Genomic DNA, 502,585 nt, shown 5'->3' on the forward strand with positions numbered 1-502,585 from the left:
TTTTTTTAGGGGTATACAATAATTTTGTCCCTCTCATGCACATTAGCGCTAACGCACATGAGTGCAAGATTCATAGACATCCGAATTTGAATCCATTGTGGATTTTGCCAACATTGTTAGTTATATCACTTGTTGTTTTTCTAAACGTTACTGGGGGAAAAGGAGGTGGCCTTGGGGAGGTGAGAGGTGTTGCCATTTTCAGTGGAAGCCATGCACCAGCCAGAACATCTAGTCCCAATTAATATAATTCCAATAGCGGTAGGAAGACTGACAGCCAAGGCGTTATGTATCCTTCACAGCACTGTGTCCCAGAACTTAGCAATCATTCAGGAAGTCCATAAAATCCAAATCTTCTAACGTTCTAGCAGTCCAGGATGCTACAATATTTGAGACAGGGTGGTGATCTGGTGTGATAACAAGATCAACACCTCCAAAATTCTGCTTTGGAGCAGATTAATCTTATTTTTATTTATTTCTTTGCCTTCCTGGGAGTATAGTTCCACTTGGTTTTTTTTTTTTAAAGCCACATTCACGGCAATTCTGTATGAATAAGGCTGCAGGACTGAATGCATCTCATTTGGCCTTTCAAGTCTCTGTTTTGGGCTGGCTCCAAGTATCCTACCTGATAGGCAACCAATGCATTATACAGTATGACCCTTGCAGCAGTTAGAACTAGTGGCAGATAACTGCCTTCCAATGTACCTAATCATCTGAATTATTTAGCTCCTTGCTTCTCAGCTAGAGTCCGAAGCGTCATGCAAGCCCAGTTCAACCCAGGGGCTGAGGATTGCTACTTGGTAACTGCCCAGCTTTGGTCCAGCAATCCTGCTTAAGTTCCTAACTCTAAAATGCTCCCGTTAGCAGCAATTAAAAAAAATCATAAAACCCATTTCTTGCAACATCCCACTGCGAGGTTATATTTAAACAAAACAATTAGTGAGCTCACTGTAGTGTGTGACAAGGAACAGTTTTTCATATATGTTCTCAGAAATTAATAAGCATTGTAGTCTAACAACAAACATTGCACTCAGGTTGAAAGAGACCATGCACTCTGTGGGGAGGGGAATGAAGTGGAGTGCTAGAAGAGGGTACGGATGGCTAGGTCCCTGAGGAGAAGCACTCCACGCTGCAACATTTTGTTGCATATCCCCCTTGCTCCTTTCTATTCTGGTGCTTTCCACAGAGAAAGGTGTAGAGCTTTGTTCATACACATAATTGGTATGTTGTCTCTACAAGATGGCATTGGAACTGCCATCTATTGATCCCATGAAGCGGGAAGGTAGCAGACATTTCATGGCTCGGTTTTTTCTTTCTTTCGTTTTTGGCAGGCCCAAAGGGGATGGCATAGGCCCCTCACCCTCACACCTTTTATACTGACCTTTCCCCACACTGATCATAGGAAGCGCTTGGAATCCAGCTTTCATTTTAATACTATCTCCCTGCACAGAATTTCAAAGAACAGGAAGGCAGAAGTTCAGTACTTTTGTAACCCTGGGTCAAACTTTCAAGTCTAAACCAGAGAGAGAATATTCATCAGGTTTTAAGAAATACAAAAACGAAGGGCCAATGCAGCCTTGCCAGATGGGGGTACTGCTTCAAGTTAACATTACAAACTCCATATTCTCCCAGAGTTTTGGCTATTGGGCGGTATAGAAATGTAATAAATAAAATAAATATGCAAATCGTAAAAGCAAAGAATACGTCCAAAACGCATACACTTTGAAATTGTACATTTCAAAAAATGAGGCATTTGCCCTGGGACTGCAAAGCTGAAGGGAAGCACCCTCTGGCCACTGGGATGTTGCATGCCTCAGCCAGAGATGGAAGAGCTTGCAAGGAGAATGCTTCCCCCCCTTCTTTCTAGAAATTGTTTTAACCTTGCTTGCTGTAAGAACTGCTTGGGTTGCTGCCTAGCTCATGACTTATGGTGAGATACTGCAAGCCAGCCCAGCACAATGATAGATGGGGGCTGCCTCAGAACAGACAGCCTGGTGTTTGCAGGCTCTCTGGGCAAGCAATGTTAGAAGCCTTTCAAAGAAACAAACCAAGCGAATGCTAGATCTGAAATTGCCTTCAGGAAAGCAGACACTGCTACCCAGGGCTCTTAGGACATGTTATGGAAAGGTGTGGCATGAATGCTTTAAATAAAATAAAATCCTTTGCCTCAAAATAAACCCAAATTTCAGCTACAAACCATGAGAAGCTTCAAGATAAATTTGTCCCTTTTCAGCCTCTGTCACAGTTCTTTGCCAAATTTTGCCCACCAGGGATTTTTTTGCCAACAATCCACCAGGGATTTTTGCTTTGCCACTAAATTTCAGATCCATGGCAGAAGCAGAAGTCCATCCCCGGGAGAGTGGGGGGCTGTGGAAATTGGCCCATGGACCCCCTGAAGTTGCCCATTTCTGTCATGGTTGCTGGTGACTGACTGGCCCTGTTCAGAAGACACCTTAAACCATGGCTTTAACCATAAGGCAAAACGCCTCATTAAACCGTGGTTAAAGCCATGGTTTAAGGTGTCTTCTGAACAGGGCTACTGTGTATAATCCAGAGAGAAAAAGGCAGCAGAAAGGTCAGATGGAGAAACCACTATGTGCTCTGTGAACTGAGAATATTATCCATAAACTGCAGTGGCTTCAAGCACACAAATATGCTGGTTGAAATTATGTGTAGATGGCAGCATAAGGAAGGTACGATACCATTAAAAATGCGAATGAAGACAAAAGGAATACAAGCAAGACCTGATTTAAATGTGAAGGCAGTTGTGTAAGGAAAAATGTAGAAGACCGTTGTTCCACACAAATGGTGGGCACAGCATTAGCACACCAAGAACCCAAGGCCTCGGTGGGCATAAGATTGCACACGCTTAGCTGCCAAAGACCTCTTTGAAAACATGAAGACGGCTGTATGGAAAAACCACACGGGTAAGTTTGTCTTACATGCTGACAGTCATTTAAATCAATTCAAATATTCTCCAAGGAAAGTCGCGAAAGGCAATTCTATATTTTATCCAGAGCGATTGCGGTAAAACTATAAATATGTAAAGACAATGAAGCCACTGATCAGGCCTCATTTTGGCAATTGTAAAACCACACTGGCACTTGTGTTTTGCTATCAGTCACTTTTTGTTGTTATTAGGATTGAAGCTTTTCTGCAGCCCTGTTCTCTTTTTCACCATTCAGCTGTGTCCAACATAACTGCATCTGGTTTGCAGACTTCTTCATTCAGCGAGAGCAAGACAAGTTTAGGCTAGATGGTGCAATTTGTTTTTATTTAGTGCTGTTGGTGCCAATTTAAACCCCCCTCCCCATTCTTACAGACATTTGTGCAGTGATTTTTACAAACCTAATTACAGGCTACAACAGCAGCACAGAACACAGCCAAAGATTCCCACCTTCAACCACAGTGTCCCTTAGAGACTGCATTAAAATTAGAGAAGGTTCAATCGGCTGTTTACTAAGAGCAATGTGCCAGGTTGGTTACACTTTGGTCAGGGAATAGTTAGACTCGAGGCTGGTGTAGTAATGAGAAAGGATGACTTTGAACAGCATGTCATTTAACCAATACTTGCATGCATTGTATTAATAAAACATGCAGAAAATGCCACTCGCCCAGCCTTCTCCAACCTGCATTGAACAACAACTCCCATCATCTATAGCTATTGGCCATGCTAATTGGAGATGATGGGAGTTGTAGTGCCACACAGCTGGAGGGTGCCAGATTGGAGAAAGCCGCATTAGTCCAACTTATATTCGTCTCTTCTTACTCAGCACACACATGGCTTTGTCTTGCTGCAGCAATGTTTGATATCTGCGTATAAGTTCAATGTTATAGTGCAAAACATGGTAGTAAAACAGTAGACTATCCCCACCCCCACCATAAATACAAATCAACTTTTATATAAAACATAAAAAAATAACCGCTACCATGTTCATAAATGGAACAGTAAGACAGACCGGGAAACAAAATAAAAAACAGGAGCGCGTTTGTCATTCAATCTTTCTTGGCCTACATACTTTGAGCTGCAAAGTGTGGTGTGGGGTTTGATGAGGCAACATAGCCGACCTGATGGAAGTGACCAGGGTTCACAGCATTGTAGATTCGTGGAGAATTCCCATAGGATGGGTTTACTGGATACCAAGGGCTGACATAATGGTAGCCAGGGACGAATGGAACACAAGAATCATACCCAGGTACAGGAGGCTGATTGTAGGGCTCTGTTACTACTGGGTAATAAATGGTTCCACGGGAAGATGATGACGGCTCTGCCATGGATAAAGCACCTGGGAAGAAAAAGAAAGTATTCCACATATGGAAATGTGAGATCGTACCATTTTAACAAAAACATGGGTCAGTGTTAGGCATTGACTTCAATATTATTATTTTACATTTCCTCAAAAGAATCAAGAACAACCCTTTTATTCTTAGCCTCACTGATTAAAATTTTCCCTAATTAAAATGTGCCCTGAATAATCAACTACATTTGGTGGATTTATCTGCTGATTAAAGCTTGCAGCCCCTATGCTCTACATACATTGTAATTTGCACAGTTGATAAGCTTGGATAATCATGGTAGCAGCTTCCTCCCAAAATTTATGTTTGCATAATGAGTAACGGGAAGCACAAAGCATAGGCAGAGGTTTTATTATACACATAACTCATGCTAAACCATGAAATTAGAGTATGATTATGAAAAACAATTTACCAAGCTAATACTATACCCAATCAGAGGACTGAATGGGTCTGTGTTCTTATAGTTGCAAATGGTCCCCTCAACATGCATTAGCAGGGAAACATTTTCAGGTCAACTACACGGGATTGCCCAGTTGCATGAATGCTTTCCCTGAGGTTTTAAGAAGAATATTTTAATGCAGGAAGCTGCAAGTTGACATTACTATGGTGGGGGAACAGACTTGCCTCTCTTTCTTCAAAGCCAGTTTTTACCAAAGGTGCTTTTTGCTCCAATGGGAGAAAAAGATACGGTTATTATATAACCTTTGGGAAATGATGTAATTAGAAATTGCTAGCCACACATGGATAATCCAAATGGAATTTAAGAGCCCTACTGATCTTTTCAGTATATAATGACACTCCTAATTTATGTCTCCTATATACTGAGTCCAGTGTTAATCCTAGAGCAATTAACACTTCCCATTTTAATACAGCTTGGCATAACAAGGCAAGGTTAAAAATGCTCTTGGCTCAAGAGACACTGCCAGTTACTCTACTCATTGAGCTGAATTTTCAGAGCGTGGGTTTGATCCAGATTTAAGCTGCCAGAGGTGGACTTACATGCACAATCCTTCCCATGGGGGCTCTTCCAGTCCCCTGAAAATGCTACACAGAGTCAAGAGAGCCTGCTGAATGGGGGTGGGGTGGGATGTGTGGGGAGGGGAGCGCCCCAGAAATCAGGCGGAAGGACATTCCACAAATGGCATATTTCCTCTCGCAGAAGAAAGATGCTGGTTGCAACCCTTTGGCTGAACAGAAAACTGGAATGACCGGCACGCCCATGCAGTTAAACACAAATGAAGAAAGAGAAAGTGAACGCATCTGCTGTGACAAATGGAAAGTGAGCCACATTAACTGCTCTTGCACATCAACGCGCTCTTGTGTCAACGCGCTCTGTGCAGGCACTGACCATTTCCTGAGGTGTCCATGGGGATTTGTCGCATGTCATTCCTCCCTACTTCAGCATACGCTGGAGGCATCGATGGATCGGCTACAGGGACAGGCTCCGGATATGCCTGGTAGGTCTCCGTGGGAGGTGACGGTGGCACTTGCTGCACATACATCATGGGGTTCCAGCAGCTCTGGTGGTAATACTTGGAAAATTCAAGGCAAGGACAACACATTAGAGACAACTGTGGTTTTGCAAACTAACCTGCTACAACAGCTACCAACATCCGGGTAGCAAGTTCTGTCCCGAATTAGAAACACACCTGTGTGGATCCACACTCCCTTAATCATGCTTTAGTCCCACCAAAAATAATGGGACACATTAGTCACGACTAACTGAAGCCCTATTGCTTTCAATAGGAGTGATGCATGGCTAATCCGATCCTCTATATCTGACTTGGTAAAATCAACAGCCAAGTGGTTTCTGACAGATTTAAGTCAGTCTACATGGGAAGATTGCACAATTGTATTGCAAGACTTTTCGTTCGTTACATTTCTATAACAGCCAATAGCCAAAGCTCTCTGGGCAGTTACTTTTCCCTTCTATAAAATGAATGGAATGCCATTTACTCCGTTTCGGTAAAGCAATATATGAAAACATACTGCAAATAAGCAGAAGTTACATTTTCTGTGCTTTATCTGAGGCACAAACGGCACAGGCACTAGAGTTCCAGGCAGAACAATACAGGTAGCTACTGAACATTGGGCAGGACACGATTTGGAGTGGAGAAACCGTGGGAGTGGCGCTTAACTCATCCCCCGTCCCCTTCTCATTCTTCTACTAGCACCTTGGGGAGCGAGTATGCAGAAAAGCAGTAACATATAGCTCAGGGGTGCTGAACGCTTAGCCCCCGAAGACCTTAACTGCAAGCCCCTTGGACTGCTGAATCCCTCCCCTTGATTTCCTCTTTCCCCACTGAAGAGCTCTCTCTCTCTCTTAGGGTCACTGTCATGTGCATATAAGGCCCCAAGGCAGCACCCTTGGGGCATCCCTGATTGAGAAACAGAATCCCCCAATGTCTACTTTGGCTCTTAGTCAAGATGACCCCACCAGAATGCCTGAAATCTGCAGAAATGTCAGTGTGATCTACCAAGGGTTGACATCCCCCCCACCCCTCAGAAGAGGGTTACCAGAGTGGTCTCCGACGACACTTACCTGCAAACCCAAATTAAAGTAATACTGCAAGATCTTTGGGTCTGAAAAGCAGAGAACATTGTGACTAGGCTTTTTCTGGCCTCCTACATTAATGACTGAACAACAGCACTTTCATCAGAATTCACAAAATGGGCTGTTCAACATATTCACATAAAAACACCTTACGAAGCTTCCCCCCCCCCCCCGGTAGCTATGACCCAAGGGTTTCCCAAATTGTAAATATAAATAAACATTGACATTATATCACTGTATCCACAATAATTCATTAGGAATAGACCAGTCTAAGTAAATTTGATTAAATCACTCCCTCTATGAAGTTGCTCCGTTGGAGGAAAATTCTGAGAGTGCCTTGGACTGCAAGAAGATCAAACCAGTCCATACTCCAGGAAATAAAGCCAGACTGCTCACTTGAGGGAATGGTAGTAAAGGCAAAACTGAAGTACTTTGGCCACATAATGAGAAGACAGGAGACCCTGGAGAAGAGGCTGATGCTAGGGAAAGTGGAAGGCAAAAGGAAGAGGGGCCGACCAAGGGCAAGATGGAGGGATGATATTCTGGAGGTGACAGACTTGACCTTGGGGGAGCTGGGGGTGGCGACAGCTGACAGAAAGCTCTGGTGTGGGCTGGTCCATGAAGTCACAAAGAGTCGGAAGCGACTGAACCAATAAACAACAAATGAAGTTGACCAACCCTGTACTACAGCTATGCAATCTGGTACCTGCCAGATGTTTGGGATTACAACTTCCATAAACTGCAGTAAGCATGGCCAATGATCAGGGATTCTGGGAGCGTTACTCCAGAACAACTAGAAAGCACTAGGTTGCCTATCCTGCAAAGCCTAGGCATGGAATTAAGAAAGTTACCTGAGGAATTAATGGAAAAATTCAGGAAGGAAAAGGTGCAATGATCCGTTGTACAAATTATATGAAATTTCTTACTTTTAAATTTAAAACTGAACAATTGTGGAGATCATCCTCAAGGAGCAAAATACTACTGCAAAGTATTTCAATACCCACAAAGGTCGTTCTTTCTCAGCACTGGAAAAATCTGCATCCATATCAACCAACAAGGGAAAGACCGATCAATTAAAAACGCAATAAAAGAAACAAAACAGCACCCAACCAGGAATACTAGGCGATTTAGGAGAAAAATAGATTTTATTTCTCTAGTACCAGAATACACATGATAACTATATTAGCCTGGAAAGAAACATCTTTTTACAATACTCGAAAGCAATACAAATAGTAAAGAATCTCAGTGAAAAAAGAGCCCTTAAAATAGTCTGGTTTGTTGGAAGCTTGTGCCAAGCATGCCCAAAGCAACCTCTCTCCAAAATTGTACTTAGCCAATTGCCTGGTTTTTTTCATCAGAAATAAATCTGGTTTATAAAACCCAGAACCCCAATCCAAGTGTGGGAAGGCTGTCCAGTTCTAGGCTCCACAATACAAGAAGGGCGCAGACAAGCTGGAGGGTGTTCAGAGGAGGGCAACCAGGATGATCAGGGGTCTGGAAACAAAGCCCTTTGAGGAGAGACTGAAACAACTGGGCATGTTTAGCCTGGAAAAGAGAAGGTTGAGGGGAGACATGATAGCACTCTTCAAATACTTAAAAGGTTGTCACACAGAGGAGGGCCAGGATCTCTTCTCGATCCTCCCAGAGTGCAGGACACGGAATAATGGGCTCAAGTTAAAGGAAGCCAGATTCCAGCTGGACATCAGGAAAAACTTCCTGATTGTTAGAGCAGTATGACAATGGAACTAATGACCTAGTGAGGCTGTGGGCTCTCCCACACTAGAGGCCTTCAAGAGGCAGCTGGACAACCATCTGTCAGGGATGCTGTAGGGTGGATTCCTGCATTGAGCAGGGGGTTGGACTCGATGGCCTTGTAGGCCCCTTCCAACTCTGCTATTCTATGATAAGGAAATCACACCTGGCCCCAGAAAATCACTTCCCTGAAAAGTGGCATTGCATTCCCTTAAGGAAATATACCCAGAAGGAGGAAACTATAAGTGAGCTAAGCCTGTATAAACACTGAAGTTATTTGAACAACGTAATATAGGTGCATTGATAAGAATTCTACACTATCATAGCCGGCCATGCTAGTCTTAATGTGATCCACGTTTCTGAGGTGTGGGAGGAGGGCTTCTTGAAATAATGCTAGAGATTTAGCTTCCTTTGTTGTGGGAGCACTGGAGATTTATGGTGAATAACTGTTTTGTTTACAAATAGACAACAGAATGTATTATACACAAACAATCACCCCTGGACCAAGATGCAATGTCTTTCTAACCAGATCCAATTCCTGGAGTCAGGCCTTACGCCACAAAGTTCTATATGCCCAGCTCCAATCTCTGAAGCACAATTCTGGCTTTGGCGCTGGGCGTCAAGAACTGTAGGGTGTAGGTCCTGGCTCCAGCAGCTGCTTTTTCTTTGCCTATTTTGTGAGTTTGTGGGAAAGGAGGGCCCTCTCCTTATAAATGCCTGCCCGAGACCTTAGATCTGTTGGAGGAGCCCTTCTCTGCATCCCATCAATGCAGAGGCCACCAGTGAGGGAGGAAGCAGCAGCCAGGCACCTCTCCATCATGCCTGGGTCCAGCTCCAGCTGAGAGCCCCCTCCCTCCTGCTACCAACTGTCTCTGGAGAGGCCACCAGTGGGGGAGGAAGCAGCAGCCAGGCACCTCTGCATCGTGCCTGGGTCCAGCTCCAGCTGAGAGCCCCCTCCCTCCTGCTACCAACTGTCTCTGGAGAGGCCACCAGTGAGGGAGGAAGCAGCAGCCAGGCACCTCTCCACCGTGCCTGGGTCCAGCTCCAGCTGAGAGCCCCCCTCCCTCCTGCTACCAATTGTCTCTGGAGAGGCCACCAGTGAGGGAGGAAGCAGCAGCCAGGCACCTCTCCACCGTGCCTGGGTCCAGCTCCAGCTGAGAGCCCCCTCCCTCCTGCTGCCAACTGTCAACTGTCACTGCTGAACTTTACAACTAAAATTGTAGTGCCTGAATTTCCTTTCCTTTCCCCCTCCTCCTCTCTCCCAATTCCCTTTCCTTTTGTGCCATGTCTTTTAGATTGTAAGCCTGTGGGCAGGGACTGTCAAGAAATACTTTTGTAAGCCGCTGTGAGAGCCTTTTTTGGCTGAATGGCGGCATAAAAATGCTTAAATAAATAAATAAACATATACGCTATGTTGAGACAAGGGAGAGGGCTTTCTCTGTGGTGGCACCCTGACTGTGGAATGCCCTCCCCTTGGAGGCCCGATTGGCACCAACATGGATTGCATTTCGATGCCAAGTAAAAACATGGCTTTTTAACAAAGCCTTTGGATGGTTAAACTCACTGGCATATTGTTTTAACTGTATCTATTGCTTTTAAATTATACGTTGTTTTAACTTGGATCATGGTTTAATTTGTTTTTAACCTGTGTATATTTATTGTTTTATACTGTATGTTTTTATCTGTAAGCCACCCTGAGATCTTAGTGATACAGAGCGGGATATAAATATTTTAAATAAATAAATAAATAAATAAATAAATAATTTGAGGGACCTATTTCTAGTGCATGTGGCTTTTGTATTATTCAACCATAATTTCATTTTGTCCCAGTTCCACATTATTTTTTCAATTCCTTTTTTTAAAAAAAAAACACCTGCAGAAAAGTTTGCATTTAAACGTATATTGTAAAAAAATTATTTTCTCCCAAAATAAGCATTTTAAATGCATGCTTTGAGCCAAGAAACGGTGTTGGAATTTAAGGGAAATTTGGTTGATAACCAAGTTCTGATGCGCACATTAGTTCAGGTGGTGTGAATTAAGTTATATTGTATAGGAATTCACAAAAATCTAATTATTCCCACATGGAAGACAAAATTATTCCAGTCCTGCTGAAAAACCCCCACCTCCATCAAACTCCGACCACAGCTGTCACTACAAGTAGTAATTTCAACAACAGAGGGAGATGAAAGACTACTTTGCATTTTTCCTCTTCCCTCCTCACCGCTTTGTCCTTTAATATCATGGCTTTTAAAATTGTAAGCCTATGTAACCCGCTGCGGAAGCCTGTTCGGCTGAGGAACAGGATAAAAATGCTTTTAATAAAATAAATTAATAATGAAAACCTTTAAATAACTGAACAATGAAATGTTTTCTTACCTCGTGGCAGGTCGCTACCGCTAGGATCACAGGAGTAAGGAGGAATAACAGTTCCATTGTCCCCCGCATCATTGATCGGAGGAAGGGGAGGTGATTGGTATGGGTATGGCACTGAAGGAATCACAACTAGATATTTAAAAAAGGGAAGTATGTTATGAGATTATAATGCACTGAAATCCATAAAACAAATCCTAGCCTGAGCTCACAGAATACACTGCCTAGATAAAAACAATAGGCGGAATTCTTTCAAATTTAATTCTGAATGGAAATCAAAGGCCTGATGCATTTAATGTGGGGGTGGACAACTTCTGAGGCTCAGGGGGCCACACGGCCAACACGGATCCCACCGGGAGCCACGCCCACCAAAACTGATGCTAAATTTTACTGTGTCAGCAAAAATCACAATGATTTTTGCAAAGGAACAAGGAGCACTGGAAACACATGTCTTATTTGCAATTGATATCTTTTATTCATTTATTATATTTCTCTACTGCCCCATAGCCGAAGCTGTCTGGGCGGTTCACAAAAATTAAAAACCATGAAAATACCTTATATAATATATACACACACACATTCAAATAAAGACATAAAAGGGAAGGCACACACAGCAACATATATCTGAAACAATGCAAAGCCATCAGCAAGGGATAGTCCAGGACCTGCTTAAAAAGACTCTTATATACTGCCAGATGCATGTGAAAGGAGGGAGGTTTTAACCTGATGCGGAAAAGTTGACAATGTTGGCGCCAGGTGGGCCTCGTCAGGGAGAGCGTTCCATAAATGTGGGGCCACCACTGAGTAGGCCCTCTCCCTTATAGCCCCTCTCCAAGCCTCCCTCTGAGAATGGCTGAACGCAGCGTATGGGTCAGTTCCAAGCCATGTAAAACTTTATAGGCCAAAGCCAGCACCTTGTATTGGGCATACAGGCAGCCAAGTGCAAGTGGGCCAGAATCAGCGTTATGTCGGTTGAATGGTCTTGTCCGTGTTATCACTCTGCCTGCTGCAAGCAGGACTGTGCTTCTGGGAGTTTGCTTCTGCCTGCAAACAAGGCAAATGATCCCTAAACAACTTGTTTCCTTAAAAAAAAATGGCTGTTTTGCCACTGCTGCCGCAAATTCAGCGATGGTGGGCCCCCACAAAAACAGCCGTGCAGGCCATATGTTGCCCAGCCATCTCGGCCCTGTGAGGAAGAAGAAGGACCGAGGGGACAGGAGCAGGCAGAAGTAACATCGGGGCCTGCTCCTGCTGGACTCTTCCCCCCCCCCCCCCACAGGGCAAACTGCCATCTCGGCCCTGTGGGGAAGAAGAAGGACCGAGGGGACAGGAGCAGGCAGAAGTAACATCGGGGCCTGCTCCTGCTGGACTCTTCCCCCCCCCACAGGGCAAACTGCCATCTCGGCCCTGTGGGGAAGAAGAAGGACCGAGGGGACAGGAGCAGGCAGAAGTAACATCGGGGCCTGCTCCTGCTGGACTCTTCCCCCCCCCACAGGGCAAACTGCCATCTTGGCCCTGTGGGGAAGAAGAAGGACCGAGGGGACAGGAGCAGGCAGAAGTAACATCGGGGCCTGCTCCTGCTGGACTCTTCCCCCCCCCCCCACAGGGCAAACTGCCATCTCGGCCCTGTGGGGAAGAAGAAGGACCGAGGGGACAGGAGCAGGCAGAAGTAACATCGGGGCCTGCTCCTGCTGGACTCTTCCCCCCCCCACAGGGCAAACTGCCATCTTGGCCCTGTGGGGAAGAAGAAGGACCGAGGGGACAGGAGCAGGCAGAAGTAACATCGGGGTCTGCTCCTGCTGGACTCTTCCCCCCCCCCCCCCCACAGGGCAAACTGCCATCTCGGCCCTGTGGGAAAGAAGAAGGACCGAGGGGACAGGAGCAGGCAGAAGTAACATCGGGGCCTGCTCCTGCTGGACTCTCTCTCTCTCTCTCTTTCTTTCTCTCTCCTCCCTCCCTCCCTCCTTGACTCCTTTTCCTTGTGTGTCATGTCTTTATTAGATTGTAAGCCTGAGGGCAGGGACTGTCTTTTTTTCCTAAGTGTAAGCCGCTCTGAGAGCCTTTTTTGGCTGAGGAGCGGGGTATAAGTATGATAAATAAATAAATAAATAAATAAATAAATAAATAAACTGATAGTGTGTGCTATTAGTGTGTGTGTGCTCCCCCCCCCAAAAAACACACATTTACTGGCACTCACACAAAGTGTACTTCTGCCTATCACGTACCCAGTTTTCAGAGGAGTCTGAGTGGCGCCAGATGTAGACATAACTGGGGGGTGGGTTTGATCTACTCTCCCACTGAGATTGATTCTTCTGCTCCCCTGAATTCTGAAACCTGAATTCTTGTCTCTTTGTCATGCTCAAGTGGGATGAGATGTTAGGAACTGGCTTTTACAGCAATATAAAACAACAGCAACGACCCACACTTCTACTAGTAATGGAGAACTATTTAATCTAATTTTCAGCAGCGGCCCCACAGGCCTTGGTAAATTGTTCTTTGCAGGACGGAACTCTTGGCTGGAAGGCAGAAAACCATAACAAAGATTTCCCCAGTTGGTTAGTTTCGAATTAACCCTTCTTTCAGTTTTTAAAAGTTCTGTGCCTGAAGAAGAGGACCACTTTGTGATCCATTAAATAGTTAATTATACCTGCAGCTTTTTGGTTGTATTCCCTTTGATTTCTGCAGCATTTCCTGCTTCCACCAAACCAGGATCCCTCTACAGTAGAATTCAGGTGCAGCAAAAATATGTTTTCCCCAGGCAGGTTTAAAATAAAATCCATGTTACAGCCTTCTATATTAATTAGTTTGCTGTTTTATCAGTTTTTCCTGATATGATTAATTGTATACAGTCTTGTAAAGGCAAGTAACTAGCTTCTTTAATAAGAAGGCAAAGTTTAATTCAACTTGCAACTTTGATAAAGACACACACATTTAAAAAGCTACAAAAGATTAGGCAGAACTGGAGTTCATTATACTCAGCACACCACAAAGAATTTAGCTAGGTCAATATCTCTTACAGAACCAAACAAAATTGCTGTAATAAACCTATGACATCCTCCACGGCAGAGTATAAAGCCTTGAAGGAAGTCACAGCTCAAAAGCAAGTTGGTCATGACATAGCACTGGGCATGTATATTTCAGATCGCCACCCCCCACCTGCAGTGCACAAATTGTACGAGGGGAACAGAATATCTTCCAAAATGTGGGAATGAAGATAACCATTATCAAAGACAAAAATCCTGAGACAAAGAAATTCTTCCATTAATAGGCATTTCATTTATCTGCAACTATTTTGCCCCGAATTTACAACCTTTCAATCTCGCTAGACCTTTTCAACAAAACAAGATCACCACAGCACCATCAAGTGGCTAAAAAACCTTCTATGATGAAAAATGAAGTGGATGAAAACAGAGGGAATGCACTACAGCAGCAGTCGGCAAGCCAGTGCCCTTCCAGATGTGTTGGATAACAACTCCCATGATACCAGATCATTGCCCATGCTGGCTGGGGGTGATGGGAATTGTAACCCAAAAACATCTGGAGGGCACTAAATTGTCTACCTCTGGCTACAGTTTAGATTTTTTTTTGTCTTTGTCTCAAATATCTAACCACCCATACGCAATGAGGGCCAGAAACTTATGCAAAGAATAGGAACACGAACATGGCTTAGATGTGTTTACAGTGAAAAGGAAACTGAGGCAGCTGGACAACCATCTGTCAGGGATGCTTTAGGGTGGATTCCTGCCTTGAGCAGGGGGTTGGACTCGATGGCCTTGTAGGTCCCTTCCAACTCTGCTATTCTATGATGGTTGGATGAAAATAAAGAGACAATGTGGTACAATAACCAGAGTGTTGGGTTTAGACACAAGACCCAGGTGCCAAGTCCTGGTCAACTATCAAGGTTAGCTTGGACAAGCAAGGCAGGATCTACACTAATGCTTTAAAACAGTTTATAACAGTAGTGACAACTGTTGGGGCCCAGGACACACGTTGCATAGAGTTTTCAAAACATTTTCAAAGTGTCATATCCTGCTTGGTGTAGACCTGGCCCAAGTCTCCATGTCCAAGGTTGGGTGCATGCAGCAGCAACTCTGTTTAAATGCAGAAAAATACAACAGTGCACAAGCTAGTCAAGAACTCACTGCTCCTGGAGATTTGCATTTTTTGGCTGGGGATCCAAATCAATCCTTTTTTGGAGGACTTAAAAGTCGTTTTGAAATATGAGGAATAATACTCAACAAATCCTCCTCTGTCCCCTACCATAAGCAACATTTAGCTGTTGTGATATTCTGACCTTGACGAAGCAGTTGTGAAACTGGTAGAAAAAAAACGGAGACCTGTAGCTTGACCATTCAGTTATCACCCTATTATTGTAAACTACTTGAGTTTGGTACTGTTAACAATTTGTTCAGTTTTGTTAACTACTTATGATTGATTATTGTTATATCGAATGTTCGTTCACTTACGAAAAATTAATATAAATGTTTGTTTACCACCCAAGTTGCTTTGATATCATTTAACATTTTAGCAGTTGTGCGCTGACTAGCATTTTTCCATTTTGTAAATGCAGAAAAAAAAAAAAAAAAACAGAAGCCAGGATGCTGTGATCTGAACTTTCATTAAGGGTGCTGAACAATTTCTGGTTTTTTTATGCTGAAAGAAAAGCTTGAAAGTGTGGTGCTACCAGCTAAAGTCTCCAAACAGTGAGGCTCATTAGAATTTCAATAGGCAGACCTTAGTGACCCACAGACCTACTTGCCTGTCCTTTTCCTGATCAGTAGAAGAATCAATCTTACAAAGTAAGCAAACTGGTGCAAATCTAGCTGTGTAATTCATTCAAATTCAGAGAAATACGTTTTTCGTGGCCTAGAAATGCAATATGTTTGAGTAGACTGTTGCTAAAACTCCTCTCAAGCTTCTTCTCAAGCCTATTCTACAGGACGCTAAATGTCATACTCTGGCAAGCAACTTTGGAGTAGGGAATAAAGTGATCTGTGAGTACAAGATTTGCTATACCAAGGTGCTGTATGTAGGGTATTTTTAAAGACTGCTCAGAAGTTACAGCTGATGCAAAATGCAGGTAGTTCCAATACTCAAAGTCGGATAGATTACTGGAGCATCTACGGACCCCAACAAGTGCTATCATAGAGTAAAATGGGGCTTTTTACGCCATAAGGAAACCCCACTTTTGGAATTCATGCCAGGCACACAAACACACACAAAAATCGCGTACAGATTTAATGGCATGTGGGATGCGTTTCTGGAGTGTTTTGACTACAACAATATTGCCTCAAAGCAAATGATAACCTGATTCCTTTCCCAGTTGACCCCCACAAATATACTCTCCATCCTCTCCTTTCCACCTTTTGCTTCCCCTTTTATCTTCGTCCACCCTGGTTCCTCACCACCCTGACTACCTATGTGACAACACAAGACTGTGTTTCCAATAGTTCCACAGAGGCCTGAGATTGTAATAGTGACATTAAATTATCAGAAACCTCTTTTCTTCCCGATATGTTATCTCCCAAAGGCACAATATTTGTCTTCCCCTCAAAATTAAGTGGGCTTTTCCCCACCCTAATTTTCATTCTTCTCCTTCAGTTCAATTTATTTTTGTTAGAGTTAATGAGAAGTCTTAAATTACTGATTAAAAAACAACACTCCTTAGTAACTAACTCTCCCTGGTTCTCCCACTCAAAACCCCTAGGGACAATTAGCAGCTGAAAAGAGTTAAGAGAATCAGATGGAGATAAGCACCCAGCCACAACACAATTCTCTTTCTGCCTGTCTCTTGAGGGTTTTTCAGAATTCTTTATAGTCATGTGATCAGCGTGACATATGACCAGGCTGGTCATTGTCAACCTGGACCTCCTTTGCCTTACAGGCGTTCTAAAGCCTGACAGTTTTTCCAGAAGCAATAAGCCATTTGTGGGATTTAAGGAAAGGGAGAAGGCTCAGTTGCTGGAATAAGGGTTCAAGTTGTGAGAAGGATCGCTGACTGATCTTTTCGAAGTGCGGAACCTCAGGCCCAGGGGCCAAGAAGCTTCCCACAGAAGGCCGTGCCCATTTGCCCAGACCACACCACCTCTCCTCTTCCCTAGCTACTGGTGGTTTCCTGGCTTTTGTCCAGTCCTTTCCCCCCATTCTGAAAGATTGAACTTCTTCTCCTAAGGAGCATTTACTGCCAGGAAGAGCTTCAAGTTAAAACATGCAGGTATATTTGGCACCTTGGCCCCATCTCTTCACCATGGGCTCTGCCCACCACTCGAACGAGGACCCCAGGAACAGCCCCTTGGGCTGAATGTTATGCGTCCAGAGAGTATCAAATCTAAGGGAAACAAAACCAATACTTCACCTGGCCTCCCCACAGAAGGGGATACTAGGATGGGTTGCACAGCATTCAGGGGTGCAGATGGAGTGACGCTGACTTGAGTTGCAGTGGCAGAGCTGGAGCAGAAGACTCCAGCCGGGGCAGTGTTAACACATGAAGAGCTAGAAATAACTGCAGGATTCACCATGACCTGAAAAAGAGCAAACACACACACACAGGGAGAGGATTCAGCAATTATTTTGCAACAGGTAGCCTGATAGGATCAAAGCATGATAGGAAATAGGTTTTGGGTATGGAAATGTGTCTGTCTGTTATTAATAGTATGGGACGGTTTCTTTCTTTATGTTGAGTGCCAGTGTGGTGTAGTGGCTAGAGTGTTGGACTGGGAGTCAGGAGATCTGGGTTCTAGTCTCCACTCAGCCATGGAAGCTCACTGGGTGACTTTGGGCCAATCATGGACTCTCAGCCTAGCCCACCTCACAGGGATGTTGTTGTAGCAGACTTTTCCTCAAAGAAATTACCTTCTGGGAATAACTGTACGAAGCAACTCCTTCCTGAGAAGAGACAGAACTTGGGCCCCCATCTTGCAGAGACTAGAGAGTTTTGAAAAGGGAAAAAGCCATTAAACCATTATTACCTGTGAATATCAATCTTGCAATATATTAGTGAAGTGTATTGGAGAGGGCTTGCAAAAGAACACCAAACAAAACCTCCCTGTGAGGTTCAGCACCAAAGGGTTTTTAACACACACACACACACACACTTTTCAGACTCCTACTAGATGTGGTCAGCAAATCTGCTTCCAGCCATGATTTCACACTCTGGTTTGTAGTCACTTGGAAACTGAACACTTTAATAATGCACAGGCATTGGGCTTGTCCAGACAACATGCTAAGCCATGGTTAGGCCACTAACCCTTTTGCAGCAAGTGGTTAGTGAGCGTGGTTAAAATGTGGTTAGGAATGATTCACACGACATGCTAAGTCATGCAAAGTCTATTTGCAACGGGAGGAAAGCCAAAATATTTAGCGAGCATTTAGAAAACCTCAAGCAACACAAACAGTGAAGGGAACATTACAAAAGGCGCAAGTCCCCCAGGTTATAAAGGCGAGTCTTGCTTGCTCAAATCACTATGGAATAACTTTATTGATCTTCTTTGGATCAAAAAAATAACGAGTTCCACTCCATAGCACACTGCTTCCAGATATGCATGAGAGCCCCAGAACCTCTTCTCAGAAATAAACCCCACCATGCCAGCAACCCACAAAGCCATTCAAATTTTTGGGGGTGGGGGGCAGGAATCAAGTGGGAAAGTGATGGCAGAATATTATACGTCTGTGAGTCCCTGTCATGGTTATTTGGGGGTTGCACCCATATGATCTGCACTCCCACAGATGCATGAACATGCGTTTGAATAGAAGTTAGCAAAACTTTCAGGGATCGACAATTTCTACTTGGCCCATGCCAATAAATAAATAAATAAATAAATAAATGGCAGTCACTAAGGGGGGATCTACACTACTGCTTTTAAAGTGCTTTAAAGCACTTTGGAAACGTTTGAAAACTGTATATGCAGTGTGTCCTGGGCCCCAACAGTTGTCAAAACTGTTACAAAGCGCTTTAAAGCAGTAGTGTAGATCCACCCTAACTCTCCTTGATGCAACCCTTTCCTAATGGAAAAGCCAGGCAGGGAAGGTGGGCTATTGTCTCCAGAGCAGAAAAGGCGAGCAGTCATAGAATCATAGAATAGCAGAGTTGGAAGGTGCCTACAAGGCCATCGAGTCCAACCCCCTGCTCACTGCAGGGATCCACCTTAAAGCATCCCTGACAGGTGGTTGTCCAGCTGCCTCTTGAATGCCTCTAGTGTGGGAGAGGCCACAACCTCCCTAGGTCACTGGTTCCATTGTCGTACTGCTCTAACAGTCAGGAAGTTTTTTCTGATGTCCAGCTGGAATCTGGCTTCCTGTAACTTGAGCCCGTTATTCCGTGTCCTGCACTCTGGGAGGATCGAGAAGAGATCCTGGCCCTCCTCTGTGTGACACCCTTTCAAGTATTTGAAGAGTGCTATCATGTCTCCCCTCAATCTTCTCTTCTCCAAGCTAAACATGCCCTCTCCCAAGGGTGGGAGAGGGAAAGAATTGCTGATTTGCTCTCTGTGTCCAAGGCTCTTTGGACACCTTAGCTTTGCAGCTGCTAAACAATCCCCAAATCTATCCAGCAAAAAAGGTGGGTAGTGATTACCAGCAGGCAATCTCCACCCAATTCTACAGTTTCAACCAGGGTGGGGGGCAAAGAAGGCTGGCCACTGGTCACGCTCGCCAGAGGTGAACAGGCCACCCTCACTGTGGTGAGCAGTTTTCCTTAAGCCTGCACAATATAGAGAAGGTTGTGTAAACAACAGATGCCATACTGAAGCCAAGCCTATAAGGTGTTTCCATAACCCATCTGTTTGAATGCCAACACGATTTGATAAAAGGTTAATTTCACAGATCTTGACTAAAGCTTACCAAGTTTGCAGTAGATTCAGCTGCACTAAATACTGTTGGAGTTTCACAGTCTGGATCTGGAAGAGCAAACATGAACTTGAAACAGGCCAGTATTTATTATTCTGATTTGTTTTAAGTATGCGAGACGTTAAGTTAGCCTGAAGTAGGTATATGGAGAATGTCACCATGGTACTGACCTGAAGGGGTGTACAGATAATCCTCATGGTATTCTCCTGGGGAAGTAGAAGAGAAATGCATCATTACAGAAACCAGTTAGGATTACATTTAAATGTGAAATACCTGAAGGAAAAGATTACTATAAAAAAGGATCAAAATCTACAGTGTGTATGCATTTAGAAATGCAGTCGTTCAAACGCTTTAGATTTCAGATTATGGTAAAGGGATTTGTCACGAGCACCACTAGCAAATTAATATCTGACCAGTCTATGAACACATGCTACAGAATGCTTTAGGGCGGATTCCTGCATTGAGCAGGGGGTTGGACTCGATGGCCTTGTAGGCCCCTTCCAATTCTGCTATTCTATGATTCTATGAAAGAAATAGATGTGCCAACAGCTTCAGGGGATATTAATCCACTGGAAGGAAGGATTCTGTTCAGCAACGCAACCCATAGCCCACAAACTAACCTAGATACATTGAAGCTAGTTTACAGCCACCAAGCGTAAGCATTTGTGTTTGTTTGTTTTAAGTCACCTCTACTTATAAGAGGCAGAATATTAAATCTTGTTAAATCAACAAATGACTGACCCTGTTCAGATGACACACCAAGCTACGGTGGTTAAGCACTTTGAGCTAAACATTATGGCTTAGCATGTCATGTGAACCATGACTTAGCGTGTCGTGTGAACCATTACTAACCATGGCGGGGCCATCACCATGGTTTAAACATGCTCACTAACCATTTGCTACAGAAGGGTTAGCGGCCTAACCATGGTTGAGTGTGTTGTCTGAACAGGCCCACTATGTTGTATTTAAGTGAGGGAGGGGGGAGAAACCCAGTTCAAATTAATATATGATATTATCACTGTGCACTGTTTCAATATGGGAATAATACTGTCCTACCTTACAGGGTTGTTATAAGGATTAGAAAGTAACGCATCAAATGCAACAGTGCAGCAATAGGTTGATGCTCTAATTAAGGGAAGGACACTTTTGAAGGAGTGGGGAAAATCCTGGTGCCTTGAAGTGTACAGAACTCTGAAAATAACACATGAGTTCAAACTTGAAAGATAATTGGCCCCCTACTCATGCCAAGTTGGGAACCTTCAATGGTATGTGTCAATGTTAACGCAGGGCACAGCAGTTGTCTTCAATTGTTCCAGAAACTTAATCTGAGGCCCACTTTTAATTTATTCCCATATCTCGGCCAGGCTCCCCAACACAGCACACTTCATTTTATTTATTTATACAACGGAAATGTAGTAGCGCTACTGCACCGTACATGGGGAGGCCAGGGCTCAACCCAACCGTGAGCTGCCATAATCCACTAGCTGAATAGCATTTGAGAAAAAGCAGAGAGAACGGAGTGGCAGGACCTACATTTGTAGCAAGCAATAAACCAGGGGTGCCTCAGGCTTGTCCCTCGCCCCTGAACTGGCTCTCTGTGTGTTCCACACACGGCCATGCCCTGTGCCCCTGTGCCCCTGGCCCCACACCTTCACCCCCTCCCCGTTCACCAATGGTTTAGTGGTTTCCTGGCTTTTGTGTGCAGTTCTCCCTGTTCTAAAAGACTGAGATACACAGCAGTAAGCGCTCTAAGCTAAAATTTTATTTATTTATTACATTTATATCCCGTCTTTTTTCCTCCAAGGAACCCAAGGCGTACATAACCCTCCTCCTGGCATTTTGGGGGCCACCCTTTGTCCCCGCCAACTACTGGAATGCAGCCCCCAAAAGCTTCTCCAAAATGGAATCCAACTCTCGGGATGAAAGAGGTTCTGCCTTCCTGGAATACATGGGTTAGGTTGCAGAGCCAAAGCGCCCTGCGCTGGCAGCTACGGGCTTCTTACCATTATCGCTGGGCTCATCTGCTTCTTCCTCCGAGGAATTGAGACCTTGCTTGTTAGGGGGGATTGGACTTGGACCTCTCCTTGCTACCCAGAATCCTGCAGCAGCTGGGACCATTGGAGTCGGATTGCCCTGATTCTGGAGGAACAAGAAGGAATGTTTCATTAGGACTGCAAATGACATACTGTAAGACAGTCTCTCCTACTTCTATAACCTGTCGTAGGCAAGGGAACAGTACCCTAAGCAGAGTTACAACTTCCGGGATTCATGCAAAATATCATCCAGGAGATGTAGACAGGTAAGGGACGCAAGCAAACACTTTTTATTTCTTACTTCATATATACGGAGGCCCAAAGTAATTTTCATTAAGCGAACTTGGCAGAAGCAGAGAACTATGAAAAAGAGACCTTTTTGCCTGGCCCTTTCAAAACTTGGAACTACTGTTTTTGCAGTAGCAGAAGGTTAAGATAAACATCATGGGGAAAAAAATCTTTTTTTAAGGTTTGACAGCACACCTTTGAGGGAGTGTGGGCTTAACCATTTCCTTTCTTCTCTTATTTATATGGTTGATGGTTCAAAATAATTACACTGAAATCATTATTGCTACATTAAACCATTTCAACCTGCTGAAATCAATTTGGAGCCTAAATTCAAATGCGTTGTGATTATGAGTCATTTCTGCAGATTCAACTTTTTCCATTATTAGTTATGTGTGAATTTGGTGTCTGGCAATACGTATTTCTTTGCTCTTTTGAACGTTACAATGTTAACTGCTGTGCCTTAATATGAACGCATGGAGTTTTATTCCATGGATTTGCTTTGGCTGCATCCACTGTATAATGTAGTGATCTGATCTGTTTTGTAATTCATGTGTTCCTTTATTTTAAAAGGGAAACTGTCCAGAATTTGCTTCCTTTTGAGGTTTTGCCCTGGTGCAGCCAGTGACTTACGGGTAAAGCAGGAAAGGTTGCATCATCCCCTTCTTCAACTTCATAGAAAGTGATAGTTTCCTCCAAACCTTGAGGCTCTTCGCCATTCTCAGGGGAAAATCCATACTGGCACTCTTTATTTACACACTGCATCTGCCTGCGACTATGGCTGTATGAACTTAAAGAAGGATGGAGCAAGAAGTTAAAAGCTGCCACTACCATTCTTCACTCCGAGACATCCAAAAGAACTCCTACCCTTTTGCATAGCCCACGTATCAATTAATACCTGTAAAGGATTGCATTTAATTCACCTTGATGGATCTTTGTTTAATGTCATCAGCTTGCTACTTTTTATTCGCTGTTGTAGGAACAGGCCTGACCTTAGAGTCACGTAAAGCATGGCTGAACTCAAGGATTAACGAGACAAAGCCTTGATTTGAACCTAGAAATGCATCAGTCACGGGTTGGGCTAGAAACACGGGCTTCTGAATCAAGGTGCCATGCAAGCTGGAAGCTAATGGTGTGATTGCAAGGACATGCACACACACACAGAGAGAGAGAGAGAGAGAGAGAGAGAGAGAGAAAAGGAGGCTGCTAAATGCCTGTCACCTTCTCTGGTTGTGCTCCCTTGATTTAGAGGGACGGTGTCTCCAGAGCAGAGCACATGCTTAGCATGCAAAAAAACAACCCCATAGGTTCAGTCTTGGGGCTAAAGCAAAGCTGGGCAAACAGCAATCCTCCACCTGATGTTATGCAGTCCTCAGTCTAATTTCAAAACGTGCTCTGTGTGCGATCAATCCAGGCCTCTGGCAAGTGCTACCTGTGCCTTCCCTGGCAGCCTGGGTGAGGAAGGAAAAGGGGGAGCCATGTGCTGCTTGTGGGTTTCTCATGGGCCGTTGCTTGGCCAGTGTAAACAGAGTGCTGGACCAGGTGGACCCTTGGTTGGATCCAGCATGGCTCTTCTTATGCTCTTAGAGAAAAGGAGAAGGGGAGAGAAAGAGACGAGTGTTTCCACCCACTTTTGGTTCTGGATATGCCCAGCACTGCTGGCTTCAGCCCTGACTACTACCAACATGGAGACCCTGGCATATTACCCATTGATGGAATAAAACTTGGCCACCCCCTAGTTAAAGGATCTACCTTTGAAGGAAGTGCTGCTTGTCAGAGTTAGTCCCGGGCTAGACGATGAACCAATGGCCTGGCACACTATAAGGCACATACATGCATGCATAGGTGTTTTATTTAGAACCACAGAATAATAGAGTTGGAAGGGGCCTATAAGGCCGTTGAGCCCAACCCCCTGCTCAGGAATCTACCTTAAAGCATCCCTGACAGAGGGTTGTGCAGCTGCCTCTTGAACGCCTCTAGTGTGGGAGAGGACACAACCACCCTAGGTAACTGGTTCCATTGTTGTACTGCTCTAACAGTCAGGATGTTTTTCCTGATGTCCAGCCAGAATCTGGCTTCCCGTAACTTAAGCCCATTATTCCATGTCCTGCACTCTGGGAGAATCGAGAAGAGATCCTGGCCCTCCTCTGTGTGACAACCTTTCAAGTATTTGAAGAGTGCTATCATGTCTTCCCTCAATCTTCTCTTCTCTAGGCTAAACATGCCCAGTTCTTTTTCTCTGTTCTTTCTCTCTGTATGACCTTTCAGTGGAGAAAAGGCTGAAGCCAGTTGATCCTACATCAGTCTCCCCAAACTACTACCCTCAAGATGTTTTGGAGTACTACTCCCAGGATCCTTGACTATTGGCCATGCTGGCTGCAGCTGAAGGGAACTGTAGTCCAAAATGTCTCGAGGGCAGCAGGCTGGGAAAGGCTGTCTTAGACTGAAAGAATAAGCATTGTGGATTATCCTACTGCATTTCATGAGAAACATTTACAGCAACTTACCGTGATCTATACGAGAAGTTATCGTAGCTCTGATAACATCTCTTTCCCGCAGTAGGACAGAATGCTATTTCAGGGCCAACCATGCTGTTTCGGTTTATAAACCGGGCAGATCCCCTAAGTTTCAAAGGATGAAAAAGTGAAGTGACTGCAAATCTAGATTTCTCAATAGACCCGCTAGCACCATTCAAGTAGCTTTGACTACTGTAACCAGAACTCTGTTTGCAGCCACACAGTTCAGACGTAACGCAACACCATCGCTTAGCATTGTGAAAGAAAGCCTAGCTGAGTCATGGGTTGCGTTCAGACAACACAATAGTCAATGGGGGGATAATAATCAACTTGACAGTTGTTTATCTAGAGGTTACTCCCCACACAACCTGAAAATAATCAACTGTGTGGCTTAGGGTCAGCTTTGAGTTGCCTCTTTGTCCATGCTGAGTTGACACACTCACCCTCCGCATTCTCCCCTCCGCTAGTGGATATCTCATCAGCCACTGCTGCTGAAAATCTATCCTGCCAGTTGGATTAGAGTGGCAGCCACCACTTTGACTGCTCTTGCTTTGCAACTCTGTGGCTGACAAAGTAACCAACAGTGGCTGAGGAAAAAACCAACAGCATCCTCCACACAACACGATAACGAATGGTGGTTCAAATAGCCAACTCTGCCCAGCGTTGGTCATTTCACCCCAAAAACCAACTTTTGGTTAAAAAAATCTCCTTCCATACAACACGACAACCTATGGTGGGTTAAATTACCTACCATCGACTATTTAAACCACCATTGGTTATTGTGTTCTCTGAACCCAGTCACAGTCTCATATTTTCTAGTTCTTGGAAAATACTCTTAAAACTTGAGAGCAATATGCAGCAAAAACTTGGAAGCCAACTCCAACGTTACAGTAGTCAGGGAACATAGATCCAGAGCTCCCCATAGTTTTATGAGTATCCTGTGACAAGATGCAGAATAAAATTATGCAAAATAAGCTATTATATTCAAATTTGCTTGATTTGCATAGCTTATGGCCATAATCACAGGACTAAGCTTCTTGATGGTCTAGAAGTTTTTATTAGCTCGACTCTGATGTCAGCAGTTCAGGGAAGTACACAGCCCTGGATTATCTATCTAGCAATGAAGTAGAAAACGTATTTAATAAGCTACAAGGACTCTTACCTGGACATCCCATATCCCTTGCCAGGACACGGAGGATTCTGGGGATGATAATGTTTGTAAGGACCTATATGCCCTCCATTTTGCGAGCAATGAATGGGAGATGATCGGCTTGATGGAATGCCGTGTTGTAGCCGGGGAGGGAGGATGGGATGACTGCGATACGCCACAGTCATGTAAACTTCCTTTCCACGTACTTTCTTGAACAGTTTCTTCCGTGATTTTATATCCCTATCTGGGTGATTAATGAGCAAATGAAGGGGACACACACACACAGGGAGAAAGAGAGAGCTAGCATTCAATTGGATCATTTCTATTGCAATTTTTGCATATATGTCATATTATCAACAGCCCTGTGGGAAGGAAGATGGAGGAAGGCCTAGAGGAATGGGCATATTATCTGAGGTATGTCTAAGCTTGTGTATTTCGCTTGGCAGGTTCCATGTAGGAATTCAAACCATATGTTAATCTTGTTTTAATAAGGGGTATAATTATTGTTTATATTTTCTCCCACTGAAGTGGACCAGATTGGTGGAAATGCATTTGGAATATTGCTACTGTGTATTTGCACAGCCTTGGATTTGGAAATCAGTATTGTGACGATGCACATGGGATATAGTGATGGGCATGTTTTGACAGCTAATCAACTGGTTTAATTCGGTGGGAAATTTCATATTAAAATTTTGAAACGTTTTTGATATACATACTTTCCTTTCAACATGATCTGTTTTGGTGATTGCAAGCGGTTGAGGACAGAACCATTCTATTGATGTTTTTCTCATGGGAAAAGTTAGGGGCTGCTCCAGTTGGACTGTCTCCCCTCCCTCTCAGAAGATGAGCAGTTGTGAGAAGGGTGATTCCACTTGCCCTGCTTAAAGACTAGATTTTTCCTTCCTTCCTTCCCTTTCTTCCTTGAATGTCATAAGACGTGCCCTGATGCTGGATCAGATCAAGGGTCCAATTAGTTCAGCACTCTGTTCACACAGTGGCCAACCAGCCATCAGCCAGGGATGAACAAGCAGGACATGGTGCAACAGCACCCTCCCACCCATGTTCCCCAGCAACTAGTGCACACAGGCCCACTGCCTCAAATACTGGAGTTAGCACACAACCATCAGGGCTAGTAGCCATTGTTAGCCTTTGCCTCCAGGAATTTATCCACCCCCCTTTTAAAGCCATCCAAATTGGTGGCCACCACTACATCTTGTGCTACTGAGTTCCATAATTTAAATATGCTCTGTGTGAAGAAGTCCTTCCTTTTATTTGTCCTGGATCTCCCACCAGTCAGCTTCATGGGATGATGACCCCATTGGGTTCTAGTGTTTTGAGAGAGGGAGAAAAATGTCTCCCTATCCACATTCTCCATACCATGCGTAATGTTGTACCTTTTTTAGATTGTACACCTGTCAGCAGGGACTGCCTTATTACTAACTGATTGTAAACCACTCTGGGAGCCTCTTTTGCCAAGGATAAAAATATAAATGAAGTAATAAATATGCCTTTTCCATTTCCTTAAGTGTAGAATAAATGGCGAATGTTCAAGGAAAGTCAGGGTTTTTTTTAGAAACAGAGACCCTGGAGAAAACTGATAACACAGTACATGAATAAGACCAGAGTGCTAAGGTACCACTGAAAGGGTTGTCAAAAATATTAAGTATCTGGAGAACAGGAAAATAAATGATCTAGCCACCTTTTGATGTGGAACCGAAAGGACACTGAGCAATCCAAAATGAGGCAATTAGAAGCAGGAAATGGAGTACTGAGTTAGTACCCTGGTCCTGGGAGACCTCCTGGGTGCATCTATAAAAGAACCCCTCACTTCCAAGTGCCCTTCAAAGACAATATGAAGTGGGCCCCAAAGAACTATGAAGAATACAAATGGTAGTGCTATAACTTTGGTCGCCACATTTCTGGTTAGCATCTGGCTTTGCTGGAAGGCCAGCTAGAATTGGTGAGTGGCAGAAGGCTGACCATGGTTAAATCTCCATTCCCTACAAGCGGCCTTGTATAGTTCTTGTCACAAGTACCACTTTGTTCACATCTCTTGTCTCCAGGTTGGCAACTACAAGGGTGGATGGCACCTCTCAAGAGCTTCCCACGGCCAAGCCTTAATCACGATAAGCCATATAAGTGCCCACCATTCTCTCCCTCGGGACACTAGGGATAGCAAGAATGGTTTACTCTTGTTTTACAACTTCATTGGCTGCCAGTCCAGGTCCGGGCCCAATTCAGAGTGCTGGTATTAACATTCAAAGCCCTAAATGGTTTGGGGCCAGGTTATTTGAAGGAACGCCTCCTCCCATATGTGCCTGCCTGGACCTTAAGATCATCCACAGGGGTCCTTCTCCGTGAGCCCCTGCCAAAGGAAGTGAGGCAGGTGGCTACTAGGAGGAGGGACTTCTCCGCGGTGGCACCCCGGCTGTAGAATGAGCTCCCCAGAGAGGTTCGCTTGGCGCCTACATTGTTTTCCTTCCGTCGCCAGCTGAAGACCTTTTTATTCTCTCAGAATTTTAACACTTAATTTTAACTAAAATTTAAATATTATTCATCTAATTCTGTATTTTAATCTTATATCAATTTCTGCTGCGTGGTTTTATCCTGGTTGTGCTTTTTATACTATATTTTGTATTTTTGTTTTTAGACTGTTGGTTGTTTTATTATGGTTTTAATTTTTGTGAACCGCCCAGAGAGCTTCGGCTATTGGGTGGTATAAAAATGTAATAAATAAATAAATAAATTCTATATGCGCCTGATATTTTTGAAGCGTTGGTGAGTTTCAACTTCACTCCTTTGTATTAGTTGTAAGTCCAATTTGAAGTAGGAGTATCTCATCCAAACAGAACAAACCTGCACTGTAGAATTTTTTCTTTTAGAACTGGCACTAAATAACGGCACGTTTTCAAGATTAATTTTATTTTTACAAGTTTCGCTTGAATTAGACAGGTCTATTATTGCTTTTTTACACCCGTGCTTGTGAGAAATCTGAGGCTGCACCCATTTTGTAACAGCTAAAGTGAATTAACTTGAAGCAAAATTAAGAGAAAGGGGGCTACTCAGACGAAACGCTCAACGGGGAAATATGTGGACTTCATTAATAAGTTTGCTGAAGGCTCATCAGGTTTGACAGGTAAGGAAGAGATCAGGAAGTACAGATATTTTCCTCAAGTCCTCTTCTCCTGCCCACATTTACTCCAGGTCTACAACCATCCGTCAACGGGTGAAGGCTTTGCCACTGCGGTAGAACCAGGGGGCAAAATCAAATCCTGCTCCCCCTGCTCCCCGGAACTAAGCGACCTGGACACATCCAGCTAAGCTATATAAACACATGGTAAATTGTAAAGGGGTTGGGGTTGAAGGTGTGCTACCCTTCTTATAAACTCTATTGGTTTTTTAATTGGCTTTTATACACTGTTCATTACCTGTGTGGTTTGTTTTATATCTGTTTCTATTCATTTTTGTAAATTGTTTTATGATTTACTAAAACTAGGGCTGTTATGCAACATTAATCATTTTCAGTTCACTTTAATTGACTACAAGATTCAGTTCAGTTCAACGGATATGAGAATCGTTTTAAAGAACAAAAACACGCTATTTTAGTTTTATTTAATTGACGTAAGAATAGTTCTAACGAACAAAAGTGCACCATTTTAAAATGATGCACATGAATGTTGCTGCAGTTAGCGTCTAATAAGCATTCTTCCAGTTCTGTTACACAGGAGGGAATTTCTCTTTAAAGTGGTTGTTCCTTACCTCTACTATTTATAAGTGTTTGTATTAAAACAATAAAATTGATTTTTTAAAATCTTCCCAATTAACGTGGGGGAATCTTTTTTATTAATCTAAATATTTGCAATGAATTGATCTAATTGGTTAAATGTTACAGTTATGAGCCTTCACAAAACTACCACCACCACCAAGTATTACTGCCCTACCCCAGTGATCTGGTTTTGCTCCCAATGCAAGAATCCCAAAGTACAACTTCTACTTTTCCACCCATAGCAACCATTCAATGGTACTGCATACTGGGGTATATAAAAGCATTTCCTTATGACTTGCCCCTCTGGATCCCAGAGCAGAGGTTGTGAAGCCGGCTCTGTATGCCAAGGTTGAAGCACTTTTACTGTCTCCCAAAGAAGTCAATGAAAGACATTCAAAAGTGAGCTCGCCTTGAGGTACATAGCTCCAGCTTTTTAGCTGATAAACCCACAGAAGTCTTGTTTCTTGATCACACTACAGTCTGGCAAAGAAAACCAGGGGAACACAAAGAGATTTTGATTTTCTGTCTAAATACGACTGCAAATCCTCTATGCTACTTGAGTTTGGTAGCAACAGTCTCTTTAGTCCTCTAGGTCAGGGGCGGGCAGATGTTCCCACCACTATCATTTTGGTACCCACCTGATATTTTCTGATAGTTTCCTCCTTTCCGACTAGGGATCACATTCCATGCGGGAACTGGCGTCACTTGCGTCACAGGCTTCAAATTCACCAGCGGAACGACATGCCTACATATAGGCATACACCAACCAGGATTAATATCACATTAAAACAAAGGTCAATGTCCTTTGATGACATCATACCCTTAAGAAGGGTATGAAAGCATACTAAACATAAGAACACAAACTGAGTTTTATCACTGTTGGAACTTAAATTAGTTGTCCGCCTACTTAATGTTGCTCAGGCAAATATACACTACACTTCATTAAGCAAAATAGCCCTAGAAGAAATTCCAGTATTACCCTCATTATACTCAAGTCAACAGTAGAAATAAGCCCATCCTTATTAAACTACCAGAAAACTGAACGATTCAGAATTGGTCATTAAATTATGCATCCATCTCCTGCACTGAATCCTTCAAATGTAGGATTGTTATCAATTTTTTTATTTTTTGGCTGAGGACACCTATACCTGACACATCCAGGTATAGGGTTATACATGTCATCGTTTATTCTAGTCTAGGGAACTTTGGGAGGACCAGGGGACATCTTTGCCTCCCCAGGTAATGATGCCCTGCAGAATTCCCAAAGTTGTGCTATTCATTTAAACTCAAATATTGTGGATCTTCCTAATTTGCTGAGCGTGGAGGTTACACCAGGGCACCATCCTGATAGGATATTATGGAGTCAACAAAGCTATTTCAGAATGCACATCATCACCAGTGTCAAAATAAAATTCAACTGCCGGTGTGGTTGGCTCCTCTAGGTGGAATGGCAAGGCGCCATCTTGTCGTTTGCCTCAGGCAGGAAAATGTCTTGGGCTGGCTTTGATTTCCCAGTTCACTCAGCGTATGGACTCACATGGGCACGTGCCCATGTGGACAGGCGCTAGTATGTAAGCCTGCTTTAAGAAATGTGTGGTCCATTTCCTTGTATGTTTCAGCTGTCAAAGGGAGGAGGGAAGTGGACTAGGTAACATACGAGGAAATCAAGAAGAAAAGACTGCCTGTTTGGGGGAAAATATCTCCCCCTTGGCAATGCAATTCTCTTGCTGTCAAGTGTTGAACTCGTGCTTCTCAGTGTCCTCCACCTTTTCAATACTTCCCTGACTCTCCAGCTACTCTGGAATGGGGGGGATATTAACTCCCCTCACCCTCTTCGTGGCTTTTTGCAGCAGTTGCTGCTGCAGTTACTACAGTTCCCTGTCAATTAAAAAACAAACAAACCCAACCCTGAGATGGAGGCTGTCATGGTGCGGAGCGAACAGAGCTCGAGGCAGGAGGTGGGGGTGGTCAGGTGTATGAATCGCTGGTGCCCTATTTACTCCATCCCAAAAGACCAACGGAAAAATTAAAAATAAAAATTAACACTCACGCACACCCACAATTGCACATTTTTGGAAAAAGTCGAGGAACCAGTGCTTTTCCAAAGTGCTGTTTTGACATCATGGAAGGGCAGTCAGGGGTGAGATCATGAAAAGTGAGCTACATGGGCTTTTTTTTGGCCATTCCTGCCAAGTGGCTTTGAAGCCGAGAGCCGCAACCCATGATAAAATTGGTCTCCTGTATTTGGATGACACGAAAATCCCTTGTGGGCAAGGACAACCCTACAACAAGCCATAGGTTATCAGTGTGGCTTGTTCCAGAAAAATAACCCATCCCGTGGAAAATGCTCTGGGTTCAGACGACACGGCAACCAACCATGGTTGGCCACCTATAGCTAACTTCCATGTCATGCAAACCCAGACACTGCTTTCTGAGGAAGCAGGATCATTCATTTTTGCTCAACGAATGCCTATAAGGCTAAACCTCTTTTGGGCATTTACTGCTCAGAGAAAAGGTCTAATGCAGACTTGAGCAATGCCACTGACAGGACCCAGGTATGAAGAGTTTGGAACGATTATAATCACATCTCTCATTGCCTGCATGCCATGAATGCCATTCTGCTAATGAGACCTCTAGCACCTCTGAACCATGCACCTGAGCTTGCAAGCTCTGTCTCTCTGCATGTCTGTTTTCATGAAGGCTGAACATAAGACAGTTGGGTCAATAATCACTGCTCCAAAGGAAGGCAGAGAGAGCCAGTGTAGTGTAGGGGCTAAGATGTTGGACTAGGAGTCAGGAGTTCTAGTCCCCACTGGGCCATGGAAACCCACTGGGTGACTTTGGGCAGGTCACAGACTCTCAGCCCAACCTACCTCACAGGGCTGTTGTTGTGAAGATAAAATGGTGAGGAGGAAGAGGATTATGTATGGTGCCTTGGGTTCCTTCAAGGTAAAAAGGTGGGATATAAATGAAGTAAATAGTTTGGGGGTGCTCTTGGATCCAGAACTGTCACTTGAGGCACAGGTGAACTCAGTGGCAAAGAGCATCTTTTATCAGCTTAGGTTGATATACCAACTACGCCCTTATCTGGACAGAGATAGCCTAGCTACAGTTATCCATGCTCTGACAACCTCTCGTTTGGATTACTGCAATGCGTTATACATGGGGCTGCCTTTGAAAACGGTCCTGAAGCTTCAGCTGGTACAAAACAGGGCAGCCCGTTTACTAACAGGGACTGGCCGGCGAGATCACATTACGCCAATCCTTTTACAACTTCATTGGCTGCCAGTCCAGGTCCGGGCCTGATTCAAAGTGCTGGTATTGACATTTAAAGCCCTAAACGGTTTGGGGCCAGGTTATTTGAAGGAATGCCTCCTCCCATATGTACCTGCCCGGACCTTAAGATCATCTACAGGGGCCCTTCTCCGTGAGCTCTTGCCAAAAGAAGTGAGGCAGGTGGCTACTAGGAGGAGGGCTTTCTCCGCTGTGACACCCCGGTTGTGGAATGAGCTCCCCAGAGAGGTCCGCCTGGCCCCTACACTGTACTGCTTTCGTCGCCAGCTGAAGACCTTTTTATTCTCTCAGTATTTTAACACTTAATTTTAACTTAAATTTAAATTTTACTGTTCTAACTCTGTATTTTAATCTTATATCAATTTTGTTGCGTGGTTTTACCCTGGTTGTGCTTTTGATACTGTATTTTGTAATTGTGCTTTTAACATGTTGGTTGTTTTATTATGGTTTTAACTTTTGTGAAACGCCCAGAGAGCTTCGGCTATTGGGCGGTATAAAAATGTAATAAATAAATAAATAAATAAAAAATAAGGCCCACCAACAACACAAATTTATGTAAATCCTGAGAGAGGAGGGGGTCAGGTAGAGAACTGGATTATAAAAAAAACCCCTATCATTAGAAATGTTTTGCCAGTTTCAAACTGCTGAGCTAAATCTACCATCAAACCGCTGAACAGATTAGCAAATAGTCATAAACTCGGCCTGTCTGAGGTAATGTTCTTGAAAGCAAGCTAACAGCTTCTGCATTGTGTTAGCCTCCAAAGGATTATTGCCATCCTGACTTAGATGTAGCACCAGCCCTGGTTCTTATGTTTAATCCACTTCAGTCCCATTAGCCTAGCCGCTAATTGGCATCACAGCATCAATGAATGAATACTAAATCAAAGGGAAAGAAATACATACTTTTCTGCCAGCTCTTCAATGAAGACAGTTACCATATTATCCTGTCCAACATCTTGAATGTGAGCATTGTAGTATTTGCCCCCAGTTTCTAGGCGTACCTGGGAAAATAAGAACCTAGTTAAGTCCAAATGCATAAGTGGGGAGTCATAATTGGCAACCTGGCTCTCCTAACGAATGACGCTGTGAAAACCCAAAGTTAGCCAGATCCGATTTGCAAATTGACACGTTCATCACCCTTGAATGTATAGAACTTTAAAATGCTTATAAAATCAAACCAAGTTTATTTATATTTTCTGCACTTGTCTTGCACAGTCTGCATTGTTGGGAAATGATCTTAGTAGGCTTACAGAAATACCAGATGTCCTGAGAACTTCCTAATCTTATTTTCCTTTGTTTTCTCAAGCCTCTTTAAAGCTAAAAGTCTCTCCTGTTGGAAGCGTGGCTCTTGACACAGACTTTCAAAACTAGACCAAAATGGTGCCTACAAGTTGCACTACATTGTTGATGTAACATTGTTTCCAGGGACTTCACAGAAAGGAAGACACATAGCTGCCATTTTCCCTCCCGAAGAGCCGCTGGAAACAATATTACATGATCACATGGCACCATTTCTAGAGACAATTCCAGACCTATTTTGAAAGTGTTTAGCAGGAGCTATTCCCACTATTTCCTTGGAGGAGCCTCTTACCTTTAAAAAGAAGTTAAAGGCCCTAAAACCACATTGCATTACAATAACTTTAAATTTGTTATCGTTTCAAAACCTTGTAACAGAGAACTTTTGGCCAAACTTTTAAAATATTAGATTCATAACTTGGTGACCAAATTGCAAATAATGATAGGTTCAGTTTGCCCATCACTACTCCTAATCAGGTCCTGATGAAGCTGATCTAACTTGGATTAAAAACATAGGAAGCTGCCTGATGTCGTTATCAGACCACTGGCCCAGTATTCCTAACATTGATTGACATCAGTTCTCCAGGGTTTCAGGTAGGATTCTTTCCTAGCACTACCTGAAGATACTGGGGACCCTTCTGCATGCGAAACAGGTGCTTTACCAGTGAGCTGTGGTCTCTCCCCAAATTACAACTATTTAACAATGCTTAAGACCTTACTAACTGATCACCAGTAAATCCAAACTGCAGCATGTCAAGATGCATCACAAGATTGAGGGGAGACATGATAGCACTCTTCAAATACTTAAAAGGTTGTCACACAGAGGGCCAGGATCTCTTCTCGATCATCCCGGAGTGCAGGACATGGAACAACGGGCTCAAGTTATAGGAAGCCATATTCCGGCTGGTCATCAGGAAAAACATCCTGACTGTTAGAGCAGTACGACAATGGAATCAGTTACCTAGGGAGGTTGTGGGTTCTCCCACACTAGAGGCCTTCAAGAGGCAGCTGGACAGCCATCTGTCAGGGATGCTTTAATGTGGATTCCTGCACTGAGCAGGGGGTTGGACTCGATGGCCTTATAGGCCCCTTCCAACTCTACTTTTCTATGATTCTACATAGTACTCCTCTATAAAAAGACCATCATCACAGGAAACTGCCTTAAATCAGGTCAGCCTAATGACCCATCTAGCCACATCACCTGGGACAGGACTTATACAAAGGAGTCCGGCCTGCCCAATGGGCCTCTGTGCTTTACTTTCTCAAACAGCAGCCTCCCCGTACTATATGGCAAGCCACTTACAGAAATGAGCAGGCTTTCAAAACCTGTTTGCAATTGGGCTTGGCTTACAGGCATACAGTCACTTTAAAAATATGTGTTTCTTCTAAATACTCGAAGAAAACACAATGACTGGTTTCTGAGTCTTAAATATTCATCCTTATCTCCTGCTCTGTTTTAAAATTGTTTTTGGATTGGATTATTATTCTGTTAGCCACTTTGCATGGCCCTGTTTTTAGAACAGAAAGGTGGCATGTAAATAAATAAAATGCATATGATCAACTATTTATAGTTGGTTCCCTTCTGCTGGATGGAGCAAAAGAGCTCCTTGATTGGACAAAGTTGAAGACTAGAGCAAGATATTACACATTCTCTAGATGCTTTCCAAGTCTGATTTTTCTACAGCTTCTCTCTTTATGACTTCACTACTCTGACACTACTGAGCTGGACCAAGAGATCATACCAACACATTTAAGTTCGAGACAGCCTGTGCAGACATGGGGATAGAAAATTATTTTATAGCTGAAAGTCAAGGAGTCAGAACCTTCCACTCTCATAAACTTTTTGTATTCTGAACAGTAAATCAACAGCGCTGAATGTCAGCCAGAATACAGAAAAGGGGAGACTGTGAAAATTTGGGCAGCAGGGAGCTTGAAACAGTGAGTTGGGTAGCAAGACAAAATTGGTTAACGGTACACACAGTTATAAGACCAGAAAAATGCAAGACAATTCATGTCTCTAATGTAACACAAGACAGAGAACTCAAAAAATGCTGAACACAGTGCTCAAAAATCAGTGATCATTTAGGCAGCCAAACTCCCTCTCACCTTAAAAGCTTTCTGTCCCTCTCAGCTTTTCCTGTATTCTTTTCTTGTCTTATGAAAATCCAGGCCTCCACTGACATTTTAAAATAATTTAGTGCTAAGTGACTTAGCAGCTTAAATACAAAGTCTCGCTATCACACCAGTTCTGGTTCCGGCATTTTAAAATAATTTAGTACTACTAAGTGATTTAGCAGCTTAAATACAAATTGATGCTACTGCACCAGTACAGCTTCTGTGCAGACCCAGAAAGAGGACAGACCCGGCGTGCAGTGCCAGACAGTCAACCCTGAAGACAGAGGGCAGAAGTAATCAAAGTGACTGCCTTCTAGGTCAGACGCTGCAATCGACTGGAAGAGCCTTCAACAAAGGGTTCCGTTTATCTGGGACTTCTTTAGAAAAACAGATGGGACGCAACCTCAAGGCTGCCCCAAGCTTGGCAATTAGCCCTGTGGAGGACATACAGCACAGATACGCAGGTTCAGGAGCAGATCAGAATTGGGTTTATCTAGAGTTTACCGTCAAGGTGAGCTTTAAAAGAGCTTCCCCTACAGCGCCACGTTGCGCTGAATACACTTTAAAGCAGGGATACAGAATGTTATGCATGGAGGGCACAGCCCTCTGGGGTTTCCCAAACAGCCCCACTCCCTTGCCCTGGCATCTTTTCCCTAACCACAGAACATTTGGTGGTGGCTTTTGCGAAATGTTTTTGCACATTCTAAAAGGTCAAAATTCCTTTCCTAAGCCTTCTGTATGGGCACTGAGAGCCTTAAGCTTTAATAGGCTGGTATTTTTAGTATTCTGGGCCCACTCCATTTGCCTTTGGAACCACTCACCACTGGCATGTCCCTCCCCCCCCCCAAGAGCTTTTTAAAAATGGAATTTGGTCCTCAACCTGAAAGAACTTCTGCACACCTGCTTTAAAGAGAAGTTATTTCAGAGAACTTTTCCAGATGGAAGACATGTCCGTTAGCCATCCGTACGCCTTAATTGGAACGTATGATAAATGTTGCTTTGAACAAACCACTGTTTACTATATAAGCATACAGGACTAACCTGGCATTTGTCTCCTAAATAGTACTGCCTTCCAGCAAAGACCAAGTAATCCGTTTTTTGAAATTCTACAAGGGGAGATCAAAAAAGAAAACCTAAGCTAGGTATCATGCATTCACTCTCCATGAAGTGCTATAATACATCACTTGAATTTTGGTTTGGGGGGATTTTGCACTATTGACATATCAGAAAATTGCAGCACCAGCAAAGGATGATACATATCCAACTGCTAATGTGATGCTAATAGAAGCGCTAATATAAATAGGGTGAATTAGTTTCTCTCTATATCCTTTAATTTCATATATAAAGCCTTCAGGCTTTCTTCATTTGGAGGCAAGCAATTTTGCTTTTAATCAAACAAGGAACAGGATAATGGTTTCAAAACATGAAACTTCCTTATATTGGCTGGGGTCATACACAGTGCTAGCCCCGTGGCATGAATGGCTGAATTCTGGATTGTTGTGATGTGTGAACCCAGCTGTGCTAACAAACCATGATTTGTTAACCACAAGCAACCCAGAAAGAGAAACCATGGTTTGTTGTTCAGTTGTCAACTCTGGATCATTTAAACCATGAGTTGTAATTACATATGAACCCAGAACTACGGGTTGTTCTCATCAATTGCTTCACCAGGCTACAGAGGTGGCAGGCAAGAGTGGTAAAAACACACACCAGGTAGGCAGAGAGGTGTCTAATTCAGGGAGTGTACACCTAAAACACATCACATACAAATGAAAATTGGCTGTGACTCCCATCAACTGTTAGAGAGGAAATTGCCTCCAAGCTATACTGTAAACATGCAGTTTATTAGGCCCGATGTGATTTAAACGACAAATCTTCATTGGGGGGGGGGGGAGATTGTATTCTATCTTCTTTGCTGCACATTTTGATTGCTATAGCAAGTCACAACAAACATGAAACATGAAACAGACACACACACACACACACCCCTGGAACCCAGACACCACTCTGGTCTTTAAACTATTCAGACACACAACGGCCACATGAAAATGTGTTTGCTGCATTTACCACAGCAATTATAATGTGTGCCGCTGCCCTAATCTGCAAGCAGCGCTTTACACATGGGCTTGCGTAAGATACCTTTTCTGCTGTCCAGCCAAACATCAAACTCTATGTTCCGATAGATCTCAGGATCCAACGCTTTCAATACTTTATAAGGAAAGGGCATCTTTGGATTGTCCGGAGGCTACAAAGTTAAAATGGAACAAATTAAAAGGACTGTAGGCTGTGACTTATTATCATCAAGCAAGCCTATATCAATTTAGCCTTCCTCAAGCGGGTGCACTCAGGATGTGTGCTGGACCGCAAGTCCCATCATCTCCAGCCCACATGGCTGGAGGGGGGTTATGGGAGCTGCAGTTCAACACATCTGGAATCACCAGTTGGGGAAGAATGGGTCCCCAACCTGTGGGCACATTGGGGAATTTAAGAAACTGCTGTGGGCACCACCACAAAATGGCTCCCAAGGAGGATGTGGAGAGTCACCTACTGGTTGCTGTGGGGGGCTGGCTAGTCAAAAGTGAGTAAAGAGAAGGGGAGAATACTGAGCCTGAAAGGGTAAACCGCAAGGCAAAGGGGTAGAGGCCAGAGAAAGAGCAAGGCTAGAGGCTTAGATGGGGAGAAACAGCAAGGTAAAGAGGTGGGGAGAACATACAATGAGCCCTCCTGGATCAGACCAAGGGTCCATCTAGTCCAGCACTCTGTTCACACAGTGGCCAACCAGCCATCGGCCAGGGATGAACAAGCAGGACATGGTGCAATGGCACCCTCCCGCCCATGTTCCCCAGCAACTGGTGCACACAGGCTTACTGCCTCGGATACTGGAGGTAGCATAGAGCCATCAGGACTAATAGCAAATGATAACCGTGTCATAAGAACATAGGACGATCCATGCTGGATCAGACCAAGGGTCCATCTAGTCCAGCACTCTGTTCACACAGTGGCCAACCAGCTGTTGATCAGGGACTCACAAGCAGAATGCAACAGCACCCTCCCACCCATGTTCCCCAGCAACTGGTGCACACAGGCTTACTGCCTCTGCTACTGGAGGCAGCAGTGAAGGCAGAGGCTGGGAGGGATGGGGAAACAGCAAGGAAAACGGGTAGAGGGGAGAGAAAGAACCAAGACTAAAGTCTAGAAAGGGAGAGAAAGAAGACTACTCTAACATTTTCCAAAGTTTTAATTTAAAAAATCAGTTCTGAAGGGGGCAGAGAATAGAGAGGTTCATGGGTGCCATGGGAGGAGTCACTGCGTTGGGGACCCCTGGTTTATATTTTGTACCCACTTAAAGTCCCAACAGCAGCACAAAAGCAGTTTGTATCAAATATGAAGTTTAGGAGATTGATAGCAAAGGTGTTATAATTATGGCATCATATTAGTAAAAGCTAACCACTGGCAGTTCATTTATAGGACTTCACCAGCCTAACATGGAGGACTGGAGACAGGTCAAGTGATTTTAGGAATAGACTGTTTAGGAATAGTTTCTGCAGCTGAAACTCTCTCCACGGCCTGAGTTTGATCCCAGCAGAAGCTGGTTTCAGGCAGCCGGTTTGGGTAGACTCAACCTTCCATCCTCCTGAGGTTGGTAAAATGAGTACCCAGTTAGCTGGGGGAAAGGTAATCATGGCCGGGGAAGGCAACGGCAAACCACCCTGCTATAAGGCCTGCCAAGAAAACGTCAGCGAAAGTTGGCGTCCCTCCAAGAGTCAGTAATGACTCAGTGCTTGCACGAGAGGTTCCTTTCCTTTCATGTTTAAATGGAATCAAGAAAGCCAATCCATGGTCCTGGTTTTGTAGGTGTTCTGATTACTATCAGCCACCAATAAAAAAGGGGATAGAGGCAGGTATCAGACCCCAAGAACTGCAATACAGATGCCACCTCCCTCTATATTTTCCTTTGAAAACAATATTACGAGTATAAGGTGGACAAGAAAAGCCAGGAAGGGGACCTGTATCATTGTGTGTCACACAGAAAACTGGGATGGAATAGAGAGGCATAAGGGGAGAGGCATAAGGGGAGCAAAGCATTGGCATGTCGAACGGAGAATACCCAAATCAAGGAAGGTGGCACAGCCATGTACAAATAGTATCTTAAGCACAGCTTTCAGGCACATGATTTTTAGAAGGAGTGCTGTTTTTCCAGGCTCCTAGTTTTGCCACCTCCCAAAGCAGGATTTGGAATGGGAAATGCCTAAGCAGTCTTTAACCAGAGTACTGTTAAGGATCCAGACTGGAAGGCAAATGGGGAGGAGTTTTGTGGGTATAGAATCATGTCTTCTGTTTCCCGGGGAACAGATGCTCAGAAGTGTGTGATCCTCTTGTCTTAAAGTCTCAAACCTTTGCCTCATCAGTGCCTTGTTTGCATTTTTCCTCTGGTGGACTGGCTGACTCATAGCTTTCCCACTCTTCTACCCTAAACAATCAAACAAACACAGGGTTTGAAATAGCAGTCGCTGTCCAGTACTGAAAAACAAGCATTTCAGAGCCTTTGCAATACTTAACACCATCGTGCCACCAAGTGGTAAAATCTGGCATAACAGAAAAGCCTTTCCTATCCACAATGATGTGGTAATTCAAAATACCGCCAGTATTCAGAAGATAACTTTGCAATTACAGTTGCAAACATTCACCCGTCCCCCTCTCTTTGTAAACATCTTGTACGCTATTGCCCTGAGAATGTTTTGTTATAGGGTGGCATATAATATCATAAATATGGCCGAGGCCTTACAAACAAACACCCCAGGCTCACAGAAACCCAAATACTAACACGTACTTGTTAGTTAAGTTAATCCTATGTCAAGTTTACATAGAGACAAACTATTGTGAATGACTCCAAAGGATTATTTGTTTTCAGACATGTAATTATTATGGTCAGCTTTTCAAAGAGTACCTCTTTTCTGGAGAATTTCTGAATGCTCTCTCAGGAAGGCAATCAAAATTGGCATCCTCACTACCAACGGATGCACTGTTTCTGTTTTTCTTAGCCCCACTTCGAAACATCTCAATAGCTGTCCTCAATTCTTCCTCATCCACGTGGAAGACATTTTTGTACAGGATCTCATACAAGACAGCTGGACAAACAAAGAAGAAGACTTTAAAAAGGTTTATAAACTGAGATAAATGTCTAAAAATGTGGAGCTCCTAAGACACACGACAAGCTTCTTTAATGGGCTAATTTTATTTATATATGGAAATAAGCAGCTGATTATTTAAGACAGGAAGATGGAGAAAGGAGTGTTTTTATTTACCCTGGCAAATTGCAGCATTTGCCTGAAATGGTTTGGTATACACAGAATCATAATGGCCATTGCTGGAACAACATAGCAGAATCTGAAAGACAAATTCCCATGTTAAAAAATGTATCTGGAAATATATATGTATCTTGAAAGCTTTATTAGGTCGTTTTGCCTACGATTCTCAAAAAATCAACACACAAAAATAGTCAGAATGTTTCCTTATTACTTACAAGTACTTAAAAACAACAACAACAACCCTTCTATTCTGCAACATGCAAAAAATGAACACGTCTTTACTCTAGGGCTGCAATATAATAAAAAAACTGCAATAGGTAGGTTTGTCAACTACTAGTTAAATCTTCATAAATTTGCTTCTAGGGGAAAAACAGAGTTTTATTTGTTTTGGATGATGCACACATAGGAGGCAGCATTGTAGAAAAGGCATTTGTTCTGGGTGCAAGAGAAAAAGGAGTGCTTCTTATTAAGTAACTTGGCATGTTCAGTTTGTGTAAACTGTCTGCCCAATTAATCAGGGCACCATTTATTCCTTAAATATAGTAATCGAACAGATTACTCGCTTAAACATTGCCGCCCTACTTAATACCATGTGCGACCTGGGGGAACATGGTATGGAGGAGAGACCTGGGGGGATTCATACATCTTGGAATAAAATTAAGAAGTCACTGGTTTCTGTTTCCACTACAATCATCCTGCATATCTCAACAGAGAAATGGGCACAAATTAAAAGGGATGTGAAAATTTAACACTTCCACTATAACGTGTGGCACTGCCAGTAGGCAGCAAAGTGCTACAAATGTTTTCTACAGCTGGTAAGCATGAAACGGACCCAAGTTACTATATACTGGCACGAGATGCTGAATTAACGAGGAACTTCTTTAGGCCACTATCAAAGCAGAGCTGTTCTTTAGAAAGATTTGCCTGCTACCCTAAACCCCCTTCGTTTGAATTATGTCTGTGCCTACAGCTGAGTTTGAGGATATTAGCTGTTGAATTCCTACAGTTAACGGTTGTGAAATGAGCATTCTAGCTGCCAACCAGGTTCTTGTGAAGCCTTCTTCCCAGAAACCATGCTTTTAAAGTATGCCACATGTATGGAATAGCATCAAAGCTTTCAGAGTGACCCACCAACAGAGTTAAGAGGTTCATTAAGTACTACCACTAAGGATCAGCTTACTCAAATAATTATTATTAGTTTTGTACCGAAAGTCTCGCCATGAGCCCATAAAACCCTGCAGTTCTTCGATTAGTGACTTGCTCTTCATGACACAGGAGTACAGTCAAGAAAAATACATTATTTTCCCATGGAAGTTATTCTAGGGTGGCAAATCAACTTTCCTGTGTTTGTGTATATGGGGCAGGGTGGTGAGCAGAGATGAAAAATAAGGGGGATGAAACGAAGATCATTATTGTGTTGGACTCCTGCATGTAGGAATATACGCAAACAGGATTGATTCAACCATTACATGTGAAGGTGGCAAGAGGAACAGAAATACCAGAGAGCAGGACACGATGCTGTACACCAAGAGGAGCTTTTCCCTAACTGCTGTACATGATTATACCCGAGGAGTGAAGAGTTAAAGCTCCCCTTCTCATGTGCTGTTGTCACAATGAAAACTGTGTATGTGGGAGTGGTAGAATTAAATGATTTAAAACTCAGATGTAATTTATAATGACATTCAGCATAATGTGCAATTTGCTCATTTATAGGGTGACCCCATGGAAAGGAGGACAGGGCTCCTGTATCTTTAACAGTTGTAGGAAGGAAAGGAAAGGAACCTCTCGTGCAAGCACGGAGTCATTACTGACTCTTGGAGGGATGCCAGCTTTTGCTGACGTTCTCTTGGCAGGCCTTAAAGCAGGGTGGTTTGCCGTTGCCTTCCCCGGCTGTTATTACCTTTCCCCCAGCTAACTGGGTACTCATTTTACCGACCTCGGGAGGATGGAAGGCTGAGTCGACCCGAGCCGGCTGCCTGAAACCAGCTTCCGCTGGGATCGAACTCAGGCCGTGGGGAGAGTTTCAGCTGCAGAAACTGCTGCTTTAAAAGGGAATTTCAGCAGGTGTCATTTGTATACACGGTGTGCATGATATGCATTTGTATGCATGGTGAATTTCACCTGGTGAAATTCCCTCTTCATCACAACAGTTAAATCTCCAAGAGCCCTGCCCTCCTGACCAGACACAAATGAGGGCAGGGCTCCTGCAGCTAAATGTGGGAAAGAAGAGGGAATTTCACCAGGTGCTGCATGCATACAAATGGCACCTGCTGAAATTCCCTTTTCTGTGCAACTGTTAAAGGAGCCCTGTCCTCCTTTCCATAGGATCACCCTATTCATTTATTAAACAAGGCCCAAAATATTTCATTCATTAAACAAGGCACAACATATTTCAAGTCAAGGGACTTTTTCCCAGGGGAACTAAACCAGTTTCGCAAGAGGAACTGCTAACACACTCTGATGGTTTTTGTTTACCCAGCCAGGAACCATACATGAGGTATGCACTACCATGGATTGACTTCTATAGGAATTAAAAACTAATTTTCTGTGGCTGTTCTAGGATTTGAATATACAATGCATTTGTTACCCAAGTATGTCGCAAGCTCGATTTTTGTTTAGAAATAGCAGTCAATGGGGTGTGTGGGTGTGCGCGCGCGGGGTGTGTGTGTGAGAGAGATCTGGATCAGGACCACAGTACACAGATAGGTTGACCCTTTGGGTGAAATCCAATGGAAGTCCTACTTCAAATAGACCCACTGAAATGAATGGGTCTTAAGCCAGTCACAAACAACTGAAGACCTATTCATTTCAGCGGGTCTACTCTAAATAGGACTTTCATTGGATTTTACCCTTTCTCCCCACACGATTTGCCCATTAAAGTTTTCCTACCCAAAGCTGTTACTTGCCCACAAAAGTCCCATCGCATGGAAAGACAGAAACAAGAGGAACAAGACACATAGAATACTGTGTACAGTTCTGGTCACCACGCCTAAAAAAGGATATTATAGAGCTGGAAAAAGTGCAGAAAAGGGCAACTACAATGATGAAGGGGCTGGAGCATCTCCCCTATGAGGGAAGGTTACATCAACCGGGATTGTTTAGTTTGGAAAAGCGGAGACTAAGGGAAGACATGATAGAAGTCTACAAAATTATGCATGGTATGGAGAATGTGGAGAGGGAGACATTTTTCTCCCTCTCTCAAAATACTAGAACCCAGGGTCATCCCATGAAGCTGATTGGTGGGAGATTGAGGACAAATAAAAGGAAGGACTTCTTCACATAGTGCATAGTTAAATGATGGAACTCACTACCACAAGATGTAGTGATGTTCACCAATTTGGATGGCTTTAAAAGGGGGTTGGATAAATTCCTGGTGGAGAAGGCTGCCAATGGCTACTAATCCTGATGGCTAAGTGCAACCACCAGTATCCGAGGTAGTAAGCCTGTGTGGGGAACATGGGTGGGAGGGTGCTGTTGCACCATGTCCTGCCTTGTTGGTCCCTGGCCAATGGCTGGTTAGCCACTGTGTGGTCAGAGTGTGGGACTACATGGACCCTTGGTCTGACCCAGCATGGCACTTCTTACGTTCTAAGAACCTACCACCACAGATGAATTGTAGGGTTATTGTTCTTCAATGACACACAACATCATAACACATTGCCCAACGCTAATAATGGCCACCCTGTGGCTCAGAAGTCCCCTATAAATCATGGTGTATGAACCACTTCTGCAGAGAACCAGAGTTGTAGTCGCAAGAGCAGACTCTACGTAGTTGCTACAGGTCTTATTCCACTTAGGACACCGTTCTGACATACTACAGTTTCCTTACCTTATCTTCAAAGCCGTTGTCTGTAGCATAGGAAGGTGGTTTTCCAGGGTGCCGATAAAGAATGAAGTCTCGGCTGAATAATCAAGAGATAAGCAAGCAAAAGATCTTGAAAATACAGCTAGCTCGTTTCACGGAAGCGTTACTAGGAATGATCTACGTTTTATTACTCTACATGGAGCTGCTGCCCAAAACAGCATCTCTGTCTCAGGTTCTCCCCTGCAATGTCCCCATGTCCCCAAGTGATGTGTCTCTGTCCCCCACTCTATATAACTAGATGGCACTTGAAAGGGAAATCTAAGATGTGATTACCGTATTTTGTTGATTCTAAGACGCACTCCCCCCCCCCCCCATATAAACATCTCTTAGGGTTGAGAGAAGATGCCAAAATCTGGATGTCATTACTTTGGAGTGCTAATGACAATCGAGTCCATTTCATTCTAGTATATTCGAGCTTCGTTTCTCTGATTAGCTTTTTATAGTTCTTACGCAGAACCAGGTAGGAATGCGGGAGTGAGGCAATATCCATGTCCCTTAGTTGTTTGTGTTGTTTTATGATCTCCCGTTTCAGCTGTCTACAGGCATTATCATCATACCATGGGTTACCCTCCTTTGGCCTCAAAATTTTCAAATGTCCTTTCCTTAGTAACAGTGGTTCAATAGCCACCGTGATCTGGGCGTAGCAATCTATTACTATGTCCGGTTCTTTAGAGGTGAGCAGTGTGTTTCTCAGGGCCTGGAGACTCTGTCCCCCACTCTATATAACTAGATGGCACTTGAAAGGGAAATCCAAGATGTGATACCGTATTTCTTTGATTCTAAGACGCACATTTCCCCCCATATAAACATCTCTAAAAACAGGGTGCATCTTAGAATCGCAGGCGCGCTTATTCTTTCTTAGAATCAAAGCTTTTTTTCTGTTGGTGGTACTGAAATTAGTGTGCGTCTTACAATCGATAGCGTCTTAGAATCGAAGAAATATGGTATATTATTGTGTTGGGCAGGGGTAATCTTCTATAAGATGACAATTCACCAGTAGGTCCAAGATGAGCATAACCTCAAGCCCCATCCTTGGAATACTCTTCAAATAATGCCAGTATTAAGATCAGCCAAGTGCTCACCTGTGCCCACTGGGATGAAAACAAGTACCTTAAGGGAAGCTCTCCTGTAGCAAACTACACCTGCTTGTCCCACCACCTACGTCTACCCACACACACTGCCACAGTATTCGTCTCTGAGCCCATCCCAGCCTTCTACAGCCAGGCCTGGCAGATGCACTCCTGACACTTCCTTCTAGCTTTAAAGGGCTAGTAGCCCTTTCTGGTCAAAACGAGAAAGGATTCCATCTACCATAGGTCTGTGCTATATTTCCTCTGCTAGTGGCAAAAGTGCAGTGCAATGGCATCTACCAGGGCGTGATCTCTCCCCACCCCACGTCAGAGTAAGCTCTGGAATGGGGAAAGAGGATGAGCAAAGAAAGGGGGAAATTTTAAAGCACCTTTTTGAAGTTTAAATCTTTAGGTTTGAAGACTCTGAGAAGCATTCTGCTCAGTATTGACCTAATAGATCCATTTTGTTCATAGATGATAACTTTCTCCAGCAAATAGCAAGCCAACTCAAAAGTGTCAGCTGCAATTACACTGTACTTCAAATTGCATTTTAAGGACTACACACAGTGAGCAGTACTACCATTACCCTTCTGCGTTTTTTTTTTTTTTAAATAAAGGACTAAAGTAGTTCACACTGTAACTGTGGGTTCCAAATAATAAACCCTCCTCTCTATACACTTATGTGGCATTTGTAATGGGCAAAGTACCTGTGACACTCAGACGTGGGTATTTCTCGCCCTTACATTTTCTTTTTTAAAACAATTTGCAGCCCCTGAAACTGCTGTCTGCAGTACTAGACCCACAGGGGCTTTTAAACCTTATCTCCTCAAGCTGCTCTTCTTCTAAAAACTGACTAATTCCAGGAGCTGCAAATGGCTTTATCTTTTTCCCAAGTGAGGGAAAACCAATAGGCTGGTGGTGGCATCTTTAAAAGCAAAGCCACCATAAAGGAAAGGGGGTAAGATGACCCTTTTGCCATTTACACAGAGGCATTTTGAGAGCAAGGGAGTTGTGCCCCCCCCCCCCCAGCCCACGCTGGTGAGCTTTTAAACTTCTTCTGGTCAATTTTCATGGAAGTCATTCGCTTAAAAGTTACTGCAGCTTGATCACGCTGGCTGAGGATGAGGAGAGTTGTAGGACTTATACTGAGTCAGATCATTGGTCCATCTATCCTAGTATTGTCGACACTGACTGGCAGCGATGGTGGTATATTATTATTATTATTATTATTATTATTATTATTATTATTATTTTATACCATCCAACAGCCGGAGCTCCCTGGGCGGTTCACAAAAACTAAAACCATTCAAAGTATAAAACAAACAGTATAAAAACATGATATAAAATACACATTAAAAACTGATTAAAAACATACCATACATGATTAAAACATCTTTAAAACATTCTAAAATTCCTGCCGGAATAGATCAGTCTTGATAGCTTTCTTGAATGCTAAAAGATTGTCAAGCTACAAGTCTCCTCCAGCAGGCCATTCCACAGTCTGGGAGCAGCAGAAGAGAAGGTCCTCTGGATAACAGTTGTCAATCTAGTTTTTGCTTGCTGAAGTAGATTCTTCCTAGAGGACCTGAGTGTGCGGGGCAGATTGTACGGGAGAAGGCGATCCTGCAGGTAGCCTGGACTGAAACCATGTAGGGCTTTAAAGGTGATAACCAACACTTTGTACTTCGCCCGGAAACTAATCGGCAGCCAGTGAAGAGATTTTAAGACTGGTGGGATTTCAGGTGGGATTCCTTTATTCACCCTACCTGGAGAAGCCAAGGATCAAACTTGGGACCTTATGCATGCAAACAACATGCTCTTTCACACTGAGCTATGGTCCCTCTATCAGCAGGTTGAGGAAGGCAGAGCCGATACATTCTGTCCCCTTTCAACACTATTTTTGCTTCAGATACATGTTATGGCCTCTGTAAAAAGCCTGTAAACAGGGGGGAACTCTATTATGTTTGCAAGCGAATAGATGTCAAAAGTTTTGATGATGTAAGTGTGTATATAGTCATAATCTGCACCATCTCCTTAAGAACAAAACAGCTCAGGGGTTCACATAAGAAAGTTGAATACTTACTTGTAGATCAGTGAGAAGACACTGATTTCTAGTTGTCCAGCACTTTCCTGTTTGTATAGAATATAAGTTAAACGACGACTTGTCAATCAACGGTGTAAGAGTTTTGCACCAACATACTACAAATATAAGGCCCTGATCTTAGAAGTTGTGGCACTGTCACTCAAACTTTCAGGTTCATAATGGTCATTTACTTTCTTCTTAAGGAGCTATGTCCTTCCTCAGAGTGAGGGAGAGTGATTACAGATGAGTGCCTTTTAATAAAGATCTATCTTAAAAATCCATGGAAGCAGTTAAGTCTGCATTGGTTGCAATATTCTTGCAAACTGCCCAGAGCGATTCAGCTATTGGATAGGACAGCAATATAATAAAATCAATCAATATGCTTGCAAAAAGGTTGCAAGGATGCCAATAATTAGATGAGAGAAAGCCTCTTCACCACACCTGTTTAAAAAGTTGCTGTCAGATTTATATTAAAATTATTGCTACAATTTATTCTTATTTTCTGGCAGAAATACTAGAATACCTAGTAGTCAGTGAAAGAAACCAGCTTGGTGATTAATCATTAGTTGCTGGGGGAAAACCCAAGGGTAGGGTAGCTGCCTTTACTAAACTTGACAACAATATAATGCATTCAACTATCTGTACAGGCCTGACACCTCAACGTACTCCAGAAGTGAGAAAATGTCAAACTTACCTTGGGGTCTCCAAGTCGTTCCAGATATTTTTCAAATGATCCTTCCACATACTTAACCAAAAAGAGAGAATGGATTGAATTGAACCAGTATTTGCCAAAATTCCCAACTCAGTTAGACTTTGCACTCAACGAACTGAAAAAAAAATCCCTGCTGATTTACCTTTTAAACAGTTATGGAAGGTAAGAAGTAAATGTTTTAAAAGTGTACAATATAAATCAAACACAGAACTCCATTTTAAACTTCCCAGGGAAGTATTTATAAGAGAATGTCTGTTATTGGGCAGATTGAAAGATAATAAATAAATGTGCATTTTCAGATACTGTAACGTGGAGAACAGTAGTATAATAAACTCAACCATCTACTCCAAGTCATGTTGCTGAGACACAGCTCTAAAGAGGAAGGTTTTAAAAAATCTATTATTTATTTGAAACATTTTACCCCACCCTTCATCAGCAACAAAGACCAGAGAGTTACAATATCTAAAAGACACAAGACACAAAAACAAAATATGGGAAAGGAAAACAAATAAACTTGGGGACTAATTGCAGTAGGCGTTGTAGGCTGGGTTCAAGGAACCCTTGCCACATGCTGGGTTCGGATGACACAGCAACCCACACTGTATTGGAGATAATCCTGTATCCTGTAAATTGTAATCAGGTGAGGCGGAACTGAGGTTGAGTGTGTGTGCGTGTGATTAGGCCACCTAGTAAGTTCACGGCAGAAGCAAGATTCAAACTACAGTCCTCCTGATTTAGCTTAGTTACTTAACTAGGGTGACCATATGAAAAGGAGGACAGGGCTCCTGTATCTTTAACAGTTGTACTGAAAAGGGAATTTCAGCAGTTGCCATTTGTATATATGGAGAACCTGGTGAAATTTCCTCTTCATCATAACAGTTAAAGCTGCAGGTGCCCTGCCCTCTTTTAAATCTGGTCACTCTAGTATAGCTCCTGCAGTTTTAACTGTTGTGATGAAGAGGGAATTTCACCAGGTTCTCCATATATATGAAGAACGCCTGCTGAAATTCCCTTTTCTATGCAACTGTTAAAGTTACAGGAGCCCTGTCCTCCTTTTCATAGGGTCACCCTAAAGACTTAACCATTGCACTATACCCGCTGACTTACAATAAAAGTCTTGTAAAAACCTTTCTCTCATGCAGACACACACACACACGCAGAGAGAGAGATTAATAATGGGGAGGAATCCCCTCTTCAATTATTTAAAGAGGTCCTTCTACTTTCTACAGGACGTTTTTCTTTCAAAAATAAAGTTGGAGATAATAGAAGTTTCAAAAGATACGTATATGGTGCAGATAGTGGGTTAATAAAGTTCAAAGGATAACTACCCCCTGCCCAATACATTTTTTAAAAATATATATATATATACATTTTAACTGCATACATGGGTATGTGTATGCTTATGAATTTAAACATATATATGTTTATATATAAACACACTGTTTCCAAAATAAACATATTTAAAAATTATACATCACAAACGAATATACTCACAGACTCAAAATTTGGCTGGTTTTTCCTCAGGAATGAAACACAAGCATTTCTGACTGCCATGTGATGGATCTGGCAGGAATACACCTAAAAAGTTAAATATTCCTTGCAGTGAGGAACTTTAAGGAAACATCCAATACACACTTTCTTGGAGTTGGTCCCTAATAGCGGGCCTGGGTTAAAGGTTGAAGTTGAGCCCTTTGCATGTTTACTCTAAAGTAACTTGGAAAAGTAATGGGGTTTACTCTCATGCAAGTGTCTATAGGGATTGTAAAACTCATGTATTCCAATTTGTTTGTGCTATTAAACTCATTAATAGCACCATGTAATCCAGGGGCAGGGACCTGTGATCCTCCAGATATTGTTGGACTCCGATAAACATTAGCCCCAGAGTCCATGGTCAATGGTCACAATCTGTTATACAAAATTTCCATAAAACTTGAGGCACTACCTCCTCTGTGAGACCAATACACAACTGTAACAAAGACCAAGTGCACATCCCTGCAAAATCTGTAGATTCCTCCCCTATTTACAGTTCGCCTTCATTTCCCTCTGCTACCTCTGGTTTCCTCTGGGAATATTTCTTGATTGTAAGCTCCTCAGGGCAGGGACCGTCCCTGCCTTCTTTATCGGCGTTACCTATTACATATGTATATAAAGCACACACAAACACACTTTGAAAACCCCAAAACACTACCTAAAAGCTAGATATTATTTGCACCATTCCATTTTAAATGGTAACAGACTAGTATTTGATTAGCACGTTTCAGGGGGTGTTTAACACTGTTTTGAGTTTGTTTAAATAAATACGCATTGTCTTTAAAATGCTTTTAATGGCACTGATTGTGAGCCACCTGGGGTGGGGTGGGAAGCATTTGGTTTGAGCCTATAAACCCTTTTAACTGAACAAATTAGAAGCTATTCAGCAATAACCTATCCATCCCTTTGAAGGCATAACTGGGCCTTTTAAAAATAAAATAAAAACGCCAGGTTTTGACCAGGGAGGGGGGCAAATTGTTTTTAAAATGCTTTTAATGGCACTGATTGTGAGCCACCTGGAGTGGCGGGGGGGGGGCATTTGGTTTGAGCCTATAAATCCTTTAAACTAAAAAAATTAGAAGCTATTCAGCAATAACCTATCCATCCGTTTGAAGGCATAACTGGCCCTTTTAAAAAAATAAAAACAAAACGCCAGGTTTTGACCAGGGAGGGGGGCAAATTGTCTTTAAAATGCTTTTAATGGCACGGATTGTGACCCAACAGCTTTGGGTTTGAGCCTATAAACCCCTTTTAACTAAACCTATTAGAAGATATTCAACACAATAACAACCCGTCCATCCCTTTGAAGGCATGGCTGGCGCTTTTTTAAAAAATAAAAAAGCCTGGGGGGGGGCAAACCTTTCTAGGGCGACCTTACACCCAGGCCAACCGCAAAAAACGAAAGGAAAAGTTGGAAGGAGGGGCGGGGAAGAGGCAGGCGAAGCCCCCCCCCCCCCCGCCATCTTCCCCCGGGTTTCTCCTGCCTCGGTGTTACCTGCTCGGAAATGGCCCGAAAGAGGCAAGTGGCGTCTTTGGCCGTGAGTTTGCGGTAGAGCCCCAGGCTGCCCAGGTACTCGTCCATGGTCACCTCGCTGAGGGACTTCTGGCCGAAGTATTTCTTCCAGCCTTTCTGCATGGTGGGGGGGGGGTGGAGGAATGAGGATGGGGGGCGCGAGAGAGGGGGGGCGGGGGGCGAGGAGCGCGGAAAAGGCCCTCCGCGGGGGCCGGGCCCGGGCGCTTTCGACGGCCCCTGAGCGTCGGGGCAGCAGGGCGCGGGCGAGGAGCGGCGAGGGCAGGAGGCGCGGCGGGACGGGACGGGGCGCCGCGGGAGCGCGGGCGGGGCGCGGCCCTTTCAAGGCGGCCGCCCAGCTGCGGGCGATTAATCGGGCCAGGCGCGCGCCGGCCCCGGCCTCGCTCCTGCCCACGTGGCCCTGGAAGGCGAGCGGGGCCCCCTCGGCCAGGTGCGCAGCGCAGCGCGCGCGGCGGCGGCGAGGACAGGTGCGCCTGGGTCCCGACGGGTCGGCTGCCGACGGACCCCGCTCAGGAGCGCGCGCTGCCTGGCCCCGTTTCCTGCCCCGGGAATCAGCCCGGGGCCGTGCGGCGGGGCTGCCTTTTGAGGAGGGCGCAGGGCAGGCGGGTGGCTCCCAGGTCAGTGGGGCGGCGGACCTGCCCCGCTGGCCAGTGGGCGGAAGCACCTTGGAGAGCTCCATGAGGCCTGATTGTAGGGTGACCCTATGGAAAGGAGGACTGGGCAAGTGCATCGAAAAGGGAATTTCAGTAGGGGTCCTTTGGAGAGGAAGACGGAAAGGAACCTCTCGTGCAAGCACGGAGTCATTACTAGGGTGACCCTATGGAAAGGAGGACTGTATCTTTCACAGTTGCATCGAAAAGGGAATTTCAGCAGGGGTCCTTTGTATATATGGAGAGGAAGACAGAAAGGAACCTCTCGTGCAAGCACGGAGTCATTACTAGGGTGACCCTATGGAAAGGAGGACTGTATCTTTCACAGTTGCATCGAAAAGGGAATTTCAGCAGGGGTCCTTTGTATATATGGAGAGGGAGACGGAAAGGAACCTCTCGTGCAAGCACTGAGTCATTACTAGGGTGACCCTATGGAAAGGAGGACTGTATCTTTCACAGTTGCATCGAAAGGGGAATTTCAGTAGGCATCCTTTGTATATATGGAGAGGAAGACGGAAAGGAACCTCTCGTGCAAGCACTGAGTCATTACTGACTCTTGGAGGGACGTCAGCTTTCGCTGACGTTTTCTTGGCAGGCCTTATAGTGGGGTGGTTTGCCGTTGCCTTCCCTGGCCATGATTACCTTTCCCCCAGCTAGCTGGGTACTCATTTTACCGACCTCGGGAGGTTGGAAGGCTGAGTCAACCTGAGCCGGCTGCCTGAAACCAGCTTCCGCTGGGATCGAACTCAGGCCGTGGAGAGAGTTTCAGGTGCAGAAACTGCTGCTTTGAAATTCCCTCTTCATCACAACAGTTAAAGCCATAGGTGCCTTGCCCTCTTTTAAGTTTGGTCACTCTAGTATAGCTCCTGCAGCTTTAACTGTTGTGGTGAAGAGGGAATTTCACCAGTTTCTCCATGTATACAAATGTCACTTGGTGAAATTCCCTTTTCTATGCAACTGTTAAAGATACAGGAGCCTGGTCCTCCTTTTCATAGGGTCACCCTACAGCTGGAACCCAGAGTGGATGCATGGCTCCAGGGACGATGGAGTCACCGGCCTCCATGGGTAGATGGACCTGGGATTGCGTGGTAAGCTTCACCGAAGAATTTCAGAAGCGCCAGGCTGGATCAGGCCAACCATCATCCTCAATTATACGGTCACAGACCCAATGAGAAGCAGTGGCATCAGGCCAACCAGCTGCCCACGGGAAACCTACATCAGCATCCTCCCACCCATGTACCCCAGTAATGGGTGTACATAGAGGCATACTGCTTCAGCTACTGGAGGTAGCCCATAACTAGTACCCTTTTATAGCCTTCTCCTCCAGGAATTTATCCAATGCCCTTTAAAGCCACCCAAATTGGTGGCCATCACTACATCTTGTGGCTTGTGTGAAGGAGCGCTTCAATTTTTTTATCCATCCTGAATTTCGAACTAATCAGCTTCATAGGATGACCCCATTGGGTTGTAGGATTTTGAGAGAGGGAGAAAAAGGTCTCCCTATCCGCCTTCTCTGCACCATACATCATTTTGTACACCTTCAACATGTCTCCCTTTAGCCCCCTTTTTTCCAAGCTGAACAATCCCAGCTGTTGTAACTTTCCCTCATAGGGCAGATGCTCCAGCCCCTTCATTTTAGTTGCCCTTTTCTGCACTCTTTCCAGCTCTACAATCTTTTTTTTTTAGGTGTGGTGTACACAGAATTGTACACAGTATTCCAAGTGTGGTCGGGCCTCAAGGTGTATATAAAGGCAGTATGATGATGTCCTCACAATGATGGATCCTGTAAAACAGTGGTGGGGAACCTGTAGCCCTCCGGACCCCAACTCCCATCAGCCATAGCCAGCATAGTCAATGGTCAGGGATGGTGGGAGTTGTAGTCCACCAACTTCTGGAGGGTCACAGTTTTCCCACCCCTACCATTAAGTCAAGCTGGTGTCCTCCAGACAAGTTGGTTGGGATATGCTTCTGGTCCAACACATCTGGTAGTCCAACACATCTGGAAGGCACAAAGTTGTGGAAGGCTGCATGAAGTGTACTGGAGAAAGCAACCCCACTCCCCTTATCTGGTTGCGCTGTCATCCCCAAGGCCATGGGCTGGCAGATCTTCTGAGCCTCGGTGACTTTCTAATGTGGCAGTGAAGCCTGTCTAATATGGTTTTGAACTGAGACATAAGAGACAACCAGCACCTGACAGACAACGTACATAGAATCATAGAATAGCAGAGCTGGAAGGGGCCTATAAGGCCATCGAGTCCAACCCCCTGCTCAATGCAGGAATCCACCCTAAAGCATCCTGACAGAGGGTTGTCCAGCTGTCACGGATGGTTGTCACAACTTTTCAACTAGGGGTGAAATGCTATGTGTTTAAGAGAGAAAGAAAAAAGCCCTACATCTCCCCAAAAAGGGTCATGCTGGGAGTTGTATGATGTTTACTGCCTAAACATGCATAGGACTGTGACCCTTAGAAGATTGCTGAGTGAAGCAGCTGGAAGAAAGAACAAATACAGCACTTGACTTGTGAGACCCACAATTAGGGTGACCATATGGAAAGGAGGACAGGGCTGCTGTATCTTTAACAGTTGCATTTCAGTTAATGATACTTAAAAGTGTCTACATTTATCTTGAATTTGTCCGTTGTTTTTTTTTAAATGAAAGCTTAAATCTTTGTATTGTATTGTTTGATTATGAATATTGATACATTACAAATGTTAACAGTTGAGCAAATTTATGTAATATTTTTTCTTTCTTTCTTTTTGATTGATTGTTTTCATGTGAAGTTGATGTATTTTAATTTGTGTTAATAAAAAACTTAAAAACAAAACAAAAAAAACAGTTGCATAGAAAAGGGAATTTTATCAGGCGTCATTTATATGCATGTAGCACTTGGTAAAATCCCCTCTTCATCACCACAGTTAAAGCTGCATGAGCCCTGCCTAGTGTGACCAGATACAAAAGAGGGCAGGGCTCCTGCAGCTTTAACTGTGGTGATGAAGAGGGGATTTCACCAGGAGCTGCACGCATACAAATGACACCTGCTGAAATTCCCTTTTCTGTGCAACGGTTAAAGATACAGCAGCCCTGTCCTCCTTTCGATAGGGTCACCCTACCCACCATCTTAGCTTGGTGTACAAGATCTTGCTCCAAACTGAAGCAAGCTTGCCCAGAAGGCCAGAGCTAGAGGGTTCATGAGGACCTTGCCTTGATTCTTTATTTAATTCCCCCTCTAGCTCTTTCTTCTATGCGGCAGAGTCTTGCTATTTACTGTTTTACTCTGTACAGCACCATGTACATTGATGGTGCTATATAAATAAATAATAATAATAATAATAATAATAATAATAATAATAATAACTAGTAAACCTAGTTTTGTAATATTTGGAAGGTAAGCTATTCGAAGAGATTGTTTTACTTTACTTTTCTGGTTTATTGCTGGCAAGAGCACAGACATCACAGGGACAGGTTACAGAAATGTATGAATACAATGGTGCTCATAACGCTGATTAAAAGATCCCTCAGAAAACTGCTGAACAGATTTGCCTGTTTTCGTGTTAACAAGGAGCTCTTGCAAAGTGTCACTTTGCCTTGGAAACCTGACAAGCTTTTGTACTCATCCAACGTTCGTTATTAAAAAGTGGCTATATGATTAGCAGAGCTGGCTTCTGTGTCCATCTTAAAAGCAAAACTAATCTGGTCTGTTGCAAATTTATGTTTAACAGATTTCAAAAGAGATTTTATTCACATGCATATGTTCCCTTTGCTTCAGGTTGTTTCTTCAGCTTAGTTACATTGTACAATGTAGCCTGCATTTATCCAAAGCCCTTTTGCTCCAAATTCCTTTTTATTCAAGTTGACCCTGTGGTTTAGTCCATAATTTAAATGCATGTGCATAAACACCCATGCTGAAATTATGCAAACAGCATTCATTTCAAACGAGTGAGTTTTCTTTTACAGCCCATTCCTTCAAATGTCCATCACTCTATCCAAGAATGCAGCAAATTTTTCTGGCTGTCCAGAGGGAAAAGGCTTCAGAGTTGACAAATCCATTGACTGAAGAGTCTGTACAAGGGTCCTATAGGAAAAGGACAACAAAACACACACCAAAATTAGCATGGGAGATGTATCACATTTGTATCTTGCCCTTCCTTCAAGGAACCTAGGTGGGGGCAAATAGTAATAACCCATTTTTATCATCCTAATAACCCCCAAGATAGATCAGGCAAAACACATTAAAGCAACTACACTAAAAACCATTCAAGGAGCAGCAAAATGTTGGCATAATTAGTTTACTTAAAGCCCAGGGAAAGCCTGTGTGAAAAGGGCCCCATTCAGAAGACACCTTAAACCACAGCTTTAACCATGGTGAACAAAGCAAAAAGCCTTATTCACCATGGTTAAAGCTATGGTTTAAGGTGTCTTCTGAACACAGGCCGGCTTTCTGGCTTAACCATCATGGTTAAAGTCGTGGTTTAAGGTGTCTTCTAAACACAGCCCGGGTTTCTGGCTTAACCACCATGGTTAAAGCCATGGTTTAAGGTGTCTTCTGAACGGGCCCAACTTGTGTTTTCAGGAGATGTTTTTTAAAAATGTTACATTTTCCGCCTCCCAAACAGCACGGGAGAGGGTTTTTAAGAGGGTGGGTGGTGCTACTACAGAGAGGGGCAATCACCTAATGCTATTCTCTGGAACCGACCCCACATGTACGGGTCAAACCAATGTAGAACAGTGCCTCCAAATGCCAGTTTTGGGAGGTGGTCCGGGAGAATACCATAGTCAACTGTATCACAAGCCACTGAGAGATCAAGAAGAAGTAGCAGGATCATACTCTTCCTGTCCCTCTCCCGAAGAAAGTCATCCATCAGGGTGGCCAAAACTATATATGGACAAGGCAGGGGGTGGCAGAGGGTGAAGGACCTGTTTTGTTTTGTCTGTGTGATGCCTCAGTAACAGGGGCAAAAATCTTTAGGGCAAGAGTGCAAGGTAAGAGTTTCCCCTTCTCGTTTTGTTCAAATTTGAAAGGATCCTTTTCAGTGCCCTCTGCAGGAGACCCCTGATAGCCAGAAAATATGGGGTCCAACTGCTGCAGCAATACAATTATTTGGGAGACAGTTTATAGAAGAGCAACCAAACGAAAAGGCATACTTGCAAGTGCAGTAAAAGAGATGCCCGTCCCTATGAAGTTGTCTTGCCAGTTCTAACTGATGATTGTCCATAAGCTTGTCATTGATAACGACCAGAAGCGGTTTCCTAGCTTCCAGAACTTCCAAACAGCTACCTGCACCTGGAGAAGTAAAACAGGAATGAAGAGTTTAAGGCAGAACATTCAATTTTACCTAGCAGCACAAGCCGACAAACATCCGTACCGTAGAGCACCGGGTCTAAAGCCCCGATTCCTGTTAACGCTTCGTTTTAATGCGAGGCTCTGCCCCTGAAGGTAGCTTTTAAAAAAATCTATTGTCAAAGATCCATTTCCTCTTTAATTTTTAACCTTAAAATGCAGGATATAAATACATTAAATAAAATTGATCCTGATATGGTGCACACTTTCCCAAATTTCTGATGCTTTGTCTTGAAGGCAACATGAAAATAAAATGGATGGCCACCAATGTGCTAACAATTTAATAATTTAGGGCAAAACTTCAGTGAAAGTAATCCAGCTCTCAGATTTGAATTAGAATTCCATAAAACTCTATTCCTCAAACTACATATTATGGCTGACGCCAGGAAAGATATGGGCTTAGTCCCCAAATATATACTGTGACAACTGGGTTCAGACAACATGTTAAGCCAGACTCAAGGGTTGCAGATGGGTTGAGTGTGGGTTGTCATGGAACTGTGGGTTGTTGAAATGTGGGTTATAGTCTGAAACCAGCCGAGCTAACAAGCCATGGTTTCTTAACCACAAACAACCTTTGAAGAGAGTGACCTAGTTCTGACAACATGCTAAGCCACGGTGGTCAAGCATTTTGAGCTAAACATTATGACTTAGCATGTCATATGAACCATGACTTAGCATGTTGTGTCAACCGTTCCTAACTATGGTAGCTACATGACCATGATTAAAACACACTATTTTCTGCAAAGGATTAGTCGCCTAACTATGGCTTAGCGTGTTGTCTGAACAGCCTCCATGTTTTGTTGTTGGGTTGTGAACTGTGGTTTTTTCCTGGTTTGTTAGCATGGCTGGGTTCAGACAACACGATAACCCACGTTTCAACAACAACAACCCCACTGTTCAACCCACATTCAACCCATTCTCAACCCCCGAGTGTGTTGTCTGAACCCAGCCTGTGCCTTGGAATGTATTGTGCACACACGTCATTAGCTGAATGAAGTGAGGTTTTCAGTTTAACTCACCTTTTCAATAATGTTTGCTTAAAACATACTGTTTCCCTTGAATATTAAGATATCTGAATAAAATTTACTACACATGTTCTATACTTCTAGCTTAAATATCGGCTCCATCCCCAAGCTTGTTCTCAAGGGGCGGGGAGGGGCAGGGGCAGGAAAGATGTAAAACACACTGGTGTGGTTCAGACAACACGCTAAACCATGCTGCTTAACCACAAAATGGTTAATGGAATGCATCACATTCCGTTAACCACTTTGTGGTTAAGCAACATGGTTTAGCGTGTTGTCTGAACCAGGCCACATTGGGGTGACCATATGAAAAGGAGGACAGGGCTCCTGTATCTTTAACAGCTGTATTGAAAAGGAAATTTCAGCTGGTGTCATTTCTATATATGGGGAACCTGGTGAAATTCCCTCTTCATCACACCAGTTAAAGCTGCAGCTGCCCTGCCCTCTTTGAAATCTGGTCACTCTAGTATAGCTCCTGCAGCTTTAACTGCTGTGATGAAGAGGGGTTTTCACCAGGTTCTCCATGTATACAAATGATACCTGCTGAAATTCCTTTTTCTATGCAACTATTAAAGACATAGGTCACCCTAATGGTATCGCACTTGAGCACTGAGAGATCATTTTGTCTGTAAAGTTAATAAACACTGGCTTTACCTCTGCTGCCATTTTCAGTACAGCTATTTATTGCAAAGTGATGCCTCAAATGCTGTGTTTTAATTAGGGTACTTATGGGTTATGATCACAGCTAAGCAATATACAAAGCTGAGCCAGAAGGTCACACTGAACAAAATAACATGAACATTTAGAAAAACCGCTGCAAGCCGCTCTGAGCCTGTGGGTTAGAGCAGTCTAACATAGGGTGACCATATGAAAAGGAGGACAGGGCTCCTGTATCTTTAACAGTTGCATAGAAAAGGGAATTTCAGCAGGTGTCATTTGTATATATGGAGAACCTGGTGAAATTCCCTCTTCATCACAACAGTTAAAGGTGCAGGAGCTATACCAGAGTGACCAGATTTAAAAGATGGCAGGGCACCTGCAGCTTTAACTGTCGTGATGAAGAGGGAATTTCCCCAGGTTCCCCATATATACAAATGACACCTGCTGAAATTTCCTTTTCAATACAACTGTTAAAGATACAGGAGCCCTGTCCTCCTTTTCATAGGGTCACCCTATCTAACAAATAAGTGAAATAAGGAGCTCATGAAAGGGGAGAAGTGATTTACTCTGTCTTTCAACCTATGGGGGAAAAGTGCTCTCCCTGACTTTCTCCTTATTGCTTTGTTGCACGAGCAAAGCGAGGCCTTGGTTTAAACTTGCCTTTATAGCATCGTTTGTTGCCAAATGAGATCTTGCTAATTCAAACGTGAAGCATTTTACCTGCATGACTTATGACAAGATCGGCTGTTTGCACATCTTCAGCTAGGGAGTTCTTGAACCGGAAGACTTCCAGGATAAACGTAGCTGAGCTGACTGAATCCGGACACACTGTGCCCCTGCCAACCTGAAGGACTAGTTTGCTGTAGCCAAGATCCTGTAAAACCTACAGTGGGGGAAAGAACTTAGGTTCAAACTTGGAAGTGGGTGGTGGTGGTGATACAAATACCAATTAGCAAATGGTTAAATTATCACAAGATTCTGTATTCTCTTGGAGATTAAATTATCACAAGATTCTGTATTCTCTTGGAGGGGCTACTGCAATAAAATGGTCTTCTGCATTGACTTAGAGGGGATTAGGTGGGGTGGGACTTGCAGGTGGATCATGGCCTGACCTAAGGTGGTAAAAAACCACGAGAGAAGATATTCTCAAGTACTTGGAAATGCTTTAATAAGCCCGATACTTAGAGGAAGCATCAGTAATATTTTTCAAAATATACACGTGAAAGAAACAAAATATCTTTTTTGAAACGCTTTGGGCTTATTAAAGCATTTTCATGCACTTGTGAAAATCTTCTTTCCTGTTTTCTGACATAGTTCATGCCTTGCCCTCTCATTGATTTTTTTGTTTTGTTTTCTGAGCAAGGCACACGACCAACATTTCCTTTTATGGAAAGGACAGGGCTCCTGTATCTTTAACAGTTGCATAGAAAAGAGGATTTCAGCAGGTGTCATTTGCACTCATGCAGCACTGGGTGAAATCCCCTCTTCATCACAACAGTTCAAGCTGCAGGACCCCTGCCCTCTATTGTATGTGGTCACTCTAGTAGAATACTTTTTATATTGTATTTTGTATTTGGTTTTTTAGATTGTTGGTTGTTTTATTATGTTCCTCATGGTTTTAATTTTTGTGAACCACCCAGAGAGCTTCGGCTATTAGGCGGCATAAAAATGTAATAAATAAATAAATATAGCTCCTGCAGCTTGAACTGTTGTGATGAAGAAGGGATTTCATCCAGTGCTGCATGCATGCAAATGACACCTGCTGAAATCCCCTTTTCAATCCAACTGTTAAAGATACAGGAGCCGAGCCCTGCCCTCCTTTCCATATGGTCACCCTACTTAAAGAGTCAGGGCCACTGAACTGAGTGGGACTTACTCATGAGTAAAATGCTCTGGATTTTACTGGAAAGTTGCAGTCCGTTGCACTCTGCCCCAGGGATCAGCTCTATGGACCACATGGGATTTACTCCTGGGTAAGCATGCAAACAGAGAATCATAGAATCATAGAATAGCAGAGTTGGAAGGGGCCTACAAGGCCATCGAGTCCAACCCCCTGCTCAATGCAGGAATCCACCCTAAAGCATCCCTGACAGATGGTTGTCCAGCTGCCTCTTGAATGCCTCTAGTGTGGGAGAGCCCACAACCTCCCTAGGTAGCTGATTCCACTGTCGCACTGCTCTAACAGTCAGGAAGTTTTTCCTGATGTCCAGCCGGAATCTGGCTTCCTTTAACTTGAGCCCGTTATTCCGTGTCCTGCACTCTGGGAGAATCGAGAAGAGATCCTGGCCCTCCTCTGTGTGACAACCTTTTAAGTATTTGAAGAGTGCTATCATGTCTCCCCTCAATCTTCTCTTCTCCAGGCTAAACATGCCCAGTTCTTTCAGTCTCTCTTCATAGGGCTTTGTTTCTAGACCTCTGATCATCCTGGTTGCCCTCTTCTGAACACGCTCCAGCTTGTCTGCGTCCTTCTTGAATTGTGGAGCCCAGAACTGGACGCAATACTCTAGATGAGGCCTAACCAGGGCCGAATAGAGAGGAACCAGTACCTCACGTGATTTGGAAGCTATACTTCTATTAATGCAGCCCAAAATAGCATTTGCCTTTCTTGCAGCCATATCGCACTGTTGGCTCATGTTCAGCTTGTGATCTACAACAATTCCAAGATCTTTCTCATTTGTAGTATTGCTGAGCCAAGTGTCCCCCATCTTGTAACTGTGCATTTGGTTTCTATTCCCTAAATGTAGAACTTGGCATTTATCCCTATTAAATTTCATTCTGTTGTTTTCAGCCCAACACTCCAGCCTATCAAGATCACTTTGAAGTTTGTTTCTGTCTTCCAGGGTATTAGCTATCCCACCCAATTTGGTGTCATCTGCAAATTTGATCAGCGTTCCCTGCACCTCCTCGTCCAAATCATTAATAAAAATGTTGAAGAGCACTGGGCCCAGGACTGAGCCCTGCGGCACCCCACTCGTTGCCTCTCCCCAGTTTGAGAAGGTTCCATTGATAAGTACTCTTTGAGTCCGATTCTGTAGCCAACTGTGGATCCACCTAATAGTTGTTCCATCTAGCCCACTTTTAGCTAGTTTGTTAATCAGAATGTCATGTGGTACTTTGTCAAAAGCTTTGCTGAAGTCAAGATATATGACATCCACAGCATTCCCACAGTCCACAAGGGAGGTTATCCTATCAAAAAATGAGATCAAATTAGTCTGACAGGATTTGTTCCTGACAAATCCATGTTGGCTTCTAGGAATCACTGCATTGATTTCAAGGTGTTTACAGATTGACTTCTTTATAATCTGCTCCAGAATTTTCCCAGGGATGGATGTCAGGCTGACTGGTCTGTAGTTCCCAGGTTCCTCCTTTTTGCCCTTTTTGAAGATAGGGACAACGTTAGCCCTCCTCCAGTCATCCGGCACCTCACCCGTCTTCCATGATTTTGCAAAGATAATAGACAAAGGTTCTGAGAGTTCTTCCGCTAGCTCCTTCATTACTCTTGGATGCAGTTCATCGGGCCCTGGGGATTTGAACTCATTCAAGGAAATTAGGTGTTCTTTGACCATTTGTTTATCAATCTCAAACTGCAATCCAGAAGTGTGTGGGGGATCCTATTGAACGCCTGCCTCTGACTTATCACATAAGAACATAAGAAGTATCCATGGTGGATCAGACCCAGGGTCCATCTAGTCTAGGGTGACCATATGAAAAGGAGGACAGGGCTCCTGTATCTTTAACAGTAATGTAGAAAAGGGAATTGCAGCAGGTGTCAATTGGAAGTGGGTGAAATTCCCTCTTCATCACAACAGTTAATGCTACACTAGCTATAGTAGAGTGGCCAGATAGAAAAGAGGGCAGGACTTCTGCAGCTTTAACTGTTGTGATGAAGAGAGAATTTCACCCTCTTCAATTGACACCTGCTGAAATTCCCTTTTCTACATTACAGTTAAAGATACAGGAGCCCTGTCCTCCTTTTCATATGGTCACCCTAATCTAGTCCATCACAGTGGCCAACCAGCTGGAGACCAAGGACCCACATGCAGGGAACAGTGCAGCATCACCCTCCCACCCATGTTCCCCAGCAACTGGTGCATATCACATATCTCCCCCCTCCATGTCCTTCTTTGCTTCCTAGGAGGGCTCAAGTCAGCTTCACTTTCTTGCAAAGGCAGAAAATTCCAGCCTAGAACGCAGAAGGACTGGGAAGGGGGGAGTCAGGGAAAATACCGGAAGTGACGTAAGCGCGAGGGCGACAGAAGCCTCTTCCGCCCTTTCACGCCTACCCGGTTGCCTAGAGACAGCGGCCTAGAGGGCCTTAGTGGGGGAAAGCCGCCGCCCGCAGTAGCAGGCAGGGCAGAAGGGCAGCGAACCTGACGGACTCGCCTGCAGAGCCTCGGGAGTCGTCACGGCGGTAACGAGGTCGTCGAAGCTTGTCGTGCCCACGGTGACGAACGCGGATTTCATGGCCGAGGGAGAGGCGGAGCGACCATAGAGAGGAAGGCGGCTAGAGTCGCACCCACGACAGCTGCCCTTCTGGTTGCACAAGAAAGGAAGCCGAGTGGCGCCGCTCTAGGAACTTGAATGTCTATAGTAAACCGCCGAGGCGTTGCACCATAGAAACGGGAAATTTAGAGTAACGCAGTTCGTCGTTTAAACGGGCAAATTCCGAATTCACTTGGGAAGTTTTTATTTTGTTATAGCCTTTAGTATATGAACGGCTAGGGTGACCCTATGGAAAGGAGGACTGAGCTCCTGTATCTTTAACACTTGCACCGAAAAGTGAATTTCAGCAGGTGTCATTTGTATGCTTGCAGCACCTGGTGTATTTATTTATTGCATTTATATACCGCCCCATAGCTGAAGCTCTCTGAACGGTTTACAAAAGTTAAAAACACTAAACATTAAAAACAAATATACAAAGTTTAAAAACATAAAAGGGATAAAAACAGCTATTTCTGTCTTCATCACAACAGTTCAAGCTGCAGGAGCCCTGCCCTCTTTTGTACCTGGTCACTCTAGTATAGTTCCTGCAGCTTTAACTGTTGAGATGAAGAGGGAATTTTATTTATTTTATTTATTTATTACATTTTTATACCACCCAATAGCTGAAGCTCTCTGGGCGGTTCACAAAAATTAAAACCATAATAAAACAACCAATAGGTTTAAAACACAAATACAAAATACAGTATAAAAAGCACAACCAGGATAAAACCACGCAGCAAAATTGATATAAGATTAAAATGCAGAGTTAGAACTGTGAAATTTAAATTTAAGTTAAAATTAAGTATTAAAATATGGAGAATAAAAAGGTCTTCAGCTGGCGACGAAAGGAGTACAGTGTAGGCGCCAGGCGGACCTCTCTGGAGAGCTCATTCCACAGCCGGGGTGCCACAGCGGAGAAGGCCCTGCTCCTAGTAGCCACCTGCCTCACTTCCTTTGGCAGGGGCTCATGGAGAAGGGGCCCTGTAGACGATCTTAAGGTCCAGGCAGGCACACATTATTCCTTCAAATAACCTGGCCCCAAACCGTTTAGGGCCAATTTCACTAGGTGCTGGATGCATGCAAATGACACCGGCTGAAATTATTTTTTTAAAATACAACTGTTAAAGATACAGGAGCCCTGTCCTCCTTTCCATATGGTCACTCTATGAACACAGCACCACTGCACAGCTGCTACAGGGCTAATAGAGCATATAGACACCCCCCAGGATTTGTGCTGGTACATTGGGGATGGGGGTGCTGATGTCTAACCACAACCATGGTAAAAAAATAATAATGGATTTTTCTCCATTGGTTTCCAAGGACAGCTAATGAAACGTCCAGTTACAGCAGCAGTTTGCCACCTCTTCACCTGTTTATGGTTTTGCAAAAGAAACAGGTGCTCCCAATTGGGAGCACATTCCAGATGGGCCCTGTGGCTGCTTTTTGTTTAAACTAACACTGGCCGGAGCCAGCATCTGCTTCACCCGGAGGTCCTGCCCCCTCACTCGGAATCCTCTGCATTCCAGATAGGGTGTCTGCTTATATGTCACCCCAAAGTGGAAATGCATCACCCAAGGAAAGAGGACTCCATTTGCATAACATTTGCATATGCTAATTTATAGCTCCAAATTTAGAAATAATATAATTGAAATTGAAATATACATCTCACCATAGCGAGGACCTATCATGCAGCTCACCATAGTGACCAGGACCAGGTGACCCATCAGCCTTGCTCAGTTTGGTGTCCAGTTGCTATAACTCTTGATGGGCAACTATAATAATCATAATCATAAATTTCTTACCCGCCTCTCTGATTGGATCGAGGCAGGGAACAACAGCAAGCATAAAAGACACAAAATACTAATTAAAAACATAGTGTACACTGTTAAAAACATCCTAAAAGCATACTCAAAGTATCCTAAAATTCCACTGGATAGGCCTGCCGGAAAAGATCAGTCTTGATAGCTTTCTTGAATGCTAAAAGATTGTCAAGCTGACGAGTCTCCTCCGGCAGGCCATTCCATAGTCTGGGAGCCGCAGAAAAGAAGGTCCTTTGGGTAATGGTTGCCAGCCTAGTCTTTGCTGACTGAAGTAGATTCTTCCCAGAGGACCTGAGTGTGCGGGGTGGATTGTACGGGAGAAGGCAATCCCACAGGTAGCCTGGACCCAAACCATGTAGGGCTGTAAAGGTGATAACCAACACTTTATACTCTGCCTGGAAACTAATTGGCAGCCAGTGAAGAGATTTTTAACACTGGTGTTCACCCCCAGATGTACCAGTGACCAACCTGGCTCTGTCCAAAATTCTGTTTGCACAGTGGCTGCCCGACTGCCCACTTATCAATGGGACATGAGTACAACAGCACCCTCCTGTCCATGTTCCCCAGCAACTGGAATATAGCCATCAGGACTAGTAGCCCTTGATAGCCTTCTCCTCCGGGAATTTGTCCAACCCTCTTTTAAAGCCACCCAAAATCGTGGCATCAGTACATCTTGTGTAAGTGAATTCTATAGTTTAACTATGGGCTGTGTGAAGAAATTTCAAGCCTTGGGTGACCCTATGAAAAGGAGGACAGGGCTCCTGTATCTTTAACAGTTGCATAGGAAAGGGAATTTCAGCAGGTGTCATTTGTATATTGTTGTTGTTGTTGTTGTTGTTGTTGTTGTTATTGTTATTATTATTATTATTATTTGTATCCTGCCTTTTGCCCAATGCTGGGCCTCATATATGGAGAACCTGGTGAAATTCCCTCTTCATCACAACAGTTAAAGGTGCAGGAGCTATACTAGAGTGACCAAACGTAAAAGAGGGCAAGGCACCTACGGCTTTAACTGTTGTGATGAAGAGGGAATTTCAAAGCAGCAGTTTCTGCAGCTGAAACTCTCTCCACGGCCTGAGTTCGATCCCAGTGGAAGCTGGTTTCAGGCAGCCGGCTCGGGTTGACTCAGCCTTCCATCCTCCCAAGGTCAGTAAAATGAGTACCCAGCTAGCTGGGGGAAAGGTAATCACGGCCGGGAAGGCAATGTTGTGATGAAAAGGAAATTTCACCAGGTTCTCCATATGTACAAATGACACCTGCTGAAATTCCCTTTTCAATACAACTGTATTCATAGAATTATAGAACAGTAGAGTTGGAAGGGATCTACAAGGTCATCAAGTCCAACCCCCTGCTCAATGCAGGAATCCACCCTAAAGCATAACTGACAGATGGTTGTCCAGCTGCCTCTTGAAGGCCTCTAGTGTGGGAGAGCCCACAACCTCCCTAGGTAACTGATTCCATTGTCGTACTGCTCTAACAGTCAGAAAGTTTTTCCTAATGTCCAGCCAGAATCTGACTTCCTGTAACTTGAGCTCATTATTCTGAGTCCTGCACTCTGCGAGGACTGTGTGTGAGAACCTTTTAAGTATTTGATGAGTGCTATCCTGTCTCCCCTCAATCTTCTCTTCTTCAGGCTAAACATGCCCAGCTCTTTCAGTCTCTCTTCATTGGGCTTTGTTTCCAGACCCTGATCATCCTGGTTGCCCTCCTCTGGACACGTCCTCCTCTGAACACTTGGGGGTGGTCACCCTAGATTCAAGCCTCTTGCCTACTCTCCCTTCTTATGGTTCTATATCTTTAATCAACACACTGACAGGGCAACCCTTCAATAAGACGATACCTTCAAATAGAGGACTCTCCCCTGTAAAGGACAACCCATGAGCAGCCTCATTCCGGAAAGGGGCGCCATCGCTTCCACCCTACAGCTTGGGGCATCAGGAAGCTCCCAGAAAGAGGACTGTTAAAACTCACAAGGGGTGTCTGGAACCATTTCTAGTTCTAAATATAGCACTGGAAGACCACAAAATGAACTTCGTCTGAGGAGATGAAGCTGTGACAGGTTGCATTAATCACAGCTGATGTTTCTTGATCATCACCCCCGTGAGGACATTCAAGGAGATCCGACGTCTGGCAGTTTGGCAGCATTCCTCATTCTCGAAGAAAATCATGGGGGCAGAGAGGGAGAAATTGCCTTCAGCTAAAACGGAAAGCATCTACGCTTCTGCTTGGCTTCAGCGCCGGAACGTGTTTTCAGGTTCTGCGGAATCCCTCGGCGGTCCTTGTTGCGATCAAATCAACCAACCAGCCAACACAAACATTTACTGTTGGATGTGGTAGATGACGCATCAGACTAGGCCTGGGGAGACCCAGGTTCAAATCCCCGCTCAGCTAAGAAGTTCATTGGGCGGCCTTGCACCTGGCACTATCTCTGGCCTAACCCACCTCGCAGGGTTGTGGTGAGGATAAAAAGGAAGAGGGGAAGAGCTGCTGTGAACATACCGGGAGCTTCTTGGAGGAAAGGAGAGACAGAAATAAAACGAACTAAAAAAGGTTATTTCAGCAGTAAACAACACAAGAATCCTAAACATTGGACATTTGTGACGTAAACTTTTACATCCTCTATTTCACCACCTTTTTTTCTTCTTCTGTCGAGGGCTGCCTTCCCTTGCAATTCGCTATGTATGCTTGAGAAAGCCTTCCAAAAACACCACTTTATAATGTACAGGTATAGAATCAGATTCATTGCAATGGTCCATCTGAGGCTTTCTAGGAATATTTTGCATCTGTCAAACCAGCCAATAATTAGATTGAAAGTTTACCCCACCCTGTCACATCACATAACAGTTTTGGGTACAATCCTATGCCTGTTTAGACAGAAAAGGGTCCTACAACTTTCCCAACCTTTCCCAGACAGTCAGCCTGCTGGGAATTGTAGGACTTTTTTCCTGTCTAAACAGGCATAGGATTGCACCCTTAGAAGATATTACGTCTTCTGTTTCTAGCAGCCCACATATACAAAAATGCTTCCTGGCATTTCATAATATCAGGTAGCCAGTGGGAAGGTATTGCTTGAAAATGCACAGCAGTCAAGTCAAATCAAACACTCTCAAGTCACTGGTTTTTTAATCTTACAGACTTTTTAAAAAAGTATTCTTCCATGTACAAAATAAAGGGAACTGCAAGTGTCTGTAAACATTGTAAATATCGACATTGTTTGCCAGTCTGTGTAGCTAAATGGAACTGTTATGAGAATTTAATAATAATAAAAAATCTTTACAGACACAGAAAGCACATGACTCCGTCCATCCACTAGAAGGCAGTGTTCATAAAGGAAAAAATCTAAAAAATCAACAGAAGCAGAATAGCTTTTTTTAGGACAGTACCACAAAAATCAACCAAGGATTTATGTTCGACAGATTATGTTCGACTATTTCATACGTCTTCTCACAGTCCGTAGTTCAACTATGGAATTCGCTAAAGCTGGATGGCTTCAAAGGGGGCTTAGATAAATTCACGGAGGACAAGGCTAGCGATGGCTACTAGACATGGTGGCTACATATTGCCTCCATTATCAGAGCCACCTGGGAAGGTGCTATTTGCACTCATGTCCTGCTTGTGGGCTTCGCATTTGGATAAGTCTTTGGCCACTGTAGGAACAGAACGCTGGACTAGATATGCCTGTCCCCCAAAAGCTGTCCCCAACCTGGTGCTCTCCAGATGTTTTACTCTTCAACTCCCGGCATTCCTTACCATTGGTCATGCTGGCTGGGAAATGCTGTAGGACTTTTTTCTGTCTAAACATGCATATACTGTAGGATTACACCCTTAATGGACAAACTGCCATCTTGGCCCTGTGGGGAAGAAGAAGGACCGAGGGGACAGGAGCAGGCAGAAGTAACATCGGGGCCTGCTCCTCTTGGACTCTTCCCCCACCCCCACAGGGCAAACTGCCATCTTGGCCCTGTGGGGAAGAAGAAAGACCGTGGGGACAGGAGCAGGCAGAAGTAACATCGGGGCCTGCTCCTGCTGGACTCTTCCCCCCCCCCCACAGGGCAAACTGCCATCTTGGCCCTGTGGGGAAGAAGAAGGACCGAGGGGACAGGAGCAGGCAGAAGTAACATCGGGGCCTGCTCCTGCTGGACTCTTCACCCACCCCCACAGGGCAAACTGCCATCTTGGCCCTGTGGGGAAGAAGAAAGGCCGAGGGGACAGGAGCAGGCAGAAGTAACATCGGGGCCTGCTCCTCTTGGACTCTTCCCCCACCCCCACAGGGCAAACTGCCATCTTGGCCCTGTGGGGAAGAAGAAGGACCGAGGGGACAGGAGCAGGCAGAAGTAACATCGGGGCCTGCTCCTCTTGGACTCTTCACCCACCCCCACAGGGCAAACTGCCATCTTGGCCCTGTGGGGAAGAAGAAGGACCGAGGGGACAGGAGCAGGCAGAAGTAACATCGGGGCCTGCTCCTGCTGGACTCTTCCCCACCCCCACAGGGCAAACTGCCATCTTGGCCCTGTGGGGAAGAAGAAGGACCGAGGGGACAGGAGCAGGCAGAAGTAACATCAGGGCCTGCTCCTGCTGGACTCTTCACCCACCCCCATAGGGCAAACTGCCATCTTGGCCCTGTGGGGAAGAAGAAAGACCGTGGGGACAGGAGCAGGCAGAAGTAACATCGGGGCCTGCTCCTCTTGGACTCTTCCCCCCCACCCCCACAGGGCAAACTGCCATCTTGGCCCTGTGGGGAAGAAGAAGGACCGAGGGGACAGGAGCAGGCAGAAGTAACATCGGGGCCTGCTCCTGCTGGACTCTCTCTCTCTCTCTCTCTCTCTCTCTCTCTCTCTCTCCTCCCTCCCTCCCTCCTGGACTCCTTTTCCTTGTGTGTCATGTCTTTATTAGATTGTAAGCCCAAGGGCAGGGACTGTCTTTTTTGCTAAGTGTAAGCCGCTCCGAGAGCCTTTTTTGGCTGAGGAGCGGGGTATAAGTATGATAAATAAATAAATAAATAATAAATAAATAATAAATAAATGGACGAGGTAATTTTCACACTAAATCTGGACTTCATGAGCAGCAGAAAGTGGTGATGGATGACTGAGATGGCAGAAGGGACAGAACCCCTTTGGACTGCAGGTCGCTGACCACATTTCCCCCCCCCCATTGTTCCCCTATATTACTTGCAGGTAGAAAAGCAGCATCAAAGGAAAAGAGTTGGTTTAAACCAATTTTTGGTGGGGCTCCAATTTTGGTCGGGCTGTGCATCCACCGGGTTCAGGTCCTTGGACAGCTTTAGAGTTCTGACCGAAATCCAGAATGGATTCACCGCCCCACTGAAATTGGAAGGTGACAAAAAGAGAGACAAGCTCGGGTGCTGTGTGTAGACGCCAGGTGAAGACCTTTTTATTCTCCCAATATTTTAACATTCTATAAATTAATTTTAACTTTGCTATTTTAAATTTGTATTTTTGCTTTGCTGCTGTTTTTTATCTTGGTTTGTGCTTGTATATTGTATTTTATATTGTATTTTTTTATTATGGTTTTACACTGTTGTTTTATACTTGAATTGTTTTAATTTTGTAAACTGCCCATAGAGCTTTGTCTATTGGGTCTAATACTGGTCTAATACAGACTAGTCAGTCTGACATCCATCCCTTGGAAAATTCTGGAGCAGATTATAAAGAAGTCAATCTGTAAACGCCTTGAAATCAATGCGGTGATCACTAGAAGCCAACATGGATTTGTCAGGAACAAGTCCTGTCAGACTAATTTGATCTCATTTTTTGATCGGGTAACCTCCCTTGTGGACTGTGGGAATACTGTGGATGTCATATATCTTGACTTCAGCAAAGCTTTTGACAAAGTGCCCCATGACATTCTGATTAACAAACTAGCTAAAAGTGGGCTAGATGGAACAACTATTAGGTGGATCCACAGTTGGCTACAGAATCGGACTCAAAGAGTACTTATCAATGGAACCTTCTCAAACTGGGGAGAGGCAACGAGTGGGGTACCACAGGACTCAGTCCTGGGCCCAGTGCTCTTCAACATTTTTATTAATGATTTGGACGAGGAGGTGCAGGGAATGCTTATCAAATTTGCAGATGACACAAAATTGGGTGGGATAGCTAATACCCTGGAAGACAGAAACAAACTTCAAAGTGATCTTGATAGGCTGGAGTGCTGGGCTGAAAACAACAGGATGAAATTTAATAGGGATAAATGCCAAGTTCTACATTTAGGAAATAGAAACCAAATGCACAGTTACAAGATGGGGAATACTTGGCTCAGCAATACTACAACAAGAAGGATCTTGGAATTGTTGTAGATCTCAAGCTGAATATGAGCCAACAGTGTGATATGGCTGCAAGAAAGGCAACTGCTATTTTGGGCTTCATTAATAGAAGTATAGCTTCCAAATCACGTGAGGTACTGGTTCCTCTCCATTTGGCCCTGGTTAGGCCTCATCTAGAGTATTGCGTCCAGTTCTGGGCTCCACAATTCAAGAAGGACGCAGACAAGCTGGAGCGTGTTCAGAGGAGGGCAGCCAGGATGATCAGGGGTCTGGAAACAAAGCCCTATGAAGGGAGACTGAAAGAACTAGGCATGTTTAACCAGGAGAAGAGAAGATTGAGGGGAGACATGATAGCACTCTTCAAATACTTAAAATGTTGTCACACAGAGGAGGGCCAGGATCTCTTCTCGATCCTCCCAGATTGCAGGACACGGAATAATGGGCTCAAGTTAAAGGAAGCCAGATTCCAGCTGGACATCAGGAAAAACTTCCTGACTGTTAGAGCAGTATGACAATGGAACCAGTGACCTAGGGAGGTTGTGGGCTCTCCCACATTAGAGGCATTCAAGAGGCAGCTGGACAACCATCTGTCAGGGATGCTTTAGGGTGGATTCCTGCACTGAGTGGGGGGTTGGACTCGATGGCCTTATAGGCCCCTTCCAACTCTACTATTCTATGATTCTATGATTCTATGGGTGGTATAGAAATGCAATACATACATAAAATAAATAAATAAATAAACAAATAAACAATGAATGTTTTATTTTTGTAAACATCTGAAAAAGCTCAACATTTCAGATTCAGAAGAATCCTTCCTCAGGAGCTGTTATAAGAAAAAAGATGGGCAAGCTTCAATACTGCAAACACAGTTCGCTAGATTAAAAGCCTCAGCGTTTGTTGTGTGTCCTGCTATCAGAAATGAAAATTTTGTGTTCACACAACCCAGAAAAAAATTCAGTTCTGATAGCAGGACACACAACAAACGCTGAGGCTTTTTAACCAAGCGAACTGTGTTTGCAGTATTGAAGCTTCCCCGTCTTTTTTCTTATGACAGCTCCTGAGGAAGGATTCTTCTGAATCCGAAACGTCGAGCTTCTTCACATGGTTACAAAAATAAAATGTTCATTGTTTATTTACACACAGCACCAGAGCTCGTCTCTCTTTATGCCACCTTCTTACTGGTGCCAATTCCCTTCACCCATCAGTGCCACTGAAACTGGAGCCACCAGCCTCCACTGGCTGATTTGCAACCTTACTTCCATAGATGTCGGTTTTATATTGCCAGGATTTTAAAACAAACATTTGGAGGAGAGACTCTATCATAAGCGGAATGTCTCAACCGTACCCTGAACTGTTACATAGTGCATTTTTGTCTCCACTTCATTCTATTGGGTGTGCAGATTCTTCCTATATTACCATGACAAGCTGAACCTAACAAAAATCTTTCTTTTACACAACCATTAAAGTATGTCTTTGTGTACGCCTTGTTGCATCACCAATAACAGTGCAGCACCACTTTCTTTGACGTCCGGCTGTTGCAGACCACATTGATCTTAAGCTCTTAACATGCTGGGTCTGCAAGTTAGTTATTTAATCCTCTGTAAAGAAAGGTGCACTTAAAAAGATAAGGCCCTCAGTCACTCCCCCAATCTATCCATTCCATTTTAATGGATTGGGAAGAGAGGAATTGGGGTTATATTAATACATTCTCCATCACTCTCTTAAGAATTGGCAAACTGTGCTGATCTTATATCGCTGAAAGCTCACAAAAATTCAGGTATTTAAAATTAAGCCTGTCAAAATCCAACTGGACCTTTAGTTGCCACCCGGTGCAAGGGGGCCAGCTTTCAGTGACCAGCCGCGAGTCAAGGGTTCCTCTAAATGGTTTTATTGCTTTAGGGTTTTATGGTCAATTACTCGGCCATAAATCTCTGGCCAAGAATGCAGGAGGGGGCTGCTGCTGTTTTAAGAACAGCCCAGTCTTTTAAACAGAGTCCAAGAGTTCTTAGCCAGAGGCACGTTCTGCAGCGTAAGCCTACCGGTCCGGGTTGAAGCACCAAAACAGAGGGTGTGGGCGTCAAGGAGCCAGGAGTAAGCGAAGGTCCAGTCCAGTCCTAAATCAATAGCCGAGTCAGTCGTCCAGAGTCCCAGGGATACACGTTCAAGTGGAGTCAATCAAGCCAGTCCAGGTCAGCAATCCAGAGTCACAGTCACAAGGCAAGGCGTCGGGGCACAGTAGCAACCGGAAGAACGAAAGGTGTTTGCTACACCAGACCAGTGGTCAGATTCTCCCTTTTCAAACCCTGCCAGCATGACCCCACCCAGATCCCAGCTGTGCCTCATTCCTCCACCTTTTGACCCAACCCCCTCCTACAGTTCAGCATCTTTTCCCTGCCTGTTCTGCAGGCGCATACTTTGCCTCACCACCTGCATTTGTTCTGCCCTTCTCCTTCGTCTCCTTTCGCGGGGGCTGGGTGGTCGAACCACCTCCGTCTCTGACTCAGCCTCAGGAGCGACAGGCAGAGGAAGCAACTGAGTGGCCCGTGGCTCCTCCACGGGACCTGCATTCTCCTCCATGGAATGACTCCCTACCAACTGCGCACTGGTCTCTGGTCCGGCTGTGGGGGAGGCAACACCCTCTACTTCTTGTAAGTTTGCCTCCTCCTCATCTGAGGAGGCTTCCTCGGGTGCAATCCTAACACCAGCTCAAACAAGAGAGCTGTTACTGCCCAGCTAAACTTCATGGTCGATTGATGCATTCGACACAAATCAAAGTGAAGGTACAAAAATATACATAGCTGAAACGGCCTAATGTTAAAAATTGCAAGTGTTAAAAACATTGTACCCAAAACATACATGTCAGAATACATTAAAAACAAAACAAAACAGAATTGTAAAACCTAAAAATTGTGATGTTAAAATTAGGGATGTGCTCTGCTTCTAATCGGACCGGCGAATTAGAAGCGGAGCGGGGGGCTTCGCCTGCCCTTAAGGCGGAGGCGAAGAGGATTGGGGGGCCGGCAGAGCGTGACGAAGAGGATCCAGGTGAAGGCGGATCCTTCGCCTCGCTCCGGAGCTCGGCCGGAAAGGTAAGTGGGGTTTACCGGGCCCTGCCGCTGTCGCTGTCGCCCATGCGGCAACAGTGGCAGGGCCCGGTAACCCCCCCTCCTCTCCCTTACTTGCCTCCGTCCGCAGTCCCTCGGCTTCTTCAATTGAGCCCGCAGTTCAACCAGGAAGTCTGGGCCGCACGGCCCAGACTTCCTGGCTGAACCGCGGGCTCAATTGAAGAAGCCAACGGACTGCGGACGGAGGCAGGTAAGGCCCCCCTCCCCCTTGGTCCCTTACCAGGCTCTGCTGCCGTCGCCGCATGGGCGGCGACGGCGGCAGGGCCTGGTACCCCCCCCGCCCTCCTCTCCCGGCCTTACCTGGCGCCACTCCCCTCCACTGCGGAGCTCCGATTTGGAGCCGGAGTTCCGCGGCGAAGAGGAGCGGAGTATGGGCGGAGCGGCACGGAGCGGAGCAGGCCGATCCAAAATTTTTGGATTGGCCTGCAGGGCAGAGCAGGGGGGTCCGTGCACACCCCTAGTTAAAATGTTATACTAATATAAAAGGACACATATGACAAAATGTATGTAAAAACCTATAAAAACGACAAACAGGCCAAATGTGTTTTGACTTTTTTGTCTTCATCAGTGACCTATGCAAAAGTACAAAATAAAAGAAACATAAAAAAATAACATAATAGGAACAACTCCGTATTCTTCCAGACACTAGAGGGCAATAGAGAATGTGTTGTATCAACTATGTTGTCTGCTCACTTCCTTTCGCTTGTCTCTCCCCTTCCTCTTCTTGCCTCTGCAATGAGGGCCATGCGTTCTCTCCCAGAGAGGAAGCAAGTTACCATATCTCATGCCTTTCCGTACTTACACTCATGCACTCAATTTTAGAGAGTGCTTGTAGGTAAACAGAGTTAGGTAGCCTTCTCTGACAATGTGCATAAAAAGCACTAGTAAAGTAAGTTGACTTGACCTTCTAAACTGGCTGTAGCCTGCATTTCTTGCTTCCAATATGAAACGTTCAGTTGCCACGCTTTTTCTGTGTAAGGCAGCTCCACTGTGTGTCACACCAGACCTTCCAACAAGGAGGAGACTCCGTGGCGAAGTAGCAAGGTAAAAAGCAGTGAAGCACTCACGCAAGTGAAGCACTCATGCAAGGAGGTTAGCAGCAACATCCATTTATTTATTTAATTCACTTGGGTCATCATTTAACCAGGGGTGGGCAACATGCAGGCTCTGCCACCCACAATGCAAACCCACCTTGGCCCCAATAAAGAAAAAAAAAGTGATTTGAAACTTCTGTGGAGTCGCAGAGCAGACAAATTGCCTTTAAACAATCTCAATTTGCCCATTCTAAGTCTCTTTAGCAGCTTGAAGCATTTTGCTACCAAATGTTGCAGCAGGCTGCTACATATCCCCTGCTTTTTTGTGGCTGGTGTTAACAGAACCATGACCTGCAGCAGGTCTGGGGGGTGGGAATTGGCCCCAGACTGCAAAAGATTGCCTACGCCTGATTTAAATTTATAAATCAGCTGAAACCAAATTGAGGGCATAGCCAAGTGAGATCAATCCCAGGAGAGTAATCCTAAAAAAAACCCCACAGGCATGTACGTTGTCTTGCAGGTGGTGGCACTGCTGGCTGTTCTGCCTGAGGCAGGAAAATGTCTCATTTCCGCCCGCCCTGCAGGGGGAGCCAATCGCTCAGCCTGTGTGGGAGGAATCAGTTTGGAGCAAGGAAGTGCTCACCACACTGTGATCTGCAGTGGCAACGTCTGACCACACGGGGCAGCAGTAAATAGATCGGCCATATCCTGCCTTTAGCTCTTGCCAGACATTCCCAAATAATTCTTTGCATCATGGTTGTGGGTTGCACAAATCCTTGAGAGTAAGAACTTAGTGGGGCTGGCCTCTGGGTAAACATCACTGGAGGCTAGTGGCTCTGATTTTGCTGGAGCTGGGAACCCATGATGGAGTTCTGCCAGAAGCAGCCAGATTTCCAGAGGAGCTATCCAAGGTTGGCAAATGGTTCAGCACCTTGGGTAGCTCTCTTAGAATTCTGGCTGGCTCCAACTGAAACCCAGAACGGGTTCCCAGCCCCACCGAAATCAGAGCCACCAGCCTCTACTGGTAAACCTGCATCAGACTGTGCCATTAGAGGCTGAGAGACACCTTTGCAGCAGAACCATTGAGGCAGACGGAGAAAACCGAGTACCATTTATTGAGGACACGTCGTGCTGCGATTCCCGATTCTTGTCTTTGTTCTGGAATGGTAAAAGCGGCCGCTTCGTGCAGGCTCCCTCGGTCCAATTTATGCCTTTTAAAAATGAAAATTGGGCAGGCCAAATATACAGTGAAGAAAAAGACCTAATTTGACTTTGGGATTAGTAGTAGCACGCTGCGTACTGCTGGGGATAGATTCCACATTCCTTATTGTTTTCTGCTTACAAACAACTTGCCCCGAGGTGCTAATTAACGCCAAGGATTACATATGCCAGGCAAATACCATTGTGTGTGTGTGTTTTTCCATACACAGACATCGGTGGTCAAGGTGAATGAATCTCTTTAGGTTGTTATGGTACTGTAGATTTCAAGGTGGTCAAATATTGTAAATGGTGTTTAAGCTCATTCCAGCCATCCACCCGCCCTGATCATGAGTTATTTTCTTTCATCAGAGTTGAGAGATGTAATTCTTGATTCAGAGGCAACTTTAGGCTACCAATGAGCTAAGCACAAGAAATCGGATTCAATAACAGGCATTTTTCAGGGGAGTATGTTCTTTTGCATACACAACATTATCCCAGAGAGTGGTGCAGCTAGCTGATTTTAGACCATTGACTAGATACGGCGGTGATGGGGGAAGCTTTAGACCGCTATATGTATTACTCTTAACATGAAATTGATTGGTGGGAGATCCAGGACAAATAAAAGGAAGGACTTCTTCACACAGCACATAGTTAAATTATGGAACTCACTACCACAGGATGTAGTGATGGTTACCAATATGGATGGCTTTAAAAGGGGGTTGGATAAATCCCTGGAGGAGAAGGCTATCCGTGGTTACTAGTCCTGACGGTTATGTGCTACCTCCAGTAGCAGCGGCAGTAAGCTTATATACATGACCGGTTGCTGGGGAACATGGGCAGCAGGGTGCTGTTGCACCATGTTCTGCTTGTTCATCCCTGGCTGATGGCTGGTTGGCCACCGTGTGAACAGAGTGCTAGACTAGATGGACCCTTGGTCTGATCCAGCATGGCATTTCTTATGTTCTTACTTCATTTGTGAAACACACAGCTAACATTTATCCTCTTCACCTGCACCTCATACTGAGAGCCAGGGTGGTGTAGTGATTAGAGTGTTGGACTGGGAGTTGGGAGATCCAGGTTCTAGTCCCCACTTGGCCATGGAAACTCACTGGGTGACTTTGGGCCAGTGACATACTTTCAGCCCAACCTACCTCACAGGGTTGTTGTGAGGATAAAATGGAGAGGAAGGTGATTATGTATGCAGCCTTGGGTTCCTTGGAGGAAAAAAGGCAGAAAATAAATGAAATCAATAATAAATAGTAATTATAATACTGGGGCCCTGATTTGGGTGCAAGTGGCAACCAGGGACAGGACCTTTTCCATGGTGTCCCCTCACCTTGGGGGTATTCTGCCCAGAAATGTTTGCTCTGTATCATACAGGTTTCAGCAGAAAACCTGCATTTATTTTCCAGGCCCCTGATTCGCAACATCATGACCTGCTATTTTCTGTTACTTTTCTTTCTGTTTGGTGTACTCCATTTGTTAATTTTATATTGCTGTCAGATTGATTTGTTTAAAGGGGTTAGTTTATTTCTTATGAGCTGCCTCGGGGCCAAATTGTGGAAAGGGCTTAAAAAACAAAGGCAATGAGTTAAATAAATGAATTGGAAAGCGTGTGTATATAAAATGGCACCATCAATGAGCAAAGTGCTTTGCGTAACATAAATGTAAACCCCAAAGAACTTGGCTGATCCTATACGATCCTTCAAAACTGCTGTGGTGAAGCAATGGTCTCTGTGGGTTTAGCTGGTGCAAATGAACGCCAATTACAGTGTTTACTCTCCACTGGGGGTTCAACCCATCGTTTTGTCTAATTATGGTGTGAATCGCACACTGAAAAAAGCCATCCTCCTTTAAAGAATGAATCCCCTCCAGAAATCCCCAAAAACCTTGAATGCCAATTATAAAACACTTCCCAGCATGCCAGCCAGAGAAAATATGTGACTGGGACCCTTGTCTATGCTAAAACATTGCTATCTTTCAGGCGCCAGGTCAAGGCTTTCCTCTTCTCCCAGGCATTTAAAGGCATTGAACACTAAGTTTGTTTTTTTAATGGACCCCAGAATTGTTGTTTTAAATGGATGCTGCTGTTTTTATGCTGTTGTTTTTATGTCTCTGATGGTTTTTAATTTTTGTATAGTTTTAATGTTTACTGTTTTTAGCTTTTGTGAACCGCCCAGAGAGCTTCGGCTGTGGGGTGGTATATAAACGTAATTAAATAAATGAATAGAATAAATAAAATCAGTGTGCACAAGCAAAATCAAGGAGAGACTTGTAACAGAAAAACAGTGCAATATGCCACAGTGCAGAAAACTGTGAATAGGGGACCTGTGCGTCTTGTTCGGTCTGCTCCCCATGTGCCATTGATGGGCAAACGTAAGGCCCATCTCTTTCTTCTGGTAAATCAGCTGAAGCCAAATTGATGGCATAGCCAAGTGAGAGCAATCCCAGGAGAGTAATCCTCAAACAACAACAACAACCCCACAGGCATGTGCGTTGTCTTGCAGGTGGTGGCACCACTGGCTGTTCTGCCTGAGGCAGGAAAATGTCTCATTTCAGCCCGCCCTGCAGGGGGAGCCAATAGCTCAGCATGCAAGGAAAACTTCTTGCAACCACCTTTAGCAACTGCTCCACCCCAGCTCCTCTACTGAAAGACGGAAGACCTTGCTGAAGAATGTCAGATGGGCCTGAAGAGGGAAAGGGAAATTGCCCCCTTTTAGGGAAGGGTCCGCTCAGATGGGATGGCTTTTAGCGGTGCAGGTGGCTGCACCAAAAGGCAGGGGGCAGAAAGCTTTCCTTCTGTGAATTTCGTTAAGTTAACATCCAAGCCACGGTATCTAGGACATTCGGGGCACTAGCCCCATTGAAACCGATGGGAGTTGTACCTCAGCATCACTGTTTTCTTGCCTTAACTCTCATTCATTTCGACTGTGCTCAGCAGGGTAACACCCAGCCTTGGCTTTTCCTCCAAATCAGTTGATATCACTACAAAGCAGTACATCAAAATACTTTTATGTTTTACTTGGTTAACTGATATACAGGTTGTACAGTTTTTGAAGCCTTTGGTTCTACAAATGGCTTTCATAAAAGCATTAATCAATTCATTTGTTACATTTATATCCCAACTTTTCTCCAAGGAGCCCAGGCGGGTGTACACAATCCTCCTCTTTTTCATTGTATCTTTAAAACAACGTTGTGAGGAAAGTTAAGCTGAGAGTCCCCAGTCCTAGTCCAACACTCTAACCACCGCACCACACTGTGCTCTCTCTCTCTCTCTCTCTCTCTCTTGTGTGGGTGTGGGTGTTAGATTCCACCCCGTATACGCGCCACCATTATTTAGTAACAATTAGCCTTTTTAGGATACAGCTGATCAGTGCCACCTACCTACACATTACACTCATCACATGAGAGACGTTGGGAATCCTGAAGGCTCTCATGGCCTAGGACCCGGACATACTTAAGTCAGAGGAGAAGCTCCAAGGATGGAGATGGTTGGATTCCTGAATCTCCCAAGGAGGTAATCTCCAAAGAAGTGACCAGACTAGAAGCTTCTATGGTGGAGGAGCAACCCAACCAGACATCATGGTCTACATGCCTGGTTCCAGAAGATGCAGCTCTTCTCTCTTCCTTGGACTCTGATGACTCATCCCAACCATGGTCGAATACAACCTACCAGCAGGCCAAGGGGAACCTCAAATTTCAAGTCCAGGGGCCATAGGAGATCATTCAAACTTGCCAGACTGTGTACCTGCATAATAGGACACAGTCCCTTTCACTGCCAAGCAGGCTTCACCCAGAGAGTTGAGTCTTCAACCAGATCTCTCTCTGCCAGGGTATATAAAACAGGGATGGGCAACACCCTTTTTTCTGTTGAGGTCTGCATTGGGTAAACATTCAACATCCACAAGTTGGCAGTGGCCAGAACCAAAGCCAGCAGCAGGCAGAACAAGGGCCCCAAATGGTTGGGTGACTCTTTTCTCTTTCTGCCACCCTCTTTACTCTCCCTCCGTCTTCCTTCCAACCCAGTGGGCTGCCAAGGAAGGGACAGAACACTCTTGCTAGAGCTCTGAACTGATTGGATGCAGAGTGTGCTTGAAATCAGGCCAACTGTCCCATATGCTGCAGGTTGCTCACCCCTGATATGAACCATCAGTCAGTTCTAGACCAGTGCTGGGACAACATCTGAATCTGGCACCTAGTCTGATGCTGGAGCTTGGATTTCTCACAATGCTTTAGAAATCGAGTTTAGGCAACACAGATGGGATTACTTTTCAAAACTGTCACATTAACCCAGGATGGGGGATCCGCCAGAGTCACTTTCTCCCACATTCGACTTTTGAAAAGCTCAAGTTCTTTCCATTCTGTTTATAAAAGGATTTGCGAGTTTTGCTGAATTCTTATATTTAAAAATCAGTAAATAAACCAAATAAAGTTCTCACCCTTCTACACCAGTCGAATTTGATTTGCTCCAGCTATTCCCAGCATGGAGAATAGTTATACTTTCCTGGCATATAGCTATTAAAGGTGAAGAATCTAGAGCTAGAACCTTCTTTCAGCACCGCAACCGTGGTTGAATGCAGGCAGGAATTCAATCCGAGACTTTCAAGAGCTAAGCGCTGAGAGCCTTCCACTTGGATGAATATCTGTTTTTAAAATCTCCTATTCTCTCTGCCCCCTTTATGAAGAAACTTTGGTGAGATCTTATGAAAAGAAACAAATTGTACAAAATTCTCACCCGTAAACCTGACGCTCTCCTGTGAAGATAAAGAGAACAAATTCACACACACACACACTCCCCTGTGATGTAAACAGACCTTTTCTTGTGGTGTGTTGATCTCTCATCCTTCCAAACTCCCAAGTGAGAAGAAGTAAAACCCTGCCAAGAAAATCCTCTGTCTGTGTTTATGCATGCATGTATTAAAACACACACCACCATTTCTAATGCATTGGATTAACATGTTCTTGTTATTGCTACAAGCCAAGGGAGTATGCATAATTGCTAATTTTAGTCTGGCCTGGGTTTGGGGAATTCGCAATTTCAAGGTGCACAGAGAGAGGGGAATTGGCAGATGAGTCTTATATGGTAGAATTCCCCTCGTGGCTTTATTTCTAGGCTCGATTGCAGGATGGAGCTGAGATAAGTTCACATCCCTGGAAAGTTATATGCCTAGTAAAGGCGGCTTTGCTTCTTGCTCCTTCCAAGAACTGCTACCCTGGACATGACAGTACACAATAGTTGATCAAAACCTTTCCTATTTATGTAGATGTCTGTGCATATAGATACATCTATGTGGTATGGAGAGAATACTGTGGATTCATGTCGCTGAAGACTAGCAGCACACAGACAGCCTTTGGGTTCTGAATTTCTCTCTTGATCCATCATAATGTTAAAACAAAGCCTCACTAGATCCACACCTATCTCCTGCCCCCCAAAGTTGCCCATACTTTAGTTGATTAATTGGTGTAGTTTGCAAGCACACAGCTGTGCAGACGGGTTTTGTTGTTGTATAACCAAGACGCTGACTCTGAAGGATAGGAGAAAACATGAATTGCATCGAGGGAATATGTGTACCCTCCAACTTTTAAAATAGAGATATTCTCGTGTAGTTGTAATGCCTGCCAAAGGTAATTTCCTGAGCCTTCTCCCTGCAAGCATTGCACCAGCATTCCTCAACCTTGTGCCCTCCAGATCTTTCGAACGACAACTCCCAGCGTTCCTAACCATTGGCCCTGCTGGCTGGGGGCTGAAGGGAGCTGAAGCCTAAAATATCTGGGGCAGCTTCCAACAGTGTCATTCCACGAACTCAAATAGCGTTAGCAGAGCCCTGCTGAATCTTTCTGTTGCGCGAGGGGTCGCTGCTGATGCACAAAGGGTTGCACAACTGCATGTGAAGATATAACTTTAGTTGCATTCTTCTTTTGCACATGGTTCAAAACCTTGTTTCTACTAGCACAACATCATTGGCGATAACTGATGGAGGCCACCTAGGTCTGCTAAAAGCACTTCTCCACTTTCTATATTCATTTGTCCTGGGGGGGATCTACACTACAGCTTTAAAGCACTTTAAAGCGCTTTATAACAGTTTTGACAACTGTTGGGGCCCAGGACACACTGCATATACAGGTTTCAAAACGTTTTCAAAGTGCTTTAAAAGCCGTAGTGTAGATTTCCCCCTGCAATACCACCTGGCTTTTAATTATTATTAGGTTTTTCTTTTTTTAAAAAAGAGGGTGCTTTTTTATTATTAAAAACAGTGACCCGGTTCACATGACAAGCTCGGCTCTTCGCAATCTGTTTAACTGCCGTTGACCTGTGGTGCATGCCAGCTAACGTTTTGAAGATGCAACTTCCAAACAAACAATGTTTTAATCTCTTAAAATATGTGGGACATGTATTAATTAATTGTTACCATATATTGTTTTATTCATAGTCCCATTTTATTCCGTCGGTTTGGGAATATTATATGTGCTCATATTGTTGTGTTGTTTTGCTGGTCTTGTGACCATAAATAAAATTCATTCATTCAACTTCTAGTTGGGGAGATTGCTGTGTCATGTGAACCCAGACACTATAGGTTATTTGAGGGTTAATTACTACAGTCTGTAGTAAGCTTATGTGAGGCTTATTTAACCCTCAAATAACACACAGGGGCTGGGTTTGCATGACACGGCAACCCTCACCCCACCCCTGATCTCCGCAATCAAGGGGTTGTATATTCAAAATGTCACCCAGCATGCACTGCAGCTCATCAGAGGTTAAACAACCTCCGATGAGCCCAGCGTGTTGTGTGAACCAGGTCAGCATCAACCGGTGATGTGGTTTGCTAGTAGAAAATGCTGGATGCCAGTGCAAAGCAGCTGAAAGGGTACGGGAGTTCCCATCCTTACCCAAAATTGATGGGAAGTGTTGGAGCAGGGCTGTGTATGTTTGTGTGCGGGCACATATTCGCTTTGGACCAACAGATGACTTTTTAAAAACCATATAATCTATCATTTAGCTCTTGTATTATGCTCTGGGAGTTATAACTGGGAAAAGCTTGAGCCGGAATCATATGCTCCAGAAACTATAACTTTGTGATGAATGCTTTGATTGCTTACCACCACCACCACCATCACTTTGGTGGACGTTCCACTTGCTTTTATACATTGCTAGAAAGTTTTCTGGAAGTCCTCCATTTTCTCCAGAAAGAAAGCAGATCTAACAATAGGCCTTGCACAGTTCTGGAGGGTTACCCACAACCTTGAAGGGAGCCTACCAGTTAGAGTGGCTGGCACTGGGCCGGAATATACCAACTCAGTATAAGTCAACCGTACATGTTCATATGTAGGATAGAAGCGCAAGCTACCTGCGGCCTGTAATGGCAGGCCAAACTTGCTAGAACTTTGATGGTCATTTCCAAAGCAAAGCAAATGCTCCATGCCTTGAAGTCTCTCCAAATTTTGGTCCAGAAACCCAGAAGGCGAGACCTGTCCCTTCCATTCCCATGTTCTGCCAAACGGGAGGAGTTTCTCACCGCATGCATCTTCTCTGCAGCCCAGTTGCTTCCCTAAGCACTGGGGATCCTAGCATGCATTTCTACATCCGTGAACTGCTGGATGTTCTCGGTGCTCTCTGGAGATGTGGTGATGGGAGAGATAACATGCTTGAGACGCAGGAGCATAGTGAACAGAAGGATGAGCAGGATGGCCAGAAGAGTGAGGAACAAGCCCACGTACATGTACAAGTTGGAGTACTTATCAGCAGTTGTAGCCAGGGTTGGGGGTGGGTGGGCACGACCAGTAAGATTTCCACGGTATCGGAAGTAGACCTCAGTCATTGCTCACTCAGGTCTTGTCCATTTTCTCTGCTGACTCAAATTCCTGGCTGCTCCTTCAATAGCATCCCTAGAGAGAATCCTTAGAAGGTAAGTCATGTACCCATGTTGGATGGATACTGCATGATCTTCCTGACTGTTAGAGCAGTATGACAATGGAATCAGTTACCTAGGGAGTTGTGGGCTCTCCCACACTAGAGGCATTCAAGAGGCAGCTGGACTACCATCTGTCAGGGATGCTTTAGGGTGGATTTCTGCATTGAGCAGGGGGTTGGACTCGATGGCCTTGTAGGCCCCTTCCAACTCTGCTATTCTATGATTCTAAGTCTTCACCTTACATAGGAAAGGAGTTCTCATTAGGCAGCTAAAGCCTCACATGGCTTTGCCCAGCGAAATGGCCAAAGCAAATCAATCAAACATCTCCTCTAGATTTTGATGTCATTGTATTTAGCTCAAACCTTTCTGAGTGAAAAATATTCTTGCCCTCTTCCAGAAGCATCAAATGCACACACATCTGAGGTTAGCTTGGTGGGTGGATTTCCTATCAAGTGGGTATCTATGGGTTTTCTAGCCAATGTCTGGCTTTGATTAATTCATCTGTCTTCATCAGAAGGCTGAACATCTGTGATTAGATTATGGAGATTTAGAGTTAGGCCTTCTCTGCTTCTCACCGTCAAATGGCCCAACTGCCAGCAGAATCAGTACGTGTCTTTTCTCTCTAAAAAGAAAGAGTCAAATATGTTATTAAGCAAAGCACCCGGAGTGTCTCTTATTAACCTGGAGCTCAAGGATTATAATAATAATAATAATAATAATAATAATAATAATAACAACAACAACAACAACTAATCAATAATGAACCAAGAGCTCCACGTTAATGAGCCTCTACTAGGGTCCTTCTAAATAAATGTAAGAGATTAAGGAGTGCAGATAATTAAGACAGGGGATAAATGTAGCATGGAGACCTATGGTTAGTTTTACAGCTCAGTCCTTCCTCACTGGGTGGTCGCGAATCTAATTTCCACATAGAACTCTGTGTGTGCATTGTCTACCTTCTTGTTTTCTGTATTGGAAAATTCTGTGTGCTGAAGACAATAGGGAAACCTCACTGGTGGAGGCTGGAGCCTCCGTTGGCAATAGGGCGGTGAATCCCCTCTGGGCTTCACATCTTGGATAGCTCCCCTAGAGTTCTGACTGGTTCTGAGTGAAACCCAGACCAGATTCACTACCCTACTGACACCAGAGCCATCGGCTTCTCCTGATCCCCACTCAGAGGCCCTGAACATGCAAGGCACACTAACGATGTGGGAGTTAATCCATGCAGATCACTAGATCCAATTCGGAACCTTGCATATGCTCCTGTGCCCATTTACCTGCTCCAGAGATGGGTATTCCTGTTCTCTTCCACATTATCTGAAAGACCTCATTCTCAGGAAGTACGCACTAGGTAGGCTCACATTAAAGTGTGAACTGAGTGGATTGCTCCCCTATCTGTACCTTAAATACATTTTCAGGGGAAAAAAGGGTAAAGGATTAGGGAGGAATCCTAACCCTTTCCATACCCTGTGCCTGCTTACCCTACCCTGTGCCTGTTGGCATTCTCTTCCCCTCCTTATTGTTTTATTATGATTCTATTAGATTGTAAGCCTATGCGGTAGGGCCTTGCTATTTACTGTTTTACTCTGTACAGCACCATGTACATTGATGGTGCTATATAAATAATAATAATAATAATAATAATAATAATAATAATAATGCAAAATTTAACCAAGAGATATGCCACAGCATTGAATCCCAAAGGGTACAGTTGTCTTCCACAACACTGTGTTTAGCCCTATGGAGGTCCATGGAACATTCCTTTTATTGTACCCACACACCAATCTACATGACAGATCAGGCTAAGCGGTGGTGTCTCTTTAAGCAAAGCGGCACAGTGAGCTACATGGTTGAGCAGGGATCTGAAGCAGGATGGTGCAGTGGTTAGAGTATCGGATTCAGACTGAGGGGACCCGGCTTCAAATCTCCACTCAGCCAAAGCTTATTGGGTGACCTTGAGCCATTCACCTTCTCTCAGCTTAATATGCCTCAAGGGGCTGTTGTGAAGATGGAAAAGGAAGAACCACATAAACCACTCTTAAATATAATATAATATAATATAATATAATACAATACAACACCTGTATCTCAGATTCTGAAGTTACAAATCCAGTGCATCACACTGAACAAGTTCTATATGAAATCATAATCCTCAGTTCAACCAGCCCAAAGGTGTCTCTTCAGAGATCAGAACTTGTATTGGTGTTTGTTCATGATCTAATTGCCCCAGAACATTCCCACGTACAAACGGAGAAGGGGAATAGGGTTCCCTGAGCCCTGAGGTTGAGGAACACGGCCGCCCTATAGCTAGGCAACTGCAGTAAACATCCTTGTTGTAGCTAAGGAGAAGTCATCTTGCCTTTTCTTCCTATCCCAAAACGGGAGTAAAATTTAACATCACTTTTCAAAGGATTGCCGGCTCCTTTTAGGACCACCAGCTCCTTTTAGAGCAGGACCACGGTCACAAGAAAAGTGAGCGTGCAACGTGGCATCGCTCAGGCGGAAACATCTCAGACGAGAAATTAACATCCTGATGTTAGGAGGAAAACTTTAGTCAACAGTATTCGGGTATTTGGGGGTTTAAAGAGAAGGCCGATGGCTTCCCGAGGGTTTCATCTCTCTGCGAAATCAATATTCTGACATAACTGGTTTGTAGCACACAAATCTCTTCGTTCCTTTTAAAACACCCACCCACCAAGAAAATTGATATCTTAATGCATCCTTTTTTTAAAAAAAATCTTTTAAGTGTATTAGTTGTTCTTCTTTCAGTGGCAGATGGTCCTTCATCTCATATAAATATATATATATATATATATATATATATATATATATATATATATATATTAATAAATTGTAACACTGAAAGCCTTAGTGGTGCTGGCAGAGAAGACAGTAATCAGATGTTGAGGAGCGCAAGCCAAGGTGTTTCATTGTAATTAGGAGGAGAGGAGAGGCGGATCCTGGAAACACCTGCTTGGTACATACCTGGAGTGGGTGGGGGGCTTCCTGCAAACTGTCCTAGATGCATCCCCCACCCCTGAGATGCAGACGCTTTGGAAGAGGCAATGACTCCTGCGCTGCTTTTGCGGGTAGACTTGGCTTTCCAAACAGAATGCAGCCAAAGTGCACTTCTCTCCCGGTCGCCTTCAGATGCCAGCTTTTTGCGTTGCGGCAGGCAGGGAGAGATGTTGCTGTTTATTGCTTAGGACTGCGGGCTGCTCTGCTCTCGCTGTGCTGCTGATCCTTTTCCTTCTCCTTCCCAGGCAAAACGGAAAGGAAGCAAACCCAACATCTTGTGGGCAGCTGAGCTGGAGCAGTGTTTGCTTCTACAGGCAACAGACAGGCTGGGCTGGGAGAAATATCTCTCCAAGCGCAGCTATGCTTCATCAGTAGAAGAGAGAGAGGAAGAGAGAGAGAGAGAGAGAAAGTTTCTGCAAGCCTTTTTTTAACTCCTTCTATGCCGTAGGCTACAAAGGACACTTTTTGATTGAGCAGGCCGTCATCAGCCAAGGGTGAGGTCAGGAAGCAATGCTCAATTGGACCATCATAACATGTCCAAAACTGTGCTGCTTTTGTTTGCACAATCAGGCTTTTAGAGAGATGAATTGGACATGCAAAGCCTTGCTGCTATTTATTATTTCTGGTCGAACGCATTTTGTAATGTGTCCTTCCATATCACTGCTTCCAAAATGTTCAAAACAACCCCACAATGAGTGTGCACATCACAGCCAAGGATGCCCCTAACCTTCCAAAGGTCCCACTACTGTCTGTAAAGAGGCAAACCTGATGGGAAGGGGTCTCGGTTGCTTTTGTACGTAAGACCATTTTCATCTTGGCTGTTCCCCAGTTCACTGTTGTTGCCAGGGAGCCAGGGCCGGCTCTACCATTAAGTAGACTGAGGCAATTGTCTCAGGCGGCAGATGGTGGGAGGCAGTGGTGGCAGCCTCTGGGTTGTTCCTTCTAAACTTCCTGGCTGTTCCAGCCTTCTCCAACCTGGTGCCCTCAAGATGTTTTGAACTATAACTCCCAGCTTTCTCCACCATTGGCCATGCTGGATGTGTCTGATGGGAATTGGTGTAGGCTACAGGTAAGCCAAGTTATTTTATTTCACTCTGCCCAAATGTTCTACCCATAATTTAAACATATGGCACATGGTACGAAGTTGACACACATGGTGGACTTAGATTTTTGTAGGAGGTTAATTTCTGGAAGTTCTGCAAGCTCTCTTGAGAGAAGATGAAGTGCATATGTGGAGTGGAACTTGGACTCTTTCTCGCTCCATGAGCTAGCAAATGAATGAGTTCCAGGGCAGGGGGAAATGCGTTATATCATTTGCAATCCCTCCCCTATGGACTGTGGTTGGAGGGGGGGGGACAGGGAAGAGACTGTGGAGCCACAGATCTCAATCTCAAAACTACCCCTCCCTCACCCATCAGCATCTTCCTAATATGGAAAAGGGTTCAGTTAGTCCATCAAGTTAAAATGACCCCTCACAAAGCCAGATACTTTGAATACCTCTGGAGCTCCGAACGCCTTTCACTCCACACCGCAGGGATCTGCCGGTTTTGAAGATGGCCAATATCTGCGCTGCAAGATCAAATCTCCGACGGACTTCCAACGGATCCTCAGTTTTGCGGAGTGGAGCGCACCCCCCCACAAAACACCATACAAAGTCCTAAACGAGAGAAGCAAAGCTTCCATTTATTTTATTTTGGAAACCAGCTGACATCCCTTCACCATGAGCCCAGACTCCAGAAACCCATATTCCACATTTCTTGTAGTGGCACATGCTCTTATATGTATAATGGGGTGACCCTGTGTCCTACTTTAGAAGAGACAGTTCTCCATTGGAAGGGCTGTTGGAGTACAGTCCTCTATTGGAAGGCATCTTCTCTCTGCAAGGTTCTCCAGTCCAAATCTGGCTTAGAGAGAAAGAACATCAAAGAAGAGCTGTACTGGATCAGAAGTCCAGCACTCCAATCACACAGGGGCCAAGGAGTTGTCGACCAGGAACCTGCTGCAGGACATGGTGCAACAGCACCCTCCCACCCATGTTCCCCAGCAACTGGTGTATATAGGCTTACTGCCTCTGATACTGGAGTTTGGACAGAGCCATCAGGGCTAGTAACCATTGATAGCCATAAGAAGATTCATAGGAAGGGAGAATGGAGCATTGGAGGTGCCCATCAACAGGTAGCACCTGGACAGCAGACTGAGCAGACACACAGGGCACCTGGTCAGAGTCTTCCCCACCATGGTCAGATATATTGTATTTCTTTTTAAATTATTGTCACAATTTCTAAATTTGCATGGCTACATCTAAGTAGCATGTGCACATTTTATGCAAATTAGGTTTTCTTTCTTGTCTTTTTTTGTGGTGGGTGGGGTGTGGGGGAGATGCATAAGGGCCACCCAGAAGTACAGTGAATATCCTGTAGCAGGTATTTGCTTTTGTTTTTCTAGAGCCACAACATCCTGAAGCGTTTTTTGATCATCCAAGTTTGATGCCCAGACAGACCGGCATTATTGAGAAGCACTGCTTTCGTCTGTTCACAGATCCAGCTCAGTGGTGAGATGGTTTTTAAGAGCATTGAGAGTCCTGGCAAATAGATTCCTCAAGGAACAAACAGTGCCAGCTAATATGCGTGGTCTTTTTATTATTATTATTAAATCTGTCACACTGTGTATTTTTTCTCTCTACCCCTCTCCTCTTCATAAATTCTCTTAAGCATTTCTTGTTGACTTCACCAGCTGAACCATATGGCGGATAAAGCACAGGAAGGCTACTCCCCTCACTCACGTTGGTCAAGGAAGGAGTGCTGACCAAGGCCTTTGCTAGACCTACCAGAAAGTCCGCGATGGAGGAGGGGAGAGCCCGTGATGCAAATATTGTGGGATGTCGCCCTAGTCTACACGTCAGGCGTGACGAGCTCAAAGAGAGACCCATCGCATCCGCCATTTTCTTTTTTAAAGGAACAAAGTGCACGAACACTCGTGCACCAAGGTAAGGGGGTTTTGTAAAAAAAATTGGGTTTCCCCACTCCCCCCACCCTGCCCATGATGGGCGCAGCTCCCGGCTCCGTGCGAGTAATCATGCAGAGCCGGGAAAAGCTGCGAAAATGGGCCACACGCTCGCGGTCTCGGAGACTGCGGGAAAAAGTGGGCCCAAAGGGGTAGGCTATATCCCGGGGCCAGGCAGGGTGATCCCTGCCTGAGCTCGGGATCCCCTGTGTGTCATCTGGACGCACAGCGGCGATCCCGCGTATCAGCCTGGGATATAGGCTGGTCTAGCAAAGGCCCAAGTGGCTTCCCTCTTTTCTTGATTCTGCTGCAAAGTGGAAAGTGGGCAACTTGCCCACCATAAGAGATTTATGAGCTCCAGGGGCTGTCTTCACGGCGCCGGGTTGGCGACGCCGACGCCACCACCTCACACACAAGGCTTTGATGCGCACACCTCCCTCAGGCTAAGCACCACCACTTAAATACCTGAGGAAGGGGTAAAAAGAAACCCAAAACCTTTTCCTTATAGCAGAGGGAAAAGGTAAGGAGATTTGGAAAAGGCTTTTCTAAGAATATAGCAGGCTGAAGGTTTAATGTAATGTGTTTATTTATGAACTAAAGGAGACACAGCCAAACTGACACGTGGTTTTATGGTAGCAAAATAAAGAAAATGTTCATTGTCATTTACAGTTCGTAGTTCCTTCAAATTCTATTCCAATCCTGCTTATTCTTAATAATACTGGTAGTAACCAATCTAATAATAACAATCCTTAGTCCCTATGATCTTATTTCCACTCACTCCTCAAACAACTCCTGACAAAAAACCACACAGCTAAACACATCTACCCTCCAAACCCAACCACCAACCCTCAGACCACTCAGCTCCCCCATATATAGACTCCTCCCCCTTTCCACAGCATCACCAGCCACGCCCACTCAGTCCAACATTCCGTACTCTCTAGACATACTCAACCAGACATACCTAATGGAATAGAAATGTGGGTAATGCCACAGCGACGCTCCGCAACCAACCCGCCGCTATCACTGGTACACTGTGGCGGCAGGTTGTCCTTAAGAGGGGAGGCAGCGCAAGCTTTCCAGCAGCCATTAGGATCCCCAGCCCACCCCTCCCCATCCCGCAGCTTCCAACGACCAATAGAAGGTCAGCTCCCACCTGGGAACACCCTCTGGAGTGGTTCCGAGGGAGGAGAGCCAGCTGGAAGAGCCAAGCTGACCTCGCTCTGGCCGGAAAAGTCAGGTAAGTCCCTGACTTTTCAGCCCTGCATCTTCGTCTCTTTGCCCCGGGGTGGCTTTGAATCTGTGGCTGCATCATATAACCGTCACAGTGTGGATTTGGAGCCACCCCAGGGGCAAAGATGATGTCGGGACAGCCCCCCAGTGTCCGGCTTTTAGCGGACCTATTCTGGAAGCAAGAACAGAGGTTGCTTAAGATGCTAGCCCCTGTAGCAGTGGTGGTGGTGGCTGAGGGAAAATCTGCTGCGAATTACAACAGAGTTGCTTTATATCACATCCCCACAAAGCGGGGTTCACCCACTGAGTCCTTAAAGGCTGATTGGGCCCGAAATGCAGTTTCCAGAAAGATCATAATCAGTGCTGGCTCCAGGTTTTGGATGGCCCTTGGCAAGACACCCTCTCTGTGCCCCCCCCCCCCCGCGAGTGAGTCTGTCATCCGAGTGCCATTGCCACTACTTGCTGCTGCTGCTGCTGCTGCTGCTGCTCCTCCTCCTCCTCCTCCTGTTCTTCTTCACTACTACTTGCTGGCTCAGCAGGCAGAGAGCCAGTGAGCAAATAGGATGTGACATCTGCTTCTAACTACCACAAGATATAGTGATGGCCACCTATTTGGATGGCTTTAAAAGGGGGTTGGAGAAATTCCTGGAGGTAAAGGCTATCCATGGATACTAGCCCTGATGGCTCTGTGCCACCTCCAGTATCCGAGGCAGTAAGCCTGTGTGCACCAGTTGCTGGGGAACATGGGTGGGAGGGTGCTGTTGCACCATGTCCTGCTTGTTCATCCCTGGCTGATGGCTGGTTGGCCACGGTGTGAGCAGAGTGCTGGTCTAGATGGACCCTTGGCCTGATCCAGCATCAGGGCACTTCTTACGTTCTTCCTCTTACGTTCTTCTTCTTATGTTCTTCTTCTTACCACCTCCATTGTCTGGCCCAGAGCAAGAGGTCAGGAAATAAGCAGGTTGCAATGGCGAAGAGGAGGAGTAACTCCGGGGGGTGGGGATTGTCAGTGGGCCTCCTGGTGGGATGGACAGCCTCGCCAGGTGCCCAATCATGTCTACCCTTGATGCCAGCCCTGGTCGTCATTAATTGAGACATCCACGTGGCTTCCAGGTCTTCCATCTCTCTTACTCATCCGCATCAAGAGTTTTGTTGTCCAACACCCTCACCCAAAAGCTGGCCTCTGTGTGTTTGTGTGTGTGAGTGTGTGTGTGTGTGTGTGTGTGACTGGCTTCTCTCCCATCACTTTTAGCATTTCAGCTTTAAAAATTATGTTAGTGCATTTTTAAATCCTTGCATTGCTGCTGGCTTTTTTAAAAAAATCTTGGTTCCTGCTTTGGGGTTTTTTATTCTGTTTTAAACTTCTGGGTTTTTTGTACTATATTTGACTATGTTATTGTAATGTACAGCCTCGTGTGGCACAGAGTGGTAAGCGGCAGTTACTGCAGCCGAAACTCTCCCCACGGCCTGAGTTCGATCCCAGCGGAAGCTGGTTTCAGGCAGCCGGCTCAGGTCGACTCAGCCTCCCATCCTTCCAAGATCGGTAAAATGAGTACCCAGCTAGCTGGAGGAAAGGGAACTGCGACTGGGGAAGGCAACGGCAAACCACCCCGCTACAAAGTCTGCCAAGGAAACGTCAGCGAAAGCAGGCGTCCCTCTAGGAGTCAGCAATGACTCAAGTGCTTACACTTTCCTTTCCTTATTGTAATGTATGGTTTTTAGTTCTGTCTTTTAAATTGTTCAGAGAGAATTTTGTCCAATGAATGGTATAGAAATGTAATAAATAAACAAATAAAATAAATCTCCTGGTCCTTGTTTTTAGATTGAAATGCTTCCCACCCCAACTCTTAGCTATTGAGAACCAGAAACATCAGATTTTGGCTGGTTTCAGACCAAGTGGGTTTCCGTTACCTCTGGGGTGACCCATCTATCAACCCAGACTGGATGGAAAATTATGCCGGAAGCATCTCAGATCTAGGCTGGGTCTCTGACTGACTCATTGTTCTGGAGTCATGGGGTCCAGTTGGCTATGAATGAAGCTTACACTGATCCTTTCTTTTGCAAGCCGAGTCATATGACTTATTCTCAATATGTTCTTATTCTGAATATGTCTTTATATCCAAGCCATATTCTGAATATGTCTTTATATCCAAGCCATGAAAGAACTGACATCAAAACAGGGGTTTATATCTGGAGGACATGACTGGACTATTGCAATGCGCTTTATGTGGGGCTGCCCTTGAGGCTGGTTCAGAAGGTGCAGCTAATGCCGGAATGTGGCTGCTAGATTGCTCGTTTGAGAGTCTTACCAGGCACGTACGACTCCTGAAAGCTCTGCACTGGCTGACAATTAGCTTCTGACCCATGTTCAAGGCATTCCTGCTGGTTTATAAGGCCACAGCTCAGGGCCAGTTTATCTGAGGGACCGCCTTCACCCACATAGGCTGCCTCAGGCCATTGCTAGACGAGGGTTTAGCCCGGGCTGATACCTGGGCTTACCCCTGTGTGTCCAGATGACGCACAGGGGATCCCGGGGTCAGCCTGAGCTAAACACTCCCTTGGCCCAGGAGAACCGGCACCGTTTGTGGCCCTGCATTTTCTAGCCCATTCCGTGGCTTTTCCCAGCTACGTGGCTTACTCGCGAGTAGCCGGGAGAAGCCGCGCACTGGGCACAGCACTCCACAGGAGTGCTGTGCCCATCGGGCTGGGGAAGGAAATTGTGGGGGGGAGAGATGGGGGCCAGGGTGGGGGGGAAGAGCGGACCCAGCGGGAGAGATGGGGGGAAGAGCAGAGCCAGGGTGGGGAGATCGCGGCCAGGGAGGAGGTAGATCGTGGGCGGGGGGGGGGAGCGGGGGGGGGCATCGGACATGGCAGGAGGGCGGGCGGGGGGGCATCAGACATCGCAGGGGGAAATCGGGGGCAGGGGGGAGCGAGGAACCCTTTTTTTTTAAAGCCTACCTTATCGTTGGTGCGCTCTTGTGCACATGGCCCCTTTAAATGTTAAAAAAAATGGCTGATGCGACGGGGCTTTCCTTTACCCCATCACGTGTCACATGTAAACAGGAGCCACAGCCCGCGCTACTTCTAGCACGGGCTGGCCCCTCCACACTGGGATTTAAAGGTAGGTCTAGCAAGGCCCTCAGTCTCCTTGTTCTGAGTGGGGACTTGTTTATCATAACCTGGCCAACTGAAGTTTGTTTGGCCATGGTGTGGAGGAGGGCCTTCTTAGTTGTGGCACTCACCATGTGGAATGATCTCCCCATTGAGATCAGGCAGGCTCCTAGTGTAGAATTCTCCACCACTGAGTGAAAACATGTTTCCCTGACCACTTGCATTATCAGCTACTCCTGGTTATTTTAATGAGATTGTATTTGTCTTTTTATCACTGTTTTAGAGTTTTAACGATTGGTTTTATTTGTGATTTTATCTTGTAAACTGCTTTGGGATTGTTTCTTTATTTTTATTTTTTTAGTGAAAAGCAGTATAGAAATCCTTTGAAATAATATAAAATCAAATATAATATAGATTAGAAACCTTTCCCCTGGAGGGTCCTGTAGAATCATGTCCATTTTCTTTAGATACCATTACATGTCATTTGAAGAGATCAGGATAATATTGGTCCCTCACTTATTATGTCCACAACAGCCCTGTGAGGTAGTTTGACTGGCTCAAGGCCACACAGCCAGCTTTGTGTTTGTGTGAGGAGTTGAGCCAAGGATTTGGTGGTCTAACTGCCACAACACATCCATAGTTGTGTGCAAGGGGTGTGCCGGGTGTGCCCAGGCGAACCCTGGATGATCCCAGGATAAGCCTTAGGTCTAGCTGTGGCCTCAGTAAACAGACATCTCTTCACACCTAGAGGGAGTGTGAATGCTAGAAGCGATCCTCTAAGCTTAATTAGCCTAACAAAGCTAGGCAGTTGCCTATCAACTAAGGCCAGATCTACACCAAACAGGATATAACACTTTGAAAGTGTTTTGAAAGCGGTAAACTGAACATGTCATGGGCCCCAACAGTTATTAATACAGGATTTTATGAGCTTTCAAAGTGTTATATCCTACTTGGTGTAGATCTAGCCTCAGTGATTTCATTTGCAGTGTGGCACCTTACCCCTGGGGGTAAGGAACCTAGTGATTTCAGCAGCATGGCCCCATGCCTCTGGGGAAAAGGGGAACTCTGGACTCTCCAAAACTGAGGATACTTACACAGTTTAGAGAAAAGCAATGACATTACTGCTCATATAAATGTGACTTATATGGAATTCAGACTAAAACTCCCAGCATTCATGGCCATTGACTGTGCTGCCTGGGGCTAAGGACAGTCGAAGTCCAAAATGTCAGGAGGGCGCCAGGTTGGGGAAGGCTGCTTTAAGAGCCTAGATGTTTCTAGAGACCATTGAGTGGGGCTTGATGCTGTCTTGTCAAAGTGGAGGGAAAGCAAGCGGAAAGTGTAAAAAGAAGGGAAATAGAACCGTCAAGAGTTCAATGGCTTTGACCATTAGTATATTCAGTACCTCTGAAAGGAAAAAGAAGGAAAGGAACCTCTCGTGCAAGCACTGAGTCATTACTGACTCTTGGAGGGACGCCAGCTTTCGCTGACGTTTTCTTGGCAGGCCTTATAGCAGGGTGGTTTGCCATTGCCTTCCCCGGCCATGATTACCTTTCCCCCAGCTAACTGGGTACTCATTTTACCGACCTCGGGAGGATGGAAGGCTGAGTCGACCCGAGCCAGCTGCCTGAAACCAGCTTCCGCTGGGATCGAACTCAGGCCGTGGGGAGAGTTCCGGCTGCAGAAACTGCTGCTTTACCGCTCTGCGCCACACCTCTGAAAACCAGCCTGCAATTTAGGGTGCAATCCTATGCATGTTTAGATTGAAAGGAGTCTTACAACTGGGAGCTGGTAGGATGTCATTCTGTCTGAACATGCATTGGATCGTACCCTTACTTAGGAATCACTTCCCCAGAATCCACATTAAAAAGAAAAGGAAAGATCCCCTTCTCATGTGATTTTCAGCATAATTGCAGGACTTTTACTTTATTTTTACAGAAAGCCCTCTGGGCTTCTCTCTTGGCCTCTTCTTTGTTTCATGATCAATGCTAAACTTAGCTATCAGCGACATTCCCAGCAAAAGAAAGCCTCTTCAGTTGAGTCACATGAAACAGGCACTGATGGCCTGGTCCGGAGCGCCCGTGCAAATGCAGCGGTCCTGCTGAGCATTTTGCATGCGGTGTGGGGCGGGGAGGGGTCATCTCCCCATTCACTTCAGTGTGGCCCTTTCTATATTCTTCATGCTCACACCTTTGAAGGGACTGATGAAGGGGCTGGAGCATCTCCCCAATGAGGGAAGGTTACAACAGCTGGGATTGTTTAGCTTGGAAAAAAGGAGGCTAAGGGGAGAGATGGTAGAGGTGTACAAAATTATGCATGGCGTGGAGAATGTGGGCAGGGAGACATTTTTTCTCCCTCTCTCAAAATACTAGAACCCAATGGGGTCATCCCATGAAACTGATTGGTGGGCGACTCAGGACAAATAAAAGGAAGGACTTCTACCACAAGATGTAGTGAGGGCCACCAATTTGGATGGCTTTTAAAGGGGATTAAACAAATTCCTGGAGGAGAAGGCGATCAAGGCTAGTCCAGATGGCTCTGTGCTACCTCCATTATCAGAGGCAGTAAGCCTATATACACCAGTTGCTGGGGAACATGGGCAGCAGGGTGCTGAATAACTGAGTGGTCGACCCGAGATCACCACGGGAGTAGGTGAACGTCATGTGGCCCAGTAGGGATGACTTTGATATAATCCCTGAATAAACGGCTGGTGTAGACACGGTCACAGGCTCACACATACACGCACCCTCACTCACTGCCTTCCTGCTTCCCTAGAGCTGGTAGCATGGGAAATGGAGAGATGGAGAAGTAGCTGAACAGCTAAATCAGTTCTTTTTCTTCCTTCCTTCGTTCTTTTCTTTTTTTCAATCACAACACTTGGCTCTCTGTTTGTTTTTATTTTTAGCTCACTGATCGTCACAAAGGTCTCTTTTTCTGCTTAGCTTTTGAGCGGATAAAGACTTTTTAAAAAACACTTAATGCAAGCTCTGTTGGACACACAAATGCATCAAACAGAACTTGCCACATCGGGTGCTCTGCCCCCACGCCTGGAGTTCTCCCTTTGATCATGTAGCAATATCTGTCCTGTTCCTGCTTCAGGCACCAGAACTGTCAGACCCTACATCTAAAACAGTCCATACAGCAGCAGTCTCCTCTAAGGTCAGGGGAGAGGGCATTTCCCAGCATCATCCCTCCAAAGCTATCATCAGACCACTGGAAGAGCTGGGCATGAAGGTTTGAGGCCTACAGACACATGGTCATAAAGTCAGTCCTAAAGGCCTGGAGACTTCTGTAACTTTGCTTGACGGCTTTGCTGTGTCAAACTAAGGACTTTCCCAAAAGGCACAAAGTTGGGTTCATTTGCTAGAAACAAATAATATAGTCGACCCTCAACAGCAAAGACATAATCTTAGACTCTGGTTCTTGCTGGAGGGGTGGGAGGTGAACAGAGGAGCATGGGAACCCTGTACAAAAGAAAGGGATAATGGACCCCAATGAGTTGAGTAGCGTTCTCTGACACTTGTTGAAAGCGAGAGGCCTGGACATCCGTGCATGATTGCTAGGCTATCTAGGCCATGGATCAGATTGCTGCTACAAATGGCTTCTGAAAGGCCGGCCCAGTTGCATTGTGCCGGGCCTCAGCTGCAGATGCTGAGTGGCGCCCTGCAGGGGCCGCATTTAATATTAAACTTCCTGCAGAAGGAGTCCCATTCATCTCATGAAACAACTTGCTCCATGGGGCACCCTTCCTGAGCAGGAACGGCCAAGAGAGTAATTGTGTGCAGCGTATTAGCGAGCAAAAGAACGAGGTTGAGAGAGTGAGAGAGATGGATATATAACAAAGGTTGCAGAAGCAGCTTTTTAAAGGTCTGATTTGAAGTAGCCCCGATGGCTGTTTACAAAGTCTTGATGCGGATGAGTAAGAGAGATGGAAGACCTGGAGGCCACGTGGATGTCTCAGTTAATGATGACCAGGGCTGGCACCAAGGGTAGGCATGATTGGGCACCTGGCAAGGCTGTCCATCCCACCAGGAGGCCCACTGACAAGCCCCCCCCCCCGGAGTTACTCCTCCTCTTCGCCATTGCAACCTGCTTATTTCCCAGCCTCTTGCTCTGGGTCAGACAATGGAGGTGGTAAGAAGAAGAACATAAGAAGAAGAACGTAAGAGGAAGAACATCAGAAGAGCCCTGATGCTGGCTCAGACCGAGGGTCCATCTAGTCCAGCACTCTGCTCACACCGTGGCCAACGAGCTGACGACCAAGGACCAACAAAGCAGGACACAGGTGCAACGGCACCCTCCCACCCATGTTCCCCAGCAACTGGTGCACACAGGCTTACTGCCTCGGATACTGGAGGTGGCACATAGCCATCAGGTCTCTGGATCACTTCAGATGACCGCACACCATTCCCCAGGTGCCCAGCTATTGACTCTTTGGTTGCTTCCTGGCTTTTGTTCAATTTCCTCCATTCTAAAAGCTCACAACTAGAAAACAGCCCCCTGACTTAGGATGAATGAGTGAGATCTTGTTATGACCTGACCTGGCATTCACCAACACCACAACCAGGCCTGGGGGAGCAGTAGCCAGTCCACCAGGGAGTTGTGGGATGGGGATGGGGTCAGAGCGGGAAACGACTGCGTCCCCGAACACTCTGATGGCATTTTTGGTTGAGAGTAAGAAAAGAGCAACTTGTCCCAAACTCTAAGTACAAGGCAGGGGTGGGTCTGAGCTTGAACACCCAAAATCACTTCTTTGAACCCAAATAAAGATGGTGTGTGTGTGTGTGTGGTCACCCTTGCAGCATGCCAGTTAATTTCTTTTAATTAAAAACAGTCATAAGAAGTAAAATTAAAATCAGGAGGGGCAGGGGGCCTGGAGGGGCCAAGAGAGTTGTCTGTGGGCACCGTTAGAGCTGTCTTCATGGCACCAACTTGCTGCCACGTTCCTCCTAAACATCACAGTTTTGCTTGCCTGGGGTGGTGTTGGGTAATCCCCCATACCAAGGAAGGAGCGCGAGGTTTCCGGCAGTCATCTGGGTACTGGAGCCACGCCCCCTGTCCTTTTCCTGGTTCCTGGCAACCAATCGTCAGTCATCCTTCTGGCAGGACCGTCCCCTGTATTGGCCATGGCATGAGATCAGATGGAGACAATTAAAGAAAAAGAAAAAGAGCAAGGTCACTTAATCACAACAAAAGCACCAAAAGATGCCAAGGATACATGAAAAAACTGTTGTGGTAAGTGACAACTATTTATGACACACTGAACTTTTACTGTGAACGTATAGATACAATAATGAATGCCAAACAGTCCAAGTGATGTGCACAGCGGCGTAAGATAACAGTTACGCCGGATATTTATAGCTGTCCCATTTCTTCATCAGATCACTCTTAACTCTTTAATTGCAGGCAGCTGGTCTTGAACATCCACTGGGTGATAAACCTCCTTAAAATGGGAAGACCTCAGTGATGTAGTATTGAGTGGAATTCTTCTCTTTTTTTTCTTGGTTTTGGAAGGGCTGGGGTGACCTCGCTTCTTCCGAAAAAGTTGGGGTAAGTCCTCAACTATTTTTTACTGCACAGCTTATTTATTTATTTATTTATTACATTTTTATACCACCCTATAGCCGAAGAAAAGCTCCACGGTGGTTGCGAATCTGCGGCTGCGACATATAACTGAGAGCTTCATCCCACGTACCTGCTTCCCTCGGATTATCCCCGTAGTGCTTAGCTTTCGCGGTCGTTGTTGTTTTTGCTACCAGGCGACAGCGATCATTTGCACACCAGGAAGTGAGTTTAAGGGGGGAAACGTAAAAAATCATTTAAAAAATCAATGCATGAACCCAATTCAATTCAAATTTGGTATGCTTAAAGCTCTCCCTAATATCTTTTATTGTGCCAATTTTGGTGTCTTTATCTTTAAAGCTTATGCAGACGTAAGCATTTCTTTAAAATCCTGCTCCTGTGCCCCAGCGGCGGCTCGGAAGATGCACTCAAAAAGTAGGGGCTAAATACGGCGAATCTTTTGGCTTTATTGCACAATTAAGGCAGGATGCATGGGAGTACTTCACAATCAAAGCGGATTATAAGGTGGAAAACTTCCGAGTCCTTTGCATGCAATTCGCAGTGATTGCACAGTATAACGCTGGTGTGATAAAGCTCTGACACGGCACAGATTCACAGCTACTGTGGGGTTTTGAGTGCAAATAGGCAACCCCCATGTTGGAGGCACCAACCCAGAACACTCTTCGGTCTCACCTCCAAGAGGTCTGGGGCAGGCAGACTTCCCAACTATGGGCTGAAGTGGTGATTTGGATGATGTGGGGGAGGGGAGTTGAAATTCTGCATTGATTTAAAAAAATAATATGTGGGGACGTTCCATGCATCTTCCTTGTCTGGACTGGACCTCAGTCTACCACCTGTAGAATGTGTACAATGGACTCTGCTGGTCAAACAAAACTTGCAGTTTCTGTTACATCCAGCAGAACCCAAATGCAGAGACGCTTGACTTGTTGGCTGCCTTGGGAATCGTCACTGTGAGTTACACGCTGCAGGTCGCTATGCAGCCTGCCAAAAACTCCCAGAGGCTGGTGCTCAGAGCCAAAAGGGATCTGGGAGCAAGGCAGATCGCAGCTGCCCAGGTGAGCTGCTCAGGGAGGTTTCAGCCAAGAGGAGGCTGCCCTTCATTCCCAGGCCTCCTTCCTGGAGTGAAGTCTTGATTCTTGTTCAAAAGGACAGGGAAGGTTTGACTCAGCAACCTTGGCTACCAATAGAGGGTGAATGGGAGCAGAGGCAAAGCTTTGTTAGCATGACTCCAGACTTGGCTTCTGGATGCTCACAGCATAACTTTTCCTTTTTGCACATGCAAAGTTACAACTGCAAAATTGTGCAGACAAGGAGGCGATGACAGTTAAGGTAGATGTGTGGGTGGGTGGGTGGGTGAGGGATGGTGTGGGGGAGACAGTTCCCCTTTCATACCACTAGGTGGCAAAGTTAAATAGAAGTCCAGCATGGCTACAGAGAGATAAATCATCCCTGCCCATCCCTTACTGGGGCTGATGGGAGTTACAGTCCAAGACATGGAATTGTTTCCAGTGTTATGTCTTTAATCATGTGGTGTGTGTGAACTGCTTACGGATTTTATTATATTTAGTGGTATATAAATATTACAGATAAATAAATAAATCTGGACGGCCCCAGTTTGAGGAAGGTTGTTCTAGTCCTTTGCTGAGGGAAATTTAAAGAATGGGGTGAGGATAATATATGACTTAAATTTGCCTGCTAAGATGTCATTCTATCTCCCGGAATTTCAGCAATGATGGCAAATGCAGTGCCCTGGATCACCCACGTATATTGCCACACTGCCACCTGGTGGATGACTTTATAGGTAGAACCCCTGAAATAGTCTGCAGATGTGCTAGGCAAGGTAGCAGAAAAATAGGGGCGGACACATCTGTCAATTTTGGGTTTTGTCAGTTTCTTGTTTTTCCTTTCTTAAGTTCACTTTCTTCAAAATGTTGCATTTTTTTTTAGAGTTTGCATGAAAATTTGTGCCTGCTGTTTGTCCACATTTCTTCTAATACACAGATTTTGTGTACACAGTTTGCTTAATACACACATTTTTGAAAGCAGTTTGCTTAATAAGAACATAAGAAGAGCCCTGCTGGATCAGACCGAGGGTCCATCTAGTCCGGCATTCTGTTCACACAGTGGCCAACCAGCCATCGGCCAGGGATGAACAAGCAGGACATGGTGCAACAGCACCCTCCCGCCCATGTTCCCCAGCAACTGGTACACACAGGCTTACTGCCTCGAATACTGGAGGTAGCACACAACCATCAGGGCTAATAGCCATGGATAGCCTTTGCCTCCAGGAATTTATCCAAACCTCTTTTAAAGCCATCCAAATTGGTGGCCATCACTACATCCTGTGGTAATGAGTTCCATAATTTAACTATGTGTTGTGTGAAGAAGTCCTTCCTCTTATTTGTCCTGGATCTCCACCCAATCAGCTTCATGGGATGACCCTTGTTTCTAGAATTTTGAGAGAGGGAGAAAAATGTCTCCCTCTCCACATTCTCCACACCATGCATAATTTTGTATCATGTCTCCCATCAGCCTCCTCTTCTCCAAGCTAAGCGATCCCAGCTGATGTAACCTTCCCTCATAGGGGAGATGCTCCAGCCCCTTCATCATTTTAGTTGCCCTTTTCTGCACTTAATATAATGCATTTTATTTTATTTTATTTATAACATTTTTATACCACCCAATAGCCGAAGCTCTCTGGGCGGTTCACAAAAATTAATACCATAATAAAACAACCAATAGGTTAAAAACACAAATACAAAATACAGTATAAAGAGCACAACCAGGATAAAACCACGCAGCAAAAATTGATATAAGATTAAAATGCAGAGTTAGAACAGTAAAATTTAAATTTAAGTTAAAATTAAGTGTTAAAACACTGAGAGAATAAAAAGGTCTTCAGCTGGCGACAAAAGGAGTACAGTGTAGGTGCCAGGTGGACCTCTCTGGGGAGCTCATTTTGATTGATTGATTGATTGATTTTTTAAAATGAATATGTCCGTTTTGGTCTGCATTTTTGGACTGGAGATGGTCATTGCAAAATTTAAGAAGTGCAGACTTCACAGGACATTGGTTTAAAAGGTGCAAAATTAGATAAGTTCAGATTACAAAGGGAAGATCTCTGTAGCACATTTCCCCAAATAGTGCAGAAATGTTAAGCCTGCTTTCTGACTCCATTTGAATGCAACCCTCACTTCTGATTCATAAACAGTTGTGGGCCTGATGGTGGAAACATTAAACTCTAATTAATTAGACAGGGTGGTGCTCTCATCTAGCGTGATGAATATGAAATTACCACTTTATCAACTGCATCAGCTACATTAAGTATTTCGCATAATGCAACATCTTCTGCATGGTTCCCCCATCCTTGGAAGAGGTTCTTTCCTCTCTGTTTGTTAAAAGCAACCCTTTTGATTTATTTATTTATTACATTTTTATACTGCCCAATAGTCGAAGCTCTCTGGGCGATTCACAAAAATTAAAACCATAATAAAACAACCAACAGGTTAAAAGCACAAATACAAAATACAGTATAAAAAGCACAACCAGGATAAAACCATGCAGCAAAATTGATATAAGATTAAAATACAGAGTTAAAACAGTAAAATTTAAATTTAAGTTAAAATTAAGTGTTAAAATACTGAGTGAATAAAAAGTTCTTCAGCTGGCGACGAAAAGAGCACAGTGTAGGTGCCAGACGGACCTCTCTGGGGAGCTCATTCCACAACTGGGGTGCCACAGCGGAGAAAGCCCTCCTCCTAGTTTAACAAAGGAAAAGTCCGTCACCAGTCATCACAATTCGATATATATCAGCACCATGTACATTGATGGTGCTATATAAATAATAATAATAATAATAATAATAATAATAATAATAATAATAATAATAACAACAACTAGTGTGCTTAGAAACATGGCCATGAAGACCATTTATGGGTTGCTGCTCACCTCTGAAACTCCCATTCCATTGCTGATGCTTTACTTCCAGGCCTACGAAAGATGGCATTTTCATTGCTAGAAAAGGAAAGGAACCCCTCGTGCAAGCACTTGAGTCATTGCTGATTCCTAGAGGGACGCCTGCTTTCGCTGACGTTTCCTTGGCAGATTTTGTAGCGGGGTGGTTTGCCATTGCCTTCCCCAGTCGTGGTTCCCTTTCCCCCAGCTAGCTGGGTACTCATTTTACCGACCTCGGAAGGATGGAAGGCTGAGTCAACCTGAGCCGGCTGGCTGAGAACCAGCTTCCGCTGGGATCAAACTCAGGCTGTGGGGAGAGTTTCGGCTGCAGTAACTGCCGCTTACCACTCTGCGCCCCACGAGGCTCTAGGGATTTCATTGCTAGGGATGCAAATATGTCTGTGAGGAGGGTAGGAATTGGTCTCATGAAAGCTGAGATGCAGAGACGCATCCCCAAAGTAGTGTGTGGGGGAACCGATCTTTTCTTGTGCAGGGCCGGTGTCAAAGGTAGGCACGGTTGGGCCTGTGCAAAAGGCCCACACCCCACCAGGGGCCAACTGATAAGCGCTCCCTGGTCTTGCTCCTCCGCTTCACCATTGCCGCCTGATTGTTCACCTGCCTCTTGCTCAGGCCCAGATAACGGTGGTGGTGAGAAGGAGGACAGGAGATGCTATGGCCTACTTGCTCCCTGGGTCTCTGCCTGTCAAGCAAGCAAGCAAGCGGGAGCCAAGATGGGAAAGAGGAGGAGGAGCAAGAGCAGCTGGTGACCATGGTGGTGAGAACATGGAGTCAGTGAAGGAGGGAGTTTGTTGACAGTGCCTTGCCCAAGGGTCCCCTGAAACCGGAAGCTGGCACCATGCAGGTTCTATGGTGGACAGCAGGAGTGTGGAATCTTGGGCCTAGCAGAGTCGAGTCCAGCATGTGGAGTTCTTCCAAGGGCAAGATTTGTCCTCCAAGCCCTGCCTCCCAGTGGAGGCAAAGGCTTCAGTGGCTACTAGTCCTGATGGTTGTGTGCTAACTCCAGTATTTGAGGCAGTACGCCTGTGTGCAGCAGTTGCTGGGGGACATGGGTGGGAGGGTGCTGTTGCATCACATCCTGCTTTGTTGGTCCCTGGCCGATGGCTGGTTGGCCGCTGTGTGAACAGAGTGCTGGACTAGATGGACCCTTGGTCTGATCCAGAATGGCAGTCCTTATGTTCTCATGTTCCCCTTGGAGCAATTACCACTGTTTTCCTTGTGTGCTGCTCCCTCTCCCAACGGAAGGCACCCAGATCAAACTGGAGGACAAGGAGGTGCCCAACATGGCTGGTTCTGGGAGTTATGGCTTCTCCCAGTGCCAGGGGACAGCTAGAGGGACAAAAGGAGGTGACCCAGCCAGGCCTGAGTGGAGTGGTTCTTCTTAGCCACAACTGAGTCCCTATCTTCATGCTGGGAAGGGCACAGAGAAAGGAAAAATGGGCGATGTGATCATCCAGCATACAGAAGACCTGGTGAGGGCAATTCAGCCTGCTCCCTTTCCCCTCACACCTTAACTAGTCCTGCATTTCTGGTGTGGAGGTATTTAGGAGGCTCCCTGCAAAAGCGAAAGGCAGCTGCTTCACCAAAGCAAGACCATCCTCCTCCCCTTCTTCTCAGCCTTCTGCTTGCTTCTCCCTGAGCCATGCCGACCATCATGCGGAGAAGGTGGACCGAGGGATAGACTTGCCCACATTTGAAACACGATCTTCGGAGACGGAAGTTGGCCTGTGATCCTGCAAGTCACCACTGTGTGGCGCTGTTACCTGCTTAGTTTTGATTGGACCTGAAAAGCATAGGGAGATGCATAAAGTAGAAAGGACAACTCAACCTACCGATCATTGCCTGGATATGAGTCAGAAGTGATTTCGGGATTTGATAGAGCCCTGAGCAAATGGGCCATGATCTAATCTTCCTGTGAGTTCATTTCCCTCACCTATTAACCTTCACCTAAGTAGGCGAGGGGTTCTCCCCCTACCCCCCCAACCATTCTGTTCTCTTATGGTTCCTCTCCTTTGCTCTTCCCTGCCATCCACACCCCCTGAGTTCCAGTTTAACTAGGAAGATTTCTAAGATTAACTCAGGCATTGGAGCATACACAGTTTGCTGCAAAACTGCGTCCCTTCAGTTCTCTTGCATCTCGTGACGGAGAGGTGCGCATGGATAAAACAAAAGCAGCAATTTATTTATTTATTTATTTATTACATTTCTATACCGCCCAATAGCCGGAGCTCTCTGGGCGGTTCACAAAAGTTAAAATATCCAAAGTATAAAACAAACAGTATAAAATCATAATATAAAATACAATATAAAAGCTCACCCAGATAAAAACAGCAGCGATGCAAAATTACAAATTTAAAACACGGAGTTAGAATTTATTTATAGACTGTTAAAATGCTGGGAGAATAAAAAGGTCTTCACCTGGCATCTAAAGGCATATAGCGTAGGTGCCAAGCGGACCTCCTTCGGGAGCTCATTCCACAGCCGGGGTGCCACAGCAGAGAAGGCCTTTGTGGTCTTTGAGCTTGCAGTTGGGTTCGCAAAACCAAAACAAAAATGCTTTCATAAAAATATGTATGTTTGAAAAATGTGCATAAAAGAATGCATACTTTTGAGAAGAGGTCCCTCGGTCCTGTGATTCTTGCAGGAGAGCTGCAGCTATCAGTGGCTACTCGTCCTCATGGCTATATGCAACCTCCAGTATGTATCTGAGGCAGTTTGCCTATCAGTGGAGGCTGGTGGCTCTGATATCAGCGCAGTGGTGAATCCACTCCAGTTTTCAGGCATATCCAATCACAACTCTGAAGGTGCAATCCAAGGCACTTCACCGCCCTATTGACATCAGTGCCACCAGCCCCCACTGATGCCTATGTACAGCAGTTGCTGGGGAACATGGGTAGGAGGATGCTGTAGCACTCATGTCCTGCTTGTGGGTCTCCTGTTCACAACTGCTTGGCCACTGCGTGAACAGAATACTGGACTAGACGGACCCTTGGTCTGATCCAGCATCTTCCAAAGGTAGCCTGGCTCTTCCACTCACATCACGCGGAAAGTATTTGGGCAGATCGCTTGCTGCATTTTATTTTCAGGGATAATAATTATGAAACATGGATGCTGGGCCTGGATTCTCCTCCTCCTCCTCCTTCTTAATAAGCGGAGAAGGGAAAATCGTAGGGCCAAAGTTCGTTGTGTGTTTTGCTAATGAGAACCAGGATACAATAACAGCCTTAGTGGAGAGAGGTAAAGGACTCTATCATTACTCTCACCGCCAGCCGCAACAGAATGCTGTAGCAAACCAAACCAGCAGACCGATCTTTGCCACAGTCTCTGGGAATGTAATTCGTACTCGCCCCCTTGAAAAGCAGAGCCCTGTTTCTAATTAAGCTGGGGGTGTGTGTGTGTGTGTGAGAGAGAATGTGTCCAGGAGGCCATTTTTTGTTCTTTCCTTCCCCCCTAAAATAATTAAATGAATTTAAAATGGCAATTTAGCTCCTGCTAAAAGCTTGTATGGGGCGCTTCCCCCTTTTAAAGATTATCTGCTTCTGCAGAATGGTTCAAATCATGGAGGAAGAAAATCATCATCACCACCATTGCCATCATCATCATCACCACCACCATCACCACCATTGAGTTGAATGACTAGGAACTCTGTAAGTGAAGCCTGCATAAGGCATCGGAATGGAAAGCACACTGTGCAGGAAAAGCTGGTGGTTCTGCCTTCAGTGGGGCTGAAATCCATTCCAGTTTGAATCTGAACCAGCTGGAGCCCGAAAGCAGCTTCCCAAGGTGATGAACCGATCTTAGGGGCAGGGATTCAGCATCTCGGACAGCTCTGTTAGAGTTTGGTTGGATTCGGACTGAAACCCGGAGTGGATTCACAGCCCGACTGGCATTGGGGCCACCATCCTTTACTGAGATTAGCTTGCCCCATCCATTGGCCAGAGGAGGAGGAGCTGCAGAAGCTTGCTCTCCCCACCCCCTTCTAGAAAGAACATTCAGCTCCACCGGCTCGTAGTCCCGGGACTGCAGGAGGAAGGGGGGAAGGCACACGCGTGAGCCTCGTCCACCGGCCGAAGGACCAAGAGCCTCAAGGACCATGATCGGCCTGGCCCCAAGTGCATTCTTTTTGCTCAGCATCTCATTCTGGCCCTGGGAAATCGATCTCCCTCCTCTTCCTTTCCCTTTCCCTTCTGTGTGAGTCTTGTCTTTTTAGTTCATAAACCCAATGGCTGGGTCTCATTTTGGATTGGTGTGTGCCAACAATTGCCCGGAAAACAGGATAAAATGCAATGAAATCAATAATAAAAAAATAAAGAAACCACGCCAGGGCGGGACATAGGAAGCCACTTTTCACTGAGAGCATCATCAGACAAGCGTTTTGTAGCACAGCCGTGACCAGCCACGCACGTTCTTCATGGGACATTTAGATGACACAGTGATCCTCCAGCTCCTTCTGCTCTTTTTTCTGTAAAAAATACTCCTTGGATGTATCGCTCTCATGCCCTACTTCCTTGCTTCCTCGTTCATTCGTTCATTCGTTCATCCATTTGTTCGTTCATTCATTCCATTTCTATAGCATGCAATAGCCCTCTGCTCGAGGGTTTCCCAGACACAACTGGCTTGTCACTGTGCAAAATAGGATGCTGGATTAAATTGGCCTTTCACCCAGCATGCTTCTTCCGATGTTCTTATGTGCTTGTGCACACACAGCTACCCACACATATGAGGAATTTTGCACGCCTTGTTATCACTCTAGACACCCTATTGCCATCCAGACACCTAGAATTGCTTGGGATATTGACAGAGCTCTCAGCTCCCACTCAAAAATCCTCCTCTGTGTGTATTTTGATGGCAAACCAGCCTTTGAATGTATTCAGTCAATACTGCATGTTCAACACTGACATTTGGCATTCAGCGATTTAGCAGCAGTCAACGTTTGACAGCGTCTGAAAGCTGACAACTTGCAACTGAAATCAAGACTTGACAGTACCTGACATGTTAACAGTCAATTATTGAGATGACATCGCAATCAACTCTTCTTGACTGTGTCCTGACATTATCTGGTGGCCAATACAATGGCATTTAATAAAAGTTTTTCCAATTATATTCATTAATTTAGCCAATCAAAAATATCCTTGAATAGGTGAAAAGAAATGAAGCACAAACAATTGTTGTCAAATGTTAACTTCTAACATTTGAAAATTCAGCAATTACAGATTCTCCTCCTCAGATGATGATGATGATGGTGATGATGGTCAGCTCTTTAGGTTTTTAGTTTGAGCTTGATTGAGGGCAAATCTACACTATGCAACGTCTTGTGAATTTCCACAGTTTCAGTATACTTGAGAGAATTGCTCATTTTTTGTTGCTATTGGGTTGGATCCAGATGTAGTCACTGTTAGAGTAGACCCATTGAAATCAACCAGACTTAAGTAAGTGACTACTAACTCAAGTCCCAATGATTCTCATTAAATTTCTCTAAGTGTGACTAAGGTCTTAGCTAGACCTAAGGTTTATCCCGGGATCGCCCCGGGATCGTCCCGGCCTGCTTCCGGGATATCCGGTGTGTCATTTACATGAACAGGGATGACCCCGGGACGATCCCGGGATAAACCTTAGGTCTAGCTAAGGCCTCAGTCCCATCCAACCCAGCTAAGAATTTACCATAAGACTTCAGAGAGCCTTCAACCAAGGTTGGAAGGTGGTTCCTCAAGATCTGCTTCATGAATTCATGGCCGGGGTGGGTCAAGCTCAGTTTTCATTCCAAGCAAACACATTATTCGCTTTGCAGCTTCCCAGCTGATGTTGAATGGGGATTGATGGACAAGAGGGTAAGTCCCAGAATTATTGTTACTGCTTAATGTAAAAGATGCAGCTCAAAATCCTTTGGGACAATCTCCTGCAGAAGCCACATTGAGACTAATAAGAGCTGCTCAAGAACATGGTAGTATTCTAGACCAGCTCCCATCAATTGCAATGGGTTTTCCACAGGTAAGTACTTCCTGGGGGATTATGTGGTTAACAACTGCAATAGATTCTCTGCCTGGAAAGAGCCACTGCATAAGAGGTCAGCATTGCAAAGGAAATTGTCTACATCTGGTACCCTTTGTCGCCAAGGCAACATCACATTCATCTGTACACTTTCCTGTCTCATCAGAAAATTTGACCATAAGGGTATTTCTTGTTGGCTGTAGATGTTCTGATGGCGGCGTTCATTATTACAAGCAATGTTACCAAATAAGCAAAGCTTGTTGTTCATGTGATACATCAAGCTGAGATCCAGAACTAATTAATTGGGACCCCTTATCCACCGTGCTTCAAAAGTGTTTCCGTCTGGACTGGGCATGAGCTGAGGCTCTGCCTTTAGCCATAATTACCTTTTCAAAAAGCAAAAACAAAACAAAACACCCCACTAATATTATCCAAAGCACATTAAATAGAACCAAAGGGAAGCAAGTTAGAATAACTCTGAGGTACACGTTATAAATGCATTGCCAAATGCTGCATAGAACAGGCACATAGTTTAGGGTTCTACATCATTTGTTCCCCATAGAAGACAAAATTCTACAACGTTGTCATCAGCAAAGCATTTATTTATTTATTACATTTCTATACCGCCCAATAGTGGGAGCTCTCTGGGCGGTTCACAAAAATTAAAACCGTTCAAAGTATAAAACAGCAGTATAAAACCATAATATAAAATACAATATAAAAGCTCAACCACATAAAAACAGCAGCAATGCAAAATTACAAATTTAAAACACCAAGTTAAAATTTATTTATAGACTGTTAAAATGCTGGGAGAATAAAAAGGTCTTCACCTGGCATCTAAAGGCATATAGCGTAGGTGACAAGCGAACCTCCTTAGGGAGCTCATTCCACAGCTGGGGTGCCACAGCAGAGAAGGCCCTCCTCCTGGTAGCCACCTGCTTCACTTTCTTTGGCAGGGGCTCATGGAGAAGGACCCCTGAGGATGACCTTAGGGTCCGGGCAGGTACATATGGGAGGAGGCGTTCCTTCAGATAGCCTGGCCCCAAGCCATTTAGGGTTTTAATGCCAGCACTTTGAATCGGGCCCGGACCTGGACTGGCAGCCAATGAAGCTGGAAAAGGACTGGCATGATGTGATCTTGTCGGCATGTGTAAATCTTAAATTAACTGGTTGAAACCAAGAGGTTGCATTGTCCCAGAGTTCCATCCATTCACTATTTTCCAGGGATGAATGGATCACGGGCTGTGGGTCCATGATCCATTGGAGTGAATTGGAGTGAATTATAGCTATTGCTGCATGGAAGACATTGGAAGATGTTAGCTTCAACTAACCAAAGGCCTGTTGCTTCTAGTGCACCTTAGTCACAACTAGCTCTGGCTGGATCAGGGCCACTGAGGGAAGGCAGTGGAAGCTGGTGAGTCTGGTGTTGGTGGTCTGGTGAATCTGCTCTGGGTTTCAGTCAGAACTAGTCAGAATTCTACAGGAGCTATCCAACGTGCTGAACCCTATCACCTACACAGTGGGATGCAGTTACGCTCTTCTGTCGCTGCCATTCATGCCTATAGGATTTAAGCAGGAGAACGTCCCTGCCTGGATTGGTCCAGGAAAGATTTTCCTCCTGCAGTTTTGTGTCCATGCCCTTCTTTTGATGTATAGACAGAAAGAGATGGAGCCATAAGCTAAGCTGACTCATTATAGGGAACTAATCTTTACATCTCTGGCAGCTGATCAGCCTTTCTTAGGCTGCCATCCAGCATGCTGTTACAGTCACTTAAGCCCCATTGATCTTAACTGTACAATGAATTGCAGCCTTGGGGTTTATTTGATTACAATGGGTGGCTTTGGTTACCATGTCGATTATCACGACTTCCTTTTTTTTATGTACCACCAAGCTTGTACATGCACACAGGATCAAATATGTCTTTTCTAGTGCGCCCCCCGGAACTTACATTGAGATATCACCACACTGAACAAATGGAAATAACTCCTTTAAATGTAGGTCTCTATATGAGAACATAAGAAGAGCCTGCCTGCATCAGACCACAGGTCCATCCAGGGATGTCAGAGGACTCCGTCCAAGGGGTGAAGGTCGCGGAGGTATCATCAGCTCAGACCCCCTGACTTCAGCTCGCTTTCCCTCGAGGTGACCCGAGTTGGTCCAGTTTGCGGATTTTTGATATTGGACAAATTGCAGCTGTGATTCCCATAACTGGAGCTACTTTGGACTGTAATTTGGGTCATCTGCACAAATTGCAGCCAGATTTTGTGAAAGTTGTTCCTATTTACACCTTTATTTATTTGTTTTTTTTAAAAAACCAAATAAATTCCTGGATTTTGGGAAGAAACCCTTGGCTTGGCTCACAAATGCAAGCTGAGTCAAGGAAATCTGGTGAGGCCTCAAAGGGACAGATTTTCCCAGTGATGAACACCCCTACATCCATCTAGTCCAAATCCTGCTAAGGATGGGTGAGACAAGCAATAATGTGTATAAAATATGCATACATTAAAAAAAATCCATACAAAAAGCATACATTGAGGCAGGGTGGGGAAATCAATGAAATAATATGTAACTCGGCAGTAGAGTAGCAATATTGCATGGAAAGGGACCCTGGTTCGGTCCCCATCACCCCCAGTGGGGACTAGAAAAGAATCCTGCCTGAAATCATGAACAGCCGCTGCCAGTCCGTGTTAGCAGTACTGGCCTACATCACTCGGGATGATGTAGCTTCCTATATTCCACCTTCTTTGCATGAAAAACTTCCCAAGTTCAATCCTTGGGCATCTCCAGGTAAAACGGAAGGATGCCCAGCTTTACCTGGAGATACCCAGGTAAAGTAGGAATGTCAGAGAAATCTTATTTTGGGTATGTGTGTGTGGATGTCAACAAGTTTTCCTAGGTTTGCCTCCCACCCCCGGATTTTGTTTCAGTTCCCCTCTGCAGCCCTCGACTCAATCTATGTCAAATTGAGCCAGTTCATGGGTTTTCTGGGCAGTTTGCACACACTCCCAGAGGTTCCACTATTTGTACAAATCCCTGACTTGGCTCCATACCTTTCACCTTTGGCCAACCGTCTTTTGCCTTTCATCCTAGGCACCACTGGAACGCAGCCTCTGAAAGCTTTTCTGAAGTGGAGTCCATCCCTTCAGCTGAAACCGGTTCCATACCTCGGATATAATAGATCAGTTGGGACCCAGCACTTAAAGAAACAAGTTGTCTCTGACCTGGGACCTGTCCAGGGTACTGAAGAACCTGCATTTGTCCAGCCTTGCTCACTGTTGTGGTGGCACAGTTTTGGAAGGCAAGAAGCCATCATGATGGCCTCCATAGCCACGGCCCCAAGAAGGATCTATATTCGTGCCCCCAGGATCTCTCTCTCTCTCTCTCTCTTGAAAAGAGCTAACATTCTGGTTAAAACTCTATCATATAACCCACAGATATCCAAAACTAACCAACCACTAACAAAATCTCATGCTTAGATTTACAGATCATGCCAATTGCATTCCTAAGTCTAGTTATCGAGGAGTAAGCCCCATGGAACTCAGCAGTGGATTGCAGAGGTTCAGTCTATACAAATGTGCTGTGCTTTAGTAAGAAGGCCTCTTCAGCCAGGTAAACCTTTTAATTAGTAATGTAAACTATTTGAAGGAACGCCTCCTCCCATATGTACCTACCCGGACCTTAAGATCATCTACAGGGGCCCTTCTCTGTGAGCCCCTGCCAAAGGAAGTGAGGCAGGTGGCTACTAGGAGGACGGCTTTCTCTGCTGTGGCACCCCGGTTGTGGAATGAGCTCCCCAGAGAGGTCCGCCTGGCACCTACACTGTACTCCTTTTGTCACCAGCTGAAGACCTTTTTATTCACTCAGTATTTTAACACTTAATTTTAACTTAAATTATACTGTTTTAACTCTGTATTTTAACCTTATACCAATTTTGCTGCGTGGTTTTATCCTGGTTGTGCTTTTTATATTGTATTTTGTATTTGTGTTTTTTAACTTGTTGGTTGTTTTATGATGGTTTTAATTTTTGTGAACCGCCCAGAGAGCTTCGGCTATTGGGTGGTATAAAAATGTAATATATAAATAAATAAATAAATAAATAACTACCTCATGAAGAGGTGGTACATTTAAACTGGTATGGTGAAGTAGGACCTCCATCAAAGAAAAGGAGAGAAATAAACAGACTCTGCTTCATCGTACCCCTCATTCTCTGGCTTATTGTATGCTAATGAGTCCCAAACAATAGCAAAACATGAAAGACTTATTATCACCTCATTCATTTGCCAGAGCAAGGAATCAAGTATCCTGACCCTCTGGCAGACAGTGCCTGCAAAACTGCTCTAAATAAATAAATAAATAATCCCTGCATTCCCTCTCCACTACACCATTGCTCTTGATTTCTAATATCATCCCCTGACCTTCAAGTGGAGGCTATCCCCACATGGTAGCCTCCACGTCTGGATGTCTGCTCCAAACCAGGGCTTCATCCAGACTTCTGTGGGCTCATCTTAGCTGCTCAGAATGTACAAAGTGTACCAATTCCATATTTATTTCATAGCACTACTGAATGTATGTGTGAGTAGGCTTTTGCAGAGGTGTATTGGTAAATGGATGGAGTGATTACATAACTCTATTGTAACCCTAGACACCACCACACCAGCTTTCCCCCCATCCTGTCTCCCCAACTGCCTCCAAACCCTGAAATAAATGATAGGAATTTGTTAGAACTTTCGAAACAATGAACTGAAACTCAGTTCTGCTTTGAAATTCGCACTTTTCCAAATTTTGGCATCAGAGTTCTCTGATCCAAAGAAAGCACAGAGAAATTCACATTGTTAGAGGAAAGTGCAGAAAGGAATGTGCATATTAGTGAAAATAACATTTGAAAATGCATTCTCTTAGGGAAATTGCTTGCACACTAGGCAAAACTGCACACAAATAGGTGGGTATAAGGGAAGAAAGGCACACAAATGCATATAAATTTTCAGGCAAACTTTAAAAAAATGCACACAGACATGCATAGATTTTTTTCCACAAATATGTGGGTATAGGGAAAATGTGCAAAGAGATTTTCAGGCACACTTTAAAAAAAAGAAAACTTGAAATCTGAGATGAAGTCAATTAAAGCCTGGGAAAATTGAGAAATGGAGTGAAAACCAAATTAACAGATTTATCCATCCCTACTACATGAATCAGGTAGGGGAAGGCCTGCATGTGGTCTTCTGGGGAAGAATTAGCAGGGGATGAAGGTTGAAGCATGCTTCTCTAGAAACTTGAGTACCCCGTTCCCCAAATATCATTAATTGGTCTATGTGCTTCTGGGTTAAGGGTGTGCATGCAAGGAAACCTTGAGTTTCATAATGTTTTCCAAATCCTCATCAAAGCTCATTCCAATCTTGTGTCCATATCAGATTGCAATCTTTTTTTCCCCCGCAAGAAAAAATTCTGTGTATGTTTAGGCGTATTTTTCCAATTGTGCCCATCAATTACGCAGATCTTGCAAACGTTTGCATTTTCTCCCATTGCTTAAAGATGTGCATAGTCTTCAAAAGAATGCATTTTTTCATGCACATTTTTCAAAAGTATGCCTATTTTCGAACACTTTTGGGGGGCCTGTGAATCACATTGCAAGCTCAGAAATGTATAAACTTTGACTGCAGATTGTGGTCAGGTTCAGGTTCAGGTTCAGTCCGGAAGGTGCAAATTAGGTAAATCCTGATAAAAAAAATGAACCAGAATGAAATTTATTTATTTATTTATTGAACTTCTATACCATGCAATCGCTGAAGCTCTCTGGATGGTTCACAAAAATAAAAACCATCAAGTACAGATCAAGGTATAAAACAAACCACACCATCAAAAACACAATATAAAAGTACAATATAAAAGCACAACCAGGATATAACTGAGCAGCAATGCAGATATTTATACCGATTTAAAATACAGCTTTAAAACAGCAAAGTTAAAAGACTAAGATGGTAAACTGTTAAAATACTGGGAAAATAAAAAGGTCTTCACCTGGCGTCTAAAGGAGTACAACATAGGTGCCAGGTGAACCTCTCTAGGGAGCTCATTTCACAGCCATGGTGCCACAGCTGAGAAGGCCCTCCTCCTGGTAGCCACTTGCCTCACTTCCTTCGGCAGGGGCTCACAGAGAAGGACCCCTGAAGATGATCTTAGGGTCCAGGCAGGTACATACGGGAGGAGGCATTCTTTCACATAACCTGGCCACAAGCCGTTTAGGGCTTTGAAAGTTAGTCCCAGAACTTTGAATTGAGCCTGGGCTTGGACTGGCAGCCAGTGAAGCTGGAAAAGGACTGGCATAATGTGGACATGCATCTCTAGTTTGGGTAAAGTGTGTCTACAGGATAGGTGATTCTCAGGCTCCCAGATGCACGCTGCCTGGTTGGGAATGACTGAGATCTTATATCTGTTTTTGAGCCAGTTTGGTTTATTTTTCTTCCATTACTGCATGGAATTCAGCTGGAATAAAAACCAGATGTATTCACCATGTTGTGTTGTTGCCTAGCTTGAAGTCGAACTGAATGGCAACTGGGGGCCAATTTAGTGTAGGGGGGGCAGTTCTGATGGAACGTCCACATTTTTCTGAACACCCCTCCCCCTTTGCTTCCTCCATTGATTACATCAGTGAATGGGTTTGCAAGGCTATTTCGCTTTGCCTTTTGTTTCAGCCTAGTACCTAGAGTCACCACTTCCTCTCTTTGCTGTTTGCTAAAAAAATTTTTTTTTTTCCAGAGGGAGGGATTGCAGATGGAAACTGAATTCATTGGTTAAACATCACTTATGTGTAAATTTAACTCTGTATGCTTCCAGAGAGATAAAAACAAACAAACAAACAAAAGAACCCCCCCCCAAATGAACGATCTCATCAAAAGCAAAATCGATCAAGAGGAAAAAGCACCCTGCCTTACATTGTTAGAAATTTTGAGGATTCCATCCCCCCTTAGTCATTATATTTTCCCACCTTTGCATTTAAACGGAGAGGCATCGTTATCTATTGCATCCCTGATAAATGGTGTGGGTGTGGGTGTGCACGCCGCGTGGGTGTGAGTAGAACAATGGGCTAGGAGCAAGAACAATTATTGGCAATTTTGGCAGAGCAATTCTGCAACGGTTGCATTAGGCGACTGCTTGCAAGAATAAATGAGAAATAAAACAAGGGATTCTGAATGGGGTAAAAGCAGGGTTGCAGTTTACTGCTCCCTGAAGTCTGTGGTTTGGTGATTGGTACAGGACGTCGGAGCGGTCTTGGCTTCTCAGCTGTTCTTGCCGGTAAAAGGAGGATGGGCTATGCAAGTCGAACTGCAATTATTCCTAGTATGTACCCTGACAGCCGGGTGTTTTGCACACAGCAGCTGAGCTCAGCCAGAATCTACACACTCACCCTCTCGCCACTTGATTACTCATCTCCTGCCTGCAGACAGGTTTCCTCAGGGCCTCACTGCTATCCTGGGGTAGGTCTGCACCCATTTTCTCCAGCTGAGGACCTGCATTGATTCAGCCCTGCAAGATCTTTTGCAAGATCAGCTGAAACTCAAGTGTGTCGCTTCCAGAATTCTGGCTTAAAAAAATTAAATAAATCCACAAAATTCTGCAATGAATGCATTCTGTGATCGGAACGGATTTCAGAGATGTATGAGTGGACATTGGTTGCAGATGTGATCTTGCAGCCTTAACAGTCTCCTTAATTTCTTTTTATTTTCTCCCTCTTCCCTCCCCATCCCCTTTTCCTTGTGTGTCATGTCCTTTTTAGCATGTAAGTCTGAGGGCAGAGACTGTCTTCTTTACTGATCAATTGTAAGCCACTCCGAGAACCTTTTAGGCTGAGGGATAAAAATACTCTAAATTAAATAAATAAATAAATAAAATATCAGTTGGGAAAGTGCCCTGTTTTAACTGGCCATTTTGTGGCCAGGAGTGGCTGGGATAAAGTATTAGGATATTTAATGGGGCAGGTTTGTAGTGGGCACTGGGAGAAGATTAAGGCCATATTAAGTCTGGCGAGGCCATATTTTGCTGATTCTCACATCCCTAATGTTCATTGCGTACAAAATCCCAAAGGAGATGGAACTGAACACTGGAAAGCTCTACCTTTCCTTTTCATCAAACCCAGGTGAGGCAGTGGCTGTTCTGAACCAGTGCCTGGGCACGGTAATGGACTGGATGAGGGCTAATAAACTGAAACTCAATCCAGACAAGACGGAGGTACTGTTAGCGGGTGGTTCATCTGTCCGGCGAGGTGATGTTTGCCCTGTCCTGGACGGGGTTGCACTCCCCCTAAAGGATCGGGTCCGTAGTTTGGGGGTGCTCTTGGATCCAGAACTGTCACTTGAGGCACAGGTGAACTCAGTGGCAAAGAGCACCTTTTATCAGCTTAGGCTGATATACCAACTGCGCCCTTATCTGGACAGAGATAGCCTAGCTACAGTTATCCATGCTCCGATAACCTCTCGTTTGGATTACTGCAATGCATTATACGTGGGGCTGCCTTTGAAAACCGTCCGGAAACTTCAACTGGTACAAAACAGGGCAGCACGGTTACTAACAGGGACTGGCCAACGAGACCACATCACGCCAGTCCTTTTCCAGCTTCATTGGCTGCCAGTCCAGGTCCGGGCCCGATTCAAAGTGCTGGTATTAACATTTAAAGCCCTAAACGGCTTGGGGCCATGTTATCTGAAGGAACGCCTCCTCCTGTATGTACCTGCCTGGACACTAAGGTCATCCTCAGGGGTCCTTCTCCGCGAGCCCCTGCCAAAGGAAGTGAGGCAGGTGGCTACCAGGAGGAGGGCCTTCTCTGCTGTGGCACCCCAGCTGTGAAATGAGCTCCCTAAGGAGGTTCACTTGTCACCTACGCTATATGCCTTTAGATGCCAGGTGAAGACCTTTTTATTCTCCCAGCATTTTAACAGTCTATAAATAAATTTTAACTTGGTGTTTTAAATTTGTAATTTTGCATTGCTGCTGTTTTTATCTGGTTGAGCTTTTATATTCTATTTTATATTATGGTTTTATACTGTTGTTTTATACTTTGAATGTTTTTAATTTTTGTGAACCGCCCAGAGAGCTCCGGCTATTGGGCGGTATAGAAATGTAATAAATAAATAAATAAAACTGGCAAGTTCAAATTTTCCACCACACAACGAGTGACAAAGCCCTCCTTATACTTGTGAAGTTGTACTACATCAGGGCTATTGTATTTTTGGAGACATCTACTCCTCACGATGAGAGTTGTTATGACTCAGGACGTATCATGGTTTATCTCATTTTTTAAAAAAAATTAGTCATTAGTGATGAATCATGAATCTATGTGCTCAGGAATGTGCTAAAAATAAAGTCCTCACCCCAGGCGCGCAGAAACTGAGCTGCCTACAGCATTTGTGGGTTAGTTGCACAGTCATTTGGTTTGCATAGTAGCTGGGAGATAGAATTTTCCCATAGTCACCACTGTGCCTTCCTGAGCTTGAGTTTGCCGTTCCAGAACCCAACAGAACATCAGCAACAAGGAAGCCTCAGCTCCTTGCCTGTTGTAGAAATTAGCACAAGGAGGTGGAGAACCTCCATAACCTCCATTTTTGCAAGGAATGGTTCAAGGAATGAATCATGTTTACTCGTGAGGAGCTGGGACAAAACTGGGACAGCCGCCCACACCTCCCGTGGTCTCGGGACGATCTCGAGACCGTGGGAAAAGTCAGGGTTAAAGCCTTCCCAGTTATCCCGGGGAAATGGAGGGATCATCCCTACCTGCCCCTGGGATCCCCTGTGCTTCATGTTTAATAGGATGATCCTGGGGTGATCCCTGGGATTAGGCCATGTGTAGACATGCGAGTCTCTCTGCTACTTTTCTGAGGCCTTAGCTAGACCTAAGGTTTATCCCGGGGTCGTCCTTGCCTGCTCCCGGGATCCCTTGTGTGTCATTTACATGAACAGGGATGACCCCGGGACGATCCCGGGATAAACCTTAGGTCTAGCTAAGGCCTTAGTCAAGAATAACATGGGGAAGGGAAAGTAAAGGAAGGCTACATAACCCCCAAAACAAGAAATGCCTCCTCCTCCCCCTCCCCCTTTAGAAAATGTAGCTACCTTTGAATCTCCTACTCATCTTGACATATGTTTCCTACTCATCTTTCTCCACTGTGGCACCACGGTTGTGGAATGAGCTCCCCAGAGAGGTCCGCCTGGCGCCTACACTGTACTCCTTTTGTCGCCAGCTGAAGACCTTTTTAGTCTCTCAGTATTTTAACACTTAATTTTAACTTAAATTTAAATTTTACTGTTTTAACTCTGTATTTTAATCTTATATCAATTTTGTTGCGTGGTTTATCCTGGTTGTGCTTTTTATACTGTATTTTGTATTTGTGCTTTTAACCTGTTGGTTGTTTTATTATGGTTTTGATTTTTGTGAACCGCCCAGAGAGCTTCAGCTATTCACTATGCACAGCAATACTCAAGGGGGAAGAAAGGAATGTTTCGAAGATTTATTATGAAAAGTTAAGGGAGTGGGGAAAGAATTACCAGGGAAATCTACAGGTTCCTCTTGGAAATTAATGACAGTTAATGAAAATTGGGGAGGAAAGATCTAGGGCAGGTAATTCCTTTGAATATCAGTAACTGTATTTGGAATGCAAAAATAATTAAGTATTAATGGAAAGGCAAATTTAAACAAGGATGACACAAATTTGATTATTAATTCTTTAAAATACAACAATACAGAATTAACAAAAACACCAACATAATAACTGTCTGTCCTGAATCTCCTGCTAATAATTTCCACGGGATGACCCCTACATTCTAGTATGACATAAGTACATAAGGAGAGCCATGCTGGATCAGACCAAGGTCCATCTAACCCAGCATTTTGTTCACATAGTAGCCAATCAGCTATTGGTTGGGCAAAAAGGTATGGTTCCCCACAAGCAGAACATGAGCGCAACAACACATTTTTACCCATGACTCATCTTCCCCAACAACTGGTGTACATTGGCTTTCTGCCTCTGGTACTGGACATAGGATATAACCATCAGGACTAGTAGCCATTGATAGCTGTCTCCTCTGAGAATTTATCCAACCCCCTTTTAAAGCCATCTCAATTGGTGGCCATCACTACGTCATGTTAAAGTCAATGACATAGTTTAACTATGCACTGTAGGAAGAAGTGCCATTGTTTAGATATCGGGGGGGGGGGGAATATTACAATAAAACATTAAAGATATGTCAGGCCATGATATTCCACTTGAAGTATGGTTAATATTATTAGATTACTTAGGTGATGAAATATATAGGGACGGGAGAATCTGTCAGTTTCACTTTTACCTGCATTTGATTTTGTTAAATCTCTTCTTCTTCTTTTTTGTCTCCTGAATATGAACTTTACCAAATATTTGTAAATTCTTATAAAAAATGAATTGAAATGGAATTCTCACCAGTGAAAACAGCTATTCCCAGCATGGAGAGGAACGTGTTGTAACTGCCTGCAACTTAGCAGCTAAAGATGTTAGAAAAATAGAGGTAAGCACTAATTAGCGATGTGTGCATTTTGTTAAACCTGACCTTCCTGTGTTTCATGGAATGTCAGGCATAGAAACATAGTATCATAGAATAGCAGAGTTGGAAGGGCCTATAAGGTCATCAAGTCCAACCCCCTGCTCAATGCAGGAATCCACCCTAAAGCATCCCTGACAGATGGTTGTCCAGCTGCCTCTTGAATGCCTCTTGTGTGGGAGAGCCCACAACCTCCCTAGGTAACTGGTTCCATTGTCGTACTGCTCTAACAGTCAGGAAGTTTTTCCTGATGTCCAGCTGGAATTTGGCTTCCTGTAACTTCACCCCGTTATTCCGTGTCCTGCACTCTGGGAGGATCGAGAAGAGATCCTGGCTCTCCTCTGTGTGACAACCTTTTAAGTATTTGAAGAGTGCTATCATGTCTCCCCACAATCTTCTCTTCTCCAGGCTAAACATTCCCAGTTCTTTCAGTCTCTTTCATAGGGCCCTTTCATAGGGCTTTGTTTCCAGACCCCTGAGCATCCTGGTTGCCCTCCTTTGAACACGCTCCAGCTTGTCTGCATCCTTCTTGAATTGAGGAGACCAGAACTGGATGCAATACTCTAGTTGAGGCCTAGCCAGGGCCGAATAGAGAGGAACCAGTACCTCACGTGATTTGGAAGCTATACTTCTATTAATGCAGCCCAAAATAGCATTGGCCTTTCTTGCAGCCATATCGCACTGTTGGCTCATATTCAGCTTGTGACCTACAACAGTTCCAAGATCCTTCTCGTTTGTAGGATTATAAGGCAACTTTCATCCTGTTATCTGTTTATTGACGGAATCGAACTTTATTCCAGAGATGTATCCACAGGCTGCATTCATAGAAATCCAAACTCATTTGAATCTATTGCTGATTTCTGCCACATCCCTATCACTAACCTGAGTAGAAACGAGCTAATCACCAAGACAGGGGTTTAAGCCCAGACATTTACAGCTAAGCACTCAAAATCTTAAGCCTAAATGGACAAATCTGTTAGTTTCGGTTTCCCGAGAAAGGAACGTGCTATTGACCAGCAGCTGAAGGACCTTCTCCCTTCAAAGAAAAGGTGGGATTTTTTATTCAGTGTAAAGTATGATTGCCTATTTTGAAGTTATATGTGAATTCATTCAATTTATTACATCAAGTAATCAGTAAAAGTTAGATGCTTAATTAAACAAAAGTTCTTGAATAAGTTAGTAGCCCTCTTTATAGGGCACACAGTGTTTGTGAACTGAATCTATGCCTATTACAAAAATCCACCCATTCAGGGTCTCTTCTAATATTTTTGCCAATTGTTTTACTAGTTTAAAATCCTCTCTCTCTCTCTCTCTCTCTCTGGCCCCCTTTCACCCCTGGAATCTATTTCCTGAGAATACAGAGTGAAGCAGAGTTGGTGTGTGTGTGTGTGCGTGCGTGCGTGCGTGCATGCGTATAGATGTTGCATCTGGTAGAAATTATGTAGCACTCCTTTAAGTGAAACCACTGCAGATAGCCTGTTACCATAATCCCATAAATCTGCCTTGCCCAACCTGGTGTTTTGAACAACATCTCCCATAATCCCTAGCCAGCATGGGCAATAATGGGAGTGGTAGTCCAACCCACCTGGAGAGCACCAGGTTAGGGACGGTTGCCATATGTAATCAGAAATATTTCAGCCCAAAATAAGGAACGTACTATGGCCATTATCCCACAATGGTGACCGATGATATCAAGTAACTGGCAGGTCCATGCTAGGTGGGGAATATCTCGCTTGATCCCTTTTGATGGCTTTCATGGAATTTTCTTCCCAATTATTTGAAATGTAATCAGAAAATGATCCTTTAGTGTTATAGCATATCTAGTAACAGTTTTGTGAGAGATCATGTATTTGGTAGATATTTTCAAATTTCACAGCATCATATAGGGAATTATTACAGCCTTAGCGCTCAAAACTCTTTCTTCTCAACCTTAAACAATGTGGATGAATGGCAAATTCACTCGTTTTTCCAAGTTGGGCAGATTCCACAGACCTGTGGACAGGCTTATTTTTTTTCCAGAACTGTATGCAAATTTAGTCAAACAAAAATCTGAAAAAGTATTAAAACTGATCAACTGAAAAATGCACATTTCTTCTCAAAGCATGAAAATGTGTATTTTGGGGAGCTTTACATATTTTCGAAACTGCAGATTTTTGGAACTGCACACTTGCATAACTGCACACTTTCCAATGTAAATGCAAGTTGAGGAAATTGAGAAAAATCAGACTCCATCAATGAGCAGATAATGGAACAAAAGATACCTGACAATCTTGGAAACACAATTGGAAGGGCTTCAACAAAATCTGTTCATCTTTCATTGCCACGTCTTTCTTCTGACAGGCTCCCTACATATCACTTCATGCATCCATCCTTATTAAAAAAAATCATCATAATAAAAAAGTTGCAAAACTGCTCTGGGGAGTGATGTGTACGTGTCGTGTGTGCTAGCCATGTATCTTTGGAGGTGTGTCAACCAGTTCTGGATGGGGTTACACCCCCTCAAAAGACTACGTTCACAGCTTGGGGGTGCTTCTGGATCCATCACTCCAAATGACAGCCCAGATAGACGCGACGGCCAGGAGTGCCTACTATCAGCTTTGGCTGATATGCCATCTGCGCCCCTTCCTAGAGTTAGAAGACCTAAAGATGGTAGTGCATGCACTGGTAACTTTGAGGCTCGACTTTTGCAATGTGCTCTCCATAGGAGTACCTTTGTGCCTAGTCCAGAAACTTCAACTAGTTCAAAATATGGCAGCCTGTTTGGTCACTGGTACATCTAGGGGTGATCACATTACAGAAGTCTTAAAATCTCTTCACTGGCTGCCCATTAGTTTCCGGGCGAGGTATAAAGTGTTGGTTATCACCTTTAAAGCCCTACATGGTTTAGGTCCAGGCTACCTGCAGGATCGCCCCACACACTCAGGTCCTCTGGGGAGAATCTACTTCAGTCAGCAAAGACTAGGCTGACAACCATTACCCAGAGGACCTTCTCTTCTGCTGCTCCCAGACTGTGGAATAGCCTGCTGGAGGAGACTCGTCAGCCTGATGTTTTTTTAGCATTCAAGAAAGCTATCAAGACTCATCTTGTTCGGCAGGGCTATCCAATAGAATTTTTGGATACTTTTAGTATGCTTTTAGGATGTTTTTAACAGTGTATACCATGTTTTTAATCAGTATTTTACGTATTTTATGCTTGCTGTTGTTCCCCGCCTTGATCCAATCGGAGAGGCAAGTAAGAAATATATTGTTGTTGTTGTTGTTGTTGTTGTGGCTTCAGCTGACCAGAACAAATTCATTACGAACCAAAGATCATTATTTGCAATAGCTGATTTTCAAATTAGACAGAATTATGTATATACCGTATGTGATGGATGTTGTTTGACTGATTCTCTAATGTGGATTTGTTTGGGGTTTTCTCCTCTTTTTCTTCTCCATTCTTGTGATGACCTTTGGGTTTTAAGCAAATAAAGATTGAGCTTAGGCATGTTAGCCAGTTGGCACTCACGCTGGCTGGCTTGTCTCCATTTCAGACTACCCATGCTGGAAGCTTACAGGATGAGTATTTCAGAACTTGCCCCAAGAAAGGAAAAAGGTACATTTATATTGAACTGCCCTCCCCGCTGTTCTAAAAACATTTTTATACTGGCTGTTCTAAAACATTTTTATGTGGCCTTGAAACACACAATGCAAGCTTCGTATCCCCCATAATTGGTGTCATCTGAAAACCTACAATTCCTGCAGCATCTCTGTGCCACACAAACAATAGACGAGGAGAATCCTCTGGGGGTCCTTGATGTTTTCACTGGGCTTTCATAAACGCAAATTGCAGAAGAGTGAAGAATCTTGTTAGCTTCTCAGAGTTATCTTCTAAACCTCTGACCTTATGGAGACAAATCCCCCAAGCTGAGCATGAGCTAAGTACAAAGACAAGTCATCACTTAGAAGAGCTGTCACAACGATATTTATTTTTCATGTAATAAATGTGCTCCTCTCTGGTGAGGAACCACAATGTTCTCTCTCAGAGAAGTGCCTCTGTTTGCAATGATATCCAATAATAAAAAGGTGAGATGCATGATGTTGAGTAAACCAGGGCCTCAGGTAGGGAAGTTGGAGAAATAGAACTCCACAATGGATTCTAATGAATTTGGATTTCTATGATTCTGACCTGCAGGTGCTGCAGCAGACCGGCTTTTCCTAGTCACACTGATTCTGTTGACTTTTGGATAATTCTTTTTTTAAAAACAACATCATCATCATCATCATCTGCTGGTCATGTTCATATCGCAGGAAGGATATGGGTTGAAGGCACTGCAGTAGAGGCTGGTAGCTCCGATGTCAGTGGGGCAGTGAATCCATTCCGGGTTTCAGTCAAAACCTGTCAGAACTGGTTATGCAGTCTTCACCTACCAAGGTGCAAAGGTGAAGCCTGCATAAGGCATCAGAACGGGAAGCACGCTGTGCAATGGAGGCTACTGGATCCAATTCAGTGCAGCTGAAATCCATTCCAGGTTTTAGTCAGAACCAGCCGGAATGCAAAAGGAACTATCCAAGGTGCTGAACCCAGCTTAAGGGATAGGGTTCAGCACCTTGGCTAGGTCCTTTAAAGTTCTGAGTGAAACCCGGAGCGGATTTGCCACCTCACTGAGATTGGAGCCATCAGACTCCACTGAGGCAGCACCTTGGCTAAGACCACCTAGAGCAGGGTTGGAGAACCCTTTTCAGCTCAAAGGGGAAATTCAGTTTTGGAGGTGCTCTCAAAGGTTGCATTCTGATGGTGAATGAGCCCATAACTGAAAGGGTGGGGCCGAAAGACAAAGAATACTACCATGGATTAGCTTCAAGCTCTTCCTGCCACTTACAAAACCATAGGAGAGGCAGTTCAACCTTGCAGACAGAGAGAAAGCCGTGGAAAAGTCAGGTGATCGTTGAACAATCAGTGGTCAAGGGAAAGAAGAAGAGGACTTGGTCCTCTGGGGAAACCTGGGAACCAGATTTGGAGCTGAGGATGTCCATCAGGCCTAAGGTTCCTCAGCTCTGACCTTGTGAGGTTGCGTGGCTGCAATGAGATTCGAACCAGGGACCTCCCAGAGGGCACCTTATAACCGGCTCTCTTTCCATCTCCGTTTTCAAACTCAAGAGATAAATCTCTTGAGCACGGCAGCAACATCTTCAGCCAGATTTAATTGCGAAGGGAAAATCACTGACTCGTTGCTACTGCTTGGAGTATTTCCTTCGGTTAGGCCAGGTAATTGAATTCAATGAGCTAAATTTAACCCACCTTTCAAAATAATAATGATATCTAAATGAATTTATTGATGGGAGGAAAGTGGATGCATTCTTAGATGCTCTGATGCTGACCATGTCTGAAATGATTAAGTTGATGGCTTCACCGAGACCCTTTTCCTCCTATGCCCAGCACGAAGTGCTGTAATCGGGGACAACGTCATTGTTGAGGAACATGGCTAGAATCTCAGCAGGCAACAGACTAGCCTACAGGAGACTGGAGCTAGACACTGACAGCACTCTTCCAGAGAGCTGCATCTCATAACCATCAAACATGAGCTGGCTCAAGGGTAGATACGTTCGTTGTTTAGAAACGTATGCAGATGTTGCCTTTCTGAGCATAGCTCATGCAATTCACCTTATTATCTAGATCTATATTTATAGCTATATTAGTGGAGGCTGGTGGATCTGATGTCAGTGGGGCAGTGTATCCACTCTGGGTTTATTTATATTTTTATACTGCCCAATAGCCGAAACTCTCTGGGCGATTCACAAAAATTAAAACCATGAAGAATACAACCAAAAAACCAACAGTCTAAAAACACAAATGCAAAATACAATTTAACAAGCACAACCAGGATAAAACCACACAGCAGAAATTGATACAGGTTAAAATGCAGAATTAAAGCATAAAAGTTTAAGTTTAAGTTAAATTAGGTGTTAAAATACTGAGAAAATAAAAAAGGTCTTCAGCTGGTGACGAAAGGAGTACAGTGTAGGCACCAGGCAGACCTCTCTGGGGAGCTCGTTCCACAGCCAGGGTGCCACAGCAGAGAAGGCCCTCCTCCTAGTAGCCACCCTCCTCACTTCCTTTAGCAGGGGCTCACAGAGAAGGGCCCCTGTAGATGATCTTAAGGTCCGGGCAGGTACATATGGGAGGAGGCGTTCCTTCAAATAACCTGGTCCCAAACCGTTTAGGGCTTTAAATGTCAGTCGGAACCAGCCATAATTCTAAAAGAGCTTTCCAGGTTGCTTCTGCATGCTGATCACGGATTTAAAGAGTTATAGTTCCAAAGGATACTGGGTGGGTTGCCCACCCTGAAACAGCAGGTCTACAGGTCTATCAGAAATAAGTCACACTGAGTTTACTGGGCCTCAGACTCAGGTAAGTAGGCATAGGATTGCAGTTTAAATAATCATTGTCCCCTATCCGCAGTAGTCTTTTTGTTCCTAAATTAAGAGTCCCAAATACTGAAGACTTTCTTCATAGCCTTTCCTCGAGTGTTCAGATTGGCCTTGGAGGCTTTGCTTGGAGTCCTTCCATAAGATCAATCTAGTTTGTGGGCATGAGAGATAGGGCCTTTTCTGTGGTGGCTCCCGGATTTTGGAACTCCCTCCCTTACTGAGCTGTGTTTGAGCCTGACATTACATGCCCTTAAAGGGGCTTTAAAAACAAATGGTTAGAGCTGATGGGAGTTGTAGTCCCAAACATCTGTCAGGTACCAGATCACTTTTCTTGGGACTATTTGCTGACTGAAAACATGTCTATCCTGTGTAATCCTCCAACAGGATAAGAGGTGTTTTCCCTTTAAAAAATGGTGTGGAGAAACTGAACAGAGATGAATTTCTCTCTCTCCCATAATTCTATAATCAGGGTTCATCCAATGAGTAACATCTAACATAAGTCCGACATAGAGTAGACCCACTGGAATGGAATGGAAGTTGAGTTAGGAACATAGGAAGCTGCCTTATAGTGAGTCAGACCATTGGTCCATGTAGTCTAGTCTTGTCAACACAGACTGGCAGCAGCGGCTTTCCAGGGTTTCAGAAAGGAGTTTTTCCAGCCCTACCTGGAGAAACCGGGGAAGTTCTGCATGCAAAGCAGATGCTTCTACCTCTGAGGTATGGCCCCTCCCTGTAGCTTAACTAGCTTAAGTTCCATTGCTTTTAATGAGTCTACTCTAAGTAGGACTTACATTGGATTATACCCAATGAAACTGATTGGCTGCAGATTCAGGGCATTGTAAAAAGAAGTACTTCTTCACATTAAAAATATATGCACATGCAAAGACCCATTAGCCCTGATGGTTGCAAAAAGGATTAGGCAAATTCATAGGGGAGATGGATATTGATGGCAACTACTAGCCATTATGGCTATATGGAACCTCCATATGCAGGAGCATCATGCCTCATCGCAATACTAGTTGCTGGGGACAATCATAGAAACATAGAATAGTGGAGTTGGAAGGGGCCTATAAGGCCATCGAGTCCAACCCCCTGCTCAGTGCGGGAATCCACCTTAAAGCATACTTCTACCAGAGCACATCCCTTTCTTACTTATGCCTTTGAGCCATTGCATTCTACCCACAATTAAGGATGTGTGAGGACTTCATTCAGTACACATTTTTAAGTAGAGCAACAACCTGATTCTAACTTCTTAGGTTATTGGGCTTTCTCTGCTGTGGCACCCCGGCTGTGGAATGAGCTCCCTAGAAAGGTTCGCCTGGCACCGATGTTATATTATTTTCGACGCCTTCTAACTCTCCCAGTATTTTAACAGTTTATCATAGTCTTTTAACCTTGCTGTAATTTGTGGGTTGCTGGTTGAGAGCTGGCTGCCACTGTGTGAACAGAGTGTTGGACTAGATGGACCCTCGGTCTGATCCAGCATCAGGGCACTTCTTATAAGGAATGAAGTTGCACTCCTTCTTTAATCCTGAGCTAATTTCTCATCTTCTTATTCCAGGGCTCGTGGGCAAATTCTGGGTGTGAGCAGGATAGGAGAACATTAGCTTCCTCCATCACTTTCTCACAACCTCGCTGTCCGGCTCAGAGCACACATGGAAGCTGTGATTTTAACAGGAATCATGAAACCCCACATCCAAGTCCTTCCACACCTCCCTTGCATCTGCAGATTGATCACTGCAGCATAAATCAAATGTCAGCTATTTCCAGCTGGGACAGGGAGGTCATTAGAGCGCTTGGAGACAATGGATGGTTTTCCTTGGGAAAGAGCGAGCCATGCTTCCAAGTTGCAGCTCATCCAGCCCTCTTTAGGGAAATCTAAAATCTGAAACGATGCTGTCCTTCCTTCTTTCAAATACGGAGAGGGGAGAAGTCTAACATGACAATTGGTCATGACAGTGAAGGCCAACGAGGCAAGATTACATTGCAGAAGGGGGTGTGAGCGCATGGACAAGACATTAGGCACTAGGACCTAGAAGAAGTCCCAGCCCGACTGGCAGGAATTTCTTGCTTGGAGCTCAGACAACAAAGGCAGAGTGTGCCTGGGTTTCTCCCTCTCAGCATCTCCACCCTGCGAGCTGAAAACCGGTAAGTACAGCTTGAGATTGTTCCAGGCAGAGAAAGTAACAGATGTCAGATGCAAAAGATGGGGAGAAAGAAAGACTTCACATTTGAAACCAGTGCTGCGTTTTTACCTCCCACACCCACTGGGGAAAAAAATAATAACCCGATCCCCCTTTTGAAAAGTTGTGTTGAGAATCCATTGTTTCAAGAATACCATTCATGTACCTCTAGGAAGTGCCGGAGGGGGCGGAGGGGGGGGGAAGCACTTTGAAACTTTGAGGAAGGAAGGTGGACCGAAAACTCCCCTTGCTGCACAACAGCGACAGGACGAAGGTCAGACCCAGGTCACTGTGACACTGTATAAAAATGATCGAAGGTGCCGCGACGGCACAGGGGCCAGCTGGCCGGATGGGTGGGTGGCAGAAGGAAAGCAACAGCTTTTCCTGGGATTTGTACCTGATCGCTGAGCCCTGGGTTTTAATCCCATTTCTGGGGTGCGCGAATCCGCTCCGAGCAGATGTGAGTTGCATGCTAAGAGTCTCCTGCTGCCAAACCGATAGCGGTGTTTTTCAGCGCGTTCTCTTTTTGTTCGCAGTGGTGCATTGCAAGGCGATAGGACCTCTTGGGCTGTAGTAGCCCCTGCCTGCAAGTATTTCTGCCAGACCACTCTCTCTCTCTCTCTCTCCCCCCCCCCCCCACGCCCCGCTGCACAAATTCAACGGAGGCTCTTGTTCGCGCTAGTATTGCGCGTACGGCTCTGAACAATGAAAGGTGCACTTGCGGTGGTGCAAGGGGAGATACTTCTCTACGACACTGGCAATTAAAAATTTTGACAATTAAAAATCACTTCATTAAGAGGAAGGAAGGAAGGAAAATTTAAAAATCCTTCCTTATAACATGACAGCTGAAATGAAATATTGTAATTCAACATTAACTGCCCTTTGACTGTTGGGGTTATTTTCCCCCTTCTAGTTCCATTTTCGTGGAAATCAATGCTAGTCTCTCAAATTGATTGATAGCTAGGAGGGGTCTGTGAGTGAGGGGAGGGCAGGCTCTGGGTCTGACTGCTTCTCCGTTCCTTAACAGCTGGTCACAAAGAAACCGGCATTGTCGCTGCCTGTCTGTCTGGTCTACCAGCCATTTCAGGGCATGGCTCCCCGTTTGAAATGGCCCTCAGACTCCCCCCATCAGTGAATGGACAGGTTGGAAGCCCTTGCAGGCAACAACACTGGTTCTTTGGGAAATTTAGTTCCTGAGGCGTTGGGTATGCTGAGCTTGTCACAGGCACCCAACGCTCAATGGAAGTTTCTCAGTCTACGGCCGCATCTCAGCTGTGGTGAACTTCTGTTCTCCCAACTCAAGATGTTCTTGGATGAAGCACATCTTGCAACAGTGCCCATGGCTATCTCCAGTCCAGCACTGGAGATTCAGCACTGATCCAGATATAGAAACTGTTTGCTTCAATGCAATGCTATAAGCTGTCAATTAGTGAATCTTATCAGTTTTATTGCTTAGGAGGAATCCTCCCTTCCTAGCAGTTGAACCATTCTCCCATCCCAAATACATGGACACACACACACCCCTTTATGGCTTCATTCCAAGAGAAATAAAGCACAGAGGAAAGTGTGGTTTTCTTCTCATATTTTTTTTTTAAAAAAAAAGGTGGGGGCAGAAAGAAGTTCAAATCCAAGATCTCCAAAGCCAACCATTTCTCTTTCCAGATGCTGGGTTGTCTCACTGCAATTTCCCTTTGCCTCCTTCCTTTCCTCCTCTACCTCAGCTTCACATCTCTAGGGGTCACCGAGCTATGGAACTTGATTTTGGACACTTTGACGAAAGAGACAAGGCGTCCAGAAACATGCGAGGTTCCCGTATGAATGGCCTGCCTAGCCCCACTCACAGCGCCCACTGTAGCTTCTACCGAACCAGGACCTTACAAGCGCTGAGCAACGAGAAGAAGGCCAAGAAGGTGCGTTTCTATCGCAATGGGGACCGCTACTTCAAGGGGATTGTGTACGCTGTCTCCGGTGACCGTTTCCGAAGCTTCGACGCCTTGCTCGCTGACCTGACCCGGTCTCTGTCCGATAACATTAACCTGCCTCAGGGAGTTCGCTACATTTACACCATTGATGGCAGCCGAAAGATTGGGAGCATGGATGAACTGGAAGAAGGTAATTAGCAGGGAGCAATGATCGTTCGCTGGTCCAGGGAGGGAGGGAGGGAGAGAGGCTGGGCCGAGAAAGTGGCACATTGAAAGTCACGCTACCTCAGCCCTTGTTGGGTGAGCATGGCCCGCGATTAAATGTGTGGCAGTGAAGAACACAACCAGCCTGAATTTCAGCAAGGGCAGCCATTCGCCCATGGGTGCTTTCTTCATCAATGCCTCTAGCCTTTATCCAGAACCTTGGGAGGGTGCATATCCTCTGGATCATATCAAATTGCCTCATTCCTGGCTGTTGATCCATCTAGCCCAATATTTGCTCGCTCTCTGACCAATAGTGGCTTCCCATGGTTTCGGGTGGAAGTCTTTCCCCAGCTCTGCTAACTAGGATCTCTTAACTGGAAATACCAAAGACTAGAGCTGGGACTTCTGGTGTGTAAATCATGTGCTCTTAGAGGAGCAGGAAGGGAATAAGCCCATTAATAGAAGATACATGAAGTCCTCTGCTGGCTGTTTAATGTAACAGAGTCTTCCCTCTGTGCTTTAAAGGATGTGTCTGGTGTGTGTGTGTCTACGATGCCTACGATGGGGTGAAGCTACAGTAGTGTTGTATAATTCTGTATAGTTGTATGATTCTGTACAGGCTGCAGGGTATCATGTTGCTGTGGTGTGCATGTGCATTTGAAGCAGAGTGCCTGTTCATGTACCTCTCTCTGTGTGTGTATGTGTGTGTGATGCATTCAAAAATGTGTATGCAGAGTTGTACATTTATTCTGCCTCTTTGTGAAGAGAGCCATGCCTGTGGGGTTTGAGATATTCTGTTCACTCTGCCAATCAAGAGGTTTCTCACCTGACCAGTAGTGGCATTGTCCACCAATGATTTGTGTACAAGTCCTTGTACCATGGGGCAGAGGTGTGTTCAGCGCTATATCTGTGTTTAGGGCACGCATGCGCATAAGAAGCCATAGGCAGTATATTTGTAGGGTGAAAATTCTCAGATTGAATCTAGTATTAGAAAGCATGGGTGTGTACCTTACTTCTATTGAAATATGTTTCTCTGTGTGCTGAATTTGGTGAGGGGGAGGCTGTTTGCACTTGGGAACATGTCTGCAATACCCTTCGTGATGCCTTACATCCAATATGCTTTGTACGGAAGGGGGTGTGCCCGGGATTTCTGTAAGAGTGGGTGTGAATTTGAACGAATGTGTTTGAAGGCTGTGTAAAAGTACTTCAGTATGGGTGTGTCTAGGATAAACTGTGTCTGTGAAAGACATTTGCACCACATTCTGCAGGGTGTATGTATCCGTGCATATATGCAGTGGTGCCGGGTGTGCTTAGTGAACAAATTGCTTGCCTGTAACGGTGACTCAGTGTCTGCAGCGTCACCAACTCCAAATACTCCAACATCACATTGCAGGTTGCAAATAAAACCAAATGTGGATTGCCTTAAAACTCCCAAGGTTTTTTAAGAAGGGGGGGGGGGAATGAAATGCACTGCTGCTGTGATCTTTAGTTCGGTTATTTCTTCTGGAGGATGCTTTTTCTAAGTGTTTTTTTAATTATTATTTTAAAATCTCATCTTTATTGCAACAATTGAAGAAAAATGATCTCTTAAAGCACAAGCTGAGGTTCTCATGCTCCCAGTACCTGTGGCTCGCAGAATCTTTCTTTCTTTTTCTTTCTTTTTTTTTAAATCACAGGACTTGCCATAAATCTGCATCCGTGTGTCTGCAGGGTGTGTCCCTTTGTCTGGGGCGAATGTGTTCAGTGTGTGTATAAGGTGCATCTATGGAGGCTCAAAAGGGATGGTACTCCGTGTGCCCATGGGGGAAGGCGAGTCTGTTGAGCGAGGGAGGGCTATACGTGGGGGATTTGAGTGTGAAGCCGTTGGAGTGGGGGGAGTGGAGGAGGGTATACAGTATGCCCCCAGCAATTTGCCTGCCCCTAAGGAAAGAAAAATGGGTGTAACATTGCCTGGAGGAGAGAATGTGGGAGGATGCAGTATAGCGTGGTGTCCAATATTTTTGTATGTGGTGGTACGGGGTGAGTTTGAGGGGTGTGCCTGCAGAAGCAGGCAGCTACTCAAAAGCATGCCTGCAGAGTGCCGTCCTTTGTGATCAAGCAGGGATCTTGTGTTATAAAAGATCGCCCCTCTACACAGCATATCTGAGAGGCAAAAAAACCCATTGTGCATAGTATGTATATGTCTACATTCACACACACACACAGAGAGAGAGAGAGAGAGAGAGAGCTTTACAAGCCTCTGTTAGATGGTTTCACTCCTGATGATGACAGTGGCAGGTAAGCTACCTACAAGCATCCATGGCTCCTAACTTTTTACCTGCCTGGATAGATGTGCCAATGCTAATTGCATTCCTGTTGATTGTCTTCCTGGAGATACAAACACTCAACCTAACGTCCTTACTAATCCCTCTAAGGCTATGGGCAGACTTTCAGCATCTCTGAAGTTACTGAGCTATCCTGCCACTTGCCTTTAAGCCAACGGGGTGCCATCTTGAATGATGTCATTCCCCGGATATACGACCCCTCAAGCTAGGATCTCCAAGAATGACATCATGGTGTCAGCTATCGACCAGGCCTGCTTTGTTATCTTTTTTTGCCACGGGCTGAAACCTATGTGCATAATATATGAAAAGGACACCCATTGGCAGGGGCTGCCGCTGCTGCCAGGCCAACGGTTTCATTCTTTGTTTCAGTGTCTGAGTTCCATCCATTGATGGGGGGGGGGGGGAGGGGGGGAAGCCAAGCGACTTTCTCAACGCATTCTGAGACCCCGTTCAAACAGGAGACTCTGACTGTAATTCCCTTTCTTAGAAAGCAACACGTTTGAAGCAGTGAGATACACAGAAAGCAAGTTATCTGGAGCCATGCCTCCCTGTGTGCCTGTGAAAGCCAAGGAGGCTGTCATAGTGCATGGATCTACATGAAACAAAACCTAGGTGTGTGCTATGACACTGGCTCCTATCCATCCGTGTTACACGTGCCTCATCCTTTCTTCCAAGGTGAAACAGACACACTCAGGAGCCGCTGGGTGCATTTAAGCAGAGGCGGTCTGTTCGTCTGTCCAGAATGCTATAGATGCCTCTGGTCGAGGCCGGTGGCTCCGATATCAGTGGGGTGATGAATCCGCTTTGGGTTCCGGTCAGGACCAGCCAGAACTCCAAAAGTGCTCTCCAAGGTGCTGACATCAGCCTCCGCTGCTTGCATCCTGCATTTGCAGATCTTGTGTTGAGCAGGGCATTAAACTAAGTGACCTCTCCTCACCCTGCAAATTTAAACTGTAATCTCCTTGGTTCAGGGATCTGGCAGTTTTGTCTTACCTAAGGGGGAGCCTAGAGGATTTATGGGCCTGGGGCAGATGGATATTGGGGGCTCTGTCACTCCCCCCATCACACAACAAGGGCTGCGGTGATCAATATGGCAAAGCTGAGGCAGGCACCAGCTGTACCTGCAGGAGGGGTCTTCGTTTGCAGGGGCTGGGAGGGGGGGAGTGACCCTGTTGCTCCCCCTTCAGGGCAGCCCTGGTATTGCCACAGTAAAGTGTCATCTACATGGCTGGTACTATAGAGATAAATAAAATCGTAGTCATAACGTCATGAGAATTTACAACTAATAAAACTCATGTTTTCCTTCCTTCCTTCCTTCCTTCCTTCCTTCCTTCCTTCCTTTGATAAGTGAATAAAATTGATTTGTTGTTAAAATTAAGATTTTTTTTATAGAACAGTGAGGATTACTTATATTACTCCCGTAATTATCTTTTTGTATACACAGAAAGAGGTAATTTTCTCTTTACAACCTCTGCAAAGTACTATAAGATGCCCCTATGGACAACTAAGGGCTAAACTACATGTTACGTTAAATGCATAGAGTTTAACTGATCCTCACCATATTGCTTACCTTAGTGTAAGTGTGTGAGGCTCTTGATCCAGATTGGGACCACTGAGTTTTAAACTCCCCCTACCCCAGAATTAAAAAAAGATATTGGTGCCAACATTTTTTCCTTTTTTTATTCCCTGCATGAGTTTTTTTTTTAAAGTCACTGGGTGGGGTTTAATCCTCCTCTACCCATGTGTGGTGTCACTGATCTGGATTGGGCCCTACACACTTACACTAAGGTAAACAAAATGGTGAGGATCAGCTCTATGCTACGCATTTAACATAAGGTATAGTTTAGACAATGGCCAGATCTATACCAAGCAGGATATACACTTTGAAAGTGGTTTGAAAATGTTATATGGAATGTGTCCTGGGCCCCAACAGTTGTCAATACCGTTATAAACATGGCTTGGGACCGCAATACCTGATAGAATGCCACTCCTGACATGAACCTACCCGTACACTGCGCTCAACATCTAAGGTCCTCCTCCGAGTGCCTACTCCGAGGGAAGCTTGGAGGATGGCAACAAAGGAGAGGACCTTTTCGGTGGTGGCCCCCTGACTGTGGAATGATCTCCCCGATTGTTATCTTTCAGGCGCCAGGTCAAGACTTTCCTCTTCTCCCAGGCATTTAAAGGCATTGAACGCTAAGTTTGTTTTTTAATGGACCCCAGAATTGTTGTTTTAAATGGGTGCTGCTGTTTTTATACTGTTGTTTTTATGTCTCTGATGGTTTTTAAATTTTGTATACTTTTAATGTTTACAGTTTTTAGCTTTTGTGAATCGCCCAGAGAGCTTCGGCTGTGGGGCGGTATATAAATGTAATAAAATAAAATAAAATAAAATAAAATAAATAATAAACCGTGATAAAGCAGTAGTGCAGAGCCTGGCTAAGACTACATTTTATTTTGCTTACCTGATATTTTAATGCCATTGTACGATTTAGAAATCTGAAAATAATAGTAACCAAACTGATTTACCTCTTCCTAGTTAGTCCATGAATAGGCAGTTGGTGCCCCAGGGGGTTCAGTCAACCCCCCTCCCTGATCACCAAATACTGCCACTTATTAATGCACAATGCCTGCTTTCTGAGAGCACTTTGCTTGAATCTACAAGCAAGCTGCTGAGATGCTTAAACCTTTGTCCAAATCTCTGTTGCTAGTAAGGCAAGAGAAAAGCGGCTCAAAGGGGCCATGCTTGCGTTGGCACATGGGAGAGAGTGAGTCCGTGTGCAGAGCCAATATTGTTCTTCTGGTCTTCGCTGCCAAGCACGGTTGCAGAACTTCAGTTAATGGAATTCTGTGAAGAATGTAGCATGTTTACTAGTCCAAGATGTAGTGATGGTCACTAGAATCATAGAATCATAGAATAGCAGAGTTGGAAGGGGCCTACAAGGCCATCGAGTCCAACCCCCTGCTCAATGCAGGAATCCACCCTAAAGCATCCCTGACAGGTGGTTGTCCAGCTGCCTCTTGAAGGCCTCTAGTGTGGGAGAGCCCACAACCTCCCTAGGTAACTGGTTCCATTGTCGTACTGCTCTAACAGTCAGGAAGTTTTTCCTGATGTCCAGCTGGAATCTGGCTTCCTTTATCTTGAGCCCGTTATTCCGTGTCCTGCACTCTGGGAGGATCGAGAAGAGATCCTGGCCCTCCTCTGTGTGACAACCTTTTAAGGATTTGAAGAGTGCTACCATGTCGCCCCTCAATTAGTCTCCCCTCACTAGTTTCGATGTCTTTAAAAAAGAGATTTGCTTAATTCCTGGAGGAGGGGAGGTTATTGCTGTCTGTTGGCCATGATGGGTATATGGAAACACGCCCCCCCCCCCAGTTGAAGAACAGCCTGTCACTGAGTGCCAAGTGGACATGTTACTTAAAAAATGTAGCTTGCAGCTATAGACTTATTCTTTCTTTCTTTCTTTTTCACTTGGGGCTCCCAATTTTTATTTGGACCCCGCCATGTTGGGAGGGGAAGTTTAATCCTCCCCCCAACCATGATTTTACTGATAAATCACCCCTCCTACATGACCACAGGGCTTACCAAAAAAAAAGAAAAAAAAGCACCCATTGGCACCAATAGCTCCGCCCACCCATCAAAGCCTTGTAGTCAGGCAGAGTGTGTGTGTGTGGGGGGGGATTATTGCTAAAATCATGAATGGGCAGGGAAGGGTCAACCCTCCCCTCTACCCATGGGGGAGTCCCCGATAAACAATAGACCCCCCAAATGAAAAACAATAAAGAGATACTTACAAGCTGTGTAATACGTAATTTGGCCCTGAGTGTCAGTTGCTTGGGGATAAAGGGGAGGGGCTACTTCCTACACGTTCTTATTTTGGACTTCTTAGAAGCTTCCAGTTGGCCAGTGTGGAAATTAGGATGCCAGACTAGGTGGCCCTTTAGTCTGATCCAAGAGGGCTCTACTTATGTTCCTGCTTAGTCTCAGTGAAGGCTGGTGGCTCTGGTGTCAGTGGTGTGGTGCACCTGCTCCGGGTTTCAGTCAGAACCAGTCAGAATTCCTTGGATAGCTCCTTTTGAGTTCTGACTAGTTCTGACTGAAACTCAGCAGATTTACTGCCCCATTCACACTGGAGCCACCAGACTCCACGGCCTCAAGCTTAGTTGCTGGCAGTAAGAGCATTAAGTGACCCTGTTCAGACAACACACTAAGCCATGGTGGTTCAGCATTAGGGCTTAGTGTGTTGTGTGAGCCATTCTTAACCATGGTGGCTACATAACCATGGTTTAAACATGTTCAGTAACCCTTTGCTGCAAAAGAGTTAGCGGGCTAACCATAGCTTAGCATGTCGTCCAAACAGGCCCAATATTTTGATAGCTTGGCCATACCCCCTTTTGCCTTTCACTCCGCCCACCACTGGAATTTGGTCTCCAAGAGTTTCTCCCCCATGGAGTTCAGTCCTCAAGCTGAAAGAAGTTCTGCACCACTGACCTAGAGTGTTCACAGCACACTGTATCCGGCTTCCATTTTTGCAGTAGTGAAGACAGTCTTAGCAAAATCATCCAGTGCTTTGCTCTGTTGTGACGCTGAGCCAGACGCTGTCTAGAGGAATGGCAGTGCAGATAGTCAGAGGCGCAAAAGAAAACCCTGGGATGCAGATGTCCAGGTATCAGGACTTGGACCCAAAGTTTAAAGGTTTTAAGCTCCTTCGTTGGATCTGCAAAGGTGGGAAGCAGGGAAAAAGGGGGTGGAAATGATTTCCCCAGCTCCTATCTCAGCCTTCCTCTCAATTCTAAACAATCCCTCATTCCCAGCACATTCTGCCGATCTCCAATGGTTGTTGGAGATGATGATGATGATGATGATGATGATGATGATGATGATTTATATAGCACCATCAATGTACATGGTGCTGTACAGAGTAAAACAGTAAATAGCAAGACCCTGCCGCATAGGCTTACATTCTAATAAAATCATAATAAAACAATAAGGAGGGGAAGAGAATGCAAACAGGCACAGGGTAGGGTAAACAGGCACTGGGTAGGGTAAAACTAACAGTATAAAGTCATAACAAAATCTGATGGTGGCTGAGAGGCAAATACAAATACAGGCACAAAAAACACATTTTGGGAAACTGGTGGAATAATCCTACTCTGGAGATCAGTTCGAAGGAAAGACTGATGCTGAGATAACAATACATCAGGTGACAATCACTGATACAACTTGATAATGATACCACAACCCTCTTGGGAAATGGCTAGTAGGGGTGGGGGGTGTTCCACCATTCAGCTTTCCTAAAGTACAGTCATTGGCTTTGGAGGTATCGTGATTCAGCTGCCCCATTTCAGGTGGAGTTTGCTCATCCAGAGGCTCCAAAACACGGAAGACTTTATATTGTTTTTCTCCTCTTCCAGCAAGCCTCTCAAAGCCTTCTAACCCATCTCAGTTAATGTCTTCTCCCCTCCTTTCACACTTAACTCATAACAAGTCTCCCACGCTGGCAAGTTTCTTTCCTTCCTTCCTCCGGCTGGAAGTTCTGGGTGTGCTGCATCACTGGAGCACACCCAAAAAGTAAGAATTGAGCAACTGGTGGTCCCCGGCCCCACAGTCTGAGAAACGCTGTTAGAGAGTCCTTGTGTATCAGGGAATATAAATGTGAAGTTTAACTGTGGAAAATGCTGTCAGCTGCGGAAGAACCATGCTTTCTAGTGATTGCTGAAGGCCAACTAGAAATGAAAAGAGACGTTAATGGGCTACCATTTATAATAGATCACCAGCATTTATACCTGATTTAGTAGTTACAGTGCAATGTAATTCATTTTCGAAAGTGACCTTATTGCTCATGGTTTGAGGCTAGGTTCATGCATCAGGAAAGCAAGGAAGAGAATAGCTTAGGAAGGAAACATTAACATTCTATGTTGGCACCTTGAGTTACCAGCAGGGACGCTAGAGGATTTCATTCACTCTGCATTTCTGAGCAAACTCACTTGATTCACACTTCCCAGACTTAGTAAAGGTATCCTTTTGCACTTCTCGGAATTTTGCAGTCCAGTTCTTGGTTCAAAAGATGTACCAAATATGTATTTTAGGTTAACATAGGGTGACCCTCTGAAAAGGAGGACAGGGATCCTGTATCTTTAACAGTTGTGATGAATTTCACCAGGTTCTCCATATACACAAATAACACCTGCTGAAATTCCCTTTTCTATGCAACTGTTAAAGATACAGGAGCCTTGTCCTCCTTTTCATAGGGTCACCCTAGGTTAACATGCATAGAAGCTGTTTATTTCAGGGTAAATAGAATACGAAAATATTTATTGTTGTCACAAAATATGTCCTAAGATAATGCAAACGTTCATACTTACGGAAAACAACCACCACCATAGATTGATCCTGAAATACCGCAGAACGGATTTATGAATAGATACATGTGGAATGGGCTGGAAATAGACTGAGGCACCCACCTCCAGTGATTAGAAAAGGTTAGTGGAGAAACAAATTGAGACAAATCACCATCATATCCTCTCCCACTGCCTTGAAACTAAGGGTGGACAAATCTCTCAATGCTGGTTTTGCTCAGTTTCTCATTTTGCCAAGTGACAGACTTTGTATTTCTGGGCGCAAAGATTACTGCAGACGCTGACTGCAGCCAGGAAATCAGAAGACGTTGACTTCTTGGGAGGAGAGCAATGACAAATCTTGATAAAATAGTTAAGAGCAGAGACACCACACTGACAACAAAGGTCCGCATAGTTAAAGCAATGGTGTTCCCCGTAGTAACCTATGGCTGCGAGAGCTGGACCATAAGGAAAGCTGAGCGAAGGAAGATAGATGCTTTTGAACTGTGGTGTTGGAGGAAAATTCTGAGAGTGCCTTGGACTGCAAGAAGATCAAACCAGTCCAGACTCCAGGGAATAAAGCCAGACTGCTCACTTGAGGGAATGGTATTAAAGGCAAAACTGAAGTACTTTGGCCACATAATGAGAAGACAGGATACCCTGGAGAAGAGGCTGATGCTAGGGAAAGTGGAAGGCAAAAGGAAGAGGGGCCGACCAAGGGCAAGATGGAGGGATGATATTCTGGAGGTGACAGACTTGACCTTGGGGGAGCTGGGGGTGGCGACAGCCGACAGAAAGCTCTGGCGTGGGCTGGTCCATGAAGTCACGAAGAGTCGGAAACGACTGAACGAATAAACAACAACAAAACAAGTCCATTATGTCCCGTTTTTGCATCAGTTTACATTAAAAAGCCCCCCTATATATACATTTTCATGCATAATTCTCCTAATATACATATTGTTGTACACATTTTTCCTAATAGATTTATTTTGCAAGCAATTGTCCTGAATATAATTCATTTTTATGTGTTATTTTCATGAATATGCTCTTTTTGTGCACACTTTCCATTAATATACACATTTTTATATGCATTGTTTGATAGAGAATTGCATCACATAGGAAGCTGCCTTATACTGAGCCAGACCATTGGTCCATCCAGCCCAGTAGTGTTGACACTGACTGGCAGCAACAGCTGCCCAAGGTTTCAGGCAGGAGTTTTTTCAGTCCTACATGGCGATGCCAGGGATTCAACCTGGGACCTTTGGCATACAAAGTAGATGCTCTACCACCGAGCCATGGCCCCTCACGATTCAGAAAAGTATGAATATCAGTTTGCACATTGAGTGACACATCATCCAGGGACACCGTGGAGGAAAATGTTTAATGAGGCCTCAGGCAAGCATGTAGAGCCCTGGCAAGTGCATGAACACACCATGTGTTGACACCAGGCCTGGTTCAGACATATACTCACAATCATAGGTGTGCACAAGGGGTGTGCTGGATATGCTCACCCTAATGTCTCAAGCAATAAGCGCCAAATTGAGGGGGCCATTAAGTAGGAATCCAGAGGGAGGTCCAAATGCAGTGGGAATGGTCCTCTGGCTGCAGCAGGAGCAAAAAGGAATCACTCTGCCAGGAACCTCTCCACTGGGAGCCATGCTTCAAAGAGGTCAGGAGGAGGACCCCTGAAGGCTAATATTGCCTTGTAAGCCCCTCCTCCAGTCAGTGTCACCACAACGTATGTCTCGTGTTGGTGGGATGCAGAGGACAGCTCTTCCAACAGATCTCAAATATCAGGCAGACATATTTAGGAATAATGCCTGCCCTGACGAGGAATAAATTCTTGAGGTTCACATTGTCCCAGCGGACAAACGAAGTATGTTGTTACAGTAAATAGGCCTATGGTTGGGGATAACTTATAGCCAAACTCAATGTGACGTTAATTAATTGCAAATGCAATTAATGTAAGTTTTATGTACATAGCAGCTGTTGCCTGAGGAAGCCTGAACCACCTCAGCAATATTACCCGGGTGGGGGGGAAAGAGTTTAATGCTTTCTCACCCGGCTACAGTCTCAACAAAAATGGCCTCTGCACCTCCCACTGCTGCTAGCAGAGGCTTCCCTTGCAAAAGGACAGGCGATTTTTTCATTGGGACCATGTTAGGAAGGGACTGGGTTTATTTATTTATTGCATTTATATACCACCCCATAGCCGAAGCTCTCTGGGCGGTTTACAAAGAACTCCCCATCCTCCCTGCAGAACCAAGTCTGCTCAGGTTTCCGCACAACTATTTATATAACAACAACAATGCATTTGGCCCTTAGAATAGCTTGCAAAACAGTTTGAGAGCCCCCTCCAAAGCCTCTCAGGGCCTAACTCAGGGGTAAAAAAAGTACAGCTCCCTAAACCTTGTCTGGCAGCCCCCAGCTTCTGCTGAACGAAGGTGCGAGAAAGGAAAACATCGCTCCAGGAACAGGCTCTATGGTTCCTGCCACAGAAGCCTTATTCCGAAAGTGTCCCTGCAGCATTCTAGGAAGCAGGGCTTGAAAGTTCCTGCCAAATTCTGAGCCTGCTCTGGGGATGCTCTAGGAATGAGTATTCTTTGTTCCTAGAGTATTGTCCCTTCTTTTTGAAGACCTGGTTGGAGAAGGGGTGTCAATCCGCTGTGACATGGAATATAGGCAGTTGCTGCTGGGGTGAATGTAAATGGCATGTGCATGAGTGGCGTGATCATGTGTGCACATGCGCACATGCGCCCCCACTGCCCCAGCACACACTCGACGTGGCCCTTGGGGCCAAAGACATTGTGTACCTGACCTAACAACTGCTTTGCTTCCATAGTGCACTGTTATAGATATCTCTTTTCCCAAAACCCAGTACAAAACAAGGACGTTTTTACCACTTGTTATCTAAACATTTCTACAATCAAGAGATATTAGGTTAACTAGCTTCAGCACAGCGGGGTGTTGTTGTTTCTAATGGTTTACGTCATTCTGAAAAGGATATCGCCATAGTCCCAGAGGGGATGTCCACCCTGCTGTGCTGATATTATATTATTTGTGATGCTATCACATGTCCCTGAAGGGGCTGATGGAATTGGACAAACAAAAGAAGGAAAGGGTCCCTGGAAACGAGAACACTGGAAATATTTTGAATCTCAACGTTTTATGGGTTTTCAGAGCCTCCTCACATGAAGCCGTTTACCATTCTGGTGGCAGGAACAAAGCAAAATCTAGAGAAACCCAGAATGGTTTTAAGCGTGTGGAATTCCCACTTGAATTGTAAATCCCTGCAAAAGTGAAAGCGGAGCACATTCGTTGGAAATTCAATCCAAGTGTGGCACAGAATGGCAGCTCAGAGAGAGCTCAGCTGACAGGTGGAGAAATTGGCTGTTGCCCTCTGGAGAGGATTTGCTGGAATGAGTATTTATGGCTGAATTTCAACATGGCCACAATGCTGCTTCCTCTCCTTTGGTCTGCAAGGTGTTTAACCTGACGCTTTAACCAGATGGCTTTTGCATGTTTTTGCAAGCTGCACGCGGTGGGTTGGATCCAGACGCAAGTTTGTGCAAGTGGGCTGGTGGAAGTGGTTTTCTTCAACCTCTCCTCTTGATGGCAGCCCCATAAAAATGATACAGAGAGGATTGTTGGACCCAGATGAAGGATGTAGGGGAAAGGGGGCTATTTGCTAGTCTGCAACCAACTTTCTTTTTCATGCAAGCCTTACAGACTCCCACACCTCACATTCCTGAGCCAAAAATAAAGGCCTGTTCACGTGCCATTTAACCCATGATTTGCTGAGCTGTGTGTCACTTCTGCTTTGCGCAATCAAACTCCGCTCAGCTCGATCATAGGTTGTTGCATGACATGTGAACCTAGACATGTTTGGCTGTTCATGGGTAAAATGATCCAAAGTTAACCTATGAACTAATTGTGGGTTACCTTTGGGTTGTTTAAACCTCAAAAACCTAAAGCGTCCAGGTTCTCAACCATCTACGATCAGGCCAATCAGAGGTTGATTATGCAAAGTGGAAGCAGCTTGAGTGCAAGCATACAATCTGGCAAATCATAACTTAATTAACCCATGACTACTAATTATTATTATTATTATTATTATTATTAGTAGTAGTAGTAGTATCCAGCCTTTTGCCCAATGCTGGGCCTGAAGGTGGCCTTACAAAGTCTAAAACATACATTGGGGGGGGGGGGGAAGGAAACATAAACATTTAAAATACACAACAAAATTATAAGACATTAACATAGATGGAGGGCCAGATTATTCTCCAAAGGCCTGCTGGAACAAAAACGTTTTAGCCTGCTTCCGAAAGCCCATCAAGGAGGGAGCCAGCCTAGCTTCCCCGGGAAGAGAGTTCCGGAGCACTGGAGCAGCCACCGAGAAGGCCCTCTCCCATGTTCCCACCAAGCGCGCCTGTGAAGATGGTGGCACTGAAAGAAGGGCTTCTCCAGAAGATCTCAAAGCACGGGCAGGCTCATAAGGGAGAATACGGTCTTTCAGATAACCTGGACCCGAGCCATGACTTCCTGCCATTATGTATGAACCAGATCTATATATCTTGGTGATATTTCTACCAACCAGACAAGCAACTGAATAATAAAAAAGCAGTCCGTTGGTTACACTTCTACGACATTGCAAGGAATCCACGGGGTGTGTTTCTTGGATCATGTGCAGCAGCCAAACCTCTTGGATTGCCATTGCTTGTTACACTTCTAGTATTGCATTCAGTGGTACTCCAAGAATTCCAACATCTTGAATGGAGCTGCAAATGGTCTTAAGATAGGATTACAACCCTGCTGTAAATATCATTGGATGGGTGGGGACCTGCTGAGACATAGCTCCCTCTTCCCTTCAAGGGTATTTTTGTCAGTTATTCTCACTCAACCATATGATTCTCAGTCCTCCCAGACTGACAATTACCATTCTGTTTTAGCTATTCTTTCACTCCATACATATTGATATATTTTACTGCCTTAATCCATTGCCTTCCTCATAAAGTGCTAAAGGCATTTCACAAGCAGAAGTAATTTAAACTACACACAACTACGCCATAAAAATCCCATTTCTACAATCAAAGCTAAAACAATTCAATTAAAGCAACAATGCAATATTCATCATTAAAAGCCACGTTTCTTTGCAGAAATGTTGAACATAAATTCTCCTCCAAGGAGTGAGGGAGAAGAGAGAGAGAGAGAGAGAGAGAGAGGGATCTTCAGGAAGTTATACTTGATTAAAAATGAGGGTAGCGGGAACAAACTAAAATTACATATTCACACAGAGCATCTGAGTTTATTTGTTTTATTTTTGCTATGATGAATTAGCATTAGACCTGGAGAAACAATAAAGAGGTAAATACTACCATCCGTTTCGATGTAAGCTTATTAGAGTCTTCCTTGTCTTATAAACCTATTAGTGTTCTTGCCATATGTTGAATGAAGTGAGCCTGTCCATCAACATCCTGAGCCTGCTGTGATCAGGTAAGGACATGCAACGACATTGTGGCACAGCAGGTGTGCTTCAAGACAGCAGCCAGGGAAAAATTGGAAGTCAAAATTAATTTTGGCTAACACAATAGTAGCGCTAGCTTTGTTCAGTGGCGACTGTACAAATCACCCCCAAAGAGGAAAGGCGTCACCCAAAAAGAGGACTAAAGAGGACAGTGATTTGCATACAATTTACATATTCTATACAAATTTAGAAATTATAATTTAAATAGAAATACAGCAAATCATGCCCCAGTGTGGAAGACTGGAAACAGTTGACCTGGAGTCACAACATTTACCATTTATTTATTTATTTATTGCATTTATATCCTGCCTTTTTTCCTCCAAGGAACCCAAGGCTGCGTTCATAATCCTCCTCCTCTCCATTTTATCCTCACAACAACAACCCTGTGAGGTGGGTTGGGCTGAGAGTCTGTGACTGGGCCAAGGTCACCCAGTGAGTTTCATGTCCGAGTGGGGACTAGAACCCAGATCTTCTGACTCCCAGTCCAACACTCTAGCCACTACACCACACTGGCTCTGTACTTCTCGTTTTCTGGGTAGTTCGCCACACATGGCAAGTAGGGTGGTCAGCCAGTGGGGGTCCAGTGAGTGGGCGCAACCTGGACTAGGGTGAGTTTTCTCCTCCCTAGTTACACTTTGAAACCTACTAGCCTGGTTCCTATGCAATGGTAAACCATCGTTTAGCATCATGAGATCAACCCGTAGTAATCTTCAGGCCTGCATACTCTTCCTCATCTCTCCTCTGGCACAGCTGTTAGAAAGATAATGCACGGTGTGGAGAAAGTGGAGAGGGAGACATTTTCCTCCTTCTCTCATACTATTAGAATCCAAAGGGCTGATTGGTGGAAGATTCAGGAAGAGAAATGGAAGGACTTCTTCACACAGCACATAGTTAAACTATGGAGTTTGCTACCACGAGATGTAGTGATGGCCACCAAGTTGGATGGCTGTAAAAGAACCCTTATCTTATTCTCTTGACTGATAAATGCCATTCACACAGCTGATCATCCATCACTGTTGCTTATTTTATAAATGATTAAAATAAACTGAGTAAAAAAACCACCTCCTTTTGGGGGGGAAATAGTTTTCTGAAATGAACAATCATTGTGTTCTTTCCAGTGAGGAAAGTAAGCAGTTACGTTCAAGTACAGTCATAAAGTTTAGGAATTTCACCTTAAGCAATACAATTTTAGCACAGGTGGAGGGGGGTCATTTAATTCCTAGAGAGGTGATGGGATCCCTCAGTTCTATATGTATGGGGACAAGCTGCAGTTGTTGAGAACAAACCACAGTTAATTTTTAGCTCTTCCTTATTCATGTATCTTGGGTTGTATCCAAGGTTAGTCCTTCCTAGAGGAGGCCCATTGAAATTAATGAGGCTTAAGTTAGACTAACATTGGATACAATCCTTAATCTGCTGCTGTCAATGTATTGGTGTGTTGTTGTCATTTAGTGCGTTTGTTTACATTATTAATTGTAAGTTTTGTGAGATGACCTCAGAGCTATATATGCAAAATACCAAGGGCCGGACTTAGTATAAGGCAGCTTCCTATGGTCCTAAGTCCTTCACAAGCCATTGCTGCGGTCAACAGATATAAAGGTTTCAAACAACACAGCCTGGACTGGACCCTTCAGTTGCGAATGATAATAATAATGATGATGACCGTATGAGTGGGACTGAGACGTCGTGCTGAATTGTGCAGGGCTCCAGTTCAGGTTTGCAGCTAACAATCCATGAGTTCTTCCAGGAAACTCGATTCTCTCCCCATTTCCCACCCATCTTTCTGTGGTCCCCTCCCTCCCCACCTCTCCAGTGGAGGTTGGTGGCTCCGACGGCCGTGGAGTACTGAATCCACTCCAAGTTTCAGGCAGAACCAGTTTGAACTCTGACCTTGGATAGCTCTTCTGAGTCCTGCCTGGTTCTGTCTGAAACCCAGAGCAGAATCACGGCCCCACTGACATTGGAGCCACCAGCCTCCACTGCTTGGGAAACCCCCAAACTGAGGCCGTACCCTTGCATAGCCCTTAACACAGCATTCCACAACCTGCTGCCCAACATCTGCATTGAAGTACAACTCCCATAATCCCCAGTCTCAGTAAGTCCATGGCAGCTTTGTTCCAGCACTACATTCTATGTCAGGAGCAGCGGAATGTCTTCCTTCAAGTGGGTTCAATACCTCAGATAGCTCCTTTGGAGTTCTGATTGGTTCTGACTGAAACCTGGAGCGGATTTACAGCCCCACTGAGTTCAGAGCCACCAGCCTCCACTGTGCCTCTCAACAAGCCATCCGTCTGCCTCAGCCACTGAGCATGCTCAGGCCTTTTTGAGCTGTGTGTGCAGCTGGCTGGCCTTTTCGGCTACAGACCAATCCACACTCAGAGTATGAATGCACTGTTATTATATAGGATCTTGGAAAACTTTATTTTTATGTCTTTATTTGGGCAAATCAAGGCGTCCTTTAATTTGTCTCTGCCTGACCACAGTCTCACTTCAGTCAGTCTTTGACTCTGAAGATATCCAGATATTGGTCCCTCCTTCTTAATAGCCACTGATCTGCCGGGATTGGAGACATGGGAAGGATTTATAGAGCTGCTTTAAAACGGTTTATTTATTTATTGCACTTATATACTGCTCCCATAGCCAGGGCTCTCTGGGTGGTTTACAGAAATTCTAAAATTAAGATTAAAACGAGTATACAAAATTTAAAATTCTAAAACACAGAACATACACACATAAAGCATTAAAAACCGTTAAAAAACCTAAATGTGTGGGTGATTAAGATGTGCCGCCATATGCCTGGGCAAAGAGGAAAGTCTTAACCTGGCGCCGGAAAGATAGCAGCATTGGTGCCAGGCGATTCTCGGCAGGGAGATCATTCCATAGTCTGGGGGCCACCATCGAAAAGGCCCTGTCCCTCGTTGCCACGCTCCGAGCCTCTCTCGGAGTAGGCACCCGGAAGAGGACCTTAGATGTAGAACGTAGTGACTGGGTATATTCCCGTTGGGAGAGGCGTTCCATCAGGTATTGTGGTCCCAAGCCATGTAAGGCTTTATAGGTCAAAACCAGCACCTTGAATTGGGCTCGGAAACATACAGGCAGCCAGTGCAAGCGGACCAGAGCAGGTGTTATATGGTCGAACCTTCTGGTTCCCGAAATCAATCTGGCTGCCGCATTTTGCACAAGCTGCAGCTTCCGAATATAATAGTATTCTATATAGTATAGAATATATATATATATATATATATATATAGTATATGTAATATACTAATATAATAGTATATTATATATTTATTTGTTCCCTGCCTTTCCCTCTGGATCAAGGTGGGGTACAACGCTAATAAAAACACCATAAAATACATACAACTAATTCAAACGTTTAAAACCAGTTGCATCATTAAAAGCAGTAGGGACAACTGTTGCAGCCCAGGATGCACTACATATACAGTTTTCAAACCGTTTTCAAAGTGCCATATTCTGCTTGGTGTAGATCTGGCCATATTGATATTAGTTGTGGGAGCATAGGTAATATTTTCCACTATTTTAGAAAGCATCTGCATTTTAGAAATGTGATTAGAGATTGGACTGTTTCCCCCTGTTCCAGCTGGCTTTGGTCATGGAAATAATAGCATGCCACAATTTGTCGCTACCCTTGAGTCACCCTCTTCCCGTTTTTCTCTTCTCCAAAGGTGAAAGTTACGTGTGTTCCTCAGACAACTTCTTTAAGAAAGTGGAGTATACGAAGAACGTCAACCCGAACTGGTCTGTCAATGTGAAAACCTCGGCCAGTGTGAAGGCCCCCCAGTCCCTGGCCAGCAGCAACAGCGCCCAGGCAAGGGAGAACAAGGATTTTGTGCGTCCCAAGCTGGTGACCATCATCCGTAGTGGGGTGAAGCCCAGGAAGGCTGTCCGTGTGCTCCTGAATAAGAAGACGGCGCATTCGTTTGAGCAAGTTCTCACCGATATCACGGAAGCCATAAAGCTGGAAACGGGCGTCGTGAAAAAGCTGTACACCCTCGATGGAAAGCAGGTAAGGCCGTTTTGTTCAAACACCCCTAATGTCCTGAGTCTCGCGTCAAAACAGCAGTGGAGCAAGCCATGAAGTTGTGTAGTTGCAAATTCAGAAACAACTGTTATAATTAAAAATAGAAATACAGTACATCTCACCATAGTGCAGAGAACTGTGACTAGGTAACCTTGCCTGTTCAGTCTGTTATGAGTGTTTTTTCAATCGTTAAACTGAAATTGGATAAGAAAGCCCTTCAAACAGAGGACTCCTTCAAGGATTGCTTGCAGCAATCTCATAAACTTCCTGTTGAATCACAATCTTTAGGGGAAATAAGTGGCGCTAAGATATAGCTAGGGCTCAACCCAATACGTAATGTGCTAACATTTAACTGTAATTAATTAAAGGTGCCACCCTATCTGGAGGCCCACCAGCCACTGAACTCGGAGGTTGATGGCCATTCTGTGCAGGGCTGGAGGAGTGTCGAAGTGATAATTGCCTCCATGCTTCTCTTACTTTGCATTTTTGCTAGATGGGTTATTTTGCCCATCTAGCTGAAGCTTTGCAGAGTGGGAGGGAAAGAGGCAGGGGCGGGCAGAGGATTCTGTGTAAGTCGCTCCCAGCGGTCTCCTCTCCTCCCCACCCACAGAACTGCCCCCTTTCCCTCCTCTCCAAGCTCGCATTAGTGAACTCGTAGAGGCCGCTGGCATGGAGAGGGAGAGGACTGGAAACTTGGGATTCTGGGTCCAACGTCAGAGCCCTGCCTCCAGCCTCAGCTCCAGGAATCTGAAAAATTGTATGCCCTACCCGCAGAACACTGTGTAGGGCCATAGGATGGTTCTCTGAATCCCTGGAAAGCGAGGTGATTGTTCAACAGAACATCCTTAAAATGGCTGAAAGGCCATGCAGGTTCCACCCTTAAAGGCAGGCAAAAATAATTTCAACAACATAAAAAAATAAAAATAAAATGCAGCACACTCATAAGCATACTATGCTGAGATCTCTGGGATTTACTCTGAAGTAAGTACGCCTAGGATTGCAGGTTTAGCTCCCTCCCACAATCCTTTGCTGTCTTCTTGTCCCGTGTTCCTTGCCTGTGTTTTCCATTTTCCTTCCCTGACACGAAAGCCCTGCTGAGCAAGTGAGCATCTACTGAAGCCTAAAATTAACCTGCCAAAGTGGTCACCATCTGTTCCTAGAGAAGCTAGACTTATCATGCCAGTGGTTGTTGTTACTAAATTGTCACTGCTATTAGTATCAGGTGGGGGAACGCAGCCAACCATCTGAGGAAAACAGATGCACCAACAGCACTGACCAAAGCACCAGTGAGCCGTGAATATTCTCCAAAGGATTGGGGTTTTCTTCTTCTTTTCTCTAAAATAAATAACATAGGCAGCTTGTACTGGAGTATTTTGCCTTTAGGGTACAATCTGCACTAGAGCTGAGGCAAAATTTCTCAGAAGATGTTTTTCTGAGAGGAAATTTCTGAGATTCCCCCCCGCTCACCGCCCTAGGAAAAGAAGGCGACTTTACCCCCCCCCCCCCCGCAAAAAAAATTATTCTCTGCTCATTTAGGGGAGGTGGGTATAGACCACTATTTTCTCTCCATAATGTTCTGAAATGATGCTAGGTCTAAGGAATAATAATAATAATAATAATAATAATAATAATAATAATAATAATAATAATAATAATAATAATTCTTACCCACCTCTCCCTCTGGATCGAGGCGGGGAACAACATAAAATACAAAATGACTATAAAATACATAAAACTGATTAAAAACACATAAAACGAATACATTATTAAAATAACAGCCAGACATCTTAAAATTCGACTGGGTAGGCCTGCCAGAAGAGATCCATCTTTATAGCTTTTTTGAAATTCAGAAAGACTGTTAAGCTGGTGAGTCTCTGCCAGCAGGCCATTCCACAGTCTGGGAGTGGCGGAAGAGAAGGTTCTCTGGGTAATGGTTGTGGAAGATGGCTACCAGCTCTGCTAATAGCAAGCCCCAGGCCTAATCTACACCTGCCATTTCAGAGATTTCATAGAATCATAGAGTTGGAAGGGGCCTAACAAGGCCATCGAGTCCAACCGCCTGCTCAACGCAGGAATCAATGTACATGGGGTTCCCTGGTAGTCACCCTTCCAGAAACTGACCAGGCCTAGACCTGCTTAGCTTCATCAAGGTTGCGGCATGTGGTCACGAGTTCATCCCTGCATGTCCAAATGATGCACAGTTGATCCCAGAGTGAACTGGGGATGACTACTTAGTTCTCCTGGATATCTGGGACTGGTTTGTCCCGTTTTTTCCTGCCATTTCAGGACCATCCCAAGCTCCGTGGGTGGTGTGGCTCTCCCTCCCAGGGTCCTCCCTCTTCCCCATGAAGGGGTTGATGGGAGTTGTAGTCAAGCAACACCTGGAGGGCCACAGGTTCTCCATCCCTGACATAATGGAGATACTGAGGAGTGAAGATGGGCATCTTCTGCATGCAAAGCAGGTGCACTACCTATGATCCCTGTGGGCTCCTTGCGCATTAACTTCCTGATCTCATAGGACCTTTTCCCAGACAGCATCTGCTTCCCCGATCTCTTTCTGTCCCTAAGGCCTGTCTGAAGTTATTTATGTATGTATTTGTTACATTTGTAGACTCCCCAACAGCAACAGTTCTCTGAGTGCTGCACAGGTAAATTAAACATCTAGAACACCAGTTAATAAAACAGCAATAATAAAACAGCAGGGGTAAAAATGCTGCAACACATGATGGACCCAAAGTAAAACCAACGGCAAAAATAAATCAGTGTGAAGGTCTAAAAGCACTAGGGCAGCCTTCAAAAGGCCAGGAAGACTAGAAAGATCTTCACCTGCGAAAAAAAGGGCACCATTTAACTGCGAGGCAAGCCCCTCTGGGGTGTGCATTCCACAGATGAGCTGTCTTGTAGTTACCCCACTCAGCCTCAGATGATGACCTGAGGGTTTAGGTGGGAGAAAACTGTCCTTCAGGTAACTGGACTCCAAGCTGACATCATGTGTGTGATCATGAGACAGCTGTTGTTAGGGGAGGGTGTATAACTAGTTACAAAATGGCAACTATGGGGTGTGCAGCTATTTTTGGAATCACTGAAGTTTGTGGACCATTTTCAAAGGCAAACTAGAATCCAAACTCAGCCCAACTGATGAAGTTTCCTTCCCTCTAGAGACTCCAAACATTTTTATGGTCTCTGTGCAGTTGAGGGTAGGATGAGGAAGTTAAGGATGAAGGTTATCTAAAGCTTATCAAGAAACAATGTCCTAATTGCTCACATCAGTGAACAAGTCCGACCTAGGGATCTTTTATAGAGATCAGGGAAGTATCACCTGATCTTATCTAGCCTATTGGTGTGATGGCGTTTCCTTAACTTCCGGAATGCTCCTTGTAATTCCCTTCTTTTTGCAGTGGTGGTACACAGGCTGACTTCCTGTCTGCCAACCTGAAGGTCTCATGTTCTTGACTTGCTCTTGGATTGAATCCATACAGCAGGGCAGGATATTTGACATCCAATTCAAATACCAGGAACCGGTCTATATACAACCATGGGGTAACCTAATGATTTTAACAACGATAATGAAATTCAAGTGTCTTCAGAGATCATGTAAAACATAAAATTTAGATATTGGGAATTGCCACCAAATGTTGCCCAAATCAGAATTGAATTGACTTCTCTGACAGAACCTTTCAGGAATTGTATGATGCATTGCCATCTTCAGACTCTAAGGACTCTGGCCATGAGGGCACTTGCAGCAAATCCCACATGCTAAACTGCTTAATCAGCAAGACTGCTTTAAGCATCTAAGCCTCAGATAGTGTTGAGGCAGAGTCACGAAGCCTAATTCCTACTTAAGGCTCAGACTTGAACTGCTCCTTGTTGGAGCGCCATACAGACAACCTTTCTTGCTTCCAGCCCCACCTGGAGCTTTCCACGGTGCTGATTTCTTTCTGTTTTGCTTACCTCCGAAATCTGACCTAATCTGAACCCTGACCAAAATCTGATCTATAGCAGATCCCTGCAATCCAAGTTATAGCACAGAGCATCAGCAGAACACCTGGCCTGAAATGGTACAGGCATTTGGAGCAGCTGGCCAGTTGAGGCTGCAACTCAAGACATGCCATTTTAAAGGAAAAGTTCCCTTAACTTTGTATAGCAGTGAGCTGAGCCAATCAGATGCTGACTTTTGGAGGACACAGCCAATGAGGCCACAGGAGCAGTGAAGAGGAATTCTTTTCATCCCTCTACCAGTGTACCCGCCTTATGTACAGTTTTCTGCAGCATCTTGCTAATAGAGCAAGTGGGCAGTATGGCCCGCCAATGGTCAAGTTATGGTCTAATAAGATTTGTGTCTTATCCTTCCTTATCTCCATATTGCCTATCAGCTGAACTGTCTTTGCAAAGAGAGCCTATATCCCATGGGCAACACAGTCATGCACAAATTATTTTTTAAATCCTTCTATTTTGTGTAATATCAGTTTAGTTTCAGGATCTGCTCAAGGAATGTGGGTTTTTAAACCCAAAATTTGGATCCCTCTTCCCCAAAATGCAATATTGGATAGCTGTTTTCCCCCTAATTTGGCATGCATCCATGATTTTTTAAATCATGGCATTACAGTGAATTCAACTACATTTCCTGTTGTATGGATATATTATATTATATTTAAACGATGATGCAATAGGAACATTGGCCCATTGTTTTATGGCTCTGATTTCCATAAGTCTTTCACAAAGTGCTTTTGCTTCTTCAAAATGTTACCTGTCTTTTCCAGTGAAGTTACATACATATTCATGTGTCAGGACATTTGCGGTCTTACTCACCAGAGAATTCCTCGTCCTGCTAGAATGTTCCCCTCCGGCCATCTTTGCCTGTACAAGAATGCAATGTGGCAGGTGATATAGGTGAACTCCAGATTCTTGTTGGAAAAGCAGATGCAAACATGTAGCAAGACGAGGTCATTTTTAGCTTCTGCAGAGGTGATTTTGCCATCGTCGTTTAAGTGATGTGTGAAGTGAGTTTGTTCAAGCAGAGGAAGAGAAAGAAAGGAGGGGGGAATCACTAGGGAAGAACAGTTTCCAAAGAAAGCTTCTTGAATACGAGTCCTGGCTAAAAATACAAATTAAACAGTTGTTTCCAGAGGAATTGGTTTTGCCACTCTTGACGTTGCTTTAAGAGGGTCACGTGGTGGTCACAGGTCTATGACACGGATCACACAGTGTCATGAGGGGATTCACTAGCCCAGCTGTGGGTCCTCCAACAGTGTCAAACTACAGCTCCCATCATTCACAGCCAGCAGAGACAGTAGCAAGAGATGATGGGATTTGTAGTCCCACAAGAACTGGTAGAGGGAAAAGGTAGGGAAAAAGATTACACTGATGAACTGAAAAGTGTAGTGGTGAAGATTGAAAAGCAGGTACTGATCATGTCAGTCCCCTTGGTCACGCCTGCAAGGACAGTCCAAAATTGCAGGCAACTGGATGGATCCACCACAACAAACTAGTTCTCACAGTTTTCATCTCCACACGAAGCAGGCCTTTTGTAAAGTGTTTGGGTCTTAATTAGAGCTGTGCACAAATAGTAGGGTGACCATATGAAAAAGAGGACAGGGTTCCTGTACCTTTAACAGTTGAATTATAAAGTGAATTTGAGCAAGTGTCATTTGTATGCATGCTGCACCTGGTGAAATTCTCTCTTCATCACAACAGTTTAAAGACACAGGAGCAGTGCCCTCTTTTGTATCTGGTCAAGAGGGCAGGGCTTCTGCAGCTTTAACTGTTGTGACAGAGAGGGAATTTCACCAGGTGCAACATGCATACTAATGACACCTGCTGGAATTATCTTTATTATTCAACTGTTAAAGACACAGAAACCTTGCCCTCCTTTTCATGTGGTCACCCTACAAATAGCTTCTCAAAATTCTCCCTTATTCCTTTGCTGTACATCTCTCTCTTTCTCTCTCGCTCTCTCCCTCTCCCCGCCTCTCACACACACATGTACATCTGACATATACAGCAGCTGGGGTGGCACAAAACGTCGCAGCTTTTGCAGCTTTCTGGATCTGCGATCCCCTTCGTGAGGAACAATGGGGTTAATAAATGGTACTGGCTCTGCAGGGATCATTATGCAGCCAGTCTGCCCGAGGGGCAGCAGGGCAGAGCAGGATGGTGTGATCCTGCATGCCTCTCCTTGTCCGTCACCATCTGCTCTCTGCTCCTTAGCTGATAGCTGGTCCACTGGCTTGTTCCACCCTTGGCTGTCTAGAGACATCCCTCCCCACCATATGCTAAGGGGACTTGAAGGCCCAGACGCCTGGTAGGGGCACTTGACCTCACAGACCATGTCTGGTGGGAAAACAATGGACAGCAAAGGCTCTCTCTTTCTGCCTCCCCTCTTTTCCCCCTTTCTGACTCACTATGTAGGCAAGAGCATTGGTTTTGGTGTTGTAACGTGCTTTGGATGGGAACAGTGAATAGAAAATGAATAAACTAAAAAGTCTTCAACATTTATCCAAGATGGCGGTAGTGGGGAAAATGTTATGCTTGCCAAATCAACTCAGTAGGCCTTTCATCCCGTATGTTACTATCGAAGGATCTAGCAAGTGCCAAATCAATTGTGAAACAGAGGCTGCTCGACACAGATATGGAAGACCTTCAGAGTGCTGTTCAGGGTCCATGTTCCCCACAGTCCTTAGGCTTACCAGTTTCCTTTTCTGTAGATTTTATCAAGGGGCTAGGAATGATCTCCTGAACCCCATTTTACAGTCTTTTCCTGGTCACCCAACTGAATTCCTACTGTCCCTACTACTTCAGAGCTCCGACAAGTCAATCACTGAGCAAGTGGCCAAGTTTTTGAACTTGGCCATTTCTATCAGATCCTCTATGATTACTTGTCCTTTTAATAGTTAAATGTATGCTCAGTCCTTTTGTATGTATCTTGCTGGAATGGTCTATTGACTGGAATAAAATTGTTGTTGTTGTTATGCCTGCCTGTAGTGATGTCACCTGCCCATGTTGGTAATTAGCTCATTCGAAGTACAATTTGTCTAGTTCATAATGGCGAGATGTATTCTAAACTGAGTGCTGGTTTTAAATAAGGGGGAGGCAATGAATTAGGATGGAGGGGCTGTAGCTTGATGGGCGAGCAAAAGTATGGTAAGCAGAAGGTCCCAGTTTCAGCCCCCGGCATCCCCCAGGTAGGGCTGGGAAAACTCCTGCCTGAAACCCTGGAGAACCACTGCTGCCAGTCAGTGTGGACAATACTAGGTTGAGATGGACCAGTGGTCTGACTCAATGTAAGGGAGCTCCTTACGTTCCCCTCAGATGTTCTTCAACCTGAGTTTCTGCACTTCTGACAGTCAGTGTGAGAGATAGGTGACCCAGAGCTTTTCTACATTCAGCAAAAATCCCCGACCCTTGCAGGGCTTTCTCCTTCTGGAGTCTTTCCAGGTTTTTGCTGAGCAGCTTTAGACAGTGAACACATGATTTGGAATCGAAAATGCCCATTCTCGGAAATGCTCTATATCTTCAATGAAACAGCACTTTCTAGTGGCTGAATTTAGCGCTATGCTGGCATTAAGCATTGACCAATAGGGTCATTAACTGTTATTACTGATCTCTGATCTTTTTGAACACGGGATAAAGAAGAAAAAGTGCAAGAGACATCTTGGAGGTTGATGACATTGTGTAAAGGACCCACAAATGTCCATGAGTGACCAATCACGAGTGTACAATAAATCACTCATGTAGAGAAGCTCTTCTACTGGGTTAACACTGAATTAGTTCAGAAAATAAGCTGAATGCTTCACCTGCTACCTGCAAAGATCCGCAACAGCTTGACTTATTTTCTGAACCAATTGGACTTCTGTTGTTGGCTTTCCTTCAAAGCCAGCTTTAGAATCCCCTAAAACTCATATCTGGGCCATGTGAACTTAGTGAGTTTCACCGGCATCTCTGGCCTGCTCCATTCAGGCTGCCCAAGTTGCTTTGGAGGCAGATGTGAAAAAGTTACTTGATGTTGATCCTTTATGTTTCATGAAATTCTTGTTGATTGCTATGAACAATGAGACTAAGCCAGGTCAAGTCAGGTTTATTTATATCTGTTTCTAGGCAATAACTGCACTCAGCAATGGATCACAAGAAATATAGATTTACCAAGGGCAAAGCCTGTGCTGGCTCCACGGTTTTGAGGGCCCTTGGGCAAGATATCCTCCATGTCTCCTCCTCCTCCTCCTCCTCACCGCTGTTCTCTGGGCCAGTGTAAGAGGCAGGTGAACAAGCAGGTTGCAGTGGTGAAGAGGAGGAGCAATGCCAGGGGGTTCTTGTCCTGCTGAGGGGCCTCTGATGAACTTGAGGATCCAAAGCATCCCCTGAACTGCCTCCAGAATGCCTCCTTTTCTGCCACCGGAGCACCGATGGAGGAGGACTGGTGGAAGGCGTCTGCAGGGAGACCTGAAAAATGCAAAAATGCCTTCCCAGGGACCATCGCATTGCACCCTCCGCTCATTACAAAAATAAATCCAAACCTAGCAATCACAGATCAATGCAATACTCATTTCCTAACAATTACACCAGAACAACCAACGTCACTTTAATGACAGCGTGTATTAGAGCCCATTTACTGAAACAAGCAAAAATCACCATCAAGATCTATAGAACACACTTTTGTTGGGAGGGGCCGTGGCTCAGAGGAAGAGCCCCCGCCTTGCATGCAGGAGGTCCCAGGATTGATCCTCGGCGTCTCCAGGGAGGGCTGAAATATCCCTGCCTGAAACCCTGGATTGCCAGTCAGGGTTGACAATACTGGGCTAGATGGACCAGTAGTCGGACTCCGATGTTCCTGGGTATGGTGCGTCTGTGTGTTTGGGGGTGGGAGTGGATTCTTTCCAACTAGCTTTCCACCATGTTGTAGATCACAAACTGAATATGAGCCAACAGTGCGATATGGCTGCAAGAAAGGCCAATGCTATTTTGGGCTGCATTAATAGAAGTATAGCTTCCAAATCACGTGAGGTACTGGTTCCTCTCTATTTGGCCCTGGTTAGGCCTCATCTAGAGTATTGCGTCCAGTTCTGGGCTCCACAGTTCAAGAAGGATGCAGACAAGCTGGAGTGTGTTCAGAGGAGGGCAACCAGGATGCTCAGGGGTCTGGAAACAAAGCCCTATGAAGAGAGACTGAAACAACTGGGCATGTTTAGCCTGGAGAAGAGGAGATTGAGGGGAGACATGAGAGCACTCTTCAAAGATTGTCACACAGAGGAGGGCCAGGATCTCTTCTTGATCCTCCCAGAGTGCAGGACACGGAATAATGGGCTCAAGTTAAAGGAAGCCAGATTCCAGCTGGGCATCAGGAAAAACTTCCTGACTGTTAGAGCAGTGCGACAATGGAATCAGTTACCTAGGGAGGGTGTGGGCTCTCCCACACTAGAGTCATTCAAGAGGCAGCTGGACAACCATCTGTCAGGGATGCTTTAGGGTGGATTCCTGCATTGAGCAAGGGGTTGGACTCGATGGCCTTGTAGGTCCCTTCCAACTCTGCTATTCTATGATTCTATGATTCTATGTTTCTATGACTGATGCTGGGAACACCAGTTCTCAGGACGCAATGGAATGAGATGCATCAGTACACATGCGCACATACTACAAGCCACAAGGGAACTGCTGGAAAACAGATTATGGTGGTTTTTTTTAAATGAGATGATGATGATGATGATGATGATGATGATGATGATGATGATGAAAGAAAGAAACTCAAAAATCTGCTTATGAACAACAACATATCTAAGGTAGATAAACTCCTCTGCTCTACATTGCTGTCTTTACATCAGGGAGGCATGGATTTGCAATTACCTTACATTTACCAAGCATTTCAAGTGTACACATGTAAGACGGATGTCCGCACAAGTGTAGGTGCTATCACTACCCAGGATTTATTAGGGTTCTCTCATACTTGTACATGTCAGGTGTGAACATGCATGTGCTTATTCATGGAGGATGTCTTCATACTGCCTGCAGTATTCATTTATGATGCCTGAATAAGAGAGGCACACCAGTCTGACTGATGCCTGCATGGGAAATTCTTCAGGAGTCATGGGCACACCGTTCTAAGGTTCTTGGGGGGAAATAGTAGTATATACAACATGATAAATGTCAGCACTTTGAAGAGGGAGCCTTTGAATCTAAAATCAGTGGGTTATAAAAATTAGGGCTGTGCACGGACTCCCCCCCCCCCAACCGCTTCGTGGCCCGATCCGGAACTTCCTGATTGGGCCTGAACCACTTCCGGCCAAACCGCCCGTCCCCTGTTCCGCGGAGTGAGATCCAGAGATCCAGAGAGGCAGATCAGGATTTTGCCCCCCTTCCCTACTTATTTGCCTCCGTGGTGGATGGCGGAGGCAGGTAAGTGGGGAAGGGGGGACAAAATGGGGGCTGATAAGCCCAACTCCCCCCGCCCCCTTACCTGTGTCTGTTGCAATCCATCGTGGGCTTCAATTGAGGCCCTGCCTTGAAGCCAGAAGAGGAGGCCGTGGCCTCTTCCGGCTCAAAGACGGGGCCTCAATTGAAGCCCGCGATGGACCGCGATGGACACAGGTAAGACCCCTTTCCCCTGCTCCCTTACCTGGCTCCATCGCCATCGCCGCATGGACTATGCCGCTGTTGCCGCCAGGTGAGTCCCCTCCCCCCACTTACCTGCATCCGGTGCTCCGGATTGAGGCGAACCGCTTTGCCTCGATCCGCAGACACCCCCTCCACCTGATCTGTCTCCACCTTTGTTGGGGGCAAATCAGGCCACTCCGCTACCGCTTCTCTGAACCGAAGTGCAGCGGAGCACAGCCCTAATAAAAAACAGGGCTGGCTCCAGGTTTCAAGGGGCTGTGGGGCTTAGCTTGTGGTGGAAGGCAACAATGGTCCTCTCTGCACTGAACTAATTGGTCTGGCTGCCACTTCAATTTCTCTCAGTGCTCTGGAATAATGCTATGGCTGGGGCATTGCAGGAAATTAAAATGGAAGCTACACTTCAAGGAGGACCAACGTAGGCATCAGTTATGGGACCCTGGCAGCATCTCAAAGATGCCAGGCCCTGGCCCTGGAGCTGACAGAAATAGTCGAGAAAGCAAAAGATCGGTGAACTTTTTAACCTGAAAAGCTCTCCTTGAGAGTTTGACGTTTTTGGACAGCTCAGCTGTAATGGGCTGAATTCAATGGATGTAGCCTTATCAGAAGCCTTATCCACTGCTGGCAGACTGCAGGATTACATGCAAATGAAGTATCAAAGGCTAGAATTAAAATATTAGCAATGATGAATATGACTCTTGCATGCTGAAGAGGGGCTTCGCCGTGGATTAAAACAGCCCAGTCTACATCTCTTAATGCTTGCTGGAAGTTTAAGGCGCTGCTTTCACGGAATTTTAAGACGGTGTTACGACTTTCAACAGCACTATGGATTTTCTATTATTTTAGACAACCGCAATCATTGGGGTTTACATTCTGACAAGTACATGTCAGAATGAAAATGAAGACCATAAGCAAATATGCCAGTTAACTTAAGTGCTTTATTGCTTATGTAGGGGGGTGGGAATCTATTTTTAACTTTTGGCATAATTTGCTGTTCGAAATGTAAAATGCATTTTAAATGCATTCCTCCCCCCATGGCACGTCTGATGATAATCTCCTCTTTAATCCCCCCCCCCCCGGTTTTCCATTGTGCTTAGGGACTTCCCATCAAATCGCTCATAATCACCAGTGATTGCATCTCCTTCTCAGTCTTCTTTTTCTCCTCTACAATTTTTTTTAAAAAGCAAGATCTCAGCTGTGCATAATAGCAAAGATATGAGCACCTTTTAATTACTAATGTTAAATATTCAATTCAATTAAGTATTCAATCATCACTGCATGATAATTAGTGTCATGATCAAAAACAGAGATGGGGAATATTTAGACTATCAACTGCGTGAGGCTAAATATGTTTGGCTTAGATTCTGTAGATGTAGACTAAGGCCTTAGCTAGACCTAAGGTTTATCCCGGGATCGTCCCGGGGACGTCCCTGCTTGCTCCCGGGATATCTTGTGTGTCATTTCATGGATGACCCTGGGACGATCCCGGGATGAACCTTAGGTCTAGCTAAGGCCTAAGAGTGAGAATTCTGGAATTCATATTTTTAAATCCTCAAGTTTCTGGTCCTTATGGATAAAGAGATAATAGTTCTGAGCAAACAGTGGGCATCCATCAAAAACTCATAAAAATCTTGTTAATCAATTGTTTGGTTGGGAAAGGAGAGGGGAGACTTCCCCTCTCTCTTAAAGAACTGAAAACTTCCATTTTTAAAAAAGAAAGAACAGTATGCAGATAACGCCACATGTTTGATCTGGCTAATCATACACACACACAAACACACATACACACTGTCCATTTGCATGCATAATTCCCCATCTAAATTGAGAAATGAGCGAATGATCATGAATATTTTTGTACCTCTGATAGTGGCAGGGACGTAGGCCTCATCTACACCAAGCAGGATATTCCACTATGAGAGCAGTATGAAAGTGGTATATAAAAGGCAGGAGCCACACTGCTGCTTTATAGCGGTATTGAAGTGCACTGCAGGATCTACACAACTGCTTTGTAGTGGTACTGAAGTGCACAGACAACCATTGGGGCCCATTGACACATCTACACCAAGCAGGATATAACACTATGAAAGTGGTATGAAAGCAGTATATGGTATGTGTCAATGGGCCCCAACAGTTGTCAGTGCTCTTCACTACCGCTATAAAGCAGTAGTGTAGATCCTGCAGTACACTTCAATACTGCTATGAAGCAATCGTGTGGCTCCTGCCTTTTATATGGGGCTTTCATACCACCTTCATAGTGGAATATCCTGCTTGGTGCAGGTGAGCCCACAGTGTCATTCTACAGCATTTTGGGGGGTGGAGTGGGGGCCACTGTCATGCATCCTTCCCAAACAAGTTGGAATGCTGCTGCATCCGTTCTTTACTGCGGGGGGGGGGGGAGCACAAACAGGAGTGACTGCTGAGGTTCTGCTTTGCTCCCACAAGGAACACCCAAAATATGTTTAAAATGTTTTGAAAAGAAAGCTTCAGCTATTGGGCGGTATAAAAATGTAATAAATAAATAAATAAATAAATTTAAAAAAGTGGCAGGTGAACACACACAATGCGAATACCAAGACCCTGCAAATGCAATTGAGCAAAACACAAAACAAAACAAATGAAACATGACACAAATGAGGCATCTTGAAGATTGGACTTCTTGGGAGAAAGAACAAAGCCAGCCTAGTATGAGTGCCAGTGTGGCGTAGCGGCTAGAGTGTTGGACTGGGAGTCAGGAGATCTGGGTTCAAGTCCCCACTTGGCCAGGGAAGCTCACTGGGTGACTTTGGGACAGTCACAGACTCTCAGCCCAGCCTACTTCACAGGATTGTTGTTGTGAAGATCACATGGAGAGGAGGAGGCTTATATCACCACCTTGGCTTCCTTGGAGGAAAAATAGATAGATAGATAGATAGACAGATAGATAGATATAGATAGATAGATAGATAGATAGATAGATAGATAGATAGATAGATAGAGGGAGCGGCCCTGGCTCTGTTGTTGAGTGCAGGATGAAGGACCCCTGTTTAATCCCTGGCATCTTCTGTTTAAAACAACCTTTCCCTGCCTTGGGTCCCAAGCTGATGTTGGACTACAACTCCCATCATCCCTGCCCCTTGGCCTTGATGATTGGGGATGATGGGACTTGTAACCCAACAACATCCAGGGACCCAAAGTTGGGAAAGGCTGTGAGAGAAGCACTGCAGGCAGTGGGGTCAGGAAAGACCTCTGATTGAACCCTGGGAGAACCACTGCCAGGCTGAATAAAACACCTCTCACAGGCCTTCCCATTGCTGGTGCCAGAGCACAATCATCCCACAGTCTCCTCCTGAGAAGCCACACATATGGTTTTGAGGGTCCACCTATAGCAAGGGTTGATGCCCACATGTATCTTACTTTATGGAGAACTGTCCTCTATTGGAAGAGATGTCAGAGGACCGTCTCCTGTGCCTAGGTGTGCACAAGGGGGGTGCCAGGGGAGAGGGCTTCCTCTGTTGTGGCACCCCGGCTGTGGAATGCCCTCCCCCTGGAGGCCCGACTGGTGCCGACACTGGCTTCATTTCAGCACCAGGTTAAGGCCTGGCTTTGATGGCTAAATCCACCAGCCCGCAAGCTGTCTTGTTTTAATTGGATGTTACTGTTTAAAAATTTCATATGGGATTTAATAAATTAATGGTTTAATTTTTTTGTTCTATTTTATATGTATGATTTTATCTGTACACCCCCCTGAGATCCTTGTGATATAAGGTGGGGTATAAATGTTTAAATAAATAAATAAAGTTCCTGGTGTAGAAGGCTATCAATGGCTACCAGTCCTGATGAGTACGTGCTACCTCCAGTATCAGAGGCAGAACATCCATTGCTGGGGAACATGGGTGGGAGAGTGCAGTTGCACCATGTCCTGCTTTGTTGGTCCCTGGTCAACAGCTGGTGGGCCACTGTGTGAACAGAATGCTGGACTAGATGGACCCTTGGGGTGATCCAGCAGGGCTCTTCTGATGTCCTTATGTTCACCACCGGCCGCCCTGTGCCCATCACCTCTTCCATCCAGTGCAAATTTAGGCCATGAGGCAATCCATGCGCCCCACCTTCTCCCCTTCGCGTGCTCCCTGCCTCTAACTCTTGGCTTCCGCTGGTGCTGTTGATTCTCTCCCCGGTCCCCTTCATTGTGTCGCCTGGCAGCTGCAAGGACCCGTTGCTAGGTGACAGCTTCTGCAGCACAAAGAGCTCCGTCTGGGCAGGCCGGTCCTGCCATTTCCAAACAGCTGTGCAGAATTTCTGTTTGCCTCTCTCTCCTCGTCGCTCATCGCGGGGAGCCGAATCAGCATAAAATACCTAATAGAGATGAACGGCTGGCATCAGTTGATCTCTCTGCTTCCTTTCCTTTCGCAATACCCCCCCTGGCCCCCCTGCCCGCCCGGCACCCTTCCTTGCCCCCAAAGGGATTGCGCACGGCTCGCACGGTTTTGGCTGGAGCAACGGGGTTAAAATGCAACGGGCTCAGCATCACGTCTGTCTCTTGTACGCTTTGTTCGTGGCACTTAATGCAGAAACAGGATTTGCCATTGAATGAACTTGAGGCTCGTTCCAGTGCAACGTCGTGAGCCTGCCCCTGCGTGATGCTAATAAATCAAATCCATATGCTGCCTGCAAGAGAACAATGGGACTAGGGGCGTGTGTGAAATCTTTTCTTTTCTTTTTTACATGGGCAAATATGGCAATGGGACGTGGCGGGGTGGGACCCTCTTATTCTGGGCCATCGTTTACATCTGTCATCCTGTTTCTGGTGGTCCCACATGCACCTATGGGCTGACTGGAGTCCACCCGTAGAAGAGCCTTTGGTGTGGTGGCCCCCTTCCTATAGAATTCCCTGCCTTTGGCAGTCAGGCCGGCAATAATAATTATTATAATAATTATTATAATAATAATTCTTACCCGCCTCTCCATTTTGATCGAGGCGGGGAACAACAGTAAATATAAAATACATAAAACTGAGTTAAGAACAAAATACACATTGTTAAAACATCCTAAAAACATTCTAAAAACATCCCAACATGTTGTTGTTGCTGTTTCCATCACCTCCTGAAAATATCTTTATTTTAGGAAGCCTTCCTTGAGTGACCGGCCACGGTTTATCAAAACTCAGTTTTCTCTGAACTATGTTCTTTTTAAAAACATAAATTATCTTAATGTGATGTTTTCTCCTGGTGGGATCCAATCGGGCTATAGGTTCACATGGAACCACCACCAGCATGGCCTCTGATGACTTCAATGAATGGGCAGTTTGGTCAGGGAGAAGGTGCTTTCCCAGGTATCCTGGTCCCAAGTTTATTTATTTATTTATTATTGCATTTATATCCTGGCTTTTTTTCCTCCAAGGAACCCAAGGTGGCAAATACAATCCTCCTCCTCTCCATTTTATCCTCACAACAACCACCCTGTGAGGTGGATTGGGCTGAGAGTCTGTAACTGGCCCAAAGTCACCCAGTGGGTCTCCATGGCCGAGTGGGGACTAGAACCTGGATCTCCAGCCTCCCAGTCCAACACCTTCGCCACTACACCACACTGGCTCATGTTGTTATACGCTAGTACCAAAACCTTAAACCTGGCCTGGTAGCCAATAGGCAGTTTCCGGCAATGAATCAATTCATTTGTCATTGACATATCACTTGCTTATTATGATGTTGTCTCACAGACATGCTTTTGTAGCTAAAAAAATATGGTTTTTTGAGACCATGAGATACAGATTTTAGAGTAGATTTAGTAAAGTGTTTATACTGTATTTCTGTTGTATTGAAATAAAACATAAACTCCGAATGTACGTAAGCAGATAAACACATGTAAAAATGTTTAACATGTATAAAAGGCCTCATAGATTTCAGTTCTCCATGGGAGAATTCACCTTCTTTGCTTGATTTGGGAAGACGGGGAAGATGCCATATTTACTATGATGTTTGCTCTTCATAAACCTTGTTGCTAGTAATATATTGAAGTTCTTTTGATTTTGTTTGACAGTATGGTTTGCTCAGTGTTTATTCTGTACTAAGGATCTACTTGAAATAAGTAAAAGACAAAAGCTTGGTCTCTGAGAGTTATTTATTTATTTTTATTTATTTTATTACATTTATATACCACCCCACAGCCGAAGCTCTCTGGGCGGTTTACTGAATTGAAATTTGGTGTGTCTAATACCAGAAGTCAGTAAAAAACTGCATTTCCTGGTGACCCCTTGCACTGAGGAAATTTGAATGGAAGAAGGCAGCTAGACAACCATCTGTCAGGGATGCTTTAGGGTGGATTCCTGCATTGAGCAGGGGGTTGGACTCGATGGCCTTGTAGGTCCCTTCCAACTCTGCTATTCTATGATTCGATGATTCTATAAGTGAGTTTAGGCTCCCCTAAATACAGATATTCCATCTCATAGAATCCCTGGGTGAAGACAGATTTGTCACACCTAATACCATGCACTGGTCAGCCACCCTGGTGCTGCATTTTGCACCAATGGAAGCTTCTGGACTCTCTTCAAGGATAGCCCCACAAAGAGAGCATTACAGTAGCAAAAATCTGATATAACCTAGGTATGGATAATAGTTGCCAAGTCAGACTGGTTCAGGATGATGGCATATAGGAGAAAAACAAGGGGGCTTAAGTTGGAGTAGAGGAACTTGGGGCCTTCCAAATTGTGTTGGACTACAACTCCCATCATTCATGACCATTGGGCATGCTACTGGGACTGATGGGAGTTGGCATCCAACAAGATCTGGGGGGGGCATCACCACTTCTTGTGGTTGTTGCAGTATTTTCTTGATGTACCTATGAACTCATGAAACCTCACACAAAAAGGATTGTGATGGAATTGTATGTAGGATCAGTGGAGTAGCACTGTAAGGCCTTTTTCAAAGCAGGGGCAATGATGTCATTTCATTTCATTTTCATTTATTATATTTCTATACCATCCCATAGCCAAAGGTCTCTGCCAGAGCACGAGGGCAACTGACTGAGCCTCCATGCTCCAGCATGTGAATGGGGTGATAATGAGACTTTCAAGTTTTATGGTAGGGATAAAGGCATTTTGTTAAATCCTTTCCATCTGTGTTTTGGGGATTGCCAGGTGTCTTTCATTCTGTTGCCCACTCATTGAAGGAAATGGATTTTTTTTAGGGACGTACAAGAATCTTGTTTGACTTGCACAAGTGTGCAGTAGGATAATGCACATTAGTGCAAATGCATGTGCAGATTTTTGCAAATCCCTGCAAAAAAAAGTACAAAAAATTGGGTTGCAAGTCCAGGCGATTCAGAAAAACCCAGCCCATTGCAGAATCTGTCAGTGGGGTTCATAAAAATCTGAACTCATTTGAGTTCGTTGTGGATTCTCTGACATTCCTAATTGCTTGCGACAGATTAGCATAGAGGAAGTCAGAGAACGATGGATATTGTGAGACAGATGCTGGATACTTCTTCCTGTTTTATGCCAGCAGCTGAAATGGTAACACTTCTTTGCAAAACGGCTTGCATTTCTATTTAAAAACTCCAGCTTTCTTTTCAGCTGGCTGAAGGTCTCTTGTTAAAGTTCATGTTCTACAGTTGAAGCCATGTAGTCAGAAGTAAGCAGCACTGAGTTCAGTGGAAATTACCGGGGGTTGCAGTCATGCCCTGTAAATTTAATTGAGAGATTTTATGAGTGTTTTCTTTGCCTATTTGTTTGTTTGCGACGTCTGTGTTTTATGATGGAGTTTCTAACCAGGCTGTTAGCTGCTTTGAGTGCAAATAATAAAGACGCTTATCTCCTGGTGGCAAGACTATGGATTCTCCTTGGGGGTGTGGCTATGTGGGTGTGGTCATGATGAGCGCTCCTGCACTTCAAAATATACCACTGCAACACTGTGTTGGGTTACATCAAAATGGCTGGTTGCTTCTTCATACAACATCATCATCATTGATGATGGCACATTGTTTTAACTGCTTTTACTGCTTTTAAATTATATATTGTTTTAACTTGGTTCATGGTGCATATTTATTGTTTTATACTGTATGCTTTTATCAGTATGCCGCCCTGAGATCTTAATGATATAGGGCGGGATAATAATAATAATAATAATAATAATAACAACAACAACAACAACAATAATAATAATAATAATTTCTTACCTGCCTCCCCAATTGGATTGAGGTGGGGAACAACAGAAGCATAACATACTGATTAAAAACATAGTATATACTGTTAAAAAAATAATCCTAAAAGCATACTAAAATTCCACTGGATAGACCTGTCAGAAGAGATCAGTCTTGATAGCTTGTTGTGTAGACATCAGTAATATGGGCTTAGTGTGAATATCACATGAACTGAAAGCACCTAGACTATCACACAAACAATACTCTGTACACAACCAAGATATTAAATAAAACAACAACAACAACAACAACAACAACAACAACAACAAAATAGATGTCTTATTTCACTTTGGAAACAAGACCAGGTCATTCAGAACTCTTGAAGAGATATTCAAATTTGGAGAATTTCAGAAACACTCCTGGCTGGAGAAGTCCTTCTGTTGGAGAGGCCTGGAGATTTGTAAAAGAATGCACATTTTTGTGCACAGGTATCCATTGATTGAAGGGTTTCCCCCCACATATTTTAAATGCACACATTATTCTGTGTACATTTTCCTCTCTCAAATGTGTGCATGTTTCCAAACACTTCTTCTTTTGTTTTTTTGTGCATCACAAATTGAGGTTTGTATGGATTTCTGGCCACAAAATTGAGGTTGGGTCCATGTTTGGTTCCTGAAGTGAAAATTGGATCGTCTGAAATTTGGCAAACAGACAGACAGTTGGGCAGGATCTACACTGCTGCTTTAAAATGGTTTATAAGAGTAGTGACAACTACTGGGGCCCAGGACACACTCCAGATACAGTTTTCAAAATGTTTTCAAAGTGTTATATCTTGCTTAGTGTAGATCTGGCCTTGGTCAGGGTTCAGACTGGATTATAAAGGAGACATAGGCCGTAGCTGGACCTAAGGTTTATCCCAGGATCATCCCGGGTTCATCCCTGTCTGAGCGCTGGATGCCCTGTGTGGCACTTAGATGGACAGGTTTGACCCCAGGACAATCCTGGGATAAACCTTAGGTCTAGCTATGGTCTTAGATTAACAGGTTTGATCCCAGGACAATCCTGGAATAAACCTTAGGTCTAGCTACGGCCATAGACCAGATCTACACCAAACAGGATATAGCACTATGAAAGCAGTATGAAATTGGTATATAAAAGGCAGGAGCCACACGACTGCTTTATAGTGGTACAGAAGTGCACTGACAACTGTTGGGGCCCATTGAGATATTCCATATACCGCTTTCATACCGCTATATCCTGCTTGGTGTAGATGTGTCATAGGCCCCAACAGTTGTCAGTGCACTTCAGTACCACTATAAAGCTGTAGTGTAGGTCTTGCAGTGCACTTCAATATCGCTATAAAGCAGTGGTGTGGCTCCTGCTTTTTATATACTACTTTCATACCACTTTCATACTGTTATATCCTGCTCGGTGTAGATCTGGCCATAATTTAACTGGGGCAGAATGATCAGGTTGTGTGGTTGATTGTCTACTTGGATAAAATACCTTTTTGGGGTTGAATCCGTAAGTAACTGTCTTGGTTAGCTGTTGGAAAAGCCCTCCCAGATGTGCTGATTGATCCTTCATTAGCCATATTTCTTAACTGCCTGTTTACTTATCCAACCAGTTGCAGGTGTGATGGCTGTTAAAAGTACGCTGACCATATGAAAAGGAGGGCAGGGCTCCTCTATCTTTAACAGTTGTTTTGAAAAAGGAATTTCAGTAGGTGTCATTTGTATATATGGAGAACCTGGTGAAATTTCCTCTTCATCACCACAGTTAAAGCTGCCCTCTTTTAAATCTGGTCACTCTAATATAGACACCTGCTGAAACGTCTTTTTCAATACAACTGTTAAAGATACAGGAGCCCTGTCCTCCTTTTTATATGGTCACCCTAGTTAAAAGTGCACATTCTTTTAGCGGTCATCTTGATTTTCAGAGTTGCATTACATTGTAAACAGAGATAGTAAACAGACACAGAGCCAGATGGTCCCTGCCCTTGAGTACATGAGTGGGTGGGCCACTTGGAACTGGCAAGTTCTAATCTTCTTCAGGCTAATCCTCTTTCACTCAGTTAACCCCATGCCAACAATTGTGATAATGATCTCACATCTTGCTGGGATTTTCAGGAGATCAGTTCATGTGCTATATATAGGCTCTACCTGTAAGGAAGGGACAAAATCCAAAGGATGGTACAATTGTGGCCATCATGTGGGAACTTCCTTAAAAACAACAACTCCAGAACTAGACAGTATATAGGCAGTAAGCCTAAATACACCAGTTGTTGGGGAACATGGGTAGGAGGGTGCTGTGCATCATGTCTTGCTTGTGTGTCCCTGGTCAACAGCTGGTTGGCTACTGTGTGAACAGAGTGCTGGACTAGATGGACCCTTGGTCTGATCCAACAGGGTTCTTCTTATGTTCTTGGATGTGACTGAAATGGTGACCTCAGTTCAAAGCTCATTGAGATTTTCCAAACTGAAACTGCTGACTGAAGAGATGGGCAGCAAAATGCATACCATTGAAGAAAATCTACACAAGTTCACACAGTAATGAAGATCGGCCAGATGGCTTGCTCTTCTACCAACCGGGAGCAGGATGTGGAGCAGAGAAGGCATCATGGCTCGGTCACAGATCACCTGCTTTTTATGCAGAAGGTCTCAGGTTCTATCCACAGCATCTCCAGGTAGGGCTGGGAAAATCCCCTGCCTTAAACTCTGGAGTGACAGTGACAGTCAATGTAGACCAGACTTACCCAACATGTTCGGGCTATTTCTCCCATCACTCCTGACCTTTGGCTATGCTGGCTGAATGCATGAATGCGTGCATTTCTCTGTGTGCATTTTAAAACATACACGTTTTTGGACCTATGCACGGATTGACTAAGCTGTGTTTGTACACAGTTTGGAAAAGTATGCCTCATTCCGTGCCCATGTTTCAAACGCCTGCCTTTTTCAACTGTGCATGTTGTCAAATGTCTTTTTTGTTCGTTGTGTGGAATGTATTGCAAGCACAGAACAGTTCAAATACTAAAAAGGTTGTCACACAGAGGAGGGCCAGGATCTCTTCTCGATCCTCCCAGAGTGCAGGACACGGAATAACGGGCTCAAGTTAAAGGAAGCCAGATTCCAGCTGGACATTAGGAAAAACTTCCTGTTAGAGCAGTGCGACAATGGAATCAGTTACCTAGGGAGGTTGTGGGCTCTCCCACACTAGAGGCCTTCAAGAGGCAGCTGGACAACCATCTGTCAGGGATGCTTTAGAGTGGATTCCTGCATTGAGCAGGGGGTTGGACTCGATGGCCTTGTAGGCCTCTTCCAATTCTGCTATTCTATGATTCTATAAGATCTCCAGCTGCAAACTGTGTTCTGGTCCACAAGGTAGAAATTGGATAAATCTGTAAAACAAGCAAGCAAACAAGAAAACATCCCTACCTTGAATACATCAACATTTACTTCTGTGGGTCAAAGAAGCAGCAGGTGGAATTCTCATTGATAGAGCACATGTCCACATTGTCACATGCCAAGCCCTGGGTCTCTTTTGTGATCGATTGGAGAAGTCGAGGTGCAAAACTTTTGCTTTTATTATGCAAACTACAGTTAGTTCAGTAGTGGCTCAAGTTAGAACTTACAATTGCAATCCATGAACAGCCTTAAAGTACTACATTTCTAGGAAGCTTTGGATAATACATGCAGCTCCCTTTGCTTAATGCATTGTGTTGGATAGCTGTGATGAAATCTGGTGCAGGCCATCTCTTCCCTGTGTGGAAAGGCTTTTGGAATACCTCATGAGTTGATGTTGCTCCTCTCACCTATCACGATGTCTCATCCTGGAATCTCCTATTTCTAACTCCTCCTTCTCCTCCAGCTCTGGCATTCCCATGGGTGAAGAGGCTACTTTCCAATTGGTTAGCGTGCATCTGGGCACCTCCCCTCTAGGACTGTTAGTCTCCTGAAAGCTTGGAGCTTCAACAAACCCTTCTGCCTCCTCCTCTTACTCTGACTCCAAATCACCCATGCCTTTTTGGGGTGCCTCTGCAGAGGTGGTGGGCCCAATACCTACACACATGAGCAGTTCCCAGGTTGATTCTTTAGTAAGGGGTAAAGAGGGAGAATCAAGTCCTGGATTGTGGCCCTGTGAGGATATATTCTCCTCCCCTCCACAATAACCATGATGACCTCTTCTGTGGGAGGAGGAATGTGTGTGTGTGTGTGTGTGTGTGTGTGTGTGGGTGGGTGGGTGGGTGGGTGCATGGGAGTCTAAATTTCCCCCACAAAACATCAGATATCCTCTATAAGCACAGGCTGAGAGTCAGCTAGGATGAACCAGTGATCTGTTTGTTCTGTGTCAAACCCGAGGCAATGGAATAATCTCTTTCATGCAATAGGAATTTCACTCCTAAATTCACTGCATTAGTACCAGAGGGGAAGTGGCATCTTTCAACTAAGGGGTTTGGACTGTTTGACAAATACCACCCATGTCACGGATGGTGGTGCAGCGACGTTCCACCCTTGTCCTCCTGCGGATTGGGAGGGAGGATTTGTGTGTATGGGCTCAGCTAGAAATAAGCAGATTAAATCTTTCAATTAGCATAGTATTCAACACAGAAGATAAGACACACACACACCCCGGTAGTCCACTGAGGTTTCTGACTCTCTGTGGGTTTTTCCCCTTCTTTTTTAGTGGGTGGTAATTTCCTATTACGCAGCACAACAGACCATTCTGGCCTACCCATTAGTCCCAGAGGGGAGGATCGAGTCAATTCATATCAGAATTCACAGACATCAATTTTCTTAAGCATCCCGAATAACTCCTTTTCCAAGTCCGATTTTAATCCAAGTCAGATTACTCTCCTCCTATCCAGCCCAAGTGACTCTGGGGGGAAACTGCATTTCCCAGAGGTTGCTAGTGAGTGTCTGGTATCCTCCATAGCAGAACACTAAACACTGTATGGGGGAAAATGTTTTGGAAACTAAAGGGTGGTTGAGTTTGGCCTTGATGGCTCATTGGGTGGCAGGAGTGGGATCCAACTGAAGTCAGATTGATTCAGGAACAAGCTGAGCCATTTTGTTTTGTTTGTGGAGGGAATAGCTTGGTTTACTTTTAAGCCAAACTGATCTGAGCCAGGGGGTGCTTACCCATCACGAGTGTCAATTCACCAGTTGAAGACCAAGGCCTTGCCGTATGTGTGCATGAAATTGCTCGATACGGAATCAACTCATGCCTTCTCCTAGCTCAGCAGTGCCTTGGTGCCCTCCAGATGTTTCAGGCTATAGCTCCCATTATTCCTGATTATGGGCCATGCTGGCTGGAGGGCACCAGGCTGCCTACCCCTGGTTTAATTTGACTCCTGAATACCAGATAGGTAGACATTGAAGCATTCAGACTCCAGGGTCACATGTCTCAACTTTAAAAGAGTATTTATTTAAGAGCTCATGAAAGAGGGTTAGTGACCAGACTGTGTAATTTCTGAAGCCTAAACTGGGATGCGACACATGCTCCCCCCGCCCTTTCTTTGTGGTAATAAGCTGCATCTGAGGAGTTCATCTGAATTGGAACATCATGTCAACCCAGCTTTGCCAGCATCTGTAGCTGGCTGGTCCTTTGGAAGGAATGCTGGATGCATGAGGCTTATTATTTCTGCTGCCAAGTCTCTCCCCCCCCCCCCCGGCACCAAAGCCCTTTGTTGTAGCTTCTTTCTCACTGCAGAGCTCTTTTGATTCCAGGCTCCCTCCTCTTGCTGGAGGTTCAGTTCCCCTCGACTGCTCCTTGGTCACCCCATTGTTGCTAGATTTTCAGCTTGGAACGGGACCTCTCCAGCGTGCACGTCTAGACTATTAGCAAAGTCGGTTGATTCTCTCTCTCTCTTTTCTCCCAAGTTCATGTGACCAATGCCGCACTTAGATCCAAATCCTTCAGTGCGTTGACTCAACTCTTGCAAAGAGACAAAAGAGTCAGCAAAATGAAAGCTGGGTTCACCAGAGCCAGCTGGCAATTCAGTGTGTGTGTGTGTGTGTGTGAGAGAGAGAGAGAGAGAGAGAGAGAGAGAGAGAATACACACGCGTGGACACACACACATACACACACACAGAAGAAGGTAGGCTACCAAGCTTGTAAAATGTGTATACTGCTTTTAAAAAAATCAAAATGCAGTTCCCATAAACTAGGGTTGTCATATTCTGAATCCACAAAACCGGCACAATTCTTTTTTGGGGTGGGTGGGGGGTTGGCTAGGATTTTTTTAAAAAACAACAACAACAGCAATATATAAAGGTCTAGGAAAAGCCCAATTTTTGCAAAGCCCAATTTTTCAATTACAACATCAACAACTGTAAAACCAGACATCTTAAATTCACTGCAACTTACTTCCAAGTAACAGATTTGGGGCTTGCAACCCAAATCCAAGGAAGTGGATTTTTGAAGGGTGTTTTTGGGAGGAGTGACTTTCCTTTCCTTTCTCCCCTCTCTCCTTCCTCTCCTTCACCCCCTCGTCCCCCACTCACTCACTCCTGTCCCCCACAAAACTCTCTTTCTTCCCCCACAAATAACCCAGCAGCTCCACCCCACTCTTACCCTAAAGGTGTAACCACAACCAGCCAAGCTCACCAAACTCCTTTGCATGGCCTGGGACTCAAGTAGCCTGAGGAGGGCATGTGCGCCTTTCCTCGCTGTTGTTCCTCTCCTACGCAGCCGCAGGCGCAATAAGGTGAGTCATGGTGAGTGACTCAGATGAGCCTGTGGAGGAGTGGTGATGCTCCGGAAAAGGCACCAGACTTTTTCTCTGCTGCTGCCACTCCACTGAGCAGGCTCAAGGCACCATTTTGGAGGTCAGAATTTCTCCGGCCAGCTGGACCAGGAATCTGGGATTCTTGCCCAGCCAGTCAGGACATTTCAGAATCTCCTGGAAAATGGGACATTCCCAGTTTTCCGGGACGTATGGCAACCCTACCATGAGAGGTTGTGGCTTGCCTTGGGAATGATAATCCTTATATCATGAAGTCCTATGTGGAGTGAGGGCTGGAGATCCCTCTTTGGCAAACCATAGTTTAAAAACCAGCAGAGGGTGACTGAGCAGAGGGTTGGATCATACATGCCAAATGAAAGGCTCCATCCTTTTCCTATATGATGCTACTTCTAGAGGCAGGTGAAGCATTGCATGCTTGAATACTTCATGCCCATGCAATCTTTTTCAACAAATTGTTCTTGGACATGGGAAAAACAGCAGGTCAAGGTTAAGACATCGGCCGGGTCATCTCATCTGCATAGTGTGATGTTCCAAGATGCCACCCCACACCCATTAGAAGAGGACCTCTAAGTTCCCCTCCTCTGCTTCATATGTTAAAAACAACATTCGGCATCAATGTACACTTCTAGCACAAGCCCCTCACCTGCCCTTTCTTCAGGAAGCCAGCATAGCAATACAATGAAGCATTAAAAACATCACATTTGGATTTGCATACATATTACCCTGTGATGATAAAATCATTAGAACGGCCTTCAAAGAGGATGTAGCACTGATGTATCAACCTGGTTTTCTTCTCTTTCCATTTTCTTGAGTTTTATTGATAAACCTGATTGAAAGCTGTGTTCAGGACCATGAACAGCTCCTCTGGGACACAGCCAACACCATTTCTTTGGGGTGCTCCTGGCCACTAGATACAATGCAAGTAACAATAAAAGAATTGCTTGCAAATGGCATCCATAATATTTCTATAAAACTGTGCCACTAAGGTCCAGTGAATAACAGTGCTGCTGAGCTAGGAATGGGGAGAATTTTATTCAGTTCATTTTTTTGGTAAGAACTTACCAGATATCTCAATTTTCTTTTTAAATGGAATTCAGTGAGTTTTTAAAAAAGTGAATTTAGGGGCAAGTGAAGCTGATAGATTTGTCCATCTAGGCAGAGGACTGAGTGCTTAGCTCTTAAAAGACTGGGTTTGGATCTCCATGTATTCAACTTGGCACTGAATTAGTGCTGCCACCACTTTTTTCTCCCTGACAGTCCCCTCAACTTTAAGAGCTACATGGATTCCTGCATTGAACAGGGGGTTGGACTTGATGGCCTTATAGGCCCCTTCCAACTCTACTATTCTATGATTCTATGACAGGCAAGTACAACATGGTCTTCATGATGGGCAGAACTTTACCAACTGCATTTGGCTGGTGCAGATGAGTGAGAACTTCTTTCGGTCGAGTTTTGATAAGGATTTATCCAGATCCACACATTTCTTCATAAATGGGACAGACGGGATTTGAGATAAAGAGAACAGAATATGGAAGGAAGCCAGCTGGAGAGATCCATCCATTGCCACTTAGGATTCCTCTTCTGATGCCACATGGCCTAGTCATTCAACAGTTGATCTTGCCGGTCCACAGTGAAGATTAGTCACAAAAAAAGTTGTAAGCAAGTGTGGGGGGATGGGAACACAAGCCAATGGCTAAGGTTCTGCCACATTTTCCCCTCTCTATGATCCCCACACACTGTGGTGGATCATAGAGGTTCCGTCTCTTCTGTAGGCCAAGTCAAGCAAGCTCCACCCCAGACAATCATGTTCCACTGGATGGAACTTCCAAGGAGGTCGGCATAACCAGCCACCATGTCTTACATTGTTTAGGATCATAGTCTGCTACAGTGTTAGCTCTCACTTCACTCCTGCCTTCTTTCCTATTGTTGCCGGGCGCAATTGGGACTCTGATTTAGAATGGGAACTAGACCTATGGAAAGTGATAGGCAATATATCCTATATGACAGGATATCTATCTACCTTATCACATGGAAGTAATAGCCTATGGAAAGTGGTAGGATAGGGAAGTGATTTTATAGAAAGAAAGAAAGAAAGAAAACATCTATTGCAGTCGTGCAGTGTCTAATGATGTAACCCTTCAAACGAAGTGCTCTTCCATTATTTAGCCTTTGCACATCTACAGTACAATTTTGCTACCAGTGCTCCAAAAGTTCTCAATATACACCCTAAAAACCACCTGTAGACCCACCCCAATATGTCTTCTGCTTCTCTCCCTCCACTTCTTAAGGACTTCCAAAGTCATTTATATACATTTAGGACTTTGGGGATTTTTTTTAAATAAAAAAAAATCCATATACTGATAATAAGAGCATTGTTTTATTGTTCCAGCCATTGTCTATTTCCCTTGGTAGGATAAATCCAGTTATTTATCCACTTAGGCACTGGATTACAATCTGATCGAAGCCATACAGTGATTCTGTCACTGCCCCAGTGAAATGACACCTCTGTTGCAGAGGTTGGGAGCAGGGAGGGGCCGTGATCTGGAACTGCAAGGCTGGGGAAAGGAAGAGGGGGAATATCCTCCAGCTGTTTTACATCCACAGCTGTGTGACAGAAGCTCAAAGGCTTGCACCAATTTCCTTCCTGTAGCAGCTGTCTGATGCTGCCCACTTGCCTATAAGGAGGCATCCAGCAATTCCGTTGGAATGCTAATTGAGCACCCCTTCCAAGAGCGTTCTCGAGCTGCTGGCACTCCTGCTGCTGTAACCAAGTTACCGCTAAACTCTTTGTTTAAGCAACGACTGCAGTGCAGAAGAAAAATGGTGGTGCTTGGTTAGTAGCCAGCCTGTTGGATTTGCTAATAGGGAAAGATGCCCAAAGGGGAGACTTTGTCAATATGCCTTTCCCTTAGATTTGTTTATTTGTTTTACAAGATGAAAGAGTCTCTCTCTCTCTCTCTCTTTTTTTTCTTCTTCTTCTTTTTCTGGATTGCTATTTAGGTCTGGAGCATTCATGAGCTTAACGTAAGTTGTAGGAACCATCTTGGGGCATTTGGGATCAGCCCAAGAAGCAACAAAGCAATACTGCGAGGGGTGCTCCCAAAAGCTACTTACACCTGGCACGCTACATAATGAGTGCTTGGAGCAGGGGGGATGACTTTCCTTCTTCTTGCTTGCCAACTCCCCAAGCCAAGAAGCGGTGCCACCTGCCAGGCAAGTTGATAGAAAGAAAGAAGGATGATTTGGGAAGATAACTGGGGACAAGATTGGAGGCTAGATGGGAGGGTTCAGGTTTAGCAGGGGTTGGCATAGAGTCTGGATTCCATCACTCTTCTTACAGCATCCAAATTAATTCAAATTGGCTCAGAAATCAGCTGACCTGTTTCTGCATTTTTCTCAAGTCAGGAGCAGCTGACCTTGATCTGGATCAGCCCTTAACCCTCTTAAGGACATGTAAAGAGCTATGCTGGATCAGGCCATTTATGCCTGTAATCGTGTGTAAATAGCTGCTTTACAGCCACTATTTGTATAAAAGGCTCTTTACGTAAAATAATAAGCTGCCGTTTTATGCAAAATGGCGGCTCACTGAGGGAATGGGCACTCACAGACCGTCCAGCTGCTGTCATGACACAGTACAGCAAACAGGAATGGGTAGTCGCAGAGATCTGGGCCGAATCTACATTACTGTAGCTGTAACATTATAGATAGCTCTGGATGATGTCAGTGATCACGGGATGTCTTCCTTATAATGTTATACCGAAAGGTTTTGTACCGTTTTAGCTTTTGTTGTAACAATTCTCCGTCGTTAGACTTCTTTCAATGTGCTCCGTCGTTACGATGTCTTCTGTGTCGCATTGCGAAACTAATGTCACATGACCCCTCACCAGGCTTCCTGTCTGATGTAACTTCCTCTACGCGCCTTCAGTAACCGTTAGAACTGGTGAACGGAATGTGTTAAATCTTTCTCATTTTTAAAACATTATTTCCATGGCATTACATGCAACCTACCTTGGGTAAAACTTTTTAAAAAATAAAAAAATAATTAATTTAAAAATAAATTAAATTATGCGCATATGCGCATCCTTTAATATATATATTTTTAAAAAGTTTTTACCCGAGATAGGTTGCATGTAATGCCACAGAAATAATGTCTAAAAAATGAGAAAGATTTAACACATTCCGTTCACCAGGCATCCCTACACTTTCCTCAAGAGACAGACAACTCCGACAATCCACAAACCTCTCTCTCCGAAGAACTCCCACCACAAAGATTTGAAATTAAGAGCAGGCGCATAAAGGAATGTTAGCTAGAGAGGCGCAGAAAATACAAAAACAAGGACGTGGGAGGCGCAGAGAAAGGACAGTCTGGGAATTGCAAGGATCACAGAAACGAGAAGAAGAAACAACACAGACAACGGGGCAACGAACAGTGTGCTCCGCAATGACATTACAAGAAAAAGTCAGTAACGCTACTGAGCAACGGTATGCAAGGTAGCGATGCAAGTTACAACGTTACAAAGGCTCAAAACATCAATATAAGCAGAAGTGTAGATCCACACCTGGCGAGCAGCATGTGAGGTGGACCTGGGTGAGTCTATCCAACCCTACTCACAATCCTAATTGGTTTGAAACCCCCCTCCCCTTAAATAATTGGGGCAGGATCTACACTACTGCTTTAAAGCACTTTAAAGTGCTTTATAACAGTTTTGACAACTGTTGGGGCCCAGGACACACTCCATGTACCATTTTCAATACTGTTATAAAGCACTTTAAAGTGCTTTAAAGCGGTAGTGTAGATCTGGCCTTGGTGTCGTCAGCAAACTTGGCCTCTTCATTGCTCACTCCTGAGTCCAGATCATTCATAATATCCTCTTAACTCTTTCCCCCAAATTCCTGAATCAATACAGAGAAGTAAATAAAGAAACAAGAACCACGCTGGCAATTTTATAAAGAACATGGCACTTGGTGGATGATGTGAATAGATAGATTCTAGGCTTACAGTGGTAGAAGGAACTTCTAATGCACTCAGGTTTTCATCCATAGGACCCTCAATATATGTACGGGTCATTTTTGTCTGCAATAAAATGAGTTCTTTGGTTTGACCATTGATTTGCTTATGCCTTTGTTCAGGTTTAGTCCTACAGAACTGCTGCAAACTGTATTTATAGCAAGTTAGCAAATTCGGGGCTTAGCCTGACCGAGCAGAATAAGACCGGAGGGGGTCTAAATCATGTCCCTGAAGACCGCAGAGGGATTTTCCATGCACATAGAAGGCAGCAAGGAATGGGCAAGCCTTTGCATATGGAATGACATGTTGCAAAAGGAATGTGATGTGTCCAAATAGCCAGGGTGTTGGAGAGGTCTTGCATACCATAATCACAGGTGCAAAAGAGGGTGGATTTTCTTTGATGCAGAAATCACTGTCGGAAGCCATCAGGACATTTTTGGCCACTGCCTCCCTTGCTTGGCAAGGTGTGCTGAGCAGATAAGCATGGAGCAAAAACAAAACAAAAAACAAAAAAATGCAGCAAAGGGGTGTGCAGAGCAAAACGCAGGCTCAGCATATTTGGAAAGTATGAAAATGCTATTATGAAGCAAGACAAAATCTTAATTTCATTTCAAAAGTTTAGAGCAGGGGCGTTGAACCTCTTTCAGACTAGGGGCCGAATTCCATCTCGGAGAAGCACTTGGGGGGTGCATCCCAATGGTGGGCGGAGCCAAAGGAAAAAGGGGCAGTGTCAAAAATACCAGCAGGTTGCAGCTTAAAGCTCTTACTCCCACTCACTGCCTTAGAGAGGCGTTTTAACCATTTAGAATGGGGTGGGGGAGAAGTGCACAAACTCAGGAAGTCACCAAATAATTGGGGAAATGGGGTATAGGGCTAAGGAAAGGGCCTTTTCTTTAATGCACAATGTCTTTTTGCTAGACATGCAAATAGGTCTGAGATGCAGGTGGGCGTTGGTTTAATGGCTGGCAATGTCATGAAGATACCGATAAGTTCCTTAAGTTGAAGAAAACAGTGCCATTTCTTCCATTCGATGCCTTGGGGAAAAGTCATTTGCAGTGTCTTTCTCCCAGGTGAAATGTTGCAGGTTCCTCAGATAGGAGGGTTGGATCCAGACGTACTTGCAAACACTTGAAAACAATGGGAATTTAGCCATGGGGCAGGCGGATCAATCTAATCTCTGGCAGGTCTGCGTCTGTCAGTATTCCATAGCCCTCTTCCATCCCGTTTCTGCATCAAAACTAACGACAACGATTTTAAGTGCCTGAAATGTCAGTTTTCTGAACATATTCCTTCATAGACCACCTATTTATTTTACCAAGTAAATTTTTGTACCCATTTTAACCTAAACACATGTTTTCTATATGCATTTTGGGACCATTTTTGAACTGTGAACTGCATCTCAAAATTTGGAGAAGTCCGAAAACTGATGGATAACTACCTTCTGATCTGTGGTTTGGTCCAGGAAGTGCTAATTGCGTCAGTTCACTTGAAATTGGAGACCAAATGAAATGGTTGAACCTTCATAGTTACCTCATGACTACCTTGTTCTAGGTTCATAGAATCATAGAATAGTAGAGTTGGAAGGGGCCTATAAGGCCATCGAGTCCAACCCCCTGCTCAATGCAGGAATTCACCCTAAAGCATCCCTGACAGATGGTTGTCCAGCTACCTCTTGAAGGCCTCTAGTGTGGGAGAGGCCACAACCTCACCAGGTAACTGATTCCATTGTTGTACTGCTCTAACAGTCAGGAAGTTTTTCCTGGTGTCCAGCCGGAATCTGACTTCCTGTAACTTGAGCCCATTATTCCATGTCCTGCACTCTGGGATGACCGAGAAGAGATCCTGGCCCTCCTCTGTGTGACAACCTTTTAAGTAACAGAGCCTGGATCCTGTCCTTCCATTCCCTCTTGGGGGCCTCTTCTGCCTAAGATAGTAGAAGGGTCCAGGAGGGGAAGATGGGGGAGACTTGCAAACCTTATTATGTTAGATTCTTTCATCCAAATGTTAGTGCCATCATCTCATAGCAGGAAGTTGGCCCCAAATGCACTTGGTAAAAGACAAGTCCAATGAAAACGATGCTACTTTGAAGCATCTTTTTGAGAAAAACCATTTTTCTTTGGTCCTTGAGAGGACGTATATATGAATTGCAAATGTATTATGTGCCAAGGGGTAAGGTAGATTTGTAAAATGTGTGCATGCCTCTGGGCACATGAATATATATAAATACACACACATTATTCAATATCTGCATCTTTCCAACATGATAAATTCTTTTATCTGGAAAAGATAAAAAAATACTATAGAAAATACTGCTTCACAGGTGTTGGAAAAAGATACTTTTCATTTGATAATTACAGAAGTATAAATACAAAAATAACTTATTCTTTTTTTAAAAAAAAATCCTTTGGGTTTGGTGTGTTCTCAGAGCTCTTTGTAATGTAACATGCATCACTGTAACCCACTGTGATTTCTTCAGACAGCCCTGGTCTCTAATTTGATATAGCTGTAGCTTTATTAGATGATTTAAACTGTGGTGCTTGAAGGATTGATCACCAAACTAGCATTTTACAATCACATTTAAGATACGGTCTTGCAAGCTTAATAAATCATGCATTAAAAAGCATATTGATTGCCTAGGTTCTGTGTATGCCATCCATTTGGGAGCTATATCTCAGTAGAAGAGCATCTAATTTGTATGCAGAAGATGGCAGCTTCCATCCCCTGCATCTTTAGTTAAAAGATCTCAAGTATGAAGGCTGTGAAAACCCTGGAAGGCTGCTGTCAGTCAGAATAAGCAAAACTGGGCTAGATGCAAGGCTGGCTCTAGTGAACCCAACGGCACCCTGATGAGGAATGTCTATGGTCTCCACAAACTCATACTCCACGTGTGGCCTATTTTATGACTCTGATATATGATTTTCCTGCATGATTTATCCTGGTCTCATAAGACCATCAAGTCACCTGTATGGACTTGATCACAATAACTCACATGCACACTTTTTGTTGAAGCGACACTGATGCTGCATATTTCCCTATTAAAATAAATGCACATGGATGCACGCTTAGGGATGTACACACACAATGTTAGCACAATGCTGACCATGCAACACACCTGTTGATTGGGCAGCTGAGTAGCTGCATGGTCCATGCCAGGCACCCTCTCCCAGTGTAGTGCTCTATGGGGGTTCCCCTAATCACTTGCCCCTAAATCCAGCCCTGGCTTGAGGGACCAACAGTCTGACTCTATATAAAGCAGCTTCACATATCCAAGGAGTAAGAAGGCATCACATATAGTTAGCGTGGGGGTAGTGCTGATGGAACAATGGGAAGACACTGTCCTGATTGGGTTGTGCCCTACAGCAAACTAAAGGCAAATCCATTTAGCACAGACAGCAGGCAAGCAAAAGGTCAAAGCATAGTGTCACCAGTCCAAAACCAAGTCTCACCAGGATGTCAGAGACAGAAGGAGAAGCAAGATTTCACAGTACTGGGAGCTGAAATAAAAGTGTTGTTTCAGCAGCTGGCAGGTCTTAACTGAAGGCTTATATAGCCCAGTGTCCCAGCCTTCACCCAGGTACAGCTGCAAGCCATTCATTCGGGTTTCAGAGCTTCTCTACTTTGAAGGAGGCACTGGCTCTTGAGTAGACCTTGACTCCCAAGTAGCCTGGTTCCTCTGGTTTATAAGGCATGCGCTTTGTCTCTGAGGCAGATCTACACTACTGCTTTAAAACAGTTTATAACAGTAGTGACAACTTTTGGGACCTAGGACACACATTCCATAGACAGTTTTCAAAGTGTCCTGAGTGGTGGGCTGTGCCTCAAACATCTGGCATCAGCACACTCTAGGGCTGTACAGATGCTTGGCCTCTTTCTCCGATTCTAAGGGTTGCACAGACCTCAGGGGAATCATCTAGGGCTTTCTCAGAATCCACTATTACTGTAGGACCCAGTGTTGGTTCTCTGGAGGTTCAAGGGGTTTCAGTAGAGTTCAGAGGATCCACAGGGTCGCTGGGCTTTGTAGTCTCCAAATCTTTATCAAGGAGTCATCCTGGCCTTGGTCTAGTATGACAGACATTTAGAGAAGAATCAGTGTGCTGCCTCCCCGTGTTACTGAATTATACAATTCCTGGCAAAACCTGACTTCTCCCGTATCCTTTCCAAATGCTGCCACTTATGTTGTACCATGGGAGGGAGGGATGTAGTGGTGGTGAAACGCAGAAGCGAGCCATACGAAATATAAACAGAATAAAAAATGCATCAGCGGAATTAAATATGCATTGGGATGAAAGCATGAGCCTTGGTAGGAAAAAAAATGGCTTCATTCACTTTTGCAGAAGGGTCCAAACTGTGTTTCAGAAAGAGCCAGAGGGCCAGGATTCTAATCAAGGATTCTTCATACATAGATCGTCCACTAAGACAGACTTTTTCCTGCAGCACACAGGCCCAAAGAAATGCCAGGCACATTGTGTGCCTGAATAACCCCTTATATAACAGCCTTCCACAACCTGCTGACCTCTATATGTGCTGGAGTACAACTCCCATCATCCCCAGAAGTCCAGGATCTAAAAGAAGGATGGGCAATCTTTTCAGGCCTGACGGCTGCATGCAAAGCTAGGTGGTAGGACAGGGACTGATAGTACATGCACAAGGATATGGACACACACACACCCCACTGGAAAACTGCACTTTGCCCATCCCTAATCTAAAACTACATATTGTAGCTGCAACTCTGTAACAGTCTGCTGCTGGGTCTTGTTTGTTTCCTCTAATATCAAAAAGAATGGCTCTGTGCCAATCATTAAGATAAGGACATCAGAAGAGCCCTGCTGGATCAGACTGAGGGTCCATCTATTCCAGCACTCTGTTCACACAGTGGCCAAGTGGCTGTCGGCCAGAGACCAACAAAGCAGGACTTGGTTCAACAGTACCCTCCCCCCCATGTTCCTCAGCAACTGTAGGCTTACTGCCTTAGATAACGGAGGTAGCACATAGCCATCAGGGCTAGTAGCCCTTGATAGCCTTCTCCTCCAGGGGTTTATCCAACCCCCTTTTAAAGCCATCCAAATTGATGGCCATCACTACAACTTGCAGCAGAGAATTCCATAGTTCAACTATGCACTATGTGTGGGGAAGGCCTTCCTTTTATCTGTCCTGAATCTCCCCCCCAATCAGCTTCATGTGATGACCCCATTGGGTTCTAGTATTGTAGGACTAGAACCTGGGGCTAGCAAACTTCCCCTTGCACTCCTCTGCCTGAAACCTCTTTGCTCTGTCTCCCGTATGCTTTGTGAACCTTGAACAGAGCTGCACACCTCTTGTTCCAGGCCGGCTGGATCCATGAAAGGGAAGACTTTCAGGAGCTGAAGGCACACTGCTTTCAGATTCTTACTTGGAAATAAATAATGCTTACTCAAATAGGAAATCACTTAGAATCTAGTGGAAGGATTTGGCCTCTAATCTTTTATCAGCATGAAACTCCCTTTCTGCAATGTCAGCACTTACAACCTCAGCATTTATCCCATAATTACCATCAGCTTTGCCATGACAAAGTACAAATCAGATTTGCACAGAGGCAGAAGGCTCATGGCAGTATCAACACAGTAGCCAAGGGCAGTGTAATTTGTAATTAAAAGCCTTTAATTTCAGCTAATCTTAATTAAGAATATAGTATTACCCCATTCCCAAATTGTTTCAGCATCGATTGTCACAGGCATAAAACAACAGGTTATATTCAATCCGGGTCTTCTTTGGAGATTAAGATGAATGTAAAATTACCAATTACATCCTTCATGGCAAAGGAAGACGCTGAGTGTGCACGCCATTGGCACATCCTCACATGCATGATATGACTATTGGGGGCATTAAAGCTGAAAAATTAAAGTGGGTTTTATCCTTCTTTATGGCCGGATCTACACTACTGCTTTAAAGCGCTTTATAACAGTTTTGACAACTGTACATGCAGTGTGTCCTGGGCCCCAACAGTTGTCAAAACTGTTACAAAGCACCTTAAACCATTTTAAAGCAGTAGTGTAGATCCTGCCCATCCGTGCTACCCCATGGTAAATTCTTTAAGAGGAGATCTGCAAATCTTGGGATTCATTTGTTGTTAGGGTGCAGAGCTGATGGCAAGGAAGGAGAATTATTTTTTAAAAAAATCCCTGCCACCCACCCTGAATTCTGAGAATCATTTTGCATTCACATTATACAAGGGTGGTATTATAATGAGCCATTGTTATCTTAAATGAGGGCTCTGCAAATGGGATACATGTACCTAGCTATTTGATGGTAGCTCACTAAAGGTGAGCTGCTATTGGGCTATCAGCTGCTCTTCACTGCCACCGCTGTGGATGGCTACACTGTGGTATTGCAGCTCTCAGCAATGATCAATAGCAAAAAAAGCCAACGGAGTTCCACCTAGCCTTATCAAGCTTCTGACTCAAAGTACAGATAGACCAAACTGTCAATTTTTTTTTTCATTATTCCAGTCTTCAGTTTTTCCAATCGTATATTTGGTACATTCCAAATGTTGACTTTTTTTTTAAGTTTGCAAGAGCATTTGGACACATTTTTGTGCACATTCCTCCCAATCCATGCATTTTCATATGCAATTGTGCCTAATTTACAGATATATATATATATATATTTTAAAAAAAACAGTCTTCCTATAGAATGCATTTTGAAAGTTATTTTCACTGGTATACATATCATTGTACACATCCCCCCCTTTGGGGAACTCCATTGCAAAATTTGGCGAAGTTAGAATTCCAAAGGATAACTAAGTTTCAGTTCACGTATTGGTTTAAAGGTGAGAAATAAGGCAGGCTTTCTTAAAATACGGACCAATTTTAATTTCTCCCACATCACTAACTATAGGTTGGTTGACTCTGGGTGTTGCTCTGGCACAGGCTGAATAGGTAGCTGCTTACTGACTATACGTTTCATTGTTATCTGTCTCTTGCATCCTCAAATGTAGCAAGCAGTATCCCCTCAGAAAAGGCTGAGGGGAGACATGATAGCACTCTTCAAGTATTTGAAAGGTTGTCACATAGAGGAGGGCCAGGATCTCTTCTCAATCATCCCAGAGTGCAGGACATGGAATAACGGGCTGAAGTTACAGGAAGCCAGATTCCAGCTCGACATCAGGAAAAACGTCCTGACTGTTAGAGCGGTACAACAATGGAACCAATTACCTAGGGAGGTTGTGGGCTCTCCCACACTAGAGGCCTTCAAGAGGCAGCTGGACAGCCATCTGTCAGGGATGCTTTAAGGTGGATTCCTGCACTGAGCAGTGGGCTGGACTTGATGGCCTTATAGGCCCCTTCCAACTCTACTAGTCTATGATTCTAATTTCAAACTGTGATTCCAGCAAAGTTAAAAGTTAATATTGCATGACCTTACTACAAAGTGTCTTCCAAGCATGAAATTTTTAGCATGGTGTATGTTAAGAGAGTGGAGAAAATTTCACGCTCAACTATGCACAATGATCTCAGAGGATTGCGCCGGGGAAGTGAATGTGTGAGAAACCACAATTTGCTTTCTTCAAAAGCAGCCGACGCCTCCATTTCTGTGAGCTGGATGCATTCACCAGAGCCATTATATTATTTGCAGGGCCTTTCAAAAGTCCAGTTCTGATAGTAGTGTTGTTAATTGGGCCTATTAATTGATAACAGCCACAGTCAATTTGCACCAACGTTGCCTCAAACTCTTGTTGTACAGCACACCTATTGGTGCCTCCTGTCAAGCACTCTGTCAGCAAAGGGGTGCTGCAAAAATGTTCTAATTAAATAAATAGACCCTTTTGCACCTCCTAAGACATGCAATGGGCAGCATCTAGCCAGTCGAGGGCATTGTCATGATAGCAAGTTCTGTGTCGCTGAACTAAGTGGCGTGCCTTCACAATTATTTCTGCATGCTTGAGTCCAGGGTAATGCAGCAAAGGCAAAACACTTGTTAAATCATTCTAGTGTGCTGATAGCATAGTGTATCCTAAGTTCTAGGCATTGAGAATACTCACATATTAATTGGGAAGACATGATGTTTTATGGATAGTGTGCTGTTTCTTTCTTTTCTTCTCCAGAGGCAAGGAGACAGTGCATAATCTATAGCTGCAGGGGGTGGTCGGTTTTTTTTCTAGGACTCACCCTCCACTGACACAGGTCAAATGAGATCCAAAAGGGTTACTTGTCAACTGATAATACACCCTATAACTAGAGATTGATGAATCTGTCAATTACATTCACACCCCACCCCAGGTTCTTATTTTTCCATCCTTCAGCCCATTTCCACATCAGTTTGCAAATTTGTTTCTTTAAAATCCACATAAAACTGCATACCCATTTTCATCTATGCTTCTGCTAACATATGCATTTTTGTAAGCAGTTTGCTACATATGCATATAAGCATTTTCTAATGCATTTTGTACATTATTTTCACACACGCATAAAGGATATATATATATATATATATATATATATATATATATATATATATATATCTCACTTGCGCATAATATACACCACATTTTTGTATGCATTCTTGAATGGAGAACTGCATTCCAACATTCAGAAAAGTGGAAATATTAAAGCATCACTGTTACGGTTCAAAAAGAACAAATTGGGTAAATTCTCGTTATCATGTGCATCAAACAAATTTCTCCTCCAGCTAGGCATTGTGGCAGTGTGATCCAAGTGCTATCTGAGCCATCGTTTCAGTCTGTTTGAAATTTGTCTTGTGTTTTACCTGTAACCCGGTAAAGATTCCACCTGTAGGAGGGGGAGAAAAAGGCATTTGGTTAAGAACTACTGCCAAAAAATGTACGAACAATGCTAAAGATTGCATCATATTTCTCCATTGTCCTGCGTGAAGCTTCCTCAAGGCATCCATTCTTAAATCCATCTGTCTCCACCGTTTTCCCCTGGGATGCTAAGCTTGATGTTCATCCTCTCCAAATGAAATTTTCCTGAGATCCAGCAGCAAGAAAACGTGATAGGTTTATAAATCAGGACGGCCATATTTCACTGTAGAAATATTTGCTCTCACTCCAATTATGCAGGCTCCTCTTTTACACTCCATCTATTTCAGTCTTACTGCATCACTTATTCAATCCATGTAACTAGGGACTGAAATGGGATTCATTGTGGGCCCTACAGAAGCGGGAGGGAGGGAGGAAGGATGTCCTTTAAAAAGACATTTCAATTTGAGACGCTGTGGGCCTCATTACACAATCTTAGGGTGACCACATGGAAAGGAGGACTGGGCTCCTGTATGTTTAGCAGTTGTATAGAAAAGGGAATTTCAGCAGGTGTCATTTGTATGCATGCAGCACCCAGTGAAATTCCCTCTTCATCACAACAGTTAAAGCTGCAGGAGCCCTGCCCTCTTTTGTATCATGGTTTAATTTGATTTTAGCTGTGTGTATTTATTGCTTTATATGGTATGCTTTTATCTATACGCTGCCCTGAGATCCTAATGATATAGGGCGGGATACAGATGTTTTAAATAAATAAAATAAATAAATAAGACTGTGATTTTAAGACATCCTTTTATGTTAGAAATGTTTAATAGTGTGATATGTAGGTTAACAGAAATCTAGTAAAAACCAGTGTGACTTTAGCAAATGAAGATAGTTGTCAGTAGTTAGCCCTATACCCATACCTGGGCATAAGATGTCTACTCAAAAGTAAGTCCCATTGAGTTCAATACATGTACAGGATTGTGCTGGAAGGAAGCAACATACAGTCGCTTAAAGCTTCACTTTTATGGCAATGGCTGCTGATTCATCCTATTCCATATTGCAGTCTTCCTCAACCTGGTGCCTGCCAGATATGTTGGACTACAACTCCCAGCATCCTCAGTGAGTGATGCTGGGAGTTATCTGCCACATCTGAAGGGTACCAGGTTGGAGAAGGCTGCTGTATTGTTTCTGGTGTAATTTAATTGTTAAAGGAGTCTGGTTTTAGCCTGTTGCTAATGTCTAAAATTAATAGTCTAATAGGGAGCCATGTGAAAACTGAGATTTAGCCAGAGAATGTCTTGGCAACCTCTTTCAAAGGAGCTTAGCAAATGACTATTTCTTCCCCATACCTTGGAGCAAAGGAGGTTCGAAAGGAAGCCTGTGAAAGCAGGATGTCTTAATTAGGGGGGCCCTGCCAGTTGAATCTTTATCTAATATTTAAAGGCGTGCTGACATAAATCTCCAGCCTCCAAATGAAGTTAAGACAGGAGGTGGAGAATGCAAGGATATTTATAGTACAGAGAAGTAGAGCGGGTGGTTGGAATTCAGAGAAATTAGAGGTTTTGGGATGTTTCTTGTTCATTTCTTAGAAAACAGAGTCCAACAAATTTGTTTTTTTTAGTGCCGCATATGAAAAGCAGTAGTGGCAATGCCTGCTTGTAAATTCTCATGTTCCCAGTAGTGCTAGAGTACGTATTTCATGACTTCCTTTCTTAAGCATGTTTTTCAAGAATGGAGCATTTTCCAAAGAGACAAACTATCATGAGATTTGCAGCTTTTAGTGTAAAAATAAAATAAGTGATGCAGAAACAGCATGGTAAAGGTTTCTAAACAGATGCATGTGTGGAGGAAGTGGACAGAGATACGGTTTCCCTCCTCTCCAATAATACTAGAACCGGAGTTCATCCATTAAATCTGGAAGTTTCAGGGAAACAAAAGGAATGACTTCCTCACTAGGTGTGGACAAATCTGTCAATTATGGTTTCTCTCCGTTTCTCATTTTTCCAATCTTCAATTCAGTTCTTCTTAAATTTTGAGAATTTTTTAAAAAAAGTTTGCATGAAACCTCATGTGAATTTGTGCCATTTTGCCTCACTTTTTTTTATAAGCACGTTTTCTAATATGATTCATTTCAATGTTATTTTCACAAACATATGCATTTTTATGTGGACGTTCCCTTAACATTCACATTTTTGCACACATTTCCAGATTGGAAACTCCATTGCAAAATTCAGTGAATTTCGGATAACTGAATTTCAATTCGCATATAGGTACAAAAGTGTGAAATTAGGTATGTTTGGATTAAAAAGTGAACTGAACACATTTCTCACCTATCCCTATTCTTCACACCACACACAATTCATTTATGAAATGTGGTCATGACCCCAAAGCTTAATGGCTTTCAAAGGAGATGACACAAATTCCTGGAGGAGGATAAAATAATAATAATAATAATAATAATAATAATAATAATAATAATAATAATTTTTATTTATTTATTTCTTACCTGCCTCTCCCTTTGGATTGAGGTGGGGAACAACATTAGTACAGGATCATATTAGGAAACTTATTTGTAAAAAAAATGTCTATTTTAGGGGAAATGACATGCAACAATACAGGCAATGCACACAAATATACTTGTGAATTGTCATGCACACTTTAACAAAAATCTCAAAGGTTTAGGAAAAACTAAATTTAAGCCTGGAAAAATGAGTAACAGAGAGAAGATGGTTCTATGGTGTTACCTCCAGTATTAGAAGCAGGATGTTAGGGATACCAGTTGCTAGGGAATGGAAGCAGGAAAAGGCTGTTGAAAAAAGGCTTTCACTGCTTGTGTGGATTTCCTTAGGGGCATCTCGTCAGCCACTGTGTGCAACTGGATCCTGGATTAGCTGGACATTTGGTCGGATCCAGCAGGGTTCTACTTATTTGCACTTACCCTGAAAACACTTTGGAAACTTCTGCAGATCTTGAGCACAATTGATCATAGAATCATAGAATTGTAGAGTTGGAAGGGGCCTCTAAGGCCATGGAGTCCAACCCCCTGCTCAACGCAAGAATCCACCTCAAAGCATCCCTGACAGCTGCCTCTTGAATGCCTCTAGTGTGGGAGAGCCCACCACCTCCCTAGGCAATTGGTTCCATTGTCGTACTGCTCTAACAGTCAGGAAGTTTTTCCTGATGTCCAGCTAGAATTTGGCCTCCTGTAACTTGAGCCCATTATTCTGTGTCCTGCAGTCTGGGATGATCGAGAAGAGATCCTGGCCCTCCTCTGTATGACAACCTTTCAAGTCCATGAAGAGTGCTATCATGTCTCTCCTCAGTGTTCTTTTCTCCAGCCTAAACACGCCCAGTTCTTTCTGTCTCTCCTCAAAGGGCTTTGTTTCCAGACCCCTGATCATCTTCATTGACCTCTTTTGAACCCCTCCAGCTTGTCTGCATAACTGAAGAACCACTGACTTTTACCAAGTTGGAACAATTGTGCTTTTTGGTCACTATTTCTTGCATGGATATTAGAGCAGTACTGTTTTGTTTCTGGGCTAATTTCAAAGTGCTGTTTTATTCTTGAAACCCCTTAATGGCCTGTATCCAGGTGTTTTCAGTGAATATCTTCTCCCTTATCTGGGGAATATGACTTCACACACCCTCCCCCCTATGCACTGAGAATTGGATGTGTGGCCCTTTTATGACTAGTACTATCACCACCATAATAATGTTGATCTCAACCATCAGTAAGGCTTTTTAGTGTTCTTAAGCATGTTGTAGCTGCAGGTTGTGTGTGTAAGTGTGGAGATGTCTTTGTTTTTTTAAAAAAGAAAAGGGTCTAATTAAAAGTAGGAAGGGGGACATTGTTGAGTGAACATGTTCCATAGCCATTGGGGAATGCCGACTGAATGTTGCAGACAGGGTGAGAGAAGAAAGGGGGGAGGAGAATGGAATGATGGGAGTTATAGTCCAATGATGGGAGTTGTAATCCAACACCAGGTTGCGGAAGGGTGCTATAATCTCTATATTGGAAAATTCAAATAGTTAAGAAAATTCCCCAGATCGTTAGCACATGGGGGTAAAGGCAGCAAAAACCCTACGCTCCCACATCAACACACACTCACACACACACTCCAACAGAAGCAAGACCAGGCTGTGGTTTTGATGCAATAATAACAACAATAACGCTGAGCCCGACATTGATTTCCCTCCGCATTTATTCTGGCAGGGAGCGACTGATATCCACAGGAGAGGCCGCCATGTGTTACAGCTATTGAATTTAATGAGCGCCATTCACGCTGAGCAAAATGTTCCTACAGGGCTGTCAGAGACCAAGAAATCCCTTCCTGTTTCATATTGTTTCCTCTTTCTGCTTCGGGGATTTTCCAGAGATACCCAAGACTGCTATTAAAAGGCGGTGTCCTTTCAGTCATGGCTACACTTTGCCCTGACATCATCTCTGCAAGATGATGTAGCCTTCAATTCTCCCTCAGACTCTCTCTCTCTCTCTCTCTCTCTCTCTCTCTCTCTCTCCTACATCTGCTCTGCTCATTAGAGTTGGTGGGTGTGCCTGGGATACTGGAGAAAGAAAGAGCACACTCCAAATCCAGCATATATTGGGGAATGTGTTCTGCACTGATTGTTTCTATGGTTACACACTAGAGAGCTGTGAAGGGAGGGGGGAAACCCACCAATTTGAAGAAGAATAGCAAAATGGGGCTGCTGAAATGTCGGACCAGATTTTCAAGGTTGTGTTGCCCTGCCTTCTAAACCAAAGCTTGGCTTCGAGGTGGTGGTGGTGGTGGTCTTAATGTTAAACCAAAAGTAGAGTGTTCCCCCCCCCCTATCTGTGGGCAGAGAGGTTGGAGGGATCATTTCTCTGAATTTCACCAGCAGAAGGAGACATTCTCCAACAGTTTTTCAGGTGGGGACCCACCATTCAAAGTCCCCACCCCATTTATTTTAATTTTTGTGCCACTGCAAGCGACACTGCAGCAACGGTGGTGACTGCTTGGTCTCCATTTTGCTTCCCTCACAGTGCTGTAGAGTCTATGAAAAGGAGAGCAGGGCTCCTGTATCTTTAACAGTTGTATAGAGAAGGGGATTTCAGCAGGTGTCCTTTAGTATGCATGCAGCACCTGCTGCAAATCTCTCTTCATCACAACATTCAAAGCTGCAGGAGCCCTGCCTAGCATGACCAGATACAAAAGAGGACAAGGCTCCAGGAGTTTTTTTAGTGGAACCCAGAATGGATTGACATCCCCACTGAAACTGGAGACACCAGCCTCCACTGGTGAGCTGCATGCTTTAGGTTCATGATGAAAACGAGGAACGCCTGAAGAATTTAATCTTTGCAAATTCTGATATGAATTGATCCATCCAATATTGCTCTTCTCAAAATGCATAAAAATGTATCTACATTTGTATTATGAGAGAGGTATTTCAATAGGAATTTATGTAATTAGTGTGTGTGTATAGTTTTTAAAAAGATTTCAGATTAATGAGGCAACAGGACAGGACTGCTGCACAAATGAACACACACACACAAGTGATATGAATCAGAAATAGCAAAAGCAATGTTGCCAGTGTTAATATTCTAGGTGTCATGGTCCCAAACCCTCAATCACACACTCTGGCATTCTGACACAGGGCAGCCTAAATCAGTGAGGTTTTCTTTATTGTATCAAATCCCATGGTGAAAGCTTAATGGTTACACAGTTCAGAAATCATATAGCTGATGACAATAAGCTATAGGCTGCATAAGTAATTCCATAACAATCCAAAGCTAATAATTATAACCACATCAGGGATTGAGACAACTTGGTTCCCCATTGTAATCTCTATGGCTCATGATACAAGAGAAGGGGCTCAATTTTTTCCTAGGGTAAGCATTCCCAGGCAATCAAGGGTTTCCAAATACAGGGAATGGGACTCAGAAGTTTCCTGGCATAATCCATTCCAATCAATCCAAGACAAAGGTTTTAGAAAAAGACCTAAACCAGTGGTTCCCAAAGTGGGCGCCTCTCCAGAAGGTCTTAAAACCCAGGGACATTTTTATGGGAGAAGGTAGTTTGTCCCCAAGCCATATAGGGGAAGAATCCACGCATGTATTAATGCCATTTATGAAGAGTCTTTTTAACGGTGAATTGAAATGTTTCAAAAGCACCAAAACGCTAATGAAGAGACATACCCTGCTTTGTGTGCCCTGCCACGCCGGCTGCAAAACAGAGGTGTTCGCTCTCTTTCCCCTCCCTTCCTCGGCAAGCCTGTGGCGGGTGCTTCCCATTTAAATAGGCCAGATGCAACACAGCCCCCTTTTAATTCTCAGCTCAGCTCTTCTGCCTGGCCACCACTGCTCAGCCCGGGTGCGAGACCAGCAGGATCTAGAGGAGCGCGGCCCCTTTGAATGGGAGGCACCCGCCCCGGGCTTGCCGAGGGAGGGAGGGAAAAGAAGTAATTGGATTTTGAATAAATATTCAATTAATTGTTACTGTTTTGAATTTTATTGTTATTATCTTCCTTAGTTGGTTGGTGAAAACCACTATTCTGAATAATGATTTTTATAGGGTAGGGTAAGGGGCACTGGGCATGAGTTTGTGGAACCAAGGGGGCGGTTACCTGAAAAAGTTTGGGAAACACTGACCTAAACGAATCCACACACAGAGAGAGATTTACTCCATCTTTGAAAACTTTGTTGGAGCTTCCATGCTACACAAGTTAAGGCTTTTCGAATCCAAGACTCAAAACAGGTTCAAGAGTAAATTCGGAGTAATCCCACACATGAAGAGATTTCGACGACCAAAGCTTCCACTTTGATAATCCTACACCATGTACAGACATAGAAGAAGAAAAATTCCAAGCACAGGATGAGTTCAAGCCATCTGCTAACTCTGGGCTATTGATGGTGAAGATAAATAATCCAAAGCAAACAAGAAAGGTATTCCAGTACTTTTCATGGGAGGTTATTAACAATATCAAGATTTAAAACACAAGAGTCCAAATTAGAGGGAAAGTCCATGTGAAGAGGCTCAGATGGTAGGGTGACCATATGAAAAGGAGGACAGGGCTCCTGTATCTTTAACAGTTGTATTGAAAAGGGAATTTCAGCAGGTGTCATTTGTATATATGAAGAACCTGGTGAAATTTCCTCTTCATCACCACAGTTAAAGCTGCAGGTGCCCTGCCCTCTTTGAAATCTGGTCATTCTAGTATAGCTCCTGCAGCTTTAACTGTAGTGATGAAAAGGGAATTTCACCAGGTTCTCCGTATGTACAAATGACACCTGCTGAAATTCCCTTTTCAATGCAACTGTTAAAGATACAGGAGCCCTGTCCTCCTTTTCATATGGTCACCCTATCAGATGGCAGTAAGTCCAAACAGAGAGGATTTGGAGTAGTGAAAGTGTGTTCCTAGCAAAGGATCCAAGCCAGGGCATTGGCTTAAAAGTGAAGGTGTGGCTGTGTTAGAAGTCCTCCTGAACAACTAACTTTCAAGGAAGGTTAGCCCAACAATGAGGTCCCTGCCCAAACAGGACATCTCTATTCTGCCTTCCTTGATGCCTCAACCTGTGTGACATCTCTGAAAACTCCACCCCTCTTCTGTGAAATTCTCACGGAGCTGCAACCAGCTTCTTTCTCTCCCAAGGCCGAAGCTAGCAGCTAGATGGGAAGCTAATAGCCTTCCTTCTGCTGAGCACTGACAGATTCTGACATTCTACAGGCTGAATAGGCTCAAACCCTTCCAAGCAACTTCTGATCAGATTCTGTCTACAAACTACAAGGCTCACTGCAGTGCTGGAGCTGGGCCACAACACCAGGCTTTATGAAACCCTATACATGTTGACTTGTGTGTTGGGAGTCCTGAATTAGGACTGGTTTTTTGTGATTTCCATATCTTTGTACAAGCCTGCAAAACCTGGAAGAAACTGAAGACTCAGCATCAGTCAATCAGCTTAAAGGTCAATAGTAGTACATTTTGATTCCTAGGTAGCTCTAGATAAAATCAGAGTTTCATTCAATGCAGGGAAGGAGGTGACAATTCCTTGTTTGAAGGACTACCACCCAACCATTCTGGAAGACAAGGAGAAGGTTCCTCTTGCAAGTGAACTTGACCACCACTTTAATACTTCTTCTTCCATTGCTTTCATCTACAATGTATTGGTTTCTGCAGGGAGGAAGTTAATGACGGGGTGAACATTTATTTGCTAGCAGTGAAGCTTTTCTCCCCACTTGATGCCATTTCAGCAGTTTCTTTCAAGCGGTGGAAGCAGGGGAAGGAAATTTCATTAGCCTGACAGGGAAAGAAAAACCCAGGTATTTCAAACATATATCTGTACTTGACCCATAGAATACAGCAGAGAGGAGAAATCAGCATTGATTTGCTGTTGAAAGAATGGGATTCTACAACAGTTTTAGCATTGATGCCCCAGCACATTTGCAGCAAATGTTTTGACTGAACCATTGCCAGAGATGTTGACTGTAGGCCAATGAATCTTTCCTCTAACACAGGTCGATAATCCAACCTCTGACACCATTGGCTGCAAATGCACTGTTTATATGGAAGAAAATAGCATCTCAGCTTGGGACTAATTGGATTTCTCATGTTTTGGAGGCACCAAAAGTTCACCAGACATGTTCAATTCCATTTTAATGTTTATATTGGGCAAATTGGCTATTGGCCAAGTTGCGTTCTACTTTATTTCAAACTGACACACAGTTGGGGGTGGGTGAGTGAGCTTATTATATAGCCTTTAAATAGAGCAGCACTTATTTGTTCATGTGATGGGGTTGAGCTGAATGCTCCTCAGGAACTTTTTTGGCACAAAAAAGGGTCTTCTAGGGGGTCAAAAATGTTTCCCCAAAGAGTCCAAAATCTTGTCTTTAGCACATCACAGTTTGCTGACGTTCACAATCCCAATCAGTTGCAGCTTTGGCACCACGTTGTTGTTGTTTAAAATAGTCCTTATCCTTCATAGTAAAAATGACCTCATCAGGTAACCCGTCCAATCTGGTTATTATGTGTTGATGTCACTGAAGGCACATGAAACTAGTTCCGAGTGAGGGCAGTGACCTCACTCAGAACTGGTTTTGTTTGACCTCAATAACATTGTCCCAGCCAGACCTGATTGGTTGCTGGACAAGTGTTTTACGAATGGGAACAAAAGTGTTATTTTTGAACATGGTCCAAAAGGTGCTGTAACTGAGAAGGGCCACAAAGCAGCTCACAATTGTGCATCTCCATCTCTAGGCTCTTGATGAGGGATGCAGGCTGCTTGAATGTGTATTAAGAGTTGCACTTTCTCCCTGCAGGCCTTCTTCCAAGATTCCCCAATAGATCACCAAAAGGAGGGGGGTATTTTTCATGGAAATAAAAGATTTGCGAAATGTGTTCCTTAATACAACTCAGCCCAAGAATAAAGATGGCAAGTCACTTTCATAGAACCATAGAATAGCAGAGTTGGAAGGGACCTACAAGGCCATCGAGTCCAACCCCCCTGCTCAATGCAGGAATCCACCCTGAAGCATCCCTGACAGATGGTTGTCCAGCTGCCTCTTGAAGCCCTCTAGTGTGGGAGAGCCCACGACCTCCCTAGGTAACTGATTCCATTGTCATACTGCTCTAACAGTCAGGAAGATTTTCCTGATGTCCAGCTGGAATCTGGCTTCCTTTAACTTGAGCCCGTTATTTCGTGTCCTGCACTCTGGGAGGATCGAGAAGAGATCCTGGCCTTCCTCTGTGTGACAACCTTTCAAGTCTTTGAAGAGTGCTATTAGGTCTCCCCTCAATCTTCTCTTCTTCAGGCTAAACATGCCTAGTTCTTTCAGTCACTCTTCATAGGGCTTTGTTTCCAGACCCCTGATCATCCTGGTTGTCCTCCTCTGAATACACTCCAGCTTGTCTGCATCCTTCTTGAAGTGTGGTGCCCAGAACTGGACGCAATACTCTAGATGAGGCCTAACCAGGGCCGAATAGAAAGGAACCAGTACCTGACGTGGTTTGGAAGCTATACTTCTATTAATGCAGCCCAAAATAGCATTTGCCTTTCTTGCAGCCATATCACACTGTTGGCTCATATTCAGCTTGTGATCTACAACAATTCCAAGATCCTTCTCAGACCCTTTCAATAGATATGGATAAGATTTTCCTGTCCAAAACCTAGTTTATGAGATTTTATGGAGCAGCCTCCCCAAACTGGTGACCTAAGGCCAGTCTGGTGAATGGGAACAATAGTAATGCAAGACATCTTGAAGGGACTGAGTTGGAGAAAGCACCATAGAGAATTTGGCCCATGCATGTTGCAGTGATTTTTTTCCTCAACAGTCTCCATCTGCTCACTTCTTCCTTCCACCCCAGCTCTTCAGCACTGCTAAAGCAACAAACGTTGTCCTTTGGCAGCACAGATTGCATGATGAACAGCATCGTGTGTTACAAAAATATTGTAATGACATAATCATCGTCATAATCCCACAAGGTATTTGTAATCTCCCCTCCCTTGAGAAATCTCATCAGTACTTCTTTATTTTCTTTTTAAAATTCTCCGAGCTTTTTCCTTCACTTTGAGTTGAACTTTAGGTGAAATGTTAGCGGCAACTCTAATTGCTAAATTCTGATATTGAGCTTAGTGAACCAATGGCCTGACATGGCATAAGACCATTTCCAGTGTCTGCACTAGCTGGGGGTGACTAGAAATGAACCGAGTTAAAATAGTTGACAGGTATATTAGGAATTGGAAAAGAATTGAGGAATTCAAATAGAATATAAGGAAGGAAAAATGAAGAATTCATTAAAAAAATTCTTAAAGGTGAACAAAGAGAAGGGCAGCCAAATAAGAACCTAAGGGGAACCATGCTGGATCAGATCAAGGGTCCATCTGATCACACATCTGCCCATGGGAAACCCACAAACCCTCCTGCCTATGTTCCCCAGCAACTGGTGTACATAGGCTTACTGCTTCTGATACTGGAGGTAGCATAAAGCCATCTGGACTAGCAGCCATTGATAGCCTTCTTCTTCAAGAATTTGTCTAACCACCTTTTAAAGCCATCCAAACTGGTGGCCTTCATGACATCTTGTAGTAGTGAATGCCATAGTTTTAACTCTGTGCTGTGTGAAGAAGTATGCTTCCTTTTATCTGTCCTGAATCTCCCACCAATCAGCTTCATGGGATGAACCCTGGTTTTAGTATTATGCATGGGAAAATTTTGCCCTATCCACATTCTCCACGCCCTGCATAATGTAGTACACATCTATCATGTCACACCTTCTCTGCAAACTAAACAAAGTCCAACAGGAAAGAGTTCTGCATACCAGTGCAACTGTATGGAGAAAAGAAATAGCACAGAGGAGTGGAGGTTTAATCAGAAGGCTTTAGCTGGATATTCATCCAGGATACATCTGTTTCAGTATTTCTATGCTGAGTCAACAGTATGTTGGAAGGACACCTGCTTTGGGAAGGTTCGAGATAGACCCATGTTTCCTTATACTTTCTGTTATCCTCTCAAATACCAAAACAAGAAGACAGGAAATTGGGATCTTATAATGTGCCTTTTGGGGATGTGTGTTTGTCAGTGTGTTTGACAGCTGGATTGTATCTTTTCAACATGGGGCTCAACCATTGTTTGTTTGTTCCTTCACCCCAGCAGTCCTAGGGGATAATTCCAGGTGCAACCCCATAAGAAGAGCCATGATCCAGCACTCTGTTCACACAGTGGCCAACCAGGCATCGGCCAGAGATGAACAAGCAGGACACAGGTGCAACAGCACCTTCCCACCCATGTTCCCCAGCAACTGGTGCGCACAGGCTTACTGCCTCTGATACTGTTGTTGTTTCAGGAAGCTTTCCATGAATGACCGGCTGCAGTTATACCAGAACTCACATTTTATAAGGACTTTATTCTTTTAAAAATTGTATTTTTACATGGTGTTTTTTATTCTTTAATCTATTTGTTGTTCACCACTCTCAAATCCTTTGGATGGGGAGAGGTATATAAATAAATATTGTAATAAATAAATAAAACAAAAACCTGCTGCTCATAATGGGTGCCGCAGTGGGCCAGATATAGCTGCAGACAAATTTTAAGCATTAGATGTGACATTATTGCAAACTCGGAAGTATACAGACTTTGACTGAAGACTGTGTTTAATTCTGGGCGGTATGAAATTAGTAAATTCTGATCAAAAATGAACCGAAATGGAGTTCTGATATGTCCCTAGTGGAAAGGATCTCCGGAAGCAGGTCTGGGAAAGATGCCTGCATGAGATCTTTGATAACTGCAACCAATCAGAATACTGGGCTAGATGGGGCAATGATATGACAAATTAAGGTACCACCTTATTTATTTATTTATTGCATTTATATCCCACCATTTTCTTCCAAGGAACCCGAGGCAGCCTATACAGTCCTCCTCCTCTCCATTTTATCCTCGCAACAACAACCCTGTGAGGTAGCTTGGGCTGAGAGTCTGTGACTGGTCCAAAGTCACCCAGTGGGTTTCCATGGGGACTAGAACCCAGATCTCCTGACTCCCAGGCAAACGCTTTAACCACTACACCACACTTGCTCCCTTAAACCTTAAACTTTACGTTATTACCCTTTTCATTCTTTTGTGTGCGATTATTTATGCATTATATGGCAGAAAAAGCAAAGACAGCTCTCGAAACTGTGAAATCGTGCAGTTGTTCTTAGTTGTTGTGTTTGACATCATAACGGTGGCATTGTTCTCCATGTCTTCCTTATTCCGACTTCAGCAGTTTTCTGCCGTCGCAAACAAGCTGTTGTCATATTTCCTGTGCTTTGCCTTAATGCATTCATTGCTGGGAGCATAAAGAAGCATTTAGAACAATTAATGATATGCCGGATATCTGCTTGGCTATATTTCCGTTGACATGCACTTTCTCCCGGGATTTCTCTGCTTCTCTGGACTAATTAATGAATGTAATTAGAACAACTGATTAGAATAAACGTAAGTGGCAACCAATCTTTTAAAGTGTGTCAGGCTTACTTAGAAGTAAAGTATTTATTAGGTTCATTTTAGAATTTGCGCAGGCCATGGGTAAAGTACTTAGCAGCGGAAGAAATGCACGTGGCTCCCATCAGGTTTAAATTAACTTATCATGCAGGGCGGACTCTATATGTTCACAGTGTCCAAATATTATTTGGGGTAGGAAATACAAACTTGTAACATGGGCCTCCTCCATTGCATATACCACAATTCTATCCCATATACACAGCCTCATGAATCAGGAAAGAAAAGTTTATGTTTTAATTTTGAAATTACCTTTTTTTATATATACCCACCCTGGGCATTTTCTATCATGCCCTGAGAAAACTTCCCCCAGTTTTGCTATTTTTGTTTATTTTAATAACCAGCGTAAGAGATTCTAGTATATTGACTCTGTTTAGAATCATAGAATCATAAAATAGCAGAGTTGGAAGGGGCCTACAAGGCCATCGAGTCCAACCCCCTGCTCAATGCAGGAATCCACCCTAAAGCATCCCTGACAGATGGTTGTCCAGCACACTAAGCCACTATGGTTAAGCACTTTGAGCTAAACATTATGTCTTAGTGTTTCATGTGAATTATAACTCAGCGTGTCGTGTGAACCATTCCTAACCATGGTGGCTACATAACCACAGTTTAAACATGCTCACTAACCAATTGCTGCAAAACTAGTTATTTACTCAGATCTATTTTGGACCTGTAAATCCCGCAAGCAACCCTGATTCCCACTGATCTTGGGATTAATGTCCCTGATAATTTTGGCACATGGTCCCTCCCACCAGTCATCCATCTTGCCTGTTTGCCAAAGGAACTCTGAGAGTGGCAGATCTTGAAAGATCATAGAATCATAGAATAGTAGAGTTGAAAGGGGCCTACAAGGCCATCCAGTCCAACCCCCTGCTCAATGCAGGACTCCACCCCAAAGCATCCCTGACAGGTGGTTGTCCAGCTGCCTCTTGAATGCCTCTAGTGTGGGAGAGCCCACAACCTCCCTAGGTTGCATACAGGAGCAAAATAGAAGCCCTAGTTTAACTGCCTAAGCATACTCTTTCTCCTCTAGAGAAGGCCATGGGCCAGCAACTCACTGTGTAGGAAGTTGGTTCTTTTGCTGTGCTTCTGTTTGGCTCCAACAAGTCTCCCAGAATATGGAAAATAAGGGCATGCACATATATATGGAAATTGTTGTTGTTGTTTATTCGTTCAGTCGCTTCCAACTCTTCGTGACTTCATGGGCCAGCCCACGCCAGAGCTTTCTGTCGGTCGTCGCCATCCCTAGCTCCCCCAAGGTCAAGTCTGTCACCTCCAGAATACCATACATAAGTATCATCAGACACGATCTACAATTCAATCTCATTCTCCCTTCCCCTCCCCATAGTAATGGGGAACTAATTATTTATTTATTTATTTATTTATTTATTTATTTATTTATTTATTATTGCATTTTTATCCCTCCTTTTTTCCTGCAAGGAACCCAAGGTGGCGTACATAATCCTCCTCCTCCTCCAGTATCCTCACAGCAACAACCCTGTGAGGTGACTGGTCCAAAGTCACCCAGTGGGTTTCCATGGCCGAGTGGGGACTAGAACCCAGATCTCCCAACTCACAGTCTTAGGGTGACCAACTGTCAGGATTTCCCCGGATTTGTCCTGGTTTTTGTTCTTTCCATGGTGTCAGGGGGGATTTTCTATAATTTTCAATAATGTCCTGGAATGACACACCTTCCTCTTTAAGGCTGCCATTAGCATGGCAGGAGGGAGTGACATGCTTTCTTGAGGCACAGCATTCCCCCACCCTGAGCTCCAATTGAGGTCTTAAAGGGGAAAGTGGGTCATTCGTGGACATTATAGAAAAGGCCCCAATTGGAGTGGATGGTGGTGGTGCAGAATGAAATCCTTTCCCCTCCTCCACTCCAATCGGGTTCCTTAAGGTGGCGGGGGAATAACGTACTTTCTGCAGGACTCAGAAAGCTGCTTCCCCCCACACACACTAGGTGTCCTATTTTTTGGTTTCCCAAATATGGTCACCCTACCCAGTCTAACACCTTAGCCACTATACCACAACTATAAGCTGTATATGCACAATATTCTCATACATTTTAAAAGCAGAGCAGTGAAGGGTTCCTAATTTGTCAGTTCCAGAAGTCTGGGTCCAAATATGATGGAGGCCAGATGGAATGTTGACATGGATAAATGCTTTACTTGTGGACCAGAGTAACTATAAACATAATAACTATGAACAGATTAACTCTACAATGTGTCCCACAGAAACTATAAGCTGGGCTTCCTGTAGGGAATTCAAAAAACAACAGCAACCCACTATTATACAACAAAACAGAATAGAGAAAAGTCTTAGTTCTGCAAAGTGAAAGTGAAAGGTGCGTGAAATAAACCCCAAGCATTGTAATGGCCGCTATATCTGTCTGGCTGTCTAGTTTCAGTCTGCATGTGAAACGCTGATACCCAGAGAGGTAATGGGAAGCTTTGCATTTGATTTATTATAGCTTGAAATTAATTTATTCACAGTCCAATTCAGATCAGTCTGTGGCAATGGAGATGAACTACTTCTGGCTCAGTAGACAGTACACTGAAGCATGCCCAGTAGGCATGGCACTCTCATGAAATAACCGTGCAAACTGTGAATGCTGCAGCATGGTTTGCATAGCCATGCCTATTCCTTAATTTATGTAATGGGAAATGCTGAAGGCCAAATGCATCTAGAGGGCATGCCCCGGTCGTTGGTGGGTGGGAATTGACCAGGAACCACTCAGCATTTCAGGAGTAGGGATGTGCATACAAGCAAAGACCAGCCTGTCAAAGTTCTCCAAATTTCACCTTGCATTTTGTTCCGTCTTGTGATTGTATTATGAGCTTGGTTTTTTGAACATATTTCCGTTCATTATTTTTTTTCAAATGTAGACATGCTGTTGAATGCATGCCTTTTTGTTCCATAAATCACACTGCAAGTTTGAAAATATATGGTCTTCGACAGATTGTGTTCGAGTCTGTGTTCAGCCCAAGAGCTGGGTAAATCCTGATAAACAATGAACCGAAATGAATTTCTCAATCACGATGTATTCTTCACTATGTGACAACGACCACTTAGTAGCAGGTGATCGTGTGCGTCTGACTTCCAAGCATGTATACACACTTAATGATTATTTATTTATTTATTTATTTGTTACATTTATATACCGCCCCATAGCTGAAACTCTCTGGGCGGTTTACAAAAGTTAAAAACAGTAAACATTAAAAGTATACAAAATTTATAACATAAGAACAACAGTATAAAAACAACAGTATTTGTAATTAAGGAATTCTGGAAACAATTGTGTGAAGAAAAATTATAATCAGGGAAAAAGGTTGAGTTCTGACTCACCTCAGATTTGAGCTTTCCGAAGAGAAGGTGGCATGAGTCACTGTGAAATTATCACTGTTTCCAGTAGATCCTACATGAACTTAGTTATCTTGTTGTTGCTATGTGATCATAACTGATATTTCACAACAGGGCACAATTAATTTGTCATGACAGAAGAGCAGACAGGAGCATTTTTGACTTCTTGCTTATTACTTGTGTTAGCTCCATTGTTTGTGGCACTGTGAACACATGGCGGGATAGTTGAGCTTCCCCGTTGTTTTATGTAAGCATCATTAAAAGAAGAAAGGTGAGCAAACACCTGCAGGATCCCTCTTCAAACATGAGCACTGTGATGAAGTCAGGCTATTGGGTAACTGTCCAAGAGAAGGAAAGAATGACTCAGTAAGTGGTCAGTGGACCCACGGGAACCTCACGTGACTCAGGCCTACAGCAGTATCAAGTGGGGAGACTTTGGTTATGGTCAGTTGGCAGGGGTGGTTGGTTAACAAATAATTAGGGCTGTGCACCAGCCCCCCGAACCACTTCATGGCCCAATCCGGAACTTTTGGATTAGGCCCGAACCAGTTCGGGCCGATCCAACCCTCCCCCGACCCGGTCCGGATCAGATCCCGGAGCATGATCTGAAGGGTTGGATCGAGATTCGCCCACCATTTTGCCCCCCATTCCTCACTTACTTGCGAGGCAGGTAAGTGGGGAAGGGGGGACAAAATGGGGGAGCGAATAAGTCCCCCTTACCCCTTACCTGGCTTTGCCGCCCACCGCCACATGGCCTGCTCTTCCAGTTTGAGGCCTGGCCCTCAGTTGAAGCCAGCACCGGACCATGATGGAGGCAGGTAAGCCCCCCTCCTCTCTGCCCTCTTACCTGGCTCCGCTGCCATCGCCACACGAACTGCGGCAGCAGCGGAGCCAGGTAAACCAACTCCCCCACTTACCTGCCTCCATTGCGGTCCGGCGGCAGCTTCAACTGAGGCCGGACCGCGATGGAGGCAGGTAAGCCCCCCTCCCCCTTACCTGGCTACACTGCCGTCCCCGCGCAGACTGCGGTGGTGCCAGGTAAGCCCTCTCCCCTCACACTTACCTTTCTTTGGAGCTCCAGATCGAGGTGAAGCGATCTGCTTTGTCTCGGTCTGCTTCGTCTCGATCTGCAGCTCCCCCGACCTGATCTGGCTCTGCCTTTGGTGGAGGGGAATGAGGCCGCTCCACTCCTGCTTCTGTGAACCGAAGTGGAGTGGAGCACAGCCCTATAAATAATGAAAGGGAAAATTCTTACATGAACAATGTCGTGAACCATGGTGCGGCCTCAACCCTGGCTACTGGGCTAATCTCTCCAGGCAGGAGAGGAAAGAGGGGCTGGTGAGGGCCCCAATTCTGCTAAGCCCATCCACAATGAAGCTGAGAGACAAACATGTCTTGTTACTACCAACTGGAAAGGTCACACATTATTGGATTTTGCAGGGCAGCTGGTCTTTTGAATTTGGCTGAGAGTACACCAAATTTTGCAACAGGTTTATGGAAAACAGGAGAAAATACCAGTGGCGGGAGTGGGTGAGGTGAGGTGAGGTGAGGAAGCTACCCTATGTTTACATGAAACCTGAGCCATATGTGAGTGCTAACTATTCAAACTAAAATGAATGACTTTGTTCTCTCGGTAGGTGACCTGTCTCCACGATTTCTTCGGGGACGATGACGTGTTTATTGCCTGTGGTCCAGAAAAATTCCGCTATGCACAGGATGACTTTTCTCTGGATGAAAACGGTAATATCAACCACACTGTTGTATTGGAGGGAGGGAGGGTATCCCTGTTCCTTTCTTAGCTTAAGTTCACATTTCCATGGGATGGTTCATTTTAGGTGTGTGTGGGCTTGTGTCTGTGCACTAGCAAATGCAGCCTGCATTTGGTAAACACAACAGGAGTTCCTGTTACCTTTGGATTTCACCTTCACGACTCCTCCAGTTCAATGATGCTTAAAGCATCCAAAGAAAGAATGTTTACATGAGTCCCAGTTTTAGAATTACCTTCCTGGCCCATCATGTAGATTCTCCTTCTCCCATTTTAGGCAGCTTGAAGTGTGTGAAGAGCAGAAATAAGGATGATCAGGGGTCTGGAAGCAAAGCCCTATGAAGAGAGACTGAAAGAACTGGGCATGTTTAGCCTGGAGAAGAGAAGACTGAGGGGAGACATGATAGCACTCTTCAAATACTTAAAAGGTTGTCACACAGAGGAGGTCCAGGATCTCTTCTCGATCCTCCCAGAGTGCAGGACACGGAATAATGGGCTAGGGACCACAACCTAGGGAGGTTGTGGTCTCTCCCACACTAGAGGCCTTCAAGAGGCAGCTGGACAGCCATCTGTCAGGGATGCTTTAGGGTGGATTCCTGCATTGAGCAGGGGGTTGAACTCGATGGCCTTATAGGCCCCTTCCAACTCTACTATTCTATGATTCTATGATTCTAAGTGAACACCCGTCCAGTGGAGGTTGGTAGCTGTAATGTCAGTGGGGCAGTGAATCTGCTCCAGGTTTCCATCAGAACCAGACAGAACTCTAAAGAAGCTATCCAGGTAGAGTTCTGTCTTGTTCTGACTGAAACATGGAGTGGATTCACTGCCCCCCTGCCATTGGTGCCACCAGCCTCTACTGCATCCATCCTGCAAGAAATTTGTGAATGCTTTCAAAACTTCCTTTTGGCTTCTCTCAAAAATAATACCAATGTTTCACTCAAAGAGGTCATCTCTAAATTAGCTTCAAATCTTCCTTTAGTGAAAATCTGGTGACAGCCAAAGACTCTGCGGTGCCCACCTTCCCTCTACAGTGAGAAATCTTCCCAATTTTATTTCGGTTCTCCTAAAAACTCCTGACATGTTTTGCTTAAGGTTGAATCCCCGAATTTGGCTCTGGATTTCACTTTTGGCAAAATTCGGATGGTAGCTCTAGCGAAGGGGAATTCCCACAGCCTGATCGTCTCCCTTTTTGTGCCATGTTCTGCTCTCTGCTGGCCTCTGGCCACTTTTACGAGGCAGAAATGATGCCTGGAATTCAAGAGAGAGAGGATAAAATGTCGTCTTTTCACAACGTTCTACTAATTGGGGTGTATAGGCCTGTGACTACAGACCAAATTCCAGCTTTTGCTCTTACGCAGGAACGTGTGGCCGAGCTACCATTATCTGGGTAGCCCAAATGTCTTTATATATACTCGGCCTTTTTAAAAGAAATGCAGCCTATGTTTTCCCACTGATTGAGCAGTCTGTACATCTTATCTTCTAATGGGTACTGACGGATTTGCCACAAGGCAGAATAGGTGGTCTCATTAACAGTGCCAACATTATACACTTCATGGGAGCTGCAGGATCTGTAGGGAGACGTCATCTTCATTATATCCATATGGATGCAGTTGGTATTAGATGCTTCATCCTTCCATTGTTTAAACAGGGTCGATTTGCTCAAACACAGCCTGAGATTTCTTTCTTTCTTTCTTTCTTTCTTTCTTTCTTTCTTTCTTTCTTTCTTTCTTTCTTTCTTAATAAAACAACTGTCTGGGCAATCTGAAGGTGGGATTCAAGGGCTTCTTGTCCCCCTCCTCACTGGGAAGCAAAATCTATTATGTAGAAGAAGCAAATCTATGCAAGTTTGGCTTAATTAGATGTATACTCCTTGTGGAATCCAGCATTTTTGGCATAGGACAGAATTTGTGGTGGGCCGAGGGATGTATATTTGTTTTCCTGTAGAGGTTTCACAGCCATCTTCCAGGGCTAGACCTGAATTCCTGGAGCATTTCAGTGCTCACATTGGGTACTACACAAACTCCCATGACCCGACTGGTGCATATGCACCAATCTCGTACGGCAGACCTGTAGAAACACAGGCATGGCAGATCACATGGGAAGGAGTTATGCTAGAGCCTAGCATTCAGTTACATTAGGACACTGCATGGCAACTTTGGTTTCAGAAAAATATATATGCAAGAAACGAAACTGGTTCTCCAAAGTGCCAGCAGTTCAAATGTATTGCAGTCCGATGCATTTTGGAATGGCAAATCCCTTCTTCAGGGCTTGGATGTTCAGATTCTGAGAAGAGGCTGAAGGAGCTTTCAGAAATATTTGCAATCTTTCTTGCCACCATAAGTAAAACCAAAGTCACCATAGATGATCACAGGAGACAATTATTTTGCTAGAAGAAATTCTGCAGACTCTATCCTCTAACAACACCCCCCCCCCCCGAGGAAGGCCTTTGAATAAACTATTGATTGATTGATTGATTGATTGATTGCATTTCTATACTGCCCAATAGCTGAAGCTATCTTGGTGGTTTACAAAATTAAGACAATTCAAGCATAAAACAACAGTATAAAACCGTAATATAAAATACAATATAAAAGCACAACCAAGATAAAAACAGCAGACAATGCAAAAATACAAATTTAAATCACAAATTTAAAACAGCAAATTCAAATTAATTTATAGACTGTTAAAATATGGTCATTATTGTGAAAATAAGCATTTTGCATCGTGAGAACCCATTTCTCCTTTTTCTGACCACCATAAGTAAACACACACATGAGCTTTTGTTTCAGGTATTATTTTCCACAACATGAGTATCAATAGTTTAGAGTCATTAGGAAAATCCATACAACATCCCTAAATGTGCAAATTGATAGTGAAGACTTTAAAAATAAGGCTTAGGGTACATGAATAAGCAATCGATCTCATGAATTAGGCATGTGTCTAGACAAGAAATAGAGGATAATCTCTTCTCTCTGAGTGTTTCCCATCTGGTCTGCAGAATAGATCTCAGTCCCAAGGATCTCCTCCCATTAGGTGATCTAGGGCATGTCTTCACCATGCCTTATCCCGGGGATCGTCCCCAAATGTGCGAGTTGATAATGAACACTTTAAAAATAGGACTGAGGGGGCAGGGAGAGAAGACCCCTCCATTTCCCCAGGATAACTGGGACAGCTTTTAGCCTGATTTTTCCTGCAGTCTCGGGATCATCCCAAGATGGTGGGAGGTGTGGGCGGCCATCCTGGCTTCGTCAAGGCTCCTCGTGAGTAAACGCAAGGAGCCAGGAACCAGGCACAGGGCACGGAGCTCTTCAGGCGCTCCGTGCCCATCAGGGGTGGGGTGGGGGAAGTGGGATCAGGTTTTGTTTTTGATTTTTTAAAAAACTGTCCTTTCCGTTGGAGCACTTGTGCGCTCATCTTCAGTAAAAAAAAAAAAGCAAAATATGGTGGGCGTGACGTCCTCCTTCCTCCCTCGACGTCGCGTGCCGCATGTGGATAAAGGGGAGGATCTCACGATCAGCGTAGCGTGACATCATTCCCCCTTCCCTCCTCAGTACAGACATGCCCCTATTTTTTCCTTTAATGCCCCTCCACCCTAGTGTGGACAACCACAAAGGTTCTGCCAGAGTTCTCCCCATATGCAACTCAGCCGTCCACAAACTCGCATGTGAGCTTCTTCTTCAAATTTCTCCCTAACTTTGGAAGCTCCAAATGATGCCACCTTATGTCAAAAGTGGAACTGATGCATTTGAAAACCTTGTCCTTGTTCCTTCTGCCAAGCTCTGGGCATGTGTAGCTCCTTCAGTTCTGTCATATGTCCCATCAGCACCACAAGCACATTAATAATCAATATGTATGTGATTTTGTATTTTGTGTGCCTTTTTGTGTGCACTAGGAGAAATGCACACAAAAATGCATGTGAAATTCCATGCAGAACTTTTACTTTTAAATAAATAAATCACAAACTGATGTGGAAACAGCATGGAATGTACTTGTGCTTCCCAAAGTTCAAAAGTTGTAGAAATAAACAACTTTGTCTATGCTTTGCTGGAACCGGAGAGGCTAATTTCTATTTTAGCAGTTCTCACAGCTCCAGGGAAGCTCCGTCTATCATAAAACAATTTGGCAAGAATCCTGAAAGTACAACTTGACAGGAAGCCCAGCCTGAGGTGCTTGGAGCCCAAAGAAGGCCGGGCATATTGCCAACCAACAGAACTTGAGTTTCCAGATGCTCTGAGACCCCTCATCTTTTTGAGATACATAGAATGCAGAAACCAAGACTTATGTGGTGTGCATTACATCTCACTAGTGAGGTCCTCATTAAATTTCCAATGCATATGAGAATGTGGTGGTTGGGAAGCCCTCTGTGTTTGCAGCCTGACTTGCCCAACACAAGTATCTATATGTCTTTTGATGGCCATCAATGTCACTCATGAACAGAGCCTTGCTAGGGAAACCTAGCTTTATTCCCAAAGTGGGCAGTTATGCATTTGACAACCAGCCAAGCCTGAACCAACAAGCAACGGATGGTGACTGAGCCTTAAGTAGGGGGTTGGCTTCCTTTAAGCTGGTTAATTTTGCCTCCACACTGACTAAGGGCTTTTTTTTCCCTTAAAGGGGTCTGGTTCAAACTCCTCCATGTGCAGGGGGGAGAGGTCTTTTAGGTCTTCCTGGGGAACTGGGTCCTGAAGAGGTGGAAGCCCCATGATGCTCTTCTGTAACTAAATCTTCTCCTTGAACTGTTAACTCAGGAGCCTCTTCTTCTGAGGATGAGGGGTCTGGGTCCTCTCAGGATGAAGGTTCAGGATCCTGGACCCTGACAATAAGCAGGCACAGGGCAAGGAGGCTCAGCTCCAGAACTCTCCAGTAGCCCAGAGAGAATGGGAGAGAGTGGAAGCTAGACCCTGGTGAGGATGAAGGAGGGGCAAAAGACTGGGGTAAAACAGTTTCAGGCTCACAATCACCTTCCCCGTGCTAACTCCAGGAGAAAGACCAAACACTTCCTGTTGAGTAGGGTGAAGAGAAGGGCCTGGGAAGAGGTGGGAGTCTCTGCAGCAGCTGGGCCAAGGGCAGCATCAGCCAGAGGAACCTTCTCTGAAGCTGCAGCCATGCCTAGAACAGTGGAAGAGCAGCCAACAGGACGGACACCTGAGACTCATCCTTGATCCCTGCAGCTTCAGGGGAGGATTACCTATGGCACAGAGCAGGAGAGCAGAACTTCAGGCCGAGGGACAAATCCAGCCCTCTGGATTTCCCCCAAATGGCTATGCCCCCTTTCCCCACCCATGGATGGTTTGGTGGTTCCCCAGCTTCTGTGCAGTCATTTTCCTCTTCTAAAAGGGTGGTGTGCTTCCCCTACAGTGTAATTCCTGGTGAGGGCTGGGTGACCTTTGGGACTCATGCCAGGTGCCTCTCCCTACTCCCCCTGTTCAGCTGCCCCTCTATTTCTTCAAGCTTTTTACTGTGGTTAGGAGAAGCATGGCTGTGACTGATAGATAGATAGATAGATAGATAGATAGATAGATAGATAGATAGAGATAGATAGATAGATAGATAGATAGATAGATAGATAGATAGATAGATAGATAGATCTTCATTGTTTCAACCAGTGGTTACAACAAGCATAGTAAAAACAATGTTAAAACAAACCATACATTCTGCAAGGTCAGAAATGTTGCTCTATACATTTGTGCTGTAAGAGCAAAGTTGACCAATGCCTATAGGACAGTCTTTCATGGCTGTGTTAAGAGCTTGTACTGGGCCCAATTGAATGAAACTTGGACAGATGGACGAACAGAAACTGGAGAGTTCAGGAATCACAGCTACGGGGCTTTCCCAAGACATTTTGCTGTCTGAGGCCAAAGGCAAGATGGCGCCTCTCTCTAAGTCACATACAGAAGTAGGTCGAACTGGTAGCTGATTCTTACTAATGATGATGAGTAGTGCCTTCCACTACTCATGGGGTGCAGGGCAGGCCTTGTTGCCCATGCAATTCTGTTCTCCTCTCCACTCCAACCCACCTCCTGGGATCTATGGCTGCCCCACTCTACTTTATGGTAGGGCCGGGCCTGCATGGCTAACTGGAGAAACCCAGGCTGCTCCATTCACACCAGTGTTTGGGAATGTACATTCGAGCTCCAACTCACACACTGGAATCTGTGAATGGAGCAAGTTACACCCTCCTTGTCTCGCTCAATTGCCATATATTACAAGCTCAGCAGCTGGAGCAGACCCGTCTGCGGTCTCTGATGTGCCGAGGGCATGTGGCTCTTTCTGGGATGGCTTTTGTCATGAGCAATTCTGCTTGCCTGATTGGAAGTTTGCCAGCAATATGAGGAGCATCAGCTGCTGCCTGACGGGTCATCAAGATGCAAGTCGAGACGAAATATTCTCTGTCTCGTTTGCCTCTCCTGCGTCCATCCCTCTGCTTCCTGCTCCTGTGCCTCTGAGCTCTTTTGGTAAAAGGTTACCCCGTCTCCTTGATATCTATTAACCTTGGTAGCCTCTTAGGGTTCCATAGCAGGATTCATTCCTTCTCAGAGTTCGTTAAAAACTCTCTTTATAGCGTTTCAACCTCCATGTCTAGCTCCAGCGGGGCAGCTCTGAATGGGTCACAGATCCCTAATTTACTTATTTATCTATTTATTTATTTATTTACAATATTTATATACCGCTCCATTTCTAAAAGAGATTCTGTAGTGGTGAACACATGAAAAAGATAAAAAGATAAAAAGATGAAAACAGCATATTAAAATGGTTCATTTTAGAACAGAACAGCAATAAAAACCATGGCTGGTCAGTTAAGGAATGCTTCCTGGAAAAGAGCTGTTTTCAGGAGATGTTGGAAGCAGTACAGTGTTGACGCTTGCCTGACCACAAGGGGCAGGGATTTCCAAAGAAAAGGGGCCACCACACTAAAGGCTCTTCTTGAGATGGACTCCAGTTGGGCCTTAGGTCCATGTGGAAGCAGCAGGAGCATGACCTCTGATGACCTCAGTGACCGGACAGGTTGGTAAGGGAGAAGGCGCTCTCTCAGGCATCCTGGCACAAAGTTATTTAGGGCTTTGTACACTAGTACCAAAACCTTAAACCTGGCCTGGTAGCAGCCAGTCCAGCTCCCAACAATAGCCAAGCTGCTGCGTTCTGCACTAGCTTCAGCTTCTGGAGCAGTCTTAAGGGCAGCCCCACATAGAGCTCAGTACAATAATCCAGTCTTGAGGGTGGCCAAACTATCCTTGGTGACATTACATTACAGCAGCATCTCAGAAGATGCCATATTCTTCTTCCCCCCCAGCCCACCCCCTTTAATCATAGGGGAATACAGTAGACATTATTGCCAACCTCTGCCCTGCCTACTGGTGTATAAAATTACTTAGCTCTCAGCTCAGCGCTTATGCTGGCAAACTGGGACTGTGCTGCGTAATCTGTAGGTTTATTACTTTCATGAACAACTACGACATTCTCCCCATGTTTAATTTGCACAGTTATATACGTTACGTCGTGGAGGATTAAACAGTGTCGGAAATGGTTTCATTCTAATTAGACCAGCCCACTCCCCTCGGAGCTCCGTACAAAGTGCTGCTCTTGTTATTGTGCTTCCTGACCCCAAAGCGAGATCTCTGGTAGACGGTGTAGAATGAGTGGAAAATAGCCACTCATGAGTGGAAAATTGCCTCATCGCAAGTCAAAGGGGAGGATTTGGGATGATCATCAAGGATAGAGATCTTGAAAACAAACGAAATGACACCCACTCACATAGATGAGAGGACAGAGATGTGACAAAGGAAGGGCAGAGGAAGAAAAACTAATTAAGGCAGCTCAAGGATGACCCTCTAGCATTCAGATCATTTCCAGAGGTCCTGCTTCCAGTTCCGCCACCCTTTGAAGTCCTGTGTGGTGTTATACAATACGGGGCCTTCTCAGGAACAGCTCCTTTGACTATGGAATTCCATCGGAAAGGACTTTTCTTTTCTGGATTCCTCCTTGATGGTCTTTCATTGGCAAGTTCAAAACATGAATTTTCTTAAAGCCTTTAGGGATTCTGCATGGATTCTGATGTGCTGTTTCTAAGAGAGGCGCTTAAGGGCTTCAAACTTTGCAAATTCAAATACGAACCGACCTAATCCGCACCTCCCCGGTGAATGTGTGGATTGGAACCAAAGTTATCCATTGTCTTAAAAACATACACATATCAAATACATTATAGAATTATGTGTTATTTAAAAAATATAGAAGATATGTAGAAATGAGCATTTTAAGAAAAAGATATTATTTAGAAATGTATTTAAATGCAGATTTTAGTTTGAAATTAATAAAATAAAATAAATCTCAGCCTTGCTTGGAATTGCCACTAACCTCAAAGTGTGTTTTATTTTAAACCATCAGGTTAAAATCAAGGATTGTGCTAGCGTTGCACATCTGCAAAGAGCTTAAGAGCAGTGCAAATGCTGAATGTTTTGCTTTTGGCTTCGTTTCCTAGAGTGCCGGGTCATGAAAGCGAACCCTCCAACGACCCCAGGCAGCAAGTCATCCCCAACACCTCAGAAGAGTTCGGCAAAGAGCCCAGCTCCTATGCGCCGGAGCAAATCCCCTGCTGATTCAGGTAACCATCAGGATGGTGAGTGACCGTTCTTCTCCCGGCAGATACATGACAACTTCAAAGGATCAGAGTGATAAGATAGCATCGAGGTCACCAAGGCACACGTTCCTCTTTCCCATGCCACTCAGGGCTGGCGACAGGGATTGGGATCATTGGGCATCTGCCCCTGACCCCGGCAGAGATATTCAGTGCCCAAGTGTCCTCTTTTACAGTCCTCTATTTTGAAGAGCAGTCCTCTGTTTGAAGAATTCCTCTATAGGGTTGGATGGACTCACCTGCATCCATGCCACTGGGCGCTCACTGAACCATCACCGGCTGGCAGCCCCCTGTTTGACTCCCTGGACAAGCCACCACGCAGTATGGAGGCAGCCTGGGGGTGCCTCATGAGCACCTGGCAACTGCCCGACCCCTCAGCAAGCCCCCATTTTGCAAAAAAAAATGGAAGCTTGGGTTGTTCCATAAATGTTATATTGCATAAATGGCGGCCATAAAGAGTAAAAGAGAAAGCGAAAGCTAGATTTCCTAGCAATGGACATCCCTACTTTCACTTCTGAAGTTAACGGTTTCCTTGTTTGCATGGCAGCAGAGGGTGGGGAGCAAGTGAAGCCACAGTTTACTGGCAGGGCGCATGTTTTGGATCCAGAAGGTCCCAGGTTCTGCCCCTGACAGCTCCAAAGAGCCCCAGGAAAGAGTTTGACCTTCAGCCCTGCAACACCACTGTCAGCCAGTGTTGACTTAGCCTCCTCTCCCCATCTGGCACCCTCTAGATGTTTTATACTACAATTCCTGTAATTTCTTACCATTGGCCATGCGAGCTGGGGCTGATGGGAGTTGTGGTCCAAAATGACTAGAGGGCACCAGGTTGGCCAAGGCCGGTGCAAACAATCCTGAACTAGGTGGACCAGTGGTCTGGAGTTGCTCAAGACAGCTTCCTATGTTCGTAGAATCTTCCTTGACAAGGAACGTTCACAGTGGAGACTGGTGGTCCCAATTTGGGTGAGATGGTGCTCAGGGTGCTTCCAGACAGGTACCTCTTAGAACTATCAGTGAAAAGGCATTGGTTAGCTTTTCCATCTCACCCTCCAGATTAAAATATTAGGGGAGGAGGGTTAAGAGAAAAGATGGGCCATTCATTGGAAAAACACAGGAGGATCATAAATGAAAGGTGACAATATCTGGACCCCTCTGAAACATCTGTAAATATTATGGAGTGCATGAAGATGTACTGAAACTTTCAGTATCCTCCCAGTCTACAAGCAACCCCACCACCACCACCCCAATCTGTCTATCCTGACAACTGGCATTTCGCTAGTTTATATAGGAAATAAAAAACTGCATATTTGTTATATCCCTTGCAAATATGCAAAGTAAGACCTGGGATGTAACAAATGGAAGAAGACACATGAGAAGGGAAAAAACTGATGCTGAATAAGGACACAATGAATAAAACATTATCTGGCCCCATTTTTGGTGCAACGCTTACCCTTTTCACTTGGATGAAACTGCATATTGAAACTTCACTGATATGCTGCTGTGACATACATTCCCCCTTACTCCTGCATATTGCATTCATTCGATCTGTTCTTTGACCTAGACGACTTTTTCTAAATCAGACGAAAGACAAAATTTGGGCTGAAACTAAACTCAGCTTTATCAGCGGGAAACTTCTGTATCTCGGCACATCTACCCTGTTTTGGCAGGAGTGTGGTTGGACAGCCAACAAGACAGACTGTCTAGGTGATTTTTTTTATTATTCAGTGCATCTGCCATCCCCATAATATCCTTGCCAATCATGGTGATATTTTCAGAATCCCTGCCAGTGACTGAAATTGCAAGACTGAATTTGAAAACAGAGGTGTTATTTAAAGAGAAGCAGTAGCAGTTGCTTCACCTGCAATGCAAACAAACCTCATGCCAGATTCACAGCTTGCAAGGTAGATGGGCAATGTATTTATTAATTATACTAGCTGTACCCTGCCACGCATTGCTGTGGCTCAGTCTGGTTAAATTGAAAAGAAAGAAAAGACAAAGCGGATGTTTCTAATATGTTTAATTTCACAATGCTTGTGGATATACAATATTTTTAGTTGTTCCATTGTCTGTGTAGATATAGAGATTGTCTGGTTTGCCGACTCTAGAACACGCAATATATAAGTGTCCATGTGAGAAGCAATCTGTGCCTAGATCTAAACCGCACAATTCTAAAGATTGGCCCTGAGCTTTGTTGATGGTGATTGCAAACGCCAATCGAATGGGGAATTGCAATCTCTTAAATTGAAATGGCATATCTGTTGGAATCATAGGAATGCGAGGAATGAGGACATCTTCACCTTTGAAAGGTCCTGTCAAGATTGATCTCCGACTATAACAATTGCCACTTCGTCTATAGTTGGAGCATTGAATCTTCGCACATGTTCTCCAGCAGGCGTTTTGTCAGCATGAATAATAATCTTGTGTGTATCAGATGGCATCATGTCAATTGCTGTTTTGAACAAATGTACTAAATTGTTTTTTTCGTGAAGTAGCTGTTGCAGTTTTGAAACGACGGACCTTTTTATGCCTGTATAAATTCCGCAGCGTGCATTCAATTCATCATTGCCATCACCAATGAAATACATTTGTAGGAATTTATGTTGACTATCTTGAAACGGAAGGAAGGAAGGAGCCGGCTTTATGATAAATTTGTCCTTTGACTTTGAAAGTTGGTATAAATGGAGCTGTGATGATTTCTGCGCCGAACGACGTCATTTGGAAGCATGAGTTGTATTTCCTGATGTTAGATAGGAAATGCTTTGATTCTGCGGTATATCCGGCAAGCAAAATTTGTAATGGCTCTGGTGGTTCTCCAAGTTGAGGCAGTTTAATTTTTCCAGCAGCGCAACGCATTCCTTTTGTTTCTCCATTAAATTTAAGAGCCTTGCATCTTCCTCAGTCTGATTTGCAATTTCTCGTCGCAGTGCTTCCGCTCCGTGAGTCCGACGACCTAAGTGTGATCTTCTGCGAGGCATTATTTGGATGAAGTAAAGCAGATTGTTTGGTTTTTTAAAAAGGGTGAGAGGGTTAGTGGAAACTCCTGGCAGTTACCTTTCTTCAGAATGTGTAACTGTCACAGGTGTGACATCTATATTCACTCAGCCAATTGTGAGAAAACATGCAAATAGGAGAGGAGGCAGAGGCAGCGGATTGGCCTACTGGTTGGCGATGTCACAATGATCAGCAGGACTGGTTTTGAGGAGGCCTATTTCTTCGATTTTAAGACAAACTTTTGACCCCATATAGAACATAGTTACATAACAACGCTCGCGTATTCGAATGCAACGTTGTGTCAAAATTTCAAAGCAATCGGTGAAGAACTTTCGGAGATATAACGTCTGTTTACATTTTTATTTATATATATTTCTATACCACCCAGTAGCCAAAGATGTCATTTTAGCTGGATGCTGTATTTGCCATCCACCTTGCCCCTCCTCTTGTGTGGTTCAGGTAGGCTGCCTACCTTTTGAAAAGTGCCACATTTCTTTTGCTAGCTACATTTCAATCTTTCACCTTATTTTGAAAGAAAGCACAGGCATTTTAAAAAGCAGTGGTAGAACGACTATATGAATTTGTGGGGGAAGGTGTCATGGGGACTTCACTTGGTGGGAGGAGTGTGGAGGTGATCCTCACCTCCATGCTCTTCCTGCTCTGCAGTTATTATTATTATTATTATTATTATTATTATTTATTTATTTATTTATATAGCACCATCAGTGTACATGGTGCTGTACAGAGTAAAACAGTAAATAGCAAGACCCTGCTGCATAGGCTTACAATCTAATAAAATCATAGTAAAACAATAAGGAGGGGAAGAGAATGCAAACAGGTACAGGGTAGGGTAAGCAGGCACAGGGTAGGGTGAAACTAACAGTAGAAAGTAACAGTAGAAGTCTGCACAACATCAAGTTTTAAAAGCTTTAGGAAAAAGAAAAGTTTTTAGTTGAGCTTTAAAAGCTGCGGTTGAACTTGTAGTTCTCAAATGTTCTGGAAGAGCGTTCCAGGCGTAAGGGGCAGCAGAAGAGAATGGACGAAGCCGAGCAAGGGAAGTAGAGGCCCTTGGGCAGGCGAGAAACATGGCATCAGAGGAGCGAAGAGCACAAGCGGGGCAATAGTGTGAGATGAGAGAGGAGAGATAGGAAGGAGCTAGACCGTGAAAAGCTTTGAAGGTCAACAGGAGAAGCTTATATTGGATTCTGAAGTGAATTGGAAGCCAATGAAGAGATTTCAGAAGCGGAGTAACATGGTCGGAGCGGCGAGCCAAGAAGATGATCTTTGCGGCAGAGTGGTGAACAGAAACCAACGGACTGATGTGAGAAGAAGGAAGGCCAGAGAGAAGAAGGTTGCAGTAGTCCAACCGTGAAATAACCAGTGCATGAAGTTTTGGCAGAAGAGACAGACAAAAATGATCGAATCCTGGCAATATTATACAGGAAAAATCGACAAGATTTAGCTACTGCCTCAATATGAGGAATAAAGGAGAGCGAGGAGTCGAATATAAAGCCAAGGCTACGGGCTTCCTTGACCGGAGTAAGCGTAACATCATTGACAGTAAGAGAGAATGAGAGATGAGGAGAAGGTTTAGGAGGAAAAACAAGCAATTCAGTCTTTGCCAGGTTAAGTTTCAAGCGACGATGAAGCAGCCAAGCTGAGATATCTGAAAGACATGCCGAGATACGATCGTGAACATCAGGAGAAAGTTCCGGAGATGACAGATATAGTTGTGTATCATCGGCGTACAGTTGATATTGGAGGCCATGAGATTGAATAAGCTTGCCCAAGGGCAACATGTATAAGGAAAACAACAACGGGCCAAGCACTGAGCCTTGCGGAACCCCTACTGAAAGGGGAAAGGAGGAAGACGAGCTGCCATTAGTTTTGCTAGATGGGCTTTTTTCACCCGTCTAGCCAGGATTCTGCAGAGTGCAAGGGAAGGAGGCTGGAGGATTCTTCATTCCTCATGAGATCCAGTGTGGTGTAGTGGCTAAGGTGTTGGACTGGGAGTCAGGAGATCCAGGTTCTAGCCCCCACTCAGCCATGGAAACCCACTGGGTGACTTTGGGCCAGTTATAGACTCTCAGCCCAACCTACCTCACAGGGTTGTTGTTTTGAGGATAAAATGGAGAGGAGGAGGATTATGTATGCCACCTTGGGTTCCTTGGAGGAAAAAAGGTGGGATATAAATTCAATAAATAAATAAATAAATAAATAAAATAAATAGTTGGTCTTCTCCTGTCACCTCCCTTCCCTGCACACAGAACTCCCACCTCCATTTCCCTCCTCTCTGAGGGTGTTCTTGTGACCTCGGAGAGGCCGCCATCATGGTTCTTTTCATGCTGGCTGTGGAAAATGATGCTTATCCCCAACCTTGGTTCTAGAAATCTGAATTATCCTATGGCACTCTCTAGTAGCCATAGGATTGCTTCTCATGTATACATGTGTGTGGGCCTGTTCACACAACACACTAAGCCATGGTTAGGCCAAATGGTTCATGTTTAAATCATGATGATGTAGCCACCATGGTTAGGAAAATGCTTAAGCATCTTGGCCTAGCATGTCATCTGAGCAGGGTCTTTGTTGAGTGGGTGTGTTTTGTGTGTGCTGTCTGTTATATGTTTGTCAAAAGCCCCAGAATTAGCATAATAGATGAAGAATATATTTATTAATACATACAATTTAAACATAATAAGACTGGCCACTTTGCCAATATTATCTTATTGTCTTAAATTTATTTATTTATTCATTTATTTATTACATTTTTATAACGCCCAATAGCCGAAGCTCTCTGGGCAGTTCACAAAAATTGAAAACCTTGAAAAGCATAAAAACAACTAACAACTTAAAAACGTTAATACAAAATACAATATAAAAAACACAACCAGGATTAAAACCACACAGCAAAAATTGATATAGGATTAAAATACAGAATTAAAACAGCAAAGTTTAAATTTAAGTTAAATTAAGTGTTAGAATGCTGAGAAAATAAAAAGGTCTTCACCTGGCATCTAAAGGTATATAATGTAGGCGCCAAGCGAACCTCTCTGGGGAACTTGTTCCATAGCTGGGGTGCCACAGCAGAAAAGTGGTAGCCACCTGCCTCACTTCCTTTGGCAGGGGCTCACGGAGAAGGACCCTTGTGGATGATCTTAAGGTCTGGGCAGGCACATATGGGAGGAGGCGTTCCTTCAAATAACCTGGCCCCAAGCTGTTTAGGGCTTTGAATGTTAGTACCAGCACTTTGAATCGGGCCCGGACCTGGACTGGCAGCCAATGAAGTTGTAGAAGGACTGGTGTAAATACAGTATTGTATTTTTTAAAAGGTTTTTAATCACCCAAAGAGGTTTGGGCAGTTTAGAGATGTGAAAAATGAAATGAATTAAATTTCACACCTCCATCTTGCATGTGTGTGTGTGTGTGTGTGTATGGGTGTGAGTGTAGAGAAATAGACATAGTTGGGTGTTAAATATTATGTGACCCAAAGCATTCACAAGTGATCAGCTGCACTATGGATTATGTCCAGAAAAGGGGGAATGTTCTGTTTAATAATAGAGATGCTTGGAGCTAGTAAAATATTTAAAAGGAGATTGCATAAGGCTGCCCCCAAGCCACGCAATTATCCCCACTTCCAAATTCTATTTGAATCATAATGGCCTAGTCATTCTTCTCTTATTTCATGCACCAATCTGAAGTCATATGCAGATATGATCAAAGCTTTTCTCCCTCGCCCTGCAAAAAAAACAAAAACAAAACAAAAACATAATGGTGCATTTTAATTAATCTTATTTTTCATGATGGGAAACATCAGTGCAAAATGGGAATATGCACAGAAGTGTGAGTGCATTGATCGTTGACTGGTAGGAGTTGTTGAATCTGTGTGCGCCCTTGTTTGTCCGTCCTCCCCACCCTGCTCTCTGATTTTGGCAAATGGTAACAAATAACATAACAGTTATTCTATGGAAAAGAGAGTTTCTTTTTAAACTTTTCCTACCACATTCAGTCTTGAAGGCCAGACATTCTCAAAGATCTAATAATGGACACCACCAGCATCAAAACAAATTATGATTGGAGTGTAACAAAAATGACCCTATTAGGAAACTTATTTATCCTACTAATATATAGGTTTGAAGGTCTGGGATGTCCTGTTTTTAATAAAGCTAGTCTATCTAGTTAGATTTAGGGGAGGTTGAGGAAGGTGGACTGACTTCCAAGAACAGTGGAATGTTACATTTGTTTTTACTTCTGTGGAATTGGAACAAAACGGTTGACAAAGTATACACTGAGCTTCGTTGTGCTTTTGATAAAAAACCACTCAATTGCCTTAGATTCTGGCAATCATACCATTTCTTCTTTGCCTAGTATTTGAAAACGTCAACAACATATTAAAAGAATGCAATACAAACATAAGAATTATCTGTGTGAACGCCAAGGCTGAGCCTTATTATGAGTCAACATTCACTAGGAACTAATACAACAATCCTCTGATCCCAGGGGACATAAGCTGGAGGAGACCCCCTCCCTCTCACACACACAAGCTGTAGACATGGCCACAACCTTGAAGGGTGAGGGAATCTCACCCCACACCACACCACCACACCCAGCTGCCATGGAATGCTCATGGCAGTTACCTTACTCGAGGTCAATGCTCCAGCATCAGGAAAGGTAGGGAATGGAAGGGTGAGGGTGTGAGAGAAGTGTGAGAGAAGCACTGTGGATTGACTGGATCCAATGGCCTCCTGCCCTCCATCATTGCCTCCAGGAGCAGGAGGCAACTAGACAGACTTAAAGGCCCATCTAGCAGAAGGTGGCATTTGGGAGGGCAGAGAGGCAAAAATGGCCTCTGTCACTCCTCCAGCCCATATAGAATTATCAGAAGCCTTCAGTCTCAGAGTGGGTCAAGGGAGCGGGTCTGAGAAAAGGGGGCATGACCAGAGAATTGAGAGCCTGGGTTGGTGTGATTTGGCCCATGGTCTTGAAGTTGCACACCCCTGCATTAGACAGAGTGAAACAGCTGTCTTAAGCAGGTGAGTTTCATGAAAGGGCAGCAAATACTTGTCTCATGCATTCTTCTTGTATTTTTCTACTGCCAGGATGGAAGTCAGGGAGAGGGATATAGGGTTTTCTGCTGTGGTGGACACATGTCCCCCATTGCTGCTCACAATAGCTTCCCCAGTAGGTGGACATCCTATGCTTAAATACCTCCTGGAAAGGAGAGGAAGGTCTTCAACTGCATACATATTTTGGGTGGGTATTTATGAGATTCCATCTCACTGTAGTGTTCCGTGGTTCACCCTACATGTCAAAGCAATGTCATGTGCAGTGTCCTGTACGCTGACCTCATTGCAGTGCTGTCTTAGAGCATTCATGCTGACATGGCCTAGCAACCTCAGCCCCCTGACTAGATCAAGCCTTCTTTGCTGTGTGATGTGGGGAGGAATCCATGTTGCTTTAAGACTGCTCTGTTGCAACAACCAGCGGGGGTGTGTTTGTGGGAGATCCATAGGACATTGATTTTAAATTAAAACATGACCTTCTCGAGCAAGTGTCTAACAGGCTGTGCCTGATTGGGGAAGGAACGATCCAGGCAGGATGGGCTCTCTCTTCCCCGACTGCTGAAACGGGCAAGCATGCTTTAGTCAATGGGGGTGGGGGGGAGGAAGTGTGTACATTTCAAAAATGGGCACAATTGATGTGTACGTTTGAGAAAATGTGTACAAAAGTGACAGATTTGTTTATCCCTAACCTCACTAGGTCACGTTTTCCCCTGCCACTACTTCACATTATTGGCAGCCATGTAGGAGTGTGGCAAGGCAGAGAAGATGCAACACAATGATAAAACATCATGTGTTTCCCTTCCTTAACGTATGGACTAGTATGCAGAGTTGCCATTTGGGTGGCGACTGTGTGATCAGCGTCTAGTTCCACACTTAGTTTCTTACTGTCCACAGCCCGTTCAAATGCAGCCAATCCTACTCTTATTGCAGCTAATAGCCACTTGACTATTTATTTATTTATTTATTTATTTATTTATTTATTAAATTTATATACCACCCCATAGCCGAAGCTCTTCGGGTGGTTTACAAAAGTTAAAAACAGTGAACATTAAAAAGTATACAAAATTTTAAACCATCAAAAATATAAAAACAACAGTATAAAACAGTATCTATTTAAACCACAACTGTTCTGGGATCCATTAAAAACAAACAAACTTAGCGTGTGTTGTTAAATGCCTGGGAGAAGAGAAAAGTCTTGACTTGGCGCCGAAAAGATAACAATGTTGGCGCCAGGCGAGCCTCATCGGGGAGATCATTCCACAGTTGGGGGGCCACCACTGAAAAGGCCCTCTCCCTTGTTGCCATCCTCTGGGCTTCCCTTGGAGTAGGCACTTGGAGGAGGACCTTAGATGTTGAGCGCAGTATATGGGTAGGTTCATGTTGGGAGAGGCGTTCCATCAGGTATTGTGGTCCCAAGCCATGTAAGGCTTTATAGGTTAAAACCAGCACCTTGAATTGGACTCGGAAACGTATAGGCAGCCAATGCAAGCGGGCCAGAGTTGGTCTTACATGTTCGAACCTTCTGGTTCCAGTTATCAATCTGGCCGCTGCATTTTGCACAAGCTGCAGCTTCTGAACCGTCTTCAAAGGCTGCCCCACGTAGAGGGCATTGCAGTAATCTAATTTGGAGGTTACCAGAGCATGGACGACTGAAGCTAGGTTATCCCTGTCCAGATAGGGGCATAGTTGGGCCACCAACCTGAGTTGGTAGAAGGCACTCCGTGCCACTGAGGCCACCTGGGCCTCAAGTGACAGAGATGGTTCTAGGAGAACCCCCAAGCTACGAACCTGCTCCTTCAGTGGGAGTGCAACCCCGTCCAGAACAGGTTGTACACCCACCATTGCCAAATTGTGCCATGTTACTTGCAAAGCAAAATGCTCACGGTCACCTCAGTTGTGATGGTGGAAAAGGTGTACCTTCCAAGCCAGCAAATCATGATCTATGGGCATTTCTGTTTGTGAATTACAGATTTCATAAAACTGGATGGTTTTGATGGAAAAAAATTCTAGATGGGCTTCTTTTTTAAACTTCTTGCTTGCCTTTATGCACTGCTGATGTCTCTCTTGTTTTGTGACAGCAAATGGAACATCGAGCAGCCAGCTGTCCACACCCAAATCGAAGCAGTCCCCAATCTCCACACCTACCAGTCCAGGGAGCCTCCGTAAGCACAAGGTATTACGTTTCTTATACCTTACTAAACCTCCTATATCCGCTTGTTCCGTGCACCACTGTGCCAGCTTGCCAGAGGGAAGGATCGCGCGGTTTCTCTCTGTTGCACTTTAGCACCACCACTGTGGATGGCCAGATGGCAGTACTGCAACTACTGGCTCAGTAGGGCTCAGGTGAGAGAAGGCTCCAATAGGTTCCCACCTCCACCTGCTTGTAAAATGCTGGAGACTCTAGCCTGCCTAATTAGTTTGATCCAGAAGTTTGACCCATTGCCTGCCTGCTTTCCATTGTGTTTCCAGTACTCAACCCTTGAAAAGTGCTACTGATTAGACGAATAAGCATTAGACGAATCACGACCACAACACAACTCATCTCTATTGTAACAGCCATCCCCAGTCGGGATGTTTTTGGACTACAACATGCTGGGTGGGGCTGATGGGAGTTGGAATCCAAAATATCTGGAGGGCACCAGGTCGGGAAAGTCTGGTCCACAATTTGAGTAAAGACCATGTTCCAGAGAGCATACTCAAGCTGGCACTTTTTCAGTGGGAGGCTGGCCACTGAGACCGTACTCAGTCGCACCACCCTATGAGATTTATTCTTCCGCTTGCCTCTGAAGGCTGTGATGCTGCTAGCCTGTATGTTCCGCACTGCAGGCCTGATAGCCAATTTAAGGAAGAGGGGAGGATAGATTGATGAAACAGCATGGGGGGAATGGGTAGCCCTCTTTCTGCAAGCACAATGCTGCCACAATCAAATCTGAAGCCTGACTCCCTTTCGGTAAGAATGAAAACGCTGGGAGATTCAGGCATGGACTGTTACAGCTCATCTGTTTTGGCCAAGCCCATTGGCAGATTGGTGCTAGAGTTGGTACTGCAAGCTGTTGTCATTTCAACAACCCTGTTCAGACAAGTCGCTAAGCCATGGGGGTTAGGCATTTTGAGCTAAACATTATGGCTTTGTGTGTCATGTGAACCATGACTTAGCATGTTATGTTATTATTATTATTATTTATTTATATAGCACCATCAATGTACATTTGTTATGTGAACCATTCCTAACCATGGTGGCTATATAACCATGGTTTAAACACACTCACTAACCATTTGCTGTAAAAGAATTAGCGGCCTAAGCACAGCTTAGCATGTTGTCTGAAAAGGTCCAACCTCAGCTGCCCATCAACAGTTAGGAAAGAATACTGACCTACCTTACAGGATTGCTGTGTATACTCAAAATGCTATGTATATGCTATTGAAATCTGCATGGTACATGTATATTCATTCCTAATCATTTTTATGTATGGCAATACAGTCCTCTGCTTTATGTGTGAGTGAGCAAGAAAGAAGGCAGTTTGTACTGTGAAAGCCGGAATGAGTGAACAGTGCTTATTAAGAACTGACACTGTGTATTCTTTGCACAGTGTTCTACACCGGTCTTCTACTACAGACAATGGCTTAGGAATACTCCCATGATGGTTGGGTGTGTGTTTTTCTAGCCACACAATCATGAGAATTGCTGCCGATTATGCATTACTGTGAATTATATTCCATTGATTTGGGATGTGCAGCCTTTCAAAAAACAAAACAAGAAACAAAACCCTGCTTTAGAAAGAATCCAAACTTGAGGAGATATCTGGTGCGGCTTCAAAAGAGCCAGCCAGGGCCTTTTCTGTAGTACACCTGGAGGGAAACGAATCCATGAAGATAGACTTTCCAAAATCTGGCTTTAAAGACAGGTTTGTTGCATCTCTCTGCCATTGACTGGTACCTACATTATACTTCTCCACATGGAGCATCCATTGATGCTTGTATGGACATGGGGAGGGGGAAAGTATTGTGTAAACTACCCCTTAATCATCCTCAGAAATATTCACTGGTTGTAGCATTCAACATAATGCCTTTCAAATCCTCAGTGGATTGTTCCTCCAGATCCTTCCCCGCCATTCATTTCCTGAGTTGTATCTTCTTAACGAGATACAACTAAATGAAATCCTCCACAACGCCCGCTATGATCAATAACGGGGACGTCAGTTTGGGGACAATAGAGCTCCTTTGAGCAAATGTGGCTTCATACGAGGACTTTAAAAAAATGGAAATCAATGCACGGTCCCTGTTCCTTTTTAGCAGCTCCAGTCACTAACAATGGTTTTGTTCGAAGTTCCTGTCACTTTGTTTGAATGGTGATCTTGATTAAAGCACAGCAGGAATGTGCTTGGAAATGTGATACCAGAGGCTCAATGACAAAGCCAAAACTAAGATTTCTGTTCCAAACCACCTTTCATCAGCATTTGGTTCACACAACACCTCCTTTTCTCACCTGTCCATTTCAGTTTCTAGAAGGCGTAGATTTTCAGAAGGTTAGTATACCAGGGTTGTGAAAAAGGGGCGTATTCTGACCTCCCAGTTATGCCATCTACAGCATGGGGTTCGGACCTGAAGCTTGTGGGCCCAAGCTGGCCCATCTGAGGTCCCAGTCCTGATCCTGAACTTTTGGATTAGACCCGAACCGTTTAGGGTCGATCCGACCCTACCCCACTCCACGGAGCGAGATCCGGAGGGGAGAATGGAGATTTTGCCCCCTTTCCCTACTTACTTGCCTCTGCAGTAGGCGGCGAAGGCAGGTAAGTGGGGACAAAATGGGGGTTGAATAAGCCCCCCTCCCCCCTGCCCTCTTACCTGGCTCTGCCGCCATCACCACACAGACTGCAGTGGCAGAGCCAAGTAAGTCCTCCCCCCCCACTTACCTGCCTCCGGCGCGGTCCGGCGCTGGCTTCAACTGAGGCCCAATCCTCAGTTGAAGCCTGCGCCGGACTGCAACACACACAGGTTAGCCCCCATCCCCCCTGCCCCATTACCTGGCTCTGTCGCCATTGCCGTATGGACTGTGGCGCTGGCGCCAGCGCCAGGTGAGCCCCCTCCCCCCACTTACCTGCATTTGGAGCTCCGGATGGAGGCGAACCGCTTCGCCTCAATCCACAGCTCCCCCGACCCAATTCGGATCCACCTTTGGCGGAGGCGGATCGGGTCGCTTCGCTCTGGATTCGTGATCCGAATCGGAGCAGAGCACAGCCCTAGCCTAGGGTTCTCCAGATAGCCCACCCTGTTTTCTTCAACCACCAATCATTAGGTGGTTTGGCAGCTTTTTCTGCATTCCCCCAACCATTCTAAAAGGTTGAAAGCCTTTCCTGTGACAGGAAGCCCCATCACATCTAGGTCGAAACGCACGGCTCCCGTACCTTCTCTGTCAAAACTCCGACTTCACTTCCTGAAAACAGGAAGTAATTAGGCCCATTCAGTCCAGTAGGAGAGATCAGCAACCGGACTTTTTCTGGGGTGGGTGGGCTGTGGCGCAACGAAGGCCAGAAGGGGTAGAAGACACGAGACAGGCAGACGATATCATGTGAGCAACCCTTAATGCCCAGTAATGAGCGTGCAGTAAAACGCTCATCAGATGGAACTTTTAGTTATTGGCAGTAAGTAAGAGCTTTAAGGTAAAATATGCTGGTGTTTTGGCCCACTGCTCCCAAGCCTTTAAATCCTGAATTGAGAAAAACCTAAACTGCAGGCAACTCTGCCCCCTTCATTAAGCAGTGCAAGAATAGTGGATGTCTACAAAACTCCGAGCAGTCAGATTTATATGCCCATATAAGGAGGCTGGACGTTGGATCAAATGCTTCATTCTACAAGCTATAATGTACTATATAATTACATTTTGCTGGTGTGGCCAGAGCAGCTTTTCTGGGGCCGGAATGCCTGTAACCACTGTTAGGGCTTAATGCAAACATCCTCAGATTTTCCATGCCCCCTCCATTCCAGAAAGAAGACTCATCACACACAGAGTGAGACATTCCTCATTTACAACCATGGGTGAATGGTGCTGTTCTCATTTGCACTGACAGATGGATTTTGGGGGGAAAAATAACATAAGGAAGAGTCACCAGGTTTCAAAGGAGTGTTCAGAGAAGGGCAATCAGGATGATCAGGGGTCTGGAAACAAAGCATTACGAAGAGAAACTGAAACAACTGGGCATGTTTAGCCTGGAGAAGAGAAGATTGAGGGGAGGCATGATAGCAGTCTTCAAATACTTAAAAGGTTGTCACACAGAGGAGGGCCAGGATCTCTTCTCGATCCTCCCAGAGTGCAGGACACGGAATAACGGGCTCAAGTTAAAGGAAGCCAGATTCCGGCTGGACTTCAGGAAAAACTTCGTGACTGTTAGAGCAGTACGACAATGGAACCAGTTACCTAGGGAGGTTGTGGGCTCTCCCACACTAGAGGCCTTCAAGAGGCAGCTGGACAACCATCTGTCAGGTGTGCTTTAGGGTGGATTCCTGCATTGAGCAGGGGGTTGGGCTTGATGTCCCCTTCCAACTCTACTATTCTATGATTTTATGAAAACAGGCAGATATCAACATCCTGATCCTGAAGAATATATTTATATGTCAGTGAAGACCATTCACTTCAAGGGAGTCCATTCACTTCAAGGGATGCTAGTGTGCTCCTGACATAGCTTCCAGTTTATTGTTCTCACCCAATTGCTCACTTCGCAATTTACATACAACGAAGAGCATGAATGGTGCATGCAAATAATCACATGTGTCTATGTGCCACATATATCTCTTAAGTTCATGCATATATCTTGTAGTTAACATGAATTAGCGCTAATGCTCATTAACTAAGCAGAATTTTGTTCTACTTGTGCTAATTCACCTTAGCTAAATCCTAGTTTAAAAATCCTGGTTAAAACCCTCCATTCTGTCCGTGAGCCCATGATGGAATAAAAGCCTTCTGACAATCCAGGAAACATAGATGAAATGAGTTTATCTGTACAAAATTTCAGTATAGGACTATATTAATAAGATCACCTAGTTGTTGTTGTTGTTGTTGTTGTTGTTGTTGTTGTTATTATTATTATTATTATTATTATTATTATTATTATTATATTTATTTGTATCCTGCCTTTTGCCCAATACTGGGCCTCAATACTGGGTTTTACCTCTGTTGAATTTGGGGAAGTTGATGAACATATGTATTATCTGTTGTCTTTTTCTGAACAGTTGATCTGCTGTGTGTGTGTGTGTGTGTGTGTGTGTGTGTGTGTGTGTGTGTGTGTTTTAAATGCTCCTCAGATTTCATATCTGTTCTATGCTTCAGTGTTTTATTGATGTGTTTTACACAGATTTTGGATCTTTGCAGAAAAGCAATTTAGAAATCATTGGAATAAATTTGAAAAGACAATTCAATCTTGCTTTAGAATCATAGAATCATAGAATAGTAGAGTTGGAAGGGGCCTACAAGGCCATTGAGTCCAACCCCTGCTCAGTGCAGGAATCCACCTTAAAGCATCCCTGACAGATGGTTGTCCAGCTGCCTCTTGAAGGCCTCTAGTGCGGGAGAGCCCACAACCTCCCTAGGTAACTGGTTCCATTGTCGTACTGCTCTAACAGTCAGGAAGTTTTTGCTGATGTCCAGCCAGAATCTGGCTTCCTGTGAGCCCGTTATTCCGTGTCCTGCACTCTGGGAGGATTGAGAAGAGATCCTGGCCCTCCTCTGTGTTAATCAGCTTATGGTGCCATCCTACGCATATGTAGACAGTTGGGAGTTGTAGGAGTTTTTTCTGTCTAAACATGCATAGGATCTCCCCCCGATTCAGTGATTCAGTGTCTCGTGAAAGCAACTTCCCACCTAAACCACTATACTTCATATCATCGTTAACCCTATTAATTATCTTGGCTTGCTCCAAACAATTCTGCAAAGTGCCGTACAGCAAGGCCCTAAGCATTCTCTGTGGCAGATCCATAGCCCTCCTTTTCCTGCTCTTTGAACCACTATTCCCAGGTTGCCCTTGAGAAACGGGAGCAACCGTGCTCCTGTGCATGTGTTAGCCCTCCATATAAAGAGCTTCTACGTCGATGAGGAGCACAACCATCCTTTCTAGACTGGACTGAATGGCTCTTCAAATACAGGACACCTTCAAAATAGAGGACAGTCCTCTGGCAGCCCTTCAAATGGAGGACTGTCCTCTATAAAAGAAGATCCTTGGAAAATGGTGCTTCTGACCATGGGATGGAGTTTTGTCCTCACTAGAAACCAAGCACGGCCAGCTTTCCCATCTGACCTTCACTGAACTCACAGAGATCCAAGGGCTGGATGGGCACAGAGATGGTGAGGATGCAGTCAGTGGGGCAAGGGGGACACAATCCTGCCCCCCTTTCATTTGGAGGTCCAATGCTGATTATAAAACAGGCTTAAGCTGGCAGTGTAGGGATATGCCCTGAGTCACTGAAGTAATTCTTTGTTGATGCCAAGGAGGGCAATTGTGGGAGTTAACACTTTTCCCTTTCTTCTTACAGGACTTATACCTGCCTCTGTCCTTGGATGACTCCGATTCCCTTGGAGACTCCATGTAAAGAAACCCAGTTCCCTGTGTCCACTGTACACACTCTGTTTTAGATGCAGTGCCGTACTTCTGCCGAAAGGAGCAGAGAGGTCACTGGTGCTTGCAAACCAACCGAAGGACACACAAAGTTTTGTCTTTTCCCCATCCTCTCCTATGATTTCTCCTCCGTGCCACAAAACCAACACCTATCAACCAACAGAGATAAAGGGATACCAGCCACCTGAGTAACTTCATAGGAAAGCTAAATGTCCATTGATGGCAAATTCTGAAGTCAGGGGGTTCACCTTCTCATGCCTTCCCCACACCTTTCGATTGTCTCTTCTTTTACTCTGATGTTGCTGACTTTATGTTTGGCTGCAGGAGAGGTTGCAAATTTCCTTTTGCAAGTGTTCCATTAGCAAATGCCATGATTCTCTCTGAAGGCCAGGAGGGAAACAGGTCTGTCTACCAGCACCTTTTTTTTCAAAATATCAATGGACACCAGCAACTCTGCAAAATCAGGTCTGTTTCCAACATTGCATCTCTGAGTTTAACACCTGCATATTGTTTGATCTTAATTTACTTACCCCCAGTGGGGGTTACAATTCATTGCTTTGATAACATATGTATAAGACATCAGCACAAGAGCAGGGAGTAGAGTTGGGCAACATTAAAAAATAAAGAGCTACATTTGTCATGCTCAAATTGGGCACTGGAGTATATTTCAATAAACACACCAGGACGTTTTAGCTGGGTGGGATTTTAAGTGCATATACGACTGGCAATAAAAATGGTCCAGCTGATATGAAGTTACTGAAACTGCTGACCGGTATCTCTCTATCTCTGTGAAGACTATTAATGCCTTGTAAACAGCCAACACTGAAAACACTGTGAACATTTTGTTTTCAGGTCTCTTAACACCTCTGGGTTATTATTATTATTATTTTTAATAACAAGAAATCAGTACACTTTTTTAGAGGAAAACAAATAATTTTAGCTGTGTTTTAGGGAGTCAGTTCTTCAAGCTCCTTTTTTCTTTTCTACAATAAACGAGAAAACTGGTGACTTTTTTTTTTTTTTTGCTTAAAAAAAAACCTAAAAAAATACACAAAAAAGTGCAACACAGGAAGTGTTTAGGAGTCATTGCCAAACTGACATCAGAGGTATAAAAAACAGGGAGGGTCTGCATAGGGGTGGGCGGGGTAGATATTGCAATCAATTCAGTATGGTTAATATTTTGAGAATGTTTGTAACATGTTAAGCTTAAGGTGTTTTCTTTTTCTTTTTCTATATTTCAATAGTCCTAACTAAGGTTAGATGCTCAAGATTATAGTACTCTTAGGGTGTTCACAATACAGTATTTTAAGTGACTCTTTTATCTGGGCAACACTTTCTAATAGAAGGAAAAGATGAAGAAATCTTTTTCACTTTTCGTAATTATTGATGCAAAGTTCACAGTTTTATACGGAGTTGGCCATTTTTTTTTCTTGGGCCTGGTTATGGGCACCAGATGATACATAATGCCTTTTTTCCTCCATATTTGTTTGAATAAGCTTTCTGTACTTTTGCAAAATGTTCTCAAAGCAATGCTCATAAAAGCCGACTTTTCGGGGTTGCTTTTCCTCTCTGCTTTAGATTTCCTTGCAACCCCATTGTGAGTTTAGAATGTATGATGCTTTTTTCTCCTGGTTTGCTTTCATTTTGTGAGCCATCTTGGACAATTTGAATCAAGTGGAAAGATGAGCTGATGAGACACTACAGATGAGACACTACTAATGATTCATGGGTAGTAATACTATCACTGGGCTAGTTAGAGGGAAACTTAGCTTGGCTATTTCTTAAAATGTGACATGGTGTTCGGTGGTTAGCTTTTGCATTTTGCATTTTTTTTGCCACTGGCATCTTTGAGATTCATGTGGTGACAATTTGAATGAGCCAGGGTTCGCGATTTTTAATTTTTTTTAAAAAAAGTTAAGGTTTTGATCTGCCCAATGGCTGCAGTTAATAAGGATCTTGCATCGTTATGGACAAGTACTGTCTGACCATTTGTTCAACCAAACAATTACTCTCTAGAATTCCCTAACCACTATGCCATCGTTCGGCCCAATTGATCTTAACTTTGGTTCAGAAGAGTCAGGAATGCATTCATGTATGTTCATGGTCAGGTCACTGTGGAGAAGGCTGGCCTTGAGGACAAAGCACAGGGGAGACCTACGGAAGACTTTTCCATTGTGTGTTTGAAATCTTGCAGATTGGGTGTATGAATTGGAGCAGGTCTCTTAATTTCTTGGTGCCTCAATTTACCTGATCTGTCAAATAGGGACAGTCATACTTCTCTACCTCATGGGGAGGGATGGGGGGGTTGGCAGGTGAGTCGTTTTGTTAATGCTGAAAACTACTTTTGAATCATCTGGTGGAAAAGTGCTATCTATAACCTCCTGGGGGCTGGTGTTGATGAAGACTTTGGTGCTTATTTTGTCAATTCCAGTGACAGTTTACTGGGGCTGACCTAGAAAGTACTCTTGCTAAAGCAGCGAAATGGCCTGGACGCAGAGCGAATCCATGTGCACAGCGAGCTTTTACTGTGGTCAGCTCCAGGAGCAGGAATCCCTGTGTGCTCACCGATTTCTCCCTCCCAGAGCTGGAAACAGGGGCACTGTACCTATACGAGGCTCCAGGGCATGAACGTAGCATAGATTGAGAAACGCTGAAGCCAACAACTCCGATCGAAGGAGTGTTTGGTTTGTAACTTTTTAACTTTGCTCCAACTTTGAACTTCTCTTCTGTCTTGAAGGGCTGCTCCCAATCTGTCCTCAGAGTGTGGGCCCAGAGATACCACACACTGGATGGAAGTGAAACTGAGTTAACTCTTTTCTGTTGTGGACAGGACAGAACTCCATGGTAGCAACCACTTTTTCTTAGTAATATGTAGGAGTAATGCACATGATACTCCATCCAGGACCTGAAGGTCTTTGCTACCTTCAACCCAACCTTTACTAGTTCGATAAGCAAGAAGCAAAAGGTCTGCATTCAAGCTGAACAATGCAGAACACACCGATTCGCCTTTTTTTCATTTTGGAAATAGATGCTTCACACACTTGGGTACAGTCCCTGTGATTCCTGTTCTTGCACAAGGCCCTGGAACTGAGCCTATTATTGGCGGCAGCAGTACTGTAGAGTCTTTTGAATGTTATACTCTGTTCTCCGCTCTTCACTGATTTCAGCGGAGACAAAACTTGATAGTTTGCTATTCGCCACAATAGCTGAACGCAACTTCAGAGGCAGCGCTCCTCTGAATGCCAAATGCTGGTAACAAGCTAGAGGGGAGCCCTCTTGCCTTCATCCCCTACTTGTAAGCTTTCTAGAAGCTGGTCCCTGTTGGTAGACAGAATGTTGGACTAGATGGACCGTTGGTCCAATCCAGCAGGGCCTCTCTTATATCCTTAAGTAGATCATTGTTTACATGGAGTAGGTTCCTCATTTCACCTATCAACCACAATACATTTCCTTACAAGAATACAGCTATAGGCATTTATCTTCAATTGCACTTAACAGTGGCATGTCCGAGAGCTTGATCCAATAAGAACTGCCTTAGCCAAAGTTGCGCACCAATACTTGCATTACTTTGATTAGGGGCATGGCAAGATGAGGCTTTCATAAGACTTTGTGTTGCTACAGCTTGCACCAGCAAGCAAATATACAAAGGCCTAGTAAATGGAAATATACAAAGTCCAGCTCAACAGAAAGAGAAGGTTCTTTTTTCCCCTACAAGGAAAGAAAAGCCATTCAAAACCTGCAGAAGCAAAACAGGGTAAAGGACCAGACTCCCAGGTTTTAGAAGCAATTCTTCAGGTAAAAGTTCTTGAACTGTAGGTAGAAATCAGTGACCATGTCAGATGTAAAACTGCTTGTATAGTTGATGTTGCATGAGTCTTTGTACGGGAAAAAAAATGCATGCGGAATAGCCGTACATACAATACTAGGTGTGTTCAGCTCCAAATTCTCAGACAGGCTATTAAGAAAGAAAGAAAGAAAGAAAGAAAGAAAGAAAGAAAGAAAGAAAGTATAAAAGTTCTGCAAGGCCAACAGGGCTTGCGGGTTGTAGGCAGATTTAATTAGAACTGGTTTAGAATGTCAGAATTTGAGTGGGTTTATTTCTGTTAGGGATTTTAGGGGAAGTATAGAAGTATAGAAGGAAGTATAGAAGTTTTGGCCCTCCCCCCCCCCCTTAGCTTTGGGGCTGTACGATTTTTGCGGGGGGACTGGTAGAGTGTTTAGAAAGGTGTGAGCTCCTAGTTGAAAGAGTCACTCAGGCTGTGGCATCATCTTGGTGGGCTGAGCCATTCTGCTCTGTTTAGACATGGGCATGATTTACGGGCTAGAGTTCCTGTCTGTCAAGTAGTTTTGAACAGGCCCACGTTTCTTTTAATAAGCTGGAGCAAAAGCGAAGAGAGTAGGGGACAAAACTGTACTCCCTTCTATACTTCCCCTGAGAACCCTGGCAAAACTAAGCCTGATCAGATTCTGACATTCTAAACTAGTTCTAATTAAATCTACTTACAACCTGCAAGGCCTCTCAGCTTTGCAGAACTCATACTAGACAGACAGACAGACAACAACACACTTCTCATATACCTGATTTATTATTGTTAAGACATTTGGTATGGATGAGGTGGATGCTATGAACACTAACAGTAGCAATCACTGTACTCGATGGTGGTTTCACTTACGTTCTAGCTGGAGGAAACCCTTTCTACACTAGCTTATTTGCTGAGGAAACTCTGCATTACAGGAGGTGGTCAGGAATGTTGTGGGATGTCCACAGGTGACCAGTGGCCACTGCCAGCCCTTTAGAGCCTCATGAACCTTGTATGAACTGAGAGAGGGCCATAGTACCAGGGTCAGTTACAAGTTTGCATGGATCCTTGACAAAGTGTCTGCTGGAGGATGCTTCTTCTGTCAGTGGTCTCCTTAGTAGACTTAGCTGGAAGTGGAGAAATCTACAAAGGATAATAAGTTAAAATCAGCGAAATAAACAATGACCTATATCAAATTGTTTAAATGAATAATAATAATTTAAAAAATCAAACCAATATTGTTAGTCTATGCTGGTCTGTATATTAGTCTATTAATATAATTAGTCTAGAATGAAATTTTTGTCCCTTCCATTTGAATTAATTATCTACTTTAATAGTGTACTTTCACACCCACCTTTCTCAGTTCTATTTTTGATCATCTGGCAGTGGTTGGACAGGCGTTTATACTCAGGAACTCTTCAGTGAAGAATAATTCCTTCTGGTTAGTGTGGAAGGCTTCAAAGTACATTAATGAAATTTCAAACGCTGATGCCTTTAGGAAGCAGAGTTTAACATTTATCGGCAACACTGACACTTCCTTTCACATTCTATTTTTTTTCACCTAGCATGTTTCAAAATGTTTATGGTTTTAATGATTGCAACAGGCATTGACAAAAGGGAGGGCAGGATGAGTAAAAGTCCTATTCTGGGGTAACATCACAAGATTAATAAAGGGGCAATTTTAAAAATTGTACTAAGAACTCGAATCCAGATGCTTATAAAAAGGCAATGGCAGCACATTGAGGCTATCAGCTCTTCAATGGAAGTAAAAGCGTAATCGTTTCACTTCTTCTCTTGTCTATTCATCTCAGTCTGTTCCATTGCTGTAAGATCGCCTATATTCTATAGAGCAGGGGTGTTCAACATCAAGCCCACGGCCCAAATTCACTTATCTGGGGTCCCCAACTGGTTTTCCAGCATTTCCTAGATGGTCATGCTCCCTTCCAGTGGCTCCACCCACTTTCTCCTGGTGGTTTCTTTGCTTTTGGATGTCTTTTCTCCATTCTGAAGCGTTGAAATCCCTCCTAAGTTTTAGTCATTAGATTTAAGATATTCTGGCATTCTGGCTCCTCTCTTTTGCCTTAGGCCCTTCCTGCCACTGGAATACAGCCACTGAGAGCTCCTTCAAAACTGAATTTGGCCTGCAGGCTGAAATGCATCTAGCACCTTTCCTGTATTGCTGTATACCTTTGCTGTCTAAAGTGTTGGTCCTCTGACACCATCCAGCATGGTATGCCTTATGTCCAAACTTGCTGAATTTCCTAGCGTAACATGGAATGGCCTTCATGTCAACAATTCAAATAATTAGACATTGTTATTTGAATTACATCATTGAGTCCGTTTGATAAATGAACAGTGAGCGCCTTTGCCGACAAAAATATATATCAATGAATTCGGAATTTGGGATTATCCATAGAATCATAGAATCATAGAATAGTAGAGTTGGAAGGGGCCTAAAAGGCCATCCAGTCCAACCCCCTGCTCAATGCAGAAATCCACCCTAAAGCATCCCTGACAGATGGTTGTCCAGCTGCCTCTTGAAGGCCTCTAGTGTGGGAGAGCCCACGACCTCCCTAGGTAACTGGTTCCATTGTCGTACTGCTCTAACAGTCAGGAAGTTTTTCCTGATGTCCAGCTGGAATCTGGCTTCCTTTAACTTGAGCCCGTTATTCCGTGTCCTGCACTCTGGGTGGATCAAGAAGAGATCCTGGCCCTCCTCTTTGTGGCAACCTTTTAAGTATTTGAAGAATGCTATCATGTCTCCCCTCGGTCTTCTCTTCTCCAGGCTAAACATGCCCAGTTCTTTCAGTCTCTCTTCATAGGGCTTTGTTTCCAGATGCCTGATCATCCTGGTTGCCCTCCTCTGAACACGCTCCAGCTTGTCTGCGTCCTTCTTGAATTGTGGAGCCCAGAACTGGATGCAATACTCTAGATGAGGCCTAACCAGGGCCGAATAGAGAGGAACCAGTACCTGACGTGATTTGGAAGCTATACTTCTATTAATGCAGCCCAAAAGAGCATTTGCCTTTCTTGCAGCCATATCGCACTGTTGGCTCATATTCAGCTTGTGATCTACAACAATTCCAAGATCCTTCTCGTTTGTAGTATTGCTGAGCCAAGTATCCCCCATCTTGAAAGTGTGCATTTGGTTTCTATTTCCTAGATGTAGAACTTGGCATTTATCCCTATTAAATTTAACTCTGTTGTTTTCAGCCCAGCACTCCAGCCTGTCAAGATCACTTTGAAGTTTGTTTCTGTCTTTCAGGGTATTAGCTATCCCTCCCAATGCACTGTGAGTTCATAGTGTTGCTGCTGTCTCCTGCACAACTGGCAGGAAAAACAAAAAGTTAGATAATCGAGTTCACTGGGGGAGGGGTGGATGGCCAATTTTAGAACTCCAGCTGTTTTCTACATTCTCATCCTCCCTCATGCCTATACTGTCATCTCTATAGTACTAGCTAAACAGGGCATATTTAAACCTTCACACTTGCTCTGGAATAGCATAATGCATCCCATTGTACAGAACATCTTTTTAATCAACCACACTGTTCAACAGTCAGTGTTTATTGATCACACGAAGCAGAAACATTGAATGTAAGAGCGAAAGCAACTGAGTACAGCAGCTGCCACAGTACAGACCACATCCCAAAGTGGACGTGATTGGTTAGATCACTTCTCATTTCAAGGGCAGCCCGTCTTTCTCACTGTGCTATGGATATTATGGCCCCTGCTGTCAGTTTAGAAGACTGCTCACCCCGAGACTCTTTCTAGTTGCACTGTCTTTTGTGTCTGCAAAGGGAACCACGGGGAATGGGAGAATCAGTAAGGTTTGAACTTGTCCAGGTTCTCCAATTTGCACCCCAGAGCTTGATTTATCTCATTCCCATTCCCAGTTGTGAGCTCTTCTTCCCCTCTGTCCAAAAACAGAAAAGTGTCCACCCAGAGACTGAAGCATAATGATGGATTGTTGTTTTTTAAAATGGACATTTTAAAGAGCACACACTGGGCCCATTCAGAAGACACCTTAAACCATGGCTTTAACCATGGTGGTTAAGCCAGAAAGCCAGGCTGTGTTCAGAAGACACCTTTAACCATGCCTTTAACCATGGTGAATAAGGTTTTATGCTTTATTCACCATGGTTAAAGCCATGGTTTAAGGTGTCTTCTGAATGGGCTATGAGAAAAAGAGGGAACTAGCTCTGGTGCTATGAAATGTCAAAAGAGGTTTCTTTATTTTTCTTATCTGAAATATAAAAAATGTTCAAAAAACTTTCAACCAAACTTGTACAACGCTCAACATTTCTGGAGATCCTCTGTCAGGAGCTGTACAACCAAATGAATTACTTTTTGAAGTGATTATAAATTTGAAACCTTATAGATATTTTTTCACAAGACCGCAGTGTTGTTCGTTCTGTCTCCGTCAGCTGTCTTCTGAATGGGGCCTTTGCCTGCAAATGCATTTTGTGAATGTGGTCGCAAACTTGGGGAGTATGTGAGCTGTTCTTGAAGAAAAAAATGCTCCTATTCGGACATCCTTACGCAACCACCCTCTTCTTTCCCCATTATCTTCCAAAGTAGAGTTTTGAGAAGCACAGGCAAAGAAATGCCAGTTGGATGCATGGATACCACTAGCCAGTTTTCTTAAACATAGGGAAGCCACACGTTGACCGAAAGACCAATATTAATAGTAATAATCTCCCCAATACTTCATCTGCATGAACATCTGCCTTCTGGGAACAATAGTTTCTTCATCTACAGCTGTTTTGAGAAGTAAACAGTGGCCAGGGAAATCGGCAGCTGGAAAAAAACAAACACCTGATGGCAGGGTACCATCTTGAGCTTCTGAGCTGATTTTGTATTATTTTCCTCATTCGTAAAAGGAAGCTGCAATATAAGATAACCAAGAGGTCAAGATGTATTTTCTTCTATAGTCATTCTGTGTGGGGTGGGAATAAAATAAAAGAGCATGGGAATTTTAAAAGGTTAAAAATAAATCAAGGTGGGGTTTAAAGTTTAGCTGGCATACTTTAAACTCTTTGTACAGAACCTTGAAGGATACGTCCTCTGTACAAGCTGTTGTGTTTTACAGGGTTGGTATATTGTTTGCTTGTTTTTTGTTTGTTTTTGCTTTAAATGACCTATTTAACAAATGAGTAGTTGTAAAAAGGATGAATGAATTTAAATTAAGGTGTGTGTGTGTTTGTTTTTCTCTACTGTATCCATCTAATATTTCATATTTTGGCAAAAGCTTTTCATAAGCCTACAAGGAATATCAATACAGTAATATGTTATATTTGGGGAAGGATTTTCATAGTTTATATGTAGCTGGAAACTTTTTTTTTCTCATCCAACAACAATAATGTCCCAAGATGTTTTCCATCTCATTGAGAGGTGATCCCTCACCATCACTTCCCAGTAAGATCCAGTTAGAACTGCATCACAAAAAGAGTTCAACATATGTTGAGATGGTGTACTGATGTCAGTTCCCCAAATCTCAAAAATCTGTTTTATGAAACTCATGTTGGACCACTGTCCTGACAACTAACAGTTTTTGGTAGGGTTGTTCAGGGACACCTCCCCCCACCCCATAATCCACTTTGGAGGCCAATTTGGGTCTTCCGAGTTGGCCCTGATCTGCCTTGGGCTGCTTCGGGCCTAGTCTGACTGACTTTCCAGAAATGGCCCTTTATGGCCACCATAGTTTGAACATTAGATCTAGTAAACAACAGAGCTGCCATCTTACTTAAAAATGGTACCTCTCATTGAGGACAGGCAGCTGCCGGACAGGTCAGGTAAGTCCCGTGGGTGAGCGGAGGAAGCGGCTCACATCACCCTGAAGCAGTCCAAAGCAGTCCAAAGCGATTTGGGCCCAGTCCGATCAGTTCCGAGCTGCTTCAACCCTATCTGGTCCCGATTCAGGCCTGATCTGGATTTGGACCGAGGCAGTGCACAGCCCTACATTTTGGTAGGCAGGCAATTTGTGAAAGTAGGAAGTTAATTGACCTAAATGTAGATCATGCCACTTTTTGCACATTGGGAAAATTTACGACGACACACTGAATTTGATGATCAAGTGGGCTTCTGCTTGTGCAACCAACCGTTTGGTATGGCTCAGGCTAGTGGTGTCAGTGGATGACTTAAGTAGGCATGTGCCAAGGCCGTCACCCCAGGAGGGTCAGCAGCCCTGATGACCTCCTGAGCTGTTCCTCCTTGCTGTCACTGCCTCTTCCATCATCCTCTCTGAGCATGTAAGCAGTGCCCAAAACAAGGAAACAGCAGCAGCCTCCCTTCTTTTGGATTGGACCCATGGGGAGAGGGCAAGCGAATGGGCACTGGTGACAGTCACAATGAGGAAGTGGGCAACCTCAGAGAGGGGACCCTGCTGAGACCATCATGCCCAATGCCCCCTCCTCCGCCACCCAAATCCCCTGGAGATGGCATTGAGTATAAAGGTGATCAAACATATGCTATTTGGCTAAAGCTTTGTAAAAAGTCTTACACATAGGTATACACATATACACCTTGGGATAATGTTACACCTGCTGTCTGTTTATGACATGGAGTTACAGCCAAATGTTAGACAAGGTTATTCCATTCTGAATTGAATGCCATTACGTGCGCGACAATGGTTGTTTCTGTGAATGGTTCATAGGTGCTCCATTCCCCATGCAAAGTGGTTCATGGTTGCTGCCACATGGAATAAGAAGCTTCCAGGATGTGATTTGGGAGAGCATGGTGGCAGGGATGTTGCAAGAGTCCAATTGGGTCTCTAGCTTAGTGGCCTTCTGCCAGCTTGACCCATTGGATGCCAGCCAGGCAAGTGTGGGGATCCCCGCTGATTTGCGATCACCTTTTTGCACAAAATGACAACTAAGCTATTTACACAAATCGCCATTTTGAGCAGTGTGATTTACATAAAATTGCAGGCATAAATGGTTCAATTAGATCATTTTGCCCTGCAATTTTACTATTTATGGCTGCCATTTTGTGCAAAATGGTGATTTATAGAAATGGCTTCCCTGCCATTTTGTGCAAAATGGTGATTTATAGAAATGGCTTCCCTGCCATTTTGTGCAAAATGGCGCTCGCAGGGAAGAGGAATGGGTGCCTGCAGACCATTCAATGGCTTGCACTGAACAGAGTTGGGTGGCTGTTGGGGGGTCTGGTGAGTGGTATGTGAGATGGGCAATAGTGAGCTTGCCCATCCCTACAGCATGGCTCTTTCTTTCTTTCTTTCTTTCTTTCTTTCTTTCTTTCTTTCTTTCTTTCTTTCTTTCTATGCTCTGTGCTCAGATCACCAGTGGGAAATTTAATGGTTCCACTGGCTTATTAATTCCTCCTTGCTCCTTTGACTATGAGATCACTCTTCATGGCAGGGCCAGCTCAAGACATTTTGCTGCCCTAGACAAAGATGGCAGCCTCCCATCCACCTATAGAAGCCAATTGGACTGGGCAATTGAATCTTACCTCAACACTGGCAATGGGATGGGATGTAGCTCTGTCCTGCAATGAAAAGTTACAGCCAAAGAGCTACCACTGCCCCTTCCACGCCCCCCAGTATCTTCTGCCTGAGGCAACTGCCTCACTCTGCTTAATAGTAGGGCCGGCCCTGCTTCATGGACCATTTCACATTGATGAAGTGGGCTGCAGTTCAACAATGTTCCCAGGAGAAGTTGGTTCTTGCCTTTAAAACAACAACGACAGGTCTTTCTCAGTCAGGTCATCCCACCTTTATTCTTAACAAAAAGCATTCTTAACAACAACAAAAGCATTTTCTACACCGTAAATTATTGTTCAAGGTTCCACTCGGAGACATCTCAACTGCATCGTCTTGTAATATACTGGAGCTTTAAGCCAATGATTCTGCTCTCTTTGTTTCCTGTGCATGTTTTGAACTAATTCTGCATTCTCCATTTGTGGTGGGTTATTCAGCATTCTGTCCACCTTTTGTGCCATTCAACTTGTACAGAAAACATTTTTATTGACGTTTCCAAGGGTTTGGGGGTTGGGGATATTTTGTTTTGTTTCTTTAAAAAGAAAAAAAAAGGAAGTTCAGTTCCATGGCTAGAGGTAGAAATAGGATATTTATCTGACAGGTGTCAAATTGTGGTGGTAGTTTTAGGCATTGTAGCTAGCTAGCGAAGAAACTGTTGAGAGTAAACGCATGGTACTGACATCTCATAGCTTAAAAATCACTTCCCCGTGCTTCTTCTTTCTGTCCCTTGGTCTCTCACACTCTTGCAGTTTTTTGGTTATAGATGTGGACATGGAAAAAAAATGAGAGAACAAAGCCTGAATAAGCGCCGATCATGAAACTTTGCAACGTACAGTTGTTATTGTACATTCAATAGGATGCTCCCCTGAGCATTTTCTCTCTCTATGGCAACAGACCTGATGAATGCAGGATGTGTCTACAGAGTATTATGCCCAGTGCAATTCAGGGTTCTTTTTGTAGTCATTTTTTAAATAATAATAATAATAATAATAATAATAATAATAATAATAATAATGTAAATAACCTCACGGATCCTCATGCACAAACCTCTCTGACTATTTTAAGTGGGGTAAGGACAATACCGTGTACCAGTACAGTAGAGGAAAACTAGGAGTTAGATTTTCACAGAGTTCCAGAGTCTAGAGCCCTTTCTACACCTGGAGGGATCATCCCCACCTGCTCCCGGGATCCCCTGTGTGTCATTTGGATGCACAGGAATGATCCAGGGAAGATCCTAGGAAAAAAGGCAGGTGTAGAAATGGCCTAGGAGAGCTTAATAGTTCACATTTGAGGTTAATATGGTCCCTGTGTTGATAAAGAGAGAAAAACACACACATGCAAAGGCTTAGGACTTGTGGTGCTGCCCACAAAGCTGAGATTTTTTTAATGGGGTATGAACCGAAGACAAAAACAGGACAGACGTATCCTGCGTCCACGTATCTGGTGCCTCTTCGTCCTTTGGAGTCTTTCCTCAGAGGCCTGACGGTCTAGAACTAATTTTCTTTCCTTTCTTTTTTTTTCCTGGTGAAGTGTTGTGAACTGTTTTTTTTTTTATTATTATTATCATTAATGCTTGTTCTGCTCCACCGAACCTATTCCTCAGCTCTGATTGGATTGTTTCTGTGACTGGATGCCATGCAGCAGAGAGACCTGTTCACTCTATAGCTTTGCTCTCGATATTTGTCATGCATTGTTTTTTCCTCATCTAAATGTACATTTGCAAGGTGTGTGTAATGTCATTTTCCGAAAATAAAATTTGGTTTCAATACTGAGTTGAAGCAAGCTCTGTGAATGGCTGCCGTTGATCTTACATGCCACATTGCTGTTGTCACTGTCGTGCGGGCTTCCCCAATGTGGGTACCTCCATAAGAACATCAGAAGAGCCCTGATGCTGGATCAGACCAAGGGTCCATCTAGTCCAGCACTCTGTTCACACAGTGGCCAACCAGCCATCGGCCAGGGATGAACAAGCAGGACATGATGCAACAGCAGCCTCCCACCCATGTTCCCCAGCAACTGGTACACATAAGTGCACATAACTTTTGCACTACAATTTGAAAGCATGTGCTTTTCATGCAGAAGGACCCAGCAAGGGGGTGTCTATATGGGACTTTTACTCCCATTCTACTGTGCCCCCCAAAATGATTTGTATTTGAAATGTACCCCTCCTTTCTCAGCCTCCTGAATGCATCCATTTTTATTACAGGTACAATATTAATGTTACTAATGTATATGCAGGGAACAGAGACTCAGTTCATCACTCGATGATTTTAATTGTGGCTTTTCAATTGCCAGAGTTCAAACCCACACAGCCTGCTGGTCCCTGCTGTTTTGGAATTAATGCATCAGTAATTGATGGGCTGTGTTGCTACAAGCCATGATGATGGCCACTGGGTCAAACTGCTTTAAAATTGGATTTAATTAATTTTTGTAAGACAGATCTATTTGCAGCTATTAGCCATGGTGGTTAAGTAGAACCTGCCGGGTTTAAAGGCAGCATTCCTCTGAAGGCCGTTTGCTCTGAGGGGAGCCAATCACTCATCCCGTCTGGCTGGACACACAGGAGGACTAGATCAAATCTCCCCAACTCCTATCACCTCCATCCAGCCTGCCTACTGGGAATGGTGGTAGTGGTTATCCAACACTTCTGGATAATCACTAGGAACAACAATTGAGGAAGCCTGGATGCGATGGCCACTTGGCCTGACCCAGCACAGCTCTTGTTCTGTTCTTATAGCTTTGGGATGGGATGGGATGGGATAGGATAGGATAGGATGGTGTGGTGTTGTAGAGTTAACACTTCATGTTCTACTCATGGAATCCCTCATGCAGATAACATGTGAAAGGCGCTACCATCAGAAGCGAAAATGACAAGCTTTTCATCTCTCCTTCCTGGGAGATGTTCAGGCTATCAGTAGTGAAGGAAACTTGTCAATTACTCAGGTACGGAGCTGTGGAAACTACCTTTTGGGCGTCACTGAAGAACAAGAAAACAACCATGATCCCCCCTCCTTTGTTCCTCATGTTCAGTCTTTTGCCAAGATGTATTGTTTCACCCTTTACAACTAGGGAGGGAAACTGCAGCGGAGATGGGAGGCATTTCCACCCCCCTGGACCTTCCATGGGCCACAGTCCATGGGGTAGCAAGAAAAGAGCCCTGGTTTACTGCTAAAAATTGACAAAAAAGCACAAACGTAGAATTAAGTAGTGAAATCTTGCTTGAAAACTAGTGAGATCCAACTGTTTTAGACTGCCATAGCATTTTGGGGGTCTGCTGATCATACAATAGTAGAGTTGGAAGGGGCCTATAAGGCGATTGAGTCTAACCCTGTGCTCAGTGCAGGGGGATTCTGGGAGTTTTAGTCCAATCTATCCAAAAGCGATCTGGTTGAGGAAAGCTGAGATAAGGAGATCCATAGGGGTGCTGCTATCTGTTTTTATTTTTATTTATTTATTTATTTATTTATTTATTTATTACATTTATATACCGCCCCATAGCCAAAGCTCTCTGGGCGGCTTACAAAATGCAGCATGCCCTATGTTCCCTTTTGAAGGAGATGAGATGCCTTAACCATGCCTTCCAGATCCAAGAACACCAGAATCCTTGAAATAAGAGCAACTATATCTATATCTATCTCCTCATGCTCCTTATTGAGATGCTTGTTTGCTTATTTATGTATTTATTCAACCTACTCTTGGGACAGTTTACAATAACAAAATGCTCAAAGCAACAATAAAGTAACAACTAAAACAACAGATGCAACAATGAAAAAAAGTATTAAAACATTTAAATATCAAAGTGATTTAAACAACATTAAGGAGCCAGCAGTCAAGTTAATGACTGGAGCAACAGGTCAAGGATTGCATGCCTGCTGGAAGAGGAAGGTCTTGACATGGTGTCTAAATGTATACAGTGAAGACACAAGGCAGATCTCCCTGGGAAGGGTATTCCACATTCAGGGGGGCCACTACACGGAAGGCGTTGTTCTTGTTAGCCACCCATTACACCATTGTGGGTGGCGGAACCCAGATAAGAATGTCCAAAGATGATCTCAGCAAATTGGGCCGTGGTATCATTGCCACTGTTCATATATTTTCTCCATCGAATTTTCTTTACAGTTCATCCTTTTTTCCTTCTTTATTATTTTTAGACCATAGTTTGCCTGAGTGTGGCTCAAAAACCAGCCAGATTCACAGATAGGTCACAAATTCATTGCTCTGCCCCAAATCGATTTTGTGCTGCCTTCATGAATTCACTTTTGCTCCATCTTCTTGGCTCTTTCAGTAAACATTTTTTTCCCCTGCTCCTATTTCAGATTTCTTTTTGGCAATGCATGGGTCAGGTCCACCATCAAAAGATTCAACATGTGGGGTCTGTTTTTGGCATCTCATCTTTCTCGCCAGCCTGGAACCCAAACGGAAAAGCTCCATAGAAAACTCAGGTTCTCTTGAACAACATTTCATGGTTAAATGGGGTCTTTTGTCCTTCTTTCCTATTCTCCTTCATAGTCACCTTACCCGAAATCCAGCTTACTCAGCTTTCTGTGCGGAAATTATCCCAATCCCATTAGCGCATAATGGAGATAGTCTTGTAATGCATCAGTTGTTAGAATATTGGCAACCAAATGCCATTTATCATACGGACTGCTGGGGGAAACACACACACACACAGAGTCAAGTGTACAGTATGCTAATGTTTGCCGAGAGAGCTGACCTTAGAAAACCGTGCTTCTTTAGAAAAAATGAAAGCAATCAGCAGGAGAAACTGGACAAACTTGCATTGGCATAATTAATATTGCTAAGATCATAACAAAGCCATGCAGAAGGGGAGCTGGAGTTGTAGCGGAAGGGCTCTGAAACATGGACAAGCTCTTCCCTGTTCTGTCGACTCACCCCACACGCAATTCTTCGCCAGTTCTCTGAAATGAATGAATGTGCTTGACATGAATTGGGTGGAACAAAAGCGGCCACTGAGCTGTTCGACTCTCTTCATTAACATTTCATCCAAATAGATGCTGAAGGGGAGCGCGGCAGCTGCCTTTATTACCCCATAAAAATGAAGTGGATTATTGGAAGAAGAACAAGCGTTGCAGCGTGGAGTGCTTCTGCTCACTTTTCCAGACGGCCATGCCCTCTTCCACTGTACTCCATTCCATTTCTCCTAACCCCCCCCCCAACCCACCATAGTGAGCATTCCATTCCCACTGAGCATGCTCAGACTTCACTGAGCTATTTTTGGAGTCCCCCAAGGGATGGTGATCACAGGTAAAATCCAGCTCTTTTTAAACCTGCTGGATTTCCCCAGGGCTCCCGGCTTGGCTAGCATTTGCAAGCCGAGTTTCAGGCTTTCCCTCAGAACCTGGGAAATGGTGCACACAAGCTTACTGCCTCTGATACTGGAGGTAGCACATGGCCATGAGGACTAGTAGCCACTGATAGCCTTCTTCTCCAGGAATTTATCCATACACCCCCTTTGAAAGCCATCCAAATTGGTGGCCATCACTACATCTTGTGGTAGTGAGTTCCATAGTTGAACTCTGCAGTGTGTGAAGAAGCCCTTCCCTTTTCTCTGTCCTGAACCTCCCACCAATCAGCTTCATGGGATGATCCCGGGTTCTAGTACTATGGGAGAGGGAGAAAACTATCTCCCTATCCACATACTCCACACCGTGCTTTTGTGGAACACTCTCCAGACCTACTGGACCTTACTGCTCTTCAGCATGAATTGCAAATGGCCTAGCATACCTAGTACTCTACTCGGGATGTGCTTTATAGAGCAAGAATGGCAAGGGAGGAGCATATATTTTATGTATGTATGTATGTATATGTATTACATTTATATACCACCCCATAGCTGAAACTCTCTGGGCGTTTTACAAAAGTTCAAATTCAGATTTTATTCATGGCTACCCTAAATGGGTTTTAGCCAAACACACGTTATCACACATTATTACATTAAAAAATTACTGTTTGTGGTGCACTATACAGCAATTACTCCCATCAACATACACCTTCTGCAATATACATATATCCTACTTCTTTTACAAAAGTTAAAAACAATGAACATTAAAAACAGATATACAAAATTTAAAAACCACTGAAAGTATAAAAAGCAACAATATCCATTTAAAACATGAGACAGTGTTTCTCTTGGCTCTTCGCTTTCAGGCCTTTGCGCAGAGTGGTAAAGCAGCAGTTTCTGCAGCTGAAACTCTCCCCACGGCCTGGGTTCGATCCCAGTGGAAGCTGGTTTCAGGCAGCCGGCTTGGGTCGACTCAGCCTTCCATTCTCCCGAGGTCGGTAAAATGAGTACCCAGTTAGCTGGGGGAAAGGTAATAATGGCCGGGGAAGGCAATGGCAAACCACCCCGCTATAAGGCCTGCCAAGAAAACGTCAGCAAAAGCTGGCATCCTTCCAAGAGTCAGTAATGACTTAGTGCTTGCACAAGAGGTTCCTTTCCTTCCTTCATACCCATCTCCTACATACAAATCTCAACTACCGAAATTAGCTCGGGTATGGAAAACTAGGGGCTAGAAGGGACACAAAGCACAGTCCATTCCGACCTCTCCACGGGCCATCTGGGAAAGGATCCCATCTACCCGCTGGGCATAAGCCTGGTCTTCTTGGGGCTGGTACAATTTTATATTCTCTGCCGACCATCTTTTGGCACCAGTTGCAAGGAGCGATGGCTGAGACACACCACTCGGAACAGGGCTCAGGTTCCTTAAGGCATTCTGGGACAAGCAGGTCCCATTATCTTTCCCTGGTACTTGCTGGCACAGGAGACATCGCTTGGGTTTCTCTTGGTTCCTGATCACACAGTCTCTGCAGATGTAGTTGTCCGACAGGCCCTCCGGGACAGAGATGTTGAGTGGGGGCAGGTGAAAGGGGACAAGGTCTTTTCCATCCTGGATGCAAACCAAGCCTCTTTGGAGCAGCAGAGGAGCCCAGCTGGATGGGGGGCAGTGCAACACCATGCCATGGACCACACACCCACCCCAGAACATATCTGTAGATACCGATGGATAGATAGATAGATGATAGATAGATATATTGATAGATAGATATAGATGAGGAAGGTTCTCTTTCTCCCTGCTAAATTCCAAAGGGGCCCCAGGACTCCCCTGGACACGGTTTTCAGATCAGTCTTCTAAAGAAGAAAGGAATGGGCTTTAAATGTCTTAAAAACAGCCCACTCAGAGGTGCTTTGCGAGCCAAATTTCTCAATTGTGAAACAAAACAAAGCTAGAAGCCCTTATATGGCGAAAAGCTCAAGGTGAACTTCATAATGAATGCGAGCCAGATGTGCGCTCTCCACTCCCAAGAGTGCCACAATGTCATAACATGTGAGAAAATGAATGCAGATCGTCTGCCCTTTTCCTTCCTTGTCATAGAAGCGCATAAAGCAGACCGATCTCTTCAATTACATTAGCTCTCCAGGAGGGAGGGAGAGCGAGCGAGCGGTCCCTCCAACTGCACAGAATTTATGACTAGAGGGTGTTTCCTGAAAATGCCACTCTTGAAGGAAATAGGAAATTCCTGGAGAAATCCGCCTTCTCCCCATCTTTTACTACTACTACTACTACTACTACTACTACTACTACTAATATATTTATTTCTTACCCGCCTCTCCCTTTGGATCGGGGCGGGGAACAACATTAGTACAGGAATCAACACATCTTAAAGAATTCTTGATTTAACATTGTCTGGGCAGGCCTGCCGGAAAAGGCTAGTCTTCAAAGCTGCCTTAAAATCACAGAGAGAGTTAATTTTATGAATCTCCTCCAGCAGGCTGTTCCACAATCTGATGATGATGATGATGATCATGATTATCATGATTATCATGATGATTACATTTATATCCTGCCTTTTTTCCTCCAAGGAACCCAAGGCAACATACATAATCCTCCTCCTCTCCCTTTTATCCTAACAACAACCCTGTGAGGTAGGCTGGGCTGAGAGTCTGTGTCAAATAGAGTCCAAAGTCACCCAGTGGGTTTCCATGGCCGAGTGGGGACTAGAACCCGGATCTCCTGACTCCCAGTCCAACACTTTAGCCACTACACCACACTGGCTGATGCTGAGAGCTGTCAAATCGTCCCTCTTGCCACTTTATTCCAACATCTTTCTCATGGCCCTGATTTAAAGAGGCTTTAAGCACAGCAGCAGAGCAGAGGCGGGAGGAAAGCGCTGCCCACATCTGGGTGTTTACATCATGTTTCCATCTACAAATGATGGTTCAGCAAATCCTCGGGAATGACATTAAAGGGGAAAGGCTCTCTGCGAGTTCACAGGGAGGGGGCTGCTGTGATTGATAGTGGAAATGACAAAAACTAATGTTGTCATTCTTCTTTTCTCCTCCTCCTCCTCCTTTCTTCCCTACCACTGGGTAGTGTGAGGCAATCCCCTCAGGTGGCAGATGCTAGGGGAGGGAAACAGCACCCCCCACACACACACACACTGACTGACAGTTCATCCTGAGCCACTCGGCCATTCCCATCTTCTGGAGGGCAAAGGTATGAATGCCCTGTGGTCTGACCCGCCCCTTAAACTAGCCTGTTGCTTCAGGTACAGTGGAAGACATGCTCCTGCTACCAGTGTTGAAGTAAGATTCAACTGCAAGTCCCATCAGTTTCTGTACATGAAACAGGAGGCTCATCCACACCAGCAGGATATTCCACTATGAAAGCGGTATGAAATTTATTTATTTATTTATTTATTTATTACATTTTTATACCGCCCAATAGCCGAAGCTCTCTGGGCGGTTCACAAAAATTAAAACCATAATAAAACAACCAACAGGTTAAAAGCACAAATACAAAATACAGTATAAAAAGCACAACCAGGATAAAACCAAACCACGCGGCAAAATTGATACAAGATTAAAATACAGAGTTAGAACAGTAAAATTTAAATTTAAGTTAAAATTAAGTGTTAAAATACTGAGAGAATAAAAAGGTGTTCAGCTGGCGACGAAAGGAGTACAGTGTAGGCGCCAGGCGGACCTCTCTGGGGAGCTCATTCCACAGCCGGGGTGCCACAGCGGAGAAAGCCCTCCTCCTAGTAGCCACCTCCTAGTAGCGGTATATAAAAGGCAGGAGCCACACGACTGCTTTATAGTGGTACTGAAGTGCACTGATAAGTGTTGGGGCCCATGATACATCTATACCAAGCAGGATTTAACACTATGAAAGTGGTATGAAAGTAGAATATGGTCTGTGTCAATGGGCCCCAACAGTTGTCAGTGCACTTCAATACCGTTAAAGCAGTTGTGTGGCTCCTGCCTTCTATACACCACTTTCATACTGCTTTCATAGTGCAATATCCTACTTGGTGTAGATGAGCCCAGGGAGAGGGCGCCATCTTGTCTTTTGCATTAGGCAGCTAATTGTTGTTGTTTTTGCATGAAAATCCATGCATATTTTCATACTTATTTTTTCCAAATGTACAAATCAATTGTGCACAGTTTTGAAATGTATGCATTCTTCTCCCATTGATTAGGGGAGCATATTGTGCACATTTTCCAAAAGTCCACACTTTTCACATGCATTTTTCAAATGTACGCATGCTGTTGAATCCATTGATGGGAAGGCGTCAATCACACCGAAAGCTCAGGATTCGACTTTGACTACAGACTGCGTCCGCATCCATGTTCAGTCTGGAAGGTGCGAACTGAGCAATATTCTGAAGTATTTCTCCTACCTCCCCTACTCCTTACCTTGCTTGTGCACACAAACTCTTCTGATGGTCCTGTCTATTCTATTCAGTCTCCTTTGCTTGAACATCCTCAGTAGGACAATTGTGAGCAGAGCAGAGCACAAAGCTAGCCAAAAGGAGACTCCTGTTCCGTGCCAACAGGACTGATTTGCATGTGAAATACTAACGTATTTCTTTGATTGTAAGACGCCATCGAGTATATAAAGAAGGAAGGGAGAGATGGAGACAGAGAGAGGAATAGAGCTGAGAGAGAGAGAGAGGGTTACTATTGAACAACAGTGCCACCTAGTGAGCGACTATCATCTCAGTTTCCACTTTAATTTCATGCAAATATTGGCCATAGCTACACAGGGCGAAATCCCAGGGTGATACCCAGGATCGTACCTATGTGTTCACATGATGCACAGGGAATCCCGGGATCAGGGAGGGATGAGATCTCACCCTCCCCTTTAGCCCCAGTTTTTCCGTGTGGCCGGGCACCGCGGGTTGACCCAACTCCGCACGATTCCTCATGAGGAGCTGCGAGCCACGCATGGGTTGTACACCGCTCCGGATCCAAATCCTAAATCCGAAGCAGATTGGGGTGATTCGGACCTCTCTAAAACAGATCCGAGGTAGATTGGGGAAGGTCTGAATCGGGCTTTGAAGCAGATCCGGTGTGTGTGTGTGTCCGTGCACAGCCTAATTGGAGACATCTTCTATTTGAAGGTCTGCCAGTCCAAGACTGGTTTAAAGACAGAGAAATCTAAAAAGAGCAAACAGGAGGCCTTGAACTTGCCCATAGCAACATCTGGACAGCAGACCTAGCAGACACACGGGGTACCTGGTCCATCTTCCCAACTATGGTGAGATATATTGTGTTACAGTTTAAATTACAGCAATTATTTTCAAACGTGTATCTATACATCTAACTTAGCACATGCACATGTTATCCAAAGTGGTGTCTTTTTTTTAACCTCTTTTTTGGTGAGGCATTTTGTGGCCAGCCTATATAATGATAAAGTTAGGGAACGGTTTCTTATCAGTAGCTGAGAGTCTTGTGAATTGGGATTTTGTTCATTCTGAAAACTGTAGGCTCAAATGAGTTCAGCGTATTGGTTTTCAGCCCCCACCTTTGCCTTGTAGGCAGTCTTTTGGTCTGGTTACTTGTCTGTCGCCACACCTCCCATGGCAACCATTTTGTGGGGGTGCCCAGGACAGTTTCTCAAATTGCCCAACATGCCCATGGCCCCAAAGGTTGCCTAACCCTCATCAAACCATTAATGTTTGCATAGTTTGCAAACCATTAATGTTTGCAATGTTTGTACAGGGGCTGCTGTCCTTTAAAAAAAAAAAAAAAAGTTCAATCCGAAAAAAGAAAAAAGAAAAGGTTTTGATATAGCTCAAATGATAGCAGATGTTTCCGCATGATTTTGGCTCCCTTGAGCCAATATACCATCCTCAACTTGAGCCATCTTGACATTTTTGAACAGGTAGCAAAGCCTCTTTTTTTTTCAGATTCTGGTACAGATCCAAATCCTCCGTCTCTTGGGCCCTTCTCTGAACAAAACTGCTTAAATTAGAAAAAATAAAATAAACATGTTGCCTTGGGGAGAATCCCTGCCTGGAACAAGCTCATGTTTTATTAAGCAATTCACACAGGGCAATTGTATTAATCATTTATGTGGAGGAGAGCCGTCATCTATAAAGTATTTGTAGAATGCCACATGACAACTAACAGCATTTGGCAGGTGTGTGTGTGTGTTTGCAAAAGGCTGGGGCTTGCCGATGGCACCCATAAATAAATTAATAATAGTAGATCTTACCTGGCAGGGGAAGGAGAGATCGAGGAACAAAGTGATCACACTCATGTTCCATCAGCATCAACGGGATTGGAAGCTCCAGTAAGGATGGGCGAATGAGGAGTGTTTATTTATTGATCTGCAATATTTATATACCACTCCCCAAGATTTTGGAGCAGTAAACAACAAATAGACTAAAAGAATAAAAAACCCCACCATATTAAAGATGCAATTTTTAAAAGAACGAAGTTCTGAAAAAAAGAAACACTTTGTTGTTTATTCGTTCAGTCGTTTCCGACTCTTCGTGACTTCATGGACCAGCCCACGCCAGAGCTTTCTGTCGGCCGTTGCCACCCCCAGCTCCCCCAAGGTCAAGTCTGTCACCTCCAGAATATCATCCCTCCATCTTGCCCTTGGTCGGCCCCTCTTCCTTTTGCCTTCCACTTTCCCTAGCATCAGCCTCTTCTCCAGGGCATCCTGTCTTCTCATTATGTGGCCAAAGTACTTCAGTTTTGCCTTTAATACCATTCCCTCAAGTGAGCAGTCTGGCTTTATTCCCTGGAGTATGGACTGGTTTGATCTTCTTGCAGTCCAAGGCACTCTCAGAATTTTCCTCCAACACCACAGTTCAAAAGCATCTATCTTCCTTCGCTCAGCTTTCCTTATGGTCCAGCTCTCGCAGCCATAGGTTACTGCGGGGAATACCATTGCTTTAACTATGCAGACCTTAGTTGTCAGTGTGGTGTCTCTGCTCTTAACTATTTTATCAAGATTTGTCATTGCTCTCCTCCCAAGAGGTAAACGTCTTCTGATTTCCTGGCTGCAGTCAGCGTCTGCAGTAAACTTTGCGCCCAGAAATACAAAGTCTGTCACTGCCTCCACGTTTTCTCCCTCTAGTTATCAATCAAGCTGGTTGCCATAATCTTGGGTTTTTTGAGGTTTAACTGCAACCCAGCTTTTGCACTTTCTTCTTTCACCTTTGTCATAAAGCTCCTCAGCTCCTCCTCGCTTTCAGCCATCAAAGTGGTGTCATCTGCATATCTGAGATTGTTAATGTTTCTTCCCGCGATTTTAACTCCAGCCTTGGATTCGTCAAGCCCAGCACGTCGTATAATGTGTTCTGAGTACAAGTTGAATAGGTAGTACTGATAAAACCACAACCGGTCATTACCGAAAGCTTCCCGGAACAGCAGTGTTTTCAGGAGGTGCCAGAAGAAATACGATATTGGGGCCTGCCTAACCTCCAAAGTCAGGGAATTCCATAGGAAGGGAGCCACCACACTGAAGGCTCTTCTGTTGGTGGACTCCAATCGGACCATAGGTTTGAGAGCACAAGGATTCTCTGAACGTCATCTTCCTGCTCGTATGTGCCTGACTCTTGCCTGTGCTTGCCATCACCGCTTGCTCTGCATGAACAGGAAAATTGTGCAAATCAAGCAGTGATCGAATGTGAGTTTTGCACTGATGTCCCTAAATTTGTGCAACTTCCCTCACAGACTAAAGCAGGGCTTTCAGTCTGCAGGGACGGGCTGTCCAACACATCCGAAGGACCATGGTTAGGAAAGTCTTATACAGAGTGTTGGTTTTGACTAGGAGGACTACGGTTCAGACCTCTGTTTGAGTAAGAACCTTGCTGGGAGACCTCTCTCTGTCTCTCGGTCTCGGTCTCTCCCTCCCTCCCTAACCAAATCAGTGTTCGTAGTGCACAGCAAGTACCATGTACACCTTCCTGACCTCCTTGGAGGAAGGATGACTATATAAAATATTTGTAGAATGCCACATCTATTTAGTAATATGTTCATGCATTGGGCAGAATCCAATGGGGTGCTTAGGAAGGAAAGGAACCTCTCGTGCAAGCACTGAGTCATTACTGACTCTTGGAGGGACACCAGCTTTCGCTGACGTTTTCTTGGCCGGCCTTATAGTGGGGTGGTTCGCCGTTGCCTTCCTCGGCCATTTTTTCTTTTCCCCCCAGCTAACTGGGTACTCATTTTACTGACCTCAGGAGGATGGAAGGCTGAGTCGACCCGAGCCGGCTGCCTGAAACCAGCTTCCGCTGGGATCGAACTCAGGCTGTGGGGATAGTTTCAGCTGCAGAAACTGCTGCTTTACTGCTCTGTACCACACGAGGCTTGTCATAATGGAGTGCTTACACCCCTGCTAATTCTCTTCTGCAAGTTGTGGCTGCTGCTGATTCCATTGCGCAAGCGGGACCCTCTGCTTATGCCAGGGAGATTTAGTGCTTCCGACAGAAAGCCCCGAAATGAGCGAAAATTGTCATTTTTGGGAGGAGGCAGGTCTGTCAATCTCCTTCTGCCAGGAATGAGCATTTCTGCTCATTTCAGGTTGTTCTGGAAGCACTAAATCGATGTTGTGCAATAGACAAAGCAGGGTAAAACGGCACATCAGCAAAGCAATAAGGAAGCTCTGGATCCATTGCGTGTGCAGCCATTCTTCTGGTACAATATCTAAGAAAGATAGAATGACTAAGAACTGAATATTTCTAAAAAAAACCCGATATATATTGAGCTAAACGTTTTGGCTTCCATTCCTCATCAGTTACTGTGCCGCTACATGCATGCCAGGAATGGCAGTTTGGAATGCTTGGAGATTAAAATTCCTTAGGAGAAAAAGCAGGCATGACGGGTATAATGCCTACAAATTGCCCTCCAGATTAAGGCCATTTGGACTAAGAGTTATGAGTCTGTAGGTCCAGACATTTTCCCTTTTGTCAAGCACCTTACTGTCTGTGATTCTTACCCCCCAAAAAACTGGAGCAGCCCTGTTGCAAGACATTTCAATTCACCTACACAAAGTATCTCGGATTGTATTGCTTCCAATATAACAAACAAAAGAGACTTCTTCACACAGAGCATAGTTAAATTATGGAATTCACTACCACAAGATGTAGTGACGGCCACCAATTTGGATGGCTTTAAAAGGGGAATGGATAAATGCCTGGAGGAGAAGGCATGGCTACTAGCCCTGATGGCTAGGTGCTACCACCAGTATCCAAGGCTGTGCACCAGTTGCTTGGGAACATGGGTGTGAGGGTGCCGTTGCACCACATCCTGCCTTGTTGGTCCCTGGTTGACAACTGATCAGCCACTTTCTGAACAGAGTGCTGGACTAGATGGACCCTTGGTCTGATCCAGCAGGGCTCTTCTGATGTTGTTATGTACACATAGGCACAAAGGAGACAAGCTCTGGTGCTTAGAGATTTTGTATAATTTTTTATTCTTATTTGTATCCAAAGGTGCTCAACGTTTCAGACAGGGAGTCCTTCATCAGGAGCTGAAAAAAGTTAATGAGCTGTCAAAGAGCTACTGTAGTGCAAGGATTTTCAGATTGCAGTCTGCAGTTTAAAATACTTATTTTTATTTATTTATTTATTGCATTTCTATACCGCCCAATAGCCGGAGCTCTCTGGGCGGTTCACAAAAATTAAAACCATTCAAAGTATAAAACAACAGTATAAAACCATAATATAAAATACAATATAAAAACACAACCAAGATAAAAACAGCAGCAATGCAAAAATACAAATTTAAAACAGCAAGTTCAGATTAATTTATAGACTGTTAAAATGCTGGGAGAATAAAAAGGTCTTCACCTGGTGTCTAAAAGAATATAATGTAGGCGCCAAGTGAACCTCTCTGGAGAGCTCGTTCCACAGCCGGGGTGCCACAGCAGAGAAGGCCCTCCTCCTGGTAGCCACCTGCCTCACTTCCTTTGGCAGGGGCTCACGGAGAAGGACCCCTGAGGATGACCTTAGGGTCCTGGCAGGTACATATGGAAGGAGGCGTTCCTTCAGATAGCCTGGCCCCAAGCCGTTTAAGCTTTGAATGTTAGTACCAGCACTTTGAATCGGGTCCGGACCTCGACTGGCAGACAATGAAGCTGGAAAAAGACTGGCGTGATGTGATCTCGTCGGCCAGTCCCTGTTAGTAGGTGGGCTGCCCTGTTTTGTACCAGTTGAAGTTTCCAGACTAATACTGTAGTTTTCAACGTTCTGTGCTGTGAATTTTAAAGAGCCGTGTTAGCAAGTCAAGGTCTTATGTACACGAACAGAGGATGCCTTCAAACAGGAAACCGTGTTCTTCAAAGGCACAGAGCCATCCTGCTGGTTTAGTGGCACGTCTGAGTTCCAACATTTGTGGGACGGTGTAAAAGCCGGAACGGAACGGAACAGGCCGGAACAGCCCCATTATATTAAAAAATCATACCAAAAACAGTGGCATGTGTTAGCAACACTTGAGAACAATATTTTAGGACTAAAACCATACCAATATTATATCACTATTAACCCCAAAACTCCCAAAACGACGTCCGGAACAGAATGGGATGGCCGGAACGGCCACTAGGGAACGAGCGATATCAACCAAACTCACCAGTCATACATAACTAAATGGCAGGGATGCAATAAGCCCCAAAAGTTGCCCCGAAACCACGTTCAGATACCCGTTCCGGGCAAAAACGTGTATTGCGCAAAACGGGCCGTAACGGCAGCTTCCCAATGAGGAAAGTCAACCAAACTCACCAGATGCACAGGACAAGGTGGGACAAATATAGAAAGCTCCAAACGTTGCCCCGAAACCACGTTCAGATACCCGTTCCGGGCAAAAACGCGTACTGAGCAAAACCGGCCGTAACGGCAGCTTCCCAATGAGATAAGTGAACCAAACTCACCAGATGCACATAACTAGGTGGGACAAATATAGAAAGCTCCAAAAGTTGCCCCCAAACCACGTTCAGACACCGGTTCCGGGCAAAAACGCGTATTGCGCAAAACGGGCCGTAACGGCAGCTTCCCAATGAGGAAAGTCAACCAAACTCACCAGATGCACATGACAAGGTGGGACAAATATAGAAAGCTCCAAAAGTTGCCCCCAAACCACGTTCAGACACCGGTTCCGGGCAAAAACGCGTATTGCGCAAAACGGGCCGTAACGGCAGCTTCCCAATGAGGAAAGTCAACCAAACTCACCAGATGCACATGACAAGGTGGGACAAATATAGAAAGCTCCAAACGTTGCCCCGAAACCACGTTCAGATACCCGTTCCGGGCAAAAACGCGTACTGAGCAAAACCGGCCGTAACGGCAGCTTCCCAATGAGATAAGTGAACCAAACTCACCAGATGCACATAACTAGGTGGGACAAATATAGAAAGCTCCAAAAGTTGCCCCCAAACCACGTTCAGACACCGGTTCCGGGCAAAAACGCGTATTGCGCAAAACGGGCCGTAACGGCAGCTTCCCAATGAGGAAAGTCAACCAAACTCACCAGATGCACATGACAAGGTGGGACAAATATAGAAAGCTCCAAAAGTTGCCCCGAAACCATGTTCAGATACCCGTTCCGGGCAAAAGTCTGTGTTGCGCCAAACGGGCCGTAACGGCAGCTTCCCAATGAGGAAAGTCAACCAAACTCACCAGATGCACATAACTAGGTGGGGCAAATATAGAAAGCTCCAAACGTTGCCCCGAAACCACGTTCAGATACCCGTTCCGGGGGGGAAACGCGTATTGCGCTAAATGGGCCGTAACGGCAGCTTCCCAATGAGGTAAGTGAACCAAACTCACCAGATGCACATAACTAGGTGGGACAAATATAGAAAGCTCCAAAAGTTGCCCCGAAACCATGTTCAGATACCCGTTCCGGGCAAAAGTCTGTGTTGCGCAAAACGGGCCGTAACGGCAGCTTCCCAATGAGGTAAGTCAACCAAACTTTTTGTATGTCTCTTTGCACATGTGCTATGCAGTGGCTCACCTGTCCCTTTCCCAGCAGACATGGTGCCTGTACGGCAGTGGATTGCAAATGAACTTCTCAAGCACAAATCACTTCTTCCACGGCCAAGTTTAATGCAGAGACAGCAGCAGAGAATAAAGAAGCAAATAAATCAGAGAGAAATTAAGCAATTCAATAGTCCTGTTTCTAGAAAACCACCGAAGAACATTTTCTACAATCCAGTTCTTGTCTTCAGCAATACAACAGTATTACACTTCATCTAGGTCTTTGTGCTTAATGGGTGATCGGTGCAAGAAACCCAAGGAGGACACCATGGTTCTGTGCGAGGGAGCATGTCAGGACTGGCACCATCATTCTTGCCTTGAGATAAATCAAGCTTCTCGTGGTATATTCAAATGTCCAAAGTGTTGTGAGAAATGAATAATCTACACTGTAGGCAAAAATTTATGTTAACAGGTGCTATATGTTAGCATTTACATTTACACACACACACACGCACACACACAGAGAGAGAGAGAGAGAGAGAGAGAGAGAGAGAGAGAATATAGATATTATGTACATTGTTTTTGTTCTTACTGTTTGTGGTTATTTTTCTTGTATTCATGTTTTCATAAAGAATATGACTAAAGAAGCATATATGTTAATAAAGCTTCAGAACATCACAGCCAATGACAATGGGTTATACTGAATCAAACAAATGGTCAACCTAGCTCCCTCTTATTCACATGGGGCTAACCTATTCAAGACACCTAACATACAATTTAAAATTGTGTGATTGGCTTTTAAAAATAAATTCCATGTTTGGGGAGGGGAGGGGTACCTGTCAAGATTGTGGAATGTGGGCATTAACGCTTTGTCTCCTGGTGTGATAAGGGTGACCAGATGACCCGGAAAACCTGGGAGACCTCTGGAAAAACGGAGATCTCCAGGGCAACCGGGACTGGCACCCAATTTCTTGGGGGAAAGGGCTGAGGGGGAAGGCCTCCATCAGCCCTGGAAGGGGTTGGGGGGCCGCGTTTTTGGACTTCCTGGAATGCAGCCTCCAGTACTCCCATGGAAATCCTCAAAAGACCTGGGCTTTTTTGACAGAACATTTATATCCCACCCGCCACCCAGAAACGCATGGTGAACTGCAATGGCCTTTCCCAATTTTGTAATAACCCTGTGGAATAAGTTAGGTTGAAAGATGTGAATAGCCACAGGTCATTGTAAGCTTCATGATGGAATGAGACAGCCCAACCCCAACAATGCCATCATAGACTGATATTTTAAGCACACTACCAAACCACATGACAACTATGGGCTTCTGTAGGAAACCATCTTTGCAGAACTTCACTCTGGATTCTGAGAAAGTTTATTAAATGTTCCAGTTAGTACAATGAAAGTAGTTTATTTGATTGCATTCACACACATAGAAGTTGCCTTTCGAGGCAATTTCCCTACAATAGATAGTGCCTCATTTTCCTCACCCATAATTTTCTTTTCCAGCTAATTTTGGGAATATGAACTATGGCCCGGAATGGGTAACAGAACCTGACTTTCATGGAAATTTCAGAGGTTATTATATCTGTCCCATCTAGTAATGAGCTTCTGGTGAGTTTCGTTGACTTACCTCATTGGGAAGCTGCCGTTACGGCTCGTTTTGGGCAATACAGACTTTTGCCCGGAACGGGTATCTGAACGTGGTTTCGGGGCAACTTTTGGAGCTTTTTACATCTGTCCCACCTAGTAATGCGCATCTGGTGAGTTTGGTTGACTTACCTCATTGGAAAGCTGCCGTTATTTTGCCCGGAACGGGTATCTGAACGTGGTTTCGGGGCAACTTTTGGAGCTTTCTATATTTATCCCACCTTGTCATGTGCATCTGGTGAGTTTGGTTCACTTATCTCATTGGGAAGCTGCCGTTACGGCCCGTTTTGCGCAATACGCGTTTTTGCCCGGAACGGGTATCTGAACGTGGTTTCGGGGCAACTTTTGGAGCTTTCTATATTTGTCCCACCTTGTCATGTGCATCTGGTGAGTTTGGTTCACTTATCTCATTGGGAAGCTGCCGTTACGGCCCATTTAGCGCAATACGCGTTTTTGCCTGGAACGGGTATCTGAACATGGTTTCGGGGCAACGTTTGGAGCTTTCTATATTTGTCCTACCTTGTAATGTGCGTCTGGTGAGTTTGGTTCACTTATCTCGTTGGGAAGCTGCCGTTATGGCCGATTTTGCGCAATACACGTTTTTGCCCGGAACGGGTATCTGAACGTGGTTTTGGGGCAACTTTTGTGGCCTATTGCATCCCTGCCATTTAGTTATGCATGTCTGGTGAGTTTGGTTGATATCGCTCGTTCCCTAGTGGCCGTTCCGGCCATCCCATTCTGTTCCGGACGTCGTTTTGGGAGTTCTGGGGTTAATAGTGATATAATATTGGTATGGTTTTAGTCTTAAAATATTGTTCTCAAGTGTTGCTAACACATGCCACTGTTTTTGGTATGATTTTTTAATATAATGGGGCTGTTCCGGCCTGTTCCGTTCCGTTCCGGCTTTTACACCGTCCCAACATTTGTTTCTTAAGAGACAGAAACTTGCTGACCCCCAGTGCTGTGAAGAAACACCATTAAAAAAAAATAGACAGGAAAGTGTTTGACCATATCATCACTCAAGTGAAATATTAAAAACTACTGTGCAAACAAGTCAAATCCTTTTTGTTTTCTTTTTAAATAAATGCCACCCCCATGCTAGCCCAAATTATCCCCAAAGAATCCCAGAAATGCTCAACAGCTTTCCTTGTTTGTTGATTTTTTTTATTTTTAAACAACAGGATGTTAACGGTGATTCTTTTAACAGCAGTGCCCCAGGAATGAACTAAAGGAACTCCTTTTCAGCTGTGATTTCTTCTGTTGCACATGACTCACACTCAAATATTGCAAGCTGAAGTTGAGGAGAGGAACAGACTGAAGACATTACGAACCTCCCCCTTGTGTGATTGGCTCTTGGTACAGTCCAAAGGGTTGTCAGGTTAAAAAGTCAGGAGTTCTCTGTTTGCTGTAGTGCTTCTGTGTGTGTTTGCATGAGAGATCAAAAACCCGTAGAGCAAAGCCAATCCAGGTAAGTGATTGGGTCAGTATGCAATGATTATTTTTATGGGATTCTTTTATCAGTGTCTTCCCACCCCAATATTCAGCAGTTGCTGAGCTGAGTGAAACTCTTCTATGATACCAACCGATGATGTTTTGATGGTGGCAATGAACGATATTGAAGATAATGGCAAAACTGTAATTCGTACCTTAAGGAGTTAAAAAAAAGATTTGGCTGTCACAGCAGGGTGGCGTGTGCATTTTTTCCAGGGGCAAAAAAAGTTTACACAAAATCTGTTTGTTGCTGCAGGCAGAAATAGAAACAGGCGCCCACGGTACTGGAAACCTGAGCACTGTTTTGGAACTCTCATGGTCACGTCAGCTACATACACATTACAAATACAGAAATATCCTTCATTTGTGACCACATCAAAATATCATCTGGTATCAAAATCTGTGCTTCATTGCACATTTTTCTTATGGGCCTCCATATCATACTCTCCAACCGGCCCCTTTTTTAGAAACAGTTGAGTCCTGCTAATATACACACTTTTTTTCTGTGCACCTTCCACTAACATACACATTTTTGTGTGCATTATTTGTTCATGGAATTTGAATGAAAAATTCAGAGAAGTGTGACATTTTGAAGAATAGCTGAGTGTTGGTTTGCATATAAGTTTGAAAGTGTAAATTAGGAGAATGGATGAATTTCTCTCCCGTCCCTATACTTATGTTTTTGGTCTTTAATCCGTTATTAACCAAAACAGTTAACACTTTGTTGGCTTTTAAACTGGTTGGAAGAGTTGCAATTGCAGAGTAAAGAAACACAGCAAGAGTGGAACTCTCAGCATGTGTAATAGTGCAGATGTGAGCATGGGAGTTTCAGGCCAGAACATCTGGAGGGCCATAAGTGTAGAGATTTAGAGCATTACAAGCTTGTCTCTATTTTCATCTGTTAGATGTTGGCAGGGATGCTCTGTGGAAGATGCATTAGGTATTTAAAATGATGTCAAAGGCTGTAGAACTTGGGGTCTAGCAAAGCCAGTATGGACCACAAGCCATGCATGTATTGTTTAACTTGCTGCATCTGTGGCATTTTTTTATATCAAATTTGTTTGAAAATGGGCATAATTGTAGACCTCTGTAAGCAGATAGCAGGTGCCTCATTTCAGGATAATTGTTCAATATGTGTCACTTTTATAAGCAAAAAACAATTGAGGCCTATAATGGCAGCAGCATTTTTGGGTGAATTGCCTTAACTACTGAGCCCCTTTCGTACAGTCATGTATTACGGCCGGTCAGAGATGTAAGGCCTCCACCTTCATGCACTCTAACACAGCCTTTGCACAACTTGGGTGCCCAGAACTTGGACTATAACACCATCATCTCTGACAACTGGCTGCACCGGCTAGAGATAATGGGGGATTCTGGTCCATCTGGGGACCCAGGTTTGGGAAGGACTACTTTAAATATTTCAGAGATACTTTGTATACTTGTAACACACCCACTTTGACATTACTCATAGGGATGCTTGAGGAATTCAACCTTTGAGAGTCCCGATATCATCTGACCTGTTCAGTGACTCCCAGACTAATGTGTCAATCAGAACGTAGCTATCCATTAGATTTCGGCCGTCTCCGAATGTTGTAGTGCAGTTCCCTGCTAAAACAATGCATCAAAATGCACTGAAAACGCATATGTTGAGACAAAATCAGAAATACACATTGCAAAGAAAAAATGTTTTTAAAATATATATTTAAATACAGATTATATCCTATCCTGCACTAGCCTTGGAAGACTCTTGACAGTTCCATTTCTGCTTTAAATATCTGAATATTTAGTTGGTTGTTTATCTCACAATGGATCTAGTTATATGAACTACAGAATTGCTGCAACTCAAACATGTTCAGCAACACATGCTATCTAGATAGGCAGGTATCTAGCATTGTGTGTGTGTGGAAAGGAAGCATTGATTGAAGTAATGCTTCCTGTCTATTTTTACTGTCCTTATATGCATACACCTACCACCCATACAGATGCAAATTTCTACACCAGCAGGACTAATGGTCAGGTCAATGAGAGTTGTAGTAGACATCACCAGTGGTTTACAGAAACCCAAAGAACACTTGAATTGCATGCATTTTGTTTTGGCAGTTTTTGGCCTAATCTGTACCTACAGCCCTTTCCTAATGGAGGAGGGATAATTGCAAGGTGTCACGCACCTTGTGGGGCACACGCAAGGGAAGTTTCCCACAAGTAAAGGAGACGTGTGGCCTGTGACAGCAGTTCCGAATGTGTATCGGGAGAAGTGGGTGGGACTGTATAGATGGGTATGGGGCATGGAATTATTATTTTTTAATATCTCCTCCGAGATGTGCATCAGCACAGACACACAGTAGCGCAAAGGAGGAGATAGGTACTTTGTCGTTTTTTGTGTTAAAAAAAATACAGATAGTTGGCACCAAGACATGCTTATAACCAATCAAAAAATGTGCCAAAATGGCGGATGTCCACTCCTACACACATTTGAAACTGGCAGCGGGTTGGCTGTTTGCTGAGCTGGGAGCTCATGCTGAACAGCAACAGCTTCAGGAAGGGGGGCACATGAGCCGTGTACTTTGGGATCAGAGATATTCTGGGAAAACTGAGCGGTCGTCCCAAGATTACTGCAGAGTAGGTGAATGTCATGTGCCCTGGTAGGGACAACCTCGATATAATCTCTGAATAAACAGCTTGTATAGACACAGCCTGAGGCAGGCAGCTAAATGAGGATATGGGACAACATGAATGCCTGCTGGGGAAGCATTCAGCTTGATAGGAAAAACTGAATTATAGGAAGGGAACCTATAAAACTGCTCACTCACAGGTCAATTCAGGCAATCATTCTCCCCCCACTCCCCATTCATGGTGAATCGCTGCACATTTGAAAATATGCAGAATTAAGCCAAGTCAACCTGCCCATGAGATGTTTGACCCATTCAAAGGGCACAAGCATTACCAGCTTTTCCAAGTGGCTATTGTAGCTATGCCTTTAACTATATTGAATATGCAGGAATGAACCCATTCAGTTTTTCATTGTATAGGGTTAAAAGTTATCACTTGCTAATAGAGATGAACAAATTGGTCTATATCTGGTCTGCAACAGCTTTGCATGTATTGTCTGATATGCCCAGTTTTTTCAATTTGGTTTTAGAAATGCTTAAAGTAATGCATTTATTTTGGTACACAGCTTTCTTTATGTATACATTTGTTTCCCTAATGTATGCCTTATTTCCCCAATATACACATTTTTGCATGCATTTTTGAGCCAAAAACTGTAACACAAATTTGAGATAAGAGAGCAGAGCTGTTTTCTGATCCACACATTACTCTAGGAGGTGTGAATTAGGTCAGTACACTTTTAAAAAATGGACCAATCAAAATAAATAAAACCCCAATCTTACCTGCTATTGGGCTTCTGTTAAAAGCGCCAATCAAAAGTTGGCAACCACAAAGAACGTTGTCTTTTGTACATCTGCAATCACTCAGGGTTAACCTATGATCCCTGGAATCAATGCTAGTGGTGGAAGACTTCACGGGGCTGTAAAAAGCTAAGTGCAGAGTTTTGCAAGTTTCAAGCAATAAATGAAAGAAAAGTATTTCCATCAACAATTATGCAGAGTTTAATGGGGTTGCTTCTTGCACAATTCAAAAATAAATTGCAATGTTGTAGCCTGACAGTCTTATAATCAAATCATTTAGATGCTCTCAGTCTCTGGAACCCAGACTGAAAAGAAGCAACAATCTTAGGGCATGAAACAGTCCTGTGCTCATTTTCATGGAAGTAAACTCCAGTTAACAAAGTGTGATTTACCTCAGAGTAAGCAGTTATGGAATGGTGTCGTTGCAATTCATGGAAAAGACTTTCCTTAAAGTGTGATGCCAAGAAACAGTGGGTTGCACCATGAACAACACAACTTCATGGGCAGGGCTAATTGTATTTCTGGGATAATGCTGATCTATTTATTTATATTTATTTATTTATTACAATTATATACTGCTCCCATAGCCAGGGCTCTCTGGGCGGTTTACAGAAATTCTAAAATTTAGATAAAAACGAGTATACAAAATTTAAAACTCTAAAACACAGAACATACACACATAAAACATTAAAAACTGTTTAAAAAAAACTAAACTTGTGGGTGATTAAGATGTGCCGCCATATGCTTGGGCAAAGAGGAAAGTCTTAAGCTGGTGCCGGAAAGATGGCAGCGTTGGCGCCAGGCGAGCCTCGTCAGGGAGATCATTCCATAGTCTGGGGGCCACCACCGAAAAGGCTCTATCCCTCGTTGCCACACTCCGAGCCTCTCTCAGAGTACGCACCCAGAGGAGGACCTTAGATGTTGAACGTAGTGACCAGGTATATTCACGTCGGGAGAGGCGTTCCATCAGGTATTGTGGTCCCAAGCCATGTAAGGCTTTATAGGTCAAAGCCAGCACCTTGAATTGGGCTCGGAAACATACAGGCAGCCAGTGCAAGCGGACCAGAGCAGGTGTTATATGGTGTTTTCTGATCCTATGAGAAAGACCCATTCATCCAGCCCATGAGAGTACATTCAGTGGAGGCTGGTGGCTCCAAGTTCTGTGAGGCTGTGAATCTATTCTGGGTTTTAGTCAAAACCAGCCAGAGCTCTAAAAGAGCTCTTCAGGGTGCTGAGCCCTATCCCCAAAATAGGTTCAGCACCTTGGACAGATCCTTCAGAGTTCTGGCTGGTTTTGACTAAAGCTCAGAATGGATTCACAGCCTCACCAAAATCAGAGCCACCCGCCTCCACTGGCTACTCTTATGGGCACTCCGCCAGTCGCCATATTGAATTCTGCCACAGGGAAGCAGGTTCCACACCACTGGTATGGCCAGTTAAAAAGAGCAGGTGGCAGGTGATGGGGAAAAACCCTCTGCTTGGGACCTTGGAAAGTTGCTGCCGGTCAGAGCCAAGTTTTTAGAGGGGAACCCCTCCTCAACAGCCACCTCTCCCTCAAGGAGTCTACTTGTTCACCAGCGTTGTTACCAGATGCTCCTCCACCTCATTACTGCTACCACTTGCTTGCTTGAGCACGTAAACAGTGGCATCTGCTATTCCTCTTTCACACCACTACAGCCATTGTCCAGGCCAGAGTGAGAGGCAGGTGAACAAGCAGGGTCTTGTCAGTGGGCCCCTGCCTGGATGTGGGCCCTCGTCAGGTGCCCAACTATGCCGATCCTGGATGCCAACTCTGCTCAGAGTGAACAATACTACTAGCCTAGATAGCTGAATAGAGTCTGAGCTCCATTCCTATGTTTGTACAAAGGAAGACTGCATTTCTCTCACACCCTGTTCAGATGGCACACTAAGCCATGGTGGTTAAGCATTTTGAACTAAACACTATGGCTTACTGTGTCATGTGAACCATTTCTAACCATGGTGGCTACACAACCACAGTTTAAAGATGTTCACTAACCATTTGCTGCAAAAACATTAGCAGCCTAATCATGGCATAGTGTGTCATCTGAATAGCCCCCCCTCTCTTCATGTATGTCCGTGTGTGTGTGTGTGTGTGTGTGTGTGTGAGAGAGAGAGAGAGAGAGAGAGAGAGAGAATGCCACAAGTGTTTAGACACGCAGCTCGTTATTAGTATGCAGACCATCAACTCAGCTCCATCTGAATTCTGATTTTAATATGTGATCCATCATTTGAGATCAATGGTTAGATTATTGCTCTTGCCCTAAATGTACTTCTTGATGTGTTGAGTCAAATTGATTCAGCAATAAGCGGGGTCTACAAAACAATCTGTCTTCCTTTTGTCCAGACATAGTGCCATGAGTTCTACTACTTCAGTAAAACCCTTCAAAGACCAAAAGTATGAAGACCTCAAGCAGGAGTGCCTTGAACAAAGGAAGCTCTTTGAAGACCCTGAATTTCCAGCTTCTGATGCATCTCTCTTCTACAGCGGTCCTCCACCGGGCAAAGTGGAATGGAAACGCCCCAAGGTATTCAAGAAGTGCACATTTGACATGGGCCTGGTGGTTATTTCCAAGATTTGGGAGAGTTCTGTCTGTTTAATTGTCTGATTTGGGGGTAACTTATCTTGAGCCTTACGGGCACACATGCTGCCATTTCTCTCCTCTGTCCTTCTTCTCACACCATGACTGAAGACTTCCAGGGTTAACTAACCATAGTCTCCTGTTATGTCGGAACTGTATCATTCATTCGGAATGCACGTTTCAGGAAGGTTCCATATGAAGAATGCACAGAAACCATTCCCCGTTATGTCTTTCAATATCATATTTATAAGGAAGCAAGAGAAAGTTCATCTTTCCCCCAGCCCTGTCCTTGGATTCATTATGGGTCCATTTTAAATTATTTTATTTTTTTCCCCCTTACAAATGAAGACAGGCTGGTTGGTTACTAAGAAAGCCACCATCTCTTGCCTCTTTGTGCAAACAGATGGAGGCAAAATCTATGTGGGAAATTAACTGAAGGCTCTCCCTTGATTTGCATCATCTGCATTTTGTTTAAATGCTTCTTTTGCAATAAATAAATAAATAAATCATTGTTTGGGCTGGGCGGTGTTTATGTTCTCATTGTCTTTCATTAGGCCCGATGGTCAAAACAATATAATTGACTTTCTTATGATCCTGGCAACTGCTAAAGCCCTCTTGGGAGTAGAATGAAGAAAACAAGGATGAGCAAATTTCCATTTCTGTTTCTCCCCCCCTCCCTAATTGTTCCATGGTTTTGTTCTCCTCCTCCTCCTCAGTTTTGGCTCAAAAAGGAGAATTTCTAAAATTGCTTCCAGAATGGGATCATGGATGGTTGGCTTCCATTTCCAGCTTCTTTGTGGAACTGTATGCATGCATAGGTATGTTTGTGACCAATACATACTGACTTCTGTTACTGAAACAACTGGGCATGTTTAGCCTGGAGAAGAGAAGATCGAGGGGAGACATGACAGCACTCTTCAAATAATTAAACTGTTGTCACACAGAGGAGGTCCAGGATCTCTTCTTGATCATTCCAGAGTGCAGGACATGGAATAACAGGCTGAAGTTACAGGAAGCCAGATTCCGGCTGGACATCAGGAAAAACTTCCTGACTGTTAGAGCAGTACGACAATGGAACCAGTTACCTAAGTAGGTTGTGGGCTCTCCCACATTAGAGTCATTCAAGAGGCAGCTGGACAACCATCTGTCAGGTATGCTTTAGGGTGGATTTCTGCATTGAGCAGGTGGTTGGACTCGATGGCCTTGTAGGCCCCTTCCAACTCTACTATTCTATGATTCTATGTACATATCCATATTGATATAACCCTGCAGAAGAAGAAGAAAAACTTCATGTGTTTGTAGACACAGCGAACTGAAGGAACTAATATCTGCAGCAAACTGCATGCTGAATTTGTAAATGCAACCTTTTGAAAGGGGGAAACAGAAACAAAAATGGTAGGAAACCATCAAAAGATTGGTGATTGGAGGAAAAGGGGGCAGAGTTAAGCTTAGTGAGTGGGTCCTTCTGGGGAATCCTGGAGGGCTATATTGGAACTCCATATGAGCCAAATTTGCCCTTCTCTCCAGGCCTGGAGTTCATCAACCCTGCCTTGAACATTAATGAAAACTCAGGGAGTTCATATTAGAGGAGGGGGTGTCTTTTTAATTGATAGAGATAGATAGATAGATAGATAGATAGATAGATAGATAGATAGATGATAGGTAGCAATACTTAACGTCATTCATTATTTTCCCCAAGACCTCAATCAGCTTTGATTGATATCATGAAAAAAGAGAAAGAACAAGCGATATCACCAAATAAATAAATGTAACAATTGTTAAATTACATCCAGTATTATATAAGGAAATAAATAATCCTGTACTTTCATGGTCTGATACATCAGGGATGTTGAACACCCATAGGCCTTGGAGTGAGGTCTCTCACCCTCCACAAAGCAACACCCATCAGAAAGGAGAAAGGGCAGGAGAGCAACTGAGCCTTGATTCCTCCATCACTTTCCCCATATGGCTAAGTTAGTTTTGCTCTTCCTTTGTCTTCTGTGCAGAACATGAAGGTGGAGCAAAGCTTGTGCCTTAGTGGCCCTTGCTCTGCCCACGCTTTCCAGAACCTGAGAAAACTTGATCACTGTCCAAATCACAGGCTGCTAGAGCTTTGACTGGGGACCTGATGATGTCAGGGGCCCACCTGTGATGTCTTAGAGTCCATGCCTGATGACATCTGGCACTAAGCGTTCTGAGGGAGGGAGAAATCTCTGGACCCCTGGACCCAAAATGGCTCCCCACCCTTGCAACACATTAAAAATGCTCATTTTACACTAAACCTGTTGTCTGCTTCTCTGCCTTCTCTAACTCTGATAGGTTTGTAAATTTTATCATATATAAAATATCCCAGATCCATAGTAACCAGTCTGGTATTAATGGAAACATCTTTCTTTTCCCACTTACAGCTGATGGAGATTTTAGCCAATGTTGGGGGAGGGGGACTCTGAAGTCAACATTTTCCCAGGGTGCTGAGGTCTTTCTTCAGCTACATCTACACTACTGCTTTATAGTGGTATTATTATTATTATTATTATTATTATTATTATTATTATTATTATTATTTCTTACCCATCTCTCCCTCTGGATTGAGGCGGGGAACAACATTGAATACAGAAATATAAAATACATAAAACTGATTAAAAAAACATAAAACCAATACATTATTGAAATCCTAAAATCTTTTAAGACTTTTTTAAATTCAACTGGGTACACTTCATAGAATAGAATAGCAGAGTTCGAAGGGGGCTACAAGGCCATCGAGTCCAACCCCCTGCTCAATGCAGGAATCCACCCTAAAACATCCCTGACAGATGGTTGTTCAGCTGCCTTTTGAATGCCTCTAGTGTGAGAGAGCCCACAACCTCCCTAGGTAACTGGTTCCATTGTCGTACTGCTCTAAAAGTCAGGAAGTTTTTTCCTGATGTCCAGCTGGAATCTGGCTTCCTTTAACTTGAGCCCGTTATTCTGTGTCCTGCACTCTGGGAAGATCAAAAAGAGATCCTGGCCCTCCTCTGTGTGACAGCCCTCCAAGTCCTTGAAGAGTGCTATCATGGCTCCCCTCAGCCTTCTCTTCTTCAGGCTAAACATGCCCAGTTCTTTCAGTCTCTCCTCATAGGGCTTTGTTTCCAGACCCCTGATCATCCTGGTTGCCCTCCTCTGAACACGCTCCAGCTTGTCTGTGCCCTTCTTGAATTGTGGAGCCCAGAACTGGACGCAATACTCTAGATGAGGCCATCTTTATGATCCATAAAGATGGATCACTTGCCAGAAGTGATCCATCTTTATAGCTTTTTAAATTCAGAAAGACTATTAAGCTGGTGGATCTCTCCCAGCTGGCCATTCCTCAGTCTGGGTGAAGCAGAAGAGAATGTCCTCTGGGTAATGGTTGTCAACCTTGTTCTTGTTGACTGGAGTAAACCCTTCCCAGGGGACCTAAGCGTGTGGGGCAGATTGTACGGGAGAAGGCGATCCCACAGGTAACCTGGACCCAAACCACGTACAACACTTTATACTTTGCCCAAAAACTAATTGGCAGCCATTGAAGTGATTTTAAAGTTGGTGTAATATGGCCACCCGTAGGTGTGCCGGTGACCAAACTGGCTGCCATATTTTGAACTAGTTGAAGTTTCCGGACTAAGCACAAAGGTAGCCCTTTGTACAGTGCGCTGCAGAAGTAGAGCCTCAAAGTTACCAGTGGGTGCACTACCATCTTTAGGTCTTCCAACTCTAGGAAGGGGCGCAGATGGCATAACATTAAGGTAGTGACAGAGAATCGGATAGATAATTGTGAGGTTTTGAGCCGTACATTGGATTGGACCAGCTTTGGAAAGACTTGTGGGGGTCATGCCATTTCTTTGAGGATTCTGATGGCTTCTTTAGGAGTCTATTTGCTTCCGCTGTGCTCTGCCTTTATTCATTCATTCATTCATTCATTCACTGACAGGTTTTTATGCTGCCCAATAAGAAATTTCCCAGGGTGGCCTGCAATGATGAAATATTAAAATGCAAATCAAAGTCATACAAGCCAACAGATCAAATATGCAGCCTAACAAAACTAAACAGCAAAGAATAAATTCAATGCATCAAGGCTCCGGGAAGCAGAAACCTTGTTTCAACAGATCTTTAACATTTCCAGAAAACGTTAAAATAAAACCCTTTAAATTAGCAAAAGATTAAAAAAAAATTTTTTTAAAAAAAAAGGCTTGGAAAAACGAACTGGCCTTCCCTAAATAAAACAAGGACTGCACTTATTACAAAGACAAGGTAAGCCTCTCCAGGGCTTTCTCACATCCTAAACACAGTGATTGCCTCTCACCCCTCGGGGAAGTGGGAAACAGCACATAACAATAAAGAACGGTCTTGTGTGGGGCAGACAGCTGGAAACGACAGGAATGCGGTGCCTACTTGCAAAATGAAATCCAATGGTGCCGTTAGGAAATTTTAGATTCTAGATTTAATTGTTTTTACAGGGAGAATGGGAGTTTTTTTATGATGATGATGATGATGATGATGATGATGCGCATTACTTCACTTACTTCAAAATCAGTGGGGCTGGTGGCTCCGAAGTCAGTGGGGTAGTGATTCCATTCCCCGGTTTCAATCAGAACCAGCTAGACCTCTAAAGGAGCTAACCAAGGTGTGACACGTATGGCCAGCTGTGTTGGGGGCCCTGCTGCTCAGTGAGTGAGGCCCTAGACATATGCCCCAAAGGCCTGCGCTGATGGCTCCACTGACAAACCACTGCTGAGATATTGGGGAGGGTTTGGGAAACTTATTTATCTGGATCTCTCAGGGCTCTTTCCTTTCAACACTTGAAGGTGCCAGTTCAATGATTTTTTGAAAAAGAAAAAGTGTCCCTGGCATCTGGGAGAAGTCTGATTTCATTATCTGGCTTTCTCAATGTAGTAATATAATATAATATAATATAATATAATATAATATAATATAATATAATATATAGGGCTGTGCACAGACCCTCCGAACCGCTTCGTGGCTTGAGGCCTGGCCCTCAGTTGAAGCCTGTGTCAGACCGTGACGGAGGCAGGTAAGCCCCCCTCCCCCCTGCCCCCTTACCTGGCTCCACTGCCGTCACCGCATGGGCTGCGGCGCTGCCTGGTAAGCCCCCTCCCCTTCACTTACCTGCCTCTGTCGTGGTGTGGTGCAGGCTTCAGTTGAAGCCTGCGCCAGACTGCAACGGACACAGTTAAGCCCCCCTCCCCCTTACCTGGCTCTGCCGCTGTTGCTGCACGGACTGCGCTGCTGCCAGCTGAGCACCCCTCCCCCTCACTTACATGCATTCGGAGCTCCGGATGGAGGCGAACCACTTCACCTCAATCCACAGCTCCCCCGACCCAATTCAGATCTGCCTTTGGCGGAGGCGGATCGGGTCGCTTCGCTCTGGATTCGTGATCCGAATTGGAGCGGAGCACAGCCCTAATAATATATATGGGAGCAAGAAATTATATTAAATTAGTTACGAGTCAAACATAATTAATTTATATTAAGAATAAAAAATGAACCAAATATGGGCCTGCCTCTCTAGCAGATGAATTCTGGAACTGTCTTATTGAACTTTAACATTTTGGGTGGCTCTGTCAAACTTTGGAATTTAGGGTAGCTGACAAATAGAGGACTAGCCTTTACAGAGGACAGACCTCTGTTGGACAGCATCCTGTATTTGAAGGGGTGCCCACCCCAAGAATGGTTTAAAGATAAAGGACTCTAAGAAAGAGCAGGTGCTTTGGATTTGCCCATCAACAGTTATTAGCAGGGCAGCAGGTACACAAGTCACATGGTCTTCATCAGGACAAATAAAAGGAAGGACGTCGTCACACAACACAGTTAAATTATGGAATTCACTTCCACAAGATGTAGTGATGGCGACCAATTTGGATGTCTTTCAAAGGGGGTTGGATAAATTCCTGGAGGAGAAGGCTATAAAGGGCTACTAGCCCTGATGGTTATGTGCTACCTTCAGTATTCGAGGAAGTAAGCCTGTGTGCACCAGTTGCTGGGGAACATGGGTGGGAGGGTTCTGTTGCACCATGTCCTGCTTTGTTGGTCCCTGGTCAACAGCTGGTGGGCCACTGTGTGAACGGGGTGCTTGACTAGATGGACCCTTGGTCTGATCCAGCATCAGGGCACTTCTGATGTTCTTATGTTCCCCGCTATGGGGAAATGTATTATATTTCTATTGAATTATAGCAATTATTTCTAAATCTGTACCTATACATATATAATACATATACAGATTGGGAGCCTGCCTTCACAGTGCTGCTACGTTCCTGCTCTGCTGCTAAGCCCCACGGTTTCGCTGTTGCGGGGTGGCGGTGCATTATACAGACTGCTGGAGGGAGTGTGGGGTTTTCCGGTGGCCATCTGGGTACCAGAACCCACCCCTGCCCTCTTTGGCTTCCAGCGACCAATCAGCTTTCGCCATCCACCCAGACTGCCCCTCAGGTCAACGTTGGAGTGAGGTCACATGGTGGAAGGGCCGTGGTGACCTCACTCTGAAGAAAAAAAGTCGGGATGAGTCCTTGACTTTTCTAAAGTGAAGCATCATCAATTTGCCCCCTGGTGTCTGTGAATCTGCGGCTGCATCGTATAATCGACACAGTGCCAATTTGCAGCCACCACAGAGCAAAGACAACATCTAAACAGCATCATAGGGAGCTTTGGCCTTTGGGCAGTATAAAAATATAATAAATAAATAAACACATATAAATTAGCATGTGCTCTTCTCACCTCTCTCTCTCTCTCTCTCTCTGGTGCTGCACTTCTTTGTCTTTAATGATGTGCAAGAACCCTTCCCATCTTAGCTATGTTCCAACTGTATGTGCCTCTGAATTGCCAGAGGAGAGTCGGTTCTCATTTACTGACTTGCCATATATATATTATATAAATAGAAGTCCTTTCAAAAACTTTCCACTGCTTCCCATCATAAAAAAAAATAATTAAATTAAAAATCACATTCTGCTTCAGTTGGCATCCGCTTTTGATGATACTTAATTGAATCAATCCCTAATATATACGCCGGCCCTGTTTCTGCTCTGTGACTTTTCCCATATCATCTGAGATAACCCTGTTTCCAATTCCCAAACACCAGGGCTGAGAGAAATGACTGTAAATTATCGAAGGACTCTAATGAGCAGTATGTGAGTTGATGACCCTCTTCAGGATGAAGGATGGTGGTTCAAAGTGGCAGCACTTTTCTATTAAAAGATTACAAGCGAAGTCTATGAGTCTGGCGCAAACCGTGAGGCAAGGAAGAGGTTACAGCGTCCTTGTCATCAGAACTACAACGAGCTTTTCTGTAACCATCCATCCATCGACTCTTTGCTCCGTATTGAGGCTTTCCTGAAACAGACTGACTTGAGTCCCAGTTACATAGGAGTAGGCTATTTCTACCTAGAGAGGAAGGTGTTAAATGCATCCCTTGCTAGGGCAGCTGAAAAACACCCTCCTTGGCTTATCTTCCATTGATGCATATGGCATACAAAGGCAAGCGGTTAAGGTGTGTTGCCATAGAAACTGCACCTTCACACGGCACCAGCTGCAGCAGGCCACAAATATGCAGCTATAATGCAGCAAAATTGCCGTAGACTAAAGAAAGCAAAACTCAACAGCGCACATTTAGTGGTCTTAAGTAGCGCTCTGCTGAAAACGTATTCCCCTCCTGCTCCCCACCACACCCGACCACTCTCATTCAATTTGATAGAAAACTACTTTCTTAAATAAATTCGAAGGAGAAGAACATTTTAGAGTTCAGGGTTCTTGCGCTTACTGTACTTATGAGGGTGGCCAAGGAGTGTGGGTGCGGGTGTCCTGTGTTGCATTGTGCAAGAATCGCTCCGGCAGCCTGTAGCCTCCTCGGCTTCCCACACTTAAAATAAAGCCCAGGGGAAGACACCATGAGGTAATTGTTCCTGTAGGACCTTTTTGCAGGCAGCCTGGGCGAGGATTCAAAGCGATGGAGGGATGGGGCTTATCGATATGGCTTCTTTACCCCGACCTAAATGCACATATTCACATTTTAGCTTACATGATGCAGCCATCCATTCACCTCAGTGCCGGGTTTTATCTGCAATGATGCGCATATTCACATCCACGATTTACCGCGACTTTTAGATCGGGTCTGAGTTTGCACCGCGTTATGGCTGTGTGTCTTTGGGGGAGTTATGTCGGATTTTGACATGTGGGCAGAGCTTTGAGGGTAGGATAATGTGATTGGCCCATTTCCCGATTTTGCACCAATCCGCTGCCTCCTTCGTTCGCACTGATTTTAGTTTGAAGTCTCTCTGCGGAGCTCCGCAGAGAAAGCTTCTTAAAACAAATTTATTCCTCTCTCTCTCTCTCTCTCTCTCTCTCTCTCTCTCTATATATATATATATATATATAGCGTTTCTGTACCACCCAATATGTGAAGCTCTCTGGGCGGTTCACAAAAAAAAAGAGGGAGAAACAGGCAGCCAGACGAGGAGATGTGGTCTGCTGCCTCCTTCCTTTGCCTCCCTCACAGGGTTATTGTGAGGTTAAATTGTGAGGGCCGGTCCATGTATGCTACTTTTTGAGCTCCTTGGAGGAAAGGTGGGATGCAAATAAAGAAATAACATAATGAGAGGCAGACTTGTAAAAATGGCGCAAGAGACAACCGTTGGACTAAGTTACACCTTGGGGAGAGGTCATCAGTGCCTCGGACTTCCCCTCCACTGTGGTTTTTGTCCGAATTGCTGGGTGATGACTCAATATCCCAAGGACTGGAAGATGCAACAATATTAAAAGACTTCGTTTTAGTCCAAGCTGGATGCTGTTGTTCCTCTGAAGGATATATTTTCTCTGCCTTGTTTTGGACTTTGTGTTCTTTGTGTTCATTGTCTGACTCTATTCCGCTTGGGCCAGATCCAATGGCTAGACTGAGTCTGAGTAGCCAGTTATATGACATGGAGCGAGGAGTCCGTCCAAATGGCCCGACTAGTATGTACATCTCCCTTTACTCAATTAATCTTTTCTGGCGGCTCAGATGAGCCAGCTTCCTCCAAGGCTTCAGTCCCTGGGGGACACTTTTAGCTGAAGAGCCTTTATCTACACACAAGAAAAATTGCTATTTATTTTAAATTAAGGCTCTGGCTTCCTTCTGCAGGCCACCATCAATGCAAGCATGTTGAGCAACACCTTCTGTCTAGCGATAGGCAAAAGCCGCCCATCGTGATTTGGAATGAACCGGGTCTTACTGGGCCTTTGGAGAGAACTCTCAGGTGGTGGAGGAGGGACGTTGAGGCCTTTCTCAAAAGTTCTCCAACGTTCAGAAAAACCCAGATCTGCCCCAAGACAATTTGCGGCCCAAAGCATTGGACCAAATGGCACCCCCTTTCCCATTCCATGTATGGAAGATGTCGAGACCTGCAACTGAATCTTACTTCAACATGTGTGAGCATCTTCTATTGCACCTGAGGGCACCAGGGTAGCTTAGGGGCCCCAGGACAGACTGCATGGCACACACAGTTCAGTCCTCCAATAGTTTGCTGTTGCTTCCTGCCCTGCCACATCTGCCACCTGAGACAGCCACCTCACTCTGCCTAATGGGAGGGCCAGGCCTGGATAGACCCCATCCTATCATTAATAGTAGTTTCTTATGGTCACAAAGCCAGCAAAGTAAAATAGCACTGGGGATACAATGATATAAAAGCAGTAGGAGTTAATTTAAAAAATCCCAACATTTAGTCGTTTATTGGAATTGGCCAATATCCCTGGTTTCCTTTCATGGCCTAGGTTTGAATCATAGAATAGCAGAGATGGAAGGGGCCTACAAGGCCATCGAGTCCAACCCCCTGCTCAATGCAGGAATCCACCCTAAAGCATCCCTGACAGATGGCTGTCCAGCTGCCTCTTGAAGGCCTCTAGTGTGGGAGAGGCCACAACCTCACCAGGTAACTGATTCCATTGTTGTACTGCTCTAACAGTCAGGAAGTTTTTCCTGATGTCCAGCTGGAATCTGGCTTCCTTTAACTTGAGCCCGTTATTCCATGTCCTGCACTCTGGGAGGATCGAGAAGAGATCCTGGCCCTCCTCTGTGTGACAACCTGTCAAGTATTTGAAGAGTGCTCTCATGTCTCCCCTCCGTCTTCTCTTCTCCAGGCTAAACCTGCCCAGTTCTTTCAGTCTCTCTTCATAGGGCTTTGTTTCCAGATGCCTGATCATCCTGGTTGCCCTCCTCTGAACACGTTCCAGCTTGTCTGCATCCTTCTTGAATTGTGGAGCCCAGAACTGGACGCAACGCTGTTAATGTTAAGCAGTGCTGTGTCGAAACCCCACCTGCCCTTTCACAACCTCTTTGTTTTCTTGCAAAATAGAACTTCTCCTCCTCCTCCTCCTTGTTAAAGGGACAATAACAAAACCCAACCAAAAATGCCTCGCCCAGCCTTCAGACACACTGCAGGCAGCAGCAGTGGAAAGCCCTAAAGGAGGAAGTCCTGGGCCTAACCTACACCTATAGCCCTTTTGCAAGGGAGGAGGGGTGGTGGAGATTTCAGTCTCTATGAAACCTATCACAGGTCATTGACTGTTCGCTGATCCCAGAACTCATGGCGAACAGCAACGACCTCGTAAAGGGGGGACACACTGGCTGCGGACTTCAGGATTGTAGTGAAAAGGGGGGGGGGGACCATGACAAAACCATTCAGCGAAATCCCAGAGTAACTGAGTGGTGGAGCTGAGATCACAGCAGGACCAGCTGTGCATTATATGGCCTGATAGGGACGACTTTGATATTATTCTGTACTGGCTGGTGTAGACACAGCTCTGGTTAGGTCCTCTATGGAGCTTTTCAGAAAGCCCAAGTAGCCAGGGGGGACTGGACTCAGTGTTGTGGCGCTCCGAGTGTGGAATGCCCTCCCCTTGGAGGCCCGACTGGCACCAACGCTGACTCTACTCCGGCGCCAAGTAAAAACATGGCTTTTTAATAAAGCCTTTAATGGTTAAATTCACCTGGCTTGCACATTGTTTTAACCGTTTTAATTGTTTTTACTGCTTTAAAATTATACATTGGTTTTAACTTGATTCATGGTTTAGTTTGTTTTTAGCTGTGTGTATTTATTGCTTTATATTGTATGATTTTATCTGTACACTGCCCTGAGATCCTAATGATATGGGGCGGGAGACAAATGTTCTAAATAAATAATGAAATAAATAAATAAAATAATGAAAGTTGTCAAATAAAGAGCACACACCCCTTTAGGGTAACTGGTGCTGGTGTTTCGGGGGCTTCCCTTTCTGTCTTTGCCTTCAGCCCCAAGAAAGGACGACAAAAGCTCCATGTTTTCCCCCACCCCACCCCAACGATACAAGGGATATTTTAAAATCAAAGGGAAGGGATGAAATCATTTCGCTGAAGTTGTCTGTGTATCCAGAGAGGCGAAAAGAACAGTTTGTCTGATCTATTATTCATAAAAACACCTAAAGTCTAGACAGTCATGACAACACAGAGTTTGAAAGGGCTTGTAGAATTATTTCCCCCTTTGCATCTCTGCTTCGGTGTTTTACTAAACTCTCTTTTTCTTGATGAAGCTGTGACTAGGTTTGCATTTTTTATGGGCAGAGCTCAGGTAAGAAGAGCAGGTGGATCCCAGGAGGGAACTACCGCCACGGCCCTCCCAGCTGACTTCCAAGAATGATTCTTGAATGAAGAACAAGGAGACGGGCATCTGTGAAGTCTTGGCCTTATTTCTCCTGAGAGGGGGATCTTCATTTCTCCTTTTAGCCAAAGGTGTTGGAGAGCAAAAAAAAAAAAAAAGGGGGGGGGGAGAGAAAAGAACTTGCTCATTCCCCCCCCCCCCAGGCCTAGGTCATTCAAGCCCTGCAGAGGCAAGATAATTGACATTCTGACCTATTTACATTTTGCTTAGGAAGTGATTAGAAATAGCAAAACTTAATGACTGGATATGGAGACTTTTGTCGCAAGGAAATTAATATCCAGCATCAAAGAACATGCCCCTTAAAGTAAGAAAACAGAGCCGTCCTTCATTATTCCACAATGGACTGGCGCTTTTTTTCAGAATTGGGTGGATTCCACAGATTTTAACTTTGGCGTGGGTGGGATTTGCTCAAGTGTGCATTACTCATAATGCACATCACAAGTGCGTATTTGCACAAGAGGAAACAAAAAAAAAATTCTTGGACATCCCTAAAAAAAAGGTTTGATCCCCTCAATGAGCAGATGACACAACTAAAGACGTCTGATGATCTGTGAAACAGAGACAGAAAGAGTTTAATAGGGGTGTGATCCGCTCCGATTAGGAGCGTAGAAGCAGTAGTGGATTGGCCTGCTCCGCCTTACCCAGAGGCGGAGTAGGAGCGGACCGCGGACCCCTAGAAGCAAGGCGAAGAGAAGCGACCATTTTTCGGAGCTCCTAGTTCAGGCGGAGCGCTCTGGTCGCCATCTTGAAAACATTTCGCCATAGGATTGCATTGCGGCAAATAATCGCGCATAACTAGGTTGTTTTTGAAGCTATCGTTCTGGAAATTCTTGTGCTCAGAGAGTCGTGGATGGGGGTCATTTTGAGACCACTCTCACCTCTCTGCGTCGTGTGGGTCGCGTGCTATATTTTTTTGAAAATCGGGTCAACCGCACGGCTCAAACGGCGTTTTCGGCTTTTCGCCCATAGGATTGCATTGAGGGAAAGAATCGGGGATAACTGGGGGGGGGGGTTTAAGCTATCGTTCTGAAAATTCTTGTGCACAGAGAGTCGTGGATGGGGGTCATTTTGAGACTACTCTCAACTTTCTGCGTCGTACGGGTCGCGCGCTAGAAGTTTTTAAAAAATCGGCGGGAAAAATACCTTTTTCAAAGGGCTGAGGGGCAGAGTCAGCTCCAGGTCATGATGATCCCAAAGTTGGAGGAGGGCATAGGCAAAACGGGTAACTTGGGATTCTGGGAAACTTCTCTTTCTTCATCTGAACGGGCTTTTCCCCATGTTTTTTAACACAGTAGCCCCACCAAATGCACAAACACAACCTGAAATCATTTACTAAGCCAAGAATAAGAGATAGAAACACAGCACTGCTCCCCACCCTAACTTTGGGGAACAACTGAAAAGATGTGGTGCAAGGGGATGAGCTCCCCTAGGGCATCTCATTGTGGACGTGCCCCCACTCTCTCCTGCACTGGAAGGCCATTAGAGCCTTCCAAAGAGAGTAAAACGGTGGAGCAATGCCTATCATGAGTTGAAGTGAATGTTCACTTTTTAGTGGTGGAGCGATGCCTGTTATGAGTTGAAGTGAGCGTTTACTTCTTAATCTCAGAGCTGTTGGTGGCTGTCTTGAGTTGAACTGGCAGCTGCTTCCCCCTCCCCCGGGCACGTCCCCCTATTGCTGGTAAAAGACAGATATAGCCTTTTTTTAAAAAATCTTCTTGCTGTTTATTCAGCAACACTGCTGCTTTTAATTCCACCCCTCCTTTGTTTATTTATTTATTTATTCCATTTTATATGCATTACTGGCTTATCCTTGGCTCACTTCCTTATGCCCCCAGAAATGCCAGCTGCATGCCTTCCTGCCTTCCCTCCCTCCTCCCCTGCCCACCTCGCAGGGATGTTGTGTGTGTGTGGCTTTGACTCAGGGGAGAAGTCCTTCCTGCGCTCACTTGGAGTTTTGGAAGTTAAAGCCCCGCCAAAAAACAGGGGATGATGGGACTGCCTTGAGTCTCGGCGTGCGTATGTATCCCTGGATAAGCTTTCATGGTGGTGAGTTTGAGGGTTTTTTTTAACGTGCAAAATTGACGGAGCTATGGAAAGGGGTGTTGGATTTTCATAAATTCCCCAAAAATCAGGGGATGAAGGGACTGCCTTGAGTCTCGGCGTGCATATGTATCCCTGGATAAGCTTTCATGGTGGTGAGTTTGAGGGGTTTTTTTAACGTGCAAAATTGACGGAGCTATGGAAAGGGGTGTTGGATTTTCATAAATTCCCCAAAAATCAGGGGATGATGGGACTGCCTTGAGTCTCGGCGTGCGTATGTATCCCTGGATAAGCTTTCATGGTGGCGAGTTTGAGGTTTCTAACGTGCAAATTGACGGAGCTATGGAAAGGGGTGTGAATGGGGTGCCCGATTTTCAAAAATTCCCCAAAAATCAGGGGATGATGGGATTGCTTTGAAACTTGGTGTGCGTGTGTATACCCCCATGAGGTGTCATGGTGCCAAACGTGAGGTTTCTAACTTGAACAGAAAAAAAGTTGTATAATTTTTTAGCTTTCAGTGCAAGCCTATGGGGGGGAAAACGGAGCTCCGGATCCGGAGCTCCGAGCGGAGCGGAGCGGAAGTGGGCGGAGCGGGGGCGGGGCGGAGCGGCCCAATCCGGAAAATGGCGGATCTGCAAGTGAAGTGGAGCGGGGGGTCCGTGCACACCCCTAGAGTTTAACAATATCGGTACATCCATAGCTTCCGCCCTTCCAATGTTGAGCAGGGAAATCTGATCAGGGTGGGATTTTTTTACCTGAGTTGTTAGGAGAAGGAAGAAAAGGAAAGGAACCTGTCGTGCAAGCACTGAGTCATTACTGACTCTTGGAGGGACGCCAGCTTTCGCTGACGTTTTCTTGGCAGACTTTGTAGTGGGGTGGTTTGCCATTGCCTTCCCTGGCCATTATTACCTTTTCCCCAGCTAACTGGGTACTCATTTTACCGACCTCAGGAGGATGGAAGGCTGAGTCGACCCGAGCCGGCTGCCTGAAACTAGCTTCCGCTGGGATCAAACTCAGGCCACGGGGAGAGTTTCAGCTGCAGAAACTGCTGCTTTACTGCTCTGCGCCACACGAGGATTCTGTTGTTAGGAGAAATGACCATTTATTCCTATTCTTTGCTTTCTGTTCTCTAACAAAAAAATGAGAAAAATTATACTTCCCTTGTCAGACACTTTGCCAGCCAGTCAGTCATACCCTTTCTTGGGGTATTCCATTACATCTTCACCTTCCACTGTTACTGGTTTCCCTCCCGAACAGGCACCATTCCATGACCACTGGCCATGCTCAGTTCTCATTGAGCTGTCCCCCCTCTCCATTAGGATGTTTCCTTCCTAAAGTTCTTGTACATCTGCACAACTTGGGGTTCCTTCAGGGCTGTTGATACCCCGCTCTTGTGTGTGGATGTTGCAGTTTTGATTACAGAAGGAGCCACGCTCAGAGAACGATTTCATTATTAGTAAATAGGAGATAGATAACACGGATGAGTATGTTCATGAAATGCAAACCGTGCAGTGGGCAGCGATTAAATGAATACAAAATAATTACAGTGAGCACTTAATTAATTATTTGTCAGTGTTTCTATCTTATATTTATGGATTGGGACCTTAGCATGGGGGCATGGGAGCCATTTAAAATCTAGATTGAACTTACTCTAAAGTAAACATGGAGAGGGAGACATAGGGCATGTCTACACAAGGGCTTATCCCAGGGATTGACCCGGGATCATCCCTGTGTGTCCACATGATCCCTCCCTTTCCCCAGGATAACCGGGATGGCTTTAATCCTGACTTTTCCCACGGTCTCGGGAAACTGGGCAGCCATCCCAGTTTCGTCCCGGCTCCTCACAAGTAAACACGAGGAACTGGGAACCAGGCATGGGGCACAGAGCTCTTCAGGAGTTCCGTGCCCATTGGGGTGGGAGGGGGGAGCAGGAACTTTTTTTTTTTTTTAAAAAAAACACCTTACCTTTTCGATGGAGCGCTCATGCGCCCATCTTCAAAAAAAAAAAATCCAAAATGGCGGGCATGACGTCCTTCTTCCTCCCAGGACATCGCACGCCACGTGTGGAGGGGGAGGATCTTGCGATCACCACATCTCAAGATCCTCCCTTTGCCCTCCCTAGGTCTAGACATGCCCATAGCTACTAGGCAAGATCTACACTACTGTGGTATCGAAGTGCACTGACAACTGTCGGGACCCATGATACACTTACATCAAGCAGGATAGAACACTATGACAGCAGTATATGGCATATGTCATGGGCCCCGACAGTTGTCAGTGCACTTCAATACCACTATAAAGCAGCAGTGTAGATCCTGCCTCCATATTCTGCTTTCATACCACTTCGATAGTGCCTTATCCTGCTTGGTGTAGGTCTGGCCCTAGATACAGATTTAAAGTAATGTCTGTTTTGGAACTTACAAAAGAAGAAGAAGAAGAAGAAATTACAAAAAGACAAATGAAAGCAAAAGCATTGAAATAAGATCATGGTCAACACCACACTATAAGAGAGTATTATAAAAATACCTAGCTGAATTAAAAACAACCCCCATTTGCAGCCGCAGCAGCAGTAGTTTGTGATAATACATCCTAGATTTTCTCTTTTCTATTTCTTTTTTTGTTTATTTAAAACATTTTGTCTTTCCTCCAAAAGGGCTCACAGCAACTAAAAACCTCACATTAAAAACAATAAAATAAAATTAGCAATATCAAATGAAAAATCTGCAAAGCTTAACCTGTAATGTGAGAGAAAACCATTCTCTCTATTCAAGCCCAACCTCACAGAAACAAACCTCTTGATGAATTCTTTCATTTTGGAGTTTCCGTTGGAAATGTGTTTGTTGACATTAAAAATGCTCAGGTCAGCAGTAGAGTGACCACAGACAGTGAAATGTTATCCCAGTAATCTCTGCACGTTGCTGATTCTCATGTCAGATTTCGATCCATTCTTTTGCGTAGTGGAAATTGACCCGATGGTCTTAATTCAAAAGCAGAAGGGAATTGCTGGCAGGTGGTAGCATGCACCACATCGGATTTCACTTCATAACATCATGCATCTTGACCTCATGATCACCCTCCCCAAACAAATATGTTTTGTCCAGTCATTACGTAAGTTCCACCATTTCCACCTGCATTAAAAACACTGGCATTTATGCTGTTTGTAAAAGTGCAGGAGATTTCACATTCTTCACCAGCCTATTCCTATGAGAGTTATTGACAAAATGTAAACTTTGCTGCTCTACAAATTTGCATAGCGGCATTAACGCCTATGCAGACTTCTGTCTCATGAGGTTTGCTTCCGCTCGCTGCCTGGCAATGTTCGAAATATTAATTAGGAGGGAAGAGGGAGGCCCTTTCTGTCAACAGTTTGAGAACATTTTGAGATGCCCTCTGGCGAGTGAGGCTGAAGGAATGTTGTTTTCCATTTTCTACAGTTATTTTCATCTCCCTCCGTCCATATTTCAAAATACATCAGTGCTGGGTGAAGTTTGTAATAAATGAAAATTGGTAAGAACTTCCAGGAATCTGTCCTGTCATTTTAGATAAATACATTTAAAGTCCAAATTAGAGAGAGAGATTAAACATGTCTTCACCTCTCTCTCTCTCTCTCTCTCATACTTGTGTGTGTGTTTATTTTTTTTCTGGATCAGCAGGGCTGTTAGGACAGGACTTAGATTCATCTAACATTTGCATACACTAATTTATATGTATAGATAAAAAAATTAGATATAAATACTATCATACAGTATCCTGGCCAAATGGTAATGATTGATAGTGATCTCCTTCTGCTCTCCCTTCCAAAAGCTCTTTATCTTTAAGACAGATTTGGATCGGATACTCCTTCAAACAGAAGGCAGCCCTTTAAATAGAAGTCCTTCAGATAGAGAACTGTCTTCTGTAGGTTGGACATGTGTCCTCTTTTACAGAGAACTGTTCTCTCTTTGAAGTCTGTCAGAGGACTGTCCTCTGTCTTGAAGGCGTCTTCTGTCTGATAGCTTGTCCAGTCCTTGTTCGATTTAAAGAGAGACCTGTTCAGACAACATACTAAGACACCGTGGCTAAGCATTTGGAGTGAAAGATTATGGCTTAGCATGTCAGGTGAACCATTCCTAACCATGGTGGCTACATAACCACCGTTTAAACCTGCTCACTAACCAGTTGCTGCAAAGGGGTTAGCGGCCTAACCATGGCATAGCCTGTTGTCTGAACAGGCCCAGAAAAACCATTAGAAGGAAGCGCTGGGTCTTAAAGTTGCCCATCAACAGCACTTGGACAGTAGACCGAGCAGAGAGACACAGTGTCTACACTAGAGTGAGATTATTGTATTTCTATTTAAACTATAATAATTATTTAAAAATTTGCACCTCACTTTATTCATAGATATAGATTGGTGATTCATAAGGGCATTCATGTGGGATAATGTGAGACACACACGTGAATGTAAATGTGGGATGTGAATGTGGTTGCATGTGCACATGAGCAATGTGTGCGTGTTTCTATGGGTATACGTAAGTGGGTTGGACACCGGGGAGGTGCCATAGCTCAGTTGTGGAGCATCTGCTTTGAATGCAGAAGGTCCCAGGTTTGATCTCTGGCATCCCCAGGGAGGGCAGGGAAGCCTCCTGCATGAAACCCTGGAGAGCTGCTGCCAGTCAGTGTTGACAGTACTGGCTAGATGGACCAAGGTTCTGACTTAGTATAAGGCAGCTTCGTGTGTCCCTATGTTCCAATGCGCCAGCCCTGTGCATGTCTGTTTATGCATGGGGACCCCATTCCTTCCTTTGTCCTCATCTTCCATCCTTCACTGCTCCTTGGAGGTGGGCCCAGAGGGCATTGAGAAGATGGGTGGTAGGGACCGCAAAGTCCGCACTCCACCATTTACTGCATATGTAACAGCATCTTCTCCGACTCACTGGTGCTGTAGAATTGATGCAGAATGACACCTTGACCCCATTAATATCGGAGGGGCTTCCAGCTTCAATAGGGTTGGTGTGTCACCTATAAAGAAATCATCGACAACTCAAGGAACCTTAATAGCATCTCACAGGGGAAGGCAAAGGATGAGGGGGAGGGTTGGCAGAAAAATATGAAGCTGAACAGCTCATGCAGCGCCCCAGTCATCATCATCAATAAATAAAACTTATTTTCATGGTGTCAGCCTAACAACAAAGGCCTTTCCAGGAGTCTTCAAATCAGCCATGTGGAATAAGCCAATGGAATGTCAAACCAGACGACAATGGAGCAGATAAATGTTCCGGAAAGACTGTGATTTGAGTTATTTGTTACCAGTTAAACAGGAACCATAATTAATACTTATGTATGGCAACCCCTTTTTATATACAATCATCTGAGATACAGTTAGTAAGTAAGGATGCTAAAAAGAGAAATCAATTCTGGTGCTTGATGAACGTATTAAAAACTATTTTTTCTTAAAATCCAAAAATGCTCTGCTCAACGTTTCAGACGTATCGTCCTTCGTCAGGAGCTATAATAAAATATACAGTTCTTTTAAAAAATAACAAAACAGGAACAACACCCATGCATTAATGAAACATTTCATGTAGAAACCTCAGCTACTCCTATCTACAGATTTTGTAGTTGCCACAAGTCGTGGAGACTAAAGGTTTTTCTAGGAACACTTTTGTCCTTATCCCTCCCCAGGATTACAAAATATAGTTTGCTGACCCTAGTCCACACATTTTTCACTTCAAAAATCTAAGCTTTTCTAACTTATTATTATTATTATTATTATTATTATTATTTATTTATCACCTCCCTGTTGATGACTTATTTCTGATTATATGCAATCACTATCTTCCCCTACTGATACCTTGCCATAGATATTTTACTTTCCCCTGGCAATGCCTCACATAGAATATAAACTATTATAGTCATTGCATCACTACACACCCCAGTAATGTGTACATAAAAATACAAATAGACAAATAGAAATACGAAGCCAAAACGTGTTCTCTCTAACCTGGAAACAGTTGCTGTGCTAGCAGGAGCTACTGTGTCTCACTGGTTTTCTCACCCGCAGCTATGGCGTTGTAATTTTTGGCGTTGCGTGTCGAAACTAAAAGCTATGCAGGCAATCTGGGCCATGTGTCTCTTATCATGCCTAATTGACTGAGCCACTTCTTATCTCTTAAAGAGCCTTCCTAAGTCAAAATGTTGACTCCCCTTGTTCTCTGTGGCATTGGTTCTTTTCCTTACTACAACCTATATACTGCTTATCACTTGGCCACTATAAACATTCCATTCCATCGATTCATTAAGCCCTCCTGGGATTAAGGATTTCAAGTGTAAAATCCAAAATGCTTCCCTCCTACTCAATGTCCTCTCATTCCCTCTCACCTTCTCGATTGCCCAGAATGTCAGGGAATCAACTGGGTGTTTCTTTTCCAGGAAGTGTTTGACTAAGGGTGCCCCTACCTTACTTTGTCTCAAATTATATAAGAGTTCCCCTACTCTGGTTTTGAGGGCTCTTGATGTTTTTCCAACATAGATCTTATGGCAGGGGCACGAGATGGCATACACCACCCCTGTCGAATTGCAGGTCATGAAATCTCTGGTGGTTATTATCTTGTTGTTACCGATGTTCTTAAAAGACAAAGTCTTCTTGGTGTGTTTACAATACACGCCCAGAATCATTCATAACTAGGGATCTCCGTCATTTGTAAATCCAGCCCTTTTTGGGTCCATTTGATTTCTCCTGACCACCCAAATCCACCAGCTGGCCCAATTCATTGCACATCAAATAGGCCCACCACATGGGGAAGCAAGCCAAAATCGAGGGATTCCTTCTGTCATCCCTTTGCATAATCAACCCCCCCCCCTCTGTGTATGTGTGTGTGTGTGTCTAACCCCACAGATAAAAGATCACATCATCTTAGAGTGGTTCTCCTTCAGAATATGGGCTTAATTACATGTAATGCTAACGACATGGTTACCTTGATTTGATTTTGATTTTAATATAGACCAGGTGCAGAATGTGATGATAGTCACTGGCACTGAAGAACACAGAGAGGGGGTGTTCCAGCCTTCCCTGACCAGCTACCTCAGCAAAAATTCCATCTCCCGGGGCCCACACAGCAATTACGCTTAGGAGAAAACATCTTATAGGCACCAATGGGAGTATGCTCAAAGGTTACACACCCGTTCTCTATGCTAACTGGTTGTCAGCTTAAGAGTGTTGCAATTTATTTCCGAGTACCAGTTCGAAAATTTTGCCATCTGCTCCATTCGGAGAGCCCTCACTGGTTTCATGTCCCAGGGCTACGCAGACCCTTCTGAAGTGCTGATAATTTGAGAGCGGTTAAACAAACCAAATTGTGCGGTGGGGGCATACAGCGGTTAGAGATGCTAATGAAATGTGAACCATTCTGCTGGGAGTATTTGTTTGTTTTTAAGGAGCAGGTATAGAAGGAGAGTCTTGTAAGATTTTCCTTCCATCAGAGCGTGTAAGGCTCTCTCAGCTATATGTGGATCTAAAGCATTATTAGAAAGGAGGAGGAGGCTTTAAATACTGGAAATTAAATAGTCTGTAGTTGATGATGGTGTTTATTACATTTTTTTTAAATGACAGTGGCAAGACTTCAGGCGGGCTCTGGCATCCCTTATTTTATTTATTTATTTATTTTAATTTATTGCATTTTTATACCGCCCAATAGCTGAAGCTCTCTGGGCGGTTCACAAAAATTAAGTAGGAGCAAACTCAGGGGTAGCAAGTGTCATTTCACACTTAATTCTCAAACTGAATTTGGGAGGGGGGAGGGGGGAATACCAAGAACACAAGGGGGACTCAGGATGGGGGAGCTGTTCCTTCTGAAAAGGAAACCCTGAGATTGAGAAGTGAGTGCAAGGAGCTAGTTTTTTGCATGGTGCAGGCCACAACACGGAGAACCTCTTGAGCTGTGGACAAAACAGGCCATCTTGGTTCTTCTTTGACACCAGCTTCTCAATGACAATGCAAAGCCATTTTAGAAACTCCCTCTGGTTTCAAAACCCCCTTAGATTTCTTCTAGTCAGTTCTGCAGCTTGCAAAATAAATGCTCTTTACAGCTGTTAATCTCGCTGTCTGCTCTCTCTCCTTCTCCTGCTTTCCCTGGTCTCTTAGCAACCTTCTCTTACCCACCTAAACTGTAAATCCACAGTGAAAGAGCCTAAAAGCTGAGCTATGTGTTGTATGAAGGGCAGCGCTGCCGTCAAAACCCGGATTCTTGGGACGCTCTCTCCACCCCTGTGGTTAGGGAGAGGCTGTAGCCCAGCAGTAAGTCACATTCTTTGCATGGAGAAAGTTGCAGGTAAATCCCCGGCATCTCCAAGGAAAGGAATTTGGGAAGGATCTTTGCAGAGCCCTTCCCAAGGTCTCCTGAGACCTGCAGAGCCAATGTAAGTCGAGACACGTGAATCAGCAAACTCTTAGCTGGATTCACTCCAAATTCCATCTCAAGCGTCGTTCGGACTCCTGTCTCTATTAGATTGCAAGCTTTGCCTTTTTCCCCCTTTTCACACACACGAAAAAACTGTGCATATTTCCCCCCCAAAGGTATTTATTTATTTATTTGTTTGTTTGTTTATTACATTTATATACCACCCCATAGCCGAAGGTCTCTGGGCAGTTTACAAAAGTTAAAAACAATTAACATTAAAAACAAATATACAAAAATGTAAAAGCATAAAAATAGCAATATCCATTTAAAACAGCTATTCTGGGGTCAGTTAAAACTCAGCGTATGTTGTTAACTGCCTGGGAGAAGAGAAAAGTCTTAACCTGGTGCCGAAAAGATAACAATCTCGCCTTGTCGGGGAGATCGATCCATAATTGGGGGGCCACCACTGAAAAGGCCCTCTCCCTTGTTGCTATCCTACGAGCTTCCCTCGGAGTAGGCACTCAGAGGAGGACCTTAAATGTTGAGCGCAGCGTATGGGTAGGTTCATGTTGGGAGAGGCGTTCCGTCAGGTATTGTGGTCCCAAGCCATGTAAGGCTTTATAGCTCAAAACCAGCACCTTGAATTGGGCTTGGGAACATATAGGCAACCAATGCAAGCGGGCCAGAATCAGTCTTTTATGTTCGAACCTTCTGGTTCCAGTTATCAATCTGGCCGCTGCATTTTGCACAAGCTGCAGCTTCCAAACCATCTTCAAAGGCAGCCCCACGTAAAGCATATTGCAGTAATCTAATTTGGAGGTCACCAGAGCGTGGACAACTGAAGCTAGGTTATCCCTGTCCAGATAGGGGCATAGCTGGGCCACCAACCGAAGCTGGTAGAAGGCACTCCGTGCCCTGAGGCCACCTGAGCCCCAAGTGACAGAGATGGTTCTAGGAGAACCCCCAATCTATGAGCCTGCTCCTTCAGGGGGAGTGCAACCCCGTCCAGACCCCAAGGGTGTGCATTTTTGACCCAATGGTGCATTTTCTCTCTCACTGATGAAAGCGTATTTGTGTGCCATTTTCAAAGGTGTGCTTTATTTCCCATGCACATTTTGCAAATGAATGCTTGCTGTCAAACACTGACCAGAAATGCCTCAAACAATTATAAGAATGACACAAAACTGAAAGAACTTCTGATGATATCATTCTTTTTCCCATTACAGTTGCGTAAGTTGTTGCATACATTTCCTTTAAAAAGAAAGAAAGCAGGCTAGAAGCAAGGAACAAATCTGCCATTCAAAGCATTTACAAGCTTATGTTCCAAAGAGCACAGCAGCCATGATATATTCCCAGCTATCAGAAGTTCAGACTTTGTCATAGAAGGGCCTTTATTGGGTGTGCTGGATCTAGAATGTGGAGAAACATCAGACAATGTCGAAGCTTCTAAGTCCAAGTTTCCCATCAAATCTTTGGCACATGTTGGTTGACCTTTTGCATCCATTTTTGTTGACTGCTGTTGCCTTGACAATCAGCCTGAAAGAAAAATGAGTTGTAAATATGCCAGGACAGCTGGAAACGCTTATGTCTGATGGTCATTCATATCTCCTGGGCTAGTCAACTGCCCTTTCAAAATGAACGTGTACACACTCTCCCCTTCCACTCCCCACAGGGATGGCTTACGGAACTGAACTATGGGGAAAGTCTTCTTCCGGACACAGGGATTGGAGACAGGCACCCACCCACCCTCCAGGGTCAACAGTCAAATTAGCCTCACAAGCTGTTTTCATAGAATCATAGAATTGTAGACTTGGAAGGGGCCTCTAAGGCCATCGAGTCCAACCCCCTGCTCAATGCAGGAATCCACCTCAAAGCACCCCTCACAGATGGTTGTCCAACTGCCTCTTGAAGGCCTCTAGGGTGGGAGAGCCTAGGTAACTGGTTCCATTGTCATACTGCTCTAACAGTCAGGAAATTTTTCCTGATGTCCAGCCAGAATCTGGCTTCCTGTAACTTGAGCCCATTATTCCATGTCCTGCACTCTGGGAGGATCGAGAAGAGATCCTGCCCCTCCTCTGTGTGACAACCTTTCAAGTATTTGAAGAGTGCTATCGTGTCTCACCTCAATCTGTGAAATTGGGTAAAGTTGCATGAACATCTGAAGTGAATGGATTCTTTCCCAATCCCTGTTATTAGGGTTCTGAGATGGATATAGTGGTATATTTTGAAGTGTAGATGCTGATCATAACAATCCCCATAGCCCCAAGGAGAGTCCAAAAATTCAGGCAGTGCTGATTCATATCAACAAAGCTGTTCTAGCAGTTTTATCTCCACCTGAGCTGATCTTTTCTAAAAGTAAATGAGTCTTACTTGACCAATCAAGACCAGGCCATCCAGAAATACTTGGCATTACAACATGAATTTTCCTGAGAATGTTTGTTTGTTTAAATGTCAATGTTCGGGATGAACCAAACTTAAGACTGCAAAAATTCTCAGCATTCAAGATGAATCAAACTTAAGACTGGAGAAAGGAGAGAGACCAAAATTGACAGATCTGTCTGTAATTATGGACAGACAGATCTGTCAATTTTGGCTGGACATCAGGAAAAACTTCCTGACTGTTAGAGCAGTACAACAATGGAACCAATGACCTAGGGAGGTTGTGGGCTCTCCCACACTAGAGGCTTTCAAGAGGCAGCTGGACAACCGTCTGTCAGGGATGCTTTAGGGTGGATTCCTGCATTGAGCAGTGGGTTGGACTAGATGGCCTTATAGGCCCCTTCCAATTCTACTATTCTATGATTCTATGAAAACAACTTGAGAGACAATCCAACCAGCTTACTTTGAAGGAAAATTAATCAGTGTGGGCACAATCATCATCATCATCATCTTCTATATTTATTTATTTATTTCTTACCCACCTCTCCCTCTGGATCTTCTTCTTCTTCTTCTTCTTCTCTCTCTCTCTCTCTCTCTCTGTCTTTCTTCAGGCTCATTTCAGATAAAATAAAAATGATCGGATTTATTTCCACAGATGGTGCTAACGTTTTTATGGCCAATTGAGAGGAGAAATGAGCATCCCTGTGAGTTCTATAGAAGGGCTCTCTCTTGCCAAGTGAAGGAAGAAACGGTTTGCTCTTTACGAGCACCATTGTGGGTGATAAAAGTTTAACAGGAGTGTTCAATACTTCTGGGGAGGAGAAAAGGCAGTAGTAGTATTTATTACTTCTGAAAGGGCATATATCTTCTCCTTTTAACGAACATCAGCAAAGTCAATTACTCTCCGATTTAGGAGAGAGTTATGAACGCACCAAAAGAAAATTCAGCACGTGAATTTCATTGTATCTCAAAGAGAATAATTCAATTAGAGTTTACACGGATGGAGGTGATACGTCTTGCAGCTCTGCTTCTCTGGCAGCATAACGCTATGCATGACTACTCAGGTGTAGATGGCTTACTGCCAAGCAAGTCTGTATGGGATTGCAGCCGTATTGTGTATGTCACAAGGTTCCCAATCCCTTGAGGGTCAGACATTGAGACTTGGAGGCGGAGCCTAGGGCTGTCAGAGGAATCTGGTTGGGCAAGAAAGCTTGCTGAGCTTCCATCAGCATGCCCCCTACCCTAATTTTCTCTTGGCTTGACTTGATCAGATTTTATGTCGCCACCACTGTACAATGCTGCCTCTCTCCCAGGGGAACTCCAGGCTGGACTTGGCACCAGCAGGGAGAGAGGGAGGCTTGCACAGCATCAGCAATCGCAGTGGCAGTGGCAGCGTGGTACAACCCACCCTCGCTGCTGCCACCCTGGTTCAACCCACCATCTCTCCCTGCAGGTGCCAACTCCAGTCCCCAAAGGGCCAGATTTACCCACATCGGACATCCCTAGTGGAGCCAAGGTGCTAAGAGGTGGAGGGCCCTAGGTTAGGGGGTGGAGCCTATGAGTTGAGGGCACATTGTTATGATGCTTCCGGATTAAGGGTGAATGTGGGAGGGAGCTATGAACGAAAGCGCTCTCAAATCAAGCATTTGAGAGAACTTTGTCCCCTTCATTCCTTCCCCTGAGAGATAAATTTGCCCCATGGAAGCTATGAAATGGAGGCTGGAATGTAATGTCCAAAAGATTGACACCAGCAATCCTAAGCAAGATGCTGGAATGCATCTAGCAGAGTCTTTTCTTCCAGGTGTGTGTGTGTGTGTGTGTGTGTGTGTGTGTGTGTGTGTGAGTCTGTGTCCAAGAGACCCCCTCTCTGAGTGAGTCTACCTTCTACTCCTTGCCAACACTTCCTTGTTCGACATGCAAAGAGAGGCAGTGAGCAAGTAGGCTGTGGCATTTACTGCTGCTGCTTCTCACCAGCATCATGGTCTGGGCCAGAACAAGAGGCCGTTGCAACAAGCAGGTTGCAATGGTGAAGAGGAAGAGCAACTTCAGGGGGCTCTAGTCAGTGGGACCCTGCCAAGAAGTGCCACCTCGCCAGCTGCTGAGGGGTGTACCCTCGCCAGGTTCTGAGGACTGTACCCCCGCCAGGTTCTGAGGAGTGTACCCTCGCCAGGTGATGAGGGGTATACCCTCGCCAGGTTCTGAGGAGTGTACCCTCGCCAGGTGATGAGGGGTGTACCCTCGCCAGGTTCTGAGGAGTGTACCCTCGCCAGGTGATGAGGGGTGTACCCTCGCCAGGTGATGAGGAGTGTACCCTCGCCGGGTGATGAGGGGTGTACCCTCGCCAGGTTCTGAGGACTCTACCCTCGCCAGGTGCTGAGGGGTGTACCCCCACCAGGTTCTGAGGACTGTACCCTCGCCAGGTTCTGAGGGGTGTACCCTCGCCAGGTTCTGAGGGGTGTACCCTCGCCAGGTTCTGAGGAGTGTACCCTCGCCAGGTGATGAGGGGTGTACCCTCGCCAGGTTCTGAGGAGTGTACCCTCGCCAGGTGATGAGGAGTGTACCCTCGCCAGGTTCTGAGGAGTGTACCCTCGCCAGGTGATGAGGAGTGTACCCTCGCCAGGTTCTGAGGAGTGTACCCTCGCCAGGTGATGAGGGGTATACCCTCGCCAGGTTCTGAGGAGTGTACCCCCACCAGGTTCTGAGGAGTGTACCCTCGCCAGGTGATGAGGGGTATACCCTCGCCAGGTTCTGAGGAGTGTACCCTCGCCAGGTGATGAGGGGTGTACCCTCGCCAGGTGATGAGGAGTGTACCCTTGCCGGGTGATGAGGGGTGTACCCTCGCCAGGTGATGAGGACTCTACCCTCGCCAGGTGCTGAGGGGTGTACCCCCACCAGGTTCTCAGGACTGTACCCTCGCCAGGTTCTGAGGGGTGTACCCTCGCCAGGTGATGAGGGGTATACCCTCGCCAGGTTCTGAGGAGTGTACCCCTGCCAGGTTCTGAGGAGTGTACCCTTGCCAGGTGATGAGGGGTATACCCTCGCCAGGTTCTGAGGAGTGTACCCTCGCCAGGTGCTGAGGGGTGTACCCTCGCCAGGTTCTGAGGACTCTACCCTCGCCAGGTGCTGAGGGGTGTACCCCCACCAGGTTCTGAGGACTGTACCCTCGCCAGGTTCTGAGGGGTGTACCCTCGCCAGGTTCTGAGGAGTGTACCCTCGCCAGGTTCTGAGGGGTGTACCCTCGCCAGGTTCTGAGGAGTGTACCCTCGCCAGGTGATGAGGGGTGTACCCTCGCCAGGTTCTGAGGAGTGTACCCTCGCCAGGTGATGAGGAGTGTACCCTCGCCAGGTTCTGAGGAGTGTACCCTCGCCAGGTGATGAGGAGTGTACCCTCGCCAGGTTCTGAGGGGTGTACCCTCGCCAGGTGATGAGGGGTATACCCTCGCCAGGTTCTGAGGAGTGTACCCCCGCCAGGTTCTGAGGAGTGTACCCTCGCCAGGTGATGAGGGGTATACCCTCGCCAGGTTCTGAGGAGTGTACCCTCGCCAGGTGATGAGGGGTGTACCCTCGCCAGGTTCTGAGGAGTGTACCCTCGCCAGGTGATGAGGGGTGTACCCTCGCCAGGTGATGAGGAGTGTACCCTCGCCAGATTCTGAGGAGTGTACCCTCACCAGGTGATGAGGGGTGTACCCTCGCCCGGTTCTGAGGACTGTACCCTCGCCCGGTTCTGAGGACTGTACCCTCGCCCGGTTCTGAGGAGTGTACCCTCACCAGGTGATGAGGGGTGTACCCTCGCCAGGTTCTGAGGAGTGTACTCTCGCCAGGTTCTGAGGAGTGTACCCTCGCCAGGTGCTGAGGGGTGTACCCTTCCCAGGTGCTGATGAGTGTATCCTTGCCAGGTTCCCAACCAAGCCTGCTCTTGCCACCATCCCTGTTCCCTGTGAATGTCCAACAACAAGAAACACATATCAAGGCAGCATTTCCACTGCATTATTCAGGAATGTAAGCATCTAAATATTTTGACTGCCAGATGTATTCTTGGACTGCACTGCTTCTAGTCTGCTCTTTAAAAAAACAAACTTATGCAACTGTCATGGAAAATAAAGGAGACCTCGTCACCATTCTGTTCTGCTGTCTCAGTGCCACGCTCATGTTTGTTTTGGGCCTTTCTGATCACAGAACCTTAACCACATCCACATGGAAGGCAGTCTGCAATATTGACCTCTTGGACTCTCTGGCTCAACGTGATGAGAGACTCTAGGCGGGTGTTCTCATTCAGAGGGTGGCTCAGCACTGTTATTCTGGCAAAGGGATGCCAATAAGGGTCACAGTCACGTTGAACTGGTCAAATTTGAGCATGCCTGATTGATGATTGTTTTGGCTTCCCAAATCAAGTTCCCAAAAGACAAAGACACCCAACCGTCCCCACTTGGAATCTTTGGGCCATGCGTTCAGGAACTAAAGCTGCAAGGCATTTCAAATGGAAAGGAAGTTGGGAAAAGAGCAATGCCAGTGGTCTAGAGATAATCAGAATAGGGGTGTGCACTGCCTCAGTCTCGATTCCTGAATCCGAATTGGGACTGGATTGGGCAGCCTCAGGCCAAAGCAGCCAAAGTACTTTGGGTTGCTTTGGCCTGATGGTAAACTGCTCACCCATGGGACTTACCTGACCCTTCTGCTCCCTCAGGTGAGTTGTCTGTCCTCCTGGAGAGCTGCCATCTTTAAGGAAGATAGCAGCTCTGGTCTGCCATAGATCTCTTCTGTTCCAAACTACCGTGGGTGGGTGGGCAAGGCACAGTGGCTCACTGGGTTGGGGGGGTGAGAAGGAGGGGAGCCCTATGGACTCCCAGTCAGTTTCATGTCCAGCTTTCACAAGTGACCGAGGGGACCCAGGAAACCACAACAACCAATCTGCTTTGGATTTGGATCTGGATCTGAATCTGAAGTGGCCCAGAGCAGTTCTGAGGTGCCCTGAACCAAATCAGGGTGGACTCAGAAGTTCTGAATCAGCCTCCAAGGCAAATCGAGTGTGTGGGGGTGGGAGGCATGGCTGTCTGTGCACAGCCCTAAGTCAGAATTCTGTACTCTTTCCATGGTGGGTTTGGGATGCTTTCTGTTACACAGAAATTAAAAGCACATTGAAATTTTAGGCCCCACACTCTGATTCTAAATGCCTTCCCCAACAATCCAAAATGCAAGTGCTCTCCAGTGCACATACAACTCCTGGACAAATGGCTTCCATGTTCACTTCAGTTGAGGAGGCTGTTCAATGTGTGCATGTTGCAACGTGCAGAACTGTCCCTGCATGAAAGTGCATGGGGAGGCCATTCTGTGCACTAGATGCATGAGTATATTGCCTGGAGCCATTACTGTTGACCCATTGACTTAATTCTGGGAATACTGCCAGGGGGCTTCCCATTTATAGTGGGGCTTGCTTTGAGCAAGTGGGTGAGGAAACACTGGTCCATTTGGGGCACAATCCTGTGCATGTTCAAGCGGGTGGGGGGAGCATTCCCCATCAGAGTGGGAATTGTAGAACTTCTTTTCTATCTAAATATGCATAGGTTTGCACCCTTAACTCTTTAATGCTGAACCACCTTTGGCAACTGTTTCTTTTTAATTAATGCTCTGCAGGAATTGATGTCTCTTATCTGAGCAAAGTTCAAGGAGGCCAGTGTCTTGTAACCAGGAAGCCATTCACGAAATCTGCAAAATGGTGACCGTAATGGCCTCTCTCTGTGTGTTTTATTCTGAAAGGAGCTCTGCGAAGATCCTCACTTGTTTGTAAATGGAATCAGCTCCCATGACTTGCATCAAGGACAACTGGGGAACTGTTGGTTCGTGGCTGCCTGTTCTTGCCTGGCTCTTCGGAAGAAGCTCTGGCAAAAGGTACTCTACTATTGCGAAATGAACACATGATCATTGCAATTCAGACATGGAGTTGATGACACTACAGCTGAGTGCTGTGGAAACAGGTTTGCTTTTAGTCCGGAACAAACCTGAATCCCATGTGACCTAGCATCTCAAGTTCTTTTGATCCTGGAAGAGAAACAAAGGCTGTTTCCATGAATGACATTCAGTTGTACCCAAATCAATATGAGTTTTACTTAAAGTAGACCCATTAAAATGAATGGGGCCTAAGTTAGAGTAATAATGGATGCAACCCATTGGATACAACCTCCTGTAAGTCAGCCTTCCTTAACCTGATGCCCTTTAGATGTGTTGGATAGGGTGACCACATGGAAAGGAGGACAGGTCTCCTGTATCTTTAACAGTTGTAGAGAAAAGGAAATTTCAGCAGGTGTCATTTGAGGATGAGTTGAAGTTAAGACTGTGGGGAAAATGAGGAAATGAGACAATTGACAGATATGTTCATCCCTAGATTCAAGTCTTTCTGGCTTTTTCAGCAAAACTCAGATCAATTTTCTTAATCTGAGGAGAGCTTTGGAGAACCTGCCAAAGCTCTCCTCAAAGCTCTGACTGTGGTATTTGAATATAAGGTTTATTTGCTTCATTTAAGAAAACAACTGAGGCCTTAGCTAGACCTACCTGAAAGCCCGGAAGAGGAGGGGAGACCTCTCGTTGGGATTAACGTGAGATCTCGCCCCCATTTACATGTAAGGCGCGACAACCTCAGGAAGAGAGGCGTCGCGTCTGCCATTTTTTTTTTTATTTTTTAAAGAGGGCGCAGTGCACTAAAAGTAAGTATTTTTAAAAAATTTAATTTGGTTTCCCCATTCCCCCCACCCTAACCCCAATGGGTGCAGAGCTTTTGAGGAGCTCTGCGCCCCATGCGTGGCTCACGGTTCTGCGTGAGTAATCACGCGGAGCAGGGCCAAGCCGTGGAAACGGGCCAAATGTTCCATGGTCCCGGGCTCAGCCTGGGACCGCGGAAACAGCAGGCCCAAAGGAGAGGGCTCTATCCCAGGGCAAGGGAGGGATGATCCCTCCCTGATCTCGGGATCCCCTGTGCATCATGTGGACGCACAGGGACGATCCCGGGGTTCACCCCGGGATATAGCCTGGTCTAGCTAAGGCCTGAGAAGGATGTTAATCCCTTTCGTTGTCATTATAGCCCCTTCACCAATTAGAATTCCATTGTATTAAACCATGTTTTGAATGTGAAATAAACACATTGAATGATCAAGCTGAGCCATGAATCAATAAATGTTTTCTGCTTTGGGTAATCTTCTGGTGTGTGTTTTTTTGGGGGGAGCACTGTAGGTCATCCCAAATGTTGAGGAACAGGATTGGGACCAAAAGAAGCCAGAGCAATACACAGGCATGTTTCACTTCCGTTTCTGGTGTTTTGGAGAATGGATTGATGTGGTCGTAGATGACCGGCTGCCAACCATGAACAAAAAGCTGCTCTTCTGCTCTTCTAAGGCCCACAATGAATTCTGGTGTGCGCTCCTGGAGAAAGCTTATGCCAAGTATGTACTGCTTTATGATGTCATCATGTCAGTTCTTTCGACTATATAAAAGCACCCCTTTTAATACTGTTAAACATTTCTAGCCCTAACAAAATCCTGTTGTTTTGACAAAATGAGATACCCATGTGGTCTTTCTCCCCTAGGATAGCCATACAGCTGTTCCACACCTCATGCCTTACATGCAACATAATCTTGTAAGATTGGGAGGGGTTTAGGCAAGTCAACTGCTTGTCTGCTGGGTAAACAGGGGTATAACAAGTGTCTGAGTGTGTCAGGAGTGGGTGATCTTCATGGTTGGGTGCTGAAGCAAGGGTGTGATCCAAACAGGCACAATCAAGGCTAGAGAAAGAAGTTCAGGGTCTGAATGGCAAGAAGCAAGAGGGTAGTTCTAGTAGACATGATTGATGGTCAAGTTCCACAGAGGAGGTAAGGCAAGGCATCTGGAACCAAGATCAGATGAAGATGGTCCTAGAAACACATTGCTCTCATGGATAAGCCAGTCCAGAGGACAGGACTTTATAGGATGAGGCAAGCTGGAATTGGTTAGAGCAGTACGACAATGGAATCAGAGGCATTCAAGAGGCAGCTGGACAACCACCTGTCAGGGATGCTTTAGGGTGGATTCCTGCCTTGAGCAGGGGGTTGGACTCGATGGCCTTGTAGAGCCCTTCCAACTCTGCTATTCTATGATTCTATGATTCTATGATCTGTATGGTCAGGTGGTAACTACTATAACATTTAGTCTGGCCCTAAGAACTTTTTATTTCCTGTATAAGCCTCACACTTACTTCCTGTTTTCTCTTCTTCTGTCTAAACACTCAGAGGGTAGGAGAAGGCAAGACATAGTTAAACCTTTGTCATATGTGCGGGCATGTCCTCAGTTTGCTTTGTGACATCTCTAGGATGGCTGGATGTTATGAAGCCTTGGACAACGGCAGTGCTGCAGAGGCAATTGTTGATTTCACAGGAGCAGTTGCTGAATCCATTGACTTGGTTGAAAGCGGATATACCCATGACATAATTGAGCAGGCCAAACTCTTTGGAGACTTGCTGAAAGTTCAACGAAGGGGTGGATTGATCAGCTGTTCCATCAGGGTATGTGTCTGAATGCACCTTTTTAAAAAACCTTCTATACCTCTCTAGTGGCAGAGTATGCAGCAGTGCCTTCAAAGATGAAAGCAATTGACAGCCAGATTCACGTAGGACATGATGGTCCTTCATCTGGACCATGAGCTGAAACATGAGCTTCTTGCCTCACACCTCAGGTGGTCAGTTGTGTGGTGGATGGTTGTGAACAGTTTGATTCAATTGGTCTCCTCACTTCTGCTAATGAATTGATCAATGAGCACTGATTGTGAAAATTGTTCTTTTGGGATCAGAGCTCTATCAATTCAACATGGAGGCTAAACTAGATTTCCCCACAACTAATGGCCTTCTGGAGGGGTTGGGGGAGAGATGGTTTTAAGCCAGTATTGTATTTTGTTCAATGCAGAGCTTTCAATTCACGACTGCACCTCGCTGCAGAAAGATAATACATTCTTTGATCGAATGGACAATCCAGACGTTCTGCACATGAATACAGAAAGCATGTATTTACTAAGAAGAAATCATTGCTTTCTAAAAAGAGAGAGTGTTACAACTTGGGTTGGCAAGGTGGCGCCAAGAGTAATGGAGGTCTTTTCAGCCGTTGCAGCTTTAACTAGAAGGAATCGTCTTATGACTCCCTTTTGCTGTCATGGAAACGCATGTTGTCTCATTTGTGAAGAAACACAAGTGAAGAATTGTCAGAGAACTGCGAGACCCATGGGAAATGTCAGTGAAGCTCAATATAACTTACGAAGTGGTTCAATATAACTTACGGACACACACTGCACACTTGGCATGAGTCAGCGCTGAGTCTGAAGATGGTTAGAAAATTGCTCACCCGATTTCTTTCCTTATTCTTCTTCGTACAACCCACCAACTTTAGAGCTTTGTTTTATTAGTTTGTTTGCTTGCTTTTTTGGCTGTTAAAGAAAATGGCCATGCTGCTAAAAATGATGGAGACAAGAAAGGAGGTCTTAAAGGTCTTAAAACTAGTTTTAATCCTCCATAAGCAGTGAAGGCTCATGGTTCCCATGTCAGTGGGGTGGTGCATCCATTCTGAGTTTTACCCCAACCCATCACCCCATGTTCCTTGTTGGGAAGTCCTCAATTAGACACCACACATACACAAAATGGTAGGAAAATTTCAGAGACATTAGGAGACGTCTCCGCACTGATATTATTTGATGGGTTTAGAAGCAGCTACTCTCCACTCTGGAAGATCGAATGCTCCGTGGATGTTCACGGTTACCAGATAATTCCGGGGCGGAGAGAGCACACCCCTACTTCTGATGGTCTAATTCTCTCTACAGTGGCAGACCTATGTCTGGGCTGCACCCCTTGAAATTGTAGGTGGGGGCTCACATGGCAGAATGTTCCTCCATACAAACAATCCCCTGTATATCTGGGAGAATTGTTATTGCTTCTCCTTCTCCTTGACAGGCATGTCTTCTATGCACAAGCTATTTTTGTATGTGAAGAAATATTCAGTCATGGTGTGAACCCTACTTTGCAGGCTGGAGTGGTACATTCCAGACACAGAAAGAACTAGGCTTATATTAACTGATTGGAATAAGTCCTGTCAGAACTATCTTAGCACGAGAGAGACAGACACACACACACACACACACACACAGAGAGAGAGAGAGAGAAAGAGAGAGAGGTAGTTTTTAGGGGTGTGCACGGACCCCCCGCTCCGCTTCACTTGCAGATCCGCCATTTTTCGGATCGGGCCGCTCCGCCCCGCCCCCGCTCCGCCCACTTCCGCTCCGCTCCGCCCGGAGCTCCGGATCCGGATCCGGAGCTCCGTTTCCGGATCCGGAGCTCCGTTTCCCCCCCCCCATAGGCTTGCATTGAAAGCTAAAAAATTATACAACTTTTTTTCTGTTCAAGTTAGAAACCTCATGTTTGGCACCATGACACCTCATGGGGATATACACACGCACGCCAAGTTTCAAAGCAATCCCATCATCCCCTGATTTTTGGCGAATTTTTGAAAATCGGGCACCCCACACACAACATCCCTGCGAGGTGTGTTAAAAAACACGGGGAAAAGCCCGTTCAGATGAAGAAAGAGAAGTTTCCCAGAATCCCAAGTTACCTGTTTTGCCTATGCCCTCCTCCAACTTTGGGATCATCATGACCGGGAGCTGACTCTGCCCCTCAGCCCTTTGAAAAAGGTATTTTCCCCGCCGATTTTTTAAAAACTTCTAGCCCGCGACCCGTACGATGCAGAAAGTTGAGAGTGGTCTCAAAATGACCCCCATCCACGACTCTCTGTGCACAAGAATTTTCAGAATGATCGCTTAAACCCCCCCCCCAGTTATCCCCGATTCTTTCCCTCAATGCAATCCTATGGGCGAAAAGCCGAAAACGCAGTTTGAGCCGCGCGGTTGACCCGATTTTCACAAAAATATAGCCCGCGACCCGTACGATGCAGAAAGTTGAGAGTGGTCTCAAAATGACCCCCATCCACGACTCTCTGTGCACAAGAATTTTCAGAATGATAGCTTAACCCCCCCCCCCCAGTTATCCCCGATTCTTTCCCTCAATGCAATCCTATGGGCGAAAAGCCGAAAACTAGGGATGTGCTCCGCTCCGATTAGGAGCGTAGAAGCAGTAGCGGATTGGCCTGCTCCGCCTTACCCAGAGGCGGAGTAGGAGCGGACCGCGGACCCCCTAGAAGCAAGGCGAAGAGAAGCGACCATTTTTCGGAGCTCCGAGTTCAGTCGGAGCGCTCCGGTCGCCATCTTGAAAACATTTCGCCATAGGATTGCATTGCGGCAAATAATCGCGCATAACTACATTGTTTTTGAAGCTATCGTTCTGGAAATTCTTGTGCACAGAGAGTCGTGGATGGGGGTCATTTTGAGACCACTCTCACCTCTCTGCGTGCTGTGGTTCACGTGCAATAATTTTTTAAAAATCGGGTCAACCGCGGGGCTCAAACGGCGTTTCGGCTTTTCGCCCATAGGATTGCATTGAGGGAAAGAATCGGGGATAACTGGGGGGGGGTTTAAGCTATCGTTCTGAAAATTCTTGTGCACAGAGAGTCGTGGATGGGGGTCATTTTGAGACCACTCTCAACTTTCTGCGTGCTGTGGTTCACGTGCAATATTTTTTTAAAAATCGGGTCAACCGCGGGGCTCAAACGGCGTTTCGGCTTTTCGCCCATAGGATTGCATTGAGGGAAAGAATCGGGGATAACTGGGGGGGGGTTTAAGCTATCGTTCTGAAAATTCTTGTGCACAGAGAGTCGTGGATGGGGGTCATTTTGAGACCACTCTCAACTTTCTGCATCGTACGGGTCGCGGGCTAGAAGTTTTTTAAAAATCGGCGGGAAAAATACCTTTTTCAAAGGGCTGAGGGGCAGAGTCAGCTCCCGGTCATGATGATCCCAAAGTTGGAGGAGGGCATAGGCAAAACAGGTAACTTGGGATTCTGGGAAACTTCTCTTTCTTCATCTGAACGGGCTTTTCCCCGTGTTTTTTAACACAGTAGCCCCACCAAATGCACAAACACAACCTGAAATCATATACTAAGCCAAGAATAAGAGATAGAAAACACAGCACTGCTCCCCACCCTAACCTTGGTGAACAACTGAATCGATGTGGTGCAAGGGGATGAGCTCCCCTAGGGCATCTCATCGTGGACGTGCCCCCACTCTCTCCTGCACTGGAAGGCCATAGAGCCTTCCAAAGAGAGTAAAACGGTGGAGCAATGCCTATCATGAGTTGAAGTGAATGGTCACTTTTCAGTGGTGGAGCAATGCCTGTTATGAGTTGAAGTGAGCGTTTTACTTCTTCTCAGAGCTGTTGGTGGCTGTCTTGAACTGGCAGCTACTTCCCCCTCCCCCGGGCACGTCCCCCTATTGCTGGTAAAAGACAGATATAGCCTTTTTTTTTTAATTCTTCTTGCTGTTTATTGAGCAACACTGCTGCTTTTAATTCCACCCCTCCTTTGTTTATTGATTGATTTATTCCATTTTATATGCATTACTGGCTTATCCTTGGCTCCCTTCCTTATGCCCCCAGAAATGCCAGCTGCATGCCTGCCTGCCTTCCCTCCCTCCTCCCCTGCCCACCTCGCAGGGATGTTGTGTGTGGGGTGCCCGATTTTCAAAAATTCGCCAAAAATCAGGGGATGATGGGATTGCCTTGAAACTTGGCGTGTGTGTGTATACGCCCATGAGGTGTCATGGTGCCAAACGTGAGGTTTCTAACTTCAACGGAAAAAAAGTTGTTTACTTTTTTAGCTTTCAATGCAACCCTATGGGGGGGCAAAAACGGAGCTCCGGATCCGGATCCGGAGCTCCGAGCGGAGCGGAGCGGAAGTGGGCGGAGCGGGGGCGGGGCGGAGCGACCCGCTCCGAAAAATGGCGGATCTGCAAGTGAAGCGGAGCGGGGGGTCCGTGCACACCCCTACCGAAAACGCAGTTTGAGCCGCGCGGTTGACCCGATTTTCACAAAAATATAGCCCGTGACCCGTACGATGCAGAGAGGTGAGAGTGGTCTCAAAATGACCCCCATCCACGACTCTCTGTGCACAAGAATTTTCAGAATGATAGCTTCAAAAACAACGTAGTTATGCGCGATTATTTGCCGCAATGCAATCCTATGGCGAAATGTTTTCAAGATGGCGACCGGAGCGCTCCGCCTGAACTCGGAGCTCCGAAAAATGGCCGCTTCTCTTCGCCTTGCTTCTAGGGGGTCCGCGGTCCGCTCCTACTCCGCCTCTGGGTAAGGCGGAGCAGGCCAATCCGCTACTGCTTCTACGCTCCTAATCGGAGCGGAGCACATCCCTAGTAGTTTTTATCTACACTGGTCTGGTAGATCATGAGATTTCAGTGGACATAGCAAAGCCTTTGACATGGTTTCCCATAATATCCTTGGTGACAACATGGAAAAATGTGGCTTGCATGCTACTACTGTTAGGTGGACTGCAAGCTGGTTAAGAGGCCATACTCAACAAGTGCTCATTAATGGCTTTGTGTCTACCTAGAAGGACATCTCGAGTGACAGAGCAAGGGTCAGTCCTAGGCCCTGTGGTCTTTAACATTTTTATAAATGACCTGTATGAGGGGATAGAGGGGATACTTAGCAGCTTTGCAGATGACACAAAGCTAGGAGGAGGAGTCAACACCATAGAGGACAGAATCAGAAGGATCTTGACAAGCTGGAACACTGGGACAAAACTAACAAGATGAAATTCAACAGAGATAAGTCATAGGTACAAAAAAACACATGCATAAGATGGTGGATAGTGGGGGATCTGGCTTGGCAGCAGTTCATGTAAAAAGGAGTTTGCTGTCTTAGTGAGAGAGTAGTGTGATGCTGCTGTGAAAAAAAGATAATGCGGCTGTAAGAACATGAGGAGCAATGCTGAATCACATCAAAGGTCCATCTAGTCCAGCCTTCTGTTCACACAGTGGCCAACCAGCTGTTGACAGGAGCCAACAAGCAAGACAAGAGTGCAACAGCACGCTCCCGTCCATGTTCTCCAGCAACTGGTGTACACAGGCTTACTGCCTCTGCTACTTGAGGTAGCACATAGCTATCAGGACTAGGAGCCATTGATAATCTTCTCCTGTTTATATTATGCCACAGGCTCTGTCGTCCAGTGATTTTGAGTCCGAGACCAAGACGGGTTTGGTCAAGACCCATGCCTACTCAGTGACAGCAGTCCTGAAGATGAACCTTGGAGAGAAGCGTCTGTCGTGCGCAAAGTCTGAGAAACTTTTCATGATCAGGTTGAGGAATCCCTGGGGGGAAAAAGAATGGAACGGTGCTTGGAGTGACAAGTAAGTAATGCATAGCGGTAACCCCCCAAGGACAATGTGTGGTTTGTCTTAAAGGCGTGATCTTGAATGTGTCCAAAGGAGGAGCAATCACAGGAGGGGCATTCAAGATGGTTATAGGTTTGAAAACGAAGTCCTATGGAGTTCAATACATTTAGCTTGGAGAAGAGAAGATTAAGGGGAGACATGATGGCAAGACTTCAAATATGTGAACAGCTGTCATGTATCTGCCATGGAGCAGATCTGCTTTCTTCTGTTCCAGGGACAGGAATAGAACCAAAGGAATTTTCAGTTAAAAATTGGAGGAAACATCTCACTGGTATGAACTGTTTGACAGTGGAACTGACCACCTCAGGAGGGGTGGGCTCTCTTTTACTAGCTGAATATGAGCCAACAGTGTGATATGGCTGCAAGAACGGCAAATGCTATGTTGGGCTGCATTAATAGAAGTATAGCTTCCAAATCACATGAGGTACTGGTTCCTCTCTATTCGGCCCTGGTTAGACCTCATCTAGAGTATTGCATCCAGTTCTGGGCTCCACAATTCAAGAAGGACACAGACAAGCTGGAGCATGTTCAGAGGAGGGCAACCAGGATGATCAGGAGTCTGGAAACAAAGCCCTATGAAGAGAAACTGAAAGAACTGGGCATGTTTAGCCTGGAGAATAGAAGATTGAGGGGAGAAATGAGAGCACTCTTCAAATACTTGAAAGGTTGTCACACAGAGGAGAGCCAGGATCTCTTCTCGATCCTCCCAAAGTGCAGGACACGGAATAACGGGCTCAAGTTAAAGGAAGCCAAATTCCAGCTGGACATCAGGAAAAACTGTTAGAGCAGTACGACAATGGAACCAGTTACCTAGGGGGGTTGTGGGCTCTCTCACACTAGAGGCATTCAAGAGGCAGCTGGACAACCATCTGTCAAGGATGCTTTAAGGTGGATTCCTGCATTGAGCAGGGGGTTGGACTCGATGGCCTTGTAGGCCCCTTCCAACTTTGCTGTTCTATGAGTCTATGTATTAAAGCAGAGGCTGGGCAACTATCTGTCAGGGATTATGTAGTTCCATCCTGCATACAGAGCCTGCATTGATCAGGGGGATGGACTACTGCATTCCATGTCTCTGGGAGTTACAATCTGGGGGTGCACCTGTATGTTATCTTCACCCCCTCATGGCCTCTGCTAAGCAAAAAGTGGAGGCAATAGGCCATGCCAGGCAGAGGACTAAACTAGCCACTACCTCCCCTCACCCTTAATCAGCTGCAATGACGACAGGAAAGAAGATTTCTGTACCTCCCCTTAGTGAAGCCAACTACCACTGTGCTGTCTTCTCATCTGTGTCCCTGGTTTTGATGGAGACTTTAGACAAGTGCCACCATCTTCAAACAGAACTAAGATTGGCCATCGCCAGGAAAACTGGTTCTTTTTTGTCTTGAGGAAGTTCTGTGGCACAGACTTCTCGATTTGCATTGGCGAGTGAACGGTGGACTTTTCTTTAAACCCTGGGAGCTTTTTGCACATTTATGCAGGTTCTACAGTTTGCGCAACCTTCTGAGCAGTTTGTGCAACTTTGTGGGCAATTTGCGTAACTCTTTGAGCAATTTGCGCACATTGCAAGTGTAATTTGCGCAAATTTGCCATCATTTGTGCAAATTGTGAAACCTCTGGGGGAAGGGAGAAATGTGCAAAATGTCCCAATTTTTTTCAGAAACTGGCCTGAGTCGCTGCAGGCCAAGTTGGGCACCGCAGTGGGAACTGGATTGAAGTCTAGGCATCAAACCTAGGACAATTCCCCCAATGGCTTTCTCTGACATCCCTAAATAGAACAGGGTGAACAGATGACATATTGTTCTCTGAAATACCACCAGCAAACCAGGCCTCCCTCTCTGAATGCAACATCACATGCAACTATATCACCCTCTGGCATGGTTTAATCTTCAGTATTCCTAAACTGTGCCAAAAAAGAGACTTTGCTGATGTGATTGGTTGTGGGGTGGAGTGACATCATCATCAGGAAGAAAAGTGTTAATCCAACCAACTCAGTGCATGGACAGAAAGAGCACGGTTTCAAGAAAGACTGTGCATGTTCAGAAGCTCACAATCAGTTCGGAACTTTACAGCGGATTTGTAAAATGCTGGTCCAGGCCCACTAAAAAGGTGAGCTTTATTAAACAAGTGAAGATGACCAGAGAGAAAAGTAATTACAAACTTTCGTGGCGTCACTAGTTCCATCCTTACAAATACCAAATGACAAAGGTCTGCATAGTTTCAGTGGTTCAGGAAGCAAGTCCCACCACAGCTGCACTGCTGTATTGCCTAAGTTTAATTGTGTGTGTGTTTCCCCCTAATTCTGAAGGCTTTTCAAATTGGCAGACATTTCTGTCTGGTGTGCTATGCATCTGCAGCATTTATCACCAGCGTTTTATGAATTTGCTGTAAAGTTCAGATTACAGACATTTAAAATATCTATCAGGTGTACTATGCATGTGCAGCATTTATCTCATCCCTTTAGCTCTTCTGGTAACACTTGCACGTGATCGTGGTAATACTGTGTGGGTGGGTTGGTGATCTTCCCTAAGTGCTGGAAGCACGTCTGTGTTATCTCTTAGTAGTTCTTGCAACAGCTCCAGCCTTTGGTTCAATGTGAAGATGGCTCTCATTTTGTGGAAGATCTTCCAACTTCCTGCAAGTCCTGAGATAGCCTGAAGCGAACGGGAACATGACGGTTCCATTTGTACAAAACATGCTCTTTATTCAAGACAAAAACAGTCATGAACTTCCACGTAGATTCCATCGAAGTTGGAACGGGTTTCCCTCAAATGGCAAAAATAATTACTGCATGATTTCTTAGTCATACTCTCCGCTCTAACAACAAGACTCTAACAACAAGAGGCAACTTTTGGGGGGAAAGTTGGTTAAGGAAGTTTAACTATAGGCCCAGTCTATACGTGGAGAAGAATCAGGTGGTAGAATATTGAGATGATAGAAAAGGCTGAGCCAATTTAAACTACAGGTGAGGGAATCACGTTTGACAAATTCTCCCTGAAGATATGAAGCTAAGACATCAAGGGGCCCAGATCTGTCTTAGCCCATGCCCTGCTGTGCTAGTTTTGTGTACAGATTTATCAGTGGAACATTTAAAGGAAATGTACCCCCACCCCCACACCTGCAGGCAGAAGTGGTACAATCCATTCTACCTCCTCTTTCTGCTACATATGTAGACCCAGCATTTGTTCGCCCCCACCTCTTGTTCCTAGGTGTTGCTTGTTTTATCCCTCTCTCCAAATTAAGTTTTGTTGGTCTTTGTGATACTTCCTGAATGAAACACTCCTCTGTATTAGTGCTGTTCAATTCCCAGGATCTTCTACTACTCTGTGTAGGCTCCTAAATGCCATGGAATATGACGCTCAGCAACAAAGAGCATGCACAAGGAAAGTGCACAGATGTGTTGTGACAGTGCACATGAATTACAACTACAAACTGCTGTGCAGCTTTGCCCCATCTGGAAAAATGCCATGATTATGGGCAGGTGGGCTGAGAAAGACCTTTATCAGAGACTTTGGGTCTTGATAGATGAGGCCTTAGCGTGCTGTGAGGCCCGGTTTCCCTGCTGTGCATCCAGATGACGCACAGGGGAATCCGAGGTCAGGCCACGCTGAAGCCTCCCCTAACGCGCCATAAGCGAAGTCGCTTATGGCTCGCCTTTTTGGCAGCCCGGCCTGAGGCCGGGGCTGCGGAACATCTAGCAAGGTCCGTGGCTTTTTGCGGCTACTTGCTTACTCGCGAGTAGCCGAGAAAAGCCACGGACTGGGCACAGCGCTCATACGAGCGCTGTGCCCATCGGGCCGGGGGGATCCCGGGGGGGGGGGAGATAGGGGGGAAGGCTGGACCGGCAGGAGAGGGGGATGGCGGAGGGTGACACGGGAGACGGGGAGGGATGGCGGAGGGCGACACGGGACAGGGAGGGATGGCGGAGGGCGACACGGGAGATGGGGAGGGATGGCAGAGGGCGACACAGGGGATGGGGACGGGGAGGGAGGGAGGGGAAAGAGTGGGCAGGGGGTAGGGGGCTTAATTTTAAAAAGGGTGGGGGCTTAATTAAAAAAAAACCACCTAACTTCTCTGGAGGCTTCGGGGCGCATGTGGCCCCATTAACAAAAAAAATGGCCGACGCTGCAGGGCTTCCGCAGTCCCTGCGTGTCGTGCGTCTAGGAGGCAGGGCGGCGTGCACTAAAGTTAGCGCGCCGTCGCCCCGCCTCCCTGCCGACTGGGTCTAGCAAGGCCCTTTGTGGATGAGCGATGTGGCCAAGCAGATGGCCAATTCATGTGTTTGTATGTTTCAGGGTTCCTTCTATGTCCTGGACCTCTTGAGAGACTCTTATTTATTTATTTAATTTATTTATTACATTCCTATACCGCCCAATAGCTGAAGCTCTCTGGGCGGTTCACAATCTAACTTATGGTTAGATTGCCTCCTTAAGAGGCCCACCTTCCTTACCTTCCCCTCCCAGTAATGTGGGGTTTAGCCTGCAGATATGGGGTGAGTGACACTCCAGACAATTCTGGCTTCACCCACGGGAATGGTTAGTGACACCCTTGATTGAAAACTGCTCTTGCCAAAGTCCTCTGGATATGATTTTTTTTATCTCCTAGTAGACATGGATAAATATGGGACCTGACGCACAGCTCTCTTTGCCGCTGCTGCCAAGAAGAATAGAAAAAAATACATAGCAGAGATAGGCATCAATTCCAACGGCAATGATTGCATTTGATTTACACGATATCACTTATTGACCAGTGACAGGTTATTTTTATATTTTTAAATTTTGTGTATTATGTGTCATACGCATTATGTTTAACTTTGGTATTTCTTTTTTGCTTCTTTCTCTTGGTGTGCATAGACTGTTGGACAAAAGCAATAAAATTTTGACCCCAACAGAAAACCCCCAGGCCTCTTAAGGCCTGACTTTTTATTTTAGTTTGCCTCCGTAGGCCTCAGACCTTCACAGTATGAACGAATAGGGATATTCAATTGAACAAATCCTCCCTTCTTCTTTTTCTCTCTCTCCTCCCCTCTAGGTCAGAGGAATGGAAAAAAGTGAGCAAAGCTGAACGCGAGAAATTAGGACTCACTATTGAAAACGATGGAGAGTTCTGGTGAGCAAAGGCAGCTGGGTCACTGGTGAAGCACGGATGGTGTCCTGTGGTGAAAGGCCCATAACTTTTCATAGGCAGGTGGGGAGATTTGGGCAATGGGCCAGCTTCAAGTCTGGGCACCCCCTTTTCAAATAATAATAATAATAATAATAATAATAATAATAATAATAATAATAATAATAATATATTTCTTACCTGCCTCTCTGATTGGATTGAGGCGGGGAACAACAGCAAGCATAAAATACATAAAATACTGATTAAAAACATAGTATACACTGTTAAAAACATCCTAAAAGCATACTAAAAGCATCCTAAAATTCTACTGGATAGGCCTGCCAGAAGAGATCAGTCTTGATAGCTTTCTTGAATGCTAAAAGATTGTCAAGCTGACGAGTCTTCTCCAGCAGGCCATTCCATAGTCTGGGAGCAGCAGAAGAGAAGGTCCTCTGGGTAACGGTTGTTAATCTAGTCCTTGCTAGCTGAAGTAGATTCTTCCCAGAGGACCTGAGTGTGTGGGGCGGATTATACGGGAGAAGGCAATCCCACAGGTAGCCTGGACCCAAACTGTGTAGGGCTTTAAAGGTGATAACCAACACTTAATACTTCACCCGGAAACTAATTGGCAGCCAGTGAAGAGATTTTAAAACTGGTGTAATGTGGTCCCCCTAGGTGTACCGGTGACCAGCCTGGCTGCCATACTTTGAACTAGTTGAAGTTTCCTGACTAGGCACAAAGGTAGCCCTATGTAGAGCGCATTGCAGAAGTCGAGCCTCGAAGTTACCAGCGCGTGCACGACCATCTTTAGGTCTTCTGACTGTAGGAAGGGGCACTCCTGGCCATCGCATCTACCTGGGCTGTCATTTGGAGCAAAGGATCTCATGCCAAATCTTTTCGCACCAGCTCTGCTATCTACCCTCCATGGAAATATTACCATGACTCTTTTTCCTCTCACCTCTCCGCCCACCTCATTCTTGTTTCCTCTTTGATATTTCTAGCCACCCCCAAGTTTCTGTCTGTCTGCCTCTTCTCTCTCTCTCTCTCTCTTTGCCAAACTAGATGTTCCAGTATTGGAGCGCCTCACATTTTGTTTCTTTAAAAGCAGTCTTGGGGCGATGGGAATTAGTCTCTAAGCTGCTATCACTCACAAGGGGGGAAATGTAAAAATTCCTGTTAATTTTTCTTTCCATGCCTAATAGTTTTAGTAGGGGCAGGGGATAGGCCTGGAGAAGGCAAAGGGCTAGACTCCCCTTCTCTCTATGCAGCTGCTTGGTGAGAAGAAACAATGAGTTTTGCTCCCAATATTCCATTTATTTATTTATTTATTTATTTATTTATTTTATTGCATTTGTATACCGCCTCTTAGCCAAAGCTCTCTGGGCGGTCCACATAAGATAAAAACATCTTAAAACAATATACAAAAATTAAAAACCACAAAAACGTGCAAAATGTACATACATTTAAAACCACTGTAACAACTTTACAAATGATGAGCCAAAAAAACAGACCCAGGCACCTTTGGCTCCTAAAGTTCCTTTGGCTCTCAGTGTTCTTCACCACATATGCAGCGCTTTACTTTCCACTATAATCCCAGTCATGTAGTTATATAGGAAAAAGTCGAAGGGTACAATCAGCGATATCAATAAAGCAGTTGCTAAACCTGGTCCCAACCTCGTGTGGCGCAGAGTGGTAAGCGGCAGTTACTGCAGCCGAAACTCTCCCCACGGCCTGAGTTCGATCCCAGCAGAAGCTGGTTCTTAGCCAGCCGGCTCAGGTCAACTCAGCCTTCCATCCTTCCAAGGTCGGTAAAATGAGTACTCAGCTAGCTGGGGGAAAGGGAACTGCGACTGGGGAAGGCAACGGCAAACCACCCCGCTACAAAGTTTGCCAAGAAAACGTCAGCAAAAGCAGGCGTCCCTCTAGGAGTCAGCAATGACTCAAGTGCTTGCACGAGAGGTTCCTTTCCTTCTAAACCTGGTCCCATCCATGAAGGGACTGCAGCCAATAACAATGAAACCTACACCTTATTTCTCTTTACATAGCCCCATGCTGTGCTTGATGGTCACTCTAAAGACCTATTCAAGCATTCCCAACTTGAATAAGGCAAATGTGGATAGAGGAGACTCTCTTCTTTGGACAGTGGCCCTCCATGAGTTGAGAGTGTCAAACGTGACGGAGCAGAGCTTGACCACGCCTTCACCTCACGTGCTTGCCTTATTTAGGTTGAGCTTCACATGGGACAGAATTTTGAACACTGGTCAGATACTGCCCCTGAAATGATTTCTGTGGCTACATATAAGCCTTTTGATATTCCTAAACACCTGAGGTGCATATCACCAGATCCTGAGGAGGAGGTGAAAAGGGTTATGGGGGGAAATGGGAGATAAAGAGGATTTTTAGCCTAGTGATTTTGTAGCAGCTGACATCTGGACCAGCAGATGGGCTGTAGATTTACAGTCACTGACTGTAAATTAAATTGTGTCTTTCTTCTGCTCCTGGGTCAGGATGACATTTGAAGACTGGTGCAAAAACTTCACTGACGTTGATATCTGTCGGATTGTGAACACATCCCATTTTAGCATCCATAAGACTTGGGAAAAGAAAATGATGCGTGGTCGGTGGACCAAGAACCCAGACCCTCTGTTAAACCGCTCCGGGGGATGTTCAAATAACAAAGACACCTTTTTACAAAACCCACAGGTTGGAGCATATTTACGCTTGGATTTTCTGCCTCAGTGTAACCCTAACACTAAGGTGACATTAATTACACATCAGTAGGAAAGCTGAGATGATAGTTCTCCTGCTAGAGTTTTCAAATTGGAATTTGGGAAGGGGGTGGGGAGGCAGGAGACAAATGTTACCCCCAGCTAGCTTTTCCACTTCACCTTTTTTCACCACAACCAGTTGGCAGCAGCTGAATTGCTATAAATGTATCAGCCTGCTACCAGTCCATCTCAATTTTGCCTATGTTCACCCATGATATGTAGCTTTTTGGTCTACTCCAGCAGCTTAGCCAAGCAGGTTATTTCTCCGAGAGGGCAGATGCTTTCTTGGGATTCTTCTTTTGGACACAAACTAGGCCTTGAAACTCCACTCCACTCCAGAGGCCTTCTTATTTCCAGAAGAATCTCTGGCTTTCTGGATTTGGTTCTCCACAGACAGCTTTCCTGCTTAGGCCCATTTTAAAGGTACATGAAGCATGAACTGCCTTTATGACAATATGTTCCATTCCATATGTTCCATTTGAGATCCTTTGCAGGAGCCTCTGCTGTATCCCACCAAAGCGAGACATATGGTAGGACATGGGAGAGGGCTTTCTCTCCTGTGGCACCCTGGTTGTGGAATGCCCTCCCCTTGTCTGTATACAGTTCAACTGGGCAGGGCTAAAATAAAGTCTGAAATGGATTTGATCTATGTGGATATGGCTAAGAATTTTGGGAGTTGGGATCCAGCATATATGGAGGGGACCAGAAGGGGGAAGGCTTTGCATTGCTAGTTGTGAGAACGCGATGTTTTCCATAAAACTGATACATTTGTTTGTGGAATGACCATCATCCTGCACAGGAATTTTGTTACAAGCACTACTGAAGTCCTTTGTTGACCGTCCATTTTTCTAGACTTGACAAGAGCTGTCATTTGCAGCCGCTCAGCTCTTCTTCCTTTTCTTTCAGTATGTCTTTGACGTCAAGAAGGCTGAGGACAAAGTGTTGATCTCGCTGCAGCAGAAGGACAAACGCATTCACAAGAAAGAAGGGACAGGCTATCACTTCTCGATGGGCTTTGAAATCTTCAAGGTAGGTGTCCACGTTGCAGGTCTAACCTAATTCAGGAACAGCCTAAAGCCTCCAAATTTCTCTTTTAATTATGTTTATACTAATCTAGCAGGTGTTGTGCTAGCTTACTCTACTGCCACTTTCTCAAATACACTGTGAACAGTAGATCTTGGGTGCAATCCAACACAAATGTTGGAAGTCTAACAGATGCCACACCATGTTTGCCTAGCCATGGTAGGATGTGACTGGAGAACAAGTTATGCCTACGTCTACTTTCCAACTCTAGGTGGAGGACAACAGAAAATACCGAATGCCTTCACTGCAAATTCAAGAGAAGGTTGTCACTTCCACGTACATTGACAATCGCATGATATATTTGAAGGTGCTTCTCAAGAAAGGCAGATATGTCCTGATCCCAACCACCTTCAGTCCTGGCATTGAAGATGAGTTCATTCTGAGGATGTTCACAGATGTGCCATCAGAGCTCAGGTACTGGTACTTATATAGGAGATGGGATATTTTCCTTTCTCTCTTCATTGCTGCTTCCAGGCATGTGCATATCTTCCAAATATTGCATAGATTACACTAGCTGGGCTGGTCACCAGTTCACCTAGGGGTGACCACATTACACCACTTTTAAAATCTCTTCACTGGCTGCCAATTAGTTTCCGGGCAAAGTATAAAGTGTTGGTTATAACCTTTAAAGCCCTACATGGTTTGGGCCCAGGCTACCTGCAGGATCGCCTTCTCCCATACAATCCGCCCCACACACTCAGGTCCTCTGGGAAGAACTTCCTTCAGCCAGCCAAAACAAGGCTGACAACTATTACCCAGAGGACCTTTTCTTCTGCTGCTCCCAGACTGTGGAATGGCCTGCCGGAGGAGATTCATCAACTTAATAATCTTTTATCATTTAAGCAAGCTATAAAAACGGATCTCTTCCACTATCCAGTGGAATTTTAGGATGCTTTTAGGATTTTTTTAGGATGTTTTAACAATGTAAACTATGATTTTTAATCAGTATTTTATGTATAAAATAGCTGTTTGTGAACTGCCCAGAGAGCTTCAGCTATTGGGCGTTATAAAAATGTAATAAATAAATAAATAAATAAATCTCGATCAAAATAGAGAGGTGGGTAAGAAATAAATGTATTATTATTATTATTTAATAATATAATTATTATAATTATTATAATATAATTATTATATATAATATAATTATATAATATAATTATATTATTATTAAAGCTGTTTTATATAAAGAACATAAAGAATTATGGGGAATAGGAAAGATGCATGAGGACCTCTGAATGGCACTGTACCCATTTATTTGTGGAGCTCACTTTCATTGCCATTTCAGTCCCCCCAAAAAGGTCTAGGGCCTCCCCACAGCCTTTAATTCATGCACTTGCCCATGCATCTTTGCACCTATTCTCTTTCCTCTGCGTTGTATTCCCATCAATGGGACGCATGCATGGACGTATACCCCAGTGCCACAGAGCATGCCAACTGCCTCGTCATTGGAGATGCGTTCACTCCCTTCCCTCTATTAAGCCCCTTTGCACCCTTTCACAAAAGGGAGGGAAGGTGCCCCTGAGAAGCGCCTCATTTCACATGATGTGTGCATGTGTGTGTGTGTGTATCCCCATGTATCTGTTTGTGTGTGAAAACGCACACACAACATGCACACACCAGCTGCTCCAATTCCAGGAAGTGTTTCTCTTTTGCAAAACGACTGCTTTCCAAAACCGCTGTTTGGGACTAGGGATGTCGCAGGTGCCCAGCTGGAGCTCATGACTCAGCAATTTCTCACCAGGCCACACCCACCCACTCGATGCCAGTCTGCAGACTCCCTGTTTGCCCAACTCAGTGTGTGCTGAGTCAGGCCCAGTGCGGCGGTCCTGCTGCTTTACCAAACTGCCATTTTGAGGAAAGTGATGGTTCGTGCTTTTATTCAGAGGGTCAGTAAATGGGCTCATTTACACAACATGACAGCATAAATGGACCATTTACACCTGTAATGTTGCATAAATGGGCCTATGAGTGACTGCCATTTGAGCAAAAGTACCCTTAATGTAAAAGGGCGAGCCGCCATTTTCCACAAAGTGGTGCCTGAGTTAGGGAGCAGGATGCCACGCACCACTCGCCACGTACTCGTGGACCACACAGCAGCTCACCATCCACTTCAAGCAAGATGAGGCAGCTGGCAAGGGTTTGACAAATGGCTTCAAGGTGGGATGTGATAAGTTTACCCATCCCTACGTGGGACACTTTAGGGGCTCATTCTGTCTGTCATCTTTTCCCTTTACACATTTATTTATTTATTTAGTCATTCCATTCCATTCCATTTCTATTCCATCCAATAGCTAAAGCTTTCTGGGAAGTTCACATACTCTTAAGGAACATCATGCTTATAAACATGTTTGGGAAATTGCATGCAGAAATGTGCACATAAGGCAAAAAAGCTTACAAAAATCTGATATATTAAGAGAAATGGATTTTCATACAAACTTTGAAAAAGAAATTCTCTAAGTTCAACATTAGGGATGTGCTCCGCTCCGATTAGGAGCGTAGAAGCAGTAGCGGATTGGCCTGCTCCGCCTTACCCAGAGGCGGAGTAGGAGCGGACCGTGGACCCCCTAGAAGCAAGGCGAAGAGAAGCGACCATTTTTCGGAGCTCCGAGTTCAGGCGGAGCGCTCCGGTTGCCATCTTGAAAACATTTCGCCATAGGATTGCATTGCGGCAAATAATCGCGCATAACTACGTTGTTTTTGAAGCTATCGCTCTGGAAATTCTTGTGCTCAGAGAGTCATGGATGGGGGTCATTTTGAGACTACTCTCAACTTTCTGCGTGCTGTGGTTCACGTGCAATGTTTTTGTGAAAATCGGGTCAACCGCACGGCTCAAACTGCGTTTTCGGCTTTTCGCCCATAGGATTGCATTGAGGGAAAGAATCGGGGATAACTGGGGGGGGGGGGTTTAAGCTATCATTCTGAAAATTCTTGTGCACAGAGAGTCGTGGATGGGGGTCATTTTGAGACCACTCTCAACTTTCTGCATCGTACGGGTCGCGCGCTAGAAGTTTTTAAAAAATCGGCGGGAAAAATACCTTTTTCAAAGGGCTGAGGGGCAGAGTCAGCTCCCGGTCATGATGATCCCAAAGTTGGAGGAGGGCATAGGCAAAACAGGTAACTTGGGATTCTGGGAAACTTCTCTTTCTTCATCTGAATGGGCTTTTCCCCGTGTTTTTTAACACAGTAGCCCCACCAAATGCACAAACACAACCTGAAATCATATACTAAGCCAAGAATAAGAGATAGAAACACAGCACTGCTCCCCACCCTAACCTTGGTGAACAACTGAATCGATGTGGTGCAAGGGGATGAGCTCCCCTAGGGCATCTCATCGTGGACGTGCCCCACTCTCTCCTGCACTGGAAGGCCATAGAGCCTTCCAAAGAGAGTAAAATGGTGGAGCAATGCCTATCATGAGTTGAAGTGAATGGTCACTTTTCAGTGGTGGAGCAATGCCTGTTCTGAGTCGAAGTGAGCGTTTTACTTCTTCTCGGAGCTGTGGCTGTCAGTGTCTTGAACTGGCAGCTACTTCCCCCTCCCCCGGGCACGTCCCCCTATTGCTGGTAAAAGACAGATATAGCCTTTTAAAAAAAGTTCTTCTTGTTGTTTATTGAGCAACACTGCTGCTTTTAATTCCACCCCTCCTTTGTTTATTGATTGATTTATTCCATTTTATATGCATTACTGGCTTATCCTTGGCTCACTTCCTTATGCCCCCAGAAATGCCAGCTGCATGCCTGCCTGCCTTCCCTCCCTCCTCCCCTGCCCACCTCGCAGGGATGTTGTGTGTGGGGTGCCCGATTTTCAAAAATTCGCCAAAAATCAGGGGATGATGGGATTGCTTTGAAACTTGGCATGCGTGTGTATATCCCCATGAGGTGTCATGGTGCCAAACATGAGGTTTCTAACTTGAACAGAAAAAAAGTTGTATAATTTTTTAGCTTTCAATGCAAGCCTATGGGGGGGGGAAACGGAGCTCCGGATCCGGATCCGGAGCTCCGGGCGGAGCGGAGCGGAAGTGGGCGGAGCGGGGGCGGGGCGGAGCGGCCCGATCCGGAAAATGGCAGATCTGCAAGTGAAGCGGAGCGGGGGGTCCGTGCACACCCCTATTCAACATGAACTGAAATGAAACATCCCTACACAGTATTATTTATTATCCAGTATTGTCATCATAGCTGGTTTTACAATGGCTAACAGAGATAAAATGAAATATTCCATATGAAGCCTGGTAGTTCTACACCTCCCTTTCTATTCCATCTGATGCTATGTTCAATCTTGATGTTTCAGAGAACTCAAAATGTATAAACCTAGGCTAACTTGCCTGGATATGCTCTTTGGTGTCCCTCGGAGGGTGTCTCAAATTAAAATCCACTCGGTGGAGGATCTCCAAAGTCAAGACAGTCATGGTGGTAAGTGCAAAGGGTTAATCCAAAGGTCTTTGCCATTTTCTCGTGAGACAGTCAATTATTCATATTACCTGAATATTAAAATTCAGTTTCCCTTTATCTCTGGAAATACTTAGCTCTTGATAAGAAGAGGAGGGTAGCTAAGGTTAAGGAATGCAGAGAATCTCGTTAGGAAGATTGGTTTCCCATTGTCTCAGCAAATAACACAGAGCAGAAATGAAGGGGGGGGAAAAAAACACCATAGAATGCAGCCAATATCCAAATGTTGCAATTGGAAATTTAATGGCTAAAGTTGACCTCAAAAATTGGTTTCAGATGGACTGAATTCTGCCTTGTAGATACATCCCTATTCATGGCCTGTTTAAGGACCTCAGAACCAAACAAGAGTGCACAAGCACCAAGCCACGTATAAACCAACAAATAGCAAATATATTACGTAAACAGCTTATTTATAAGAAGTTTTTTTATATATCATGTTCATACACATTTCATGGTATTTGATTATTTCGTGCAAACCCAATAGGTTACAGTATATAACACAATGTAAATATCAAACATTAACAAACTTGCAATATATAATTGTATATGAGCTTGGTCAAAAACTCCGCCGTCCACCGCGGAGGCAAGTAAGTATGGAAGGGGGGCAAAATCTCGATCCGCCCCTCTGGATGTCGCCTTGCGGAGCGGGGGAGGGTAGGATCAACCCGAAGCGGATCGGCTCGATCCGAAAGTTCCGGATTGGACCACGAAGCGGTTCGGGGGGTCCGTGCACAGCCTTGATTCTAACCATTTTTGGTTGTCTAAACTTGGATTCATTCCCCTCTGGTTTTCGTGTGGGCAACCTGTGGCCCTCCAGATGTTTTAGCCTACAGCCCCTACCATCCCTCACCATTGTCTATGCTTACTACGGCTGATGGGACTTGCAGTCCAAAATATCTGGAAAGCCACAAGTTGATGTAATGGACGCAATGATTATATGGCCATCTGAATTGTCCAAACTAGCATACAGTGCACTGCCTCTTCCAGTGTTAGACATTTGAGAATGTGCATGTTGTAACTGCTGGGGAGAGATGGGCTCTGTGTGCTAAATATATCATTATACAGATGAGGCACCAGCTGATTGTCTGTCTGAATCCACTGGCTACTGGTCATGACGGCAATGTATTATGTCCAGCATTCACCCTCTGTATGTCAGTTGCTGGGGAACACAAGTAGGAGGGTGCTGTTGAACTCACGTTCTACTTGTGAGTTTCCCAGAGGCCACTGGCTGACCACTGTGGGAACAGAATGATGGATTAGAAAGGGCTTTGGTCTGACCAAGCACCATTGTTCTTACGTTCCCTCTTGAGGATGGTCTCCAACTCCTCGTAAACTGTACACACAACAGATAGATATTCCCTTAAAAGTCAAGCAGCGCCCTCTGCTGCTTGCTTGTTCACTCTTGTGCCATGTCTTTCGTTGTTTGAAGCCTCCCGGTTTTATTCTGGGTGGTTTTCGCCATTCATCTGATCAACGTGATTAGTCATAGGATGCTGTCTAGACCAGATCGAGCTATTTCTCCATCGAGCCTAGTGTTATCCACAGCTCTCCATGGGATCAAAAACAGAAGTCTTTCACATCACCTGATCCTTTCTACTAACGCCTCCTGATCAAAAATGAACTGAAACAAATTTCTCATACGTCCCTAGTTTTTGATAAGAATTTACCCAAATTCACAAAGTTCTCCCTATTCGGGACACACCCAAAAAACCCTTGAGATTATTTTTTTAAAAAAAATTATGTAGGAGAAACTAAAACTGAAAGATTTGTTCATCCAGACCCAAAGCTTTGAGTGTTTAGCTCTTAAAAGTCTGCGTTTGAATCCCCATGAATTACACATGCAGTTTATAATCTCTGGATCCACAAGGTTTAAAACTAACCTGCGTGAGTCGAAGGGCCATTCCATATGCAATTCAAAGGAATTTAACTGTGCTGAGTCGCACCAGATCATTCCCATTTGCTGCATGGTAAGAAATATAGAAACTCTGCAGTTTTTTCAGTTGATCTACATCAAGGGTGGATCTCCAGATTATGTTGGACTCCAACCTCCATTAACCCCATCCAGCATGCCCAGTGGTTGGGATGATGGGAGGGGGTCTGACAGCATCTGGAGGATTACAGGTTCCCCCACCCTAAACTATATAAAACTATTCAGTCAATGGATTGATATGATTAGATCTACATCTAAATATTTTGCACGAATGAAATTATTATTGTTGTTATTATTATTATTATTATTATTATTATTATTATTTATATAGCACCATCAGTGTACATGGTGCTGTACAGAGTAAAACAGTAAATAGCAAGACCCTGCCACATAGGCTTACAATCTAATAAAATCATAGTAAAACAATAAGGAGGGGAAGAGAATGCAAACAGGCACAGGGTAGGGTAAGCAGGCACAGGGGATGCTACACTGAAGACGGCATTTTAATGTTGAATCTTTGTTGGAGACTTTGGAGGAAACGGATTGCCAATATTTGTTAGCAAAGATTTCCAAGCAAGCTCTGGTTCTTGAAAGTGTTCCAGTGTGTTCAGGCTGTTGAAGAAGATTGACGTGAGCATTGAAAGGCAATCAGTGCAACTGTGACTGTATATATATGGATCCCAACGCCGCCGCCCTTGCGCTGCCCTGCCACCAATGAACAAACTAAACTTTCAGTCAGTTAATTTTAAGATAATAAGTAGGGCTGTGCTCCGCTTCCCCTCGGACCGGAGAAGCAGAAGCGGATCGGGTTGCTTCGCCTCCCCTTAAGGCGGAGGCGAAGAGGATCGTGGAGCAGTGGAGCATCGTGGAACGGATCGAGGTGAAGGCAGAAACCAATGCCGGACACCTTAGTGTACAATTGTGTATTATTCAAAATACCAAACCATCTCATCCCCCTCTATTTCAGGGAGCCAAATCATTCCCCAGATGCCCCCTTCCTTGGCCTCACCCCCTTTTCCCCAACCACCGCTCATTTCATGGTTTCCCCAATTTTGTCACATGCACACACCCGCTCATTCTAAAAGACTGATATCTTCCAAGGCTTAATTACTGGCAGGAAGTGCTTGAAGGTACAATATACTCGTATATTTTTTCTTTATTTTTGGCCTGACCTCCTTTTTGACCCGATTCCCCCTCACATCCTCTTTGCCTTCAGCCCCACTCACCTCTGGAATGCACCCCCCCAAAAAAAAGCTTCTCTGAAAAGGCCCTACTCTGTTTCCATGTGATGCCACCATGACCACATCTCTGCCAAGTATTTATGCATGGAAAGGGTGTCATGTCATACAGTATTTGGTGAAGGCTCATCCATCGGAGGGCAGAAGCAGTGCCCAGCTTGAGGTCTTGCCCATCTCCCCTGGCAGTTAACCAAGAACCACCCACCCACCCCCTCCCTCTCTTCAGAGTGCAAAAAAAAAAAAAAAATCCAATTCCAAGCCAATGAGCCGTGACATCCTCCGGTCTAATCAATACTAAGCAATAAGGCAAGAGGCCCTGGCAAGAAACTCAGCCAGGAATTCTGAGCGAGGGCTTTCTTCCTCCTCTCGGGTGAGGCCTGTTCAATATGCGTGCTCAAGAGGAAAATGAGCAGGGCAAGGAGAGGCTTGTGTTGGGCTGTTGCTGCTAAGCCCTGCTACCACTGCAGCATTTACAGACATTGTCCAAAGTTAGTTCATGCTTTTGCCTTCACTGACCTTCTCATGGGCTGAAGGTCGCTGAGCTTTTGACTTGCAAAATGAGCATCTGTTGTTGGTTGTATTTGTACATAAAAGAGGACACTCCTTTCCCCATTCCTTTTGTCTCTGCTCCTGAAACCACTCCTAGGAATGGCGGCTTTGTAGGGTTCCTCTAGGCTACGTTCCAGAACCTGGTTCTACACACACGTTGCAAAAGAACTTGAGCCTTGACTCATGGGACATATGAGAATTGTGATTCAGGTTTAGCTGGTGATAAATTGCCACGCCTCAACCCCCAGCCAGATGCTCACAACATCCCTATTTTAAATGGAGAATAGACACATTCATGGAAGATAAGGTTACCAATGGCTGTTCGACATGCCGATGCATTATAAGAGGCAGACGCATCTGAATACTCATTACTGGGTAATATGAATAAGAGGGTGCTAAATTGTGCTCATGTTTGTGGACATCCCAGAGGCCTCTGGTTGTCCAATGTTGGGAACAGAAAGCTGGAGTAGATGGACCTTTGGACAGGTTCTTTTGGTTGGTCCTATTGCTCGACTGTAGAGAGAAAAGTATGATTCAATAATAATATTTTTCCAGGAGCAAATCCCTATGTAATCATCGAGTGTGAGAACAGGAAAGTCCGGTCTCCCGTGCAGAAAGGCACAGTCAATGCTGTGTTCAATACACAAGCCATTTTCTACCGAAGAAACATTCGGCGTCCTATTACTGTCCAGGTAAGAGATATTCTTCCATAGGGATGTATTTCATTTTCACTCACAAAACACGTGAGTGTGCTTCATTCAAAGTTCAGAAGGTGAGTGCGAGCACGTTTCTGCTAAAAATCTTCACTTGTCAAACATGTGCTCACAATCATCTCGCGTCAAATTCCCAGTTCAATTTGTGCACATTTCCCCAATAAACTGAATCGATCCTGTGAAAGAAATTTCCTGCTTTCCTAATTTGTGCACATAAAAGGGAATAACCTAATTTGTGTGCATTTATTCAAATATGAACCATCTCCTGCTTCAACCAGGATGATCAGGGGTCTGGAAACAAAGCCCTATGAAGAGAGACTGAAAGAACTGGGCGTGTTTAGCCTGGAGAAGAGAAGATTGAGGGGAGACATGGTAGCACTCTTCAAATACTTGAAAGGTTGTCACACAGAGGAGGGCCAGGATCTCTTCTCGATCCTCCCAGAGTGCAGGACATGGAATAATGGGCTCAAGTTAAAGGAAGCCAGATTCCGGCTGGACATCAGGAAAAACTTCCTGACTGTTAGAGCAGTGCGACAATGGAATCAGTTACCTAGGGAGGTTGTGGGCTCTCCCACACTAGAGGCCTTCAAGAGGCAGCTGGACAGCCATCTGTCAAGTATGCTTTGGGGTGGATTCCTGCATTGAGCAGGGGGGTTGGACTCGATGGCCTTCTAGGTCCCTTCCATCTCTGCTATTCTATGATTCTATGATTCTGTGCACTCCTGTTAGGGGTGCCTCTTTTCATCCTCATGTAATGTATGCAAAGTGATGTGCAAAGCCCACCAAGGACAAAGCAAGGGAAGACCTCAAGTTCCTCTGATGTTGGGCTTAGCCAGGGGAAGGGAAGGGCCAGGCCGTTGGCCAGCAATGATTTCTGTTTCCTTTCCATCCTCTCTAGGTTTGGCATAGCAAGATCTTGAGCAACCGGTTCCTGGGACAAGTTCAGATGACAGCCTCACCAGATGACCTCAGAGGAGTTCAGAAGCTCCGACTCCGGGGGAGAGGCAGGCGCGAAGCAGACGAGATGCCAGGTTGCGTCACCGTCAAGGTCCTTTCCAGTGATGCCCTTGCGGAGCTATGAACAGCGAAGGCTGACAGGCCCAGACGAGGCTGTCACTTCGCAGCAAGGGACGTCGCTTGTCTCCTCAGTGGGAATGAAGTGAGAACGTTGATCGGCACGTCGGCCTGAATGGCTTTAAAAATAGCCTTCGTGGGTTGTTGCGGCTGGATTCTACCTGAGCAACAAGAAATTGCTCAAAAGAGAGGACAGGAGGGAACAAAGCAAGAGTCCATCCCATGGTTCCACCTCCTTTTCCCCACCCACCACTCATTTCATGATTTCCCATCTTTTGTACAGTGACTCCTCTCCTTAAGGCTTAGTTACCGACAGTGCGAGCTTTAAGCTTAAAATCTGCTGGCGTTTTCTTTGTTTTTGGATTTTCCACTCAGCCCTTTTTCCTTTGGTCCTGACCCTTTGCCTTCAGGAAAGGAAAAGAACCTCTCATGCAAGCACTGAGTCATTACTTACTCTTGGAGGGACACCAGCTTTCACTGACGTTTTCTTGGCAGGCCTTGTAGCGGGGTGGTTTGCCGTTGCCTTCCCCGGCCGTTATTACCTTTCCCCCACCTAGCTGGGTACTCATTTTACCGACCTCGGGAGGATGGAAGGTTGAGTCAACCCGAGCTGGCTGCCTGAAACCAGCTTCCGCTGGGATCGAACTCAGGCCGTGGGGAGAGTTTCAGCTGCAGAAACTGCTGCTTTACTGCTCTGCGCCACACGAGGCCTTCAGCTTTGCCCACAAAAGTGGCCCCCAGATAGACCTTTGGTGCCTTTGGGGTCATTTTTGTTAGAAAATTGAAATTTCATGGGGATGGGTGGGACTTCCACAACCAAGACTTCGCATATTGATTCAGTGGAACTGGGTTTTTTTTGGGGGGGGGGGACTCATATATAAATGCCACGCTCTGATTGTCATTAATCGCTCTGTTGCTGCCACTGCTGCTAACCCCTAATGCCTTTTCTTTGCCTCATTAAATATCCCTGCAACAGTCAAAGTAGCTGCTGTATTTTGACACGTAGGAGGACAAATCCCATGACGAGAGGATCAAAATTCACGAACGCTACACGCAAAGCTTGCGATTCCTGTTTTGCAGTTTGGCAAATAGAACCAGAGGCTCACATCCACACTGGCAAACGTCATTTACCTTCCAACTGAACCAGCTTAATTGCTTAATTTAGCAGAGCTCCCTGACAGTTAAAAAGGGTTAGAAAAGCTAACGGTACATATGTAGAGAAGCAAATGTCTGTACTCTTTACACTTTCGCTCCTGTGGTCAAAAGCAATGTGTTAGCAGGCAGGAGACTTCATACAATATATTCTAGTAATAGTAGTAATACAACCTTTATATAATGCATTTTATAAGTTCAGAATACTTCACATATATTCTCTTTACAAGAGCCCTGGCAGGGGGGCAGGCTATTATTATCTCTTTGCTCGCGGGTTTTCTAGATGAACATGAAGGGCTTTGCCAAGTCATGCTGTCTTTTACCGATTCAGAAAGTTCCTGACTATTGAACACGTTTTAAGTATGACTGTTTTCTGGATGTTGATGTGGATGTATTGGCAAGCCCAGTTTCTCAAGGCCTTTGGTAAAAAAATATATAATGTGAAGCCACATGTGAAGACTAACAGAATAATTGTACCTTTTTCCTGTTGCCATAGTTCTTTTGGGGGCTATTAGTCTTTGTTCTGTTAACATGTCCATTAGGTGTGTGTGTGTGTGGGGGGGTAGATTTCCAGAAATAGTATGGAAATGTTCTGTTCAGTATCCTGATGCTATTGTTATGAGTTGTGGGCTTTTATAGTAACAACGCATAACATTACGATTCATTTCATCTGACCAAGCTAAGTGTTGCCTTGGGTGTCCCGCCTTGGTGGTTGCCTGTGGAACCAGCAAAACACATGTGTGGGAGTTTGGGTGGAGAAGAGAAGATTAAGGGGAGACATGATAGTGCTCTTCAAATACTTGAAAGGTTGTCACACAGAGGAGGGCCAGGATCTCTTCTCGATCCTCCCAAAGTGCAGAACACGGAATAACGGGCTCAAGCAGCACAGCAATAGAACCAATAACTTTGGGAGGTTGTGGGCTCTCCCACACTAGAGGCTTTCAAGAGGCAGCTGGACAGGCATCTATCAGGGATGCTTTAAGGTGGATTCCTGCACTGAGCAGGGGATTGGCGTTGATGGCCTTAGAGGCCCCTTCCAACTCTACTATTCTATGATCCTATGGGTGGTTATTCTTGTTTTCCTTATTCATTGCCTGTTCATTTCCATTTTGGCCAACTGTTAGGTTCATGCAGCATTCTCGGCCTTGGTGTTGCCCATTCAAAGCTTTTGTTCTAGTTTTTGTAACCATTCTTTCACAATAACAGGGTGGTTAGCCCTGACTAGTGGTGTTTGGCTAGGGTCCACGACTATGTTATAATTCTGAGCCTTCTGTGAAGAGACACCAGGACAAATTATACCACACAATCCACAAAACACTCATGGGATGGATTTCAGAAAATCTGGACATCCTTCCCTCTAATACTCTGAACCAACCTGCTAGCCATATAGGGCGACTCATCAGGGAACTGATAAACTCTCCCATTTCTGAAATTTATTTGAGGCCATCAAAATGTGGGGAGGTTTCTGGCAGGCCACAGTATCAAGCTGAGGTGGCAGGTTCTCATGATTCTTGGATCCTGAGTTATGGGAGCTCAGGGGTGGTGACCATTTCAGCACAGGACGAGCATGAAGACACTTTGAATGTTCTTTTTTTAAAATGAAATCTGACATTTCTCATTTGGGGATGCTGTTAGATCCAGCACTGTCACTGGATGCACAGGCAGCCTTGGTGACATGGAGCACCTTTTAACAGCTTAGGGTGAAATTCCAGCTACGATCCCTATCTGGGCAGAGATAGCCTAGCTAGTTATCCAGGCTCTGGTAACCTCTCACCTGGATTAGTGCTACATGGGGCTGCTTTGAAAATGGTCTGGAAATGTCAGCTGGTCCAAAATAGTGCAGCAAAGTTTTTAACGGAGACTGGCCAACGTGGTCATATATTGTTCTACTGCTTTAGGATCTATCCTAGCTGCCACTCCATATCTGGACCAATTTCAACATTCTAGTACTCACTTTCAAAACCCTTCAGGCTTGGGGCCAGGTTACCTGAAGGGCCATTTCCTTCCATACATACCTTGTCCACATTGCACGAGGATGGCCCTCAGATGATCTTCAGTGGCCCGCCTTCAAAGTGCCACCTCCGAATGAATTAAGGCAGGTGGATACTAAGGAGAGGCTTTTTCAGTCGTGGCACCCTAGTTGCGGAATCTTCTCCCCAGAGGGGCTTTCCTGACCCTACATTATGGTCATCTCAGCACCAAGTGGAGGCCTTTTTATTTTCCAGGCTTTTTAGACTGTGTTGTGTTAGTGCATTTTTAGACCTTTGTTCTGCTGTTCACTTCTGTTTTAGTTACTACTTCAGTTTTATCCTTTTTTCAACATATGGTTTTGTATTACATTTTACTATGTAATTCTATTTTATGGTCTTGTAAATCGTCCATAGAATCTCAGCGGATGGGTGGTTTAGTAATGCAAAAATGAATAAATAAATTCTATCTCGTCTGCACTGCATCACGCTCTTTGCTATCTGATTTCAATATGGGTTTAGTTTGGCCTGCATTGGTGTCTACCTCTCAGTCGCCCTTGAGAAAGATAGTAAGACTAGAAGGATTACAACCCACAAGAAACAGTCTATCATTCAGCGGTTGGGAATCTCTTTCAGACTGAATTTTGGGTCTCGCAGTCCACATTACAAAAACAAAACAGAAAACGCACAGACCTCAGCATATTGTAGTGTAAACCTATTACTGCTGGTAACTAAGCTTTAAGAGAGACATTTGGAATGCAGGAAATCCGGGAAACCACCAAAGGATAATTGTCTGGTGGGAAAGGGGTGGAGCCAGGGGGCGGGGCTCCCTAGATAAGGAGCACAGAAGAGCCACATTTGGCTGCTGGGTTTGAAGTGCCCTAGCCTTGCTTTATGAATCCCCGTTCACTTGTTGTTGAAAAGCACCTTGAGGGTTGTTCCTGGTTTCATCCTTTGGTGTGTTTTCACAGATGCAATTTGCACAAAATTAAGCACCTTACAACACGTTCAGCTCATTGCAGCTGAAGTTCGCCGACTGTGGCTTCAATTTGTTTCAAAGTCCTTGTGATCTCTTCTCGATCATCCCAGAGTTCAGGACACGGAATAATAGACTCAAGTTACAGGAAGCCAGATTCTGGCTAGACATCAGGAAAAACTTCCTCACTGTTAGGGCAGTATGACAATGGAACCAATTCCCTAGGGAGGTTATTATTATTATTTATTACATTTATATCCCGCCTTTTTTCCTCCAAGCAACTCCAAGGCAGCATACGTAATCCTCCTCCTCCCCATGTTATCCTAACAAGAACAACAACAACCCTGTGAGGTAGGTTGGGCTAAAAGTCTGTGACTGGCCCAATGTCACCCAGTGGGTTTCCATGGCCAAGTGGGGACTAGAACCCGGATCTCCCGACTCCCGGTCCAACACCTTAGCCACTACACCACACTGGCTCTCACACACTGGAGGCCTTTGGATAGGTTGTGGGCTCTCCCACACTAGAGGTCTTCAAGAGGCAGCTGGGCAGCCATCTGTCAGGGATGCTTTAAGGTGGATTCCTGCATTGAGCAGGGGGTTGGACTCGATGGCCTTGTAGGTCCCTTCCAACTCTACTATTCTATCAAATCCTGAGACCTGGCACCCTGCCATAGGGCCAATGAGCTACGTTTGGCTCTGAGGGTCTCCATTTCTGCACAGAGTCTTATTTTAATGGTTTGGGGGCCTGGCAAGACGAATGTTCAAATGATCCTGATTTGGGATTTTATTGTATTACAGCTAGTTGGCATTCACCTCCTCCAGAGGTCCCCTCCCTGACATCATAACGGAAATAAATCCAATAAAGCGGGGACACGGATTTAAATATTTACATTAATTTGCTCCAATTTCCTCGGCATGCATGAAAGCCAAATCACTTCTGATTTGCCATATTTAGAGGCTCAAGCTGGTAGATTAACTCTATTTTTGTCCTCATTGGCTTGTACATGCTAATCTGAATTGACTTGCTGCTGACCTCTCGGTGCTTCTGCTTCTTGCTGCTCATTGGCGTGCTGATGATTTGCAAGGCACAGTTGAAGCTGCACTTGCATTCCTGTCTCCTAGCCAGTGGTGGCTGGTGGCTCTGATGTCAGTGGGGTGGCATATCCGCTCCAAGTCTCGGTCAGAACCAGTCAAATCTCTAAAGGAACTATTCAAGGTGTGGGGCACTTTGGATAGGTCCTTTATTTTATTTTATTTTATTTTATTTTATTTATTTATTACATTTATATTCTGCCCCATAGCCGAAGTTCTCTGGGCAGTTTACAGAAGTTAAAAACAGTGAACATTTAATTTAAAACCATAAAAAGCATAAAATACTACAAAAACAAACAATATCAATTTAAAAACAACTATTCTGGGGTCAATTAAAAAACACTGCATATGCTGTTAAATGCCTGGGAGAAGAGAAAAGTCCTGACCTGGCGCCGAAAGGATAACAACGTTGGCGCCAGGCAAGCCTCGTCAGGGAGATCATTCCAGAATTGAGGGGCCACCGCTGAAAAGGCCCTCTCCATGGTTGCCACTCTCCGAGCTGTATTGAACTTCCATGTAAATTTAAGCTGCTATTTCTAAATGCCTACATATACATGAGCAAATGGGTGTCACCTTTTGTGGCAATGCACGTCCTGCTTTTTGGCAATGTAGAAGTGGCCTGGCCACCCTCAGCACAGTGATACAGGAGGAGATACAGGCAGAGCTGACTTACGGAACTATGCTCAGAAGATTTGCAGGGTTCGTCAGTCAGGTTGTGCCATCCAGATGTTGTTGGACTGCAGGTACCATTATTCCTGAACATTGGCCATGCTGGCTGGGGCAGATAGGAGTTGGAGTCCAGCAACATCTGGAGAACCACGCAATATCCACTCCTGATGTACAAGGCTTAGTTTTCGTTTCATAACTCTGTTCATTTAGCATGGACTAATTTCCTTATCATTCATTGCCATCACATTCTTTTCAAGATGCCTTTGATGAGCTTACATTCATGTATGTGCTTTGAAATGTATACATTCTTCTCCCATTACTTAACACGCATTTGTGTGCATTTTCAAAACTATGCATCTTTTTACATCTGCATTTTTCAAATGTACACACATGCTGTTGACACATTTTTATTTGATTTTTTTTTTTGCTCCGTAAATCAAGCTGCAAGCTCAGAAATGTATGGACATTAACTGCAGATAGCGTCCAAGTCCATGTTCAGTCCAGAAGGTGCAAACCGGACAAAATCCTGACCACATCTGAACTGAAACGAATTTCTCATACATCCCTAATGACATTGTTAGCCATGGATATCCACATTTGTCTGTGGAAGATGTCCATGTATGCACCATTGCATAAAAGCATTAATGTCATGAGTTGGCTCAATCACGTGTAAGTGCACCACCAACACCCATCCCACCAGTCACTGGCATACTGACATAGTCTGCAGAATGGGCCCACACAAATAATAAGTACAATTATTATTATTATTATTATTATTATTATTATTATTATTATTATTATTATTATTATTATTTGCATTTCTATACTGCCCAACAGCTGAAGCTCCCTGGGTGGTTCACTTATATTTGACAAGGGATGCAAGGGTTGCTTCCAAAAGCTCTAGCCATAAAGATTGCAGTCATGAAGTCATGAGAGAGCTTTTATTTCTGATGAAATGTTGTTTTATTTTGGATTTTTTTAAAAAAAAATGGCAACAGAAAAGAACATTCATAGTAACAATATAATATAAACAAAGAAATAAAAGAACTCACTAGTTATAATTCTTAGTCTATTGCTGATATGCTTCTGGAACAGCTAGAGGAAAACAGCCTAAGTAGACACTTACTATCTAATGAAAGAAAGTTAAGAAAAGCTGGATAGCATATATAAGTTGTGTTAGGCAGAAAGAATTTATATAGTGAACTATACTTGGTTGGAATTTGATCAAACGTTTGAAGGGCTTCTACCCTGGACATAATTGGCAAGTCATTGTGCCATAACATTGTTCTTAAAATTAGGATTCCTTCCTTTACTCCACAACTTTTTCTCAGGGTCATCCCAAAACGTTTTGCTACCTTAAGCAAAGAGCAATATTAGTCTGTTGTAGCAAAGAATCCCATAACACACACACATACACACAGACAGACACACACACAGACACAAACACACACAGCTTTGTCTAAAGCACAAATCACTTCCCTGAATACACAGCTGTAATGACCGTATGTGACCACAAAATGGCAATCTTGCTCCACCGTTCATTCTCTGCCCAGTTACCTGAGCAATTGTATTTCAGTTGTCTTGTTTAGATTCTGCGTGCAGAAGATTAGGCTGAGAGGAAGGGAGTTGGCCAAACACACTCAGCGGATTCAAACCGGGACTTTCCACTGCCGAATCTAATTCTCTAACCAAGGTACCACCCTGGGGCACAGGTCTGGTTGCCTCTCTAGCTGTAGGGTAGCCACTTACAAAGAGAGGACAGCCATTTGCATACGCTAATGTGTATGTATAGGTGCACGTTTAGATATAATGATGAAATAGAAATACAATGTCTCTCACCACGTTGGGGAAAACTGTGACCAGGCAACCTCTGTGCCTACTAAGGCTGCTGTCCAGGTGCTATCTGGGGATGAGCAACTTCTACACCCTTGTCATTCTACCTTCTTAGGGCTCTTTATCTTTCATTTGGGCTTGGATCGGACAATCCTTCAAAAATAATAATAGAGGGCTCCTTCAAATGGTAAAATTTGGAGAGGGAGGTTCATGGCCATGAGCAGGAGCTTCTCTGGGTTATAAGGGAGAAAGTATTTTGCAAATAATGTATTTAGTAAAAGAGTTTCCTTAAGAACATAAGAACATAAGAAGAGCCCTGATGCTGAATCAGACCAAGGGTCCATCTAGTCCAGCATTCTGTTCACACAGTGGCCAACCAGCTGTTGACCAGGGACCAACAAATCAGGACATGGTGCAATAGCACCCTCCCACCCATGTTCCCCAGCAACTGGTGCACACAAGCTTACTGCCTCAGATACTGGAGGTAGCACACAGCCATCAGGACTCCTCCAGGAATTTATCCAACCCCTTTTTAAAAACACCCAAATTGGTGGCTGTCACTACATCTTGTGGTAGTGAATTCCATAGTTTATGCTGAAGGCCTCCTGAAGTCTGGTGCCAGCCCTCCCTGGCTTTGCCCTTTGGGAGAGGTGACAGAGAGAAGCCCCTCCCATTGCCTGGTTGAGTCCATCCACCATTGGGCTCTTTCGCTCCTCAAATGGCTTCTTGCAGAGAGCATTCCACCTGATCATGTGTGATGAATCATAAAGTCCCAGTACCTGAATTCTCCTCTTCTCACCCAGTTCCTTCCCCCAACTCTTGGCTACTGTGTATCTGAGACTGGAAGTCATCATTGTGAAATGCAAAGTCCTTTGAGTTACTGTGGTAGAAAGTTACTTTGTTTTATGATGAAAGTATATAAAGCAAACCAATGTTTGCAGTGGAATGGCTGGGAATGTATGGGTATTTGTACCTGATTTCTTCTGGAAGAGGGGTGTTTTCCTATTCATTGGCAAAAGCCCCTGACAATACAGCCTTATATCTTTACCACTACCATTTTCACTCTGTTGTGTTCCCATCCAGTGGCTGTACTGGGCTTTGTCCTGTTCTGCATGTCTAGGGTGACCCTATGAAACGGAGGACAGGGCTCCTGTATCTTTAACAGTTGTATTGAAAAGGAAATTTCAGCAGGTGTCATTTGTATATATGGGGAACCTGGTGAAATTTCCTCTTCATCACACCAGTTAAAGCTGCAGGAGCCCTGCCCTCTTTTGTACCTGGTTACTCTAGTATAGCTCCTGCAGCTTTAACTGTTGTGATGAAGAGGGAATTTCATCAGGTTCTCCATATATTTAATTTTTGTGAACCGCCCAGAGAGCTTCGGCTATTGGGCGGTATAAAAATGTAATAAATAGATAAATAAATAAATAAAAATATATACAAATAACACGTGCTGAAATTCCCTTTTCTATGCAACTGTTAAAGATACAGGAGCCCGGTCCTCCTTTCCATAGGGTCACCCTATGCATGTCCACATTATGAAACTGCCCATAATGGAAGGCTGGGGACAAGACCACCTTGGGGTCCATTTCTTGGGGTCTCAGAAAATAATGTTATCAATAAGTAGGGGTGTGCACGGACCCCCCGCTCCGCTTCACTTGCAGATCCGCCATTTTCTGGATTGGGCCGCTCCGCCCCACCCCCGCTCCGCCCACTTCCGCTCCGCTCCGCTCGGAGCTCCGGATCCGGATCCGGAGCTCCGTTTTCCCCCCCCCATAGGCTTGCATTGAAAGCTAAAAAATTATACAACTTTTTTTCTGTTCAAGTTAGAAACCTCACGTTTGGCACCATGACACCTCATGAGGGTATACACACGCACGCCAAGTTTCAAAGCAATCCCATCATCCCCTGATTTTTGGGGAATTTTTGAAAATCGGGCACCCCATTCACACCCCTTTCCATAGCTCCGTCAATTTGCACGTTAGAAACCTCAAACTCGCCACCATGAAAGCTTATCCAGGGATACATACGCACGCTGAGACTCAAGGCAGTCCCATCATCCCCTGATTTTTGGGGAATTTATGAAAATCCAACACCCCTTTCCATAGCTCCGTCAATTTTGCACGTTAAAAAAAACCCTCAAACTCACCACCATGAAAGCTTATCCAGGGATACATATGCATGCCGAGACTCAAGGCAGTCCCATCATCCCCTGTTTTTTGGCGGGGCTTAAACCTGCAAAATTTGGAACTTCCAAAACTCCAAGTGAGCGCAGGAAGGACTTCTCCCCTGAGTCAAAGCCACACACACACAACATCCCTGCGAGGTGGGCAGGGGAGGAGGGAGGGAAGGCAGGAAGGCATGCAGCTGGCATTTCTGGGGGCATAAGGAAGTGAGCCAAGGATAAGCCAGTAATGCATATAAAATGGAATAAATAAATAAATAAACAAAGGAGGGGTGGAATTAAAAGCAGCAGTGTTGCTGAATAAACAGCAAGAAGATTTTTTTAAAAAAGGCTATATCTGTCTTTTACCAGCAATAGGGGGACGTGCCCGGGGGAGGGGGAAGCAGCTGCCAGTTCAACTCAAGACAGCCACCAACAGCTCTGAGATTAAGAAGTAAACGCTCACTTCAACTCATAACAGGCATCGCTCCACCACTAAAAAGTGAACATTCACTTCAACTCATGATAGGCATTGCTCCACCGTTTTACTCTCTTTGGAAGGCTCTAATGGCCTTCCAGTGCAGGAGAGAGTGGGGGCACGTCCACAATGAGATGCCCTAGGGGAGCTCATCCCCTTGCACCACATCTTTTCAGTTGTTCCCCAAAGTTAGGGTGGGGAGCAGTGCTGTGTTTCTATCTCTTATTCTTGGCTTAGTATATGATTTCAGGTTGTGTTTGTGCATTTGGTGGGGCTACTGTGTTAAAAAACACGGGGAAAATGTTCAGATGAAGAAAGAGAAGTTTCCCAGAATCCCAAGTTACGTGTTTTGCCTATGCCCTCCTCTAACTTTGGGATCATCATGACCGGGAGCTGATTCTGCCCCTCAGCCCTTTGAAAAAGGTATTTTTCCCGCCGATTTTTTAAAAACTTCTAGCGCGCGACCCGTACGACGCAGAAAGTTGAGAGTAGTCTCAAAATGACCCCCATCCACGACTCTCTGTGCACAAGAATTTTCAGAACGATAGCTTAACCCCCCCCCCAGTTATCCCCGATTCTTTCCCTCAATGCAATCCTATGGGCGAAAAGCCGAAAACGCCGTTTGAGCCGCGCGGTTGACCCGATTTTCAAAAAAATATAGCATGCGACCCACATGACGCAGAGAGGTGAGAGTGGTCTCAAAATGACCCCCATCCCCGACTCTCTGAGCACAAGAATTTCCAGAACGATAGCTTCAAAAACAACCTAGTTATGCGCGATTATTTGCCGCAATGCAATCCTATGGCGAAATGTTTTCAAGATGGCGACCGGAGCGCTCCGCCTGAACTAGGAGCTCTGAAAAATGGTCGCTTCTCTTCGCCTTGCTTCTAGGGGTCCGCGGTCCGCTCCTACTCCGCCTCTGGGTAAGGCGGAGCAGGCCAATCCGCTACTGCTTCTACGCTCCTAATCGGAGCGGATCACACCCCTATCAATAAGTACATTCCTGACCCCCATGTCAGCCTCCCCCAGGGTCTTTCCATGTGCTTTTCTCTCGCTAATCTTGCCTCCTATGCCAGTCCCACAGATGCAGAAGTGTCCCAAAACCAGGCAGGGGAGGGGGACAGTCCATGATTGGCTCCATCCCCATCACTTCCCACTCTCCTGAAATACCTCCCCTTCTCCAAAGTGGTTCCTCCTGGTTTATTGGACTGACACTCCAATCTAGGGAAGCACAAATCCGCAAACTCAAATGCTCACTGGAGTTCTCAGAATTCCAGCTCAATGCTTGTTCTGACTCAAACCCGGATCAGATTGTGAATTGTGTTTTCCTTTTCAGAGGAAAGTCTGTGCGTGTTTCCATGCATATCCCTCCCCCCAACAAAGGTATGTGTCATTTGTGCCTATCTTTGAAATGTACGCATTCTTCCCCCATTGATTAAAGCGTATTTGTGTGCATTTGTCAAAAGTACTTGTCGATCTCAGTTCTGAAATCTTACTTGAAAACGTTTCTTTTCTCAAAAGCTTGTAATCCGTAGAGTGACGATACTAGTTTTTATTATTTGTTTTATTGTCCCTCATGCTGGTTGGCCTTTCCCCTCCCTGTTTGTTTGTTACTGTGATATTAGAATGTGAGCCATATGGCAGGGTGTTTTGTATTCTGTTTTATTTTGTTCTGTACAGCACCATGAAAATTGATGGCGCTATATAAATCATCATCATCATCATCATCATCATCACATTTCTCAAACACGTGCGCATGCATGTCGAACACATTCTTTTGGATCTGCAAATCCCATTGGGAACTTGGAAATGGAGAGACTTCAATTGCAGGTTGCTTCTGAGCCCTTGTCCAGCCTGGAAAGTGCAACTTGGGTAAATCCTGATTAAAAAATGAATTGAAACGAATTTCTCATGCAGCCATCATTCCGAGCCAGCATGGCCGCTGGGCATCATCCAGCCACAGTTAGCACTCAGACAGCACTCTGAGCAGACACAGAGATCAACTGGTCATAGCCTCCTCCGCATCTCATGAGAGGCATTGCATTTTTATTCAAATTGAAATCATTCTGCCTAAATTTGAATCTGCACATATTCATATTTCTTTGCAGGTTTTGTGTCCTCTTTTGGCAATGTGCGTCCTCTCTTTTGGCAATGCACAACTGGGCTCCTAGCTGCCACCAACCATTGCAAAGTGGAGACCCTCCCACAAAGGATGGGACCCTGTGGTCAACGGCCTCCAGTGGAGGCTGGTGCTTCTTATATCAGTATCCACTGTGGTTTTCAAGGTGCTGGTTTTGACCTATAAAGTCTTACACAGCTTGGGACCACAATACCTGACAGAAACCCTCTCCTGACATGAACCTACCCACTCAATGCGCTCTACATCTAAGGTCCTCCTCCAGGTGCCTACTCCGAAGGAAGCTCGGAGGATGGCAACAAGGGAGGGTCTTTTCAGTGGTGGCCCCCACAATTATGGAATGATCTCCATGATGAGGCTCGCCTGGCACCAACATTGTTATCTTTTCGGCACCAGGTTAAGACCTTTCTCTTCTCCCAGGCACTTAACAGCATTTAACAACATGAGCTTAGTTTTTTTTTGTTTTTAACGGACCCCAGAATAGCTGTTTTTATAAGAATACTGTTGTTTTTATGCTTTTAAGGTTTTTAAACTTTGTATATGTCTTTTTAATGTTTACTGTTTTTAACTTTTGTAAACTGCCCAGAGAGCTTCGGCTATGGGGCGGTATATAAATGCAATAAATAAATAAATAAATTCAGAACCAGACAGAATTCTAAAGGAGCTATTCAAAGTGCTGAATTCAGTACAGTTGAGCACTTTGGGCTGCTCCTTTGGAGTTCTGATTGAAACCCAGAGTGGATTCACCATCCCACTGACCTCAGAGCCACCAGCCTCCACTAATGGCCCCTTTGAACCTAGGATTGGACTTGATTCTCTCTCTCCAACATATGGGCAGACTCATATATGGATGGGACACATTTCATTGGTATTTAGATTTTTTTTATTTGCAATACTTTAGGTCCAAGTTTCAAACTGCATTTTTTTTACACTCAAAGACACAGTCATGCACAATTTATATTTCAATGTTCTATTGCTTCAACCACAATGGGAAATAACTAAAATATTGGAAACAGACCAAAAGAAAATCTTTATTTTCATTTGTATTTCTTAAAAAAAATGGATGCTGAGGTCAGAAAGATGAATCCATGCCATCAGCACATTTACAAAGGAAATAATGTGGTTCTCTTCTTCTTCTTAAAAAAAAAAAAAAAAAGGTACCTCTTAATCCAAAATTACAGAATAGTTTCACTACATGTTTTTCTTTGTGTTTTTTTTTTAAAAAAGATAAGATGTTCCAAAAATAAAAGAAAAAGAGGAATGTACAGCAACATGTTAAAGAGAGGAAATGCAGATCCTTCTTTCTTAAATTTTATTTAAAAACCCTGATGACAAACTCAGTAGATGCTTGTGTCACTAAATTGGTTACTCCTGACAAATTGGAATTTAGATGTGCCAGAAAACTAATAGTCTGTTGCAGATTTTTTAAACGTCTGTTTGTTTTGTTTTTAACCTTGGATATACCGATTGCCCTGTTCCAGCTAGAGAGTTTGTATATGTGGAAAACAGAATTGGGGCATTTGTGTTGAGATGTTTGCGTTTTTGGTTGTACATTTTAAAGGACTAGGCAGCAATGGACTCTTCATGCCAGACTCGGTTGGATTGGAACCGTTGTATATGCAGCATGCTGTGCTTAGTTGGCAAATACAGAACCCCCAAACCCACAGTGCTTGAATTCTGGGGGTAAGGCAGGGGGCGTAATGAAATCCAGAAGACCCACCTTCTGACTCCCCCCCCACCAATTTTAACCAGTTATGGCCTCCCCTGTAGCCATAACCCCCACCCCACCCCCATAATTTGAGCAGTCTCGTTTACACTGGTATAACCTGATGGAGGCTAAGAGGAATTTCACACAAAAATGGGCTTCCTTGTGTGTAGGTAAAGTGTGTAGGGTGTGTTTCTTGCCAACCTACGGGCTGATGCACAGCTGCCTGGCATGGGTAGGTCTGGCAAAATCCACACACCGCACATCACAAGTAATAGTTCCCCATACACCCATGGAGATCCTATCCAGGGCAACACAGCCCAGATATGTGAAGCAACCCTAAAAGGTAATGGAATCACCGCTTTAGAATGAATGCACGTAACATATTTCTCTCTTTCTTCCCCTCTCTCTCACACACCATCACTCCCATACATCACACACACACACACGCACGCACACGCACGTGCGCGCACGCACGCGCGCACACACACACACACACACACACACCAGAGCCTAGAAACCCCTAGTCAACTTTGAAGTCCCCCCCCCCCCCTTGCCAGCATTCTTTCTCCCTCTCTTGTAAGATCTTACAGATATTTCATTTGCTCTCCTTTGGCAGGATAACAATCTATTCCAGGGCCAGATCTACACCAAGCAGGATATGACACTCTGAAAATGGTTTGAAAACTGTATCTGGAGTGTGTCCTGGGCCCCAACAGTTGTCACTACTGTTATAAACCATTTTAAAGCAGTAGTGTAGATCCTGCCCAGGTCTCATGATGAAAGGCATTTGCCACAGAAGTTGTCATACCAAAAAAAAAACCCTGTCTTTAAGATCTCACTGTTCACCACAGCTCACTGGCCAAACTCACCATTGAGTTTCACAGTGATGGTCAACATGACTCAGATCCCTGTTCAGGCCTCAAATATTGTGTGCAAAAAAAGAAGAAAGGCTCAAGTCTTGGAGGCCAAGCGTATATTATCTACACCACAGACTTCAATCAATCTTGTATCAGTTTAGCTGCCATGGCTTTCCTCAAGGAATCTTGGCATTCAATTTTGGAATTCAGCTCCTTGATAGAGATAAGTGCTTTAGACTTCCCCAAGGTTCCCTGGCATGAAGGAATAACTCTTAAACCAGTTTAACCATGTTGTGTAGACTACTAAATGTGACCAGAGATGATCAGCTCCAATCCCTTGTGGCTGGGGTTGTATATCCCCAGCCACAACAAATGATGCCTTTATCTAGTTCAGTCAGACCCAGATAGGGATGGGTGAACAAGTGTTGTTCACATTGAGCCACTGTGGTGTAGTGGCTAAAGTGTTGAACCTGGAGTTGGGAGATCCGGGTTCCAGTCCAAAGTCACCCATGGAAACCCACTGGGTGACTTTGGGCCAGTCACAGACTCTCAGCCCAACCCACCGCACACGGTTGTTGTTTTGAAGATAAAATGGAGAGGAGGAGGGTTATGTACAACACCTTGGGTTCCTTGGAGGAAAAAAGGCGGGATATAAATGCAAAAATAAATAAATAAATAAATAAATAAATAAATAAATAAATAAATAAATAAAATTAACCTAGATTTGCCAAGCATCACCTTGAAGCTGGTGTCGGTCGATTTCTGTGAGCACTTGCGGTTGCTGTTTGCTTTGCACGAACGGGAACGTTGTGCAAAAACACGAGCATTTTTCAAAGTTGCACAACATTTTCCCCTAGATTAAAGTGTGAAACTGCGCATTCTTTTTGAACTTTGTGCAGTTTCAAACTGCTTTTTTCTCAGAAATTTGCACAATTTTGAACCCGAGCGCCAGTTTCAGCATTTGGAAACATTTATGGAGAGCATTTTCTACTGCTCCTACTGACATTCGAGGTTGTGAACAGGGCAGGGCTAGCTCTTTGATGAGAGCAACCAAAATTCTCATCCATCCCTAGACCTAGTTGAATGTTGTCATGCAGCTGGGAAGGCACAACTGTATCAGCTGTGGTAAAGAACAGATAGGCTGCTTCTGTGTGCAGTTTTTCCTTGCTGGATTGTGTTCACTCTGCTAATCCTAAGGGAGTAATGATACAGGTGTCACTTCCTGGTGTTGACGTTCGATCTGTGCAGCAAAGATGCCAGTCACTAGAACCCTGCATTTCAGGGAAGCCAAGATCTTCTGAGTTCTTTATTTGCATTTGCATCAAGTTGCCATGACAGATCCTCCAATGTTCAACCAAGCCACTTGCAAAAACAGCGAACAACAACGACAACAAAAATACAAATATTTACATGTCCTTTATCAGATTTTTGCATCAAAAACAAAACAAAACCAGTCCTTCTGTGGGCAAAAATAAATAAATAAAAACAAAACCGCTACAGGACAATGGATTCAAGATGGAAGGAAACAAGTAGGTCTTTCCCCCTTTTTAAGAACTGGTATGCGTCACATTTTGGAAGGAAACTGAGGAGAACAGATGGGAGTGAGGCTCAACCATTCGTCTCAGAGGAACCCAATTTCATAGATGGAATAAATAAACACTTGAGATCATCTGTATACAAATGAGATCTGGTCAGCCGGTAGCCAGTCATGGAAAACAAACATTTGCAAAAACCAGACAGACACAAACAGGATGATAAGACAACTACAGCCTGACATTACAACCCACTCCATGGACCATTGAAAGATTTCTCAGGCTTTTGCTAACACGTACACAAAAGCTGTGGTGTGTCACTAAGATACATCCCCTCCATCCCATTTCCCCTTTTGTCTAACTTCAATAAGTAAACTGTGCTTCTCAGAGTTTCCCTGATTATAGTGCTGGCATTATCCTGCCATTTCTTCCCATGCTGGATCAATACGGGAGATTGGGCTAATTAGCAACTTAGTAGTGATAAGGTGGAACTGAGTATCTCGTTGGATTCCACTGTTGGATAATAGTTTGAGGTAATAAAAGTTAATGAGTAGTGGTGTCTAGTTGCATGATGGATTACAAGCCTGTCCTACGCAAAGAGCAGATGAAATGGTAAAACTCTTTGGCTTCTCAGGTTTTGAACCTCCTTCTCAGGTTTTGAAATGGCCCTTTACAGCTGCCGTAGTTTGGATCTAGGAAACGACAGAGCCACCATCTTCCTTAAAAATGGTGGCTCTGATAGAGGGTGGGCGGCTGCTGGACAGGTCAGGTAAGTCCTGTGGCTGGGTGGGGGCAGTGGCTCACTGTGTTCAAGGGGGAGCCGGGAGGGGGGCCAGCAGGGAATCTGATGGACGCCCAGTTAGCTTCGCTTCCGGAACCTGCACCATCTGACCTGCTTCGTAAGTCCAGATTTCGCTTCTGGTCTAGATCTGAAGCAGATCAGACTGGGTCCAAAGTGCCCCAGAGGCAGATAGCAACCGCCCCGCCCCCCAGCCATAATTCAAAGCATCCAATTCCCCCACCTGCAACCTTAGCGGTACATTCCAGAAATGGCTTTACCACCAAAGTTACCATTTGTGTAACAGCAGGAGTTGTTTTTTCAAGGGCTACTCGTGTACCTGCAGCCACAGGCGTTCTGCACACCTCCTGTTGCGTCAGAGCAAACAGGTAGAAAGCAAGGATAGAGACAACTACTCAGGGCCTTCCTAGACGAGGCCTTAGCGCGCCTTCCGACCCGGCTTCCCTGCTGTGCGTCCAGATGACGCACAGGGGAATCTAGAGGCAGGCCGTGCTGAGGCCTCCTCCAACGCGCCATAAGCCAATGCACTTATGGCGCGCCTTTTCCCCAGCTCCGGCCTCAGGCCGGGGCTGGGGAAAGTGTGGAGACTTCCGCGGCTTTTCGCGGCTCCTCGCTTACTCGCGAGGAGCTGCGAAAAGCCGCGGACCTGGCACAGCGCTCATAGGAGCGCTGTGCCCATCGGCGGGGGGGGCGAAGGATGGCAGGGGCAAGGATGGGAGGGTGGGTGGCACGGGGGGAGGGCGGGTGCGATCGCGCCGCCGCCGCCCGAGCAAGCAGGCGAGCAGCGCTTGCCCGGGCAATGCCGCCCCATCCCAGGCATTGCCCGGGCAAGCGCCACTCGGCTGCTTGCTCGGGCGGCGGTGGCGCGATCGCACCCGCCCTCCCCCCATGCCACCCACCCTCCCATCCTTCGCCCCCCCCCCCCCCGTTTTAAAAAAATAAGTCAAAAAGCCACTTACCGTCTCTGGAGTTTTCTGGCCAAACGCGGCCCCTTTAAACAAAAAAAAATGGCGGACGACGCAGGGCTTCCGTCCTCCCTGCGTCTCCACCATCTGTAAGCCTGGGGGAGGTGCGCTAACGGTAACGCGCCTCGGCCCCACCTCCGTGCCGGCGTAAGCCGGCAGGTCTAGCAAGGCCCCAAGTCAGGGTTTCCTTAGAGGCAGTTTGCTGCACCTCACAATACATAGCTTCTGAAAAGGAAAATAAAACTTAAGGCTGCTTATTCAAACAGAGTTACATTTTAAAAGCCCGTGCCGATAGGATTTTGAGCATGCCAGTGCTCTCCTTTGATCGTATTGTTTCATTGATTTATTTTTTATTTCTTATCATTCACATGTATGTGAATGGAGGAGGAGGAGGAGATGAGACATCACACAGGGCAAATGGGACAAAGCAAAGAAAATTATTTATACGGTCCATGCAAAGTGTTTTCTTTTCATGGTTTATGGCTAAAGGGGAGGGTGCTACATGGCAAAGGTGAGGGAAATGTGTTACTGTATTACTCCAGATGCTCAAATTACTGGTTGTTAAGGAAGCCGTCCACCACATTCAAATGTCTCCCACATTTGCCAAGTTTGGAAGCCCTGAGTGTATTTGGGGCCAAACCCAAACACCCTCTGAGGTTTGGGCCTTGCTCATAATGGGCTTGGCCCAGTGCCAGCCCATAATCCTCCCCCCACCCCAAATGCACCCTTCTCTTCCCTGTTCAATCCAAATCTACCAGGAGGCTGTGGCGCGGAGGCAGGGGCCTGGTCCTCAGCAAAGACCCAGGCTAGATTTGTGAAGCCAATTATGCGGAAGGAAGCTAAAACCAAGTTTCACATTGTTATGAAATTCAGAATCTTTCAGAAGCCAACCATTCAAAATTTTAAACATTTTTGCGTTTGACGTCCAACAAACAACAAAATTTATGATCTTTAAACTTGGTGGATTTTAAGGCGATTATAATCAAGTGTAAAGTTCCTGAATTCAAGACATTTAGACTGTAGAGCTGCAGAACTTAGACTGAAGTGAAGCGGATTTACGGCCCATGGATTTGAAGCACGTCCTCAGCCAACTCCCACTGAAGGATAATGGAATCAAAAATGCTTCGCTTTGACTGGGTCATGCCACACACGTTACGCCTGAAACTCAGTAGGCTTGGAATTGGCAATGTTGGAGGGAAAAGTTTGGTTCTAATTAGGAGAAATGTAAATGTTGGCACACAATTTTGAGCCAAGAGTATTTGCTGAATCTCTCTCTCTCTCTCTCTCTCTCTCTCTCTCTCTCTCTCTCACACACACACACACACACACACACACACACCCCAATCCTTTCCCATCTATTAATACATGTTATTTACTGCTACTTTTTAGTGGTGTGACCAGTATAGAGAGATGGGTTCTGCAGATTCTGGACTGTGGTAAATGGAATCTCTGGATCACTGTGCTTTCCCTTCCTGAGGCATTTCACAACTAATATTTGAGGATTTGGCAGGCAGTTCCAGGGAAGAACCTGGTGGGTCAGACCCAGAGACATGGGAGAATCTGGAAGGACAGTACAGAGCCAGGGAAGAATCAATCCAGCAGGAACATTCAACCTCTTTCAGCCTGAGGGCCAAAATCCATTTCAGCAAAGATTTCAGGGGCTGGTGGGGAAGTGGGCAAAAGCAGCAGGTCCAAACTACAAAAAGACCAGCATATTTTAGCTCAAACCTCTTACTGACAGGAACTAAACATCAAGGGCATTTCAGCCTTTCAGAATGGGGACAATACGGCACAAAAGCTGGAACACTATCAAATGAGTGGTAGTTGGGGAAAGGAGGTGGAGCCGGGGGGAGAGGCGTGGTCTTTTGGGGAAACTCAGAGGGCCATATTGGTTTCTGTACCCCTGCTATAGAGTCGGGGTGCACAAACCAGGGGGACCAGGGAAGAATGTGGAACATTAAGGTGAAGGTAGGGAGCAATGCTAACCAGCTTTCCCCACCTGGTGCTCCCCAGGGTGATAGGAGTTGAAGTTAAAGACATCTCAAGAGCACCAGAAGGATCTGGAAACTTAGTCAGAGCCAGAGGAGAATGAATCTAGAAGGTCACAGGTGGAGACTGTGGTTAGAATGTTGGCTTGGGACTGGGGAGACCTGGGTACTGATCACCACTTGGCCATGAATCTCACTTGGGTGGCTTTGGGCCAGTCATAGAATCATAGAATCATAGAATAGTAGAGTTGGAAGGGGCCTATAAGGCCATCGAGTCCAACCCCCCACTCAGTGCATACCTAACAGATGGTTGTCCAGCTGCCTCTTGAAGGCCTCTAGTGTGGGAGAGCCCACAACCTCCCTAGGGAATTGGTTCCATTGTTGTACTGCTCTAACAGTCAGGAAGTTTTTCCTGATGTCCAGTTGCTGACTCCTAGACTAACCTACCTCATGGGTTGTTGTGAGGATAAAATGGGGAGGAGGGAGATCATGTATGCCAGCATGGGCTCCTTGGAATAAAGGTGGAATACAAATGAAATAAATAAATAAATAAATAAATGGAGATGATGAGTTATTCAGGCCTCATTGCTGGTTCACTGAGGGAACACAGTTTTTCTGGTAAGAACCTGGACAAACCATGGTTGATTGAACACTCTACCCATCCACCAAATTAATGAGAGTCCTTGAGTCATAACCCTACAAGTAGGCCAAATGAAAGTATCTGTAGAAACCCACACTAAACTTTAAGTAAAATAAAGTTGAGTTGACCCATGTCTTTCCATATCAGCAGAAAGAAAAGAGCATTCCTGTCAGTCATGGACGACTTCTTTAGCAATGAAGTCCTCCATGAAGCTGAGAAGAATGGGATCAGCAAGGGCGATGTTCAGAACAGTTACAACTAGGGATGAAGCAGGGGGTTGGACTCGATGGCCTTATAGGCCTCTTCCAACTCTACTATTCTATGATTCTATGAATCTACCAGTTTCAGTTTCTCTCAGTTCCTCATTTTCCAATCTTAACGTTCGTTTCATCTCAAACATCAAGAATTTCTCCAGGCTTGAATTCAGTTCAGTCCAAATTTTGATTTTTATATATATGTATGTATGTGTGTGTATGTGTATGTATATATATATATATATATATATATATATATATATATATTTGCATGAAAATTAATAAGCATTTTTGTGCAATTTTGTATGCAATTAAGTCTAACCTGCTGCACATGTTTTGCAAGCAGTTTTCCTAATATAATGCATATTTGAACATTACTTTTTTTTTTAGTATACTGTTTTTTTAATGCATTTTTTGCACCATTGCACCATTTGGAAAAGTGGGGATTTTGAGGAATAACTGAGTTTTGGGTCCCATAGTTGTCTGAAAGTGCAAAATTAGCTACGTCTGCATTAAAATATGAACTGGATGACTTTGTCCCTAATCCCAAGTTACAACAGAGGGATCTGCACTAAAGGAGAGCGGAGACAGCTTGAGAGTCCAAAGATGGATCCATCGTGTTGAATGTGATGCTCTACAAATTGAATTTGAAGAGATGATGGTGGTCCCTGCCTCCAAAATGGGTCAATTAACATCTCATATTAAAATGCCAAGTGCCCTCCTCTTCTCCACCTCCCTCCTTGGTCTACGAACATCAGCCCCTCTCCGATGCAAGGTTTAATATTGCCAACAGCTCACACACACACACACACACACACACACACACACTTTCATATCTTTTCACCTTGATGCTGTTACTAAAGTACAGCAATGACTAGGATTGCCAACTGGTCAGAAAACGACAGCCTGGCCTGCTCTGGTGCCCTTAAATGGGATGCACAGAAACCCACAGGTAAAGCTTTTCACAACATGGACAACAAGCACAGTTATCTATCGCTAATGTCAGCTGCTTGAGCTGCCCTTAAAGGCAATGGATGGTAAAATGGCCGGTAACCCTAGCAATAAATATATATTTTTAAATAGCCCATTTTTGTTTAGTAAAAGGGAACTGAATGTGCCCAACTCAGGTTGGAAGGAACATCTATGCAAATTAGTTTAAACAAGGCTATCTTGTTTGTTTAACAGATATGCACAGACACTGCTAGTCTTCAGTCATACAAGGAGTTGAGATTTCCAGGTTCAATCTTTTGCATTCCAGATCATAGTTTACAGTGGGTCTGGGGGAGAAATTCTCTTCATAGTGTATATAGTACTGTGTTTTTCATGCTCTTTGCAGCTTAACCATTTCTCTTCAGTTACATCTCCTTCATGAACTCTTGCTTCATGGACAGCAGGGCTCAGTTAGGAGGCCAAAGCCCACTGCACTACACACAGTCTGAAGGAATTCCAGAATAACTGCTACTCCCTTCCCAAACCCTGTTTATTGGGACTTAATGGGATCTTTTTTGTTTCGCTATGGAGAAGGATGGATTCAGTGAAAGGCATCACAATTACCTCTAGGCTGAAATTTCTCCTGGACTCAGTTAGGATAACGTCACAGGAGAACCATTTCCTCAAAGCAGTACCATTATGGATACGGGCAATGGCTGATTATAGCTTTAAGTTGCTATCTCAAAACAAAAGAACCTTTCTTCCCAGTACGTGTGGGACCGGTAAGATTCTTCAACCTGGAACATTGACCCTAGTTTCACCAATCAATGGATTGGCTCTGGAGTAGCCATCAACTTCAGTTCAAATGGCAAAAGGCATGCTCAGGGAATGGGTACCTGGCAGAATCTGTCCTATTGCCATGTAGGTATAGCTGTTCTGTCCTACGAGCCCAGATAGAACAATGTGGATTCTATTTTTGTTTAGTCTTTTGAGAAGGAAAAACTCACCAACACAAAAGCACCAATATTCATGACATCATCATCACGCTGCCCAGGAACGTAATGCTATCAGTATTCTAGATTTCAAAGCATGAACCCCCAAAAGAGGATGCTGGAATTGATCTGCTTCTTGGTTTATTATTATCATCATCATCACCATCATTATTATTTTTTTGGTTAAATAAAGCAAACTTCCTCGTGATCCTCCTCATGGCATGACCAGCGAACAGACCAACAGCTAGCAAACAGTTTGGATCCTTTCTGAATAGGCGGAGTGAAAGAGGACCTGACTGCAGTTTCAAAGCCAAACAGAAAAGAGTCAGAAGGAAAAGGGGGCCACCCGGGCTGCCGTTCCTGTCCCGGGCTGCTGTTCCTGTGAGTGCGCGGAGCATTCATGCGGTGCGGTGCCATTGGTGCCCCCCTCCCAGAAATAGCCACATGGGCAAAAAGGCTTCCGGTCCCACCTCTATTGATGAGGCTCCTGCTCACCTTAGAAATAAATTAAGGAATCTGAGAGAGGGAAGTAGAAGACACGTGATAGGTTTCTCTTCTAGGGGAGGGGCAGAGGACTGCCTCCCCTCACCCCCTGTTGACCTTGACAGTGTTGCTTTCAGCCCGCCCATCCTGCGGCAGAAGAGTCTGAGGTTTGACAAGAGTTTTGGTTCAGTCCCGCTGCGACGGAATGGGCATGTGCTCCTCCCAAGGGCTAACGGCTACTGTTCTTTATCGCCTCCTTCGCGGCAATGATCAACGGAGTCAGGCTGGAGAGTGGCTTGGCCAATTTTAAAAACTGATGCTAAAAGGGGGGGAAAGGAAGGAGAAGGAGATTACTAATGATTGATGGACCGATGGACCAGAAACTAGGGATGCACAGATTTTGCAAAATCCATTCAGTCTGTGTTTCACGGATTGTCAGCTATGATTCATTCCATCCTCTGCTTGCTGAAGGAATTGGTTTTTTCCCCAAATTCCCAAATTTCCACAAATCTACATTTGCCCAAATTCACACCAGTGAAAATGTGCAAACACGCCCGCCCCCCACAATACAAATTGCTTTAGCCTATGTGAGAAATGCTAATTTTCAGCTAATATATAAGTTTTTTATGACTAAATTTGCATAAAATTCCAGAAAGTTTTTTTTAAAAAAGATCAGGCTGCAAGTCCACCAAATTTATATGTTAAGCCAGCCCACTGCAGAATCTGCGGGTCCAATTCATAGAAATCTGAACTCATTTGATTCTGTTGCATATTTTAAAGGCATCCCTATCACCAACACAATGTTGCAGTGTAGGCTCCTTCCTAAATCGGATGCTCCAGTTAAGGCCTATTCATTTATTAATAATATATATCAATCATTTAATATAGCAAAATACATAAGCAGTGTAAATAGCAAAGTATTAAAATGATGATTAATATACACAATTAGTAAAAAGAATTCTAGTTCTACTCAGCCACTCCCATGAAAAATACCCCACCCGCCTTCAGGTTCCATTTTTCTTTACCAATTGTCACCCTGTGTTCCCTGGTTATTAGGAATGTTTGGGCATAGCTATTGGCCCTTAGTGTGTTGCTGTGGTGGTGGTGGTGGTGGTGGTTTTTTGTGGGGGCAATGTACTTCTTCAAAATTTGAGTGTTCACCACACATGCTGGTACTTCCCTTTTATTTGTCAGTCACTCCATTTTGTCTATAATACTGGTGTCCCGCTTCACCAGAGTTTGCGGTTTGAAGGAGTGCTATTTCCTTTTGGCCTGTTCCTTGAGACCGTGTGTCAGTTTGCTTGGTCCACACTCATAGAATCATAGAATAGCAGAGTTGGAAGGGGCCTACAAGGCCATCGAGTCCAACCCCCTGCTCAATGCAGGAATCCACCCTAAAGCATCCCTGACAGACGGTTGTCCAGCTGCCTCTTGAAGGCCTCTAGGGTGGGACAGCCCACAACCTCCCTAGGTAACTGGTTCCATTGTCGCACTGCTCTAACAATCAGATTCCACCCTGCCAAGCATTGTGCACACAGGCATAACACACCATTGGTAACAGCAACAGCAGTGCATGTGTGGACAAAGTATCACATGTCCAACACCCCAGACAAAACTTTTATATCCCCTGATGTTGTTGTTGTTGTTGTTGTTATTGGAATCAGTTTGATCATTCAAGTCGCTGAAGGCCAAATCAAACCTTTGGCCAAATCATCAAAGGCTAATCTTTACCCAATTACTCCAGTGTCCTTGACTGGGAAATGAGAGTGCCCCATCCTTCCATCCAACACACATGTCTTGCTCCCAATGCCACTGGACGTCCATGTGTGGGTATATTATGGGTATGTATGGATTTTTTTAATGGATTTTTATGTATTTTATTTTATTGTATATTGGGGTTTTTAATATTAAAAACATGTGATGATGTTTTCTGTTGTGCTGGTCTATGACCGAAATAAACAAACATTCATTCATTCACATTAGATCCGCATGCGTATGGCCAAATTGCACAGTCGATTATCCGGATAAAACCTTGACTCTGTAATGTGGGCCCCATGATATTGGATTTTAGGCTATTCCTCCTCGCCACATATAGAGGAGTGACAGGAAAGGAGTACCATCTGATCCTTCCAGGAACCATCCGGTAAATACGTGTAGATCATGGATGTTGAACCTCAGACCCAGGGATCACATCAGGCCTGCCTAGGGTCCATACCCAGCCTCCCAGCATTCTCCAGACACTAGGTGGATCACACTCCCCACCCCACATCATCATGAATCATTTGGGAGTTTCCCAGCAAATTCTGAAAGGTTAAAATGCTTCTCCTAAAGCTTAAGTACTTTAAGTTCCAATATGCCAGTATTTGTTATATATATATACATATTTTCCCTGCACCCCTTTTGCGGTCACCGCTGCCCCCCACTGGAATGTGGCCTTGGAATGAAAAAGGGATGGAGAGACTCACCCACCTGCGGTTCCGCTGGACGCCCTCCAAGCTGCCGTGGCCCATCCCTACTTTTGACACTGTGCAAGCTTTTTTCCAGCCTGGCCAGCACCTGATGGAGCTACAAGGCTGCTCACCCTCATCTGGGGCTTCCATTGTTGTGCACAAGAGAGCCTCCGGAAATGGCATATGTCCCATGTTGTGTAAATGGTGGCTGTCAAGGCCCCATTTGAGCACAATGAAGGCTCTGGATGACAGTTGCCGGGCAGTCACCAAGCCATGGATTGCTCAAGGAACTGGGTCGGGGTGGGGGGGTGGATGTGGGGGAGCCCACCAGACTCAATCGGGCGCCCTCATTGGCACCAGTGTTGTAGAGGAACCAAGGGATATTCAATGAATTTGCAATCCTCTAACAGGTGAACTCTGTTGATACATGACAGCATCTTCCTTTCCCATGCTTGCACCTTGGGACTCCTGTAATGCATGGGATGTGGGAGGGGGATGCAGGAGGAGCAGAGATCCTGCAGAAAGGCCTCATGTTCACACTGCACCTCTGAAGGGAATGCAGAGCAGATACAGGAACCCTGATCTGATCCACTCCTCCCCAGGTCACGATGCCATTTTAGGAGGAGACCCAACATAGAATCATAGAATCATAGAATAGCAGAGTTGGAAGGGGCCTACAAGGCCATCGAGTCCAACCCCCTGCTCAATCCAGGAATCCACCCTAAATCATCCCTGACAGATGGTTGTCCAGCTGCCTCTTGAAGGCCTCTAGTGTGGGAGAGCCCACGACCTCCCTAGGTAACTGGTTCCATTGTCGTACTGCTCTAACAGTCAGGAAGTTTTTCCTGATGTCCAGCTGGAATCTGGCTTCCTTTAACTTGAGCCCGTTATTCCGTGTTCTGCACTCTGGGAGGATCGAGGACACGGAATAACAGGCTCAAGTTATAAAGGGCTCAGGAGAGGCCTCCTCCTTCAACCCAATCGGCCCACGCGCTTTCACCCTCTCTCCTATCCTTCCCGTTTACCTGCAAGAGTTCCTTCGCAGACCCTCGCCTGTCAACGTCCATCTCCAGGCAGCGGTTCAAAAAGTCTCGGAAAACGGCAGAAAGCCTCTCTGGGTTCTGAAGTTCCGGTGTCCCGTTTGTGGCTATCAAATACAAAGCCTAAAGGACAGAAACAGACACGATATGGATTCCTTAGAGGCAGTTCTCTGCTGTCATTTCATTTAAAAAAAAATTATGTAGAGATTTCTATCTCACCCTTCCAAAGTAATAACAACAACAGCAATAAATCTCCCAGGGGTTACAAACACATAAAAACACAATACAATCAATAAAAAGAAACTGACAACATAAAACAAGGAGTAGTATTAGGATATAGATATGAGAGAGAGAGAGAGAGAGAGAGAGAGAGAGAGAAGATATGTAACCAAAACTGAGTAAAAGCAGCACAAAAAACAACAGAGAATAAAACCCATCAAGGATTAAGGATGAATGAAAATGGCTGGGAGAATAAAAAGGGGGTTGCCAGGCACCAAAAAGATAACAAAATAGGTGTCAAGCAGTGGAGGCTGGCCTTCGAGAGCTCCTTTAGTCTTCTGGCTGGTTCTGACTGAAACCTGGAGCGGATTCACTACCCCACTGACATCGGAGTCACCAGCCTCCACTGGTGTCAGGCTAAACTCCCTGGGGTGAGCATTCCGCAAGCATGGTGCAACCACCGATAAGGCTCTGCCTCTCTCCTTCTTTGTCACCCATCTGGGTTCTTCTCATACAACCATGTACTCTACCACTCAGTTATGGACTTTCCCAAATTCAAGTATTTCTGCTAACACAACCAATTTCAGCACATTTTACCAGGCCCCTGCTTGCTGTCTTAGTGGGAAATTAAGTTGCCGTCCTCTCTGTTAGTTTTTGTTGTCATCCCAAGATGAACAGAATGTTGTCACGAAGAACCATGATGGAGGGCCTTCTCTGTATTTATTTATTTATTTATTACATTTTTATACCGCCCAATAGCCGAAGCTCTCTGGGTGGTTCACAAAAATTAAAACCACAGTAAAACACCCAACAGGTTAAAACACAATTACGAAATACAGTATAAAAAGCGCAACCAGGATAAAACCACACAGCAAAGTTGATATAAGATTAAAATACAGAGTTAAAACAGTAAAATTTAAATTTAAGTTAAAATTAAGTGTTAAAATACTGAGTGAATAAAAAGGTCTTCAGCTGGCGACGAAAGCAGTACAGTGTAGGCGCCAGGCGGACCTCTCTGGGGAGCTCGTTCCACAACCGGGGTGCCACAGCGGAGAAAGCCCTCCTCCTAGTAGCCACCTGCCTCACTTCCTTTGGCAGGGGCTCACGGAGAAGGGCCCCTGTAGATGATCTTAAGGTCCGGGCAGGTACATATGGGAGGAGGCGTTCCTTCAGATAGCCTGGCCCCAAACCGTTTAGGGCTTTAAATGTCAATACCAGCACTTTGAATCGGGCCCGGACCTGGACTGGCAGCCAATGAAGTTGTAAAAGGACTGGCGTAATGTGATCTCGCCAGCCAGTCCCTGTTAATAACCTTGCTGCCCTGTTTTGTACCAGCTGAAGCTTCCGGACCGTTTTCAAAGGCAGCCCCACGTATAACGCATTGCAGTAATCCAAGCGAGAGGTTATCAGAGCATGGATAACTGTAGCGGCCCCCACCCTCTGGAAAACCCTCCCTCGTGTGGATCGGGAGGTGGAAAATGTAACATCTTTCAAATGCCTCCTGAAAGCACAACTTTTTAGACAAGGCTTCCCTGGATTACAACTTTTTAAATTTTCTTATAGTTTTAAATTTTGAGCTTTCTATATTATGGTTTTGATTTTGAACTGCCCAGACAGCTTTGGCTATTGGGCAGTATAAATATGTAATAATAAATAAATAAGGGTGGACAATATTTGCATTTCCTCTTCACTCGAGAGCGTTGCCATCTCAGAGTGGCTGTGAGGTAGAGCTAACAACAGGAAGTCCTGGGCTTGACTCTTGACATTCTCATATTGAACTCACTAGGTCCTATTAAGTTTCTCGTCCTTATGGCTGCAAAGCTGTGCTCACAATTAGGCATGGTATGAAGAATGTGGATAGGGAGACATTTTTCTCCCTCTCTCAAAATACTAGAACCCGGGGTCATCCCATGAAGCTGATTGGTGGGAGATCCAGGACAAATAAAAGAAAGTACTTTCTTCACACAGTGCCTAGTTAAATTACGGAACTCACTACCACAAGATGTAGTGATGGACACCACTTTAGATGGCTTTAAAAGGGGGTGGATAAATTCTTGGAGGAGAAGGCTATCCATGGCTACTAGCCCTGATGGTTGTGTGTAATCTCCAGTATTCGAGGCAGTCAGCCTGTGTGCACCAGTTGCTGGGGAACATGGGCGGGGAGGGTGCTGTTGCACCATGTCCTGCTTGTTCATCCCTGGCCGATGGCTGGTTGGCCACTGTGTGAACAGAGTGCTGGACTAGCTGGACCCTTGGTCTGATCCAGCATCAGGGCTCTTCTTATGTTCTTATGTTCTTAATTCTGAGGGCAATACATAATGCAGTCTCAGGAGCCTGAATCATGGCTGAATAAGGGAGAAAGTATATATTATGCCGCAGGGCTCTGTAACAAAACAAAACAAACAAGCACAACAACCCATGACCTTGGGGACATCAGAGCAGTGATGTCCTCAAGGTCATGTCGGCTACTCTCACACACACGCACACCAAGATAGTATCTGACTGGCTCAAGTTGCTGCTATTCAAAATGAGCAAATAAAAATAGTTTAATTTAAAATGGCGGACTCTGGGGGTTGGACCACAGCCTTCACCAGCCAGCCACCGCCACCTCAGCACATTCTTTTGGGCAGTGCAGCAATAAGAAGATGAGCTGTTGCAGCTTCTGCTGCCTGAAAGGTGGTTTTCTGGAGACCACCCTGGACTTATTTATTTATTTATTACATTTATATACCGCCCCATAGCCGAAGCTCTCTGGGTGGTTGCACCTCATAGTCCAGCCATAGCAGTGCCATTGATTTTGGTGTACATCCAATGTGCAGTCAACGCATGGGATTGATGTGAGTTCCAGCACAGCCTCCCATTTGGGATAGTTTAAAAAAACAACAACCAAGAACACTGGACTTTGATCTTACCCTGAGAGGATTTTCATTGAGATACGGAGGTTCTCCTTCCACCATTTCTATTGCCATGATCCCTAAAGACCAGATGTCCACTTTGGGGCCGTACGCTTTCCTTGTTACCACTTCTGGCGCCATCCAGTAAGGGGTCCCCACCATTGTACTCCGTTTACTCTGCTCAGGAGTGATCTGAGCGCAGAAACCAAAGTCAGCTGCAGAGGAAGGAAAAGCAAAGAAATCAGGCAGGAAATACAAAACCAGCGGAAGATGCAAGCAAAAGGACCAGGAGGAGGTGCAGAAAAGAGGAAAGGATTCAAATTCAGAATGGCCTTGTCAATATCGTAGCAGTCAAACAAAGATAACATTCAGACCGAGAAAGAGGGAGTGAAAGAAGATATCAAGGAGGGGGCAATCAAGCTGTGGCAGAGAGGGGCAGATGTGCGACCCCTGGTGGAGTCGGGGGGGAATGCAGCCCCCCAGTCCCTTGACGGTGTCCACCCCTGTTCTACTGTGTTCCAGTCTCATCATGAGATGTCCTCTCCCCTCCCGCTTCTTGACGATCTCTTCCCATAGGTGTGCGCAAGGGGTGAGACACTGGGCCCACCCTAATGTCTCAAGCAATAAGCACCAAATTAATGGGGCTATTGAGTAGGGATCCAGAGGGGTATCCAAACACAGTGGGAACGATCCTCCGACTGCCCTCTGGCTGCTAAGTAGGGCATCAGTGCCTGCAGTGTTTAATAAAAGAAAGGAAAGGAACCTCTCGTGCAAGCACTGAGTCATTACTGACTCTTGGAGGGATGCCAGCTTTCACTGACATTTTCTTGGCAGGCCTTATAGCGGGGTGGTTTGCCGTTGCCTTCCCCGGCTGTTATTACCTTTCCCCCAGCTAACTGGGTATTCATTTTACCGACCTCGGGAGGATGGAAGGCTGAGTCAACCCGAGCCAGCTGCCTGAAACCAGCTTCCGCTGGGATCGAACTCAGGCCGTGGGGAGAGTTTCAGCTTCAGAAACTGCTGCTTTACCGCTCTGCGCCACACGAGGCTCATAGAGTTTAATAAATAAATGAATAAAAATAATGTCCTTTATGACTGCTATTGAATAAATGTTCACTGCTTTTATCAACTACATGTGCTCCACCAAGTTTGCCCCTTTCTGTCAGAGGCTCACTTTACCATCGCAGTCCATGCCCTAGTTACCTCCAGGCTGGACTATTGCAACCTGTTGTATACAGGGCTTCCCTTGAAGCAAATCCAACGCCTACAGGCTGTACAAAATCCAGCAGCCAGATTGGTCAAGGGGCTCCCAAAGTGGTCTTCTATTACTTTGGTCCTTCGGAAGCTTCATTGGCTGACGGTGGCTGCTGGGGTTCACTGCAAGGTCTTGTTGACCATGTATAAGGCCCGGCATTGCTTGGGTCCTGGATACCTGAGTACTCGCCTTTCTCCTGCGTCTCACCATTGGCAGACTCGCTCTCAGGAGCAGGGCGCCCTAATGGTCCCCCGCTACAAATTGGAATGTGCGGGGGCCAGGGCTTTTTCAGTGGCTGGCCCCCGGTTATGGAATATTGTGCCACTGGAGATTCGACAGGCTCCCACTCTCAATTCTTTCAAACGCCTTTGTAAGGCGTTTTTATTTTCACAAGAATTTGGGGAGGGGGTGGTTTAAACTGGTTGAGGGCTTTTAATGGATCGCGGATGAGTGTTTTTATGTCTTAATGTGGGTTGAGGGTTTTTAATAGAATTGTTTTATATGTGATTGTAAAGCGCCATGATACCAGAAATGGTGAGGTGGCGCTATAAAAATGCTTTAAATAAATAAATAAATAAATAAATTAGAAAATATTCCCTGGGTGCACACTCTAATGAAATGTGCTGCGCACGCTTATGTCTCTTCCCAAAAGAGTTTAGATTCCCACTTTCTCATCAAGCCCTTTTGACGAGCTTACACCTGTCATGAACGCTTAGCCTAACTTACTTCACAAGATTGTTGTGAACATAAAATGGGGAATTTGCTGCCGTAAATTCCTTGGAGCAAGAGCGGGTACAAATGCCATAAATAGAACTATAATGTATTCATTTTTTAAAGCACATTTTCTTTTCACCACATTTATCTTTCCATTGCTCCATGGCAGTCCACACAGCTAGGAGTTCCCCCAAAACTATTCCTGTTGGAATCCACTGACGTGCCTAGATAAGGATGGCCATCTAGAGATGTCAGACTTGACTGCAACTGAAATTCCCTTTGGTACCACATCTCATCTCTTCTTGTTTGATTTTTGTTGGAGCACGGAAGTTATACCATCAGCTCTGCCCTGATAAGGGGCAACAACTGGTGAGGAACAAAACACACCCCAATCACTGCAACAACAGAACCTTAAAGAGAATACGTACTCAGTTTGACAGATCCGTCCATCCCAAGAAGGATGTTGTCACTCTTGATGTCTCTATGGATCACTTGGTTTGAATGCAAGAAATCCAGAGCTTGCAGGCACTGATATTTATAAAATAAAAATAACAATAACAATAACAACAACAATAATAATAAAAGCAACAACAACCATTTAAAAGGAGAACAGTACAAGTAACAAGAAATGATATGACTCCATAGGGATTGGAGACCACACCTGGAGTATTGTGTATGATTATGGGCATTTCCAGAAGGAAATTGACAGGTTAGAACAAGTTCAGAGGAGGGCAACAAAGAGGATACAGGGTCTTGAGGACAGGCCCTATGAGGACAGGCTGAAGGAACTTGGGATGTTCAGTCTGGAGAAAATAAAACTGAGGGGAGACATGATAGCAGTGTTCAGGTTCATAAAGGTGTGCCACAGGGAAGATAGTCAAGAACTATTTTCCATGGCCACAGAAATTAGGACCCAAAATAATAGGTATAAGTTATAGCTCCCTATAGCTATAGCTATAGTTATACCTCCCTATAGGTTCCAATTAAATTTAAGGGAAAACTTCCTGGTGGTAAGATCTGCAGGAGAATGGAACAGTCTACCTCTGGAGGTTATGGGTTCTCCATCTCTGGAGGCTTTTAAGAAGAGGCTGGACAACCACCTCCCATGGGTGGTTTAATTGGTTTTCAAGCATATTGCAAAGGGTTGGACTAGATGATCCTTGTGGTCCCTTCCAACTTCACAGTTCTATGACTTTAAGTTCCATTGATTTCAGTAGATTTATGAGTAACTTTGGATCCATCACCCTGATTGATTCTGACCTTGGTAGCCACACTTTTCTGGTTCAGATGTAAAGAAAAACAATGGATGAAAAAAGTCCAGAGTTAATCATGGCATCCTGCGAAGGAAAGGGACCATGGGAACATGAGGCTCATTCTAAGCTTGGCTTTACTAAGTCAAGATATGTAGATCTGAACCAGACCAATGTATAAGCAAAGCAATTCTAAGAGTTTGCAGGACAGTCTTACAGCATCACAGTGCAAATTCTCTTACCTCCCTACAGACAGCGGCTATCTGTCCTTCATCCATACACGTTTCAGTAACAACGTCCGTCAATGAGCCCCCAGCCAAGTACTCCATTACGACCCAAAGTTCATCGCCGACAAGGTAACTGAAACATCAAATGCATTTATTTATTTCAAACATTTATAGACCAACTTCCTGGACAAAGGCCCCTCGTCTCAAAGAACAACTACGTATGTAAAAATTAAAATAAAATTACAATATTGCATTGTAAGGACATTTTTCTGTATAAACATGCATGGGATTTTCACCCTTACTAGGCAAAGGCCAGACACAGGCTTCAGGTCATGGCTAGTGTGGCCTGGCAGACTGAAGACAAAATTAATGCTGGGCCAAATAACATGTGACCTACCAAGATGCACAGAGCTTACTTGCTATCAGGGCCGGCTCTACCGCTAGGCAGAGCGAGGCGGTAACCTCAGGCAGCAGATGCTGGGAGATGGTAGCAGGGTGTTGGAGGAGAGACCTGTGTGCCAAGCAGCCTGCCCTTTGCCCTCACTAAATTTGGAAAAATTCATGCAAATTTTGCCCTCTTTTGGGGGGGGATGAATACTTGGCCACCCCAAATAACCCTCTTTCCCCCTTTTTCTCTGCTTTTTCTGTTCTCATCCAAACGGCTCACAGTTCCAGCTTAACAATGATAACGAAGGCACAGTTCCTCACAAGAAGCAGAATAAAGCCATAGCTAGACAGGGCTTTATCCCGGGGTGAACCCTGGGATTGTCCCTGTGCATCTACATGATGCACAGGGGATCCTGGGATCAGGGAGGGATGATTCCCTCCCTAGCCCCGGGATACAGCCCTCCACTTTGGCCCTGGTTTTTCCGCAGTCCCGGGCTGAGCCTGAGACCGCAGAACATGTGGCCCGTTGCCGTGGGTTGACTTGGCTCTACACGATTCCTTGCACGGGGCGCAGCGCCCATCAGGGGTAGGGGGGAGCAGGGAAATTAAATTATATTTTTTAAAAATACTTACCTTTTGCGCACGAGCGTTCATGCGCTGCTGCTCCTTTAAAAAAAAATGGCGGGCGTGACACCTCTCCTTCTGAGGTCATCGCGTGTCACGTGTAAACGGATGAGGGATCACGTGTTAAACACAACACAAGATCTTCCCTCCTCCGTCATGGGATAAAAGGTAAGTCTAGCTAAGGCCTCAGTCTCCTTTTAGCTATTATCCCAATCATCATCATCATCATCTAGTGAAAACATCCTAGCAAACACCTGGCATCACTTACCTGTCTAAATAGTTCACAATGTTCGAATTCTTATTTTCCCTCATGACCAGGATTTCATTAATTATTAATTCTTTTTTGGGTTGCTGCTGGAGATTCATTTGTTTTATAGCGACCTGAAATGACATTTTCATGACATAGATAGACAGATATTTTCATTTTTAAAAAATGACCAAAACCAGAAGCACCAAATGAACTCAACTGGAGACATCCCCACTTGCGCAAATTTCAGTTGCAGTTTGCATAATTTGCGCACCTTTGGGCCTCAACTTGTGCAAATGTTGGCTTGGTTTGCTCAAACTACGAAAACTGTGGCGGCCATTTGTGTAAAAAATAAATTTAGAACCCGAAAATCTGTGTGAAATTGCCCAACTAGATGCAGAGTGAGTCAGGCCAGCTCATGCGACAGTGAGCTGAAGTCTTGGGGGGAGAGGACGTGAAATCTCAGTGAGCTGGACCCTCCGGATGGATTCCTTTGACATCCCTAGTGAGGTGAAAGAGGTTCTGCAGCCACAGAATATAATGTACAGCAGCTGAGCATCAAGCTTCAGACGTAGGTAATAAGTCTATGTGATTCCAAGACAGTAGTCATGCTACTTATTGGGAGAATGCCCCCAAAGTGTGCCCATTTTCATCTGTAAAATGGTTTCTACAGTATCTGAGCCAGATTCCTGGAAGATGTCGCTCCTACTAAAGCCAGGGGCAACTTCTGTCTATCTGGAACTAGCTAGTCAACTTTGTTTAGGTGTTCCAGCACTGATGTTGACAGTGATGCTCACATTTTGCTGAGATCAACAGCAAAACTCGCATAGACATTAATGGGTCTGGATGGTACCTCAATTCCCCCTTTCTTCCCAATCTTGAAAATCCTGACCTTTTCCCACAACTGTGAGAAAGGCATGAACATTGAGGTGACAACTCAACATTAGAGGAAGTTCAAAGGCCTTCCCCATTCTCTGTGTCACCAATCATTATCTGGGTCACACTTCGGTCACCATGCATAGTTTGACACCAGCTATGCATAATTGCATGGTTTAAAGATAGGCCTTTGACCTCCAGATGAATTTTCTTTAGTTTCCATTATTAAGGCCAACTGATCTCCCCATCACCTGAATACAATTCCCAGGTCTTTAAGCAGTGGTTCTTCTTTAATTAATAATTACAGCCAACTTTGGAAACCAAAGGTTCTGTCCAAGTGTTAAAAATCATTAGTATCTCTGGGACCAATGAGTAGAGAATCTCCACAATGAGACCGCCCATTATTTAAATAAAGAGATGCATATTGTATTAATTATGACAGGCTTAGCCACTGGAGCTTAACATCTGCTTCTCCTGCAAATCAGCACTGAGGGCAGAACACATCAACAGCACAAGGTCATCACCAACACCGCTAAGCTAACGTGTCAGCCCCACCCAAGATGGCGACGTGAGCAGAACCCTTCCACCTCGGCTCTCCTATTTGTTTTAATTTTGTCTTTTAGTTGTTTTAATTAAACAACGTTCTCTTCGTCGGTGGAGCTGCTATTTTGCCAAAACAATTCCTGCCTATCGTTGGGGAAGACGTAAACTCCCTGTGGTTGCAAGGTTAGAGCCATAAAATCTCATTATAAAATAAAATACTAGCTCTCACTGATAAGATTGGCAAGATGCACCGACTCCCACTAAATGCCTCTTAATTGAGCTAGTTGTGTTATACATTTGGAAAACTTGTTAAAAAACAACACATCCCTGGGTAGGCTAAAATATTTCATCGGTGAACTACTCCACCCTGTTGTGGACTTGTTGCTTTAACTTCCTGCCATTCTCTATATTAGGGATGTGCTCCGCTTCTCTTCGGTTCAGAGAACCAGGAGCGAGGTGGCCTAATTCGCCTCTGAAAAAGGCGGAGGCGAAGAGAGTCAGGGGGGCTGCGGATCGAGGCAAAGAGGATCGCCTCAATCTGGAGCTTCGCCTGCAGGTAAGTGGGGGGGAGGGGGACTAATCTGCCGCTGCTGGCGCCGCCATCCATGCGGTGGTGGCGGCACCAGGTAAGGGAGCAGGGAGGAGGGACACTTACCTTCCTCCGTCGCGGGCTTCAATTGAGGCCCCGGTTGAAGCCGGAAGTGAAGGCCGGCTTCAACCGGGGCCTCAATTGAAGCCCGCGACGGAGGAAGGTAAGGGGGCGGGGGCCTGGCCTACCTGGCGGCACCGGCGCCAGGTAAGGGAGCAGGGAGGAGGGATGCTTACCTTCCTCCGTTGCGGGCTTCAATTGAGGCTCCGGTTGAAGCCGGAAGTGAAGGCCTCTTCCGGCTTCAACTGGGGCCTCAATTGAAGCCCGCGACGGAGGAAGGTAAGGAGGTGGGGTGGGTGGGTGGCTTATCTTGCGGCGGCGCCACCACCGCCGTCCATATAGTGATGGCGGCGAAGCCGGATCTCGCTCCGCGAAGCGGATTGGGGGGTCAGTGCACACCCCTACTCTATATTTTCTGCTTATCTCATGTTATTCTGAAAGTGTGGGTGTACGATGGTTCTCACAAGACACGGCTGAAAGAACCTTGGAATTTCCTTTCCCCAAGTGTTTGATCTGCCTCAGAGGAAGCGACAAACAAATTCCAGCTAATGTGCCATTACACTATTACGTCAAAGGGGTTCCAGTTCCATCATGCTTTTTGCAGCTACCACCAAAATTAGTATTAAGACCTCCCAAGCTTGCAAGCACTAGCAAAATATCTCTTACACCTTCCACAATATTTATTAGGCATGTGCTCCGCTCCGATTAGAAGCGCAGAAGCAGGAGCGAATTGGCCTGCTCCGCCTTGCCCAGAGGCGGAGTAGAAGCGGACCGCGGACCCCTAGAAGCAAGGCGAAGAGAAGCGCCCATTTTCAGAGCGCTTCTCTTTCCACGGAGCGCTCCGATCGCCATCTTGAAACATTTCGCCCATAGATAACTGGGTTGTTTTTGAAGCTATCGTTCTGAAAATTCTTGTGCTTAGACAGTTGTGGATGGGGGTCATTTTGAGACTACTCTCACCTCTCTGCGTCGTGCAGGTCGCGCGCTAGAATTTTTTAAAAAGTAGGGTAAAGGCGGGAAAAAGATTACCTTTTCGATTGCTGAGGGGCAGAGTCAACTCCCGGTCATGATCACATGATCCCAAAGTTGGAGGAGGGGATAGGCAAAACGGGTAACTTGGGATTCTGGGAACTTCTCTTTCTTAGTCTGAACGGACTTTTCCCAGTGTTTTTTAAAACAGTAGCCCCACCAAATGCACAAACACAACCTGTGAAATCATATACTAAGCCAAGAATAAGAGATAGAAACACAGCATTGCTACCCACCCTAACTTTGGGGAACAACTGAAAAGATGTGGTGCAAGGGGATGAGCTCCCCTAGGGCATCTCATTGTGGACGTGCCCCCACTCTCTCCTGTACTTGGAAGGCCATCAGAGCCTTCCAAAGAGAGTAACCCGGTGGAGCAATGCCTATCATGAGTTGAAGTGACAGTTCTACTTCTTAGCGGTGGAGCAATGGCTTTCATGAGTTGAACTGACAGCCTTGCTTCTTAAAAGACTGGTTGACCACCAGTCAAATTGGCAGCTGCTGCTTCCCCCTCCCCTGGGCACGTCCCCCTACTGCTGGTAAAAGACAGATATAGCCTTTTTAAAAAAGTTCTTCTTGCTGTTTATTCAGCAACACTGCTGCTTTTAATTCCACCCCTCCTTTGTTTATTTATTTATTTATTCCATTTTATATGCATTACTGGCTTATCCTTGGCTCACTACCTTATGCCCCCAGAAATGTCTGCTGCCTGCCTGCCTGCCTTCCCTCTCTCCTCCCCTGCCCGCCTTGCAGGGATGTTGTGTGTGTCTGGCTTTGACTCAGGGGAGAAGTCCTTCCTGCGCTCACTTGGAGTTTTGGAAGTTCCAAATCCATTTTTCAAGTGTGGAAGAAGATTCATATAGGTTTATCTCCACTCCCCAATTCATGGCATGTTGGGATTTCCTTTGAAATGGCCCCATTGAGAGGTCTGCAGGTTTAAGCCCTGCCAAAAAACAGGGGATGATGGGACTGCCTTGAGTCTTGGCGTGCGTATGTATCCCTGGATAAGCTTTCATGGTGGCGAGTTTGAGGTTTCTAACGTGCAAATTGACGGAGCTATCGAAAGGGGTGTGAATGGGGTGCCCGATTTTCAAAAATTCCCCAAAAATCAGGGGATGATGGGATTGCCTTGAAACTTGGCGTCCATGTGGACACATGGATAAGCTATCATGGTGCCGAGTTTGAGGTTTCTAACGTGCAAATTGACGGAGCTATCGAAAGGGGTGTGACTTAGGGTTATGGGTGGTGCGTTAGAGGTTAGAGCCCCGCCAAAAATCAGGGGATGATGGGACTGCCTTGAGTCTTGGCGTGCGTATGTATCCCTGGATAAGCTGTCATGGTGGCGAGTTTGAGGTTTCTAACGTGCAAATTGACGGAGCTATCCCAAGGGGTCTGAATGGGGTGCCCGATTTTCATAAATTCCCCAAAAATCAGGGGATGATGGGATTGCCTTGAAACTTGGCGTGCGTGTGTATACATCCATGAGGTGTCATGGTGCCAAACGTGAGGTTTCTAACTTGAACCGAAAAAAAGTTGTTTACTTTTTTAGCTTTCAATGCAACCCTATGGGGGGGGGAAAACGGAGCTCCGATCCGGATCTGGAGCTCCGAGCGGAGCGGAAATGGGCGGAGCGGGGGCGGGGCGAAGCGGCCCATCCGAAAATCGCAGATCTGGAAGTGAAGCGGAGCAGGGGGTCCATGCACACCCCTAATATTTATCTATTATGTGGTTTAACTTTGCCTTTTTACTCCACCCGCCAAAACAAAAGTTCTGTACAGCTTGCTGGAACCTTTCTCTTGGGTCCCATATAATGTGTACAGCACCTGTGTATTATATGGCAATGAATTTTTCTACCTCTTTTCGTCCAGATCGTATCACTGTACAACTCAAATGTACATTTTCAGTAAGTAAAGAACGTCAACTTTTATAAAGAACTGGTTCAGAAATAACGGTGGTGGTTGTTTTTAATAAAATGCCTGTGTTTTTTATGCATGTAGGGAGGTACCCTATGGCACCCGGGAATGAGCACTCATGCTTTTGTCCTTCTAAAATAATCCCAAACGAGTACAAACACTTGTTTTTAGGATGGAGCAGGCCTGCGGAACTCAAAGAAGGAACTTCCACTTACCTATCCTGGGCTAGATCTACGCTACTGTTTTATAGCGGTATTGAAGTGCACTGATAACTGTTGAGGCACATTACACATTCTTTATACTGCTTTCATAGTGGTATTTTCTGCTTTTTATTCCACATTATCCAAAGTACCACAACAAATGTCACTGTGTGTCCTACGACGTATAAAAGCACAAGACGGATATAGGCGATAGCTAGACAAGGCTATATTCCAGGGTGAACCATGGGATCATCCCTGTGTGTCCACATGATGCAGAGGGGATCCTGGGATCAGGGAGGGATCATCCCTCCCTTGCTCCAGGATGTAGCTCTCCCCTTTGGCCCCGGCTTTTCCACGGTCCCGGGCTGAGCCCAAGACCGCGGAACGTGTGGCCGGGTGCCGCGGGTTCACCCGGCTCTGAGCAATTCCTCGTGCTGTGCCCATCGAGGGTAGGGAGGGGGGAGCAGGGAAAATAATTTAAATTAAAAAAAATACTTACCTTTTGCGCACGAGTGTTCGTGCGCTGCTGGCCCTTTAATAAAAAAATGGCGGCGTGACTAGGGTGACCAACTGTCAGGATTTCCCCGGATTTGTCCTGGTTTTTGTTCTTTCCATGGTGTCAGGGGGGATTTTCTATAATTTTCAATTATGTCCTGGAATGACACACCTTCCCCTTTAAGGCTGCCATTAGCATGGCAGGAGGGAATGACATGCTTTCTTGAGGCACATCATTCCCCCACCCCGAGCTCCAATTGAGGTCTTAAAGGGGAAAGTGGGTCATTCGTGGACATTATAGAAAAGGCCCCAATTGGAGTGGATGGTGGTGGTGCAGAATGAAATCCTTTCCCCTCCTCCACTCCAATCGGGTTCCTTAAGGTGGCGGGGGAATAACGTACTTTCTGCAGGACTCAGAAAGCTGCTTCCCCACAAACACACTAGGTGTCCTCTTTTTTGGCTTCCCAAATATGGTCACCCTAGGCGTGACGCCTCTCCTTCTGAGGCCGTCACGCATTGCGTGTAAACAGAGGAGGGATCTCGCGTTAAACACAATGCGAGATCTTCCCTCCTCTGTCGCAGGATAACAGGTAGGTCTAGATAAGGCCCATGATGGAATCGTAATGATTTGACACAAAGTGCAGATCTGGCCTTGATCTAGAAATGAGTATTTCAGCTGCTTTCTGGAGTTCTTTTCAGAAATACAAAAGCACAGTTGCATAAGGGGAGGCAAAGCAGCCCCGTTGGATAATACCTATTGACCGCCTTCCCATAATTCAGTGCACAATTCATGTAGTCATCTAGTCCAGCTTTCCCCAACCTGGTGCTCTCCAGATGTTATGGGTTAAAATTCCCAGTATTCCTGAACATTAACCATGCTGGGTGGAGGGTTGATGGGAGTTGAAGACCAAAACTTCTGGAGGAGGCCAGGTGAGGGAATACTGAAATCTCATCAGAATGGGCCAGTACAAATTGTGATCCAGCAACACAGCCGACAGCCTGCAAAAAGGAGTATATTGAGCCATACACAGACCACCATTCATGGCTGGAACATTGGGTTCAGTTTTATGAGATATACATTCTGCAGGCCTATGTAAAGACATCAGAGAAAACTGCGACAGAATCAAATAAGTTCAGATTTTCATGAATCCAAAATGTGAATTCCATGGACTTGTGGGCTAATCTGTTCATTGATTTATTTTACTTTCTGGAATTTTATTCAAATTTAGTAAATTATATTTACTATATACTTACTTCCTGGCTGTTAGAGCAGTACGACAATGGAATCAGTGACCTAGGGAGGTTGTGGGCTCTCCCACACTAGAGGCCTTCAAGAGGCAGCTGGACAACCATCTGTCAAGTATGCGGTAGGGTGGATTCCTGCATTGAGCAAGGGGTTGGATTCCATGGCCTTGTAGGCCCCTTCCAACGCTGCTATTCTATGATTCTATGATATAAAATTAAAAAAACACCAACCAACCATCTGCATTTCCCCCATAGGCTAAAGCATGAACATGCATATTTGGGACAGATTTGCACATTTGGAAGGGTTGCACAAATTTGAGAAATTGGGAGGGGGGGGGAATCCGATTCAGTCTGACACAATGAAAGGCACCTGTCAATCCCCAAAATGCAGATGGAACAGACTTTACAAAACCTGTAATCCCTAGGCACTTGTATCATTGGACTCAATTGGTGCAATCAGTGGGAATCTTTGGGTGAGCAGATGGCAAACTATAAGAGAAAATGGTCCAGAATGTTAAAAACAATATAACAACTGCATTGCACTCACCTCCTGCCCTGTTGCAATGTCTATCGCTGTATAAACTGTACCTGAAGCCCTAGGAGAAAATAAAAGGTGCAACCAAGATATAAGGCAGTGTAAAGTGTTAACATGAATAAGAATAAACACATACCTAAAATAAAAACATTTCTGCGAGTAGCTGCCCGGCCCTGTAGGGATTACTTAATGTAATTTAGATTGTTCATCTCTACATGAACATAGATTAATTGGCGACTGAATGATTGACATAGCATTTTAATTTTTCTACCCTAGACCAAATCCCTTGGTTACATACAGTGTATTCATTGGACATGCTATGGATCATTTCAATATATATGCAAATGTGTTTTCTGTGACTAAGAAGGATGATTAATCCAATTTGTTTACAGTGCATTTTTAATTCTGTTTATTCATGGCTGTCAATGCAGAATTACAGCTCCTGAGCTCAGAGGATCCTGATTTGTATATTTTATTTAGAAAACCTGTTCTAGAAAGTTGACTGACAGGCATGTCAGAAGTCAAGCTATACCGCTTGAGTGATATCTCCTGCAATCCTATATATTTGCCATGGAAGTCAGAAATCATGACAACGTTTCATGTTGGCCTTTCAGGAACTGAGGACCTATAAACACATAGGTCCTGCCTCCCCGCCTCTGTCATGTCCAGCCCTGCTCCCCCTGGTTTGGAAGAAGGTGTTTCAGGTGATCAATCAGAATCAGACTCTGAAGTAGAGGAGTTGGCGCCAGACACAGGCCAGCCTGTACCAGTGGGGGCGAAAGCTCTCATGGGCGATTCACCAGCTGGTGGTGAACACCCTCCAGAGATTATCTCCTCAAGGGCAAAAAATACAGTCAGTGGGAAGCCACCATTCTTCCGAAGGGGAGAGCATGGACAGGTTACTCAGTCCTAGAGTGCGCCGCAGACTAAAATGGGTGGAGCGAAAGGAAGGCAAGAGAAAGTCAACCCGGCTCGCATCATGTCAGAAGCAGAAAGCTTTTGAAGGAGCATTCAACAGCCCACCAAAACACAGAGAGGTTCTTTGACAGTCGCAAAAGCAAAACCCAAAACTAAATCAACTCCCCTGGCTCAGCACGACTTAGAATTCACAGGGTGCTTTCGAGAGCTGAGTGTGCCTCACATATATTGGGCCTGCTCAGATGACACACTAAGCCATGGTTAGACCGCTCACCCTTTTGCAGCAAGTGGTTAGTGAGCTTGTTTAAACCATGGTTATGTAGCCACCATGGTGAGGAACAGTTCACACGACACACTAAGACATGGTTCACACAACAAGCTAAGCCATAATGTTTAGCTCAAAATGCTTCACCATCATGGTTTAGCGTGTTGTCTGAACAAGGCCATTCTTTCAGTAATCCATACGACAGCCCTGCAAAGCAGGAGTGCATTTATTTATTCATTTAACATTATATTTAGGCTGCCTTTAAGCATGGGGCCCTATGATTTTTTCCCCATACTGTGGAGGCTGCCATTGCTGCCATGAGATTTGAACCAGAGAATTCCTGAGGTTTAGCTCACAGTCATGGAACGCCTATAGATACTAGCTGATGACCACATTATCAGTCTTATAGAAAATATACTGATGAAATCTGCGTAACTACACACACACACACACATATGTGTGTGGAGAGCGGTATAAAACTTTCTCTTGGCAGTACTTACCCTTGGCCAATTTTTTCAAACCGTGTATATTTCTTTTTGGGGTCTCCGACACTCACGATGCTTCCTAAAATAACCAAGAAGGACAGATCTTACTAAAATATATATACATGTTGCTTCCAGGGATGACTACTGTGGCTGAAATCTGGCTGCTTTCAGTCAAGCTATGTTTAGGGTGACCCTATGAAAAGGAGGACAGGGCTCCTGTATCTTTAACAGCTACACAGAAAAGGGAATTTCAGCAGGTGTCATTTGTATATATGGAGAACCTGGTGAAATTCCATCTTCATCACCGCAGTTAAAGCTGCAGGAGCTATACTAGAGTGACCAGATTTAAAAGGGGGCAGGGCAGTTGAGAGCTGTTAATCACATTCGCAAGGCACCAATCCTGTTCACATTTACTTGGAAGTAAACCCCAATGCAAACAGTGGGACTTACTCTCGAATAAAGTTGCACAAGAGTGCACTGTGACTCTCCCATTTAATTCGGTGGGTCTTAAAAGTGCTTACGTCTGTGGCTTACAAGATTTAATTTCTTTTTTCTTTCCATTTTCCTCTACCAAGTGGTCAAGTAACCCAAAGCTTGCAAGCTAGGGCCAGGCACTCACTTAATTTTTCTAAGATCTCCTCATCGGTCATCTTGGACTTTTTCCGTTGCCGGTCTGTGTTCCTGTACAAAGTGTTGGTGTTGGAGTTCTCAGGCTGGGGTGTCGTAGGTTCTTTAGCAGGGGGCGGTGCAGCAACAGGTTCAATTACAGAACGCGTGTAAATCTGAAAGAAACAAAGCCCGGGTCATTCCATCGTCAAACAACAACAATGAATTGCCACTGAATCACACACAAGGAAACCCATTAATTGTCTTCTCTGCTTTCACTAATATTATATTTCTCTCTCTTTCTCTAAAGGTTTAATTTAAGCTCTTGACAGGCAGATAATGGATTTCAAGCCTTCCGTGATGCCTTTCAATTTACACATTATACCCCCTGATCTAAGAGCTCCACTATACCTTTCTGCACAATGCAGAAAAGCTTGGGATTAAGTGATAAATCTCAGATCAGAGCTTGCTGACTGCTGTGGTTTCCTGCAAATTAAAAGCCTGAGAATGGGTATTAAACTCGGACCCATCTTCCAAAATGAATTGCCTTCCACTGCTCATAATCACAGCTACTTGCTGTGTCATGGGCTGGGTGCACTCTGAGCTAAACTGGGCCAAGAAAAGGTTAATTCTGTAAATTTGCATAAATTATGCATATCGGCCACATCCGCATAAAAGCTCTTCTTTTGCATGACTTGACGCTGGTTTGGCTAGCCATTGGGAGCAGCAGGGATTTATTCAGGAGACTAAGGCCTTAGCTAGACCTACCTGATAGTCCGCGATGGAGGAGGGAAGATCTCATGTTGTGATTAACACAAGATCCCTCCTCTGTTTACATGTGAGGCGTGATGACCTCAGGAGGAGAGGCGTCACGCCTGCCATTTTAAAGACACAGGAGCGAACGAACGCTTGTGCGCTAAAGGTAAGTGTTTTTAAAATTTTAAGTACTTTTCCCGCTCCCCCCCACCCTGCCCCCAAAGGGTGCAGTGATACTGAGGAGCACTGCACCCCGTATGCAGCTCCCAGCTCCGCGCAAGGAGTCGTGTGGAGCCAGGTCAATCCACAGCAACGGGCCACACGTTCCGTGGTCTCAGGCTCAGCCCGAGACCGCGGAAAAAGTGGGCCCAAAAGGGAGGGCGAGATTCCGGGGCAAGGAAGGGTTCACCCCGGGATTTCGCCCGGTCTAGCTAAGGCCTGAAGCTTCATCCCCTGGAAATGTTATGCTACCTAGTTTTGGAGATTCCACCAGCCTCACTTATGCTTTGACACATCTCTGTAGCCAAAAGGGCTAGATATTTGTAAAATAAATAAATAAATGGAGATTCTCAAAAATCTCCACCTCACATCCAGTCCCATATTGTAGGCTCTCTTGTTTGTTTGTTTGTTTTCTTGCATTCCCCCCACCCCCTAAAAATGATGGAATCTGGACCTATCTAGTCCGATCAAGAGGACAACAACTGAAACTCCAACTGATGGCAACATACACCGCTCTGAGATCCTGGTGATATAGGACGGGATACAAACGTTTTAAGAAATAAAATAAATAAACATACTGATTTTGTATGTTCTGGACGTGGAGCAATAACAGGTGGTGGCTCGTTGTCATCCTCTTCTTCTTCGTCTTCCTCATCCTCTTCTTCTGAAACTGGGGGGGCTAGGGGGGGTTCTGATGCCGTCTTTGTGCTCTGTAGGGAAGAGACGTTCATGCAAACGAGGCTTCAACCAATCGCAGAATTATTGTCGAAACGTGAAAGGTCTGGCATTAATGTATGAAGGAACGTGGTGACTCCCTCGTTTCTCTTCCTCCTTGTGTCTTCCTGGTGTCGCTTTCACAATCCATCACCCCCCACGCCCCTGTTTTTGCTAACTGCCAGATTATGTCTAGGGAATCAGATTGCAGCTACAGTCAAACCGGTTATTGACGAAGTCTGTGGGCTACCTATCTTACGATGGAAAGCACGTAAGAAGTGAATATTTTGCCAGAATCTAAGGCAACTGTTACAGGGATTTTCAAGGGGGGAGAGATTATATTGACTGGCTAATTGATTCATTGGTTTATAATGATTTTTATTGGCAATTGTAAATTAATTTTTACTGAATATGTTCTGATTTTATGGAATCCATGTGGAGTGGTTTTTATCTTGTTTGCTGCCTTGAGAAGTTTCCACCCCTGAAAGGTGGCCTTAAAATAATGTCAATACATACATACATACATTAAATTATCTCAGATCACCAGCTCATGGTATTTATTAAAATGGAGATGTGTTTCCTTAATAGGTTTTCTCTGATACCTGGTAAGAAAATCTTAGATTGCATAGCATTGGTTTTGGATGTGTACAGTGCCTGGCACAATAAATAATATGCCTTATTCCAGGTACAGTCTTGTGGACACAGCAGAAATAAGGAGGAGAGGTACCAGAACTGGGATAAACGATGACCGACCACCACCATGGCTTCCATCTCATCATCATCACAACCCCCAAGATGATACTGAGGGAGCCCATGCCAACGAAGGGTGGCCATGTGACCTCTTGTACAGAGAACAGTCCTCTATTTGAAGGGCTGTGAGAGGATCATCCTCTGTTCTGAAGGTGTCCTCTATTTGCTTGCCTGGCAGAGAGGCATTGTCTGGGCCAGAACAAGAGGCCAATGAACAAGCAGGATGCTCTTGCCAGTGTCCCCCCTGCTAGGTGGGCAAGAAGCCAACTGTGCCGACCCTTGGTGCCAGTACTGTTAATCACTGTCATATTTCTACACTGTCAAAACTGGCTATTTAGGCAGAACAGAAAAATGAAACCTTATTTCACCACATGCCAGCAGAATTCCTTATGTGGGCTCATTCAGCCCGTAGCGTTTTCTGACTCAGGCCATGCAATGAATGCAATGTCATTACTGCCTCCTCCCATTGTATGGCTTCTACTGTGTAACTGACTATTCAAAATTAAGTCGCTGAACATTAAAAGATCAAGAGAAGTCCCTGTTCACTCAAAAAACCCCAAGAACATTTATATGGAGAACTCAACGTTGATTTGGATTGTCTTAAGTGTATCTTTGGGGTTTCCGGTATAATTCAACATTAGTTAATGCCTGCTGCTGTTTCAAACACCCCTGCAAATGGTCCCATTGAATGACAGCCGTTTTAGCCAGCCATATATCAGATTAAGCCATAAAAACGGAGGCACTTCCAGAAGATGGAGATTAATTTACATCCAATGGCAGTTTTTTCTACTCACCGAAGGATGAGCTGCAATGTATCCATGGGCGCTCTTATCTGAAACGTGCAAAAGAAATGTCCATGATGGCCTGTTAGAGCCTAAATGGCTACAGGGCATTTCGCAGCAGCAGAAGAAAAGGCGATGCTTGTCTTCTTGACAAGGCCAAGTCAGACGACACAAGTGAGACCTCCAACAAAATGTTTCAATGTGAAGCACTCCTGTTTGGTGATCCAGCCAGCTGCGCCCTATTCCAGAAAACTCCCTTCCCGGTTTTCTGTATTTACAGACGAGGCTGGTGGCTCCGATGTCAGTGGAGCTGTGAATCCGCTCCGGATTTCAGTCAGAACCAGTCGGAACTCTAAAGGAGTTCTCCAAGGTTATTCTGCTCCTTTAGAGTTCTATTCATATTCCCCTGCATGTGGAAAAGCCAATGCGGAGGAGAGGTATTTGAAAGGAAAATCTAGCCAGGAGCGAAATGGCTAAGCCAGCCTTCCTCAGACTCCAGATGTGTTAGAGTACAGATGTGCCCTCCAGATGTGTTGTACTACAACTCCCAGTATTCCCTAGCCAGCCATGCTGACTGAGGCATATTGGGAATTGTAGTCCAGTACACCTGGGGGACATTTTGGGGGAGACTGAGCTGAGCAAGTTGCATTAGCTGCAGCTGTGAACGATTTTAGAACAGCTCCTCCCCGTGTCCTTTGAATATGTATAATGTTTTTTCCTCCCTTTAAAAATTGTGCCTATTGGAAACTTTTTAAAGTGTTTTAAAGGGGTTTTGTTGTGGGGATAAGAACGTTCTTTCTCTGTTAAGCAGCCCCAGGGTGCAGCTAGGACTGGACATTGGTAAGGATATATGAGGAATTGGTTTCAGGTCATTTTTGGTCCAGATTTACCCAGTTCACAATTCCGGACCAAAGATAGATTAAAATGCAATCTCCAGTCACAGTCCATATCTTACTGAGCTTTTGCTGTGTGATTCGCAGACCTAAAAATATGTGCTTGATAGCATGCATACGTTTGAAAAATGTGCATGAAGTGATTAAAAAAAAACGAAAAACACCCAACAAGCTGTAAAACCCAGATAGGGATGGACGTCACAGGGAAATCCGGACTTTTTAGGGTCACTGGATTTGCCCAGAGCCCCCAGCTTGGGATGTGATTGTGGGCTTTTTCCAAAAATCTGGTGACCCTTCTCGTGTGTGTGTGTGTGTGTGTGTGTGTGTGTGTGTGTGTGTTTTAAATCAGCATTTATGCAAACAGTTGATTTGTGCAAATTGCGGCCTGAATCGTCCTAAATTGCTCTCATTGTGGCCACGATTTGCACAAATTGCAGATGCAATTTGTGTAAATGAAGCACACCACGGCCACCATTTCGGCAAAGTATGGCCACAATTCATTCAAATTGCATAAGTTGTGCTTGCAATGTGGGTAAACATCAATTTAAGAAAAGGAAAGGGGAAACAAAAACAAAAATCCGCACGTTGGTCCGATGCGATCACCATCAAGCCTGGCCAGATTGTGGGTAAGCAAGGGGGCTGAAAGTGAACTTCACCCCCTGGACAGATTCCTCTGACATCCCTAAACACAGATGGAGTGGATCTGACAAAATGTGTACCCTCCTACCCAAGGCATTTTGCTGCCTGAGATGAATGACATGATGGTGCCCCCTCCCACTGCATGGGCAGAAGCTGACCAGTCTGGCGAATGAACAAGCAGATGGGACAATGTCCTCCACTGAACCTGAAGGCATCAGGCTACCTTAGGAGGTGCAGAATGAGCCCCAAGGCACACAAGCTCCTCCCCCAGCACCTTGCTGCCATTTTCCAGAGCCAGTGTGGTGTAGTGGCTAAAGTGTTGGACTGGGAGTCAGGAGATCCGGGTTCTAGTCCCCACTTGGCCATGGAAGCTCACTGGGTGACTCTCAGCCCAACCTACCTCACAGGGTTGTTGTTGTGAGGATAAGATGGAGAGGAGGAGGATTATGTATGCCGGCTTGGGTTCCTTGGAGGAAAAAAGGTGGGATATAAATGCAATAATAAATAAAAAATAAATAAATCTTCCATCCAAGGCAAGTGCTTCACCCTACCTAATGGTAGGGCCAGCTTTGGTTAACAGTAGAGCTGCACCACAAAACTGTTGGCAGCAAAGAGAATCCAACACTTCCGATCTCCTGGACTTGAGGCTCATGCAGGTAAGAAAGTGTGAATCAGCAACACTTGGGCTTGCTGAAGTTCTCTGAATCCTCTCTCAAAGGTCATTCCAACTCAAATCTGTATCAGGTCACACACTTTCTTTCTTTTTTCTTTTTTCATGAAAACGCCTGCTTATTTTCGGGTATATTTTCCCCCAAAATGTATGCATCAATTCTCAGCATTTTTGAAACGTGCTCACTTTTTAAAATGACTGTTTTCAAAATGTAGTCATTTTTGAAATGTATGCTTGCTGTTGAATGTGTACCGGGGAGGAGGGGTGTCCCACAAATCACATTCCAAGCTTGGAAAAGTATAGACTTTGACCCCACACTGTGTCGAAGTCCATGTTCAATCTGGAAGATATGAACTGGGTAAAATCCTGATCAAAAATCAACTAAAATGAAATTCTCAGACATCCTTATGTGCATGTAACAATAATGTGAAGTTTTGTGTTTTGTCCAATCTAAGCCTTATCCTGGCTGCCTATTCGCTACCGGGCCAGGTTTAGGGTTCTTGCACTTGTGTACAAAGCCCTAAACAACTTGGGATCAGGATACCTTAGAGAGCGCCTTCTCCCTTACCAACCTGCCCGGTTACTGAGGTCATCTGAGGGTCTCCTGATGGTTCCACATAGATCCATCCTCCGATTGGAGTCCAACAGGGGAAGAGCCTTCCGCGTGGTGGCCCCCCTCCTATGGAACTCCCTGCCTCTGGAGGTCAGGCAGGCGCCAACTTTGTACTCCTTTTGGTGCCTCCTGAAAACATCATTATTCCAGGAAGCCTTTCTTTAATGTCCATCCATGAGTCACTGTATTTGCTTCTTTTAAAATCTGTTTTAAGTGTTTTATTCTGTTTTTATTTTCATTTTATCTTGTACATCGCTCCAAATTTTTCAATGGGGAGCGGTATATAAATATTGTAAATAAATAAATAAGCCAGTGTGTCGTTCTACCCTGAGCCATATTCTGTTGGTCCTGATGGTATCTTCTTCCCTGCCAGTCCCTGCTTACCTCCTGATGTAAAGCTCATATATTTCTGGTTGTTTACTGTCTCTTTGGAATCATAGAATTTGAGGACATCCAGAACAGCTTGTGGGTTTTTCTTCTGTTCCAGTTTTGTTATATTGGAGGTCTGTAGCAGCCTGGCCCACTGTTCAGGAATTCCCTGTGAACAGCAAGCAGGGAGAAAAGGATGACTCAGGGCATTTCAATGGCTTTACTAGATTATCTGCCAGTACAGTTCCTTACCAAGAATCCCACGCTACCTGTAAGATCACTTGCAGACACTTTGATCGATGCCTGACAGTTTAAAACTAGACACTTTACAACAGGTGTAACCATTCTCTCATCCTCCCTTAAAAGAAAGAGCTAAAACCTGGATCCAAGTTTTTTTTTTTTTTTTTTAGAAAAAACAACAACAACAACAAAAGAAAGTTATGGCTGTGAAAGGAAAAAAAGGTGCATGAAACTCATCCTTAAATCAACGCTTGCTGATCCATGGAACAATGACGGAAAAGCTTAGCTCGTTTCCCTGGTGATTCCGTGCCGACATCCAAACACTACTCTAAATTGAAGGACAACATGGTGCGATTTAGGAATCTTACACTGGATATCTGGTTCATAGCAAGAGAAATGCATTCTGCTCAAAGGATAACAGCGGATCCGTTTGAGGCCGAAGCTGCCTCCTGATGAGATAATTGGCCTTTGGGGAACATTCTCTGGAGTTCAGAGGAGGGGCTGCAATTTGGAACCCAAATGGTAATGCTGCGTTACATAATGCAGCTGGTGCTCTCAAGGAAGCCTCCTTCCTGAGTCCTTTGCGTCCCTAAGTTTTATGAAAGAAAAACTACATGGACTCGGAGCAGAAGCTGTGAACCCCAAACCAAGACATGTCCAAAGTTTGCATTGAGCTGTTCTTATTTCTGAAGAAGACGCCTTAAAATATCCAGTATAATTTCCTAAATTCAAGGAAGACGGTCCCTCCCCCTATTTACTGCACAATTAGCATCTACGTAGCAAAGTGCTCAAAGTGCTTCGAAGCATCACCTGCGTGCCACCCCGGCTTAGAGCTACATTCTAACAAGAAAACAAAAAAACAGGTTTCATTTCATTTCATTCCTCCTAGGAGGTTCTCTGCAAAAGAAAATGATGTGTAACATGGGGCCTCTGGCGTTTGGGGTTAATGATGAGAAAGTGGGATAAAGCCAAGCAACGAAATCTACTGCACACACGTGAAACCTGGCGCTGCACAGCTATGACATCTCAAAGAAGCAGTTGGATGCAAGCTTCTTTTGGGCCTGTGACGCACCTCTGGGAGCCTCCCTGTGCACATCTGTGAGCCATAGAGATCTGGCTGCAATGGACGTAAATAAAGAAAGAAAAGAAAGTTAAAACAGAATGTGGGACAACTTAGAAGGTGGGAAAGAGGTGGAATCCAATGGGTCGAAATGGGGGAAGGGAGGGGGCGGGGAGGGGATCCCATCTAAAAGAGGGAGGTAGCAAACAGAGTCATAATCGATAAAGCTACAGGAAGACAGATTTTGAAAAACAGAGGGGAGGGGGGGGCGGAAATCACAGTTAAGTCCAAAGGTTAGTGGCATCAATTTCCCCATTTTAACCAAGTTGTGGAGAAATTGTGTTGTGGTGGTTGTTTGCTCACTACAAAATCATACTGCTAAGGATGAATGGCTAATGCACTGGATCAAATACACAATGTTCAAAAAGTGGGGATGGATAGAATGACTCCCCAACCCCCCTCACTTCATGATTAAACCATCTTGGCAATTCTGAACTGGTTCCATGAAAGGTATACAGTACAATCCTAGGCACAGAATCAAAAAAATCATAGGATAGTAGAGTTGGAAGGGGACTCTAAGGCCATGGAATCCAACCCCCTGCTCAATGCAGGAATCCAACTTAAAGCATACCTGACAGGTGGCTGTCCAGCTGCCTCTTGAAGGCCTCCAGTGTGGGAGAGCCCACAACCTCCCTAGGTTTTTGGTTCTGTTCTCGTACTGCTCTAACAGTCAGGACATTTTTCCTGATGTCCAGACAGAATATGGCTTCCTGTAACTTGAGCCCGTTATTCCGCATCCTGCACTCTGGGAAGATCGAGAAGAGATCCTGGCTCTCCTCTGTGTGACAACTTTTCAAGTATTTGAAGAATGTGATCATGTCTCCCCTCGGTCTTCTCTTCTCCAGGCTAAACAGGCCCAGTTCTTTCAGGCTCTCTTCATAGGGCTTTGTTTCCAGATCCCTGATCATCCTTGTTGCCACTCTTTGAATGTTTATTCAGAAGCAAGTGCCAATAAGTCTATTGGAGCTTTCACTCGACTAAGTATCTTTAGGATTGCCATCTTAGATTTCCCAGTCACCTTATTTGAAACTGTAGATCACCAACAACCAGTATACAAATGAACAGGAAACACTATGAAAGGAATCATCAACTAGTTCAGATTTTATGTTTGGGTTGGGTTTGGGGCTTGTGTACTGGCGCCAAAGGTGTCCTTATCCACATACTGAAATGCAACTGTTCTTTCTACAACTTAAAGTCATACATTTTCATTTTTGCTTTTTAATTGTAGGCTTTAAAAGTTTGGGTTGTAGCTTGCTTTCATTCTAGATGGGAAAGGGCCATTGTTATTGTTATTTTTATTTTTTTAAAAAAGCAGTATGCTTTTCGGAATTCTTCTTCGAAAATAGTTCAAAGTCCAAACTTTCCCCCTTCCCTCCACATACGTAAATGTGCCAGCTTCTTCACAATAACCGATCTCAAGGCTGCTGAAGCATGTGTCTGCCTAATCATTTTCAATCAATTCATTTAGCACTTTGTGTCCTAATTTCTGCTATCCGTGGTGGCTCCAAGCAACAGTGAAATGGTGTTTAGACATGCATTTATGACAAACAACCTTGTGTCGTTGGGTGTTAATGACTAAAAGCCAAACTTCAGAGCCCATGCAGGTTTCCCTGAATGCGATTTTGGGTGCAGCTAAAAGCAATGCAGGCAATTTCACCCAGGACACTGATTCGCATTAGGTGACAAGAGAAAAGTATGTACACTGCGCATGGCACATGGCACTTAACCAATGGAGCAGGCACAGCAACTATTGCACTCGAAGGAGAAATATTTGCACAAATTTTGGACACCTCCATGGCACGTCCAGACTTTTTGAGAAAGAGAGAGGAAGTGATTGCTGAATGCTAGGGAAATACTTTCCTTTTTCTTCAAAAACCTGATGTTAGCAGCACAGTCCTTGGCACAATATACTTACGAGGGGTGTGCACGCCGCACTGAAAATCCGAGGGTCTGATCTTTTAGTGCAGTTAGGGGATGTTTTTAAAATTGTTGGATACCTGCAGTGCAGGGAGAATGTCGGTCGGAGCTCTGTCCCATTTTTGGATAAACACTTAGTTATAGTCTATGGCAATTAACCAAAATGCTTACAGCTCTGTCATTTTTAAAGCTCAAGACATGAAACTTGGCAGCATGACAGCTCTTAAGTTGGGCTTTAAGCATGCCAAGTTTGAAGCAGATCCCTTCTTCCTGTGATTATTAGAATTTTTTTTAAAAAAATCCCCCTCAAACCCACCCACCCACCTGATTCTGCATTAATTCACCCTTGCACATTTATGGAGAGAGGTTTTATCCTTTACTTTGCTGATGCATCAGCAAAGTGAAGGATAACATCTCCATCCATAAATGCGCAGGGGTGGCTTGAGGGGGGGAATTTACAAAATTCCTAAAATATCAAGGGATGAAGAGATCTGCTTCAAACTTGGCATGTCTAAAGCCCTCCTTAAGAGCTATTATCATGCCACAATTCATCTCTTGAACTTTAATAATGACAGAGATGTATGTGTGTTTGTTAATTTCCAATGATGATAATAGCATGGTTCTCTGAAAACGGAGCAGTTTTCCAATGAGTAATCTAGCAGTGCAGAGAGACGGACCCCCATCTGAAAATTGGAGTGGAGAACCCGCTCAACGGAGCTCTATCCCGAATTTCAGGGTGGAGAAGACCTGCTCTTCACACCCCTATCCAAAATAAGGCTCATGTTCAGGAAAGCCCAAGGTGGCATAAACCCATATCTAATTTCTGGAACCAGCTGTGGTTCTGCAGCTAGGAGCATTTTACTCTTCAGGGAGCAAAATGACCGTGTGGCTGCAAGTATGCTGTTGCTCCCTTACCAAACAACAGCCTTCCTCAACCTGGCATCCTCCAGGTGTGTTGGACTATAACTCCCAACTTTACAAGTTGACTGCCGTGAACATCTACTTTGACGACGTCCATACGTTGGTGTTCCTAGATAGTGTCATGATTCCAAGCCCTCTGGACGAGATGTGAGGCAATAAAGAGGTCTGCTGTGCAATCCACACAACTTTATTCAGTAAATAGATATCTCTTCACACCTGAAGGAAGTGTGAATGCTAAGAGCTATCCTCTAAGCTAAATTAGCTTAACAAAGCAAGACAGTTGCCTATCAACTGAATGTACGGTTTCCCTCTGTGCCCGACAGGCTTATACCTTCAAGGAGGGTCTTCAAGCTATCACCTTCGGTGACTAGTCTAGCGGACGGCCACCCACCTCCCTTCAACTCCACTTGCTTGACCCTGTGGCAGACTGTGGAAGCATCAATTCCAATGCTCCCTCCCCCTCTGACAAAGACTGAGTTCCCAGGGGTGGGAAGGATGATCTCTGAGCCTGGGCATTCTGTTTGATAAGCTCCTGAGATTCCTCCTGGACTCTTGGAGAATTTCCTCTCCCACTTCCCCTTAGTTGGTACACTTCTTCTTCAAGCTCCAAGTCTGATTCAGGATCCACATCAGGGTGACAGGGCTTGATCCTGACAGATTCAGCTGGAGCAACCATCTAAACCTGTCCTCAAAACACAATTTTGCATTGAAAACCCATTTCTCTTTTTAAAAAATCTCCATTTCAGGGAAGCTTACAAGGCCATAGAATGAACAAATGCACTATTAATATATTACAGCTGTTGTCATGGGAGCTAGTTCTATAGCTTGATCCCATAATGCTACTTTAGTAAAATTCAGATAAAGGAATCCTGAGATACACAAAACCAGGGGAAGCACCATAACAGCACTGAATCTCTCTGGGGACTGGCAGTGCTGAGATTTGATCTGTCCTATTGTGAACCACTGAGAGATTTCATTATATTCATTGGTATATAAATGTTGTTGTTGTTGTTTATTCGTTCAGTCGCTTCCGACTCTTCGTGACTTCATGGACCAGCCCACACCAGAGCTTTCTGTCGGCTGTCGCCACCCCCAGCTCCCCCAAGGTCAAGTCTGTCACCTCCAGAATATCATCCCTCCATCTTGCCCTTGGTCGGCCCCTCTTCCTTTTGCCTTCCACTTTCCCTAGCATCAGCCTCTTCTCCAGGGTATCCTGTCTTCTCATTATGTGGCCAAAGTACTTCAGTTTTGCCTTTAATACCATTCCCTCAAGTGAGCAGTCTGGCTTTATTTCCTGGAGTATGGACTGGTTTGATCTTCTTGCAGTCCAAGGCACTCTCAGAATTTTCCTCCAACACCACAGTTCAAAAGCATCTATCTTCCTTCGCTCAGCTTTCCTTATGGTCCAGCTCTCGCAGTTGAGGCCAGAAATATTGCATGAGAAAGATGCATGAGAGGAGGGGAAATGCTTCCTCTTCCACTGATCAATAGGGTTTATTGGACTGAGAACATTACTTGTGAACTGGGCAATTCTATGGAAAGTCCCTTGGTTCTAACAATTATTATTTTTCTTTATTCCCTGTCTCTCAGCTCTTTGTCTTCTTTCTCATTTGGCTAGGAGCAATGAAACGATATGTTCTGGTTGCCCTAAGGGATAGAGAATTTAAACCTAAGTCAGAAGGGTGGTGATGGTGGTGGTCTTCATCTGATAGATACCAGAGCAGCATAATGCTTGATGTCTTCATCTGAAAGATACCAGAGCAGCATGTGATAAAGGAAGTGGCTTTCCACCACCATCACCACCCTTCTGACTTAGGTTTAAATTCTCTATCCCTTAGGGCAACCAGAACATATCGTTTCATTGCTCCTAGCCAAATGAGAAAGAAAACAAAGAGCTGAGAGACAGGGAATAAAGAATAATAATAATTGTTAGAACTAAGGGACTTTCCATAGAATTGCCCAGTTCACAAGTAATGTTCTCAGTCCAATAAACCCTATTGATCAGTGGAAGAGGAAGCATTTCCCCTCCTCTCATGCATCTTTCTCATGCAATATTTCTGGCCTTTATTGAACCACAGTTTCCTTTTATGTCCAAAGTGGGAAACTGTGGTTAAGCTCCAACTACAAAACAGGACTGCAAATCTGTGTTTGTTCCTGGTTTGCATACCAGGATTGTACTCAGTGTGTGGGTATAAGGTATAATATTTCTACACACATTTGGTCCAAGTTGCATTTGAGGTACGTCCCCCTATTATTGTCCAGAGGGAAGGGTCCCAGAAGAAAACAGTGCAGCTGCCTGTCCCACCCCAGTTTTCAGAACACCTGCTTACAAGCCAGATTTTGTGTGAGGTCAGTCCTAGATTCCCTGCAAAGTCAAAACTAGAGAGGCTTGTGACATGGATGAAATGATATCTTCTAAATCCAGTAGCTTTTGAAACACATCCAAAATGTTTGGTGGTGTTTTTTTTAATCCCTTGAAAGACAGAAGTTTAATCATATGGCGGGGGTCGTGGAAGTTGGTCAGCTACACAGATTGGAAGATATTAAATCCTTATCGGCTCACTTCTCGGGAGTGTTTGAGAACATGCGCGAGAAATGGGTAAGAACAGAGCGGAATTGCGGAATTCCACCCCGAGAGCTACCAGGTTTCTGGGGGTTTGCCTACTTCTCCGATTCTCAAGGGAAGGGGTAAACTCTCTAGTTGAGGAGCCAGAAAATCAGTGGATCCATCTGCAGCCTCCGCAACCCTCCTTTCTAAAGTTTAAAGAGTCCCACTTTCCCTACATGATCCTTTCTATCAGTAGATTTCTCCTTCTTTTTCTCTGGGGAAGAGTGGCTGACGTGGACACCAAGTATAATAAATACTTCTGAGAGCACATAGAAAGAAAGAACCCTGCCCTAAAGGTCCATTAGGAGGAGAGGCTGAAGATCTTTTTAAAAAATAATTTATTTATTTGTTTATTTATTTATTTAAAACATTTCTTGGCTGCCTTGCAGGATGGAGGCCCTTACAAGGCAGCTTGCAACAATAAAGTGGTGATAGAGTCTGTCCCAGCTCATACAACTCCACCTTTTGAGTTTCCATGCTCCAAATTCAACAGCTGACAACAGTACCTGAGAAACAAATAGCAGCATAGAAAAGGCATGCTAAGGTTCAGGCTGAACTCTAGGCTACGGTGAGGTCTGCAGGCCCTCCTGTTTGCCACAAACTCTTCCAGCCACACACTGTCTGTTGGCCACCTCTGTATCAGACCAACTTTTCCCAAGTCGGTGGCCACCAAATGGGCTGGATTACAAACCCCATCCTCCCCCAATTAGCACAGTCAATGGCCGCACTGGCAGTGGATGATGGGAGTTATAGTCCAACACATCTGGACACCAGGTTGGGGACAGGCAATGTGCCGCATTTGGGCGGGTGGGAAATTCTCAATAGGGGTGCTGGTCTGTATAACGTCAGTGGAATCTCTTATGTTCTCCATAAGAGATGTGATGTGGCTGTCTAGGTGGGGCACCCGTGGAAGTTCAGATGCTGCTGCAGTGTAACTCCCATCATTCCTGATCACTGGCCATGCTAGCTGGGGATATTGGAAACTAAAGTCCAAGAACATCTGGTTCCCGTCTACTGGGGTAGATCACAGGCCTATGTTGATTTCTTATATAAAAAGAGCAGCTATTTCTTCTGAAAATATCTTACAAGATCCATCCAAAGAGAATCCTCAGATCTTCTCCTGCAGTGTTCATAACTCACAGCATATGACAAGCAACCCTTTGAATAATATACTGGGCCGATTTACTTAAAGCACTTTATATAGCCCAGAGGTAGGCAGAAGATAGATCTTCAGATGTTTTGGACTTCAACTCCCAGAAGCCACTGCCACATGGCCAATGACAAGGAATGCTAGGAGTTGAAATCCCATATATCTGGGGATCTACTTTCTGCCCACTCTTGATATAGCTGAAAGAAGTTTGGGGATTTTCCTCCAAAGGCGATACAGAAGTGGGAAGGTGCCATTGCACTCGTGTCCTCTTGTGGGCTTCCCATAGCCATCTGGCTGGCCACTGGTTGTGAAGACAATGCTGAACCTGATATGGCTTTGGCCTGATGACCCAGCACAGCCCTTCTCATGGTAGCCTAGGCAGATGTTACTTATAAGTAGAGCAAATGAGCATTGGAAGGGCAGGGTGGAGCCCGTCTGGAGGCCCCGACCACCCTGATGGGCATCCAGCATAACATCAGGACAGGTCTTCTGGGTGTACAAATCGCACGTGCGTCGGCTTTGTACACTTGAACAGCACTGCCTCCCCTCCATGCATGCATGCTGCGTGCAAGGGACATCCGCACAGGGCGAACGGCTGCAAAGGAAGGCGGTTGAGCGAAGGAAGTCTGCAGCAAAGCAAGTGCAGGACAAAAATATGACTTACGGTGAATTCCCCAGTGACCGCGTCAAAGCCCACATGGATGGTGTGTTCGAAGTCTGAAGGGAGAGAGATTTCGGGACGTTCTTTCTCTTTCTTCTTATTGGCTAGAGGCAAAATGTGAACGAGCACTTATTTTCCGTGAAGTCATTCATTCATGCATTTTACTGTCTGGCTTGTTCAAAGCAAAACATTTAAGGAAAGTGGGGCGGGGGGGAGGGGGAACAGGAGCAGAACTGAATTCAAAAGCACCCTTGGCTGCATAATCCAAGAGTTTTTCCTCCCATTTTAAAAGGCTGAAATGCCTCTCCTAAGGCTGTTACTGGCAGTAAAAGCTTTAAGCAAAAAGGAAAAGAAAAAAAAGATGCTGGTATTTTTGGTAATTTGGTCCTGCCCCTTAAACTTTCAACCCCACCCCCCTTGAATGTGGCCCCTGTGTTAGGGTGACCATATGGAAAGGAGGACAGGGCTCCTGTATCTTAATTGTTATATAGAGAAGGGAATTTCAGCAGGTGTCATTTGTATGCAGGCAGCACCTGGTGAAGTTCCCTCACCATCAGAACAGCTAAAGCAGCAACAGTGACCCGATACAAAAGAGGGCAGGGCTCCTGCACCTTTGTGATAAAGAGAGAATTTTACCAGGTGCTGCAAGGGTACAAACTGTTAAAGATACAGGAGAAGTGTCCTCCTTTTCATATGGTCATATGTGTGCTTCTCCAAAATTCAATTTAGCCCTCAGACTAGGGCCGTAGCTAGACCTAAGGTTTCTCCCTGGATCGTCCAGGGGTCAAACCTGTTCACCTAGGTGACACACAGGGGATCCAGTGCTCAGGCAGGGGCGAACCCTGGATGATCCCAGGATAAACCTTAGGTCTAGCTGTGGCCTGAAAGAAGATCAACACCTCTGCTGTACATGTTTACTCAGAAGTAAGTCCCACCATGTTCAGTTGTCTCTGCAGCTGACTTGAGTGCCATTTTGGGGTAGAAAAGTAGGGTATAAATCATGTAAATAAATAAGGGGGCCATCCTATGACAACTTCCAGAATTTCCCATCCATCCATCCTACAACTTTTGATAGTCTAAATAGAATCGGATTGGGCCCAAAGCTATACACGTGCCTAGCAATAATCTGGAGTACTTGTGCATTGTATGAACTAACCCCAAATGTTACATTTATCCTTATTCAATAATCATCTGGCTGGAATTTCTGCCCAGGATTCTGATATCTCCATGATGTCAAAGGATTTTTCTACAGTGCTTATTAGAGGTAGCAGTGATATACCAACTCTGCATACAAGAGCACTCCATTCCAGAGCCCTGCTCCCCTCCCCCGCTCCCAATTTTTAGTCTATAATGTGTTCGTACTTCAATTTTCAGCAGAGAGGTGGCCTGCAATGAGATGGACTTTCTTTTCAGTGCAGATAATTTTGAATGGTGGATAAGAAAATTGGACCAGGCTCTCTCGTCCCTCTCAAGCAATTGTGGCAGAAATTAGGTTTTTAAAGGGTCATCGAGTTACGTTTAAAGGGCCAGTCAAATCTATAAATGAAAAAAAAAGTTGTTACATAATCCAAGTGAGAAGTGGCTTTGCATCCTTTAAAGAGCATTTATGGCCAGACAAAAGCTCCAGCTAAGGAAGCCATCGTGCTGTGAATATCATTCACAAAGTCTCTTCTTAACAGACTGCATCAATAATGCCTTCACTGAAGAACTTGGTTATCATGTAAATTAAAGATGGAAGTTAAAAGTCTATATTTAACCTCGCTGTCAATGGCTTGACAATTTATTCTGTACTTTATGGCCAACTTTACATCCTGTACTGATGGGGGAAGTGAATTATGCTGTGACTAATTGTGGCATCTTGAGCAGGGCTGGTTCAAGACATTTTGCTGCAAAGAACAAGATGGCGCCCTCTCCAATTCCATGCTCAAAAGCTGATTGGATTGGCAGGTGAACCCTTCTTCAATACCAAGGAATGGGACCACATCCTCCACCATACCTGAAGGCAGCAGGTGTTATGGAAAACTAACTGATTTCCCACTATTCCCTTCACCCATTTCTTCCCTCCCCTCCTTCTTCTAAGATCCCTCATTTCCCTGCTCCAAAATGCCATCCTTAGGTGATTTCAGATGAGTAGAGTAGACCCTCTACTCCCAGGTAGGGAAGAAAAGACCCATTTGCCTATTAGGGCAAGGTCACTTACTCAGGTGTAAAGGACGAGCCCTAGCCGCTGGTTAAATCGTTCAAATGCTCCAGCAGGAATTTGGAAAGGGACAGTGAATACTGATTGGATGGAAGGAAGGTGAAGTGGGAAAGTTTCTGCCACGTAGGCAAGGTGGGACAGGAATGTCTCAGGGGACATTGCGGAGGGGAATCTGGGAAGGGAGATTGTGCAGAATTAACCATTTCCCTCCCTATCTGAGCATGTCTGGTGACGTTAAAGGTGACGGTTTGGGCTAGTAGCCAATTGAAAGGGTAGGATGTTTTTCCCTCTGTATAAAACTAAAAGTTAATCTCTGTTCGTGGCCTCTGCTCTCCCATTTGATCGGAGGAGAGGACCTTAGTGCAAAGAGATTTCTTGGTACCTGGAGTGGAAAATAAACCTTCCTTTTGAAAACTGCATCCGGATTGCCTTTTTATTGATTTAATTGGGTTGTAATCCACAGTTTTTGTAACACAGGCTAGCTTAGGGGGCACAAGGCAGGCTGCTTGACGTGCAGCTGTCTTGCTGCCACCTCCCTGTATCTGCCAACTGAGGTGGCTGCCTCACTCTGCTTAAAGGTAGGGCCGGCCTTGTCATAGTTACATCTACAATGTTGAATATAAAGGTTTCATTCTACTAAACCTGACTTGCTTCCACTGTAATCGTGTGTGTGTTTAATTAATCAGGTTAAATTTATTAATTATATTTCTATACCACACCAAAGCTGAACATGGGAAGGAGATGTCCCTTTAGATGCTCCTCTCCAAGCCACTTAGGGCTTTGATGGTCAACAACAACACTTTGAATTGGGCCTGGAAACAGATATTAGGCTGGCATAGCTAATGAAGCACTGGCATCCTTAGGGCAATTGAAGCTGACAAAAGATATTCCTAAACACCGAGGCCACCTGGGCTTCAAGTGACAATGATGGATCCAGGAACAACCCCAAGCTGCACAACTGGTCTTTCAGGGAATATAGGAAGCTATGTTACATTGAGGTCAGACCATTGGTCCATCTAGCCCAATATTGGCAGTGGTGCTCCAGAGTTGAGACAGAATTCATTCCTAGCCCTACCTGGAGATGTCAGGGATTGAAGCATGCAAAGCAATGGTTCAATCTCAAGTGCAACCTCCTCCAGAACAGGTTGAACACCACTCAACCCTGTGAATGAACCATCCACTAACAGTCCCTCCATCTTGTTGGGACTGAACTTCAGTTTGTTCTCCCTCATCCAGCCCGTTACTGTCCTATATTCCAGCCCTGACAACCCCACTTTTCCCTGTGGTGACACAGGGGTCACGGCAAAGCTGCTTACTACCAATTCTTGGTTGCCTATGTGTGCTGTTCAAAAAGCCAATTATAATTAGCGCATGCCTGGTGTAGCTCTTCGCATCCCACAAAAGGAAAGGAAAGGAACCTCTCCTGCAAGCACTTGAGTCATTGCTGATTCCTAGAGGGACGCCTGCTTTCACTGACGTTTTCTTGGCAGACTTTGTAGCGGGGTGGTTTGCCATTGCCTTCCCCAGTCGTGGTTCCCTTTCCCCCAGCTAGCTGGGTGCTCATTTTACCGACCTCAGGAGGATGGAAGGCTGAGTCGACCTGAGCCGGCTGCCTGAGAACCAGCTTCTTCTGGGATCGAACTCAGGCCGTGGGGCGAGTTTCGGCCGCAGTAACTGCCGCTTACCACTCTGCGCCCCACGAGGCTCATCCTACATCCCAGAGAAAACGGAAACATCACCACTTTCAAACGTTCACATTAGAGACCCATAAAGCTCTGTTGGTTTTAATCCAACCCCTTTATTAAAAAAACACATACACAGAGTTATAACATTAAGAAAACCAGAAGTGAAACAACAGAAATTATGGAACGCCTTTGGCATTCCTGATACTTTACTTTTATCCCCTCCTGGAAAGATGGAGCGTAGCCGGGCCTTCTTGTTCTTCTCTTCTGGAGCCATGGGGAGAGGTTTGGAGCTGTGGTTAAGTGCTGAGGAATCGCGGTTGCTGCTGTTCATTCTCAGTGGAGGGGCTGGTGGTTTCTCTTCAGTATCCAGGCTCTCTGACATCTTCAGCAATCCTCACAGCCTCCTTGGGGGGAAAGAAGAAGAAGAAGAAGAAGAAGAAACCAGAGAGAGGAATGAAGGGTGGGGTTAGGAAAAACAGAAAAGCTGGAACTCGCTGAAGACATATGATCAGAGTTTCATACCAGGTATTCTTGGTCGGAGCCATCGGCAATCCCAGCAGTAACTGTAATGAACTGCAGGGCTCAAATAATATTGGGAATCGCCCCGTCTGACCAATCGAGCAAGGAAGGTGAATCAGAAGCCTCAACGTTTTGTCACTACCCACCAAGATATTTATTCCCATTGTAACAATAGTTAAGACCCAAGCTGATTTCATAGGATCATAGAACAGCAGGATCCACCCTAAAGCATTTCCTTCCTATAGACTGCAATTCCATGAATAATTTACCCAGGAGTAAAACCCATTGAACACTGTGGAACTTAGTGGACATGGATAGGATTGTACTGTTAGCTTGTTAAGAGCATTGGGAAACACCAGCCAGCAGGCTTCTGGGCAGCACCAGCTAGCTGGCTCTGGCTGCCATTTTAATCACCCATAATCCACTTTACATCGGGGGCATTGTGGAAAAAGCATTAGGGTGAAAATCCGCCTGGGCGCGTAAGAGCAGCAAACCCCCCCCCCCCATGACTGGCCCTCATGGGCCCAGGAGGGCATGTCCAGCACCAGGGACATGTCCCTTGCCTGATTGATTTCAATCCTGACCACCCTGACATTTTCCCCCCACTGTGCCTTTTGCCAGCAATAACACCGTGGGGGGAAATATGCCATTTCCCAAGGGGTGGGGAAATGACGTATTTTCTCCCTCCACTCCAATGCCAAAGTGGAAGGAGAAAATAATATGCAACTTCCCCCAGCCTTGGGGAAATTGCTACCCCCCCCCCCCATTCATGGCCTTAGAGGTCCTCTTAACCTTGCATTCAGAGGGCTAATAAGGCCCAAATTGGCCTGGGGGCAAAGGCAATTAGTGTGCTTTGCCTCTCCCCTCCCTAGCCAATCGGGGCCTTTAAGGCATGCTTTTCAGGGCCTCCAGAAAGTCTGCCATTCCTCCGGCAATGCTAATGATGTGCCAGAGGAATTGCGCACTTTCCAGAGGCCTGGAGCACTTGGCAAGCCCAGGTCCTCAGAACAGGGCCAGCCAAGCAGGGCTCAGCGAACTCATGGGGCAGGCCCCCCATGAGTTCTCTCTTCCCAATGTAGAATTAAAATGGTGGCTCCCAGACTCAGCTACCCTACACTGATTGGAGCACTGGGGAAGGGGGCATCACTTGTAGGCCTAGTCAAGTGCTGCAAGGCAATGGCGGCTGCTATCAGTCCTGCTTGTTAGGCAAAGATTGGGCAGCCGCTCAAAACAACCTCTCTGTGTTGTGTTTCTGCCTCTCCCTATATCTACTCTAATATAACCCATGACCTAGGATGGTGGTGGGCTCTCCCACACTAGAGGCCTTCAAGATGCAGCTGCACAGCCATCTGTCAGGGATGCTTTAAGATGGATTCCTGCATTGAGCAGGGGGTTGGACACAATGGCCCTGTAGGCCCCTTCCAACTCTACTACTCTATGGTTCTATGATTCTACTTACCTGTGCTGTGATATTGACCCAGCCACCATCAGCGGCAGCCAACCATGTGGCACCAGGCAGGGAAACACACAGCATACATGGAATAATGGGTTCAAGTTACAGGAAGTCAGATTCTGGCTGGAGAGCAGGAAAAACTTCCTGACTCTTAGAGCAGTACGACAATGGAACTAGTTACGTAGGGAGGTTGTGGGCTCTCCTGCACTAGAGGCCTTCAAGAGGCAGCTGGACAACCATCTGTCAGGGATGCTGTAGGGTGGATTCCTGCATTGAGCAGGGGGTTGGACTCGATGGCCTTGTAGGCCCCTTCCCACTCTACTATTCTATGATTCTAAGGAGGGATGGGAGAAAATGGCGGTGAGGGGGCAGTTTGGGTGTCAAGCAGCCCCAGCTCTGCTGAAAAGTAAGACTTGTCCCATTGGCAACCACACATGAATTCAATTTCCATTTGATTTTAATTATGCCAAAGGTTGCAGTAATTAGACATTCTGAAGATAATTAAACAACAGGTGGTAGTGGGTAGATAAGGGAATTCCTAACAGCATGTGGTGTCTGACCCAAGATGAGAAGGAAGAATCAGGACACAAATTATGCACAGCATTCGGGTAGAAATAAACCATCTTCAGTGATGTGAAAACTCTACCTGCAGGAGCCTATTGAATTTCCTGCAGGTTGCATTAAGGTTTAGAGGAATCACACACACACACACACACACACTGCCCTGCCAACCTCACAAGGTTAGCAAATAAAATATAAACCTCTACAGCAACAAACAACTTAAAGGCTCAATCCTATGCATGTTTAGGCAGAAAAAAACTACAACTCTCAGCATGCCCCAGCCAACTATGGATAGGATTGCATTCTAATAAATTGAAACTAGAAGTACAGGTTAGACTGTGTTCAATGAAGAAACAAAACAGTCCTGTCTAAGCTTCCTCAGATATTTCCAGCTCCTGAAACATCTTCGGATCTCTTTGATCTGTGAGATGAAGGCCCCATTGCTGGAAAGAACAGTGGTCATCAGAGGGCTTTTCTTATGGATGTCTGAAATTACTCTGGATTTTTATTAATTGGGCCCATGGATCCTGCAATAGACCAGCATCTTCTGAGTGATGCAAATTCTGTGGACTTGCAGACCATTGTGTGTCTCTGTAGGATTTTTTTTTAAAAAAACTTTCCAGAATTGTATACAAAATTAGTTATATGAGAGTATGAAAGTTAGTGGGAAATGTGCTAATGTATATGCTTCTTTTTCAACACACACACTGCAATGTTTTATACACCTCTGATCTCAGCCACCTCTCTGAAGCACTACAAAAAACACACAAAATATAGCATGCCAACAAACATGATCTAAATTGCAGTGGACCTTTTTGCGTATTTTTATCAAGGGGGGAAATCTGGTTCAGTCAATGAGTGGATGATGGAATGAAAGATGCCTGACAATCCCCAAAACACATGGAACATATCAAACTAAATTCATATACTCTAGGTTTCCCCCTCTAGGTTGGCCATGTGTCCCCTTTTACAGGGGACAGCCTTTTATTTGAAGGACTGTCAAAGAACTGTCTTCTATTTAAGGCATCCTGTATTTGAAAGACCAGCCTAGGGTCATAGAATCGTAGGATTGTAGAGTTGGGAGGGGCCTATATTGGAGCAGTCCAATCCCCTGCTCTTTGCAGGAATTTCTACCTATAAAGCTGAAAGCATGCGTTTGGGTTTGTATGTCCGGAAATGTTTACCCACTTCCAGATGAGTTAGAAGCCTGAAATTTGGCACACTTGTAGGTCTGGCTGTACAATGTAACAGAAAAAACTAAAAACATGAAATTTGGGGGTGTGAGTATTTTTAATTAATTTAATAAAAAAAACTTAGGCTTATGCCTACAGCTCCCAATATGCCTTGGGTGGAACTCCCAGCATGCCTTGGGTGGGAGGCCAGACTTACTGGTGGCTATTGTGAATGTGTGAGCAGGTGGCCACTGCACGCCTTTCACAACCCAGACTCCTCAGTTCGAACGTGAGCAGGCAACCCAATTTCACATAAAAGGAAACAACCCACTTAAATGGCTGTGTCCATTTGTGGTGCCTCCTCCCGCCCACCATGTGAGGTTTGAGAATCATAACTAGATACAACAGCATGACTTTGAAAGGCTGAACTCTGCTCAAAGGTACCCCATTCGGATACCATTATTTTCTCCAAAACTGAGGGAAGTGTGTGTGCGGCCTTCAGCCTTTAGAGGGAGGGGGAGGGAGGGGGAGAGGAGGCACTCTGTGCATGCCCAGAAACAGGCCTGACAAATGAGGGCAAGGGCCTGGGCAATCCCCAGCCATTCAGTACAGGCTCCTGATAGAGCACTTGGTGGGCAAGAAGCATGGGCCAAAGCAGTCCCAGCTAGACTTGGCCAGAGCTGGGTGTGCCTACTTACATCTCATCAAATTAAAAGGCCTTGGAAAATAATAATAAAAAAATATTCACTTGGCACTGGAAAGCCATTAATGCAGTCACTAGGCAAGCCTGTCTGGGTGCCACAACTAAGAAGGCCATCTCTCCAGTTGTCTCCCACCAGCATTTTGAAGCTTCTCGTGAAAAGGCTGGGGCCATCAATGGACAGGATGCTTCAGGTACAGGGTAGACAAGATGACCACTGGGCTTTCTCCACTGCTATGATTGTAAGATTCCTATGAGTGCTTTCTCCTTCCATCAACTTTCAATAATTGCCACGTGGAAGGTTTCCTTCTTTTAAGGTTTCCTACAACTGACACAATGGTGTTGACTATAATTGAATGAGCAAGACTTCAACAAGAGCTAACAAGGAGCACTGTTTCAATACAGCTTGACAGCTTAATATAAGCAATATCTGCCACTTTCACATGACAATAAATCCACCCACATTCCTTTTCCCTGTGCTAAATGCAGAGCTGAACTAGCCCAATGCTGTATCATTTTAACCGCTGATCATTTCGGTTAACCCCCCTTCTTTTGCACCTTTTCCAGTTCTATAGCAACATTCTTTCTGACATGCAGTATCCCTAGTATCCCTACATGAAGGCATGCAGTTTGAGATTGCAGTTTGAGATTGATAAACAAATGGTAATTTCCTTGAATGAGTTCAAATCTCCAGTTCAAATCTGCATCCTAGAGTAATGAAGGAGCTAGCGGAAGAACTCTCAGAACCTTTGTCTATTATCTTTGCAAAATCATGGAAGACGGGTGAGGTGCCGGACGACTGGAGGAGGGCTAACGTTGTCCCTATCTTCAAAAAGGGCAAAAAGGAGGAACCTGGGAACTGCAGACCAGTCAGTCTGACATCCATCCCTGGGAAAATTCTGGAGCAGATTGTAAAGAAGTCAGTCCGTAAACACCTTGAAATCAATGCAGTGATTGCTAGAAGCCAACATGGATTTGTCTGGAACAAATCCTGTCAGACTAATTTGATCTCATTTTTTGATCGGGTTACCTCCATTGTGGACTGTGGGAATGCTGTGGATGTCAAATATCTTGACTTCAGCAAAGCTTTCGACAAAGTGCCCCATGATATTTTGATTAACAAACTAGCTAAAAGTGGGCTAGACAGAACAACTATTAGGTGGATTCACAGTTGGCTACAGAATTGGACTCAAAGAGTACTTATCAACGGAACCTTCTCAAACTGTATAATATTTCCTGTATAATTTCCTGTATAATATTGCCAGGATTCGATCATTTTTGTCTGTCTCTTCTGCCAAGACGCTTGTTCATGCACTGGTTATTTCACGGTTAGACTACTGCAACCTTCTTCTCTCTGGCCTTCCTTCTTCTCACATCAGTCCGTTGGTTTCTGTTCACCACTCTGCCACAAAGATCATCTTCTTGGCTCGCCGCTCTGACCATGTTACTCCGCTTCTGAAATCTCTTCATTGGCTTCCAATTCACTTCAGAATCCAATATAAACCTCCTGTTAACCTTCAAAGCTTTTCACGGTCTAGCTCCTTCCTATCTCTCCTCTCTCATCTCACACTATTGCCTCGCTCGTGCTCTTCGCTCCTCTGATGCCATGTTTCTCGCCTGCCCAAGGGCCTCTACTTCCCTTGCTCGGCTCCGTCCATTTTCTTCTGCTGCCCCTTACGCCTGGAACGCTCTTCCAGAACATTTGAGAACTACAAGTTCAATCGCAGCTTTTAAAGCTCAACTAAAAACTTTTCTTTTTCCTAAAGCTTTTAAAACTTGATGTTGTGCAGACTTTATGCTGTTAGTTTTACCCTACCCTGTGCCTGCTTACCCGACCCTGTGCCTGTTTGCATTCTCTTCCCCTCCTTATTGTTTCATTATGATTTTATTAGAATGTAAGCCTATGCGGCAGAGTCTTGCTATTTACTGTTTTACTCTGTACAGCACCATGTACATTGATGGTGCTATATAAATAAATAATAATAATAATAATAAACTGGGGAGAGGCAACGAGTGGGGTGCCGCAGGGCTCAGTCCTGGGCCCACTGCTCTTCAACACTTTTATTAATGATTTGGACAAGGAGGTGCAGGGAACACTTATCAAATTTGCAGATGACACAAAATTGGGTGGGATAGCTAATACCCTGGAAGACAGAAACAAACTTCAAAGTGATCTTGATAGGCTGGAGTGCTGAGCTGAAAACAACAGAATGAAATTTAATAGGGATAAATGCCAAGTTCTACATTTAGGAAATAGAAACCAAATGCACAGTTACAAGATGGGAGATACTTGGCTCAGCAATACTACAAACAAGAAGGATCTTGGAATTGTTGTAGATTGCAAGCTGAATATGAGCCAACAGCGTGATATGGCTGCAAGAAAGGCAAATGCTATTTTCGGCTGCATTAATAGAAGTATAGCTTCCAAATCACATGAGGTACAGGTTCCTCTCTGTTCGGCCCTGGTTAGGCCTCATCTTGAGAATTGCGTCCAGTTCTGGGCTCCACAATTCAAGAAGGATTCAGACAAGCTGGAGCATGTTCAGAGGAGGGCAACCACAATGATCAGGGGTCTGGAAACAAAGCTCTATGAAGAGAGACTGAAAGAACTGGGCATGTTTAGCCTGGAGAAGAGGAGATTGAGGGGAGACATGATAGCACTCTTCAAATACTTAAAAGGTTGTCACACAGAGGAGGGCCAGGATCTCTTCTCGATCCTCCCAGAGTGCAGGACACGGAATAATGGGCTCAAGTTAAAGGAAGCCAGATTCCAGCTGGACATCAAGAAAAACATCCTGACTGTTAGAGCAGTACGACAACGGAACCAGTTGCCTAGGGAGGTGGTGGGCTCTCCCACACTAGAGGCCTTCAAGAGGCAGCTGGACAACCATCTGTCAGGGATGCTTTAGGGTGGATTCCTGCATTGAGCAGGGGGTTGGACTCTATGGCCTTGTAGGCCCCATCCAACTCTACTATTCTATGATTCTATGAGAGCAATTACATGGGTGATCACACATGAAAAGTCCTTCTCTGCAGTGGCCCTGGAATAAGTTGCCATGAGGGTTCCGATAGACTCCATCATTGCAGACTTTTTAGAAGTTCTTGAAAACATATTCCTTTACTATGGCCCTCTCCGGATATGACTGCTGTTGTTGCTGTTTTTATAGCTGGCTTTATTCCTGTTTTTATTGTGTTTTTACTGTTTTTATCACTCTTATACCTGTCAGGGATGCTTTAGGGTGGATTCCTGCATTGAGCAGGGGGTTGGACTCGATGGACTTGTAGGCCCTTGATTCTATGATCATATCATATCAAGGTGGCCTTACAAAGTTTAAAACATACATTGGCGGGGGGAGGAACATAAACGTTTAAAATACACAACAAAATTATAAGACATTAACATAGATGGAGGGCCAGATTATTCTCCAAAGGCCTGCTGTAACAAACAAGTTTCAGCCTGCTTCTGAAAGCCCATCAAGGGGGAGCCTAGCTTCCCCGGGAAGAGAGTTCCAGAGCATTGGAGCAGCCACCAAGAAGGCCCTCTCCCATGTTCCCACCAAGCGTGCCTGTGAAGATGGTGGCACTGAAAGAAGGGCTCCTCCGGAAGATCTCAAAGCATGGGCAGGCTCATAAGGGAGGATACGTTCTTTCAAATAACCTGGACCCGAACCATATAGAGCTTTATAGGTCATAACCAGTACTTTGAATTGTGCCCGGAAACAGACTGGAAGCCAGTGGAGCTGTTTTAACAGGGGAGTTGTGTGCTCCCTGTAACCAGCCCCGGTCAACAATCTGGCTGCAGCTATTTGAACCAGCTGGAGTTTCCGAACACTCTTCAAAGGCAGCCCCACGTAGAGCGCGTTACAGTAATCCAATCAGGATGTAACTAAGGCATGTGTCACTGGGGCCAGGTCTGACATCTCTAGGAATGGGCGCAGCTGGCGCACTAGCTTTAACTGTGCAAATGAACTCCTGGCCACCGCCGAAACCTGTACATTATCTGTTTTGATTCCACGTTTACAAAAAAAAAGTGGGGGAATGAATTAATCCCGGATGTCGTCATTAAACTCCCAGACTTAAAAAGGTCCAGAAAACTTGGTATCTCCACGTAGATATAGCCGTATACAAAACATACACAACATCTCCATTTGCCAAAACTGCTGGGATCCTCCTTGTTTTGGATACGATTGTATATCATTCCGTTTCTTTCAAATGTATCTCATTTCTGTATCTAAATCTTTGCCCCTGGTGAGAATTGGGATGACTTTTCATTGATGCAATAAAATGTTTGGCGGACTATGGGATGTTTCAGCAGCTCCCAATAAACAAAGCAACTGTATGGATTACTTGCTGTATCCATTTGTAAACACAGTCAGTTTGCTAAACCAGCCCTCCCAGGGGACTTGAGTCTACAAAGACTTCTATTAATGGTTTCTGGCCCAATTTGCCTATGATGTCATTGTTTCCAAGGTTTTGAAAGAAGCACTATATTTTATTTTATTTCCCAAAGATGCTTTGGGCTCCGTTTCAAAACCAATACAAAGTGCCATTCTTCGCTGCAAAAAAGACGAGGCAGGAAGATCATAAAAAAAAGTTTAACATTTAATACAAATGTCTTACAATTGATGCCAGAGTAGAGGGAGAAAGGGGAAAGGAAGATGGGAGATATTATATGTAGGGAATACTAGCCATGACAGCTAAACTGACCATCTATAGTCTACTATAGAGGCAGTCTACCTCTGAATATCATATGCTGGAAGCAGGAGAGGTTTAGTTGTTGTCATCTGCTTGTGGATTTTCCAGTGGCTTCTTGTTGTCCACTGCTGGAATTGGAATGATGGATTAGATGGACCCATACAGATACCAATGGAAGGCAGTTACTCCATCCAAATATTTCCTTCTACCTTATTCACTCTTCCCAGAACACCACCAGGTATGGGGCATACCTTACACCCCTAGGAATTGTCTTTGCACACCCTTTGCTCCCCCAAACTATTATTTCTGGAGTTGCCCCTGACCATTGGTCTGATCCGTCAAGGTTCTTCTTATAGCCCTAATTTGATTTTTGCCACACTGTTCAGTCTCCTTTCTATTTTTCCTATTTATTTATTACATTTCTGTCCTGCCTTTGTGTCCAAAATAGCCCTCTAGGTAGCTAACGGTAAGCATAGGAACAAACAATTATCAACTTCATGGGACTTGTCTCCAGTTTTCATATAAGTATATTTTTATACAGCTGCTAGCTTTTACACTCCTGTGCCTTTGCTATCATCCTGACATGTAGAAATCAGCTAGCAACGGACGCCAAGACACGTTTACTCAGACGCATGCCCCACTGAGTTCAATGCAACGTACACCCTCGTAAGGGTGTAGAGGATTGCACCCTAAGTGAAGTTTCATCTCCATGCCAAGAAGAGCTTCACGTCTTGCATTTTCTGTCTCCTGGGTCGTTTTTAAAGGGAAAGGAATAGGGCCATTTTAAAACAAAACAAAAATGTTGGCAGCTCTATTTCCTTGGGATAAATTATGGAAGACCTTTGAGCTTCAGCCACTTCATCAGTTCTTGAGTAAAATATTTGCAGCATTAACAATTAACTCACGATAGTTTTTTAGTTGGTGGCTATTGTTTCTTATCACAGTATCACTTCCTGGCATGCAAACTGCTGTGTTGCTGCATGCACGGTATATCCATGCCAAGAGCAATAAAGACAGAAAGGAGAGCAGAAATTGATTATTAATCAAATAAATTAATAGCTAACTCAGTTCTCTGAGTGCTGCTCCTGGCATAGCCAAATCTACACGATCTACAAACAAGGTGGAAACATCGTCAGGTTCAGGGAAACCCCAAGATTTATAGAAGTACAAAAATTCTGCATTGGGAAGAACCCTAAGGAGTAGGCACTCTAAGGCCATAGCTAGGTGGGGCTTTATTCCGGGGTGATGCACATGATGCACAAGAGATTCCGGGATCAGGGAGGGATCATCCCTCCCTTGCCCCGGGATATCGCGTATAGAGATGGTTCCACTCCTGCCTAGAATTCTGAAGGTGGTGTTTGGGGATGATTTATTTATTTATTTATTTATTTATTACATTTATATACCGCCCCACAGCCGAAGCTCTCTGGGCGGTTTACAACATGATGGGTCTATCCTACGGTGGCCTTGCTACAGGCTGGCCTCAGGGATGTATTTGACCCCCGTTCTTTTCAACGTGTACATGTGCTTTAAGGTGAATTCTTGAATTGAGCAGGGGGTGGTCTTGATGGCCTATATGGTTCGGGTCCAGGTTATTTGAAAGAACGTATTCTCCCTTATGAGGCTGCCCGTGCTTTGAGATCTTCTGGAGAAGCCCTTCTTTCAGTCCCACCATCTTGGTGGGAACATGGGAGAGGGCCTTCTCGGTGGCTGCTCCGGTGCTCTGGAACTCTCTTCCCGGGGAAGCTAGGCTGGCTCCCTCCTTGATGGGCTTTCGGAAGCAGGCGAAAACTTTTTTTGTTCCAGCAGGCTTTTGGAGAATAATCTGCCCCTCCATCTATGTTATTGTCTTAAAATTTTGTTGTGTATTTTAAATGTTTATGGTTTTGTTCCCCCCCCCCCACGTATATTTTAAACTTTGTAAGGCCGCCTTGAGGCCCAGCATTGGGCAAAAGGCGGGATACAAATAATAATAATAATAATAATAATAATAATAATAATAATAATAATACTATTCTATGATTCTGCCACTTGTTATGACTGTTATTCATATTGCACCATCAACGCACATGAGGACTGACAGAGGAATGACAAAGGAGGCGGGTGGCTCCAATTTCGGTGGGGCTATAAATCCCTTCTGGATCTACAAGGCAGAACTCTAAAGGGAACCATCCAGGATGCTGAACCCCACCCGCAAACTAGCATCAACATCCTGGATAGCTTTTTTAGAGTTCTGGATGGTTCTGACTGAAACCCAGCCGCACCGAAATCGCAGCCACCAGCCTCCACTGGGCAGATCCCTGCCTTGTCGACATTACAATTTAAAATTCACCACAGGGTAGGCAACAGAGGGAGAGGAGCAAGATGAAGGCAAGGGAAGATGATGAAGGCAAAGGAGATAGACTATCCAGCTTCACGTATTCGGGCTTTAAAAAGTCCACTCTAATCAATGACTGATAAGGCTATCTGTGATTCCCTTTCTTTGTTCAGGAACACCATCAAGGTTGTGGGAAAATCTGCCATTTGGCTTTGTGCATATCTAGAGAGCTTCCTCATTCTTTCTGCACTCCGACGCTTTAAATGCTATCAGCAAAAGGACTAAAACTAACGTCAGTGTGCTCCCTCAACATCCCTGTAAAGCCATGTGACCATGGAGGGAGGCGCACATACGCATCCCAGCGTATGTGGCGGCTGATGCTGTAATTCAAATTTTGCTTTTATAACGTCTCTCTCTCCCTCCCTCCCTCTCTCAAGTTCATGCAATGCGAAGTTTCATTGAACTTTCATGTTGGAGAGAATCACAGGGTCTTCTCCACCCCATGTACAGAGCTACTATTGGACATTGCTCCCCGGTGCACATGCAGTGTATGTACGATGCATGTGCACATGGCCTCCAACATTTCTCAGAGGAGCATAGCTTGTAACCAATCTCCAAATTCTCAAATCAAGGTACATTCCACAAACCCTACACTCTCCCCCATTACATATAGTTGATGACTCTTAACCGGAGTTCGTAAAACGCTCCGGTTTTACAAACTCCGGTTGGTGGCCCAGCTACGCCCCTATCTGGACAGGGATAACCTGGCTTCAGTTGTCCATGCTCTGGTAACCTCCAAGTTAGATACTGCAATGCACTCTATGTAGGGCTGCCTTTGAAGACGGTTCGGAAGCTGCAGCTCGTGCAAAATGCAGCGGCCAGATTGATTTCGGGAACCAGAAGTTTCGACCATATAACACCTGCTCTGGTCTGCTTGCACTGGCTGCCTGTATGTTTCCGAGCCCAATTCAAGGTGCTGGTTTTGACCTATAAAGCCTTACACAGCTTGGGACCACAATACCTGATGGAACGCCTCTCCCGACGTGAATATACCCGGTCACTATGTTCAACATCTAAGGACCTCGTCCGGATGCCTACTCCGAGAGAGGCTCAGAGTGTGGCAACGAGGGACAGGGCCTTTTCAGTGGTGGCCCCCAGACTATGGAATGATCTCCCTGCCAAGGCTCGCCTGGTGCCAATGCTGCTATCTTTCCGGCGCCAGATTAAGACTTTCCTCTTTGCCCAGGCATATGGCAGCACATCTTAATCACCCACATGTTTAGTTTTTTAACGGTTTTTAATGCTTTATGTGTGTATGTTCTGTGTTTTAAAATTTTAAATTTTGTATACTTGTTTTTATCTCAATTTTAGAATTTCTGTAAACCGCCCAGAGAGCTCTAGCTATGGGGGTGGTATATAAGTGTAATAAATAAATAAATAAATAAACCTCTTGGCGGTATGGTCTGTTAACGTAGTCTACAGTAGTCTTATCCTCCACCAGTTGAAAAGCCAATCTGTTTGACTTTGTATTTGCAAAACAAATCCCAATCCTTTCTGTACTTTAATACTAAATGGTATCAGCACTTTGTGGATGTTAATACACATTTATTGATGTGAACATTTCTCTGAGTGGAAGTTCCCATGGTGCCATATGTGGCTGGTGACTGGCACAAGCCAGAGACCACATAATGCTCAAAAGAGTCACGGACAACCTGAGCCACTAGGTTCTATTCTGAAAACGCTAAATTCGGGCACAGGACCTTGGAATTCTCCGCTGACTTTGAACAATAGGTGCCTTGCCAAGGAGAGTCCTGGATTATTATTTTTGCATGTGAGTGTGCAAGAAATGTGCAATGGCTCCATTCAGTTCTATTTATTTTCTTAAAACCATAGGTCATCACCAAATGAGCCACAGGGCATTTAATCATGAACATAAATGCTTGGAGGATTACATATACAGTGCAGTCCAGATGCATAACAGCCACTGCATGACTTAAAACATGCAATCATCAAATAATTACAGAGTCTCACAGGCCGAATTGACTCAGAATATCGCAAATTCATGGTAATTACTTAAGGCAAATGATCACCATAGCAGGATATAGCAATTGTTTGGACACGGTTGTAGTTTATCTTCTGGGTGGCTCCCGGAAAAGAACCAACCAAACAAGAAACAACAGCCCTGCAGTTTTGAAGGTAACATGTTTATTCTGGTCTGCCACAAGAAATCAGATCATCTCAAAAATCTAAGACAAAGGCCAAGAACGTATCTGGGGAGGGAAAAGAACTCAGTGGTAGCGCGCATGTTTTGCATTGCATGCACAAGATCTTGAATTCAATCCTGGGCAACTTTTGTTAAAAGGATCAATTACCAGGTGCTGGGGAAAACTGGGCCTGTTTAGCCTGGAGAAGAGAAGACTGAGGAGAGACATGAGAGCGCTCTTCAAATACTTGACAGGTTGTCACACAGAGGAGGGCCAGGATCTCTTATCAATCCTCCCAGAGTGCAGGACACAGAATAACGGGCTCAAGTTACAGGAAGCCAGATTCCAGCTGGACATCAGGAAAAACTTCCTGTTAGAGCAGTATGACAATAGCACCCATGACCTAGGGAGGTTGTGGGCTCTCCCCCACTAGAGGCCTTCATGAGGCAGCTGGACAACCATCTGCCAGGGATGCTTTAAGGTGGATTCCTGCAATGAGCAGAGGGTTGGACTTGATGGTCTTATAGGACCCTTCCAACTCTACTATTCTATGATTCTTTGATTCTATGCCTAGGATTGCACTGTATACCTTTCATGGAACCAGTTCACACAGGCCTGGGTCACAGCCTTACCCGCTATGAAACTGCATGTGCATTTAAATTATAATCACTGTTTCTAAATTTGCACTTATACATGTAAATTAACATAGGCACATGATATGCAAAATGGTGCCCTCTTTTTTGGCAATGCATAAATGGCCACCCTAGTTTGTATGCGAATGGGCTCTTAAGCAGGTCTCCCCATTCTAGATATCGTCACTGTCGGAATGATAACTTCTGCTTCAAGTGGACCTTACTTGCACAATTTGTGCCACAGACAAACAAAACAGCCACCTGGCCGCTGGCACACTAAGCCATCTGGTCCGGCAACGCATTAGTTTGCCAACACAAAGGCAAGCAAAGCAGCATCCTATTACCTTTGCCCAATCCAATAGCTGGAACAGGACTCTGGCCAGACGGTATGGAATTACATCGCTTGCATTTCCTTGGTGTAGTTTAGACAGCACTGCTTGGGGTTACACCATGACCCAAAAACCTCTTCTAGAAGTATAACTTATACCAGCCTGACATGATATGCCATGCTGTAACCCGACACAGGGGGAACAACACATATACTGAGAAATAGGTCCTTGCAGCAAAATAAAAAGGGCAGAAAAGGAGCCCTGGCTCACAATGGCTTTGCTAGACAGCATTTGCAAAATATTTGAAAATTTGGCCCTCTGCTCTTGATGAGATTCCCATTCAAGCTGAAACGAAAGTTCAAGATCTTAGCATTGTAGCTGGCCTATCAAATGTGCACCAGCCGTGCCTTCTTTTCTAGCTTTAAGCTTTTTATAGGCTCTTTTTGCCATGCCTTTCAAGAGAGCACCTTCTCAGTGCAATCACGGGATCATCTGCTACCTGTGAGCTTCCACAAAGGTTTAACCTGTCAGAGGCTTGGAAAGATGTAATTTCATCTTCAGGATCCCATGAACATCCCTTTGCAGAGAAAGTAGCAACACGACACCTGCATAAGTCTCTTGCCTTTCAAATCCCCTACAGGAGCTGCACGGTTTGATCTTTAAAAATAAAAACAACACAACACAATACCTAGCTAGCCTCACTTGAAAACACTAAAACAAAATTCAGGATGTAGGCAGACAAAAACAGCCAGGCTGGGACACAGGGTTACCACATCACGGTGTAACGAACCTTGTTAAGGTGAGGGAGGAAATACAAAAAATGCTGGTTACATGACAGAGTTCCAGAAACATCATCAGCTTTTGCAGAACGGGTCAAAACCATGTCCATGTAAAATTATATTGAAGGTAAAAATAAATACATTGGAAATCACTTGCCTAGCCAACCAGAGAAAGAAACAGCAGGATAAGCCAAAAATAACTTGCACAGAACATCTTTCCAGATACATCACAAACTAGAGGATCTGAGGAGCTGGGACTTGGCATACCGTATTTCCATACCAAAAATGAGGTCACACTGTACGTAACAACATCAGAAGAGCCCTGCTGGATCAGACCATTGGTCCACCTAGTCCAGCACTTTGTTCACACAGTGGCCAACCAGCTGTTGGCCCAGGACCAACAAAGTAGGACATAATGCACCCTGTTTCTTCATGGAGTGATTCATTGATACATAATTTTTTAGGATTTCATGGCCTTTGTCATTTCCAGATGCAATTAGCAATGTTCACGCAGAGATGAAATGGCTGTAGCATTTTCACTGCAAATAAGAGCTCCCACCTCTGGTGAATTTTAGTCTCCTGGATGGTGGTGGTATTATTATTATTATTATTATTATTATTATTATTATTATTATTATTCATAAATATTGCATTTCTGCACAAAACAAATCCATTGGCCAGGCCTGGCATCAGCATGCAACATCTATGGGCTGCTGTCTGGGCTCAAGGCCACCTTTGCGTCTGGGTGCCGTTGTTTTTATTACACACAATGCCCCAACATAACATCGTGCGTAAGCATTTCATTCCAGGGGAATTAAAATGGCAGGTCCCAGAGAGGGATTGAGAGCCCCCACTCTCATTTCCCACAATGCCACAGGGCAATGCTACCTCAGCAGCACTGGGGGAAATTAAAATGGTTGCTCCGTTGTTGCAGTACTGTTTGTATGCAAGAAGGCCCCACTGATGTAAGGGGGTACATTGGTCAGAGCTCCCTCAAACCCACTGTCCCTAACATTAATGGCATATAGTCCTAATAATCAGGAAGATGGTAAAACCGTTTTGATTTTATTAAGAACAACCCAACACACACCCTGGTTTCCATTTAACATTATGGAACCCTTATTTTACTGACACCTTATCTAATAGGAGCCATGACGGTGGCCCCTGTCATACCAACCATAAATGAACTGCATTATCTCCCCTGTAGTTGTCAGCAAGCAAATTACTATGTGCATATGGGGTGGGTGGGTTAGGGGGGGCTGCTAAATATCCATAACAGTTGCAGCCTACATTCCCTCCCCATGTGAGGGAGGAAGCAGTAGCCAGGCACCTCTCCATCGTGCCTGGGTCCTGCTCCAGCTGAGAGCCCCCTCCCTCCTGCTACCAACTGTCTCGGCAGAGGCCACCAGTGAGAGAGGAAGCAGCAGCCAGGCACCTCTGCATCGTGCCTGGGTCCAGCTGAGAGCCCCCTCCCTCCTGCTACCAACTGTCTCTGCAGAGGCCACCAGTGGGGGAGGAAGCAGCAGCCAGGCACTTCTCCATCGTGCCTGGGTCCAGCTCCAGCTGAGAGCCCTCTCCCTCCTGCTGTCAACTGTAACTGCTGAACTTTGCAACTAAGATTGTAGTGCCTGAATTTGCTTTCCTTTTCCCCCTCCTCCTCCTCCTCCTCCTCCTCCCTCCCAATCCCCTTTCCTTTTATGTCATGTATTTTAGATTGTAAGCCTGTGGGCAGGGACTGTCAAGAAATACTTTTGTAAGCCGCCGTGAGAGCCTTTTTTGGCTGAATGGCGGCATAAAAATCCTTAGATAAATAAAAAAATAAATTAATCTGTTTGTTCAGGTCTGATGCATATTGTTTTTAAGTGTTTGTATATTGTTTTTAGGTGTGTGAATCGCCCAGAGAGCTTCGGCTATGGGGTGGTATACAAATGCAATAAAATAAAATAAAATAACGCCTTCCAAAACTTCTAGGATGGGCAGACAAGAGATGTGGGTTCCAAATAGAAGAAAACTGCTGTTTCTCTCTCATTCTCATTCATCCACATTACCATAGCAACAGACAGCTTGAACACCTGATCAGGTCACAGTAACCAAGTCTCCTTCAGCGCCTGTCTAAAGGGTGTTCTGAGCCTCCCATAAACATAATTCACTTGTACCTTCATTTCCCCCAGTTTAAATCCCTTCTCCTCCCCACAAGGAGCCAAGATGGGTCACAAAAGATAGAATTATTGATTGCCCTGTAGGGTAGACAGTTTTTGAGCTACCCCCCGCCCCATGGCAGCTGCAGAAGGAGTCTTGAGGGAGCCAAATTTTTAAAGCTGTCTCTCCACCTCTAAAAAATAGATCAGGCAGGCAGGCAGACAGCATGTGGACTAGCTTCTTTGGAGGACAATATGGTCTGCCACTCCTCCTCCTTGACCACAGCAACAAGCAAAGATGGGAGCACAGCTGTGTGTGGGGGGGGGATGTTCTCCACAGATATTATGACCTTCAAAGCCTTAAATGGTTTGTGACCACATTACTGGAAGGACCACCTCCACCCATATCAGCCTGCCCATCCTTTAAGATCAGAAAGAAAGGCCCTTCTCATTTGCCCACCCATGAGAGCTGAATATGAGCCAACAGTGCGATATGGCTGCAAGAAAGGCAAATGCTATTTTGGGCTGCATTAATAGAAGCATCGCTTCCAAATCATGTGAGGTACTGGTTCCTCTCTGTTAGACCTCATCTAGAGTATTGTGTCCAGTTCTGGGCTCCACAATTCAAGAAGGACGCAGACAAGCTGAAGCGTGTTCAGAGGAGGGCAACCAGGATGATCAGAGGTCTGGACACAAAGCCCTACGAAGAGAGACTGAAAGAACTGGGCATGTTTAGCCTGGAGAAGAGAAGATTGAGGGGAGACATGATAGCACTCTTCAAATACTTGAAAGGTTGTCACACACAGGAGGGCCAGGATCTCTTCTCGATCCTCCCAGAGTGCAAGACACGGAATAACGTGCTCAAGTTAAAGGAAGCCAGATTCCAGCTGGACATCAGGAAAAACTTCCTGACTGTTAGAGCAGTACAACAATGGAATCAGTTACCTAGGAAGTTTGTGGGCTGATCCCTGAATGTGGGATCACAAAACTGATCCCTGAATGTGGCTGTGGATGGCCACAAAAACACCTGCAAACTTGACTAATTACAAACTTGGAGCACCAAAAATGAGGAGATCAATTTCTGAATGCAATCCACCTTTTATTCATAGAGAGATCACATCACACAAATGGCTAAGAATAAACTCAAACATTGGCTGATCGTGTTCATAGATTTATTCTGTTCCATTTCAAAAGATTAAAATGTGGACATTTTACCCTTGGTATTTGATTTTATTATTAGTGACTTCTGTAATATCTTTGTTAATAAGTTGCTGACTGTATTCAGACATTGATCGAACTAGGAGACAGACATAGCGAATTCAACAAAGGCTGGGGGTGAACATACATGGCTTTTCCCATGGCTGCTGCACATCAAGTGGTCTTCTCACAGATAGACGTACTCGAATCTCCCAAGCCCCTATTCAAGTATAACGCAGGCTATGAATGGGCAAATAAGTGATGTTCAATATCACTAGGATTCTCTGGACGTCACCGTCAATCCCCATTTGCGTTTGCGATCTCTGCTCACTTTGCACGAACAGGAAACTTGTGCAAATCAAGCAATGATCAAACAAGGGATTTGAGCAAATATCCCCAAATCAGTACACATTTCCTAATTGGCACAAATTTCCTGTATAGACTAAAGTGGGGCCAATACATTCTACTGAGGAAATGTGCACAAATTAAAAAAAGTTGTGCAAGGGCCAGGATCTCTTCTTGATCCTCCCAGAGTGCAGGACATGGAATAACAGGCTCAAGTTAAAGGAAGCCAGGTTCCAGCTGGACATCAGGAAAAACTTCCTGGCTGTTAGAGCAGTACAACAATGGAATCAGTTGCCTGGTGAGGTTGTGGGCCTTCCCACACTGGAGGCATTCAAGAGGCAGCTGGACAACCATCTGTCAGGGATGCTTTAGGGTGGATTCCTGCATTGAGCAGGGGGTTGGACTCGATGGCCTTGTAGGCCCCTTCCAACTCTGCTATTCTATGATTCTATGATTCTATAAGTCGGACTGGGAACTAGGAATGAAATGAACACATGCACGTGTTCGACAATCTGCAAATATTTTCAGGGCTTCAGGTGGGGCACGCTCACATGCTTTGCAAGCAAAAATGAGATTCTCATACATGCCCTTGCTCCACCCCTCCCCCAAACTAATCCCCTCCTTGATCTGCTGTTGCTATTCCTAGTGGCCACAAACTCATGAGTGATGTCACAAGGACATCAATAAGCTGGGACACAGGTACCAACCATCACTAAGAACAGCAGGTAAAGGCACAGGGAGGAGGGGAGAAGAAGAATGGACCCAATTTCATAGGATCTTCCAATACTTAGGAATGTTGTCTGGTTTGATTTGTAACCCCAATTTTCTACCACAAAAAATGGCACTCCAGGCTGCTTACAATCATAAATAAACCAGGTGAAGGCACAGGGGGTAGGAGAGAAGGGAAATGGGCCCGATCCTTAGACCATCAATTTCATAAAACCTTTTTTCACAAATACACAGTTTTACGTGCTCTGGCTGGTTATAGCCAAAGTCCTAGCACATCCTCATGTACATACCCTTTGGTACCCCACTGAGAAAATCCTGGGAAAGAGGGGCAGTGCAAAGTTGCCCACCATCACCTTCTGTGATATGGGTTGGGAACATATGCCCCCTGCCCTTCCCCTACTGAAACCACTGCCCTCTCCTTAAACTTCCTCTCCCCAAATTGCAAACATTTTTTAAAAAGAGTCAACCAGAGCAGCCATTTTGACTCCCTTTTTAACCCTTTCCCAGAAAGAACAAATTAGCTTCAAAACAAGAGAGTCTTGACCCCAGATGCCTTCAAAGGGAGTTGCAAGAGGGAGTTGAAGGATTGAAAGTGTTCCCCAAAGTTGCCCATCCCCACTCTATAATCTCCCTGCTAAGGACAACCATTCCAGAGCCCACCTGGTCAACTTTGTGGATACTGTTGCGGTGACGGCAAAACCTAACTTTGACCATGGGTGAGATCCTCCAGTGATACGCAGTGTGACCATGTGTGGAGCACACTGAAACTTACAGCAATCCCAAGGAGTCTTCAAATCAGCCGTGTACTCCTTAAATACACAGCCCCACCCATCAAAACAAATGGCATTTTGCTAAACTATGTAACAGGAACTCATCCCATCTGGCCAGTAGTCAACATTCCCAAATTTCTGAAATTTATTAGAAACAGCTGTTCAAGAAATGATATGGTGGAAACATTCAAATTTGATGGAATCAGTTATGAAGATGAATTTGTGGAAACATATTTGCTTTCAATCACTCCTGCATTTTCAACATCCTGGTCATGGCTGGTTGTTTTCAACTCTATTTTCTTAGCTTCTCTTCAACTCAGATCCATTCTCTTCTTTTTTTGTTGGGGGAAAAAAGAGAAGAACACTATCTCTCTTGATGTCTCCTGAATACACGCACACATGCACCCCTTTCATTTCCCCCTCTCCAGTAACGTATTCCAGATGCCCAAGTAATATGTATGAAGCACTGTTCTCTGCCTTTTCCTAATGTGTAACTTTAATGTGTAACTCTCTTTGCTCCCACTGAGAGAAGTTTGGTTTCAATGGAAGATTCTGGATCGACCACTTCAGAAAAGACCCCTTGGTGAAAATCCACTGGAAAGCAAATATGAGTGACCCAAGAGCATCAATGCTCCTCACCTTTCCAGTGCGCCCTGCATGCCTTCAGGGCCCCAGCATCATTTTGAGGGGTGCAGTACGAACTTGCAACACAAGCCCTCTCCCGCAGTTAGACCACAATCCCATTCCGTAAATACAAGCTCCTAATTTGCATTACCAACCAGAGGATGGTGTGTGTCCGTGCATGTGTGAACTAAAAATTTACTCACATATATTTGGGCTTACAGTGGCCGAATCTACATTACTGTAGCTGTAACTTTATAGATAGCTCTGGATGACATCAGTGATCACATGATGTGTTCCTTATAACGTTATACAGAAAGGTTTTGTACTGTTTTAGCTTTCGTTGTAACACTTCTGCATCATTAGACTTCTTTCAATGTGCTCCATTGTTACGATGTCTTCTGTGTCGCATTGCGAAACTAATGTCACATGACCCCTCACCAGGCTTCCTGTCTGATGTAACTTCCTCTACGCGCCTTCAGTAACCGTTGTTAGAACTGGTGAACAGAATGTGTTAAATCTTTCTCATTTTTTAAACATTATTTCCATGGCATTACATGCAACCTACCTTGGGTAAAAACATTTTTTTAAAAAATAAAAATAAAAAATTAATTTAAAAATAAATTAAATTATGTGCATATGTGCATCCTTTAATATATATTTTTTAAAAAAGTTTTTACCCGAGGTAGGTTGCATGTAATGCCACAGAAATAATGTTTAAAAAATGAGAAAGATTTAACACATTCCGTTCACCAGGCATCCCTACACTTTCCTCAAGAGACAAACAACTCCGACAATCCACAAACCTCTCTCTCTGAAGAACTCCCGCCACAAAGATTTGAAATTAAGAGCAGGCGCATAAAGGAATGTTAGCTAGAGAGGCGCGGAAAATACAAAAACAAGGAAGTGGGAGGCGCAGAGAAAGGACAGTCTGGGAATTGCAAGGATCACAGAAACGAGAAGAAGAAACAACACAGACAACGGGGCAACGAACAGTGTGTTCCGCAACGACGTTACAAGAAAAGGTAAGTAACGCTACTGAGCAACGGTATGCAAGGTAGCGATGCAAGTTACAACGTTACAAAGGCTCAAAACATCGATATAAGCAGAAGTGTAGATCCACACAGTGTCTAGTTACACATCTCCAGACAAGAGAGGACACACAGTTTGCATAAAATTGCACATGCTAATTATATAGGTAGATATAAATGAAGAAATAAGAGCTATAATTTAAATAGAACTGCAATACATCTTGCCATTGTGGGGGAGACTGTGATCAGCTGATGTGCGTGCCTGCTGCTCAGTTTGCTATCCAGTGTGGTGTAGTGGTTAGAGTGTCAGACTGGCAGTTGGGAGATCTGGGTTCTCGTCCCCACGTGGCCACGGAAGCTCCCAGGGGAGACCCCCGTACACCATTTTATAGTGCCCTGTTACGATCTGATTGCTGTGACGGAGCCCAGGTTTGGACAGGAAAGGGTTATTGGGTGCCTACATTCATTAATAGTCAGTGGCCAAGCTGCCAGCTATATCTGTTGTTTCAGAAATTACAGGTAAACGGGACAGAGTAGCCAGGGAATGGTTGAGTCCTCCTTGGCAGGTCTGAACGGGCAGGGGGGAAACCCTCTCTTCCCTCCCCAACAAAGATGATGTAATCTATGACTGTGCATATATAAAGAAACAGAGAAAACTGCAGTTTGATGAGTCAGAGTTAGGGAGATGAGCACTGAGACAGAGAGAGAGACTTTTGGACTCAGGAAAATACCTCTTCAGGCTGTCTGTCTGGGGATCTGATGTGGGGACGGCAGTTTTCCTGCTTTGTAGGAGTCCTAAGCTGTCTATGCCCACTCATGATGAACTTGTAGATTTGTAGATAAAGTTACATATTACATAAAGTGTCTGGTGAGTTCTCCTCCAGAGGAAACCAAACCCAGGCAATATGGTGGGGAGAATGTGGATAGGGAGACATTTTTCTCCCTCTCTCATAATACTAGAACCCAGAGTCATCCCTTGAAGCTGATTGGAGGGAGGTTTAGGACAAATAAAAGAAAGGACTTCTTCAACCAGCACATAGTTAAACTATGGAATTCACTACCACCAGATGTAGTGATGGCCACCACTTTGGATGGCTTTAAAAGGGGGTTGGATAACTTCCTGGAGGAGGCTACCAATGGCTACAAGTCCTGACAGCTATGTGCTACCTCCAGTAACAGAGGCAGTAATCCTATATATACCAGTTGCTGAGAACATGAATGAGATGTTGCTGTTGCACTCAGGTCCTGCTCATGGGTCTCTGGTCAACAGCTGGTTGGTCACTGTGTGAACTGAGTGCTAGGCTAGATGGAACCTTGGCATGGCTGTTCTTATGTTAACACTGGCCCTGGGACTTTTCATTGCTCAGAGAAGTAGAGGGCACGTATGAATGCTCTTTTCGTTGTATGAAGAAGGGCCAAACTACCTGTTTCATAGGAGATCAGTGACTGGAACTCTGGGTATATTTATTTTCAATTAGAAGCAGCCATGGGAAACCCCATATAGTGTCAGAGGGAGGAATATTTAATGCTTTCTACCACTGCCATTTTCTCAATTAAATTCTCCAGCCCACCCACCCCATGCACATCTTTGCTGGGGAGGTGGGGTGAGAGAACAAAGGTACCTGTGTAGCTGACTGTTTCGTTTTCTATCCACTGTTTTATCTTCTAGTATATAATGGGAAAACCATTCAGCGCTGACAATACTCTTGTACAGCTTAGGGCAGAGATCTGGAATGTGTGGCCCTCCAGATGTTGTTGGACTGCAAATCTCATCAGCCCTTACTGTTGGCCATGCTAGCTAGGGCCCAACAACATCTGGAGAGCCACACATTTCCTATGCCTGAATTAGAAGCTTCATAAGCGTCTCATGGTCCCAAAACACTGGATAAAATCCAATAGGTTGACATCCATAATGCTTCTGTATTTCTCCTAATCTAAATGCCCCCTTGTATTGAGGACATACTGAACTGCCTGCACTTGTTTCCAAAATATAACTGATGTGTTAGGAGTGTGCCAGTGATATATGTACAAAACACTGCATATGGGCAGTTTGCTACAGCCTTCAACTGAGTTAGGTCATTTCCCACCACCACCACCACATCACCAAGGCATACTTTTGCCTTGGTAAAACACAACTAAAAAACAGCCAGTTTGATGGGATTATGCATATGGTTGAACAAAGGTTCTCTCGTGTGTTTTGCCACATGTGTGCAGAAGTGCCCCAGTGAAACACTACACAAAACCTACCATCACATTAAGATTGCTTTGGGTGGTGGGGGGGCAATGTTTCATCAATGCATAAGTGTACATCTTTGGCATAGGGGGAGGCAAAAGAGGCACAGTACAAATGGAAAAGCTGCAGAAAGCAGTGCAAACTCCAGTTCTGGAATTAATTTAAGAAACTCTCCTACATTTAAACCAGAATCCAGAAGTAGTGGAATGCAGGGGAGAATGAACCAGAGAAACTGACGAAATAGAACAAAGGAGATTCTCTCATCTCTAGGCTAGCCAAGCTGATTTGATATTTTTGGACAAAAGTGATATAGATTCTAGCATTATTAATAAAACCCGCACCACGGGTACTATTTCAATTTGCCTTTAACAGATAGAGCTGATTCTTACTCCGCGGTTTCCAATTCCTTTCCAGAATCATAGCCCTGCCATCTGTAACTCCACACGTGCAGTTTCCATCACTCACTCTCAGGTTAGGGGAGGAAGAAGCTGGATAAGGAAAAAGGAGAAAGGGCCACAGAGAAGGAGTGAAGAAGAAAGTAGAGGACAAGCCCAGACAGGAGCAACCAACGAAAGACAAGTGAGACCTTCAGCTTTCCATCGCTGAACTTCATCCCACTGATGTTTTGGACTACAGCTCCCATCATACATGTCCATTGATAGAGCCAGCAAATCTGCACACTGCATGTGTGTAGGCCGTCTCTATATGATCAGGAACCCTGAAACACTCAAGGCCCCAAATGTGCGTGCTGAGATGACAACTGTATATTTGTATATGCATTGGCTTTGTTCAAACCATCGGCTGAATGTACTTGATCCCTCATCGACGTTGACCTGATCACATTTTCCCCATCTTCTCGGTTGTGTCAAAGTTGTATCAAAACCCAAGACCTTTGTGAGTTGCATAGGGTGAGTTTGCAGACATGCAAATCTAATGTTATTGTCTGGAGAGCTCCATTCAAAATAGAACGCTTGTGTTTCATTTCTACAAAATTCCTGTAAATCTGACCAGGAAGTGGACACATCAGGGTGCCTTTTGCTGTGGCAAGAAAACAGATGACAAATCTAAAAGATTGCCACAGGGGCCAGAAATTATGCATGGGGTGGAAAATGTGGAGAGGGAGACATTTTTCTCCCTCATTCAAAATACTAGAACCCAAGGGGGTCATCCCATTAAACTGGTTGGTGGGAGATCCAGGACAAATAAAAGGAAGGACTTCTTCACACAGCACAGAGTTAAATTATGGAATTCACCTCCAGCATATGTAGTGATGGCCACCAATTTGGATGGCTTTCAAAGGGGGTTGGATAAATTCCTGGAGGAGAAGGCTATCCATGGCTGTGTGGTACCTCCAGTATCCGAGGCAGTAAGTGTGTGTGCACTAGTTGCTGGGGAACATGGGTGGGAAGGTGCTGTTGCACTCATATCCTGCTTTGTTGGTCCCTAGTCAACAGCTGGTTGGCCACTGTGTGAACAGACTGCTGGACTAGATGGACCCCTGGTCTGATCCAGCATCAGGGCACTTCTTCTGTTCTGATGTTCTTAACTGAAAAAAATGACTTGGGGTGGACTACAATCATATGTGCATTAGAAGTAGAGCTCTGCTTAGTTCATAGTTGCTTCCATTAGCACTAACCATTAAGACTGAGGCAATGCAGATCATGACTTTTAGCTCTGTAAATGCAACTTCCTGATCTGGTCCCCAAAATTAGAACAGACTGATATTGGTGTTGTCAAGTAGGAAATGAAAACGTTTACTATATATGGCAGAACTGTTCTAAGGTGGTACAAGGTTGGGAGCAAATAGTAACCACAATTAAAATTATGTTAGGTTATGATATACCATTAGATCCAATTGTTACATTATTAGAGATGTGAAAGAGGTAATGGTAAGCAAATATCAGGAATTAGTTTGGGATTAATTTACGGCAGCCAAAATACTAACAGCCACCAAACGGAGAAATAACAAGGTACCCACTGTTAAAAGCTGGTTATTGAATGTATGGGAAATTGCAACAATGGCAAAATTAACAAAATATGTACAAATAAGAGTCAGGAAGAAGAAACAAGTAACTCCCCCCCCCCCAATAATTGGAAAGCTTTTTTGAAGTTTATGAATCAGAAATACTGATACAGATATAAAGCAAATTAATGAATGGTGAGATTTAAAGATTAGATGTATGGTTCGAATAGGATTAAGTTTATATATTGATAGTAATTAAATAGCATTGATAGTAATTTTAAAGCATTATATAGAAGCACTGGTCTCATTACTAACTGTATATATTGGAAAAATTACCAATTTTGCTAAATATTACAAATCTACTCAAGTGTGGTTTTATTTTTATTACATATAATTTAATTTTTAAAAAAATCTAATACATATGTCTCTTGTTATAGCCTTTCAAGAGAGATATACAGTAGGCATGTGCTCCGCTCCGATTAGGAGCGGAGAAGCAGTAGCGGATTGGCCTGCTCCGCCTTACCCAGAGGCGGAGTAGAAGCAGACCGCGGACCCCTAGAAGCAAGGCGAAGAGAAGCGACCATTTTTCGGAGCTCCTAGTTCAGGCGGAGCGCTCCGGTCGCCATCTTGAAAACATTTCGCCATAGGATTGCATTGCGGGAAATAATCGCGCATAACTAGGTTGTTTTTAAAGCTATTGTTCTGGAAATTCTTGTGCACAGAGAGTCGTGGATGGGAGTCATTTTGAGACTACTCGCACCTCTCTGCGTCGTGCGGGTCACGTGCTAGAATTTTTAAAAAATCGGGTCAACAGCGCGGCTCAAACGGTGATTTTCGGCTTTTCGCCCATAGGATTGCATTGAGGGAAAGAATCGGGGATAACTGGGGGGGGGTTTAAGCTATCGCTCTGGAAATTCTTGTGCACAGAGAGTCATGGATGGGGGTCATTTTGAGACTACTCTCACCTCTCTGCGTGGTGCGGGTCGCGCGCTAGAATTTTTTTAAAAATCGGCGGGAAAAATACCTTTTTCAAAGGGCTTAGGGGCAGAGTCAGCTCCCGGTCATGATCACATGATCCCAAAGTTAGAGGAGGGCATAGGCAAAATGGGTAACTTGGGATTCTGGGAAACTTCTCTTTCTTCATCTGAACGGACTTTTCCCAGTGTTTTTTAACACAGTAGCCCCACCAAATGCACAAACACAACCTGAAATCATATACTAAGCCAAGAATAAGAGATAGAAACACAGCACTGCTCCCCACCCTAACTTTGGGGAACAACTGAAAAGATGTGGTGCAAGGGGATGAGCTCCCCTAGGGCATCTCATCTTGGACGTGCCCCCACTCTCTCCTGCACTGGAAGGCCATTAGAGCCTTCCAAAGAGAGTAAAACGGTGGAGCAATGCCTATCATGAGTCGAAGTGAGCATTTACTTCTTAGTGGTGGAGCGATGCCTATTATGAGTTGAAGTGAGCGTTTACTTCTCAGAGCTCTTGGTGAAGCAATGGCTGTCTTGAGTTGAACTGGCAGCTGCTTCCCTCTCCCCCGGGCACGTCCCCCTATTACTGGTAAAAGACAGATATAGCCTTTTTAAAAAAGTTCTTCCTGTTGTTTATTCAGCAACACTGCTGCTTTTAATTCCACCCCTTCTTTGTTTATTTGTTTATTTATTCCATTTTATATGCATTACTGGCTTATCCTTGGCTCACTTCCTTATGCCCCCAGAAATGCCAGCTGCATGCCTGCCTGCCTTCCCTCCCTCCTCCCCTGCCCACCTCGCAGGGATGTTGTGTGTGTGTGGCTTTGACTCAGGGGAGAAGTCCTTCCTGCGCTCACTTGGAGTTTTGGAAGTTCCAAATTTTGCAGGTTTAAGCCCCGCCAAAAAACAGGGGATGATGGGACTGCCTTGAGTCTTGGCGTGCGGCGTATGTATCCCTGGATAAGCTGTCATGGTGGTGAGTTTGAGGTTTTTTTTTTAACGTGCAAAATTGACGGAGCTATGGAAAGGGGTGTTGGATTTTCATAAATTCCCCAAAAATCAGGGGATGATGGGACTGCCTTGAGTCTCGGCGTGCGTATGTATCCCTGGATAAGCTGTCATGGTGGCGTGTTTGAGGTTTCTAACGTGCAAATTGACGGAGCTATGGAAAGGGGTGTGAATGGGGTGCCCAATTTTCAAAAATTCCCCAAAAATCAGGGGATGATGGGATTGCTTTGAAACTTGGCGTGCGTGTGTATACCCCCATGAGGTGTCATAGTGCCAAACGTGAGGTTTCTAACTTGAACCGAAAAAAAGTTGTATAATTTTTTAGCTTTCAATGCAACCCTATGGGGGGGAAAAAACGGAGCTCCGATCCGGATCCGGAGCTCCGAGCGGAGCGGAGCGGAAGTGGGCGAAGCGGGGGTGGGGCGAAGCGGCCCGCTCCGAAAATCGCGGATCTGCAAGTGAAGCGGAGCGGGGGGTCCGTGCACACCCCTAATATACAGAGAAGATAGCCCTGCCTCCTTCATAATGTTCATTTTTGTAAAGAGAAAGAATAAAGGGGAGAAGAGAGGGTGGTTGGGATGCCACAGCCATCTTGATGGGGAGTTGAAGCTATGCTTGAGCATGTGGTATTTGGTGTTGTAAATGGCAGCTCCCTAACACTTTGTCTGCATTATCCTAGATCTATACGTCAGCTGCATGCTGAGTCCATGGCCTTAGCTAGACCAACCTGTTAGCACGTGACGGAGGAGGGAATATCTCGCAATGTGTTTATCACGAGATCCCTCCTCGGTTTACGCGTGACGACCTTTTTATTAAAGGGCCAGCAGCGTACGAACGCTCGTACACAAAAGGTAAGTATTTTTTTAATTGAAATTATTTTCCCTGCTCCCCCCCACCCTACCCCCCAATGGGTGCAGCTCCCAGCTCCTCACGAGGAATCACGAGGAGCTGGTTCAACCCGCAGTGCCCAGCTACATGTTTCACGGTCTCGGGCTCAGCCCGAGACCACGGAAAAACTGGGGGTAAAGGGGAGGGAAAGATCCCAGGGCAAGGGAGGGATCATCCTTCCCTGATCCCAGGATCCCCTGTGCACCATGTGGATGCAAAGGGAAGGACCCCAGGGATCACCCCGGGATTTCGCCTCATCTAGCTATGGCCCGTGCTGTTGCACCATCTCCCCTCATGTGATCTGTAGAGATGGCAGAGAAATACATTCAGTTCACATTCTCATGTGAACTTTATCTAGTTTCACACTTTCAATCTCATCTGCAAACCAAAGGTCAGTTATTCTTCAAAATTCGTGCTTGTCCGAATTCTGCGACGGAGTTGTCTGATCAAAACATGCCCACAACTGTGCCTATATTCATGAAAATAACATTGAAAAGTGTATTGCATTCAGGAAATTGGTTCACAAACATTTGTAAACTCAGTAAAACTGCATCCAAAAATGTGTGCACTTGGGGAAATGCGAATGAAAATGTGAATAAATTTTCGCATGAACCTTTTAAAATAAATAAATCCCCCCAACTGAAATGGAGATGGGATGAATCAAACTTGACTGAGAAATGGAGAAACCAAAATTGATGGTTGTCCATCGCTAGCGAACTACACTGTGCCACTGAGTGCATCTTGATGTGCCACAGACCTGTTCAATTCACATGAGATGATTCCTGTGCAATTGCAGTGTCAGCATCTACACAAGGTAGTACGGTGTCAGCTCAGCATTTCCCCATACTTCCCTCTGCCTTGATTCTTCCCCAAGAAGAATCCCTCCTGCTTCCACCCATGTCACACCTGCAGGAGCTGACAGTAAGCATCTGGCAAACTGAACAAACAGTTGGGGCATCTGTAGCAAGTGAGCCAAATTCCACCCAATTCAGTGAGCCTTTATTTTCCAGGCAGGTAATAATAAAAATAACTTTAAGATATTCCAGAGGAGCAGTCATGTTAATCTGTGGCAACCAGAACAACACTGTGACTTCCAGCAGTTTAAAGACTTTTTGCTTTATTCACCGTGGTTAAAGCCATGGTTTAAGGTGTCTTCTGAACATAGCCTGGCTTTCTGGCTTAACCGCTGTGGTTAAAGCCATGGTTTAAGGTGTCTTCTGAATGGGGTCAATCTGTCAATGCGGTCTTTCATTTGCTCCATCCAGAAATGGGGTGGTTGAGATTACACATAGTTTAATACTGAGAGAAAAGATAAGAACTGAAGCCTGTGGCTTCAACTAGGAAACCCACTGAAAGAAGATCCAAAGGAACTTGTCATTCAGCTGAAACAGCCAATCTCCTCTGTCCAGTGATGTGTCGCCATTTTTGCTACATCCTCATGGAGCAACCTGTCCAGTCAAACTTAGAGGAACTATCCACCCTCCAGCTGGGGCATGCAGCAACCAAGCCTATCAACCCCCCATTCACAGTCATTGAGCAACCCAAATGTTCACTCCCTAGAGATGGCACCAATGGGTTTGGCTCCCCGAGGCCTGGGGACCATCACTCCAGCTATGCAAGAGTCTAACCACTGGCCCGTGCAGAGTCGGGGCATCTGCGCCCTCCCAGTTCTAGAACAGACAGCCTCCCTTGCAACCAAGTTACACCTTGAACCGAGTAAGCACATCATCATATTTGCCTTACATTTCACACTTACGCAGGAGCTACACACCTGCAGGGGGCGGGGGCACACCGAAGATGCCCTGAGGTTCTTGGTTTACCACTTCTGTGGAGTCCCTTTCAAACTCTCTCTAATACAGTTCCACCTTCTCCCAAATCCAATACCCACCCTGTTTCCTTTGTCTTTCCAACAGTAACTACCAAGTGCTGTCCCTCTGATGCCTACCATTTCACTCAACTACGCTCTGCACTCTGTTCCACCCCATCTTTTTCCCTCAACATTACCCATAGCCTCTATTTCTTCTCCTCCTCCTCCTCCCCCTCTCTCATGCTTCCCAGTTCCCACTCAGACATCGCTCAAGTCTTCCCTTCCGATCTTTCCCACTGCCATGGCAAAACCAGCATCCCCTTTAACATCAATCTGCCACCTGCGTTCCCTTCCCTGTCCCCTCCCCTCCTCTCTCCCACCAGCTGCGCCTCTGGAAAATCCAGAAATAAACTGCAGAATGTTAATTTATGAACCCGGGAGGGTGGCACAGGGGACCACTTGATTTCATTCCCCACTAGGGCCCGGCATTTTCTATTATCCTCCCCTAAAGCAGACAGCTGCTTCATCCACTCCCCTTACTTCCTCCCTGCCCCCAACACCACAGCAACAGCCAGTCATGTGGAAGCCAGCCCACCCGTCCTTCCTTCCTTCCCCCCCCCCACAAAAAAATGGTTCCTATCAGGCCCACATTTGGTCTTTGACCTGCTGATCAAAAGCCTCCACCCCACCCTTAATGTGCCGCAGAGAGTGCATCGTTTCGGCAAGTCCTAAACCAGAAATGAGCCTTTGCCATACCAATGAGAGACACAAGACAACCTATCCAAAGCTTCTTCTTTTTTTTAGTATTAAAAACAGTTTTTGAAAAAACACATAAGTGAGTAGTATATACATCTTAATGAAATAACAAAACAAAAAAAGAACACCTTGTTTAGAAATACATGAAAGATGTTGAAACCTGTGAATGCAGGGGATGTCCCCATGCTCAGGGAGTTTCATCTCACTTAGAGATGCCAACGATAAGCCCTTTGACCAAGGACCTTTTTCGGTGGGGCAGGGGCCATTGGGAACGGAGTGCCAGATCAACATTCAGCCACTGAGGCCGATGGAGACACACATGCTGAACGATATCAGAAGCCGTTCCGTTTTCACCCCTCGGCTCCTTCTTTTTGAAAGACCTTTACAAAGGAGTCCCCCTTTCCCACTGGCTTCCGTCCTGGTGCCAGAAAACGCCAGTGGATCCTGAAGCCAGGCATGAAATAGAAGGAGCTAATTGTGCGAGGGGGATCAACAGGGAGAGACGGCCAGACGAGCGGTGACAGTTGGCTAGCGTTGCCACGCACAACTCTGGGACAAAAGGACGACCCCGGGGAAGGAACAAGCTGCATTTGGGGATCGCAAACTAGCGACATGTGCAAGAACAAAAAAACCATACACACACACACCAGGAAACACCCTCATGGTTTCGGGGAGGGGAACCTCGAGGTCCTTTCAAAATGGAACACAATACTGATGGATTCAAACGCGTTTGGCCAGGAGGGAGATAGATAGATAGATGATAGATAGATGATAGATAGATAGATAGATAGATAGATAGATAGATAGATAGATAGATAGATAGAGATAGATAATATGATAGATACTGCAGCAAGGCCGAGGGTCGCTTTTGTGCCTGAATCACAAGTAGAGCCAGCATTGTTAGCGGTTTGACGCTAAGCTCATTGAGGCTGCTCCTGCCGCTGAGATCCATGTTGACACTTCAGTCAGTGGCAGGGAGTCTTCTGCTTTTCTTACCGCACCCACCCCCCTTTCCTTCCCGCAGGAGTTAAACTGCTACAAGACACCAATCGCTTGATTATTATTATTTTTCTTCCAGTCCTGCCGCTGCTGTTAAAAAAGAAACCCTCCTCCAAATCAGGGATCGGGAGCGGAGAAATGCAGGACACCTCAAAGAAAACGCGAGAAGCCTTCGCCACAGCCGCGTTTACACACACACACACACACACACACACCATGCATTGTCTGGCATCGTCCTCCTTTTGTGGCTGGAAGGAAGGAGGCCTTTGGTGCCCTCACACGTGGCTGCAAGGCTCAGGTAGGTTGCAGACGGCTGGAAGACGAGGCCATGCCCGTTCCCAGTGTAACGGCGGCAGAAATGGCACAGAATGGAAGGCGGTGGTGGAGAGAAGTCACATTACCTGCAGTCTGTCCTGTCATGCTGCAGCCAGACCATCAGCCCCGCAAGGTCTGGTCTTGTCATGGAAAGCAATGCCCTTTTTGCAAGGCAGGGGTGGGAGAGGACGAAAGAAAAGGCTGGCTCCCGGCTTAGTCCATTAAAAGGCTGCCCGGTCCCCCGACAAAACGGCTTCTGACCTCCAATCCTAACATTAGTAGCCTGGATGCTTCGATGCCTCCTTGCTGTTCCCTAGCTCATGCCGTCACCAGGCTTCCGCCGCCTGGATTGGCTGAGGGGAGGCAGATAATACTACTACTAATAGCACTGGTAGGGCAGGAATAGACAAATCTTATGTTTCAAAGACAAGCAGCTCCAGCGATTCGAAGAGGGAGACCAGAGAAAAGGAACTTGAATTCAGCCGCACGCTCTGTGGCCTTTGACCTTCTCTCTCCGGGGGCTTTAGATTAAAATCTACAAACACTTTTTTTTTAAAAAGAAATCCTATGTTTGCCCAAGCACAACACACTGCCATATATATGTTTGGAAAGGAGATTACTATTACCATTCTTAGTACTATGCTGCAATTACTGATGTTAGTTTGGATTGAGACCTTTTCAAAGGTGCAGCAATAAGACAGGGACCCATCTTTGAAAGTGAATTCAACCACCGGACTGCTCTCAGTTCCTGCAATTTGATTGTGAGCTTTTATTTACTTATTTATTAAGACATTTGTACCCTGCCCTGTATCACAAGGATCTCAGGGCAACGTACGGATAAAATCATACAGCCAAAATAAAACGATACGTAAATATACACAGCAAAAAACAAATTAAACCGTTACAATGTTTTCAATGTTAGCTGTTTTTATGGTTTTAAATTTTGTATCTTGATTTTTAAGGTTCAGTCTTTTAATCTTTGTAAACCGCCCAGAGAGCTTCGGCTATGGGGCGGTATATAAATGTAATAAATAAATATGAATAAATTTTAAAAGGGTTTCATAGATGTGAATATGTCAAATATGATGGCAAAAAATATAATTTATTATTATTAAAGGTATTTCTTACCTGTCTGGCTATTGCCTAAAACTAGAGAATGATTTATTTGTTTGTTTATTTATTTATTGCATTTATATCCCACTATTTTTCTTCCAAGGAACCCAAGGCCGCGTACATAATCCTCCTCCTCTCCATTTTATTGTCACAACAACAACCCTACGAGGTAGGTTGAGCTGAGAGAGTGTGGCGGGAGCTACACTGCTGCTTCAAAATATTTCATAACAGTAGTGACAACTGTTGGGGCCAAGGACACCCTCCAGATACAGTTCTCAAAACATTTCCAAAGTGTCATATCCGGTTTGGGGTAGACCTGGCCTCTGACTCACCCCAAAGTCACCCAGTGAGTTCCCATGGCCAAATGGGAACTAGAACCCAGATCTCCCAATTCCCAGTCTGACACTCTAACCACTACACCACACTGGCTCTCAGCTGGAGTTGTAAGACTCCAACATGATTTAAAGGCTGATATATCTGTAGGCATTAAAGAGATGCAGTACACAGTAGCTCAGTGGGTTGAGCACCTGCTTTGCACGCAGAAGGTCTCAGGTTCAATTCCTGGCATCCCCAGGTAGGACGAGGAAAGAATCCAGCCTGAAACGCTGAAGAGCCACTGGTGCCAGTCAGTGTCGTCAATACTAGGATAGATGGACAAATGGTCTGGCTCAGGATAAGGCAGATCCCTAAGTTCCTATGGCTCAGTATTGCGATTTGTGAGCCAGTCATCAGCTTGTTAAAAGCATGTTTCAACGTTTGGGTCAGACAGTGTTTCAGAATTTGCCATAGCCTCCACACAGGAGATATTAATGTACCCATGCATTAACAGCTTCCTTAATGGCCCTGTTCTGAGGGGGACGACACAGCTGGAGTATGATGGATGGCAACGCAGGACAGGGCCTTCTCTGTGGTGACCCCAGGGTTGTACATCTCACTTTTGGACACCAGATCGAGGCAGCTTCCTTTCTGAAAGCATTTGGGATGTTCTGACCCATATTACTGTTAGGTGGGCATGGCATCTCCTCATTTCTATTGCTTAGCGCCTGTCATCCTATACATGTCTACTCAGAAGTAAGTCCCATGGAGCTCAAGGGGGCTCACTCCCAAGTGAGTGGGTACAGCATGGCAGGCCTTGTGCTGTTTGCCACTATACATTGTTCTCTGGGTTTTCCTATGGTTCTTGTTCATCCATGGGCAAGGCAATGGAAAAGATGAAGATATCTGTCCCCTTGTTACTCAAGCAATATTCCTTAGGTCAGAGGTCAGGAACCTTCAGCCTTCAGGCCTAATCTGGCCTGTAAATGTCTACAGATTAACAAAACAAAACAAGTTTCTACCAGACAAGTTTACAATTTACTGCTTCTGATGTATACACTATGTCCATGACCAGAATTTCAGCCTGGGGTGGGGCGGGGGAGTGTTAGGTTGTTGGGTGTTTATTACATATCATAGCATCTACAGTATTCCTTCAGTCTAGTTAAGAACTTTCAGTCAAGTTAAGGACATTCTGTGTCACAAGCCAGGAATCATGGCTTACCCATCACTAACAAAGATAGTGGCTAGGTTTGCACAACACGCTAACCACGCTCATTGGTTGAGTGTGGGTTGTTGTTGAACCATGGGTTGTTTGTTGAACCATGGATAAGCATGTTGTCTGAACCCAGGACATTTTCCACAAGGTGGCTCCTTAAGGAATCAGTGTGGTATATTTTTCTCAAACAAGCCACCTTGAGAACCCATAATTTGTTGTTGGGTTGTTCAGGGTGGTTACCAATCCACATTGCATGGTTAACAAGCCACCCTTCAGAAAATCTCCTGCGTTTAGACAATATGCTAGCCCACCATTCAAAAAACAACCCATGGTTCAACAACACCCACACTCAGTTGTGTGAATGGCCCCAATACATTTTATGTAGTGCTTTAGCATAACAAAAACATTATCTCCACGATCTTTACATTCCATTTTTCATGAATGGTTTGAGCCCACATAAATCACAAAAGAAATTCAGGAAAGCTTTGGGGAAAAGGCACCAACCCTAAGACCTTTCCCCCTCCAAATCCTATGAACAGCCCTGTCATTGCTCTGATGTCACTGGGAGGTACTCTGTGTAAGGTGGCCTTGTGTCCTACTTTATAAATGGCAGTCCTCTATTTGAAGAACTGTCTGCTCCACGTCTAGTTTAAAGATAAAGACAGGAGACAAAAGAGGGATTCCGCACAGTACCCTGGGATCCTCATTTGGTTAGTACTAATAACCCATCTCAGTGGCTCCGGGACCCAACTTCAAGCCCTCAGAATCCCACCCCAGTGGCTGCACCATTGCCACACACAATGCCACATTCTAGCAGTGGTAAACCAATTTTTGAATTTCAGTGGCAAACTGCAATGGTGGCCTTAAAAAGCCAAATTTAGCTGCACCCCTTGTCTGAAAGCTAAACTTGGCCTTTTTATGTCATCATCAGAGTTTGCCACTGAAATTCCTAGAATTCTTTTCCCCGCTGCTGCAGAAATTAATTTAAAGCGGCATCCTGCATGTGGCCCAGCCCTGAAAGAGAGGGTGCCTTCAAATGAAAGACTATTATTATTATTATTATTATTATTTATTTATATAGCACCATCAATGTACATGGTGCTGTACAGATAACACAGTAAATAGCAGGACCCTGCCGCGTAGGCTTACAATCTAATAAGTTGTAGTAAACAATAAAGAGGGAAGGAGAATGTGAACAGGCACAGGGAAGTGTAAACAGGCACCGGGTAGGGTGAAGCTAAACAGTATAGAGTCAGAACAAACTCAATATTTGAAGGCTATAGGGAAAAGAAAAGTTTTTAGCTGAGTTTTAAAAGCAGTGATTGAGTTTGTAGTTCTCAAGTGTTCTGGAAGAGCGTTCCAGGCGTAAGGGGCAGCAGAAAAAAAAGGACGAAGCCGAGTAAGGGAAGTGGAGGTCCTTGGGCAGGCGAGAAGCATGGCATCAGAGGAGCGGAGAGCACGAGCGGGGCGATAGTGTGAGATGAGAGAGGAGAGATAGGCAGGAGCTAGACTGTGAAGAGCTTTGAAGGTCAGCAGGAGAAGTTTATATTGGATTCTGGAGTGAGTTGGAAGCCAATGAAGAGATTTTAGAAGTGGAGTGACATGGTCAGAGCGGCGGGCCAAGAAGATGATCTTAGCGGCAGAGTGGTGGACAGAGACCAGCGGACTGATGTGAGACGAAGGAAGGCCAGAGAGAAGAAGGTTGCAGTAGTCCAACCGAGAGATAACCAGTGCGTGAACGAGAGTCTTGGCAGAAGAGACAGACAAAAATAGCTCTGCCAGTCCTTCAAATAGAGGACTGTCCACCATCAAGTAGGATAGATGGTCACCCTAGTGCTCAACAAAGCCAATAAGTCAATGGAAGCAAAGTGGCAAGACACCCACCTTGAAGGTGCACTGAAAATGAGACAAGTTCAGCCACATGCCAGCTACCAAGATCAGACTATCACTCTAGACCAGTGGTTCCCAAAGTGGGTGGTACTGCCCCCTTGGGGTGGGTGGGATTGCATAGGGGCAGCAGGGGGCACTAAGAGGCAAAGGGGCAGCAGGGGGGCGCTCGAGGTGATCTTTTCCAAGAAGCGCCTCTCCTGAAGGTCTTAAAACCCAGGGACATTTTTATGGGGGAAGGTAGTTTGGTCCCAAGCCATATAGGGGGAAAATCCACACATGTATTAATACCGTTTAAGAAGTGTCCTTTTAACGGTGAATTGAAATGTTTCAAAAAGCACCAAAATGCTAATGAAGAGACATACCCTGCTTGGTGTGCCCCGCCATGCCGGCTGCAAAACAGAGGCGTTCGCTCTCTTTCCGCTCCCTTCCTCAGCAAGCCTGCGGTGGGTGCTTCCCATTTAAAGGGGCGAATTGAGCTACAAAATGACATTGAGCTGAAGCCAAAGTTTAAGAAATCGTACCAGGAGTTTTGGCTACAGAAGGAAATTTCTGATTGCTATCCTGCACTATGGAGAGTGGTTCAGAAGCTGCTGGTTGCATTTCCAACATCATATTTGGTGGAATGTGGTTTTAGTGTGGTCTGCCTACTTCTCTCCAAGCAAAGAAATCGACTCCTGATTACTGAACGTGATGATTTAAGACTCATGTTACGTGACTTTAAACCAGACATTGGGAAACTGGTATCACTTCAGCAAGCCCATCCATCACATTAGGAATTTACAGAATAGTGAGGTACTCTACCCTAGTTACTAAATGTGATATCTAATATTCTTGCTAAATGACTATCAGACATTGAAAAGATGATATCACTGGATCAAGTTCATCAATTATGTTTAATTGAATAAACTAAAAAAATGTAATTGGATTTTGAATAAAGTATTCAATTAATTGTTACTGTTTTGAATTTTATTGTTATTATCTTCCTTGGTGGGTCGTTGAAAACTGCTATTCTGAATAATGATTTTTATAGGGTAGGGTAGGGGGCACTGGGCATGAGTTTGTGGAACCAAGGGGGCTCTGAAAAAGTTTGGGAACCACTGCGCTAGACAACTTAGCAAATAATACCCCAAAAAAAGATAGATTAGATAACTACAGGGTACCACCATGCATTTGAATCTTACTCTGCAACAACAAGGACTAGAAGAATGACTTTTTTCTTTTAATCAAAGGTGAAATTATCAAGCATCTGGGAGGGGAAAGAAACAGGGAGCTAAATTTACCAGACGTATGTCTTGCCAGACTGGAACATTTACCCTTTGTGCTCTAAACGTTAACTGCCTTTCACGTCAATAATGTTATGGAGGCCATGCCCAATGGTCTGGAATTCAGCCCATCAGGTTTGTCTCCCTCAGCAAGACAGAATTTGAGATGACTGCCGTCAGAAGCCAGCTAAACCTGGTTCCCCACAAGATATCTGCCCTGACAGGACAGGTGAGCAGTTATCTCCTCGATAAATCGGCCTGTGTCCTCCAGAGCTCGGAGTCCAGCTTTAAAAAGCATTAGAAACCAAAACACATGTTTTCAAAAGCAGAGTAAAAAGACAGCAGGAAAACAAGGTCAGCCTTTCTCCCCCTTTTCTTTTCTTTCTTTTTCTTTTTTGGCAGCTGTTGTCATCCATAGATCACTGGATATATACAGATTATTTATTTATTTATTTATTTATTTATTTATTTATTTATTATTTAAAATATTTCTTGGCCGCCTTTCAGGGCAGAAGCCCACCCAAGGCAGCTTACAATAAAATACATAAAACACAGCTAAAATATTAAAAGCAATAAAAACAAAACACAATAAAATAGCAATAAAGGCAATAAAAGCCAACAATAAAAACAGCAATAAAAATGAACATAAGAAGAGCCCTGATGCTGGATCAGACCAAGGGTCCATCTAGTCCAGCACTCTGTTCACACAGCAGCCAACCAGCCCTCGGCCAGGGATGAACAAGCAGGACATGGTGAAACAGCACCCTCCCACCCATGTTCCCCAGCAACTGGTGCACACAGGCTTACTGCCTCGGATAGTGGAAGTAGCACATAACTGTCAGGGCTAGTAGGCCTTGGTAGCCTTCTCCTCCAGGAATTTATCCAACCCCATTTTAAAGCCATCCAAATTGGTGTTCATCACTACATCTTGCAGTAGTGAGTTCCATAATTTAAGTATGGTATTAGCAGCAACAATAGCCCTATCACGAGAAGGCCACAGCAAAATAATATGTTTTCAAGTCCTTCTTAAAAGCCTGCAATGATGGAGCATGCCAGACCTCCGATGGGAGCTTCTTCCAAAGGTGTGGGGCCACTGCATAGAAGGCCCCTTCCTGTGTGATCACCCACCTAATGTACAGCACAGTCCAGTAGTCCAGGCTGGACATGACTAGGGCGTGGGTAATTGATGCAAAGTCCAGCATCTCCAGATAGAGTCACAGGTGCTGTACACCCCTAAGCTGGAAGAATGAACTCCTGGATGCTGCAGGAGGACTTCCAGACTGCACACTTGGTCTCTATGGAGAAGTACAACCCCATCTAAGACCAGTTATAAACCTCCATCTGAAGTAGGACATTTCCAAATGCGCAGTACCTCCGTCTTGTCTGGATTAAGTTTCACCCTCATCCATAAAAATCTCAGCATAATGGATTGCATATCAAAGAGAAAATCATATTGGAAGGGGCCTATAAGGCCATCGAGTCCAACCCCCTGCTCAATGCAGGAATCTACCTTAAAGCATACCTGACAGATGGCTGTCCAGCTGCCTCTTGAAGGCCTCTATGGTGGGAGAGCCCACAACCTCCCTAGGTAACTGGTTCCATAGTCATACTCTTCTAACAGGAAGTTTTTCCTGATGCCCAGCTGGAATCTGGCTTCCTGTAACTTGAGGCCATTATTCCATGTCCTGGATTCTGGGAGGATCGAGAAGAGATTGTGGCCCTCCTCTGTGTGACAACCTTTCAAGTACTTGAAGAGAGCTATCATGTCTCCCCAAAATCTTCTCTTTTCCAGGCTAAACATGTCCAGTTCTTTCAGTCTCTCCTCATAGGGCTTTGTTTCCAGACTCCTGAGCATCCTCGTTGCCTAGGGTGACCATATGAAAAGGAGGACAGCGCTCCTGTATCTTTAACAGTTGTATTGAAAAGGGAATTTCAGCAGGTGTCATTTGTGTATATGGAGAACCTGGTGAAATTCCCTCTTCATCACCACAGTTAAAGCTGCAGGAGCTATATTAGAGTGACCAGATTTAAAAGAGGGCAGGGCACCTGCAGCTTTAACTGCTGTGATGAAGAGGAAATTTCCCCAGATTCCCCATATATACAAGTAACACCTGCTGAAATTTCCTTTTCAATATAATTTCAATTTCAATTTCAATTTCAATTATTTATTTATTTATTTTATTGCATTTCTATAGCCGGAGCTCTCTGGGTTCACAAAAATTAAAGATACAGGAGCCCTGTCCTCCTTTTCATATGGTCACCCTAAACATCGTTGCCCTCCTCTGAACCCACTCAAGCTTGTCTGTGTCCTTCTTGAACTGTGGAGCCCAGAACTGGATGCAATACTCAAGATGAGGCCTAACCAGGGCTGAATAGAGGGGAACCAGTACTTTGCGCGAGTTGGAAGCCATACTTCTATTAATGCTGCCCAAAATAGCATTTGCATCTCTTCACTTAAAAGGACCAGGTAGAAAGTGATGGGAAAGATCCCTCTCTGCTTGTTACCCAGGGAAAGCCACCCCCATGCAGAGCAGACAGTGCCAGTCTGGGACAGTGGGGCAGCTTGGGATGGACCTTGGAGCAGAGGGCCAGAACAGGTTCCAAGAGTAGGCATGCTTGGGCACCTGGCGAAGACCCATACTCCACTGACAACAGCCTCCTGGAGTTGCTCCTCCTCCTCCTCCTCCTCTTCACCACTGCAACTTGTTTATCAACCTGCCACCCACTTTGGCCCAGACAATGGTGGTGGTGAGAAGGAAGCGCAGCAGATGCCACGGCCTCCTGGCTCACTGGCTTTCTGCCTAACAAGCAAGCAAGCGGCATCAATGATGAGAAAGAAGCTAAGGAGCAATCGGAGCTGGTGACGATGAAGGTGAGAAGGTAGACTCCCTGAAGGATGGGGCCCATGGAGGGTTGTCTTCTCCAAGTGCTCCCCAAATGACCACCCAGGGAGCAGCAGGTGTAGAAGCAAGCTTCATTTCGTTCCTGTAGACATGACGGTGTCATGATTTAAGTGAGCTTAAAATGCAACCCTGCACATGCTCAGAGTACCGGTTGGCATATTGTTGTTCTAATGTATCAGGAATGTAGTTGGAGCAGAGGGGAAGAGAAATGTTAGTTGTGTTTTTCACAACTGAACGGATACATGTGACCATCTAAAGTGGGTCCCCATAAAACCATTAAGTACGGGGTCTAAAACTACCTAGCTGGGGCAGGTGGACCAAAGGTCTGGGGAAAGATAAGGCAACTTTATGTGCTCCTAAACTCTACCAAACTGTTTGAGTAGGAGCTGAATTACCTAAGAAGAAGGTGGGGGGGAAATATATCCTTCCCCGTTCTTTATTTCTACTTGCCTTTCTTTCTTTTTCTTTTCTTGACTCTGAGATGACACATCCGTGCTGGTTTCACCCATCAGCAATTAAATCGCTCAAAATAGCAACACTGCAAGACTGGGTTTGCCTTGCTATTTATCATGACTGGGAGGTTTTAAGACGGGGGATTGATTATTGTTAATAATAATAATAATAACCCAAAAAAAGTGCAGGAGGTGCACTGCAAACTCAAATGTAAAGTTTTTGGACTGGTTGGACTATGATGTCATGATTTCCCAGCTCCGCCGTGATTGGCCGACCTGGCTCGAACATCCGCTGAGAGTGGAGGGTTGGTTAGATGCCGGAGGTTCAGACCTTTCAGAGCAGCTTTGAATCAGGGCTGGTTGTCCTGACAACCTAGGTAGTGTCAGCAGCTTCTCCTGATAACTAAATAATGAGGCTGTCACACACACACACACTTACACACACCAGCGCCCCCCCCTCCAAATAAAAACACCACCCACTGGATGAGATCTTCCATCAGAAGTGATCACTAATACTGTTTGTGCAGAAAATGCACAGGAGTCAGAAAGGCTAGGGGAACCCTTTGTCTGTTCTTCACTCGCTCGCTGCTGGGTCACTTAGGAAACACCTAGCGACAGATAACTATGGAAACCCACATCCGATTGCTTGACAGCTGGGCATGCGCGGTAAAGATGCTTGGCTGGGGGATCATCTGGCACTTTTGCAAAACCTGCATGCAGGAGACAGAAGTGCGATTCTGCCTAGTCGTCATACAAGCTGCCACTGCAATCCTCCTTCCATTAATACTAAGAACTGATCTTTTGTAACTGGTCAAGAGGGCAGGGCTCCTGCAGCTTTAACTTTTGTGGTGAACTTCACCAGGTGCTGCAATGCATGCTTACGAAGGACACCTGCTGAAATTCTATTTTCCATGCAACCGTTAAGGATACAGTTGCTCTGAACTTCTTTTCATGTGGTCACCCTAGCAGAGGGGCAATGTGTCTGAGTAATGATCCTTAGCCTGGGTTATTACAAGCTAGCGCCCTTTTTTCCTTTTTCTTTCTGTGAGGTGGTCAAAAGTGCTGCAGATTTAGTAAACAGGGCAGCCCGTTTACTAACAGGGACTGGCTGGCGTGATCACATTACGCCAGTTCTTTTACAACTTCATTGGCTGCCAGTCCAGGTCTGGGCCCGATTCAAAGTGCTGGTATTGACATTTAAAGCCCTAAACGGTTTGGGGCCAGGTGATTTGAAGGAACGCCTCCCCCCATATGTACCTGCCTGGACCTTAAGATCATCCACAGGGGCCCTTCTCCGTGAGCCCCTGCCAAAGGAAGTGAGGCAGGTGGCTACTAGGAGGAGGGCTCTCTCCGCTGTGGCACCCCGGTTGTGGAATGAGCTCCCCAGAGAGGTCCGCCTGGCGCCTACACTGTACTCCTTTCGTCGCCAGCTGAAGACCTTTTTATTCACTCAGTATTTTAACACTTAATTTTAACTTAAATTTAAATTATACTGTTTTAACTCTGTATTTTAACCTTATATCAATTTTGCTGCGTGGTTTTATCCTGGTTGTGCTTTTTTTATTGTTTTTGTATTTGTGTTTTTTAACTTGTTGGTTGTTTTATGATGGTTTTAATTTTTGTGAACCGCCCAGAGAGCTTCGGCTATTGGGCGGTATAAAAATGTAATAAATAAATAAATAAAGATTTATCAGCTTTGAGACTGAGATTCAGGGAGCTTGGAGTAAAATTTCCAGTTCTTCTACTAATTTCTCCTGTGGCCATGGCTACATTACCAGACACTATCTTATATCATCATCAACATTATCGTCATCGTTATTAGGAAAAGTCAGCAACAATGTCACTATCACCGGAAAGCACTTTCGATACTCCAGACTGCAGGATGCAAGTCAAAGTTTTAGAAATTGAAACTTCTGATAATTGTGGTTGTGCCCCAGAGGAAGTGTCCTGCCTGGTTGCTCTGTTGCCTCCTACTCCATTCATTTCAACAGATCCCATACAGAAAAATGTCTGAGCAGACTTTGCCCAGTTCCTCCATGTTATATTGGTTGTTAAACATTTCAATTACCACGCTGCCAAAAATTCCTCCCACATTTTTTTTCCATTCATGTAAGCCTATGCGGCAGGGTCTTGCTATTTACTGTTTTACTCTGTACAGCACCATGTACATTGATGGTGCTATATAAATAATAATAATAATAATAATAATAATAATAATAATAATAATAATAATTCTCATTCAACTGGGTAGAAAAGAAATTGCTTGAGAAAAGAAATTAGCTGCGGACAAAAACTTTGGAGAAATCTTCAGGGGTTGGGGTTGGGTTTCTTGTGCTTACCTCACGTCGGAGGTGGACAAAGAGTGTGTACAGGTGCCCTGCCTTTCACTGTACAACCATCTCTCTAGCAGACGGCAGCCTCCTTGGCTGCCCACACTTCAACTAAAGCCTTGGGAAAGACATTGGCCTGGTTGAGACAACACACTAATCATACTGCTTACCACAAAATGGTTAAGGGAATGCATTAATGCATTCCCTTAACAGTTTTGTGGTTAAGCAGCATGGTTTAGCGTGTTGTCTCGACCAGGCCAAAGTGAGGCCATGCTTCCCACAGCGCCTTTTTAGTTCAGGAAGCGCAGGCAGCCTGGGAAACTAGCAGTGATTAGGTAAGCTCAAACACAACACAAAATTACACACAAAACCGCCTGGAATTTTTTAAAAAAAGGAGCTACTCTTCAATTCCTGCCAATGGTGATCCCTACCTGTGAGAAGCTGTGGAGAATTTCTCTTTCCTTCAGAGAAATTTGGTAAAAATCCCCACCCCCCACTCTTTCTCTGCCCTTATATTGGGTGGAGAATTGCAAAAGCCCATTTGTGCACAGCTCTAATTTAAATGACAAGAGAAATAAGTCACACCATTATCTTAAAGATACATGTGCCCAGTTAATAGCATATAGATTTACTGTACAGGATGTTTCAAAACCCACAAAAACTAAACAAAGAGAAACTCTTTACGCAGAGTCCAAAAGATATTTGCATTTATTTATTTATTTATTTATTACATTTCTATACCGCCCAATAGCCGGAGCTCTCTGGGCGGTTCACAAAAATTAAAACCATTCAAAGTATAAAACAACAGTAGTGTATTTACAGTGTATTTAGGCAACCCAAAAAAACCAATAAAAGGGTTGCTATGCTTTTACCAATTTTTCAGAACTACATCGATGTACACTTAATTTTCTACCTTCATGAGCAGCAAAAACATTTAATGGGAGGGTGGGTGGGGGTTAAAAGGGGGAAAAACATTCCAATTCGGGAAGGCACTGGCCTTCCAGAACCTATCCACTGTTTTGGAATACAACTCCCATCAGTCCCACTTAGCATGGCCAAAGATCAGGGACAATGGGAGTTGTAGTTCAAAACATTTGTAAAGTCCAGATTGGGGGAAAGCTGCTGTATATGGTTACTCAGAAGTGAGTCCCATTGAGTTCAATGGGATTCCCTCCCAGTTAATTGAATATAGGAATGCAGTTCTAATCACTAAACTTTCCACCCCTCCTAATTGCAGTTTATGGTTCTACTTCTGGCCATAACTTTGGCAGCTCAGCTATATTTCAAAGTAATGATATGTAAATATGAAAATTAACACACTCCAATTAAGCACCACCAGACAATTCATACTGTGTTTAATGGACATCTGAAAATATTGCTATTATATCTCATTAGGCTGCCCCTGAATGCCAGTTAACTAATTTCACATTTTATAACTACCCAATAATAACTTAACATAGGTTTTTCCGCTCCAGCACAATTGCATGCATCCTTGCAAAAAGGATGGCCATGGTTCAATTCTTGTTTCAGAGATGAGGATGTCAAAGACAAAGGCAAGATCTACAATACCGCTTTATAACGATTTATAATGGTATTGATAATCGTTGGAGCCCATGACACATTCCGTATGCCATTTTCAAACTTCTTTCAAAGTGCTTGGTGTAGATCTGGCCTAATTATCTCCTGCCCCAAAGGGCAGGACTGGATCAAATTTCAGTTACAGGAAGGTAGATTTAAATTGAATGTTAGGAGCAACTGAGCTTCAACCCAATCACTGGCCTGCCACCCTGTCTTCCTTCTGAGAGGATAGGGCCTTGTAGAGGAGGAGTGCCCTTGCCCAAGGCCTTAATGGCTGGGTGGACCAAACTCAGCCCACAGGCTGGAGGTTCCCCATCCCTGGACAAGGTGGCCTACAAGGACCCCCTCCCCCAACTCTATGATTCTATGATAAGAGATCAGAAAAAACGTCCTGATTGTTAGAGCAGTATGACAATGGAACCAATGACCTAGGGAGGTTGTGAGCTCTCCCACACTAGAGGCCTTCAAGGGGCAGCTGGACAGCCATCTGTCAGGGATACTTTAAGGTGGATTCCGGCATTGAGCAGGGGGTTGGACTCGATGGCCTTAAAAGACCCTTCCAACTCTACTATTCTATGATTCTAAGTGTAGCCTGGAGAAGAGAAGATTGAGAGGAGACATGAGAGCACTCTTCAAATACTTGACAGGTTGTCCCACAGAGGAGGGCCAGGATCTCTTCTCGATCATCCCAGAGTGCAGGACACGGACTAATGGGCTCAAGTGTCAAGAAGCCAGATTCCGGCTGGATGTCAGGAAAAACTTCCCGACTGTTACAGCAGTACAACAATGGAACCCATGACCTAGGGAGGTTGTGGGCTCTCCCACACTAGAGGCCTTCAAGATGCAGCTGGACAGCCATCTGTCAGGGATGCTTTAAGGTGGATTCTTGCGTTGAGCAGGGGGTTGGACTCGATGGCCTTAAAGGCACCTCCCAACTCTACTGTTCTATGATTCTAGGTGGTATCCTCTTTAAAAGGTTTGTTCTTAGAACGTTATGGCCAGATCTACACCAAGCAGGCTATAACTTCAAAAGCAGTTTTAAAACGGTACATGGAATGTTTCCTTGGGACCCAACAGTTTGTCAATACCATTATAAACCATTATAAACAGTAGTGTAGATCCTGCCTTTAGCTACCAAAAAATCCCCACTGTTTTTTAAATAACTATAAAACCCACTTTTTTAAAAAATAAAACAATCAGGGTAGTAGATGAAATCATCCATAAAAGCAATAAAAATAATGAGCTAATCAGATAGAACACCTGCTGGAACAGAAATCCCTTAAGGAGGAGGTGAAATGATGAGAAGGAAGGAGCAGACAGATGTCGCAGCTCAGGGAGTTCCATAGAGAAGTCTTTCTCATGCATCCCAGCCAATCACATTTCAGCTAGTGGTATGCCAGCATGGCCAATGTGGGTTGAAGCCCAGTATCCTCCAAATAATGGGATTTGCTTCTCTCCTGCCCATTTCATCAGCCTTCAGAGCAGTCTTGTTTCCAGGCTGCACTTGCTATGTCACCTCCGTTTCTGGGCAGACAGGAGCACAAACAAACCAGGACTAAGCCATAGTTCTGGGTTCATACATCACAACAAGCCATGATATCAGCAAGCTAGACTTCATAAGCCAACAACAAACCATTGCTTCTGTTTGTGGTTTGTAACTGGTTAATAAGCCACAGTGGGTTCAGACACAACAAGCCAGCTTTCAACAAACCACACAATGGTTTAGCATTATGTGTGAACGAGCCCAGTTTGTTAACTGTTTCTGGCAGTATTGCCAAAATACATGGAACTTTATACTTACTTTTTGTATATTTGTTTTTAATGTTCACTGTTTTTAACTTCTGTAAACCACCCAGAGAGCTTCGGCTATGGGGCGGTGTATAAATGTAATAAAATAAATAAATAAACATCTTAAGGACACCCAGTTGGGCAAGTCTGCCATATAGATAATGCTATAGTCAGTATTTGGAAAGATGCTCAGCAACTCTGAACACCATTTTAATTTCACCCAGTGACCATGATCTAGCCTTGCTCCAGGGCATTGTGAGAAATCATGGGCCAGCTCCAGTTTTGAGAGGGGGCTCAGCAAAGGACCCACCGGCAGGCTCTCTCCCTGCTAGGGAGGTGAGCCCTGCCAGATTTGCTTAGTAATGATGGGAGCCATGGGCAGCAGCTGCATTCCCATTGGTGCTCAGCTGCTGGGATCCACCATTTCCCTTGACACAGTTAAAAAGGCAGTTCCTAGGCTCACCCAGCTGGCCCTGGTTGGAACGCTGTAGGTGGAAATGTTCAAAGGGCAGCAGGACTGCCATCCGTGTTGGACCCTGCCAGAGTACTGAACCCTACAATGGTGCTGGGCCCATCCAGGATACCCAATGGTGCCACCTGCTTGAAGCCAGGGCCTGAGTTGGACTTCATTGATTCTCACCCCCTTAGGCCATATGTCCTATTTTCAGAGGGCATTTCTCTATTTGAAGACGTCCTTTATTTTTGAAGCACTATCAAGTCCAAGTCCAGTGTAAAGATCAGGAACATAAGGAGGGAGAGCACGGGGGCTTTGACGCTGTCCGTCAACAGTTAGCATCAACTCTACAGCAACCTGAGCACACACACAGGGCATCTGATCACAATCATTGCCCATAACGGTGAAATGTATTGTATTTCAACTTGAATAATGGCACTTACGCATTTATACATCAACATACGCAAATCCATGTCCCCTTTTGTTCTTGGGGGGGGGGGGGAGGTAACACCTTTTCTCTTTTTTGCAATTCTACATGTTGTTGTTGTTGTTTATTCGTTCAGTTGCTTCCGACTCTTCGTGACTTCATGGACCAGCCCACACCAGAGCTTTCTGTCATAGAATAACAGAGTTGGAAGGGGCCCACAAGGCCATCGAGTCCAACCCCCTGCTCAATGCAGGAATCCACCCTAAAGCATCCCTGACAGATGCTTGTCCAGCCGCCTCTTGAATGCCTCTAGTGTCGGCCGTTGCCACCCCTAGCTCCCCCAAGGTCAAGTCTGTCACCTCCAGAATATCATCCCTCCATCTTGCCCTTGGTCGGCCCCTCCTCCTTTTGCCTTCCACTTTCCCTAGCATCAGCCTCTTCTCCAGGGTATCCTGTCTTCTCATTATGTGGCCAAAGTACTTCAGTTTTGCCTTTAATACCATTCCCTCAAGTGAGCAGTCTGGCTTTATTTCCTGGAGTATGGACTGGTTTGATCTTCTTGCAGTCCAAGGCACTCTCAGAATTTTCCTCCAACGCCACAGTTCAAAAGCATCTATCTTCCTTCGCTCAGCTTTCCTTATGGTCCAACTCTCGCAGCCATAGGTTACTACAGGGAATACCATTGCTTTAATTATGCGGACCTTTGTTGTCAGTGTGGTGTCTCTGCTCTTAACTATTTTATCAAGATTTGTCATTGCTCTCCTCCCAAGAAGTAAACGTCTTCTGATTTCCTGGCTGCAGTCAGCATCTGCAGTAATCTTTGCGCCCAGAAATACAAAGTCTGTCACTGCCTCCACATTTTCTCTTTCTATTTGCCAGTTATCAATCAAGCTGGTTGCCATCAAGCATGGTTCTACATGGCCACTATTTATTATTTTATTTATTTATTTATTGCATTTTTATTCTGCCCAATAGCCAGACACTAACCCCCCCTACTAAAAATCCCTTTCTTACTCTCCCACCCACCCAGAAATGTGAAAGTGTGTGCTCAAGAGGAAGAAAGCAAAGGAGGAACCATTATCTTCTGGACAGACAAGCAGATTCATTTTCTGCCTCCGTACAGGCCTTTAGCACCCTAACGTCAATGAAGTGACTCTCTGCACAATGACAGCTGTCAAGGCTACATCAGCTGGAAAGCCCAGCACCCATGAGACTGTGCCTGCAACAGCTGGAAAGCGCACACCAGACAGTGAGCCGGTTCCCAGCTGTTGCCTGCCCGCCCGCTCGCCTTTGTATCCATGATGCACCACACAGGCCGCTCCCAGGTGCGCCTCTTTGAGCAGGACCCAGGTGTATCTGATGCTTCCGGGAACTGATGAATTAGTCCTGCTGGGTTCTGCAACGTGAAGGCCACTGTGACATCCCGCCTTGTCTTTCAACGTTTTATGGAGAATTCAAGAGACGTATTCCACAAAGAGGACCTAACAGCGCCTGTCATATAACAATCGCATCATGCTGTGGGTTGATTTGAAAGCCTTGTCTTTGAACGTCACTACAAGCTCAAGAGGGAATAACTTCACTCTCGTTTTCCATTCAAAATGACTTTGTTTTGTGCATCCTGGGAAGACAAATAGGTTGTAACTGGATATCTATGTATCTGTTTCATGGGGAATTCTTCCACAATGCCAAAGCAATGAAGCCAAAGTCTCCTACTGCTGGTGTACAGTTGCATCCATTCGTACACATCCATCCAATATTCACAACCGTTTGCATCCAACATTTTGTATTAATTCAGCAGCCCTCATATTTAGTAGTTCCCCTCCCGCAAGTAAGGCCGAGGGTTGGACCCAGCTCCTGCCAACTGAGGTAGGGGAATAATGACAATGGAAGGCAGAAGGCAAAGGAGGAGGAGGAGGAGGAGGAGGAGGACTGCAGAGTCCAAAAATCCAGGCAGATCCATGTCACCAAACCAGTCCTAGCGGTTCTCATCTCCACCAGGAGCAGGACATTTCTAAAGCTTGTGGGTCTTAATTGCCCATTCAAGACCAGACCACCACAAAAGATGTTGCCTCACAACAGGGAACAATTTATTCTGGCTGGGAAATTTCATTTCCCCACCCCTTGAAGCTACAGTTCAGCTCAGATGGAACACAAAAGTCTGAATGGGGTAGCAAAGGGAGGGCCTCTAGCTGCTACTGTCTTCTTTTCTTGTGAATTCCTCTGGGCCACACATGGAGCTTCAGAGAACATAAGAAGAGCGATGCTGGATCAAACTAACGGTCCATCTAGTTTAGCATTCTGTTCATAGAGTTGCCAATGAGCTGGCAACAGGAACAGGACATGAGTGCAACAGCACCCTTCTGCCCGTGTTCCCCAGCAACTGCTGTAGATAGGCATAGTGCCCCTGATACTGGAGGTCGCACATGGCCATCAGGGCTAGCAGCCGTGGATAGCCCTCTCCACCAGGAATTTAGCCAACCCCCTTTTAAAGCCATCCAAATTGGTGCCCATCACCACATTTTGTGGTAGTGAGTTCAATAGTTTAACTACGCACTGTGTGAAGAAGTCCTTCCTTTTATGTGTCCTGAATCTCCCACCCATCAGCTTCCTGGGGGGTGACACTGGGTTCTACTATTATGAGAGGGGGAGAAATATGTCTCCCTATCCACATTCTCCACACCATGCATCATTTTGTACACTTCCTTAGGAAATAAAGATGGTGGGTGTCTGCAGGACAATGCTTTCATCTGCAGTGTGCCCATTTTGTGGTGGCCCCGGGGACAATTACTCAAATTGCCAAATGTGACTTGGGGTCCAAGAATGTTGCAGGCCCCTGTTCAAATGGAAGCTACTCTGTCACAAATTTAAATGCCTATTCAAAACAAAGAAACATAATATAAGAAGAGAGCCCATCTGTTCCAGCACTCTGTTCACACTTGGGGTGGAATACCAAAACACTGTTCCAGGTGGGGCAGTATACTCATTATTTGTACAGGCCCAACTGTTGTACAGCCCTGTTTTCTTGTGCTCTTCCCAAGCAGAATGTGCAAGTTTGGGAGTTTCATACTGCCACGACACAGGCTCTTTACCACAGGCCTGTCCGCGGACACTCCCTGCTCAAGCTAAGCACCACCATTTTATGAGCCTGAGGTGAGGGACAAACACCACCTTTCTACAAACTATGTGGAGAAAGGGGTGAAACAGGAAGAATTTCAGGAATAAAATAATGCGCTGTGAATTATATGTGCTGATGGTGAATTAATGTCAGAAGAACGGGGGTTATACGTATATAACTGCAGATGATAAATACCAAGGAGACAGGTGGGATTTTTGTGGTAGTAAAACAAACTGAATAAAAATTTATTTCAATGTTCACAAACTTTGTTTCATAATAAAACTGTTCAGACCCTTGTTAAAACCTCTCATCCGATCCTTTCTCTCTTCTCATACACGCTTTCCTTTCTCTCACACCTTCACTCTTGAACTTTCTTTATTATCAGGATTGTGTAATATACACCAACTGACTATCTGCACGCTACACTCAAAAGACAACCCTCTTTACCCTGATCCTCTAATTCTCCCTTGAACCAAAGTACTTTAAAAACACCCCCCCTTATCACCTCAGTCATTCCCTTATATATCCTCCTCCCCCCTCCTAAGATAGTCAATCTCCACCCACTCAGGTCATAATTCTAAACACAATAGACTTCCAAATCTTAGACATACATTAGGGAACTGACTTGTGGGGTGTAACGCCACACATACCTCCGTAATTAGTGCTCTAGAGACCATATCTTCCCCTGTCTTAATTCCCTTGCAGATCAGTCCTTAAGGAGCAAGGATCCTGGTGGGTTTTTTTTAAAACATGACTAATGAATGAGGTCATAGAGTTCTGTAAAATCCCAGCTGGATCTTCCTGGTTTATAATACCATAGCCAGTTCAACAAGGTCCCAGTGCCAGCTTGTTCATCTAACAAGGTTGGAAGTTGTGTGAATAGCAGCGCCAGCACCAGGTATAGTGGGGCTCTCGGGCAAGACACCCTCAAACAGGGGCCCTCCCTTAGTTAGTCTACCTTTTCACTGCCATTGTCACTAGCTTCTTTTCATCATGGCTATCATCAGTTCGCTGGCCAGGCACAGAGCCAGGTGAACAAGCAGGATGCAATGGGGAAGAGAAGGGGCTCTCATCCGTGGGCCCCCTGAGGGAGTGAGGCCCTCAGCAAGTGCCTCACCATGATGACCCTGGACACTAGCCCTGGTCAACATTTCCCTTGGAATATTGCTCAACCGCGGGCTTGCAAACTAAGATATGTTTCAATATAGGATTGCAGCTAGCATTTGGCAGCAGCCTGGACAGGGGCATAAACTATGCATCAAAGATTATGTAAAATTTTAGCGAGTTTTTCAAAGGGTGTAAAACTCACTCAAATCCCAGGGGTTTAAGATGTTCCCCAAACTCAGCCTCCATTTTTACTCCTCACTAGTACAGTACATAACCTTTCGCAATGCCCACCCCCCTCGCCGTATCATTGCAATGTCCTTAAACTCTCTACCAGCCATTTATTCCAGGACTGTATCACAGTCATCGCTAACAGGGCACATGACGTTCACCTGCTCTGGAGCAGCTCTCAGCTCTACCTCTCAGTTTTCCCGGGACATCCCTGACTGCTTTTGTCGTGGTTTTTCCGGCTCTCTTGCTTCCATTCCAAAGAACATTTGTGGTATGCACACACACACACACACACACACACACACACACACACACACACACACCTTTGCAAGGTTGTTGCTGTTTGCCATGACTTCCAGGCTCAGTGAACAGCCAATCAGCTGTGAGGGGGGAGGGTGTGTGGGTATCAGAGTTGTGCAGGAGTGGCCCCATCTGCCATTTCTGCAATATATTTTGGACGGGTATCCCCGTGTTTCATCGCCAAGTGTCTTTGTTTTATTCTTAACACAAAGATGTCTCTGCGCAGGAGTGCATATTCGAAGGAGTTTCTATCCCCCATGTGGTGCTGCGCATCTGCGCAACTGAGCATCCCTCATGAGTCATTAAAAAAATCTCTGCCCCGTACCCACCTCCCTAGCCCTGCCCACTTCTACCGATGCACATGCAGAAGCAACGTTAATGGGGTAGACGTGCTCCTGCAATGGCACTCTTGTGATTGCAGTAAAGATCGGTCGTGTGTGCCCCGTGTGTGGTGATTGCAGACGCGGGAAACATTCGGGAGCATCCCTCTCCTATAGCGAAATGGCTGCAGGTGTAGGTTAGCCTTGACTTGTGTAGCTTTGCTTTGACTGGGGACCATGCTGAGGGAAACAAGAGAAATTGGAACGTTTTGTTGTTGTTCTGCAAGACTTTACCATGAATGTAAAACTTGTCCAGTGAAGCGCTCATCTGCCCTATCAAGACCTTAGCTAGACAGGGCTTTATCCCGGGGCAAACCCCGGGATCATCCCTGTGTGTCCACATGACGCACAGGGGATCCTGGGATCAGGGAGGGATCATCCTTCCCTTGCCCCAGGATATAACCCTACACTTTGGGCCCGGTTTTTCCGCGGTCCCGGGGTGAGCCCGAGACCACGGAATGTGTGGCCCATTGCCGCGGAGCTGGGAGGAGCACTGGGGGGAGGGGGAGGGGAGCGGGAATTTATTTATTTATTTTAAAAAAAGACTTCCCTTTTGCGCATGAGCGTTCGTGCGCTCCGGTCGCTTTAAAAATAAAAAAATGGCAGGCATGATGCCTCTCCTCCTGAAGACATCGCGCCTCATGTGTAAATGGAGGAGGGATCTCACAATAATCGCATCGCGGGATCTTCCCTCCTCCATCGCGTGATTAGAGGTAGGTCTAGCTAAGGCCTAAGAAAGAAGTCCTCTTCCTGTTTGCTCTTCACTGTTGGAAATCACCCAAGAGAAGAATAGCAGGAGCCAAAATAAATCCCATAGAATCATAGAATAGCAGAGTTGGAAGTGGCCTACAAGGCCATCAAGTCCAACCCCTTGCTCAATGCAGGAATCCACCCTAAAGCATCCCTGACAGATGGTTGTCCAGCTGCCTCTTGAAGGCCTCTAGTGTGGGAGAGCCCACAACCTCCCTAGGTAACTGGTTCCATTGTCATACTGCTCTAACAGTCAGGAAGTTTTTCCTGATGTCCCGCTGGAATCTGGCTTCCTTTAACTTGAGCCCGTTATTCCGTGTCCTGCACTCTGGGAGGATCAAGAAGAGATCCTGGCCCTCCTTTGTGTGACAACCTTTTAAGTTTTGATTCTCCTCCACCCCAGTCTTTTTTTTTGGGGGGGAAACACCTTTTCAAAGTAATAACCCTTTCTGGAACATGGCAGAAGTCAGGCAGATGTCCCTGTTTGATGTCTCCTGCTGCCATCGCTCCCTGGGAAACAGTAACTGGTTGGTATGGTTTAGGGCCCTTTCTGTTTTGTTGATGTTTTTGCTGTTACCTTTAGAGTTCATGGACAGTTTCTGCCAAGTGCTCATGCAATTCAGCAATGAGCTTTTGTTCCCTGAGGTGCCTGTCTTGGCATGGGGATCTCTTGGACACAACAGACGCAATTCTGCCCCTTGGTTAATACTCAAAATTCTGGATCGGTTTCTTGGTCCTTCCAAGGGCAAATTCTTGTTATCATACTCAGCATTTCACCTCCGGTCTCTCATCAACTAATAGGTCCTAATAGGAAGTGACATCACAGCATTCTAAATGCTGCTTATTTTGACATCTCAACTTTGAGTCGTCGTTTTTAGGATTTGCATTTCGGTTCATGTCCTTTTCTTTGGCCTGTGCAGCTCCTCCTTTCATCTGTCATGTTTTAAATTCTTTCCCCCCCCCTCCACTTTTCATTTATTATGTAGTTGTAGCAAGAAACATACTGAGAGCCAGTGTGGTGTAGTGGCTAGAGTGTTGGAGTGGGAGTTGGGAGATCTGGGATCTAGTCCCTACTCAGCCATAGAAGCCCACTTGGTGACATTGGGCCAGTCACAGACTCTCAGTCCAACCTACCTCACAAGGTGGTTGTTGTGAGGATAGAAATGGAGAGGAAGAGGATTATGTATGCCACCTTTGGTTCCTTGGAGGAAAAAGGTGGGATATAAATGCAAAATGAATATAAGCCAAAGGAAGTGAGGCAGGTGGCTACCAGGAGGAGCAGGGCCTTCTCTGCTGTGGCACCTCAGCTGTGGAATGACCTAAGGAGGTTCGCTTGGCACCTACATTATATGCCTTTAGACGCCAAGTGAAGACCTTTTTATTCTCCCAGCATTTTAACAGTCTATAAATAAATTTTAACTTGGTGTTTTAAGTTTGTAATTTTGCATTGCTGCTGTTTTTATCTGGTTGAGCTTTTATATTGTATTTTATATTATGGTTTTATACTGTTGTTTTATACTTTGAATGTTTTATTTTTTGTGAATCGTCCAGAGAGCTCTGGCTATTGGGTGGTATAGAAATGTAAGAAAGAAAGAAAGAATAAAGAATACTTTAAAAATGACACACACCCATCATAAGACAAACCGGGGATAAAATGTCAGCCAACACAAAAAACCCAACAATTTACAAAGACAAATTTACAAAGACAAATAACTCTTGAATGCTTGTTTCCCAAATAGTTGAAACCAATAACAAATAAAAGCTTCAATGCAGCAAGAAATTGAAAGAGCTTCAATTGTTCTAATAGCAACAGAAATTATTATGAAATTAGGGGGTTCACTTGTGTTGAAGGAATGACCCCCGTGCCCCCACTGGCGGTGCATTTGTCATGCGTGTAAAGGGGACCTGTGCACTTTGCACCTTCTCCATGTGAGGGGGGGGGGGGGTCCTAGGACAATTATTTGTACATGTGTAGCCCACCTCACACAGGAAGCAACACAACAACAACATCGTGAAGGAGTTGGAAAAATGCTCCTTTTTTATGTCACGTGAAAGGAAATTAAACTGAGGAATCCCCTCCCAAAAATGGCTACTTTGGGGCAGACATGACGCACTTCCAATTGCAGTGACTGAGAGTCAATTTCCTCTCATACTTACAAGTGGGACCTGCAACAAAATGTTGAATTGTGGAGTGCTCCTGTTCACTGTTCCTGCCAGTCAGTCAGTCTGAAGGAGGAATAATTTATGGATAATACTTTTTCTGTCTATATTTGGTTCCATAGAGATGAGGGCTTTTTTGATGCTGAGAAGGACTCCGTGACTTTACACTCAACACAGTTACTTTATAAATAGATGCTAATAGACTGTATTTTAAAAATTTAAATACCAAGTAAGTGTATTTAAGACAAATATGGAAAGAAATGGATAGCATGGTCTTTATTAACCAAAGTAACAATAGGAAAAGAAAAGAGACTGAAAGAACTGGGCATTTTTAGCCTGGAGAAGAGAAGATTGAGGGTAGACATGATAGCACTCTTCAAGGACTTGAAAAGTTGTCACACAGAGGAGGGCCAGAATCTCTTCTCAATCATCCTGGAGTGCAGGGCACAGAATAATGGGCTCAAGTTACAGGAAGCCAGATTCCGGCTGGACATCAGGAAAAATGTCCTGACTGTTAGAGCAGTGCGACAACGGAACCAATTGCCTATTGAGGTCATGCCACACTAGAGGCCTTCAAGAGGCAGCTGGATAGCCATCTGTCAGGGATGCATTAAGGTGGATTCCTGCATTGAGCAGGGGATTGGACTCAATGGCCTTAGAGGCCCCTTCCAACTCAACTACTATATAATTCTATGAAAACAAGGCAATGCACAATGCACACTTTACTAATTCAGATTCTTGCCAGCAGTAATAATTACTCCCTCCTAGGAGCAACGCCCATCCAGTAAGTTCCTTTACTTTTATAATTTTACTATGTGATTGCTTACTCTGCTCTGATTCTATCACTTTAAACTGCAGGTCACAAAAATGTGTGATTAATGCTCCCGCATTCCAAATAAATAAATAAATTCTGGTGCACACAAAAATAGCATATCAAAAAAGAGGTTAGACTATTTCCCTTCTCCACTTCAACACCTAATTTTCAATGTAGACAGATAAATGAGGAAGACGGGAGCAGGCAGGGACCATCAGAGCCTTCTGCAGTTGGAAACACCCACCCACCCGGGGCTAACTGACACCATGACCCTATGGGGAAGAAGTTGCTGTTGGTCTGCCTCTCCATTGGGAGATGAGATGGGGGAGCAGGGCCTTCTCACCAGCCCTGCTGAACAGTATCCTTAGTTTCTTTTTCTTTTCCCCTTCTTCCCTCCTCACCGCATTTTCCTTGTGTGTCGTGTCTGCTTTAGATTGTAAGCCTGAGGGCAGGGACTGTCTTCTTCACTGATTGATTGTACGCCACTCCGGAAGTCTTTTTGGCAGAGTACTATAAATAATAAATAAATATGAGGCTTCAGTCAAGTGAGGCCTCACCTGCTGTCTGAAATGGTTCGACCCAAATGCAGATTTACTACTTCAGTGAGACGCAGGCATACAAATTAATTACAAACCAATCCCATGAATGAATTTATCTGATGGGGTGGAGGGTTAGACCACTTTTCTGGAAAGGCTCTTCCTGAGCAGGCGCTATTTTATTATTTATTACACTTTTTCCACCTACCCTTCTTCCAAAGAAGTGAATACCCTTCCTCCAACACGTAAACTTAGCATCTTTTTACCCTAAGCACAAGTGGTGGATTAGATCGTGTCTATGGGAAGGAAGTCGGGGCGCTGGATCTTGAATTTCCCAAGCCTCCTGCTGTTTCCCAAGAACACCAACTTCTGCCAACAAATGTATTATTCAACAACACAACTATAAATTTTGTATTAACATATCAGCTACAGCAGTGGTTGCTGAAGTGGGCAAAGGGGCGGCAGGGGGGCGCTCGAGGTGGTCTTTTCTGAGAAACGCCTCTCTGGAAGGTCTTAAAACCCAGGGACATTTTTATGGAAGAAGGTAGTTTGGTCCCAAGCCATATAGGGGAAGAATCCACACATGTATTAATACCGTTTAAGAAGAGTCCTTTTAACGGTGAATTGAAATGTTTCAAAAGTACCAAAATGCTGATAAAGAGACATGCCCTGCTTGGTGTGCCCTGCCATGCCAGCTGCAAAACAGAGGCATTCGCTCTCTTTTCCTTCCCTCCCTCGGCAAGCCTGGGGTGGGTGCTTTGGATTTTGAATAAATATTCAATTAATTGTTACTGTTTTGAATTTTATTGTTATTATCTTCCTTAGTGGGTCATTGAAAACGGCTATTCTAAATAATGATTTTTATAGTGTGGGGCAGGGGGCACTGGGCATGAGTTTGTGGAACCAAGGGGGCAGCGACCTGAAAAAGTTTGGGAACCACTGGGCTACAGGAAACTGTGTCCAGTAGCTACATCACAGTGAACCTGAGTTCAAATCTCAGCTCACTTACAAACATTTTTGAACCCCCTGTCATGCTAATATAAAGCACTGCCGGGCGGTATTTTTGTGAAATGAAATGGGATTAGGATATTTATGTTTCAATGCTAACAGAATCTAAACAAAATGCAATTACTTTCCACATCTCAATTGTCTTCCAGGGTAATAAGCTTCTTGCTTTTGTAAATATGCCAAATGAAAAGGGAATTATTTGTCTATGCTCATCCAGGCTTTCTGGCTGCAAAATGTTCTTCATCGCAACAAATTTGATTTCATTCCTGCAAAATGTATTCCATGGCTTAATTCCCACTCTGTTTATTTAAACTTATTTAGCCGATTCTACGTTGCGATCCTACGCGAGGGTAAGCAAGGCAGGTCTCCAGTTCAGTGGATGTGGAGTTGATTAGCGCTCGACATGAATCATGGCGTGGCCTTTGCTTGCATTTAATTCGGCAGTGATGCTCATTTGAATGCATCCAAGGTCCTCCTTACAGAACTGCGGCAACACCCAGCAGCCCTGGCTGAAATATGGAGACGAGGACTGTTGAGCAGAGGTGGGGTGGAATATGTTGACTCTTCACCAAGCTTTCTCAGCTATTCTGGGCTATTAAGGACAATAACTTCTTTAAAAAAAGAGAGAGAGAGAAAGAGAGAGAGAAGATGGAATTCAAATTGGTGCTTCTTTCACCTCCAGTTCATTTGTGTAGGGATGGTTTAGGAATTTGATCTCTGTGAATTCCTTTATAAAATAATCTGGTCTCTCAGCCTAACCTCTTGATTCTAGCTAGCCACGGGATATCACACTTCTCCAAAAGTTGCAATGGAGGCCTTAGCTAGACCAGGCGATATCTCGGGGTGAATCCTGGGATCGTCCCTGTGTGTCCACATGACGCACAGAGGATCCCAGGATCAGGCAGGGATCATCCCTCCCTTGCCCTGGGATACAGCTGTCCCCTTTGGGCCCGCTTTTTCCACAGTCTAGGGCCCGAGACCACGGAGCATGTGGCCTGTTTCCACGGGTTTACCCGGCTCCATGTGATTACTCACACGGAGCCCAGGAGTGCTGCGCCCATCTGGGTTAGGGGGGAGCAGGGAAATGAAATGGAATTTTAAAAAAACCACTTACCTTTGCACACGTCCGTTTGTGCGCTCCTCTCCCTTTAAGAAAATTCTAAAAATGGCGAGCGCAACGCCTCTCTTCCTGAGGTCGTCACGCCTTACATGTAAACGGGCGAGATCTCACGTTAATCGCAACGCGAGGTCTCCCCAGCAAAAATCCGCATTGAAATATTGAAACGTGTCTAAATACATATTTTGAGTGGATGGGGTTTGTTTGTTTGTTTGTTTTTTAAAAAATACAGAACAGAATTATGGTTAAAAACATGACAAAGTGACACAGATCAAACATTAGACAGATTTGCCTATTGCTACACTTGTGAAAGTTAGGTATAAGAGATGTAGGCAGGTGAATCAGGATAAAAATGACAAAATATTTCCCCTTTCAACTACCAGTAGATAGATAAAATAAACACACAAAGATGGCAAGTTATGAGCCTGTTCAGACAACACGCTAAGCCACGGTGGTTAAGCTTTTTGAGCTAAACATTATGACTTAGCGTGTCATGTGAACCATTCCTAACCATGGTTTAAGCATGCTCACTAACCACTTGCTGTAAAAGGGTTAGCGGCCTAACCATGGCTTAGTGTGTTGTCTGAACAGGCCCAATCTTGAGACTCTCCACACAAGAGCTAGATTCCTAAAAGGAATTGACAAACATCATTGACAATCTTGAAAACCATAATGAATCTGCAGAGTTACTTTATAAGGAGCTGATGTGGGATAGAGGGTGGAGGTTGGGAGGTTGGAGAAGACTGATTTAATCAGTTTCGTTCTCTCTCCAAAGGGCCATTTTGGCATTGAAGAGCAACCACATCACACGTCCAGTTTCTACTGTACCACTTTCAATGGCTACCAGTCAATGGAAGTTGGTGACTTGGTTGTTACCAACTATCTTAGCACCTTGGAGATTTCCTTTAGACTCTGACTGGTTCTGACTGAAACCCAGAGCAGATTCACCACCTCACTGACATCAGAGCTACCAGCCTCCACTACCATCAGTAAACATGCATGTCCCTTTTCCCTTCATGCTCACTGAGGTAGCTTCTGCTCAGCCAAATCCCAAAGGGCTACTCCCAGCGAGGTCTAGAAACACGAATGATAAATTCTAAAAGACAACCTCCTTTCCATCTGTCCTATACTCAGTAAGTCACATTCTCTTTTGACAGTAAGCTTCCAAATAAAAAAATGAATGCCACTCTAATGTGCTAGTTTTGACATTATCTCTTTCCTTGTACAAGAATTAATCATAACTGGATAAGAGAAAGCTAGCTCTAGGCCAGTTGTCAAAGCTGGCATGCTAAAGGAAGACTTTGAAAGGTTAGATGATGATTTTAAGTTAGCTGGAAGTAATTTCGGTGAACTGGGGTCGACATGCTAGGCATTAAAAGAAAATGGCTGGAATCCACACATAGCCATGTGCCTTGAGCACTGTTTTTCTCACTATCAACAAGACTACAAACATCTGTGAGTGTCTGGTCTTTTAAAAATGCCGTCCAATCTGCAGGCTACGATTTCATCAAGCCAGAACAAACCATGGTTGACCAAGAGCAAAACCCACCAAGAACTGTTGAAGTGGATAATGCTCTTAGGCCTATTGTATTTTTTTCATCCAACCGGAGAACATTGGTTATTGGGAAGATTAAAAATAAAATAAAATAAATAAATAAATAAAGTTGCTGTTCCAGGAATCTTTCCCTGAATGACCAGCTGTGGTTATATTTGCACTTCGTTTCTTTTAAAAATGCATTTTTAAATGTGTTTTTGTTCTGTTTTTATTCTTGTATTCTAATTGTTTGCCACTCCAAAATTCTTGAATGGGGAGCAGTATATAAATATTGTAAATAAATCAATAATAATAAATAAATAATAAATAAATAAATAAATAGGAAATGCACAATTTCTGGAGGCTCCATTGGGCATAACAATGGAGCGTCCGGAAATTGCGTTTTTCCTACTTTGTGTAAATGGCGCCTTTATGGCCACCATTTACCCAACATGGGAAAGATGTAATTTCTGGTGCCTCCATTGTGCGCAGCAATGGAGGCTCAGAATGAGGGGAGACAGGCTCACAACTTCATTGGTCATTTGCGCAGGGCCACAAGCGGGGTCAAGCCGCAGTGGTGGTTTGGTGAGCATCCGATGAACCAGACGTAGGTGAGTCCATCCATTCCTAGAGTGGACAGCCCTTCAAATACAGGACTCTCCTTTATAAATTAGGATGCACAACCACCCTAATGATCCTGTATTATTTATTTTATTTTATTTATTTATTTATTTATTTATTACATTTCTATACCGCCCAATAGCCGGAGCTCTCTGGGCGGTTCACAAAAATTAAAACCATTCAAAGTATAAAACAATAGTATAAAACTATAATATAAAATACAATATAAAAGCTCAACCAGATAAAAACAGCAGCAATGCAAAATTACAAATTTATAACCATGTTATTTAAAATGTATAGATTGTTAAAATGCTGGGAGAATAAAAAGGTCTTCACCTGGCGTCTAAAAGCGTATAATGTAGGTGCCAAGCGAACCTCCTTAGGGAGCTCATTCCACAGCTGGGGTGCCACAGCAGAGAAGGCCCTCCTCCTGGTAGCCACCTGCCTCACTTCCTTTGGCAGGGGCTCACGGAGAAGGACCCCTGAGGATGACCTTAGGGTCCGGGCAGGTACATATGGGAGGAGGCGTTCCTTCAGATAACCTGGCCCCAAGCTGTTTAGGGCTTTAAATGTTAATACCAGCACTTTGAATCGGGCCCGGACCTGGACTGGCAGCCAATGAAGCTGGAAAAGGACTGGCGTAATGTGGTCTTGTCAGCCAGTCCCTGTTAGTAAGCGTGCTGCCCTGTTTTGTACCAGCTGAAGCTTCCGGACCGTTTTCAAAGGCAGCCCCACGTATAACGCATTGCAGTAATCCAAACGAGAGGTTATCAGAGCATGGATAACTGTAGCTAAGCTATCTCTGTCCAGATAAGGGCGCAGCTGGTATATCAGCCTAAGCTGATAAAAGGTGCTCTTTGCCACTGAGTTCACCTGTGCCTCAAGGGACTGTTCTGGATCCAAGAGCACCCCCAAACTACGGACCCGATCCTTTAGGGGGAGTGCAACCCCGTCCAGGACAGGGCAAACATCAGCTCGCCGGACAGAAGAACCACCCGCTAACAGTACCTCCGTCTTGTCTGGATTGAGTTTCAGTTTATTAGCCCTCATCCAGTCCATTACCGTGCCCAGGCACTGGTTCAGAACAGCCACTGCCTCACCTGGGTTTGATGAAAAGGAAAGGTAGAGCTGGGTATCATCTGCATATTGATGACGCAGTACCTCCAACTCCTAGCTCAGACAACCTATCCAGAAGGATACCATGGTCGATGGTATCGAAGGCCGCTGAGAGGTCCAGGAGAACCAACAGGGTCGCACTCCCCCTGTCTCTCTCCCAACAGAGGTCATCCCACAGGGCAACCAAGGCAGTTTCCGTTCCAAGACCAGGCCTGAAACCCGATTGAAATGGATCTAGATAATCCGTTTCATTCAAGAGTGCCTGGAGTTGTCCTGCAACCACCCGCTCAAGCACCTTGCCCAGGAAAGGGATATTAGCCACCGGCCTGTAGTTGTTAACATCCTCCGGGTCCAGATTAGGCTTCTTCAGGAGTGGTCTAATTACCTAAGAGGCCGGCACCACTCCCTCTCTCAAGGAGGCATCCACAACCTCCTGGACCCAGCCGGCGATCCCCTCCTTATTTGATGTAATGAGCCACGAGGGGCAAGGGGCAAGCACACAGGTGGTCGACCGGACATGGCCAAGCACCTTGTCCACATCCTCGGGCCTCAATAACTGAAACTCATCCAATAAAACTGAACCGGCCGGCGCTCTGAACGCCTCTACTAGTGGAGCTGCATTAAGTGTGGTGTCCAATTCATGACGAATCTGAGCGACTTTATCTTCAAAGTGCCGTGCAAACTCGTCACAGCATGCTACCGAGGTTATCCTGTATAACTTTCACTACCGGCCAATGCCTTTTGCTGGCTGAAGCAGAGCTCAAATGGTCCACCCCTCCTGCTTGAAGGAGAGCCCAGATGCCCCGCTGCTGTTAGGACCAACATTAGAAAACGTTGGTCCTGCTCTATTCAGACACCAATTCCTGCCTTCACTTACCCACCCTACACGACCCACACATGGTTCCATCTAAAGCAGGTTGCATTTCCCTGCTGCATGGTGAATCTAGGTCTGATGACTGCCAAAACAGAGACAAAAGGCTTCATCTATGGAGCTGTAAAAAGTTAGGTTTTCAAAACTCTCTGCTTGGACGAACAAAACAAAAACAAGCCATGAGGTTAATGTACTAGGAAAACCATGCCATTGCCTATAGACTTTAGACTACAGAGACACACTTTGATTCCTCTGACAAGGCTGACTTCCAAGACTCATTTGTTTGGAGCAAAGGTGAAAAAGACAACGCAGCCGCCTGCAAATGACTTCACCCACTGTTGAACCTCCCAAGGACTTTTTTTGCTGGCTGAGAATGCTGGGCGTTTTAGGACTTTTTTTCTATGTAAATATGCACAGGATTGTACCTTTCTAAACTGAAGCCAACCTGGGGAGGGTCCAGAGCTCATGCTCTGCATGCAAACGGTTCCAGTTCTCATCCCTGGCTTTTCTACTTCAAGGGATCAGGGCCCCGTTGGCAGGAAAGTCCTTTGAGTCTTTGGAGGGCTGCTGCAGCAGATCTGTGCTACTGCTTTAAAGCGTTTTAAAGTACTTTAGAACAGTTTTGACAACTGTATATGGAGTGTGTCCTGGGCCCCAACGGTTGTCAAAACTGTTATAAAGTGCTTTAAAGCAGTAGTGTAGATCCTGCCAGAGTTGAGCATACATGGTTTGATGGACAAATCATCTGACCTGGCAAAAGGCAACTTCCTGGGGTCAAAATTGGGTTAAAATTTTAACAAGTAATCAAAAATTGCACCCATGCAGCATCCTTTGGAAATGATGAGTACTAGCAATCCCCTGGGATTAGATTGGAGATAGTTCATGATCTAATTTGGAAGAGTGCCGATTCTTATTTGGCTTGGTTTGCTTCGCTTTGCTTCACTTCTTCTCCTGCCTTGACTAGGCTAAAATTAGAACAAGTGATGTCGACAGTGTGCCCCTTTAGCTCTCAAGCAGGGATGCCAACCGCAGTGACAAAATAAATATACAGACTTTATTTAATTTGGACACTGGGTGTAAGTTGACAAATTTCCCGGTTAACAAGACTGAGAAGAGCAACCTTCACTGAGTGAAGAGAGGGAGTGAAAGAGAGAGAGCATCTGACTTTAATTTGAGTGGATTGCTAATCAGAAGGGATATTTTTCAAACGGTTTCTGGATCATGGTCAAGGAATGACATAGTCTGGGAAAGAGTTTCTACCAGGAGAATTCTAGCTTCTTGTGACTGCTTGATTCTCCATCATGATGCAACAGAGTCTTGAATGCAACAGAGTCTTGAATGCAACAGAGGCCACAGCTAGACAGGGCTTTATCCCGGGGTGATCCCTGGGATCGTCCCTGTGCGTCCACATGACGCACAGGGGATCCCAGGATCAGAGAGGGATGATCCCTCCCTCCCTTCCCCTGGGATCTCGTCCTACCCTTTGGCCCCAGTTTTTCCAGGGCCAAAGTCCCAGCTGAGGGGTAGGGTGGGGGAAGCAGGGAAAGTAATTTAAATTTAAAAAATTACCATTTGCGCATGAGCGAGCATGCGCTGCTGCCCGTTTAACTTAAAAAAAATGGCGGGAGCAACACCTCTCCTTCTGAGGTCATTTTGCGTTGCATGTAAACAGGGGAGGGATCTCGCGATAAACACATTGTGGGATCTTCCCTCCTCTGTTGTGGGCGAACCAGTAGGTCTAGCTAAGGCCAGAGGCTTGAACTATTTCTCCCCAAAGATTTGTATTAAGGGGTTCTTGGCATGTTACCATTGCTGTGGGAAACACCAGCATTTTCCACAACAAATTATAATGTGTAGGTCCCTTTTCCCCCCTATGAAATTTTATTTTATTTCAAAAGAAAGGCAACAAAAAGAAGAACATATATAATAATGAATCAAGATCACTAAAGAAACCAAGGATTTCATGAATTATAATTCTTAGTCTATAACCGATATGCTTATGAAACATCTACAGTAAAATGGTTTAAGTTGGAGATCAATACCCCATGAATGAGTAAAAATTCAATTTACACGTCATATAAAAGGAGTGTGTGTGTGTGAATGTGTTGCTTTGTGTGTATGTGTGCATTAGCCAGAAAAAATATAAGCAACTGTACATGCTTAGAATTTCATCAAAAGTTTTAAGAGCTTCAACTTAGGAACTAAATGGAAATCATAGTGCCACGATATCTTTCTTAAAGTTACGACATCTTGCTTGCTGCACTTGCTAAGTTTTATATATATAAAAGCATGAGATAGAGAGAGAGAGAGAGAGAGATCATGCATTCATCAGCTCACAAAACTATGTGTGATTCCATTCAGTTCGTGTACCATGGTATGTATAATCTTCACCCCGATGATTTTTAAATTTTATTTATATCCTGGCTCCCCACCAAAAAAAGAGGGTGCTTGAGGCAGCTAACAATCAAATCCAGATTTACAACAAAATCTTACTTAAAATACCAAGAATAAAGGTGCAGCAGTAAAAGAAACCAACAGCAGCAACCAATGAAAAACCCCTCCAGCAACTGACCAGCTTATATGTCAAAGACTTGCTGGAATAAAAACGGTGGAAGGGCAACAAAGAGGTAGGCAAAAGAGCTTCCCTTCGCTAGGAATTCCAAGTAGGATGCTAGTACATGTGTAGAAGTCAGATATGAACTCTCATAGATACTGAATACCTGTGCAATAGGGGTATACGGACTTTGGTAAATACATTCTATCTGTGTTTTGTGCATTGTCAGGTATCTTTCATTCCATCATCCATTCAGCGACAGAATCAGATTTTTTCGCAGGAGAATTTCGTTCCACTTGCACAAATTTGTGTGTTCGCTGATGCACATGAGTTGATGTGAATTTCTGCAAATCTCCCCAAAAGTGAAAAAGGTGCAAATCCCCACCAAAAAAAAACCCACAACATTTTCACACTTTAGTCTATGGTGGCAATATGCATTTTGGGTTGGGAGTTTTATATGTCTAAATTTGCATACAATTCAATAATTTTTTTTAAAAAAAAATCTGCTCGTAAATTTGCACGTCTCGGGGAAAAGCTGCTCCACTTAGAATCTTTGGATCAGATTATTAGAAATCTATTGCTCAGCCCTGCCACTTTCCACACATGGGAGAGATAAAGTCTGAAGCAGAGAGCCCTGCTCTACACAGTCCAACCTGTGGAGGGATCAGAGTGAGGAGACCGGGACCCTGGGAAGCAGGGGGTAGGATTAGAAATCACATCTGTCCCCACCTGCAATTCTAATCCTGGGGGTGAGGGTGGAATGTGTGCATAGGACTTTACTGTTCCTTTGTTTCCACTAAAAGACCAATGTCCTTGGCAAAGTCAACATCTGTCACTGTGATGAATTGTTTTGAATCCAATGCGTTCCCGGAATCCTTTGCATCTTGCAATGCTGGGGCAGCTGCCCAGATTTCAGGCCTAATATGCAAAAGCTAGGAAGGAATTTACCCCAACTGGATTCCATGTGTGCCTCTTGCCTGGTCCTCCTCCTTCTCTATTCTATCCTCACAACAACCCTGCAAGGTAGGTTATGCTGAGCATTAGTGTCGGGCCCAAAGTCACCCAGTGAGCTTAATCACTGGGTGATCACCAACACTAGCAGCCCCTTAAACTTAAAGACAGATTGACAGGGCCATACAGATACCCAGGAAGGATGACAGACCAAGAGCAGTACACCACTGGTTGTCACCTACAGCCCCCAATTGAAACCACTGCAACGGATCACCAGTGAACTCCAACCCATCATCAGCACAGACACTTCTCTCTCACAAGCCTTGGGAGGCAGACCAGTCCTGGCCTACAGACAACCTCCCAACCTGAAGCAGATGCTAACCAGCAATAGTACACAGGACAGAGGCACAGACAGAGGGACCAGGCCATGCAACAGACCCAAATACCAACTCTGCCCCTACATCTATTCCAGCAACACTGTCACAGGACCCAATGACATCAGTCACACCATCAAGGGCTCTTTCACCTGCACCCTTATATTATTTGTGTTACATGCCTTCCCTGACTTTGTCTATTGTTAAGTTCTTAATAAACACATACACATAACACGTGTCTTATTTTTTTCACCACTTTTTTTCAATTGCACATTATCAGATTTCCAACTGCACATTTTTCACCCAACTACACATTTTGTGTCCAACTGCACACACACACACACACAAAGTCCCTGCGCTATCCAATCAAAGTTTGTCACACTCATTGAAATCAACACAACTTGACAAAAGCAAGGCAATTTTTTTCTCAACAGTTTCAATGGCGCCCAAGTGCAGCTAACATAGCTTGGATCTAAGCTGGTAGCAACAGCTGTAACGACCACAATAATTCTGGTGAAGAACTCCATGGCTCTGAACCGTTCACCCTGCCACGACACAGGCTCTGAACACCAGACCTCACGTCTGCCACCACTTCTTATGGGATGACACAGGCTCTGAACACCAGACCCGGCCGAGGCTACTCCCTGCTCAAGCCAAGCACCACCGCTTGATATGCCTGAGGCAAGGGATAAAGCCCACCTTCCTACAAACTATGTGGAGAAAGGGGTTTAAAATGGAGAATGGATTTTAATATATATAATAATGCGCTGTGAGTTATATCTGCTTAGGTGAATGATTGTCAGAGTGGGTGCTGAATGTGTAAACTTAAGATGATAAACGCCAAACAGACACGTGGGATTTTTGTGGTAGTTTTAAAACAAACAATCAAAATTTATTTTTAAAAGTTCATAGGCTTTGTTTCAAATAACAACATTTAAAAACCTTTTTGAAACCTTTCATACAATCTGGTCACTCATTCACATTCGCGCTTTCCTTTTTCTCACACAATCACTCTTGAACTTTCTTTATTATCAGTATTGATTAATATACTTCCACTACATGCACACCACACCCTAAAGACACCACTCACTACACTGACTCTCAAATTTCCCAGAACTTAAGTACCATAAACACAGAGAGCACTACAGACTCTAAGGGCGTTGCTAGACCTACCGGGTGTTCCGTCGTTGAGGAGCGGTGAAAGCGGCTTTTCCCGTTCAGCCGTGACGCCTCATCATCCACACCTGCCTTCGATTTGTGGCAGAAGTTTGCGCCGGTTGTGCTGCTGCCGCCGCGAGAACGGTTGCGCAGCCACACCGGCCTGATTGCCGCGGCTTTTTTTTTCGCTCGCTGCACGGTTTGCGCACGTCCGAAAGACCGCAAACTTGCGCAGCCGTCAGCGATGCCGCCGCCGGCCCTGGCGGCGGAAGCGGCGGCAGTGCCAGTGCCAGCCGAAGTGCTGCTGGTGCTGTTGAGGGTCAACATTGATGCGCTCACTTCCTGATGGGGGTCGTGGCGGGTGTCATATGACCCGAGGTCAATCGTCTGCATGGCCACTCTGTGCCTACATCTCCCATCATGCCTCTGAGGTGTCGGCGGCGATGATCGCCTCTGTGCCCTGTGCCCCATCCCAAGGAGCCAACCCACATCTGGCCGTAGCCATGGCAGCAGCCCACAAACAGCTCTGCCCTCTGCCAGCCTGGTACCCACACTAACAGGCAGCGTACAGCACCGCCATTATGCGGCCACGGTAGCTGCCCACCGCAAGGAGTCACCAGCCACTTTTCCGGTCCTCCGTTCCTGCGCAAACTGTCACTGGGGAAATAAAAAAAAAAGCCGCTCCGCCGCGCTGCCCCAGCTGCCGGACTGCGCGCAAATGGCGGAGGCGGCTTGACCGAAGCCGCTGGCCACTCCCCCTTAGCACGCCTTTTCCTGCCCAGTGCGGACCGCAGTGACCTCACATCCTCCCACACGTACTCCGAATTACCGCGGGACAGCAGGAAAAGGCGTCCTAAAACTCACTTTTTTAAAGTCGGGAGAAAGAGGCTTCACCGCGGGATAACGGCGGATCCTCGTGAACGTCATCTGGAAGCCTCGACGTGACTGCGGAAGGTAACGCGCGCTAGAGTCTCGTCTAGTAACGCCCTAAGAGTACCTAACAAGTCTCCCTGAAAAAGTTCCCTGAAAAGGTCTCCTGAAAAGAACAAGAACTCTCAATCCCCTCAGTCCTTCCCTTATATATCACTCCTCCCCCCTCCCAAGACATTCTAACTCTGCCCACTTAGGCCAACATTCTAAAAACCACAGACTTACAAACTGAAGACATACATTTGGAATTGACTTGTGGGGTGTAACGCCACACACCCTGGTAAGGATCTCATCTTAAACCTGTTCTATTTTGGCAACCTATTACATCTGCAACTGATTGGCTGCTCAAATTAGAAGCAAAATTTCACATCTGCTAATCCAGTGACCAGAAGTCATCTGGCTCATAAATGCTTCTCATCAGTCAACCACTGCTCATTTCTTTCAACTTGCGGCCTACAAAGAGTCGCTTCCGAGGGTTACAAAGGAAGTAGGTCCCTTTCTTGCCTGGCTTGATGATGAAACCAATTTATCTCACTCTAAGTAAGGAAGCGTTGATTACCTAAATTAGGAAAGGGGGTGTGGAAGGGAGCAAATGCTGTTGCCCCATTTGCTAGAATGGAAAAGATTGCATAGACAACAGAAAAGCTTTGCTTCAAGGCAATTTGAGACCCATGTCCCCATTCTCATGTTAATGCACGGAAGGCTTCCTAAGCACCATCTGCTTCTCTTGAGGTCTCAGCCTTGGGCACAGAGAATCAGTTGGCTTTATTAACGCTAGGCCATCCAGAACATTAGTGACACATTGGTTGTTTTCCATGATAATAGAAGTCCTAATTGTCACGAACGCATAGAGAATTGTCACATTCAACGACGTGGCCGAATAAGGTGATCTCTCCCAATTGAACGAAGCCGTAGACAAAGCCACCATCTTGCAGGGTTCAGTTTATTTGAGGAAAAAACTGTCAAAGGATGTTCTTGTTGCTTTGTTCCTTCCCCGCCCACTCCGCTCCCCACAGAAATGAATCTGCTCCTTTTGAAGGTCATTTCGCTATAGACATAAAGGATCTACTGGCCAGCATTTGTTTTCTCGTTCCAAAGAGCTCTTCCCAAACCAGAGAGACAGCCAATACAATATATGAATGCACATAAATAAGTACAGTACATGAACCATTTTTATTGATTTTTTATGAAGACCATGGGCAGAAATATACTAAACATATTCATCCACTCGTGAAATGATTAGCGTTTTAGGCTGCGGACACAATTCGACAGCTTTGTCCAAGCTTCCTGTGCCAGATGGAGTGATAAAAATGGAAGGTGGGTGTTTTGTTTGTGCTTTTTGTTTGTTTGTTTGTTTATTGCTTCTTCTCCCCCCCCCCTACAGTTGGGTCATAAATCTGGACTGAAATTAAAGAGGTGGAGGACACAGATTGTTCCTTATCCTATCCCACCATTTCTGGGCAGCAGCAGAAGCCTTGCAGTTACCCGTTGCATTGCTATGCTGCTCAATAGCTGAAGCCTGCAGTCCTAGTAGTTCACAAAATGTATTTTAAAACAATACATTTACATAAAATAAAAGAGGATAATAAAAAAATATTTTACAAGTTTAATGAAGTTAGAGGTTTTAAAAAAAACAGTAAAAGCCAACAATACGACAAAGATTTTAAAACAGACTAAAGGCACAACCCTATGGGCAGGGCTGGTGCCAGACTATTTTGCGCCCTAGGCAGGTGAGCTGCTTTCGCTCACCCAGCCCCACCCCAGCGTACCTGGGTGCGGGGCACCATCTCACCTGCCCAGCCGAAGCGAAGCCAGGACGTGGGGTTGGGGGGGGCGGCTTCGGAGTGGTGCGTCCGGCCAGAAGCCACTTTGGGACAGCAACTTCCGGGTGCGCCGTTCCAAAGCCGCCCAGCCGGCCCCCCCACCCCAGTGTCCTGGCTTCACTTCAGTGCCCGCCCAGCCGACACGAAGCCAGGACACTGGAGTGGGGGGGGCAGGCATGGCTTTGCTTCAGCTGGGTGGGCGCCCAGCCGAAGCAAAGCCAGGATGCTGGGGCGGGCGGGAGGCTTTGGAATGGCGTGCCTGGAAGCTGCCCCCTCAGAGCCTCTGTGGGAGAGCAGCTTCTGGGTGCAGCGTTCAGCGCCCCCCTTACCTTGGGGCTCTAGGCGGCCGCCTGAGTGGCTTCTATGGTAGCACCGGCCCTGCCTATGAGTTGCAACCTGGGTAAAGCCCCCGAACTTGGATACTTATGACTGTCCAATTCAGGACAATGGCAGCATGGAAAGGATCCTCTCCATACTCTGTCTGCCCTGCTTTTTCAGCTAGTCTAAACCAGCTTCCATGGTCTCCTCCCCTGCCCATCAATGGGGACACCCTCTTTTTCTCTCTCTCTGTGCTCACTTTACCAAGCACAGTGAAGCAGCTGCTTCAATTCACTCCGCATTAGCTGCGAGAGGGCGGGGAATGTGGTTTCCTGGCTCCCAGCTTTGAGAGCTATCTAGAAGGTCAGAGCCAGAAACCAAAAAATCCTATGCCCCCTCCCCCTTCCCAAACACTGTCTAGGGGACATAAGATTGCTCCCTAACATGCTTTTTTTAAAAAAAACAAAAACCCTAAAAGACTTAAAAGCCTGGGGAAATGAAAAGTTCTCTACGCACTCCTGGGCCGAAGGAAGGTGGAGCACTGGAGATCTTCACCTCCCCCGTCCTCTGTCTTCCCTGATTTTTACTAGATGGGCTTTTCAGCCCATCTAGCAAGAGCAGTTTGGAGAACGATGCAGGAGGCAGCTCAGGATATCTCATATCCTGGCCTTTGCAGTCTCCTCCCACACCAGAATGCCCCCTTTCCTCCACCTCTGAGGACACTTTTCCGACCTCAGAGAGGAGACAGGGTGGTTCTTTCCGCACCGGTTGCAAAGGGGAGTGGGCAGTTCTCTGTCTCCGACCTCAGAGGGGTTTTCTGAGCCATCCTATGGTTCCTAGGACTGTAGGATTGCTCTCTAACAGTACCTTGATCAAGGGATTGAAGCACTTTTCAGGCATTTTAGTTTAAGGCGTTTTAGTTTAACCTCTTAGCAGCCAATGGTGTAATTCGATTTCAGAGAAGTTTTCAGGGGCACATGCTACTGATGGGCAGAGCGAATAGCAAAAGAGGCAGACCCAAAATACCACCATGGCAGTTGTACTGAAATACAAATATGAAGGGATTTGACTGAAACACGTCCTCCTTCTCACACACACAAGCCAAAAATGAATTTCAGACTCCTCTGTTCCCCCCCCCGCCCCCCCCCGCCCCCCCCCCCACACACTTGGGCCGTAGCTAGACCTAAGGTTTATCCCAGAATCATGCCGGGTTCATCCCTGCCTGAGCACTGGATGCCCTGTGTGGCACCTAGATGAACAGGTTTGACCCCAGGACAATCCTGGGATAAACCTTAGGTCTAGCTACGGCCAAAGAATGAACAGAGTGAAGAACATGGGAGATTTGGGTCCAAAAATCTTGGTTCTGACATGAAACTCATTGGACAAGCCTCAAAGCCTAGCCTACCTCACATGTAGTTGTTGTGGAGATAAAAGGGTGAGGAGAGACGACGCATGTACAGTCTCCTAGTCAATAATCAGCGTGAAAGAACAGGCACTTGTTTTGTTCGGCTAGTAGATTTCCTCATCAGGAGGTGCATGTAGAATCTATTTAGCAGCCTCCCAAGGCTGTGTATGTGCAAGCATCTAATATGCAATGCCCAATTTAAACTGGTACATCAAAATGCTGCAAGCTCAATGAAGGCGCCCCCTCCATTTCCTCAGCCCTGTCTTATTTCATGTTTCACAGCCGCAGTGCAGAGATGGCATTTTTCTTTCCCCTGCCTAGGGCCCATCAAGTGTGGAGATGAGCAAGAGTTTAAAGAAATAGATTGTTGCTTTGAAAGACTCCACTGACTTTCCTCTACACACGGAGGGGCGGTGGGCCGCGGAAGGAAGGTTTTTATTATAGTCTTCGGACAAGAAGGAAGCGAGGATGTTGCCAAAATATGTGCCTGTTTAAAAAGTATATGCTACGTAAGGCTATTTGTCACATTTTTATCCTGACCTTTCTCTGTAGAGATCAGGACGGCACCTTCCCAACCAAGGGGTGTATGTAGAAACGCTCTCTCGGTGGGGCCCAAGAATATAAACTGATGGATAGTCTATAAATGTTCTATAATGTTTACTTTGGTCAGTTACTTTCTTTCTTGATCCAAATGTATGTCCGACTGCAATAAACTCATTTCAACAGGACTCAGTGTGATAGCTTGTAACATTATGGGCTTTGCTAGACCTACCTGATAATCCGGTGGTGAGGAGGGGCCAGCCCGTGCTAGAAGTAGCAGGGGCTGTCGCTCCTATCCACACGTCAGACGCAATGGACTGCAGGAAAGCCCCGTCGCGTCTGCCATTTTTTCTTATGTTTAAAGGAGCCGGATGCGCACAAACACTCATGGGCTTAAGTAAGTTTTTTTTTTAAAAAAAAAATCATTGTCCCCATTCCCGCCCCCTGGCTCCGATCCCCCCTGCCCCTGGCTCTGATCTCCCCTCCCCGACATCCCCACCCTGCCCTGATCTCCCCCTGGCTCCAATCTCCCCCCACATCTTCCCACCCTGCCCCGATGGCTGCAGCGTTCCTGCAGAGCAGTGTGCCCCATCCGCTGCTTTTCCCAGCTACTCGCGAGTAATTGCTGTAGCCAGGAAAAGCAGGGGAACAGGCTACATGCTCGTGGTCTCAGGCTCAGCCCGAGACCGCGGGAAATATTGGGCCGAAAGTGGTGCCAGTTATCCCGGGGCAAGGGAGGGTTGACCCCTGCCTGACCCTGGGATCCCCTGTGCGTCATCTGGATGCACAGGGGTGAGCCTGGGGTTCACCCCGGGCTAACCCATGGTCTAGCAAAGGCTTATGTCTCCTCTGCCTGGAGCACCTACACACATAGACCACTTAAAAGCACTTCCGCGGACCCTGGGAGGCAGGGTGGGATGAAAATGTAATAAATACATGAATCAGCTTTGTGATCAGCGTGAGCTAGGAAGGGGACCATTCTCTCCCCTGCACCCGGTGGCAAAGTCACGGCAAAAGTATGGCAATGCAATCTTTAAAACATATGCTGATAAGCCTGGAGCACTTCAGAAGCACAATGAAAAGGTGGAGTTCTTGCTCGCAATCTCTGCAGAGGATATTACTGCCTCTTGGTATCCTTTATCCGTTGATTCTTCTTGTAACACTATCAAGAGGCAAGGAAACAGCCTCTTATTGGTCAGACCAAAAGGGGTGGATTTCAGTCCGTTTTTCTTTTCTTTTCTTTTCTTCTTTTTTGCATGCTATGAGGACAAAGCCAAGTACAGAGAAACACCCAACAGAAAGGTTGCAATCAATTGCTTTCTCCCCTCGTCATACACGACGATAAACTTTAGTGGACAAGCCCGCTTTTCCACGAGAGCAAGACAAGGGTGGTTTTGATCCCTATTTGCCAGAGCACCAGGGACATTTCAGATTTGGAGCACGTGGGCTCTGGAGGACTCTGTTTAAAGCCATAAGGAGGAGGAACTGTGGCCCACTTTGACGGATTCTGCACCAAAGGGGATCTATTCCGCAGTATTGATTGGCACTGTTTAGAAAGCCAACGTGCCCTCTACATTCCCTTTTCCACTGTGTCTACACAGACAAGGTAGACATAAAAACATCAGAAGAGCCCTGGTGCTGGATCACACCAAGGGTCCATCTAGTCCAGCCTTCTGTTCACACAGTAGCCAACCAATTGCTCATGGGTACCCACAAGCAGGACATGAATGTAACAGCACCCTCCCACCCATGTCCCTCTGCAATTGGTGTACATAGGCTTACTGCCTCTGATTTTGGAGGTAGCATACAGCCATGAAGACTAGTAGCCATGGATAGCCTTCTCCTCCAGAAATTTGTCTAACCCACTTTTAAAGCCATTCAAATTGGTGGCTATCACTACAACTTCTGGTAGTGAATTCCATAGTTTAACTATGAAAGACATCCTTCCTTTTATCTGTCCTGAATCTCCCACTGATCAGCTCCATAGGATCATAGAATCATAGAATAGCAGAGTTGGAAGGGGCCTACAAGGCCATCGATTCCAACGCCCTGCTCAATGCAGGAATCCACCCTAAAGCATCCCTGACAGATGGTTGTCCAGCTGCCTCTTGAAGGCCTCTAGTGTGGGAGAGTCCACAACCTCACCAGGCAAATGATTCCATGACCCCACTGGGTTCTAGTATTATGAAAGGGGGAGAAAAATGTCTCCCAATCCACTTTCTCCATACCAGATATAATTTTGTACGTTTCCATCATGTCTCCACTTACCTTTTCTCCAAGCTAAATAGCCCCAACTGTTGTGACCTTTCCTCATAAGGGAAGAAGCTCCAGCCCCTTGATTTATTTATTTTATTTATTATTTTATTTATTTCATTTTTATACTGCCCAATAGCTGAAGCTCTAGTTGCCCTTTTCTGCATTTTTTTCCAAGTCTATAATACCATTTTTAGGTGCAGTGACCAGAACTGTACACAGTATCCAAGTCTGGTCTGAAAGGAAGCATGGCCAGGGGATCAAATCATGCATAACCATAGTGAGCAACTGCTGGCAATGGTTCTGCATGATATAATTTTAAATTTTTCTTCAGAACATACATAAGAGTTCTCCCGTGGCTCACAGTTTGGGGATGGCAGAGCTGGAAAATCTGTGCCCTTCCTGTTCGTGTGAGGGTTAATCCTCTCTTTCCTTTGCTCATCCATCAAAGCACCTGTCTTGTTATGGAAGATGTATGCCACTTCATTATTGACTTCGGCCACCCTCTGCATAAAATGAGCCTCGGGCCACCCAGTCACAAAACACTGCTAAAAATTCAATCAGCGTTTAGCTGATTTTTAATTCGTTGCCATGCACAGGTCAAGGTTCGCTGGCCTGACAGGAAAGGTTCCATTAGCAAGATATGAATTGACCCGTAATCATGCCATTAATTGAAAGAAAAGCAGAGCCGTCTGAAAATGGCGTTGGATGAAATCAGTATGCGATGTCAAAACCAGGGGCTTTTTTTACAAAAAGTGGGGGAGCATCACCACAAATGAGGGCCTTTTTCCCTGTTCCTCCACTTCCCAGAGAAAATTAAGGTGAATTCACACATGCCAATTAGCTCACCTTTTCCCCCACCAGGAGCCGTCATGGGAGCTTATAAACTTACCATGGAGAAACGGCCTCCAGAGGAGACAGAAATCGGGCCCAGCAATGCCAGATCCAGGTTTTGAGGGCCCTTGAGCTGTTCTTGGTCCTCTTCCTCTTCCTCATCATTGCTCCCACTTGGTTGCTTGACAAGGCAGAGAGCCAGTGAGCTAGGAAGCTGAGGCATAATGCTATTTTGGGCTGCATTAATAGAAGTATAGCTTCCAAATCACATGAGGTACTGGTTCCTCTCTATTCAGCCCTGGTTAGGCCTCATCTAGAGTATTGCGTCCAGTTCTGGGCACCACACTTCAAGAAGGATGCAGACAAGCTGGAGGGGGTTCAGAGGAGGGCAACCAGGATGATCAGAGGTCTGGAAACAAAGGCCTATGAAGAGAGACTGAAAGAACTGGGCATGTTTAGCCTGGAGAAGAGGGGAGACATGATAACATTCTCAAATACTTGAAAGGTTGTCACACAGAGGAGGGCCAGGATCTCTTCTCGATCATCCCAAAGTGCAGGACATGGAATAATGGGCTGAAGTTACAGGAAGCCAGATTCCAGCTGAACATCAGGAAAAACTTCCTCACTGTCAGAGCAGTACAACAATGGAACCAGTTACCTAGGGAGGTTGTGGACTCTCCCACACTAGAGGCATTCAAGAGGCAGCTGGAAAACCATCTGTCAGGTATGCTTTAGGGTGGATTCCTGCACTGAGCATGGGGTTGGCCTTATAGGCCCCTTCCAACTCTACTATTCTATGATTCTGTGATTAGGGTGGGACTAGCATGGCTGCTGAATGCATTGCCAAATTACAGGAGATGCTACTATACTCCCTTCCAAAACCGATTCAACAGAGATTTGCATTAAATTTGCATGAGCTAATCTGTATGTATAGACACCCATTTGGATACAATGACTACAATTTAAATAGTAACACAATACAGCTCACTGTAGAGAAGAAGACTGTGACAGGTCACACTGGAAAACGAATCAAAGAAAGGTGTAGAAAATATGCAAGCAAGGGTTGAAAGCTTGACATTACATCACCCCAATCCATTTCCTCAGGGCATCTTAAAATCCAAGATGGCATCAACCACATGGTCATTGAGCAGCCTGTCCCTTGGAACTTTAAGATGTCGGGACAGAGGGAATTTTAACTAGATGTTATGGTTGGGGGCACAAGAAACGTGGATGATATTTGCACTAGCAGATGCATGTTCAGTTTAATATCTAGGGTAGGTTTCCCCAAGCTGGTGTCCTCCAGATGTTTTGAACTACAAATCCCAGAATTCCTGTCCTTTGGCCATACTGGTCTCACGTAAACATCTAGAACAGAAGGTGGAGGTTTAGCGGCTCTCTGGGTGGATTTGCAGCAATCTGCAAGAACACAAAGGTTCTTCTTCCTTAAATTAGAATACTGAAAATAAGAAGTAAGGAAGAAAACCAGGAGTGGATTTCTGTGTGTGAGTGGGACTGTGAGCTCAGCTCAGTTCTGGAACTGAAAGGGAAGGGTTGTAGCTCAGTGGTAGAGCCCGTAGAGTGTTGAATCCACTCCATGTTTCAGCGAGACCTCTAAAGGAGCTATCCAAGGTGTACTGACTGACTTTAGAGTTCTGACTAAAGCCTGTAGCGGATTCACAACCCCACTGACATCGGAGCCACCAGCCTCCACTAGGTAGAACACATGCTTTGAATGCAGATAGGCCCAGGTTCAATCCCTGGCTTCTCCAGGTAGAAATGGAAAAACTCACCTAGAGTAAAAATATTTTTAAAAGGGAGGAAGAGAACTGGAAAAACTCTTGCTTGAAATCCTGGAGAAGTGCTGCTGCCAGTCAGTGTCAACAATAATGGGTTAGATGGACCAAAGGTCTGACTGAATCTAAAGCAGCTTCCTATATTCCTAAACCAAATTCCTCAGCTGACCAGGTGCTCAGAGCCATCCTGTTCGTTAATTCCAAGTATATGCCCACCCACACTCTAAGGCATTACTTTGCACAAGTTGCACTTGGTGGACTTCAAGGTTCCAGAAAAAAGAGAGTAGAACCTGCAAGCCTGAAGTCCACCCATCCCTGATCTAGAACGAGTCCTTCCATTTCTGATTCCTGGCAGAATCACATCCCAGCTCAACTCTAAAGCACTGGGACATTTCCCCTCCTCACTGCTGCATCCTGAACCCAGCAAGTCGACAGTGAGGCTGTGTGCTCATTCCCAACGAAGCTGGCAAATGAAAAGAGAGATCTCCGACTTTTCGCTCTGCAGAGATACTCGCGTGATGAGAACTGCAATTTATAGCTTGTTCTTAACATTTATTTGAGGCTTAAGCCAGGCTCCCGCTTTAAGCAGCTTAGAAGCAGCATTTAGCTGCAAAACTTGAAGACCCTCCTCCCCAAGCTTTTGTTGTCTGAGAAGGAAAGTGGGGAGCAAATGGATCTTGGGCCACCAGATAAAATAAAGTGATGGTGGGCGGCCGGAGGACACTTAAGGGATTCAGCGAGCTTGAACCTCTCCCACTGAGCTAACTCACTGCACCTGTTTTGAAAACACCTGGCCACAACACTCCATGCTTACAAAGCTCCAAGGTGAGGTCACTTTGATCAGCCAGCATCTGGAAGAAGCCTGCCCTATTCTTTCTCTTTCTCTCTCATCTATTTATCTGCATCTTCTTTACCAAGTAATAAAGGAACACCAGGTACAGAGAGAGAGAGAGAGAGAGAGAGAGATCTTTAACAATGAACATTTGGAGACATAGATTAGAAGGAGAACCTGAGGATATAACTTGGAGGATTCTGGTTCAATATTCTTCCCTCTCTCTGCCACATACCACGTTTATATCCTCAGTGATGGTTTTGCCCAAAAGACAGGGCCGGTGCTACCATAGAGGCCACTCAGGCGGCCGTCTAGAGCGCCAAGCTAAGAGGGGCGCTGGGCACAGCGCAGCACTCATGCACGTTGGCTGTGAGCCGGCCCGGCCCGAGGATTCAGCTGGGCCTGGGCGGGCGACATGGCGCCCCGCACCCGCCCAGCTGAAGCGAAGCCAGGGACGCTGGGGTGGGGGTGGGTCGGCTCCACGTTCGGACTTCCGGAACGCGCCCGGAAGAGAGAGAGAGAGAATGTATGGGTGAATGGGGTGCATGGGGTCTTTGAGTTGATGCATGTGTTCATGCGTGTGTTTGTTTGGAGTGAGTGATGCTGAGTGTGTGTGCACACGTGTGAGTTGGGGGGGATGATTTGGAGGTGATATTCCTATTAAATAATGCATTTTAGACCCATAGACGTTCCTTTCCAATTTGTTTGCTATAATTGGCATGACGTATTTCTTGCATTTCAAAATAAATTTAGCAGTTTCAAGTTTAGTGCTTCTTATTTTTTCCAGGAAACATATGTTCTTAAAAATCAAAGTTGGCATTCTTTTTCCAGGTGTGTGTGAAAGTAGCTCACCTTGCCTAGGGTGCAAAATAGTCTGGCACCGGCCCTGCCGACAGACAACACAATAACCAACCGTTGTCCACTCAACTGACGGTTGACTACTTAAACCACCATTGGTTATCGTGTTGTCTGAACCCAGCCCAGGTTCCCCTGGATCACTGAGAGATCACAATGAAGCCAACAAAGCCATTGACTGAGTTTGGATGACATGCTAATCAATGGTTGTTTCCCATTCTGTTCCTATTACCCACCCACTCCCTGTTGATCAGCGTGTCGTTTGAACTCAGTCATTCTCTATTCAAACTACAAAGCTCAAGTCAGACCCCCAGCACCCTTTCGATGGGGTTGGAGAGGCGCAAAAAACTATGCAACGCCAAGGCTGCTTCAAACCGCGACACATTTCATCCACCGAAAGCACTTCCAGGAAGCAATCCACAGATACATGCAGCGAAACAGATAACGTATCCAGTTAGCACACATGAAAGAACACAGTTTCCTACACAGAACGGCTGAGAGCTCCAACACCTTCCATGTTAATGTAATCATAATCATAATAAATGTGATGAATGCCATTTCCATCCTACAGCAGGAGAAAAAGATGCCTCCCTTGTCCTGTGGGCTTTTGTCCTGCTGGAACTGCAATGCACACACGATGGAAAAAAACTACATGCTGATGTATATAATTGTCATGTATCACTTCCAGGAAAGAGTCAGAACTAAACGCTACCTGCCAAACAGGCATAGTCCTTGGAAGGGCTCACCTTAAGCTGTGCACCTGCAGGCACCCTTCATCAGTTATCATAGGGCCCGTTCAGAAGATATCTTAAACCCTGGCTTTAACCATGGTGGTTAAGCCTAGAAAGCCAGACTGCGTTCAGAAGACGCCTTAAACCACGGCTTTAACCATGGTGAATAAAGCTTTATTCACCTTGGTTAAAGCCATGGTTTAAAGTGTCTTCTGAACACAAGCCAGCTTTCTGGCTTAAGCACTGAGGTTAAAGTCGTGGTTTAAGGTGTCTTCTGAACGGGGCCTTATAAAAGTTAACTGGCGAAGGCCGCAATCCTATGCATGTTTAGACAGAAAAAAAGTCCCAGGACATACACAAGGCTAAAACAAAATAAAACACTCATGCAAAACAAGCACATGGTACGACCCTCCCAAGACTGTACCATGTCTGGTAGCAAATGAGAGGCGCACATACAAATTCCCTGCCTATGGAAAGGTAGCATGTCAGGTTGAAATCTATCCCACCTTCTCCCTGGCAGGCTACCTTTCTTCAGTATGTTTATAATACATTTTTTAAAAAGTGTATTTCTTTTTCCCAAGGGGACCATTCAAATGTGCAATTCCCCACCTGCCTTCTCAAGTGGCAGATTCCCAGAAGAGCAGAACCATGGGTGTTTCTTGTTGCTGGGTTGCACAGAAGCACAAATACAAGCAGGGCTTGGCAGAGGTCATATATCCAAACACATTTTTTAAGAAATTGAACTTGCAACACTGGTGGTAAACTCTGGTCAGGTGTGTACATGTGTGTACACTTCAGTATATATGGCAATTAAGATTGCTACCTTCAGCATTTAATAGCAGCCACATACAAAGAAATTAAGCTAGTGAAGTTTGCTACTACTTCTATCTATCCAGAAATGGGGAAGGGTGTGTGTGAACTTCTTAAATATGACATTCTTGCATGTTAGGCTGTACCCAGCAGGACTAATCAATATGGTGGCAACCTTCAATATGAAAGAGCAAGGCGGACAGGAAAACATTACCAAAAATACACCACAGCCATTAATAGCCTGGCCCTGTATTAAAGGAAAATGCCCCAGACCAGCACCTCTGAGCATCAGCCACGATAGCCGTTGTTTCATGCAGAGGTCCCAGGTTCAATTCCCCCGCCTCTCCAGGTAGAGCTGGGGAAAATCCCTGCTTGAAACCCTGGGGAACCGCTGCCAGACAGTATATCATCAGACCATGTTCATGCCGGCTGGGGATGGTGTGAGTTTATTTATTTATTTATTTATTTTATTACATTTATATACCGCCCCACAGCCGAAGCTCTCTGGGCGGTTCGCCCATTAGTTGTAGTCTAATGCATCTCAAGGGCCTCAGGTTGGGGGCGCAGTGGCTGTGGGTTAATCCTGAGCTAAATGGGTACCTGTTCTGCCTTGGTATACAGCAGTGTCCTACGTTCCCAGAGACGACCTTACTGAATGATAAAACCAGAACCCTTCAGGCATTATATCTTTGTCCAATGAATGAGATGCCAAACAGGCAGGCAGTGGGGATCGGATCCAGGAACTACTGTTTCCTCTCAACACCAGCAGCATTTGGCCCAGAGCTGCATGAAATGCCCTGGCTCACATAACCTCCTTGGGGTCATCTTCACCAGGTCCTTATCTTGCAATACGGATGCTATCCTGTGGCCACTTCCTTAGAGGGAAGGCCCAGGGAACTGTAGAGCAGGGGCCACTGGTACCAAAGCAACCGGATCACCTGTAACATTAACAGCTGAGTGGAAGCAGGTGACAGCTGCTGAAACTCTCTCTTCTGCACAGCTGTTAAAGCTGTAGAAACCCCTCCCTGTTTTGCAGCTGGCCACCTTGAGCCACCTCCATTTCCCAGGGTACAGATTCTGTTTCCCCAGACAACAGATCTATTTCCCAGGGCTGTAGATGTCTATTGTTGCCATTGCAAGCGTGTTTTAGCCAGAAAAAAGTCATACAACTCCCAGCATACCCTAGCCAGCCATGGTGGTTGTGACATGCTGGAAGTTGTATGACTTTTTTCTGGCTTAAACATGCATAGGCCTTAAATGCCTTGCAGGGGGTAATTTTCAGGGGGAGTTACAGCTGGGGAGGAAACAGTTAACTCTCCCTTCTTTACATGCTGCTATACTCCCCTCCCTAAAAAATATTTTTTACCCATAGTAATTAGGCAGAGGATTCCCCCCCTCAATTGGTTTGGAATAAACTGGGACAGGGTGCAAATTGCAGATTTCTGTCCTATGTAGGGTGACCCTATGCAAAGGAGGACAGGATTCCTGTATCTTTAATAGTTGTACAGAAAAAGGAATGTCAGCAGGTTTCATTTGTATGCATGCAGCACTGGGTGAAATTCCCTCTTCATCACAAGATGCAGGAGCCCTGCCTTCCTTTGTATCTGGTCATGCTAGGCAGGGCTCCTGCAGCTTTAATTGTTGTGATGAAAAGGGAATTCCACCAGGTGCTGCATGCATACAAATGACACCTGCTGAAACTCCCTTTTCTGTGCAACCGTTAAAGATACAGGAGCCCTGTTCTCCTTTCCATAAGGTCACCCTAGTCCTATGGGCCTGAGTCCTGCATCTCTTAAGAGCCTAGTAGATCCCCTGTTTCAGAGGGGGACAATTCCTAGCAGACATAGGCTGCCCAAAAGACTGACCACAATCCTTAAATATATTTACACAGGAGTAATTATAAATTTTGTGGGATTGGTTTCCTGCATAGCCCTGTTTAGGATTGGGCTGTAAGGCTCCAATCCAACACACTCTTACTTAGAGGTAAACAGTGGAGCTGTCTTCTGGGTAATCATGAAGAGGGTTAGACTACAATAGGGTGACCATGTGAAAAGAAGGACAGGGCTCCTGTATCTTTAACAGTTGCATAGAAAAGAGAATTTCAGCAGGTGTCATTTGTATATATGGGGAACCTGGTAAAATTTCCTCTTCATCACAACTGTTAAAGATGCAGGAGGTATACTAGAGTGACCAGATTTAAAAGAGGGCAGGGCACCTGCAGCTTTAACTGTTGTGACGAAGAGGGAATTTCACCAGGTTCCCCATATATACAAATGACACCTGCAGAAATTCCCTTTTCAATGCAATTGTTAAAGATATAGGAGCCCTGTCTTCCTTTTCATATGGTCACCCTAGACTACAAGATAGGCAGACCTGTTTCCACTCCACCTCCCCTGCCCAGAAAATGTTAGCTGAGGAAGGGGAAATTTCTTTCTTTCTTTCTTTCTTTTGAAATTGACTAAATCGAGAAGAAATTGACCAGGGCACATCCCGGTGGCTGGCCTGGCATTGCCTGCAGAGGGAATTCAAGCCAAGCACTCTGCCCGGTTTTGTGGCAAATTACGCATCTGGTCTACTCGGTGAACATCTGTGTGAGGATGGTGTTGTGGCTTTGTTTTGTTTCAGACCAAGTTGGGTTGTTCGGGGAGACCCATTCAGGGCACCAAAAGCCCTCTAGCGAGGACGATCTACCAAGGTAAAAAATCAAACAAAAAAAAAGACCGCAGGGTCGCCAACGCAAGCACCAAAAGACGCGCCTTCCTCGCGTGCGTGCGCGTGTCAAAGCGTACAGACCTTTTCCTCTCTCGCCTCCTCCTGTGCTGGCGGAAAACGGCGCTCTGCTCTGCTCTGCTCGCCCCCCTGACGCTGCTGGACCGCAGGAGAGCACCGCGCGGGTGCCTTCTGGGCGGAAGAAGAGGGGGGTGCTAGGACTCCATCACTGGATCCGCGTTGCGCAAAGGAACAGCCCGGGGGGTTGGGGGGGATTTGTCCTCTTTCTCTCCCCGCTTCAGATCGGGGGAGGGAAACTACTCTTTTAGGATTACCCCCATATATTCTACGGGGGGGGGGGGTTCCTGCAGCCAGGCGGAAGTGAAACCCTTCCCCTTCCTCCAGTCAATGAGCTCAGCCGGGTGGAGGGGAAATGCGCCCCCCCCCCATTCATCGGCTCGCCGCAGGGCAGGCGCTTCGCTTAGCCGGTTGCCAGGAGGAGGCAGCCGGAGCTGGAGAGGTGAATGGCATCCCAGAGGCGGAGGGGCGGTGGCGGCTGGTGGCTCCGAGGCCAGTGGGGCTGGACATCCGCTCTGGGTTTCAATCCGAGCCCCACAGACTCTTACAGGAGCTCTCCATGGTGCTGAACTCAATCTCCCCCCCCCCCAATAGGTTCCCAACTCTTTTAGGATTCTGGGTAGATTCACAGCCTCACTGATGTCGGAGCCACCAGCCTCTACTGCAACGAGGGCTGCAGCAGTGAGTGGTTGGGGGGTGGCACTGGCCAGAGTATCTCCTGATCAGGGACATGTGGTGAAGGAAAGGTGCGGCCCAAGCCCATGTGCATTCACTATGCTCACTGATAAGTGAGCATGGGATTGCAGACTTAGCCCATTACTATTTTCAGGATTGGCAGTGAGGGATCCATGGGAGGATGGTAAAACAATGCATCAAGGTCATTCAAAACCACACACACAGTGTGCAAGCTTTTGAATTCCACAGAACTCTCCAGGCAGAGAGTTTGTTTGCTAAGCCCAACAAACAAAAACCGAAGCACACAGCCACATACACATAGATAGACAAAATGAAAAAGTGGGGAAATACATGTTGCTTGGTCAGAGCAACAGAGCTGTTCTGAAGACCAGCACGCTGATTTCAAGTGTTTTTACTTGGAATTAAGTCCCATTGTGTTTAGTTGGATTTACTCCCAAGTAAGTATGTGGAGAGGGTTACATGATAGGCCCACATCTGTAGTCAGAAAAATGCCATACAGGGATCGTATGCCAAGACCTACCCAGTCTGCTGCTCTCCGGAACATCCCCGTTCCTCTTCCTCCAAGGTTGATTTTCTGAGTTGGGCCAGTTGTGAGTTGGGGGCAGATCTCCGACTCCCCCTTCCGAAATCTGGGCACTTTCTCCAACCTCAAGAGAGGGAATCCAAATAGCCCTATGGTCCCTGGGATGCTCACCCACGGACTCTAGGAATGCTCTCTTCAAAGGCTAAACTGAAAAGATGCATCACCAGACCCTTTCTAAAGCGAGTGGGGGCCAGTCGTAGTTTTTGAGGGAGGCCATTCCATAGTTTGGGGCCAACACAGGAGAAAACCTTTTCTTGTGTACCCAGCAAGCAGGCCTTTGCAGGTCATGTGTCTTCAAAGGGAGCTCTCCTGTAAATTGTAACACCCAGGCAGGTTCATAGCGAGCTGGGTGGCCCCTTAGGTAGCCGGGTCCTAAGCCATTTAGGGCTTCAAAGGTTCAAAAGAACCCCTTGAATTGCATCAAGAAAGCACCTAGATTTATGTTGTGCCTTCTCTCTGAAGCCTTCTTCTGTACTTCTCTGGGTACTCAAGGTATATGAATTTGAATGTAATCATCTTGTAAGGCTCAGGGAGACCAGCGATATGGGCCCACTTCGCCAAAATGCCCCCCTGTGATGGCCATAGATGGGACATGGTAAGAAAGAGACCAGCATATAGCTATTGTTCAGCATTAGGTTAAGGAGATTCCTTCCTCTGCAAGGCTATGCCCACTTCCTGGTTCCCTTTCTTACTCACGAGAAGCCATTGGGCTTTCTTTTCCTTGCTCACGTGTAGGCATCCTATCTCCTCTTCCTTCCTCATGAGTAACAACAGAAAGCGTCCCTCTCAATGTTGCAGTGATGACACACCATCACCTTCTCTTTCACCTTGTGAGGGGTTCTCACACTTCTATGTGTAAATATGGCCATCGCTTTAGAAAGGCCTCTCTTCGGGGGTTGGGCAGCTAGGCCTAACCAGGATCTTATTTGATATAAATAATATCTGTAAAATGGGATCATAAGAAACTGTCTTCTACAGAGTCAGACCCTTGGTCCATCCAGCCCAGTATTGTGGACACTGACTGGCAGCGGATATCCAGGGTTTTAGGGCAGGGGGATTTCCAGCTGTACTTGGGAGATGCCAGAGATTGAACCTGGGACCTTCTGTATGCAAAACAGGGGCTCTACCACTGAGATACAGCCCCTCCCTTAATGTAGCATCCCGCTTTGAATGAAGGCTGTAACTTGTAGTGGAGGCTGGTGGCTCATATATTAGCAGGGCAGCAAATCGGCGTTGAGTTCCAGTCAAAACTCTGAAGGAGCTGTCCACGGTGCTGAACCATTTGGAGGACAGTGTTCAACACTTCCGATACCTCTTTTAGAGTTCGGTCTGAAACCAAGGGGGAATTCACTGCCCTACTGACATGGAGGCCAACAGCCTTCACTGATAACTTGCCTGTCTTTTGCCATCAACATGATTTGGAGATGTTCTCAGTCAAGGACTCACAAGCTTAAAACATGCACCCACAATGCCACTGATATGCTTTCATGCCACACCTTATTATTATGAGGGGCAGCATCAGTTAAAAAAAAATCTAGCCCCAGACCTGTATACTTATTTTACAATGAATGGAATGATGAACAGATCAATGAGATCTTTTGGACAAATGCATAAGAGATTTTCTCTTAACAGTTAAGTTGAGAGCGGACATTTCTTCAGCAGGCCATTCCCGTAAGGCTGAAGTGCACCTGCACATAACGTACTCCCTTGTGGTGGCTCCATAGTGCCCTCCTGTGGCTTTGGACGCAGCTGCTGACTTACTCACTGCATCAGCGGTTCAGTCAAGAATGCATTCCTAATCGCTCTGGTATGGCTAAAATTGGAGACCACCAGGGGAAGAGCCTTCAGCGTGGTGGCCCCGCTCCTATGGAATTCCCTGCCTCTGGAGATCAGGCAGGCACCAACTTTGTATTCCTTCTGGCACCTCCTGAAAACATCGTCATTCCAGGAAGCCTGGCCTTGATGACCAGCCGTGGTTCACTTTGCATTTTGCTTCTTTTAAAAATGTATTTTAATGCATTTTATTCTGTTTTTTAATTTTATTTTATCTTGTATACTGCTCTGAAATTTTGAATGGGGAGAGGTATATAATTATTGTAAATAAATAAAATAAAATAAAGAGTATGGTGCAGTGGCAAAGAAAAACATAGGAAGTTGCCTTCTCTTTCTGGCTGTTATTGGTTATTATTGGTTATTTTCTAGCTGATATTTAAAAAACAAAACAAAAAATAGATAGTTGCCAATAATTGAACCTGGATCTTTCTGCAGGCAAATCATTGGTTTTACCACAGATCCAGGAGCTCTCACCAGAAACACAGCTGTGACTCAGGGAGTCTCCAGTTCAAATCTAGCTTCGGCACAAATCACTTGCTGGCGTTGGGTAAGCCTTTCACTCACTCTCGCACTCTGCCTCAGTCCTGCCATCTGTGATATGGAATAATACCATCTGCCCCTTCTTAAAAGGACTGTAAGTCTTGTAAGTAAGTATTATAAGGATTAGCCGAGCCAGAGTATCTCAGGTAGGGATGTACAGATTTTGTTAAATATGGCAGAGGCGAGTAAGGCATCTCTGCACAGCTTTTCCTTCCAGTTCACCTCTCAATTATAGTGGCTCTGAACGGTTGGGTGCAGTCCACAGATTCCCAGTTATCAAGGTGCAAATGTATTCTAAAGTAAGTATTTTATGTAACTCCATGAAATAGTCAAAATGTGTGTGTGTGAGAGAGAGAGAGAGAGAGAGACAGACAGACAGACAGACAGACAGAGAGAGATCTAATGTTATATTTTTCTACCTGTTTCCATAATGAAAGGATCATTTCATGCATGCAAGCGCACGCACACAGACACACACACAATCATTTGTTTCCATTGCAGCTTTCCAATATTTAAAAAATAAAAATCTCCCATTTCCATAGTAGGTTCTGTATAATTCCTTCCCCACCCACCAAAAAGAAAATAACACTATCCTGGATCCTCCCATTCAAAAGAGCTGTAACTTTGGGGTCATCTGTGAGACCCCTTATTAAAATAAGGGGTCCCAAGACAGATGGCTCTTCTGTTGGAATGGGGGCACCTCACCCACCAGGGCAAGAATCCAATAAAAGCAGCGAGATGTACCAGGCCACGCAAGAGTTTCTCACAGCTCACCTGGTTGGGTACCAGAAAGGAAGAACAAGGTAAGCTGGACTTCCTGAAGAGCCCATTTGGCACGTCCAGGCTGTCATCATCTTGTAAGGCAGGGGGACAAAGGCGGCATCATCATCATCATCATCATCATTATTATTATTATTTTCATCGTCGTCATCAACATCATCATCTTTATTTGTATCCTGCCTTTTGCCCAATGCGGGGCCTCAAGGTGGCTTTACAAAATTAAAACATCTACAGTTCAAAGCTATAAACAGAAATATACAAAAGTTAAAAATATAATTAAACAGGTTTTCAATATTAAAACATTTAAAATATTTAAAAATCCACAACAAATTTTAAAAATTCCCAGGCATAGACGGAGGTCCAGATTATTCACCAAAGGCCTGCCAGAATAAAAAAGTGTTTGCCTGCCTCTGAAAACGCATCAAGGAGGGGGCCAGTCTAGCTTCCCTGGGAAGGGAGTTCCAGAGCCCTGGGGCAGCCACCAAGAAGGCCCTCTCCCACGGTTCCACACCGAGAAGGCCCTCTCCCGCATCAAGGGTAGGCGTGGCTGGGGCCCACTGACAAAAGCCCCCTGGACTTGCTCTTCCTTTGCTTCTTCACCTGCTGCTTGGCCTGGTTCAGACTGCAGTGGTGATGGTAGGAAGGAGGAGCAAGAGAAACCATGGCCTCCTTGTTCCCTGGCTCTCTGCCTGTTGAGCAAGCAAGTGGGAGCAAAGATGAGAACAAGTGTGAAGACCAAAGCAGCGGGTGACCATGGTGGCGAGAAGGTAGGGAGGGGGCATGTTGAGGAGGTGTTGCCGAAAGGCCCCCCAAAACCTGAAGCCTGCACTGGCTTGGGGGGGCCTGCTAGTATGGTGCTAGAGTTATCTGGTGTGATGGCATGGGATGCTGCAACCTTGATGAAGCTAAGCGGGTCTAGGCCTGGTCAGTTTCTGGAAGGGCGACTACCAGGGAACCCCATGTACATTGATTCCTACATTGAGCAGGGGGTTGGACTCAATGGCCTTGTTAGGTCCCTTCCAACTCTATGATTCTATGATTTGCTCGGTCAAAAAAAAAATGGTCAATTGACTGGTCAAAAACAAGTATTTATAAAGCACTATAACTTTATCAGAAGAACAAGATACTTTACAGTAGGGATGTGCTCCGCTTCTAATCGGACCGAAGAAGCAGTAGCGGAGCGGGGGGCTTCGCCTGCCCTTAAGGCGGAGGCGAAGAGGATTGGGGGGCCGGCGGAGCGTGGCGAAGAGGATCGAGGTGAAGGCGGATCCTTCGCCTCGATCCGGAGCTCCGCCGGAAAGGTAAGTGGGGTTTACCGGGCCCTGCCGCTGTCGCTGTCGCCCATGCGGCGACGGCAGCAGGGCCCGGTAACGCCCCCCGCCCTCCTCTCCCTTACCTGCCTCCGTCCGCGGTCCGTCAGCGTCTCCAATTGAGCCCTTGGTTCCAGCAGGAAGTCTGGGCCGCATTTGCGGCCCAGACTTCCTGGTGGAACCACGGGCTCAATTGAAGACGCTGACGGACCGCGGACGGAGGCAGGTAAGGCCCCCTCCCCCTTGGTCCCTTACCGGGCTCTGCCGCCGTCGCCGCATGGCCGGCGATGGCGGCAGGGCCCGGTAACCCCCCCGCCCTCCTCTCCCTTACCTGCCTCCGTCCGCGGTCCGTCAGCGTCTCCAATTGAGCCCATGGTTCCAGCAGGAAGTCTGGGCCGCACTTGCAGCCCAGACTTCCTGGTGGAACCACGGGCTCAATTGAAGACGGCGACGGACCACGGACGGAGGCAGGTAAGACCCCCCTCCTCCTTACCGGCTCTGCCGCCGTCGCCGCATGGGCGGCGATGGCGGCAGAGCCCGGTAACCCCCCCTATGGGGGGGGACCGGAGCTCCGATCCGGATCCGGAGCTCCGAGCGGAGCGGAGTGGACACAGGCGGAGTGGGGGCGGGGCGGAGCGGGCCGATCCGAAAATGGCGGATCTTAAAGTGAAGCGGAGTGGGGGATCCGTGCACACCCCTACTTTACAGAGCAATGCAATCCTGTACATATTTACCCAGAAATGCATCCCATTGAGTTCAATAGAACTAATTCCCAGATATGTGCTGCCATCAGGGGAGATGTCTGGGACCCCCAAATGCAGAACATTTTGAAGTACATTTTGCCATCTATACATGTTCACATATACACACTGTAAGATCATTCATAGAAACAGTTTTATTTAAGCATTTGTGTTGTGTGTGTTTTTTTAAAAAAAACACTCCTCCATTATTATTATTATTATTATTATTATTATTATTATTATTATTATTATTTATTTATTTATTTATATAGCACCATCAAAGTACATGGTGCTGTACAGAGTAAAACAGTATGGCTCCTAGAGCAATTTACAAACCATTAGTTACACAAGATCTCGCCCCCCGCCCCCCGCCCCCCCCGGCCGCCACTGCTGCTGCCGCCACCTGAAGGCTTATCATTCAAAATAACACAAGAGGGGCGAAAGATGGAGAGGGAAGAGGGAAAAATGATGCAGTCTTTTAGCTAGGCTAGTGGAAATGCCACCTGCTGGAATGGCAGGGGGTGGTGATTGTTGAGAGAGGAGGGGCCTTCATGGGGGAGAGTGTCTTCAGCAGGTCTAGTGGAATAAATCCAGTGGCAGCTGGTGACTCCGATGCCAGTGGGGCAGTAAATCTGCTCCGGGTTTCAATCAGAACTTCAAAGGAGCTATTTAAGGTGCTTCCACACCTTGAATAGCTCTTTTAGAGTTCTGATTGAAACCCGGAGCAGATTGGCCATCCTACTGACATAAGATCCACCAGTCTCCAAGGAATGAATCTACAGAGATTGGTTCACATAACCATGAAGTGCAGAGACTAAAGTTATTTAACTGTACCACTGAGTATGTATAGATTTGCAGCCTTAATCATCAATAGAGAGCCAGTGTGGTGTAGTAGCTAGAGTGTTGGAGTCGGGAGATCCGGGTTCTAGTCCCCACTCGGCCATGGAGACCCACTGGGTGACTTTGGGCTAGTCACAGACTCTCACCCCAGACTACCTCATAGGGTTGTTGTTGTGAGGATAAAATGGAGAGGACAATTACATGCAACATCTTGGGTTCCTTGGAGGAAAAAAGGCAGGATATAAATGTAATAAATAAATAGGTTTAATAGTTACACTTAATTGATAGTTACACTTAATTATAAAATGAGCTAACTTATTATGAACCAATTCATTTTACTTCTCCATCCTGCCCCACCCCTGCAATGTGTAGTTTGAGCCTTTAAACATTGTTGTAATGCTGGAATGGGCAACCTCTAACTCTCCAGATGTTTTGGGCTGCAATTCCCATGAGGATGATGGGAGTGGTAGGCCAAACATCTGGGGGGCAGAGTTGCCCACCACTATTCTAATGGGCCAATAGGACTACTACCTGGTTGGGTTTTGTTATCAAAACAACGGCAGAATTGCAATACCAGGGCCTCTCCACCAAGTGTCAGCGTTCCCTTTTGTGAAGCACAGGGAGTGGAGCCTGGTCCCCAAATAGTACAATTTTCACAAATAAAGCATAATGCCTTTTTATTGCCTGTGTGTCTTTGTACGCTTTGATGCTTTGTTGATTTAAACAGCTCCTGCTTCATAATATACTGGGTTGCAGCGCCGGTGCCTCTTCTGAATTTGCCGTCGCAGCAAGATGTCACTAATCATCAATTAAATGAGGCATCCTACACCAAGTGAACGCTTCCCTCTTGGAAATTTTATTACAAGCTGCCCCACAGAATGTGTGTTGGCGGGTAACTCACTTCATACGCTCCATTTTTAATCCCAGCAGGCCAAACAATTTTCCAAAATAACAACTCTAGCTAAAAACAAAAACAGAAGACAGCATTTCAAAAATTTATTACCAGAACAGTAAAATAGTGAATCCATTTGATGTCTGTGTGAATGATGGGGTTTATAGTAGTTCCTGGCATGCATAAAAATGCTTCCAAATGCCCCAACTGCTTCACATTTATTATCTTGTTATCCTTAGGACAACCCTATGAGATAGGTGAAAAATATTATCTTCATATTACAAATAGAAGGAGTGAGGCTGTGTGTGTGATTCTGTTCAGAAGCCATGCTGGTTAAGCATTTTGATAGGGTGGCCATATGAAAAAGAGGACAGGGCTCCTGTATCTTTAACAGTTGCATAGAAAAGGGAATTTCAGCAGGTGTCATTTGTATATATGGGGAACCTGGGGAAATTTCCTCTTCATCACAACAGTTAAAGCTGCAGGAGCTATACTAGAGTGACCAGGTACAAAAGAGGGCAGGACTCCTGCAGCTTTAACTGGGGTGATGAAGAGGAAATTTCATCAGGTTCTCCATATATACAAATGACACCTGCTGAAATTCCCTTTTCTATGCAACTGTTAAAGATACAGGAGCCCTGTCCTCCTTTTCATATGGTCACCCTAACTTATCTTATTCCTCCCTTTTGCAAACTAACAATTTGGGTATTTCCGGATCAGCAACCAGAACAAGCTGCACATACACTTCTGGGGGATTTCTATCATCCGTGAATGGAATGCCATTCTCTTTGCAGCCAGTGAAAGCCTGGCCGTTTCAGAGTGAGCCAAAGAGCCCACTCTGGCAAAGTCTCTTAAAATTATTTCTGTAAATTGTATCTCTGAATCATCCGACGTCAGTGGGGCAGTGGATCCCGTCTGGGTTTCTGTCGGAATCAGACAGAGCTCCTGCACCTTTGGAGAGCTCCTTTAGAATTCTGACTGGTTCTGGCTGAAACATGGAACATATTCACCACCCCATTGGCATCAAAGCCACCAGCCTCCTCTGTGGTTAACCCCATCAGAGTTATGTCTTTCTTCCTCCTGCTCTAGCGTTTCTCCTTCATAAAATGATGGATGCTTTAATTAAGATCTAGACTATCAGTGTCTCAAAGGAACGGGGAAATGGCACCAGCGAGATATAATCAACCCATAAAAGGCAGCCGTTAACCCAGGACAAAACCTGCTTACCAGGAGCCCAACTTCCAGATAGGGGTGGAAGAAAAGGAGTAGAAACTCTATCGCCTTCTATAATCCTAAAAGGGGATAACATTTCAGTATGAAAGGACTTAGGTTGGCATGAAACATTTGGGGGGGGGTGCGCAGCAAATTGGGAGCGAGGGAGAGAGAAAGAGAGGGAGCAGGTATATAATCACGTCATGGTGGATTGTTGAAATAATCCATTCAAAGTGTTCTTTAGCAATCGAGTTGATTGTGAGCAAGGAGAGCACATAATGCAGTCCCCAGTCCTGAGAGCTGACATGACCCTTTCTCCCAGGAAGAGGAATCAGCTGGACCACAGCAGTGGCCCAATGGGGTCCATCCAGGTCTAGTTAATGGTCCGGTCCCACCCTCCCTCCTACCCATAGGTTGTGGCAAAGGGGTTGTCTGAATGTATCTGTGACCCTGGCAGCTCTTCACAAGCAGAGACAGCTGAGTCACTCATATTTAGAAAAATATCACAATTGACTCTATTCAGCCCCGCAGAGGACCCCTGCCGGGTATTCACAGTTAAACATTAGCAAACGATGGCCCGCTCTCTCGCAGCCTTTGTGAAGGGCTGCCAGAACTGAGGGTTCAATTAGATGACCTTCCACAAATCCTCATTTGCACTGCCAATATCGTTGGGAGAGAAAATAAATAAATAATATGCTTCAAATCCCCAATGGATGTGGCCAAATTGGAGGAGACAACTTTTCCTATCTCACTGGCTATCCCAAAACACCGTCCCTGTGAATGTAGCTCAGAAGAATGTTCTCATCAGTCTTGGGCTCCTGGATCATTTATGCTATTCCATAATTTATTTACTTATGGAAATGTGATGAATCTATTATCATCATCATCATCATCTCTTTTCACACTCGTGGCAGTTTTTCTAGACAGACATGATGGGCTTTGCCAACTTAAGCTGTTTTTTACTAATTCAGGAATTTCCTATTGAGCATGTTTTAAGTATGACTGCTTTCTGGATGTTGGTGTGGATGTATTTTGGTAGTCCCAGTTTCTGAAGGTTTTCGGTATAGTTTTTTGATGTGATGCCAGTGACTGATGTGACTAATGGGATAATTGTGACCTTTTCCTGTTGCCATAGTTCTTTAACTTCGATAGCCAGTAGTGTATATTTTTCTCTCTTTTCCTCTTCCTTTTCTACAACATTTTTGTCATTAGGTATTGCTATGTCGATGAGGTAGGTGTGTTTTTCGTTTTTCTCTGTAACTGTTATGTCTGGTTGGTTGTAGGGCATTGTCTTGTCCGTATGAATTGTTCTGTCCCAATATATTTTGTTGTTGCTGTTGTTTCTCATGGATGTGCTTAAAATTTACTGAGCATTGCACAAAGACTTCCCTGAAAAAACTCCCTGCCCACAGATGTACAGTCTAATAGACATGATGACACAAGAGGAAATGGGGAGGGAAGAAGGAAACAAGCATGCTCAGGCACCAGTTTTAGGATTGTTCTGATCCTGACCACTTTGAATGGAAAGAGTTCAGGAAGAAGAGGAGCAAGATGGCAGCTGGTGTTTTAGCAGTGCCGATGGAGTGAGCCCCACTGGGTTTCTCATAAATCAGATCGAATGAGAAATATTGTGTTCATGATCTTGGCACACAGAGTAAGAAGAGAAGCAATTTTTTGTTTTGTTTTTTGACAGTCATTACAAATCTGGACCATATTGCTCTTCATGACGACTTTTCAATCAAATGCTCAAACAGAAAAAAAAATCATGGGAGAAATGTTTTTAATTGGATGATCAGCTGCAGGGGTGGAGAACCATGGGCCTGCATGTCAAATCTAACCTAGCTGGAGTCTTTATCTGGCCTTCCGGTTGGCCCCGCCCCTTTCCCATGGCCCCGCCCCTTTCCCCAACTATTTGGTGGTTTCCCGACTTTTGTGTGGGTGTCAAATCGGCTGAAATGCCTCTCGTAGGACTTTCTTATTGGCAGTAAGAGCTTCAAGCTAAAATATCTGGGGGGGGAGGGTTGCATGTTGGCTCCACCCCCTTAGCCATTGACCGTACCCCATTTTGTCTTCAGCCTCATCCACCACTGGATCATGGCCCCCAAGTGCTTCTCTGAAATTGAATTCACCCCTTGGACTGAAAGATGTTCAACAACCGTTTCGCATTGCTACACACTCTCCTCCATCCAGCAGGCTCACTTTGCAGGCGGAAAGAGCTTTCAGTATAAGGATCTTGGATACAATCAGTGGAGGCTGGTGGCTCTGAAGTCAGTGGGGCAGTGAATCCACCCTGAGTTTCGGTCAGAACCAGTCAGAACTTCAAAGGAGCAATTCAAGGTTCGGAACCCCATTGGATAGCTCCTTTGGAGTTCTGACTGAAATCCAGAGCAGATTCATCACCCCACTGTCCTCAGAGCCATCAGCCTCCACTGGGTACAGTACCTATATATCCACCTGGCCACTCCTGTCTCTCCCCACATTCTACATATCCACAGATGCAGAGCTGCTTCTCAGCCCACACTCTCCTGGGTCAGGTCAAATGCATTCTCACAGAACACAAAAAGAATTGTAGCAGGGCTATCATCAAACCCTTTAAATAGCTCTCCTTTCACTGACCATCGAGACCCTTAGGAATGCAGTCTTGGAATTCTTAGCATCCTTAGGAGTGCAACCTTAGGATGCACAATGTCAAAAGCATGAGAAGCCATAGGTCCGCTCTATTCTGCACTGGATCTGGAGTACTGTGTCCCATTCTGGGTCCTTCTCCTTTTGAGAAGGACATTGGCAAACTGGAGCATGTCCAAAAAACAGTGACCAGCATGGCAAGAGGTCCGTAAAAGAAGTCCTATGAGGAATGGTTGAAAGAGCTGGAAATGCTTAGCCTGGAGAAGAGATGATTGTGGGGAGACATAATAGAGACCTTCAAAATATATGAAATGCTGTAACAGAGAAGATGGAGCAGCACTGTTCTTTGTTGCTCCAGAGGGCAGGACCAGAGGGAGGAGTGGAAATTGCAAGGAAGCGGATTTCGGCTAAACATTAAGGAAAAAAATCATTAGGACTGCCATGGGAGGTGGGAGGTTCCCCTACACTGGAGGTATTTAAGCAGGAGGTGGACAGTGTCACTTTTCTAAGTGCATCTTTGTCTTCCTGAAATATTAATCCTGGCCCAGTGTGGATTGCATAGGAAATGTGATAATATTGCAGATCCATGTAGCCACTCAAATTTGGCTAGAAGCCAGTTTCGAGCCAGGCCAATGCTTCGGCCCTTACTCTGAATGGGTGAATATTCTTAAAAACCTGTTTCTAGTTCCTCACATCCACACAAAAACCCAATCACTTATAGAAGGAACTTGAACATACACACACACACACACACACACACACACACACACACAGAGAGAGAGAGAGAGAGAGAGAGAGAGTTGGTGGAGGGTGATGGACTTTTCCTCCTGGCCACAGCCTTCCTGGATAACTGAGGCCAGGTCTGTTGCAGAGACAACATTTCACATGTATTATCATTGTAATCGTTACAACGACCCTGTAAGGTAAGCCAATATTACGATCCCCCATATTGCAGATGGGGGGACTGAAGCAGTGAGAGAATGGGCTGTGTAAGAACACAGCAGGGAATTGAGATTCAAAGATGGTCATGTAATGATGTGTAACTTAGGCTGCAACCCTATACCCACTTCCCTGGGAGCAAGCTCCTTTGAACTCAATAGAACGCCCTTGAGAGTAGACGCACGTAGAGACCTTCACCATCCATCTCTCAGCCCCTCTGCACCACCAGAAGTGGAAACAAACATTCGATGCAATTGTTAGCAACAACAGCAAGCCGTCCACATAAAACTTCGCCAGAGTCTTTTGTTTTAGTTTGTTTAGATGATGGATACGAAAAGAATGTGTGATATTAAGAAGCCGTTGGGTACTAAATTCAATCATCGTAGGACTCCTGGAATCCACCGCCATGCAAATTCTCCTAGCCAAACTCTACTGAAATGAATAGAAGCAGTACAAGAGCCCAGCTCTCTGTGTCTGTCTCTCTCTCCATGCCCCCCCCCACCTCTCTTCCTCTCTCTCCATATATCAGCGCTCCCCTGCTGGGCCATGCCACAATTAATCAGGCTTTCTAGGTTTTAGTAAATTGCTGGACCCCAATAAATTGGCTTGTACTGGCTTCAATCCAGGCCTGATAATTTCACAGCCTTGTGTGTTCTTGCCGGACATTGTGAAGAGGAAGGCGAGACAGAAGGAATCAAAGAAACCGTTGTAGTATGACAGGACTCTTAATACCGGGAAAAAGCTACTCCACCAATCGCATTATTAACTGTTTCTTTCCATTTATGCCTTTTTTAATACATTTTTTTCTATTAAAGTTATTATCATGAAATAGGTTTTTACTTACTAGTACAACTACTTAAGTTTGATTTAGCACTAACAATATAGAGGTCTTCAAATTCGTGCAAGACCTAGATTTTTAGAAATCGCATTATTTTTTTCCTTGGTAAGTTCATTTAGGATACAATCCTATCCATGTTTAGACAGAAAGAAGACTAGCATACCCCAGTCAACCATGCTGGCTGGGCCGTGCTGGGTTGTAGGATTTGTTTCTGTCTAAACATACGTAGAAGTGTGCCCTTGGTTATAAAAAAAAAAAAATGCCCCAGATTTAGAGCTGCATCCCACGTACCTGTTTCCCTCAAATTATCCCCTACAGCGTTTAGCTGTCGTTGTTGTTGTTGCTAGCTAAATCACACCCTGGGTGGCAGCGCTCCTAAAATCCTTTGCATACCAGGAAATGGGTTTAAGGGGGGAAATGTAAAAAATCGTTAAAAAAAATAAAAATCAACGGATGACCCAATGCAATTCAAATTTGGTATGCTTAATGCTCTCTTTAATATCTATTACTGTGTCAATTTTGATGTCTTTATCTTTAAAACTTATGCAGATGTAAGGATTTGTTTAATTTGAAGCTTAAAAGTATCAAATCCTGCTCCAGCGCCTCCAGTGGCCGTTCGGAAAAAAACAAATGATTCGCTCCAAAAGTAGTACCAAAATAGGTCGGGTCTTTTGGCTTTATAGCACAATTAAAGCAGGATGCACGGGAGTACTTCACAGTCAAAGCAGATTATAAACTGGAAAACTTCGGAGTCCTTTTTGCACAATTTGCAGTGATTGCACAGTATAATGCCGGTGTGATAAAGCTCTTAAACAGCACCAGGTCCTATTGTACGTTCTTTAGAAACAACAACAACGCAGGTTCACAAGTTTAAAATCCAAAAGAGATATTATGTTCACAGCCCGGGGCACAAATTTATCAGAGTCCTGCCATGGTCAACCTGTGTTTGAGCTGCAATGGATATTTATGCCTGATCCAAAAGGAGGGAGTCCATCACTAGAAAGAGAAGCCACCAATTTTCATATAAACATTTAGGATTAATGATAATACTTGAAATATATCTTGTCATAGTGCAGAAGATTGTGACCAAATGACCGGTGTGTCTGCTCAGTTTACTGTCCAGCTGCACACTGTTGATGGACAATAAGTCTAGTTTAAAGTTGTTTTTAAACTCTAAGAAGGCAGAGCAGCAGGAGTAAAAACATATAGAACCGATTTTTAATAGTGTGGTCACTCAGAAGCTTTTAAAAAGCAGACTGGAAAGAAGTGCTCTGCAACCTTATGTTTACTGCTGAGGTCTTACTTCTGTTTACTCAGAAGTAAGTCTCGCTCTGGTCAATGGGGTTTACGCAAAGGTAAGCATGCATCCAGTTTTAGTATGACTTGGATGTAAATGCATTTGAAATCAATGGGATTTTCTCTTGAGTAAGGGAACCAGCAGATCTGTAGTTTATGAACCTGGAGATGCAGAGCTTCACATGATCAAAGGAAAGGAACGGCGATCCTTTGCACTTGTGGACTACCAGGAAAATGGGTTTGAAGAGGGGGATTTTTAAAAATTCATAAGAAATCAAGAGATGAACCAATCTGATTCAATCTTGGCATGCTGAAAGCCCTCCTTAAGAGCTATCACTGTGCCAAGTTTGATCTCTTTATCTTTAAAACTTACGCAGATGTAAGCATTTTTTAATTTCCATTTATGCATTTCCTTAAAATCAAGGGATGAATCAATCTGATTCAAACTTGGAGTGGCTAAAGCCCTCCTTAAGAGCTATCACTGTGCCAGTTTTGATCTCTTTATCTTTAAAAAAGACGGAGCTGCAGGCAAGGAGGGTGCATTTTCCACATTTCTTTTAAGGTGAAAACACCTACTCAGGAGTAAGAACATAGAGTTAAATGGGACCTCTCTCCCTCCCTCTTCACAGTTGAGCAGAGAACCGCCCCGCCCTCCTCTTTAGTTAGTGAGACCGCCCTTAGACACACCCAACAAAGAACAGGGTGGTTAGATAGCCAGTGTGGTGTAGTGGCTAAAGTGTTGGACTGGGAGTCAGGAGATCCGGGTTCTACTCCCCACTAGGCCATGAAAACCCACTGGGTGACTTTGGGCCAGTCACAGACTCTCAGCCCAACGTACCTCACAGGGTTATTGTGAGGATAACATGGAGAGGAGAAGGATTGTGTATGCCGCGTTGGGTTTCTTGGAGGAAAAAAGGCAGGATATAAATGAAATAAATAAATAAATAAATAAATAAATAAATAAATGAACACCACTACAGCAATACAGAGGAAGGAGGAGCCCTTTTATTTCACAGGGAGGGAAAATAATCCAGACTTTCCCCACTCCAAAAAGAAACCAAACACGGAGGGGCAAAGGCGAAATGAGTGCAGGACGTGGACGATGTCATGTGAGTACCAGTCTGAAAAACTGCAGACCAGGCATGGCAAGTGTGCGATAAATCACCGGTGTGATGGAGCTCACCAGCTTCTCCTGGTTTCCTGACTCTGCCTTGTTCTTGAACCCCCTGTGCTACAACCTTGGCTCTGCTGCTGTATGTATTGGATTGCCTCACTGTGTTTGACTCTTTGCCTGCTTGACCACTCCTGCTTTGCCTGACTCTAGATCAGTGGTTCCCAAAGTGGGCGGTATTGCCCCCCTGGGGGCGGTGGGATTGCATAGGGGGGCGTTAAGAGGCAAAGGGATGGCAGGGGGCACTGGCAGGGGGCGCTAACAGGCAAAGGGGCGGCAGGGGGGCGCTCAAGGTGGTTTCTCCAGAAGGTCCTAAAACTCAGGGACCGAGCAGGAAGGAGCGGCAAATTCAGCTGCTCTCCCCACACCGCTCCTGCTCAGGAAGGACTTTCTCACTCACGCAGCCGCTCTCTCCTCCTATCTCAAGCCCACAGTAGCCCCACCGGAAGTAGAGGGTGGGGGAAACGCCCACAGGAGGCAGCAGAGCAGGAAAGAGCGGCGAATTCAGCTGCTCTGCCCCCTCTTCTCCTGCCTAGGAGGGCCCAGGGCTTCTTTCCTGCTGGAGCCACCGCCGCCCGCCCGCTCGCTTGCTCTTTCTGCCAGAGCTGCTCCCTCCTATAAGCTGCCCTGGAAAACCTCTTGTGATAGTTGCTGCACAAGGTGGGAGCAGCAGCCGTGTAGCGGAGAGGAAGAAGCATGTGGAGGATGGCAGAGCAGCTGCCAAGAACAGCAGTCAGCCGGCAGGCTGAGTGGGGAGCAGGACTGCTTGTGCTGCTGCAAGGTATCACCAGGCTCCTTTCCCCCATCAGGAGTTGCAGTTTGGGGCCATCTCCCCTCTGAGCTGCTGCCCTCCTGTCGTAATCAGCCCGGCAGCTATTGTGAAGCTTGGGGGGAGGGGGGGTTGGAGAGAGAGAGAGAGAGAGATATGCTGTGTGTCTGTGTGTGTGCTCCCACCCCCCAAAAAAATCTGGACTACAACAGGATTGGGAGAGAAAAGAAAAGTGGGAGGGGGAGAGAATGGCAATTCCCCAGGTCCTTCCTTGCTAAAGAAGATTCAGCAGCACCTTTTTCCAGAATGCTTGCTGAAACAATTCCTATCTGCCTTTGCTTATTTCAGGGTGTCCAACCCCCTTTTTTCAAGCATTCTTTTGGTAAACATGGTATGTGTGTGTCTTGTGTCACCATAAAAACAGAGCTGCAGCACAATCCTAAGTATGTCTACTCAGAAGTAAGCCCTACTGCGATCAATAGAACTTACTCTGAGGTAAATGTGCATAGGACTCAGCCTGAAAACGAAGAGAGGGTGAAGAAAAGACAGGAGAAAAAGAATTGTAGAAATAGAATAGCAAGGTAATTGTGGGATATTTAACCATATTTAAAGACAATAAGTACAGTAAAATTAGTGCCCCTCTACTTCAGTCCCAGCCAGATTTTCCATAGGAAAACTCTGTACCATGTGGCAGATAATTATTTTAAAATTTTAATTAAAATACATTATCCTTTCTTATAACAAAATGGTGCTTACTCCTAAGTAAGTGTGTTCCACTGAAGAAGGAAATCCTATTTGATTCCTGTATTCATGCTAGTGTGACATGATTTAAAGGCACAATTTTATGCATGTTTAGACAGAAAAAAGTCCTTCAACTCCTAGAATCCCCTCTAAATGGGAAGCACCCGCCCCAGGCTTGCCGAGGGAGGGGGGGGAAGAGAGTGAACGCCTCTGTTTGCAGCCGGCGTGGCAGGGCACACCAATTGGATTTTGAATAAAGTATTCAATTCATTGTTACTGTTTTGAATTTTATTGTTATTATCTTCCTTGGTGGGTCATTGAAAACTGCTATTCTGAATAATGATTTTTATAGTGTAGGGTAGGGGGGCGCTGGGCATGAGTTTGTGGAACCAAGGGGGCGGTGACCTGAAAAAGTTTGGGAACCACAGCTCTAGATCTTGGACTCATTGCCTGTGTCTTGACCCTGGGCCTGTTAACTAGATCACATCTGCATTTGTCTGAACTTCCTGGAACTGAAAATGTGTCTGCTGGAACATTGGCCTGGGTTAATACTTGGCCTTGAGGTCAGCCCTATATAGCTAAGGCTGCTACAGCCAGTGCAGGACAGACACCAGGTTGGGGAAAGCTGGGCTATATATATGCACATTATAATTTATATGTTTTGCGATTTGCCGTGTAGTCCGTAGATGAGATCTATTTTTGTGGCTTGAATTATTGGCTCAGCAGTTCTAGGTCTGGTTTTGTGTTTGTGGCACACCATAGTAGTGGCAGATGGAGAATGGTGGCCTCATATCATCTGTGGGGACCGTCCTTCATCTTGCGTTCAAATTCCAGTTCCAGGGAAAGGACTTTTCTCTAGTGCTGGCCGAGTTTTGGAAAGCCCTGTCTAGGCACATCCATACAGTGCTTATGCTGTTGACTGCATAGGCACCAGGCAAAGACCTTACTAATAGCATTTTAACTGATGATTTATTTGTATTCTTCTAGTTATCTCCTTGCCTTTTTTCTAGCCGCCTTGAAAGTCTTCCAAAAAAGCAGGATCTTACATTTGATTATGATGCGGAGGAGAGTTGTAACGGAAGGTGAGATACACCTGTCACGTCACCCGGTTCTGCTCCTGTGGATTTTAATTGCCCCTTTACAGTATCTTTCTTGTGCTTTGCTCAATTAATGGTTTAACTTCCTGCGATACAAGCCGTACACAGTGTTCAATTTTATTGGCCTCTCTCGGGGTCAAGAGGGGAGGGGGTTTCTTGACCTGCCAGCAGTGTTAAGTTCTCCCATGCCCCTTCTCCCAAACTAAGGGAGGGGGGGAGAATAAGCTGTCAGTTGTTTCCCCCCAGACAATGACGCCTTTTTAATATCTTCTCGCTCTTTTTCCTCAGATCATTGCTCAAGCATTCTTTGCTGATCTCTTCTTATTAGTTCCATGGGTCACAACAAGCCCAGAAATGTGGAAGGCTGACCAAGCATATAATGTGGAGTCAGGAGTTTAAATCAAGTCTCCCGGAATGTCAAGGTGACCCTGAAATACCCAATCAACAAAATGGGCAAGGAGGAATGGGGAAAGGGTGTTGGTAGCTTGACCCATCCTTCGTTGCGGGGGTGGCGCCATTTTGGCCCCTCTGGCTTGATCCTAAGGGGCAAACTGAGGTGAGTTCGGTGTTTTTCAGAGAGCTAAATGCAGTCCGAAAGAGGGATCAGTGTTTGTAATATTTAATAATAATAATAATAATAATAATAATAATAATAATATATTTCTTACCCACCTCTCCACTTAGATCAAGGCAGGGAACAACAGTGAATATAAAACACATTAAAAACTGATTAAAACTATAGCATACATGATTAAAACATCCTTAAAAACATCCTATACTCATGCCGTGCTTGGAGAAGTCATGGCTGAACTGGTCAACGTTGGTTTCTCTCCATTTTTATTTATTTATTTATTTATTTATTTATTTATTACATTTCTCTACCGCCCAATAGCCGGAGCTCTCTGGGCGGTTCACAAAAATTAAAAACATTCAAAGTATAAAACAACAGTATAAAACCATAATATAAAATACAATATAAAAGCTCAACCAGATAAAAACAGCAGCAATGCAAAATTACAAATTTAAAACACCAAGTTAAAATTTATTTATAGACTGTTAAAATGCTGGGAGAATAAAAAGGTCGTCACCTGGCGTCTAAAAGCATATAATGCAGGTGCTAAGCGAACCTCCTTAGGGAGCTCATTCCATAGCCGGGGTGCCACAGCAGAGAAGGCCCTCCTCCAGGTAGCCACCTGCCTCACTTTCTTTGGCAGGGGCTCGCGGAGAAGGGCCCCTGAGGATGACCTTAGTGTCCGGGCAGGTACATATGGGAGGAGGCGCTCCTTCAGATAACCTGGCCCCAAGCCATTTAGGGCTTTAAATGTTAATACCAGCACTTTGAATCGGGCCAGGACCTGGACTGGCAGCCAATGAAGCTGGAAAAGGACTGGCGTGATGTGGTCTCGTCGGCCAGTCCCTGTTAGTAACCGTGCTGCCCTGTTTTGTACCAGTTGAAGTTTACGGACCATTTTCAAAGGCAGCCCCACGTATAACGTATTGCAGTAATCCAAACGAGAGGTTATCAGAGCATGGATCACTGTAGCTAGGCTATCTCTGTCCAGATAAGGGTGCAGCTGGTATATCAGCCTAAGCTGATAAAAGGTGCTCTTTGCCACTGAGTTCACCTGTGCCTCAAGTGACAGTTCTGGATCCAATTCATTTTGCCAGTCTGAAGTTTGGTTTCTCCCCATTGTTGCCATTTTTTCCAATCTTAAACTCAGTTCATCTTGAACTTTGCAGGGGTGTGTGTGTGTCTTTCTTTTAAGTATACATGAAAATCTGTCTACATCTTTGTGCACACTTGCCCTTATAGATGGGTTTTTGAACACAATGTTGTATAATATATACATTTTTGCAAGCAATTGTCCTAATACAATGCATTGTTGAATGTTATCTTCATGAATATATGCAATGCTGTGTGCACTTTTCCCCAATATATGCATAATTATATGCATTTTTAAAAAAAACTGGGGAACTCCATTGAAAGATTCAGAGAAATGCAAATTTCAAAGGATGACTGGGTTTCATTTATTGGTTTGAAAATGTGAGATTTCTCTCCCATTTCTAGCCTGGAGACATAAGACCACGCCATACGGAGAAGCACGCTCTTCCCCCTATGCACATTCACTTCAATTTTTGAAACAACCCTATGAGTGAGGTACTGGTTCCCCTCTATTCAGCCCTGGTTAGGCCTCACCTTGAGTATCCTGGTTGTGCTTTTTATAATGTATTTTGTTTTTAACCTGTTGGTTGTTTTATTATGGTTTTAATTTTTGTGAACTGCCCAGAGAGCTTCCACTATTGGGCGGTATAAAAATGTAATAAATAAATAAATAAATAAAATTACATCCAGTTCTGGGCTCCACAATTCAAGAAGGACGCAGACAAGCTGGAGCATGTTCAGAGGAGGGCAACCAGGATGATCAGAGGTCTGGAAACAAAGCCCTATGAAGAGAGACTGAAAGAACTGGCAGGTTTAACCTGGAGAACAGGAGATTGAGGGGAAACGTGATAGTACTCTTCAAATACTTGGAATGTTGTCACACAGAGGAGAGCCAGGATCTCTTCTCGATCCTCCCAGAATGCAGGACACGGAATAATGGTCTCAACTTACAGGAAGCCAGATTCCGGCTGGGCATCAGGAAAAACTTCATGACTGTTAGAGCAGTACAACAATGGAACCAGTTACCTAGGGAGGTTGTGGGCTCTCCCACCCTAGAAGCCTTCAAGAGGCAGCTGGACAGCCATCTGTCAGGGATGCTTTAGGGTGGATTCCTGCACTGGGCAAGGAGTTGGACTTGATGGCTTTATAGGCCCCTTCCAACTCTACTATTCTATGATTCTATGAGTGCACAATTCTGTGCTCAAAGGCACCTTTCTTTGGGATGGACAAACTACAGTAAAACTTTACTCACTGAACTTCTGCCTGCTACATTGCTTTTAGAAGCACAGTAGCCCTTCCAGAAGAGGGGAAATAAAAGTAACAGCCCCACTACTTTGCTCTTCTTTGGTTTCCCATCTATAGTAGGCTATAAGCTTTGACCCTATTCAGAAAATGTAAGTCCTGTGTTCTGTTCAGTGCCTGACACCTGGTTTTCCTTCACCCACACTACATAAGCAGGGCTGGGCAGAGGGGGGGGGGCAGTGGGGCCAGTTGGCATGGGCCTATGATTTTGAGGGGGCCTACTCCGAGTCCCCCTGGGCAAAGTTGCTTGATTTTTCTGTTGTTGATGATGAATTTGCCCAAAGAAAAGCACGTAAAGCATTTATGAATGTGAAGAAGTGACATCTTATATACATCTTGAATAAAAGTGCTTGCCATTACCATTTTTATAAATCGTTGTAGTTCATATGTATTTAGAACTGATTTAAAAAATACTTAATGAGCAGTTTGAAATGGGGCCTACATTTCCCATCTGGCCCAGGCCTACTACCAGCTTTGCCCGGCCCTGTACATAAGACCATAAGACGAGCGAGCCCTGATGGATCAGACCAAGGATCCACCTAGTCCAGCATTCTGTTCACCCAGTGAGCTGCCCACATGAAACCCACAAGCAGGACATGAGCGCAACACCACCCTCTCACCCATGCTCCCCAGCAATTGGTGTACATAGGCATTCTGCCTCTGATACTGGAGGTAGCATAGAGCCATCAGCGCTAGTAGCCATTGCTAGCCCTTTTCTCCACAATCCAGCAACGTGCAAGCCTCCCAGTTTATCTATAATTAAGGGCGTTTGTGGCGAAGAACGCCCTTAGGATGTTCTGGGAGAAACTGGGAATGAACGGCGTCACTATGTGATTCCTAAGGGAGGAATCCATTTGTGTGATGGTTTTTGTCATTTTAAAGCTACACCAACATGTGTGTGTGTGTGTGTGTGTTTTGTTTTTTGCCATTCCCAGAAGGGCATCCTTCACTGGAGTGAAACAAAAGATGCACTTTGACATTTCTGCCCCCCCCCAACCCATGCGCGCGCGCACTCCCACTCTGGTGTGCATATCTAGATATAGATGTACACAGCAGCCCTCCTCACCCCCCCCCCGCCAGAACGAAAGAACATCCCCCCCGCGCGCGCGCGCGCATGGTGGTACCTTTTGCGTCAATCGCAATTTGCGTGCCAAACCCGGGAGGAGGGAGGGGGTGGGCGGTGCATCGACTCGGCCGCCCAGCCGCTGCCTGCCATTCCGCTGCCGTCGGGGGCGCATCGTCCGCGCAGCAGGTGTCCCCCGGCCCGCCACCCCCACCCCCACCCCGCTCTCCACCCTCGCTGCGGGCCCTGCCAAGTCTGGAAA

General features: G+C 44.9%; 6 protein-coding genes across 7 annotated transcripts; 2 read left to right on the forward strand and 4 right to left on the reverse strand.

The window, feature by feature from the left end:
• Positions 1 to 4,008: 4,008 nt before the first annotated feature.
• LOC134409340 (putative bifunctional UDP-N-acetylglucosamine transferase and deubiquitinase ALG13) lies at positions 4,009 to 53,047 on the reverse strand. Its single transcript, XM_063142051.1, has 16 exons — positions 52,550 to 53,047; positions 52,333 to 52,467; positions 38,408 to 38,513; positions 37,310 to 37,374; positions 33,761 to 33,858; positions 30,181 to 30,308; positions 25,964 to 26,041; positions 25,810 to 25,873; positions 24,639 to 24,752; positions 22,765 to 22,921; positions 21,817 to 21,952; positions 19,984 to 20,019; positions 10,976 to 11,101; positions 6,836 to 6,876; positions 5,642 to 5,825; positions 4,009 to 4,283 (listed from the first exon to the last, which is right to left on the reverse strand). Exons 1-16 carry the CDS (start codon positions 53,045 to 53,047, stop codon positions 4,009 to 4,011), a joined length of 2,241 nt encoding a protein of 746 aa, XP_062998121.1.
• On the forward strand, positions 8,082 to 333,982 carry CAPN6 (calpain 6). Of its 2 annotated transcripts, XM_063141866.1 has the most exons (13): positions 266,448 to 266,562; positions 272,358 to 272,538; positions 302,833 to 302,964; positions 304,300 to 304,508; positions 305,411 to 305,603; positions 311,198 to 311,391; positions 316,465 to 316,542; positions 319,044 to 319,239; positions 320,211 to 320,333; positions 320,599 to 320,801; positions 324,675 to 324,796; positions 329,105 to 329,241; positions 330,161 to 333,982. In XM_063141866.1, exons 1-13 carry the CDS (start codon positions 266,525 to 266,527, stop codon positions 330,341 to 330,343), a joined length of 1,989 nt encoding a protein of 662 aa, XP_062997936.1. In that variant the 5' UTR covers positions 266,448 to 266,524; the 3' UTR covers positions 330,344 to 333,982. The 2 variants fall into 2 exon arrangements, with proteins under 2 accessions (XP_062997937.1, XP_062997936.1); XM_063141867.1 differs by lacking the exons at positions 266,448 to 266,562; positions 272,358 to 272,538; positions 302,833 to 302,964 and adding an exon at positions 8,082 to 8,092 and having other exon boundaries at positions 304,292 to 304,508.
• Positions 56,422 to 64,536, reverse strand: LOC134409234 (UDP-N-acetylglucosamine transferase subunit ALG13 homolog). The gene is made up of 4 exons (XM_063141871.1): positions 64,422 to 64,536; positions 60,759 to 60,921; positions 58,161 to 58,299; positions 56,422 to 57,090 (listed from the first exon to the last, which is right to left on the reverse strand). The coding sequence occupies exons 1-4, from the start codon at positions 64,500 to 64,502 to the stop codon at positions 56,982 to 56,984; spliced, it is 492 nt and encodes a 163-aa protein (XP_062997941.1). The 5' UTR covers positions 64,503 to 64,536; the 3' UTR covers positions 56,422 to 56,981.
• Positions 85,484 to 85,921, reverse strand: SERTM2 (serine rich and transmembrane domain containing 2). The gene has a single exon (XM_063141790.1). It carries the CDS (start codon positions 85,797 to 85,799, stop codon positions 85,530 to 85,532), a length of 270 nt encoding a protein of 89 aa, XP_062997860.1. The 5' UTR covers positions 85,800 to 85,921; the 3' UTR covers positions 85,484 to 85,529.
• DCX (doublecortin) lies at positions 131,845 to 236,016 on the forward strand. Its single transcript, XM_063141571.1, has 7 exons — positions 131,845 to 131,910; positions 133,667 to 134,057; positions 151,945 to 152,285; positions 209,509 to 209,611; positions 218,113 to 218,235; positions 228,395 to 228,489; positions 234,840 to 236,016. Exons 2-7 carry the CDS (start codon positions 133,694 to 133,696, stop codon positions 234,894 to 234,896), a joined length of 1,083 nt encoding a protein of 360 aa, XP_062997641.1. The 5' UTR covers positions 131,845 to 131,910; positions 133,667 to 133,693; the 3' UTR covers positions 234,897 to 236,016.
• A 19,412-nt stretch (positions 333,983 to 353,394) lies between the features above and the next one.
• PAK3 (p21 (RAC1) activated kinase 3) lies at positions 353,395 to 427,383 on the reverse strand. Its single transcript, XM_063141863.1, has 15 exons — positions 427,147 to 427,383; positions 394,133 to 394,326; positions 390,041 to 390,141; positions 381,436 to 381,589; positions 378,249 to 378,286; positions 376,569 to 376,700; positions 375,029 to 375,191; positions 374,425 to 374,488; positions 372,754 to 372,802; positions 365,281 to 365,393; positions 364,017 to 364,134; positions 362,953 to 363,052; positions 360,574 to 360,770; positions 357,428 to 357,565; positions 353,395 to 354,271 (listed from the first exon to the last, which is right to left on the reverse strand). The coding sequence occupies exons 2-15, from the start codon at positions 394,302 to 394,304 to the stop codon at positions 354,182 to 354,184; spliced, it is 1,629 nt and encodes a 542-aa protein (XP_062997933.1). The 5' UTR covers positions 394,305 to 394,326; positions 427,147 to 427,383; the 3' UTR covers positions 353,395 to 354,181.
• Positions 427,384 to 502,585: the final 75,202 nt, after the last annotated feature.

The sequence above is a fragment of the Elgaria multicarinata genome, chromosome 15, assembly GCF_023053635.1.
Source record: "Elgaria multicarinata webbii isolate HBS135686 ecotype San Diego chromosome 15, rElgMul1.1.pri, whole genome shotgun sequence".
Lineage (NCBI taxonomy): Eukaryota > Metazoa > Chordata > Lepidosauria > Squamata > Anguidae > Elgaria > Elgaria multicarinata.

Bases quoted from the DNA above. Each gene is read 5' to 3' on its own strand.
- DCX (XM_063141571.1), top strand. From the start codon at position 133,694: ATGGAACTTGATTTTGGACACTTTGACGAAAGAGACAAGGCGTCCAGA. The intron at 152,286-209,508 runs GTAAGGCCGTTT...TTCTCTCGGTAG, and splicing joins ACACCCTCGATGGAAAGCAG to GTGACCTGTCTCCACGATTT. The intron at 209,612-218,112 runs GTAATATCAACC...TTCGTTTCCTAG, and splicing joins CTTTTCTCTGGATGAAAACG to AGTGCCGGGTCATGAAAGCG.
- LOC134409340 (XM_063142051.1), bottom strand. From the start codon at position 53,047: ATGGAGCTCTCCAAGGTGCTTCCGCCCACTGGCCAGCGGGGCAGGTCC. The intron at 37,375-38,407 runs GTATCTTACGCA...CTCCCCTTGTAG, and splicing joins TTGGCTGGACAGCAGAAAAG to AATTTCAAAAAACGGATTAC. The intron at 6,877-10,975 runs GTAAGAAAACAT...TCTGCTTTTCAG, and splicing joins CGGTAGCGACCTGCCACGAG to ACCCAAAGATCTTGCAGTAT.
- CAPN6 (XM_063141866.1), top strand. From the start codon at position 266,525: ATGAGAGATCAAAAACCCGTAGAGCAAAGCCAATCCAG. The intron at 305,604-311,197 runs GTATGTGTCTGA...ATTATGCCACAG, and splicing joins TGATCAGCTGTTCCATCAGG to GCTCTGTCGTCCAGTGATTT. The intron at 320,334-320,598 runs GTAGGTGTCCAC...TTCCAACTCTAG, and splicing joins TGGGCTTTGAAATCTTCAAG to GTGGAGGACAACAGAAAATA.
- PAK3 (XM_063141863.1), bottom strand. From the start codon at position 394,304: ATGTCAGAGAGCCTGGATACTGAAGAGAAACCACCAGCCCCTCCACTG. The intron at 372,803-374,424 runs GTAAGTACTGCC...ATTTTCTCCTAG, and splicing joins TTTGAAAAAATTGGCCAAGG to GGCTTCAGGTACAGTTTATA. The intron at 363,053-364,016 runs GTAAGAGAATTT...TATAAATATCAG, and splicing joins TAGCCGCTGTCTGTAGGGAG to TGCCTGCAAGCTCTGGATTT.
- SERTM2 (XM_063141790.1), bottom strand. From the start codon at position 85,799: ATGACTGAGGTCTACTTCCGATACCGTGGAAATCTTACTGGTCGTGCC.
- LOC134409234 (XM_063141871.1), bottom strand. From the start codon at position 64,502: ATGAAATCCGCGTTCGTCACCGTGGGCACGACAAGCTTCGACGACCTC. The intron at 58,300-60,758 runs GTAAAATGCTTC...TTACTTCTCCAG, and splicing joins TCTTGTCATAAGTCATGCAG to GTGCAGGTAGCTGTTTGGAA. The intron at 57,091-58,160 runs GTATGCCTTTTC...CTTTTCCTATAG, and splicing joins CTCTTTTACTGCACTTGCAA to GACCCTTGTACAGACTCTTC.